Genomic DNA, 576,716 nt, shown 5'->3' with positions numbered 1-576,716 from the left:
TTCTCCGAGTGTGCACTACACGTCACACTCGGGGGCTTAGCTGCGATTCAGCATCGCCTAAGTATTAACCTTCTCCGAGTGTGCACTTCATGTCACACTCGGGGGCTTAGCAGCGATCCAGCATTGACTGTTTGCCTTTGGCTTCACCAAGAAGCGCCAAACAAAAACTCGAATCAACATTGCAACAGAAGGGCAAAAATCGGATTCCAAAATCCTCGCAAAGATAGCTAACTCGGTGCGGATCAAGTTTACCCGCACCGATTTAAAAGTGTGACGGCCAACAGAAGTGGCCAAAGTACCTTACAGATAAACACTCGACATACCGAGGATAAAGTTTCTTATGCGTCAGCTGGGCCGGCACGAGGACTGGAAGGCTCCACGAAAGTGTCCAAGTCGATTCCGTCGGCGATGCGGGTAGCACTCCCAAGGAACGTCTCCATGAAGTCTTCGAATCGAAGCTTCTTCGTGTTGGCGACCTTCAGCGTCTTCAGTTTTTCCTCACGCACCTCCTTGTAATGGACTCGGACCAGGGACAGAGCAACATCTGCACCGCAACAAGCTGCAGATTTCTTCCACGACTGCACTCTGTTGGGAATCTCCGCCAGTCGGGTCATCAGGTTCTCCATCTCCTGCCGCGACTCATCTTCTGGCCAAAGCTCCTTGTCGATTCGGCCGACGACTTCTCTCAGTCGACCGATGAAAGGACCAACTTTGCCCACGCGGATGTGCGCACGGAGCAGATCCCGATTGGCGTCGTCGCCGAGTGGAACGTTCTCAAGAATCGAACGCTCCACGTCAGCCGCTTCAGCTTCGGCGTCAAAGCAAAAATCTGCGACAATAGAACAAACAGACAATAAGCGCCGAGTGCTACGCGCATAGCACAACCACTCGGAAAAATAAGGACTTACCAGCCAGACGCGTCATCATCTGCCGAGCCCAGTCGCTCACATATTTCTCTTGTGCTCTGCATCGTTTGTTCAACACGTCCATCTGACTCATCAGCGCAGTCCCCTGCTTCCCCATCCTTTCCACTTCCTCAGTCAACACCTTGTTCACTTCAGGCGCCTGCTCCAATGACTTCTCCCGTTCCGCCAGAGCTTCCTTCATGCCGACCATTGCAAGCATGGCCGCATCAAGTTCACCAGCGAACTGATTCCTCTCCGCCTTGAGAGCCTCATAGGCCGTCCCCATTCCACAAGTTTTCTGCCAACAAGAAACAAGGGACAATCAGAAAGTTCAACACTTAACAGTCTAATTTCTTCAGACCCCTGCAGACGCAAGCAGTCGACAGCGGTCTCGGGGACTACACCCAGTGGGTTCACTAAGAGTGACCCCACTGGCATGCACCTCAAGCAGGCCTGCCCTATTGAAATGCATGTTTTCACCTACGCCTCCGAGGCCAATACTACCCGACCTGAGTACAACTTACTCTCGGGGACTCTTACCGTAAGTGCACTCTGACTGCAACAATTACTCGCACTCGGTAATCCTATTTACAGACACAACCAAACTCAAGGCAAAGTGTATAAAGACAACTGTCAGTGCAAGCACTCGACAGAAGTCTCGGGGACTACACCCACTGGGTTCACTCAGAGCGAACCCATTGCAAACAACAGTTGATATTCAATAACACCGAGTGGGTTACAGGGGAAAAGTAAATACTTACTAGACCACTTACTCGGATATCATCGCGCAGCTCCAAGCTCCGCTGGTACAAGGCCGCAATGGAGTCATAGGCCCTCTTGGCTTCTCCAGTCATCAGCTCCGCCTGCACCATAGCTCCCTTGGCCGCTCCCACCTGCTCCTCCGGAAGACGCTGGATGCTGAATTCAGCATGCGACGAACCTGGAATCGTCGGAGGTTCCTGAGGCATCCCAAGGCCTGCCCCAGTCGGCTCCTCCTCCACCAGCACTGGTTCAGTCGGCGGCGGTGCCTCTGTCGCAACACGTCGGCGGCGAGAGCGGTAGCGGGAGAAGCAGCTTCAAGAACAGGCTCCACAGCTGGGTCGGCTCTCCCCTGGTCGCCCTCATCCACGCAGATCGCCCCTGACAGGCCGAATGACACGAGGTCTCAGAAAAAGAAAGAAGCAATGGTATAAAACACTCGACGTTCCTACAACGCACCTGGCTGAGACGAGATGACGTTGTCCGTGTCCATGGGGTCGTCTTCCTGACGCGCCGGGGAGGTGGCAGAAGTAGCGACCCTGTCGAGTGAGATCCAGTCGGCCAGTAAACAGAAGTTCACTCGGATATCAGAAAAAACTGAAAGCTGAGTACACTTACGTGGAGGTGACGGGGACAGCGACCCTCATTCGCGGCAGAGCCTTCCGAGGTTTAGGCCCACTCGGCTTGGGCGCCTTAGAAGATTTGCCTGCAGACTCAGCGGCGGCATCCCTGGTCCTCTTAGCGCTTCGAACACTCGGGGCCACTGGAGCAGTAGGCGGAGCACTCGAAGACGCGGGAGGAGCTGAGGGGACAGCGGGCTCGTGTCGGCGCTTGGTCCGATGCTCTAGTTGTGGAGGTGGCGAGTCCTGCTCCTCGTCTTCTTCCTCCTCCTCGCTGGACTCTTCCTCCGACTCCCCACTGTCGGAGACATATTCAGCGCTCTCCATGCTGCCCTCCTGGCTGCCCTCCTCCTCCTCGGCCGAATTCCCGTTCGAGACGGGAGCAAACCAGTTGGTCCACTCCTGCATAAAATTCAGTCGGCGACATCAAACATCACACATAGATTCAAGCAAACGACAAGATTAAGACAGTTAGGAGCACTCGACAAGAGTCTCTCACCTGATTTGGCGGGGGATTATCCGCGTAGAAGGGCTTCACTCGCCGTGATCCTTTGGGATTCTCACAGGGACCCGTGATCTGGAGCACCCACGAGGTCACCCTCTCCTCAGTCACACCCACAACATTAGTCCGAGTGGAATCCTCGGGCCCCGTGTAATGCCACATGGCATGGTCGCGAGCCTGCAGAGGCTGGATCCGCCGACCAAGGAAGATTTCCAGCAGGTCTATACCGGTGACCCCCCTCCCGACGACGTCCACGAGCGCCTCAATCAGGGGCTGGACGTCGTTCTTCTCCGCCTTCGAGAGCGCTAGCTACTTAGGCGGGGCGGGCCGGTCTAGACTAAAAGGAGGCAGACCAGTCGACGCATTCGTACAGGCGATATCCTGGCAGTAGAACCATGTCGACTGCCAGTTCCTAACCGACTCACTTAACTGGAGAGCAGGATAGCTACTCCGACTCTTCTTCTGGAATCCTAAACCCCCACAGAGATGGAGGAGGTGCGTCTTATCATCCGACTGGCTAAGTTGTTTGATGGTTTGGGATCGGGCGGAGAAGATGTGTTTGAACAAACCCTAATGGGGAGGGCAGCCGATAAAACACTCACATAAGACTACGAAGGCAGAAAGGTGCGCGATGGCATTCGGAGGGAAATGGTGAAGTTGGGCACCGAAGTGATTCAAGATGCCCTTGAAGAAAGGATGCGGGGGCAAAGAAAAACCTCGGTGGACATGGCTGAGGAGCAGGACGCGCTCCCCCTCCCGGGGCGCTGGCTCGACCTCGTCCTCCGCCAGCAGTCTCCAGGAATTGTGCACGAGCACTCCGTGCTCCACCAGCTGTAGCAGATCTCCCTCCGTCACCGTGGAGGAGAGGAAGTCTCCTTGGATCCACCCCACCGGCAGCGGCCGTTGCCGCCGCTGAGCAGGCGCCGCCGCCTTGCCCTTCTTCTTCCTCGCCTCCATCTTGCTGGTCTGACCCTTGGTCATGGGGGCGACGACGAACTCTCAGGAGGAAGGAGAAGGAGGGAGTGTTGGAGCGCTGGAGGTGGCGAGGAAGACGGAGCAGGCGAGATCGAAAGATTCGGCGAGCGTAACGAAGAAGCCTCGCCGCCCAGATTTAAATAGGGTTCCGACTGGGTCACTGGCGGGTGGCCCCGAAACCTTATCCGCCCGACCGGCCACGGCGATATCAGTGGAGGACTTGAAGGCGCGAGAATTGAGGCGTCAGGCGCTACTCGAGTGCACTGACGTCGTCCCCGCTGAGCGCGCGGAACCCGAAATTTGAGATCCCGGAAAATCCGCCGCTGTCAGTTGACCGGTCGCGTCAAAAGATGCCGCGGAAACACTCGGCTCCCGATAGTCGGTTTCGCAAGCACTTCCACTCGGATCGTTGGTTAGAAAAGGTAAAATGGATAGAGGCAAGCAACGCCCGAGCCGAATCTAATCCAGTCGGATCCGAACTTCAAGCACCGCTTCATCGTTTCAACCCCAATCGATTCGGGGACTAATGATGGGGTCATAGTCCTAGGGTAGGGTCATAGGGCTGCCATGCAGGTCCTACCCAAGGACTACCCCACACAAAGGACAAGACCCTAAGTCTACCCCGACTGAATTAAGGAATCCCCATTATCCAGTCGGCAACAGGTCCTATATCATCCAGTCGGATACTAGCATTCGGAGAATACCAAGCTAACCGACTGGATACACTCGGTACATCGTAACCTCCCTGGAGGGAAATGGTCGTACGTTTCCGGGTGCATTTATTAGCATTTAGAGCATACGTTATCTGTAACATATGCATTCAATCCCCACTACTCCGCCCTTATACCGGAACCGTTGTGGAGGGCAGCGCACTCTATATAAGCCGCCCTCCCCCACTGGTAGAAGGGTTAGCAAATCATTGTATTCCATATTTCACTCGACAACAAGCTCCGAGTGCACTGAGACGTAGGGCTGTTACCTCCACCGCAGAGGGGCCTGAACTCATACAACCTCGCCGTTGCTAGGACTCTGCCCATCTCATTCGTACCCTACACATCTACTGTCAGGCTTATACCCACGACAATACTAGTGTATTTTAAGAAATTAGTGGGGATTATCCCGGTCAAATCCCTAAATCCCCACATATCTCATAACACCAGTTAGGTCTAGTGTATTTGACATGTTTCATCCCCACATTTCTCCACAAATCTTCAAATTCTAGTACACTTTTCTCAATACCCAATACACTACCCCAGATAGTAGATTGGAGATAAATGGGGATTTGAAGGGATTGGGTGAAGGTTGGGGTCATCCAATCCCTGTGGGGATTATCCTCATCAATCTCCTCAAAAACCCTAGTACCGAACAAGGCCTGAGGGGAAACTTGATGGTACTCATTTATCTCTTGCAGGAGATTGACTAGTGATCCGATTGGGGATGTGCCTTCGAAACCCGAGTAGCGATGATAACACGTGGACTCACTAGTGGGTGTTGTTGGATGTTCAGTTCGATGGCGACAAATCTCTTTGGTAATTTTACCTTGTGGTATAAATTGAAGAACCATTGGGGTAATTTTTAGATCCCCTTTATCTCCCTCAAGTTACTTCTTTGAGCTCGCCTCGCATTCTTTGCTCGACCCATGCGTCATCAGCAAAAATGGGAAAGAACAAGATAACTGGACTAGAGAAGAAGAAAGCGGGGAAGGGCTAGACGACGAGCTCCGCACCTCCACCTGGTTGGAACTAGGGTCGGTTGCCATCCAAGGTCACCGAGAAAAAAAGTGCTTGACCTTGTCGTCAATGGCCTTGTTCCCGGGAATGTGTGGAGATTGCTTGAGGACGGCGAGGTCGATCCTACTCCACGCCCCTGATAACCCACAAGTATAGGGGATCGTTTGTATTCATTTTTGATAAATAACAGTGTCGAACCCAGCTAGGATCTAAAGGTAGAATAAATATTCCCTCAAGGTCTATCGACCACCGATACAACTCTACGCACATTTAACATTTGCTCACTAGTAGAAAACATGTCTTTCGTTTGACCCTTTAGTCCCGGTTTGGTTTTGAACCAGGACTAATGTGACCATCAGTCCTGGTTCGAGCGGCTAGGAGCGGTCGGGGACACGGGCACGATTAGTCCTAGTTCAATTTGGACCTATAGTCTCGGTTTGTGATAGAAACAAGGACTAAAGTGTTGGTGGCAGTCTGGTGTCAGGCTGGGCCCCCACGAGCCCCTTTAGATACAAACCGGGGACTATAGGTAGACCTTTAGCCCCGGTTTGTGATACAAACCGGGACTAAAGAGTTTCCTATATAAACCCCTTCATCCAGCCCGAGCACATTGCTTTGTTTTCTCCATTCCCCTCTTTGTTCTCCCCCTTGGCTCGAGCTCAACCTCCATTTTTTGCCAAGATTTGTCAAGGTTTGAGGCACCCCATCTCTCCAAGTGTTCACAAAGGTTAGCAACTTTGTCCTTTTCATCTCTCAGTGCTAGATCGGCTCGTGCAATGCTCTATAAGTATAGTGATTTGTGGATTTTAGTTTGGGAGTAATTATGTGGTAGTTTATTTGATTTATATGCAATCTGAGCTCAAATTAACTTGCTAGTTTGCATATGTGTAGGTGTGGTTTACTTAGTGCCATCCCCGTCCTAAGCACCATCGATTGCCGGCACCGTCCTGTCGCCGCGCACCACCTTGGTGAGCCCCTTGTTCTTATCATTTTTACAAAAAAAGATCTTATTTGTATGATTTAGATAGTTACTTGTATAATTTTCTTGTATGATTGTTTGTTATACATAGTGAAATGGTTTTGATATCCGTGTTCGTCGGCTCTCATCGATTTATGATTCGGATGTGGTATATTCTCTTTTTTAACTATTTGTTGCATTTCGTGTTTATGAAAATTATGCCCATGAAGTTGTCAGATATTTTTATCTAGGAGGTAGTTGAACCGGAAATTCCAACGAACCCTATTGTTGAGAAGTTAAATTTAGTTGAAAAAGAAAACGAGGATTTAAAAGGAAATATGAAAAGAGTTGAAGAAGAGAAGATGATATTGGAGTTGTACGTTGCCGATGTCGTCGATGATCACAAGATCAAGATGGATGCAATGCGCTTGAAGATTAGAAGGATTAGAAAATATGCCCTTAATAAAGAGGCTTGGTATCACTATGATGTTGGATCAATTGTTACCTTAGTTGTGATCTTGGTCACATTTGTTGTTGCATTTAAATGCTTTAGCTAGAAACTCTTCTATGTTGTTTTATGAGAATAAGTGTGTATGAACCTTATGTGTGAACTTGTATTAATTTGGTCTTTTCGGTCTTGTGTAATGAAGATGAACCAACAATGGATGTACGATGACCGACGCTCTCCCTAGTTCATTAATGGCTTGTAGAGTTTTCTGTGTATGGCTGAGGCAAACAAGCGGGATGGTTTTATGTGTTGTCCATGTGCTGTTTGTAAGAATGATAGAACTTACTCTAAGTCAAGAGTCATTCATGTCCACCTTTTTATGTCCGGTTTCATGCCCAGCTATAACTGTTGGACCAAGCACGAAAAAAGAGGGGTTCTAATGGAAGAGAATGAAGAAGATGATGATGACGGCTATTCTTCGTTCCCTGAATACGATGGTACTACAATGGGGGAAGAAGCTAAAGTAGAGGCACCAGATGAGCCCACTGATGATCTTGGCCAGGCCACTGGTGATGCAAAGAGAAACTACGCAAGTGAAAAGGAGAAGTTGAAGTTGCAGCGTATGTTAGAGGATCACAAGAAATTGTTGTACCCAAATTGCGGAGATGACAAGAAGAAGCTGGGTACAACACTGGAATTGCTGCAATGGAAGGCAGAGAATGGTGTATGTGACAAGGATTTTGAAAATTTGCTGAAATTGTTAAAGAAGATGCTTCCAAAGGACAATGAATTGCCCGACAGTACGTACGAAGCAATAAAGACTATCTGCCCGCTAGGATTAGAGGTGCAGAAGATACATGCATGCCCTAATGACTGCATCCTGTACCGCGGTGAGGAGTACGAGAATTTGAATGCATGCCCAGTATGCGGCGCCGAGCGCTATAAGATCCACCGGGATGACCCTGGTGAGGATGTTGAAGTCCAGCGCCCCAAGAAGAGGATTCCTGCCAAGGTGATGTGGTATGCTCCTATAATACCACGATTGAAACGTTTGTTACAAAACAAAGATCATGCCAAGTTGATGCAATGGCACAAAGACGAGCGTAAGAAAGACGGGAAGTTCAGAGTACCCATAGATGGGTCGCAGTGGAGGAAAATCGAGAGAGAGCAGACGGACTTTGCAGATGACCCAAGGAACTGTTGGTTTGGTTTAAGTGCAGATGGCATTAATCCTTTTGGGGAGTGATGACCCACAAGTGTAGGGGATCTATCTAGTCCTTTCGATAAGTAAGAGTGTCGAACCCAACGAGGAGCAGAAGGCTCTGACAAGTGGTTTTCAGCAAGGTATTCTCTGCAAGCACTGAAATTATCGGTAACATCTTGTTGTGTGATAAGATGATTCGTAGCAAGTAGCAAGTAACAATAGTAACAACGGTGCAGCAAAGTGGCCCAATCCCTTTTATATCAAGGGACAAGCCTGGACAAACTCTTATAGGAGGTAAAGCGCTCCCGAGGACACATGGGAATTTCTGTCAAGCTAGTTTTCATCATGTTCATATGATTCACGTTCGCTACTTTGATCGTTTGATATGTGGGTGGACCGGTGCTTGGGTGATGCCCTTACTTGGACAAACATCCCACTTATGATTAAAGAATCCGCAACTACAAAAGAAGAATTAAGACAAAGTCTAACCATAGGATTAAACTAGTGGATCCAAATCAGCGCCTTACGAAGCAACGCATAAACTAGGGTTTAAGCTTCTGTCACTCTAGCAAGCCATCATCTACTTACTACTTCCCAATGCCTTCCTCTAGACCCAAATAATGGTGAAGTGTTACGTAGTCGACGTTCACATAACACCACTGGAGGAAAAACAACATACAACGCATTAAAATATCGAACGAATACCAAATTCACATGACTACTTATAGCATGACTTATCTCATGTCCTCAGGAACAAAAGTAACTACTCACAAAGCATGATTATGTTCATGACCAGAGAGGTATTGAATAGCATCAAGGATCTGAACATATAATCTTCCACCGAGTAATCCCACTAGCATCAACTACAAAGAGTAATTAACACTACTAGCAACCTTACAAGTACCAATCGGAGTCGCGAGACGGAGATTGGTTACAAGAGATGAACTAGGGTTTGGAGATGAGATGGTGATGATGATGATGTTGATGGTGATGAGTCCCCTCCGATGAGAGGAGTGTTGGTGATGACGATGGCGACGATTTCCCCCTCCGGGAGGGAAGTTTCCCCGGCAGGACGACCCTGCCGGAGCTCTAGATTGGTTCTGCTCAAGTTCCGCCTCGTGGCCTCCCGAAAGCCTCCTCTTGATTTTTTCTGGAACGAAACCTTCCTTATAGCAAAAGAGAGGAGCCAGAGGGCCAACAGGGAGCCCACAAGCCCCCTAGGCGCGACCAGGGGGTAGGCCGCGCCTAGCAGGCTTGTGGCCTCCTGGTGGCTCCCCTCTGGTACTTCTTACGCCCGGTATTTTTTATAAATTCCAAAATAATTCCTCGTTGATTTTCACCGGTTATGGAGTTGCGCGGAACAGGTATCTCAAAATTGCTCCCTTTTCAGGCCAGAATTCCAGCTGTCGGCATTCTCCCTCTTCATGTAAACCTTGCAAAATAAGAGAGAAAAGGCATAAGTATTGTACCGTGAAGTGTAATAACAGCCCATAAAGCGATAAATATCAACATAAAAGCATGATGCAAAATGGACGTATCAGGGAGCAGAGCAACAATCATAGCACCTGGCCCGTGACTCTATGTATCTATAACCTGCCTCCTTGGTTGTGCATGAAGCGGAAGTTTATTATGATGCTAGTGCTCATCTAAGGCCCCAAGCAACCCGAAAAGGACATTGATGTGCACCTGAGGCCATTAGTTGAAGAACTTTGACAGCTCTGGGATATCAAAGGTGTACGTGTGTGGGATGAGCACAAACATCAGGAATTTGACCTACGAGTGATGTTGTTTGTAACCATCAATGATTGCCCTGCTCTTAGTAACCTTTTAGGACAGACAAACAAGGGATACCACGCATGCACGCACTGCTTAGATGATACCGAAAGTATATAGTTGGATAAATGTAAGAAGAATGTGTACCTAGGACATCGTCGATTTCTTCCGATCAAGCATCTCTTAAGAAAAGAAGGCAAGCATTTCAAAGGTGAGGCAGATCAGCGGAGGAAGCCTGGCCACCGTATTGGCGATCATATACTTCATATGATCAAGGACTTAAAAGTAATTTTTGGAAAGGGCCTGACGAACAATCGGTTCCAAATGACGTGGACGGACACGCACCCATGTGGAAGAAGAAATCTATATTTTGGGACCTACCTTATTGGAAAGTCCTAGAGGTACGCTCTCTAATAGACGTGATGCACGTGCCGAAGAATCTTTGCGTGAACCTACTAGGCTTCTTGGGCGTGTATGGGAAGACAAAAGGTACACCAGAGGCACGGGAGGACCAGTAATGTATGCACGAAAAAGATGGCATGCATCCAAAATAGTATGAAGGTCCTGCAAGCTACACTCTTACCAAAGAAGAGAAGGAAATCTTCTTTGAATGCCTGCTCAGGATGAAGGTCCCGTCTGGCTACTCGTCGAATATAAATGTAATAATAAACATGGTAGAGAAAAAAATTCTTGAACCTAAAGTCTCATGACTTCCACATGATTATGACGCAATTGCTTCCGGTTGCATTCAGGGGGCTTCAACCGAAAAATGTTCGATCATCCATTGTGAAGTTATGTGTATTCCTCAATGCAATCTCCCAGAAGGAAAACGATCCAAAAATCCTACCAAGGTTACCGAATGACTTGGTGCAATGTCTTGTCAGTTTTGAGTTGGTGTTCCCACCATCCTTCTTCAATATCATGACGCACGTCCTAGTTCACCTAGTCGAAGAGATTGCCATTCTGGGCCTTGTATTTCTACACAATATGTTCCCCTTCGAGAGGTTCATGGGAGTCTTAAACAAATATGTTCACAATCATGCTAGGCCAGAAGGAAGCATCTCCAAGGGCCATGAAATAGAGGAGGTCATTGAGTTTTGTGTTGACTTTATTCCTGATATTAAGTCGATTGGTCTTCCTAAATCGCGGCATGAGGGAAGACTGGATGGAAAAGGCACGCTAGGAAAGGATACAGTAATATGTACGGACGTGCATTCTTGGGCGGAAGCACACTACACAGTTCTACAAAATTCCACTTTGGTGGCTCCGTATATCGAGCAACATATGGATATTGTACGCTCCAAGAACCTGGAGCAGTCTAATCCCTGGATCAAATGTACACACATGTCGTCATTCGGCGGTTGGTTGCAAACACGTCTCATGCATGACCCTGAAGTTGGAGATGACATGTACTTGCTGGCCAAGTCACCATCTTCGGGTATATCGACTTTCAAAGGGTACGATATAAATGGGAATACATTTTACACGATCGCCCAAGATAAAAATAGCACCAACTAAAATAGTGGTGTCCTCTTTGATGCACCAAACACCAACAATAGGCCAAATGACACATATTATGGTTACATAGTGGATATATGGGAACTTGACTATGGAAACAATTTGAAGGTTCCTTTGTTTCGGTGCAAATGGGTCGGTTTGAAAGGAAGCGGGGTAAAGGATGAACCGCGGTATGGAATGACAACAGGGAATCTCAACAATCTTGGGTACACAGATGAACCATTCGTCCTAGCCAATGATGTGGTGCAGGTTTTCTTTGTGAAGGACATGTCTACCAAGTCGAGAAAAAGAAAAGGTAAGGAGGCGAATACATCATACGATGAGCCAAAGCGCCACATAGTTCTTTCAGGGAAAAGAAACATCGTGGGAGTGAAGGACAAGACAGACATGTCACAAGATTATGAAAAGTTTCACGAAATTCCTCGCTTCAGAGTGAAGACTGACCCAAGCATCCTGTTAAATGATGAAGATTGTCCTAGTTATGTCGCAAAGGGACACACGCGAAGAAAAAGTTTTATACCCCAACATCCCAATCTCGGATGTGACCAGCTTTCAGTGTCATCACTTTCTTCTTAGCGAGTTTCCGGGTATATATGTGTGTGTTTTGGCATTTGAAACGCGGAGAAACATTATGTAGCTAAGGGGCCTATCTTTTTCGAAGTATTAGGGTTCCGGACGAATACTCATCTCTTACAAAGGCATTTCATTTTATAAATCTTATTTCAACTCTAGACTTTTTATGCCCTCAATATGCATCATTCAAAGCCACCTCATAAATTTTCAACCCTTTCTCACCCCATTTGCTATTTTCCATGCATTAAATGATTTATTTGAGCTAAGTGACCCTTAAATTGAAAAGCGCTACAAATGAACTCTGAAAATGCTGAAACTTGGCATGGTATCATCATTTCACCCACATGGCATGTGCCAAAAAGTTGGGAGGGTTACGAAAAAACATGATGCACTTCGTGTGCAAACTGGACTATCTCTTTCGAAGTATCACGGTTCCACACGAATACTCATCTCTTACAAAGGAATTTTATTTTTTTAATCTTATTTCAACTCGAGACTTTTTGTGCGCTCAATATGCATCATTCAAAGCCACCTCATAAATTTTCAACCCTTTCTCACCTCATTTGATATTTTCCATGCATTAAATGATTCATTTGAGCTAAATGACCCTTAAATTGAAAAGCCCTACAAATGAACTATGAAAAGGCTGAAACTTGGCATGGTATCATCATTTCATCCTCATGGCATGTGCTAAAAAGTTGGGAGGGTTACGGCAAAAACATGATGCACTTCGTGTACAAACTAGATTATCTCTTCCGAAGTATGAGGGTTCCACATGACATTTCATTTTCTTAATAACCTAAAAATTACAAAATTTAATATAATGATAAAACAAACTAATATTAAAGTATATTTTGTTAAGAACTTTTAGTATGCAAAAAAATAACATGTAAAAATAGCAAAAGTGAAAATAGATGCGCTTATAGAGAAAATTCAACCTAAATTCAAAGTGCTAGTTGTACATCAAGTAGCACAACTAGCACTTTGGATTTAGGTCAAATTTTCTATATAATAGCACACTTAGAGTTGGCATCCGCAGAGGGGCTTATAAACCACTACCAACGCGCTCCGTTTTGCGAGGTGGGACTAAACTTCCTCGGAGGTGCCAGGAACAGGCCTGTAGTCCTAGTTGGTGGCTCCAACCGGGACTAAAGGCCCCCCTTTAGTCCCGGTTGGAGCCACCAACCGGGACTAAAGCTCTTTGCTTCCCGCCCTCTGGGCTGCTGAAAACGAGCTTTAGTCCCGGTTGGTGGCTCCAACTCGGACTAAAGGGTGGCCTTTAGTCCCGGTTGGAGACACCAACCGGGACTAAAGGTGGGGCTATATAAGAGGGACTTCGGAAATTTTGATCTTCCTCTCTCCATTCGATCCCCCGACGCCAATGCACCATGCCCCCGACACCGCGAGGCTGCCGGAGTTGCCTCCACCCCCGAAGCCGTCCTCGTCGTCGCTGCCGCCCCCAAAGTCGTCCTCATCATCGCCGCCATCGACGCCGGCCGCCTGCGCGTCCTCCCTGTGCCCGGTGATGAGAAGTTGTTCTGCCCCGGCCCTCCTCTGCTCCCACGATGAGCTCGACCACTCCTCTCTCTCCTCCCTAGCTCCGCCCGCCTCCCGTCGGCCTGCCCGAGCGCGATGGAGCCATGCCCGCCGGCTTGCTCGAGCGCAGCGACGCCACGGATTGCCAACCGAATCTGCATGTTCACTTTATGTTCACTTGCTTAGTCATGGAGTGCCATAGATTAAAATTAGTGATAATCTCATTTCCTCGATAGATTATTGATAATCTCACTTGTATTCACGTTCCATTCAACGCACATGTAGGTAATTCTATGTATTTGGTGATTAAGAAAACAAGCATGAATCTTATGCTGGGGAACGTCGCATGGGAAACAAAAAAATTCCTACGCACACGCAATACCTATCATGGTGATGTTCATCTACGAGAGGAGATTTCCGATCTACGTACCCTTGTAGATCGCACAGCAGGAAGCGTTAAGAAACGCGGTTGATGTAGTGGAACAACCCCACGTCCCTCAATCTGCAACGCGAATCGTCCCACGAACTGTCCCGCGATCCGTCCCACGAACCGTCCCGCGATCCGTTGCACGAACCGTCTTGCGATCCGTCTCACGATCCGTTCCGATCTAGTGCCGAACGGACGAGACCTCCGCGTTCCGCACACGTACAACTCGATGATGATCTCGGCCTTCTTGATCCAGCAAGAGAGACAGAGAGGTAGATGAGTTCTCCGGCAGCGTGACGGCGCTCCATAGGTTGGTGGTGATCTATTTCAGCAGGGCTCCGCCCGAGCTCCGCAGAAATACGATCTAGAGGAAAAACCGTGGAGGCATGTGGTCGGGCTGCCGTGGCTAAGTTGTGTCAAATCAGCCCTAATACCTCAGTATATATAGGAGGGAGGGGAGGGACCTTTCCTTGAAGCTCAAGGAGCCCCAAGGGGGTCGGCCGAAGTGGGGGGAGGAGGATTCCTCCTCCAATCCTAGTCCAACTAGGATTGGAAGGTGGAGTCCTTCTCTATTTTCCCACTCCCCCCTTTTTTCTTTTTTCTTTGATTTTTCTTTCTCTCCTGCGCAGGGGCCTTCTTGGGCTTGCCCACCAGCCCACTAAGGGCTGGTGCGGCACCCCTAAGGCCTATGGGCTTCCCCGGGGTAGGCTGCCCCCGGTGAACATCTGGAACCCATTCGTCACTCCCGGTACATTCCCGGTAATGCCAAAAACTTTCCGGTAATCAAATGAGGTCATCCTATGTATCAATCTTTGTCTCCGGACCATTCCGGAAACCCTCGTGACGTCCGTGATCTCATTCAGGACTCCGAACAACATTCAGTAACCAACCATATAACTCAAATACGCATAAAACAACGTCGAACCTTAAGTGTGCAGACCCTGCGGGTTCAAGAACTATGTAGACATGACCCGAGGGACTCCTCGGTCAATATCCAATAGCGGGACCTGGATGCCCATATTGGATCCTACATATTCTACGAAGATCTTATCGTTTGAACCTCAATGCCAAGGATTCATATAATCCCGTATGTCATTCCCTTTGTCGTTCGGTATGTTACTTGCCCGAGATTCGATCGTCAGTATCCGCATACGTATTTCAATCTCGTTTACCGAAAAGTCTCTTTACTCGTTCCGTAATACAAGATCCCGTCACTTACACTAAGTCACATTGCTTGCAAGGCTTGTGTGTGCTGTCGTATTACCGAGTGGGCCCCGAGATACCTCTCCGTCACACGGAGTGACAAATCCCAGACTTGATCCATACTAACTCAACGGACACCTTCGGAGATACCTGTGGAGCATCTTTATAGTCACCCAGTTATGTTGTGACGTTTGATACACACAAGGTATTCCTTCGGTGCCAGTGAGTTATATATGATCTCATGGTCATAGGAATAAATACTTGACACGCAGAAAAGAGTTGCAACAAAATGACACGATCAACATGCTACGTTCATTAGTTTGGGTCTAGTCCATCACATGATTCTCCTAATGATGTGATCCCGTTATCAAGTGACAACACTTGCCTATGATCAGGAAACCTTGACCATCTTTGATCAACGAGCTAGTCAACTAGAGGCTTACTAGGGACAGTGTTTTTTCTATGTATCCACACAAGTATTGTGTTTCCAATCAATACAATTATAGCATGGATAATAAACGATTATCATGAACAAAGAAATATATTAATAACTTATTATTGCCTCTAGGGCATATTTCCAATAGTCTCCCACTTGCACTAGAGTCAATAATCTAGTTCACATCACCATGTGATTTCAACGAATCCAACACCCATATAGTTCTAGGGTCTGATCACATCTTGCTCGCGAGAGAGGTTTTAGTCAATGGTTCTGAAACTTTCAGATCCGTGTGTTCTTTACAAATCTTTATGTCATCATATAGATGCCGCTACTACGTGCTATTCGGAAATACTCCAAATATCTACTCTACTATACGAATCCGTTTCACTACTCATAGTTATTCGGATTAGTGTCAAAGCTTGCATCGACGTAACCCTTTACGACGAACTCTTTGACCACCTCCATAATCGAGAAAAAAAATCCTTAGTACATTAGTTACTAAGGATAACTTTGACCGCTGCTAGTGATTCAATCATTGATCACTCTCTGTACCTCTCAACAGACTTGAGGCAAGGCACACATGAGGTGCGGTACTCAGCATGGCATACTTTAGAGTCTATGGCTAAGTCATAGAAGACGACCTTCGTATATTCTCTTTATTCTGCCGTGGTCGGGTTTTGAGTCTTACTTAACTTCACACCTTACAACACAGCCAAGAACTCCTTCTTTGCTGATCTATTTTGAACTCCTTCAAAAACTGGTCAAAGCATGCATCTTGTTGAAACTTCTATTAAGCGTTTCGATCTATCTCCATAGATCTTGATGCTCAACGGTCATGTAGCTCAATCTAGGTATTCCTTTGAAAAACTCCTTTCAAACAACCTTTTATGCTTCACAGAAATTCTACATTACTTCCGATCAACAATATGTCAACCACATATACTTATCAGAAATTCTATAGCGCTCCCACTCACTTCTTTGGAAATACAAGTTTCTCACAAACCTTGTATAAACCCAAAAACTTTGATCAACTCATCAAAGCATATATTCCAACTCCGAGATGCTTGCACCAGTCCATAGAAGGATCGCTGGAGCTTGCATACTTGTTAGTATCCTTAGGATCGACAAAACATTCTGATTGTATCACATACAATCTTTCCTCAAGGAAACCGTCGAGGAAACAATGTTTTGTGTTCCTATGTGCAATATTTCACAAATAATGCAGCAACTACTAACATAATTCTAACAGACTTTTAGCATCGCTACGAGTGAGAGAGTCCCATCATAGTCAACTGTTTTGATCTTGTCGGAAACATCTTTGCGACAAGTCGAGCTTTTCTTAATAGTGACTTATCACCATCATAGTCTATCTTCTTCTTAAAGATCCATCTTTACTCAATAGTCCTACGACCATCAAGTAGTTCTTCCAAAGTCTACACTTTGTTTTCGTACATGGATCCTCTCTCGGATTTCATGGCATCCAGCCATTTGTCGGAATCCAGGCCCACCATCGCTTCTTCATAGCTCGTAGGTTCATTGTTGTTCAACAACATGACCTCCAAGACAGGGTTACTGTACCACTCTCCAGCAGTACGCGACCTTGTCGACCTACGAGGTTTGTAGTAACTTGATCCGAAGCTCAATGATCACCATCATCTGTTTCCACTTCAATTGGTGTAGGCGCCACAGGAACAACTTCCTGCGCCCTGCTACACACTATTTGAAGTGATGGTTCAATAACCTCATCAAGTTCTACCACCCTCCCACTTAATTCTTTCGAGAGAAACCTTTCCTCAAGAAAGGACCCGTTTCTAGAAACAAACACTTTGCTCCCAGATCTGAGATAGGAGATGTATACAACTGTTTTGGATATCCTATGAAGATGCATTTATCCGCTTTGGGTTCGAGCTTTTCAGACTGAAACCTTTTCACATAAGCATCGTAGCCCCAAACTTTCAAGAAACGACAACTTAGATTTATCTAAACCTCAGTCTATACTATCTCAACGGAATTACGCGGTGCCCTATTTAAAGTGAATGCGGTTGTCTCTAATGCATAACCCATAAACGATAGTGGTAGTTCGATAAGAGATATCATAGTATGCACCATATGAAATAGGGCGTGGCTATGACGTTCAGACACATCATCACACTATGGTGTTCCAGGTGGCATGAATTGCGAAACAATTTTCACTTTGTCTTAACTGCGTACCAAAAACTCGTAACTCAGATATTCAGCTCTATGATCATATTGTAGATAGTTTATCTTCTCGTCACGACGATCTTCACTCTAAAATTGCTTTGAACTTTTCAATATTTCAGACTTGTGATTTATCAAGTAAATACTCTTGTATCTACTCAAATCGTCAGTGAAGTAAGAACATAACGATATCCACTGCGTGCCTTAGCACTCATTGGACCGCACACATCAAAAATGCATTACTCCCAACAAGTTACTCTCTTGTTTCATGTGGCATGTGTTTGCATGTCTCAAGTGATTCAAAATCAAGTGAGTCCTAAACGATCCATCTCTATGGAGTTTCTTCATGCATTTTATACCAACAGGTATGGTTTGCATGTCCCAATCATTTCAAAAATGAGTGAGTACAAAGATCCATCAGCATGGAGCTTCTTCATGCATTTTATAGCAACATGACTCAAGTGGCAGTGCCACAACTAAGTGGTACTATCATTATTACTTTGTATCTTTTGGCACCAATATTATGAACATGTGTAACACTATGATCGAGATTCAATAAACCATTGAAGGTGATTATTCAAGCAAATAGAGTAACCATTATTCTCTTTAAATGAATAATGTATTGCAATAAACACGATCCAATCATGTTCATGCTTAACGCAAGCACCAAATAACAATTATTTAGGTTCAACACCAATCCCGATGGTAGAGGGAGCGTGCGACGTTTGATCATATCAACCTTGGAAACACTTCCAACACGTATCGTCACCTCGCCTTTAGCTAGTCTCCATTTATTCCGTATCTTTCATTTCGCGTTACTAATCACTTAGCAACCAAACTGGTATCAAATACCCTCGCGCTACTAGGAGTACTAGTAAAGTACACATCAACATCATGTATATCAAAATATATTTCTTTCGACTTTGACAGCCTTCTTATCTACCAAGCATCTAGGGTAGCTCCGCCTCAGTGACCGTTCCCCTCATAACATAAGCACTTAGTCTCGGGTTTGGGTTTAATTTGGGTCTGTTCATTAGTGCAGCAACTGTTTTGCTGTTTCACAAAGTATCCCTTCTAGCCCTTGCCTTTCATGAAACTTAGTGGTTTTACTAACCATCAACCATTGATGCTCCTTCTTGATTTCTACTTTCGCAGTGTCAAACATCGCGAATCGCTCAAGGATCATTGTATCTATCCTTGATATGTTATAGTTCATCATGAAACTCTCACAGCTTGGTGGCAGTGACTTTGGAGAACCATCACTATCTCATCTAGAAGATTAACTCCCACTTGATTCAAGCGATTGTCGTACTCAGACAATCTGAGCACACGCTCAACGATTGAGCTTTTCTCCTTCAGTTCATGGACAAAGAATCTTGTCGGAGGTCTCATACCTCTTAACAAGGGCACACACATGAAATCATAATTTCATCTCTTTAGAACATCTCTTATGTTCCGTGATGTTTCAAAACGTCTTCGGCGCCTTACTTCTAAGCCATTAAGTATTTTGCACTGAACTATCGCGTAGTCATCACAAACATGTATGTCGGATGTTCACAACATCCACAGACAACGCTCGAGGTGTAGCACACCGAGTGGTGCATTAAGGACATAAGCCTTCTGCGCATCAGCGAGGACAATCCTCAGTTTTACACACTCAGTCCGCAAAGTTTGCTACTATCAACTTTCAACTAAATTTTTCTAGGAACATATAAAAACAGTAGAGCTATAGCGCAAGCTACATCGTAATTCGCAAAGACCATTAGACTATGTTCATGACAATTAGTTCAATTAATCATATTACTTAAGAACTCCCACTCAAAAAGTACATCTCTCTAGTCATTTGAGTGGTACATGATCCAAATCCACTATCTCAAGTCCGATCATCACGTGAGTCGAGAATAGTTTCAGTCGTAAGCATCTCTATGCTAATCATATCAACTATATGATTCATGCTCGACCTTTCGGTCTCTTGTGTTCCGAGGCCATGTCTGCACATGCTAGGCTCGTCAAGTTTAACCCGAGTGTTCTGCGTGTGCAACTGTTTCACACCCATTGTATGTGAACATTGAGTCTATCACACCCGATCATCACGTGGTGTCTCGAAACGATGAACTGTCGCAATGGTGCACAGTCGGGGAGAACACAATTTGAGCTTGAAATTTTAGTGAGAGATCACCTTATAATGCTACCGTCGTTCTAGGCAATATAAGGTGCATAAAGGATTAACATCACATGCAATTCATAAGTGACATGATATGGTCATCATCAAGTGCTCCTTGATCTCCATCACCAAAGCACCGGTATGATCTTCTTGTCACCGGCGCCACACCATGATCCTCATCATCATGATCTCCATCATCGTGCCACCATCGAGGTTGTCGTGTATGCTATGCTATTACTACTAAAGCTACGTCCTAGCAATATAGTAAACGCATCTGCAAACACAAACGTTAGTTTAAAGACAACCCTATGGCTCCTGCTGGTTGCCGTACCATCGACGTGCAAGTCGATATTAACTATTACAACATGATCATCTCATACATCCAATATATCACATCACGTCGTTGGCCATATCACATCACAAGCATACCCTGCAAAAACAAGTTAGACGTCCTCTAATTGTTGTTGCATGTTTTACGTGGTTGCCATGGGTATCTAGTAGGATCGAATCTTACTTACGCAAACACCACAACGGAGATGTATGAATTTCTATTTAACCTCTCTCCAAGGACCTCCTCGGTCAAATCCGATTCAACTAAAGTTGGAGAAACCGACACTCGCCAGTCATCTTTGAGCAACGGGGTTGCTCGTAGCGACGAAACCAGTCTCTCGTAAGCGTACGAGTAATGTCGGTCCGAGCCGCTTCGATCCAACAATACCGCAGAATCAAGAAAAGACTAAGGAGGGCAGCAAATCGCACATCACCGCCCACAAAAACTTTTGTGTTCTACTCGAGATAACATCCACGCATGAACCTAGCTCATGATGCCACTGCTGGGGAACATCGCATGGGAAACAAAAAATTTCCTACGCGCACGCAATACCTATCATGGTGATGTTCATCTACGAGAGGAGATTTCCGATCTACGTACCCTTGTAGATCACACAGCAGGAAGCATTAAGAAACGCGGTTGATGTAGTGGAACGTCCTCACGTCCCTCGATCCACCCCGCGAACCGTCCCACGAACCGTGCCGCGATCCGTCCCACGAATCGTCCCGCTATCCGTTGCACGAACCGTCTTGCGATCCGTCCCACGATCCATTCCGATCTAGTGCTGAACGGACGGACCTCCGCGTTCAGCACACGTACAGCTCGACGATGATCTTGGCCTTCTTGATCCAGCAAGAGAGACGGAGAGGTAGATGAGTTCTCCGGCAGCATGACGGCGCTTTGGAGGTTGGTGGTGATCTATTTCAGCAGGGCTCCGCCCGAGCTCCGCTGAAATACGATCTAGAGGAAAAACCGTGGAGGTATGTGGTCAGGCTGCCGTGGTAAGTTGTGTCTAATCAGCCCTAATACCTCAGTATATATAGGAGGGAGGGGAGGGACCTTGCCTTGAGGCTCAAGGAGCCCCAAGGGGGTCGGCCGAAGTGGGGGGAGGAGGATTCCTCCTCCAATCCTAGTCCAACTAGGATTGGAAGGTGGAGTCCTTCTCTATTTTCCCACTTTCCCTTTTTTTTCTTTTCTCTTTGATTTTTCTTTCTCTCCTGCGTAGGGGCCTTCTTGGGCTTGCCCACCAGCCCACTAAGGGCTGGTGCGGCACCCCTAAGGCCTATGGGCTTCCCCGGGGTGGGCTGCCCCTCCGGTGAACATCCGGAACCCATTCGTCACTCCCGGTACATTCCCGGTAATGCCGAAAACTTTACGGTAATCAAATGAGGTCATCCTATATATCAATCTTCGTATCCGGACCATTCCGGAAACCCTCGTGACGTCCGTGATCTCATCCTGGACTCCGAACAACATTCGGTAACCAACCATATAACTCAAATACGCATAAAACAACGTCGAACCTTAAGTGTGCACACCCTGCGGGTTCGAGAACTATGTAGACATGACCTGAGGGACTCCTCGGTCAATATCAAATAAAGGGACCTGGATGCCCATATTGGATCCTACATATTCTACGAAGATCTTATCGTTTGAACCTCAGTGCCAAGGATTCATATAATCCCGTATGTCATTCCCTTTGTTCTTCGGTATGTTACTTGCCCAAGATTCGATCGTCGGTATCTGGATACCTATTTCAATCTTGTTTATCGGCAAGTCTATTTACTCGTTCCGCAATACAGGATCCCGTGACTTACACTAAGTCACATTGCTTGCAAGGCTTGTGTGTGATGTTGTATTACCGAGTGGGCCCCGAGATACCTCTCCGTCACACGGAGTGACAAATCCCAGTCTTGATCCATACTAACTCAACGGACACCTTCGGAGATACCTGTAGAGCATCTTTATAGTCACCCAGTTACGTTGTGACGTTTGATACACACAAGGTATTCCTCCGGTTCCAGTGATATATATGATCTCATGGTCATAGGAATAAATACTTGACACGCAGAAAAACAATTGCAAAAAAAATGACACGATCAGCATGCTACGTTCATTAGTTTGGGTCTAGTCCATCACATGATTCTCCTAATGAAGTGATCCCATTATCAAGTGACAACACTTGCCTATGGTCAGGAAACCTTGACCATCTTTGATCAACGAGCTAGTCAACTAGAGGTTTACTAGGGACAGTGTTTTGTCTATGTATCCACACAAGTATTGTGTTTCCAATCAATACAATTATAGCATGGATAATAAACGATTATCATGAACAAAGAAATATAATAATAACTAATTTATTATTACCTCTAGGGCATATTTCCAACATCTTAAACATATTAGTAATCATCCTTAAATTCCAGGAAAAAATGATCCTAAGTAATATACGCTTTATTTCATTTCTATGTGAGATCTTCATGTTTGCTTTAGTCATGGATTGCCGACGGAACCTGCATTGACATATGCTACCTCAGATTATCCTTTGAGTAGGAATTTGTCTAAAAAGACTCCAGCTATCTTCCTGTTCAATTTCTGCACTTAAATACTTGTAAAAGTTTATTAAATAGTAGGAATTTAAATAGTTGTAGAATTGGTTCTCGATGTCGACGATGCCTGGCCCGCATCCTCATCGTCGTCTCGGTGGCGACCACCTACTTGAGAGGCGCAAGAATGTCCGGGACTGGGCTACGTTGGGCTGGCACTGGGAGGAGCTACCTTCCGGGGTGCGCAGCTTGGTGAGGAACCGGGCTCCGATCGTCGACTCAGAGCTTCTTTGGTGGCGGTCACGTGGGCCACTTTTGGTGCCTAGGCGGTCGACCCTCGAGGATGAGGTACGTCGTCGTGTCAGGGAGGAGGACGAGCACGTGTATCGCTACATGGAGGCGTTGGACGCCAGGTTCTACAATACCTGGCAGGTTCTTCAGGGATCTCACCTGAGCTATGATCCGGTGATGGTTCGTGCTCTTTGGGTGTCCATCGCCGGCGACTCAGTACAACGACAACTCTTTGTTGGTTGATCAGTTAGATATTATTCGAGAGATGTATTAGTGATGTATTCCAGATTATATATTCGATAATATTAAGTGGATTATTCGATGATGCATTAATTAAGTGGATTATTCGATGTATTAGTGATATTATATATACATGATGATCTTGCTAGCTAAAGTGAATATTAAAATGTTTTATCTTTTTCTCGGTTAGTTGAGCTATGGACGGTAGAGACACAGACCATGATCAATAGCATGTCTTGTACGACATGATACACTCTAGAAACGAAGAGAATGAAGAAGAAGACGATTGCTCACAATACCTTAACCCATCCGGTGAGGGAATTGAGGAAGAACAACCAAGAGACGAAGGGGAACGAGATGATGATGCTGAAGAATTTTTTCTCAAATTATCAAAGTCCGGCGAGGTATATATTTGGCCTTTGGTGATATTTAGATGTGTATTAATTGATATGTATATATATATATATATATATATATATATATATATATATATATATATATAAACGAATCTCCTCTTTTAGCCCTCCGGATCGAGCAAATCTTCTATGAGCAGGGCAGTATGGGGCCCGGCTAAAAAGTTGCCCGAGGGCACAAGGTACAACATTGACGCGATAACATTAGGTGGAGAACCAACTGATCCCAGAAAGAATGCATCCAAATTTGTAGGTCAATGCATAGAATGGCATAGGCCAAAGCAAGACCGAGAACTTAGTTTTGTGGACGAAAGAGCAAAAAATCTGCTTTGGGATACGCTCATGACACATTTCACCCTACCAGAGCATTTCTGAGGTAAACAACGTGAGAAAGTCAAGAAGTTTGCTCTTAAGAAGATGGTCACTCAATTCCGCAACTAGAAGAATAGGTTATGGGCCGACTTCGGCAAACAAGGCAAGACTCGAGAATTCACTGGACAATACAAGAAGATAAAAGATCATTGGGACTTATTCGTGCAGTTCAGGCAATCAGAAATAGCTAAGGAGTGGGCGAGTATAAACAAGGAAAATGCTAAAAAAAAGAGAATCACCATTCTATGGGGCCAGGTGGCTACAAGAGTGGCATTCCTAAGTGGGATGAATTCGAGCACAAGATGATTGATGCAGGGGTCACTCCGCAAACATCCACTTGGCCTGAAAGGTGCAGGAATTGGTTTTATGGGCATCGGGGAAAGTTGGACCCAAAGACATGGTTTCTTGTGGAGTAGGCAAGTCTTAAAAATGCCTCTCAAGCTATACTTGCTGCAATAGAAGATGCTCGAACAGGGGTGTTCCAGCCCGAGAGAGAGAACGACAAGCTTACACGCGCCCTCAAGAATCCTGAACACCCGGGACGAACACGAGGCAAAGGCGTTATTCCGTGGATTGAAGGGTTTAAGGATTGGAATGACTCTTACAAAAGCCATTCGAGAAAGAAGAATCAGAAGACAACCAAGAAGAAGCAGGATGTTGAACGGCTTGCGGATTTGGAATGCAAATTCTTGCGACAGCAGGAGCAGATCGACACACTTAGCCAGCAAAGGACGCCTCAGCTGCTAGAGCAACCAGCAGATCCAGCATCGGATAGTACCGTCCCATCGATGCCAAAAAGCAGCATGGGTTCCACGGGGGTCCTTGCTGATGATGCACTCCTGGCTCGCTACCCCGTGGATGAAATCAGAGAGACGCAAAGTTTTGAGCTACACATGAAACTCAAGAACATATCCATGAAGGCAACGGTCGGCTATGCTTTAACAAATCTCCCTGATGCAACCTTCCATTCCACTTGATTCCACCTGGCTATGCTTGTGTTGGGGTGGATGAAGTGATGCCGGTATATGAGTCACTAGAGCTCGACATTCTTGGAGGTGAAGGGCAGCAGACACTACAAGAAGTATTACGTGGTCTCTGCTTATGGAGAAAGGACTGCATCGTCTTTCCAAGGCCACCGCCTCCTCCTCCAAGTCCACCGTGTCAGCCGAATCCACCCCGCCATCCCGACACGGAGCACAACACTAGTTCGCCACCGCGTCGGCCAAATCCATACCACCGCGGCATGGAGCCCGACGCTTGTCCGCCACCACGTCAGCCAACTCTATCCCACCCCGGCATGAAGCCCAGCGCGAGTCCGCCACCGCGTCAGCCGACTTCACCCCGCCAACCCGCCACCGCGCAGCCATTTCATTTTCTGATGAAGAACTAGAGTACAAAGCGGAATAAGCCAAGGAAAAACGAACCCCTCCTCCCCCACCGAAGTTGGCTTACGAGAAGACCGCAAAGGAAATAGACGAGACAGTGGATGCTGAGTTGTGGGCCCATTTTGCTAAGATAAAGCCCCCGCCAAAGGAGATAATACATCTTGAAACCGTCAAGCGCATTCTGGCCAATCTTTCGGACCCGCCGCCTGCGAAGAGAACTAAATCAGACTATGATTGCTCTATTATCAAGTCACACCAAAAAGGGCAAATGAGGGGGAAGCTCCTTACTAAAAGAAGCAGAAAAACCATTCCCCAGTTGGGAGAACAGTTAGTGCAATCGATCCCGCCGCTCAAGGTGGGTACCGATGAGCAAGTCGATCCCGATGTTGCTAAAGAGATGGCTAGAGAGTCCGGTGTCACTGTTGCACAACTCCTAGGAAACGAAGACATTCCCATGGTGGAAGGGGATAACCAACTAGTATGGACATTTCAACCCAAGAAACCTCTCGTCAGGCCTGAGCTTGTCAAGGAACTATCAACGCAAATGTACAGACTCCATACCTAATACATGAAGGAAGCAGAACTCGAGCGTACGTCCCTCATGGTGAAAGTCAAGGAAGACATTTCTTCACTGGAAAAGATTTGTGGATTGGCAATCCAGAATTACGGCAGTTATACAATCAAGACGCACTCGACAAATCTATCATCAGTTGCTATTGTGTGTAAGTGATTTCTTTCTATAATTCAAGTCCCTAGCGCATCGGCTCGTTCATTTGCCTCTATTTATCCTCACTATATTCTTTTGTGTGTGGTGTTATGCAGAATGAAGATGTTTGAAATGAAAAAAGATGGAGAGTATGGCATTGGCTCCATTGACCCAAGTTGCATTCATGACAAGGCGGTACTAGAATTCCCAAAAGATACAGAGGATCATTTGTTCTGGTTTTTGGAGATACTAAATGAAAAAAAATATTATTTCCTTACAACTTCAGATGAGTGTTACTGTCTTGTACTATAAATTATATTTTGCTTACCCGATCGATGATGTTAAGTTTATGTATAGTGCTTGGTGAGTTGCATGTCGCACGATTCCACTGGATCCTGCTAGTCATTACGGTTGACGCGGAACCATTCACGTACTGGACTCACTAAGAAAATACGAGGACGAGTACATGTCCCTGAAGTTCATGCTCGACCAGTAATTTAAATCATTATCGCACTATGTCGGCCTCTTTAGTTCATTTTCTGATATCAGCTAATCAATGACTCCTTTTATTCTTTTTCTTTGCCGCGCAGGGTTTGGAGTCGGTTCATCAAGAATGTTCGCGGTGAATGGAAACCAAATCTGCGATGGACAATGTTGAGGGTAATTAAGTAGTACTAGCTACGTCCGCGCATCTCTTTAGTTTTAGTTTCAGTACCATTATAAAGCTTGATTATTATCTGACTGAATTCTATTCTCATAAAGCATTGCATGCGGCAGCAACTCCGGAATAATCTATGTGCATACTATGTTTGCGAGAACATTCGCTTTATAATCGAACGACGAATCAAAAATCCAGGAACTCTTGAGGTACATAAACATTATTCACATTTTTTATATCATGATCTTATATATATACGCACGTATAAAATATTCATATTGGTCTCCTTCTTTAAAATATATTGGAGAAGCGGGAGGAACTCCTCCGAACGGAACTCATACGAGTACTTCAAGAGGAAATTTCAGGATTTTTGCTGTAGCAGGCCATAGATCCCAAAGGAAAATACCACTTCATCAATTAATGCATGCATGTAATTGATCCAGAATTTGTAGGAGAAATTGTATATACCAAATTGTATATATATATATATGTGTGTGTGTTATATAATATGTGCATGCATATATATGGTCCCTCTCGAAATTCTATGATATATGATTGGTCCTACGAGATATCCTATGATATATGCATAGCGTGTACGGTATGTTCTAAATGAAAAATAATTAAGTGGAAAACAGAAAACGAAAAGCAAAAATAAACAATAAACCCCAAAACCCCAAAACCCAAAATCACCAAAACCTGTAGTCCCAGTTGGCGTTACCAATCAGGACTAAAGATCCCGGCCATGCCACGCACACCGCTAGCCATGTGGAATGGTATTAGTCCCGGTTCCTAGCAAACCGGGACTAAGGGGGGGGGTCTTTAGTCCAAACTTGATAGTCCCGGTTGGTAAACCGAGACTATAGGCCCTTACCAACCGGGACTATAGCCCCATTTTCTACTAGTGGCTTTACCTAAAACAAGAATAAAACTAGAAGTACTTTGTGAGAATGAACTAGAAATAAATTGCAAGATAATAAATATAGTAGTGTAGAAGCAAGCTTTTTGTAACACAAGAGAAGCATTTGTCCCTAGGCAATTGACTACATTACTAGACCGATAGCAAGTTTTTATGTGGGAGAGGCCACTGCTAGCATGTCATCCCTTACTTCGAATTCTATGGACTTATGATTGGAACTATTAGCAAGCATACACAACTACTAACATTCTGTGGGGACCCCGACTTACCAGTCGAGATCGCCAAATGAACGTGCTCAATGATCCCGGAGATCAATGCTTATCGAACACACATAAACTGAATAACAAGAGTCTTACATCCGTACATACCATTTGATACAATAAATGACCATTGTGGTCAAGTCTTACATATATAGGGCCTTGAAGGCTAGCACACCAAACTTGACCAATAGCGGAGATATTGGTCGAAAGCGTGAACCATGCCATCAGCCTTAACCTACAGACATTTTGACTGGAAAGCATCCTAGCTCGCAAGAACGTCACCAAGTTACTCTTCATCATTTCCTGTTCTCTCATACCTGGTCAATGAAATAACCAGGGACAAGCCAATGAGTACTCTGAATGTACTCGCAAACAGCCCATGATGTGGAACAAGGTAATAAAGAACATGAACTAGCATAAGAATGCAGCCTTTGCGGAAAGCAGGTTTTTCTTTAATAGCAGTAACATGGTCAAGTGTAGGTATAATCATGCATCATAAGGTAGATGGTAATCATAAGAACAGGTTAGAGATATCAACATATCTACTGAGGGCTGAACACCTCAGGTTCACCCTATATGCCAAGTCACTTGACTTGATAGTATCATCTTTCTCAACCACACACAAGCACACACTTGGTTTATGTGAAAACGACTGGACGTAGTTTAAACAGGATTACCCAACTGTCCTTGACTATGGACACGGCTATTCGAATAGTTTTACACTCTGCAGAGGTTGTACGCTGTACCCACGAGATCCAGGAAACTTCTGTGTCATTCACGACTCGCGATATATAACATACCCGAGGTAAGTACCCGATCATTGCCTTTTGCCTGATGACACTAGACAAATAGTCCACTCGATTGGTACCCACCCACATGATGTACGTCTTACGAGCACCAACTCTATACCGTATCATCCATGCAGGGACCAACGGTGTGCCCGGAACACGTAAAAACATCATAGTCGACCTACCTGGTACGACTCTGTCACGAGAGTGACCATATCACTCCCGCCACTAGTAATGCGGTCTCTTTGTTAGCACTGACTAAAGTAATTAACAAAGCCCCATCCCATAAAGGGGTATGATGGTCGCACATGTAAGGTTGGGACGGTCGACACATCATAAATCTAATCCCATTTCTGAAACCACTCACACAAAACCTTTTCGGTACACCACTTCTTTCTCAAGTGGTCATCCAGCTCAGCACCATCACCCTCGGGCATTAGTGGCACCCGACGGGGTTTTCAAAAAACCTTTGATTTCATCTTTGTGTTACCATCATCATGCATATGCTCATACTATGCGTATGCGTAGGACTACTACTACTTGTCAACTTTTATCCGCGTGACCCTCATAGATGGTAGGGTCATGCTCAATATAAGTGCTCCAGAGGAGCAATCGGAAACACCCTACCGAGGGGTTACCGACTAATTCATGATCATATGAATCGGAGTAAAGTATTCAACATGGCATGCGTAAAAATGTTTTCTCAGACATGGTCAAAGGGCTACTTGCCTTTGTTTACATAAGTCCTCGGGGTCTTCGAAGTCTTCCGGTCCAACTCTGAGTACCCCGTCTACTCCGTCAACTATCGTCGGAAACAACCACAATAAGCCACACAACAAGTAGACACAAAAGTGCTATATAAATAGGAGCTTTATTTTTCACGGACCTCTCTGGTCATAAGAAAAATACCTGAAGCTTGCTCTAGGAGATTTGGACCATCATGGATTTTTGAATGGACGAAAGGAGAAATAGGTGATCCTTTAAGAAGCCTATAGAAAACATTCTTCTCAAAATGAGTGGCGGCACTAATTAACAAAGCATGATGTTAAAAACATTTAGGAAGTTGTTTCACTGGATTTCGAGTGGATATGAATATTCTAGGGATTTTCTAACATTGGATAAATAGCAAAAGAAGCTATTTATAAACATGCGAGATAAAAATGTTGACTAATGCTTCAAAAATAGTGCATGATATTAGAAGACTCTGGAAATTGGAATCACTCCATTTGGACTTGATTTGAATCCTCTAGGATTTTTGTAAGGTGGTGTTTAAAATATAAAATGGGCATTTGAATATTAACGTCGTAGAAAAGTCTTTTGGAAAAATGTGTAATGCACATATCTGGATAGATCTTGAATTTAGGAACCTATAGGAATTTGAATCATCAATTTTTGACTAAAAATGAATTATATATGGGTTTTTGAAGTTTCTGAAGAATGAAAAGAGGTTTTACCAGGGGGCTTATAGTGTGCACAGGGCACAAGATAAGTACCCGGGCCGGCCCAGCTGCCCGCGCGCGCCGGCCGAGGGCCATGTCGAAAACGCCCTCGTGGAAGGCGCTACCGCAGCATGGGAGGCGGCCGGTGCAAAGCCCGCCTCCACTTAAACAGGCGAGGGCCCAGCTTCAGCTTGTTGACAAGAGGGCCCCGCCTGCAGGTATTCTCCTTCCTCCAGCTTGGACCAGTCATGGGGTAGGGAGGCTGAGGAGGCAGGGCCGGTGCTTGCCCCTAGTGGCACAGACCGTCCCCTATGACGCTCCGGCCACCGGCGCGTGCAGGACGACGGGGCGCACCTGCGTGGGTGGTCTGAGCCCGCCGGGGTGCATCGGGAGGCGTGGTTCCTTGGTTGCGGCGGGGCTAGTGACGGCGGTCATGAGGGAAGGTGCTCCGGTCGCTGGAAGGATAGAAGAAGGGCACGTGCGGGCTCACGGCGATGAGGGGAATGCCCCAATGTTGCTGAAGGGAGGGGAGGGGCTCGGGAAAGCTGGAGTTCGGGCGAGGCCGAGATGGGCATTACCGGCCATATGAGAAGAAGGAGAGCACAGGAGGAGGAATGGGGAGGATTAGAAGACTGCTATGGAGGAGGGGGTTTGATCTAGAGGTTTAGCGTGCTCGGGGAGAGCCAAAAGAGGAGGGGGCGACGAGGAGGACCTCGGATGCGCTCAGACATTCTGGACACGGCAGCCACGCACGTCCCTGGCGCCCTTGGCTACTAATGACGGGAAAATGGCGAGGCGTGAGAACACGCATCCACGTCATTGATACAAAGTGAATAATATAGTGCATACAATGCATAAAATTAAAATGAAGATCAAACATTGCACGTAATTATTTCCAGAACTCTTATATTTATAAAAAAATATGTTAATTACATCTCCGAAGAGAAACTCCTGATTAAGAATTCCAACATATATCTATTACATAGCATTGCAACATATGGGTACTACAAAATGTAGAAATAAAAGAAAACTACAAAATGTAGAAACAAAATCCTCCTCGCGGTCGTCGATGTCGGCGTACTCGGGAAGCCTTGAAGTTCGTCCACGCTAATGTATGTGTTGCATAGAACTCATAATTTGACTATGCTCGTTCATATATCACATGCATGCCTAGCTCTCTAACCATTGCGGATTTTAATATGAAGATATATTTATTGGTTAACTAGCCTAGCTTGTGAGAATGTGTGCAATATATGGGATAACTCTTTTTATGAGTTAATTTTATGATGCATTTGATTCCCGTATGATTGCATGGAATTTAGGGAATATGTGTTCACTTTATGATAAAGGATATATTTTGTCAAACCACATATGAGGAGGCTATATGGAATTGATGATGCACTAAGTTATGTTTAGTGCAAGTAACATAGGCTATGATCCTAGTTATCATTTAATTTTGTGGGCATATGCACCTATATGAGGGGAGTGCATGGTTTAATTTTGATCTATATGAGGTTATCTTATAACATGTAAGTTGATTTTATACATGCATTTGTATATAGAGCTCATGGTTTGATTTCAATTTATATGGGATTATCTTTTTGACATGTAAGTTGATTGCCTACATGCACCTTACCCATACTAGTTCTTAACTATATCATATAGAACTAGTGAAATATTTATGTGATCTTAGATTTCAGATTTATGAGAATATTTTGTAAAGTTTGGTTTCACTTGTATTAGTACTATCATCATGTAGCAACATTGTGCCCATGTGTAGCCTAACCAAGAGGAGTTTGGTAATTTCTTCTTGCTTGTATTATCACCAGCAAAGCATAGAGTATATACTTGTGGTATAGCCAAACTCGAAGCATATGTCAATTTATAAGTGTGTCACATTTTCATTGCATATATGCATGCACTATACGGTATAATATGATTCTAACACCTATGTTGATACACTAGTTTTATATGAGGGACTAGTAACATGGGCATTTTGATTAAGTTTCACTTCACTCATATTATTACTATCACCGTGTAGCGATACGCCCACATGTAGCATGACCGAGTGAAGCATGATGATTTTTCTTTGTTTGTATTATCACTATCAAGGCATAGAATATATGCTCGTAGTGAAACCAAACTAGGAGTATGTGCCAATTTATATTTGCATGGGCATGATGAAAATTATCAATTTAGTTTAGCTATATGAGACTAAACAATGCATAGGGTAATTATCATGTATGAGTATTTTGATTGTCATGTTTATTTTAATATTAACAACATGATGCACTATGCTATTTCTAGTGCCAAATTAGTATAGGAAAGTCGTTTGTCAAGCAATTCATTTAGATGATACATGCATGCATCCATATAAGGGAATACATAATGTGATTTATTTGCTAATTGCAACACCGATTCATGCATTTAGGGGATTAGCATATACTAGCATGTGGGACAAATATGTCCTAGTTTTTATTGGGTAGGACTTCGTGAGACCAAACGGATATGAAGTTTTACTTCTATTCTTGTTTTGTATCAATATGGGATCGGAATTGCCATATGACCAAACCAAGAAGGATTTTATTATGTGTACCTAATTTGTATCATATTAGGACCAAGGATCACTATGAGACCAATTTAGGAATTTTGTTTATTTCCCTGGTTTGTACCAGCATGGGGATCGGAATCATCATGAGATCAAATCAAGATCAAGTTTAAATTTATTCAGACCATGGCATGTACGCGATATGGAATTCATATATATCCTAATTTCTACCAGTTGGGATTTTACGAGACCTAACAATATAAGGTTTGATCTTATTTCTAACCTTAATTCGTATCTACATGGGACCGGAGTCACCATGCTGATCAAATAAGGAGCGATTTAGTTTGAGGGATCAACATATGTATGATCAAAAATAAAGAAAAAACAAGAGCAGGTTAATTGTTTCCTTTTCTGTCCTTAATTGTATCTACATGGGACCGGAGTCACCATGCTGATCAAGTAGGAAGCATGTTAATTTATTCCTATTTTTATCCTTAATTTGTATCTACATGGGACTGGAGTCACCATGATGACCAAATAAGAAGAATTTCATATTACACATATGTGTTTAATTAGCATCAATATAAGATTGAAGAGCAGTATATGCTCACACAGGCATTTCATGTATTATCTTGATTTGTATCAGCATGGATCAAGATGACCATGAGACCGAATCAAGGACAGTATTATCTTGATTCGTATCACCATGGATCAAGATGACTATGAGACCGAATCAAGGACAGTATAATTGGATAGCACCAGACATATATGAGACCATCGTCCATCAAAAGGTGAGGGAGAACGTAGCCATGCATGAACTCTTACCTTGCCTTGGATGTCTCCACGTACGTATGATGTGCGACGCAAATGAACATCAGCTTGTGTAGAGCAGCTCGTGGACGCTGCAGATGATGAGCAGCCGGCGACGTCAACGACAAGTGGCCGCCGGCGGCGGCGACGACGAGACGAACAGCCGGCGACGACGACGAGCGGCCGGTGACGTGTGCGTCCCACGATGAGCGGCGCGGCCGGCGGCGACAACGACGAGCGGCCGGCGACGGACGAATGGCCGACGGTTTATATCGAACGATGTGCAGCGATGGACTGTGTATATCTTTACTATTAAAGGAGATCTGCCGTCGTAATGGTTCAACAGAGCGATGGTTCGACCTCTCCTATCGCTACCTCCTGGCCGGTGGCGCTCGGCCGGAGGGACGGCGGACGTCCAGGGCCAGAAACTGTGGCGAGCTTCTGCTCCTCTACGGAAACATCACGGTCGAGGAGTTCGCGGCCAAGGGCCTCGATGTGAAGGACCTCGTCAGCCGAGCGCACACTTGGGAATGCACACTTCTCATCCTTTGCCGACTCCCTCTCGAATGGCACATCCGCATCACCGACCCAATCCTGAACGGAAGGTATGCCGACAGGCTGAGAATGCGCTGCCACGGCCCCGGTGACAGCAGCGCGACAGCGGAGATAGACACCAGTAGCTGCGGAACGTTCGACACGAGCTACTATCGGCAGGTGTCCAGGAAGCACGGGCTGCTCAGGTCGGACGTCGGGCTCATGGATCATCCCTTCAGATTGTAGCAAATAATGGTCATGGAGCTCTTAGAGCAAAGTATATACTATGATTGCTATGCATCGAAATCATTTAGCTATGGTTAAGGTTTTAGAAATAAAAACATTTTCTCGACAATGAACCTGGTCGTACATAATGCAATTTCATTATGTAGGGGAATTATTTTTCCTCCTAGAGGGAGTTATGGTCTTTGGGCTTAACATAGTTACTTATTATGTAATTCTACATATTGAAATGGGAGCTTGTAGATGCTTGAGGTGAGCACACACATTTACCAGCATCCTTATCTTCATCGTTGGACCAATTCTAATACATGCCAATAGTGGAGAAATATGTGATCATGAGAAATTCTGATACATTACCGTGTGACCATCTATCTAGCTAGCAATTGTCTAACTATGATACAGTAACCTCAAGATGTGTTCTCGCTTTTTGCCTCGATCATATTTTGTGCCTTCTTCCAATAGGAGCCATCTATAGATAAGACTGTCATTTAAAGGTGATACGTGAAGTCAAAGCTGATGTTTTATTTTGCGACCATTAGTCTGAATTTTTTATCACATATCTCGTCAACCTAATAGATCATGCATTAAGGGATGCCTCTTCAACAATCTGTTATGTAGCAGGCTATCCTTCTTCTCACAGAATAGTTTTACTGGAATCAAAATATTTCATTTGTGATTTGTGATCTTTTTCCTAATCGGACCAAATTATCTCAACAAGTTGTACAATCTTCCTTTCCCTGCCTTGATTGTCCAGAAAAACATTTGTATGTTCCTAATTGGTATATTATGCTAGCGGTAGTTCATCCTTCCAATTTTAGAAAAAAATCCTCTCAATTTACAAGTTTATGTGATAAAAAAATGTTAACTTTATTTACACGTGCGTCTGGAGATAGACTGTAGCGTTGAGAGTGTGAGCCTACAAGGATAGTGGAGCGCAACTTGTTATAGCTAAAACGTGAAGCCTAGGAGGTGGTGTTGCTGCTCATCATCGCCAAATGTCAATGGTATGCCGATGTATTTCGTCATTATCGTGTAACCCTCACCTCATTTCTTATATATCTTCATTATATATAGGTGTTGCTAATCTTTGTCAAGTAATATCCACGAAGCCAAGAAATTTTTGAAGTTTGAGAAGCGAATCAAATAAGCTGAACCGGTAAAAGACAAGGAGGAAGTAGGATGTGCACAATGGGAATATCTAAGAAGTGATGATGGTGGAGATTTGGAGTGGAGATGGATGCAGGTGAGAGGTATGAAAACGAGATAAAGATGTGTGTGGTGGGAAATAACACACTTTGATTTGAACTCGTGTGTGTGCATTGTGAAATAAAATACCATTCAATTATAGATTTCGTTTTTTTATCTGTTTTGTTTTGTTGAATTGAATGACGGCTAACACAAATAGAACAACAATAATATACGTACATTTTGAATTATCTTTGACATTGTTTCGGTGTTGGGTTGTAGCCCATAAGAAGCACTGATCTAAAATACCCAAGTCCATGCTATCATTCTACCGAGTTATGGTTTCATGTCATATTTTATGTCACGTGGCAACGCACGGGTATTTAATAAAAGTAGTAGATGGATGGATGAACGGAATGACGGAATCACCAACCAAACCACATCAGCCAAGGTGCGTGCTATTTATAGGGAAAGGAGAGAGCTGAGCGAGGCTCTCAGGAATCTTTTTTTTGAAAGATCCAGCCTGAGGCTGGCATATATTGATTTGAAGCAGGAAGCAGCGCGGAGTGAAAAAACGTGACAAAGGTGGGGGTGGGGGGGGTGGGGTGGGGTGGGGTGGTGATCATAGTGATCAAGGAGAAAAAGGAAAACAAAGGAAAAAAACAAACACCCCCAACACAATGAGGGTGGTTACAGGGGTAGATATCTCATGGAGGATCCCAGAACGGGGGCTCCAAAACTGTGGCTCCGGCTTGCCTCCAAAGTTCTACGATGCTGTTGATAGCATGTTTCAAACTTTGGAAATCTGCAGACTTGTCCCTGAAGGTGCATGGGTTTCTCTCCTTCCATATCTCCGAGAGGATCAAAATGATGATTGTCTTGACTGCTTTTTTGTACTTCGGCAAGGCTGAGTTGATCATCAAATTTAGAGATTCTGCTGAGTTGTCACTATCCACCCATGCTCCCGGGTGCAGCGATGCACATCCGTTATGCGATGCTGCGTGTGTCCAAATTTGTATGGACAACGGGCATTGCCAGAATAGGTGCTTAGCTGATTCTAGATTTCGGTGGCGCAATTGGCAGAAATAGCCATTGGGCCAGCCTCTGCGTTGAAGACGATCGTTACACCAGAGTCTGTTCTTCAGCAGCAACCAGATGAAGATCTTGAGCCGTGCAGGCGCCCAAGTTATCCATATTAGCTTCTTGTAGTCACATCTCAAGTGACCTTGGAACTGGGCCTTGTATGCCGATCTGGCTGAGTATACTCCTGAAGGTTCCAGATTCCACGAGATTGTGTCCTGAATTCCTTCTTGTAATTGGATGTCCCTGTCTTGGACCCATCTGTGCAGCCTGATTGCCTCCTCCCAGAGTTGCTCCGTGTTCCCATGGGTGAGGTCCGATAGCCAAGTGCTGTTTGTCAGTGCATCTCAGATCGATCTGTTTTTTCGCCTGGAGTGTCTAAAAATATTTGGAAAGGACGTCTTTAGGCTTCCCGATCCCGTCCAGGAGCAGTGTCAGAATGTTGTCGTTCCTCCATTTTCTAGGGTTATCGTTGTGGACGCATGAAAAAGGAATCGAACGCGTGCACACGATTGATAGTAGGAATCGTGGGAGATCTTGGCAGGGTGAGCTGCTTTTCGCTTTGTCTATTATATTTTCCTAATCACCAGCTAATCCCACGGTACTTTACCTAGCCCACTCCACACGTACGTATGAACCGGTGTAAGCTAAATTTCATTCTCATTCCAATTAATTAATATGTTGGCCTTGGCATTGATCCATTACGTGATTGGGCTGATGGCTGGCTCTACGTGCACATGTGCGTGTGTGTAAGTGAACCCAAAGCGCACGTACATGGCCACTTTGTTTAAATAGGCTAAGCCTAATTAGTTGAAATGGATCACGTTATAGTAAAATAATTTGTGTAAGTGAACCCCAAGCAAGCACGTGCAACGCACCTCTCAAAAAAATGGGTTCATATGGGATCATAGTATAATAATTTCTGATTTTTTTCATACGGATACAAAATGTTATTATGTCACTCAAATTGTATTTTCAAAATTATGACATATTTATGATCCAACACACGTATCATAATCAATAGTAAAACATATTTCAGTTTTTTTATCGAGCCATTTATCGGTGTCTTATATAAAACAATATGAGAACGTGCGTAACATACGATCCACAAACATGTCTCCGCACAAAATTCACGATCACATAATAATTGTATTATAATTGTTATAAAAATATATTTTAAAAACCAGGACTAAGCACGTATTGATGTCCATCTTTTGAAGCAATGAAAGTCCATCTATATATGCGATCTATGATGCTCACATGGGAAACAAAAAATTTCCTACGCGCACGAAGACCTATCATGGTGATGTTCATCTACGAGAGGGATTTCAGATCTACGTACCCTTGTAGATCGCACAGCAGGAAGAGTTAATAAACGCGGTTGATGTAGTGGAATGTCCTCACGTCCCTCGATCCGCCCCGCGAACCGTCCCACGAACCGTCCCGCGATCCGTCCCGCGATCCTTCCCACGATCCGCTCTAATCTAGTGCCGAACGGACGGCACCTCCGCGTTCAGCACACGTACAACTCGACGATGATCTCGACCTTCTTGATCCAGCAAGAGAGACGGAGAGGTAGATGAGTTCTCCGGCAGCGTGACGGCGCTCCGGTGGTTGGTGGTGATCTTATCTCAGCAGGGCTCCGCCCAAGCTCCACAGAAACATGTTCTAGAGGAAAAACCGTGGAGGTATGTGGTCGGGTTGCTGTGGCAAAGTTGTCTCAAATCAGCCCTAATACCTCAGTATATATAGGAGGCAGGGGAGGGACCTTGCCTTGAGACTCAATGAGCCCCAAGGGGTCGGCCGAAGTGGGGGGAGGAGGATTCCTCCTCCAATCCTAGTCCAACTAGGATTGGAAGGTGGAGTCCTTCTCTATTTTCCCACTTCCCACCTTTTTTCTTTTCTCTTTGATTTTCTTTATCTCCTGCGCAGGGGCCTTCTTGGGCTTGCCCACCAGCCCACTATGGTCTGGTGTGGCACCCCTAAGGCCTATGGGCTTCCCCGGGTGGGCTGGCCCCCCCGGTGAACATCCGGAACCCATTCGTCACTCCCGGTACATTCCCGGTAATGCCGAAAACTTTCCGGTAATCAAATGAGGTCATCCTATATATCAATCTTCATCTCCGAACCATTCCGGAAACCCTCGTTACGTCCATGATCTCATCCGGGACTCCGAAAAACATTCGGTAACCAACTATATAACTCAAATACGCATAAAACAACGCCGAACCTTAAGTGTGCAGACCCTGCAGGTTCGAGAACTATGTAGACATGACCCAAGGGACTCCTCGGTCAATATCCAATAGCGGGACATGGATGCCCATATTGGATCCTACATATTGTACGAAGAGCTTATAATTTGAACCTCAATGCCAAGGATTCATATAATCCCGTATGTCATTCCCTTTGTCCTTCGGTATGTTACTTGCCCAAGATTCGATCGTCAGTATCCGCATACCTACTTCAATCTTGTTTACCGGCAAGTCTCTTTACTCGTTTCGTAATACAAGATCCCGTGACTTACACTAAGTCACATTTCTTGCAAGGCTTGTGTGTGATGTTGTATTACCGAGTGGGCCCCGAGATACCTCTCTGTCACACGGAGTGACAAATCCCAGTCTCGATCTATACTAACTCAACGGACACCTTCGGAGATACCTGTAGAGCATCTTTATAGTCACCCAATTACGTTGTCACGTTTGATACACACAAAGCATTCCTCCGGTGCCAGTGAATTATATGATCTCATGGTCATAGGAATAAATACTTGACACGCAGAAAACAGTAGCAACAAAATGAAACGATCAACATGCTACGTCTATTAGTTTTGTCTAGTCCATCACATGATTCACCCAATGATGTGATCCAGTTATCAAGCAACAACAGTACATAGTCAAAAGACCCTGACTATCCTTGATCCATTGGCTAGCCAACTAGAGGCTTGCTAGGGACAGTGTTCTGTCTATGTATCCACACATGTATCTATGTCTTCATTCAATACAATTATGGCATGGATAATAAACGATTATCTTGATACAGGAATGATAATAATAACTTATTTATCATTGCCTCTAGGGCATAATTCCAACAGTCTCCCACTTGCACTAGAGTCAATAATCTAGCCCTCACATCACCATGCGAATTACATTGTAATAAATCTAACACCCATACAGTTCTGGTGTTGATCATGCTTTGCCCGTGGAAGAGGTTTAGTCAGCGGGTCTGCCACATTCAGATCCGTGTGCACTTTGCATATATTCACGTCCTCCTCCTCCACGTAGTCACGGATGAGGTTGAAGCATCGTTTGATGTGTCTGGTCTTCTTGTGAAACCGTGGTTCCTTTGCTAAGGCAATGGCACCCGTGTTGTCACAAAACAGGGTTATTGGATTCAGTGCGCTCGGCACCACTCCAAGATCCGTCATGAACTGCTTCATCCAGACACCCTCCTTAGCTACCTCCGAGGCAGCCATGTACTCCTCTTCCCATGTAAAATCAGCTACGACGCTTTGTTTGGAACTGCACCAGCTTACCGCACCCCCATTAAGAATAAATATGTATCCGGTCTGCGACTTAGAGTTGTCCGGATCTGTATCAAAGCTTGCATCGACGTAGCCCTTTACGGCAAGCTCTTTGTCACCTCCATATACAAGAAACATCTCCTTAGTCCTTTTCAGGTACTTCAGGATATTCTTGACCGCCGTCCAGTGATCCACTCCTGGATTACTCTGGAACCTGCCTGCCATACTTATGGCCAGGCTAACGTCCGGTCTAGTGCACAACATTGCATACATGATAGAACCTATGGCTGAAGCATAGGGGACGAAACTCATTGTCTTTCTATCTTTCTCAGTTGCTGGGCACTGAGTCTTACTCAATTTTATACCTTGTAACACTAGCAAGAACCCTTTCTTGGACTGATCCATTTTGAACTTCTTCAAAACTTTATCAAGGTATGTACTTCATGAAAGTCCTATCAGGCGTTTCGATCTATCCCTATAGATCTTAATGCCTAAAATGTAAGCAGCTTCTCCTAGATCCTTCATAGAGAAACTTTTATTCAAGTAACCTTTTATGCTCTCCAAAAGCTCAACGTTGTTTCCAATCAGGAATATGTCATCCACATATAATATTAGAAACGCCACAGAGCTCCCACTCACTTTCTTGTAAATACAAGATTCTCCAACCATTTGTATAAACCCAAATGCTTTGATCACCTCATCAAAGCGTTTATTCCAACTCCGAGATGCTTGCACCAGTCCATGAATGGATCACTGGAGCTTGCACACTTTGTTAGCATTTTTAGGATCGACAAAACCTTCAGGTTGCATCATATACAACTCTTGCTTAAGGAAACCGTTAAGGAACGCCGTTTTGACATCCATCTGCTAGATTTCATAATCGAAAAATGCAGCTATTGCTAACATGATTCGGACGGACTTAAGCATCGCTACGGGTGAGAATGTCTCATCGTAGTCAATTCCTTGAACTTGTGAAAAACCCTTTGCCACAAGTCGAGCTTTATAAACGGTCACATTACCGTCAGCGTCCGTCTTCTTCTTAAAGATCCATTTGTTCTGAATAGCCTTGCGGCCTTGAGGTAGTACTTCCAAAGTCCACACTTTGTTTTCATACATAGATCATATCTCGGACTTCATGGCCTCCAGCCATTTGTTGGAATCTGGGCCCACCATTGCTTCTTCATAATTCGCAGGCTCATTGTTGTCTAACAACATAGTTGATAAGACGGGATTACCGTACCACTCCGGAGCAGTACGCGATCTCGTCGACCTGCAAGGTCCGATAGAAACTTGATCCGGAGTTTCATGATCATCATCATTAACTTCCTCCTCAACCGGCGTCGCAATGACAGGGGTTTCCTGTCACGCCCAGATGCGACCCTATCCTCAATTTGGCACGAAGGCCTCGTCAGGGATAGAAGCGCATCTCGTCGTGTCGCAAGAATGGATATCGTTACAAGTACATGTACTGCAAAGAAGAGATATATAACAGAGTTGGCTTACACTCGCCACATGCTACATCAGAGTCACATCAGTACATTACATCATCATCAAGAGTAAGAGCAGGGTCCGACTACGGACGAAAACAAACGAGAAAAATAAGAACGACGTCCATCCTTGCTATCCCAGGCTGCTGGCCTGGAACCCATCCTAGATCGACGAAGAAGAAGAAGAAGAAGCAACTTCAAATGAACAATCAACGCGCTCGCCAAAAACAGTCACATAGCATATTCTACGCCCCACAACTATGGCTACACAACTCCGATATGCCCAAGCAAAGCATGGCACGCAAGAGGGAAAGAAGCACTACTACGAACAGCTAACAACAACTAGCATGGCAGCAAGGAACACTAGGGAAAGAAGTCACAAAATGGCTTCCCACATACTATTTCAGACTTAGTGAAAATTACACCTCATGAAAGTGCAGTTTTCAGCCTGAAGCAATATTGACAGCAGCAAAACCTATAGCTACAGGACCCCAAATGGCATGAAAATTAACAGCATGCTAGAGAAACACAAGGGGTACAACTAACTCCATTGGACCAACCTCAAAAGAGCTACAGATCACAAGATGCAAGCAAGACAAGACAGCAACAAAATATAACAGATTCCAGACTTAGAAATATTTCAGCTCTTCAAAATCAGCACTATTTCTAGCAACTTGAGGGCTATCAAACCACACCTAAACATGCATTTCTATTGCAACCAAGAATACCAGGGGCTAAACAAAACATATAAGAAGAACTCTCTAGTTGACAACTAATTCAAATGAGGCACGGAATAAATCCTACGAATTAAACAAAAGAGCATCGCGGCAAAATATCGCGCGAACTAACTTCCTCAAAAGCTAAAACTAATTGCACAGAAAAATCAATGGGATTTTTCTACCCCGGAAACATATAAAATATGTGGGGTTTGCAACACAAAATAAAGCCACAGAATAATGCGGGAGAATAACCTATATACGGGAAAATAAACTAGAGGCAAATCCCTACATGCAAAAATACAAATGACCGCTCTAAAATACATGCAAATATGATCCCTAAAACATGGACATTTAATCTACGGTATACGAACAGTCCGGACTTGCACGAAAATTAAATACGGGACGTCTCCTATTGAAACAGCACGCAAAACTAGGCGTTTAGCATGTTAAACTAGCTCAAATAATTATGCAAGTTTTATAAACGGGTTCTACTCGAGAAATTACACGTTTTACATATATAAAACTCTCCGATCCGACTAACGGAATAAAAGATACGGCTAGGGTTTCGGGGGCGCGGATCCCGAGGGAGAGAGAGAGAGGGTTTGTGTGAAAATGCACACGGGGACTATTTATAGGCAAACGGGGGGGGGGGGGGGCTCGGTTAACCGGAATCGCGTTTCGGATCCAACCGCGGTGTCGGATTCGGACGATTCCGAACGCGGGTAAGGGTACGTGGCCGTGTAGAGGGGATATCCGGAGACGAGAGGGAGAACGGGCGGCGCGGCACGAATTTTAAAACACCGACAAACGTCCGACGAATAACCGAAGACGGTGCCGCTACGGGCGACCGTTCGGGTACCAGACGGTCTCCAGTCGCGACGAAATTTGACAGGCGGCCTCGCTATAACTAATCACGACCGCACGTCAAATCTCAACCCGATCAGAGAAAGTTTTAAACGCACTTTAAAACCAGGGTTTCGACGGTGCCGCGGACGCGTGCGTGTGCGGTCGGACTCAGAACGGACAACGACGAGGATCGGCAACTACTAGCGGATGCAAGTTTGAAAAACGGGCAGCAACGGAGACGCCGATGCAATGCAGATGATGCGCATTATGCGATGATGATGCGGCAACTGAAAATACCCACACGACAAAAACGGAAAGAAAAGGGGAAGCTTCTGGAACGTCGGCATCGGGCTGTCACATTTCCCCTTGCCCTTCGCCACCATCCAGAGGGATGAGAGGTTCGACAACCTCATCATGTTCTATCTTCCTCCCACTCAATTCTCTCGAGAGAAACTCCTTCTCGAGAAAAGCTTCCTTCTTAGCAACAAACACTTTGCCCTCGGATTTGAGATAGAAGGTATACCCAACTGTCTCTTTTGGGTAACCTATGAAGACGCACTTTTCCGCTTTGAGTTCCAGCTTTTCAGGCTGAAGCTTTTTGACATAAGCATCACATCCCCAAACTTTAAGAAACGACAACTTTGGTCTTTTGCCATACCACAGTTCGTATGGTGTCGTCTCAACGGATTTTGATGGTGCCCTATTTAAAGTGAATGCAGTTGTTTCTAATGCATAACCCCAAAACGATAACGCCAAATCGGTAAGAGACATCATAGATCGCAACATCTCTAATAAAGTACGATTACGACGTTCGGACACACCATTACACTGTGGTGTTCCTGGCGGTGTCAACTATGAAACAATTCCACATTGTCTTAAGTGAGCACCAAACTTGAAACTCAGATATTCACCCCCACGATCAGACCGTAGAAACTTGATCTTCTTGTTACGACGATTTTCAACTTCACTCTGAAATTTCTTGAACTTTTCCAATGTTTCATACTTGTGCTTCATCAAGTAGACATAACCATATCTACTCAAATCGTCTGTGAAGGTGAGAAAATAACGATGTTCGTCGCATGCCTCCACACTCATCGGACCACACACATTGGTATGTATGATTTCCAACAAGTCACTTGCACACTCCATTGTTCCGGAGAACGGAGTTTTAGTCATCTTGCCCATGAGGCATGGTTCGCAGGTGTCAAGTGAATCAAAGTCAAGTGACTGCAAAAGTCCATCTGTATGGAGTTTCTTCATGCGCTTTACACCAATATGACCTAAACGGCAGTGCCATAAAAACATGGCGCTATCATTGTTAACTCTAGCTCTTTTGGTCTCAATGTTATGTATATGTGTATTATCTCTATCAAGATTCAATATGAAAAATCCTCTCACATTGGGTGCATGACCATAAAAGATATTACTCATAGAAATAGAACAACCATTATTCTCTGACTTAAACGAGTAACCGTCTTGCAATAAACAAGATCCAGATATAATGTTCATGCTTAACGCAGGCACTAAATAACATTTATTTAAGTTCATAACTAATCCTGATGGTAACTGAAGTGAAACTGTGCCGACGGCGATTGCATCAACCTTGGAACCATTTCCCACGCGCATCGTCACTTCATCCTTCACCAGCCTTCGCTTATTCTGCAGTTCCTGTTTCGAGTTGCAAATATGGGCAACAGAACCGGTATCGAATACCGAGGCACTACTACGAGAGCTGGTTAAGTACACATCAATAACATGTATATCGAATATACCTGATTTTTCTTTGGCCGCCTTTTATCAGCCAGATACTTGGGACAGTTGCGCTTCCAGTGACCCATACCCTTGGAATAATAGCACTCCGTTTCAGGCTTAGGTCCAGCTTTGGGTTTCTTCATCAGATTGGCAACAGGCTTGCTGCTCCTCTTTGAATTACATTTCTTTCCTTTGCCATTTCTCTTGAAACTAGTGGTCTTATTCACCATCAACACTTGATGATCTTTACGGAGTTCTGACTCTGCGACTTTCAGCATCGCGAATAACTCGCCGGGTGACTTGTTCATCCCTTGCATGTTATAGTTCAACACAAAAGCCCTTATAGCTTGGCGGCAGTGATTGAAGAATTTTTTCAGTGGTAGCCTCTTGCGGGAGTTCAATCCCCAGCTCAGCTAGACGGTTTGAGTACCCAGACATTTTGAGCACATGTTCACTGACTCGCGAATTCTCCTCCATCTTGCAAGCATAGAATTTATAGGAGGTCTCATACCTCTCGATTCGGGCGTTCTTCTGAAAGATAAACTTCAACTCCTGGAACATCTCATATGCTCCATGACGCCTAAAGCGACGTTGAAGTCCCGGCTCTAAGCCATACAAGACTCCACATTGAACTACTGAGTAGTCCTCCTTACGTGTTAACCAAGCGTTCTTAACATCTTGGTCAGCCGTAGCGGGTGGTTCATCTCCTAGCGCAGCATTAAGGACATAATCCTTCTTCCCAGCTTGCAGGAGCAACTTAAGATTACGAGCCCAGTCTACAAAGTTGCTTCCATCATCTTTCAACTTAGCTTTCTCTAGGAACGTATTAAAATTCAGGGTGACTGTCGCGTGAGCCATTTATCTATAACACAAATATATTCAAAGTTGACTTAGACTATGTTCAAGATAGTTAGAGTTTAACTAATCAAATTACTTGCTAAACTCCCACTCAAAAAGTACATCTCTCTAGTCATTTGAGTGGTTCATGATCCAATTCCACTAGCTCAAGTCCGATCATCACGTGAGTTGAGGATAGTTTCAGTGGTAAGCATCCCTATGCTAATCATATCAACTATATGATTCATGATCGACCTTTCGGTGTCATGTGTTCCGAGGCCATGTCTGCACATGCTAGCCTCGTCAAGCTTAACCCGAGTGTTCCGCGTGTGCAACTGTTTTGCACCCGTTGTATGTGAACGTTGAGTCTATCACACCCGATCATCACGTGGTGTCTCGAAACGATGAACTGTAGCAACGGTGCACACTCGGGGAGAACACAATTTCGTCGTGAAATTTTAGTGAGAGATCACCTCATAATGCTACCGGCATTCTAAGAAAAATAAGGTGCATAAAAGGATTAACATCACATGCAATTCATAAGTGACATGATATGGCCATCATCACGTGCTTCTTGATCTCCATCACCAAAGCACCGGCACGATCTTCTGTCACCGGCGCCACACCATGATCTCCATCAACGTGTCGCCATCGGGGTTGTCGTGCTACTCATGCTATTACTACTAAAGCTACATCCTAGCAATATAGTAAACACATCTGCAAACACAAACGTTAGTTTAAAGACAACCCTATGGCTCCTGCTGGTTGCCGTACCATCGACGTGCAAGTCGATATTAACTATTACAACATGATCATCTCATACATCCAATATATCACATCACGTCGTTGGCCATATCACATCACAAGCATACCCTGCAAAAACAAGTTAGACGTCCCCTAATTGTTGTTGCATGTTTTACGTGGTTTCCAAGGGTATCTAGTAGGATCGCATCTAACTTACGCAAACACCACAACGGAGATGTATGAATTGCTATTTAACCTCTCTCCAAGGACCTCCTCGGTCAAATCCGATTCAACTAAAGTTCGAGAAACCGACACTCGCCAGTCATGTTTGAGCAACGGGGTTGCTCGTAGCGATGAAACCAGTCTCTCGTAAGCGTACGAGTAATGTCAGTCCGAGCCGCTTCGATCCAACAATACCGCGGAATCAAGAAAAGACTAAGGAGGGCAGCAAATCGCACATCACCGCCCACAAAAACTTTTGTGTTCTACTCGAGATAACATCTAAGCATGAACCTAGCTCATGATGCCACTGCTGGGGAACGTCGCATGGGAAACAAAAATTTTCCTACACGCACGAAGACCTATCATGGTGATGTTCATCTACGAGAGGATATTTCCGATCTACGTACCCTTGTAGATCACACAGAAGGAAGCGTTAAGAAACACGGTTGATGTAGTGGAACGTCCTCACGTCCCTCGATTCGCCCCGCGAACCGTCCCACAAACCGTCCCGCGATCCGTCCCGCTATCCGTTGCACGAACCGTCTTGCGATCCGTCTCATGATCCGTTCCGATCTTGTGCCGAACGGACGGCACCTCCGCGTTCAGCACACGTACAGCTCGACGATGATCTCAGCCTTCTTGATCCAGCAAGAGAGACAGAGAGGTAGATGAGTTCTCCGGCAATGTGACGGCGCTCCGGAGGTTGGTGGTGATCTATTTCAGTAGGGCTCCGCCCGAGCTCCGCAGAAATACGATCTAGAGGAAAAACCGTGGAGGTATGTGTCGGGCTGCCGTGGCTAAGTTGTGTCTAATCAGCCCTAATACCTCAGTATATATAGGAGGGAGGGGAGGGACCTTGCCTTGAAGCTCAAGGAGCCCCAAGGGGGTCGGCCGAAGTGTGGGGAGGAGGATTCCTCCTCCAATCCTAGTCCAACTAGGATTAGAAGGTGGAGTCTTTCTCTATTTTCCCACTTCCCGTTTTTTTATTCTCTTTGATTTTTCTTTCTCTCATGCGCACGGCCTTCTTGGGCTTGCCCACCAGCCCACTAAGGGCTGGTGCGGAACCCCTAAGGCCTATGGGCTTCCCCGGGGTGGGCTGCCCCCCCGGTGAACATCCGGAACCCATTCGTCACTCCCGGTACATTCCCGGTAATGCCGAAAACTTTCCGGTAATCCAATGAGGTCATCCTATATATCAATCTTCGTCTTCGAACCATTCTGGAAACCCTCGTGACGTCCATGATATCATCCAGGACTCCGAACAACATTCGGTAACCAACCATATAACTCAAATACGCATAAAACAACGCCGAACCTTAAGTGTGCAGACCCTGCGGGTTCGAGAACTATGTAGACATGACCCGAGGGGCTCCTTGGTCAATATCCAATAGCGGAACCTTGATGCCCATATTGGATCCTACATATTCTACGAATATCTTATCGTTTGAACTTCAGTGCCAAGGATTCATATAATCTCGTATGTCATTCCCTTTGTCCTTCGGTATGTTACTTGCCCGAGATTCGATCGTCAGTATACGCATACCTATTTCAATCTCATTTACCGGCAAGTCTCTTTACTCGTTCCGTAATACAAGATCCCGTGACTTACACTAAGTCACATTGCTTGCAAGGCTTGTGTGATGTTGTATTACCGAGTGGGCCCCGAGATACCTATCCGTCACACGAGTGAGAAATCCCAGTCTTGATCCATACTAACTCAACGGACACCTTCGGAGATACCTGTAGAGCATCTTTATAGTCACCCAGTTACGTTGTGATGTTTGATACACACAAAGCATTCCTCCGGTGCCAGTGAGTTATATGATCTCATGGTCATAGGAATAAATACTTGACACGCAGAAAACAGTAGCAACAAAATGACACGATCAACATGCTACGTCTATTAGTTTGGGTCTAGTCCATCACATGATTCACCCAATGATGTGATCCAGTTATCAAGCAACAACACCTCGTACATAGTCAAAAGACCCTGACTATCCTTGATCAACTGGCTAGCCAACTAGAGGCTTGCTAGGGACAATGTTTTGTCTATGTATCCACACATGTATCTAAGTCTTCATTCAATACAATTATGGCATGGATAATAAACGATTATCTTGATATAGGAATTATAATAATAACTTATTTATCATTGCCTCTACGGCATAATTCCAACATCCTTCAATGTATGGGATATTGTTTTGAGATTCATTTTCTTCATACTTTAAAATATGCACCAAAAATCGCTTCCTCAGTTCAAAACAATCCTACATATGCGTTAGACAACATTGTTATAACAAGTTTGTATGTGCAATGTGTATACAAATAAGCATGGTGTAAATACTCACCTCGGGTATAGGAAAATATAGCTTTCCATCGCACAATGAGTGCATGTAGTTAAAAACCAAATACCCCGACAAGGCACTGCATGTATGAAATAAACACATAATATGTGTTGAATGAATGAATTATTTAATATTTAATGCATTAAAAAGATTCATACCAGTGTGAGTTTGTTGGAACAACCGGAACTATACATTCCCATTTAGAGATATCGTCCTTGAATGCAGGGTTTGCAACTTGGAGTGCGAGGTTTAGGTTACTGACCACGGTTTTAAGTATATTCTTCCCCATAGTAGGTATTGGTATCGGATCAAAAATTGAGATAACTTTTTTATCTTGATCCAAGACAAACAATAGAAACAGCCCAAAAATATCCCAAGGCAATAAAATCTACAATGATGCATGCATCTATAAATACATGAAATATTAATTAAAACCAAATAAACCACTGTTTTTAACAGAAAAATTAAAATCTTACCATATCACACTGTGAGATATGGTACTCATTGCTGTCAGGCCAGCTATGAAACAATCGTTTAAACGTAGCACTGTCCATATTTTCATGATGACTTGGGTCTCGTGCATAGTGGAACATGGACTAAAATAAAAATAAGAAAACAATAGTGCTATGAGAAAAAAAATATGTAAAACGCAATTATAGTAACTTACACAAAAGTTTAGATCCATGTAGTGAGATGGAATGTCTCTGAGAAGCTGGACTTTGTGGCGCGCTAGTATCCGCACAGCCATGTTAAAGCAATCAATATCTATATATTCATTGTTGTTTAATATGTTTTTCATTTTCTCAACTTTAAGCTGATATACTAAGGCTCAGAGTTTTTCACCCATTCGCTTCTATAAAATCAAAATTTTGTCAATTATAATGACATCAGAGTAATTTATTAGAATACAAAATGAACTAAAAGAACATGGCTTACTCTAGTAAAGCGTCATCATCAACCATACTGATGAACAAGCACATTTCGTCTATTAAGTCATCGTTTGTTGGGTTGACACACGGTGAAAGGATCTATGATTGTGAGATGAGCTCAACATCTAATGATGTATTCGATGTTTTGAGATTCTGAGGGGGTCCATCCAGAATCATACAATCTGTGGGATCTCTATTGGTTTCGTCATCTTCCATGTCTCGATTTCTTATATTATTATCATTCAATTCTGAGTCCACTAAAATGACAGCTAGTTTTGTTCTAAAATCTGCCATATGATCCTATTAAAGTAGAAATAAGAGTTAAATAATGATAAAACATAGAATAAGTATTACATAAAAATTACCTGTGTAGGAGTGTCAGACAAATCATTTCTAGTGAAGTACTCCATAAAATTTATCATCCACACACCACAAGATGACCTATATATGATTATAGAAATTAAATATATCCAATACATTATTATCAATTTTATAAATGTTTTCTATAAAAATGATTTTATAGAAATTAAATTAAATTATAGATATTTGATAGCCGCGGTGATAACAAAAACCTCACCCATGCAAGTGAATCGGACATGCCTACACAAAATAACCGAGTTGCTAAAAAATATTTTTTATAGGAGATAAACTCTATAACAGCCGCACCCACTCACAGCATCACCCACTCCCTAACTTGGTTATAGAAAAAAAACTCACAATCTCACCCACTCCCCCCTCTCCCCACCCGATCCCTATCCATTAAGTCCACGGCGACCGAACGCCATTGCTCTCTGGTGGCCTCCCCTCCCCTTCATCTCCATCGCCGGCAGCAACCCTCCCCTTCGTCATCAGCGCCCGCGAGCGCCCCGCCCTGTTCTCTACTCCACCCCGCCCTTCTTCGTATACGCTGACGTTGGGGCCCTCCCTCCTCCTTGCGACGCGGGGCGGTCGAGCTCGGCATGGTCGCCGGCGACACCGAGCCTTCCCCGAGCTCTTCCCCGCCGGCATGGTCGCTGGCGACGTGGATCGGACGCGGGGGTTCGTGAGCTGGCCCAGTTCAACCGAAGCAAGCTAGCCCACTCGACGACATTCTCCCCTTCGGCAAGCTCCGCGCGAAACCCTAGCCAGCCCCACCGGCCGCCGCCGCCGCCGCTCCCCTACCGTCCGCGCTCCTCTCTCGAGGCCACCCCGGACACCAAGATCATGGCGTAGAGGGCCGCGGGCGCGTTTCTTCGGCGGTCCCTGGGGCTCGCGCCGCCCACAGCCCCGAGGGCCCTGAGCACCAGCGTCGCATCCGCGGAGGGAGAGGCGGCGGTGGCGGCGAAGGAGAAGACGAGCAAGAAGAAGAACCTGTTCGATGTGGTGCAGTTCCTGCCGTACTGGGGCGTCGGCTACAAGGTCGCCAAGACCACCTGGCGTGACGTCTCCTACCAGATCACGAAGATCAACCTCTACAAGGTCGCCATCCTTCTCGCTCGAAATTAGTCTCTTGTGTCCATCTCCCTAACTTTTGTTGTGGCTTTGTGATCCATGTAGGATGGCCGCCATCGGAAGGCGTGGGGGATTCGGCACAAGGCACTGGGCCAACCACTCCAACTTCAGGTACGGGGCCAACTTCGCCATCACCGGCGCCACCGCGCTCGACACGCCCTACTTCGGGGCCCGGCCAGGGGCCTCGGCGCCGTCGTCTAGAACTCCGGCGCCCTCATGACCCAAATCTAGTGGTTCCGTGACCTCAAGCCCTTCTTCTGCAACTCCACCAAGGGTAAACAAAAAAAACGTCAAAAGGAATCCCACCTTTGCATCCAGCTAGATATGTGGTGGATTGCGATGAACTGATTGGGGATTTTGCAATGTTTCTGCAAAGGAGTTCTACGCCAACTCGTTGTTTGTCATCGGCGAGTTCGGTGGCAACGACTACAACGCGCCCCTTTTTGCAGGGAAGGGCCTCACGGAGGCCTACAAGTTCATGCCCGATGTCATCCAGGGCATCTCCGACGGCGTCGAGGTAGCGGTTGCTTCTTCTTTGAGTCGTACATTTGCTCGCTGTCACATCGAATGTAATTCCAACTACAATATGGTGCAGGAATTGATCGCCGAGGGGGCAGTGGATCTCATTGTTCCAGGGGTGATGCCCACCAGGTGCTTCCCCGTCTACCTGAACATGCTCGACATGCCAGCCCACGAGTATGGCGCACGGAGCGGGTGCATCCGTCAGTACAACACCTTCTCATGGGTGCACAACGCACACCTCAAGAAAGCGCTCGAGAAACTCTAGCCCAAGTACCCCAATGTGCGGATCATCTACGGCGACTACTACACACCGGTTGTCCAGTTCATGCTCCAGCCTGAGAAGTTTGGTTAGTTCTCAAGACACCTCAACTTTTTAGTGATTTGCAAATTGGTTCCGTTGTATGCATATGTTCATACCCTTGGTTAAAATAGATACTGAAATTGGCTTTCCTTAGCTGAGAATTCTGCTGTTTAGTTCTTACAGATACAGATGTAGTGCTAATTACTGTAGATGGATCTTAATTAGTGTGCATGTGTCTATTGTTCTCTGGTGTGATGTGAAGTCAACTGCCAGGCAGTCAGCGATTTCCTTCCATTCGCCTTGAAAGGCACACTATACTATATGATAATTAGATGGTTCAGATCTGGGTAGAGAGCAAGAGATGCCTTCGCCTGGATTGGAGCACATAGCATATATGATACGAAAAACGGCGAACGCAACTTGCGGCCACAATTATCAATTAAAGCACCTTCACCCATGTTGAGAGTATATCTGAAAGAAGTCAGAAAGATGGAGAATACTCTATCTTTTTTTGTGAGCACCAAACAAGAGGAATTGCATTATTCGGTTCTAAACAGTTCAATAATTTATTTAGACTTAACAGTGTTCAATTCAGTTAAGTTCATGATATTCTATAGTTCAGAAATCAGGATTGGTCAATTTGATTTTAAGTTAGGCAAACTGTACTAATGCTATTTTTCAGTGAAATCTAGTTTCCTGTGTAAGTCCTGATTCCCAAGGATGAGAAATTAGCACTATTGGTTCTGAACAATTTGCAAGTGATTTAGACTTGACAGTGTTTTGCTTAGTTTGGTTTAGTTCTGCCTTTTTGTAGCTCAGAAAATTCTTCAGCTGCATTGCACCCCCCCTCTATGCTTATATATGAACATAAATATGCTACTGTTCAGAATTCAAACTCGGTTCAGTTCAGACTTTGCAGGTCATCAGAATTAGGAATCTTGTGCTAATATTTCGTGTATCTGAAGCACCGTTTTCCTTATCTAATTCTTACATTGCTAATTTACTTACTTCTCTTGCATTTTCATTTTATATGCGTGGATGCCAGGGCTTGGTAATTTTTCTTTGTTAATTTACTTACTTCTCTTGCATTTTTCTCAGGCCCAATGCAAGAATGTAGCAATTAGGAGAAGGAGGTGCCTAAAGGGGATGGGAGCAACAAGTTTGGTTCGAAAGAGGTATACCCATCTGTCTGCAGACTGCTCTTAATACATTCTTCCCTTGGCCATGCCGTAATTTTTACATCTTTCCACTTGTAAAATTTTAGTTCCATTTGAAGTGATGCATATTGGAATACATTTTCCAGTCCTTCGAGCTGTTGCATGAATAAATGACAACGCATTAGCATCACAACCGAAGAATAACATAAATCATCTTATCAAAAGATGGTGTAGTGGAAGTAATAACTAACCATAGCGATGAGGTCTTTGCGGTTCATTCCTCAGCCTAGCGAGTCGAGCACCTGGATACGTCGCACCCCGGTATTTATAACTGCTAGGTACCAATGAAAGTCTTTAATGTTTACTGGAACATATATCTGAAAATAGAGTTTTTGTTAGTTTAGGTCCCATCTGTACAAACATTCATCCATGATTGAATTCATAGTAATATGTAAGGAACTGAGACTCACCATATCATGTTCCAAATAAGTTGTAGCTCTGTCTAACACCCATCTTAGTGCGTCATCCCGTATAAACTTAAATTCCTTTATCATCTTAGAGATGCATGCATTCTCTAAGAACACACTTCTACCTGTCCTCATCTTTAGATGCTCTTTAGCACTTATGCAATGTATGTATGCATCTATGATCTGAAATATGAAGTGCACACCTTGGTTATAGGACATAATAGAAAATCATGTTCAAATAGCATCGCCAAGAAATTCTCCGGCGATTAAAAGACGTTCCAACTGTCTTCTTTGGAGATTTGAGTCATCAATACTCACTAAATTTCTTTTATCATTTGGTTCAGACATGATATTTTCAATCACGGACCAATCATCGTCGGTGCACGCGTAATCTATCATGATGCAAGTAATAACATTTATTAATAACGAAGAAAACAATTGTAGCAAAACCAGGCATATAAATATTAGTCCGTGCCTTGTGGAGCCACCATGTAGTCTTGTGCCTTCTTAGGTTTGTTATGCAGTCGGATAGACTTCCCTGTCTGCGCGGGCATTGCCAGCTTGTCCCCTATAATTTCTGCCCCTTCCCTGCCGGACGTTTGTTCTAATTCTTCATCCCCACCTGCCTCTGTCACTTCAGAGACCTCGCAATTAGTGGATTGCGTGCTCGTCATTTTCTCCACTTCATCGTTGTCAGATATTCCATTTGATTTTGCCACCTTGTCCCCTATAGTTTCTACCCCTTTGGTGACGAATGTTTGTGCTAATTCCTCGTTCTGAGCTGGCTGCATCTCTTCACTTGTACCAGCAAATTTTAATTCCTGAGAGCAACATTACAAAGAATAATTCGTATGCATGACCTAAAATAATTAGAAATAAAACAATTTGGGACATAGTTGGGAAAGAAAAGATGCGTCTGTCACCTGGGAATCAGTGGATTGCGTGCTCTTTTTTTCTCCACTTCATCTGTGTCGGCTATTCCATTAGATTCTGCCAGCGTGTCCCCTATAGTTTTTGCCCCTTTGGTGTCATCATCTTGATCTAATTCATCATCTTGAGCTGGCTGCAGTTGTTCACTTGTTTCCTGGAAGGCTAATTCCTCGTTCCGAGCTGGTTGCATCTCTTCACTTGTTTCGTTAGAGTTTAATTCCTGAGAGCAACATTATAAAGAATAATTTGTATGCAGGATATAATATAATTAGAATTAAAACAATTTAGGACTTAGTTGGAAAAGAAATGATGCGTCTGTCACCTCGGAATCAGTGGGTTGCGTGCTATTTTTTTCTCCACTTCATCTTTGTCGGCTATTCCATTAGATTATGCCAGCCCGCCCCCTATAGTTTTTGTCCCTTTGGTGTCATCATCTTGAGCTAATTCATCATCTTGAGCTGGCTGCACTTGTTCACTTGTTTCCTGGAAGGCTAATTCCTCGTTCCGAGCTGGCTGCATCTCTTCACTTGTTTCGTTAAAGTTTAATTCCTGAGAGCAACATTACAAAGAATAATTTGTATGGAGGATATAATATAATTATAATTAAAACAATTTGGGACTTAGTTGGAAAATAAAAGATGCGTCTGTCACCTCGGAATCGGTGGGTTGCGTGCTCTCCTTTTTCTCCACTTCATCTTTGTCGGCTATTCCATTAGATTCTGCGTCCTTGGCTCCCTTGTCGATCCTTTCCTGAAAACCCAAGCTTATCTTCTTATGTTCGTCCTTGCCTTGTAGATGTGGAATCATGAATAGTATGTAACTACAGAGAGACATCATTACCACGATGATAGCAGATTGATCCGCAGAGGCCACCGAGGATTGTGCCTAAGACATGTAGGACGATGGTTCACCACAAACAGATGTATACAACAAGCTGGAGGCCGGTGCGGTGGAGGGGTGTGAGGATGTGGTGGAGAGATCGGGAGAGAGGATGAAGGAGAGGTGGAAGAAAACCCTAGGGTGCAAAAACCGTTGCTTATTAGGCTCCTGATCGAGAGATCGTTAGTTATAGGCAGTTTCCCTCCCAGAAATCATGGGAAGAACTTTCATAGCGTGAGGATGGAAGGGAATCGTGATCTTTATGTCAGGCCCCACGCTTTTTATTTTTATTTATCTCAGACCCCATCCACGATATGAAAGGAAATTATGTTTTTATACCCCACGCACCAAAAATTAATGGAGTTATTTTCGTAATACATTTTATACAGAAATACTGGGTTTATTTTCGTAATATATTTTATACAGAAATATTAGATTCGACTCATCATAATGTTTCTTTCAATATTTTATGTTGTTTATTTGGAACTGCAACATGCACATGATTATCACATGTTCTTCTTTCTTTGTTATCATTTTTTTAGTTATTACACTTATGCAAAGGAGTACACTTTGTTGTCTCACCAGGAGAGACCTATATATGTTGTAAGTTCTTATGATGTTGAATTTTCTTTTATGGATATTTCTGTATAAAATGATAGCAGCTTTGGGCCTGTTCCCACATGCTAATGTTCGCCGACTCTGTGACATACTGTCTTTGAGAACAATTTGATGAACCACCATGTATATAGTGAATATGTTCAGGTCCTGATCATAAGCCGTGTTCCATTACATAGCCCATTATGAGGGTCGAGGTTCCGTAGCAAGATGACCGGGCAGTTGATTTTTACCTTCAAGACATGCGGGGGCAACCCATTTGGTGTGATCGAGTTCAGGAAGTCAATCGTGTAATTGTTCTGGAAATCATCCTCGATAGAGTCAAAGCTATGGTACACCTTTTCTTCCCCTGGAAACCTGGAGATCATCTTGTCATTCAGGTCATCCACATGCCCGCTTTTTTTTTGAGAGAATTGCACGTGTGCTCATGTACTCTCTCGACGTAGCATTGGTGTGCAGGGATGGGAAGACATCTTCAATAAGCTTGTTAACTTGTTTTTCATCCTCGGTATAAATTATCACAATGTCTTCAGGGAGACAAACATAGTCGTCACCAATTGTTTTTTCCGTTCCATTGCCTATCCTTAGGAGGTATTCAGAGAACCAAGGGTCTGTCTATGCCCGCATATTGTGCGTGAGGCGTATCTTGCAGATCTTCTCCCACAGATAGGATCTCAACAATGTAGCATCAATGATCTGTGCTCTTGTCCCTCGGGTCACAACGGGGAGGACCTGCCTAAAATCCCCACCAAAGATGACAACCTTTCCACCAAACGGTAAAGCACATTCCATTATATCCTGTAGTGACCTATCGAGTGTCTCAACTGCTTGGCACTTTGTCATAGCAACTTCATCCCAAATTAGCAAGGAGGCCTCTTTAAGAAACTCTGCCGTACCACTCTGCTTTGTGAAACTACACATGCTGTTGTGAGTGAGCTTGATTGGAATTTTGAATCTAGAGTGTGCAGTCCGGCCTCCAGGCATTATCGACGCTGCGATACCTGATGTAGCAGTTGCAATCGCTATTAGACCCATCGAACGGACCTTTGCAAGCAATGCCTTGTATAGGTACGTCTTCCCAGTGCCTCCTGGACCATCAACAAAGAATATCTGGCTTTTTTGGTTCGTCACATGATCCATTATGTCATTGAAACCAGCCAGTTGCTTAGTGTTTAAATGGCTGAATAGGTCTAGATGTTCTTGGTCCACTTTGACTTGTCTCTCCTTTGTTACCTCTTTATACTCAACGTCAGAATCACCATATATGTCAACCAAATCCGGAAGTCCATAGCTTTTAATATTCTTTCCCATGGATTGCAACAGATCCCTGATATCCCTAGGGACCATCTGCTCAAGTGCTACCTCATTCGACTGAGTACGGCGATAATCTTCACACATCGATGCTAGATGTTTGTCCCACAACTGACGGATTTGTGTTGCCTCATAGAATACCAGTATAGTCGCAAACAAACGTCTAAGAGCACAAGGCATTTAAAATGTTGCTGCCTCCGTCATGCAATCATCAAGTGTCCTGTCGTGCTCAATGAGGCCTAAGTGCTCACACGCCTCTATGAAGGAACCACATAGCTTGCCATTTACTATTTTCAAATCATCAAATGAAGTGGTACCTCTGAGATGACTTAGGAGCACACGCAAGTAGTACCTCTCTCCTTCAGCAGGGTGTGCATGCATCAGCCTTCCAATCTGTGGTTTGTTATTTCTTTCTCGTCTGCCACTTCTTACCACTGGCTATCCACCTATAATGTTCTGGGAATTCTCTATACAACAATTTCGGTGCATGCGGATACTTCTGGTTCATCTCAAAGTACTCGGTAAGCATGGATTTGGAAGAAGATGGCCGAGCAACAACATCTTCTAGATTTTCATGTGCCTTAAATGCGACTGTATGCATGTTTGGCAAATGAAGCTGGAGCTGCAATACAGATGGACTGACACCAAATATTTTGAAGCCGAAAATCCTGTAAATAGCTTCGGGAGAAGATATATATCGTGCATCCCTATATTGCCGAATTTCATTGATGATTCGCCCATCATTGATAATATCCTGCTCAAACGCAAAAGATGCCTTATCATGCCCTTTGTAGATGTACTTGAACAAGTACTTGACTGCCTTGATGCTCGAGCATGCTTCGACATTAATGTGACAATTGTATGTCATCAGCAGAAAGGGGTTGTAAGGGACCACCCATCTGTTGTCCAATTCTGCTCCTCTGATCCTAACTCGCACCCCATCATCCCTCCTTCTATAGATGGGATATGAGTCTGTCCCTTGTAATGTAGCATCACAGAAATCTTGCGGGTAATGAAACCGACATTGTCCATTTATCATACAAGGGCAACTTTTCTTGAGTGCACCACATGGTCCGTGCAACATGTGTTTGACTACCATATCATGGAGAACATGATATTTATTTTTGTCGGGTATCTCTGCAGATATCACCCCATCATAATCATCCGGGGTCCTTATCTTGCTTTTTTGCTTTCATGATCAGAAGTATATGCTCATGAGGGAGACCTATTTTCTGAAACTCAGTGACATGTACATAAGCCGCGACTTCTCCAAAATGCTTACCCTTAGTCAGTAAGTCCATCATACTTCGTTGTTTAGCTCTGTATACTCTTGCGACAAGGTCTGGACGGTCTTGTGGTAGCTGTCCATGCAACAATTCCTGAGTTATCTCCTCCCAGTAGGGATTGCATGTCATCGTGATAAAATAATCCGGCTTACCCCATCGCTGAACTATTGCCATCGCATCTAGGAACCTGCGCTGCATGTCACGATCACCACCAGGAAATGTACGTGGAAACACGATTCGCTTTCCAATCCGGTCACCGCGTGACTCGCCAGCGATGACGGTGTCAACAAGACCCTGTAATAAATCAATATTTGACGCCAATTAGTATACATGGTTCAAGCAAAGAGTGTGGCATCTATAACGTAATTTTTAGGTATAAACACAAGCACGTTACCTGGTATAGGTCAGCGCGTATAACCTTTTGATTCTCTGGCTTTGAGTACCAATCAAGCCTCATTGTCTCAATCTTGATGTACATGTCAACAGCCACTGTTGGAAAAGGCACCCCCCAAACAAGATGATGTTAAGAAGGTTCTTCCGGACCTGCAGCTTGAAGAAATAATACTCCCTCGCGCTAACAAATTTCCTTGATTTTGTGGCATTCATCTCATTGTCACCAAAATCCTCATCCGGGTTATCCTCGTTGTCATCTAAAAATTGTTTAACATCATTAAATTTGGTATAATAGAATCATAAGAATATAAAAACAACAATCTGGTTAGATACCTGGAGGTAAATCAGTGGCCTGGTCATCCTGGTGTGCGTTATGACCAACTTGTTCTGTTATAGTGTCATTATCGTATGAAAGATGGATTACTGAGTATAATTGACTTTTATTAAAATGTGTAAACCAATAATGAACATTATACCTGAAGGAAAAACACAGGCTTGGTTCTCCTGAGCGTGTAGAATAATCCACTGCATCCTGGTTTGTGTCAGCGGCCGCCCCAATATACGGCATCGAACGATTCCAACCAATCTCCCCACGTGGGAAGAATAGTGGATATGACAATGGGTCGTAGCACCCATAGTATGCTCTAATATATAGGGGACGGTCTCCTTTAGCATATACGATAACACTTATATCAAAAGTTTTTTGTGGGTCGCTCCCTTTAACCCAGATTGCTGCTACCTGAGAGGTAGTTGGTGCATTGTACCTTCTTTCATCAAGGTTGATATCTGTATTTAATGAGATTCTGTAGTCATCTAGATTCGGAACAGTACCAAGGCTTTTTAAAACTTGAGCATAAGGGTTGTTCTCTAGTATTTTCAGAATCTTTCGTATGAGATCTAACCTAAGATTCGGAGACCTCTTAACCCTGTGAAACAAGTTTTCATCTGTATCATAAATATATAGCTGCAAATGTCGAGGGCCATTATCAGAAGACAATAGATCGTCAAGAGCGTGGTACAACCCCCCACATGCACGAAATGTATATACACCGGTTCCTGCTGCGGTGCTGACTCGACGATCAAGTGTGACTCCAAGACTTGTGAAAGAGAAATGGGAGTTGAAATACCGTATATTTTCTCTGAAATATTTAGCATCCTCATCATCTTGCCTTGTAAACAACCTTTTCAACTCTTCAGGAACATCTGGAGTAAATACATCCACTTTCCCCTTTCTGCAACAAAACGCAGGCCCCTCGTATTGAATCCGCAAAGCTCCACAGTGGCGGCAATCACTAACTTTCCTAAGCACATGGTGCTTTTTGGGCAGGTTCATGTAAACCCTGTCATAAATATCACTACTGGGAGTCGCATGACCATCCTGTTGATCCACTCGGTAGGATTCAAAAGCAACTTCTGGATAAGATTTGACACTTGCATTAATCAAACTGCATGTAGAAACCATCCTGATAACTCATGATAGCAACAATATACCTCATTCCACGAAGATCCTAGCTTCTTCATCATGGTTAACGTCTGCAGTTTCTATCTGGTTCCTATCTCCATCGCATTCTAGTACCGCTGAATGAATACTTCATTAGGGGTCAGAAAACATGTTAAGTTCATGTTCAACAATAATGAGGAGATGGGACACAAAAGGACATAATGCACACCATCAATGTTGACGGTGTGGACATCGGGCTCCAGTATTCCGTATGCATGTTCTTCATGGTCGTTGCCTGAAAACATTTTGTGTCCCAATGAGTAAGTACCTTTGGTTGGAACCCTTTGTCATGTACCGGTTTTAGAAAAAACGCATACCACCTTGATTATGAGCGGTTTGCACTGCAGCTGGTGTAGGTTGCATTACTGGACTATTATCATCAAAATGCGCTATACCTGAAACTACAACAGAGGGGCAAAATAAAGAAGGAAGTCAAACCTGATAATTTAGCACCATTAATAAGTCATAGAAGTAACCTCTTTTTTTAAAAGAATCTTCTTGGATATGTAGGTTGAGTTGGGGGTTCTCTACCACTTCCATTTGTGTGACTCTCACTTGTCCAGACTTCAGTTGCATCTGGTATGCATCATTTCTGTGCAACCAATCGGATTCGTTGCCACCATAAATATTCTTGTTTTCGTCTAGAAGCTCTCTGGAATTTGGTTCTGCACCACCTGCACATGTTATGTTAGCCAGTTGTGTGACTGTTGATTGTCCGGTAGCCATGACTTGTGTTACAAGGTTACTGCCATCAAGGACGACTGCATTATGCTTTTTCTGGTCGCAGGCCTGGCGCTGTCACTTTAATATTTCCTCTCTATTCTGTGCACACCGCTCACGTTCAATCCGGTTCTTAATATCACTACGGTCTGAATAGACAAAGAACAGATTGTTATATAGCAATACATATGGGCCTTATACCATTTAGTTGATGGTCATTACCTTGTGATACAATCAGCTATGCGTTTGCCCCACTGATCTCGCCAGCGGCAATCTTCTTTTGTTTATAGGCCTCACGCCATCTCTTATTAATCTCATCCCTATTTTGTGCATACAGCTCTCTATCCCTCTGCCTTTTTACTTCTTTAGGGTCTGTAATAAATGAGACAATTTAGCAGTTGAGCAACTAAACAGAAATAGACTGATTAGGTACTGATCATCACCCAAGGATTGGGAGTTGCTTATATCCTGGAATGGGGTGCGCGTCCCGTTTGGAGTGGTTGGTGCCATACGAACTCCGCCAATTCTTTTAATGTCAAGAATGCCATCATACCATTGTACAGGAAGGTATAATATTTTCATATTAGTACAAAATAGAGAAAGTAGAGTTTTATGTTCAACTTCATCCTACTTTTTACCATCAGAGCATTCTTGTGGTGCCTCTTGAACGAATCGAAAACCAATCGAATTCGTTTTGCATTAATTATTTGGAATTATGGTATGATAATTTGCAGAAAAACAACCACACCAATCACAGTAATCACTGGATCACACTGCAGACAGAAGGTTGCACCTGTGTTGGCGTACAACTTGTCGTCCTGTTGCGAGTGGTTGGTGCCATCCAAAGTCCCTCAACCCTGTTAATGGCAAAATGTCATCATACAATTATACAGGAAGGTATAGTATTATGGAAAGAGTAATAAGCACAGTTTTATAGATTTTTGCTTATGGAATTATACAGGAAGGTATAGTATTATAGAAACAGTAATAACCAGCATTCGATGATTTACTGGTGCAAGTCAATGTAGAGCAGTACAGTTTTAAACAATATCCATGATTGTGAATCATGAATTATTTTTGGAAGGAGTTCCATATATCTGCAATGTTATTATTTCTATATATATTTTGAAGGTCAGTTCAAATGAATAAAAAACATGCAGGTAAGCATATTTATGTATCTTTTGTCTACAATTTTGGACATGGATCAACATCTAATAGCATGATCTTCCTGATTGACAGAAGGCTGCACCTGTGTTGGCTGCACCTGTGTTGGCGTCATGAAGGTGATGACTGGGGACATATTGTCTTGATTTCCACAGATTGTCGTCGCGGTTGTGGACGGGTGCCTTGACGGCTACAACTCTGTTGTCGGGTGCCTGCGGCTGCAGATCTATTGGTGATTCGCTCGTCATGGCGGCCGTTGGCGGGTGCCGCGGCGGCTGCAACTATGTGGGCAGCGATGGCGAACATGAAGGTGATTCGCTCGTCATGGCGGCCGTTGGCGGGTGCCGCGGCGGCTTGGGCAGCGATGGCGAACATGAAGGTGATGACTTGGGATAGATTGACTTGATTTCCACTAATTTAGCATTTTGTTTCCTTAAAGATTAAAGATAAATACGCTGGACACTCGATGTGCTGTTATCTGGTGTGGGCGTACGTGTGTGGGAGCGTTATCTGGTGTGGGCGTACGTGTGTGGGAGCGGCAGAGTTTTGGTCCGCTTGTAAATAATGCTAAGCGCACATTTGACCTGGGATGGAGAAATCTTGACGGTTAGATTTAATTAAGAGATCTGATCGTGAGGTCCTAATTGCTAGGTGGAAAACTGTGTACGTTTGGCTGAAGGGACGTAGCGATGAATGGTTTGGACTGTTTGTTAGTTTTTTTTTTGATTGACAACCCATTTTTACTCAACTCATAATGTCTTGGGGAATACATAAGTTGTCAGGAGGACGTTGGAGCCAAAGATGACGCCCTAAACCTAGGGTAGTAGCCATCCTTGCTATTTTATGCGCCTCACTATTACTATCATATTCTTGCTATTTTATGCGCCTCACTATTACTATCACGACGTTCAAAAACAAAAGTGCAACTATTGAAACTAGATTTACTCTTTTGAATATCATGGAGGATCATGCAATACTCGCCCCTTTGATCTTGGATTTGAAGATCGTTTATGACTCTCAGACAGTCCGATGCAATACGAATTTTTGGGATCATCAAATCTTCCGCCAAAGCTATTGCCTCTCTGCATGCATGGGCCTCTACCGTTGCAGGACCAATCACCCCCATCAGGACTGTCGCCGAAGCCCCCATGAAATGTCCCTGTGCATCACGGCATATTACTCCAACCGCCCCAATATTAGAAGACTTGGCGACAGCTCCATCCACATTCAACTTTGCCTCACCAGCGGATGGGGGGATCCACCTGGGAGCAGGCAAAACATCGGTCCTCCTTGTCGTGCTCTTCTGCACCGGTGGTAAACCACGTAGCTCATTCAGGTACCTATCGATGAACAAGTGGGTTGAGAGTGGGCTTTGAAATTCCTTCTCATGTATGGCCATTCATCGAGCCCACCAAATCGCCCAAAGTGTGGTCAAAATAGCAATGAACCTCTCAGAGGGTAGTGTGTTGCACATCCCATGTAACCAAAGCTTCGGGTCTTGCGTTTCATCCCCGTAGTCTGGAAGCAAAGAATCATCGTCATCGGCACGCAAAGACCAGACACTTTGCGCCATATTGCAGTCCAGCAGAGCATGGCGCCAGCTATCCTCCGCCACTTGACATATTGGGCATGATGTATCTACTGTCATCTGCCGTCTTCCCCTCTCCTGCCCTGTTGGTAGTGAGGCACGAGCGAGACGCCAAGCCAACAGACGTAGTTTTGCCGGAACCTTAGTCCCCCACAGTTTCTTCCAGTTGGCCTCTTGTCGGTAAGTGTCTGAAGCTTCTGATCTCCATTGACCCAACGTTCCCGCCGCAATTTCGTTGCCAGTACCATCCTGTAGCATGATCTCACCGTAAACAAGCCCGACTTTTCATAATGCCATGCATTGAAATCTATTTGTGCAGTGTAGCTAAGAGGGATCTTGCGCACAATATCGGCGTCCATTGGGAGCATGTGAACAGACAGGGCATGATCATCCCAACATCGGTCCACATGTGCTATTAATTCCGAGACCTTCTCCGGAGGATTCGCCGAGATCGCAGCGTAGGGGCGTAGGCAGAAATCTCGGGGCAGCCAATTTTCATTCCATATGTGAGTATCCTCGCCATTACCGATCCGTTTTACTAACCCTGTCCTGAGAATATCTCTACCCTCACAGAGAGCCCGCCATACCTGCGATGGTCGTGATCCCAGTTTGGAGGACATAATGTCTGTTGAGGGAAAGTAGACCACCTTCAGAATCCTTGCACTCATCGTGTTGGGCTCAGTCATCACCCTCCAAACCTGCTTGGCAAGCAAAGCCAGGTTAAAAAGCTCCATATCGCGGAATCCCAAACCCCCTTTGTACTTTGGCATGCACATAGTTTCCCACGACACCCACGCCGTTTTCCTCTCCCCTGCCTTGCACCCCCCCAAATTTCCGAATCATGGCCGTGATATGCTGGCAACCCCCGTGGTAACTTGAAGATCGCCATAGAATAGGTTGGTATTGCCTGCCTGCCAAGCACTTCTCCATCCACCCTTGGATATTCTTCCATACACGGTCCTCTAGATATGAGAATACTCCATTCTTTGCTTGCCCCACCTCTGATGGTAAACCCAAATATCTCTCACATAGTGTCTCCCTGTGGATTTGAAGAATACCTTTGAACGCTTCCCTTTGCACTTCCAGACATCCCTTCCCAAAGTAAATAGATGATTTCTCATTGTTTATTCGCTGGCCCGATGCGTGGCAGTATGTTGTCAGTATATCCTTCAATTTGTGGGCGTTCTCTGAGGTAATCTTACTAAAAAGCAAACAGTCATCCGCAAACAGTAGATGGTTTACCTTTGGCGCGAGAGTAGCAATTTGAATGCCTTCAAAAACCCCTTCCGTACTGGCATGATGTAGCATACAGGAGAGCCCCTCTGCCGCAATCAAAAACAGGTATGGGGAGATTGGATCCCCTTGCCTAATGCCCCTTGATGGTTTAAACCCCTCGGTCTGTATTCCATTAAAAAGTACCGAGAGAGACACCGAGGTTACCCCTCTCATAATCGGGCCCACAAAAGCTTCACAAAAACCCAACTTCTTCATAATGGCCTCTAGATAGACCCATTCAACTCGGTCGTAGGCTTTCATCATGTCCAGCTTTACTGCACAATGCCCATTCTTTTTTGCTTCTATTATTCTTCATAAAATGAAGGCATTCATAAGCTGTAATAACATTATTAGTGATCAAGCGGCCTGGCACAAACGCCGATTGTTCTTCAGAGATGATTTCCGGGAGAATCTGCTTCAGATGGTTAGCAAGTACTTTGGATGCAATTTTAAACATCACATTGCACAAGCTGATCGACCGAAACTGAGATAGTAAAGTGGGGTTTAATACCTTAGGGATGATAACAACGAACGTCCTGTTAAGCTCCTCGAGGGAGTCTTCTCCTTTCAACACTCGAATAACAATGTTGGTCACTTCAGCACCACATAAATGCCAATATTTTTGAAAGAAATGCGCCGGGAAGCCATCCGGTCCTGGAGCCTTTGTAGGATACATTTGAAACAACGCCTTTTTTAGCTCCTCCTCCGTTACATCCCGCGCTAGCATTTCATTCATGGGTGTGGAAACCTTAGAAGGTACATGGGATAGCACTTCCTCCATTTCAATAACCCCCTCAGAAGCATATAACTTCTCATAGAACTGGACTGTCATGTGTTGCAATTCCCCTGGATCATCACATGTGGATCCATCAGGGTGCATCAAGCTCACCACTGTATTCTTCTTTCTCATGCTCGAAGCTTTCTTATGAAAAAACTTCGTATTCTTATCCCCTTCCATAAGCCACTGGATTCGTGCACGCTGGCCCCACATGATCTCTTCTCGGAATCTCAGCTCAATGATTCTATCCTCTGTTTTAACTTCCTCCCGGGATGCTGCAACTCGATGGGGGTCCTCCCGCAGCACACTTAGCCTAGCCCGCAACTTCCTGAGCTCTGCTCGGACCGCACCAAAGGTGTTGGAGCCCCACCCCGTCAGAGTTACTGCCAAGCGCTGCAACTTCTCCCCTATCTCCTTTGCTGATGTAGCAGTGGTTGCTGTCCATGCTTCCTGGACTGTTGTTTGGAAGCCCTCATGCCTCTCCCACATCATTTCGTATCGAAAGGGCCTCCCCTTCCCTATTCTCTGATTGTGTGCTTCCATGCTATTTAGAAGGAGGATAGGAGAATGATCCGATTTGACCGCATGGAGATGACGTAACGAGGCCATTGGGAACATGGCGCTCCACTCCACCGAAGCCAAGGCTCTGTCCAGACGAACTCTGCATGTAGCCCCATTCTGTACTTTACGTTCGAAGGTCCAGTCCAGCCCGATATACCCTAGGTCCCCCAACTGGCACACATCCACCGCCTCACGAAAAGCCCGAATCTGCCCCATATAGCGATCGTTTGGGCCTAGCTTCTCTTCCCTCCTGAGGACCTCGTTAAAATCTCCTATGCATAACCACGGAAGATCACTATCCGCCTTCAGGAAACGCATCATCTCCCACGTTTTATACCGCAAGCTCCTATTTGCCTCCCCATACCAACATGTTAATCGCCATGGATCTCTACCTTCCTCATTAACCTCCATGTCAATGTGATATTTGGAGAAATTTCGCAGCTGTAGTATGAGGGGTTTCCTCCAAAACATGCATAATCCTCCACTTCTGCCCGAGCTTCCCACTCCATATGCACTTTCATATCCCAAAGTTCTTGCCAATCCCTCCATGCGATTCTTTGATATTTGTGTCTCCACAACACAAAGAACAGCCGGCGCACTCTCCCGCGCAAGGTCGCGGAGTTCATGAACTGTCGTGGGGTCGCCCAGCCCGCGGCAGTTCCAGCATAAGATCGACATTAGGCCCGACGGTCCTCCTCGAGGGAGGCCGCTGTAAGTGCCAAGGTCTGAACTTCTTTTCCTGATGCCACCGTCGTGCTATACTTGACAGGCGATGATGTCTTCTTTGCTTTTTTGAGCTCTCGGGGAGAGATATACGCTGGTGGCGGGGGTGGAATAGGTTTATCTGTGTTAGCCTCATTCATCACCCTCCCTCCTTCAGTCTGATCCTTCTCACTTCCCAAACTATGCGTGCTGCTAGATGCTGTTCGCACCCTTGTGCTTTCATGCTGACAGATCGACAGAGCTAAGTTCAGACTACGCCGGGTTACTGAATCATTATCCTATGCTTCTCCCTCGGGTCTGGGTGCTTTCAAAGGACTAGTAACATCATCTTCCTCTCCCTCTCCATCATCCAGTCCCGCCTCCTGGGACGATCTCTTGCGAGCTGGAGATGTATGGCCCGTGTTACCACCACGCCCCCTGCCACCTGTTCTTGCTCTACCTCCAGAATGACCGCCTCTTCCTACATGGTCCTCATCTCTTTTACCCGAGGCCACCTCCTTCCTCTGTGCCAGCATCCAGATCCCCCATTGTTTCTGCTTCGCCTCCCACACACCATCACCACACTCCTCATGGTTGTGTCCCATCAGTCCACAAACCTGACAGAAATATGGTGTTTTCTCATACTTGATAGGGAACATGCGCCGGCCCTCCCCTGATACTACCAGAGCCGTAACCCTAGTAAGAGGTTTGCCAACCAGTATGCGCGCGTGAACTCGCACGTAATCTCCTGCGTAGAATAGTCTGGGAGAGAGTTGGATTTCCTTGACCCTGCCAATACGCCGGGCAAGCTGATCCACAATGTCCGTACTCCTATACATATCAGGGATCCCATGAATCTGTGCCCAGACATGGATACCATCGAGCACCACTTCCGCAGGGTTCGTCTTCCCGTCATAGTCCTCCACTATAAGCCCCATGCCCCGGAACAGCCACGGTCCTCCATGGACCACCTTCTTCCAATCCCCCAAGCAGAACATCTGGAACACAAAGAGATTGTCTCCCGCTTCTCTGTACTTCGGGGGTTTAGCCAATCCCCACACCGTTTTTAGGGTTTCAAACATAGCTGCCGATGAGAAAGGCCGAGAGGTGTGCAACTTCCCAATCGCAAGCCACCATGCATCCGCCTCAAGTTTCTTGACCTCCTCTTCGCCCACCACCACATCATCTAGTTCCTCGTCCTTCAGATCAAGGTGCTGCAACATGTCCTCCAGATTCTTCCCAGTCCACCCCGAGGAGGAGGATGATCCATTGTCTCCGGCCATTGCACCCCGTTGAAAGCGCCCAAATTGCCTCGCCCGGACTAGCCCAGCGATCGATAATCCTCACGTCGGCGATCGGATCACCGTCGGAGGTCCTAAAACCCTAAACGAGAGGGTAAAAACATATAGTGCTATGACTGTTTGTTAGTAGTATTAGTAGTAAGATAGGCTAAGCCTAATTAGTTGAAACGGATCACGTTATTTCCTGTGGGTGACTAAATGCATGCGAATACATTATTTCCATCAAAATCTATACCTAATAATAAAGAGGCTATTGCTTTCGTCGGAAAACCCACCGCGGCATTTTTATAAAAAAATCCTATATTTTTTGTTATTCAACCGGCGCTGCATCATTTATCTGCAACGTAAAAGGAAAAATTGATTCGCTGCAAAAATTATACCCGTACGCATCGCCTCCTCCCGTCGACCCTGGGCCACCCTGGCCTGTGTCCAGGCCGCCGCCACACCACTCGCCGCCGTGGCCGACCTCAACCGCCACCGCTCCCGATCTCAACGCACCCGCCTCCGCGGCCGTACCTCTCCCCGCTCACTGCCCCCGTTGCGGCGCTCGAGCGCATCGCGTCGACCTTGGTCCATCCTGGCCTGTGCCCAGGCCGCTGCCACACCACTCGCCGCCGCGGCCGACCTCAACCACCACTGTTGTCGATCGCAATCCACCCGCCTCCGCGGCCGTACCTCTGCCCGCTTGCTTCCCCCGTTTCGGCACTCGAGCACAGCTTCTGGATCAAATCAACGCGACAGCTACAGTGACTGGGGATGATGCGTCTGCTCGATGCAGAATGGCGCGGCGCGCGGATAAGGCGCGGCGGAGTGAAGTACTTGCTGGTGGAGGCGGGCCTCCATGGCTCACGCGGGGAACTCCGAGGTTATGGCGCGGCAACGGCGACTCCTTATGGCCAGATAGAGGCGCCTAACCCTTGCTCCCCTCATCGTATCCCCTCCTCCGGCAGGAACTCGTCATCTGGTGAGATCCCCTCCCCATGCCTCCAACCGTGTGCCAAGCACCGGCAAGAAATTTTGTTTTGTGGGGATTTGTTTGCCGATGAATGAATGTATTGAATGTAAGATTGTATTGTTGTAGAGACAGAGAATGGAACACCACTTCAGTTTGTGATCTGATCCCACATTCTCTACCCCATGGGTGAAATAAGATAACAGTCCATTGATCAATTCACGTAGCCTCTTTATTTTGCTATGCTTGTCCCGCTCAATTTCTCATCATGGTGGAATTAATAATGGACGGGTTGATTTCTCAACAAAATAGGATAGGACTGACTACATTAGTTAGTTAGCTTATTATTTTAATAAATCAAAATGATTATAAAAAGATTAAAAGCGTGTGATATTTTTTTCTCCCGTTGCAACGCACGGGCCCTTTTGCTAGTTTTATGCCAATATTTCATTAATAGCCTGACGTATTTTTTTAATATGTCGTCATATGGGGAAGTTTTCTTTTATATGCATCCCGTGACATTTTATTAACATTGTCAAAATAACGTCTGCATTTAATTTGTAACCTAGTATTTTAGCAATATCAAAAATGCTTATGACCATTTGAATTTATGTCGACATTAGAATTATACCGTTAACGACAATGTATGTGTGTGCAAGCTATTTGTCCTTTATAATTTCCTTAGGATAAGGACTTGATGAGTGTTTATTTGTTTCGTTATATTTTACAATTGTCCATTTAATGCGTGTATTATCGACATTCAAAATATATCACATGCCTATTTTTGTCAATCTGCAATTTGAACGGTTGATTACATATTCCTTTTAATTTCATATTTTCATTATAAACGGATTTTGGCCATTTTGTATTTATATTTTATGTGGTTATGTGTTTTATTTTATCTTGATCAAAATCCATGTCAACAGATGCCCCTCGAGGTCTGGAAGCGAATATTTTCTATGATTCGGTTTCGGAACTCGAAAATATACATAGACATATTCCATCTCATATGTGTGTCCCATATATTCATATTAGTGCGTGCGGCATACTTATTTTTCTCAAAACGTCCAACCTGATATTATCGAGCCATGCTTGTGTTTTCTTTCTGAAAGTTTGTTAGTCCCTTCATTGGATAAGGACTCAACCTTGAAAGTCGGTTATAAGTTATTGACTCTTTGCTATATAGTTACGGTCTAACAGAGGCACATATCCTTCTCTCTGTCGTTTCACAGGGGTATTTTATTTGCCTATTCGCGAACTCCACATATCAAGCTTCAACAGATTTGGCGTTAAAGCATCTTATTTATTTACACTATCATTGTGTATGGCATGAAGTCTTATTTATTTTATTCCATTTTACATTTTACATATGTATGTACAAACTTTGTTTTTTTACCACAGTTTAAGCTCATGAGAAATTGAAGCCATCATATTTTTTGTGTCAGAGTTTAAACTCGTAAGCCATTGGAGTATGTATTCTTTCTCCATCGCAATTTATACTCGTAAGTAATTGGAGTAATATTTCTCTATATGACACAGTTTATACTGATTAGGTTTTGGAGCATGTTTGATTTTTTTTAAATCACATAGTTTAGACTCGTAAGATTCTGGAGTATATATTTGTGTATGTGCGCCAATTTATACTCATAAGGGTGGTGAGATTTATTTAAATCACAGTTTAGACTCCTAAGTTCACTAGAGTAAATATTATTTTGTGCCCCAGTTTATCCTCATGAGATTATGGAGTATTTTTGTATTTTGGGTGCCCCAGTTTATACTTGTAAGGGTGTGTAGTATATTTTCTTTGAGTGCCTCAGTTTAGACTCGTGAAGGTATGAAGTACATTTGCTTTTCTTTTCGCATCACAGTTTAGACTCGTAAGTTATTGGAGTATATTTTCTTTGAGTGCCTCAGCTTAGACTCGTGAGGGTATGTAACACATTTGCTTTTCTTTTCGCATCACAATTTAGACTTGTAAGTTGTTGAAGTATATTTTTTTGGGGTACCCTAGTTTATACTCGTGAGGGTGTGGAGTAATAATTTTTTTCGCATCATGGTTTAAACTCGTAAGTCGTTGGGGTAATTGTTTTACATCACACTTTATACTCGTAACCATTGGAGTATTTTCTTTTTTGCATCACAGTTTATACTCGTATGACATTGGAGTATATTTTCTTTGGTTTTTTGGTCCTCAGTTTAGACTCGTGAGGGCATGAAGTATATTTTCTTTGGCTTTTCGCATCACAGTTTAGACTCGTAAGTTAGTGGAGTATATTTTCTTTGAGTGCCGCAGTTTAGACTCGTGAGGGTACGGAGTATATTTTCTTTTGAGTGCCCCAGTTTAGCCTCGTGAGGGTATGGAGTACATTTATTTTTCTTTTCGCATCACAGTTTAGATTCGTAAGTTATTGGAGTAACATTTTATGTGGTCTAGTTTATACTCATGAAGGTATGGAGTAATATTTTTTTTGCATTACAGTTTACACTCGTAAGTCGTTGGAGTAATTTTTTTTATATGTCACAATTTAGACTCGTAAGTTTATTGGAGTGTTATAGGTTTTATGTCATAGTTTATACTCATAAGTTTATTAGAGTATTTTTTTTCTTTATATATGCCACAATTTATACTCGTGAGTTATTAGAGTAAATATTCTTTGTGCCTCGGTTTATCCTCATAAGGCTGTGAATTATATTTTGTATTTTGGGTGCCTCAGTTTAGAATCGTGAGGGTACGGAGTAATATTTTGTTTTAGCATCACAGTTTATACTTGTAAGTTGTTGGAGTAATTTTTTATGTCGCAGTTTAGACTCGTAAGTTTATTAGAGTGATTTTTTTACGCGTAGTAACGCTTAAGGAATTTCCCATTTACTGGCGCCGACGAGTATTCGCCATCTGGTGATATAATTCTATATGCGCCCCTAGAATTAATCTCTTTTACAACGAAGGGACCTTCCTATTTGGGCTTAAATTTTCCTTTCATCCGGCGCGTGATATTCATAGGACGGATCACCGCAAGCACTTGGTCTCCTTGCTTGAACGACCTTCGTTTGACTCGTTTGTCGAACGCTCGCGACATCCTAGCTTGGTATGCCTCAAGAGTTTGCCAAGCTTGAAGTTGTCTTCCTTCTAGTCTTTCCAATTCGTGAAGACGTAATTGTACTGATTTTTCTTTAGACAAATTTTCATGTGTAGCGACTCTCAATAACGTAATCTGTACTTCCTCCATTCCCTTATACAAGGTCATAAACTAAAATTACAGGTAGCAAGGCAGAATTTAATGACTACTTTACAGACCGACTTTTCTTTTCGTTTAGGAAGATCATTAATACATTCACATGCATGCAAGAAAAAATAAGAGAGAAGTAGCTCAGTGTAATTATGACTGCATGCATGCAAGTATTAAATAAGTTACTAGTACGAAGAAACATCATTAATTTTTGCCTCCTTTAGTGTTAGTGGCCTTATATAGATGCACAATGTATTTTTCATAGTGGCCTTGTATAAGGCAATGTAGGGAGTACCTTCAAAGGTAGCACCGCTTCACCTTCAAATACTAGGGAATAAGGTGTCATTCCTATCGGCGCACGTGTTGTGGTTCTATAAGCCCACAAGACTTTGAGAAGTTTCTCATGCCATTCACGCTTATTTTTTGACACAACCTTCTTTAGTAGCTTGCATAGAGTTTTGTTGAAAGCTTCTGCTTGTCCATTGGCAGCTGGATTATATGCCGTGGAATAATGATGGTCTATCTTAAACTATGAGCATAATTTCTTTATTTGTTTGTTTTTAGAAGGAGTTCCGTTATCAGACATAATTTGAGAAGGAACGCCAAAGCGATATATGAGTTGTGTTCTTATAAAATATTCCACATTCTTCGCTTTGTCTTCTTTTAGTGGTGTAAGTTTAGCCCACTTGGAGAAATAGTCTATCGCTGCTAAAATGAATTTATGACCTTTGGACGATGGCGGATGAATCGACCCAACTATATCCATTCCCCACATTTCAAAAGGCCAAGGCATATTTGTCGCATGGAGTGGTTCGTGCGGCTGATGTATAAAGTCAGCATGCACTTGGAATTCATAACATCTCATTGCAAATTTTGTGGCGTCTTCAAACATTGTGGGCCAATAGTAACCTAGACGCCTTAATTGATAGTGCAATTTAGGGCCTGATTGGTGTGAGCCACATATTCCGGCATGCACCTCGTTTACGGCTCGATAATTTCATTTCCTGAACGCCTATAAACTACGTCGCTGATGCATGTGTAATGGATTGATCTTTTGCGGATTCTAGATCTTTCGCTAGCATCGAGGGGTAGGTATCCCAGAAGTAGATATTCCTGAAATGGAGCTCGCCAATCCCCTATCTCAATTTCACAAATGTCGGATGTCATTGCAGAAGATATTATCAATTCTTCTTCTTTCATAAATATTGGCAATACTCTTCGCTCCTCCACATGTACGTTCTGTAGGGTAACGTAGCATAAATTCAAAATTTTCCTACGCATATTCAGATCTTCCTATGAAGAGACCAGCAACGAGAGAGGGGTAAGAGCATCTTCATACCTTTGAAGATCGCTAAGCGGAAGCGTTGCTAGAACGCGGTTGATGGAGTCGTACTTGCAGCGATTCCGATCTAGTGCCGAACAACAGCACCTCCGCGTTCAACACACGTGCAGCCCGGTGACGTCTCCCGCACCTTGATCCAGCAAGGAGGAGGGAGAGGTTGGGGAAGAACTCCAGCAACACGACGGCGTGGTGTCGATGGAGAGACGAGGTCTCCCGGCAGGGCTTCGCCAAGCACCGGCAGAGAGGAGGAGGAAGAAGAGCAGGGCTGCGTCGAGAGAGAGGGAAAAACCGTGTGTCTCAATGGCCAAAAGTGCCCGATATATATAGGGGGAGGGGAGAGGGGGTGCCACCCCTAGGGTTCCCACCCTAGGGGGTGCGGCAGCCCCCCCCCCCCCAGATGGGAGGTGCGGCGGCCAGAGGGGGGAGGAGGGGGTGGCGCACCATCTGGTGGGCCTTAGGCCCAGCTCGCCTAGGGTTTGCCCCCCTTTTCTCTCCCTTGCGCAATGGGCTGAGTGGGGAGGCGCACGAGCCCACCTAGGGGCTGGTTCCCACCCCCACTTGGCCCACCTTATCTCCCGGGGTCGTTACCCCCCTTCGGTGGTCCCCCGGGGCCACCTCCGGTGGTCCCGGTGGTCCCGGTACGTTACCGGTGATGCCCGAAACACTTACGGTATCCGAAACCATCCGTCCTATATATCAATCTTTACCTCCGGACCATTCCGGAGCTCCTCGTGACATCCGAGATCTCATCCGGGACTCCGAACAACTTTCGGTAACCTCGTATAACAATTCCCTATAACCCTAGCGTCATCGAACCTTAAGTGTGTAGACCCTACGGGTTCGGGAGACAGGCAGACATGACCGAGACACCTCTCTGGCCAATAACCATCAGCGGGGTCTGGATACCCATGGTGGCTCCCACTTGCTCCACGATGATCTCATCGGATGAACCACGATGTCAAGGATTCAATCAATCCCGTACACGATTCCCTTTGTCTGTCGGTATAGAACTTGCCCGAGATTCGATCGTCGGTATACCTATACCTTGTTCAATCTCGTTACCGGTAAGTCTCTTTACTCGTTCCGTAGCACGTCATCGTGTGACTAACTCCTTAGTCACATTGAGCTCATGATGATGTTCTACCGAGTGGGCCCAGAGATACCTCTCCGTCACACGGAGTGACAAATCCCGATCTCGATTCGTACCAACCCAACAAACACTTTCGGAGGTACCCGTAGTGCAACTTTATAGTCACCCAGTTTCGTTGTGACGTTTGATACATCCAAAGCACTCCTACGGTATCCGGGAGTTGCACAATCTCACGGTCGAAGGAAAAGATACTTGACATTAGAAAAGCATTAGCATACGAACAATACGATCTAGTGCTAGGCTTAGGAGTGGGTCTTGTCCATCACATCATTCTCCCAATGATGTGATCCCGTTATCAATGACATCTAATGCCCATGATCAGGAAACCATGATCATCTATTGACTAACGAGCTAGCCAACTAGAGGCTTGCTAGGGACACATTGTGATCTATTTATTCACACATGTATTACTGTTTCCTGTTAATACAATTATAGCATGAACAATAGACGATTATCATGAACAAGGAAATATGATAATAACCATTTTATTATTGCCTCTAGGGCATATTTCCAACAGTCTCCCACTTGCACTAGAGTCAATAATCTAGTTACATTGTGATGTATCGAACACCCATAGCATTATGGTGTTGATCATGTTTTGCTCGTGGAAGAGGTTTAGTCAACGGGTCTGCAATATTCAGATCCGTGTGTACTTTACAAATATCTATCACTCCACTCTGGACATGGTCCTGGATGGAGTTGTAGCGGTGCTTGATGTGCTTCGTCTTCCGGTGAAACCTGGGCTCCTTGGCTATGGCAATGGCTCCAGCGTTATCACAGAAGAGTGTCATAGGACCCGACGCGCTTGGAACCACTCCAAGGTCGGTGATGAGCTCCTTCATCCAAATTCCTTCATGAGCCGCTTCTGAAGCAGCTATGTACTCCGCTTCACATGTAGATGCTGCCATGACTTCTTGCTTGCTGCTGCACCAGCGCACTACCCCACCATTCAACACATATACGTATCCGGTCTGTGACTTAGAGTCATCCGGATCTGTGTCAAAGCTAGCATCGACGTAACCCTTTACGACGAGCTCTTCGTCACCTCCATAAACGAGAAGCATTTCCTTAGTCCTTTTCAGGTACTTAAGGATATTCTTGACCGCTGTCCAGTGTTCCGTACCGGGATCACTTTGGTACCTCCCTACCAAACTTATGGCAAGGTTTATATCAGGTCTGGTACACAGCATGGCATACATTAGAGAGCCCACGGCTGAAGCGTAGGGGACAAAACTCATCTTCTCTCTATCTGCTGCCGTGGTCGGCGACTGAGTCTTACTCAATCTCATACCTTGCAAAACTGGCAAGAACCCTTTCTTTGAGTTTTCCATATTGAACTTCTTCAATATCTTGTCAAGGTATGTACTTTGCGAAAGACCTATGAGGCGTCTCGATCTATCTCTATAGATCTTGATGCCAAATATGTATGCAGCTTCTCCAAGGTCCTTCATTGAAAAACTCTTGTTCAAATAGGCCTTTATGCTCTCCAACATCTCTATATTATTCCCCATCAATAATATGTCATCCACATACAGTATGAGGAAAGCTACAGAGCTCCCACTCACTTTCTTGTACAGACAGGCTTCTCCGTAAACCTGTATGAACCCAAACGCTTTAATCACCTCATTAAAGCGAATGTTCCAACTCCGAGATGCTTGCACCAGCCCATAGATGGAGCGCTGGAGGTTGCACACTTTGTTAGGACCCTTAGGGTCGACAAAACCTTCTGGTTGCATCATATACAACTCTTCCTTAAGGTTCCCGTTAAGGAACGCTGTTTTGACGTCCATTTGCCAAATTTCGTAATCATAAAAGGCGGCAATTGCTAACATGATTCGGACTGATTTCAGCTTCGCTACGGGAGAGAAAGCCTCTTCGTAATCAACTCCTTGAATTTGTCGAAAACCCTTTGCGACAAGTCGAGCTTTGTAAACGGTTACATTACCGTTTGCTTCAGTCTTCTTCTTGAAGATCCATTTATTTTCTATGGCTCGTCGGTCATCGGGAAAGTCCACCAAAGTCCATACTTTGTTCTCATACATGGATCCTATCTCGGATTTCATGGCCTCAAGCCATTTGTTGGAATCCGGGCCCGCCATCGCTTCTTCATAGTTCGAAGGTTCACCGTTGTCTAACAACATGATTTCCATCATAGGGTTGCCGTACCACTCTGGTGCGGAGCGTGCCCTTGTAGACCTTCGCGGTTCAGTGGTAACTTGATCCGAAGCTTCATGATCATCATCATTAACTTCCTCTTCAGTCGGTGTAGGCGCCACACGAACAACTTCCCGCGCTGCGCTACTATCCTGTTCGAGAGGGGGTGCAATTACCTCATCAAGTTCTACCTTCCTCCCACTTACTTCTTTCGAGAGAAACTCTTTCTCTAGAAAGGATCCGTTCTTGGCAACAAAGGTTTTACCTTCGGATCTAAGATAGAAGGTATACCCTATAGTTTCCTTAGGGTATCCTATGAATACGCATTTCTCCGCTTTGGGTTCGAGCTTTTCTGGTTGAAGTTTCTTCACATAAGCATCGCAGCCCCAAACTTTAAGAAACGACAACTTAGGTTTCTTGCTAAACCATAGTTCGTACGGTGTCGTCTCAACGGATTTAGACGGTGCCCTATTTAAAGTGAATGCTGCAGTTTCTAATGCGTATCCCCAAAATGACAGCGGTAAGTCGGTGAGAGACATCATAGATCGTACCATATCTAATAAAGTGCGATTACGACGTCCAGACACTCCATTGCGCTGCGGTGTGCCAGGCGGCGTCAGTTGTGAAACGATTCCACACTTCCTTAGGTGTGTGCCAAACTCGTGACTCAAATATTCTCCTCCACGATCAGATCGTAGACATTTAATTTTTCTGTCACGTTGATTCTCAACCTCACTTTGAAATTCCTTGAACTTTTCAAACGTCTCAGATTTGTGCTTCATCAAGTAGATATACCCATACCTACTCAAATCATCGGTGAGAGTGAGAACATAACGATAACCACCGCGAGCTTCAACGTTCATTGGACCACACACATCAGTATGTATTATTTCCAATAAGTCGGATGCTCTCTCCATTATTCCTGAGAATGAAGTCTTAGTCATCTTGCCCATGAGGCACGGTTCGCATGTGTCAAATGATTCAAAGTCAAGAGACTCTAATAGTCCATCAGTATGGAGCTTCTTCATGCGCTTAACGCCGATATGACCAAAGCGGCAGTGCCACAAGTATGTGGGACTATCATTATCAACGTTGCATCTTTTGGTACTCACACTATGAATATTTGTAACATCACGATCGAGATTCATCAAGAATAAACCATTCACCAGCGGAGCATGACCATAAAACATATCACTCATATAAATAGAACAACCATTATTCTCTGACTTAAATGAGTAGCCGTCTCGTATTAAGCAAGACCCTGATACAATGTTCATGCTTAAAGCTGGTACTAAATAACAATTATTAAGGTTTAAAACTAATCCCGACGGTAGATGTAGAGGTAGCGTGCCGACGGCGATCACATCGACCTTTGAACCATTCCCGACGCGCATCGTCACCTCGTCCTTGGCCAGTCTCCGCTTATTCCGCAGTGCCTGCTTTGAGTTGCAAATGTGAGCAACAGCACTGGTATCAAATACCCAGGAGCTACTACGAGCGCTGGTAAGGTACACATCAATAACATGTATATCACATATACCTTTAACGTTGCCGGCCTTCTTGTCCGCTAAGTATTTGGGGCAGTTCCGCTTCCAGTGACCCTTTCCCTTGCAATAGAAGCACTCAGTCTCAGGCTTGGGTCCGTTCTTTTTCTTCTTCCCGACATCTGGCTTACCGGGCACGGCAACAGCTTTGCCGTCTTTCTTGAAGTTCTTCTTACCCTTGCCTTTCTTGAAACTAGTGGTCTTGTTGACTATCAGCACTTGATGCTCCTTCTTGATTTCTACTTCTGCAGACTTGAGCATCGAGTACAACTCGGGAATGGTCTTCTCCATCCCTTGCATGTTGTATTTAAGCACAAAGCCTTTGTAGCTTGGTGGGAGAGACTGGAGGATTTTGTCAATTATAGCATCATCCGGAAGTTCGACTCCAAGTGAAGTCAGACGACCGTGTAACCAAGACATTTTGAGTATGTGCTCACTGACAGAACTGTTCTCCTCCATCTTACAGCTGAAGAACTTGTCGGAGACTTCATATCTCTCGACACGGGCATGAGCTTGAAAAACTAGCTTCAGCTCCTGGAACATCTCATATGCCCCGTGTTGCTCAAAACGCCTTTGGAGCCCCGTTTCTAAACTGTATAATATGCCACACCTAACCAGAGAGTAGTCATCACTCCGCGTTTGCCAGACGTTCAGAATGTCCTGGGCTTCTGCGGGAGCGGGAGGGTCACCTAGCGGCGCATCAAGGACATAAGCCTTTTTAGCTGCTTCAAGGATGAGCTTCAAGTTGCGAACCCAGTCCGCATAGTTTCTACCATCATCTTTCAGCTTGTTTTTCTCTAGGAATGCGTTGAAATTGAGGTTGACGTTGGACATCTACAATATTTATAAAGACAACTTTTAGACTAAGTTCATGACAATTAAGTTCATTTAATCAAATTAAGTATGAACTCCCACTTAAATCGACATCCCTCTAGTCATCTAAGTGAGACATGATCCATGTTGACTAACCCGTGTCCGATCATCACGTGAGACGGACTAGTCACCATGGTGAGCAACTTCAAGCTGATCGTATTCAACCATACAACTCATGTTCGACCTTTCAGTCTCTTGTATTCGAGGTCATGTCTGTACATGCTAAGCTCGTCGAGTCAACCTAGGTGTTTCGTGTGTGTAAATCTGGCTTACACCCGTTGTATGCGAACGTTAGAATCTATCACACCCGATCATCACGTGGTGCTTCGAGACAACGAACCTTTGCAACGGTGCACACTTAGGGGAATACGTTCTCGAAATTTTAAGAGGGATCATCTTATTATGCTACCGTCGTTCTAAGCAATAAGATGTAAAACATGATAAACATCACAATGCAATCATATAGTGACATGATATGGCCATTATCATCTTTGCTCTTTCGATCTCCATCTTCAGGCATCGCATGATCATCATCGTCACCAGCGTGACACCATGATCTCCATCATCATGATCTCCATCATCGTGTCTCCGTGAAGTCGTCACACCAACTACTACTATCACTACTACTATAGCTAACCGTTAGCAATGAAGTAAAAGTAGTAAGCACATGGCGTCGCATCTCATACAATAAATTAAGACAACTCCTATGGCTCCTGCCGGTTGTCATACTCATCGACATGCAAGTCGTGAAACCTATTACAATAACATGATCATCTCATACATCATACATGCATCATCACAACTTTGGCCATATCACATCACATGTCAAACCCTGCAAAAACAAGTTAGACGTCCTCTAATTGTTGTTGCAACTTTTACGTGGCTGATTTGGGTTTCTAGCAAGAACGCCTTCTTACCTATGTGACAGCCACAACGATGATATGCCAAAGCTATTCACCCTTCATAAGGACCCTTTTCATCAAATCCAATCCGACTAGAGTAGGAGAGACAGACACCCGCTAGCCACCTTTATGCACGGTGTGCATGTCTGTCGGTGGAACCAGTCTCACGTAAGCGTACGGGTAAAGTCGGTCCGGGCCGCTTCATCCCACAATACCGCCGGAAAAGAATAAGACTAGTAGCGTCAAGCAAATTGACAAATCATCGCCCACAACTTTTGTGTTCTACTCGTGCATAGAATCTACGCATAGAAAACTTGGCTCGGATGCCACTGTAGGGTAATGTAGCATAAATTCAAAATTTTCCTACGCATATTCAGATCTTCCTATGGAGAGACCAGCAACGAGAGAGGGGTAAGAGCATCTTCATACCTTTGAAGATCGCTAGGCGGAAGCGTTGCTAGAACGCGGTTGATGGAGTCGTACTCGCAGCGGTTCCGATCTAGTGCCGAACAACGGCACCTCCGCGTTCAACACACGTGCAGCCCGGTGACGTCTCCCGCACCTTGATCCAGCAAGGAGGAGGGAGAGGTTGGGGAAGAACTCCAGCAACACGACGGCATGGCGTCGATGGAGAGACGAGGTCTCCCGGCAGGGCTTCGCCAAGCACCGGCGGAGAGGAGGAGGAAGAAGAGCAGGGCTGCGCCGAGAGAGAGGGAAAAACCGTGTGTCTCAATGGCCAAAAGTGCCCGATATATATAGGGGGAGGGGAGAGGGGGTGCCACCCCTAGGGTTCCCACCCTAGGGGGTGCGGCAGCCCCCCCAGATGGGAGGTGCGGTGGCCAGAGGGGGAGGAGGGGGTGGCGCACCATCTGGTGGGCCTTAGGCCCACCTGGCCTAGGGTTTGCCCCCCTTTTCTCTCCCTTGCGCAATGGGCTGAGTGGGGAGGCGCACCAGCCCACCTAGGGGCTGGTTCCCACCCCCACTTGGCCCACCTTATCTCCCGGGGTTGTTGCCCCCCTTCGGTGGTCCCCCGGGGCCACCTCCGGTGGTCCCGGTGGTCCCGGTACGTTACCGGTGATGCCTGAAACACTTCCGGTATCCGAAACCATCCGTCCTATATATCAATCTTTACGTCGGGACCATTCCGGAGCTCCTCTGATGTCCGGGATCTCATATGGGACTCCGAACAACTTTCGGTAACCTCGTATAACAATTCCCTATAACCCTAGCGTCATCGAACCTTAAGTGTGTAGACCCTACGGGTTCGGGAGACAGGCAGACATGACCGAGACACCTCTCTAGCCAATAACCATTAGCGGGGTCTGGATACCCATGGTGGCTCCCACTTGCTCCACGATGATCTCATCGGATGAACCACGATGTCAAGGATTCAATCAATCCCGTACACGATTCCCTTTGTCTGTCGGTATAGAACTTGCCCGAGATTCGATCGTCGGTATACCTATACCTTGTTCAATCTCGTTACCGGTAAGTCTCTTTACTCGTTCCATAGCACGTCATCGTGTGACTAACTCCTTAGTCACATTGAGCTCATGATGATGTTCTACCAAGTGGGCCCAGAGATACCTCTCCGTCACACGGAGTGACAAATCCCGATCTCGATTCGTACCAACCCAACAAACACTTTCGGAGGTACCCGTAGTGCACCTTTATAGTCACCCAATTATGCTGTGACGTTTGATACACCGAAAGCACTCCTACGGTATCCGGGAGTTGCACAATCTCACGGTCGAAGGAAAAGATACTTGACATTAGAAAAGCATTAGCATACGAACAATACGATCTAGTGCTAGGCTTAGGATTGGGTCTTGTCCATCACATCATTCTCCCAATGATGTGATCCCGTTATCAATGCCATCTAATGCCCATGATCAGGAAACCATGATCATCTATTGACTAACGAGCTAGCCAACTAGAGGCTTGCTAGGGACACATTGTGATCTATTTATTCACACATGTATTACTGTTTCCTGTTAATACAATTATAGCATGAACAATAGGCGATTATCATGAACAAGGAAATATGGTAATAACCATTTTATTATTGCCTCTAGGGCATATTTCCAACACGTTCGTCATTTCATGCAAGTTTAGTGACATAATAGCAGCTAAACCAGCTAAGGCGTCAGCCTTTTTGTTTTGATTTCTAACTATGTGTTGAATATTTAGATATGCGAACATAGCTATGAGCTCTTTTGCGCTTTGGAAATATGGCAGCAATTCGTGTTTCTTTACCATATAGGCCCCCTTCAATTGATTGATCACTAGTTGTGAGTCCCCGTAAACGAAGAGAATATCGAGTCCCATGCTTAAGGCTATCTCAAGCACGATGATGAGAGCTTCATATTCCGCTGAATTATTTGATATTGCTAACGTCACGGTAAATGAATATGGGATCACCCCTTTGTTAGGCGTAACGAAAACAACTCCATTGCCTGCCCAGGTTGCCGGCAAGCGCCATCAAAGTACATTATCCATGCTGATTTGGTAACCGTCGTTGCGAAGACGTCCTCATCTGGCAAGTCATCGTCTATGGGAAAATCATCTCGGATTGGATGCGCTGCTAGAAAGTTAGCCAAAGCTTGGCCTTTTATGGCCCTTTGTGGTATGTACATGATGTCAAAGTGTGACAAAAACATTGCCCATTTAGGTAATCTCCGTGATAGTATCATTTTACTTAGTATATATCTGAGTGTGTGTGCTCTCGAGACTAAATGTAATGTCGCAATTTTTTGTGTGGCGAACACCAATGCGAGGCATATCTTGTCCATGTCTGGATAGTTGCACTCAACCCCTACAAAGGTGCGACTAAGATATTACATGGACGTTTCCTTTACCGCGCCATTATTTTGTGCTAGGAGTGCCCCTAGTGAAGTCGGCATAACAGCCGAACTAGTGGACCTTCTTTAACCGGTGCGCCATGACAGGAATATTTATCAAATATTTCGTAATTTCTAAGAATGCATTTTGGCATGCTTGATCCCATTCAAAAGGGACTCCTTTTTTCATGAGTCGCGAGAAAGTTTTGCACCTCCCTGACAAATTTGAAATGAACCTACTAATATATGCTAGGTGGCCTTGGAAACTCTTTAATTCGTGTAAGTTTTTGGATGGTGGCATATTAATAAGCGCTTTTATTTTACTTGGATCGATCTGAATATCATTCTTTGTAACCAGAAAACCGAGATATTTTCCGAAGGAAACTCTGAAGACACATTTCATGGGGTTCATTTTTAGATTGTGTTGTCTGAGACCCTCGAAAACCATTTCAAGGTGTTTCAAGTGGTCTCGTTCATGTTTTGATTTCACAACTATGTCGTCTATATAACATTCGACAATCACATATAACAAACCGTCTAAGATGATCATCATTGCTTGTTGATATGTTGCCCCGACATTTTTAATCCGAAAGGCATTACCTTATAACAATATATGCCTTTAGGTGTGCGGAATGCTGTTAACTCTTCATCTTCAGGCGCCATTTTAATTTGATTATAGCCAGAATAACCATCCATAAAAGAAAATATTTCATGCCCCATAGTAGCATCGACTAGTATTTCCGATATAGGTATTGGGAAATCATCTTTGGGACATGCTTTATTCATATCTCTGACATCTACACATATGCGTGTTTGAACATTTTTATTTTTAACGGGTGCAATGCTAGAGACCCATATGGGATATGTCACTTCTCTAATGAACCCTGCAGCTATGAGTTTGTCGACCCCGGCTTCTATTTGTGGAAGTATTTTAGGTCGGTATTTTCTTTGGGCTTGTTTCACCGGTGCGGCATCATCTCGCACAGCAAGGCGATGCACAACTACGTTTGGGTCCAACCCGGGCATTTCTTCATAAGTCCAAGCAAACACATCTCTATTGGCACGTAGGAACTCATGATATTTTTTTATTTTCTGCAGAAAGATGTTTACTAATAATAATTGGACGAGGATCATCAGCCGTACTAATATTTATTTCTTCTAGATCTTCCATAGTGCATTGGTTGCAATCCTCCATTTGCGGAGATGCTTCTGTCATGTTAGTATACCTAGCTGATGCCATACAAACTTCATATCCTAACCCATGCTTCTTTTCTTTTAAAACATGGTCTTCATGCAAAGCTTCTAGTTGTTCTTGGGATAACACCTTTTCAAATGGCGCCAGCTGCCCACGGTCATCACATAGGGACCGGCCAGCTGCGATGTTATAACCCATGTGCTGCATCATGTACAAGACTATCTTGTGTCATGTGATTTATCTATGACACAAAATATTGGGTCACTCTTCTTCCTTTGACTGCTTGGTATCTACTGGTACGTCTATTCCCTTGATGATTATTCTGCAATCCTTTTTTTCAATAATTTCCTCACGTATTTTCAATGATTTTGGTTTCTGCACCTTATCAACAGGTTCAAAGTAGAACTTTGCATCGGCATATAAAGATTCAGCTATAGTGAATGGCTTCTTATAGGCAAATATTCTCACTATATCACCTGAATGATCTATGTATTTGATACACTAATGTAAAGTGGATGGGACAACTTGATTCTTGTGTAACCATGGGCGTCCAAGCAATGCATTATATGTTGTACCATCGCATCTTGTCCATGTATAACCACATTAGAGCTCTTCAAATCTCCCTTGGAATATCCAATCTTTTTGAGTGTCGCAATGGTAGAAGATTTATAGCTGACCCGCCATCTATCAATATGCGATTTAACAGCAATACATCAATTTTGCCAAACATGAGAAGAGGTATGTTATGTTGGAAATATGCCCTAGAGGCAATGATAAAATAGTTATTATTATATTTCCTGTTTCAAGATAATCGTATATTATCCATGCTATAATTTTATTGAATGAAAGCATAGATACATGTGTGGATATATAGACAAAACAATGTCCCTAGTAAGCCTCTAGTTGACTAGCCAGTTGATCAAGGATGGTTAAGGTTTTCTGACCATATGCAAGTGTTGTCACTTGATGACTGGATCACATTATTAGGAGAATGATGTGACGGACAAGACCCAAACTATGAATGTAGCATGTGATTGTGTCATTTTGTTGCTATTGTTTTCTGCGTGTCAAGTATTCATTCCTATGACCATGAGATCATGTAACTCACTGACACCGGAGGAATACCTTGTGTGTATCAAACGTCACAACGTTACTGGGTGACTATAAATGTGCTCAATAGGTATCTACGAAGGTGTTCGTTGAGTTAGCATGGATCAAGACTGGGATTTGTCAATCCGTGTGACGGAGAGGTATCTCGGGGCCCACTTGGTAATACAACATCACGTATAAGCCTTGCAAGCAATGTGACTCAAGTGTTAGTCACGGGATCTTGTATTACGAAACGAGTAAAGAGACTTGCCGATAATGAGATTGAAATAGGTATAGAGATACCGATGATCAAATCTCGGGCAACTAATATACCGAAGGACAAAGGGAATGTTATACGGGATTATATGAATCCTTGGCACAGAGGTTCAACCGATAAGTTCTTCGTAGAATATGTTGGATCCAATATGGACATCCAGGTCCCGCTATTGGATATTGACCGGGGAGTGTCTCAGGTCATGTCTACATAGTTCTCGAACCCGCAGGTTTTGCACACTTAAGGTTCGGTGACATTTCGGTATAGTTGAGTTATAGGTGTTGGTGACCAAAAGTTGTTCGGAGTCCCGGATGAGATCACGGACGTCAGGAGGGTTTCCGGAATGATCCGACAACAAAGATTGATATATAGGATGGTTTCATTTGGTCTCCTGAAAGATTTTGGGTATTACCGGCAGTGTACCAGGAGTGACGAATGGGTTTCGGGTTTTCACCGGGAGGGGCCCACCCACCCCGGAGTGAGCCAAATAGTCCTAGGGTTGCGCAGCATCCCTTAGTGGGCTGGTGAGGCCAGCCCAAGTGGGCTATGGCGCTATAAGAAGAAAACCAAAAGAAAACACAAAAAAGTGGGAGGTGGGAAGGGAGAGGAGGATTCCTCCTTTCCCAAACCGAATTGGAGTTGTAGTCCTCCTCTCCACTTCGGCCGGCGCCCTAGGGGCTCCGTTGAGCCCCAAGGCTAGCCCCTCCCCTCCTCCTATATATACTAGAGGTCTTAGGGGTTTTCAGACACAACTCTGCCACGTTTAACTCAGACGTATACCTCGTAGTTCTTCCTCTAGATCAGATTTCTGTGGAGCTCGGGCGGATCCCTGCAGGAATAGATCATCACCATCACCGGCGTGCCGTCACGTTGCCGGATAACTCATCTACTTCCCGTTTCTCTTGCTGGATCAAGAAGGCGGAGATCGTCATCGGGCTGTACATGTGCTGAACCCAGAGTTACCGTCAGTTCAGTGCTAGATCGGGACGGATCGTGGGACGACGATGATTTGAATCACGAAGCTGTACCACTACATCAACCGCATTTCTTAACGCTTCCCGCTTAGCGATCTACAAGGGTGTGTGGATCCGATCTCCCTCTCGTAGATGAACATCACCATGATAGGTCTTCGTGTGCGTAGGCATTTTTTTGTTTCCCATGCAACGTTCCATAACAGTGGCATCATGAGCTTGGTTCATGCATAGATGTAATCTCGAGTAGAACACGAAAGTTTTTGTGGGCGTTGATGGTCGATTTGCAACCCTTCTTAGTATTTTCTCGATTCAGCGGTATTGTTGGATTGAAGCGGCCCGAACCAACATTACTCGTACGCTTACGAGAGACTGGTTTCGTCGACCAACATGCAACTCGTTGCATAAATATGACTAGCGGGTGTCGGTCTCTTCAACTTTAGTTGAATTGGATTTAACCGAGGCGGTCCTTGGAGAGAGGTTAAATAGCAATTTGTACATCTACGTTGTGGTTTTTTGCGTAAGTAAGATGCGATCATACTAGAAACCCATAGCAGCCAGGTAAAACATGCAAAAAAATAATTAGAGGACATCTAAGTTGATTTTGCAGGTATGCTTGTGATGTGATATGGCCAAAGACATGATGTGATATATTGGATATATGAGATGATCATGTTGTAATAGTTAATATTGACTTGCATGTCAATGCTACGACAACCGACAGGAGCCATAGGGTTGTCTTTAAACTAACGTTTTGTGTTTGGAGATGCGTTTACTATATTGCTAGGTTGTAGCTTTAGTAGTAATAGCATAGATAGCACGATAACCTCGATGGCGGCACGATGATGGAGATCATGGTGTGGCGTAGGTGACAATGAAGATCATGCTGGTGCTTTGGTGATGGAGATCAAGAAGAAGATCATGGCCATATCATGTCACTTATGAATTGCATTTGATGTTAATCCTTTTTATGCACCTTATCTTGCTTAGAACGACGATAGCATTATAAGGTGATCCCTCACTAAAATTTCAAGATAAAATTCTGTTCTCCCCGACTTTCCACGAGTGTGATAGATTCTACGTTCACATACAAAGGGTGCAAAACAGTTGCACACACGAAACACTCGGGTTAAACTTGACGACCCTAGCATGTGCAGACATGGCCTCGGAACACAAGAGACCTAAAGGTCGAGCATGAATCGTATAGTTGATATGATTAGCATAGAGATGTTTACCACTGAAACTATACTCAACTCACGTGATGATCGGATTTGAGTTAGTGAATTTGGATCATGCCACACTCAAGTAACTAGAGGGATGTCTATTTGAGTGGGAGTTTATTAGTAATTTGATTAGTTAAACTCTAATTATCTTGAACATAGTCTAAGTTCACTTTGCAATATTTTATCTTGTAGAGCAATGGCTCAGGCAGTAGCAACCCAAAATTTCAATACGTTCCTAGAGAAAGCTAAGCTGAAAGATGATGGTAGCAACTTTGTAGACTGGGCTCATAATCTTAGGCTCATCCTACAAGATGGGAAAAAGAATTATGTCCTTGATGCTGCGCTAGGAGATGAAGAACCCGCTACGTCTGACCAAGATGTTTTGAACGATTGGCAATCATGTAAGGAGGGCTACTCAGTAGTTCAATGTGCAGTCTTGTATGGCTTGGAACCGAGACTTCAGCGATGCTTTGAACGTCATGGATCATATGAGATGTTCCAGGAGTTGAAGTTTATCTTTCAGAAGAACGCCCGGATTGAGAGGTATGAGACCTCCGATAAATTCTATGCTTGCAAGATGGAGGAGAATTCGTCTCTCAGTGAACATGTGCTCAAAATGTCTGGGTACTCAAGCCATCTAGCTGAACTGGGGATTGAACTCCCCCAAGAGGCTATCACTGACATAATTCTTCAATCACTGCCACCTAGCTACAAGAGCTTTGTGTTGAACTATAACATGCAAGGGATGAACAAGTCACCGGCGAGTTATTCGCGATGCTGAAAGTCGCAGAGTCAGAACTCCGGAAAGAGCATCAAGTGTTGATGGTCAATAAGACCACTGGTTTCAAGAGAAATGGTAAAGGCAAGAAGGGTAACTCCAAGAAGAGCGGCAAGACTGTTGCCAATCCAACGAAGAAACCCAAGGCTGGACCTAAGCAGGAAACAGAGTGCTATTATTGCAAGGGGATGGGTCACTGGAAGCGCAACTGCCCCAAGTATTTGGTTGATAAGAAGGCGGCCAACGCCAAACCAGGTATATGTGATATACATGTTATTGATGTGTACTTAACCAACTATCATAGTAGTGCGTGGGTATTTGATACCGGTTCTGTTGCTCATATTTGCAACTCGAAGCAGGGATTACGGAATAAATGAAGGCTGGCGAAGGATGAAGTGACGATGCGCGTGGGAAATGGTTCCAAGGTTGATGCAATCGCCGTCGGCACAGTCTCACTTCCATTACCATCAGGATTAGTTATGAACTCAAATAATTGTTATTTAGTGCCTGCGTTAAGCATGAACATTATATTTGGATCTTGTTTATTGCGAGACGGTTACTCATTTAAGTCAGAGAATAATGGTTGTTATATTTTTATGAGTAATATCTTTTATGGTCATGCACCCAATGTGAGAGGTTTATTCATATTGAATCTTGATTGTGATGACACACATATACATAACATTGAGACCAAAAGTTGTAGAGTTAACAATGATAGAGCCTCGTTTTTGTGGCGCTGCCGCTTAGGTCATATTGGAGTAAAGGGCATGAAGAAACTCCATACCGATGGGTTTTGGAGTCACTTGATTTTGAATCACTTGACACGTGCGAACCATGCCTCATGGGCAAGATGACTAAGACTCCTTTCTCCGGAACAATGGAGCATGCAAGTGACTTGTTGGAGATCATACATACTGATGTGTGCGGTCCAATGAGTGTGAAGGCGCGCGGCGGATATCGTTATTTTCTCACCTTCACTAATGATTTGAGTAGGTATGGATATATCTACTTGATGAAGCACAAGTCTGAAACGTTTGAGAAGTTCAAGCAATTTCTGAGTGATGTTGAAAATCATCGTGACAAGAAGATCAAGTTCCTACGATCTGATCGAGGGGCGAATATCTGAGTTTCGAGTTTGGTGCTCACTTAAGACAATGTGGAATCGTTTCACAGTTGACACCGCCTGGAACACCACAGCGTAATGGTGTGTCTGAACGTCGTAATTGTACTTTGTTAGATATGGTGCGATCTATGATGTCTCTTACCGATTTGCCGTTATCGTTTTGGGGTTATGCATTAGAGACAGTTGTATTCACTTTAAATAGGGCACCATCAAAATCCATTGAGACGACACCATATGAGCTATGGCATGACAAGAGGCCAAAGTTGTCGTTTCTTAAAGTTTGGGGATGCGATGCTTATGTCAAAAAGCTTCAACCCGAAAAGCTGGAACCCAAAGCGGAATAGTGCGTATTCATAGGTTACCCAAAGGAGACACTTGGGTACACCTTCTATCTCATATCCGAGGGCAAAGTGTTTGTTGCTAAGAACGGAGCTTTTCTTGCAAAGGAGTTTCTCTTGAAAGAATTGAGTGGGAGGAAGATAGAACTTGATGAGGTTGTGGAACCTCTGCTCCCTCTAGATGGTGGCGCAGGGCAGGGGAGACCTCTGTCGAGGCAACACCGGTTGAGGAGGAAGCTAATGATGATGATCATGAAGCTTCGGATCAAGTTACTATCGGACCTCGCCGGTCGACAAGATCATGTACTGCTCCTGAGTGGTATGGTAATCCTGTCTTATCTATCATGTTGTTAGACAACAATGAACCTGCGAATTATGAAGAAACAATGGTGGGCCCGGATTCCAACAAATGGCTGGAGGCCATGAAGTCCGAGATAGGTTCTATGTAGGGAAACAAAGTGTGGACTTTGGAAGTATTACCTGAAGGTCGCAAGGCTATTCAGAACAAATGGATCTTTAAGAAGAAGACGAACGCAGACGGTAATGTGACCATTTATAAAGCTTGACTTGTGGCAAAGGGTTTTTCACAAGTTCAAGGAGTTGACTACGATGAGACAGTCTCACCGGTAGCGATGCTTAAGTCCGTCCGAATCATGTTAGCAATAGTTGCATTTTTCGATTATGAAATCTGGCAGATGGATGTCAAAACGGCGTTCCTTAATGGTTTTCTTAAGGAAGAGTTGTATATGATGCAACCCGAAGGTTTGTCGATCCAAAGAATGCTAACATAGTATGCAAGATCCAGCGATCCATTTATCGACTGGTGCAAGCATCTTGGAGTTGGAATAAGCGCTTTGATGAGGTGATCAAAGCATTTGGGTTTATACAAGTTGTTTCAGAATCTTGTATTTACAAGAAAGTGAGTGGGCGCTCTGTAGCGTTTCTAATATGATATGTGGATGACATATTGCTGATTGGAAACAATGTGGAGTTTTTAGAGAGCGTAAAGGATTACTTAAAGAAATGTTTTTCAATGAAAGACCTAGGAGAAGCTGCTTACATATTAGGCATTAAGATCTATAGGGATAGATCGAGGCGCCTAATAGGACTTTCACAAAGCACATACCTTGATAAAGTTTTGAAGAAGTTCAAAATGGAGCAGTCCAAGAAGGGGTTCTTGCGAGTATTACAAGCTATGAAGTTGAGTAAGACTCAGGGTCCAGTAACTGCGGAAGATAGAGAAAAGATGAGTACCGTCCCCTATGCTTCAGCCATAGGGTCTATCATGTATGCAATGCTGCGCACAAGACCGGACGTCAGCCTGGCCATAAGTATGGCAGGCAGGTTTCAAAGTAATCCAGGAGTGGATCACTGGATGGCGGTCAAGAATATTCTGAAGTACCTAAAAAGGACTAAGGAAATGTTTCTCATTTATGGAGGTGACGAAGAGCTCGCCGTAAAGGGTTACGTCGATGCAAGCTTTGACACTGATCCAGATGACTCTAAGTCTCAAACCGGATACATATTTATTCTTAATGGGGGTGCGGTAAGCTGGTGCAGTTCCAAGAAAAGCGTCATAGCAGATTCTGCATGTGAAGCGGAGTATATGGTTGCCTCGGAGCCAGCTAAGGAGGGTGTCTGGATGAAGCAGTTCATGAAGGATCTTGGAGTTGTGCCAAGCGCACTAAATCCAATAACTCTGTTCTGTGACAACACTGGTGCCTTTGCTTTAGCAAAGGAACCAAGATTTCACAAGACGACCAGACACATCAAACGACGCTTCAACCTCATCCACGACTACGTCGAAGGAGAGGACGTAAATATTTGCAAAGTGCACAAGGATCTGAATGTTGCAGATCCGCTGACTAAACCTCTGCCACGAGCGAAGCATGATCAACACCAGAACTGTATGGGTGTTAGATTCATTCCAATGTAAATCGCATAGTGATGTGAGACTAGATTTTTGACTCTAGTGCAAGTGGGAGACTGTTGGAAATATGCCCTGGAGGCAATGATAAAATAGTTATTATTATATTTCCTGTTTCAAGATAATCGTTTATTATCCATGCTATAATTGTATCGAATGAAAGCATAGATACATGTGTGGATATATAGACAAAACAATGTCCCTAGTAAGCCTCTAGTTGACTAGCCAGTTGATCAAGGATGGTTAAGGTTTTCTGACCATATGCAAGTGTTGTCACTTGATGACTGGATCACATCATTAGAAGAATGATGTGATGGACAAGACCCAAACTATGAACGTAGCATGTGATCGTGTCATTTTGTTGCTATTGTTTTCTACGTGTCAAGTATTCATTCCTATGACCATGACATCATGTAACTCACTGACACTGGAGGAATACCTTGTGTGTATCAAACATCAGAACGTTACTGGGTGACTATAAATGTGCTCTACAGGTATCTCTGAAGGTGTTCGTTCAGTTAGCATGGATCAAGACTGGGATTTGTCACTCCGTGTGACGGAGAGGTACCTCGGGGCCCACTCGGTAATACAACATCACATATAAGCCTTGCAAGAAATGTGACTCAAGTATTAGTCACGGGATCTTGTATTACGAAACGAGTAAAGACACTTGCCGGTAAAGAGATTGAAATAGGTATAGAGATACCGACGATCAAATCTCAGGCAAGTAACATACCAAAGGACAAAGGGAATGTTATACGGGATTATATGAATCCTTGGCACAAAGGTTCAACCGATAAGATCTTTGTAGAATATGTAGGATCCAATATGGACATCTAGGTCCCGCTATTGGATATTGACCGGGGAGTTTCTCTGGTCATGTCTACATAGTTCTCGAACCCGCAGGGTCTGCACACTTAAGGTTCGGTGATGTTTCAGTATAGTTGAGTTATAGGTGTTCGTGATCGAAGGTTGTTCAGAGTCCCGGATGAGATCACGGATGTCACGAGGGTTTCCGGAATGATCCGGAAACAAAGATTGATATATATGATGGTTTCATTTGGTCTCCGAAAAGATTTCGGGCATTACCGACAGTGTACCGGGAGTGACGAATGGGTTCCGGGTTTTCACCGGGAGGGGCCCACCCACCCGAGAGTGAGCCCAATAGTCCTAGGGTGGCGCATCATCCCTTAGTGGGCTGGTGAGGCCAGCCCAAGTGGGCTATGGCACTAGAAGAAGAAAACCAAAAAAGAAAAGAAAAAAAAGAGGGAGGTGGGAAGGGGAGGAGGACTCCTCCTTACCCAAATCGAAGTGGAGTTGGAGTCCTCCTCTCCACTTCGGCCAGCGCCCTAGGGGATCCCTTGATCCCCAAGGCTAGCCCCTCCCCTCCTCCTATATATACTAGAGGTTTTAGGGTTTTTGAGACACAACTTTGCCACGTGCAGCTCAAACCTATACCTCGTAGTTCTTCCTCTAGATCAGATTTCTGCGGAGCTCGGGCGGAGCCCTGTAGGAATTGATCATCACCATCACCAGCGCGCCGTCATGCTGTCGGATAACTCATCTACTTACCCGTCTCTCTTGCTGGATCAAGAAGGCAAAGATCGTCATCGAGTTGTACGTGTGCTGAACGCGGATGTGCCATCCGTTCTATGCTAGATCGGGACAGATTGTGGGACGACAGTGATTTGAATCATGAAGCTGTACCACTACATCAACCGCGTTTCTTAATGCTTCCCGCTTAGCGATCTACAAGGGTATGTGGATCTGATCTCCCTCTCGTAGATGAACATCACCATGATAGGTCTTCGTGTGCGTAGGAAATTTTTGTTTCCCATGCAGCGTTCGCCAACATGTTATGTTTCTTGGGACCTAACAACTTATCTTCATCTGTGAACGTCATATTTAGGACTTCATATTCGTCTACCTCGGTTTGAGATACTTCTACTCCATAATCTTCAGGAAACGTGAGTGCCGTGACAAGAGCTTTACGCATATGAGGCGAAAGACACAAAGCATCATACACAGAAAGCATAGCTGGTATTTTCTTATAATGTGCGATTACATCGCACTTGACTGGTACCCTATAGGCAGGGTCCATTGAATCATTTGGAATTGAATCTTTGTTTTTCGGTTCCTGTCTAGGTGGGGGATGAGGGTGTGCTAATTGGCGACCTGATCTAAGATGAACTTGATCAACTTCTAAGGGTTCTTCTTCAAGGAAGCATAGAGACTCGTCATCATCCTCGAGCACACTAGTAGTGAGAACATTGAATTCTTCACTTCGTACTCTCATGCGCTTCATGGTGTGCTGATATATCTTTGGTGCGAAGCGTAGAGGAGGGGCTTCTTCCATCACTGGGGGTAGTGCACGGCGTTTTGACCGCCGTTGCCCCCAACCTTGCGATACACAATTCCTGAAGGGAATGTAAGCCTCTCTTTTATGCTGGTCTTGTGATTTGGCAAGGCCTTGAATTGTCGTAGGGAAAATCCATATTTGGGACTTAGTAGTGCATCATCATAAGTTGCTCTCATATTTGAAGATACACAACTTACCGAATCATCTTGAAGGGTGGGAACATTTGCTGAAGCCTTTTTCTTTCCCTTTGACATGCTTTTGAGTAGATTGGCATCAATAGTCCCCTCGCCGATCATTTTCTAGATCATGTTCTTGACGAAAAATGAATCTTTGAGTGTATGGCGTGCATGTGATATATGCCAAATTTTGTTGGTTTTGACTTCACATGGTATCAATACTAACTAAGCGGTGCGGTAATATGACATCTACATGTAGCCTGGCCCAAGTGAAGTCTGTTTATGATATTTTTGTTTGTTTAAAGCCTACATAGGCTACATAAACTATGCTTGATTATATGCTTTGCATGAATTTTGTGTGCATATATGTATGTGGCATAAACACATTTTATTGAGTTCCTCCTTACTTGTATTACTACTAACACCACGTAGCACTAAGACAATGCCCGTGTTTAGCATAACCAAGTGAAGGTGTATTTTAATTTTTCGTGAGTCATACAACATTTATCATTTTTTATATATTTGTAACTTACATGGTATTAAAACTAAATCCATTTAGAGTCATTTGATTGGCGCCCATGTGTAGTATAACCCAAGTAAAGCGAGTTTGTGACACACATTTGTGATGATGCTAATAGTTTTGGCTTGTATAGCATTGGAGCATTTTATAAATATCTTTTATATGACTTTGGCCAAAATTTATGGCTTTAACATTTTATTTGGATTCATCTTACTTGTATTACTACTAACACCGCGCGACACTAATATCATGTCCGTATGTAGCGTAACCAAGTAAAATCAGTTTTTATATGATGTGCAATTTGATGATGCTAACAGTTTAGGATCTTATAGCATTGGAGCATTTTATAAATGTCTTCTATATGACGTTAGCTAGAATTTTTGGCTTAACATTTATTTGAATTTATCTTACTTGCATTGCTATTAACTTCGCGTAACGCTCATACCGTATCCGCGTGTAGCATAACCAAGTAAGATTGGTTTCTGACATGCGATTTTGGTGATGCTAATAGTTTAAGCTCTTATTCCATTGGAGCATTTTACCACATGTTTTGTATGACTTTGGCCAAATGTGTAGCCCGAATGTTTTTAGGTTTATCTCACCTGTATTACTACTAACATTGCGTAAGACTCATACCGTGTCCGGGTGTAGCGTAACCAAGTAAGATTGGTTTATAACATACGATTTCGGTGATACTAATAGTTTAGGCTCTTATAGCATTGGAGAAATTTGTATGTGTTTATATCATAGTTTTTACTCATAAGTTTATTGGAGTTTAGTTTTTTTTGCGCAATTTTATTTGAATCGCACATAATGTAGCAACATTGATATTGCAGGCATTAGTGCAAAATATATGTCATATCTATTCAGATTTTAAAAATGCACCTAGTGACATAGGCATAACCATAATATATAGATACAATGAATGTGTACATATTTTCCGTTGATAAAAGACTCAACAACCTTTTCTTGCATACTTCACTTGGGTACAAACATTTCAAAGGGCTCTAAGATAACCAGTTACATATTTCACTCAAGAACAAGAATTTCAACAGGTTCTAAGATAACCGTTTATGTTAGAATGTCGCCTATAAACCTCGAAGCTCGCATAGGCATCCAAGCATGCATACTTGATCTGGTCATGGTCCAGGTTGAACTTCTCCCATTGACCGAGAGTAATGCTTTTGTCCTTGTTAAGACTTATTTTTGCGACCTTGTTTGCTAGCTTCTCCAATGAAACCAAGTCACCTTCTTTTTGATTAGGAACCTTGATACCCAGTCCATGCACATCAACGGGTTTTCTAATACGCAAGTTATAGAACTTGAGTTTTTTTATGCCATTGCCATCGGCGGCGCCCACAAATTCGATTGTGTCATTTTCAAGGAAGCTGTGGAGAAGTGGAGGAATAAAACTCCGACCATGAGCTTGGTATAGCTAGTAAATTAGGCAATTCTTTCCCACACAAAGTTGTAAGACAGCCGCACGTTGCGGCTCTTGATTTGAGAGTACAACTTGTTGCTCAACTGGAAACTTCTTACGCTCTTTGCTATTGACATATCTAGTCTATTCACAGTCAAGGCCGACAACATGCCACTTGGCATGATTAAGATACTTTTTCCAGATGAACCGTATGAAGGCAACAACTGTTGAAGGGTTGCTAGTCACCATAGTATGGATTCTTATACGACCCTTGCTGATATAAAAAGGCGGTCTGGATGATTGTTGTCCACACTCTTGGGAAACTGGACACGAACTTTGCCGACCCTAATATTGCGAAGCTTGACAAGGTGAACATTTCTTTGCCGATGTTGACGACATACTGACTCAAACGAAGCTTTAGAGGAATCACATGCAATGGGTGGTGACGACACGGGGTATGCAAATTCTGATTTTGGGTTCACATGATGTGTTTTATACCCATGGGAATTGGAGTATACTTCCTTGCATTCAAAAGAAAACTCGAGAACCGTCTCCGAGTATTCATCACTGGATTTATCCGCCAGCGTAAGAATAGGCTCTGAAACATCAACTAGAACTTTATTATGAATCTTTGATGTCCTCCTATCCAGGAACGACGAGGAGGGCAATATAACCATGGCATTGCCCCCATTCATAGGCTGCTCATAGTGGACTTGGTCCATTATGTTCCCTTTTCCCTTTTTCTCTACTCGCATACTTCCCTCAAACTTGAGTGCATAGATTTCTAGCATGGGTCATGTTCAGTTGGTGATGCAGTCATAGTATCGAGATGCTGATTTGTTAAAGTCGCACATGGACCAGCTGGAACATCAATCCAAATGTCTCCTATGCAGAGTTTCACTGAATGCGGCACCTGACCCTCCATGCCTTCGAATAAAGAAAACTATATATTAGTTTCCTTTGAGTATATTTTGCGTACACGATGTTTATACCTTTCATGCACATTAGAAATTGACATGTTGCAATCCTATGTTGGAATTTAAAGATGAGGGGAGAAATATGTCCCACTGGGCATGCCAGAATCTGATGAAGGGAAAATGGCGAGGCGTGAGAACACGCGTCCACGTAATTGACACAGAGTGAATAAATAGTGCATACAATGCGTAAAAATAAAATGAAGATCAAACATTGCAGGTACTTATTTCCAGAACTCTTATATTTATACAAAAAATCTGCTAATTACATCTCCGAAGAGAAAACTCCTGATTAAGAATTCCAACATATATCTATTACATAGCATTGCAACATATGGGTACTACAAAATGTAGAAATAAAAGAAAACTACAAAATGTAGAAACAAAATCCTCCTCGGGAAGCCTTGATGTTCGCCCACGCTAATGTATGTGTTGCATAGCACTCATAATTTGACTATGCTCGTTCATATAGCACGTGCATGCCTAGCTCTTTAACCATCGCGGGTTTTAATATGAAGATATATTTAATGGTTAACTAGCCTGGCTTGTGAGCATGTGTGCAATATATGGGATAACTCTTTTTATGAGTTAATTTTATCATGCATTTGATTCCCGTATGAATGCATGGAATTTAGGGAATATGTGTTCACTTTATGATAAAGGATATATTTTTTCAAACCACATATGAGGAGGCTATATGGAATAGATGATGCACTAAGTTATGTTTAGTGCAAATAACATAGGCTATGATCCTACTTATCATTTAATTTTGTGGGCATATGCACCTATATGAGGGGAGTGCATGGTTTAATTTTGATCTATATGAGGTTATCTTATAACATGTAAGTTGATTTTATACATGCATTTGTATATAGAGCTCATGGTTTGATTTCAATTTATATGGAATTATCTTTTTGACATGTAAGTTGATTGCCTACATGCACCTTACCCATACTAGTTCTTAACTATATCATATAGAACTAGTGAATTATTTATGTGATCTTAGATTTCAGATTTATGAGAATATTTTGTAAAGTTTGGTTTCACTTGTAGCAACATTGTGCCCATGTGTAGCCTAACCAAGAGGAGTTTGGTAATTTCCTCTTGCTTGTATTATCACCAGCAAAGCATAGAGTATATACTAGTGGTGTAACCAAACTCGAAGCATATGTCAACTTATAAGTGTGTCACATTTTCATTGCATATATGCATGCACTTTAACGATATAATATGATTCTATCACCCATGTTGATACACTAGTTTTATATGAGGGACTAGTGACATGGCATTTTGATTAAGTTTCACTTCACTCGTATTATTACTATCACCGTGTAGCGATACACCCACGTGTAGCATGACCGAGTGAAGCATGATGATTTCTCTTTGTTTGTATTATCACTATCAAAGCATAGAATATATGCTCGTAGTGAAACCAAACTGGGAGTATGTGCCAATTTATATTTGCATGGGCATGATGAAAATTATCAATTTAGTTTAGCTATATGAGACTAAACAATGCATAGGGTAATTATCATGTATGAGTATTTTGATTGTCATGTTTATTTTAATATTAACAACATGATGCACTATGCTATTTCTAGTGCCAAATTAGTACAGGAAAATCGTTTGTCAAGCAATTCATTTAGATGATACATGCATGCATCCATATAAGAGAATACATAATGTGATTTATTTGCTAATTGCAACACCGATTCATGCATTTAGGGGATTAGCATATACTAGCATGTGGGGCAAATATGTCCTAGTTTCTATTAGGTAGGACTTCGTGAGACCAAATGGATATGGAGTTTTACTTCGATTCTTGATTTGTATCAATATGGGATCGGAACCGCCATATGACCAAACAAAAAAGGATTTTATTATGTGTACCTAAGTTGTATTACCATAGGACTAAGGATCACTATGAGACCAATTTAAGAATTTGGTTTATTTCCCTGGTTTGTATCAGCATGGGGATCGGAATCACCATGAGATCAAAGAAAGATCAAGTTTAAATTTATTCAGACCATGGCATATACGCGATATGGAACTCATATATATCCTAATTTCTATCAGTTGGGATTTTACGAGACCTAACAATATAAAGTTTGATCTCTATTTCTATCCTTAATTCGTATCTACATGGGACCAGAGTCACCACGCTGATCAAATAAGGAGCGATTTAGTTTGAAGGATCAACATATGTATGATCAAAAATAAAGGAAAACAAGAGCAAGTTAATTTGTTTCCATTTCTGTCCTTAAGTGTATCTACATGGGACCAAAGTCACCGTGCTGATCAAGTAGGAAGCATGTTAATTTATTCCTATTTCTATCCCTAATTGTATCTACATGGGACCGGAGTCAACATGCTGACCAAATAAGAAGAATGTCATATTGCACATATGTGTTTAATTAGCATCAATATAAGATTGAAGAGCAGTATATGCTCAGATAGGCATCTCATGTATTATCTTGATTTGTATCAGCATGGATCAAGATGACCATAAGACCGAATCAAGGACAGTATTATCTTATTCGTATCAGCATGGATCAAGATGACTACGGGACCGAGTCAAGGACAGTATAATCGGATAGCACCGGACATATATGAGACCATCGTCCATCAAAAGGTGAGGGAGAACGTAGCCATGAACTCTCACCTTGCCTTGGATGTCTCCACGTACGTGTGATGTGCAACGCACATGAACATCAGCTTGTGTAGAGCAGCTCGTGGACGCTGCAGATGATGAGCAGCCGGCGACGTCGACGACGAGTGGCCGGCGGCGGCGAAGACGACGTCGACGACGAGTGGCCGGCAGCGGCGACGACGACGATACGAACGGCCGGTGACGTGTGCGTCCCACGATGAGCGGTGCGACCGGCGGCGACAACGACGAGCGGCCGGCGATGGACGAATGGCCCACGGTTTAAATCGAATGATGTGCAGCGATGGACTGTGTATATGAAAGTAGTGGATGGATGGATGAATGGAATGACGGAATCGCCGACTGAACCCAGAGCAGCCAAGGTGCCTGCTATTTATAGGGGAAGGAGAGAACAGAGCGAGGCTCTCCCTGGACGCGTGCACATATCAATCGTAGGAATCGTGGGAAATCGTGGCAGCGTGAGCTGCTTTTCGCTTTATTTATTATATTTCCCTAATCACCAGCTAATCCGACGCTAGTTTACCTAGCCCACTCCACACGTACGTACAAACCGGTGTAAGCTAAATTCCATTCTCATTCTAATTAATTATAATATGTGGGCCTTGGCACGGCTGGCTCTACATGCACATGTGCGTGTATGTAAGTGAACCCAAAGCACACGTACATGGCCACTTTGTTTAAATAGGCTAAGCCTAATTAGTTGAAACAGATCACCTTATTTCCTGTGCGTGACTAAATGCATGCGAATATATTCTTTCCATCAAAATTTTATGCCAATATTTCATTAATAGCCTGACACATTTTTTTAATTTGCCGTCATACGGGGCATTTTTCTTTTATATGCATCGCGTGACATTTTATTAACATTGGCGAAATAACGCCTGCATTTAATTTGTGACCTAGTATTTTAGCAATATCGATAATGCTTATGACCATTATAATTTATGTCGACATTAGAATTCTACCGTTAACGACAGTGTATGTGTGTGCAAGCTATTTGTCCTCTATAATTTTCTTAAGATAAGGACTTGATGAGTGTTTATTTGTTTCGCTATATTTTACAATTGCCAGTTTAATGCGTGCATTATCGACATTCAAAAATATATCACATGGCTATTTTTGTCAATCCGCAATTTGAACGGTTGATTAGATATTCATTTTAATATCTTATTTTAATTATAAACGGATTTTGGCTGTTTTGTATTTATATTTTATGTGGTTTATGTGTTTTATTTTATCTTGGCCAAAAGCCATGTCAACAGCTACACGCTAGCGTTGGGGAGCAACGTCGACGGTCAAGGGAGGCTCTGTGGCGCTCTAGGACACGCTGCCCTCGCTGGACCCGAGCTGCGGCAAGAGGCCATGGTGCAGAGCACCGTTTCTGCATGCTAATGGTGTGGTCACCACGGCGACTCCTGCCTACAGTGGCCTTACGACCCGTCAAAGGTGTCTTTAACTCAGGGCATGCATGCAGGAAGCTCATGGTGGAGTTTGGTCTCGAATGGAGCTTATTTGAATTGGTTTTGACTGCAGTTTAGTTTGCAGCAGCAATCTTAGGGCTAGCAATGAGGGTGCTTACTGGAGGGCTTGTGAAACAAAACCTTGTCTAGCAGCCTTATTCATGGAAAGACTACAAGACTGCCAACTTTCAGCTCAGGGGGATGAGTTTAGCTAGTAGTTGTAGTTCAAGGCTACAATTATGCCAGAAATCAAGTTTCAGATGTGCTGCTCATTTTTCCTACATGAGCATGCCATATCTTAGTTTGAAATGATGCATTAGCATGCTCGGGGATCTCTGCAAAGAGGTGGGGGCTTTAGCTTAAGCAGGAGTATAACAAGAGGGGTAAACAGTGCTGCCAAGGTAAAAATGAGGGGTAGATACATGGAGTCAGCCCCCAATAATTGACCAGTGGCCATGACAAGGTCACTGGAGGAAAAAGGGAACTACGAAAGGCTGTGGTAAAAATTTAAGATCAAGGAGTTTAGTGGAAGGGGCCAAAGTAGCAACTTTGCTAAATGCACACAAGGTGTTTGATGGATGTTAGGGCTACCAGATGGATTCCAATTGATATGAAACTTAAAAGACTCACATAATAGACGAAAAGAAGCTTGGAAACTAAATTTGGGATTTTGTGGAGAAAATTTCCAATGTAGACATGAAAAGCCCATGTAATGTGCAGAAATGGCTTTCTGCATATAAAACCATGCAAATCAATTCCCACAAATCCACAACTTAGATTAGTGGCATTATTTGAGTATTAAAGCATGCCCAAAAAGTTTGGGATCAATTGGAGAAACTTTATAATGTAAAGTTTCCCAAAGTTAGAAATCAACAGAGAAGGTTTTGAGGGGTTTGGGACAAGTTCTTCGATTCTCCTTGATGCACCACCTTGTGTGGATAGATTATTGGAGCATCATAACATGTCGACCAAATTGGAGCACAATTGGAGACACTTGGCAATGTAGAATTGCTCAAATTTGGATATGGACAGATAGAGTTATAGAATAATTAAGTGAATCAAGTAACCTTTGATTGAGATGAAACTTGGCAAGATCATCACATATATCATATGTGACCTGCTAGAATTTTACAGGAATTTATTGAGAATATTTATTATAGAAATATTCCAAAAGCTTGAAATGGGCACGAAGGGTTTTGAAGGGTTTTATCTAATATTTTGAACATGGCCATGTATTAAAAATCCTATATATGGAATATATATGGCCGCTGAGCTTCCCTGAATTTTTTCAGATATATTGAAAGCAATAAAAATAACTTTCCTTCAAAAGGGACCATTTCTGGCCTCAAAGAAAGGTATTTAAATAAAATAGTAAAATAACTTATAAAATAATAATATTGTTGTTTTGGGAAGCCATTTTGATCATGGGTTTGAAATAAAATATTTGGTGCAAATTAATTTCCCTAATTTGAGGACTTGTTGTATAAATCCCAACTGAGGGGTTTTTGAAAGCTTAAATTAAATAAAAGCTTTTTGGTAAAAATAATATTTGGTGAAAAATAGTTTCTTGTCCTATACACATGACATGATCATTAGGCAAGGGTTTGGGTCAAGGAAATGAGTGTGGAGAGCAGCAGGAAGATTGGGATTCAAACACAAGCAAACAAGCAAACAAGCAACAATCACATCAAGCATCATAATGAGTCATAAAAAAGTTAATTGGTCCTAATTTTTGAGATAAGTTAATTTAGTCAGGAGAGTCAAACACAGAGTGTGATAGACCTTACCCCCATAAGAAAATCTCGTCCTCAAGATTTCAAGGCTAGGCGTTGGAGAGATACTGAATTTTTAAGTTGGAGGAAGTCTTCACGTCCCCATGTTGCTGTTGTGGGTCTTGAGGTGGTTGATCATACAACTTCGAATGCTTCGCTCGTCCCTGCCTGACCGTGTGCGGGGTTTTGGCAATAAGTTAGGCTGACTGAGGGTCAAGGACTTGGTGCACTAAGTTCTCGCAATTGTCTGACTTGCATGTGTATCCCAAGGTCGGAATACGTGGCAAGGTAACATGTGTGGGTTGGGTCTCGTCCATGAGTCTAAGCTCAGAGACCTAGTGTTTAGAACAGGTTCTACCATCTCGGAAGGTTCGTGAGGGGTCCTGGGTGAGCTGGCTACCCAAGAGTATAGACCAATCATCCACTCCCAAGGTGTGTGACTCGGCAAGCGGGTGAATCACCTTTAGAAGGTTTTCACCATGATCCAATTAGGACTCTCGTCCTTTATTTCGACCAAGAAGAAGCTCTCTGATTTCTCTCACTGTCCATGGTTTCATCGGCTTGAATCATAATCCCATCGTCTTGAGATAACACCTTATTCCCGAGAGGCATAGCGATCGGTGTTCCTGAGGCTCGTCCAAACAGGACTAAAGTGTTCCTCCTCTTATTGGGTGGATAAGTATGTCATCCATGAGGACAATAACATACTTCCCCAAGCATCACATAAGCACAGTGCTCATGAGACAAGTGAGGAGAGCGAGAACTTGCCATGGGCAGTCACTGGTCGAGGGGTTTGTGGTCCAACATGACCTAGTTCTTCATGCCCATGTTCGTCATATACATGATGGGTGGTGGTCGGGGCGGAGTACTAGCCATATCCCAATGACTTAGCGCCGTTTTCTATGGTCATAATCCGACCATCTTATGGCTCGGTGAAGCTTTGGGGCTTCAAGGAACTTAGGGTGTGAGTGAACGTCTATCATCTTATCCCTAAGCACATTCCTTAGATGCCAATAGTCTAACCTCTATCTCCGGACAATATCACCCTATGTCATCGAAAGTACCAACTCACACAAGTTAACTCCACAATATTGATGCTAGTAAACTCCGGGGTCTGAGGAAAATGACCTTAACCTAATTCTCATAGGTATACTATAACTGAGTTAACATGCATCCTTATCTAAAAATCCTCAGGAGAGCATACAAGCTTCTAAGCTTGAATTAAGACACCACAAATCCAAGTGTGAATCCCCCCTCCGTGTTAGAATCCCCCCTCCGGCAGGGCACGAGGACGTGCCCCAGATGGGATCTTGCGGAGACAGAAGCTTGCGACGGGGGAAAAGCGATTGCGATGATCTCTTGATTTTTTCTGGAATTTATGGGATTATATAGGCGAAAGATCTAGGTTAGGGGACCTCCAGGGGGCCCACAAGCGTGGATGGTGCGGCCCCCCTGGGCGCGAGGTGGGGGCTTGTGGGGCCCCTGGAGCTCCTCTGGCTTGGCTCCCAAGTTCTCCGATCTTCTTCCGTTCCAAAAAAAATCTTTTCAGGGATTTTCTTCCGTTTGGACTCCGTTTCAAAATCTCCTCTGAAAGGGGTCAAAAACATGGAAAAAACAGGAACTGGCACTTGGCACTGAGTTAATAAGTTAGTCTCAGAAAATAAATAAAAAGCTTGCAAAACATCCAAAGTTTGACAAGATAATATTATGAAACCATCAAAAATTATAGATACGTTGGAGACGTATCAAGCATCCCCAAGCTTAACTCCTGCTCGTCTTCGAGTAGGGAAGTGATAAAGAATGAATTTTTGATGCGGAATGCTACCTAGCATAGTTGTCCTTTGCAACTTATTTCACGTGGCATGAATGTTTAGATCCGTAAGATTCAAAACAATAGTTGGCTATTGACATGAAAACAGTAACACTTCAAGCAAACTAGCAAAGTAATCATGAACTTTCAAAATAACAAGGCCAAAGAAAGTTATCCCTACAAAATCATATAATCTGGCTATGCTCCATCATCCTCACACAACTAATGTAAATCATGCACAACCCCGGAATTGGCCAAGTAATTGTTTTCGCACTCTTACTTTCTAAAACTTTTTATAACTATCACGCAATACATGAGCGCGCGCCATGGATATAGCACTATAGGTGGAATAGAGTGTGGTGATGGTTGTGAGACAAAAAGGAGGAGATGGTCACACTGACCCGGTGTATCAATAGGCTATGAAGATGCCCATTAATAGATATCAATGTGAATGAGTAGGGATTGCCATACAAGAGATGCACTAGAGCTATAAGTATGTGAAAGCTCAAGAGGAAAACTAGTGGGTGTGCATCCAACTTGCTTGCTCACGAAGACCTAGGGCAATTGAGGAAGCCCATCATTGATATATACAAGACAAGTTATAAAACGAAGATTCCCACTAGCATATGGTAGTGACAAAGCAAGAAGCTCTCAATCAAGAAGAACATGGTGCTAACATGAAGCACAAATGTGGAAAAAGATAGTAGCATTGTCCCTTCTCTCTTTTTCTCTCATTTCTCCTTTTTTGTTTGGGCTCTTAGGCCTCCTTTTTTCTTTTCTTTTCTCTTTTTTTTGTGTTTGGGCTCTTTGGCCTCTTTTTTTTTATTCCTCACATGGGACAATGCTCTAATAATGATGATCATCACACTTTTATTTACTCACAGCTCAAAGATCACAATGATGATGACTCCATAAGAAATGCCTCCAGCAGTGTACCGGGATGTGCAACGATCTAGCATGGCGTATGCCGTTGAAACATCTCGCTAGCTATCTTACGATCATGCAATAGCAATATGAGAGTGGCGACACAAGTCATGAGACGGAACCGTGGGAGTTGCATGGCAATATATCTCGGAATGGCTATGAAAATGCCATAGTAGGTAGATATGGTGGCTGTTTTGAGGAAGGAATTTGGTGGGTTTGTGCACCGGCGAGAATTGCGCGGCACTAGAGAGGCTAGCAATGGTGGAAGGTGAAAGTGCATCTATACCATGGGCTCACATTAGTCATGAGGAACTCACATAATTATTGCGAAAGTTTTTATTAGTAATCGAAACAAAGTGCTAAACGCATACTCCGAGGGGAAGGGTTGGTAGGTATAAACCATCGCGCGATCCCGACCTCAACACAAAGGATGACAATCAATAGATCAATTATGCTCCGACTTCCTAACATAGCGGTTCACCATACGTGCATGCTACGGGAATCACTAACTTCAACACAAGTATCTCTAGATTCACAACACCCTACTAACATAACTCTCAACATTACCGAATCCACGTCTCAAAACTAATTGAGAGGAATCGAAACTTCTCTTTCTACCCAATGCACATGAAGATGGAGGTTTTTGCATCCTCTTTGGGTACCTATCACATTTGGGACTACTTTCATAGCATAAGCCAACTACCAAATCACGCACCGCCGTGCTCTAAATATATAAGTGAAGCACAAGAGCAAAAGTATCTAGCTCAAAAGATATAAGTGAAGCACTAGAGCAAAAGTATCTAGCTCAAAAGATATAAGTGAAGCACTATGAGCATTCTAGCAAAATCACGATGAGTGCATGTCTCTCTCTCTCAAAAAGGTGTGCAGCAAGGATGATTGTGACACAACAAAAATAAAAGACTCCTAAGATACAACACGCTCCAAGCAAAACACATATCATCTGGTGAATAAAAATATAGCTCCAAGTAATGTTACCGATGGATTGAAGACGAAAGAGGGGATGCCTTCCCGGGGCATCTCCAAGGTTAGGCTTTTTGGTGTCCTTGAATTTGGATTGGGATGCCTTGGGCATCCCCAAGCTTGAGCTCTTTCCACTCCTTATCTCTTTGTCCATGAGAACATCACCCAAAACTTCAAAACTTCACAACACAAAACTTAAACAGAAACTTGTGATAACATTAGTACAAGAAAACAAACTACCACTTGTTTTGGTACTGTAGCAAACTTGAATTCCATCTATATTGATGATGGGATACTGTATTCTCACTTTTCCATGGCTAGTACCCCCGGTACTAACCATAGTTTCATCAAAACAAGCAACCAACTCAACAAAAACAGAATATGTCAAAAACAGACCAGTCTCTAGCAATATGTATACTTCGTATACTTCTGGTACCTTAACAAATCTGAAACATTATGACGGCCTGGGGAGAAAGCATATCAATCAGCAGCAAAAAGAATCAACTCAAAAGCTCTTTCTGAATAAAAATGAAAAATCATCTCGTGAGCGAAAAGTTTCTTTCTTTTTCCAGCAGGATCAAACAACCATTACGAAGACTAGCCATAAAGGTTTTGCTTGGAAAAAGAAACACAAAAAACACAATCACAACAGAATTATGAAAGTGTGGACGAAACAAAACAGAAAGGAAAAGATAAATTCATTGGGTTGCCTCCCAACAAGCGCTATTGTTTAACGCCCTTAGCTAGGCATTGATAATTCAATGATGCTCACACAAAAGACAAGAATTGAAGCACAACGAGAGCATCATAAAGCATGTGAAAATCACATCTTAGTCTAACATACTTCCTATGCGTAGGCATTTTATAGGAAAACAGATTGTCAAGACAACCAATAGTTACCATATGCAAGGAAGAAGAAAGAGACAATAGCAATCTCAACATAACGAGAGGTGATTTAGTGATATGAAAGTTTCTACCACCATATTTTCCTCTCTCATAATAATTACATGTGGGATCATATTCGAATTCAACAATGTAACTATCACATAGGATATTCTTTTCATGATCGTCATGCATGCAAAGTTGACGCTCTTCAAAAATAGTGGGATTATCATCAATTAAAGTCATGACTTCTTCAAACCCACTTTCAGTAATATTGCAAATATCATATTCATCATGAGGCTTAAACAAATTTTCAAGATAATAAGAATCATCACCCCACTCATGATCATTGCAACAAGTAGTGGACATAGCAAAACTAGCATCCCCATGCTCAGGGTTTTGCATATTTTTAGCATGATTGTCACTAATAGAATTTATAGTGAAACCATTGCAATCATGTTTTTCATCCAAGTAGCCCTCATGAATCACTTCATAAATTTCTTCCTCACAATTTTCAGATTCACGCATCTCAAGCAAAACTCCATAAAGATAGTCAAGTGCACTCAACTCACTAGCAATTGGATCAACATAATTGGATCTCTTAAAGAGATTAGCAAGTGGATGAGGATCCATATCACTAGATTTTTAGCAATAAAAGATGCAAGCATATTGAAGGCACATGGCACACAAGCGAACAGAAAGCAAGCGAGAGAAAAGGGCGAACGAAAAAGGAAAACGAAAAAGGCAAAGGGAAAAGGCAAATTGGTGAAGTGGGGGAGAGGAAAACGAGAGGTGCTGGGAATACAAGTAAATGCAAGAGATGAGTTTGCGACACCTACTTGGATGAGTCCTTGACTTGATCTTCCTCCCCGGCAACGGCGCCAGAAATTCTTCTGTTGCGGCAACAAAAGTCCTTCTGTGGCCCTTAGGAATTGTTCTTGTTACTTCTCTGGTTTGCGTCGGTTTTTCCCATGAAAAGGAAAGGGTGATGCAGCACAGGAGCAGTAAGTATTTCCCTCAGTTTGAGAACCAAGGTATCGATCCAGAAGGAGGGCCTCGTCAAGTCCAAAGTACCTGCGCAAACACAAACAAGCTTGCACCCAACGCTTCAAAGGGGTTATCAATCCCTTCAAGATTGTTTGCAAAGTGAGATATGAAGGTGGAAAGTGCAACGAAGTAAAAAGTGTAAGGCTGAAAATATGGTGTGGAGTAGACCCTGGGGGCCATAGTGTTCACTAGAGGCTTCTCTCATAATAGCTAATATCATGGTGGGTGAACAAATTACTGTCGAGCAATTGATAGAACCGCGCAAAGTCATGACGATATCTAAGGCAATGATCATGCATATAGGCATCACGTCCGAGACAAGTTGACCGATACTTTCTGCATCTACTACTATTACTCCACACATCGACCGCTATCTAGCATGCATCTAGTGTATTGAGTTTATGACGAACAGAGTAACACTTTAAGCAAGATGACATGATGTAGAGGGATAATCTCAAGCCAATGATGAAAACCCCATCTTTTTACCCTTGATGGCAACAACACGATGTGTGCCTTGCTACCCCTACTGTCACTGGGTGAGGTCACCGCACAGTATGAACCCAAAACCAAGCACTTCTCCCATTGCAAGAATCATAGATCTAGTTGGCCAGTCAAAACCCACAACTCGAAGAGAATTACAAGGATATGAAATCATGCATAAGAGAGATCAGAAGAAACTCAAATAAGATTCATAGATAATCTAATCATTAATCCACAATTCATCAGATCTCGACAAACACACCACAAGATAAGATTACATCGGATAGATCTCCATGAAGATCATGGAGAACTTTGTACTGAAGATCCAAGAGAGAGAAGAAGCCATCTAGCTACTAGCTATGGACCCGTAGGTCTATGGTGAACTACTCACGCATCATCGGAGAGGTCATGGTGTTGATGAAGAAGCCCTCCGTGTTCGAGTCCTCCCTCCATCAGGGCACCAGGACGTGCCCCAGATGGGATCTTGCGGAGACAGAAGCTTGCGGCGGCGGAAAAGCGATTGCGATGATCTCTTGATTTTTTCTGGAATTTATGGGATTATATAGGCGAAATATCTAGGTCAGGGGACCTCCAGGGGGCCCACAAGCCTGGATGGCGCGCCCCATGGCCGTGCGGTGGGGGCTTGTGGGGCCCCTGGAGCTCCTCTGGCTTGGCTCCCAAGTTCTCCGATCTTCTTCCGTTCCAAAAAAAATATTTTGGGGATTTTCTTCCGTTTGGACTCCGTTTCAAAATCTCCTCTGAAAGGGGTCAAAAACATGAAAAAAAGGAACTGACACTTGGCACTGAGTTAATAAGTTAGTCCCAGAAAATAAATAAAAAGCATGCAAAACATCCAAAGTTTGACAAGATAGTAGCATGAAACCATCAAAAATTATAGATACGTTGGAGACGTATCAATGGGTTGAGATCATAAAATATTTTTTAATTGAGAACTCAATCTACTAAAATTTCACACTTGGTCTCCTTTGGAATCTTATTTTGACTCATCCCCAGACCACTAGTCAGGCACAAGTCAAAATGATCCTTTCCCTTTCGACTTTGAGCACTCGTACAATGGATGAGAGTAAGCAAGATATGTTGGCACTTAGGATGGAAAATAGAATAATGATGGGGAAGGAATACACAAAAGGTGTGAAAGGCTCACATAAATGAAGACAACAATAGGCGAGATAAAGCCAAATGATAGATATGATGTGAGGAGTAGGGATTGCCATGTAACGGATGCACATATGATCTAAGGTAAGCTCTCCAATGGAACTAGTGGGGGTGCATCCAGCTTGTTTGCTCATCAAGACCTAGATCTCATTTGAGGAGGCTCATCATTGGAATATGCAAACCAAGCTCTATAGTGTAAGGGTCCCCACATAGTTATGCATGAATGGTAATCTCTATGTAGTACAAGTATAGCAATGGAGTACAAGTGTGGATCTTTCAAAAGGAATAGTAGTGTTGCCCCCTTCTCTTTTTTTTTTCTTTTTTTTCTTTTTCTCTTTTTTTGTGGCCTCTTTGGCTCTTTCTTTTGATCTCTCATTTGTCTTCTTTGGGGTCTTTTGTTTTGTCCTCTTTGGGATATTTTCCTCACTTAAGGGCAACACTCTATGTTTTTCATGAATAAAAAGAATATCATCACACTTTATAAGAAGTACTCAACAAAAAGACAAGTGAAAACTATCATGATGTATGCAAATGTATGCCTCTGCCAGTGTAGCAGGATATGCATTGATACTAACGCGTCATGTAGCAATAATTTGGTCAAGGACCAACTATCATGCGGCTCCTCGATCAAGCAAAATCATGTATGGCATGAAGATCAAGTCATGAGATGGTGGATGTTGCATGGCAATGTATCTCGGAAAGGCTATGGAAATGCCTTAATAGGTAGGTATGGTGGCTGTTTTGAGGAAAGATATAATGAGGCTTATGTATGACAGAGCGTATCATGTCATGGGTTTGGATGCACCGACGGAGTTTGCACCAACTCCCAATGTGAGAAAGGGCAATGCACGGTACCAAAGAGGCTAGCAAAATATGGATGGTGGAAGTGCCAACAATCGAATACTCACATTAATCCGAAGAACTTATACACTTATTATCGGTAACTCTCTATCTAGTTAGGAAATTCACAAAGAGACAAGTACCCCGAGGAGGAGTGTTTGGGGGTTTGGTTATCCTTGCGCATCCTCGACTCATGGTAACGCGAGGGTAATATATATATTCCAACCCCTCTAGAGGTTAGCGATCAATTTAGTATCTAGAGTTCTCAACTAATTTTTAGTTTTTAAAAAAAAACACAAATTTCCCAAAATACGACACCTATCACTAATAGGCTCAAGCTCTTGGCACCAATAGTCCAAACATTACTCAAGTCAATACCTCAAAACTATTGCAAGGTACCACTATACTTAAGTAGCAACCTCAATTACCTACTCATGCAAGACACACAACTCAGTGCAACGAGCCAACTCTATAAACAAGATAAGCATGATAACTCAAGAGAGTTCCAAAAGCAACCTAAATAAATGCCCTTAAAAAGATAAGCATGAAAATTAAGAGCTAAGCATGACAATAGCTACTAAAAGATAAAGAAGACACAAAAAAGATAAGCATGAAAACCTATGTTGTGTTCTAGAGTGGAATGGAGCGTGTCTCTCTCCCAAACATGGTAGGCTAGGTTCCGACTTGTTATGAACAACAGGAAAAACTAAAACAAACTAAAAATAAAATAGCGGGACGCTCCAAGCACAACACATAACATATGAAGTGATAAAAATATAGCATGGAGATGGACGAACTGATGATTGTTGATAGAGAAGGGGATGGACGGGGGCATCCCCAAGCTTAGACGCTTGAATCTCCTTGAATATTTCTTGGGGTGCATGGGGGCATCCCCAAGATTGAGTGCTTGACAGTCCTGTAACTTCTTTCATCATCTCCCATCGCATACTTGAAAACTCCCTTCATACGAAACTCATCATAAGTTGATTAGAGTGGTTAGTACCCTTAAGAAAATAATTCATTACCTAATGGAAATAAATATTTTCATGAAAATTTACTGCTTCTCATGATTGCCAAAAGATTTTTGCAAATAAAAAGTAAGCTTAGGATTTGCAAAACAATGGAAACGCAAAAAATGGAAGAATCTGTGAAAAACAGAACAACCGGTAGTAAATAATTTATTCGGAGCACTTATGCAACTCAAATAAAAAACCACAGAACATATGCTAGAAAGGAAATTATATAGCGCATGCTTTAAATAAAATTCAGATCAAAAATATGATATGGTGATGTTTGGCGAATTTTTTCGTCAAGCAGACAAAATCTGTTTTCTGACAGCATGCCACAACTTTTGAACTTTCTTGCAATCGGAGGCTATAACTGGCACAAAGCTTAAAAATCAAGATAAAATGATGTTGCTACACTAGTAAAAAGCATCAAGACCACTAAAACATAAAGTAAAAACAAATTGGGTTGCCTCCTGATAACCCACAAGTATAGGGGATCGCAACAGTTTCCGAGGGTAGAGTATTCAACCCAAATTTATTGATTCGACTCAAGGGGAAGCGAAAGAATATTCTCAAGTATTAGCAGCTGAGTCGTCAATTCAACCACACTTGAAAGATTAGTGTCTGCAAGAAAAGTATCAGTAGCAAGGTGGTATGATAGCAACCGTGCCAGAAAAAGGTCTGTTGATGGCAGACTATTCCTGACTGGTTGTATCAATGGCGCCAGAAAAGTGTTGCAGCAGGTAACAACAAAGTGGCAAGTAACAGCAGTAGTGGCAGTAGTAGCAAGGAACAGTAGTAGTGACAGCAGCAGCAAGTAACAACAGTAGCGACATCAGTAGTAGCAAAGTAACGGCAGTAGCGACAACAGTAGCGGCAAAGTAACGTAGCAAGGACCAGTAGTAAAAGACTCATAGGCAGTGGATCGGTGATGGATGAGTATGCTGGATGTGATTCATCATGTAACAGCTATAACACGGGGAGATAAGTAACTAGCTCCCGTTCGTCAATCTAATGTAGGCATGTATTTCGTATGTAGTCATACATTCTTAGGGAAAATAACTTGCATGACATCTATTGTCCATCCCTCCCGTGGCAGCGGGGTCCTAATGGAAACTACGGGATATTAAGGTTCTCCTTTTAATAAAGAACCAGACCAGCGCATTAACACTTGGTGAATACATGAACTCCTCATACTATGGTCATCTCCGGGAGTGGTTCAGGCTATTGTCACTCCGGGGTTGCCGGGTCATAACACATAGTAGGTGACTACAACTTGCAAGATAGGATCTAAAACACACATATATTGGCGATAACATAATAGGTTCAGATCTGAAATCATGGCACTCGGGCCCTAGTGACAAGCATTAAGCATGGCAAAGTAGTAGAAACATCAATCTCAGAACATAGTGGATACTAGGGATCAATCCCCGTCAAAACTAACTCGATTACATGCTAGATCTCATCCAACTCATCACCGTCGAGCAAGCCTATGATGAGATTACTCACGAACGGTGAAGAGCATAATGGAATTGGCGATGGAGGAAGGTTGATGATGACGATGGTGACGATTTCCCCTCTCCGGAGCCCAGAACAGACTCCAGATCTGCCCTCCGAATGAAGAACACGAGGTGGCAGCGCCTCCGTATCGTAAAACGCGATGAATCCTTCTCTTTGATTTTTTCTGGGCGAAACGGAATATATAGAGCTGAGTTTGGAGCCGGCGGAGCTCTGTGGGCTCCACAAGCCTGGTTGGTGCGGCCTGGGGTGTGGTCGCGGCCAGTGGGCTTGTGGGCCACTGGCTCACCCCCTCCGGTGGATCTTAGCGCAGGTATTTTTCATTAATTCCAGAAAAATTCTCCGTAAATTTTCAGGTCATTCCTAGAACTTTTATTTCTGCACAAAAACAACACCATGGCAATTCTGCTGAAAACAACGTTAGTCCGGGTTAGTTCCATTCAAATCATGCAAATTAGAGTCCAAAACAAGGGCAAAAGAGTTCGGAAAAGTAGATACGATGGAGACGTATCAACTCCCCCAAGCTTAAAGCCTTGCTTGTCCTCAAGCAATTCAGTTGACAAACTGAAAGAGACAAAATAAAAACTTTGACGAACTCTGTTTGATCTTGTTGTTGCAACTATGTCTAACTCATAACCAGAATTTCAGCAAGATCACAAGCTAACCACATAAGCAAATTACATCTAGGTCTCATGGTAAACTCATATGAATGGCATAATCAACTAGCGAGCAAGTAATAATATGCCTCAAATGTCAACACTTCAATCAAAACAACATGAAGCAGTACGACTAGATGGTATCTCGCTAGCTCTTTCTAAGACCGCAAAACATAAATGCAGAGCACCTTCAAAGACCAAGGGCTGACTAAGCATTGTAATTCAAGGCAAAGAAGATCCAGTCACAGTCATACTCAACACAGTTAAAAGCAAAGCATAAAAATGATAGAGGTGCTCTCTAATTGGTGCTTTTATAAGAGGAGGATGACTCAACAGGAACATAAATAGACAGGCCCTTCACAGAGGGAAGCATTGATTTGGAGAGGTGCCAGAGCTCAAGCTTTGAAAACAGAGATAATAATTTTGGGTGGCATGCTTTCATTGTCAACGCAATGACTAAGAGTTCTCAACATCTTCCACGCTACACATGCTATAGGTGGTTCCCAAACAGAAAAGTAAAGTTTTGACTCCCCCATCACCAATCAATCACACTCCACGGCTAGCCAAATCCTCGGGTACCGTCCATACCAACATCAATCCTGGGGGAGTTTTGTTTGCAATTATCTTTTCGATTTGAGCATGGAACTGGGAATTCCAATTACCAGCCCCTTTCTCTAGAATGATTGTGAATAAACACATATCGAGGATAACACGCCTAGCATGGAAGATACTGATATCCCCCTGTCACCACATGAGCGGTTCGGGCATGCAAAACAGATTATTTCTTGAAGGTTTAGAGAGTGGCACATGCAAATTTACTTGGAACGGCAGGTAGATACCGCAAATAGGTAGGTATGGTGGACTCATATGGAACAACTTTGGGTTTATGGGAGTGAATGCACAAGCAGTATTCCCTCTTAGTACAAGCGAAGGCTAGCAAAAGACTGGGAAGCGACCAACTAGAGAGCGACAACAGTCATCAAAATGCATTGACAATAACTAACATTGAGTGCAAGCATGAGTAGGACATAAATCAGCATGAACATGAACATCATAGAGGTTATGTTGATTTTGTTTCAACTACATGCGTGAACATGCGTCAAGTCAAGCCACTTGAAACATTCAAAGGAGGATACCATCCTATCATACTGCTGGAATTATGCCCTAGAGTCAATGATAAATATAGTTATTATTATAATTCCTGTATCAAGATAATCGTTTATTATCCATGCTATAATTGTATTGAATGAAGACTCATTTACATGTGTGGATACATAGACAAAACACTGTCCCTAGCAAGCCTCTAGTTGGCTAGCCAGTTGATCAAAGATAGTCAGTGTCTTCTGATTATGAACAAGGTGTTGTTGCTTGATAACTGGATCACGTCATTAGGAGAATCACGTGATGGACTAGACCCAAACTAATAGACGTAGCATGTTGATCGTGTCATTTTGTTTCTACTGTTTTCTGTGTGTCAAGTATTTGTTCCTATGACCATGAGATCATATAACTCACTAACACCGGAGGAATACTTTGTGTGTATCAAACGTCGCAACGTAACTGGGTGACTATAAAGATGCTCTACAGGTATCTCCGAAGGTGTTCGTTGAGTTAGTATGGATCAAGACTGGGATTTGTCACTCCGTGTGACGGAGAGGTATCTCGGGGCCCACTCGGTAATACAACATCACACACAAGCCTTGCAAGCAATGTGACTTAGTGTAAGTTGCGGGATCTTGTATTACGTAACGAGTAAAGAGACTTGCCGGTAAACGAGATTGAAATAGGTATGCGGATACTGACGATCGAATCTCGGGCAAGTAACATACCGAAGGGCAAAGGGAATGACATACGGGATTATATGAATCCTTGGCACTGAGGTTCAAACGATAAGATCTTCGTAGAATATGTAGGATCCAATATGGGCATCCAGGTCCCGCTATTGGATATTGACCGAGGAGTCTCTCGGGTCATGTCTACATAGTTCTCGAACCCGCAGGGTCTGCACACTTAAGGTTCGACGTTGTTTTATGCGTATTTGAGTTATATGGTTGGTTACGGAATGTTGTTCAGAGTCCCGGATGAGATCACGGACGTTACGAGGGTTTCCGGAATGGTCCGGAAACGAAGATTGATATATAGGATGACCTCATTTGATTACCGGAAGGTTTTCGGAGTTACCGGGAATGTACCGGGAATGACGAATGGGTTCCGGGAGTTCACCGGGGGGGGGGGGGGGGGGCAACCCACCCCGGGGAAGCCCATAGGCCTTGGGGGTGGCACACCAACCCTTAGTGGGCTGGTGGGACAGCCCAAGAAGGCCCTATGCGCCATAGGAAGAAAATCAAAGAGAAAAGAAAAAAAAGGAGGAGGTGGGAAAGGAAAGAAGGACTCCACCCACCAAACCAAGTAGGACTCGGTTTGGGGGGGGGGAGACCTTCCCCCCTTGGCTCGGCCGACCCCCTTGGGGCTCCTTGAGCCCCAAGGCAAGGCCCCCCCTCTCCCACCTATATATACGGAGGTTTTAGGGCTGATTTGAGATGACTTTTTCACGATAGCGCGACCACATACCTCCACGGTTTTTCCTCTAGATCGCGTTTCTGCGGAGCTCGGGCAGAGCCCTGCTGAGACAAGATCATCACCAACCTCCGGAGCGCCGTCATGCTGCCGGAGAACTCTTCTACCTCTCCGTCTCTCTTGCTGGATCAAGAAGGCCGAGATCATCGTCGAGCTGTACGTGTGCTGAACGCGGAGGTGCCGTCCGTTCGGCACTAGATCGTGGGACTGATCGCGGGACGGTTCGCGGGGCGGATCGAGGGACGTGAGGACGTTCCACTACATCAACCGCGTTCACTAACGCTTCTGCTGTACGGTCTACAAGGGTACGTAGATCACACATCCCCTCTCAGAGACGGACATCACCATGATAGGTCTTCGTGCGCGTAGGAAATTTTTTGTTTCCCATGCGACGTTCCCCAACACATACTACATCATAGTCATCTCAACATTCATGTGGGCATCCAAGACAAACCATTATAAGCTACTAGCTAAGTAAGCATGGCATAAGCAACTATGATCTCTAAGTTGTCATTGCAAACATCTTTCCCTCACAACAAAGCTGAATCAGGCATGATGAGCTGGTCATAATTACAAGAAAAAATAGATCGAGTTCATACCAGCTTTTCCAGGCTCAGTCGCTTCATCATATATCGTCATTATTGCCTTTCACTTGCACGACCGAATGATGTGAACAATAATACGCGTGCTCGTGCATTGGACTAAGCTGGAATCTGCAGGCAAACACAAAGGAGAAGACAAAGTAATATGGCTCTTTGAAAGCTAAACAAGTATGCATGCGAGAGCCACTAAACATTGTAACCAATATCTTCTACCTTGACCCAAATAAAAAGAAAACTATTTACACGGGAAAACTCCCAACAAGAAAGAGAAGAAAAAGAAAATCTTTTTGGGTTTTCTCAAACTAGACAGACACACGAAAAAAAGAGAAAAAGAAAATAAACTAGCATGGATGATACAGTGGCAAAGTGTGAACACCGGCTAACAAAGTGAAATCATAAGCAAGAATGTAATGTCGGTGAGAACACGTACTCCCCAAGCTTTGGCTTTTGGCCTAAGTTGGTCTACTCCCAAGGATGGTCCTGGCGAAACCTAAAATCATAATGGGGGTTATATGGGAGCGCTGCAGCCACTGCTGTGTGAGCTCCTCCGGCTCCCACAAGTGCCTATAGGCCATATTACACATCAAAACTACTTGGGACCAACTAAAATTAGCATGCAAAGCTCAAGAACATGGTCACCAAGGCAGCAAAAATACGCGAAGTATAAGGCACTAGAGCAAAAACTAATTGTACCAATGAAGGAGTCATTTACCAAGGAGTAATTTCCCCAAAACAGTTCGGAGAATGGCGATTTGAGCAAAGAGATCGAAAATCCCAGCAAGAGGAGCAAGAACACGGGTTTGAGTTGCGAAACGATTTTTTCTGGAGGTAGGAGAACCAGATGAGAGCAAGAATGAGTGGAGGGGGTGCCTGTGGGCCCCACAAGCCTGGGTGGCGCGGCCAGGGGGGTGCCCGCGCCGTCAAGGCTTGTGGCCCACTTGTGTAGCCCCCAGACAAGCTCTTTGTCTCAGAATTTTTCAAAAATTCCAGAAAAAATCATACTTGATTTTCACGGCGTGCAGAGAACTTTTATTTTCGGGGTACTTTTCTACGGGACGATAAGATAGAAAACAGGGAAAACTAATCTAAATCTATCATTTTTCTTCTAAGCAACCGAAGGTGAGAGCTTGGAACAGAGGTTTGTGACTCCTCGATTCATCCATCTCACGGTCATCGGAAGAAATCCCTCAGTGAGGTTGATCAAGTCTCTTTGACAAACTTTTTCGAATCGCAAAAGAGAACGCAGAATTTTCGAATAGTCACTAGGTCACCTCAATGTGGATGTGAATCTCCCCAACAAGCAAATCATACTTCATCTTGACACAAAGTATAGGGCATTCAAAGCTCCCAATAAGAATCGATGATGTTTTTTCGATAGCATTGATGCAATGTACTCGATATTGTTTCTTCGAAAAGTGCATCTTATGCTCATTACCATTGACATGGAAAGTGACATTGCCTTTGTTGCAATCTATAACAGCCCCTGCGGTGTTTAAAAAGGGTCTTCCGAGGATGACTACCATGGCATCGTCCTTGGGAATATCCAAGATAACAAAGTCTGTTAAGATAGTGACATTAGCAACCACAACAGGCACATCCTCGCAAATGCCGATAGGGAAAGTAGTTGATTTGTCGGCCATTTGCAGAGAGATTTTAGTGGGTGTCTACTTATCCAGTTCAAGTCTACGATAAAGAGAGAGAGGCATAACACTAACACCGGCTCCAAGGTCGCATAACGCAGTTCTAACGTAGTTGCCTTTAATGGAGCAAGGTATAGTGGGCACACCGGGATCACCTAGTTTCTTAGGAGTTCCACCCTTGAAGGTATAGTTAGCAAGCATGCTGGAAATCTCAACCTCAGGTATCCTCCTCTTATTAGTCACAATATCTTTCATGTCCTTAGCATACGGAGAAATTTTGAGCATATCTATCAAACGCATTTGCAGAAAGACAGGTCTGATCATTTCAATGAAGCGCTCAAAATCCTCATCATCCTTTTTCTTGGATGGTTTGGGAGGAAAGGGCATAGGTTTCTGAACCCATGGTTCCCTTTCTTTACCATGCTTCCTAGCAGCGAAGTCATTCTTATCATATCTTCTATTCTTAGGCTGTGGGTTATCAAGATCAACTCATTCAATCTCCACATCCTTATAATTGCTAGGTTGAGCATCATTATGAACATCACTATTGATATTATCATTAGGCTCATGTTCATCATCAGATTGTGTTTCAGCATCAGAGACAGAGACATCGTTTGGACCCTCAAGTGTTGCAGCAACAGGGTTGCTAGCGTGCAAGTTCCTATCATCTTTCTTCTTCTTTCTAGGATGACTAGGTGCATCAGTGCTAACTCCTTGAGAATCTTGTTCAATTCTCTTCGGATGACCCTCGGGATACAAAGGTTCCTGGGTCATTCTACCTCCTCTAGTGACGGCTCTGACAGAATTGTCATTCAACTCATTGAGCAAGTCATTTTGAGCTTTAAGTACTTGTTCTACTTGAGGAGTAACCATAGAGGCATGTTTACTCAGAAGTTTAAGATCATTGACATTTCTTTCCACACAAGCACTTAAATGACTAAGCATACGAGCATTCTGTTCCAATTGTCTGCTAACATAATCATTGAAACTCTGTTGTTTGGCAACAAAGTTATCAAATTCATCCGGGCATAAGCTAGCAGGTTTATCAAAAGGAATATCACTCTCATCAAACTTACGCACAGAGTTTACTTCTACTACCTATATCGGGTTATCAAGACCATGGATCTCCTCGATAGGTGGTAGATTTTTGACATCTTCAGATTTAATGGCTTTCTCTCGCATAGATTTCTTGGCTTCTTGCATATTTTCGGGACTTGGGAATAGAGTACCCCTTTTCTTCTGAGTTGGCTTAGGAGGTGGTTCGGGAATAGACCAAGCATTCTCATTGCACAAGATGTTATTCAGTACAATCTCAGCTTGTTCTATAGTTCGTTCCCTGAAAACACAACCGGCGCAACTATCTAAGTGGTCTTTGGAAGCATCGCTAAGTCCATTATAGAAGATATGAAGTATTTCATTCTTCTCAAGAGGGTGATCAGGCAAAGCATTCAGTAGCTGGATGAGCCTCCCCCAAGCTTGTGGGAGACTCTCTTCTTCAGCTTGAGCAAAGTTGTATATTTCCTGCAAGGCAGCTTGCTTCTTATGGGCAGGGAAATATTTTTCATAGAAGTAGTAGACCACATCCTAGGGGCTACGCACACAACCAGGAGCAAGAGAAGTGAACCAAGTCTTAGAATCATCATTTAGCGAGAAAGGAAACAGCTTGAGGATATAGTAGTGGCGGATCTTTTCCTCACTAGTGAATAGGGTGGCTATATCATGCAGTTTGGTAAGATGGGCTACAACTGTTTCAGACTCATAACTGTGAAAAGGATCAGATTCGACTAGAGTGATTAACTCAGGGTCGATAGAGAATTCATAATCCTTACCGGTCACAAAGATAGGCGAAGTAGCAAACTTGAGGTCTTTATTTCATCCTAGCGTTCAGAGATTTTTCTTTCCACTTGAGGAGTAATTTCTCAACATCATAGATATCCTTACACGCAAGAAAGACCTCAGCTATCTCTCCCTCTATAACATAATGTTCAGGCATAACAGGCAATTCAGATATTGGAGAGCTAGTTCTAGCAGGCAAAATAACAGGTTCTACTTCAATAGCATCGGCAGTTTCAGAAGTATCATCACGTCTAGTAGCAACTTTAGCAATTTGTGCATCAAGGAATGCACCTAGTGGCAAAGCAGTATCAGGCATAGCATCATCAGGCAAAGCATCAAGCATAGCATCATCAGGCATAGTATCAAGCATAACATCATCAGGCATAGTATCAAGCATAGCATCATCAGGCATAGTATCAAGCATAGCATCATCATAAGCATCATGGGCAGCAGAAGTAGCATCATCAAGCACAAGCGACATATCAAGATTTCTAGCAGGAGGCGATGTCGCAAACTTACTCATAACTGAAGGTGAATCAAGTGCAGAGCTACATGGCAGTTCCTTACCTGCCCTCGTAGTTGAGGGTAAGACTTCAGTTCTTGGATCTCCCAGATTCCTCATAGTGACTAGCAGACGTCAATCCCAAGTGACTCAAAGAATATAGGTGTGCTTCTCTGGCAACGCCGCCAGAAAATAGCACGTTGATGGGAGAATATGCTTCACTTGGCTTCCCCGGCAACGGCGCCAGAAAATAGTCTTGATAACCCACAAGTATAGGGGATCACAACAGTTTTCGAGGGTAGAGTATTCAACCCAAATTTATCGATTCGACTCAAGGGGAAGCGAAAGAATATTATCAAGTATTAGCAGCTGAGTTGTCAATTCAACCACACCTGAAAGATTAGTGTCTGCAAGCAAAGTATTAGTAGCAAAGTGGTATGATAGCAACGATGCTTGAAGAAGGTCTGTTGACGGCAGACTATTCCTGACTTGTTGTATCAATGGCGCCAGAAAAGTGTTAAAGCAGGTAACAACAAAGTAGCAAGTACCAGCAGTAGTGACAACTGTAGCAAGGAACAACAGTAGTGACAACAGCAGCGAGTAACAGCAGTAGCGACAACAATAGCAGCAAAGTAATGGCAGTAGCGACAGGAGTAGCGGCAAAGTAACGTAGCAAGGACCAGTAGTAAAAGACTCGTAGGCAGTGGATCAGTGATGGATGAGTATGCCGGATGTGATTCATCATGTAACAGGTATAACACGGGGAGATAAGTAACTAGCTCCTGTTCGTCAATCTAATGTAGGCATGTATTCCGTATGTAGTCATACATGCTTAGGGAAAAGAATTTGCATGACATCTATTGTCCATCCCTCCCATGGCAGCGGGGTCCTAATGGAAACTACGGGATATTAAGGTTCTCCTTTTAATAAAGAACCGGACCAACACATTAACACTTGGTGAATACATGAACTCCTCATAATATGGTCATCTCCGGGAGTGGTTCCGGCTATTGTCACTCTGGGGTTGCCGGGTCATAACACATAGTAGGTGACTACAACTTGAAAGATAGGATCTAAAACACACATATATTGGCGACAACATAATAGGTTCAGATCTGAAATCATGGCACTCGGGCCCTAGTGACAAGCATTCAGCATGGCAAAGTAGTAGCAACATCAATCTCAGAACATAGTGGATACTAGGGATCAATCCCCGTCAAAACTAACTTGATTACATGATAGATCACATCCAACTCATCACCGTCCAGGAAGCCTACGATGAGATTACTCACGAACGGTGAAGAACATCATGGAATTGGCGATGGAGGAAGGTTGATGATGACGATGGCGATGATTTCCCCTCTCTGGAGCCTAGAACGGACTCCAGATCTGCCCTCCAGATGAAGAACACGAGGTGGCGGCGCCTCCGTATCGTAAAACGCGATGAATCCTTCTCTCTAATTTTTTTCTGGGCGAAACGGAATATATAAAGCTGAGTTTGGAGGCGGTGGAGCTGTGTGGGCTCCACAAGCCTGGTTGGTGCGGCCTGGGGGGTGGCCGCGGCCTGGGGGGTGGCCGCGGCCAGTGGGCTTGTGGCCCACTGACTCACCTCCTCTGGTGGATCTTTGCGCACGTATTTTTCATTAATTCCAGAAAAATTCTCCGTAAATTTTCAGGTCATTCCGGGAACTTTTATTTCTGCACAAAAACAACACCAAGGCAATTCTGCTGAAAACAACGTGAGTCCGGGTTAGTTCCATTCAAATCATGCAAATTAGAGTCCAAAACAAGGGCAAAAGAGTTCGGAAAAGTAGATACGACGGAGACGTATCACCACCCAACAAGCGCTTTCTTTTATGCCTTTGAGCTAGGCATAATGCAAGAAGGAGGATCAAGATTCTCCAAGGTCATCGGAATTATAAAGGCCTTCAAACGGATCCTCAACAAGTTCATCCGTATTTTTCCTAGGGAATGGGTACGTACCTTTTGCTATCCCACATAGGCGTATGTGTCCTTTACCTATATCAATGAAGCTTCTCATGGCTCAGAGGAAGTCCCTTCCAAGCACTATATTCCCTTTGTTGGGCTCCACGATGAAGAAATCAACCGTTGCATTCCTTTTTGAGAATGTAACCTGGACATCTTTTACCTTTCCCTGGATTTCATAAATATCACCATTAGCATGTTCATGATAAGATGAATTTTTTTCCATGTCTAACCAGAGAGAATCATAAAAAACTTTTGGCATAGTAGAAACCATGGATCCAATATCACAATAAGCAAGGAAGTCTTGGTTAGAGATGCCAATTCTAACAAAAGGTTCCCAGTCATCATCTATTTTCAAAATACGTTCCTTATCAACCATGTGTTTCTCTCTTTCTCTTAAGTCTAGAGCATCTATTTTCCTTTCAATAATATCAAGTCTATCTATAATACTGTCATAACCATGATTATAAACAAGATTATTAGATAGACCATGTATAATGTCAAGAGCTCTTGCCTCATCACACTCTAAGAAATCTCCTTTAGCTATAATATCAAGAGAGTGTTTGCACCATATAGTGAGACCATGATAGAAATTCCTAAGCACAATTTTGATAGGTATCCAAGGCATAATTCTTTTGTGTGCTTCAGAAATTCTATCCCATGCTTCCTTCATATTTTCTCCATTCCTTTGATGGAAATCTAAGACTTCAGATTCCTTCCAAGCATCAAAACTTAACATGCTTGACAACTCAAATCAAAGTAACTAATTTTTTTGTGGTTTTTGGTATAAGACTGTAAAGAAAAAACTAAAAAGAAAACTAACAAGACTAAAAAGAAAAGATAAAATATAGCGTGGAACTCCCCTATCTTGAAGAGTGGAGTCCCCGGCAATAGCGCCAGAAAACTTTGCTTGATGTAGAGATGATGTATATACTTCTCGCTCCTCGTTGGTTACCCCAAGTGGAAGGTTGAAATGTAGTCAGCAACAAGTTTTCCCTTACACGGAGAATGTAAGGTTTATCGAACCAGTAGGACTCATAGGACCAGCAAGTAGGTGTCTTCCACCCTAGCGCTAGCAGAAGACGTGGACCTTCACACACAACAAATAACTTTGCTCCCAACGAGTACAGAGAGGTAATCAATATCTCCGGCCTTGTAGTTTGCAAAGGACCAAAACACAAGCGGGAAAGTAATAGTGATTGCAATGGAAAAGTAAATGAAAGCGGTAAATAGTGGAGGTGTAAACAAAGATGGTGATATGGACCGGAGTCACATCATGTTCACTAGTGATGTCTCTCTCCCAAAAGACGGTAAATAGCTATGCTTGGGTAAACAAATCACAGTTGGGCAATTGACTGAATTATGATCGCACCGCAATGCTAATTATGCTACTTGATAGTTAGAGGTTCAATAGTAATGGGCAGTACGCCAAGACAAGTAGACCGTTTATTCATCAGCGTCTACTTACTAATCATCCACCTTGAGATATCTATCCAGAACATATCTCCGGTATTAAGTTGCGAGCCCCACCCAAAGTGTAAACTCAAAGAAATGGACACCTGCATTAACGAAGTATGCGTAAGGTAAGCAATCCTTGCAATCGTGGTCACAAGCACCGTTGTTTTCTCCCTTGTGGCAACAGCACATCCCCTAGTCTCATGTTTGTGTCACTCAAGCTAGACATCGAGGGGCATGAACCCACAATCATGCATAACGCTCCCTCTTGGAGTTGCAATCTTATACTCGGCCAAAGCAATAAATAGCAACGGAGAACGTGAAGGAATCACTAAGGAGCATAATATAAAAGGATAATAAATATATAACTCATAAAAATCTGAACATAATCTCATAATCCATCAGATCCCAACAAACTGAGCATACCAATAGCAAGAGAATTACATAGATGCCTTCATCATGTAGGGCAGCTCACAAGGACTAACCATTGAAGCACACGATTGGAGAGAAGACATCACATAGTTGATGGTCATGGACCCATGGTCCAAGGAGAACTACTCATGGCATGTCCGAGAAGCGTCCATGGCGGTGGATAAGCTCCCGGAGGTCAATCCTCCCTCCGGGAGGGTGCCAGGAAGATGTCTCCTGACGCTCCCGATCTCGGAAGCGCTACGGCGGCGGAACGATGGAGAAATTCGCGATTCTGGAAGTTGTGGAAGGGTTCCCTCTCGGGACCCTAAAAATAGGCCAAAGGAGGGCACCAGAGGACGTGGGGCCCACTCAAGCGGCCTCCTGGCACGACCTAGGGCCAGGCCGCTCCAGCAGGTCGCCTGGGCAGCCCCTGGCCCCCCTCTGGCCCATCTTCAGTTTTCCGGAAGCTTCTGCTTCACTGATTTTTTGTATATTTTTCCTGGAATTTTCAGGCTTCGGAAAATTGGGTAAAAGCCCCTGCAAAATAGACATCAGCACACAAAAACTGGCACTGGGTGCGCTGTGTTAGTAGGTTAGTCCAAATATGTGTAAAATGATATAAAAGTGTAGCAAAACATATAACAATGCCACCCAAAAGATCATGGAACAAGCAGAAATTATAGATACGTTTGGGACGTATCACTCTTCACCATTTCCTGTTCTCTCATACCTGGTCAATGAAATAACCAGTGGCAAGCCAATGAGTACTTTTAATTTACTCGCAAATAGTCCATGATGTGGAACAAGGTAATAAAGAACATGAACTAGCATAAGAATGCAGCCTTTGCGGAAAGTAGGTTTTTCTTTAATTGAAGTAACATGGTCAAGTGTAGGTATAATCATGCATCATAGGGTAGATGGTAATCATAAGAACAGGTTACAGATATCAACATATCCGCTGAGGGCTGATCACCTCAGGTTCGCCCTATATTCCTAGTCAACGGACTTGATAATATCATCTTTCTCAACCACACATACACGCACAGACTTTGTTTATGCGGAAACGGCTGGACGTAGTTTAAGCAGGATTGCCCAACTATACTTGACCGTGGACTCGACTATTCAAATAGTTTTACGCTCTGCAGAGGTTGTATGTTGTACCCACGAGATCCGGGAAACTTCCTGTCAACCACGACTCGCGGTATATAACATACCCGAGGTAAGTACCCGATCATTGCTTTTCCCCTGACAACACTAGACAAAGAGTCCACTCGATTGGTACCCAACCCACATGATGTACATCTTACGAGCACAAACTCTAGACGTATCATCCATGCGGGGACCAACGGTGTGCCTGGAACACGTAAAAACAGCATAATCGAGCTACCAGGTATGATCCCATCACGAGAGTGACCATATCACTCCCGCCACTACTAATGCGGGCTCTTTGTTAGCACCGACCAAAGTAATCAACAAATCCCCATCCTATAAAGGGGTATCATGTTCGCACATGTAAGGTTGGGACGGTTGGCACATCATAAATCTAATCCCAATTCGAAACCACTCACACAAAACCTTTCCAGTACACGACTTCTTTCTCAAGTGGTCATCCAGCTCAACACCAACACCCTCGGGCATTAGTGGCACCGACGGGGTTTTCGAAAAACCTTTGATTTCATCTTTGTGTTACCATCATCATGCATATGCTCATCCTATGCATAGCACTACTACTACTTGTTAACTTTTATAAGCGTGACCCTCATAAATGGTAGGGTCATGCTCAATGCAAGTGCTCTAGAGGAGCTATCGGAAACACTCTACCGAGGGGTTACTGACCAAGTAATTTCAAAAAAATTCCTACGTCAGACAAGGATCTATCTATGGAGAAACCAACAACGAGAAAAGGGGTAGAGCATCTTCATACCTTTGAAGATCACTAAGCGGAAGCGCTGCTAGAACACGATTGATGGAGTCGTAGTCTCAGCGATTCAGATCGTGGTGGATTCCGATCTATGCACCGAACAATGGTGCCTCCGCGTTCAACACACGTGCAGCCGGGTGACGTCTCCAATGCCTTGATCCAGCAAGAAGGGAGGAGAGGTTGAGGGAGAGTGATAACCCACAAGTGTAGGGGATCACAACAGTTTTCGAGGGTAGAGTATTCAACCCAAATTAATTGATTCGACACAAAGGGAAGCAAAAGAATATTCTCAAGTATTAGCAGCTGAGTTTGTCAGATTCAACCACACCTGAAAGATTAGGGTCTGCAAGCAAAGTATCACTAGCAAGGTAGTCTGATAGCAACGGTGCCAGAAACAGATCTCTTAACGACAGACTATTCCTAACTGTTGTATCGATGGCGCCAGTAAGTAGCACGTGGACGGGGAACTATTCTTCACCGGCAACGGAGTCAAAAAAGTCTTGCAACAAGTAGCAGCAAAGTAACAGCAGTAGTGACAGCAGTAGCAAGGAACAGAAGTAGCAACAGCAGCGGAGTAGCAGCAGTAGAAACAGTAGCAGCGACAAAGTAACGTAGCAGGGACCAGTAGTAAAAGACTCGTAGGCAGTGGATCGGTGATGGATGAGTATGCCGGATGTGATTCATCATGTAACAACTATAACATGGAGAGATAAGTAACTAGCTCCCGTTCGTCGATCTAATGTAGGCATGTATTCCGTATGTAGTCATACGTACTTAGGGAGAAGAACTTGCATAACATCTATTGTCCATCCCTCCCGTGGATGCGGGGTCCTAATGGAAACTACGGGATATTAAGGTTCTCCTTTTAATAAAGAACCGGACCAACGCATTAACACTTGGTTAATACATGAACTCCTCATACTATGGTCATCTGTGGGAGTGGTTCCGGCTATTGTCACTCCGGGGTTCCCGGGTCATAACACATAGTAGGTGACTACAACTTGCAAGATAGGATCTAAAACACACATATATTGTCGACAACATAATAGGTTCAGATCTGAAATCATGGCACTCGGGCCCTAGTGACAAGCATTAAGCATGGCAAAGTAGTAGCAACATCAATCTAGAACATAGTGGATACTGGGGATCAATCCCCGTTAAAACTAACTCGATTACATGATAGATCTCATCCAACTCATCACCGTCCAACAAGCCTACGATGAGATTACTCACGAACGAGGAAGAGCATCATGGAATTGTTGATGGAGGAAGGTTGATGATGACGATGACGATGATTTCCCCTCTCCGGAGCCCGAAACGGACTCTAGATCTGCCCTCCAGATGAAGAACGGGAGGTGGCGGCGCCTCCGTAACGTAAAACACGATGAAACCTTCTTTCTGATTTTTTCCCGGCGAGACGGAAGATATAGAGCTGAGTTTGGGGGCGGTGGTGCCACGTGGGCCCCACAAACCCTCACGACGCGGCCTAGGGGGGTGGCCGCGGCCCAGGGGCTTGTGGCCCCACTGGCACGCCCCCTCCGGTGGATCTTTCCGCAGGTACTTTTCTTTTATTCCAGAAAAATTCTCCGTAAATTTTCAGGACATTCCAAGAACTTTTATTTCTGCACAAAAACAACACCATGGCAATTCTGCTGAAAACAACGTTAGTCCGGGTTAGTTACATTCAAATAATGCAAATTAGAGTCCAGAACAAGGGCAAAAGAGTTCGGAAAAGTAGATACAACGGAGACGTATCAGAGAGCTCCGGCAACACGACGGCGTGGTGACTGTGGAGCTGCGTGGTACTCCAACAAGGCTTCGCCAAGCACTACGGAGGACGAGGAGGAGGAGGAGTAGGGCTGCGCCGAGAGAGCGAGAAATTGTGTTGTTTACAGTCCCAAAACCCCCTCTATATATAGGAGGGAGGGCGGAGGGTTCGCACCCTTTAGGGTTTCCCACCGTAAGGGTGTGGCATCCCTAGATGGCTTTGGGCGGCGGCCAAGGTGGTGGAGGCGCCCTAGGGTGGGCCTTGAGGCCCAAGGTGGCCTCCCCACGCCTAGGGTTTTGCCTCCTCCACCCCTTGCTGCGCCTTGGGCTAATTGTGGAGGTGCACCAGCCCACTTAGGGGCTGGGTCCCACCCACTTTTGGCCCATGTAGCAGCTTGGGGCTGGTGGCCCTTGCCGGTGGACCCCCGGAACACTTCCGATGGTCCCGGTACATTACCAATGTCGCCCAAAACACTTCAAGTGACCAAATCCTCACTTCCTATATATGAATCTTTACCTCCGGACCATTCCAGAACTCCTCATTACGTCCGGGATTTCATCCGGGACTCCGAACAACCTTGAGTAACCATGTACACAATTCCCCTATAACCCTAGCGTCATTGAAGCTGAAGTGTGTAGACCCTACGGGTTCGGTAAGCATGCATACATGACCGAGACACCTTTCCGTTCAATAACCAACAACAAGGTATGGATATCCATGTTGGTTCCCACATGTTTCACGATGATATCATCGGATGAACCACGATGTCGGGGATTCGATCAATCCCGTATGCAATTCCCTTTGTCTACCGGTATGATACATGCCCGAGATTCGATCATCGGTATCCCTATACCTTGTTCAATCTCATTGCCGACAAGTATCTTTACTCATTCCATAACACATCATCCTGTGGCTAACTCCTTAGTCACATTGTGCTCAGTACAATGATGGATTACCGAGTGGGCCCAAAGTTACCTCTCCGTCACACGGAGTGACAAATCCCAGTCTCTATTCGTACAACCCAACAGACACTTTCGGAGATACCTGTAGTGCACCTTTATAATCACCCAGTTACGTTGTGACGTTTGATACACCCAAAGCACTCCTACAGTATCCGGGAGGAAATGATACTTGACATTAGAAAATCTTTAGCACACGAACAACACGATCTAGTGCTATGCTTAGGATTGGATCTTGTCCATCACATCATTCCACAAGGATGTGATCTCGTTATGAATGACATCCAATGCCCATGATCAGGAAACCATGATCTATTAATCAACGAGCTAGCCAACTAGAGGCTCACTAGGGACACATTGTGATCTATATATTCACACATGTATTACGGTTTCCGGTTAATACAATTATAGCATGAATAATAGACAATTATCATGAACTAGGAAATATAATAATAACCACTTTATTATTGCCTCTAGGGCATATTTCCAACAGTCTCCCACTTTCACTAGAGTCACTAATCTAGTTACATTGTGATGAATCGAACACCCATAGAGTTTTGGTGTTGATCATGTTTCGCTTGTGGAAGAGGTTTAGTCAACAGGTCTGCGATATTCAGATCCGTATGTACTTTTCAAATATCTATATCTCCATCTTGGATGTATCCACGTATGGACTTGAAGCGGCGCTTGATGTGCTTGGTCTTCTTGTGAAACCTGGGCTCCTCTGCAATGGCAATAGCTCTAGTGTTGTCACAAAACAGAGTCATCGGGCTCGACACACTTGGAATCACTCCTAGGTCGGTGATGAACTCCTTCAACCAGACTCCTTCCTGTGCTGCTTCCGAAGAAGCTATGTACTCTACTTCACATGTAGATGCCGCCACGACACTTTGCTTGCAACTGCACCAGCTAACTGCCCCATTATTCAAAATATACATGTATCCGGTTTGTGACTTAGAGTCATCTGGATCTGTGTCGAAGCTAGCATCAACGTAACCCTTTATGACGAGCTCTTCGGCACCTCAATAAACGACAAATATATCTTTAGTACTTTTCAGGTACTTAAGGATGTTCTTGACCGCTGTCCAGTGATCCACTCCTGGATCACTTTGGTACCTGATACGTCTCCAACATATCTATAATTTTTTATGGTTTCATGTTATTATCTTGTCAAACTTTGGATTTTTTGTATGCCTTTTCTATCTTTTTTGGGACTAACTTATTAACTCAGTGCCATGTGCCAGTTCCTGTTTTTTCCGTGTTTTTGACCCTTTTCAGAGCAGGATTTTAAACGGAATCCAAATGGAATAAAACTTTCGAAAAGATTTTTTCCGGAACATAAGATACGCAGAAAGCTTGGGAACCAAGACAGGGAGTCCCGGGGGAGGCCACAAGCCCTCATGGCGCGGACAGGGGGCGTGCGCCTCCCAGGCTTGTGGGCTCCCTGGGCCTCCCCTGCCCTAGATACTTCGCCTATAAATTCCCTAAAATCCCAAAAAAAATTGAGGAGATCAACGAAAAAACTTTTCCGCCACCGCAAGCTTCTGTCTCCGCAAGATCCCATCTGGGGCACGTTCTGGTGCCCTCCCGGAGGGGAGATTTGGATATGGAGGGCTTCTTCATCAACACCATGACCTCTCCGATGATGCGTGAGTAGTTCAACATAGACCTTCGGGTCCATAGCTAGTAGCTAGATGGCTTCTTCTCTCTCTTGGATCTTCAATACAAAGTTCGCCATGATCTTCATGGTGATCTATCCGATGTAATCTTCTTTTGCGGTGTGTTTGTCAAGATCTGATGAATTGTGGATTTATGATCAGATTATCTATAAATCTTATTTGAGTTTCTTCTGATCTCTCTTATGCATGATTTCATATCCTTGTAATTCTCTTCGATTTGTGGGTTTTGTTTGGCCAACTTGATCTATGATTCTTGCAATGGGAGAATTTCTTGGTTTTGGGTTCATACCGTGCAGTGACCTCACCGAGTGACAGAAGGGGTAGCAAGGCACGCATCGTGTTGTTTCCATCAAGTGTAAAAAGATGGGGTTTTCATCATTGGTTTGAGTTTATCCCTCTACATCATGAAATCTTTCTTAAGGCGTTACTCTGTTCGTCATGGACTCAATACACTAGATGCATGCTGGATAGCGGTCGATGTGTGGCGTAATAGTAGTAGATGCATAAAGTATCGGTCCACTTGTCTCGGACGTGATGCCTATATGTATGATCATTGCCTTAGATATCGTCATGACTTTGTGCAGTTCTATCAATTGCTCGACAGTAATTTGTTCACCCACCGTGATATTTGATATTTTGAGAGAAGCCTCTAGTGAACACTATGGCCCCCGGGTCTACTTCACACCATATTTTCAGCCTTACACTTTTACTTTGTTGCACTTTCCGCCTTCAGATCTCACTTTGCAATCAATCTTGAAGGGATTGGCAACCCCTTTATAGCGTTGGGTGCAAGCTCTTTTGTGTTTATGCAGGTACTTCTGGACTTGATGAGATTCTCCTACTGGATTGATACCTTGGTTCTCAAACTGAGGGAAATACTTACTGCTCCTGTGCTGCATCACCCTTTCCTCTTCAAGGGAAAACCAACGCAAGCCAAGTCTCCGTCAACGTGTCAATTACTAGCGCTGTTTTTTGAGAAGTAGCAGAAGGATTTCTGGGGCCGTTACCGGGGAGGCTCAAGTCAAGAACTCATCCAAGTAAGTGTCGCAAACTCATCTCTTGCATTTACTTTTTTGCTTCTCGTTTTCCTCTCTCCCACTTCTGGAAAAAAAAATGACAAACATCTTTTCCTTTTTCGTTTGCCTTTCCTTTGCTTGTGTGCTATGCGCCTTCAATATGCTTGCGTCTTCGCTTGCTGAAAATCTAGTGATATGGATCCTCACCCACTTGCTAATCTCTTTAAGAGATCCACTTATGTGGAACCAATTGCTAGTGAGTGCACTTGACTTTCTCTATGGAGTTTTGCTTGAGATGCGTGAATCTGAAAATCGTGATGAAGACATTTATGAAGTGATCCACGAGGGCTCCTTGAATGAAAAGCATGATTGCAATGATTTCATTATAAACTCTATTAATGACAATCATGCTAAGAATATGCAAAACCCTAAGCTTGGGGATGCTAGTTTTGCTATGCCGACTACTTGTTGCAATGATATTTGCAATAATATTAAAAGTGGGTTTGGAGAAGTCATGACTCTAGTCGATGATAATCCCACTATTTTTGAAGAGCGTCAACTTTGCATGCATGTGGATCATGAAAAGAATATCCTTTGTGATAGCTATTTTTGTTGAATTGGATTATGATCCCACATGTAATTGCTATGAGATAGGAAAATATTGTGGTAGAAACTTTCATGTTACCAAATTACCTCTCGTTATGTGGAGATTGCTATTGTCTCTTTCTTCTTCCTTGCATATGGCAACTATTGGTTGTCTTGACAATCTGTTTTCCTATAAAATGCCTATTCATAGGAGGTATGTTAGACTTAGATGTGATTTTCACATGTTTTATGATGCTCTCGTTGTGCTTCAATTCTTGTCTTTTTTGTGAGCATCATTGATTTATCAATGCCTAGCTAAGGGCGTTAAACAATAGCGCTTGTTGGGAGGCAACCCAATGAATTTATCTTTTTTTCTTTATCTTGTGTTGCGTCCACACCATCATAATTCTGTTATAATTGTGTCTTTTGTGTTTCTTTTTGTGTTTGAGCCAAGCAAAACCTTTATGACTAGTTTTGGTGATGGTTGTTTGATCCTGCTGGAAAAAGACAGAAACTTTTCGCTCACGAGATTATTTTTCATTTTTATTCAGAAAGAGATTTTGAGTTGATTCTTTTTGCTGCTGGTTTATATTCCTTTTTCCCAGGAAGTCGTAATGTTTCAGAATTTTTGAGGTACCATAAGTATACGAAGTATACAGATTGCTACAGACTGGTCTGTTTTTGACAAATTCTGTTTTTGTTGAGTTGGTTGCTTGTTATGATGAAACTATGTATAGTATCGGGGGGGTACTAGCCATGGAAAAGTGACAATACAGTAATCTAACACCAATATAAATATAAACCAAGGTTTCTACAGTACCTAAAGAGGTGGTAGTTTGTTTTCTCGTGCTAATGATATCACGAGTTTCTGTTTAAGTTTTGTGTTGTGAAGTTTTCAAGTTTTGGGTGATGTTCTCATGGACAAAGGGATAAAGAGTGGAAAGAGCTCATGTTTGGGGATTCCCAAGGCATACCAAGCCAAATTCAAGGACATAAAAAATCCTAGGCTTGGGGATGCCCCGGGAAGGCATCCCCTCTTTCGCCTCCAATCCACCGGTAACATTACTTGGAGCTATATTTTTATTCACCACATGATATGTGTCTTGCTTGGAGCGTCTTGTATCGTAGGAGTCTTTTCTTTTTGTTGTGTCAAAATCATCCTTGATGCACACCTTTTGAGAGAGACATGCACTCACTGTGAATTTGCTAGAATGCTCATTGTGCTTCACTTATATCTTTTGAGCTAGATAATTTTGCTTTGTGTGCTTCACTTAGATCTTTTAGAGCACAGCGGTGCGTAACTTGGTAGTTGGCTTGTGCTATGAAACTAGTCCCAAAGGTGATAGGTACCCAAAGAGGATGCAAAAACCTCCATCTTCATGTGCATTGAGTAGAAAGAGAATTTTGATTCCTCTCAATTAGTTTTGAGACGTGGATTTGGTAATATTAAGAGTTATGTTAGTAGGGTGTTGTGAATCTAGAAATACTTGTGTTGAAGTTAGTGATTCCCGTAACATGCACGTATGGTGAACCGCTATGTTAGGAAGTCGGGGCATAATTGATCTATTGATTGTCATCCTTTGTGTTGCGGTCGGGATCGCGCGATGGTTAACACCTACCAACCCTTCCCCTAGGAGTATGCGTTTAGCACTTTGTTTCGATTACTAATAAAAACTTTCGCAATAAGTATGTGAGTTCTTCATGACTAATGTGAGTCCAAGGTATAGATGCAATTTCACCTTCCACCATTGCTAGCGTCTCTAGTGCCGCGCAATTTTCGCATCTGGACAAACCCACCATATGCCTTCCTCAAAACACCCACCATACCTACCTACTATGGCATTTTCATAGCCATTCCGAGATATATTGCCATGCAACTCCCGCCGTTCCATCTCATGACTTGTGCCATCACTCTCATATTGCCATTGCATGATCGTAAGATAGCTAGCGAGATGTTTTCAACATCATACGCCAAGCTAGATCGTTGCACATCCCGGTACACTGCCGGAGGCATCTCCTATAGAGTCATCATCATTCTAAGCTTTGAGCTGTGAGTAAATAAAAGTGTGATGATCATCATTATTAGAGCATTATCCCATGTGAGGGAAAAAAGGGAGGCCAAAGTTGCCCACATAAAAAAAGAGGCCGAAGAGCCCAAATAAAAAAAAGAGAAAAAGAGAGAAGGGACAATGCTAATATCTTTTTCCACACTTGTGCTTCATAATAGCGCCATGTTCTTCATGATTGAGAGCCTCCCGTTTCGTCACCACCATATGCTAGTGGGAATCTTTATTATATAACTTGGCTTGTATATTCCAATGATGGGCTTCCTCAAATTGCCCTAGGTCTTCGTGAGCAAGCAAGTTGGATGCACACCCACTAGTTCTCCTTTTGAGCTTTCACATACTTATAGCTCTCGTGCATCCTTTGTATGGCAATCCCTACTCATTCAAATTGAAATCTATTAATGGGCATCTCCATAACCCTTTGATACGCCGAGTCAATGTGACCATCTCCTCCTTTTTTGTCTCACAACCACCACCACACTCTATTCCACCTATATTGCTATATCCATGGCTCACGCTCATGTATTGCGTGATAGTTGAAAAAGGTTTGAGAAAGTAACAGTGTGAAAACAATTACTTGTCCAATACGGGGGTTGTGCATGATTTATATTAGTTGTGTGAGGATGATGGAGCATAGCTAGACTATATGATTTTTCAGGGATAACTTTCTTTGTCCTTGTTATTTTGAAAGTTCATGATTACCTTTCTAGTTTGCTTGAAGTATTATTGTTTTCATGTGAATAGCAAACTATTGTTTTGAATCTTACGGATCTGAACATTCATGTCACATGAAAGAAGTTACAAAGGACAACTATGCTAGGTAGCATTCCACATCAAAAATTCAGTCTTTATCACTTCCCTACTCGAGGACGAGCATGAGTTAAGCTTGGGCATGCTTGATACGTCTCCAACGTATCTATAATTTTTGATGGTTTCATACTATTATCTTGTCAAACATTGGATGTTTTGTATGCCTTTTATATCTTTTTAAGGACTAACTTATTAACTCAGTGCCAAGTGCCAGTTCCTGTTTTTTCCGTGTTTTGACCCTTTTCAGAGGAGGATTTTAAACGGAGTCCAAACGGAATAAAACTTCCGAAAAGATTTTCTCCGGAACAGAAGATACACAGAAAGCTTGGGAACCAAGGCAGGGAGTCCCGGGGGAGGCCACTAGCCCTCATGGCGCGGCCAGGGGGGTGCGCCTCCTAGGCTTGTGGGTTCCCTGGGCCTCCCCTGCCCTAGCTCCTTCGCCTATAAATTCCCTAAAATCCCAAAAAAATTCAGGAGATCAACGAAAATACTTTTCCGCCGCCGCAAGCTTTTGTCTCCGCAAGATCCCATCTGGGGCATGTTCGGGTGCCCTGCCGGAGGGGAGATTCGGATACGGAGGGCTTCTTCATCAACACCATGACCTCTCCGATGATGCGTGAGTAGTTCACCATAGACCTTTGGGTCCATAGCTAGTAGCTAGATGGCTTCTTCTCTGTCTTGGATCTTCAATACAAAGTTCTCCATGATCTTCATGGAGATCTATCTGATGTAATCTTCTTTTGCGGTCTATTTGTCGAGATCCAATGAATTGTGGATTTATGATCAGATTATCTATGAATCTTATTTGAGTTTCTTCTGGTCTCTCTTATGCATGATTTCATATCCTTGTTATTCTCTTCGAGTTGTGGGTTTTGTTTGGCCAACTTGATCTATATTTCTTGCAATGGGAGAAGTGCCTGGTTTTGGGTTCATATCGTGCAGTGACCTCACCCAGTAATAGAAGGGGTAGCGAGGCACACATCATGTTGTTGCCATCAAGGGTAAAAATATGGGGTTTTCATCATTGGTTTGAGTTTATCCCTCTACATCATGTCATCTTGCTTAAGGCGTTACTCTGTCGTAATGAACTCCATATACTAGATGCACGCTGGATAGCGGTCGATGTGTGGAGTAATAGTAGTAGATGCAGAAAGTGTGGATTTATGATCATTGCCTTAGATATCGTCATGACTTTGCGCGGTTCTATCAATTGCTCGACAGTAATATTTGCTATTTTGAGAGAATCCTCTAGTGAAAACTATGGTCCCCGGGTCTACTTCACACCATATTTTCAGCCTTACACTTTTACTTTGTTGTACTTTCCGCCTTCAGATCTCACTTTGTAATCAATCTTGAAGGGATTGACAACCCCTGTATAGCGTTGGGTGCAAGCTCTTTTGTGTTTGCGCACGTACTCTGGACTTGACGAGATTCTCCTACTAGATTGATACCTTGGTTCTCAAACTGAGGGAAATACTTACTGCTCATGTGCTGCATCACCCTTTCCTCTTCAAGGGAAAATCCAACGCAAGCCAAGTCTCCGTCAACGTGCCAATTTCGGGCGCTGTTGTTTGAGAAGTAGCAGTACCTCCATGTCAAACTTATGGCAAGGTTCACATCAGGTCTGGTACACAACATGTCATACATAATAGAGCCTATGGTTGAAGCATAGGGGACAATACTCATCTTCTCTCTATCTTCTGCCGTGGTCGAGCATTGAGTTGTACTCAACCTCACACCTTGTTATATAGGCAAGAGCCCCTTCTTAGCCTTATCCATATTGAACTTCTTCAATATCTTGTCAAGGTATGTGATTTGTGAAAGACCCATGAGGCGTCCCGATCTATCTCTATAGATCTTGATGCCTAATATGTAAGCAGCTTCTCTAAGGTCCTTCATTGAAAAACTCTTATTCAAATAGGCCTTGATGCTTTCCAATAGTTCTATATCATTTCCCATCAACAATATGTCATCCACAAATAATATGAGAAATGCTACATAGCTCCCACTCACTTTCCTGTAAATACAAGCTTCTCCATAAGTCAGTACAAACCCAAACGCTTTGATCACCTCATCAAAGCGAATGTTCCAACTCCGAGATGCTTGCAACAACCCATAGATGGAGCGTTGGAGCTTGCATACCTTGTTAGCATTGCTAGGATCGACAAAACCTTTTGGCTGTATGATATACAATTCTTCCTTAAGAAAGTCATTCAGGAATGGCGTTTTGACGTCCATTTGCCAGATTTCATAATCATAAGATGCGGCAATTTCTAACATGATTCAGGCCGACTTCAGCATCGCTACGGGTGAGAAGGTCTCATCGTTGTCAATCCCTTGAACTTGTCGATAACCCTTAGCGACAAGTCGAACCTTATAGATGGTCACATTACCATCCACATCAGTCTTCTTCTTAAAGATCCATTTATTTTCTATGGCTTGCCGATACATGGGAAAGTCCACCAAATTCCATACTTTGTTCTCATACATGGATCCTATCTCGGATTTCATGGCCTCAAGCCATTTGTTGGAATCTGGGCCCGCCATCGCTTATTCATAGTTCGAAGGTTCACTTTTTTCCAACAACATGATTTCCATGACAGGGTTGCCGTACCACTCTGGTGCGGAACGTACCCTTGTAGACCTTCGAGGTTCAATAGAAACTTGATCCAAAGGGTCATGATCATCATCATTAACTTCTTCTCTTGCCGGTACAGGCGCCCGAGAAACATTTTCTTGCGCTGCGCTGCGCTCTAGTTCGAGAGGAGGTACAACTACCTCATCAAGTTCTATTTCCCTCCCACTTACTTCTTTCGAGAGAAACTCTTTCTCTAGAAAGGAACGTAGTAATTTCAAAAAAAAATCCTATGTCACACAAGAATCTATCTATGGAGAAACCAGCAACGAGCAAAGGGGTAGAGCATCTTCATACCTTTGAAGATCGCTAAGCGGAAGCATTGCTAGAACGTGGTTGATGGAGTCGTACTCGCACCAACTCAGATCGCGTTGGATTCCGATCTATACACCGAACAACGGTGCCTCCTCGTTCAACACAGGTGCAGCCCGGTGATGTCTCCAACACCTTGATCCAGCAAGGAGGGAGGAGAGGTTGAGGGAGAGCTCTGACAACACGACGGCGTGGTCACACTGGATCTTCGTGGTGTTGGGGAACGTAGTAATTTATAAAACAATTCCTACGTCATGCAAGGATCTATCTATGGAGAAACCAGCAACGAGCAAAGGGGTAGAGCATCTTCATACCTTCAAAGATCGCTAAGCAGAAGCGTTGCTAGATTGCGGTTGATGGAGTCGTACTCGCAGTGATTCAGATCACGGTGGGTTCCAATCTATGCACCGAACGTCGGTGCCTCTGCGTTTAACACACGTGCAGCCCGGTGACATCTCCAACGCCTTGATCTAGCAAGGAGGGATGAGAGGTTGAGGGAGAGCTCCGGCAACGCGATGGTGTGGTGATGGTGGAGCTACGTGGTACTCCAACAGGGCTTCACCAAGCACTACGGTGGACGATGAGGAGGAGGAGTAGGGCTGCGCCGAGAGAGAGAGAATTGTTTTCTCAAATCAGCCCAAAACCCACACTATATATAGGAGGAGAGGGAGGAGGGTGCCCACCCTTTAGGCTTTCCCACCCTAAGAGTGCGGCAGCCCTAGATGGCTTTGGGCGGCGGCCAAGGTGGTGGAGGCGCCCTAGGGTGGGCCTTGAGGCCCAAGGTGGCCTCCCCACGCCTAGGGATTTGCCTCCTCCACCCCTTGATGCGCCTTGGGATGATTGTGGAGGCACACCAGCCCACTTAGGGGCTGGTTCCCACCCACTTTTGGCCCATGTAGCAACTTGGGGCTGGTGGCCCTTGCCGGTGGACCCCCGGAACCCTTCCGGTGGTCCCGATACATTACCGGTGTCGCCCGAAATACTTATGGTGACCAAATGCTCACTTCCTATATATGAATCTTTAGCTCCAGACCATTCCAGAACTCGTCGTTACATCTGGGAACTCATCTAGGACTCTGAACAACCTTCGGTAACAACATACACTATTCCCCTATAACCCTAGCGTCATGGAACCTTAAGTGTGTAGACCCTACGGGTTCGGGAAGCATGCAGACATGACCGAGACTCTTTTCCGTCCAATAACCAACAACGGGGTCTGTATATTCATGTTGGTTCCAACATGTTTCATGGTGATCCCATCAGATGAACCACGATGTCGGGGATTAGATCAATCCCGTATGCAATTCCCTTTGTCTACCGGTATGATACTTGCCGGAGAGTCGATCGTTGGTATCCCTATACCTTGTTCAAGCTCATTGCCGGCAAGTCTCTTTACTCGTTCCGTAACACATCATCCCGTGGCTAACTCCTTAGTCACATTGAGCTTAGTACGATGATGGATTACCGAGTGGGCCCAGAGATAGCTCTCCGTCACACGGAGTGACAAATCCCAGTCTCGATTCGTACAACCCAACAGACACTATCGGAAATACGTGTAGTGCACCTTTATAACCAACCAGTTACGTTGTGAAGTTTGATATACTCAAAGAACTCCTACAGTATCTGGGAGTTGCGCAATCTCAAGGTCAAAGGAAATGATACTTCACATTAGAAAAGCTTTAGCAGACGAACTGCACGATCTAGTGCTATGCTTAGGATTGGGTATTATCCATCACATCATTCCCCAATGATGTGATCCCCTTATCAATGACATATAATGTCCATGATCAGGAAACCATGATCATCTATTGATCAACGAGCTAGCCAACTAGAGGCTAAATAGGGACACATTGTGATCTATATATTCACACATGTATTACGGTTTTCGGTTAATACAATTATAGCATGAATAATAGACAATTATCATGAACCAGGAAATATAATAATAACCACTTTATTATTGCCTCTAGGGCATATTTCCAACACATGGTACTCCGACAGGGCTTCGCCAAGCACTACGGAGGACGACGAGGAGGAGGAGTAGGGCTGCGTCGAGAGAGAGAGAAATTATGTTGTTTGCAGCCCCAAAACCCTCTCTCTATATACGAGGGACAGAGGAGGGTTCTCTACCCCTATTGTTTCCACCCTAGGAGGTGCGGAAACCCTAGATGGGTGGAGGGGTGGCGCCCTAGGATGAGCTTGGAGCCCAAGGCTGTCCCTCCATGCCTAGGGTTTGGCCCCCTCCACCCCTTGTGCGCCTTGTGCCATAGGTGGGAGGCGCACCAGCCCACCTAGGGGATGGTTCCCATCCACCTTTTGGCCCATGTAGCACTTTGGGGCCGGTGGCCCTTCCTGGTGGACCCCCGGAACCCTTCCGATGGTCCTGGTACATTACCCGTGATTCCCGAAACACTTTCGGCAATCATATCTCCACTTCCTATATATCAATCTTTACCTCCAAACCATTCTGTAACTCCTCGTGACGTCCGAGATCTCATCCGGGACTCTGAACAACCTTCGGTAACCACATATACTATTCCCGTATAACCCTAGCGTCATCAAACCTTAAGTGTGTAGACCCTACGGGTTCAGGAACCATGCAAACATGACTAAGACAGCTCTCCGGTCAATAACCAACATCGGGGTCTGGATATCCATGTTGGTTTCCACATGTTCCACGACGATCTCATCGGATGAACCACGATGTCGGGGATTCAATCAATCTCGTATACAATTCCCTTTGTCTACCGATATGATACTTGCCCGAGATTCGGTCGTCGGTATCGCTATACCATGTTCCATCTCGTTACTGGCAAGTATCTTTACTCGTTCCGTAACATATCATCCCGTGGCTAACTCCTTAGTCACATTGAGCTCAGTATGATGATGTATTACCGAGTGGGCCCAGAGGTACCTCTCCATTACACGGAGTGACAAATCCCAGTGTCGATTCGTACAACCCACCAAACACTTTCAGAGATACCTGCAATGCACCTTTATAATCACCTAGTTACATTGTGGCGTTTGATACACCCAAAGCACTCCTACGGTATCCGGGAGTTGCACAATCTCATGGTCTAAGGAGAATATAATTAACATTAGAAAAGCTTTAGCAGACGAACAATACGATCTAGGGCTATGCTTAGGATTAGGTCTTGTCCATCACATCATTCCCCAGTGATGTGATCCCGTTATCAGTGACATCCAATGTCCATGATGAGGAAACCATGATCATCTATTGATCAACGAGCTAGCCAACTAGAGGCTCACTAGGGACACATTGCGATCTATATATTCACACATGTATTACGGTTTCCGGTAAATACAATTATAGCATGAATAATAGAAAATTATCATGAACTAGGAAATATAATAATAACTACTTTATAATTGCCTCTAGGGCATATTTCCAACAATAAGCACCCGGGTCAGCCCAGTTGCCCGCGCGCGCCGCGGAGGCCTACGTCGAAAACGCCCTCGCGCAAGGTGCTACCGCAGCAGGGAGGCAACAAGGGCGAAGCCCGCCTCTACTTAAACGGGTGGGGGCCCAGCTTCGGCTTGCTGACCAGAGGGCCCCGACTGCAGGTCTTCTCCTTCCTCCAGCTTGGACCAGTCACGGGGCAGGGAGGCTGAGGAGGCAGCCCTGGTGCTTGCCCCTGGCGGCACATGCCGTCCCCTATGGCGCTCCAGCCACCGACGCGTACACGACAACGGGGCGCACCCACGTTGGTGGTCTGCGCCTGCCTGGGTGCATCGTGAGGCACGGTGCCTTGGACGCGGCTGGGCCAGTGATGGCGGTCATGAGGGAAGGTGCTCCGGCCGCTAGAAGGATAGAAGAAGGGCAGGTGGCGGCTCGCAGCGATGAGGGGAATGCCCTATTGTTGCTGAACGAAGGGGAGGGCTCGGGAAAGCTGGAGTTCGGGCGAGGTCGAGATGGACATTACCGGCCATATGAGAAGGAGGAGAGCACGGGAGGAGGAATGGGGAGGATTAGGAGACTGCTAGGGAGGAGGGGGTATGATCTGGAGGTTTAGGGCGCTCGGGGAGAGCCAAAAGAATAGGGGGAGACGAGGAGGACCTCCAATGCACTAGCACATTCTGGACACGGTGGCCACACGCGTACCTGGCGCCCTTGGCTACACCCTAGCATTGGGGGAGTGACGTTGATGGTCAAGGGAGGCTCAGTGGCGCTCTGGGACACGCTGTCCTCGCTGGACCCGAGCTGCAGCAAGAGACCAAGGTGTAGATGAAAGTGCGTTATATCGACTAGAGGGGGGTGGATAGGAGATTTTTAGAATTTCATCACTGAGGAAATTCCTTTTGAGGAAATTCCTCACTGATGACTAACTTGCAGCAGAAACAACAAAGGATCAGGAGTGCAAAGTATCACTACCGCAGTTTTCAAGGTGAAGAATATGAAAAACAGTTTGCACAGTATGCAGGCACGGAAAAAACAGATAAGGATTAACTCGCGTGAAGAATTTGGGGTTGAGGAATTCCAGAGAAAGTCTTCAGCAAATTCTTCAAACAGTGACAGTGAAAATCATCAACATACAATATGAGGAATTTAAAAAGTTGAAGAAATAGAACCCGTTTCACAGTGAAGACAGTGGTTGATGACACAGTTCCAACTGCTGTGACAGTTGTACATCTAGTTTGGAGCCGTTTGGTATTGAAACCAAAAGACACACAGTCCCGGGACACACAGTCCCTACCGTATTCTCCTTGGGCTAAGAACACACAGTCCTCGCCCAACACTCGTGTTAAGTCTTCGGGGCAGACTTCCAAACCCTCACAAACTTGGTCACCTGGCGAACCACAATTGACTGCTGGATTGCTCTAGACCATGACGCCTAACCGTCTGGAGGATGCACAGTCCTCAAAGGTAAAAGGCTTCAGTCCCACACAGGAACAACTTCTTCAGTGATGCTCAATCACTTGGTTTTCGGTTTGTGGTTTGGTGTTTGGGGTATTTCCTCACTGATGAATTACTCTCGAAGACTCTGAGGACTTTGGGGTGCTCTTATGACAAGTGTTAGTTTCCAACGGAGCAGCCAACCAGCTAATGGTTGTGGGGGCGGCTATTTATAGCCTGGGAGCATCCCGACATGATTTAACATTAATGCCCTTAAATAATATGACCGTTGGTGTGGATAAGATCAATGATGTGGCGCGACTTGCGGTAACGGTCGGGACCCTCAACTGTGAGAGTCCTCATGTCTCTCATATTCCTCACTTGAGGCTTTTGGTAGGATTAGGCTTGGGTTGAGCATCATGAGGAAATTCATTCCGACGTGTTACTTTGACCCCCTTTAACAGTATGGTGTTCCGATGACTCAAAAGTGAAGAAAATAATACAGACATAAATAAATCTTCATGCTTAAAAATCTTCAGATAGTTTTTCTTCAGGACACACCGAATTCCTCATTTTCAATTTCTTCATGAGGAATATCAATTTCATCGCAATTCCTTCGCGATTCAATTCTTCAGCTTCAGACCAATTTCTTCAGACGAAGATATACATTTTTAGGGGTCGATATTCATCGAATATTTCAAACTCCTCAGCGACTTATAGATCCTGCGTACACTCATGAACACATTAGATACTTAACCTATAAGTCTTTAAACCACCAAAATCACTAAGGGACACTAGATGCACTTACAATCTCCCCCTTATTGGTGGTTGATGACAATTAGGTTAAGTCTTCATCAGGGATAAAAATATGAAGTGTAAATACTCATTTGAGGAATTTGAAAACAAGATTCAGAGAGACCCCCCTAAAGATGTGAATATCTTGAGGACTTTGCTTTTCATAGGAAATGCACATTGATGATTTATATCATGGAGATCTCCCCTTGAGTCTTGTGAAACATGCATACATACGACATATAGTTTGAAGAAATTGAGAATGCATGATGAAAAATGGTATCTAACGAATTCTAGCATGCGTGCATTAATATTTTGAGGAATAAGCATGCGAAGAAAAACGTTCAAAAGCGTTAGAGTACCATCGGGCTTAAGTTACAACTCATTACATAAAACACTTCAGGAGAGCCAAGAGTTTGTAACTTAAATAAAGTTCATAAGCCCCCAAAATATATCCTGCGTGAAGACTAACTCTCAGATTTCTCCCCCTTTGTCATCAAGTGACGAAAAGGGACAAAACTGAGGACTAACGCCCCGTGAAGACTTTCACTTCTTGGCAGTTGAGGAAGACACATGTGGATTCTTGGGAGCATACTTCCTCCTTGGACCAGTGGCAGTGTCTTGTTGGTCTTCATCTGATTCAGCAGTGCAGAATGAAGAAAACGAACTGTCCTCAAGGTCTGGAGCTGGAATTGGCCGGAATTTCTTCTTTGGTGGCCATGACCAGTCGAAGTCCTGCGTAAACTCCAATTCTTCAAGTTCTGCTGGAGTCTTCAAATGAGCCAGTGTGGCCGAGGTGCGATCAAAAACCTCATGAAGATAATGATGATTAAGCTTCACGGGATTCTGAGTCTCATTGAGGGTTTTCACAATGGCACCGAACTGGCGTTTAACCCACTTGTGATTTCGATCAACCTTTTGGTGAAGACTGAGGAGGAGCTCTCTGGTATTCATCACCCATGGAGAAATAGGACTAGGTGGATGGGTTTCAGTGTCATCCCATGAGGAATATGCTTCTGGCTCTCGGAACTGGCCATCAAGGGGCCGACTGCCTTCATCAATCACAGACTTGCCTTTTCCTTCAACAGGCTCGAAAGTCTTCTTGTTGACCCTTAGTGAAGGCATATATCCTTGGTGATTATTCAAATCAGCGTGATAATTGATGCCTGACCTTCGTCTAATGAATCTCATGATCCATGGAGCGTAAATCTTCAGGTCAAAAGGGGACATAGCATTTTCCGCCAGAGTCCTCAAGAAGAAATCATGAATGTTGATGGGAATGCCATGGATGATGTTGAATAGGATATTCTTCATTTTGCCTACGACGTCTTCTTCATCATCATGACCCTTGATTGGCGCAAGAACACTGCAGAGGATTCTGTAAACAGTCCTGGGTTCATACTTCAGCTCATGGACCAGGAAGGTTGTTCTTGGTGGTTTCCCTTTGGCCAAAGGCTTCATGAGGACTTCCATCAGCTTATTCGGCAGCTCCCGTTCATCATACATATTCGCGGCCTGCTCTGAAGAAATTGACACAGGAAGTTCTCACAGCAGCTCATTTGCAGGGGCCTTGAATTGTTTGTGCTGCATCATCCAATCCAACACCCAAGTGTTGATATCTGTTGGATCTCTAGAGTGTGCAGAGCTGCATAGAATTGAAGGACAATGTCGTTGTTCCAATCGCAGATATCAGAGAAAATAGGGACCAGTCCTGCTTCATGAAGAACGTTGAGGACTGGGGCAAAGCACGGAATTTCTTCAAGCTCAACATGAGGAATATGCCTGTGCTGAAAAATCTTGTTTCTTCCAGAGAGCACAGATGCATAGTAGTTGGGCTGAGTCCTAGTCCAAAACTTCAGGTTCCTGATGCGAGTCTTGTCATAAGGATTTTCTCTGATGAAATACATGCGTTCCTCAAAGAAGGATTCCTTTCGAAACTTTGGCCGCTTGGAGAATGGCTGACGCTGCATCGGCTGAAGGTTTTTGCTTCTTCCCTTGAGGGGAGACAATGATTGTAGTTTCTGGATTGATGACGACTTGAGAATTCTTTGGATTTGGTGCAGGAGCATTTTCTTCAGCATGTTCCTCAGGATGAGGAATTTCATCTGCTTGTGCTTTAGGCTGAGGATCTTGCTCTGGTTGAGGAATGTCATCAACTTGAGCCTCTGGTTGAGGATTTTGCTTAGGAGGAGGAATCTCTTCATCCTGAGCCTCAGGTTGAGGGTTTTGCTCAGGATTTGGATTTTCTTCAGGCTGATGATTTTCTCCTTGGTTTTCCTCAGCTTGAGGGGTTTGCTTGGTGGAGGAGCCAAATTCATCAGCTGGTGCAGCTGATCCTTGAGCAGTTTCTTCACGAGGAATAATGGTGTGAGGACTGTCATCAATCTGAATTTCCTCATCAGTGTGTTCCTGAGATACAACATTCTTCATTTCCTCATCAGTCATGTGCTCCTTGTCTTCGCTTTCGAAGGGAGTCATCTCATACGATGGAGCAATGTTGAGAGGCACCGGATCCAGAGGTGCATTTTCATCAAGAGATTTGAGGCGCTTGGCCTTAGTTGATTCTTCTGTTGAGGAAGCTTTTCTCTTCTTAGCTTCCTTTTCAACAGCCCAGTTTTCTTCACGTCCGATGCAGACGGAGTCATTTTCTTCACCTTTGAAGATTTTGGTGAAGAAATTTTCTCTTCAGGAGTCGGAGTCATATCAGTCCTGGCAGTTTCCTCACCTGAAGCAGTTTCTTCAGCTGGAGCAGAGTCATCAGCTGGCTTAGAAGCATCAGATGGAGCAGTTTCATCAGCTGTAGCAGCTTCATTAGCTGGACATTCCTTGGTGATCTCCTCAATAGCCGGTTCATCAGCACGGCTTTCTTGAGGGATTTCCTCAGCAGGGGCAGTTTGTGGTTCCTCAATCTCAGGCTGCAGTGTTGTTGCTGGAGGGGCAGCCTTCTTGTTGTAATCATCAACCGCATCGGTAGAAAATTTGATGAAATTGTTCTTGAGACTTTGACAATCAGAGAGCTTGGTGTACTTGTCAGTCAAAGTCTTCAATTCTGCCTGAGTGGACACAAGTGCATCAGGCGTCAAGCTAAGGAGATTCTGTGTGAGGAAAATTCTCCTTTTTGAACTTCGCAGCCTTAGGTTGTTTGGCTTGCGTCTCCTTCCACTTGGCCTCGTTGATGAAAGTGGCCACCATGTGGATGATGCCTGGGGAAGCTTCAAATCATCAATAGGTCTGTTGGGGGTCCTCATACCATATATTGGTGTAATCAAAGAGGACTTTTGGGTCCATGGCCAGAGGAAAGGCGCTGCCTGAAGCTTGTGCTACCCTCTCCTGCTTGTTTCCGATGATGGCTTGCATAGTCTCATCATCATATTCATCACTGCCTTCTGATGCAGAAGGGACTTTGATGATTTTGCCAGGGCTTGGTCCGGTTTCTCTCCCTGCAGTTACCTTAATCTTCATTCGAGTTGGTGAAGACTTTGTCTAAGAGCTTGTTGCAGAAGGAACAGAGGAGCTGGAGACAGTAGGCAGTTGCTTCACAATCTGCTTGTGTTCAGGCTTTGAAGCCTTTGGTGGTGCTGAGGGTTTTGGTGCGGATGCTGGTGCAGCTTTCTGAAGCATTTTCTCCTGAGGCTTTGAAGCCTTTGGTTTCGGCGGCATAAACTTCAATTGAGGAATGGCCGTGCCAGAAGTTTCAGCTGCAGAGGAGGTAGCGGCAGTCGCAGCAGCAGCTGATTCTTCATTAAATTTCCGCACGACAACTTCTGCCTGCTTCTGAAGCTTTGACAAATGTTTTGTCTTATCCTCAGGATAGTCATCAATTGTCTTGAGGCTTGAGGGGTGTGCATCCTGATAATCCTCAAGAGGAGGCCATTTGCCAGGAGGCTTAAGAGCGAATTTCTTTGCGTACTTGGGAGTGACGAATCTATATTCTTTCCACTCCTTAGCCCACCGGCGTTCTATCTTCTGAAGCCTTATCTTCCTCTTGGGCATTGTCTCTTGTTCATTAGGTGTGCAGTATTCCAGGTATATGTCCTCAGGAATATCGATGGCTGTGTTCTGTTCAAGCTTCTTGCCACCCTTTTGCTTCCTTTCATCTTCCATTTTCTTTAGCTGAGGTTTTTGCTGAGGAAATTGAACTCTTGAGGATTCTGATGAAACTTGCAGATTTTCTTGAAAAACGCTGCAAATGAGTTAAGTTGATGAGAACCTAGAGATTTATCAGCAGACATTTTTTTACCTGTGAACAGAGTATAGTTGCGAAGAATTTGGAGAGGTCATATGCGTTCTCAGATTTGATGAAATTGAAAATTTTAAAGTTGAGGAATTTGACCAGTGGGTGGAGGAATTTGTCTAAGCACTCTCATCTTGGGTTCCAGAGTTGTACAGATTCAAAAATTTGCACAATTGAGGAATCTCGTGAAGACTTTTAGATGCTTAGCGAAATTCATCAACAATTGAGGAATAAGCAGTGTTTGAGGAATAGAGACTGATAGACACTTGAGGAAAAAACAGGTTTCACAAATCTATGGTAAAATAGTAGATCGAAAGGGCTGTCAAAATAGGGTTTTATTTACCCTATAGAGCGCGCACGAAGAACAGAGAAGGAAGTAGCAGTAGATGCTCTTCGGTGCAAGTCCACTACGCCCTAACTCGGCAACAAAGAACATCTACGGCGGCGGCGGACGAAGATGATCCGGTTCCGGCGTGATTTCGGCGACGGAGAGGTCGAGGCAGTCAAACTTTTCCTCGCTGGCGGCGAAACTTCCAGCGGTGGCGGTAGGGCTTTGCTGTAGCGGAGAGGAGGTCGAGAGAGAGAACGAAGAGTTTTGATCGGAGGGGGTAAGGACATATTTATAGCCCAGGTGAAAACTGTGTGGCCGATTCTTTTGGACCAAACTACCCCTGTCCTTTCGTCTCCGCATGAAACGTGTAGCAACCGTTTAAAGCGGTGGAGATTGTGCTTATCTGATCGTGGGAAGTGGGGTTCAGTTACTGTGTAACAATATAAAAATCATTTTAGAAGATTTGAGGATTTTGTTACAAAATCATCAACTAACAAGGACGCGGTGAGGACTTTGAACAAGGTTTGAAGTAGAACGCATATGAAGAATTGAATAGACTGGGTGAGAGTAGCATAGAGGGAAAGTAGGGTCCGATCACATTCACTTAGATGAAATATCAAATTGACGAAATAGCTATAAGTGAATGCTGTTGAGGACTTTAAAATCACACTCTATATATATATATATAGGCAAATGAAAATCATCAAGTGTTTTTGAAGATTTTGATTAACTTGAGGATTTTGTGACAAAGCGTCATGATGATGAATTTCAGCTTTGAAGAAAGACAAGTTTGAAGAATACCACTTTGAAGAAAATCAACTTTGAAGAAATTCAACTTGAGGAATTCAAGTTGGGTGGTGGCATGACCCACCATATAAGAACGTTGATTTCAGACGCCGTGTACAATTGTCGTAGGGCCCTGAGAATCAATTTCTTCGTTGATTTCTTCACACTAAGAGTGATATTCTTCATTGGTTGAAGAAAATCGATTCTTCGTGTGTTGCACATCTAAGTCATCAATTTTGCATAAGTGTTAGGATGTGTGCATGTTTTTACAAAACATTTGAAGATTCTAAGATATTTAGCTCACACCGCAACTTGCAAAACCTTTTCTCATCCAAGGGCTTCGTGAAGATATCTGCCAGTTGATCATCAGCCTTCACCTGATCGATGAGGATATTTCCCTTGAGGACATGGTCCCGAAGAAAATGATGACGAATCTGGATGTGCTTAGTCTTCGAGTGTTGTACTGGGTTGTATGCAATCTTGATTGCACTCTCATTGTCGTAGTAGAGAGGCACATTCTTCATGTTGATGCCGTAGTCCTTGAGGGTTTGCTTCATCCATAGCAATTGAGCACAGCATGAACCATCAGCAATGTACTCAGATTCAGCAGTGGAGAGTGAAACGCAGTTATGCTTCTTTGAGGACCAGCAGACTAGTGATCTTCCGAGGAAATGACATGTGTCAGAGGTTCACTTGCGATCCACACGGTCACCAGCATAGTGAGAATTAGAATATCCCACAAGATGAAGATTTGAGCCCTTGGGGTACCATAATCCTAGTGTTGGTGTGTGAGCTAAGTATCGAAGAATATGCTTCACAGCCTTATGGTGTGATTCCTTCGGTTTTGCTTGAAAACGTGCACACATGCAAACACTAAGCATTTTATCTAGCCTAGATGCACACAAATACAGTAAAGAGCCAATCCTAGAGCGATATACCTATTGATCGAATTCTTTACCATTTTCGTCAGTGCAGAGGTGGCCGTTGGTAGACATTGGGGTCTTGGCACCTTTGCATTCATGCATGCCGAATTTCCTCAGAACATCCTTGAGGTATTTCTCCTGTGATATGACAATTCCATTGCGTTGTTGACGAATTGGAAGACCTAAGAAGAATTTCAGCTCCCCCATCATAGACATCTGATATTCTTCACTCATCATGTAAGCAAATTCATCACTGTAACGTTTGTCAGTACAACCAAATATGATGTCATCGACATATATCTGGCACACAAATAGTTCATTATCATAGGATTTAGTGAAAATAGTTGGATTGAGTGAACCAAGTTTGAAGTCTTTCTTCATGAGGAATTCCTTCAATGTATTATACCACGCCCGAGGGGCTTGCTTGAGACCATAGAGCGCCTTTTGAGTCTGAAGAATTTGTGTGGATACTTTGGATCCTCAAAACCTGGGGGCTGAGCAACATATATTTCTTCCTCAAGCTTACCATTGAGGAATGAACTTTTCACATCCATTTGATATAAGATAATGTTATGATGATTAGCATAAGCAAGTAGTATTCAAATAGCTTCAAGTCTAGCAACAGGTGCAAAAGTTTCATCGAAATAAATTCCTTCAACCTGTGTGTAGCCTTGGGCTACAAGTCGTGCCTTATTCCTCACCACTTGACCATCCTCATCTTGCTTGTTTCGGAAAATCCACTTGGTGCCGATGATATTGTGCTTGCGAGGATCTGGTCGTTTGACAAGATCCCATACGTCATTCAGCTTGAATTGTACAAGTTCGTCTTGCATGGCTTGGATCCACTCCGGTTCCATGAAAGCCTCAGCAACTTTTGAAGGTTCTGTGATAGACACAAAGTAGAAATGCCCACAAAAGTTAACTAAGTGTGAAGCTTTTGAGCGAGTGAGAGGACCTGGCGAGTTGATGTCATCGAGGATTCTGTCAAGTTCTACTTCATTTGCAATCCTCGGATGAGCTGGTTGAGGATTTCGTCTGGGCTGAGGAATTGGTTCTGGAGCAATTTCCCCAGGAGCATCTTCTTGATTTTCATCAGTGCTGGGAACGATCTCTTCATCCATTTCCTCGGTGGGAACAATGTCTTCAGTAGCTTTGAACTTTATTGCTTCCTCAGGAGACAACTTATCTGGATCAGGAGGCAATTGCTCTCTTTGGGAGCCATTAGTTTCATCGAACCACACATCTACAGTCTCAACAACCTTGTTGTGATAGTTGTTGAAGACTCTGTAGGTGTGCGAGTCCTTTCCATAACCGAGCATAAAACCCTCATGTGCCTTAGGTGCAAACTTGGAGCTATGGTGAGGATCTCTAATCCAGCATTTTGCACCGAAGACTTTGAAATAACTTACATTGGGTTTCTTGTTTGTGAGGAGTTCATATGAGGTTTTCTTGAGGAATTTGTGAATATATACCTTGTTGATGATATGGCATGCAGTGTTAATTGCTTCAGGCAAAAAGTGACGAGGAGTCTGGTATTCTTCAAGCATGGTTCTTGCCATCTCAACCAGAGTCCCGTTCTTCCTTTCGACGACACCATTCTGTTGAGGAGTATAAGGAGCAGACAATTCATGAGTAATACCAAGTTCATCAAGATAATTATCAAGACCAGTGTTTTTGAACTCTGTTCCATTATCAATCCTGATGTGTTTGATCTTGACGCCGAAGTTCGTCGAGGCCTTTGAGGAAAATCGTTTGAAGACTTCCTGCACTTCAGTTTTATATAAAATGATATGCACCCATGTGTATCTGGAATAATCATCAACTATGACAAAGCCATATAAAGATGATGCATTTGTTAGAGTGGCATAATGAGTAGGTCCAAATAGATCCATGTGAAGCAATTCAAATGGACGAGTGGTGGTCATGATAGTCTTCGAGGGGTTCTTGGATCTGGTCATTTTCCCAGACTCACAAGCACCGCAGAGGTGGTCCTTGAGGAATTTGACTGATTCGATGCCGAGAACATGCTTCTTCTTCGCGAGTGTGTGAAGATTCCTCATGCCTGCATGACCAAGTCTTCGATGCCGCAGCCACCCTTTTGAGGTTTTTGCTAGTAGGCAAGTGGCTGGTTGAGGACCTGTAGAGAAATCAACAATGTACAAATCCCCTCTTCTAACACCTTCGAAGACTTTAGATCTGTGAGATTCCATGATGACAACACATCTATGTCTTACAAAGATAACAATTATATCAAGATCACAAAGCATTAAGACTGACATGATGTTAAATCCAAGGGATTCAACAAGCATCACTTTGTCCATGTGCCTATCCTTGGAAATAGCCACTTTGCCAAGTCCCAATACCATTCTTTTACCTTTGTCAGCATTTGTAATTTTCTTCAAGGATGACGGAGTTAGTGGCATATTCATCAGCAAGCTTTTGTCACCAGTCATGTGGTGAGTGCAGCCACTATCAAGAACCCACTCAGTACTCTTGGGTTTGTCATCCTGCAGATGAATTAGTACAACTTACCATCTCATATGATTCAGACTTGAAGAATATGATATTAATTTCATCAGATAGGAATTTCATCATAAACATAATTATAAGGACGTGTGAAATATTTCTATTTCATCAATATTAGCTTGCGTCCCATCAAGCATTTTCCTCAGGTCTCCAGCAAATTCTTCAGATAATGATTTTCATCTAGAGACCTGACGTGCAAAAGTGATTAGTTCAATTTCTTCACCACCCACATCTGAAGGGGTGGTAAAGCATTCATCATCCTGCGAGCACCATATGAGAAAGGGGGCATTGAAGCTAATGTACTTCTCTTAACAGTAGGGGAGTTAAAGTACTCAAATGAATATGCAGAGAACTTATTTGAGGATTTATGAACATAATGATTTGAAGAATGATGCTCATATTCATATTCCTTGTAATTTCCCTCCATGTTAGAAGCATTAGCACGGGTACGAGCATAGTTTGGACCAGTTGAGGATTTTGATCCTCTTGAAGACTTTGGTCGCCCTGAGGAATTTGATCTAGGGTTCAAATTCTTCATAGGTGGTGTCATGAGGACATTCACCTGAATATTTTCAAGGCTACTTTTGGGAACCCAGATTTTCCTCAGGGGAGGTCCATTCTTGCAGTTAGTCCAACATATCGAGCAAATACTTCACCAAATTGATTTTTGAACAGTTTATAGTTGGAGTCAATTGACTCATCTGAGAAATAGGATAATTCACATGAAAATCCTGTTAGATTGGATGGATCAAAAGGAGGCCCAGTAGTAGCAACCCATAAGGTTTTGGGATACTGCTCAGGTTTCCAATATGATCCAGCAGCATTCAATTTCCGCTCAAAGGAAATTCCTTCTTTCCTCGGGTTCCTGTTCAAGATCTGCTTTTTTAGCACATCACAAAGGGTTTGGTGTCCTTTGAGACTTTTGTATATGCCTGTCACATACAATTCCTTCAGCCTGCATTTTCATCAGTGACATTTGTGGTTTCCTCAAGGGAGGAATTTGACACTACAGGAGCAGTTGAAGAATTTGTAGCAATAGAAGCATTTGATGATTGTGGTGAAGAATTGGCAGTTTCACGTTCAATGCATTTAAGACATGGAGGAATGAATTCAGCTTGAGCTGCACTGATCTATTTAGCTAGTAATGAATCACTTTCCATACGAAGATCATCATGAGAAATCCTCAGCTTCTCAAGATCAAGCTTCCTTCGAAGAAATTCATAGGAAAGTTTCTCATGATCAGCGAGGAGTGTATCATGACGATCTTGAAGATTATCAAATCTGGACTGAAGACTTTTCATATCTTTAGTGAGGATTTGGGTAAGATTCATTTCATCATTCAACAGATCATCGCTCCTATCTAGCAGTTTCTGAAGCTTTTCCAGTGCAGTTTGTTGTTTAGTGGCAATGATAGCAAGTTTACTGTAACTGGGTTTTTTATAATCATCAGGTTCACAGTCACTTGAATCAGAGGAGGAAGCATCATTCGGTACCTTTGAACCTTTTGCCATGAAGCAAAAGGTTGGAGCCAAGTCATCGGCATAGTCATCAGTGTGGATGGTGCTATCATTTTCTTCAAGGTTGAAGATTGACTTGCTCACGAATGTGGTTGCAAGTGCAAGGCTAGCCTGTCCAGATTCTGAGTCTTCATCAGAACCCTCCTCTTCATCACATTCCTCGGATTCTGCCTCCGAATCCATTTCCTTGCCAATAAGTGCCCGAGCCTTTCTGAAACTAGTCTTCTTGTGTGATGAGGACTTTGAGGATGAGGATTTTTAAGATTTCTTCTTTTTCTTCGAGTCATCAAAACTTTCATCCTTGTATTTCTTCTTCTTTGATTCCTTTCCCCAACGAGGACAATCACCAATGTAGTGACCTGATTTCTTGCATTTGTAGCAGGTTCTTTTCTTGTAGTCCTTAGATGAAGATTCTGATTTCCTCATATCTCTTCTTGAAGATTTACCAAATTGACCACGTCGTGTAAACTTCTGGAATTTCCTCACGAGCATTGCAAGCTCCTGTCCAAATTCTTCAAGATCACTAATCCTACTATCCAAGTCTTATTCTTCAGATGAGGAAATTGCTTTGGCCTTTAGTGCACGTGGTCTAGAATAACTTGGTCCATATAGATCTCTCTTTTCTTCTTGTTGGAATTCATGAGTATTGAGTCTTTCGAGTATATCAGCTGGATCAAGCATCTTGTAGTCTGGTCTCTCTTGAATCATCAGAACTAAAGTATCAAATGAAGAATCCAAAGTACTTAGCAGATTCTTCACAACTTCGTGATCAGTAATGTCTCAAGCTCCCAGTGCTTGCAGTTCATTTGATATGTCAGTGAGGCGATCAAAGGTATCTTGGCAGCTTTCATTGTCAAGCCTCTTGAAGCCATTGAAGAGATTGCGAAGAACATCAACACGAGAATCACGCTGGGTTGATACTCCTTCATTAATTTTGGACAACCTTTCCCAGATAAGTTTTGTTGAGTCCAAAGCACTCACTCTGCCATACCGACCTTTACTCAGATGGCCACATATGATATTCTTCGCTTGAGAGTCAAGTTGCTTGAATTTCTTCACATCAGCGGCAGAGACAGTAGCCGTGACGATAGGGACGCCATGTTCCACAATATACCACAGATCGTTGTCAATAGCTTGTAGATGCATCTACATCTTGGTCTTCCAGAAGGGAAAGTCCTTTCTTTCGAAAGTAGGACATCATGTAGTAACTTTGATCATGCCTGCAGTCGACATAACTAAAACTCCAGGTGGTTAAACCAAAATCACACAAAACAAGGGAGTACGTTGCTCTAATACCAATTGAAAGTGCATTATATCGACTACAGGGGGGTAAATAGGAGATTTTTAGAATTTCATCACTAAGAAAATTCCATTTGAGGAAATTCCTCACTGATGACTAACTTGCAGTGGAAATAACAAAGGATCAGGAGAGCAAAGTATCACTACCGCAGTTTTCAAGGTGAAGAATATGAAAAACAGTTTGCACAGTATGCACGCACGGAGAAAACAGATGAGGATTAACTCGTGTGAAGAATTTGGGGTTGAGCAATTTCAGAGAAAGTCTTCAACAAATTCTTCAAAAAGTGACAGTGAAAATCATCAACATACAATATGAGGAATTTAAAGAGTTGACGAAATAGAATCCGTTTCACAGTGAAGATAGTGGTTGATGACCCAGTTCGAACTGATGTGACAGTTGTACATCTGGTTTGGAGCGGCTTGGTATTGAAACCAAAAGACACATAGTCTCGGGAAACACAGTCCCTACCGTATTCTCCTTGGGCTAAGAACACACAGTCCTCGCTCAACACTCGTGGTAAGTCTTTAGGGCAGACTTCCAAACCCTCCCAAACTTGGTCACCTGGCGATCCACAATTGACTGCTGGATTTCTCTAGACCATGACGCCTAACCGTCTGGATGATGCACATTCCTCAAAGGTAAAAGGCTTCAGTCCCACACAGGAACAACTTCTTCAGTGATGCTCAATCACTTGGTTTTCGGTTTGTGGTTCGGTGTTTGGGCTATTTCCTCACTGATGAATTACTCTCGAAGACTCTGAGGAATTTGGGTTGCTCTTATGACAAGTGTCAGTTTCCAACGGAGCAGCCAACCAGCTAATGGTTGTGGGGGGGCGGCTATTTATTGCCCGGGAGCATCCCGACATGATTTGACATTAATGCCCTTAAATAGTATGACCGTTGGTGTGGATAAGATCAATGATGTGGCGCGACTTGCGCTAACGGTCGGGACCCTCAACTGTGAGAGTCCTCATGTCTCTCATATTCCTCACTTGAGGCTTTTGGTAGGATTACGCTTGGGTTGAGCATCATGAGGAAGTTCATTCCGACGTGTTACTTTGACCCCTTTAACAATACGGTGTTCCTATGACTCAAAAGTGAAGAAAATAAAACAGACAGAAACAAATCTTCATGCTTCAAAATCTTCAGATTGTTTTTCTTCAGGAAACACCGAATTCCTCATTTTCAATTTCTTCATGAGGAATATCAATTTCGTTGCAATTCCTTCGTGATTCAATTCTTCAGCTTCAGACCAGTTTCTTCAGCCGAAGATATACATTTTTAGGCGTCGATATTCATCGAATATTTCAAACTCCTCAGCGACTTATAGATCCTGTGTACACTGATGAACACATCACATACTTAACCTATAAGTCTACAAACCACCAAAATCACTAAGGGGCACTAGATGCACTTACGGTAGAGCACAGTTTCTGCATGCCAGTGGTGTGGTCACCATGACCACTCATCCCTACAGTGGCCTTATGACCAGTCAAAGGTGTCTTTAACCCAGGGCCTGCATGCAGGAAGCTGTGGGTGGAGTTTGGCCTCGAATGGAGCTGATTTGAATTGGTTTTGTCTGCAGTTTAGTTTGCAGCAACGGTCTTAGGGCTAACAATGAGGGTGCTTACTAGAGGGCTTCTAAAACAAAACCTTTTCTAGCAGCCTTATTCATGGAAGGACTACAAGACTGCCAACTTTCACCTCGGGGGGGTGAGTTTAGCTAGTAGTCGTAGTTCAGGGCTACAATTATGCCAGAAATCAAGTTTCAGATGTGCTGGTCATTTTTCCTACATGAGCATTCCATATATTGGTTTGAAATGATGCATTAGCATGCTAGGGGATCTCTCGAAAGATGTGGGGGCTTTAGCTTAAGTAGAAGTATAGCAAGAGGGGTAAAACAGTGTTGCCAAGGTAAAAATGAGGGGTAGATACATGGAGTCACCCCCCAATAATTGACCAGTGGCCATGGTAAGATCACTGGAGGAAAAAGGGAACTAGGGAAGGTCGTGGTAAAAATTTAAGATCGAGGAGGTTAGTGGAAGGGGACAAAGTAGAAACTTTGGTAAATGCACACAAGGTGTTTAATGGATTTTAGGGCTACCAGATGGATTCCAATTGATATGAAACTTAACAGACTCACATAATAGATGAAAATAAGCTTGGACACCAAATTTGGGATTTGGTGGAGAAAGTTTCCAATGTAGACTTGAAAAACCCATGAAATGGGCAGAAATGGCTTTCTGCATATAAAAACATGCAAATCAATTCCCACAAATCCACAACTTGGATTAATGGCATTATTTGAGCACTAAAGCATGCCGAAAAAGTTTAAGTTCAATTGAAGAAACTTTATAATGTAAAGTTTCTGAAAGTTAGAAATCAACAGAGAAGGTTTTGAGGGGTTTGGGACAAGTTCTTCTATTCTCCTTGATACACCACTTGGTGTGGAGGCATTATTGGAGTATGAGAACGTGTCCACGAAATTTTAGCACAATTGGAGACACTTGGCAATGTAGAGTTGCTCAAATTTGGATCTGGACGGATAGGGTTTTAGAATACTTAAGTGAATCAAATCATCTTGGATTGAGATGAAACTTTGCAAGATCATCACATATATCATATGTTACCTGCTAGAAGTTTACACGAATTTACTAAGAATATTTCTTACAGAAATATTCGAAAAGCTTGAAATAGGCAGGAAGGGTTTTGCCTAATATTTTGAACATGACAATGTTTTGAAACTCCTATATATGGAATATATATGGCCACTGAGTTTCCCTGATTTTTCTCAAATATTTTGAAAGCAATACAAATAACTTTCCTTCATAAGGGACCATTTCTGGCCTCAGAGAAAGGTATTTAAATAAAACAGAAAAATAACTTTTAAAATAGTAATATTGTGGTTTTGGAAATCCATTTTGATAATGGGTTTTAAATAAAATATTAGGTGCGAAATAAGTTCCCTAATTTCAGGACTTGTAGTAAAAATCCTAACTCACAGGTGTTTGAAAGCATAAATAAAAAACATTTGGTAAAAATAATATTTGCTAAAAAATAGTTTCTTATCCTATACATATGGCATGATCATTAGGCATGGGTTTGGGTCAAGGAAGTGATTTTGGAGAGCAGCATGAACATTGGGATTCAAACACAGGCAAACAAGCAGCAATCACATCAAGCATCACGATTAGTCATAAAAAAATTTATTGGTCCTAATTTTTGAGATAAGTTAATTAAGTCACGAGTCAAACACATGTGCGACACATTCATTGAGGCAAAACCCAACCATAGCATTAAGATATATATTGGTCCCCCATCAATCCCGTATGCATCAATTCCTATGTTAGGAAAAAGTACTATGTCACTCTTGCCCTCCAAAGCATAGTCCTATCAACATACAACTAACCCGATGGTGTGATCCATACGCGCGCTCATATGATGGGCACCAAAGGATGGCAACATATCCACAAGCAAATTAAACCAGACATAGCAATTTCACCAATTAGCTAATAGAACAAAATGGATCTACTCAAACATCATAGGATAGCCACATATCATTGGGAAATAGTATGTAGTGTTGAGTACCATGTTTAAGTAGAGAGTTACAACAGGTAAAATAGGTGTTACACCGCTGCATAAAGGGGGAGATAGTTGTGTTGGAAATATGCCCTAGAGGCAATAATAAATTAGTTATTATTATATTTCTTTGTCCATGATAATAGTTTATTATCCATGCTATAATTGTATTGATTGGAAGCACAATACTTGTGTGGATACATAGACAAAACAGTGTCCCTAGTAAGCCTCTAGTTGACTAGCTCGTTGATCAAAGATGGTCACATCATTAGGAGAATCATGTGATGGACTAGACCCAAACTAATAGACGTAGCATATTGATCGTGTCATTTTGTTGCTACTGTTTTCCACGTGTCAAGTATTTGTTCCTATAACCATGAGATCATATAACTCACTGACACCGGAGGAATGCTTTGTGTGTATCAAACATCGCAACGTAACTGGGTGACTATAAAGATGCTCTACAGGTATTTCCGAAGGTGTTCGTTGAGTTAGTACGGATCGAGACTGGGATTTGTCACTCCGTGTGACGGAGAGGTATCTCGGGGCCCACTCAGTAATACAACATCACACACAAGCCTTGCAAGCAATGTGACTTAGTGTAAGTTGCGGGATCTTGTATTACGGAACGAGTAAAGAGACTTGCCGGTAAACGAGATTGAAATAGGTATGCGGACACCGACGATCGAATCTCGGGCAAGTAACATACCGAAGGACAAAGGGAATGACATACGGGATTATATGAATCCTTGGCAGTGAGGTTCAAATGATATGATCTTCGTAGAATATGTGGGATCCAATATGGGCATCCAGGTCCCGCTATTGGATATTGACCGAGGAGTCACTCGGGTCATGTCTACATAGTTCTCGAACCCGCAGGGTCTGCACACTTAAGGTTCGACGTTGTTTTATGCATATTTGAGTTATATGGTTGGTTACCGAATGTTGTTCGGAGTCCCGGATGAGATCACGGACGTCACGGGGGTTTCCGGAATGGTCCGGAAACGACGATTGATATATAGGATGACCTCATTAGATTACCGGAAGGTTTTCGGAGTTACCGGGAATGTACAGGGAATGACGAATGGGTTCCAGGTGTTCACTGGGGGGGGGCAACCCACCCCGGGGAAGCCCATAGGCCTTGGGGGTGGCGCACCAGCCCTCGGTGGGCTGGTGGGACAGCCCAAGAAGGCCCTATGCACCATAGGAATAAAATCAAAGAGAAAAAGAAAAAAAGGAGGAGGTGGGAAAAAGGGGAAGGACTCCACCTTCCAAACCTAGTTGGATTCGGTTTGGAAGGGGAGGACTCCCCCCCTTGGCTCGGCCGACCCCCTTGGGGCTCCTTGAGCCCCAAGGCAATCCCCCCCCCCCTCTCCCACCTATATATACGGAGGTTTTAGGGCTGATTTGAGACAACTTTGCCACGGCAGCCTGACCACATATCTCCACGGTTTTACCTCTAGATCGCGTTTCTGCGGAGCTCGGGCGGAACCCTGCTGAGATTAGATCACCACCAACCTCCGGAACGCTGTCACGCTGCCGGAGAACTCATCTACCTCTCCGTCTCTCTTGCTGGATTAAGAAGGCCGAGATCATCATCGAGCTGTACGTGTGCTGAACGCGGAGGTGCCGTCCGTTCGGCACTAGATCGTGGGACAGATCGCGGGACGGTTCGCGGGGCGGATCGAGGGACGTGAGGACGTTCCACTACATTAACCGCGTTCACTAACGCTTCTGCTGTGCGATCTACAAGGGTACGTAGATCGGAAATCCCCCCTCGTAGATGGACATCACCATGATAGGTCTTCGTGCGCGTAGGAAATTTTTTGTTTCCCATGCGACGTTCCCCAACAGTAGCATCATGAGCTAGGTTCATGCGTAGATGTCTTCTCGAGTAGAACACAAAAGTTTTTGTGGGCGGTGATGTGCATTTTTCTGCCCTCCTTAGTCTTTTCTTGATTCCGCGGTATTGTTGGATCGAAGCGGCTCGGACCGACATTACTCGTACGCTTACGAGAGACTGGTTTCATCGCTACGAGTAACTCCGTTGCTCAAGGATGACCGGCGAGTGTCAGTTTCTCCAACTTTAGTTGAATCGGATTTGACTGAGGAGGTCCTTGGATGAGGTTAAATAGCAATTCATATATCTCCGTTGTGGTGTTTGCGTAAGTAAGATGCGATACTACTAGATACCCATGGTCACCACGTAAAACATGCAACAACAATTTGAGGACGTCTAACTTGTTTTTGCAGGGTATGCTTGTGATGTGATATGGCCAACGATGTGATGTGATATATTGGATGTATGAGATGATCATGTTGTAATAGTTAATATCGACTTGCACGTCGATGGTACGGCAACCGGCAGGAGCCATAGGGTTGTCTTTAAACCAATGTTTGTGCTTGCAGATGCGTTTACTATATTGCTAGGACGTAGCTTTGGTAGTAATAGCATGAGTAGCACGACAACCCCGATGGCGACAAGTTTATGGAGCTCATGATGATGGAGATCATGGTGTGACGCCGGTGACAAGAAGATCGTGCCGGTGCTTTGGTGATGGAGATCAAGAAGCACGTGATGATGGCCATATCATGTCACTTATGAATTGCATGTGATGTTAATCCTTTTTGCACCTTATCTTGCTTAGAACGACGGTAGCATTATGAGGTGATCTCTCACTAAAATTTCAAGACGAAATTGTGTTCTCCCCGACTGTGCACCGTTGCGACAGTTCTTCGTTTCGAGACACCACGTGATGATCGGGTGTGATAGACTCAACGTTCACATACAACGGGTGCAAAACAGTTGCACACGCGGAACACTCGGGTTAAGCTTGACGAGCCTAGCATGTGCAGACATGGCCTTGGAACACATGAGACCGAAATGTCGAGCATGAATTGTATAGTTGATATGATTAGCATAGAGATGCTTACCACTGAAACTATTCTCGACTCACGTGATGATCGGACTTGAGATAGTGGATTTGGATCATGTACCACTCAAATGACTAGAGAGATGTACTTTTTGAGTGGGAGTTCTTAAGTAATATGATTAATTGAACTAATTGTCATGAACATAGTCTAATGGTCTTTGCGAATTACGATGTAGCTTGCGCTATAGCTCTACTGTTTTATATGTTCCTAGAGAAAATTTAGTTGAAAGTTGATAGTAGAAACCTTTGCAGACTGAGTCTGTAAAACCGAGGATTGTCCTCGTTGCTGCGCAGAAGGCTTATGTCATTAATGCACCACTCGGTGTGCTACACCTCGAGCATCGTCGGTAGATGTTGTGAACATCCTACATACACGTTTCTGATGACTACACGATAGTTCAGTGCAAAATACTTAATGGCTTAGAAGCAAGACGTAGAAGACGTTTTGAAACGTCACGGAACATAAGTGATGTTCTAAAGAGATGAAATTGTGATTTCATGCTTGTGCCCTTGTTAAGAGGTACGAGACCTCCAACAAGATTCTTTATCCACAAAGTAAAGGAGAAAAGCTCAATCGTTGAGCGTGTGCTCAGATTGTCTGAGTACGACAATCGCTTGAATCAAGTGGGAGTTAATCTTCCAGATGAGATAGTGATAGTTCTCCAAAGTCACTGCCACCAAGCTGTGAGAGCTTCGTGATGAACTATAACATATCAAGGATAGATACAATGATCCTTGAGCGATTCACGATGTTTGACACTGCGAAAGTAGAAATCAAGAAGGAGCATCAATAGTTGATGGTTAGTAAAACCACTAAAGTTTCAAGAAAGGCAAGGGCTAGAAGGGATACTTCGTGAAACGGCAAAACAGTTGCTGCACTAATGAAGAGACCCAAGATTAAACCCAAACCCGAGACTAAGTGCTTCTGTAATGAGGGGAAAAGTCACTGAAGCGGAGCAACTCTAGATACTTGGTAGATAAGAAGGTTGGCAAAAGTCGAAAGAAGTATATTTGATATACTTGATGTTGATGTGTACTTTACTAGTACTCCTAGTAGCATGAGGGTATTGGATACCGGTTCGGTTGCTAAGTAATTAGTAACACGAAATGATAGCTACCGCATAAACGGAGACTAGCTAAAGGCGAGGTGACGATACGTGTTGGAAGTGTTTCCAACATTGATATGATCAAAACGTCGCACGCTCCCTCTACCATGGGGATTGGTGTTAAACCGAAATAATTGTTATTTGGTGCTTGCGTTAAGCATGAACATGATTGGATCGTGTTTATTGCAATACGAATATTCATTTAAATAGAATAATGGTTACTCTATTTTCTTGAATAATCACCTTCAATGGTTTATTGAATCTCGATCGTAGTGTTACACATGTTCATGATATTGGTGCCAAAAGATACGAGGTAATGATGATAGTTCCACTTACTTGTGGCACTGCCGCTTGAGTCATGTTGGTATAAATTGCATGAAGAGGCTCCATGCTGATGGATCTTTATACTCACTTGATTTCGAATCACAAGTGACATGCAAATCATACCACATGAGCAAGGCCTTGTTTTCATTGTGATGAAATAAGATAGTAACTTGTTGGAAGTGATACATTTTGATGTATGCAATCCAATGGGTGCTGAGGCACGCAGTGGATATCATTATGTTCTTACTTCAATGACGATTTGAGTGGATACAAGAGTATTTGCTTGATGAATCACAAAGTCTGAAATATTGAAAAGTTCAATTCTGTTTCGGAGTGAAGTTCGTCGTAACAAGAGGATAAACTGTCTATGATATGATCATGGAAATGAATATCTGAGTTACGAGTTTTGGTACGTAGTTAAGACAATGTGGAAATTGTTTTGCAGTTCATGCCACCTGGAACATCATAGTGTGATGATGTGTCTGAATGTCATAGCCACACACAATTTGGTATGGTGCATGCTATGATGTCTCTTATCGAATTACCACTATCGTTTATGGGTTAAGCATTAGAGACAACCGCATTCACTTTAAATAGGGCACCGCGTATTTCCGTTGAGATGACACAGTATAGACTGAGGTTTAGAGAAATTTAAACTGTCGTTTCTTGAAAGTTTGGGGCTTCAACACTTATGTGAAAAAGTTTCAGTCTGATAAGCTCGAACCCAAAGCGGATAAATGCACTTTCATAGGATATCCAAAACAGTTGGGTACATCTCCTATCTCAGATCCGAAAGCAAAATGTTTGTTTCTAGAAACGGATTCTTTCTCGAGGAAAGGTTTCTCTCGAAAGAATTGAGTGGGAGGGTGGTAGAACTTGATGAGGTTATTGAACCATCACTTCAACCAGTGTGTAGCAGGGCGGAGGAAGTTGTTCCTGTGGCGCCTACACCAATTGAAGTGAAAGCTAATGATGGTGATCATCGAGCATCGGATCAAGTTACTACAAACCTCGTAGGTTGACAAGGTCGCGTACTACTGCAGAGTGGTACGGTAACCCTGTCTTGGAGGTCATGTTGTTGAGAAACAGTGAACCTACGAGTTATGGAGAAAGCAATGGTGGGCCCGGATTTCGACAAATGGCTGGAGGCCATGAAATCCGAGAGAGGATCCATGTAGACTTTGGAAGAACTACTTGATGGTCATAAGACTATAGAGTAAAGATGGATCTTTAAAAGGAAGACAGACGATGATGGTGATAAGTCACTATTAAGAAAAGCTCGACTTGTCGCAAAGATGTTTCCGACAAGATCAAAGAGTTGACTATGATGAGACTTTCTCACTCGTAGCGATGCTGGAAGTCTGTTAGAATTATGTTAGTAGTTGCTGCATTATTTATGAAATATTGTACATACGATGTCAAATTATTGTTTCCTCGACGGTTTCTTTGAGAAAACATTGTATGTGATACAACGAGGAGGTTTTGTCGATCCTAAAGATACTAGCAAGTATGCAAGCTCCAGCGATCCTTCAATGGACTGATGCAAGCATCTCGGAGTTGGAATATACACTTTGATGAGATGATCAAAGATTTTGGGTTTGTACAAGGTTTATGAGAAACTTGTATTTCGAAAGAAGTGAGTGGGAGAACTATGGAATTTCTCATAAGTATATGTGGTTGTCATATTGTGGATTAGAAGTAATGTAGAATTTCTGTGAAGCATACAAGGTTGTTTGAAAGGAGTTTTCAAAGGAGTACCTGGATTGCGCTACTTGAACGTTGAGCATCAAAGATCTATGGAGATAGATCGAAAGCGCTTAATGGAAGTTTCAACAAGATGCATGCCTTGACAAGTTTTTGAAGGAGTTCAAAATAGATCAGCAAAGAAGGAGTTCTTGGTTACGTTGTGAGGTGTGAATTTGAGTAAGACTCAAAACCCGACCACGGCGGAATAAAGAGAATAGACGAAGGTCGTCTTCTATGCCTTAGCCGTAGACTCTAAAGTATGCCATGCTGAGTACCACACCTGATGTATGCTTTGCAGCAAGTCTGTTAAGAGGTACACATAGTGATCCAGGATTGAATCACTGATCAGCGGTCAAAGTTATCCTTAGTAACTAAATAGACTAAGGAATTTTTCTCGATTATGGAGGTGGTTAAAGAGTTCGTCGTAATGGGTTACGTCGATGCAAGGTTTGACACTAATCCGAATAACTATGAGTAGTGAAACGGATTCGTATAGTAGAGTAGATATTTGGAGCATTTCCGAATAGCACGTAGTAGCAGCATCTATAAGATGACATAAATATTTGTAAAGAATGCACGGATCTGAAAGTTTCAGAACCGTTGACTAAAACCTCTCTCACGAGCAAGACGTGATCAGACCCCAGAACTATATGGGTGTTGGATTCGTTGAAATCACATGGTGATGTGAACTAGATTATTGACTCTAGTGCAAGTGGGAGACTGTTGGAAATATGCCCTAGAGGCAATAATAAATTAGTTATTATTATATTTCTTTGTTCATGATAATAGTTTATTATCCATGCTATAATTGTATTGATTCGAAACACAATACTTGTGTGGATACATAGACAAAACAGTGTCCCTAGTAAGCCTCTAGTTGACTAGCTCGTTGATCAAAGATGGTCAAGGTTTCCTGACCATAGGCAAGTTTTGTTACTTGATAACGGGATCACATCATTAGGAGAATCATGTGATGGACTAGACCCAAACTAATAGACGTAGCATATTGATCGTGTCATTTTGTTGCTACTGTTTTCTGCGTGTCAAGTATTTGTTCCTATGACCATGAGATCATATAACTCACTGACACCGGAGGAATACTTTGTGTGTATCAAACGTCGCAACATAACTGGGTGACTATAAAGATGCTCTACAGGTATCTCCGAAGGTGTTCGTTGAGTTAGTATGGATCGAGACTGGGATTTGTCACTCCGTGTGACGGAGAGGTATCCCGGGGCCCACTCGGTAATACAACATCACACACAAGCCTTGCAAGCAATGTGACTTAGTGTAAGTTGCGGGATCTTGTATTACGGAACGAGTAAAGAGACTTGCCGGTAAACGAGATTGAAATAGGTATGCGCATACTGACGATCGAATCTCGGGCAAGTAACATACCGAAGGACAAAGGGAATGACATACGGGATTATATGAATCCTTGGCACTGAGGCTCAAACGATAAGATCTTCGTAGAATATGTGGGGTCCAATACGGGCATCCAGGTCCCGCTATTGGATATTGACCGAGGAGTCACTCGGGTCATGTCTACATAGTTCTCGAACCCGCAGGGTCTGCATACTTAAGGTTCGACGTTGTTTTATGCGTATTTGAGTTATATGGTTGGTTACCGAATGTTGTTCGGAGTCTCGGATGAGATCACGGACGTCACGAGGGTTTCTAGAATGGTCCGGAAACAAAGATTGATATATAGGATGACCTCATTTGATTACCGGAAGGTTTTCGGAGTTACCGGGAATGTACTGGGAATGACGAATGGGTTTCGGGTGTTCACCGGGAGGGGCAACCCACCCCGGGGAAGCCCATAGGCCTTGGGGGTGGCGCACTAGCCCTTGGTGGGCTGGTGGGACAGCCCAAGAAGGCCCTATGAGCCATAGGAAGAAAATCAAAGAGAAAGAGAAAAAAAGGAGGAGGTGGGAAAAAGGGGAAGGACTCCACCTTCCAAACCTAGTTGGATTCAGTTTGGAAGGGGAGGACTCCCCCCCCTTTGGCTCGGCCGACCCCCTTGGGGATACTTGAGCCCCAAGGCAAGGCACCCCCTCTCCCACCTATATATACGGAGGTTTTAGGGCTGATTTGAGACAACTTTGCCACGACAGCCCGACCACATATCTCCACGGTTTTACCTCTAGATCGCGTTTCTGCGGAGCTCGGGCGGAGCCCTGCTGAGATTAGATCACCACCAACCTCCGGAGTGCCGTCACGCTTCCGGAGAACTCATCTACCTCTCCGTCTCTCTTGCTGGATCAAGAAGGCCGAGATCATCGTCGAGTTGTGCGTGTGCTGAACGCGGAGGTGCCGTCCGTTCGGCACTAGATCGTGGGACGGATCGCGGGACGGTTCGCGGGGCGGATCGAGGGACGTGAGGACGTTCCACTACATCAACCGCGTTCACTAACGCTTCTGCTGTGCGATCTACAAGGGTGCGTAGATCGGAAATCCCCCCTCGTAGATGGACATCACCATGATAGGTCTTCGTGCGCGTAGGAAATTTTTTGTTTCCCATGCGACGTTCCCCAACAAGTTGGTGTTGATGGTGGCAAAACTGTTGATGTAGATCGCCGTCACGCTCCTTGCCCCCGCGGCACTCCGGCGCCACCGGGAGAAAGGGGGGAGAGCCTCCATCTTCTTCTTCCTCCTTGGCCTCCCCTAGATGGGAGGAGAGTTCCCCCTCTGGTCCATGGCCTCCAAGGCGGCGAAGAGGGAGGAGCCCCTCCGAGACTGGATCTCCCTCTCTGTTCTCTTCTCTTTCGCGTTCGTGGTTTCTGGCCCTTCACCATTTCTTAAATTCCCGGAGATCCGTAACTCCGATTAGGGAGGTGTGTCAGGGCATATTTCTACTAAGTGGTTTTAGTAACTGATGACAATTGTTGTGCGGACTAATCTTGTGTTTTGAGCATTTCTGACTATTCTCTTCTAGGCACAAGATGACTCGACACCCCTCGTAGGTTCTTGAAGACGGACTCTCTTCTACGTTTCTCTTCTTAGTCTTGAGTCGTAGGAAAGTCTTCTTATAAAGAAGGGGTCCACGTCGAAAAGGTTTCGGTGGAATCTTCACGTACACTCTTTATGCACCCTCCTATGTTTTGGGTACAATGGAGCTACAATGTGTGTTTTCATTGTCTATGCGAAAAGGGTAAGCGGTAGTACCGCTGGCACAGCGGTAGTACCGCTCTCAGAGCGGTAGTAAATTTTTACTACCGCTCTAGGAGCGGTACTACCGCCCCAGGTGCGGTAGTAAATTTTTACTACCGCTCCATGGGCGATACTACCGCCCTCAGTGCGGTAGTATTATTTTACTACCGCTCTGACGGGCTTTTTCGCATACTTTTCCCCATGGAGGTGTTGGCACGGTAGTATCCCGGTACTACCGTGGTTGGTGAGAAGCTGAGCGGTAGTACCACTCTCACGAGCGGTAGTACCGCTTGTATTTTTATGTGGTAGGTGGGTAACGGGTGGATCTGCCCCCCTACTATATAAAGGTATCTTCTTCTTCCTAGAGCTCACCTTTAACCTCTCTAAGCTCCATTGTTGCTCCACAAGCTCATTTTCGCCTGATCTCTCTACCTAGCCAATCAAACTTGTTGATTTTCTAGTGATTGCTTGAGAAGGCCTTGATCTACACTTCCACCAAAGGATATTTGATTCCCCCCCACTAATCCCTTGTGAATCTTGTTACTCTTGGGTGTTTGAGCACCCTAGACGGTTGAGGTCACCTCGGAGCCACATTCCATTGTGGTGAAGCTCCGTGGTCTTGTTGGGAGCCTCCAAGCATTGTGTGGAGATTGCCCCAACCTTGTTTGTAAAGGTTCGGTCGCCGCCTTCAAGGGCACCTATAGTGGAATCACGACACCTTGCATTGTGCGAGGGCGTGAGGAGAATACGGTGGCCCTAGTGGCTTATTGGGGAGCATTGTGCCTCCACACCGCTCCAACAGAGATGTACTTCCTGTCAAAGGGAAGGAACTTCGATAACACATTCTCGTCTTCATCGGTTCCACTTGTGATTATCTCTTACCTTTACTTCGTATTTGTTGTTGTTGGAGAGTATCTCTTACTTTCTTCTTTACTCTTTGTAAGTAGCATCATATAGGTTGCTCACCTAGTGTCATTTTAGAGAACCTTTATGTTGCTAATCCTAATTTGTTAAGAAAAGCTAAAAATTGGTAGTTGCCTATTCACCCCCCTCTAGTCAACCATATCGATCCTTTCAATTGGTATCAGAGCCACGTTTCTTTATTAAGGGTTTCACCACTCGAAGAGTATGGAAGATGATGAGGGAGTTCCCCATGGGCAACCCAAGGCCATGGCCTTGACTTCGGTCACAAGGGATGACTTGAATACGGCTATGGCCGCCCTCAAGACGTCCTTGATGAACGAAGTCAAAACCATGCTGAAAGTGTTAATTGAGGGAATTAAAGGTTCACCCGAACCGGCATTGGTGGTTAAACCCGCCAACACAGATTCAGAGGCTAATTCCTCTAAGGAAGCGACTAAAGGTATGCGACCTTCTTCCCCTCTCGAAAATGATGGGACTGGAACCTATGCCTCAGTTCCACCTCCCATGGTCTATGGAGGACCTGTTCCCACACCGCGTCTTAACCCTGTTGGTCCTCCTCCTAAGTTTGTTAAGGGTGATTTTTCTAACTGGGTGTTTTCTATTAAGTCTCATTTGAATCACAGCTCAACAAATTTATGGAGAATCATCGAGCAAGGCTACTATCCTCATGACCCAAGGAACCTCACTCCAAGAGAAGAAGCGGACAATCAATATAATCACTCCACATTGTTTATTCTACAGTCCGCAGTACCTCCTGAAGATCTTCCTCACTTGCGCCCCTTCACTCTAGCTAAGGACTGTTGGGAGCACATTATGGTGATGTACAAGGGAAGCTCAAGCATTCAACGGTCCAACTATGAAGTGGTATTTGATAAGGCCGATGAGTTTGTGATGAAGGAAGATGAGGACCCTCGTGATCTCTATCGAAGGGTGACTGCTATTGTTGTTGCTCTCAAGGATCATGGGAGCAAGGATGTGGATGACACATGGATCAAGCACAAGTTTCTCAAGGCCATCATGCCTTTCAACAAAGCCATCTCATCAGTCATTCGCCAACGACTAGATTTCCACTCCTTGTCTTCCAGTGAGGTGTTGGATGAATTCATTGCATTGTCAATCATGAACGAGACCGCTGACAATGCACTTGCTCGCGTTCGGTCAAAGACAGCTTCACCGAACCTTGCTTTAAAGGCAAAGGCTGCTTCTGAAGAAGAAGAAGAGGATGAGGAAGAGGAGAGCTGCCCTGAAGACACTAAGTATGCTTATCACGAGCACATGGCTCTTGCGTCAAGGCAATTCTCGGGCAACAAGAGGAACTCAAGACCCAACTTCACCAAGAACAACTCAAGTGGGTTCAAATCCAAGAAACGAGTGAGGACATGCTATAACTGCGGTAATGTGAGTCACTTCGTGGCAGAATGTCCCTATGAGAAGAGGGAAGACAAGGGGGGCAAGCTCATTTGCAAAGACAAAACCAAGTCATTCCCAAACAAGAACAACTTTGTCAAGAAACTCCACCTAAAGGGTATGGTGGCACTTGAAGAGTACCCCTCCGATGATGATGACGATGACGATATGGTGGCAACTGCGACTGTCGCCATTGCCACCCCTTCTCCCAAGAATGTGTCTCTCTTCAACGCCCCCAACGATAAACACATTGCTAAGTGCCTCATGGCCAAAGGTATCAATCACGTAACACCCATCATTAAGACCTACATCAATACTGCTCCTTCATTGTTGAATTGTGTTGATGATAGTGATGTTGTGGAACTTAATGAGCATGATCTTGACAAGTTTCTGTGTACAATCAAAGGAGAAACCAAGAAGCACTTTGTTGCTCTTTTGGAACAACTGGGTGAGGCTAATGACATCATCGAGTCTCATGAGGAGACCATCTCCGAGCTGCAAGGACATAGTCGTGACTATGCCGATGAGATTGTTGAACTATCTATTGCACTAGAAAAGGAGCGCACTCTTCGTTTGGCTCTTGAGGAGTCATACAACGATGACTGCGCTAAATTTCAAAAGGAACAAGATCATGCTACTGTTCTTACCGGTATGCTTAAGTCTGAAAAGGATGCTCTTGGGGTTGGCCATGACAGACTCAAAGTGGAGTTTGACACACTTGACAAGGCTCACAAGGTCTTGAAAGGTGCTCATTTCTCCCTGAAAGAGTCTCATGATCAACTCCAAGCAAAGCTTACCAAGGAGATCTCTACTTGTCCTCCTTTCATTTTAATTGATAATGCTTGTACAGCTAACCCTTGTTGTGAGCATGTACATCTTGTGGAGGAAAATGCCAAGTTGAAGGATAAACTTGAGAAGGGCCTTGTGTCATGCATCCAAGGCGAGAAGAACCTGAACGACCTCTTGAGCAATCAAAAGGGTGTGGTACGAAAGGAGGGACTTGTACTTACATCCAAGTCAAAAAGAAAAAGGAAGAACAAGAACAAACAATCCCCTACCCTCATGGACATCTTTGTCAAAGAGGGCGAAGGGACTCAGGAGGTGAACAAGAACAAGGTGGAAAATGGTAGCGTCAAGAAGGGAAAAACCATTCCTACCAACACAGTCGGCAAACTCAATCCTTCCTATGTTTTATGTTGTGGTGGTGATGGCCATGTTTATGTCAGATTTGTTGGTTCTTACTATGAGTTCATTGAATGGGCTATTTGGGTTCCTAAGACCCTTTTCTCTAACATTAAAGGGCCCATTCAAAAATGGGTACCTAAAACCAAGCCTTGATCTATTGCAGGAGTTTGCTTCCGGTGGGGTGTCATGGTTGCTCGATAGTGGCGCAACAAATCATATGACCGGAAGCAAGGACTTAGTGGTGGATGTGCATCCTTCCCCATCTATGCCCACCCATGTCCAATTCGCCGATGCATCATCGTCAAAGGTATTGGGATTTGGTAAGGTGGTCATCTCTCAAGAGTTGTCCATTGAGAAGGTCATGCTTGTTGTGTACCTTGCTTACAATTTACTTTCGGTTCGTCAACTTGCAATTATGGGCTTTTCCACATTCTTTAATCTTGATACTGTGGTCCTTTTGTGGAGCAAGACTCTTAAAGTAGCCTATGTTGGATATGTCGAAAATGGTCTCTATGTGGTTAACTTTTGAAAGTGACCCACTAAGACTGCGACTTGTCCAATGGCTAAAGTTGATGTGGGTTGGCTTTGGCATCGCCGACTAGCTCATGTCAATATGAGATCTTTGCAAAGTCTCCTAAAAGGGGACCATATTCGTGGACTAACGAATGTGAATTTTTCTAGAGATCGTGCTTGTAGTGTCTACATTGAAGGAAAGATTCATGAAACTCCTCATCGTCCAACGAATCTCATTTACACTAAGAGGACGTTGGAGCTTCTTCATATGGATCTCTTCGGTCCTCCATCATTTGATAGTCTTGGGGGCAGAAAGTACTGCTTGGTGATTGTTGATGACTACTCAAGATACACCTGGGTATATTTCTTCAAGAGGAAGAGTGAGACTCAACAAACTGTCATCAACTTTGCTAAGGAAGCTCAACGTCAACATGAAGCAAAGATTTTGATGATTAGAAGTGACAACAGCACCGAGTTCAAGAACTACACCTTGGATGAGTTTCTAGGTGATGAGGGAATAAAACATCAATATTCAGCACCATATACCCCTCAACAAAATGGTGTGGCGGAAAGGAAGAACCAGACGTTGATGGACGCTGCAAGAACAATGATGGCGGGATTCAAATCTCCATATAACTTTTGGGCCGAAGCCATCAACACAGCATGTCATGCGTCCAATCGGCTCTATATCCGCAAAGTCTTGAACAAGACCCCATATGAGATTCTCACCGGAAACAAACCCAATCTCAAGTACTTCCGGGTATTGGGGTGTAAGTGTTTCATTCTCAAGAAAGGTGCACGTTTAATTAAATTTGATTCTAGAGCACAAGAGGGCATCTTTGTTGGTTATGCTACAAACTCTCATGCTTACCTTGTCCTGAACAAGTCCACCGGGCTCATTGAGGAGACGTGTAACGTGGAGTTTGATGAAAATAATGGCTCCCAAATGGAACAAAGTGGTCTATGTGATGTAGGTGATGAAATTCCTCCCCAACCCATAAGAAGAATGGGGATTGGTCAAATACTCCCCATTGAGGAACCCCTTCTGGCCGAAGGAGAAGGAGAATGCTATACTCAAGTGGAGCCATCATCCTCAAAAGCCCCACACGCTTCCGATGAACAAAGAGAAGACCCTCAACCAGTTGAACAAGCTCAAGGACAAGATCAATTGCTCAAAGATGGTGATGTGTCCCTTGATGTACAAGTGCTTACACAAGGTTCCGAATCTGCTCAAGATCAAGATCAAGTGCAACTACAAGATCCAGACCAAATAGAAGCACAAGATCAAGATCAAGAGCAACCACAAGAACAAGGACAAACAAGTGAACCTGCTCAAGTCGAAAATCAAGTTGATCAGGATGTTGTCTCTCAATTCCCTTCTGCGGCGCCTAAGAGGGCTACTGGTGCCAAGGGAGGATCAAAACGCAAGGGCAAGCAAAGTAATCAAGTCCATGCTCCCTAGTTATCCAATGCAGAACTCTTGGAGCGTCGCGCAGCCAAGATTGCGAACAAGCTGAGAGTCAAGTCACATCTTCTGAAGAATGTGCTTGGCAGTTTGAAAAGGGGAGTATCCACTTGTCAACAAATTTGGAATTATTGTGAGCATCACACATTTGTTTCATATTGTGAACCTCAACAGTTATAGGAAGCGCTCGATGATGAGGATTGGCTTATGGCCATGCATGAAGAACTCAACAACTTCGAGTGTAATCAAGTCTGGAATTTACTGCCAAGACCAAAGGAGGAACATAATGTCATCGGGACCAAATGGATTTTCAAAAACAAGCAAGATGCCAATGGGATTGTGATTTGAAACAAGGCAAGATTGGTGGCTCAACTCCCAAGTCGAGGGTATCGACTACGGTGAAACCTTTGCCCCTGTTGCTCGTCTAGAATCTATCCGCATGCTGCTTGCATTTGCTTCTCATCATAATTTCAGATTACAACAAATGGATGTGAAAAGTGCTTTCCTTAATGGTCCTTTAAATGAGTTGGTCTATGTCAAACAACCCCCGGGGTTCGAACATCCCAAGCTCCCCAATCATGTGTACAAACTTAATAAGGCACTCTATGGCCTTAAACAAGCCCCACGTGTGTGGTATGAGTACCTTACTGAGTTGTTACAATATCGTGGATTTGAAATTGGGAAGATAGATCCCACTCTTTTTACTAAGAGGGTCAAAGGGGATTTTTTTCATATGCCAACTATATGTTGATTATATCATTTTTGGTTCTCCTAACGTATCTTTCAATGAAGAATTTGATGCACTAATGACCGAGAAATTTGAGATGTCTATGATGGGTGAGTTGAAGTTCTTCCTCGGGTTCGAGATTAAACAAGGCTTAGAAGGGACCTTCATCAAACAAGCCAAGTACACTCAAGACATGCTCAAGAGGTTCGAGCTAGAGGATGTCAAGCCGGTCAAGTTTCCCATGCCAACAAGATGCAAGCTTGACAGTGATCCCAATGGTAAAGCAGTGGATCAAAAGGTATATCGCTCCATGATTGGATCCCTTCTTTACCTTTGTGCACCTAGACCGGATATCATGTTGAGTGTGGGGATTTGTGCACGGTTTCAATCCGCACCAAAAGAAAGCCATTTTATGGCTGTTAAGCGAATCTTTCAATATTTGGCTCATACCCCAAACTTTGGTCTATGGTATCCCAAAGGAGCAAACTTCAACCTAGTGGGCTATTCTGACTCAGATTGGGCAGGAGACTGTGTGGAGAGGAAGTCAACTTGTGGAGGATGCCAATTCCTTGGTCGTTCACTGGTAAGTTGGTCTTCAAAGAAGCAGAATTGTGTCTCACTATCTTCCACCAAAGTTGAGTATGTGGCAGCTGCAAGTTGTTGTGCACAGTTGCTATGGATGAGGCAAACTTTAAAGGACTACGGTGTCACTCGTGACAAAGTGCCTCTTCTATGTGACAATCAAAGTGCTATCAAGATTCCCTCAATCCGGTACAACATAGCAAGACCAAGCATATTGATATTCACCATCACTTCATTCGTGAACATATCAAGCAAGGTGATATTGAGATTCACTTCATCAACACTGAAGAGCAACTTGCAGATATTTTCACTAAGCCCCTAGATGAAGCAAGGTTCCGGGAGTTAAGGCATGAGCTAAATATCATTGATTCAAGTAATGTGGATTGAAACTAGGCACTTTGCACCTCACTCTGCATTACATCTTGTTCTAGGTGTAGGCATGGACATAGGGGGAGTGTTGTTCTCTCAATGAACTTTCCCTCCCCCCATTATGCATAAATCGATCAAGTCTTTCACTTTGGGCATTATTAAATGGCACTTGTGCTTCAAAGATGAGCTATGGTCATGAACCCAAGGATAATTCTTCGCGGTGTCATACCATTTGTCTCAAACATAGGTGGCTTCGGCCACCGCCCTCTCCATTGGAGATTAGGTGTTGCTTCTCTCCTTTCTGTGGTCTTTTTTTTGTTCCGGTGTTTTGATTCTCTTGCTTTTATCAAGATCCTTCTACCACCTAAGGAGTAGAGAGCTAAAATTTTGGCTGATTTTTGACTTAGTGCATGATACTACCGCCCCCAGCACGGTAGTAAAATTTTACTACCGCTGGGGGAGCGGTACTACCGCTTACCGAGCGGTACTACCGCCCCCAGCACGGTAGTAATTTTTTACTACCGCTGAGGGAGCGGTACTACCGCTTGGGAAGCGGTACTACCGCGATGACAGCGGTAGTACCGCACAGCCTCGACCTAGGGGCTATTTAAAGGGCAGGGGATGCCTTTTTATTTCCCCTCAGCCCTGAGTTCATCTCTCTTTGCCTATCTCCTCTCTCCAAGAACTGCCCAAAGGGATTGCCGGATCTCCATATCCGGTCGTCGTCCTTCGATTCCGACCGGTGGGATTTTCCCCACGTGCCATGGACCCCGGTAATGTCTCTCATCCGCGTTCTTTTGCTTTCTTGTTGATTCAATGTAGGGTTAGGGGCATATCTCTGTTCCGGTCACTCAAGGCACCGCTTCCTCACGTAATTGGGATTTAGTGGTAGTCTTGGTTAGTGTGGTCGTTTGCCAAATGGGGTTTGTGTGTCTAGGAGTGCCAAGGGTTCCAGATCTGAGGTTTTAGGTGTTAGTTCGAAGTTTTCTTATTCAAAAACATGTTAGATCTGGGATTATGCTTCCCGTGCGGTACTACCGCCCCTCGTGGCGTGGTACTACCGCTTGTGGAGCGGTACTACCGCTTGTGGAGCGGTACTACCGCTTCTAGAGCGGTAGCAAAATTTTACTACCACTCCAGCAGTAGTACTACCGCCCTCTGAGCGGTACTACCGCTCCCAAAGCGGTAGTAAAATTTTACTACCGCTCCATCTGCGGTACTACCGTTCCCCTCTTTGCACACACTTCACTCCATTGTTCTTTGGGTTTTCCGGTCCTTCTTGATCTTTGCCTTGACTTGTTTTCCTTGTCTTTCGTGTCTTGTGTGCCTTTTGCGTGTCCCAGGTGGTGGTTCCTGGCGTTCGAACCTGCCTCGCAGTGCCAGCTCCAAGCGTACCTCCTCCGAACCATCTGAAGGGTCCAATGCACCCAAGCGCAGTTTCAAGAAGCCTGCTCAGAAGAAGAACACAATCAACTGGAACTCCATGCCGCTGGTTGAGTTTCAACACCGTCGCAAGCTCAATCCCTATGACAGCAATGGGGAGACATTCCCTGGAGGTGAAATGTTTTGGAATCGCGACCAGTTCCTGATTTATGAAGATGTTCTCAAGTCGAAGAACAATCTCTATGTACCGGCGCAATGGGTTGATATTGCTCACCTGAATAAAGACCTGTCTTACTTTGGGGAGGCCCTCTCTCTGGTGGACCAGCTTCAGATTGAGGACCTCACACTTTTCAACAGGATTTTGACTACGAGATAGTGGCTTACTTCTTTGCCATAGTTCACTTTCACCACGATGATTCTCGTACCATGACCTGGCTGACCAATGGAGAGCATCTGACTGCTACATGGAAGGATTTCATGGATCTCCTTCAAGTTAGGGATGAGGGCCTACAAAATGTTGTTGGCTTGCGCCCCCATGCCAAGCCTCAGGTTGCTGCCAAGGAGAAGCTGCTCCCTTACTACATTGTGAAGCACACCCTAGCTGGCGAGGTCTCTTATGTCATGAATCACTTTTTGGATGTGATGCACCGCATATTTCGCAACTCTCTGTTTCCCAGAGTTGGCAATAAGGACCAGGTTCACTCTTACCTGGTAGATATGCTACTCTTGTGTCAGAAGGGGAAGACTCGTCCTTGTGGACCCCTTGATGTCTCTCATGTCATGTGGAATGAGCTATACTCCGTAGTTATCAACCGTAAGGTCCCAATCTACGGTCCTTACCTGTTTTTCTTCATCAAGACCACTTGGGCCCAGACTTTTCCCAGTGTTGAGTTTCTTGCTCCTAATTGGATTCGCCATGAGCCCATCAAACTGCGCCAGAAGGACAAATGAGCCAACACCTCCTCTCGTCCTGCTGCCACGAGAGATTCTGATGAGGATGTGCCTGTTGCTGAGGATGAGGCCCCTCCAGAGGCTCACCGACAGGGTGAGGGTTCTCATATGCCTGCCTCTGCGGAACCATCATGGGCCAAATGGCTCACCGACAGGATGAAGACCTTGTTCTGCATGCAAGCCAAGGGCCAGTACCAGACCCATGTTGCTCAGAAACAGAGTCACCAGCATGACAAATTGATGATGAGGAAGCTTGATCTGCCCTTCTCCAGCGGTTCTGAGCGCGAGATCACCCCGGAGGCTGAATGGATGGTGAAGAACCAGGTTCGGTGGGCTCCATCTGAGGAGGACACCGACGATGACTCAGATGAGGAGTATGTTGATGAGGAGGACACCGACTGATGACCTCGTTCTCTCCAGTTCGCACTACCACCTGGGTCGTAGGGGTCCTCTCTACCTTTTTGGTGTTCCGATGCCAAAGGGGGAGAGAGTGTAGGATTTGCTCGTTTTCTAGGTTTCCTGGTTATTTGGTTTGTTAAAACTTTGTTCCTTCTGTTATCTTCTTTTGCTTTATGGTTGAGACTATGGGTCGTCAGACCCTATCATGGTGTGAGACATATGCTTTATCTTCCTTATCCTTTGTCTCAGTATTATTTATCTTGTTATTAGCTTGTGAGACATATTATCTTGTGCCAGTATCCCCTTGCTCACATGCTATGCTATGCGTCCATATTCTTGCATCTACTCTTTCATATGTAGCAAGGATGGCTTAGTCTATATAATCTAGGGGGAGTGTTCTCTGTGTGGTTGGTTGTTGGTATGCAAATACCCAGAGGAAACTAGTCTCTAGTTGTGTAAACTTTGGAGTTTGCATATGCCTATCTATATCGTTCTGTGCAAATCCAGCATTGTCATCAATCCACCAAAAAGGGGGAGATTTTTAGGGCATATTTCTCCAAAGTGGTTTTAGTGATTCATGACAATTAATGTGTGGACTAATCTTGTGTTTTGAGCATTTCAGACTATTCTCTTCTAGGCACAAGATGACTCGACGCCCCTCGGAGGTTCTCGAAGACGGACTCTCTTCTACATTTCTCTTCTTAGTCTTGGTCGTATGAAAGTCTTCTTATAAACAAGGTGTCCGCGTCAGAAAGGTTTGGGTGGAATCTTCACGTACACTCTTTATGCACCCTCCTATGTTTTTGCTACAATGGAGCTACAATGTGTGTTTTCATTGTCTATGCGAAAAGGGTAAGCAGTAGTACCGCTGGCACAGCGGTAGTACCGCTCTCAGAGCGGTAGTAAATTTTTACTACCGCTCTAGGAGCGGTACTACCGCTCCAAGGGTGGTACTACCGCCCTCAGTGCGGTAGTATTATTTTACTACCGCTCTGACGGGCTTTTTCGCATAGTTTTCCCCACGGAGGTGTTGGCACGGTAGTATCCCGCTACTACCCTGGTTGGTGAGAAGCTGAGCGGTCGTACCGCTCTAGGGAGCGGTAGTACCGCTCCAGGAGCGGTAGTACCGCTTGTATTTTTATGTGGTAGGTGGGTAACAGGTGGATCTGCCCCCCTACTATATAAAGGTATATTCTTCTTCCTAGAGCTCACCTTTAACCTCTCTAAGCTCCATTGTTGCTCCACAAGCTCATTTTCTCCCGATCTCTCTCCCTAGGCAATCAAACTTGTTGATTTTCTAGGGATTGCTTGAGAAGGCCTTGATCTACACTTCCACCAAAGGATATTTGATTCCCCCCACTAATCCCTTGCGGATCTTGTTACTCTTGGGTGTTTGAGCACCCTAGACGGTTGAGGTCACCTCGGAGCCACATTTCATTGTGGTGAAGCTCCGTGGTCTTGTTGGGAGCCTCCAAGCATTGTGTGGAGATTGCCCCAACCTTGTTTGTAAAGGTTCAGTCGCCTCCTTGAAGGGCACCTATAGTGGAATCACGGCACCTTGCATTGTGCGAGGGCGTGAGGAGAATACGGTAGGCCTAGTGGCTTATTGGGGAGCATTGTGCCTCCACACTGCTCCAACGGAGACGTACTTCCTGTCAAAGGGAAGGAACTTCGGTAACACATCCTCGTCTTCATCGGTTCCACTTGTGGTTATCTCTTACCTTTACTTTGTATTTGTTGTTGTTGGAGAGTATCTCTTACTTGCTTCTTTACTCTTTGTAAGTAGTATCATATAGGTTGCTCATCTAGTGTTATTTTAGAGAACCTTTATGTTGCTAATCCTAACTTGTTAAGAAAAGCTAAAAATTGGTATTTGCCTATTCACCCCCCTCTAGTCAACCATATCGATCCTTTCAAGGTGGCCACTAACCACAACCATGCGCTAGGGGTATGGGACGTGCCCTGGTATCTAATGGAGACCGTGGGCCTCCGTTGACGTTGATTCCAACTCCCAAAAATTACATATGTTCCAAAATAATTCTCCATAATTTTTTATCGTGTTTCGACTTCATTTGATATGGATATTCTGCTAAATAGAAACATGCAACAAACAGGAACTCGCACTCGGCACTAGATAAGTAAGTTAGTCTCAATATTAATATAAAATGTTGCCAAGAGTATACGAAAGTTGTAGAACATTTGCATGAAACAATAAAAAAATTATAGATACGACAGAAAAGTATCACCATCCCCAAGCTTAATTCCTGCTCGTCCTCGAGTAGGTAAATGATAAAAAGATAATTTTTGATGTGGAATGATACCTAACATATTCTTGCACAAATGTCTAATCATGGCATGACTATTAAGATACAAGTGATTCTAGGCATTAGTCTATCGTTTGACAAAAAGACATCCATACTCAGGTTTACTAGCAAACAATCATATCCTTTCAAAATAACAATGCTTGAATAATGTTATCCCTACAAAATCATATAGCTTGTCATGTTTGGTCTTCCTAGCATAAGGTATAAATCATGAGCACCCAAGTGCCAAATCAAGTAATTGGATTGTACTTTTTAATGCGCTTCAGCTTTTTATTACTCACTCAATATGTGAGCGTGAACCATGGATATAGCATAAAGGTAAAATTGAATATGGTGGTAGGTTTCAAAGAGGTAAAAGTGAAGAAGAAAGTCGCGCATCAAATTGGTTTGTCAACAAGCTATGGAGATTCCCATCAATAGATATCAATGCGAGGAGTAGGGATTTCCATGCAACGGATGCACTAGAGCTATAAGTGTATGAAAGCTCAATATGAAAACTAAGTGGGTGTGCATCAAACTCTATAATGAAAAGTTTCCACTAGTATATGAAAGTGACAAGTGTGGAATTAGCATGCCCCTTCTTTCTTTTCTCTCATTTGTTTCTTTTTTTTCTTTATCTTTTTTTGTTCGGAGTCTCATCCCTACTTGTTCGGGAATCATAGTGTCCATCATCCTTACCTCACTCGGACAATGGTATAATAACGAATAATGATGATCATCACACTTCTATTTACTTAAACCTCAATATTATAACTCGACACCAAGAGCAAAGTATGACTCTATTGAATGCATGTAGCAGTGTACGAGGATGTGCAATGATTTAGTGTAGCACGAATATCAAAAAATGGACAAGCCAGGGAAATATCATGCTAACTATCTTACGATCATGCAAAGCAATATGACAATGAATGCTCAAGTCATCAAAACGGAAGAGGTGGAAGTTTCATGGCAATATATCTCGGAATAGCTATGGAAATACCATAATAGGTAGGTATGGTGGCTGTTTTGAGGAAGATATAATAAGGGTTATGTGTGATAGAGCGTGTCATATCATGGGGTTTGGATGTAACTCATCGCTTATTGCGTTGGTTTCCCTCCAAGGTTAAATGGTGATGTAGCACATCGACGACAAGTATTTCCCTCTCTTATGAAACAAATGTATCAATCCAGTAGGAAGATCCACAAGACTATGTAAGCGGTACCTGCACACAAATGACAAATCCTCGTAACACAACGCATATAGGGGTTATCAATCCCTCGTGGGTAAAATAAAACGATAAAAGGATAGATTGATAGATGCAAATAAAGTGACGGTAAATATAACACAACAATGTATTTTTTGGGTTTGTGATAATATAGATCTGAAAATAAAAGAGAAAATAAAATGGAAACACGATTAGCAAAATAGATCTTGCAAATAGATGATGTAAAATAGACCTGGGGGCCATAGGTTTCACTAGTGGCTTCTCTCGAGAAAATAGAAAACGGTGGGTAGACAAATTACTATTGGGAAATTGATAGAAGAGTGAATAATTATGACGATATCCTAGAAAATGATCATGTATATAGGCATCACGTCCAAGACAAGTAGACCGACTTCTGCCTGCATCTACTACGTACTATTACTCCAGACATCGACCTCTATCCAACATGCATCTAGTGTATTAAGTTCATGGAGAAACAGAGTAAGGCTTTAAGAACGATGACATGATGTAGACAAGATCTATTCATGTAGGCATATACCCCATTGTTTTATGCTTAATAGAAATGATACATGCATGTCATGTCTGTTTTTGTCATTGAGATTGAGTACCACAAGATAGAACCCATCATAAGCACATCTTCCTATTGCAAGATAAAAAGATCAAGTTGGCCAAACAAAATCCAAATACCGGAGAAGAAATACGAGGCTATAATAATCAAGCATGGATATAATTTCATATATCCGATCATAAACTCATAGTTCATTGGATCCCAACATACACACCGCAAAAGATAGAGTTACATCAAATAGATCTCTAAGAGACCATTTTATTAAGAAGAAAAACAAGAGAGAAAGCCATCTAGCTACTGCCTATGGACGCGTAGGTCTCATATGAACTACTCACGCATCATCGGAGGAGCACCAATGAGGATGATGAATCCCTCCATGATCGCGTTCCCTTTCGAGACGGGTGCTACCTCTTGAGCTTGCATTGGTTTTTCCCTTGAAGAGGAAAGGGTGATGCAACACAGCAGCGATAAGTATTTCCCTCAGTTTGAGAACCAAGGTATCAATCCAGTAGGAGTATCGAGATGAGGCACCAATGTACCTGCGCAAAACTTACAACATGCGATAAAGACTGATGGCGACTCCCACCTCCCACCCCCACCTCGGCGACCCCATGGCGATCTGGAGTTCTAGCCGGCGTTTGCTCCTTCCTCTCTGTTCATCTGCTCAGGTGAACCCTCCCGACTCCCCCTCACGTGGTCGTGCATGGCCTGCATGGGTGGTTCCATGTTGGATCTGGACTTTTCTCCTGGTTTGGCCTTTGCCGATGAGGTTTATCGTCATTCTGGCGTTCCAGTGCATGCTATGAAGCACTGCCGCCCATTCATCATGGTGGTTTCTTTTGGTCGTCATATTTTTCATCTCTCTGAGGGTTCTGTCGCCGTAGCGTTGGAATCTGCGATTGGGGGCTCTGCCATTGAGTTTTGTGTCTCTCAGATTACGGACTCGGCCTTCTCTTTCAAAGTGTCCTGCATGCAAGTTGGCTTTCGTATTCTGGATGTTCGTTCATATAAGTGTTCAAATTTTAAGTGCTTCTTCCATCTATGGGGTAATGGTGGTCCTAATTGGCGCTGGGAATTTTCTATATGGAAGAAACAATGCGATGCTGAATGGATTATTGTGAGTCCATCCAAGAGGAGAGCCGCACTAGGTCTGATGGCAATGCATTCCAGACCTCTCAACTCCTCTCTCAAATCTGGATCATCTGTTCGTAAGAAGCTATCATTCGCATCCCTCCAGCAATATGAGGTTTGCAAGGGTTATAGATGTCTGGTTTCTCATGAGGAACTTCTCACACTTGAACAGGCCGGTTATGCAGTGCCTTCTCATTAACATGTCATCATCTCTGCGCCACCGCCGGCTGAACTCCGGTGGACAGCGGCAACGCCGCATATTACGTTCGGTACTGTTTCTCGATAGGAGTCATCTCCGGGATCTACCGGGCCTGATTTTCAAATTACGAAGTGTAACGGAAATTCTCCCTTGCCTGACGGAGCTCCAGCTCGTCCCGCCGAGATTCATGGGGTTTCGAATGCTGAGAAACAAACTTCGGTGGAGAGTTTGGATACTGGGCTGACTTCTACGCTGATTAATGAACCTTCCGAGGTTATTTCTTCACTTGGGCCCGAGTCCAGTCCTAAGATGGATATTCCCTCCTCACAAGAAGCCCACCTGGCCTTTGATGAGCTTATTTATGGCATGGTTAAAGAGATTTTCTCTTGCTCTATTTGCAACTCTCGGGGACATCTAGTTGCCAACTACACGGCTTCGCCTTGATGCGCTGACAGAGACGTGGGCCGCACACGATCTAGATGCACTTCCTTTATGCGTGATAATTGTCTTACTTGGAAATGCAAGAGACCCACCACCTCCCCTGTCGCTGATATCTCGGGAACTGCCGATACTCTTGGAGAAACCGCACCGCATGCAGAACAGTTCCTCCCTGTCTCGTCGCCGTCACATCCTCGAACTCCCTTTGAGACACCACCTCCAACGCCGCCGCCTCCTCCCACGATGGAAAAATTTGAGCTTCATCCGGAGTGTTTCCTCCCGCCGGGCCACAACATCATCGACGGCGGTCACAACCGGCTACCTCGGACCTACACCACGCCTGCCATTCCAATCACCAGGCGTCATGAGTAGTTCGTCATCGTAGAGGTGCTCCCTGCACCTCCGGCAGATATCCTGGTCCAGGTACGGCAGGAGGTGATCACTCTTCTTCATGATAGGGGTCTTCATGTTCGATCAGCACAACCATGGATCGAGGGCGTGGGGCTGTTCGAACTCCGAGATGCGGCCAAAAGCTTTGCTGCTGTCCAGATGGTTCCGCGGGCATTGGCGCACAATACTGTGGTTCGCTTCATGTGCCACAATGAAGGAGTTGGCTTCAGAGGCCAAGAGGGTTTTCGGCAGGGGTGTCTGATGCTCCTGGGGGTCCCTCTGGATTTCCGCAACACCAACGACCTCCGGGCTGCAGTCAATACTTTCGGTGAGTTCCATCATTGGGTCACCGATGATCCCTACTTGGTTCACTCCATCGTTTTTGCATCATTTCCAGATGATCGTCTAGTACCTCGCAGTGTCAAGTTTTCAGAGTATGCTGCTTGGGGTGGTGCGAAAGTGTCTTGGTCTGCACCTGTTTACATCCTCGGGTTAGTGCTTGCTGAGCTGATGCCCCATGATGAAGATCCAATGCCCCTCAATGGCAACCTCCATCCGCTTCCCGGCCAGCTTGTCAACGACAACTTCTTGTTTGCACTGCCCCCGTACCCTGCTCTGGGATGGAACGCAGTGCCACCCCCTGAACCTGAGCCAGTAGTACCTGATGCTGCTGATGGAGGGGGCTGGGGCCAATCAGCTGCTGCTGCTGATGGAGGAGGATGGGCACCAGAGGCAGCCCCAGAAGCTCAACCTGCTGCTCCTGCGCAAGACCAGGAGTCCATGGTTATTGATCAACCCAGTCCTTCTTCTTCAGGCTCGGTTCATGAACTGGTGGACTTGGACCCCCAGCCTCAGGGTGACATCGATGAGGTCGTTGCTGACCCTGCCCCCCTGTTCCCAATATGGCTGCAATGGTGGTCGCTGGCCCTGCTGGCCCTGATGCTGAGGTGGTGGCTCATGTCCAAGCTGACGCTGCTGAGCCGGAGGAAGATGGGCCGGTGGAGGACGAGGCGCCTGACAACAATCCCGTGGCGATCGTCCCATACAAGCCCCCACAGGTTCAGTCTGAGAACCTCTTTGTTGGGGCAGTCAGGGTCTTCTACAGGCCTCCTCTACCGCCAGTGCTTTCCTGGTCCCGATCATTTGAAGCACTAATGGGGGCAGCTAGTACCATGCACGTCCCTCACGAGCAACAGATGCCAATGTCGATGCCCATTCTGATTCCCAAGCGGTCTTGGACGGTGGCCTTTGATAGCTCTGACCCAGAGCTGGCGCCAGCGGCGCCAGAATGCAGCCCGGTTTCCTCGTTAGAGGTAATCCCTGTCAGCGCCTCTTCATCTGCTGCGGAAACCTTTTCCTTCCAATCACCTGCTGCGACGAAGAGAGGGGCCCGTAAGAAGGCCACGCCTGTTGTTGACTCCTCTGTTCGCCGATGCACACGAGGCTCCATCAAGAGGGATGGTTTCAAGCCTGTGTTGCAGGAGCTGCCAGCGCACGTCCCAAAGAAGCGGAAGCCCAAGGCCAAGCCCATGCCATCTCTGGCACATGAGTCTGCTGCTCAGGACGAAGAGATTCCTCCTGCCACTCCTATCCCGGTGATTCAGGCTGTCGGTCAGCAGCTTGGCATCGCTCCTAAGAAGCTGACCGTGGATTGTCTTATGGAAGATCCAGCTGACTCCAATCCATCATGTGCCGATGTTTAGTCAACTTATGTTAAATATTTGCTGTACCGGCTCCATGTTTTGTCAAACTACTGTTTGCTCTGTTTTATGGCTTCCTGAACCTCGGTTGCAAGGGCTATTATATATCCCTGCTTTTGCTTTATATACATCTTTCTATGGATAGTCGTTCTACGAGAAGTTGGCGTGTTCTTTGTTGGAATGTTCGTGGCCTAAATTTTGATCATAGGCAACGCGCGGTTCGTAATAAGATTGATTAGAGCTTGGCTGTTGTAGTGTGCTTGCAAGAAACTAAAATGCAGTCCATTGATTTTCGGACAATCAGGTGTTTCTGTCCTAAACGTTTCGAGCAATTTGCTTACTCCCCTTCTCGGGGAGCATCAGGGGGTCTTATAACACTCTGGAAGTCATCCATTCTTACTGGTGCTTTAGTGGAGTGCACACCTTTTGGATTGATCATCTCATTCACATCAAATCATACTCGAGAATCCTAGACTTTGGTGAATGTCTATGGTCCTTGTCAGGGTGAAGCTAGAGATCTTTTTGTTAGCTGACTGTATAATCTTCATATACCTGCTGATGCTAACTGGCTGCTACTTGGGGACTTTAATTTCATTCGATCACCTGATAACAGAAACCTCCCTGGGCTGATGTAAACGATATGTTCATCTTCAATGAGATCATTGGTCATCTTGGTTTACTGGAACTACCCATTAAGGGCAGATCATTCACTTGGTCCAATATGCAAGATTCCCCCCTTCTTGAGCAACTTGACTGGTTCTTCACATCTGCCAATTGGATCTCTTCATACCCTCTTACACAAGTGCTCCCCCTTGCAAAAACAGCTTCTGATCATGTTCCATGTGTGGTTACTGTCAACACCTCCATCCCCAAGTGCAACCTCTTCCGATTTGAGAACTACTGGGTTGAAATGGAGGGCTTCATGGACTGTGTCCAAAAGTCCTGGGTTATTCCTTCTAAGAAGGCTCATATTACTGCCATCATTATGGATAAGTTGAAACATATCAGGCAGGCTCTAAAGAGATGGCAGACAAATTTATCCCAACTGAAAATTTTCATCTCTCGATGCAACCTAGCTGTGTTATGTTTGGATGAACTTGAGGAATTAAGGCCTCTATTCAGACCTGAAGCCAACTTCAGGAGCATTGTAAAGTTGCACCTGGGGCACCTCCTGCACCTTCAGTTCATGTACTGGAAAAAGAGAGCCACTATCAGATTTATCAAAGTAGGTGAGGAAAATACCAAAATCTTCCATGGTATGGAAACTGAGAGATATAGGAGGAACTCCATTGCTTCTCTTAAGTTAAATGATGGATCCATTATATCTGATCATGACCAAATTGCTGGGTGTTTCTGGGCATCCTTCAAGGACAGAATGGGAACTTCCCTTGGAATTAACATGGCCTTTGATCTACAGTCTCTGATCCAGAAGGTGGATGGTCTTGATGTCCTCACACAGCCTTTTTCTAAGTCTGAAATGGACAAGACTGTTCAGGAAATGCCAATTGACAAAGCTCCTGGACCTGATGGCTTTAATGGCCTCTTCTTTAAGAAATGCTGGTCTATTATTTGTCCTGAGTTTTATCAACTTGCTGTTGAATTCCATGCTGGTACAGCTAAGCTGGAGAACATGAATTCTTCTTATATTACTCTTATTCCCAAAAAGAGATCACCTGAACAAGTGGGAGACTACAGACCTATCTCCCTCACTGGGATGGGCCTCAAGTTTTTGTCTAAGATGGTAGCCAACAGATTGCAGTTGCAGATCATGAAGTGTATTCACAAGAATCAGTATGGCTTTATCAGGTCTAGAACCATACAAGATTGTGTTGGCTGGACTCTTGAATACCTGCATCAATACTATCAATCCAAAAAGCCTATAGTTAATCTCAAGCTGGACTTTGAAAAGTCTTTTGATTCTGTGGAGCATGAGTTTATCTTTCAGATTCTCAAACCCAAAGGATTCAATGATAAATGGATACTTTGGGTGCGGCAGCTCCTCACTTCTGGCTCTTCCTCTGTCTTGGTCAATGGAGTACCTGGAAGGAAATTCATGTGCAATAAAGGGGTCAGGCAGGGAGATCCCATGTCCCCACTGCTTTTTTGCAATTGCTGCAGACTTTTTGCAGACCATGGTTAACAAGCTGCTGGTGGATGGGCTGATTCAGCAGCCCATCCCTTGCCATGATAAGGATTTCCCTATAGTCCAATATGTTGATGATACCCTTATCATCCTCCCAGCCGAAGAAACTCAACTGCTTCAGTTTAAGCAAATGCTCTTGCTCTTCTCCCAATCCACTGGGCTCCAAGTGAATTATCATAAGTCTGCCCTTCTGCCTGTCAACATTTCTCAAGAGCATCTTCAAGCCCTTGCTGACTCCATTGGCTATAACGTAGGATCATTACCCTTCACATACCTTGGGCTTTCAGTTGGGACAACTAAACCAAGAATTATTGATCTCATGCCCCTGGTTGACAACATGGAGAGAAGGCTAAGTGCTAGTTCATCCTTCCTAGCCCAGGGGGGAAGGTTGCAGTATTTAAACTCAGCAATGTTCTCTGTTCCAATCTTCTTTCTATGCAGTTTGGATATCCCACCAGGCATACTGAAACAACTTGAAAGAATTCAAAGACAATGCCTCTGGAGGAAAAATGGTCAAGATCATGCACCCTCCCTTGCTGCCTGGAATTTGGTGTGCAGACCCAAACATAAAGGGGGTTTAGGCATTATGAATCTAGCAATCCAGAATGAAGCCCTGCTGAAACAACTTGAAAGAATTCAAAGACAATGCCTCTGGAGGAAAAATGGTCAAGATCATGCACCCTCCCTTGCTGCCTGGAATTTGGTGTGCAGACCCAAACATAAAGGGGGTTTAGGCATTATGAATCTAGCAATCCAGAATGAAGCCCTGCTACTCAAGAATGTAGACAAATTTCTGAATAAGGCTGATATCCCATGGGTTCACTTAATTTGGAACACTTACTACCATAACACAGTCCCTCAGGGAACTCCTCTTTGTGGCTCATTTTGGTGGAAAGATATCTGCAAAAGCCTTGACAAGTTCAGATCAGTTACATATGTTCAGCCTAACAAGGGGGCACCTTCCTGTTTTGGTCTGACTCCTGGTTGGTTGAAAACTCTACTAGGCCTTTGGCTGCTAGATTCCAAAGGCTCTTCTCCTTTTTAACTGACCCTTTCTGCACAGCTGGGGAGGTTTTTAAAGCCTTTCATGATGAAAGTATGCTCAATATGTTCCATCTACCACTCTCTGCTTAGGCTTACCAGGAGCTACTTTCTGTCAACTCTCTGCTTCAAGACCTGGTGCTGAATCCCCAGGCTTCTGATATATGGGTATGGGGTAAGGATGCTAAGGCCTACACGGCCAAGAGATACTATACTCATATCCACATCACTATTACTCCAAACCCTTTACTGAACTGGATCTGGAAGAGCTGTTGTACAATGAAGATCAAGATGTTTGCCTGGATGCTAATCATGAATAGGCTCAACACCCAGGACATGCTTGAACAGCGACACTGGAATGTTTCAGACTCCAACCTCTGTGTTTTATGCCATGCCAGAGATAAAGAGGACAGAGATCACCTCTTCTTCAACTGTCTTTTCAGCACCAGGGTATGGACTTACCTGCAGATCACATGGCAGGGTCAATCCATGTGGAGCTCTGCTTTGGCGGCCAAGAGAGACTTCCAGTACCCCTTTTTTGCTGAGGTAGTGTTCACTGCCTGTTGGAACATCTGGACTGTCAGAAATGCCAAGGTTTTCAACCATGAGCAGCCGAGATTCAGAAAATGGAGATCCAACTTTATTCATGACATTTCCTTGTTAGCTCATAGGATTAAAGCTAGTTTCAGGGATGATCCCCTTAAATGGATTTCCTTTCTGCCTCCTTGAGGTTTGTATTCATAGCCCCCCAACCACCTTGTATATCCTAACCTCTACTTGTACATATAACTCTTGGATATGGGAATAAAAGAAAAAAAGGCTATGGGGTGGTTTCCCTACAGTAGCCGGTCAAAACAAAAACTTGCACCCAACGCTATAAAGGGGTTGTCAATCCTTCACGATTATTCACAAGGTGAGATCTGAAGGTGAAATGTGCAACAAAGTAATTGTGTAGATATGAAAATATGATGTGAAGTAGACCCGAAGGCCATAGTGTTCACTAGAGGCTTCTCTCATGATAGCAAGTATTAAGGTGGGTGAACGAATTACTGTCGAGCAATTGACAGAATCGCAAAGTCATGATGATATCTAAGGCAATGATCATACATATAGGCATCACGTCCGAGACAAGTAGACCGACACTTCCTGCATCTACTACTATTACTCTACACATCGACCGCTATCCAACATGCATCTAGTGTATTGAGTTCATAACAAGCAGAGTAACGCCTTAAGCAAGATGACATGATGTAGAGGGATAGATTCATGCAATATAATATAAACCCCATCTTTTTTACCCTTGATGGCAACAACACGATGTGTGCCTTGCTACACCTTCTGTCACTAGGTGAGGACACCGCACGGTATGAGCCCAAAACCAAGCACTTCTCCCATTGCAAGAATTATAGATCAAGTTGGCCAAACGAAACACACAACTCGAAGAGAATTACAAGGATACGAAATCATGGATATAAGAGATCAGAGGAGACTCAAATAATATTCATAGATAATCTGATCATAAATCCACAATTCATCAGATCTCGACAAACACACCACAAAAGAAGGTTACATCGGATAGATCTCCAAGAAGATCATGGAGAACTTTGTATTGAAGATCCAAGAGAGAGAAGAAGCCATCTAGCTACTAGCTATGGACCCGAAGGTCTGTGGTGAACTACTCACGCATCATCGGATAGGCAATGGTGTTGATGAAGAAGCACTCCGTGTCCGAATCCCCCCTCCGACAGGGCACGAGAATGGTCCCCAGATGGGATCTTGCAAAGACAGAAGCTTGCGGCGACAGAAAAGTATTTTCATGGCTCTCTTTGGTGGTTTTGGATTTTTAGAGAATTTATAGGCGAAAGAGGTAGGGCAAAGGAGACATGTGGGGCCCACAAGCCTCCCAGGCGCAGCCCCCCAGGCACGGCTAGGGGGCTTGTGACCTCCCCTGAGGTCTCCTGCCTTGGTTCTCAAGTCCCGTGCGTATCTTCTGTTATGGAAAAAATCATCCCATAGGTTTTATTCCGTTTGGACTCCGTTTAATATTCTTCTCTGGAAAAGGTCAAAAACACGAAAAAAATCAGAAACTGGCACTTGGCACTGAATTAATAGGTTAGTCCCAAAAAAGATATAAAATAGAATATTAATGCATACAAAACATCCAAAGATGACAAGATAATAGCATGGAACCATAAAAAATTATAGATACGTTGGAGACGTATCAAGCATCCCCAAGCTTAACTCCTGCTCGTCCTCGAGTAGGGAAGTGATAAAGACTGAATTTCTGATGTGGAATGCTACCTAACATGTTTGTCCTTTGTAACTTCTTTCTTGTGGTATGGATGTTCAGATCCATAAGATTCAAAACAATAGTTTACTATTGACATGGAAACAATAATACTTCAAGCATACTAGCAAAGTAATTATGAACTTTTGAAATAACAAGGACAAAGAAAGTTATCCCTACAAAATCATATAGTCTGGCTATGCTCCATCATCCCCACACCATGAATTTAAATCATGCACAACCACGATATTGGCCAAGTAATTGTTTTCGCACTCTTACTTTCTCAAACCTTTTCAACTGTCATGCAATACATGAGCGTGAGCCATGGATATAGAACTATAGGCGGAATAGAGTGTGGTGGAGGTTCTGAGGCAAAAAGGAGGAGATGGTCACATCGACTCGGCGTACCAATGGGCTATGGAGATGCCCATCAATAGATATCAATGTGAATGAGTAGGGATTGCCATGCAACAGATGCACTAGAGCTTTAATTGTGTGAAAGCTCAAAAGGAAAACTAGTTGGTGTGCACCCAACTTCCTTGCTCACGAAGACCTAGGGCAATTTTCAGGAAGCCCATCATTGGAATATACAAGCCAAGTTATATAATGAAAATTCCCACTAGTATATGAAGGTGTCAAAACAAGAGACTCTCTATCATGAAAAGCATGGTGCTATTTTGAAGCACAAGTGTGGAAAAAGATAGTAGCATTGTCCCTTCTCTCCTTTTCTCTCATTTTTTTGTTTGGGCTCTTTGGCCTCTTTTTTTCATTTTTTTGGTGGGCATCTTTGGCCTCTTTTTTTTCCTCACATGGGACAATGCTCTAATAATGATGATCATCACACTTTTATTTACTTACAACTCAATACTTAGAACGATGATGACTCTATAGGAAATGCCTGTGGCAGTGTACCGGGATGTGCAACGATCTAGCTTAGCGTATGACATTGAAACATCTCGCTAACTATCTTACGATTGTGCAATGGCAATATGAAAGTGACGGCACATGTCATGAGACGGAACGGTGGGAGTTGCATGGCAATATATCTCAGAATGGCTATGAAAATGCCATAATAGGTAGGTATGGTGGCTGTTTTGAGGAAGGTATATGGTGGGTTTGTGCACCGGCGAAAGTTGCGCGGTACTAGAGAGGCTAGCAATGGTGGAAGGTGAAAGTGCATCTATACCATGGACTCACATTAGTCATGAAGAACTCATATACTTATTGAGAAAGTTGTATTAGTAATCGAAACAAAGTGCTAAACACATACTCCTAGGGGAAGGGTTGGTAGGTGTTAACCATCGCGCGATCCCGACCGCCACACAAAGGATGACAATCAATAAATCAATTGTGCTCCGACTTCCTAACATAGCGGTTCACCATACGTGCATGCTACGTGAATCACTAACTTCCACACAAGTATAAGTGAAGATCGAGAGTTTTTATTTCTTTAAAATATGACACCGCCGTGATCTAAAAAGATTTAAGTGAAGCACAAGAGTAGAATTATCTAGCTCAAAAGATATAAGTGAAGCTCATGCGAGCTAAATTGCCTAACTCAAAAGATATAAGTGAAGCTCATTGAGTATTCTAGCAAATTCACGATGAGTGAATGTCCCTCTCAAAAGGGTGTGCAGCAAGGATGATTGTGACAAAACAAAAAGAAAATACTCCTATAATACACGATGCTCCAAGCAAAACACATATCATGTGGTGAATAAAAATATAGCTCCAAGTAACGTTACTGATGGATTGAAGACGAAACACCACTTGGGTCAAAAGATTCCAGAGATAAGCTCTCGCGAACCTCTCCACAACAAGCGGACTAGCATCCTTTGGGCATCTATGAAAATGTCTCTGTATCCAAGAGAACAACACACCGGATGGCCTAGGATCCTTCCTAGTTTCATCAGTCCATGGCTCGGGTTCAACACCAGCCAATGCTGCAACCCGTTGTCGCCACCCGGCGGCCCTAACCTTCCCTGTAAGAGCCCTTCCCTCGATAGGAAGCCCGGTGATCATAGCAATATCCTCCAAGGTTATGCGCATCTCACCAAGAGGAAGGTGAAAAGAGTGCGTCTCCGGCCTCCATCGATCCGTAAGTGTTGTTAGGGTCGTGGCGTTCAACCATGGTGGTGTGCCTTTAAAGTTGAGCACAAATTGAAGAAGATCCATTCTTCTAAAATAAGGCTCGTAATGAGGGTCATATACAAGAGTTTCATTCGGGTTGTGCCCCCTCAAACGAAGTAGTGGAGGAACCTAAACAAACAAATGCATAATTTGTTAATTGACTCAACTTGTCAAAATATAAAAATCATGGAGTATATAAAATAATCATCAACACAATCATAATTACCTCTCCTCTTTCAACTAGCATCGGACGATGCTTCTGCTCGTAGTACTCATCAAGACCCGGATATTTATCGGGCCGAAACATCCTACATAATATGAACAAAATTATTACCAGCCTCTTCGAATAATATGAACTAAACCTAGGCATAAACCTAATGCGAATAATATGAACAAAACCTAGGTTATACATATAGCCACCAAAAACTACACCTAGACACACCATAAACTATACCTATTAACAATCACAAAATAAATTTTACTTCAAAACATACGTACACCTAGTGCAAAAAAAATCTACACAAATACAAAATCATTGCAAAAACTAATTGGAGGGATTGGAGGAGCTTACCGGCCTCTTCGATTTACCCCAAAGAACCAAAAAAACGGTTGGGGGAGGAGGGAGATCGAAGGGGGGATCTGGAGGAGGAGGGAGAGCTTTTCCGTGGAGGAAGAAGGAAAGAACTAGAGGTGGACGAAGGGGGCGCGGGGCAGTTACTTATGAGGCCTGCAACGCCAGCCTCTTTGGCGTTTGTGCTAAGGCCTGCAATGTCTAGTAGACTGGCGTTGCACATGAGGCCTGCAACGTCCAGTAGACTGGCATTTGACATAAGCCCTGCAACGCCACGGCCTATTGCGTTTCCAAAAGGGTCAAAACGTGAAATTCTTTCCAAACGAGTTCGTTACGTGATTAACTTGCACCCCTAGGATCAAAACAGTGAAAAAATCCAAAGAGGGGATGCCTTCCCAGGGCATCCCCAAGCTTAGGATTATAGGTGTCCTTATATTTGGCTTGGGATGCCTTGGACATCCCCAAGCTTAAGCTCTTTCCACTCTTTATCCCATTGTCCATGAGAACATCACCCAAAACTTGTGACCTTCACAACACAAAACTTAAACAAAAACTCATGATATCATTAGCATAAGAAAACAAACCACCACCTCTTTAGGTACTCTAGAAAACTTGATTTCTATTTAGATTGATGTTATATTACTGTATTCTCACTTCTCCATGGCTAGTACCCCCCGATACTATCCATAGTTTCATCAAAATAAGCAATCAACACAACAAAAAACAGAATCTGTCAAAAACAGACCAGTCTGTAGCAATCTGTATACTTCATATACCTCTGGTATCCCAAAAATTCTGAAAACTTATTACAATTAGGGAAATTCGCATATCAACCAGCAGCAAAAAGAATCAACTCAAAAGCTCTTTCTGGATAGGAATTAAAAATAATTTCGTGACCGCAAAGTTTCTGTCCTACTCAGCAAGATCAAACAACTATCACCAAAACTAATCATAAAGGTTTTACTTGGCACAAACACAAAAAGAAACATAAAAACACAATCATAACAGAATTATGATGGTGTGGACACAACAAAAAAGAAAGCAAAAAGCAAAGATAAATTCATTGGGTTGCCTCCCAACAAGCGCTATTGTTTAACGCCCTTAGCTAGGCATAAGGCGATAGAATCAAGTATCATCGTCTTTTGTGCTCAAACCATAAGTAGCCCTCATCATGGATTCATAAGGCAATCTGATTTTCTTTCTAGGAAAGTGTTCCATGCCCTTCTTTAATGGAAATTGAAATCTAATATTCCCTACCTTCATATCGATGAAAGCACCAATAGTCCTAAGGAAAGGTCTACCAAGAATGATGGGACATGTCGGATTGCAATCAATATCAAGCACAATGAAATCTACGGGCATATAGTTCATATTTGCAATAATAAGAACATCATTGATCCTTCCCATAGGTTTCTTAATAGTAGAATTCGCAAGATGCAAATTAAGAGAGCACTCATCAATCTCATTGAAGGCTAGACCATCACATAAAGACTTTGGAATAGCGGAAACACTAACACCCAAATCACACAAAGCATTTCATTCATAGTTTTTAATATTGATTTTGATAGTAGGTTCCCACTCACCATGAAGTTTTCTAGGAATAGATATTTCCAACTCAAGTTTCTCTTCAAGAGATTTCATCATAGCATCAACGATATGATCGGTAAAGGCCTTATTTTGGCTATAAGCATGTGAAGAGTTTAGCATGGATTGCATCAAGGAAATACATTCAATCAAAGAGCAACTATCATAATTGAATTCCTTGAAATCCAAAGTAGTAATTTCATCACTACTCAAAGTTTTGATATCCTCTACTCCATTTTCAGTGCTTTTAGCATCAAGATAAATAGACTCTGAATCATTGGGGCATTTCTCAACCAAAGTGGATTCATATCCAGCCCCATCATCATTAGGATTGACATTAGAAAACAAGGATTCAAAAGGAGTCACACCAAGCACTTTAAGATCTTCGTGATTCTCATCACGAGAACACGCCTTTTAAAGCCATTCATGTCTAGCACGAATTTCGGTGGTTCTTTCTTTACTCTCATTCATGGAAACACGCATAGATTTCAAGGTTTCATACATATTAATCTTGGGAGGAGCACATCTCAATTTGAAACCATCAATATCAAGAGACATTCTATCGACGGTCCTAGCGAAGTCATCAATTTTGAGCAGTTTTTCTTCTATGGACGCATTGAAAATCTTTTGTGAGTTGATAAACTATTTAATATCACTCTCAAGATCAGAGGGTAATTTATTGTAATTTCCATGAGCATTGTTGTAGGAATTTCCAAAGTTATAAAGGGAATACTAGGAAAAGGCCTAGTATTAAAATTACCTCTATAAGCATTGTTGTTGCCAAAATTATTCCTACCAACAAAATTAACATCCAAGCTTCCATTGCTATTCTAAATCAAGGAAGACAAAGGCATATCATTTGGATCTAGAGGAGCACGTTTACTAGCAAACAATTTCATTAACTCATCCATCTTAGCACTCAAAGAGTTAATTTCTGCTATAGCATGCACTTTTTTACTAGTAGGTGACCTTTCAGTGTGCCATTGAGAATAGTTTGTCATGATATTATCCAGGAGTTTTGTGGCTTCTCCTAGTGTGATTTCCATGAAAGTTCCACCAGAGGCGGAATCCAAGATATTTCTAGAAGAAAAATTCAAACCAGCATAGAAGGTTTGTATAATCATCCAAAGCACACAAGCGAACAGAAAGCAAGCGAAAGAAAGGGCGAACGAAAAAGGCAAATATTTTCGTAAATTTTGTTTTTTCAGAAGTGGGGGAGAGGAAAACGAGAGGCAAAAGGCAAATAATGTAAATGCGAGAGATGAGTTTGCGATAGTTACTTGGATATGCTTCACTTTGAATACTCCCCGGCAACGGCGCCAGAAATTCTTCTTGCTACCTCTTCAGCTTGCGTTGGTTTTTCCCTTGAAGAGGAAAGGGTGATGCAACACACTAGCGATAAGTATTTCCCTCAGTTTGAGAACCAAGGTATCAATCTAGTAGGAGTATCAAGATGAGGCACCAATGTACCTGCGCAAAAACAAACAAACTTCCACCAAACGCTATAAAGGGGTTGTCAATCCCTTCACGATTATTTGCAAGGTGAGATCTGAAGGTGAAAAGTATAACAAAGTAATTGTGTAGATCTGAAAATATGATGTGAAGTAGACCCGAGGGCCATAGTGTTCACTAGAGGCTTCTCTCATGATAGCAAGTATTACGATGGGTGAACGAATTACTGTCGAGCAATTGATAGAATCGCGCAAAGTCATGATGATATCTAAGGCAATGATCATACATATAGACATCACGTCCGAGACAAATTGACCGATACTTTCTGTATCTACTACTATTACTCCACACATCGATCGCTATCCAGCATGCATCTAGTGTATTGAGTTCATAACAAACAGAGTAACGCCTTAAGCAAGATGACATGATGTAGAGGGCTAGATTCATGCAATATGATATAAACCCCATCTTTTTACCCTTGATGGCAACAACACGATGCGTGCCTCACTACCCCTTCTGTCACTAGTTGAGGACACCGCACGGTATGAACCCAAAACCATGCACTTCTCCCATTGCAAGAATAATAGATCAAGTTGGCCAAACGAAACCCACAACTCGAAGAGAATTACAAGGATACGAAATCATGCATATAAGAGATCAGAGGAGACTCAAATAATATTCATAGATAATATGATCGTTGATACGTCTCCAACGTATCTATAATTTTTTATGCTTCCATGCTATTATCTTGTCAAACTTTGGATGTTTTGTATGCATTTTATATATTTTTTGGGGACTAACTTATTAACTCAGTGCCAAGTGCCGGTTCCTGTTTTTTCCGTGTTTTTGAACTTTTTCAAAGGAGAATATCAAACGGAGTCCAAACAGAATAAAACCTCCGAAAAGATTTTTTTCGGAACAGAAGATACGCAGGGAAGTTGAGAACCAATGCAAAGGCTCCCGTGGGAGGCCACAAGCCCCCCCGTGGCTCCTTTGCCCTACCTCTTCCGCCTATAAATTCCCTAAAAATCTGAAACCACGGGAGAGAGCCACGAAAATACTTTTCCGCCGCCGTAAGCTTCTCTCTCCACAAGATCCCATCTGGGGCACGTTCTGGTGCCCTGTCGGAGGGGGATTCGGACACGGATGGCTTCTTCATCAACACCATTGCCTCTCAGATGATGCGTGAGTAGTTCACCACAGACATTCGGGTCCATAGCTAGTAGCTATATGGCTTCTTCTCTCTCTTGGATCTTCAATACAAAGTTCTCCATGATCTTCATGGAGATCTATCCGATGTAATCCTCTTTTGCGGTGTGTTTGTCGAGATCCGACGAATTGTGGATTTATGATCAGATTATCTATGAATCTTATTTGAGTTTCCTCTGATCTCTTATATGCATGATTTCATATCCTTGTAATTATCTTCGAGTTGTGGGTTTCGTTTGGCCAACTTGATCTATAATTCTTGCAATGGGAGAAGTGCTTGGTTTTGGGTTCATACCATGCAGTGCCCTCACCCAGTGACAGAAGGCGTAGCGAGGCATGCATCGTGTTGTTGCCATCAAGGGTAAACAGATGGGGTTTATATCTATTGCATGAATTTATCCCTCTACATCATGTCATCTTGCTTAAGGCATTACTCTGTTTGTTATGAACTCAATACACTAGATGCATGCTGGATAGCGGTCGATGTGTGGAGTAATAGTAGTAGATGCAGAAAGTATCGGTCTACTTGTCTCGGACGTGATGCCTATAGGTATGATCATTGCCTTAGATATCGTCATGACTTTGCGTGGTTCTATCAATTGCTCGACAGTAATTCGTTCACCCACCATAATATTTGCTATCATGAGAGAAGCCTCTAGTGAACATTCTGGCCCCCAAGTCTACTTCACATCATATTTTCAGCTCTACACTTTTACTTTGTTGCACTTTCCGCCTTCAGATCTCACCTTGCAATCAATCGGGAAGGGATTGACAACCCCTTTGTAGAGTTGGGTGCAAGTCTGCTTGTTTTTGCGCAGGTACTTTGGACCTTGATACTCCTACTGGATTGATAACTTAGTTCTCAAACTAAGGGAAATACTTACTGCTACTGTGCTGCATCACCCTTTCCTCTTCAAGGGAAAAACCAACGCAAGCTCAAGAGGTTGCAAGAAGAATTTCTGGCGCCGTTGCCGGGGAGCATCAAGTCAAGAATTGTCTCCCTTGAACGTGTCAATTTCTGGCACCGGGGACTATTCTAAGTGAAGCTTATCCAAGTAACTGTCACAAACTCATCTCTTGCATTTACTTTTTTGCATCTCGTTTTCCTCTCGCCCACTTCTGAAAAACAAAAAATTACAAAAATATTTGCCTTTTACGTTCGCCCTTTTTTTCGCTTGCTTTTTGTTCGCTTGTGTGCTTGTCTGCTTGCTAAAGTCACCATGACTGAAAACACCAAACTTTGTGACTTCTCGAATACTAATAATAATGATTTTATTAGTACTCCGATTGCTCCCGCTACTAGGGCGGAATCATATGAAATCAATGCTGCTTTGCTGAATCTTGTTATGAAAGAGCAATTTTCTGGCCTTCCTAGTGAAGATGCCGCATCCCAACTTAATACCTTCATTGAGTTATGCGATATGCAAAAGAAGTAAGATGTGGATAATTATGTGATTAAATTGAAGCTATTTCCGTTCTCATTGCGAGATCGAGCAAAAACTTGGTTTTCATCTTTGCCCAAAAATAGTATTGATTCTTGGAACAAGTGCAAAGATGCTTATATATCCAAGTATTTTCCACCGGCTAAGATTATCTCTCTCCGTAATGATATCATGAATTTTAAGCAACTAGATCATGAACATGTTGCACAATCTTGGGAGAGAATGAAATTGATGATTAGAAATTGTCCCGCTCATGGCTTGAGTCTTTGGATGATTATACAAATATTCTATGCTGGTTTGAATTTTGCTGCTAGAAATATCTTGGATTCCGCTTCCGGTGGAACTTTCAAGGAAATAACATTAGAAGAAGCCACAAAATTCCTAGAAAATATCATGACAAACTATTCTCAATGGCACACTGAAAGGTCACCTACTAGTGTAAAAGTGCATGCTGTAGAAGAAATTAACTCTTTGAGTGCTAAGATGGATGAGTTAATGAAATTGTTTGCTAGTAAAGGTGCTCCTTTAGATCCAAATGATATGCCCTTGTCTTCCTTGATTGAGAGTAGCAATGAAATCTTGGATGTTAATTTTGTTGGTAGGAATAATTTTGGACACAACAAAACTTTTAGAGGTAACTATATTCCTAGGCCTTTTCCTAGTAATCCCTCTAATAACTTTGGCAATTCCTACAACAATGCTCATGGAAATTACAATAAATTACCCTCTGATTTAGAGAGTAATATTAAAGAGTTCATCAACTCGCAAAAGATTTTCAATGCGTCCATAGAAGAAAAACTGCTCAAAATTGATGACTTGGCTAGGACCGTTGATAGAATGTCTATTGATATTGATGCTTTGAAATTGAGATGTGCTCCTCCCAAGATCAATATGGATGAAACATTGAAATCTATGCGTGTTCCCATGAATGAGAGTAAAGAAAGAACCGCCCAAATTCGTGCTAGACATGAATGGCTTAAAAAGGCGTGTTCTCGTGATGAGAATCACGAAGATCTTACAGTGCTTGGTGTGACTCCCATTGAATCCTTGTTTTGTAATGTCAAACCTAATGATTTGGAGTCTATCTATCTTGATGCTAAAAGCATTGAAAGTGGAGTAGAGGATATCAAAACTTTGAGTAGTAATGAAATTACTACTTTGGATTTCAAGGAATTCAATTATGATAGTTGCTCTTTGATTGAATGTATTTCCTTGATGCAATACATGCTAAACTCTCCACACGCTTATAGCCAAAACAAGGCCTTTACCGATCATATCGTCGGTGCTATGATAAAATCTCTAGAAGAGAAACTTGAGTTGGAAGTTTCTATTCCTAGAAAACTTCATGATGAGTGGGAACCTACTATCAAAATCAAGATCGAAAACTATGAATGCAATGGTTTGTGTGATTTGGGTGCTAGTGTTTTCGCTATTCCAAAGTCTTTATGTGATGTTCTAGGCTTCAATGAGATTGATGAGTGCTCTCTTAATTTGCATCTTGCGGATTCTACTGTTAAGAAACCATTGGGAAGGATCAATGATGTTCTTATTATTGCAAATAGGAAGTATGTACCCATAGATTTCATCGTGCTTGATATTGATTGCATTCCGACATGTCCCATCATTCTTGGTAGACCTTTCCTAAGGACTATTGGTGATGTCATCGATATGAAGGAAGGGAATATTATATTTCAATTTCCATTAAAGAAAGGCATGGAACATTTTCCTAGAAATAAAATAAGATTGCCTTATGAATCCATGATGAGGGCTACTTATGGTTTGAGCACCAAAGACGACGATACGTGATTCTATCGCCTTATGCCTAGCTAAGGGTGTTAAACAATAGCACTTGTTGGGAGGCAACCCAATGAATTTATCTTTGCTTTTTCACTTTCTGTTTTGTTGTGTCCACACCATCATAATTCGGTTATGGTTGTGTTTTCTGTGTTTCTTTTTGTGATTGAGCCAGGTAAAACCTTTATGACTAGTTTTGGTGATGGTTGTTTGATCTTGCTGGAAAAGACAGAAACTTTGCGCTCACGAAATTATTTTTAATTCCTATCCATAAAGAGCTTATGAGTTGATTCATTTTGCTGGTGGTTGATATGCCAATTGCCCAAATTGTCATAATGTTTCAGAATTTTTGAGATACCAGAATTATACGAAGTATACAAATTGCTACAAACTGGTCTGTTTTTGAGAGATTATATTTTTGTTGTGTTGATTGCTTATTTTGATGAAACTATGGATAGTATCGGGGGGTACTAGACATGGAAAAGTGAGAATACAGTAATATAACACCAATATAAATATAAATCAAGTTTGCTACAACACCTAAAGAGGTGGTGGTTTGTTTTCTTATGCTAATGAAATCACGAGTTTCTGTTTAAGTTTCGTGTTGTGAAGTTTTCAAGTTTTGGGTGATGTTCTCATGGACAATGGGATAAAGAGTGGAAAGAGCTCAACCTTGGAGATGCCCAAGGCATCCCAAGCCAAATTCAAGGACACCAAAAAGCTTAAGCTTGGGGATGCCCCGGGAAGGCATCCCCTCTTTCATCTCAATCCATCGGTAACGTTACTTGGAGCTATATTTTTATTCACCACATATGTGTTTTGCTTGGAGCATCGTGTATTATAGGAGTATTTTCTTTTTGTTGTGTCACAATCATCCTTGCTGCACACCTTTTTGAGAGAGACATGCATTCATCGTGAATTTGCTAGAATACTCATGGAGCTTCACTTATATCTTTTGAGTTAGGCAACTTAGCTCGTGTGTGCTTCACTTATATATTTTGAGCTAGATAACTTTGCTCTAGTGCTTCACTTAGATCTTTTTAGAGCACGGCGGTGTTATATTTTGGAGAAATAAGAACTCTCGATCTTCACTTATATCTTTTTGAGAGTGCTCTCTTTGAGTAACTTGGTAATTGGCTTGTGCTATGAAAGTAGTCCTAAAGATGATAGGCATCCAAAGAGGATATAGTAAAAACTTCCATATTCATATGCATTTATTAGTAAAGAGATGTTTGATTCCTCTCAGTTAGTTTTGAGACATGGATTTGGTAATATTAGAGTCATGTTAGTAGGGTGTTGTGAATCTAGAAATACTTGTGAATTCCCATAGCATGCACGTATGGTGAACCGCTACGTTAGGAAGTCGGAGCATAATTGATTTATTGATTGTCATCCTTTGTGTGGCGGTCGGGATCGCGCGATGGTCAACACCTACCAACCCTTCCCCTGGGAGTATGCGTTTAACACTTTGTTTCGATTACTAATAAAACTTTCGCCTTCCACCATTGCTATGTTCTCTAGTGCCACGCAACTTTCGCCGGTACACAAAACCACCATATACCTTCCTCAAAACAGCCACCATACCTACCTATCATGGCATTTTCAAAGCCATTCCGAGATATATTGCCATGCAACTGCCACCGTTCCGTCTCATGACATGTGCGATCACTTTCATATTGCCATTGCATGATCGTAAGATAGCTAGCGAGATGTTTCAACGTCATACGCCAAGCTAGATCGTTGCACATCCCGGTACACTGCCGGAGGCATTTCCTATAGAGTCATCATTGTTCTAAGTGTTGAGTTGTGAGTAAATAAAAGTGTGATGATCATCATTATTAGAGCATTGTCCCATGTGAAGAAAAATGAAAATAGGCCAAAGATGCCCACCAAAAAAATGAAAAAAGAGGCCAAAGAGCCCAAACAAAAAAAATGAGAGAAAAAGAGAGAAGGGACAATGCTACTATCTTTTTCCACACTTGTGCTTCATAATAGCACCATGTTCTTCATGATTGAGAGTCTCTTGTTTTGTCTCCTCCTTATACTGGTGGGAATCTTCATTATATAACTTGGCTTGTATATTCCAATGATGGGCTTCCTCAAAATTGCCCTAGGTCTTCGTGAGCAAGCAAGTTGGGTGCACACCCACTAGTTCTCCTTTTGAGCTTTCACACACTTATAGCTCTAAGTGCACCCGTTGCATGGTAATCCCTACTCATTCACATTGATATCTATTGATGGGCATCTCCATAGCCCGTTGATACGCCGAGTTGATGTGACCATCTCCTCCTTTTTGCCTCACAACCTCCACCACACTCTATTCCACCTATAGTGCTATATCCACGGCTCACGCTCATGTATTGCGTGAGAGTTGAAAAGGTTTGAGAAAGTAAGAGTGCGAAAACAATTACTTGGCCAATATCGGGGTTGTGCATGATTTAAATTCGTTGTGTGGGGATGATGGAGCATAGCGAGACTATATGATTTTGTAGGGATAACTTTCTTTGGCCTTGTTATTTCGAAAGTTCATGATTACCTTGCTAGTTTGCTTGAAGTATTATTGTTTTCATGTCAATAGCAAACTATTGTTTTGAATCTTACGGATCTGAACATTCATGTCACATGAAAGAAGTTACAAAGGACAAATATGCTAGGTAGCATTCCACATCAAAAATTCAGTCTTTATCACTTCCCTACTCGAGGACGAGTAGGAGTTAAGCTTGGGGATGCTTGATACGTCTCCAACGTATCTATAATTTTTTATGGTTCCATGCTATTATCTTGTCAAACATTCAATGTTTGTATGCATTTTATATATTTTTTGGGACTAACTTATTAACTCTGTGCCAAGTGGTAGTTCCTGTTTTTCCGTGTTTTTGACCTTTTTCAAAGGAGAATATCAAACGGAGTCCAAACGGAATAAAAACTCCAAAAAGATATTTTCCAGAACAGAAGATAGGCACGGAACTTGAGAACCAAGGCAAAGGCTCCCGGGGGAGGCCACAAGCCCCCTAGCCGCGACCTGGGGGGTGCCTAGCAGGCTTGTGGGCCCCCCGTGGCTCCTTTGCCTACCTCTTCCGCCTATAAGTTCCCTAAAAATCTGAAACCACGGGAGAGAGACACGAAAATACTTTTCCACTGCCGCAAGCTTCTGTCTCCGCAAGATCCCATCTGGGGCACGTTCTGGTGCCCTGCCGGAGGGGGATTCGAACACGGAGGGCTTCTTCATCAACACCATTGCCTCTCCGATGATGCGTGAGTAGTTCACCACAGACCTTTGGGTCCATAGCTAGTAGCTAGATGGCATCTTCTCTCTCTTGGATCTTCAATACAAAGTTCCGCATGATCTTCATGGAGATCTATCCGATGCAATCCTCTTTTGCGGTGTGTTTGTCGAGATCGGACGAATTGTGGATTTATGATCACATTATCTATGAATCTTATTTGACTTTCCTCTGATCTCTTATATGCATGATTTCATATCCTTGTAATTCTCTCCGAGTTGTGGGTTTCGTTTGGCCAACTTGATCTATAATTGTTGCAATGGGAGAAGTGCTTGGTTTGGGGTTCATACCGTGCAGTGTCCTCACCCAGGGACACAAGGGGTAGCGAGACACGCAGCATGTTGTTGCCATCAAGGGTAAAAAGATGGGGTTTATATCTATTGCATGAATATATCCCTCTACATCATGTCATTTTGCTTAAGGCGTTACTCTGTTTGTTATGAACTCAATACACTAGATGCATGCTGGATAGTGGTCGATGTGTGGAGTAATAGTAGTATATGTAGAAAGTATCGGTCTACTTTTCTCAGACGTGATGCCTATATGTATGATCATTGCCTTAGATATCGTCATGACTTTGCGCGGTTCTATCAATTGCTCGACAGTAATTCGTTCAGCGACCGTAATATTTGCTATCATGAGAGAAGCCTCTAGTGAACACTATGGCCCCCGGGTCCACTTCACGTCATATTTTCAGCTCCACACTTTTACTTTGTTGCACTTTCCACCTTCAGATCTCACCTTGCAATCAATCGTGAAGGGATTGACAACCCCTTTGTAGCGTTGGTGCAAGTTTCCTTGTTTTTCCGCAGGTACTTTGGAGACTTGCCTTGATACTCCTACTGGATTGATAACTTGGTTCTCAAACTGAGGGAAATACTTACTACTACTGTGCTGCATCACCCTTTCCTCTTCAAGGGAAAAAACAACGCAAGCTCAAGAGGTAGCAATCATAAATCCACAATTCATCGGATCTTGACAAACACACCGCAAAAGAAGGTTACATCGGATAGATCTCCATGAAGATCATGGAGAACTTTGTATTGAAGATCCAAGAGAGAGAAGAAGCCATCTAGCTACTAGGTATGGACCCGAAGGTCTGTGGTGAACTACTGACGCATCATCGGAGAGATAATGGTGTTGATGAAGAAGACCTCTGTGTCCGAATCCCCCCTCCGGCAGGGCACTAGAACGCTCCCCAGATGGGATCTTGCGGAGACAGAAGCTTGCGACGGCGGCAAAGTATTTTCGTGGCTCTCTCTGGTGGTTCGGGATTTTTAGAGAATTTATAGGTGAAAGGGGTAGGGCAAAGGAGCCACGTGGGGCCCACAAGCCTGCCAGGTGCGCCCCCAGGCAGTGGCTAAGGGGCTTGTGACCTCCCCTGAGGTCTCCTGCCTTGTTTCTCAAGTCCCGTGCGTATCTTCTGTTATGGAAAAAATCACCCCGCAGGTTTTATTCCGTTTGGACTCCGTTTAATATTCTTCTCTGAAAAAGGTCAAAAACACGGAAAAAACTGAAACTGGCACTGAGTTAATAGGTTAGTCCAAAAAAATATATAAAATAGCATATTCATCCATACAAAACATCCAAAGATGACAAGATAATAGCATGGAACCATAATTTTTTTAGATACGTTGGAGACGTATAAACGGGCTCTAGAGTAACTTGGGGCAGTTGAAACGATTTTTTCGTCTTCTCTTATAGGGTTTCTGGTATATTGTGGCATTTATAGATCTCAACGGCGGTGGAGTAGGTGCTCGAGGCCAACACTACCCACCAGGGTGCACGAGGACCCCAAGGCGTGCCCTGCTGCCTAGTGGTCCGCCTGGGCCTCCCATGGTGAGCATCCTTGGTCCTCAAGTTTCATTCTGGTCTAAAAAAACTCCAAACAGTTTTGTGGCATTTGGACTTCATCTGATATTGACTTTCTGCGAAGGAAAAAACAAGCAAAAAACAACAACTGGCACTAGGCACTATGTGAATAGGTTAGTCACAAAAAATGATATAAAGTTGCTATAAAGTGATTATAAAACATCGAAGAATGATAATATAACAACATGGAACAATCAAAAATTATAGATACGTTGAAGACGTATCAACACCCCCAATCTTAATTCCTACTTGTCCTCGAGTAGGTAATGATAAAAACATAAATTTTGATGTGCAATGTTGCCTAACATGTCCATCATATTCTTTTCTTTTTAGCATGGACATATGGACTTGTAGATGATTCAAAGCAATAGTCTATAATTTGACTTAAAAACTTCAATACTCAAGAATATCTACAAGCAATCAAGTCTTTCAAAATATCAGCGCTAAAGAACGCTATTAGTAGCCCATCATGCTCCATCATTGATCCATTCATGCAACACACACAAATATTAGATACATCCAATGCTCAAGTATGATCATAGTGTTCCTTAGTTGGTGCTTTATAAGAGAAGATGGAGACTCAAATTCAAAATAAAAAATTGCACAAAGTAAACGAATAGGCCCTTCGTACAGGGAAGTAGAGATTTGTATAGGTGCAATATCTCAAAGCAAAAAAAAAAGTTAGAGATAAAATATTTTGGGTTGTATGCTTTTCCTATCAACGAAAATGACCAAGAGTTCCCAATAACTTCCATACTAAACACACCATAGGCGATTCCAAACTTAAAATAAAGGTTATTCCCTTTTCCACCATTCTTTCACATTCCACGGCTAGCCGCATCAACGGGTACCGTCCATACCAACACTTTCCAAGGAATTTATTATTTAACAACATGAAATAAATTTTCTTTGCATTTCGGGACTGGGCATCCCTATTGCCGCCAAACTCTCGTGCAATGAAAATTGAATAAACACTCATCTTGAGAATAACCTATTTAACATGGAAGATACCGGCCTCCCCTCGCCGCTTCATGAGCGGAACGGGCATATAAAACAAAAAATTATTTTGAACTTTAGAGTTGGCACTTGAAAATTTACTTAGAACAATGTTGAAATACTGCATATAGGTAGGTATGGTGGACTCATTTGGCACAAGTTTGGGTTTAGGATTTGGATGTACAAGCGGTATTCCCGCTTAGTACAAGTGAAGGCTAACAAATAGATTGAGAATAGCTCAACCAAGGAACGAAAACCATCATAAGCGAACATTAAACATAACTAACACCGAATTATGCAACATAAGTAGGATGTAATTTCATAGCATAATTATTGACTTCATGTGCATGCATAGGGAATCACAAACCTTAACACTAATTAATATTCTTACTAAAGCATAATTACTCATCAACATAACTCACATATCATTATCTTCATATCGCAAAACTATTGTAAAGAATCAAGTCTAACATCCAATGATCTTCATGAAAGTTTTTGTTATATCTCCCTCGATATATATCACTTTGGGACTAATTTCATTTAAAGCAAATTGCCATTGCAAATAACAAGCTCTCAAAAAAATATAAGTGAAGAACGATAGCATGAGTTTCTTTAAAAATTTTAACTCTCAAAATAATATAAGTGAAGCAAGAGAAGATTTCTTCAAAATTTCTACTAACTCTCAATATAATCTAAGTGAAGCATGAGATCAAATTTCTTCAAATTATGATGATATCCAAGACAATGATCATGTATATAGGCATCATTTCCAAGACAAGTAGACCGACTCCGTCCTGCATCTTCTACTATTACTCCATGCATCGACCGCTATCCAACTTGCATCTAGTGTATTAAGTTCATGGAGAAACATAGTAATGCTTTAAGAACATTGACATGATGTAGACAAGATCTATTCATGCAGGAATAGACCCCATTGTTTTATCCTTAATAGCAATGATACATGCGTGTCATGTCTCTTTCTCTCACTGAGATTGAGTACCGCAAGATTAAACCCATCACAAAGAACATCTTCCCATTGCAATATAAAAAGATCAAGTTGGCCAAACAAAACTCAAATACCGGAGAAGAAATATGAGGCTATAATAATCAAGCATGGATATAATTTCATAGATCTGATCATAAACTCACAATTCATCGGATCCTAACAAACACACCGCAAAAGATAGAGTTACATCAAATAGATCTCCAAGAGACCATTGTATTGAGAAGCAAAACGAGAGAGTAATCCATATAGCTACTGCCTACGGACCTATAGGTCTGATATGAACTACTCACGCATCATCAGACGAGGACGAGTGAGGATGATGAACCACTCCGTGGCCGCGTTCCCTTCCGGAACGGGCTCTTGATTGGATCTCATGGCTTCTAGAACTTGCGGCGTCTAAAATGATTTTTTCATCTTCTCTTCTAGATTTTCTGGAATATTGGGGTATTTATGGAGCTCAGAGCCGGTGGAGGAGGTGCCCGTGGCCCACACTACCCACCAGGGCGTGCCCTGGTGCCTAGTGGGCCTCCTGGGCCTCCCATGGCGAGTATCCTTGGTCCTCAAGTTTCCTTATGGTCTAAAAAAGTCTCCAAAAAGTTTCATGGCATTTGGACTTCATATGATATTAATTTTCTATAAAGGAAAAAGAAAGCAAAAAACAACAACTCGCACTAGGCACTATGTCAATAGGTTAGTCCCAAAAAATGATATAATGGTAATATAAAATGATTATAAAACATTCAAGAATGATAATATAACAGCATGGAGCAATAAAAAAATTATAGATACATTGGATACGTATCAGGATGCACCTGCAAAGTTTGCACCAACTCTCGAGGTGAGAAAGGGCAATGCACGGTACCGCAGAGGCTAGCAAATTGCGGAAAGGTAAGAGTGCGTACAATACATGGATTCACATTAGTCATAAAGAACTCACATACTTATTGCAAGATTTTATTAGCTCTTTCAAAGCAAAGAACAACCTGCATGCCCCAAGGGAGAAGGTTGGAGGGAGTTAACCATCGCGCGACTCTGATTATAATAGCACAAAGGATTTCAATCAAGGATAAATTATGCTCCAACTTCATCGCATAACCAGAGACTATACATGCATGCTTCGGGAATGACAAACCTTAACATCAATATTCTTACTAATCCAACATATTACTATCTTAATATCGCAAAACTATTGCAGGGAATCAAACATATCATACTCCCTGATCTACAAGTTTTATGTAGGATTTTATGACTAAACATGTAAATGACAAATTCCTTTGACTCTCTAAATAGGTATAAGTGAAGCATGAGAGTTTAATTCTTTCTACAAAATACCACGCTCTAATAAATATAAGTGAAGCATAAAATCATTCTACAAATAACAGTTTTCTATATGTAGAGAAACAGGCAATCCAAACTTCAAATGATATAAGTTAAGCACATGAAGCATTCTATAAAGCCATACTCAAAAGATATAAGTGAAGTGCAATGAGCATTCTATAAATAAACCATGAATGTCGTCATTTTCTCATAGGGGGTACCCTGACGGTAGATGACATGGGATGGCTAATCGAGGTGAGAGCAAGGCTGTCGTGGAGGATCCGAGTCGAGATAAGGTATTAGCACGCGGTGGTTTACCCAGGTTCGGGGCTCTCCGGAGAGATAATACCCCTACTCCTGCATGTTTGTATATGATGTATATTTGCAGTACAAGGTTGCTCCTTGAGCTATATTGGAGAGGACAACCATGGGCTTGTGCCTCATACATGAGTGTGTGTGTGTGTGGGATTGGAGAGAGTGAGTCCATGAGAGGATGAAAGGGCAGCCCAAAGCGATATTTCCATATGTGGTGGACATGAGCCCCTTGTATGGGTGTGTGGCTCGGTATGTAAGCTGTAGTGGGTAGCTTACATACCAAGTTGCTTGGCATGTAAGCTACCATGGGTGGCTTACGTGCCAAGCTATATGTAGCTTGGGAGCTAGGCTATGCTTGTCCCCTGGGGCATTTTATAAATCAGCGCCCAGAAGACAAGTTACACTATAGATGAAGTTGCGTGGCGCTGGAAGGGACATCGTAGTTGACTCCGGGCAGCCGGCTGGTCGGAGCAGCCGGCCCGGGCGGGCAGTCACCCCGCTCGACTTGCCATCTTTGGGGTACCTAGGGGTCATCCCCTCGAAAGTAGCCTCCGGGCGACTCAAAGAGCCGGACGGAGGATTTTTGCTGTCTTTGTTGTTGCAGAAGTTGTCAATAATGGTCGATTGCAAGACGGGTGCAGCGCGGCTTGTTTGTAGCGGGGGCGCGCTAGCGTACCCACTGGGTGTAGCCTCCGGGCGACTTGAAGAGTCGGGCGGACGGTCTTTGCTGTTACTGGAACAAACGGTAGCATCGGGGATGTCGGGCGCGGACGCAATGCCCGCCGACTGATGCGCGTGAGGCACTGCCGGGCGGATGTGGAGTCCATCGGCTGCTGCCCGCGAGGCGCTGCCGGAAGCGGGCATGGAGTCCGCTGGCTGGTGCGCGCATGGCGCTGTCGGGCATGGACGCAGAGTCCATCGGCTGGCTGTTTCCAGCGGGGGCGCGCAAGCGCACCCGCTGGGTGTAGCCTATGAGCCTCTGGGCGACTCATAGAGTCGGGCGAAGGCTTCTTCTTGTTGTTGTTGTCGGCATATGTTGACGATGTTGGCCGGCTACGAGCCGCAACCGGCAAGGCTCTAGCTGGGCAGGAGTAGCCTGCGACCGTCAAGGCCCCAGTCGGCGAGGCTCCAACCCGCAGGGCTCCAGCGAGACGGGAGCAGCGAGTAGCCGGAAGCCGGCCGGGCTCCAGCTAGCCAGGTGATGGGAGGTTCCCGCAAAGATGATCGTGCAAAAGACAAGTTAGTGAACGCAAAGATGTCAAATATTTGGTTTTGAAAGTGCAAGTTTATGCAAAGGGTGCCGACTCGGTTTCGACCGAGCCCCCTTAAGTCTTTTTCATGTTCTCTCCGCTCTTGCTAACCGGATAGCCGGGATCCGGTCTGTAGCTAAGGCGAAGAGTGGGCCGCGGAATGGAGCATACAGTACTCGGACTCTGGGAGCGTACTCAACCGAGCAGATACTAACAAATGAAACGACCGTGTCGCCCAAGGCGTTTTCTCCCTTGAAGTTTTTCGCGTGTGGTGACCTCCAGCTTTTGCTCTCGCTAGCCGGACAGCCGCGGTGCGGTCTGTAGCTGAGACGAAGAGTGAGCCTTTGGTACCGTACACGCTACTAAGCTGTCCTGTGGGAAGGAACGTATCGGGCAAAGCGGCCAACGCCGGGCCGAGACTAGCTAGCACCGGGGTGAACAATAAAGCAACTGAAACAAATGCAGGGATGGCCCCCGAAGGTCGCTCGGGGTATCCGTCTTTTGTGCATGGTGTAAAAATATGTAGATGAACAGCTCACATTGTTTTTTTGGGTCGGCGAGACGGTTGTTGTCGATGATTACCGGTGTGACTTGCAGCTATCGTGGCCTTTTGCCAGCGGAGCGCGCCAGCGCATCCGCTGGGTGTAGCCGTCGAGCCTCTGACGGTCGGCGGGTATGCCAGCATGCCGGGAGTCGAAGCAGATGGGCGACCGGAGTCGGTCTAATATTGAAGTAGACGGACGACCCGAGTGAGTCCGGCTTCAAAATAGACGAGTAGGCGAGCCGCCGGGCGACCGGAGTAGGCCCACGTCGAAGTAGACGGGACGATCCGGGCATTTTTTTTGGGCCGGCTCCCACTTTTCCTTTGAGTGGGCAGCCGGTGCCCCTTTCTTTTCCCAGCACCCGACCATATTTTTTCTTTGCGGTAGCCGGCTGGGGCACGTGGGGCACATGCAGTGCGAGTGCGCTAAGCCGGCCGGGGGAGGCGAGCCAGAGCCGGCCTTGGCCAGTAAGAGCGCGGGCGTCCGAGGCGGTGGGCCGGTCGCGGGGAGGACGCGTAATCGGCGAGGAGCGTAGGGGAGCAGGCGTGTCCAGCCGCGTGTGGTTGCCGGCTGGAGCAACGCGTGAGGAGCAGCGGTTTGGGCGCGAGGGCGCGCGAGAACCGGAGCCGAGCAGGGCCGGCAGCCACGAGGCGTGCGGACGCGCGTCGAGGTGGCGCAGGTGCGCGAAGGCAAAGCTGACGCGACATGCAGGCGCGAACGTGCGGCAAGGCGGCACCGACGGCCCATGGGGACGTGGTGTGTGGGGATGGAGCCGGCGAGGGGCGGAGGAGCCGGCGTGGCGTGCCGCACAGGGGCGGAGCAGCCGACACACCACGCAGCATAGGCGCGGAGCAGGCAAGAGGCACACGGCGAGCCAGAGCTTGCTGAAGCGCAACGTTGAGGGGAGTGTGCCCAGGGCAGGATGAATGTGAGGAGAGCCCGTGCGTGGGGCGGAGGAGCCAGCGCGGGGTTGTGCTGCGCGAGCGCGGAGCAGTGGGCGCAAAGCAGCTACGACAGGAGGTTGGGGCGACGCGACTGGAGCGACACAATGACGCGGATGCGATCCGCGTGGTTAGTGGGGAGGCGAGCGAGCGTGGAGGCTGGGGCGGCGAGGTGGAGGACTGATGGGAGACGGCGAGCCAGCGCACGCGGGAGGAGCGGCCGCCACAGGGCGACTTGTCGACCGATCGTGAGAGCTGGTGCGGAGTGGGGCGGTGCGGTGCAGAAGCCGGCAGAGTTGGAGCCGGCCGAGGACGGTGCAGCCGGCGTGCGTAGCCGGCCCAGCACGGGTGTAGGAATGGGGCCGGAGCTGGCCGCGGAGCAGCGAAGTGACGCGGTTGCCGGGAGCTGGCGCAGGCAGAGTTGGTCCGAGCGCGTTGGGATGTGACCGTGCTGGAGCTACGTGGAGCTTGAGCATGGACGGGCACGAGGCCGGCAGTGCTCGCCCCCGGAGCTGGCAAGGAGCTCGCGCCGCGCGCCGGCAACTTCGAGGCTCGAGCAGGGGACGGGGGCAACGGGGGAGTGGGAGGTCAGGGTTGTCCAGGCAGCAACATGCAGGGCACGGATGCACGCGGCCTAGGTAAGCCAGCCATGACGCAGCCGGCCCGCGCAGGATGCGTCCGTGCATGTGAACAGACCATGGCAGCAGCAGCCAAGCACCAAGTCCAAGCCGCCGACCAGCGCAGCCGGCCAGTGCTATAGCAACCGGCCATGCAGGCTCAGGCGGGCAAGGAGCGATGCATGCGCTAGTAGTAAATACTGACAGTGACTGGGGTTGTCTGGGTAGTGTATGAGTTTCGTTTGTCTTGTGCGTGGGAAGCTTGCAAATGCATGCTTTTGGCCCATGCTGATGTCAATACATGCATACATCGAGGATCCAACCAAGCAGTTGGACATGTATGCGCGCGTCGGGAGCATGTTGATGTCGAGCACCCGAACACTACCGAGGAGATGGTGGCGATGTTGCAGAGTGTCATGCGCACGTGTGGAGAGGAGGCACGATGAGGCCGAGCCCGGGGCACTGCACGACAAGCGCGAACGAAGCAAAGAGACGCGGCGAGTCGGCACGACAGTACGGGCGATGTCGAGGCGGGCAGCGAGGATGCGACCAGTACAAGCGCGAGCGCCCGGGAGGGTGCTCATGTCGAACGGAGGTGCCCCACCGGGGAAGGCGGCGGCAACTTCACGGTGATGATGACGAAGAGAGTCCCACCCGGACTGAGATTCCAGCAGCAGCTGGCTCCACGGTGGGCGCCAACTGTCGTCGTTTTCTCATAGGGGTACCTTGACGGCAGATGCCATGAGATGGCTAATCGAGGTGAGAGCAAGGCTGCCGTGGAGGATCTGGGTCGGGATAGGGTAGTAGCACGCGGTGGTTTACCCAGGTTCGGGGCTCTGAGGAGAGATAATACCCCTACTCCTGCATGTCTGTATATGATGTATATTTGTAGTACAAGGTTGCTCTTGGAGCTGTATTGGAGAGGACAACCATGGGCTTGTGCCTCATACGTGAGTGTGTGTGGGATGGGAGAGAGTGAGTCCATGAGAGGATGAAAGGGTAGCCCAAAGGGGTCTTTCCATATGTGGTGGGCATGAGCCCCTTGTATGGGTGTGTGGCTTGGTATGTAAGCTACAGTGGGTAGCTTACATACCAAGCTGCTTGGCATGTAAGCCATGGTAGCTTACATGCCAAGCTATATGTAGCTTGGGATCTAGGCTATGCTTGTCCCCTGAGGCACTTTATAAATCATCACCCATGAGACAAGTTACACTGTAGATGAAGTTGCGTGACACCCGAAGGGACGTCGTAGTTGACTCCGGGCAGCTGGCTGGCTGGCACAACCGGCTGGTCGGAGCAGCCGGTCGTGGGCAGGAACGGGAGCAGCCGGCCCGGGCGGGCAAGCACCCCATTCGACTCGCCGTCTTTGGGGGTACCTGGGGGTCATTCCCCCGACAATGAACTATCTCATACCACCATGGTGCATAAAATAAAAGTGAAAAAAAGACGCTCCAAGATTTACGCATATCACGTGAATGAAACAAAGACGAAAACATACCGATACTTGTTGAAGAAAGATGGGATGCCTTCCGAAGCATCTCCAAGCTTAGATGCTTGAGTCTCCTTGGATATTTACTTCAGATGAATTGGGAATCCCCAAGGTTGACCTCTTGCGTATCCTCCTTCTCCTCATATCGAGAAGGCTTCGATCTTCGAAAACTTCATAGAGACAAAACTTAACAAAAAACTTGTGAGACCTGTTAGTATAATAATGCAAATTACTACCTTAATTACTGTTGCAAACCCATTAATATTTTGTATTGCATTATATCTACTGTAATATAACTTCTCATGTCTTATACCACCGATACCATCGATAGTTTCTTCAAAACGAGCAAAACAATGCATTAAAAACAGAATCTATCAAAAACAGGACATTGTGTAGTAATCTGAACATTGACCATACTTCAGTAATTTTAAAATTCCGAAAATTTAGTACGAAATAATTTTTTCATAGAATTACTGTGTAAAAATTTCACAAACTTTCGACGTCCCAGTAAAAAATGAAAATTAACGCATGATACGTCTCCAACGTATCTATAGTTTTTGATAGTTCCATGCTATTGTCTTGTCAAACTTTGGATGTTTTGTATGCCTCTTATATCTTTTTTTGGACTAACTTATTAACTCAGTGCCAAGTGCCAGTTCGTATTTTTTCCGTGTTTTTGACCCTGTTCAGAGGAGGATTTTAAACGGTGTCCAAACGGAATAAAACTTCTGAAAAGATTTTTTCCGGAACAGAAGATACGTGCCACACTTGAGAACCAAGGCAGGGGCCAGCAGGGGACCCCACAAGCCCCCTAGGTGCGGCCAGGGGGGCCGTGCCTAGCAGGCTTGTGGGGCCCCTGTGGCACGTCTGCCCTACCTCTTCCGCCTATAAATTCAGAAAAAATGCAAAACTGCGCGAGAGATCCATGAAAATACTTTTCCGTCGCCGCAAGCTTCTGTCTCCGCAAGATCCCATCTGGGGCATGTTCTGGTGCCCTGCCGGAGGGGGGATTCGGATACGGAGGGCTTCTTCATCAACACCATGACCTCTCCGATGATGCTTGAGTAGTTCACCATAGACCTTCGGGTCCATAGCTAGTAGCTAGATGGCTTCTTCTTTGTCTTGGATCTTCAATACAAAGTTCTCCATGATCTTCATGGAGATCTATCCGATGTAATCTTCTTTTGCGGTGTGTTTATCGAGATCTGACGAATTGTGAATTTATGATCAGATTATCTATGAATCTTATTTGAGTTTCTTCTGATCTCTTATATGCATGATTTCATATCCTTCTAATTCTCTTCGAGTTGTGGGTTTTGTTTGGCAAACTTTATCTATGATTCTTGCAATGACAGAAGTGCTTGGTTTTGGGTTCATACCGTGCGGTGACCTCACCTAGTGACAGAAGGGGTAGCGAGGCACGCATCGTGTTGTTGCCATCAAGGGTAAAAAGATCGGGTTTTCATCATTGGTTTGAGTTTATCCCTCTACATCATGTCATCTTGCTTAAAGCGTTACTCTGCTTGTCATGAACTCAATACACTAGATGCATGCTGGATAGCGGTCGATGTGTGGAGTAATAGTAGTAGATGCAGAAAGTATCGGTCTACTTGTCTCGGACGTGATGCCTATATGTATGATCATTGCCTTAGATATCTTCATGACTTTGCGCGGTTCTATCAATTGCTCGACAGTAATTTGTTCACCCACCATAATATTTGCTATTTTGAGAGAAGCCTCTAGTGAACACTATGGCCCCCGGGTCTACTTCACACAATATTTTCAGCCTTACTCTTTTACTTCGTTGCACTTTCCGCCTTCAGATCTCACTTTGCAATCAATCTTGAAGGGATTGACAACCCCTTTATAGCGTTGGGTGCAAGCTCTTTTGTGTTTGCGTAGGTACTCTAGACTTGACGCGATTTTCCTACTGGATTGATACCTTGGTTCTCAAAGTGAGGAAAATACTTACTGCTCGTGTGCTGCATCACCCTTTCCTCTTCAAGGGAAAAACCAACGCAAGCTCAAGAGGCAGTAGAAGGATTTCTGGCGCCGTTGCCGGGGAGGATCAAGTCAAGAACTCATCCAAGTAAGTGTCGCAAACTCATCTCTTGCATTTTTGTTGCCTCTCGTTTTCCTCTCCCCCACTTCTGAAAAGAAAAAATTTACAAAAATATTTTCCTTTTTCGTTCGCCCTTTTCTTTCGCTTGCTTTCTGTTTGCTTGTGCGCTATGTGCCTTCAATATGCTTGCATCTTTGCTTGCTGAAAATCTAGTGATATGGATCCTCACCTACTTGCTAATCTCTTTAAGAGATCCACTTATGTGGAACCAACTACTAGTGAGTTGAGTGCACTTGACTTTCTCTATGGAGTTTTACTTGAGATGCGTGAATCTGAAAATCATGATGAATAAATTTTTGAAATGATTCACGAGGGCTCCTTGAATGAAAAGCATGATTGCAATGATTCCATTATAAATTCTATTAATGAAAATCATGCCAAAAATATGCAAAACCCTAAGCTTGGGGATGCTAGGTTTGCTATGTCCACTACTTGTTGCAATGATCGTCGTTGGGGTGACAATTTTTCTTATGATCTTGAAAATTTGTTTAAGCCTCATGATGAATTTGATATTTGCAATAATATTGAAAGTGGGTTTGGAGAAGTCATGACTTTAGTTTATGATAATCCCACTATTTTTGAAGAGCGTCAACTTTGCATGCATGTGGATCATGAAAAGAATATCCTTTGTGATAGCTATATTGTTGAATTTGATTATGATCACACATGTAATTGCAATGAGAGAGTAAAATATTGTTGTTGAAACTTTCATGTTACCAAATTACCTCTCGTTATGTTGAGATTGCTATTGTCTCTTTCTTCTTCCTTGCATTTGGTAACTATTGGTTGTCTTGCCAATTTGTTCTCCTATAAAATGCCTATGCATAGGAAGTATGTTAGACTTAGATGTGATTTTCACATGCTTTATGATGCTCTCGTTGTGCTTCAATTCTTGTCTTTTATGTGAGCATCATTGAAATCCTTATGCCTAGCTAAGGGCGTTAAATGATAGCACTTGTTGGGAGGCAACCCAATGAATTTATCTTTTCTTTTTTGCTTTCTGTTTTGTTGTGTCCTCACCATATTAATTCTGTTATGATTGTGTTTTTTGTGTTTCTTTTTTTGTTCGTGCCAAGTAAAACCTTTCTGACTAGTTTTGGTGATGGTTGTTTGATCTTGCTGGAAAAAGACAGAAACTTTTCGCTCACGAAATTATTTTCCATTTTTATTAAGAAAGATCTTTTGAGTTGATTCTTTTTGTTGCTGGTTGATATGCCTTTTTCCCAGGCATTCATAAGTTTTCAAAAAATTTGAGGTACCAGAAGTATACGAAGTATACAGATTGCTACAGACTGGTCTGTTTTTGACAGATTCTGTTTTTCTTGAGTTGGTTGCTCGTTTTGATGAAACTATGGATAGTATCGGGGGGTACTAGCCATGGAAAAGTGAGAAAACAGTAATCTAACACCAATATAAATAGAAATCAAGATTGCTACAGTACCTAAAGAGGTGGTAGTTTGTTTTCTTGTGCTAATGATATCACGAGTTTCTGTTTAAGTTTTGTGTTGTGAAGTTTTCAAGTTTTGGGTGATGTTCTCATGGACAAAGGGATAAAGAGTGGAAAGAGCTCAAGCTTGGGGATTCCCAAGGAATCCCAAGCCAAATTTAAGGACGGCAAAAAGCCTAAGCTTGGGGATGCCCCGGGAAGGCATCCCCTCTTTCGTCTTCAATCCATTGGTAACATTACTTGGAGCTATATTTTTATTCACCACAAGATTTGTGTTTTGCTTGGAGCGTCTTGTATCGTAGGAGTCTTTTCTTTTTGTTGTGTCACAATCATCCTTGCTGCACACTTTTTGAGAGAGACATGCACTCATCGTGAATTTGCTAGAATGCTCATCGTGCTTCACTTATATCTTTTGAGCTAGATAATTTTGCTCTATGTGCTTCACTTAGATCTTTTAGAGCACGGCGGTGCGTGACTTGGTAGTTGGTTTGTGCTATGAAAGTAGTCGCAAAGGTGATAGGTACCCAAAGAGGATAAAAAACTTCCATCTTCTTGTGCATTGAGTAGAAAGAGAAGTTTGATTCCTCTCAATTAGTTTTGAGACGTGGATTTGGTAATATTAATAGTTATGTTAGTAGGGTGTTGTGAATCTAGAAATACTTGTGTTGAAGTTAGTGATTCCCGTAACATGCACGTATGGTGAACCACTATGTTAGGAAGTCGGAGCATAATTGATCTATTGATTGTCATGCTTTGTGTTGCGGTCGGGATCGTGCGATGGTTTACACCTACCAACCCTTCCCCTAGGAGTATGCCTTTAGCACTTTGTTTCGATTACTATTAAAAACTTCCGCAACAAGTATGTGAGTTCTTCATGACTAATGTGAGTCCATGGTATAGATGCACTTTCACCTTCCACCATTGCTAGCCTCTCTAGTACCGTGCAATTTTTGCCGGTGCACAAACCCACCATATGCCTTCCTCAAAACAGCCACAATACCTACCTACTATGGCATTTTCATAGCCATTCCGAGATATATTGCCATCAACTCCCATCGTTCCGTCTCATGACTTGTGCCGTCACTCTCATATTTCCATTGCATGATCGTAAGATATCTAGCGAGATGTTTCAATGTCATACGCCAAGCTAGATCGTTGCACATCCCGGTACACTGCCGGAGGCATTTCCTATAGAGTCATCGTCGTTCTAAGCTTTGAGCTATGAGTAAATAAAAGTGTGATGATCGTCATTATTAGAGCATTGTCCCATGTGAGTAAATAAAATAAAGAGGCCAAAGTTGCCCACATAAAAAAACAAAAAAAGAGGCCAAAGACCCCAAATAAAAAAAAGAGAAAAAGAGAGAAGGGACAATGCTACTATCTTTTTCCACACTTGTGCTTCATAATAGCACCATGTTCTTCATGATTGAGAGCCTCTTGTTTTGTCACCACCATATGCTAGTGGGAATTTTTATTATATAACTTGGCTTGTATATTCCAATGATGGGCTTCCTCAAAATTGCCATAGGTCTTCGTGAGCAAGCAAGTTGGATGCACACCCACTAGTTCTCCTTTTGAGCTTTCACATACCTATAGGTCTAGTGCATCCTTTGTATGGCAATCCCTACTCATTCACATTGATATCTATTAATGGGCATCTACATAACCCTTTGATACGCCAAGTCAATGTCACCATCTCCTCCTTTTTTGTCTCACAACCACCACCACACTCTATTCCACCTATAGTGCTATATCCATGCCTCACGCTCATGTATTGCGTGATAGTTGAAAAAGTTTTGAGAAAGTAAGAGTGAAAAAACAATTACTTGGCCAATACCAGGGTTGTGCATGATTTAAATTAGTTGTGTGGGTATGATGGAGCATAGCCAGACTATATGATTTTGTAGGGATAACTTTCTTTGGCCTTGTTATTTCAAAAGTTCATGGTTACCTTGCTAGTTTGCTTGAAGTATTATTGTTTTCATGTCAATAGCAAACTATTGTTTTGAATCTTACGGATCTGAACATTCATGTCACATGAAAGAAGTTACAAAGTACAACTATGCTATGCAGCATTCCACATCAAAAATTCAGTCTTTATCACTTCCCTACTCGAGGACGAGCAGGAGTTAAGCTTGGGGATGCTTGATACGTCTCCAACGTATCTATAATTTTTGATAGTTCCATGCTATTATCCTGTCAAACTTTGGATGTTTTGTATGCCTTTTATATCTTTTTTGGGACTAACTTATTAACTCAGTGCCAAGTGCCAGTTCCTATTTTTTTCGTGTTTTTGACCCTTTTCAGAGGATGATTTTAAATGGTGTCCAAACGGAATAAAACTTTCGAAAAGATTTTTTCCGGAACAGAAGATACACGCCAGACTTGAGAACCAAGGCAGGGGCCAGCAGGGGACCCCACAAGCCCCCTAGGCGCGGCCAGGGGGCCCTTGCCTAGCAGGCTTGTGGGCCCCGTGTGGCACATCTGCCCTACCTCTTCCGCCTATAAATTCAGAAAAATTCCAAAACTGCACGAGAGATCCACGAAAATACTTTTCCACCGCCACAAGCTTCTGTCTCTGCAAGATCCCATCTAGGGCACGTTCTGGTTACCTGCCGAAGGGGGGATTCGGATACGGAGGGCTTCTTCATCAACACCATGACCTCTCCGATGATGCGTGAGTAGTTCACCATAGACCTCCGGGTCCATAGCTAGTAGCTAGATGGCTTATTTTCTCTCTTGGATCTTCAATACAAAGTTCTCCATGATCTTCATGGAGATCTATCCGATGTAATCTTGTTTTGCGGTGTGCTTGTCGAGATCCAATGAATTGTGGATTTATCATCGGATTATCTATGAATCTTATTTGAGTTTCTTCTGATCTCTTATATGCATGAGTTCATATACTCGTAATTCTCTTCGAGTTGTGGGTTTTGTTTGGCCAACTTGCTCTATCATTCTTGCAATGGGAGAAGTTATTGTTTTTGGGTTCATACCGTGTGGTGACCTCACCCAGTGACAGAAGGGGTAGCGAGGCACGCATCATGTTGTTGCCATCAAGGGTAAAAAGATGCGGTTTTCGTCCTTGGTTTGAGTTTATCCCTCTACATCATGTCATCTTGCTTAAAGCGTTACTCTGTTTGTGATGAACTCAATACACTAGATGCATGCTGGATAGCGGTCGATGTGTGGAGTAATAGTAGTTGATGCATAAAGTATCGGTCTACTTGTCTCGGACGTGATGCCTATATGTATGATCATTGCCTTATATATCGTCATGACTTTGTGTGGTTCTATCAATTGATCGACAGTAATTTGTTCATCCACCGTAATATTTGCTATTTTGAGAGAAGCCTCTAGTGAACACTATGCCCCCCGCGTCTACTTCACACCACATTTTCAGCCTTACTCTTTTAATTCGTTGCACTTTCCGCATTCAGATCTCACTTTGCAATCAATCTTGAAGGGATTGACAACCCCTTTATAGAGTTGGGTGCAAGCTCTTTTGTGTTTGCGCAGGTACTCTGGACTTGACGCGATTCTCCTACTGGATTGATACCTTGGTTCTCAAACTGAGGGAAATACTTACTTCTCTTGTGCTGCATCATCCTTTCCTCTTCAAGGGAAAAACCAACGCAAGCTCAAGAGGCAGCAACGCACTACGGCCAAAGTTTCTGTTTTTGCACCGCACATACCAACAAGCAATCTAATCATCCTAAAGGAAAATCTTGGCACGCTATTTTTATAATAAAATGTATTTGTACAAGGTGATAATTATTTTGTTGAAAATTTTCTGTAATCAAGATTCACAGAGTTTCCATGGGCATGAACAAAGTTCAAGGACGTCCCCGACTTCAACGGTGTTTGTCTTTCTCACTTTCACTTTCCTTTTTGAAAAGTTTTAGGTTCCCCTCTATATTTTTTTGGTTTTTAAACTTTATAAAAGCACAAAATATAAATAAATGACTCTTTCAAACTTCTGGTTTGTCTCCTTGGCAGTGCTTTCTTTAAAGCCATTAAGCTAGGCATAAAGTTCTCAAGTAATGGATCCACCCGGATCCCAAGGTATATCAAAGCCAATTTTAATTAACAATGATATGTAATTTAATAGTTAGCACAAATCAACATATATCATGCAATGACGAAGTCTAACTCTCTTCCTATGCACCAGCATGTCATAAAAGAACAATTCATGCACATTAAGTAAAGGCTAATACATAGCATAAGGAGTTTCTTGCAATTTTATCGTGTTGGAAACATAAAGAGGTGGATATGTAGTTCCTCTCTCATAATAATTGCAAGTAGGAGAAGAAATCACATGCATATTATATCCATCAAAATCATCATGTGTATTGGTAAAACCCAACCCATCAATACAATCCTTAATAAGAGCAAACTTCTCCGACATAGTGTAGTTGGGAGAATTCAAAAAGATAATATGACTATTTTTTGTGGGTGCAATAGCAACAACTTCATTATTAACATAAGAAACTATAGTAAGTTCATATTCACAAGCATAATTCATATTGTCATTTTGGCCACAAGCATAGCAAGCATCAATTTCATCAAAAAAGGGATATTTCAAAAGAATCAACGGGATCATAGCAGTTATCATAGCATTCATCCTTCGGTAAGCATGAAGGGAAATTAAACAATATATGACTTGAAGAGTTACTCTCATTAGAAGATGGGCACGGGTAGCTAATATGCTCTTCCTCCTTTTGTTCTTCACTCTCCTCATCATCTTTTTCATCCAATGAGCTCACATTTTCATCAATTTTTTCTTTCATAGACGCCTGCAAAAAATTAATCTCTTCTTGGACATATCAAGAGTCCTCAATATATAGTTTAACATAGGCATTAGAAGCACAGTTTTCATAGCAATATTTAATTATGGAAAAAAATCATATTTGTAAAGAGTAGCATCATACTTTTCAATCAAAGAATCAATTTCATAAGCACCCTTAAAAGCAACAAATTCTTCAATTTGTTCAACATCATAATAACTATAAACACCTTTAGCATAAGAATATAAGATTCCATTACCACTAAACTCGCATTAGTGGGGAAGGTGTTTCTTAGGGTCTTCAGAACGACAAGTAAAATCATATATTTAACATAAATTCCAAGCATAGCAGTGCAAAGTATTAATATGATGCCATAAAAGTTTCCCCTTTTGAGATAAGCGGTCTCACACATAATAAGCATGCTCATCTAATGATTTCCTTCAACTAAACTAGTTGGGGTTTCAGCACGAGCACATAGGATCGGAGACGATCCAAGTAAAAAGCTTCAGCAACATGATCGATTTTGGGTGGTTCTTCAAGCATTGGTTCGGTAGGTACAACAAATTTTTTTGTATTTTGTGTTTACTACCCATAACTAAAGATAGAAAACAAGAACAAAACAAAACTACTAAGTGATAAAGCAAACAAGTGCACACGACAATATTCAGCCCACACTATTGCTCTCGGCAATGGTGCGAGAAAAAGGTCTTGATAACTCACAAGTATAGGGGATCGTTTGTAGCCCTTTTCTATAAATATGAGTGTAGAACCCAACAAGTACGTAAACGTTGAACAAATATTCCCTCAGTTCATTCGACCACCGATACAACTCTACGCACACTTATTGTTTGCTTTACCTAAAACAAGAATAAAGCAAGAAGTACTTCGTGAGAATGAAACTAGAAATAAATTACAAGATAACAAAAATAGTAGTGTAGTAGAAACCTTTTTGTAACACAAGAGAAGGATTTGTCCCTAGGCAATTGGCTACATTACTAGATCGATTACAAGTTTTTATGCGGGAGAGGCCACTACTAGCATGTGATCCGTTACTTGGAATTCTATGCACCTATGATGGGACCTATTACCAAGCATCCGCAACTACTATTGTTCCTTCAGGCAAGACCCAACCATAGCATTAAGATATATATTGGTCCCCTTTCAATCCCGTATGCATCAATTTCTATGTTAGGAAGAAGTATTCTATCACTCTTGCCCTCCAATGCATAGTCCTATCATCATACAACTAACCCTATGGTGTAATTGATGACCCACAAGTGTAGGGGATCTATCGTAGCCTTTTCGATAAGTAAGAGCGTCGTACCCAACGAGGAGCAGAAGGTATTGACAAGTGATCTTGAGCAAGGAATAACTGCAAGTACTGAAAGGTAACTTTTTATGGGTTTTCTAGTAAGCAACAAGGAAATAAATGCAAGTAAGTAAATGGTGCCGAGGTGCATCAAGTGGCCCAATCCTTTTAAACACAAAGGATAAGCCGAGAGACTAAACTTATAAAGACTAAGGCGTTCCTGAGGACACACGGGAGAGATAGTCAACTGCTTTCGCCATATTCCGTCTAGTACTATGTTTTGTATTGATAAGTGTTATGTGGGTGGATCTTAACTAGTGCACCGTCTAGGCTAAGACAAGTACACTCTTATGATTAATCCCTCTTGCAAGCATTCGCAAATACAAGAGGAAAATTAAAGCAAAACCTAACCATAGCAATAAGCTTTAGGATCCAATACCCCCTCATGCAAAAGCATGCAAACCGGGGTTCAGGTTTCTGTCACTCTGGCAACCCACTAGGTCCTTAAAAAGGAAAAGTGTTACGTAGTCGACGTTTACATAACACCACTAGAAGAATAACACCATAACTTAAATATCAATCAACACATATTACTTCAATATCATATGACTACTAGCATCTAGACTTTTCCCATGCCCTTAAGAACTAACGGAACTACTCACAAGACATAAACGAGAACATGATCACAGGTGATGAAAATATGATTAACAATCTGGTCATAATAATAATTCTCCAACAAAACTCAATAGCATTCACCACGAAAGAGTAATCAACACTGGTAGAGTAGAGGGGATGAATAGTGCAAGGTACAACTCCGATTGCAATGGTGAAGTAGATGGGATGAAGGTGGAGATGGTGCTGCTATTGGTGATGATGGTGATGATGATCTCGATGATGCCCGTGATGATGGTGATGATGATGAGGATGATCTCCCCTTCCAAAAGGAGTTCTCCCAGGCGGAATCTTCCCGCCGGAAAGGTCTTTTCTTCTTTGTAGGTTTCCAACGCGGAGCGGTGGCGGAATCGCGAAAACTCTTCTGTCCCCATCACTTTTAGGTCAAGAGAAACATATAGGCCAAAGGAGAGCACCAAAGGCGTGGCCCACCACCGAGGTGGCCTCCTGGCACGGCCTAAGGGGGTGGGGGCACCAGCAGGTCGCCTCGGTGACCTGTGGGCCCCCTCCGGCCCTTCTTTGGTCTGCTTCGGGATCTGTTCGGAAACTTCTTCCCTACGATTTCCAGCGCAGTTGGAGATGTTCTAATATGGTAGCTCTTCGTGCTATTTTCTCCACTGAATTCTGCATCTCTGTTTCGGCACAGGAAAGTTGTAAACTATGTAAAATATGCCAAAACACTATAAGTACGTCATCATAATGTGAGATATATCAATGAATAGAAAAAAAATTATGATACAAAATAGTGATGCATTTTGGACGTATCAACTCCCCCAAGCTTAGACCTCGCTTGTCCCCAAGCGAATACTGAGCTCGGTAAACCTGTCCACAAGTTTAGAGAGTGAAGTGTCGATAAATAAGAATATAGACAAGAAGCATCATAATTTCTTGACTAAACTCAACCATCCTCAACAGCAATATCAACTCATAAGGCCCTTATGAAACTGTAATATCAATTACAATCAAAAGTAGAGCTAAGAAATCCCATCAAACCATGGCAAACATGTCCTTGGTCAAAGAACAACTAATAACTTTTAACTTTTGCTATTCCTCTTATATTTTGATGAGATCAATTGAAGCTTTTTGAAAGAACATGTTATTAGTCAAGAAGTGAAAATGCTAACACAAAGGAAGATGTTTGCTTTAGCTAGGCTTAACAAACAACTCACTTATCTTAATGATAATGGCAACAAAGGTGTGATATGGCAATTCTCAATGAAACAATATAAATGCATGCATCTTTGTCAACATAAAGTGTCTGCTCTTTTCAGGATAGAAAGAAGTAGGTTTAACATAAAAGTAAAAGATTGTTCCTTCGCAGAGGGAAGTAGGCAAAACTCATGTGCTAGAGCTTTTTAGAGATTTTAAATCAACAAGATTGTAAAACAAGCTTTTGAGTGTAAAACAAGCTTTTGAGAGGTGCATGATTTGTCAATGAATGCTAGTAGATAGCCCAATACTTCTCATGCTGGACAAGTTTTGAGGAACGGCTCCCAAAGTGGGGACGATCACATCCCCTTAGTCTCCTTTGTTTATCACTACCAAAGGAGGTTTTGTTTGTTGTTATTATCTTTTACGAGTTGGGCGCGCTCATTCCAGTCCCTTCTGGTATTAGGGGTTTGCAGATTAAACATGCAAACCCAGGATAAAACGTATCCTGTATGAGAAGATCATGAATTACCTACTACTTCCTCATGAGCTAAAGCAGAGGCACAAAACAGGGAGAAATATTTGAAGGTTTAAATATAGCACATGAGTAATACACTTTAGGAGTGGCGGTGAAATACCACGTATAGGGAAGGTATGGTGGACTCTTGGGAAGGTTGAGGTTTCAAGGTATGGATGAAGAAGCAGTATTCCCGCTTAGTGCAAGGGTTGGCTAGCAAAGGCTTTTGAGAGCAGACAAATAATGTTGACTTGGATGCAAAACAATATCAAGTTTAACATAAAGAATTGGTATAAAACATCAAGTTGTCTTCCTTGTCACCATAACAATTCAAGCATAAGAACATAAAGGTTTTGGCTAAGTCGCTACTAGAAAAACTCATGCTTGTTGTTATGACCAATTCTATGCTTGCCAAGATTAAATAAAGTTTTCAAAGCCATACCTGATATGTAAGATCAATACTCCCATAGGAATCAACACATAAGATCGATTTCATGATGAGAATACCAAGTGCAGCAACGAAACCAATAGACTTCTCATTAATATTCCATCAAAGACACTGCACGCTCACGGATACAAGACTCTCCACAAAGGAGTGATAGACCTCACTGAAAACACCTAATTCATAAGATAATTTCCCTAGACATGATAGGACACTATACTTGACCATGAAAGGGAAAGGATAAAAATAAAGATACCAGGCAATCCCCCAAGTTTGGAACAAGCTAAGGGAATGCCATTACCAGTGAATATTTCACTTTTCATCCTACTTGTTGTTCTTCAAGTCTGCTATTATGCGCCGAAGGGTTTTGTTTCCAGCTTCCAATATGGCCACCTGTACCTTAAGCACACGGAAGTCTTCACAGAATTGGTTAGTGATTCTGTCAGCTTCGGATATAGTAGATGACACAGGTGGAGCTCCCGGTGGAGGGACAGTTTCTGAAAGGTTCAGAGAAAGATCATGTTGAGGGTTAATAAACCCCACGAGGATGGGGTTGTTGGAGATGGATCATCGTGATGAAGGATCTCCTTCTTGCTGGGTGGCGACCATCTTGACTTCCTCTCTCACGGAGCACTCCATCTCCGCTTGTCTTGCAGCTATCTCTTCATTGGTAGCCCATCCGGTGACCTTCCCTTGGTTGATATCTTGCTGGATACGGTGGAGATGACGACCTATCTAGTCTTCCCCGCTTGAGTCTGAAGAAGACATCTCGAACAATAGCTTCTTACCTTGCAGAAAAAGATCGAAAGAGAAAACGCACGGAATCACAAGATACAAAGCCGGGACAATCTGGGAAAATATATAGGAAAACGTTCTGCACCAAAAGGAAGGTAACAAGCCAACGTAGAGTCGGAGACGGACTCCGGGTGGTCCAGGCGGCCTCCTGGCGCGGCCAGGGGCTAGACCGCGCTAGCAGGTCACCTGGGTGACTAGGAGCTCCTCTCCGGCTCTGCTTCAGCTCAGAATTTTTCTAATTTTGCAAAAACACATAATACATAACTTTTATTGATGTTCGCGAAGTTTCCTTACCGTATATTATACCTTTTCTTATTCTGCTTCTGCCGGTGTCTCATACAGTGTTGCAATATGTTCTTCATGAGTGGCTACCTATATCACATCCACCTCTACATTGATGGGGTCTCCAACCATGTAATGCTTGAGTCTTTGCCCATTCACAACATGTGGTTTTGTGCCTTCAAAATTAATTATCTTGATTGCACCGGAGCGGTAGACTTCTTTGATATGGTACGATCCTTCCCACTTGGAAAGTAATTTACGTGGAGAAAACCTGAAACGAGATCTACACATCAAAACATTGACACCAACATTAAATTCACGTTTCAAAATTCTCTTGTCATGCCACTTCTTTACCTTTTCTTTGAATATGTTTGCGCTCTCGTAAGCTTCACTTCTCCACTCATCTAGAGAAGTCAAGTTCATGAGACACTTTTCACCAGCAAGCTTTGGATCAACATTAAGCTCTCTAACAGCCCAGAAAGCTTTGTGCTCTAAATCTAGAGGTAGATGGCATGCCTTGCCATAAACCATCTTATAGGGAGACATCCCCATGGGATTTTTGTAAGCAGTTCTATACGCCCACAAGGCATCTCCTAACTTATTGGACCAGTCCTTTCTAGAACTGTTCACTCTCTTTTGCAAGATCAACTTGATCTCTCTATTTGTGAGCTCAACTTGCCCACTTGTTTGAGGGTGGTAAGGTGAAGCAATTCTATGATTAACATCATATTTGGCTAAAGCTTTTCTAAAAGCACCGTGTGTAAAATGTGATCCTCCATCGGTCTTGAGGTACCTAGGTACACCAAACCTAGGGAAGATTACGTCCTTGAGCATTTTCAAAGATGTCTTGTGATCAACACTTTCGGTGGGGATTGCTTCAACCCACTTGGTCACATAATCTACAGCTACTAAGATGTCAGTGTATTTGTGTGAAGGAGGGAAATGACCCATAAAATCAAAACCCCAGCAATCAAAAGGCTCAATGACTAGCGAATAATTCATAGGCATCTCATTCCTCCTACTAATATTACCAACTCTCTGGCACTTATTACAGGATAAAACGTAATTTCTAGCATCTTTAAAGAGAGTAGGCCCATAAAAACCTGATTGGAGAACCTTGTGTGCGGTCCTCTTACCGGCATGATGTCCTCCATAAGGAGTGCTATAACATTATCTCAAGATATCGTTCTGCTCATGCTCCAGTATGCATCTCCTCACAATTCCATCCGCACCTTCTCTAAAAAGATGTGGGCCATCCCAAAAGTAATACCTCAAATCGTGCAAGAACTTCTTCCGCTGCTGGAATGTTAAACCTGGAGGCAAAAACTTTTCCACAATAAAGTTAGCATAATCTACATACCATGGATCTAAATTAGATTTCACCTATAAAACAGCTAACTGTTCGTCAGGAAAACTATTTTTGACTGGAATGGTATCGTGTGCTATGTCCTACATCCTGGAAAGTGTTGGGGAACATCGCATGGGAAACAAAAAATTTCCTACGCGCACGAAGACCTATCATGGTGATGTCCATCTACGAGAGGGGATTTCCGATCTACGTACCCTTGTAGATCGCACAACAGAAGCGTTAGTGAACGCGGTTGATGTAGTGGAACGTCCTCACGTCCCTCGATCCGCCCCGCGAACCGTCCCATGAACTGTCCCGCGATCCGTCCCACGATCTAGTGCCGAACGGACGGCACCTCCGCGTTCAGCACACGTACAGCTCGACGATGATCTCGGCCTTCTTGATCCAGCAAGAGAGACGGAGAGGTAGACGAGTTCTCCAGCAGCGTGACGGCGCTCCGAGGGTTGGTGGTGATCTAATCTCAGCAGGGCTCCGCCCGAGCTCCGCAGAAACGCGATCTAGAGGTAAAACCGTGGAGGTATGTGGTCGGGCTGCCTTGAAAAAGTTGTCTCAAATCAGCCCTAATACCTCAGTATATATAGGAGGGAGGGGGAGGGAAGAGGCAGCCTCAAACTCTCAAGGTTTGGCCGAAATTGGAGGTGGAGGAGTCCTACTCCAATCCTACTTGGAGTAGGATTCCACCTTCCCACTTGGAAACTCTTTCCACCTTGTGTTTTTTTCCTTCTCAAACCTTATGGGCCTCAGTGGGAACTTATTACAGCCCACTAGGGGCTGGTTTATCTCTTCCCATAGCCCATGAGACCCCTTGGGGCGTGACACCCCTCCCGATGGTCCCCGGCACCCCTCCCGGCACTCCCGGTACACTACCGATGATCCCGAAACTTTTCCGGTGACCAAAACAGGACTTCCTATATATCAATCTTTACCTCCGGACCATTCCGGAGCTCCTCGTGATGTCCTGGATCTCATCCGGGACTCCGAACAACATTCGGTAACCAACCATATAACTCAAATACGCATAAAACAACGTCGAACCTTAAGTGTGCAGACCCTGCGGGTTCGAGAACTATGTAGACATGACCCGAGTGACTCCTCGGCCAATATCCAATAGCGGGACCTGGATGCCCATATTGGATCCTACATATTCTACGAAGATCTTATCGTTTGAACCTCAGTGCCAAGGATACATATAATCCCGTATGTCATTCCCTTTGTCCTTCGGTATGTTACTTGCCCGAGATTCGATCGTCAGTATCCGCATACCTATTTCAATCTCGTTTATCGGCAAGTCTCTTTACTCATTCCTTAATACAAGATCCCGCAACTTACACCAAGTCACATTGCTTGCAAGGCTTGTGTGTGATATTGTATTACCGAGTGGGCCCCGAGATACCTCTCCGTCACACGGAGTGACAAATCCCAGTCTCGATCCATACTAACTCAACGAACACCTTTGGAGATACGTGTAGATCATCTTTATAGTCACCCAGTTACGTTGCGAAGTTTGATACATACAAAGCATTCCTCCGGTGTCAGTGAGTTATATGATCTCATGGTCATAGGAACAAATACTTGACACGCAGAAAACAGTAGCAACAAAATGACACGATCAACATGCTACGTCTATTAGTTTGGGTCTAGTCCATCACATGATTCTCCTAATGATATGATCCCGTTATCAAGTGACAATACTTGCCTATTGTCAGGAAACCTTGACCATCTTTGATCAACGAGCTAGTCAACTAGAGGCTTACTAGCGACAGTGTTTTGTCTATGTATCCACACATGCACTGTGTTTCCAATCAATACAATTATAGCATGGATAATAAACGATTATCATGAACAAAGAAATATAATAATAACTAATTTATTATTGCCTCTAGGGCATATTTCCAACAGTCTCCCACTTGCACTAGAGTCAATAATCTAGTTCACATCACCATGTGATTCCAACGAATCCAACACCCATATAGTTATGGGGTTTGATCACGTCTTGCTCGTGAGAGAGGTTTTAGTCAACGGTTCTGAAACATTCAGATCCGTGTGTTCTTTACAAATCTTTATGTCATCTTATAGATGCTGCTACTATGTGATATTTGGAAATACTCCAAATATCTACTCTACTATACGAATCTGTTTCACTACTCATAGTTATTCGGATTAGTGTCAAAGCTTGCATCGACGTAACCCTTTACGACGAACTCTTTAACCACCTCCATAATCGAGAAAAATTCCTTAGTCCATCAGTTACTAAGGATAAATTTTGACCGCTGCTAGTGATTCAATCATGGATCACTCTCTGTACCTCTCAACAGACTTTGAGTCAAGGCACACATCAGGTGCGGTACCCAGCATGTCATACTTCAGATTCTACGGCCAAGGCATAGAAGACGACCTTCGTCTATTCTCATTATTCTGCCGGGGTCGGGTTTTGAGTCTTACTCTAATTCACACCTCACAACGCAACCAAGAACTCCTTCTTTGCTGATCTATTTTGAACTCCTTCAAAAACTTGTCAAGACATGCATCTTGTTGAAACTTCTATTAAGCGCTTTCGATCTATCTCCATAGATCTTTGATGCTCAACGTTCAAGTAGCGCAATCCAGGTACTCCTTTGAAAACTCCTTTCAAACAACCTTGTATGCTTTACAGAAATTCTACATTACTTCTGATCCACAATATGTCAACCACATATACTTATCAGAAATTCTATAGTGCTCCCACTCACTTCTTTGGAAATACAAGTTTCTCATAAACCTTGTACAAACCAAAAATCTTTGATCATCTCATCAAAGTGTATATTCCAACTCCGAGATGCTTGCACCAGTCCATTGAAGGATCGCTGGAGCTTGCATACTTGCTAGTATCTTTAGGATCGACAAAACCTCCTCGTTGTATCACATACAATGTTTGCTCAAGGAAACTGTCGAGGAAACAATGTTTTGACATCCTATGTGCAATATTTCATAAATAATGCAGCAACTACTAACATAATTCTAACAGACTTTCAACATCGCTACGAGTGAGAAAGTCTCATCATAGTCAACTGTTTGATCTTGCCGGAAACATCTTTGCGACAAGTCGAGCTTTTCTTAATAGTGACTTATCACCATCATCGTCTGTCTTCCTTTTAAAGATCCATCTTTACTCTAGTCCTATGACCATCAAGTAGTTCTTCCAAAGTCTACACTTTGTTTTCATACATGGATCCTCTCTCGGATTTCATGGCCTCCAGCCATTTGTCGGAATCCGGGCCCACCATTGCTTTCTCCATAACTCGTAGGTTTATTGTTGCTCAACAACATGACCTCCAAGACAGGGTTCCCATACCACTCTGCAGTAGTACGCGACCTTGTCAACCTACGAGATTTGTAGTAACTTGATTCGATGCTCGATGATCACCATCATCAGCTTTCACTTCAATTGGTGTAGGCGCCACAGGAACGACTTCATGCGCCCTGCTACACACTGGTTGAAGTGATGGTTCATTAACCTTATCAAGTTCTACCACCCTCCCATTCAATTCATTCGAGAGAAACCTTTCCTCGAGAAAGGATCCGTTTCTAGAAACAAACACTTTGCTTTTGGATCTGAGATAGGAGATGTACCCAACTGTTTTGGATATCCTATGAAGATGCATTTATCCGCTTTGGGTTCGAGCTTATCAGACTGAAACTTTTTCACATAAGTGTCGAAGCCCCAAACTTCCAAGAAACGACAGTTTAGATTTCTCTAAACCTCAGTCTATACTGTGTCATCTCAACGGAAATACGCGGTGCCCTATTTAAAGTGAATGCGGTTGTCTCTAATGCATAACCCATAAACGATAGTGGTAATTAGATAAGAGACATCATAGCATGCACCATACCAAATAGTGTGTGGCTATGACGTTCAGACACATCATCACACTATGCTGTTCCAGGTGGCATGAACTGCGAAACAATTTCCACATTGTCTTAACTACGTACCAAAATTCGTAACTCAGATATTCATTTCTATGATTATATCGTAGACAGTTTATCCTCTTGTTACGACGAACTTCACTCCGAAACAGAATTGAACTTTTCAATATTTCAGACTTGTGATTCATTAAGTAAATACTCTTGTATCTACTCAAATCGTCATTTAAGTAAGAACATAATGATATCCACTGCGTGCCTCAGCACCCATTGGACTGCATACATCAAAATGTATCACTTCCAACAAGTTACTATCTTGTTTCATATCAATGAAAACAAGGCCTTGCTCATGTGGTATGATTTGCATGTCACTAGTGATTCAAAATCAAGTGAGTATAAAGACCCATCAGCATGGAGCCTCTTCATGCAATTTATAGCAACATGACTCAAGCGGCAGTGCCACAAGTAAGTGGCACTATCATCATTACCTCGTATCTTTTGGCACCAATATCATGAACATGTGTAACACTACGATCGAGATTCAATAAACCATTGAAGGTGATTATTCAAGCAAATAGAGTAACCATTATTCTTTTAAATGAATAATCGTATTGCAATAAACACGATCCAATCATGTTCATGCTTAACGCAAGCACCAAATAACAATTATTTCGGTTTAACACCAATCCCGATGGTAGAGGGAGCGTGCGACGTTTTGATCATATCAACCTTGGAAACACTTCCAACACGTATCGTCACCTCGCCTTTAGCCAGTCTCCATTTATGATGTAGCTATCATTTTGTGTTACTAATCACTTAGCAACCGAACCGGTATCCAATACCCTCGTGCTACTAGGAGTACTAGTAAAGTACACATCAACATCATGTATATCAAATATACTTCTTTCGACTTATGCCAGCCTTCTTATCTACCAAGTATCTAGAGTTGCTCCGCCTCAGTGACTGTTCCCCTCATTACAGAAGCACTTAGTCTCGGGTTTGGGTTTAATCTTGGGTCTCTTCATTAGTGCAACAATTGTTTTGCCGTTTCACGAAGTATCCCTTCTAGTCCTTGCCTTTCTTGAAACTTGGTGGTTTTACTAACCATCAACTATTGATGATCCTTCTTGATTTCTACTTTCGCAGTGTCAAACATCACGAATCGCTCAAGGATCATTGTATCTATCCTTGATATGTTATAGTTCATCACGAAGCTCTCACAACTTGGTGGCAGTGACTTTGGAGAACCATCACTATCTCATTTGGAAGATTAACACCCACTTGATTCAAGCGATTGTCGTACTCAGACAATCTGAGCACACGCTCAACGATTGAGCTTTTCTCCTTTACTTTGTGGACAAAGAATCTTGTCAGAGGTCTCGTACCTCTTAACAAGGGCACAAGCATGAAATCACAATTTCATCTCTTTAGAACATCACATATGTTCCGTGACGTTTCAAAACGTCTTCGGCGCCTTGCTTCTAAGCCATTAAGTATTTTGCACTGAACTATCGTGTAGTCATCAGAAACGTGTGTGTCGGATGTTCACAGCATCCACAGACGACGCTTGAGGTGCAGCACACCGAGTGGTGCATTAAGGACATAAGCCTTCTGCGCAGCAACGAGGACAATCCTGTGCAAAGTTTGCTACTATCAACTTTCAACTAAATTTTCTCTAGGAACATATAAAAAATAGTAGAGTTATAGCGCAAGCTACATCGTAATTCGCAAAGACCATTAGACTATTTTCATGACAATTAGTTCAATTAATCATATTACTTAAGAACTCCCACTCAAAAAGTACATCTCTCTAGTCATTTGAGTGGTACATGATCCAAATCCACTATGTCAAGTCCGATCATCACGTGAGTGGAGAATAGTTTCACTGGTAAGCATCTCTATGCTAATCATATCAACTATACGATTCATGCTCGACCTTTCGGTCTCATGTGTTCTGAGGCCATGTCTGCACATGCTAGGCTCGTCAAGCTTAACCCGAGTGTTCCGCGTGTGCAACTGTTTTGCACCCGTTGTATGTGAACGTTGAGTCTATCACACCCGATCATCACATGGTGTCTCGAAACGAAGAACTGTCGCAACGGTGCACAGTCGGGGAGAACACAATTTCGTCTTGAAATTTTAGTGAGAGATCACCTCATAATGCTACAGTCGTTCTAAGCAAGATAAGGTGCATAAAGGATTAACATCACATGCAATTTATAAGTGACATGATATGGCCATCATCATGTGCTTCTTGATCTCCATGACCAAAGCACCGGCACGATCTTCTTGTCACCGGAGTCACACCATGATCTCCATCAACGTGTCGCCATCGGGGTTGTCGTGCTACTCATGCTATTACTACTAAAGCTACATCCTAGCAAAATAGTAAACGCATCTGCAAGCACAAACGTTAGTTTAAAGACAACCCTATGGCTCCTGCCGGTTGCCGTACCATCAACGTGCAAGTCGATATTATCTATTACAACATGATCATCTCATACATCCAATATATCACATCACATCGTTGGCCATATCACATCACAAGCATACCCTGCAAAAACAAGTTAGACGTCCTCTAATTGTTGTTGCATGTTTTACGTGGTGACCATGGGTATCTAGTAGGATCGCATCTTACTTACGCAAACACCACAACGGAGATATATGAATTGCTATTGAACCTTATCCAAGGACCTCCTCGGTCAAATCCGATTCAACTAAAGTTGGAGAAACCGACACTCGCCGGTCATCTTTGAGCAACGGAGTTACTCGTAGCGATGAAACCAGTCTCTCGTAAGCGTACGAGTAATGTCGGTCCGAGCCGCTTCGGTCCAACAATACCGCGGAATCAAGAAAAGACTAAGGAGGGCAGCAAAACGCACATCACCGCCCACAAAAACTTTTGTGTTCTACTCGAGAAGACATCTATGCATGAACCTAGCTCATGATGCCACTGTTGGGGAACGTCGCATGGGAAACAAAAAATTTCCTACGCGCACGAAGACCTATCATGGTGATGTCCATCTAAGAGAGGGTATTTCCGATCTACGTACCCTTGTAGATCGCACAGCAGAAGTGTTAGTGAACGCGGTTGATGTAGTGGAACATCCTCACGTCCCTCGATCCGCCCCGCGAACCGTCCCACGAATCGTCCCGTGATCCGTCCAACGATCTAGTGCCGAACAGACGGCACCTCCGCGTTCAGCACACGTACAGCTCGACGATAATCTCGGCCTTCCTGATCCAGCAAGAGAGACGGAGAGGTAGACGAGTTCTCCGGCAGCGTGACGGCGCTCCGAGGGTTGGTGGTGATCTAATCTCAGCAGGGCTCCGCCCGAGCTCCGCAGAAACGCGATCTAGAGGTAAAACCGTGGAGGTATGTGGTCGGGCTGCCTTGAAAAAGTTGTCTCAAATCAGCCCTAATACCTCAGTATATATAGGAGGGAGGGGGAGGGAAGAGGCAGCCTCAAACCCTCAAGGTTTGGCCGAAATTGGAGGTGGAGGAGTCCTACTCCAATCCTACTTGGAGTAGGATTCCACCTTCCCACTTGGAAACTCTTTCCATCTTGTGTTTTTTTCCTTCTCAAACTTTATGGGCCTTAGTGGGAACTTATTCCAGCCCACTAGGGGCTGGTTTATCTCTTCCCATAGCCCATGAGACCCCTTGGGGCATGACACCCCTCCCGATGGTCCCCGGCACCCCTCCCGGCACTCCCGGTACACTACCGATGAGCCCGAAACTTTTCCGATGACCAAAACAGGACTTCCTATATATCAATCTTTACATCCGGACCATTCCGGAGCTCCTCGTGACATCCTGGATGTCATCCGGGACTCCGGACAACATTCGGTAACCAACCATATAACTCAAATACGCATAAAACAACGTCGAACCTTAAGTGTGCAGACCCTGCGGGTTCGAGAACTATGTAGACATGACCCGAGTGACTCCTCGGACAATATCCAATAGCGGGACCTAGATGCCCATATTGGATCCTACATATTCTACGAAGATCTTATCGTTTGAACCTCAGTGCCAAGGATTCATATAATCCCGTATGTCATTCCCTTTGTCCTTCGGTATGTTACTTGCCCGAGATTCGATCATCAGTATCCGCATACCTATTTCAATCTCGTTTACCGGCAAGTCTCTTTACTCGTTCCGTAATACAAGATCCCGCAACTTACACTAAGTCACATTGCTTGCAAGGCTTGTGTGTGATCTTGTATTACGAGTGGGCCCCGAGATACCTCTCCGTCACACGGAGTGACAAATCCTAGTCTTGATCCATACTAACTCAACGAACACCTTCGGAGATACCTGTAGAGCATATTTATATTCACCCAGTTACATTGCGATGTTTGATACACACAAAGCATTCGTCCGGTGTCAGTGAGTTATATGATCTCATGGTCATAGGAACAAATACTTGACACGCATAAAACAGTAGCAACAAAATGACACGATCAACATGCTACGTCTGTTAGTTTGGGTCTAGTCCATCACATGATTCTCCTAATGATGTGATCCCGTTATCAAGTGAAAATACTTGCCTATGGTCAGGAAACCTTGACCATCTTTGATCAACGAGCTAGTCAACTAGAGGCTTACTAGGGACAGTGTTTTGTCTATGTATCCACACATGCACTGTGTTTCCAATCAATACAATTATAGCATGGATAATAAATGATTATCATGAACAAAGAAATATAATAATAACTAATTTATTATTGCCTGTAGGGCATATTTCCAACAGAAAGGTTGTCACCTCCTTTCCTATCAACAATCTGCAAATCAAATTCTTGAAGAAGAAGGACCCATTGAATAAGCCTTGGTTTGGCATCCTTATTTTCCATAAGATACTTAATAGCAACATGATCAGTATGAATGATGACTTTAGAATCAACAATGTAAGGCCTAAACTTATCACAAGCAAACACTACTACTAAAAATTCTTTCTCAGTAGTAGCGTAATTCTTTTGAGCACTATCAAGGGTTTTGCTAGCATAATGGATAACATTCTATTTCTTATCATCCTTTGTCCTAACACAGCTCCAACGGCAAAATCACTAGCATCACACATGATTTCAAAAGGCAAATTCCAATGAGGTGGTTGGACTATAGGGGCGGTTATCAAGGCTTTCTTAAGAACTTCGAAGGCTTACTTACAATCTTCATAAAACACAAAAGGAATATCCTTCTGGAGAAGATTAGCGAGGGGTTTCGAAGTTTTAGAAAAATCTTGAATAAATCTCCTATAAAAACCAGCATGAGCGAGGAAACTACGAATACCTCTCATGTCTTTTGGATAAGGCATTCTCTCTATTGCCTCAACCTTTGCCCTGTCCACCTCTATTCCTTTTTCAGAAATCTTGTGGGCAAGAATAATTCCTTCATTGACCATGAAGTGGCACTTCTCCTAGTTGAGTACCAAGTTCGTCTTCTCACATCTCTGCAAAACTTTATTAAGGTTGTGGACACAATGGTCAAAAGAGGTTCCATAGACGGAGAAATCGTCCATGAAGACCTCCACAATCTCCTCACAAAAACCATGAAAGATAGCGGACATACACCTTGAAAAGTTGCAGGAGCATTGCATAAACCAAAAGGCATACATCTATAAGCATAAGTACCAAAGGGACAAGTAAAAGTGGTCTTCTCTTGATCAGCAGTGTTAACATGAATTTGAGAGATGCCAGAGTACCCATCAAGATAGCAAAAGTGAGTGTTTTTGGATAACCTTTCAAGTATTTGGTCGATGAATGGCAGCGGGTAGTGGTCCTTCCTGGTTGCCTTGTTCAACTTCCTGTAATCAATACACATTCTATATCCAATAATAATTCTTTTAGGTATTAGTTCATTCTTATCATTAGGAACCACAGTCGTACCTCCTTTCTTAGGAACACAATGTACTGGTCTTACCCACTTACTATCAGCTATAGGGTAGATAATACCTGCGGCTAGAAGCTTGAGGATTTTTGTCATCACAACATCCTTCATCTTCAGTTTCAACTGTAATTGATGATCAACAACCGGATTAGCATCAAGCTCAAGATTGATAGTATGCTGACAAATAGATGGACTAATCCCCTTAAGATCATCAAGGTTATAACCAATAGCGCCTCGGTGTTTACGAAGGACTTACAATAATCGCTCTTCTTCATATCCTGAAAGGTTAGAATTGATAATAATAGGATATACTTTCTTTTCATCTAAATAAGCATACTTAAGCATTCTGGGAAGAGGTTTAAGATCAAACACTGGGTCTTCTTTTGGTTTCGATAAAATTCCCAAAGGCTCAATCAAAAGGTTGTGCTTCACGATAGCAGGTTGTCTCAAGAATATGTCATCTAGCTCATTCATTTCCTGCATATGCATATCATTCTCATGGTTTTCCATAAATTGCTGCAAAGGATCGTTAGGAGGAATAGCAATAGAAGCTATATCTTCAATAATTTTATCATAACTAGGTAGATCAGTACCACGAGTGTGCTTTGAGAATTTAGAAAAGTTAAATTCATAAGGCTCACCATTAAATTCAACAAATACTTTTCCTTTCTTGCAATATATAATAGCTCCACAAGTTTTGATAAAAGGCCTACCAAAGATAATAGGGGAAAAACTATCTTGTACTGAACCAAGTACTAGATAGTCAGTAGGATATTTTACCTTTCCACATAGAACTTCAACATCTCGAACAATTCCAATAGGAGAGATTGTTTCTTTGTTTGCAAGATGAATAGTAACATCGACTTCCTCAATTTCACATGGTAGAATCTCATTCATGATCTCTTGATAAAGTGAAAAAGGAATAGCACTGGATCCCAAATCACATAGCCACTACTGGAATTGAGAATTTTGCCGTCTGCCTTGCCTTTGCCGTCTGCTGGCGCATGGCAAAGGTACTCTTTGCCGTCAGTTGGCACAGTGCTGACGACAAAGAGGTGGCTGATGGCAAAGGTTTTATTTGCCGTCGGCCACCTCTTTGCCGTCTGCTGGCGGACGGTAAAGGAGCCCTATGCGGACGGCAAAGGGTGGGCAGACAGCAAAGCCCCCCCCAACGGCCGAAACCCCACCCCCACCCACCCCGCCCATTTGCCGTCCGCCACCCTCCCTTTTCAGACGGCAAAGGGGCATGGCCCTAACGGCTCCGGCGCCTCTAACGGCTCCCACCCCGCACCCAATCCCTGCCCGCCTACCCCCCCTCTCTCTCGCTCGCGCGCCGTCGTCTGCCCACCCCGCCGCCGCCGTAGCTCCCCTCCCCAGCCACCCCGCGCCGCCGCCCTCCCAGCCGCCGCCCCCTCCCACCTTCCTCCCGACCGCTGTCCCCCTCCCACCTCCCTCCTGGCCACCGCCCCCTCCCACGTCCCTCCCAGCCGCCGCCGCCCCCTCCCACCTCCCTCCCGACCCCCCTCCCACCTCCCCCCCGGCCGCCGCCGCCCCCTCCCACCTACTTCCCGGCCGGCGCCCCCCTCCCACCTCCCTCCCGGCCGCCGCCCCAGCCTCAACTCCCCTGTGCCGGCGACCCCGACGCCCTCCCCTCCGGTTAGTTGCTATTTTTTCCTATTTTTTCTTCTTCTTTTTTGCTAGAAAGTCCGAATAATAAAAAGAAAAAGTAGAGAAGGTAGAAAAAGTAGAAGAAGAATATGTAGTTTAGTGCTAGGTTTAGTTTTTTTTTTCTGTTTTTATGTTAAATTATATAGTTAGTCTATTAGGTAGAAAAAGTAGATAGGAAAGAAAAAAATAGGTAGAAAAAAAACATAGAAGAAAATAAGAGAATAAATTATTATTTTTTTGGGAAAACGCAAAGGCTTGCGTTTCTTTTCATTGAAAAGGGAGAGAATATGTACAATATATGCCTTCGAGAAGGAGGCTACAGGGGCTCAAAAAGAAATAAAAGAAAAGGAAAAGGAAAGAAAGGCCTGCACAAGACTAGTGCACATCCCAGGTAGGCGGCACAATCGTCCCAACGCCGGTGGCCCCAGCCCGAATCCAAAGGGAGGCTTCCTCTCTTATCTTTGCCGAAAGCACGGCAGTGGAGGGCCATTCGCCGTCGAACACACATGAGTTGCGGTGCTTCCAAAGCATCCATGCTGTGAGGAGGGTTGCCATGGAGAGGCCCTTGCACATAGCTTTAGGCGTGTCCAGCTTGGTTTGCATCCACCAGTCGTTTCGGGAGGCCTCTTGGTCTGGCGGCCGGCATGTCAAACGCAGCCAGGAGAGCATGTCATGCCACACCTGCCGCGAGAAGGGGCAGGTGACTAGCAAGTGGCGCATCGTTTCATGCTCTTGGTCGCAAAGGACACAGCGTGGATGGTGTTGAAGGCCGCGGCGGCGCAGACGGTCCGCTGTCCAGCACCTGTCTAGATTGGCAAGCCATTGGAAGAACTTGACGCGAGGTGGCGCCCAGCTTTTCCAGGTCAGCTTCCATGCATCGCAGCTAGTGGAGCCCTGGAAGGTGACGAGGTACGCACTGCGCGTAGAGTAGCAGCCATTTGAAGTCCACCTCTAGATTAGCTCGTCCGGTCCCTCGGTGAGAACAAAGCCTTCGGTTTCGCGCCACAACAGCAAGTATTGGCATATTTCATGGATGCCTAGGTGGCCGTGGATGTCTCTAGCCCAGGTATTCATGGATGATAAACTAGAAGAAAGAAGAAGAAGAAGAAGAAGAAGAAGAAAGAGGAGAGGAGGAGAAAGATAAAAGAAAGAAGAAGAAGAAGAAGAAGAGGAGGAGGAGGAGGAGGAGAAAAAGACGAATAATAATAATAATAAGATGATCAAGAAGAAGAAGAAGAAAAATAGGAGAGAGGAGAAGAAGAAAGAAGAGGACCCTGACCCCCGACCCGCGGCCCCCGACCACCGGCGCCCGACGCCACCAACCCCCGACCCTCGACCCCCTACCTCCGACGCCACTGACACCCGACTCCCGACCCTCGACACCCGACACCACTGACCCCCGACACCCGACTCTCGACCCCCGAAGCCCGATGCCACCAACCCTCGACGCCCGACGCCACCAACCCTCGACGCTTGACGCCACCAACCCCGACCCTCGACCCCCGACCCCCGACGCCACTGACACCCGACTCCCGACCCCCGGCCCCCGACGCCTGACACCACTGACCCCCGACCCCCAACTCCCGACGGCCGACATCACTAACACCCGACCCTCGACCTCCAACCCCCGACTCCCGACCCCCGACCCCCGACCCCCGACGCCACTGACCCTCGACCCCCGACCCCCTACCCCCGACCCCCGACGCCACTAACCCCCAACCCCGGGCCCCCGACACCTCTTTGGCCTCTTGTTGATCGAAAAGACCCCAAACCCCGACGCTAGTGACCCTCGACCCCCGATGACACTAACCCCCGACCATCGACGCATTTAACCCGACTCCCGACCACCGACACCCGACATCACCGACCCTCGACGGCACTGACTCCCGACGCCACTAAGCCCCGACCCCCGACACCTCTTATGCCTTCTGTTGAACGAGAAGGTGCTTTTTGGCCTTCTAGAAGCCCACGGGGTCATAATTTTGTAAATTATGAGTTAGGTCACATATTTTCCAATTATGTTAACTATAAAAACATCGTATTTGTGTTGACCGTCTGAATTTCAATGTGCAGTTGTTCGACGACCTCCATGTGCGTTGGACGAGCTCCGCCCTTGCGTTTGTTGGTGAGCACAAATGACTTCTCCTCCTACACCCTTAATTTTCTCTGTCCCAGTCTTCGTGCCGATGAAACTTGCTAGCTATAGGTTTCTTCAATCATGAGTATGCGTGATCAGTATGCGTCTCCCGTTCGAAAGGGCGACATCTATAAATATGCATTTCTTTGCATATTTATAACCGCCATCCTTTCGAATTGTCCAACATTATCCATGGACAGCCCGAGTATGTGTAGATTGGGTTTGTTTTCCCCTATGCTGTGCTCCGGATCTGATGCGGAATTTCATCAGTGCCTCCCCTGTTGTTCTCCGGGTACACATCCTCTCTGCTTATTGCCGAGACGTTTATCAGGAGAACAGCGGGGAGGTGCTGCCGAAATTCTGCGTCGCATCTGGAGCAGAGCATGGGAAAACGAACCCAGTCTACACATACTTGGGTGGGATTAGGACCTATCTTTACCTATTAGCGTGTAGGTTGCATGGACGTAATAAAACTGACAAACTTGATTAGCGTATGAATATAGATGATGAATTATATATTTATTTCTTGTGCCCCCATAGGTAGCTAGGCAACATGAGTGATCGTGCTTGGATGTACACTGGCCACCCTAGTCAGAAAGACATGACCCATGAATGGTTAACAAAAACCAGGGGGTTTGTGAGAGCCGCATTTGCAAATGGCCAGCATAAAACATGGTGCCCCTGTCCCAACTGCGACAACTGGGTTCAATGTGTATGGTATGACGGCAGCACAATACGGTTGTTGGCCTGTATTTGTCATTCCACTAAATTTGCCACCCGGAGAGATTATGAAAAGAAAGAACATTTTCCTGACGTTGATAATTCCAGGGCCCAACTATCCGGGGAAAAATATGACTGTGTACATGCAGCCACTTAAGGATGAGTTGCAAGAAGCCTAGGATAATGGGATCAAGATCTACGACGCAGCTACCAAAACAAATTTCAAAATGCATGTGTGGTACATGTACTCGATGCATGATTATCCGGCGTTTGCGCTATTCGCTGACTGGTGTGTGCATGGAAGGTTCCCGTGCACCACATGCAAGGCAACTCTTCAGTTCCGTTGGCTGCAGGATGGTCGCAAGTATTATTGCTTCGACATGCATAGACAATTCCTGGATCCTGACCATAAGTCTAGAAAAGACAAGAAGAATTTGATCAAAGGTAGAGTTGTCAAAAACACTGCACCAGCTGCATTGACAGGCCAACAGACCCTTGATCAGTTAAACACTCTCGAGCCTGATCCTTTGCGTCCAGGATACTTCAAAGGGTATAATACGGAACACGCCTGGACTCAGAAGTCATGCTTATGGGATCTCCTTTGCCCACACAACATTGACGTGATGCACACTGAAAAGAATATTGCGGAGGCCATTTTTGGTACATTGTTCGGCATAGAGGGGAAGTCAAAAGATAATCCTAAGGCTAGAATCGACCTGGAGGCTCTATGTGATAGACCGTTGCAAAACTTGTGACAATGGAAAGGAAAGCAAAGCATAGCGAAGCCAAAGGCATGGTTCAATCTTGAAAGGCCAGCTATGAGGGAAATGCTATTGTGGGTGAAAATGCGGTTGATGTTCCCCGATGGGTATGCTGCGAATCTAAAGAGGGGAGCGAGTCTTGAGAAATTGAAAATATTTGGGCTCAAGAGTCATGATTGGCACATATGGATTGAGCGGGTAATGCCGGTGATGTTGCGTGGCTTTATCCCTGAGGATGAATGGCTAGTACTGGTAGAGCTGAGCTATTTCTTCCGTTCTCTTTGTGCGAAAGAACTATCGCCTAGCGTGCTAGATGAAATGGAAGAGGTTGCGCCGGAGTTGATCTGCAAATTAGAAAAGATCTTTCGACCGGGCTTCTTTAATCCAATTCAACATTTGATTTTGCATCTCCCGACCGAGGCAAGAATGGGGGGGCCCGTTCAAAATCGATGGTGCTACTCAACTGAGAGGATGCAGAAGACGCTTCGATCTAAGTGTAAAAATAAACGTAGAATTGAAGCATCGATGGCCGAGGCTTTCATTACTGAGGAGGCGGCAAACTTCGTGACAGCACACTACGAAGCCAAAAATCATCATTTGCATAACCCGAAGCCTCGGTACAATGATGGCGATCGAGAAAAACTTCGATCCAACCTCAGCCTATTCAAAGGTAAGCTCGCACCATCCGGTGCTTCGAAAGGGAAATCGTTGGATGTCGAAGAATGGCGGACCATTTCATTGTATATCTTCACCAACCTAACAGAAGTGCGGCCGTACATCGAGTAAGTTCTCGGTAATTTATTGTTCCGCAACTTCTATTTTCTTTGAACTACTCTTATTCCCGGATATTTGATATAGTCGATACGTCGCCGAATTCTCGGATGGAGCGGTTATCGAAAAGGATTCCGTCGAAGAGTATGAGCTTCTCCCAAAGCATGGGGGCGACTATCCCGGTTTCATCTCTTGGTTCAAACAAAGGGTAATTAATTACCATTAAGGGCCCATTTGATTTATTGGTCTAATTTTTGGCTAATGCATCAATTCTTTCGTATTAAACTTGTAGGCTGATGCAGAGTCTATGGATGCCGAGTTGAGACAAGTCCCTAATGGTTTTGACTATAAGGTCCGTTCATTTGACAAATACAACATCAACGGGTATCACTTTCGTTCCTTTGGCAAAGAGCTATCTATGCCCGACCTAAAGACTACAAATTGTTCTTTCTCTACTATCGGCGAAGGAGACACCGAGTATTATGGAAGAGTTGAAGCAATTTATGAACTTCTATTCTATGGTGAAAACCCACCGACCGTCGTAGTCTTCAAATGTTATTGGTTTGAGCCGAGGGAGACTAGAAGGACTCATGAACATATAGGACTAGTCGAAATCAACCGAAACACCCACTTAGATGTTCCCGATGTCTATATTACGGCTCAACAGGCGACACAAGTTTTCTATCTACCATGGGCCTGCCAAACTGATCCAAATCTCAAAGGTTGGGATGTCGTTTATGAAGTGCCCCCACATTTTAGACCACCTACCCTCAATGAAGAGGATTACGAACCTCACATTAACCCAGACACATATGAAGGAGAATTCTTCCAAGAAACACGTATGTCCAAGAAACATTTCAAGAACCGCTCTACTTCACCCCAGAACATTGAAGTAGACAGCGACAGTGAATCCGTCTTAACCCCTGAGCCCGAACAGGAAGAGCTGGAAGAAGAAGAGGTTACTGCTGCGGATGACCTGTCACTTCTTGACCGATTACATAATGGTGGCCTTCCACATGTTCTTCGTGATAGTGACGATGATGATGCATTTATTGATGATAGTGATGATCTGTTGGGGAACGTCGCATGGGAAACAAAAATTTTCCTACGCGCACGAAGACCTATCGTGGTGATGTCCATCTACGAGAGGGGATGTGTGATCTACGTACCCTTGTAGACCGTACAGCAGAAGCGTTAGTGAACGCGGTTGATGTAGTGGAACGACCTCACGTCCCTTGATCCGCTCCGCGAACAGTCCCGCGATCAGTCCCACGATCTAGTGCCAAACGGACGGCACATCCGCGTTCAGCAGACATACAGCTCGACGATGATCTCGGCCTTATTGATCCAGCAAGAGAGACGGAGAGGTAGAAGAGTTCTCCGGCAGCGTGACGGTGCTCCGGAGGTTGGTGATGATCTTGTCTCAGCAGGGCTCTGCCCGAGCTCCGCAGAAACGCGATCTAGAGGAAAAACCGTGGAGGTATGTGGTCGGGCTGCCGTGAAAAAGTCGTCTCAAATCAGCCCTAAAACCTCCGTATATATAGGTGGGAGAGGGGAAGCCTTGCGTTGGGGCTCAAGGAGCCCCAAGGGGGTCGGCCGAGCCAAGGGGGGAAGGTCTCCCCCCCCAAACCGAGTCCTACTTGGTTTGGTGGGTGGAGTCCTTCTTTCCTTTCCCACCTCTCCTTTTTTTTCTTTTCTCTTTGATTTTCTTCCTATGGTGCATAGGGCCTTCTTGGGCTGTCCCACCAGCCCACTAAGGGCTGGTGTGCCACCCCCAAGGCCTATGGGCTTCCCCGGGGTGGGTTGCCCCCCCGGTGAACTCCCGGAACCCATTCGTCATACCCGGTACATTCCCGGTAACTCCGATAACCTTCCGGTAATCAAATGAGGTCATCCTATATATCAATCTTCGTTTCCGGACCATTCCGGAAACCCTCGTGATGTCCGTGATCTCATCCGGGACTCCGAACAACATTCGGTAACCAACCATATAACTCAAATACGCATAAAACAACGTCGAACCTTAAGTGTGCAGACCCTGCGGGTTTGAGAACTATGTAGACATGACCAGAGAGACTCCTTGGTCAATATCCAATAGCGGGACCTGGATGCCCATATTGGATCCTACATATTCTACGAAGATCTTATCGTTTGAACCTCAGTGCCAAGGATTCATATAATCTCGTATGTCATTCCCTTTGTCCTTCGGTATGTTACTTTCCCGAGATTCGATCGTCAGTATCCGCATACCTATTTCAATCTCGTTTACCGGCAAGTCTCTTTACTCGTTACGTAATACAAGATCCCGCAACTTACACTAAGTCACATTGCTTGCAAGGCTTGTGTGTGATGTTGTATTACCGAGTGGGCCCCGAGATACCTCTCCATCACACGGAGTGACAAATCCCAGTCTTGATCCATACTAACTCAACGAACACCTTCGGAGATACCTGTAGAGCATCTTTATAGTCACCCAGCTACGTTGCGAAGTTTCATACACACAAAGTATTCCTCCGGTGTTAGTGAGTTATATGATCTCATGGTCATAGGAACAAATACTTGACACGCAGAAAACAGTAGCAACAAAATGACACGATCAACATGCTACGTCTATTAGTTTGGGTCTAGTCCATCACGTGATTCTCCTAATGACGTGATCCAGTTATCAAGCAACAACACCTTGTTCATAATCAGAAGACACTGACTATCTTTGATCAACTGGCTAGCCAACTAGAGGCTTGCTAGGGACAGTGTTTTGTCTATGTATCCACACATGTGAATGAGTCTTCATTCAATACAATTATAGCATAGATAATAAACGATTATCTTGATACAGGAATTATAATAATAACTATATTTATCATTGCCTCTAGGGCATAATTCCAACATGATCATGATGCATTTATTGACCCCGAAGCATATATAGACGAGGACGATTGTTATTAGTTCATGTCAGGTATTCAACTATTATACTATATATAAATTTTGAGTTCATGTTAGGTATTCAATTTTTATTAGTCATGTTGGTATTTTGACGATGATACACTTAAGTTATATACATTTTATTACTCCTGTTGGTATTTATGTTGTACTAATTTCATTTACTCTTTGTCATGACAGGTGTTGAAAGATGGTGGGAAAGGGTCAAAAGCACTCCGCGGCTGCTTCTTCGTCGGCGGGTGATGGGATGGGTACTTCCATTCCTGCCTCGCCTCTTCGGAGAGTGTTGCTCTCTACTTTGCAAGGAGCGCCCCCCGTGAGAGGAGGTAGACCCCTCGCGAAGCCGAGAGGCACTAAAGGTACACATTGTATTCATGTTGGTATTTATGTTGTACTCATGTTGTATGCATCCTAGTATTTATATACATTTTATTACTCATGTTGGTATTTATGTTGTACTAAAGGTACACGTGGCCGTGGGAGAGGTTGGGCTACACAGTCTCCGCCACCATCCCAAGCTGATTCACCTGAGCACAGGACTTCTAGGGTGGATTCGTCTGAGGTGGAGGCTACACGGTCTCCGGTTCACGAGCCTCGGGTCGACGAGCCTTCGACCCACAAGACTCGTGTCCCAGAGGCTTCCTTCCAGGCGACTCCAGAGCAAAGCAGGAATGAGGGTACGTCCCAAGAGATCCAGTGGGATACCGTCTACCAGCGTGGTAGTTCGGGGCTCCCGCTCGTGCCAGCGACCCCCGAGCAGAGGTGGTCGATTAGGCCAAATGGGGACAAGTAAGTTAATTTACTCTTATTTAACCTTTTGCCTTCGCGTTTTCTCAAATATCTAATGTTTTGGCTTTAATTTGTCATACTGTAGGGGTTGGATTGTTGCCAAGGGTGTCCGCAAGCCCAACAGCGTCCTTGGTGTTCTTTTCCGTCAAAACTTCCCAGGGTTTGTTACGTTGCCCGGTCGGGAGCGAGAGGTAGGTATGACCTAGGAGCACTACTTGGGTGCCCCGGCCCCGCCGGAGGTGGAGATCGACGGTGTTTTGTGTGACACGAGGGCGTACATGGTGATCCGAAAGTTCTGGGTAATTTCTCTTTCACACAATTACAAATCAACCATAGCTATTTATTGTACTAATCGGTGTTGTCTCGTTTGCAGACCTACTACAGGTGGGAGGAGGGATACGAGGAGGACGCGGCAAAGGTTATCGAAACCGAATGTCGCCACCTACTTCAAAACTTTCGGCACGAGGCTCGGGTGCAGGCTGTTCGAGACTACTATGCCACGCGGCGTATTAGGCTTGACAAGGCGAAGTGCCGTGATGCTAAGATGGAGAAGGAGCATTACATGAAGGTAATTACATATTATTAAGGCTTTGTAGTTAGTTTCCTTGATTTGGTTCTTACGCGCTCAAATTTCTCTTTATTAACTTAGGTGCCCCCGAGATGGTGTTTGGATAAGATGGATTGTTGGGAGGCCTTGGTGGATCAGTGGTGCTCCGAAACGTGGGAGGCCAGCCACAACAACGCCAAGGAGAGGCATGGCAAAATGGTTGGCGTGCCACACCATCAAGGGAGCGTCAACTTAATCCAATTTGGCGAGAACTGGGTATGTGGTTTGCTTCATGCCTGATGCAATTCATTCTTAATGCTATCTTGAGCCCTTTACCAATACAATTTTCCTCTCTCTCTCTTTTAGGCACGTCACAATAAGACGGAGGCGCCACAGATGTACGACCTGTATGCGATGGCCCATACTGCCTCGTACAAGAAGGTCAAGGCATTCTCTGAGTCTGACCTCGAGCATCCAGAAAACTTCACCGACATCTCCTCCCACGACAAGCTCATGAAGTACAGAGATCATGGGAAGGCGAGGAAAGGGGAGGACTTTAACCCGAGCAAGGGGCCTATTGATCTAGAGCTGGTGATGATAGCTGGCAACAGGAGGCCCCATGGCTCGATCGCCATTGGAGACGGCCTTATACGTTGTCCTAGCACTCTCCGGCAGATAAAGGCACGCCAAACGAGCTCTTGTCCGGAGATAACACGTCCTCCACGGCCAGTCGAGCTCGCCATCGAGGTTAGTTTAATGGACTCAACTATCTTTCCGCATTATGTTGTGCGTTGGAACCAATATGATTACATTGCTAACAATGAGTTGTGTTGTAGGCTGCTATTCAGAAAGAGAGAGAGGCAATGCAGGCGGCTATGGTGGAGAAGGATAAGGAAATTAGGGAGCTGGAGGAGAGGACGACTGCATTGGTGGAGGCGGAGAGGGCACGAAATGATGCATCTACCAGGGCCATATACGAGCTCTTCGTGGTAAGTTTCTTCTTCATGTTATTTCAAATCTTGCATTTGAATGTCCGTTTCATTAATAAATCAAAAGTTTGACTTGTCGAAACCAAATGTACAGTCTATGTGCGAGAAGAACGGCAAGTCCCTCCGCCGATGCTAGTCATTAACGTGGCGGGGACGGTGTGTTTTATTTCAGTGGAGTGATATTAAGAGTGTCCTCATGCTAACTACACATTGCAAACGATGTTTGGTGCAGAATATCTCCCGAAACACATCGCACGACCCTTCTCCAGGGCAACCTTCTCCACGTGAAACAAGCTAGAGCCACCGTGCTTTACCCTAACTTAGGTATGTTATTTCTAGTGTTTTAATAAAAGATAGCTAGATGACATAATTAGCTTAGTTAGCGCCAAAATGACCTATTTAATAAAAAATGACCTATACTTAGCTAATTATCCTCGAAATGACATAATTAGCTCCAAAAAGGCATTCTTAGCCAATTTAGCCCGAAGAAGGGGACAAGACAAGAAGAAAGAGGAAAAATGGAAGGAAGGAAGAAGAAGAAGAAGAGGAGAAGAAGAAGAAGGAGAGGGAGGAGGATAAGAAGAAGGAGAAGAAGCAGGAGAAGAAGGAGAAGGAGCTCCTCCTTCTCCTTCTTCTTCCTCCTTCTTCCTCCTTCTCCTTCTCCTTATTCTTTTCTTATTCTTCTCCTCTTCCTTCTCCTTCTCCTCCTCCTCCTCCTCCTTCTTTTACTTATTCTACTATTTCTCTTCTGCTACGTAGCTTAGACTCATCCAAGAAAGGCTAAATTGGCTAATTATCCATCTAAATGACATAATTAGCTTAGTTAGCTCCAAAATGACCTATTTAATAAAAAATGACCTATACTTAGCTAATTATCCTCGAAATGACATAATTAGCTCCAAAAAGGCATTCTTAGCCAATTTAGCCCGAAGGAGGGGACAAGAGGAGAAGAAAGAGGAAAAATGAAAGGAAGGAAGAAGAAGAAGAGGACAAGAAGAAGAAGGAGAGGGAGGAGGATAAGACGAAGGAGAAGAAGGAGGAGAAGAAGGAGAAGGAGCTCCTCCTTCTCCTTCTTCTTCCTCCTTCTTCCTCCTTCTCCTTCTCCTTATTTTCTTCTTCATCTCCTTTTCCTTCTCCTTCTCCTCCTCGTCGTCCTCCTCCTCCTTCTTTTACTTCTTCTTCTCTTTCTCTTCTTCTACGTAGCTTAGACTCATCCAAGAAAGGCTAAATTGGCTAATTATCCATCTAAATGACATAATTAGCTTAGTTAGCTCCAAAATGACCTATTTAATAAAAAATGACCTATACTTAGCTAATTATCCTCGAAATGACATAATTAGCTCCAAAAAGGCATTCTTAGCCTATTTAGCCCGAAGAAGGGGCAAGACGAGAAGAAAGAGGAAAAATGAAAGGAAGGAAGAAGAAGAAGAGGAGAAGAAGGAGAAGGAGAGGGAGGAGGATAAGAAGAAGGAGAAGAAGGAGGAGAAGAAGGAGAAGGAGCTCCTCCTTCTTCCTCCTTCTCCTTCTCCTTCTTATTTTCTTCTTCATCTCCTCTTCCTTCTTCTCCTCCTCCTCCTCCTCCTCCTCCTTCTTTTACTTCTTCTTCTCTTTCTCTTCTTCTACGTAGCTTAGACTCATCCAAGAAAGGCTAAATTGGCTAATTATCCATCTAAATGACATAATTAGCTTAGTTAGCTCCAAAATGACCTATTTAATAAAAAATGACCTATACTTAGCTAATTATACTCTAAATGACATAATTAGCTCCAAAAAGGCATTCTTAGCCTATTTAGCCCGAAGAAGGGGACAAGACGAGAAGAAAGAGGAAAAATGAAAGGAAGGAAGGAAGAAGAAGAGGAGAAGAAGAAGGAGAGGGAGGAGGATAAGAAGAAGGAGAAGAAGGAGGAGAAGAAGGAGAAGGAGCTCCTCCTTCTCCTTCTTCTTCCTCCTTCTCCTTCTCCTTCTTATTTTCTTCTTCTTCTCCTCTTCCTCTTCCTTCTCCTTCTCCTCCTCATCCTCCTCCTCCTCCTTCTTTTACTTCTTCTTCTCTTTCTCTTCTTCTATGTAGCTTAGACTAATATGAGAAAGGCTAAATTGGCTAATTATCCATCTAAATGACATAATTAGCTTAGTTAGCTCCAAAATGACCTATTTAATAAAAAATGACCTATACTTAGCTAATTATCCTCGAAATGACATAATTAGCTCCAAAAAGGCATTCTTAGCCAATTTAGCCCGAAGAAGGGGACAAGACGAGGAAGAAAGAGGAAAAATGAAAGGAAGGAAGAAGAAGAAGAGGAGAAGAAGAAGGAGAGGGAGGAGGATAAGAAGAAGGAGAAGAAGGAGGAGAAGAAGGAGAAGGAGCTCCTCCTTCTCCTTCTTCTTCCTCCTTCTTCCTCCTTCTCCTTCTCCTTCTTCTTCCTCCTTCTTCCTCCTTCTCCTTCTCCTTCTTCTTTTGTTCTTCGTCTCCTCTTCCTTCTCCTTCTCCTCCTCCTCCTTCTTTTACTTCTTCTTCTCTTTCTCTTCTTCTACGTAGCTTAGACTCATCCAAGAAAGGCTAAATTGGCTAATTATCCTATGAAATGACATAATTAGCTTAGTTAGCTCCTAAATGGTCTATTTAATAAAAAAATGACCTATACTTAGCTAAGTTCTCTCCTAAATGACATAATAAGGCTTACGTAGCTGCAACATGACCTATGCCCCCTAACTTAGGTATTAAATGGCCTATAATTAGCCTAGCTAGATCAAAAATGGTTAATAAGCATAGTTTGCTCTGGAATGACCTATTTTACCCAAGTTAGCTCCGAAACGACCTATATTTAGCTAGGGTTCCACCTAAATGACATAATTAGCTTAGTTAGCTCCTAAATGGTCTATACTTAGCTAATTTCTCTCCGAAATAACCTATATATACACTACTTCATCTAGTATTATTCTTCTAACTTTCTTATTTGTCATTTTGCAGATTACCTTCACTTCACGGGAAGCTTGGAAAATATTGATGGAATGCTTGAAGATGATTTCTTGTACCATGGGTTGTATTGAAACTATTGTAGTATATGAATATATGAAACTTTGTATGCACGTGGATGAAACTCGTGTAATATATGGTTTCGTACGAATGCAACTTGAAAGCTGGATATAAGAGGTTATTTTAATATGGTTATGAGTATGGAAATAAATTTATTTATGTCAAATATATATATATATATATCCTGATTATTGTTAAAAATGCTGGATATAACAAAAAATAAATAAAAAGGGGCTGGTTCCCCTCTTTGTCGTCTGCCCCCACATGGCAAAGGGGGGAATCTGCCCCCTCTCTCTCCCCTCTTTGCTGTCTGCCCCCACATGGCAAAAGGGGGGAAGGCAGACGGCAAAGGGGGGAATCTGCCCCCTCTCTCTTCCCTCTTTGCAGTCTGCCCCCACATGGCAAAGGGGGGGAATCTGCCCCCACTTTCTCCCCTCACTACTGAAATTCAGAAATTTGCCGTCGGCCAAGGCGGACGGCAAAGGGGGCAACCACGGACGGCAAAGGCTTTGCCGTCTGCCCCCTCATGGCAAAGTAGACGGTAAAAAAATCCGGTGAAGAGGCTCTTTGCCGTCTGCTTTCACAAAGCGGACGGCAAAGAATCTTTGCCATGAGGGGGCAGATGGCAAAATAAATGGGACGACATATATTGCAACGTCCCCGTTAAGTGTTAACGGCAGGCCTCCTCTCTTTGCCGTCTGCCTTCCCCCCTTTGCCATGTGGGGGCTGACGGCAAAGAGGGGAGACAGAGGGGGCAGATTCCCCCTTTGCCGTCTGCCTTCCCCCCTTTGCCATGTGGGGGCAGAAGGCAAAGAGGGGAGACAGAGGGGGCAGATTCCCCCTTTGCCATGTGCCTCCCCCCTTTGCCATGTGGGGGCAGACGGCAAAGAGGGGAGAGAGAGGGGGCAGATTCCCCCTTTGCCATGTGCCTTCCCCCCGTTGCCATGTGGGGGCTGACGGCAAAGAGGGGAGAGAGAGGGGGCAGATTCCCCCTTTTCCATGTGCCTTCCCCCCTTTGCCAAGTGTTGGCAGACGACAAAGAGGGGAGAGAGAGGGGGCAGATTCCCCCTTTGCCATGTGCCTCCCCCCCTTTGCCATGTGTTGGCAGACGGCAAAGAGGGGAACCAGCCCCTTATTTATTTATTTTTTGTTATATCCAGCATTTTTAACAATAATCAGGATATATATATATTTGACATAAATAAATTTCTTTCCGTACTCATAACCATATTAAAATAACTCTGATCCATAGTGCATACATATTATGGAAGTTACATCCGTACCAAACCATATATTACACCAGTTTCATCCACATGCATACAAAGTTTCATATATTCATATACTACAATAGTTTCAATACAACCCATGGTACAAGAAATCATCTTCAAGCATTCCATCAACCAAGCTTCCCGTGAAGTGAAGGTAATCTGCAAAATGACAAATAAGAAAGTTAGAAAAATAATACTAGATGAAGTAGTGTATATATAGGTTATTTCGGAGAGAAATTAGCTAAGTATAGACCATTTAGGAGCTAACTAAGCTAATTATGTCATTTAGGTGGAACCCTAGCTAACTATAGGATAAGAGAAAGAGAAGAAGAAGTAAAAGAAGGAGGAGGAGGAGGAGAAGGAGAAGGAAGAGGAGAAGAAGAAGAAAAAGGAGGAGGAGGAGGAGGAGGAGAAGGAGAAGGAAGAGGAGAAGAAGAAGAAGGAGAAGAAGGAGAACAAAAAGGAGAAGAAGAAGGAGAAGGAGCGGGAGCTCCTTCTCCTTCTTCTTCTCCTTCTTCTCCTTCTTCTTCTCCTTCTTCTCCTTCTTCTTCTCCTTCTTCTCCTTCTTCTTCTTATCCTTTTGTCCCCTTCTTCTCATTTTTCCTCTTTATTCTCCTTTTTCCTCTTCCTTCCTTTCATTTTCCTATTTTTCTCTTCTTGTCCCCTTCTTCGGGCTAAATTGGCTAAGAATGCCCTTTTGGAGCTAATTATGTCATTTCGAGGATAATTAGCTAAGTATAGGTCATTTTTTATTAAATAGGCCATTTTGGAGCTAACTAAGCTAATTATGTCATTTCGTAGGATAATTAGCCAATTTAGCCTTTCTTGGATAAGTCTAAGCTACGTAGAAGAAGAGATAGAGAAGAAGAAGTAAAATAAGGAGGAGGAGGAGGAGGAGGAGGAAGAGAAGAAGAAGGAAGAGGAGAAGAAGAAGAAAAGAAGAAGGAGAAGGAGAAGAAGAAGGAGAAGAAGGAGAAGAAGGAGAAGAAGGAGGAGAAGGAGAAGGAGCTTTCCTCCTTCTTCCTCTTTCTCCTTCTCCTTCTTCTTCTCCTCCTCCCTCTCCTCCTTCTTCTTCTCCTCATTTTTCCTCTTCCTTCCTTTCATTTTCCTCTTTTTCTCTTCTTGTCCCCTTCTTCGGGCTAAATTGGCTAAGAATGCCTTTTTGGAGCTAATTATGTCATTTCGAGGATAATTAGCTAAGTATAGGTCATTTTTTATTAAATAGGCCATTTTGGAGCTAACTAAGCTAATTATGTCATTTCGTAGGATAATTAGCCAATTTAGCCTTTCTTGGATGAGTCTAAGCTACGTAGAAGAAGAGATAGAGAAGAAGAAGTAAAATAAGGAGGAGGAGGAGGAGAAGAAGAAGGAAGAGGAGAAGAAGAAGAAAAGAAGAAGGAGAAGGAGAATAAGAAGGAGAAGGAGAAGGAGGAAGAAGGAGGAAGAAGAAGGAGAAGGAGGAGCTCCTTCTCCTTCTCCTCCTTCTTCTCCTTCTTCTCCTTCTTCTTCTCCTCCTCCCTCTCCTCCTTCTTCTTCTCCTCATTTTTCCTCTTCCTTCCTTTCAGTTTCCTCTTTTTCTCTTCTTGTCCCCTTCTTCGGGCTAAATTGGCTAAGAATGCCTTTTTGGAGCTAATTATGTCATTTCGAGTATAATTAGCTAAGTATAGGTCATTTTTTATTAAATAGGCCATTTTGGAGCTAACTAAGCTAATTATGTGATTTCGTAGGATAATTAGCCAGTTTAGCCTTTCTTGGATGAGTCTAAGCTACGTAGAAGAAGAGATAGAGAAGAAGAAGTAAAATAAGGAGGAGGAGGAGGAGGAGAAGAAGAAGGAAGAGGAGAAGAAGAAGAAAAGAAGAAGGAGAAGGAGAAGAAGAAGGAGAAGGAGAAGGAGGAAGAAGGAGGAAGAAGAAGGAGAAGGAGGAGCTCATTCTCCTTCTCCTCCTTCTTCTCCTTCTTCTTCTCCTCCTCCCTCTCCTCCTTCTTCTTCTCCTCCTTTTTCCTCTTCCTTCCTTTCATTTTCCTCTTTTTCTCTTCTTGTCCCCTTCTTCGGGCTAAATTGGCTAAGAATGCCTTTTTGAAGCTAATTATGTCATTTCGAGGATAATTAGGTAAGTATAGGTCATTTTTTATTAAATAGGCCATTTTGGAGCTAACTAAGCTAATTATGTCATTTCGTAGGATAATTAGCCAATTTAGCCTTTCTTGGATGAGTCTAAGCTACGTAGAAGAAGAGATAGAGAAGAAGAAGTAAAATAAGGAGGAGGAGGAGGAGGAGAAGAAGAAGGAAGAGGAGAAGAAGAAGAAAAGAAGAAGGAGAAGGAGAAGAAGAAGGAGAAGGAGAAGGAGGAAGAAGGAGGAAGAAGAAGGAGAAGGAGGAGCTCCTTCTCCTTCTCCTCCTTCTTCTCCTTCTTCTCCGTCTTCTTCGCCTCCTCCCTCTCCTCCTTCTTCTTCTCCTCCTTTTTCCTCTTCCTTCCTTTCATTTTCCTCTTTTTCTCTTCTTGTCCCCTTCTTCGGGCTAAATTGGCTAAGAATGCCTTTTTGAAGCTAATTATGTCATTTCGAGGATAATTAGGTAAGTATAGGTCATTTTTTATTAAATAGGCTATTTTGGAGCTAACTAAGCTAATTATGTCATTTCGTAGGATAATTAGCCAATTTAGCCTTTCTTGGATGAGTCTAAGCTACGTAGAAGAAGAGATAGAGAAGAAGAAGTAAAATAAGGAGGAGGAGGAGGAGGAGAAGAAGAAGGAAGAGGAGAAGAAGAAGAAAAGAAGAAGGAGAAGGAGAAGAAGAAGGAGAAGGAGAAGGAGGAAGAAGGAGGAAGAAGAAGGAGAAGGAGGAGCTCCTTCTCCTTCTCCTCCTTCTTCTCCTTCTTCGCCTTCTTCTTCTCCTCCTCCCTCTCCTCCTTCTTCTTCTCCTCCTTTTTCCTCTTCCTTCCTTTCATTTTCCTCTTTTTCTATTCTCGTCCCCTTCTTCGGGCTAAATTGGCTAAGAATGCGTTTTTGAAGCTAATTATGTCATTTCGAGGATAATTAGGTAAGTATAGGTCATTTTTTATTAAATAGGCCATTTTGGAGCTAACTAAGCTAATTATGTCATTTCGTAGGATAATTAGCCAATTTAGCCTTTCTTGGATGAGTCTAAGCTACGTAGAAGAAGAGATAGAGAAGAAGAAGTAAAATAAGGAGGATGAGGAGGAGGAGAAGAAGAAGGAAGAGGAGAAGAAGAAGAAAAGAAGAAGGAGAAGGAGAAGAAGAAGGAGAAGGAGAAGGAGGAAGAAGGAGGAAGAAGAAGGAGAAGGAGGAGCTCCTTCTACTTCTCCTCCTTCTTCTCCTTCTTCTCCTTCTCCTTCTCCTCCTCCCTCTCCTCCTTCTTCTTCTCCTCCTTTTTCCTCTTCCTTCCTTTCATTTTCTTCCTTTTCTCTTCTTGTCCCCTTCTTCGGGCTAAATTGGCTAAGAATGCGTTTTTGAAGCTAATTATGTCATTTCGAGGATAATTAGGTAAGTATAGGTCATTTTTTATTAAATAGACCATTTTGGAGCTAACTAAGCTAATTATGTCATTTCGTAGGATAATTAGCCAATTTAGCCTTTCTTGGATGAGTCTAAGCTACGTAGAAGAAGAGATAGAGAAGAAGAAGTAAAATAAGGAGGAGGAGGAGGAGGAGGAGGAGAAGAAGAAGGAAGAGGAGAAGAAGAAGAAAAGAAGAAGGAGAAGGAGAAGAAGAAGGAGAAGGAGAAGGAGGAAGAAGGAGGAAGAAGAAGGAGAAGGAGGAGCTCCTTCTCCTTCTCCTCCTTCTTCTCGTTCTTCTCCTTCTTCTTCTCCTCCTCCCTCTCCTCCTTCTTCTTCTCCTCATTTTTCCTCTTCCTTCCTTTCATTTTCCTCCTTTTCTCTTCTTGTCCCCTTCTTCCGGCTAAATTGGCTAAGAATGCCTTTTTGGAGCTAATTATGTCATTTCGAGGATAATTAGCTAAGTATAGGTCATTTTTTATAAAATAGGCCATTTTGGAGCTAACTAAGCTAATTATGTCATTTCGTAGGATAATTAGCCAATTTAGCCTTTCTTGGATGAGTCTAAGCTACGTAGAAGAAGAGATAGAGAAGAAGAAGTAAAATAAGGAGGAGGAGGAGGAGGAGGAGAAGAAGAAGGAAGAGGAGAAGAAGAAGAAAAGAAGAAGGAGAAGGAGAAGAATAAGGAGAAGGAGAAGGAGGAAGAAGGAGGAAGAAGAAGGAGAAGGAGGAGCTCCTTCTCCTTCTCCTCCTTCTTCTCGTTCTTCTCCTTCTTCTTCTCCTCCTCCCTCTCCTCCTTCTTCTTCTCCTCATTTTTCCTCTTCCTTCCTTTCATTTTCCTCCTTTTCTCTTCTTGTCCCCTTCTTCCGGCTAAATTGGCTAAGAATGCCTTTTTGGAGCTAATTATGTCATTTCGAGGATAATTAGCTAAGTATAGGTCATTTTTTATTAAATAGGCCATTTTGGAGCTAACTAAGCTAATTATGTCATTTCGTAGGATAATTAGCCAATTTAGCCTTTCTTGGATGAGTCTAAGCTACTAGAAGAAGAGATAGAGAAGAAGAAGTAAAATAAGGAGGAGGAGGAGGAGGAGAAGAAGAAGGAAGAGGAGAAGAAGAAGAAAAGAAGAAGGAGAAGGAGAAGAAGAAGGAGAAGGAGAAGGAGGAAGAAGGAGGAAGAAGAAGGAGAAGGAGGAGCTCCTTCTCCTTCTCCTTCTTCTTCTCCCTCTTCTGCTTCTTCTCCTTCTTCTTCTCCTCCTCCCTCTCCTCCTTCTTCTTCTCCTCATTTTTCCTCTTCCTTCCTTTCATTTTTCCTCTTTTTCTCTTCTTGTCCCCTTCTTCGGGATAAATTGGCTAAGAATGCCTTTTTGGAGCTAATTATGTCATTCGAGGATAATTAGCTAAGTATAGGTCATTTTTTATTAAATAGGCCATTTTGGAGCTAACTAAGCTAATTATGTCATTTCGTGGGATAATTAGCTAATTTAGCCTTTCTTGGATGAGTCTAAGCTACGTAGAAGAAGAGATAGAGAAGAAGAAGTAAAATAAGGAGGAGGAGGAGGAGGGGGAGAAGAATAAGGAAGAGGAGAAGAAGAAGAAAAGAAGAAGGAGAAGGAGAAGAATAAGGAGAAGGAGAAGGAGGAAGAAGGAGGAAGAAGAAGGAGAAGGAGGAGCTCCTTCTCCTCCTTCTTGTCCTTCTTCTCCTTCTTCTTCTCCTCCTCCCTCTCCTCCTTCTTCTTCTCCTCATTTTTCCTCTTCCTTCCTTTCATTTTCCTCTTTTTCTCTTCTTGTCCCCTTCTTCGGGCTAAATTGGCTAAGAATGCCTTTTTGGAGCTAATTATGTCATTTCGAGGTTAATTAGCTAAGTATAGGTCATTTTTTATTAAATAGGCCATTTTGGAGCTAACTAAGCTAATTATGTCATTTCGTAGGATAATTAGCCAATTTAGCCTTTCTTGGATGAGTCTAAGCTACGTAGAAGAAGAGATAGAGAAGAAGAAGTAAAATAAGGAGGAGGAGGAGGAGGAGGAGAAGAAGAAGGAAGAGGAGAAGAAGAAGAAAAGAAGAAGGAGAAGGAGAAGAAGAAGGAGAAGGAGAAGGAGGAAGAAGGAGGAAGAAGAAGGAGAAGGAGGAGCTCCTTCTCCTTCTCCTCCTTCTTCTCCTTCTTCTCCTTCTTCTTCTCCTCCTCCCTCTCCTCCTTCTTCTTCTCCTCATTTTTCCTCTTCCTTCCTTTCATTTTTCCTCTTTTTCTCTTCTTGTCCCCTTCTTCGGGCTAAATTGGCTAAGAATGCCTTTTTGGAGCTAATTATGCCATTTCGAGGATAATTAGCTAAGTATAGGTCATTTTTATTAAATATGCCATTTTGGAGCTAACTAAGCTTATTATGTCATTTCGTAGGATAATTAGCCAATTTAGCCTTTCTTGGATGAGTCTAAGCTACGTAGAAGAAGAGATAGAGAAGAAGAAGTAAAATAAGGAGGAGGAGGAGGAGGAGAAGAAGAAGGAAGAGGAGAAGAAGAAGAAAAGAAGAAGGAGAAGGAGAAGAAGAAGGAGAAGGAGAAGGAGGAAGAAGGAGGAAGAAGAAGGAGAAGGAGGAGCTCCTTCTCCTTCTCCTCCTTCTTCTCCTTCTTCTCCTTCTTCTTCTCCTCCTCCCTCTCCTCCTTCTTCTTCTCCTCATTTTTCCTCTTCCTTCCTTTCATTTTTCCTCCTTTTCTCTTCTTGTCCCCTTCTTCGGGCTAAATTGGCTAAGAATGCCTTTTCGGAGCTAATTATGTCATTTCGAGGATAATTAGCTAAGTATAGGTCATTTTTTATTAAATAGGCCATTTTGGAGCTAACTAAGCTAATTATGTCATTTCGTGGGATAATTAGCTAATTTAGCCTTTCTTGGATGAGTCTAAGCTACGTAGAAGAAGAGATAGAGAAGAAGAAGTAAAATAAGGAGGAGGAGGAGGAGGGGGAGAAGAAGAAGGAAGAGGAGAAGAAGAAGAAAAGAAGAAGGAGAAGGAGAAGGAGAAGGAGAAGGAGAAGGAGGAAGAAGGAGGAAGAAGAAGGAGAAGGAGCCTTCTTCTCCTTCTTCTCCTTCTTCTTCTCCTCCTCCCTCTCCTCCTTCTTCTTCTCCTTATTTTTCCTCTTCCTTCCTTTCATTTTCCTCTTTTTCTCTTCTTGTCCCCTTCTTCGGGCTAAATTGGCTAAGAATGCCTTTTTGGAGCTAATTATGTCATTTCGAGGATAATTAGCTAAGTATAGGTCATTTTTTATTAAATAGGCCATTTTGGAGCTAACTAAGCTAATTATGTCATTAGATGGAAGTCTAGCTATTTTGGAGCTAACTAAGCTAATTATGTCATTAGATGGAAGTCTAGCTATTTTTTATTAAAACACTAGAAATAACATACCTAAGTTAGGGTGAAGCACGGTGGCTCTGGCTTGTTTCACCTGGAGAAGGCTGCCCTGGAGAAGGCTCGACTGTAGAAGGGTCGTGCGATGCGTTTCGGGACATATTCTGCACCAAACATCGTTTGCAATGTGTAGTTAGCATGAGGACACTCTTAAGATCACTCCACTGAAATGAAACTCACCGTCCCCGCCACGTTAATGACTGGCATCGGCGGAGGGACTTGGCCGTTCTTATCGCACATAGACTGTACATTTGGTTTCGACAGGTCAAACTTTTTATTTATTAATGAAACGGACATTCAAATGCAAGATTTGAAATAACATGAAGAAGAAACTTACCACGAAGAGCTCGTATATGGCCCTGGTAGACGCTTCATTCCGTGCCCTCTCCGCCTCCACTAATGCAGTCGTCCTCTCCTCCAGCTCCCTAATTTCCTTATCCTTCTCCGCCATAGCCGCCTGCATTGCCGCTCTCTCTTTCTGAATAGCAGCCTGCAACACAACTCATTGTTAGCAATGTAATCATATTGGTTCCAACGCACAACATAATGCGGAAAGATAGTTGAGTCCATTAAACTAACCTCGATGGCGAGCTCGACTAGCCGTGGACGACGTGTTATCTCCGGACAAGAGTTCGTTTGGCGTGCCTTTATCTGCCGGAGAGTGCTAGGACAATGTATAAGGCCGTCTCCAATGGTGATCGAGCCATGGGGCCTCCCGTTGCCAGCTATCATCACCAGCTCTGGATCAATAGGCCCCTCGCTCGGGTTAAAGTCCTCCCCTTTCCTCGCCTTCCCGTGATCTCTGTACTTCACGAGCTTGTCGTGGGAGGAGATGTTGGTGAAGTTTTTTGGATGCTCGAGGTCAGACTCAGAGAATGCCTTGACCTTCTTGTACGAGGCAGTATGGGCCATCGCATACAGGTCGTACATCTGTGGCGCCTCCGTCTTATTGTGACGCGCCTAAAAGAGAGAGAGCAGAAAATTGTATTGGTAAAGGGCTCAAGATAGCATTAAGAATGAATTGCATGAGGCATGAAGCAAACCACATACCCAGCTCTCGCCAAATTGGATTAAGTTGACGCTCCCTTGATGGTGTGGCACGCCAACCATTTTGCCACGCCTCTCCTTGGCGTTGTTGTGGCTGGTCTCCCACGTTTCGGAGCACCACTGATCCACCAAGGCCTCCCAACAATCCATCTTATCCACACACCATCTCGGGGGCACCTAAGTTAATAAAGAGAAATTTGAGTGCATAAGAACCAAATCAAGGAAACTAACTACAAAGCCTTAATAATATGTAATTACCTTCATGTAATGCTCCTTCTCCATCTTAGCATCACGACACTTTGCCTTATCAATCCTAATACGCCGCGTGGCATAGTAGTCTCGAATAGCCTGCACCCGAGCCTCGTGCCGAAAGTTTTGAAGTAGGCGGCGACATTCGGTTTCGATAACCTTTGCCGCGTCGTCCTCGTATCCCTCCTCACACCTGTAGAAGGTCTGCAAACGAGACAACACCGATTAGTACAATAAATAGCTATTGTTAATTTATAATTGTGTGAAAGAGAAATTACCCAGAACTTTCGGATCACCATGTCTGCCCTCGTGTCACACAAAACACCGTTGATCTCCACCTCCGGCGGGGCCGGGGCACCCAAGTAGTGCTCCCAGGTCATCCCTACCTCTCGCTCCCGACCGGGCAACGTAACAAACCCTGGGAAGTTTTGACGGCAAAGAACACCAAGGACGCTGTTGGGCTTGCAGACACGCTTGGCAACAATCCAACCCCTACAGTATGACAAATTGAAGCCAAAACATTAGATATTTGAGAAAACGTGACGGAAAAAGGTTAAATAAGAGTAAATTAACTTACTTGTCCCCATTTGGCCTAATCGACCACCTCTGCTCGGGGGTCGCTGGCACGAGCGGGAGCCCCAAACTACCACGCTGGTAGACGGTATCCCCCTCACCCAGCTCCTCGTCGCTACCAGCATGGCCAGTTGGCTCAGGCCAAGTATCCCACTGGGTCTCTTGGGACGTACCCTCATCCCTGCTGTGCTCCGCAGTCGTCTGGAAGGAAGCCTCTGGGACACGAGTCTCGTGGGTCGAAGGCTCGTCGACCTGAGGCTCGTCGACCCGAGGCTCGTGAACCGGAGACCATGTAGCCTCCACCTCAGACGAATCCACCCTAGAAGTCCTCCTGTGCTCAGGTGAATCAGCTTGGGGTGGTGGCGGAGACCGTGTAGCCCTACCTCTCCCGTGGCCACGTGTACCTTTAGTACAACATAAATACCAACATGAGTAATAAAATGTATACAAATACCAATATGCATACAACATGAGTACAGCATAAATACCAACATGAATACAACGTGTACCTTTAGTGCCTCTCGGCTTCGCGGGTGGTCGACCTCCTCTCATGGGGGGTGCTCCCTGCATAGTAGAGAGCAACACTCTCCGAAGAGGCGAGGCAGGAATGGAAGTACCCATCCCATCACCCGCCGACGAAGAAGCAGCCGCGGCGTGCTTTTGACCCTTTCCCACCATCTTTCAACACCTGTCATGACAAAGAGTAAATGAAATTAGTACAACATAAATACCAACATGACTAATAAAAATTGAATACCTAACATGAACTCAAAATTTATATATAGTATAATAGTTGAATACCTGACATGAACTAATAACAATCGTCCTCGTCTATATATGCTTCGGGGTCAATAAATGCATCATGATCATCACTATCATCAATAAATGCATCATCATCATCACTATCTAGAAGAACATGTGGAAGGCCACCATTATGTAATCGGTCAAGAAGTGACAGGTCATCCGCAGCAGTAACCTCTTCTTCTTCCAGCTCTTCCTGTTTGGGCTCAGGGGTTAAGACGGATTCACTGTCGCTGTCTACTTCAATGTTCTGGGGTGAAGTAGAGCGGTTCTTGAAACGTTTCTTGGACATACGTGTTTCTTGGAAGAATTCTCCTTCATATGTGTCTGGGTTAATGTGAGGTTCGTAATCCTCTTCATTGAGGGTAGGTGGTCTAAAAGTATGGTGGCACTTCATAAACGACATCCCAACCTTTGAGATTTGGATCAGTTTGGCAGGCCCACGGTAGATAGAAAACTTGTGTCGCCTGTTGAGCCGTAATATAGACATCGGGAACATCTAAGTGGGTGTTTTGGTTGATTTCAACTAGTCCTATATGTTCATGAGTCCTTCTAGTCTCCCTCGGCTCAAACCAATAACGTTTGAAGACTACGACGGTCGGTGGGTTTTCACCATAGAATAGAAGTTCATAAATTGCTTCAACCCTTCCATAATACTCGGTGTCTCCTTCGCCGATAGCAGAGATAGAACAATTTGTAGTCTTTAGGTCGGGCATAGATAGCTCTTTGCCAAAGGTACGAAAGTGATACCCGTTGATGTTGTATTTGTCAAATGAACGGACCTTATAGTCAAAACCATTAGCGACTTGTCTCAACTCGGCGTCCATAGACTCTGCATCAGCCTACAAGTTTAATACGAAAGAATGGATGCATTAGCCGCAAATTAGACCAATAAATCAAATGGGCCCTTAATGGTAATTAATTACCCTTTGTTTGAACCAAGAGATGAAACCAGGATGGTCGCCTCCATGCTTTGCGAGAAGCTCATACTCTTCGACGGAATCCTTTTCGATGACCGCTCCATCCGAGAATTCGGCGACGTATCGACTATATCAAATATCCGGGAATAAGAGTAGTTCAAAGCAATTAGAAGTTGCGGAACAATAAATTACCGAGAACTTACTCGATGTACGGCCGCACTTCTGTTAGGTTGGTGAAGATATACAATGAAATGGTTCGCCATTCTTCGACATCCAACGATTTCCCTTTCGAAGCACCGGATGGTGCGAGCTTACCTTTGAAGAGGTTGACGTTGGATCGAACTTTTTCTCGATCGCCATCATTGTACCGAGGCTTCGGGTTATGCAAATGATGATTTTTGGCTTCGTAGTGTGCTGTCACGAAGTTTGCCGCCTCCTCAGTAATGAATGCCTCGGCCATCGATGCTTCAATTCTACGGTTATTTTTACACTTAGCTCGAAGCGTCTTCTGCATCCTCTCAGTTGAGTAGCACCATCGATTTTGAACGGGCGCCCCCATTCTTGCCTCGGTCGGGAGATGCAAAATCAAATGTTGCATTGGATTAAAGAAGCCCAGTGGAAAGATCTTTTCTAATTTGCAGACCAACTCCGGTGCCAACTCTTCCATTTCATCTAGCACGCCAGGCGATAGTTCTTTCACACAAAGAGAACGGAAGAAATAGCTCAGCTCTGCCAGTACTAGCCATTCATCCTCAGGGATAAAGCCACGCAACATCACCGGCATTACCCGCTCAATCCATATGTGCCAATCATGACTCTTGAGCCCAAATATTTTCAATTTCTCAAGACTCGCTCCCCTCTTTAGATTCGCAGCATACCCATCGGGGAACATCAACCGCATTTTCACCCACAATAGCATTTCCCTCATAGCTGGCCTTTCAAGATTGAACCATGCCTTTGGCTTCGCTATGCTTTGCTTTCCTTTCCGTTGTCGCAAGTTTTGCAACGGTCTATCACATAGAGCCTCCAGGTCGATTCTAGCCTTAGGATTATCTTTTGACTTCCCCTCTATGCCGAACAATGTACCAAAAATGGCCTCCGCAATATTCTTTTCAGTGTGCATCACGTCAATGTTGTGTGGGCAAAGGAGGTCTTTGAAGTAAGGGAGATCCCATAAGCATGACTTGTGAGTCCAGGCGTGTTTGGTATTATACCCTTTGAAGTATCCTGGACGCAAAGGATCAGGCTCAAGAGCGTTTAACTGATCAAGGGTCTGTTGGCCTGTCAACGCAGCTGGTGCAGTGTTTTTGACAACTCTACCTTTGATGAAATTCTTCTTGTCTTTTCTGAACTTATGGTCAGGATCCAGGAATTGTCTATGCATGTCGAAGCAAGAATACTTGCGACCAGCCTGCAGCCAACGGAACTGAAGAGCTGCCTTGCATGTGGTGCACGGGAACCTTCCATGCACACACCAGCCAGCGAATAGCGCAAACGCCGGATAATCATGCGTCGAGTACATGTACCACACATGCATTTTGAAATTTGTTTTGGTAGCCGCGTCGTAGGTCTTGATCCCATTATCCCAGGCTTCTTGCAACTCATCCTTAAGCGGCTGCATGTACACATTCATATTCTTCCCCCGATAGTTGGGCCCTGGAATTATCAACGTCAGGAAAATGTTCTTTCTTTTCATAATCTCTCCGGGTGGCAAATTTAGTGGAATGAAAAATACAGGCCAACAACTGTATTGTGCTGCCGTCATACCATACACATTGAACCCATCTGTGCTGATGGCAACTCTAGGTTGCCTTGGATCTTCCGATTTATCCTTATGTAATGCATCGAAGTGCCTCCACGCAAAACCATCTGAAGTGTGTACCAGCATCTTGTTCCCATCCGCATCTAGTTCGGTTCTTTTGCCCAATTTGTGCCATGTCATCTGTCCGGCCGTCTCTTCGACCATGAAAAGACGTTGAAGTCTTGGTACGATTGGCAGATATCGAAGAACACTAATGGGGATTTTGGTCTGATTCTTCTCACCCATGCCGTTGTCTACCACAATATACCTGGAAGAATTGCAAATGGGGCAATAGTTCAAGGCCGCATACTCAAGCCTAAATAAGGCACATCCATTCTCACAGGCATGTATCCTCTCATAGGGCATCTTAAGTACATGGAGGATTTTCTCTGACTGGTACAGGTTTGCAGGCAGTACATGGCCTTTGGGTAGAAAGCGTCCAAATATCGTCATCATCGCGTCGTAGCATTCTCTGCCTAGGTTGAATTGAGCCTTCAGAGCCATTACTTGCGCGATGGCATCCAGCTGACAAAGCTCAGTCTGCTCGTGGAGAGGACGTTTTGAAGACTCCAGCATTTCATAGAAGGCCTTTGCAGATTCCTCCATCTCATCGTCCGAATCACGAGCATCATCAAAGTCTTGCACCATGTCTTCAATCCTGGTACCATGCTCGTCGGTGCGACGACGAATCACCTCAGCTCTGGCACGTTGGTCAGACTCACCATGAAAAGTCCACACCGTATAATTAGGCATAAAACCCCACTTCTGCAGGTGTTTACCCATTTCAAACTCTGTCTGCTTTTTCCAGTTGTCGCAGTTGGGACAGGGGCACCATGTTTTATGCTGGCCATTTGCAAATGCGGCTCTCACAAACCCCCTGGTTTTTGTTAACCATTCATGGGTCATGTCTTTCTGACTAGGGTGACCAGTGTACATCCAAGCACGATCACTCATGTTGCCTAGCTACCTATGGGGGCACAAGAAATAATTCATCATCTATATTCATACGCTAATCAAGTTTGTCAGTTTTATTACGTCCATGCAACCTACACGCTAATAGGTAAAGATAGGTCCTAATCCCACCCGAGTATGTGTAGACTGGGTTCGTTTTCCCATGCTCTGCTCCAGATGCGACGCAGAATTTCCACAGCACCTCCCCGTTGTTCTCCTGATACACGTCTCGGCAATAAGCAGAGAGGATGTTTACCCGGAGAACAACAGGGGAGGCACTGACGAAATTCCGCATCGGATCCAGAGCACAGCATACGGGAAAACATACCCAATCTACACATACTCGGGCTGTCCATGGATAATGTTGGACAATTCGAAAGGATGGCGGTTATAAATATGCAAAGAAATGCATATTTATAGATGTCGCACTTTCGAATGGGAGACGCATACTGGTCACGCATACTCTTGATTGAAGAAACCTATAGCTAGAAAGTTTCATCGGCACGAAGACCGGGACAGAGCAAATTAAGGGGGTAGGAGGAGAAGTCATTTGTGCTCACCAACAACGCAAGGGCGGAGCTCGTCCAACGCACGTGGAGGTCGTCGAACAACTGCACATTGAAATTCACCCGATCAACACAAATATGATGTTTTTATAATTAACATAACTATATGACCTAACTCATAACTATGTGGGTCAGTGTCATCGGGGGTCGAAGGTCACTGGCGTCGGGGATTGGGGTCTTTTCGGTCAACAAGAGGCCGAAGAGGTGTCGGGGCTCGGGTGTTGGGGGTCAGTGGCGTCGGGGGTCGGGTGTTGGGGGTCAGTGGCGTCGGGGGTCGGGGTAGGGGGTCAAGGGTCGAGGGTCAGTGGCGTCGGGCGTCGGGGGTCGGGGGTCGGTGGCGTCGGGGGTCGGGGTAGGGGGTCGGGGGTCGAGGGTGAGTGGCGTCGGGGGTCAGGGGTCAGTGGCGTCGGGGGTCGGGGGGTCGCGTACTACGGCATCTCCTCCAACTTCATCAGCTACCTGACCGGCCCGCTCGGGGAGAGCACGGCCGCCGCCTCCGCCGTCAACGCCTGGTCCGGCGCCGCGTCCATGTTTCAAGATTTCATTGTTTTGTCCGGTGGAAGCACACACACCACAACATAGTGCTTCCCACGTCGCTGTGCTCATGAATCAGCTGGACCGGGTCAATCTTTTTTTTTGGGAGGGTACTGGGTCGATCTTCGAAGATAGAATAATGTGCTCAACCCTAAACCTTTTTCTTTTCTACTGACACCACTTTTTTCTTGAAACACATCATCAGTACTCCCGAGTCAAAAAAATATATTGTTTTTTAGCCATTCCGATGAAGAGGTACTATGAGAAAAAATACTTTTTGTACATAATAAGTGTCACATGTGTGACACAGAACACATCGGCGTTTTCAAACTACAAATACCATTAAATAGAAACAAAACCAAAAAAACACATCATGCTTGACAACTAATGTTATCATCCTCGTGTCATTAATTTTACCATAAACAATTAGCATATATAGTATAACCTAACAAACTAATTACCACAAACTAATTACCATGAACCTAAAAATGACAAAAGAGAAAAAAACAAAAAAACAGAAATAAATTTACCTAGGGAGGAAGGGCGGTGCAGGGAGGAGAGGCGGCGCAGGGAGGAGGCGCAGGGAGGAGGGGTGCCGCAGGGAGGAGGGGCGGCGCAGGAGGGGCGGTGTAGGAGGGGCGATGCAGGGTGGGGGAGGCGCCGGGAGGGGCAGGCGCCAGGGGAGTGGGCGGCGCAGGGAGGAGGGGCGGCGCAGGGAGGAGCGGCGGCGCGGGCAGGGAGGAGGGGCGACGCGGGGCAGCGGCACAGGGCAGGCGGCGCGGGACGTCGGCAGGCGGCGGCGCGGGGCAGGGAGGAGGGGCGACGCGGGGCAGCGGCGCAGGGCAGGCGGCGGCGCGGGGCAGGGAGGAGGGGCGACGCGGGGCAGCGGCGCAGGGCAGGCGGCGGCGCGGGGCAGGGAGGAGGGGCAACGCGGGGCAGCGGCACAGGGCAGGCGGCGGCGCGGGACGTCGGCAGGCGGCGGCGCGGTGTGGGATTCGAGCAACGGGTGGGCTACGTGGGAAGGGTTGGAGGGGGGCGGGCGTGCGTGTGTACGTGGCAAGGCTGCCGCGCCTTTGCCGTCTGCCGCGCTCCTAGGCGGACGACAAAGGCCCCCAAGGCCGACGGCAAAGGTCCCGGGGGGGGAGGCACCGGGTGGGGGGTTGGGTTGGTGGGCCGCCGTCCCCTTTGCCGTCCGCCGCGCTCCCAGGCGTACGACAAAGGCCCCCAAGTGGACGGCAAAGGGGAGGGGTGGGTGGTGTGGCGTTTCGGCCATTGGGGGGGGGGCTTTGCCGTCCGCCCTCCCTTTGCCGTCCGCATAGGGCTTCTTTGCCGTCGGCCAGCGGACGGCAAAGAGGTGGCCGACGGCAAAATAAACTTTTTCCATCTGCCACCTCTTTGTCATCAGCACTGTGACAGCTGACGGCAAAGAGTACCTTTGCCATGTGTCAGCTGACGGCAAAGGCCAAGCTGACGACAAATTTCTGAATTCCAGTAGTGCCTCTTTGCCGTCAGCCCCCACATGGCAAAGGGGGGAAGGCTGACGGCAAAGGGAGGAGGCCTGCCGTTAACACTTAATGGGGACGTTGCAATATGTGCCGTCCCATTTATTTTGCCGTCTGCCCCCTCATGGCAAAGATTCTTTGCTGTCCGGTTTGGGAAAGCTGATGGCAAAGAACCTCTTCACCGGATTTTTTTTACCGTCTACTTTGCCGTCAGATGACCGACGGCAAAGCCTTTGCCGTCCGTGGTTGCACCCTTTGCCGTCCGCCTTGGTAGACGGCAAATTTCTGAATTTCAGTAGTGAGCCCATAATAATTATGATCCCCTATTTTAACATATACAACTGGAGTACGTGAAATTGGGCCTTTATTCTTGGCTGTAACAAGGTTAGTGGAAACAACACAAAAATTTATATTGGAATCCTAGTATTACTAGTAACAAGATCCTTGACTAATGCAACTTGAGGATCGACTTTAATTAGGTCCTCATGCTCATCAGTCGTTCTTTCACTTTTATTCAGTATGCCCGTGACAAAAGAATGCTCCCCCATCATTGCGGGATAAGGGGGCTTTTCATATTCAACTGCATGCAAGATAGGGTCAACAACATTAATATCAACAGGTAATTCCTTAAAAGGTTTATGGTGATGGTCCTCCTTCTCAGAAGAGTCAATATGAGAGGTAAAGTCTTTGCAAAAATCAATTAGAAGCTGGGAATCAAGACCAATCTTAGCTGAAGTAATCGATTTTCACATAGCTCTCAATGCAATCACGCTCATAATTTATAATGGGTTCAATACCTTTATCAATCTCTCACTCCTCAGTGTTCTTATGGATCCTTTCAATAAGATCCAACTTAGCTTCAGTGCTTTTGTTGGAGAGTGCCTCACTATAGGAAACATCAAGAATCTCTTTATCTTGACGAGAAAGCCTTGCATAAAAATTTGTGAGAATAATTTCTTTGGAGAGCTCATGATTGGGACATTTGAGCATTAAGGACTTCAATCTCCACCAAGCTTGAGCGATGCTTTCTCTGTTACGAGACCAAAAGTTATAAATATAATTCCTATCTTGATGTATTTCATGAAGAGGATAATACTTTGCATAAAAGAGAGGCATACGATCTTGCCAATTTTGGAAATGAGAGTCATCAAGAAGCCTATACCAATCCAAAGCCTTATCTTTTAATGATAGAGATAAAAGCTTTCTCATAACAAAATGCATCGATATACCTGCAAGCTTAAATAAGGAGCATAGTTGTGAAAGATATAGCAAGTGTTCACCTGGATGTCTATCTCCTGCATATCAATTAGCCAAAACACTATCAATAATACCAGTTGGTATTTTAAAAGGCTCAATTTCAGTATGTGGGGGAGGCTTCTCCACCACAATAGCGTTGGGACAGTTCCCCACAAGCAACAAACCAAGAGCAGAGTGGTCCATAGGGACAAAAGGTAGGAACAGTAAAACAAAAACAACACATACAACATAAAGGTTTCCTTACCAATTTCACTTACCAGTAGCGCTCCACTCCCCGGCAACGACGCTAGAAAATGGTCTTGATGACCCACAAGTGTAGGGGATCTTTCATAGCCTTTTCAATAAGTAAGAGTGTCGAACCCAACAAGGAGCAGAACGCATTGACAAGTGATCTTGAGCAAGCAATAACTGCAAGTACTGAAAGGTAACTTTTTATGGGTTTTCTAGTAAGCAACAAGGAAATAAATGCAAGTAAGTAAATGGTGCCGAGGTGCAGCAAGTGGCCCAATCCTTTCAAACACAAAGGATAATCCGAGGGACTAAACTTATAAAGACTAAGGCGTTCCCGAGGACACACGGGAGAGATAGTCAAGTGCTTTTGCCATATTCCGTCTAGTACTATGTTTTGTTATGATAAGTGTTATGTGGGTGGATCTTGACTAGTGCACCATCTAGGCTAAGACAAGTACACTCTTATGATTAATCCCTCTTGCAAGCATCCGCAAATACAAGAGAGAAATTAAGGCAAAGCCTAACCATAGCAATAATCTTTAGGATCCAATACTCCCTCATGAAAAGTATGCAAACTGGGTCATGTTTCTGTCACTCCGGCAACCAACCATAAGCATTATTTATACATGATGCATTCCCCTAGGTCCTTAAAAAGGCGAAGTGTGATGTAGTCGACGTTCACATAACACCACTAGAAGAATAACACCAGAACTTATATATCAATCAACACATACTACTTCAACATCATATGACTACTAGCATCTAGACTTTTCCCATGTCCCCAAGAATTAACGGAACTACTCACAAGACATAAACGAGATCATGATCAAAGGTGATGAAAATATGATTAACAATCTAGTCATAACAATAATTCCCAAACAAAACTCAATAGCATTCACCACAGAAGAGTAATCAACACCGGTAGAGTAGAGGGGATGAATAGTGCAAGGTACACTGTTCAAGAATTCGCTCGATTAATCAGGTCACTTGCCAGTTAATCGCTACTCGTTGGGTGGATGAATCAAATAGCATCTACTCACCGTGTTAACTTGTCAAACCGATTAATAGGTCTATCAGACCAATTAATCACTTGTTAGGCCGATTAATCCCTTGTCAGACCGATTAATCGCTACTGGCCCACTAACTCGTGGGTAAACAAAGCCAAATTTTTTGGCCCGTAAACCCTCCCACCCCCTCTCACTCCTCAATAGCTAGGGTTCAGACCTCCTCCTACCCCCTCACGCTCCTTTCAACCCCCCTCGACCTAGCTAGTGTGTGTCGAGATCCATGTTGATGCTAAGCATGCACTAAATCTTCAAGATCCAACACCTTCATTGCTTGATTTGCATGCATGGACCTCGTCCCTTCCCATTGGCTACTCCCCATCCTCTCTCGAGGGTTGCACCCCATCGCCTAACCCATGGACTTCGCCCTAGCCCCTCCCGACGGCTACTCCCCAACCCCTTACTCCATGCCATTACCAGCGAGAAAGGTACTACCATCTTCCCCTCTCACATTGGGGAATCCAACATTCATAGATTATTACACTGCAACTTACAAATTTGTAGATTAGTGGATGGAACTATTGCTATGGGTTGTTATTTTAGCATAGTTTTTGTTTATATCTTGGTAAATACGTGGACAAGTTTAAATGTTTAATTGGTACTTTTGAATTTTAAGATTTTGCATGTTCGCATGCATAAGGATTATCTATTCTACCTCTTGCCTATGTTTTTTATATGCATACCGTATAATGTTTTTGTATATTACATAGCTGGGACCATGAAAGTATGATATAATACATAAAAAGGTAGACATATGTTGGCAGGTTCATATTCGATCTACCGATCAATGGTCAACCGATTAATCCATTTAATAGGCCGATTCACCGATTAATTGCTACTCCAAAGCCAACCGAGGAGTTACCAGTTACCGATTTCCTCAACAATGGCAAGGTACAACTCCGATTGCAATGGTTTAGTAGATGGGATGAAGGTGGAGATGGTGCTGGTGTTTGTGATGATGGTGATGATGATCTTGATGATGCCTGTGATGATGGTGATGATGATGATGATGATCTCCCCTTCCGGGAGGATTTCTCCCCAGCGGAATTTGCCTGCCGGAAAGGTATTTTCTTCTCTGTAGGTTTCCACCACAGAGCGGTGGAGGAATCGCGAAAACTCTTCTGTCCCCGTCACTTTTATGTCAAGAGGAACATATAGGCCAAAGGAGAGCACCGGAGGCGGGGCCCACCACCTAGGTGGCCTCCTCGCGTGGCCTAGCGGGGCGCTAATAGGTCGCCTGGGTGACATGTGGCCCCCCTCCGACCCTTCTTTGGCCTGTCTTCGGGATCTGTTTGGAAACTTCTTCCCTCCGATTTTAAGCGTTGTTGGAGATGTTCTCATATGGTAACTCTTCGTTCTATTTTCTCCGCTGAATTATGCGTCTGTGTTTCGGCACTGGAAAGTTGTAAACTGTGTAAAATAGGCCAAAACACTATAAGTACGTCATCATAATGTGAAATATATCAGTGAATAGAGACAAATTATGATACAAAACAGTGATGCATTTTGGACATATCAGTGATCCACACGCACGCTCATATGATGGGCACCAAAGGACAGGAAAAATATCCCCAAGCAAATTGAACTAATCATAGCAATTTCACTAATTAGCCCATAGGACAAAACCGATAAACTCAAACATCATAGGATAGCCAGATATCTTTGGGAAATAGTACGTAGTGTTGAGCACCATGTTGAAGTAGAGAGTTACAGTGGAGAAAAGAGGTGTTACACCGCTGCATAGAGGGGGAGAGAGTTGGTTTTGACGGTGGCAAGATTATTGATGTAGATCGCCATCACGCTCCTTGCCCTAGCGGCATCCTCGCACCACCAGGAGAGAGGGGAAAGAGCCCCCTCCTTATTCTTCTTCCTTGGTACCCCCCTAGATGGGAGGAGAGTTCCCCTATGGTCCATGGCCTCCTGGCAGCGGAGGGGCACGAGCCCCTCCGATATTGGATCTCCCTCTCTGTTCTCTTCTGTTTTGCGTTCTTCGTTTCTAGCCCTTCATTATTTCTTAAATTCCCTGAGATCCATAACTCCGACCTGGGGGGGGGGGGGGGAGGGGGTGGGCACTAACCACCACCGCGCGCCAAGGGATATGGGTCACACCCTGGTATCTAGTGGAGGTTGTGGTCCTCTGTTGACATTGATTCCAACTCGCAAAATCACATATATTCCAAAATAATTCTCCATAAATTTTAATCGCGTTTGGACTTTGTTTGATATGGGTATTCTACTAAACAAAAAACATGCAACAAACATGAACTAACACTCGCACTAGATAAGTAATTTAGTCCTAACATTAATATAAAGTGTTGCCATAGGTATATGAAAGTTGTAGAACATTGGCATGAAAAAATCAAAAATTATAGATACGACGGAGAGGTATCAACCCCTACTACACGCTCGGACCAACGGGTTCTCCTCGTCACCCACATGTGCCAAGGTTTTTATATGTCTCCGCATCCATTGTTTCGTGGGTTTTTGAATTACTTCGGGAAGCAACTTCAACACCTTCCTCCGAACGCCATAGTTCATCTGCCCGCGTTTGTCTCTTTGTGTGAAAATTTCATTGGGTGTCCGGCCCATTGGTATTTATTTGAGCATATTTTCTCTTGCCACTCCCAAACCACCAAAAAGTCCTCCTCCGATGAAGAGAAAACAAAAATCATTCAAATATGTGATGTCCATAGAATTTAGCTAAAGGGTTCGAGGACTTTCCCAACCATTAAATTTCTCGATACCGTCAAGATGTGGGAGAACTCCTGGTTTTTTGCAAGGATATTCCCACCAACTATTCCTCAATAGATCTCCTTGTTTATACCGGTGAAAGAGTTGAGGATCCGAAAGCTCTTAGGGTCTCCAAGGTCGAGAAAATTGATGTTTATATCTTGGTAAAGGTACTGGTCAGGATTAAAAGGGCCGGTGTGGATCGGGTTGATTCGTTGGAAGCCTTCATCAGTCGCTACGTCCAGCCGCTCTAGGAGATGGCGATGCCACTATGGTCAGATGAAGGTACAAATGATTCTATTCGAGTGCATCCCTAAGCCTTAACATGAAGTGAAATTGAAGACCAGGTGAAGATCATCACAACAATTCATGGTGATGACTGTGGAGGAAGGAGGTTAACTTCTTATGACCGAGCACACCGGTCTGCCGAGGTAATCTTGCACCTGACCATTTTGCAATCTTGAGAGGAAGCTTGTTTATTTTTACTTTAATGTTTGATTGTCTCCTCGAGAAGAGTCTGCAAGCCATGATTTCGCTAGTGCCGAGTGTTGACTGCAACCCACACAATGTGACATCTCACAATAATCCGAGTGACAATGAATTAATTGATGCTGAAGAATGATATGAGGCATATGATAACAATGATGTCGGTGATGAGGAGGAGGGGGAGGAATCTTACCCTTCTAAATATGTTGTTAAATAAGTCCGCTTCAAGAAATATCAAAACCTGAGTGACCAAACTCCACCTGCTCAAAGTTTTAAATGGGGATGAGCTGAATATAGAGGGCCAACAGGAAAGGCTCCCAAGCAAGTGAAGCCATTGGCCAAAAAAGATGTCTGCAAGCCCAAAAGGTTGTGAATCTTCTCGTGATCAAGATGTTTGTGTCAATTGCTTCTATGTGAGTAACAAAGTAGTTTTTCTTCAAATTATGTACCGATGTTGCTTCTTTGACCAGGTGGATTTGTTGATGCGGTGCCGCAACTTCGATGAATAGCCGGAATTTCGAGCCACCTACCGAGAAAAGGCAGGAGCATGCTAAAGTTGACGTTGCTAATTCCAAAGGTAACACTCATTTTTCCTGAGGATTTTGTTAAGCTGGCTTGGTTGGCTGTTGTGTCCATTGGCGCGTGTTATTAGGACCATGATAAGTGATTCAATTGGATGATGACAACCGGGTCATGATGGAACAAAAAGGCGTTGATCCTTCAGTCTCCAAGGATGACCAAGTGGTGGCCGATGTCACCGATGACAATGTGCCAAAAATTCTATGAAGCCACTCATATCATGATCTTCACGTGACGACTGGTACTAGGCCCGCGAGACCCAGTGCCTTGGTCATTTCCACGCCTGCTTCGACCCCTAGATCCTCCATATTATTTACCATGTTTAGGATTCCGGAAGACTACGTGGGAGAGAGCAAGGAGGCAATGATTCAAGTGGAGCTGATGAACCGACGCCTAAAGGAGGCATACGGCTCCATCGAAGCACTCAAGGCCAACATTCGAGTAAGTACCATTGTAAGTTCCACTTTTATTCATTCATATTTCTCTTCCAATGGGTTCACGCGGAGTCGACCCACTATGTGTGAGTGCATATTTTTCTTCTAGAGGGGGCACACTAGTGCACCTAGTGGGTATAGTCTTTGAGACTACAATCGACTGTTCGAGTTGGAGTCTTTGATTTTTTTTCTCTTTCACATTTTTAAGTCTGCAAATTCACTTGGAATTAGAATGAAATGCCTGAGTGGATATTTTTATGTTACAGTGGGGGCACACTGAGTGTAGTCCACGAGATTGCAATCGACTGTTTGTAGTCAATTGGAGTCTTGGAGTTTCAAACTTTTTCATGTTCTTAGAAATTTCTTTGAGCACACAACTTTACTTGGATTCAGACAAACTAACTCGGCTAGATATTTTTATTGATCTAAAACGGATGGGTACATGCTGAGTGGACCGCCTAGGCGTAGTCCCCGAGACTCCAATTGATTGCACGCAGTTGGTTGGAGTCTTTTTGGAACTTAACTTTGGAAACTTTTATACTTGGAGTATTGTTCTTCACTCAGTCGACCAAGTGCTTGATGTAGTCTCTGGGACCTCAATTGTTATAGTATTACTTGAGTAATTGGTATTGGTCAAGTTTGTTCCTCCTTAAGAGGATACTCGAGGACCTGGTACTGATCTGGCTTGTTCTTTATTAAAAGGATACTTGAGGATCTGGTACTAATCCAACGTGTTCCTTCTTAAGAGGATACTTGAGGATCTGGTACTCATCCAACTTGTTCCTTATCTAAGAGGGCACATGAGGATATGGTATAGATCTAGCTTGTTCCTTTACTTTGTTCTGTCGCTGACTAATCATTTTGTATATTTCTCTAAGCAGAAATCTTGTGAATTCGGACTCATCACGTGGCCATAGAGAACTTGAGATGGAGAAGAACAAGAATCCGAGGCTCCAGCAGGAGAACAAGACCATGGGAGGTAAGTTTTGCAGCCCGAGTATTGATAGTAGATATATATTTTCGTGATCTAAAATAATAAAAAACAAGAATGTAGCAAGTGATAAAAGTGAGCGCAAACGGTATTAGAATGCTTGAAACAAGGCCAAGAGTTCACACTTCCACTAGTGGAACCCCTCAACATCAGTAACATAATGAAATCATAGTGCAATACCTAAAACTGCGATAAAATATCACTCCAAAGTTCCTATCAATAGCAACGAATAGAAGATAATTCTTTTGTAGGTACCAAACCACCTCAAAATTATCTTTCCACTCAATCTATTGAACCACCCCAATGTGCTACGAATAGTTCTAAATATCGTACTATGATAACACCATATGATATACATCAATCAAATCTAATGTGACCTAGATACCCCAATTTCACCGCGAGTATCCGTGAATTAATTATTCTATATGCATCAAACCATTTCAGATTCATAATATTCAATCCAACACAAAGAAATTCAAAGAGCAATAGTCAGTTCATCAGAACAAAAATAAAGAGGGAAGAACATCATATGATCCAATTATATTAACGAAGCATATGGTACATAAAGATCATGTCCTATGAAGATCAGAGAGAGGGAGGCAGATACAGAGAGAGGGAGAGAGGGAGGGAGAGCGATAGATAGATATAGAGAGGGAGAGAGAGGGAGAGCACAAGAGAGAGGGGGAGAGAGAGTGAGTGGGAGAGAGAGAAAGAGGGAGAGGGAGAGGGAGAGAGGGAGGGAGAGGGAGATAGAAAGAGAGAGATAGAGAGATAGAGATCGAGGTCGAGTGAGAGAGAGCACATAGCTACTAGTACATACCCTCAACCTTGAGGGTGAACTAGTCCCTCCTCGTCATGGAGGCTGCATGGATGATAAAGATGGGATCGGTGATGGTTTCCCCCTTGGACAGTGTGCCGGAGAAGGCCTCCACATGAGATCACTTCAGAACAGAGGCTTGTGGCCGTGGAGTAAAACTTCTAGATTTATTTCCAGGGATTTCTCAATTTATAGGAATTTTCAACGTTGAAATAATACCAAAGAGAGTTATGAGGGACCCACAAGCTCAGGTAACAAGCCTGCCCCCACAGGTGTGCCACGTGACCTTGTGGCGTTCTCGTGCACTACTAGGAAATACCTTATAGGTAGATGCCTAGCATTAGCAATGGGAAAGTACCCCGCACTATTGTTAAGTAGCAGTAGCGCGAGTCGAAACCAAGCGCTATAGGTAAATGTTAGTAGCAGCACTTTACAGAGAACACATGCTGATGCTAAGTGGGCCCGATGGTACCCCCTGCTCGGGCCATTGTAGTAGTGCAGTTCACGAGCCCCTCATTAGAAATAATCAAGCAGTTGTAACGCATGTCCTATGCCAAGCACTACCACTACCCTTACACCGGGCCAACTAGTGGCTCGACACTTAGAAGCAGCGCGACTTGAGGGCACACGCTATAGCTACTAAGCATAACAGTAACGTGGGTCCGTGCCGTGCACTTCAGCTAAGCCAGCCTTTTCCCCCATTCATCACTCTCCCTCCTCACTCTCTCTCCCTATTTCTCCATCACATCGATCCTCCTCCCATGTCTTGTCTCCACCGTTGCCGCATTGCAGCCGTTCCCTCCCTCATCCCCGACCTAGGTAAGCCTCCCCCTCCTCCCTCTTCCCTTCTCCAGCCATCACCCCTCCTCCCTCCCCCTACCCTCTATTGCGGAACGTTGCATGGGAAACAAAAAAACTACTCACACGCAAGATCTATTTATGGAGATGCATAGCTACGAGAGGGGGAGTGTGTCTACATACCCTTGTAGATTGCTAAGTGAAAGCATATATAACGCGGTTGATGTAGTCGTACTCTTGACGATCCAATCGCGATCCGATCTGATCTAGCGCTGAATGGACGACACCTCCTTCTTCAACACACGTGTGGCTCGATGATGTCTCTGACTCCTCGATCCAGCGAGGGAGAACGGAGAAGTAGATGGGATCTCCGACAACACGACGACCTGGTGGAGGTGATGGTGGAGCTTGTCTAGTAGGGCTTCACCAAGCATTACTAGAACGAGGAACAGAGGAGCTACGGAGTAATGAGAGAGAGGGGTGCCAAGGGCTTGTGTTTACTCTTGGAGCGCCCCTCCCCTCTATATATAGGTGGAGGAGCGTGGTGGAAAGCCCGTCCAAACCCTAAGGGCGCAACTGAAGGGGAGGAGGTGGAACCAAGCTTTTAAATAGCGGATAGCAGGTTGATAGCGGATTCGGGTCGGCATAGAGGATTTGTGGATTGCGGCCGATATTGCGGACGCTATGTCCGCATAGATGATTAGTAAAAATACTCAAAGTTCTACATAATTGTGTAAATTTTATATTGTTGACAACAAATATGACATCTCAATTAAATATTCATCATTTATATATAGATATATATACTATAATTGGTCCCACTGAACAATATTCAATCAAGCAACTCATGCATCAATGCAAACAACACATTGTCTCACAAAGTACCAGCAGATTAAATAGGTAACACAAAAATAATCAAACACTAGCTACCAATATATTAGTTTCATAGTGTTCAATATTAAATAAGTAAGTATAAATCTACAAACACAAGTGAGCTATATCACGAATTTAAACATCTATAGTTCATGATCCATCAGACCATAACCATGAATCCATAATATAATAAAAAGAACAACAACAAAATGCATGACACATTGACACAATTACTCTATCATACCATGACTATCAGAATATAAGTTATTTGACTCAATTACAGGCGTCGATTGGTGACTCCTTTATGTAGAAATTACAAGTAAACTGAATGTATGAAGGTAGTAGAAAAGAAAGTAATGTAAACTGAATATAACACTGCCTATGCAAAAGAAATTGGCAACTTGATTTTATATGGTATTGCAGATTGGGCGTCATACAAGAAGAAGAATATACTTGCATGCAAGGTCAAGTGGTTGTTATCGAAGTTGAGGAAATGTGCATACTTGATACCATTGTTGTGTATACTCGTTTAATCACTAGAATTATTAACACAATGGTCTCATGTGCCAAGCTCCCGCTAATGATCTCCACTGTAACTATCACTATGTACATGCCATCAGGTATCTGTATTGATGGTGGACCTTTGTCATTATAAACAGAGTGCTGGTTGGCAACGTGAGGTGCTCGAGCTGCTCGGGTCAACACCACAGGAAGACGGGGCGGCACCAGCGATGCATAACAGGTGGAGGGGAGGCACATGACGACCGGCGGCGACGTTTGAGGACAACGGGACGAATCTTGGCGGCGGTTGTCCATCGTGGCGTCGGTGGTAGGAGCTCACGGCAGTAGCACGGACGACGGATCCTGTAGAGAGGGAAGAGTATGATAGAGATTGTGGTAAGGAAGAGATGAATAGGAGGAAGGAAGGATGAGATAGGGAGAAGGAGGCGATGGTCGTTGGTGGTTGCCACCGGCGATGCAGGTTGCCGGATGTGCTGCTTGCCACTGCTGTTGGTTGGCGCCGCCCCCAAGAGAAGAGGACGAAGAGTTGGTCGACTTAGGTCCAGGATTGGGTGTGCGTGTGTCTTAAATTTATATGCCAGAACATTTTTCTCGGTAGTCCACTATGACCGCAACTCAGCTCTAAAAAAAAGGCCTCTATTGCGGCCTCATCCATGATATTACGCCCGCATCATGCCAATCGCGCTATTTCCTAACGCAGCATACAACTAGTAGCGTTAGGGCTGCGATACCGCTATTGCGGGCGTAATAGTGGTCATAGCGGCCGCTATTTAAAACCTTGGGTGGAACTTAAGTATTCCTCCTTCCCTTCCATATAAAGGTGGACTTTCCACCTTTCCCTTCCGCATGGGACTTGAGGGAGTTGTGCGCTGATACGTCTCCAACATATCTACTTTTCCAAAAACTTTTACTCTTGTTTTGGACTTTAATTTTCATGATTCGACTGAAACTAACCCGGACTGACGTTGTTTTCAGCAGAACTACAATGGTTTTATTTTTGTGAAAAAATAAAAGTTCTCAGAATTGGCCGAAACTTTTTGTGATTTTTTTGGGGTTTTATAATGAATTATGAAGCAAAGATCCAAGAGAGTGGGGTCTGCCTATGGACAACGAGGCAACATGGTGCAACCACCCCTAGGCCGCTCCCTGTTGTGTCGTGGGGCCTTGGAGGCTCCACTGACCCTATTTCTTGTCCTATAAATTCACTTATTCAGAGAAAAAATTTAGATAGAAGTTTTCATCGCTATCTACGAGATGGAGTCGCCGCCACCTCCTGTTCTTCCTTCGGAGAGCTGATGTGAGTCTGCTTTGGGCTCCGAAGAGGGGGATTTGTCGCCGCCGTCATCACCAACCCTTCTCCATCAACTATTCCACGATGCTCGCCACCGAGAGTGAGTAATTCTATTGTAGGCTCGCTGGTCGGTGATAGGGTTTAGATGAGATTGATCATGTAATCGAGTTAAGTTGATAGGGCTTGATCCCTAGTATCCATTATGTTGAGATTGATGCTGCTATGACTTTGCTACGCTTAATGCTTGTCACTAGGGACCGAGTGCATGATTTAACACCTAAAGTTATTAGGTTCTCTCTGAATATAAAAATGTTTAGATCCTATCTTTCAAGTGGTATGCACCTATTATGTGTCTTGATCCGCATACCCCAAGGTGACAATAACTAGGATTCTTTTCGGTGATTGTCATAGTTTGAGGAGTTCATGTATTCACCATGTGTTAATGCTTTGTCTCGTCTCTCTATTAAAAGGAGGCCTTAATATCCCTTATTTTCCAATAGGACCCCGCTTCAACTCGAGGGTAGGACAAAAGATATCATGCAAGTTCTTATCGCAAGCACGTATGACTATATACAGAATACATGCCTGCATTTTATTGATGAATTGGAGCTAGTTCCGTGTCACCCTAGTGTGTAACTGTTACATGATTGATGTCATCCATATCTGTCCATCACGACACCATGGCCTATGATGACCCACAAGTGTAGGGGATCTATCATGGTCCTTTCGATAAGTAAGAGTGTCGAACCCAACGAGGAGCAGAAGGAACTGACAAGTGGTTTTAATCAAGGTATTCTTTGCAAGCACTGAAATTATTGGTAACAGATAGTTGTGTGATAAGATAATTTGTAGCGAGTAGCAAGTAACAATAGTAAAAAAGGTGCAGCAAGATGGCCCAATCCCTTTTGTATCAAGGGACAAGCCTGGATGAACTCTTATATGAGGTAAAGAGCTCCCGAGGACACATAGGAATTTCTGTCAAGCTAGTTTTCATCATGTTCATATGATTCGCGTTCGCTACTTTGATAGTTTGATATGTGGGGGGACCGGTACTTCGGTGCTTACCTTACTTGGACAAACATCGCACTTATGATTAACCCCTCTCGCAAGCATCCGCAACTATGAAAGAAGAATTAAGACTAAGTCTAACCATAGCATTAAACTAGTGGATCCAAATCAGCCCCTTACGAACCAACGCATAAACTAGGGTTTAAGCTTCTGTCACTCTAGAAACCCATCATCTACTTATTACTTCCCAATGCCTTCCTCTAGGCCCAAATAATGGTGAAGTTTTATGTAGTCGACGTTCACATAACACCACTAGAGGAAAGACAACATACAACGCATTAAAATATCAAACGAATACCAATTCACATGACTACTTATAGCAAGACTTATCCCATGTCCTCAGGAACAAAAGTGACTACTCACAAAGCATATTTATGTTCATGACCAGAGAGGTATTGAATAGCATTAAGGATCTGAACATATGATCTTCCAACGAGTAATCCAACTAGCATCAACTACAAAGAGTAATTAACACTACTAGCAACCTTACAAGTACCAATCGGAGTCGAGAGACGGAGATTGGTTACAAGAGATGAACTAGGGTTTGGAGATGAGATGGTGCTAATGAAGATGTTGATGGAGATGAGTCCCCTCTGATGAGAGGAGTGTTGGTGATGACGAAGGTGACGATTTCCCCCTCCGGGAGGGAAGTTTCCCCGGCAGGACGACCCTGCGAGAGCTCTAGATTGGTTCTGCTCAAGTTACGCCTCGTGGCGGCGACGTCTCTTCCCGAAAGCCTCCTCTTGATTTTTTCTGGGACGAAACCCTCCTTATAGCAAAAGATGGGAGCCGGAGGGGCAACAAGGGGCCCACAAGCCACCCTGGTGTGTCCAGGGGGGTAGGCCACGCCTGTCAGGCTTGTGGCCTCCTAGTGGCTCCCCTTTGGTACTTCTTCCGCCCAATATTTTTTATAAAATCGAAAATAATTCCTCGTTGATTTTCACGGCTTTTGGACTTGCGCAGAATAGGTATCTCAAACTTGCTCCTTTTTTAGACCAGAATTCCAGCTGCCGGCATTCTCCCTCTTCATGTAAACCTTATAACATAAGAGAGAAAAGGCATAAGTATTGTACCGTAAAGTGTAATAACAGCCCATAAAGCGATAAATATCAACATAAAAGCATGATGCAAAATGGACGTATCAGCCTACGCTTTACATATACTGAATCTTGCTAAGTTACTATCGTTGCTCTCACTGTCACTACTGTTACTATTGTTGCTGTCACTGTCACTATTGTCACAAAGTTGTCGCTATCACTGTTACTATTACTGCTACTATTATTTGATGTGCTACTAAACATTTGCTGCATAGAGATATACCTGGTGCGATTGAATTGACAAGTCAACTGTCAAGGCCGATAAATATTCTTTGGCTCCCCTTGTGTCGAATCAACAAATTAGGGTGAAATACTGCCCTTGAAGACTGCCGCGAACCCCTATACTTATGGGTTATCAAGGCCTTTTATTGGTGCCGTTGCCAGGGAGAATAGCTATATTTATTGTGTTAACTTGTAGATATCCAATTTCTACTATAAATAATCTAAAAGATACTCGAACTAAGATTGTCCCCTCTTGTACGAGAGGAGGTAAGGAAGTGCCATCTAGCTCTACTTTTTATCCACCTATTCTTTTGAATCACCTTATTACACCATCGCATGTTGCTCGTTCTGATATATCGCTTGAACTTGACAATGCTACTTACGAAATTAATGATGATCTTACTGCTATATTTGATGAAATCAAAACTGTTCCACTGAATGAATTACTTGATGCCCATATTGCTAGATCTAAAGAATTTGAAAATACTGAAACTAATGAAGATTTTGAATCACCTACTACACCTCGCTCTTCCAATAAATATGAATTACCTTATGTACCTAAAGGTTATGTTATGGATGGGTAAGTAGCTAGGAACTTTCTTGCTTGTGAAAATAGAGATGACATGAAGAAACTACTATGGGAACTAATAGAATGATGGAGAAAATGAAACGTGATCCTAAATTTTCTACTTCTCCTGTATTTGTTAGTGATAAAGATAATGAATTATACATAGACCCTGAGTTGATTTCTATAGTAGAATCTGATCCTTTCCATGGTTATGGAACTGAAACTGTTGTTGGACATCTCACTAAATTGAATGATATTGTTGCTTTGTTTACCAACGAGGAAAAGATAGGTTACTATTACATCCTTAAGCCTTTTTCTTTCTCGCTAAAAGGCGAGGCTAAAGGATGGTTCCTTTCTCTTGCTCCTTGATACGTCTGCAACGTATCTATAATTTTTGATGGTTTCATGCTATTATCTTGTCAAACTTTGGATGTTTTGTATGGCTTTTATATCTTTTTTGGGACTAACTTATTAACTCAGTGCCAAGTGCGAGTTCCTATTTTTTCCGTGCTTTTGACCCTTTTCAGAGGAGGATTTTAAATGGAGTCCAAACGGAATAAATGTTTCGAAAAGATTTTTTCCGGAACAGAAGATACGCAGATAGCTTGGGAACCAAGGCAGGGAGTCCCGGGGGAGGCCACAAGCCCTCATGGCGCGGGCAGGGGGGCCGCGCCTCCTAGGCTTTTGGGATCCCTGGGCCTCCCCTGCCCTAACTCCTTCGCCTATAAATTCCCTAAAATCCCAAAAAAAATCAGGAGATCCACGAAAATACTTTTCCGCCGCCGCAAGCTTCTGTCTCTGCGACATCCCATCTGGGGCACGTTTTGGTGCCCAGCCGGAGGGGGGATTCGGATACTGATGGCTTCTTCATCAACACCATGTCCTCTCCAATGATGCGTGAGTAGTTCACCATAGACCGTCGGGTCTATAGCTAGTAGCTAGATGGCTTCTTCTCTCTCTTGGATCTTCAATAAAAAGTTCTCCATGATCTTCATGCAGATCTATCCGATGTAATCTTCTTTTGCGGTGTGTTTGTCGTGATCCGATGAATTGTGGATTTATGATCAGATTATCTATGAATCTTATTTGAGTTTCTTATGATCTCTTATATGCATGATTTCATATCCTTGTAATTCTCTTAGAGTTGTGGGTTTTGTTTGGCCAACTTGATCTATGATTCTTGCAATGGGAGAAGTGCTTGGTTTTGGGTTCATACCGTGTGGTGACCTCACCCAGTGACAGAAGGGGTAGCGAGGCACGCATCGTGTTGTTGCCATCAAGGGTAAAAAGATGGGGTTTTCATCATTGGTTTGAGTTTATCCCTCTACATCATGTCATCTTGCTTAAGGCGTTACTCTGTTCATCATGAACTCAATACACTAGATGCATGCTGGATAGCGGTCGATGTGTGGAGTAATAGTAGTAGATGCAGAAAGTATCGGTCTACTTGTCTCGAACGTGATGCCTATATGTATGATCATTGCCTTAGATATCGTCATGACTTTGCGTAGTTCTATCAATTGCTCGACAATAATTTGTTCACCCACCGTAATATTTGCTATTTTGAGAGAAGCCTCTAGTGAACACAATGGCCCCCGGGCATACTTCACATCATATTTTCAGCCTTACTCTTTTACTTCGTTGCACTTTCCGCCTTCAGATCTCACTTTGCAGTCAATCTTGAAAGGATTGACAACCCATTTATAGCGTTGGGTGCAAGCTCTTTTGTGTTTGCGCAGGTACCCTGGACTTGACGTGATTCTCCTACTGGATTGATACCTTGGTTCCCAAACTAAGGGAAATACGTACTACTCGTGGGCTGCATCACCCTTTCCTCTTCAAGGGAAAAACCAACGCAAGCCATGTCTCCGTCAAGATACCAATTTCTCGCGCTGTTGTTTGAGAAGTAGCGGAAGGATTTATGTTGCCGTAGTAGAAGAATTTCTGGCACCGTTGCCGGGGAGGATCAAGTCAAAAACTCAGCCAAGTAATTGTCGCAAACTCATCTCTTGCATTTACTTTTTTGCCTCTCGTTTTCCTCTCCCCCACTTCTGAAAAACAAAAATTTACAAAAATATTTTCCTTTTTCGTTTGCCTTTTTCATTCGCCCTTTTATCTCGCTTGCTTTCTGTTCGCTTGTGTGCTTGCTTGCTTGCTGAAGTCACCACGACTGAAAACACCAAACTTTGTGACTTCTCTAATACTAATAATAATGATTTTATTAGTACTCCGATTGCTCCCGCCACTAGTGCGGAATCATACGAAATCAATGATGCTTTGCTGAATCTTGTTATGAAAGAGCAATTCTCCGGCCTTCCCAGTGAAGATGCCACATTCCATCTTAATACCTTCATTGAGCTTTGCGATATGCAAAAGAAGTAAGATGTTGATAATGATGTAATTAAATTGAAGCTTTTTCCTTTCTTGTTGCGAGATCGAGCAAAAACTTGGTTTTCGTCTTTGCCCAAAAATAGTATTGATCTTGGAATAAGTGCAAAGATGCTTACATATCCAAATATTTTCCGTCGGCTAAGGTTATCTCTCTCCATAATGATATCATGAATTTTAAGCAACTTGATCATGAACATGTTGCACAATCTTGCGAGAGAAAGAAATTGATGATTAGAAATTGTCACGCTCATGGCTTGAGTCTTTGGATGATTATACAAATCTTTTACGCTGGCTTGAATTTCGCTTCTAGAAATATCTTGGACTCCGCCTCATGTGGAACATTCATGGAAATCACGTTAGGAGAAGATACAAAACTCCTAGACAATATCATGACGAACTACTCTCAGTGGCACATTGAAAGGTCACCTACTAGTAAGAAGGTACACGTTGGTAGGAATAATTTTGGCAACAACGATGCTCTTAGAGGAAACTATGTTCCTAGGCCTTTTCCTAGTAACTCCTCTAATAACTTTGGCAACTCCTACAACAATACTCATGGAAATTACAATAGATTACCCTCTGATCTAGAGAGTAATATCAAAGAGTTTATCAACTCGCAAATTTTTCAGTGCGTCCATAAAGGAAAAACTACTCAAAATTGACGATTTGGCTAGGAGCGTTGATAGAATGTCTAGTGATATTGATGCTTTGGAAGTTAGATGTGCTCCTCCAAAGATCAATATGGATGAAACTTTGAAAGCTATGCGTGTTTCCATTAGTGAGAGCAAAGAAAGAACCGCCCAAATTCGTGCTAGACATGAATGGCTTAAAAAGGCGTGTTCTCATGATAAGAATCACGAAGATCTTAAAGTGCTTGGTGTGACTCCCATTGAATCTTTGTTTTCTTGTGTTAAACCTAATGATGATGGGGCTGGATATGAATCCAGTTTGGTTAAAAAACGCCCCAATGATTCGGAGTCCATCTATCTTGATGCTAAAAGCATTGAAGGTGGAGTAGAAGATATTAAAACCTTGATTAGTAATGAAACTACTACTTTGGATTTCAAGGAATTCAATTATGATAGTTGCTCCTTGATTGAATGCATTTCCTTGATGCAATCCATTCTAAACTCTCCACATGCTTATAGCCAAAACAAGGCCTTTACCGATCATATCATCGAAGCTATGATAAAATCTCTTGAAGAGAAACTTGAATTGGAAGTTTCTATCCCTAGAAAGCTTCATGATGAGTGGGAACCTACTATCAAAATCAAAATAAAAAACTATGAATGCAATGCTTTGTGTGATTTGGGTGCTAGTGTTTCCGCGATTCCAAAGTCTTTATGTGATTTCTGGGTTTCAATGAGATTGAGGAGTGTTCTCTTAATTTGCATCTTGCGGATTCTACTGTCAAGAAAACCATGTGAAGGATCAATGATGTTCTTATTATTGCAAATAGGAACTATGTACCCGTGGATTTCATTGTACTTGACATTGATTGCAATCCTACATGCCCTATCATTTTTCGTAGACCTTTCCTAGGGACTATCGGTGCTATCATCGATATGAAGGAAGGGAATATTAGATTTCAATTTCCTTTAAACAAGGGCATGGAGCATTTTTCTAGAAAGAAAATAAGATTGCCTTATGAATGCATGATGAGGGCTACTTATGGTTTGAGCACTAAGGACGACGATACGTCATTCTATCGCCTTATGCCTAGCTAAGGGCGTTAAACAATAGCGCTTGTTGGGAGGCAACCCAATGAATTTATCTTTTTCTTTCTGTTTTATTGCGTCCACACCATCATAATTCTGTTATGATAGTGTCTTTTGTGTTTCTTTTTGTGTTTGAGCCAAGCAAAACCTTTATGACTAGTCTTGGTGATGGTTGTTTGATCCTGCTGGAAAAAAGACAGAAACTTTTTGCTCACGTGGTTATTTTTAATTTTTATTCAGAAAGAGATTATGAGTTTATTCTTTTTGCTGCTGGTTGATATGGCTTTTTCCCAGGCAGTCGTAATGTTTCAGAATTTTTGAGGTACCATAAGTATACGAAGTATACAGATTGCTATAGGCTGGTGTCTTTTTGACAGATTCTATTTTTTTTGAGTTGGTTGCTTGTTTTGATGAAACTATGCATAGTATCGGGGGTACTAGCCATGGAAAAGTGATAATATAGTAATCTAACTCCAATATAAATATAAATCAAGATTTCTACAGTACCTAAACAGGTGGTAGTTTGTTTTCTTGTGCTAATGATATCACGAGTTTCAGTTTAAGTTTTGTGTTGTGAAGTTTTCAAGTTTTGGGTGATGTTCTCATGGACAAAGAGATAAAGAATGGAAAGAGCTCAAGCTTGGGGATGCCCAAGGCATCCCAAGCCAAATTCAAGGACACCAAAAAGCCTAAGCTTGGGGATGCCCCTGGAAGGCATCCCCTCTTTCGTCTTCAATCCATCGGTAACATTACTTGGAGCTATATTTTTATTCACCACATGATATGTGTTTTGCTTGGAGCGTCTTGTACCGTAGGAGTCTTTTCTGTTTGTTTTGTCACGATCATCCTTGATGCACACCTTTTGAGATAGACACGCACTCATCGTGATTTTGCAAGAATGCTCATCGTGCTTCACTTATATCTTCTGAGCCTAGATAATTTTGCTCTATGTGCTTCACTTAGATCTTTTAGAGCACGGCGGTGCGTAACTTTTTAGTTGGCTTGTGCTATGAGAGTAGTCCCAAAGGTGATAGGTACCCAAAGAGGATACAAAAACTTCCATCTTCATGGTCATTGAGTAGAAAGAGAAGTTTGATTCCTCTCAATTAGTTTTGAGACGTGGATTTGGTAATATTAAGAGTTATGTTAGTAGGGTGTTGTGAATCAAGAAATACTTGTGTTGAAGTTAGTGATTCCCGTAACATGCACGTATGGTGAACCGCTATGTTAGGAAGTTGGAGCATAATTGATCTATTGATTGTCATCCTTTGTGTTGCGGTCGGGATCGCGCGATGGTTTACACCTACCAACCCTTCCCCTAGGAGTATGCGTTTAGCACATTGTTTCGATTACTAATAAAAACTTTCACAATAAGTATGTGAGTTCTTAACAACTAATGTGAGTCCATGGTATAGATGCACTTGCACCTTCCACCATTTCTAGCCTCTCTAGTGCCGCGCAATTTTTGCCGGTGCACAAACCCACCACATGTCTTCCGCAAAACAACCACCATACCTACCTACTATGGCATTTTCATAGCCATTCCGAGATATATTGCCATGCAACTCCCATCGTTCCATCTCATGATTTGCGCCATAACTCTCATGTTGCCATTGCATAATCGTAAGATAGCTAGCAAGATGTTTCAACGTCATACGCCAAGCTAGATCGTTGCACATCCCGGTACACTACCGGAGGCATTTCCTATAGAGTCATCATCGTTCTGAGCTTTGAGCTATGACTAAATAAAAGTGTGATGATCATCATTATTAGAGCATTGTCCCATGTGAGGAAAAAAGAGAGGCCAAAGTTGCCCACAATAAATGAAGAGATATGGAAAGAGGCCAAAGAGCCCAAACAAAAAAAGAGAGAAAAAGAGAGAAGGGACAATGCTACTATCTTTTTCAACAATTGTGCTTCATAATAGCACCATGTTCTTCATGATTGAGAGCCTCTCGTTTCGTCACCACCATATACTAGTGGGAATTTTCATTATATAACTTGGCTTGTATATTCCAATGACGGGCTTCCTCAAATTGCCCTAGGTCTTCGTGAGCAAGGAAGTTGGATGCACACCCACTAGTTCTCGTCTTGAGCTTTCACATACTTATAGCTCTAGTGCATACTTTGTATGGCAATCCCTACTCATTCACATTGATATCTATTAATGGGCATCTACATAACCCTTTGATACGCCGAGTCAATGTGACCATCTCCTCCTTATTTGTCTCACAACCACCACCACACTCTATTACAACTATAGTGCTATATCCATGGCTCATGCTCATGTATTGCGTGAAAGTTGAAAAAGGTTTGTGAAAGTAAGAGTCTGAAAATAATTACTTGGCCAATACCGGGGTTGTGCATGATTTAAATTAGTTGTGTGGGGATGATGGAGCATAGCCAGACTATATGATTTTGTAGGGATAACTTTCTTTGGCCTTGTTATTTCGAAAGTTCATGATTACCTTGCTAGTTTGCTTGAAGTATTATTGTTTCCATGTCAATAGCAAACTATTGTTTTGAATCTAACGGATCTGAACATTCATGTCACATGAAAGAAGTTACAAAGGACAACTATGTTAGACAGAATTCCACATCAAAAATTCAGTCTTTATCACTTCCCTACTGACGGACGAGCAGGAGTTAAGCTTGGGGATGCTTGATATGTCTCCAACATATCTATAATTTTTGATGCTATTATCTTGTCAAACTTTGGATGTTTTGTATGCCTTTTATATCTTTTTTGGGACTAACTTATTAACTCAGTGCCAAGTGCCAGTTCCTGTTTTTTCCGTGTTTTTGACCCTTTTCAGAGGAGGATTTTAAACGGAGTCCAAATGGAATAAAACTTCCGAAAAGATTTTTTCCGGAACAGAAGATACGCAGAAAGCATGGTAACCAAGGCAGGGAGTCATGGGGGAGGCCACAAGCCCTCATGGCGCGGTCAGGGGGGCCGCGCCTCCTAGGCTTGTGGGCTCCCTGGGCCTCCACTGCCCTAGCTCCTTCGCCTATAAATTCCCTAAAATCCCAAAACAAAATCAGGAGCTCCACGAAAATACTTTTCCGCCGCCGCAAGCTTCTGTCTCTGCAAGATCCCATCTGGGGCACATTCTGGTGCCCTGCCGGAGGGGACATTCGGATACGGAGGGCTTCTTCATCAACACCATGGCCTCTCCGGTGATGCGTGAGTAGTTCACCATTGACCTTCGGGTCCATAGCTAGTAGCTAGATGGCTTCTTCTTCTCTCTCTTGGATCTTCAATACAAAGTTCTCCATGATCTTCATGGAGATCTATCCGATGTAATCTTCTTTTGCGGTGTGTTTGTCGAGATCTGATGAATTGTGGATTTATGATTATATTATCTATGAATCTTATTTGAGTTTCTTCTGATCTCTTATATGCTTGATTTCATATCCTTGCAATTCTCTTCGAGTTGTGGGTTTTTTGGCCAACTTGATCTATGATTCTTGCAATGGGAGAAGTGCTTGGTTTTGGGTTCATACCGTGCGGTGACCTCACCCAGTAACAGAAGTGGTAGCGAGGCACACATCATGTTGTTGCCATCAAGGGTAAAAAGATGGGGTTTTCATCATTGGTTTGAGTTTATCCCTCTACATCATGTCATCTTGCTTAAGGCATTACTCTGTTCGTCATGAATTGAATACACTAGATGCATGTTGGATAGAGGTCGATCTGTGGAGTAATAGTAGTAGATGCAGAAAGTATCGGTCTACTTGTCTCGGACGTGATGCCTATATGTATGATCATTGCCTTAGATATCGTCATGACTTTGCGTGGTTCTATCAATTGATCGATAGTAATTTGTTCACCCATCGTAATATTTGCTATTTTGAGAGAAGCCTCTAGTGAACACTATGGCCCCCGGGTCTACTTCACATCATATTTTAGCCTTACTCTTTTACTTCGTTGCACTTTCCGCCTTCAGATCCAACTTTGCAATCAATCTTGAAGGGATTGACAACCCCTTTATAGAGTTGGGTGCAAGCTCTTTTGTGTTTGCGCAGGTACTCTCGACTTGACGCGATTCTCCTACTGGATTGATACCTTGGTTCTCAAACTGAGGGAAATACTTACTACTCCTGTGCTGCATCACCCTTTCCTCTTCAAGGGAAACACTAACGCAAGCCAAGTCTCCATCAACATACCAATTTCTGGCGCTCTTCTTTGAGAAGTAGCGGAAGGATTTCTGTTCCCGTAGCACTCCTGGTTGTGCGCATAGTCCCGAGGATATGCTTTATCACATCTCTAAAAAAATTCCTGCTCATAAGAAACAAGCTGCCTTACATGAGATATTTAACTTTGTGCAAATCTAAGAAGAGAATCTCCCTCAAGCTTGGGGGAGGCTTCTCGAGTTACTTAGTGATTTTCTTGATCATCCTCTTAAGAAAAAAATGAAATACTTGATATATTTTAGAATGGGCTAACCGATGCTTCTAGGGATTTCTTAGATAGTTGTGCTCGTTATGTTTACAGGGAAAGAGCTGTTGGACAAGCTGAAGAACTATTAAATAACATATTACAAAATGTCGATGATTGGACACTTCCCGAGCCACCACCGGAGCCTATTCAAAAGGAGTGAGGTATTCTATTCCTCAGTCCAAAATATGCAAGAAGCCAAGAGATCTATTAAATTAAAGGGTATTAAAACTGATGATATCAAGAAATTATCACCTATCGAATAAATACATGGACTTGACACCCTGATAAAGGTAGTAGAGGTATATTCTCTCCGTACCTTTAATGAGAGTGATATGCCTTACACTAAGACTCCTAGTCAATGCATGGATGAATTTGATAATTTTATTGTTAAGCAAGAATACTTTAATAATTATGTCAAAGGTCAATTAAGATGTAACGCTATGACGATGGACCATTTGAATGACTTGATGTTTAGAATTGCTAATGATGTTAAGGGTCTAGGTAAATATGCTTTTATCGTTCACACCAACTAGACCAAGTTGCTAAGTCGCAAAATTATTTGCTTGCTAAGATAAATAATAATAAGAATGACAATGTTGGTAGAGTAATGACTAGTTGAGGACGCATGACCGAGGAACCTCTTTATCATGAAGGTCATCCTAAAAGAATAGTACATGATTCTCACATAATGAATGATGATACACCTACCCCTTCTAAGAAGAAAAAGAAAAAGAAAAATGATAGGACTTTGCATGCTCCTAGTGAACCTGTTATAGAAAAACCTGCTCAGAATCATAATGATGTTTGTATTTTTCATGGTCAGACACAGTATGGTAGTGAACATTCACCTAGTGATAATGAAAACAATAATGATAATGATGATGTTCTCATAGATGCTCAACTAGATACTAGTAAAGAAAATGATAATGATGTGGAAATAGACCCTACTGAAGATCTTGCTAACCCACCTCCTAAAAATAAACGTTATGAAAAGAAAGACTTTGTTGCCAGAAAGTATGAGAAAGAAAGAGATCCATGGGTTCAAAAACCCATGTCAATCGGAAACGGTTATTAATAAGACTTGATCAACCTTATTAATGGATCCTTTTTGAAAGACATGTGATCAATGAATCTAGTAGGCACAACTCTGTGTATTATTAGTTTGGTCCCTCTTATTTTTAGTTGAATAAAGTAAAATGCCATGATTATCCTCTTTTCTCAGTTTTACGTGTAATACAAAAATGACCCAAAAATGAAAAGTCTCAGAATGCGACAAAAATTTAACATGATTTTTTCAGAATTTATGGTGCTAGAAACACACCAGGATGGGTCACCTGTGGGCCATGAGGCAATAGGGTGCAGCCACCCCCCTATGGCGCACCCTGTTCTATGGTGGGGTCCTGATACTCGTGATGTGCGTTGGTTTTTCCGTGTACAGGAACGGGTAATCACATCACAAAGTGGGTAATTATTTCCCTCAGTTATGAAATCAAGGTTTCTTGAACCAATAGGAATATCAACTACAACCGTCTTCATCAGTGCACACAAAAGAACAAATAGCGTACACCCAACGCGGGCAAGAGGGTGGTCAATTCCCTTGTTCTCGTTATTTGCAAGAAAATGAGGTGTGTATATAATTGTTGATGAAAGTAAAATGCAAAATAAAATAAAATCAAGTAAATGGCAGCAAGGTATTGGAAGTTTTGTAAATATGTTGTGAATAGCCCCGGGGACCATAGTTTTCCCTAATGGCATCTCTCGTGAATATAACACGCTATGGGTAAGCAAATTATTGTTGGGCAATTGATGAAAGAGCGGATAGATATGCGATTTTCACAACAATGATCATGTACATATAGGCATCACGTCCATAAACAAATCGGCCGACTCCTGCATGCACCTAATGTTGGAAATATACCCTGAGGCAATAATAAATTAGTTATTATTATATTTCCTTGTTCATGATATCGTTTGTTATCCATGCTATAATTGTATTGATTGGAAACTCAAATACAGGTGTGGATCCATAAATAGCATCGTGTCCCCAGTGAGCCTCTACTAGACTAGCTCGTTGATCAAAGATGGTTAAGGTTTCCTAACCGTAGACATGAGTTGTCATTTGATAACAGGATCAAATCATTAAAAGAATGATGTGATGGACAAGACCCAACCGTAAGCATATCATTTGATCATATTAGTTTATTGCTACTGCTTTTACCATGTCAATGTATCTGTTCCTATAACCATCAGATCATGCAACTCCCTGACACCGGAGGAATGCCTTGTGTGAACCAAACGTCACAACGTAACTAGGTGACTATAAAGGTGCTCTACAGGTATCTCCGAGGGTGTATATTGGGTTGGCATGGATCAAGACTCGGATTTGTCACTCCGTATGACGGAGAGGTATCTCTGGGCCCACTCGGTAATACAACATCACAAGAAGCTTGCAAGCAATGTGACTAAGGAGTTAGTCACGTGCTCTTGTATTATGGAACGAGTAAAGAGACTTGCCGGTAACGAGATTGAACTAGGTATAGAGATACCGACAATTGAATCTCGGGCAAGTAACATACTGCTGGACAAAGGGAATTGCATACGAGATTGAGTGAATCCTTGACATCGTGGTTCGACCGATAAAGATCTCCATGGAATATGTAGGAACCAATATGGGCATCGAGGTCCCTCCATTGGTTATTGACCGGAAAGGTGTCTCGGTCACGTCTACATGATTCTCGAACCCGTAGGGTCCGCACGCTTAACGTTTGATGACGCTAGAGTATTACTGGATATGTACATAGGTGACCAAATGTTGTTCGGAGTCCTGGATTTGATCTTGGACATCACGAGGTGCTCCATAATGGTTCGGAGCTAAAGATTTATATATGGGAAATCATATTCAGGGTTGTGGAAAATGTTCGGGATTTTTGGTATTGTACCGGGAAGGTTCTAGAAGGTTCTAGAGTGGGTCCCACCTGCATGGGGACCCACTTGGACATGAGTAGCGGGGAAAGTCCCCACACCCCTGGTCTAGGCGCATCAATATGTTCTACCAGCCCCTTGACCAACGACCCTGGGCGCTTGGAGGGCAAGCTACCAGCCCCTCCCATGCCTATCTAAATGTGGTGAGGCGCAAGGGGGCAATAGAGTCTGCCACGGACGCGGCCCTTCCCACGTCTCTCGTGTTTCTTCCTCATATGTTGTTTCGGAGGTGCTTGGCGAAGCCCTGCCGGCAGTGCAACACCACCATCTCCACCATGCCTTCGTGTTGGTTGACATCCCATCTACTTATCCTTCCTATCTTGCTGGATCAAGAAGGAGGATATGTCATCAAGCCGCAGGTGTGGTGAATGTGGAGGTGCCGTCTATTCGGCGCTAGATCGGATCGGATCACAATCGGATTTGAAGAGTATGACTACATCAAATGTGTTATATACGCTTCCGCTTAGCGATATAGAAGGGTATTTAGATGCACTCCCCATCTAGTAGCTGTTCACCTCCATAGATAGATCTTGATGAGCGTAGGAATTTTTTTGTTTCCCATGCGTTGTTCCCCAATAGTAGGATCATGAGCAAGGTCTATGCGTAGATAACATGCACGAGTAAAACACAAAAGAGTTTGCGAGCGTTGATGTTAAGATTGATTATTTCCTTAGTCTTATTTTGTTTTGGTGGTATTGTGGGATGAAGCGTCTCGGACCAAGCTTAGTCGTCCACGTACAAGAGACCGGTTTCATCGACTCACATGCAACTTGTTGCAAAAAGATGGCTGACGGGTGTCTGTGTCTCCCACTTTAGTTGAATCGGATTTGATAGAGGCGCTCCTTGTATAAGGTTAAATAGCAACTTGAATGTCACCGTTGTGGCTTTGCGTAGGTAAGAACAATTCTTCCTAGTCACCCATACCAGCAACGTAAAACATGCAACAACAAAGTAGAGGACGTCTAACTTGTTTTTGTAGGGTATGTTGTGATATGATATGGCCAAGGACATAATGAGATATATGTGGTGTATTAGATGATCATGTTATGTATAGATTATCACGACTTGCATGTTGATGAGTACGACATCCGGCAGGAGCCATAGTGTTGTCTTCAATTATTTGTGCCTTTTTTTCTTTACTTGATCGCTCTGAGTTAGCAATAGTGGTAGAAGCATAGTTGGCGCGCCAACCCAATGGCGACACGATGATGGAGATCATGGTGTCATACCGGTGACGATGGAGATCATGCCGGTGCTTTGGAGATGGAGACGAAAAGCACGAGATAATGATGGCCATATCATGTCACTTTATGATTTACATGTGATGTTAATCGTTTTATGCATCTTATTTTTCTTAGGACGACGGTAGCATTATAAGATGAATCCTCACTAAAATTTTGAAGTAAAATTGTGTTCTCCCCAAGTGTGCACCGTTGCTAAGGTTCGTTGTTTCGAGGCACCACATGATGATCGGGTGCGATAGACTCTACATTTGCATACAACGGGTGTAAGCCAGTTTTACACATGCCGAACATTTGGGTTAAACTTGACGAGCCTGGCATGTACAGACATGGCCTTAAAACATAGGAGACCGAAAGGTGGAACATGAGTCATATAGTAGATATGATCAACATGGAGATGTTCGCCATTGAAACCACCTCATCTCACGTGATGATCGGACTTGGGTTAGTGGATTTGGATCATGTTACACTCGAACAACCTGAGGTATGTTGATTTGAGTGGGTGTTGTTAAGTAGTATGATTAATTGAACTCATTATCGCGAACATAGTCTAAGTTGTCTTTGCAAAGTATATTGTAGAACAATAGCTCGCGTTGTAGCTCTAATGTATTTTTGATACGTTCTTTGAGAAAACTAAGTTGAAAGATGAGGGTAGCAATTATGTGGACTGGTTCCGTAAACTGAGGATTGTCCTCATTCCTGCACAGAAGGCTTATGTCCTTGATGCATCACTCGGTGTGCCAACCCCTCAAGCGTCATATGTGGATGTTGTGAACATCTGATAGACACACTTTTTACGACTACTTGATAGTTTAGTATGTCATGCTTTACAACTTAGAATTCAGGCTCCAAAGATGTTTTGAACATAACGGAGCATATGAGATGTTCCAAGAGCTAAAATTGGGATTTCAGGCTCGTGCCCGTGTTGATACGTATGTGACCTCCTACATTCTTTGCCTGCAAGATGAAGAAGAATAGCTCAATCGGTGAGCATGTGCTCAGATTGTCTGGGTGCTACAATCGCTTGAATCAAGTGGGAGTTGATATTCCAGATGATATTGTGATCGACATAGTTCTCCAAGTCACTGCCACCAAACTACATGAGCTTCATGATGAACTATAACATGCTAGGGATGGAGATGATGATCCGTGAGCTATTCTCGATGTTTTACACCGTGTAGGTTGAACTCAAGAAGGAGCATCAAGTGTTGATGGTTAGTAAAACCGCTAGTTTCAATAAGGGCAAGGGCAAGAAGGGAAACTTTGAGAATGGCAAGACAATTGTCGCTCCAATGAAGAAACCCAAGGTTGAACCCAAACCCAAAACTGAGTGCTTCTATTATGAGGGGAACGGTCACTAAGAGCGGAACTACCCCAGATTCTTGGCAGATAAGAAGGCTGGCAATGTCAACAAAAGTATATTTGATATACATGTTATTGACGTGTGTCTTACTAGAGCTCGTTGTAGCTCGTGGGTATTTTATACAGTTCAGTTGCTAATATTAGTAACTTGAAACATGAGTTGCAAAATGAAACAGAGACTAGTTAAGGGTGAGGTGTAGATGTGTGTTGGAAGTGTTTCCAAGGTTGATGTGATCACCATCACACGCTCCATCTACCTTCAAGATTAGTGATAAACCTAAATAAATGTTATTTGGTGTCTGCGTTGAGTATGAACATTATATTGATTTTGTTTATTGTGACACGGTTATTGATGTAAGTTAGAGAATAATGGGTTATTTTGTTCAAATGAATAATATCTTATATGATCATGCACCCAAGATGAATGGTTTATTGAATCTCGATCGTAGTGATACAAATGTTCATAGTATTGATGCCAAAATATACAAAGTTACTAATGATAGTACCACTTACTTGTGGCACTGCCGCTTAGGTCATATTGGTGTAAAACGCATGAAGAAACTCCATGCTGATGGATCTTTGGACTCACTTCATTTTGAATAGCTTGAGAAATGCGTACCATGCCTATTGTTGTAAACACATGAAGAAACTCCATGGTGGTGGATCGTTTGGACTCATTTGAATTTGAATTGCTTGAAACATGCAAACCATGCCACATGGGCAAGATGACTGAAGGCCTTGTTTTCTAGTAAGATGGAACGGGCAAGTGACTTATTGGAAATAATACATTTTGATGTATGTAGTCCGATGAGTGCCGAAGCACGTAGTGGACATTGTTATGTTCTTACTTCGCATATGATTTGAGTAGATATGGGTATACTTGATAAAGCACAAAGTCTGAAATGTTGAAAAATTTAAGCAATTTCAGAGTGAAGTCAAAGATCATCGTGACAAGAAGATAAAATGTCTATAATGTGATCGTGGAGGTGAATATCTGAGTTTCATGTTTGGTATACATTTAAGACATTATGCAAATTGTTTCACAACTCATGCCACCTAGAACACCATAGTGTGATGGTGTGTCCGTGCATCTTAGCCGTGCCCTATTGGATATGGTGCGTACTATGATGTCTCTTGCCGATTTGCCACTATCTTAGGGGTTATGCATTGGATACAACCTCATTCACTTTAAATAGGGCCCCATATAATTTTGTTGAAATGACATCGTATGAACTATGGTTGGGCAAGATACCTAAGCTGTCGTTTCTTAAAGTTTGGGGCTACGATACCTATGTCAAAAGGCTTGAGTATGATAAACTCGAACCCAAAGCGGATAAATGCATCTTCATAGGATACCCAAAGAAAACAGTTGGGTATACCTCCTATCTCAGATCCGAAGGCAAAATGTTTCTGGCTAAGAATGGGTCATTTCTCGAGAAAGAGTTTCTCTCGAAAGAATTGAGTGGGAGGATGGTGGAACTTGATGATGTTATTGAAACACCACCTCAAGCGGAGAGTAGTAGGGTGCTGGAAGATGTTCCTTTGGCTCCTAGACCACTTGAAGAGGAAGCTAATGATGGTGATGTCAAAACATTGTTTCCTTAACGGTTTCCTTGAGGAAATATTATATGTGATACAACGAGAAGGTTTTGTCTAACCTAACGATGCTAAAAGGCATGCGAGCTCCAGTGATCCATTTATGGACTGGTGCAAGCATCTCGCGGTTGGAATAAGTGCTTTGATGAGTGATAAAAGCTTTTGGTTTATACAGAGTTTATAAAGAGACTTGTATTTACAAGAAAATGAGTGGGAGCACTATAGAATTTCTGATAAGTATATGTGGTTGACATATTGTTGATCAGAAATGATGTAGAATTTATGGAAAGCATAAAGTGCTGTTTGAAAGGAGTTTTTCAAAGGAAAACTTGGATAATGATACTTAAAATATTAGGCTTCAAGATCTATAGAGATAGATCATGACACTTGATAAAACTTTCAATAAAGACATACCTTGACAAGATTTTGAAGGAGTTCAGAATGAATCGGTCAAAGAAGGAGTTCCTGATAGTATTGTAAGGTGTGAGTTTGAGTAAGACTCAAAGCTTGACCATGGGAGAACAAAGAGAAATGTGACACCCTGGTTTTTGCCCTTTTTATTTTCTTTGTTTTTTATTGAATAATGATTTTGAAACTGAATTTCTGAATCATCTCATGAGGATTTTCACTTGGGCATTCTTTTTATTTTCACTCAAGTGACTCCTAGTTCCCTAAAACCATCTTGAGATATCATCTCTTCCCTGATATTACTGATGGGGTCATAGTCCTAGGGTAGGGTCATAGGCCTGCCATGCAGGTCCTACCCAAGGACTACCCCTCACAAAGGACAGGGCCCTTAGTTAGTCCTGACTGAATTAAGGAGTCCCCATCATCCAGTCGGTAACAGGTCCTCAATCATCCAGTCGGAGACTAGCATTCGGAGGATACCAAGCTAACCGACTGGATACACTCGGTAGATCGTAACCTCTGTGGAGGGAAACGGCCGTACGTTTCCGGGTGCATTTATTAGTATTTAGAGCATACGCTACCTGTAACGTACGCATTCAATCCCCACTACTCCACCCCTGTACCGGAACCGTTGTGGAGGGCAGCGCACTCTATATAAGCCACCCTCCCCCACTCGTAGAGGGGTTAGAAAATCATTGTATTCCATATTCCACTCGACAACAAGCTCCGAGAGCACTGAGACGTAGGGCTGTTGCGTCCACCGTACAGGGGCCTGAACTCATACAACCTTGTCGTAGCTAGGACTCCGCCCATATCATCTGTACCCTACACATCTACTGTCAGGCTTATACCCATGACAGTTGGCGCATCCCGTGGGGCAGGTGTCTAAGCGACTTCCGGCGGGTTTGCGACTACTTCTTTTCGTCATGTCGTCCGGTGGAGATTCGAGCATGGGTCACCAGATCTTCTTCAGTGCTCTCTCCTTCATCGTCGACGACTCGACGTGGCTTCGGGATGCGCCCCTCGACATCGAGGAGCTTCCCCGTCGCGGGGCTACGCACTTCCGTGCCGGCGCCCGCGGCATTCTTCTTCTCCAGCGGTCGGCTCCCGTGTCGACCTACACCGCCGTCACGCGCCGCGTCAAGCGGTCCCGCCGTCCGCGGCTCCAGCGTTGGGTGCAACACGCCCAGGAGCGCCAGAACGCATCTTCGCAAGTGGCGGTTCTTGAGTCCATTGTGGTTACCCCGTCGGCCCAGCACTCGGACTCGGTTTCGACTGAGTTTCCTTCCGAGTATGCGGGTCACGGGCCCGCAGCAGATGTACACATGGCTAACTCCCATGAAGATCCCCGTCAGGCTGGCCGGAACGAGCACGAGATCGGCGAAGCGTCCGACGCATGTCGTCCACCTCGCCGTTCTGCTAGTCGGCACACTCGGCGGAGCAACGTGGAGCTGTTCCGCACACCCCTCCTCAACTTGGCTGCAGCGGCCAAGATAGCCGATTCCCTCCAGCCGACTGATTCAGAGGCTGGTAGAGGGATCGAGCAGTTCCGAGCCCTGTTGCACACGGCGCAGCAGCAGAATTCGGCAGTCTCCCAGTCGCACAACTGGATTTATAACAGTTCCGTCCACGTGAATACACATCGGTCGGTTCACAGCCCTGGTTCCCATCAGCGCCACAGGGGAGGCAGTCGTTCCATGATTCATGAAGATCGCCGCCGCTCACGCACCCCTCTGCGGGGTGGGCCATATGGGTCCCGACATCATGATGATCAGCTTTCAGTCGGCGACACTTACGACCCAAGACCCGACGCAAGAGGACATATCGCCCAGCGAAGAGTCGACAGAGGTCGAGCCCACCGCGATGGTCGCGATACCGACCGTCCGAGTGGAAGCAGGGCCACCGTGTCTGGGCCCGAGTGTTTCAGTCGAGCCATCCGTTCGGCTAACATCCCTCCCAACTTCCGATTGGCGACGGGAATTAGCAAGTTCACAGGAGAGTCCAAGCCAGAAACGTGGCTAGATGACTACCGAGTGGCGGTCCAGATCGAAGGAGGGGACGACCATGTCGCCATGAAGCACCTCCCTCTGGTGCTCGACGGCTCGGCGCGAGCGTGGCTAAACCAGTTGGCCCCCTCAAGCATCTACAGTTGGGCAGATCTGGCCCGAGTGTTCATCAGGACCTTCGAAGGGACGTGCAAGCGCCCTGCTGGCCTTGGGGAGCTCCAGCACTGCGTCCAGAAGCAGAATGAGACCCTGCGTGACTTCATCCAGCGCTGGACAACTCTCTATCACACGGTGGAGAACGTCACCGAGCATCAAGCAGTCTGCGCTTTTAAGGCAGGCGTGCGGTACAGGGATCTATACCTGAAGTTCGGCCGAACAGGCGACATTTCCATGAGCAAGATGATGGAGATAGCAACACGCTACGCAAATGGCGAAGAAGAGGACCGCATCCGGAGCGGCAAGCACAAAACAGTCGCTGATGGCGATGGGGGCAACACTCGGAAGCAGAAGCAGAAAGTTCCGGCCGCTCCACAAGCGGAGGCTGCAGCCTTAACCAATGCCAAGTTCAAGGGTAAAGGGAAGGCTCAGTTCACCCCCAAGAAGAAGCAGTTCAATAACCCCATCCTGGACCAGCCATGTCCGGTTCATACGAAGATGGACGAAGAAGGCAACCCCATATATGCGAAGCATACCACTCGACAGTGTCGCCTCCTGATCCAGGGGTTCAGCGAAGGGCAACCGAGTGAGAAGGACCATGAACAGGATGAGGAGGATAAGGAGGATCCGTTCCCCCAAGTCCATGCAACCCTAATGATCTTTGCTGACGACGACAGCAAGAGCCGACTGAAGTTGGTTAACAGAGAGGTGAACATGGCCACCCCTTCCAACCTCAAGTTCCTCAAATGGTCTCAAACTGCGATCACCTTCGACCAGTCGGATCATCCGGCACATGTACCCACCCCGGGGAGACAGGCCCTGGTCATCGACCCGGTGGTAGAAGGAGTCCGACTGCGCAAAGTCCTCATGGATGGCGGCAGCGGCTTGAACATCATGTACGCCGACACCCTCAAGGGGATGGGCATCCCGATGTCCAAACTCAGCGAGAGCAGCATGCAGTTCCACAGAGTCATCCCTGGACGAAAGGCCAAGTCACTCGGCCAGATCGCGTTGGACGTCGTTTTCGGCTCCGACAAGAATTTCCGCAAGGAAAAGCTGACGTTCGAAGTGGTTGACTGCCAGAGAGCTTATCACGCAATTCTGGGTCACCCAGCGTATGCGCACTTCAAGGCCCGTCCATGTTACGTGTACCTGAAGTTGAAGATGCCGGGCCCGAAAGGTGTGATCACCATCACAGGCAATCGGCAGCGGGCTGAAGAGTGTCTGCAGCAGGGATCAAGGATCGCCGACCAGAAGATGGCCATCCTCGAGCTGGACGAGTACAAGAAAACAGTCGACCCCGCCGACCTGATGCGCTCAAAAAAGCCAGATTCAGAGTCTGCATTTCAGTCGGCGGGAGAGACGAAGAAGGTCAGCATCCACCCGACGGACGCCACTACTGCCCCAATGAACATCTCCACCACCCTCGATCCTAAATAGGAAGCCGAGCTCACCCAATTCCTCCGTGAGAACTGGGACATCTTCGCATGGAAACCCTCTGACATGCCAGGTGTACCCAGGGAGTTGGCTGAGCACCGACTACACGTGGATTCCATGGCTCGGCCTGTCCGAGAGCGCCTGCCCCGGTCTGCCGCGCACAAGAGGAAGGCAATCGGGGAAGAGGTGGCCAAGTTGCTGGCAGCCAACTTCATTCGCGAGGTTCACCACTCCGAGTGGCTCGCCAATGTTGTCATGGTGCCCAAGAAGGACAAGTCGCTCCGAATGTGCATCGACTTCACGCATCTCAATAAGGTCTGCCCGAAAGACCATTTTCCGCTCCCCCGCATAGATCAAATTGTAGATTCGACTGCGGGCTGCGAGCGTCTGTCATTTCTTGATGCCTACTCGGGCTATCATCAGATCCGTCTGTATGGCCCCGATGAATTAAAAACAGCCTTCATCACCCCATTCGGGTGCTTCTGCTACATCACTATGCCATTCGGTCTGAAGAATGCAGGACCTACCTTTATGCACATGATCCAAAAATGTCTCCTCGATCAGTTCGGTCGGAATGTGGAGGCATATATGGATGATATCGTAGTCAAGTCACGCAAAGGTTCCGACCTGCTGACTGACTTGGCAGAAACATTCGCCAACCTTCGTAGGTACGATATCAAGCTCAACCCCGCCAAATGTTCATTCGGCGTTCCCAGCGGAAAGTTACTCGGTTTCTTTGTTTCCGAACGAGGGATCGATGTCAACCCCGAAAAGATCGGGACCATCGTCCGAATGGAGAGGCCGGTCAGAAGACACGATGGTCAACGGCTCACAGGTTGCCTAGCGGCTTTGAGCAGGTTCATCAGTCGACTCGGCGAAAAAGCACTTCCTCTGTACCGACTCATGAAGAAATCAGATACTTACGAGTGGACAGATGAAGCCCAAGTCGCATTCGACGACCTCAAAGTCCTACTTTCCACCCAGCCGGTTCTTACTGCTCCGCTCAGTAAAGAGCCCCTTCTTCTGTATATCGCGGCTACAAATCAAGTCATCAGTACTGTTCTTACAGTCGAACGAGAAGAAGAAGGCAAAGCATACAAAGTTCAGCGGCCAGTGTCCTACGTCTCTGAAGTCCAGACTCCTTCCAAGCAGAGGTATCCCCACTATCAAAAACTTATCTACGGGATTTACATGACTGCGAAGAAGGTGGCTCACTATTTCCAAGACCACTCGGTGTCTGTCGTTTCTGATGCTCCAATGTCGGAAATTCTCCACAATCGAGATGCATCAGGCCGAGTGGCGAAGTGAGCGATGGAGATGCTGTACTGTGACATCAAGTTCGAGGCCAAGAAAGCTATTAAGTCTCAAGCCCTGGCTGACTTCATAGCAGAATGGGTAGAACAACAGCAACCGACCCACATCTGCTCGGCCCATTGGACAATGTTCTTCGATGGGTCCAAGATGTTGAATGGCTCCGGCACTGGCGTTGTGATCATATCACCAAAGGGCGACAAGCTCAAGTACACGCTACAGATACACTTCGATTCCTCCAACAACGAGGTGGAGTACGAAGCTCTCCTCTACGGGTTGCGTATGGCCATCTCACTCGGCGTCCGTCGCCTGATGGTCTACGGGATTCAGATCTGGTGGTCAATCAAGTGATGAAAGAGTGGGAAGTCAGAAACCCCACCATGACTACATACTGCAATGCATTGAGGAAGCTTGAGAAGAAGTTTGAAGGTCTAGAACTTCACCATGTTCCAAGACTGAAGAACCAAGCGGCTGACGAGTTAGCGAAACTCGGATCCACTCGGAGACCAGTCCCGAGTGACGTCTGCCTCGAGCACCTCCACCTCCCCTCAGTCAAAGAAGATCCTTTCACAGAGGAACCAGTACAACCCAAGAGCACAACAGATTCGACTGAAGTCGATGTACCTGCTGTGGTTGATCTGGCTGTCATTCCCGATTGGACTGTGCCGATCATGGCATATATCTTGAGGCAAGAACTTCCAGAAGACGAAGTACAAGCCAGGCAGATAGTCCGCAGGTCGAAGTCATTCACTGTCATTGATGGCCAATTGTACAAGGAAAGTATCTCAGGCGTTCTTCAACGATGCATCTCCCCAGAGGAGGGGCAGCTGATTCTGAAGGATATTCACTCGGGGACCTGCGGTCATCACGCTTCTTCGAGAGCAATCGTCGCCAAGGCATTCAGGGCTGGCTTCTTTTGGCTGCAGGCTAACAAGATGGCTAAGGATATGGTTGATCGATGTGAGGGCTGCCAGTTCTACTCCAACAAGTCCCACAAGCCAACGTCTGCGTTAAAGACGATCCCTCTGGTGTGGCCGTTTGCAGTGTGGGGATTAGATACAGTCGGCCCATTCAAGACAGGCCAAGGTGGATACACACATCTGTTGGTGGCAGTCGACAAGTTCACGAAATGGATCGAAGCGAAGCCCATCAAGAAGCTCGACGCTTCGACAACCGTCAAGTTTGTCAGGGACATCATCTTCAGATTCGGTGTACCTCACAACATAATTACGGACAACGGGACAAACTTTGACTCGGAAAGATTCAAAGGTTTCTGTACAAGCCAAGGCATCCGAGTGGATTTTGCTTCCGTAGCACATCCTCAGTCCAATGGACAAGCACAGCGGGCAAACGGGCTTATTTTGCAAGGATTGAAGCCCCGACTCCTGCGAGAGATAGGACATGCCGCTCGCGCTTGGGTTACCGAGCTACCTTCAGTGCTTTCGGGACTTCGCACAACCCCGAACAGATCTACAGGGCGATCACCGTTCTTCCTTGTTCATGGAGCAGAAACGGTCCTTCCGAGTGACTTGCTTCACAATACGCCACGAGTCAAACTCTTCTCTGAAGCCGAAGCAGAACAAGCAAGGCAAGACGGAGTGGATCTTCTGGTAGAGGAGCGCGAGATGGCATTAACTCGCTCGACCATTTATCCACAAAATCTGCGGCGTTTTCATGCACGCCACGTCAGAAGTCGGACGTTCCAAGCAGGCGACCTGGTGCTCCGAGTGGATCAACAAAGCCCTCACAAGTTGGCTCCGGCCTGGGAAGGACCCTTCATACTCTCCAAGGTGCTGAACAACGGGGCATACCGACTCTACAACATCGAGAGGGAGATCTCCTGAAGCGCTTCTACACGTGACCGTCGACTGAAGCGATGTAAAGAACAAGTATTGGCGAAATAATATAAAGCAGATTGAGGTTTTTACAGGTTCAAAGTTCTTCCGCGGTCGCAGACTCCGGTAAACTTAGCTGCGATCCAGGATCGCCTAAGTATTACCTTTCTCCGAGTGTGCACTTAACGTCACACTCGGGGGCTTAGCTGCGAGCCAGCATCGCCTAAGTATTAACTTTCTCCGAGTGTGCACTTAACATCACACTCGGGGGCTTAGCTGCGATCCAGCATCGCCTAAGTATTAACTTTCTTCGAGTGTGCACTTAACGTCACACTCGGGGGCTTAGCTGCGATCCAGCATCGCCTAAGTATTAACTTTCGCCGAGTGTTAACTTAACGTCACACTCGGGGGCTTAGCTGCGATCCAGCATCGCCTAAGTATTAACTTTCTTCGAGTGTGCACATAACGTCACACTCGGGGGCTTAGCTGTGATCCAGCATCGCATAAGTATTAACTTTCTCCGAGTGTGCACTTAACGTCACACTCGGGGGCTTAGCTGCGATCCAGCATCGCCTAAGTATTAACTTTCTTCGAGTGTGCACTTAACATCACACTCGGGGGCTTAGCTGCGATCCAGCATCGCCTAAGTATTAACTTTCTCCGAGTGTGCACTTAACGTCACACTCGGGGGGCTTAGCTGCGATCCAGCATCGCCTAAGTATTAACTTTCTCCGAGTGTGCACTTAACGTCACACTCGGGGGCTTAGCTGCGATCCAGCATCGCCTAAGTATTAACTTTCTTCGAGTGTGCACTTAACGTCACACTCGGGGGCTTAGCTGCGATCCAGCATTGCCTAAGTATTAACTTTATCCGAGTGCGCACTTAACGTCACACTCAGGGGCTAAGTTGCGATCCAGCATCGCCAAAGTATTAACTTTATCCGAGTGTGCACTTAACGTCACACTCGGGGGCTTAGCTGCGATCCAGCATCGCCTAAGTATTAACTTTCTCCGAGTGCGCACTTAACGTCACACTCGGGGGCTTAGCTGCGATCCAGCATCGCCTAAGTATTAACTTTCTCCGAGTGTGCAATTAACGTCACACTCGGGGGCTTAGCTGCGATCCAGCATCGCCTAAGTATTAACTTTCTCCGAGTGTGCACTTAACGTCACACTCGGGGGCTTCGCTGCGATCCAACATCGCCTAAGTATTAACTTTATCCGAGTGTGCAATTAACGTCACACTCGGGGGCTTAGCTGCGATCCAGCATCGCCTAAGTATTAACTTTATCCGAGTGTGCAATTAACGTCACACTCGGGGGCTTAGCTGCGATCCAGCATCGCCTAAGTATTAACTTTCTCCGAGTGTGCACTTAACTTCACACTCGGGGGCTTAGCGGCGATCCAGCATCGCCTAAGTATTAACTTTCTCCGAGTGCGCACTTAACGTCACACTCGGGGGCTTAGCCGCGATCCAGCATCGCCTAAGTATTAACTTTCTCCGAGTGTGCACTTAACGTCACACTCGGGGGCTTAGCCGCGATCCAGCATCGCCTAAGTATTACCTTTCTTCGAGTGTGCACTTAACGTCACACTCGGGGGGCTTAGCTGCGATCCAGCATCGCCTAAGTATTAACTTTCTTCGAGTGCGCACTTAACATCACACTCGGGGCTTAGCTGCGATCCAGCATCGCCTAGGTATTAACTTTCTCCGAGTGTGCACTTAACGTCACACTCGGGGGCTTAGCTGCGATCCAGCATCGCCTACTTATTAACTTTCTCCGAGTGTGCACTTAACGTCACACTCGGGGGCTTAGCTGCTATCCAGCATCGCCTAAGTATTAACTTTCTCCGAGTGGGCACTTAACATCACACTCGGGGGTTTGCTGCGATCCAGCATCACCTAAGTATTAACTTTCTCCGAGTGGGCACTTAACGTCACACTCGGGGGCTTAGCTGCGATCCAGCATCGCCTAAGTATTAACTTTCTCCGAGTGTGCACTTAACGTCACACTCGGGGGCTTAGCTGCGATCCAGCATCGCCTAAGTATTAACTTTCTCCGAGTGTGCACTTAACGTCACACTCGGGGGGCTTAGCTGCGATCCAGCATCGCCTAAGTATTAACTTTCTCCGAGTGTGCACTTAACGTCACACTCGGGGGCTTAGCTGCGATCCAGCATCGCCTAAGTATTAACTTTCTTCGAGTGTGCACTTAATGTCACACTCGGGGGCTTAGCTGCGATCTAGCATTGCCTAAGTATTAACTTTATCCGAGTGCGCACTTAACGTCACACTCAGGGGCTTAGTTGCGATCCAGCATCGCCAAAGTATTAACTTTATCCGAGTGTGCACTTAAGTCACACTCGGGGGCTTAGCTGCGATCCAGCATCGCCTAAGTATTAACTTTCTCCGAGTGCGCACTTAACGTCACACTCGGGGGCTTAGGTGCGATCCAGCATCGCCTAAGTATTAACTTTCTCCGAGTGCGCAATTAACGTCACACTCGGGGGCTTCGCTGCGATCCAACATCGCCTAAGTATTAACTTTATCCGAGTGTGCAATTAACGTCACACTCGGGGGCTTAGCTGCGATCCAGCATCGCCTAAGTATTAACTTTCTCCGAGTGTGCACTTAACTTCACACTCGGGGGCTTAGCGGCGATCCAGCATCGCCTAAGTATTAACTTTCTCCGAGTGCGCACTTAACGTCACACTCGGGGGCTTAGCCGCGATCCAGCATCGCCTAAGTATTAACTTTCTCCGAGTGTGCACTTAACGTCACACTCGGGGGCTTAGCCGCGATCCAAGCCACGTCAGAAGTCGGACGTTCCAAGCAGGCGACCTGGTGCTCCGAGTGGATCAACAAAGCCCTCACAAGTTGGCTCCGGCCTGGGAAGGACCCTTCATACTCTCCAAGGTGCTGAACAACGGGGCATACCGACTCTACAACATCGAGAGGGAGATCTCCTGAAGCGCTTCTACACGTGACCGTCGACTGAAGCGATGTAAAGAACAAGTATTGGCGAAATAATATAAAGCAGATTGAGGTTTTTACAGGTTCAAAGTTCTTCCGTGGTCGCAGACTCCGGTAAACTTAGCTGCGATCCAGGATCGCCTAAGTATTACCTTTCTCCGAGTGTGCACTTAACGTCACACTCGGGGGCTTAGCTGCGAGCCAGCATCGCCTAAGTATTAACTTTCTCCGAGTGCGCACTTAACATCACACTCGGGGGCTTAGCTGCGATCCAGCATCGCCTAAGCATTAACTTTCTCTGAGTGTGCACTTAACGTCACACTCGGGGCTTAGCTGCGATCCAACATCGCCTAAGTATTAACTTTCTCCGAGTGTGCACTTAACGTCACACTCGGGGGCTTAGCTGCGATCCAGCATCGCCTAAGTATTAACTTTCTTCGAGTGTGCACTTAACATCACACTCGGGGGCTTAGCTACGATCCAGCATCGCCTAAGTATTAACTTTCTCTGAGTGTGCACTTAACGTGACACTCGGGGGCTTAGCTGCGATCCAGTATCGCCTAAGTGATAACTTTCTTCGAGTGTGCACTACACGTCACACTCGGGGGCTTAGCTGCGATCCACAATCGCCCACGTACTAACCTTCTCCGAGTGTGCACTACACGTCATACTCGGTGGCTTAGCTGCGATCCAGCATCGCCTAAGTATTAACCTTCTCCGAGTGTGCACTTCACGTCACACTCGGGGGCTTAGCCGCGATCCAGCATCGACTGTTTGCCTTTGGCTTCACCAAGAAACGCCAAACAAAAATCGAATCAACATTGCAACAGAAGAGCAAAAAAAACGGATTCCAAAATTCTCGCAAAGATAGCTAACTCGGTACGGACCAAGCTTACCCGCACCGATTTAGAAGTGTGACAGCCAACAGAAGTGGCCAAAGTACCTTACAGATAAAACACTCGGCATACCGAGGATAAAGTTTTCTTACGCGTCAGCAGGATCAGCGCCAGGACTAGAGGGGTCAACGAAGGAGTCCAAGTCGATTCCATCGGCGATGCGGGTAGCACTCTCAAGGAACGTCTCCATGAAGTCTTCGAATCGAAGCTTCTTCGTGTTGGCGACCTTCAGTATATTCAGCTTTTCCTCACGCACCTCCTTGCAATGGACTCGGACCAAGGACAGAGCAACATCTGCACCGCAACGAGCTGCAAATTTCTTCCACGACTGCACTCTGTTGGGAATCTCCTCCAGTCGGGTCATCAGGTTCTCCATCTCCTGCCGCGACTCATCTTCTGGCCAAAGATCCTTGTCGATTCGGCCGATGACTTCTCTCAGTCGACCGATGAAAGGACCAACTTTGCCCACATGGATGTGCACACGGAGCAGATCCCGATTGGCGTCGTCGCCGAGTGGAACGTTCTCAAGAATTGAACGCTCCACGTCAGCTGCTTCAGCTTCGGCATCAAAGCAAAAACTTCGACAATAGGACAAACAGACAATAAGCGCCGAGTGTTACGCGCATAGCACAACCACTCGGAAAAAGCAGGACTTACCAGCCAGACGCGTCATCATCTGCCGAGCCCAGTCGCTGACATATTTCTCTTGCGCCCTGCATCGTTTGTTCAGCACATCCATCTGACTCATCAGCGCAGTCCTCTGTTTCCCCATCTTTTCCACTTCCTCAGTCAACACCTTGTTCACTTCACGCGCCTGCTCCAATGACTTCTCCCGTTCAGCCAGAGCATCCTTCATGCCGGCCATTGCAAGCATGGCCGCATCAAGTTCACCAGCGAACTGATTCCTCTCCGCCTTGAGAGTCTCATAGGCTGATCCCATTTCACAGGTTTTCTGCCACCAAACACCAAGAGACAATCAGAAAGTTCAACAGTTAAAAGAGTAACTTCTTCAGACCCCTGCCGACGCAAGCAGTCGACAGCGGTCTCGGGGACTACACCCAGTGGGTTCACTGAGAGTGACCCCACTGGCATGGAGCTCAAGCAGGCCTGCCCTATTGAGATGCATGTTATCGCCTACGCCTACGAGGCAAATGTTACCCGACCTGAGTACAACTTACTCTCGGAGACTCTTACAGTAAGTGCACTCCGAGTGCCACAATTGCTAGCAGTCGGTCATATTATTTACAGACACGACCAAAGCAAAGACAATATGTATAAAGACAACTGTCGGTGCAAGCACTCGACAGAAGTCTCGGGGACTACACCCACTGGGTTCACTAAGAGTGAACCCATTGCAAACAACAACTACTATTCAAGAACACCCAGTGGGTTACAGGAGAAAAGTAAATACTTACTAGACCACTTACTCGGATATCATCGCGCAGCTCCAAGCTCCGCTGGTACAAGGCCGCAACGGAGTCGTAGGCCCTCTTGGCTTCTCCAGCCATCAACTCCGCCTGCACCATAGCCCCCTTGGCCGCTCCCACCCGCTCCTCCGGAAGACGCTGGATGATGAATTCAGCATTCGACGAACCTGGAATCGTCGGAGGTTCCTGAGGCATCCCAAGGTCTGCCCCAGTCGGCTCCTCAACCCACCAGCACTGGTTTAGTCTGTGGCAGCGCCTCAGTCAGCAGCACGTCGGCGGTGAGAGCGGCAGCAGGAGGAGCAGCCTCGAGAACAGGATCCACAGCTGGGTCGGCTCTCCCCTCGTCGCCCTCACCCAGACAAATCGCCCCTGACAGACCGAATGACACGAGGTCTCAGAAAAAGAAAGAAGCACCTGACTGGGACACGATAGTATAAAACATTCGACGTCCCTACAACACACCTGGCTGGGATGAGATGACGTTGTCCGTGTCCATGGGGTCGTCTTCCTGACGCGCCGGAGAGGTGGCAGAAGTAGCGACCTTGTCGAGTGAGACCTATCCGGCCAGTAAACAGAAGTTCACTCGGATATCAGAAAGAATTGAAAACTGTGTACACTTACGTAGAGGTGACGGGGACAGCAACCCTCATTCACGGCAGAGCCTTCCGTGGCTTAGGCCCACTCGGCTTGGCCACCTTAGAAGACTGACCCGCAGGCTCAGCGGTGACATCCCTGGTCCTCTTAGTGCTTCGAACACTCGGGACCGCCGGAGCAGCAGGCGGAGCACTCGAAGACGCGGGAGGAGCCGAGGCGACGGCAGGCTCGTGTCGGCGCTTGGTCCGATGCTCTGGGTTAGGAGGTGGCGAGTCTTGCTCTTCGTCTTCTTCCTCCTCCTTGATGGTCTCCTCCTCCGATTCCCCGCTGTCGGAGACGTATTCGGCGCTCTTCACGCTGCCCTCTTGGCTGCCGTCCTCCTCCTCCTCCATCGGATTCTCGTTCGAGACGGGGGAGAACCAGTTGGTCCACTCCTGCATAAATTTCAGTCAGCAATATCAGACATCACACAGAGATATAGACAAACGACAAGAATTGGGACAGTTCAGTGCACTCGGCAATGTCACTCACCTGATTCGGTGGAGGATGATCCATGTTGTAAGGCCTCACTCGCCGAGATCCTTTGGGATTCTCGCAGGGGCCCGTGATTTGGAGCACCCACGCGGTCACCCTCTCCTCAGTCACGGCCACCACGTTGGTCCGAGTGGAGTCCTCAGGGCCTGTGTAATGCCACATGGCATGGTCGCGAGCCTGCAGAGGCTGGATCCGTCGACCAAGAAAGACCTCCAGCAAGTCTATGCCGGTGACCCCCTCCTAAGGACGTCCACGAGTGCCTCAACCAAGGGCTGGACGTCGTTCTTCTCCGCCCTCGTGAGCGCGAGTTGCTTAGGTGGGGAAGTCCGATCCAGACTGAAGGAAGGCAGCCCTGTCGAAGCATTCGGACAGGCGATATCCTGGCAGTAGAACCACATCGACTGCCAGTTCCTGACCGACTCACATAACTGGAGAGCAGGATAGCTGCTCCGTCTCTTTTTCTGGAAACCTAGACCCCCGCACAGCTGGAGAAGATGTGTTTTATCATCCGACTGGCTAAGTCGTTTGATGGTCTGGGATCTAGCAGAAAATATGTGCTTGAACAGCCCCCAATGGGGGGGACAGCCAATGAAACACTCGCACAAGACTATAAAGGCAGAAAGGTGGGCGATGGCATTCGGAGGGAAAAGGTGAAGTCGGGCACCGAAGTGATTCATGATACCCTTGAAGAAAGGATGCGGAGGTAAAGAAAAACCTCGATGGACGTGGCTGAGAAGCAAGACGCGCTCCCCCTCCCGGGGCGCCGGCTCGTCCTCATTCTCCGCCGGCAGCCTCCATGACTTATGCACGATCATTCCGTGCTCCACCAGGTGCAACAGATCCCCCTCCGTCACCGTGGAGGGGAGGAAATCACCTTGAATCCACCCCGCCGGCTGCGGCCGCTGCCGCCGCTGAGCAGGCGCCGCCGCCTTGCCCTTCTTCTTCGTCGCCTCCATCTTGCTGGTCTGACCCTTGGTCATGGAGGCGACGACGAACCCTCGGGAGGAAGGAGAAGGAAGGAGTGTAGGAGCGCTGGAGGTGGCGAGGAAGACGGAGCAGGCGAGAGCGAAAGATTCAGCGAGCGTAACGAAGAAGCCTCGCCGCCCAGATTTAAATAGGGTTCCGACTGGGTCACTGGCGGGTGGCCCCAAAACCTTATCCGCCCGTCCGGCCGCGGCGATATCAGTGGAGGAGTTGAAGGCGCAATAATCGAGGCGTCAGGCGCTACTCGAGTGCGCTGGCGTCATCCCCGCTGAGCGCGCGGAACCCGAAATTTGAGATCCCGGAAAATCCGCCGCTGTCAGTTGACCTGTCGCGTCAAAAGATGCCGCGAAAGCACTCGGCTTCTGACAGTCTGTTTCGCGGGCGCTTCCACTCGGATCGTTGGTCAGAAAAGATAAAATGGATCGAGGCAAGCAACGCCCAAGCCAAATCTAATCCAGTCGGATCCAAACTTCAAGCATCGCTTCGTCGTTCCAACCCCAATCCATTCGGAGACTAATGATGGGGTCATAGTTCTAGGGTAGGGTCATAGGCCTGCCATGCAGGTCCTACCCAAGGACTACCCCTCACAAAGGACAGGGCCCTTAGTCGGTCCTGACTGAATTAAGGAGTCCCCATCATCTAGTCGGTAACAGGTCGTCAATCATCCAGTCGGAGACTAGCATTCGGAGGATACCAAGCTAACCGACTGGATACACTTGGTACATCGTAACATCTGTGGAGGGAAACGGCCGTACGTTTCCGGGTGCATTTATTAGTATTTAGAGCATACGTTACCTGTAACGTACGCATTCAATCCCCACTACTCCCCCCTTGTACTGGAACTGTTGTGGAGGGCAGCGCACTCTATATAAGCCGCCCTCCCCCACTCGTAGAGGGGTTAGAAAATCATTGTATTCCATATTCCACTCGACAACAAGCTCCGAGAGCACTGAGACGTAGGGCTGTTACCTCCACCGCATAGGGGCCTGAACTCATACAACCTTGCCGTAGCTAGGACTCTGCCCATCTCATTCGTACCCTACACATCTATTGTCAGGCTTATACCCACGACAATTACCATTTAAATAATTTTCTTTTAAATATAATATTCATTTTCTCCCTGAAAATGAGTATTTCTCTCTTATGCTCCAAAGCAACCCTCATTTTTCTTCCCCAGAAAAATCTGAATAAATTCCTTGGTATTATTTAGGTCACGCCTCACTTTTTTATGCAACAATTTCCCATGGTCATGTGAAGATTTTGGCTCAATAAAATATTTCCTTCTCTAGAAAAAATGGTCAGTTCGTGAAGGAAGTGCACTTATGCGTCCTCCATTTGAGTTGAAATGTTTCAAGCATGGCTACCTTCCAATCCAAACCTTAGCCTCCAAGTTTCAGCTCTTATATATTTCTAGATTTTGTTCAATAAGCTGCTACAGTTTTTGTCCAGAAACTTGCGAGCGCTCTCTTTTCTAGTCCAAGCAGTCCGGTGATGAATCAAGACCACGAATGGGACTGCCCTTGAAGGGACTTGAGCCCAGACATGGTCTGATAGCCTTGGCGTGCGGATAGCCCCAATGCACCCAGTGACCGCGTGGGTCCACGGTGTTCGACCGACGCTTAGCGCACTCTGTGTATTGGTCGGCGCCCTGTTTCGCCCGTGACCGTGCCCAGTGATTCACTGGCATGTCTGCGACTTCCTGCTGCTTCATCCCGATCCTTCCCATCCCTCTTTCTCATTTGTCGACACTGGTGGCAGGCTGAGCACACACGGACATGGTCGCATAGGGAGAACAGTGACCGTGTGATCAATTCATCGCGTCCGCGTGTCATGTGCTTGGCTCGGTGTTTCCACTGTGTTTGGAGCATCTCCTTGAGTTTTCCCATCCGTCTGAGCCCCGCTCGTCGCATCTCGCCGCTCTAGAAAGCTCAACCGACGGTCGAGAGCTCTGCCCTATCCTCCCCTATAAATAGGACCCCCGAGCAATTCTAGCCACCCCACTCAACTCCTCTGGCCTAAAAACCCCTATAGAAGCACTACGGCAATGACGGGTGGGCCTGTAGCCGCCGAATCATAACTGGGATTGGCCGCAGATCCCCTCCCGTCGGCGGCTCTCTTCGGTGCCCTCCGCTCTTCTCCAACCTCTTAGGCGTGTTCCCGACCTTGCCTAAAGCGTGACGGTGCTGCTAGACCCCCTCAACCTCACCGGAATCACTAGCTCTGACGAGCTCCGCCGCCTTCCATCTCTAGAGAAGATCATTGCAACGCTATCCGACTGTCTCTGCTCGATTTCCTGGTACATACATGCTCACTGTGATGAGCTATGTCCATTCCACTACTCGTCGACGGCAATCGTGCCCCCCTCACCGGAGAATCATCACTTGCCGAGCTGCCGTCATTATCCCCCACCTCTCTCTTATAAACTTGACCGGAGGGCCCATCTTTCATTCTCTCCCCTCTCTCCCGAAGCGGTATAAGTGGAGGCGCATTCTGAAATTATGCCTTTGACGTGGCCCTCTGTGGAATTTTCTGTTTTGTGTCTAATTCATACATTTTAACTGAAACTTTGACCAGCTCTCATTCCTAAACCATAAGTCCAAATGAGATGATTCTTTTTGCAACAGTTTTATATTAAGCTCCTCTGTCGTCATGAAAAAATTGAGATTTTTCCTTGTTGTACATATTTTCTGGTTCATTAAAATGCTTTATGTGACATTTTCTTATTTGTATTTTAGTTATTTTCACAATGTTCAACTTGCCTTCAAGAGGACCAGGAGTTTTGTGACCCTCCTCTAAACTAAGGCAAAGCCATCATAGACATTTTCCAGGATGATTTGCAATGACTATGATTTTTTTTCTTGAACTTAAATTCATATAAGGCATATAATTATTAGAAATTTGCCTCACTCATGCTAACGAAAATTTCATGATAGTCGTGTTAGTATGATATAAGGAAGGTGGTTACTTGGTTAAGGTTATGCAGTAGAGTAGTTTCATCATAATGCTACTTATGTTAGTAGTGTCATTCGGTCAAATTGGTGCATATGCATTTCATGGCATTTCATAATGCTACTATGGCTTGAATACATTTTTATTTCAGAACAAAAAGGTTAATAATCAACTTCAACATGTTGTTAATCGAGTCATGGTGCCACCGAATCAAGCTTCCAAGTGCAACCGTATTTGCCTTTATGGCAAGGCCCTTGTTGTTGGAAATATGCCCTAGAGGCAATAATAAATTGGTTATTATTATATTTCCTTGTTCATGATAATTGTTTATTATCCATGTTAGAATTGTATTGAATGGAAACTCAGATACATGTGTGGATACATAGACAACACACTGTCCCTAGTAAGCGTCTACTCGACTAGCTCGTTGACCAAAGATGGTCAAGGTTTCCTGGCCATAGACAAGTGTTGTCACTTCATAACGGGATCACATCATTAGGAGAATGATGTGATGGACAAGACCCAAACTATGAACATAGCATATGATCGGGTGAGTTTATTGCTACTGTTTTCTGCATGTCAATATATCTGTTCCTATGACCATGAGATCATGCAACTCCCGGACATCGGGGGAATACCTTGTGTGTATCAAACGTCGCAAATGTAACTGGGTGACTATAAAGGTGTTATACAGGTATCTCCGAAAGTGTTTGTTGGGTTGGCGCGAATCGAGACTCGGATTTGTCACTCCGTATGACAGAGTAGCATTTCTGGGCCCACTCGGTAATACAACATCACAATAATACTTGCAAGCAATGTGATTAAGGAGTTGGTCACGAGATCTTCTATTACGGGACAAGTAAAGAGACTTTCTGGTAAGGAGATTGAACTAGGTATGGAGATACCGACGATCGAATCTCGGGCAAGTAACATACCGAAGGACAAAGGGAACAACATATGGGATTAAGTGAATCCTTGACATAGAGGTTCAACTGATAAAGATCTTCATTGAATATGTAGGAGCCAATATGAGCATCCAGGTCCCGCTATTGGTTATTGACCGGAGAATGTCTTAGGTCATGTCTACATATTTCTCGAACCCGCAGGGTTTGCACACTTAAGGTTTGGTGACGTTTCAGTATTACTGAGTTATGTGTGTTGGTAACCGAAAGTTCTTCAGAGTCCCGGATGAGATCCCATACTTCACGAGGAGCTCCGGAGGTAAAGATTGATATATAGGAAGTCCTGTTTTGGTCACCGGAATAGTTTCGGGTACTTCGGTAGTGTATCAGAAGTGTCGGGAGGGTACCAGGGACCATCGGGAGGGGTGTCACGCCTCGAGGGGCTTATGGGCAGTGGGAGGAGACAAACCAGACTCTAGTGGGCTGGCCTAAGCCCCCACCAAGGCCCATGAGGTTTGAGAAGGAACAAACCCAAAGGTGGAAGAGGAGGAAAGGGTTTCCAAGTAGAGAGGAGGATTCATACTCCTAATAGGATTGGAGTAGGACTCCTCCACCTCCAATTTCGGCAAAACCTTGATGGTTTGAGGCAGCCTCCTCCCCTCCCTCCCTCCTACATATACTAGAGGAATTAGAGGAAACCCTAACCCTAATTGCCACATCCTCCCTATGCTCCATCTAGATCATTTTCTCCTCTAGTCTAGTTCGGCGGTGCTTAGGAGAAGCCCTGCCGAAATAGTTCCACCACCATCACCACCACGTCGTCGTGCTGGAGAACTCATCTACCTCTCCGCGCTAGTTGCTGGATCAAGAAGGCGGTGATTGTCATAGATCTATACGTGTGATGAACGCGGAGGTGCCGTCCGTTGGGCACTAGATCGGGATGGTTCGTGATGGGATCGCAGGACGGATCGTGATGAGATCATGGGACGGGCTGCGAGTGGGATCGCGAAGATGTTCCACCACATCAGCCGTGTTATATATGATTCCGCTTAGCGGTCTACAAGGGTATGTAGATACACTCTCCCCTCTCGTAGATGGTCATCACCATGGATAGAACTTATGTGCGCGTAGGAATATTTTTGTTTCCCATGCGATGTTCCCCAACAATGGCATCATGAGCTAGGTCTATGCATAGATGACATCTCGAGTAGAACACAAAGAAGTTTGTGGGCGTTGATGTTCAGATTGCTGCTCTCCTTAGTTTTTTTTGATTCGCCGGTATTGTTGAATTGAAGCGGCCCGGACCACTTTACTCCTACGCTTACGAGAGACCGGTTTCATCGACTAACATGCAACTTGTTGCATAAAGATGACTGGCGGGTGTCTGTTTCTTCAACTTTAGTTGAGTCAGATTTGACCGAGTCGGTCGTTGGAGAAGGTTAAATAGCAACTTGCATATCACTTGCATAAGTAAGATGCGATCATACTAGATACCCATAGCATCCACGTAAAACATGCAACAACAAATTAGAGGACGTCTAACTTGTTTTTGCGGGGTATGCCTGTTATGTGATATGGGCAAAGACATGATATGATATATTGGATGTATGACATGATCATGTTGTAATAGTTAAATATCGACTTGCACGTCGATGCTACGGCAACCGGTAGGACCCATAGGGTTGTGTTTAATTATTTTTGCGCTTGGAGATGCTTAGCTTTATCGCTAGTAGTAGCTTTAGTAGTAACAACATAGTTAGCGCGATAACCTTGATGGAAGCACAATGATGGAGATCATGGTGTGGCGCCGGTGAAGATGGAGATCATGCTAGTGCTTTGATGATGGAGATCAAGAAGCACAAATTCATGGACATATCATGTCACATATGACTGCATGTGATGTTAATCCTTTTATGCACCTTGTTTTACTTAGGATGACGGTAGCATTATAAGGTGATCCCTCACTAAAATTTCAAGATAAAATTGTGTTCCCCCAGACTGTGCACCGTTCCTATAGTTCGTCATTTCGAGACACCACGTGATGATCGGGATTGATAGACTCAACGTTCACATACAACGGGTGCAAAACAGTTGCACACGCAGAACACTCGGGTTAAACTTGACGAGCCTAGCATGTACAGACATGGCCTCAAAACACAAGAGACCGAAAGGTCAAGCATGAATCATATATTTGATATGATCAACACGGAGATGTTCACCATTGAAACTAAACACAAATCATGTGATGATCGGACTTGAGTTAGTGAATTTGGATCACGCGACACTCGAATGACTAGAGGGATGTCAATTTGAGTGGGAGTTCTTAAGTAATATGATTATATGAACTCATTATCATGAACATAGTCAAAGGTCTTTGCAAATTATGTTGTAGCTTGCGTTGTAGATCTACTGTTTTTGATACGTTCCTAGAGAAAACTTAGTTGAAAGATGATAGTAGCAATTATGCGGGTTGGGTCTGTAAATTGAGGATTGTCCTGATTGCTGCACAGAAGGCTTATGTCCTTAATGCACCGCTCGGTATGCTGAACCCCGAGCGTCATTTGTGAATGTTGCGAACATCTGACATACACGTTTTTGATGGCTACGTGATAGTTCAATGTGTAATGCTTAACGTCTTAGAATTGAGGCACCAAAGACGTTTTGAATGTCACGGGACATATGAGATGTTCCAAGAGATCAAATTGGAGTTTCAAGCTCGTGCCCATGTTGAGAGGTATGAGACCTCCGACAAGATTCTTTGCCTGCAAAGTAAGGGAGAAAAGCTCAATCATTGAGCATGTGCTCAGATTGTCTGGGTGCAAGAATCGCTTGAATCGAGTGGGAGTTGATCTTCCAGATAAGATAGTGATTGACATAGTTCTCCAAAGTCACTCCCACCAAGATACTGGAGCTTAGTGATGAACTATAGCATATCAGGGATGCACAAGATAATCCCTGAATTATTCGCGATGTTTGACACTGCGAAAGTAGAAATCAAGTAGGAGCATCAATTGTTGATGGTTAGTGAAACCACTAGTTTCGAGAAGGACAAGGGCAAGAAGGGATACATCATGAATGGCAAACCAGTTGCCACTCTAGTGAAGAAACGCAAGGTTTAACCCAAACCCAAGACTAAGTGCTTCTAATATGAGGGGAACGGTCACTGAAGCAGCAATACCCTTGATACTTGGTAGATGAGAAGGTTGGCAAAGTCGACAAAAGTATATTGGATATACATGATATTGATGTGTACCTTACTAGTACTCCTAGTAGCACCAGGGTATTAGATACCGGTTCAATTTCTAAGTGTTAGTAACTCGAAATTATAGCTACGGAATTAACGGATACTAGCAAGGGTGAGGTGATGATATGTGTTGGAAGTAATTCCAAGGTTGATATGATCAAACAGCGCACGCTCCCTCTACCATAGGGATTAGTGTTGAACCTAAATAATTGTTCTTTGGTGTTTGCGTTGAGCATATACATAATTAGATTTTGTTTATTGAAATATGGTTATTCATTTAAATAGAATAATGTTTATTATATTTACTTGAATAATACCTCCAATGGTCATGCACCTAAAATGAATGGTTTATTGAATCTCAATCATAGTGACACACATGTTCATAATATTAATGCCAAAAGATACAAAGTAGTAATGTTAGTACCACTTACTTGTGGCACTGCCGCTTGAGTAATATTGGTATAAAAACCGCATGAGGAAGTTCCATTCTTATGGATCTTTGGACTCACTCGTTTTCAAATCGTTTGAGACATCCGAACCATGCCTATTGGTATAAACGCATGAAGAAACTCCACGCAGATGGATTGTTTAGACTCACTTGATTTTGAATCAGTTCAGACATACAAACGAGGCCAAGTGGGCAAGATGACTGAAGGCCTCGTTTTCAGTGAGATGGAACGAGAAAGTGAATTATTGGTAAAAATACATTTTGATGTATGCAGTCCAATGAGTGTTGAGGCACGCAGTGGATATCTTATGTTCTTACTTCACTGATGATTTGAGTAGATACATAGTATTTGCTTGATGAATCACAAGTCTGAAATATTGAAAAAGTTCAAGCAATTTCAGAGTGAAGATCACCGTGACAAGAGGATAATATGTCTACTATGGGATCGTGGAGGTAAATATATATATGAGTTGTGAGTTTGGTAAACATTTAAAACAATGTGAAAATTGTTTCACAACACATGCCACCTCGAACACCATAGTGTGATGGTGTATCCGAACTTAATAGTCGCACCCTATTGGATATGGTGCATACTATGATGTCTATTATCGAATTACCACTATCATGTTTGGATTAGGCATTAAAGACAACCACATTTACTTTAAATAGGGCACCATGTAATTCCATTGAGATGACACTGTATGAACTATGGTTTGGAAAAATCTAAGCTGTCGTTTCTTAAAGTTTGGGGCTGCGATGCTTATGTGAAAAAGTTTCAGCCTCATAAGCTCGAACCCAAAGCAGATAAATACATATTCATAGGACACCCAAAACAGTTGGGTATACCTCCTATCTTAGATCCAAAAGCAAAGTGTTTGTTTCAGGAAACGGTTCCTTTCTCGAGAAATAGTTTCTCTCTATAGAATTGAGTGGAAGGATTATCGAACTTGATGAGGTTATTGAACCAACACTTCAACCAGAGAGTGGAATGGCGCAGGAAGTTGTTCCTATGGCCTCTACACCAGTTGAAGTGGAAGGCAATGATGGTGATCATGATGCTCAGATCAAGTCACTAACAAACATCGTAGGTCGACAAGGATACACACTGCTCCAGAGTGGTACAGTAATCCTGTCTTTGAGGTCATCTTGCTGGACAACAATGAACCTACGAGCTATGGAGAAGCGATGGTGGGCCCGGATTCCGACAAATGGCAGGATGCCATGAAATTCGAGAGAGGGTCCTTGTATGAAAACATTGTGTGGACTTTGGAAGAACTACTTGATGGTCATAAGACTATTGAATATAGATGGATCTTTAAAATGAAAACAGATGATGATGGTGATTGTCACCATTTAAGAAAGCTTGACTTGTTGCAAAGAGGTTTCCGGCATGTTCAAGGAGTTGACTGTGATGAGACTTTCTCACTCGTAGCGATGCTAAATGTCTGTTGGAATTATGTTAGCAATTGGTGCATTTTTCAATTATGAAATCTTGCAGATGGATGTCAAAACATTGTTTCCTTGACAGTTTCTTTGAGGAAAGGTTGTATGTGATATAACCAGAAGGTTTTGTCGATTCTAAGGATGCTAAGAAGTATGCAAGCTCCAGCGATCCTTCTATGAACTAGAGCAAGCATCTCAGAGTTGGAATATACGCTTTGATGAGATGATCAAAGCTTTTGGGTTTATACAAAGTTTATGAGAAACTTGTATTTCGAAGTAAGTGAGTGGGAGCACTATAGAATTTCTGATAAATATATGTAGACATATTATTGAATGGAAATAATGTAGGAATTCTTAAAGCATAAAGGGTTGTTTGAAATGAGATTTTTAAAGAAAAAACCTGAATTAAGCCTACTTGAAACGTTGAGCATCAAGATCTATGGAGATAGATCAAAACGCTTGATAAAAACTTTCAATGAAATGCATGCCTTGACATGTTTTTGAAGGAGTTCAAAAAAGATTGGCAAAGAAGGAGTTCTTGGCTATGTTGTAAGGTGTGAATATTGAGTAAGACTCAAAGCCCGACCACGACAGAAGAAAGGGAAAGGACGAAGGTTGTCCCCTATGCATTAGTCGTAGGCTCTAAAGTATGCCCTGTTGTGTACTGCATGTGATGTGTGCCTTGCCATGAGTCAGTCAAGGGGTACAATAGTGATCTAGAGATGGATCACTTGACAAGGTTCAAAGTTATACATAGTAACTAGTGTACTAAGGAATTTTTCTCGATTATGGAGGTGATAAAAGAGTTCTTCGTAAAGGGTTACGTTGATGCAAGCTTTGACACTAATCCGGATTACTGTGAGTAGTAAACCGGATTCATGTAGTAGAGCAGTCATTTGGAATTGTTCCAAATGGCGCGTGGTAGCAGCACCTATAGGATGACATAGAGATTTGTGAAGCACACTCGGATCTCAAAAGTTCACACCGTTGACTAAAACCTCTCTCACAAGCAAGACATGATCAAACCCTAGAACTGTATGGGTGTTAGATTCATTACAATAACATAGTGACGTGAACTAGATTATTGACTCTAGTGCAAGTGGGAGACTGTTGGAAATATGCCCTAGAGGCAATAATAAGTTGGTTATTATTATGTTTCCTTGTTCATGATAATCGTTTATTGTCCATGCTAGAATTGTATTGAATGGAAACTCAGATACATGTGTGGATGCATGGACAACACAATGTCCCTAGTAAGCCTCTAGTTGACTAGCTCGTTGATCAAATATGGTCAAGGTTTCCTAGCCATAGACAAGTGTTGTCACTTGATAATGGGATCACATCATGTGGAGAATGATGTGATGGACATGACCCAAACTATGAACGTAGCATATGATCGGGTGAGTTTATTGCTACTAATTTCTGCATGTCAACATATTTGTTCCTATGACCATGAGACCATGCAACTCCCGGACATCATAAGAATACCTTGTGTGTATCAAACATCGGAACGTAACTGGGTGACTATAAAGGTGCTCTACAGGTATCTCCGAAGGTGTCTGTTGGGTTGCGTGAATAGAGACTAGGATTTGTCACTTCGTACAACGGAGAGGTATCTTGGGACCCACTCGGTAATACAACATCACAATAAGCCTTGCAAGCAATGTGACTAAGGAGTTGGTCACGAGATTTTGTATTACGGAACGAGTAAAGAGACTTGCTGGTAATGATATTTAACTAGTTATGGAGATACCGATGATCGAATCTCGGGCAAGTAACATACCGAAGGACAAAGGGAACAACATATGGGATTAACTGAATCCTTGACATAGAGGTTCAACCAATAAAGATCTTCATAGAATATGTAGGAGCCAATATGGGCATCCAGGTCCCGCTATTGGTTATTTACCGGAGAAGTGTTAGGTCATGTTTACAAAGTTCTCGAACCCGCAGGGTCTGCACTCTTAAGGTTCGGTGATGTTTCGGTATTATTGAGTTATGTGTGTTGTTAAATGAAAGTTGTTCGGATTCCCGTATGAGATCCTCGACTTCACCAGGAGCTCCAGAATGGTCCGAAGGTAAAGATTGATATATGGGAAGTCGTGTTTTGGTCACCGGAAAAGTTTTGGGTACTTCGGTAGTGTACCGGGAGTGCCGGGAGGGTATCGAGGACTGTCGGGAGGGGTGTCACGCCTCGAGGGGCCTCATGGGCTCTGGGAGGAGACAAACCTGTCCCTAGTGGGCTGGCCTAAGCCCCCACTAAGTCCCATGAGGTTTGAGAAAGAAAAAACCCAAAGGTGGAAGAGGAGGAAAGGGTTTCCAATTGGAGAGGAGCAATCCTACTCCTAGTAGGATTGGAGTAGGACTCCTCCACCTCGAATTTTGGCCAAACCTTGAGGGTTTGAGGCTTCCTCCTCCCCTCCCTCCCTCCTATATATACTAGAGGAATTAGAGGCAGCCCTAACCCTAATTGCCACGTGCTCCCTCTACTTCATCTAGATCGTCTTCAACTCTAGTCTAGTTCGACGGTGCTTAGGCGAAGCCCTGCCGGAATAGTTCCACCACCACCACTACCATGTCGTCGTGCTGGAGAACTCATCTACCTCTCTGCCCCTCTTGCTAGATCAAGAAGGCGGTGATCGTCATCGAGTTGTACGTGTGCTGAACGCGGAGGTGCCGTCTGTTCGGCGCTAGATCGGGATGGATCGTGATGGGATCGCATGACGGATCATGATGAGATCACGGGACGGGCTGCGATTTGGATCGCAAAGATGTTCCACTACATCAATCGTGTTATATACGCTTCCGCTTAGCGATCTACAAGGGTATGTAGATACACTCTCCCCTCTCTTAGATGGTCATCACCATGGATAGATCTTATGTGCGCATAGGAAATTTTTTGTTTCCCATGCAATGTTCCCCAACACTTATTTGGTCTACTGACATGCCTCTCACCGGTGCCTCCAACGAGGGAAGGTTATATGCTTGCGCTACCCTGGCCCGATAGGCAGGTATAACCTTGTGTGCCCATAGTTATTTTGGTACCATTGTCCCCGTTTGGGACTATTTTGTTTTGCCACGACGGTGGTCGGGTGATATCCAGAGTGGCATCCAAGGCCACCCATGACTTAGCCCAAAGGGGAGTTGGTCGGAGTGGCTGGTAGAGTTTTATGTAGTAGATTGGTTTTGTCAGAACGCCGTTGGTCCACCCGAATGGGAACACGAGTCTATTGGTTATGTGGTGTGCGTACAGTGTACTAACCTATGCAAAGTGTGTGTATGATCTATCGATTGTCTCGTCCTCGGTCATGAACACAGTTCGTAATAGGTCACACCATGGATCAACAGAGATAATTAAGTTGCACACTAATGATATAATCGTGGAACATGTTATATGATTTGTCGAGATCAACGAGATGGTTTCTTTTGTGATCCGGAGGTGATCACTCTGGTAAGATGATGGGAATGGTTACGCGGTAACCATAGTGGTAAGAGAGACCCTAAGTGGATATCACTTGCACTTCATGAGTAGTTTGTCATATATTGCATATAACCTACTTAAACATCATATCATTATTTGTCATTATTATATTGTTTGTTGTGAACTTGTGAGTACATTCAAAGTACTCACGTGATGTGTCATGCCAATTTGAGGAGAAGCCTTACCAGGAGTTTGAGTTGCATCATCGCAGTCTAGGCCATGTCCGAGCAGTTTCCTTGTGAGATGGAGTTCCCCTACGTCGTCTTTCTGCTACCAAGTAGTTGTCTCGTGATCATCGAGCCCCATGTTTGTCTACTAAATAATGTACATATTGTTTAGCCGCAACGAGTGTGCCATTGGCCCTCGCCTCTTTATGTAATCCTGAACCTATGTATCCGCTAGAGAATCAATAAAGTGGCTGTATTTGTGTACCAAGTTGTTGTGTGTTTCCAGAAGACATGATCCATGGGCTGGCAATGCAAGGTAAACCGGTCGCTCTATGTCGGGGTGCCACAACGCTTAATTTCAGAGCCACGCTGACTATAGGACGCCTTAGACCCCCGACGTGTTAGATAAATAGTAGTTAGTAGTCCTGAGTGTTGCAAGTGTGTTTATGCATTTGGTTGTTGCATTGCATGCATATATAATGTTTTATCACTAATAGACTAATGGTTGTGAGTGTAGATGGACCTAGTGTCGTACCCGTACAAGTCTGAGCCAGCACCCCTCACCTCTACGCAACTTATTATGAACATGTGGTAGTGACTCTACCCCGACAGCGACGACCCGGTGTACGAGGTGTACCGGGAGTGGCTGGCAGACTCGCTGAATGAGTACCACAAGGAGGTCACTATGCACAACAATTCTCTAACTGGCACCTACACCCATTGTTCTAGGAGTGGTTTTGCGTCAACTCTAGATCAGGCAATTTAGTTCGCTGCATTTGAAGCTCTCGTGGACCTGTGCTACAATGAAGTTCGGATGCAGACATACCGAGGTTTCTATTTCTATTCATCCCTGTTCGAAGAAGGCCGTATCAGACTCCCTTCCATTGATCCGATGTGTGACCGCTCCTCTAGACACCTTTCCCGTTACATAACGAGGAGTTATCTTTTGATTTTCAACCTAGCCCAGGAGCTGACTCGTACTCGTGCAACTCTGGCCGCCGCTAGATCTGCTCTCGCCCCTCCCTCACTCGGTTTTGCCTCGTTGGCCACCCTAGTTACCACCCCTCCACCCACTCAGGTTACCCCTGAAGTAACTCGGACACATCAACAGTGACTGCTCACGAGTCTCCTACCGAGTGGGATTTGCTTCTTACTACGTCTGCCGCCCCTATTCTTTAGCCTCACTCAGCACCTGCCCCTGAGGGAGAGCCCTCGAGGCATCGGCGTCGCGTTTCCATTGATCAGGAGGTTTTTGTTTGCATGATCAACTCAAAGACCGAGTCTGACACTGAGAAGACTACAACAGGATCTGTAGAGAATCAGTGCAGTCCGTTTCTTTAGGAGTAGTCGAGGTTGTCATAATGTTTGAGTTGTATGAGTGTAACCGTACTTGCCATGATGATTTCCTTTCATGTATGAGTCTATGTATAATTATGTTGGAACTTTTATTCGGTTTGGTTTTCATAATTTTCTCAAACTTTTGTTGCTTGATTTTCTCCCCTATTTATGGATGTTTCTCATCTCGAGACCTCATATTGGGAAACAAAAATAGGATGAAAACATACGGTAGCAGCAGTCATGGTGGTGACGATATTCCTGTTCGTCGCTCCACCAGGCAAGCAGGACATTCCCCCGAACAATATCTACCACCACCTCCTATGGGGACCGGATTTTTGGGGAATTTAATTTCCCTTTCAAATGGCCCTTAAGTATACCAGCCCCAGGAATACTGTTAGCTGGCACACCTTTCCTTGATACAAAAGTCCAAGCAAAATACAAATTGAGGTACAAGGCCAAGGTGGTCTAATGAGTACATCAAAAGTGTTTCTAGTGGTTGATGGCGGAAGCATTACAGGGATCTGCAACTCCTCTAGGACTCCATTTTCCACAGGAACAGCTGACCGGGTTAATTCCTATCTCGCAGGACGGGTTGATACAAAAGTGTTTTTAGTCAAGCATGTCCTCTCTAAGCTTGCAATCTGGCCAAGACAATAGCCAGGTACAAGCCGGTGAGTACTTTGAATGTACTCGCACACATCAAGAACACAAACATATAATTTGTAGTGTTAATCATTCACACATAAAGATACCATAATACCGCGTCAACGTAAAGCACTACTCAAGCATTAGCAATGAAGTTATAATCATACTGAAATTCGTTAAGCAATCAATAAGGATATTAATACTAGATGAAGTATAAGCATGCTGCACTCGGGCATCTCAGCGACACCACATAAAGGGCTTATATGAAATAATAAAGAATATCCAGGAGGTAGAATCGTCCCAGGGATATTCAACAACAAAAGTCATAATGGTTAGTCCACAGAATGTAATGTTTATAATTGTCCACCATATTTCCCGGTTAGTCACATACTCCTCTAACTACCTCCGAAGATCGACACTTAGACCGACACTTGAATAGTCAACCAACGTCCTTGACCACGGACACGGGTACTTGAATAGTTTTGACTCTGCAGAGGGTGTACTCTTTACCCATAGATCACGGTTTTCAATAGCCACCATGACTAATCCCATGTACGGCATTTCAGAAGTGGACACTCAGAATTAGCACACACCCACTTTACCTCTGCGAAACCCGGATTCACACGGACTACGCTGCCATGGGAAAACCATAAGACGGGGAGGATCCGACCTCGACTAGCATGGGATTAAAAATATTTATATAGCACGCTCACGGGGAGTGCTCTCCCTTCCGGTCCCGGACCGGAAACACCCATGCCCCCTGACCGTATAACTGGATTTATACCACGGCCGTGGATACCTTCATCCCGGCCCCTCTACTGGTGTGTGACTGATAATAGGTCTGCAACGGACTATGCCGAATCCATTAATCACGAAGCTATGGTAGCACGCAAATAGGTAGACATACTGACAAGACTCGATCTATGGTCGACTTAGGAGGTTTAAGTATTACCTCCATGATTAGCATAAACCATGTGCCAACAAAGTCACTACCCACCTAACCTGCCTCGTTGACCACTCTCGTCCACAAGATGTCAATCCCACGGTCGTGTCTCCACAAGACACCGACTCTCACCAAATTTCGTCCGGTAGGCATGTAGGGTAGGAAACTGTGACCACTGTCCATGCATCACAATCATAGAAATCCTTACTCTCAATATCATGAAACCATATGCATGACTTGCCACATGAAATAACACCACAAATATAACATAACCCTATGATACTTTCACCAAGCAAACTCATACAACCAAGTTAAAAGTAGGTTCAGGATGCTTGCCTTCCAAGTGTAGAGAGGTGGGGTTCACCACCAAACTTTTGCAAGTTATAACTCATCTCTTCCAAGCCTATTTAAAAATATATGCTAATTAACACACAATTTAAAAACAACACATAAAACTGTTTTAGAAAATTTTCAAATAAATACTAAAATAAACTGGTAGTATTTGAAAGAGGTGAGAAAAAGAATCAACTCATTTGGAGTTTTCTATAAAAACTTATAGCGAGTCATTGTTTTGGTCAAAATTTGTTTTAAAAAATCAAAAAGAAAAGAAAATGCTTCGGGAGAAAATACGCCAGCGCAAGGGAGAAGACGTAACCGACCGAAGGCGTCTCCACTAGCGCGGACTCTGGCTGGGGCAGAGACGCTGACGCGCGTGACCCATGCACAGGTTTGCCTCACGACTCCTTCTTCCTCCTGTGGCCGAAGGAAGAAGGGACTCCGGCGAGGCTCACCGGCGACAGGAGCCTCCATTTAAGGAATGGAGTGTACCGGCGTGCTCAGGGGACCGAGGCGTGTCCATTTCACTGCCTTGGGGCTGCAGTGGCTGTCGGAATCGAGCAGCCCTTCCTCCACGACGGAGGAAGCTTCGGCTCCGACGGGGTACTCGCTAGGAGGGGTCCTAGGTGCACGGCGAGGGGTGGGGCAGCTCCGCTAGGTCCAGGAGGTTCGAGCGGTAGGCTCGGGCAGGGGGAAGGCTCACTAGGAGGACCAAATTGACCCAACGGGCTGCGGTAGCTGAAAATCACCGGAGTTGGGAACGAAGGGGGTCTCGGCCTTAAATTGGAGCTAGAGGGGCTGGTTACGGCTATCAGGGTGAACTTGCGGTCCTCTAAGGCTGCCGAGGGGTGCTATTTATAGCCTCGGATTGTCGATGCCGCGACGGGGGTGGATGAGATCGCCGGGGATAGTCATTGGCGAAAGCACATGCCTGGCTTGATGCAGCTACAGGGCGGGGAAGCAGCAGCTCGTCGCAAGGAGGTGGTCCACGGGGCAGGTGGCGCTCGAGGAGTGTTTGGGCCGCGCTACAACGCTCCACTGCTAATGGAGCTTGACGACGGCCGGCGTGACTGCGGTGATGCAAGGACAGCAGGGGCAGTGCTACCTCTTGAGCTTGCGTTGGTTTTTCCCTTGAAGAGCAAAAGGTGATGCAGCACAGTAGCAGTAAGTATTTCCCTCAGTTTGAGAACCAAGGTTTCAATCCAGTAGGAGTATCAAGATGAGGCACCAATGTACCTACGCAAAAACAAACAAACTTGCACCCAACGCAATAAAGGGGTTGTCAATCCCTTCACGATTATTTGCAAGGTGAGATCTCAAGGTGGAACGTGCAACAAAGTAAAAGTGTAGATCCAAAAATATGATGTGAAGTAGACCCGGGGGCCATAGTGTTCCCTAGAGGCTTCTCTCATGATAGCAAGTATTACGGTGGGTGAACAAATTACTGTCGAGCAATTGATAGAATTGCGGAAAGTCATGATGATTTCTAAGGCAATGATCATACATATTGGCATCACGTCCGAGACAAGCAGACCGATACTGTCTCCATCTACTACTATTACTCCACACATCAACCGCTATCCAGCATGCATCTAGTGTATTGAGTTCATAACCAATGATATAGAGGGATAAATTCATGCAATAGATATAAACCCCATCTTATTACCCTTGATGGCAACAACACGATGCGTGCCTTGCTACCCCTTCTGTCACTAGGTGAGGACACCGCACGGTATGAACCCAAAACCAAGCACTTCTCCCATTGCAAGAATTATAGATCAAGTTGGCCAAACGAAACCCACAACTCGAAGAGAATTACAAGGATACGAAATCATGCATATAAGAGATCAGAGGAGACTCAAATAATATTCATAGATAATCTGATCATAAATCCACAATTCATCGGACCTCGACAAACACACCGCAAAAAAGGTTACATCGGATAGATCTCCATGAAGATCTTGGAGAACTTTGTATTGAAGATCCAAGAGAGAGAAGAAGCCATCTAGCTACTAGATATGGACCCGAAGGTCTGTGGTGAACTACTCACGCATCATGGGAGAGGCAATGGTGTTGATGAAGAAGCCCTCCATGTCTGAATCCCCCCTCCGGCAGGGCACCAGAACGGTCCCCAGATGCAATCTTGCGGAGACAGAAGCTTGCGGCGGCGGAAAAGTATTTTCGTGGCTCTCTCTGGTGTTTTTGGATTTTTAGAGAATTTATAGGCGGAAGAAGTAGGGCAAAGGAGCCACGGGGAGCCCACAAGCCTGCTAGACGCCCCCCAGGTCGCGGCTAGGGGGCTTGTGTCCTCCCCCGAGGTCCTTTGCCTTGGTTCTGAAGTCCCTTGCGTATCTTCTGTTATGGAAAAAATCATTCCGCAAGTTTTGTTCCGTTTGGACTCTGTTTAATATTCTTCTCTGAAAAAGGTCAAAAACACGGAAAAAACAGAAATTGGCACTTGGCACTTAGTTAATAGGTTAGTACCAAAAAAGATATAAAATAGCATAATCATGCATACAAAACATCCAAAGTTGACAAGATAATAGCATGGAACCATAAAAAATTATAGATACGTTGGAGATGTATCAGGCAGCAGGAGCAACAGGGGTGCACGTGGAGCTCGTGCGAGTGTGCCCACGTGCTGAGGCTACTTCGGGCAACATGGGGGCGGGAGGGCTGCGATGCGGCGGCTCGGTCTGCTGGCTGCAAAACGCGCGCTCCAGAGCATGCACTGGCATGCATTCTAGATGCTCGACGAATTTCCATGGCTAGCTAGGGGCTTGGGCTAGTGATGAAATGCTCCAGATTTACTAATGGCCTTACAATGTGTTTGCTAGACATGCTAGTTTAGTCTCGGGCTCAACTTCACCATACAAACAAAATATCATCCATTTCTGGTCACGGACACCAGGTGTTTGACAGAATGTCAATGGCATCTAGGGGCACTTGCTAGCCATGGAAATTTCCAGGCATAAGCCTCACTGGATGGGCACAAAGATGGCAAGGTTTGATTCAGCAACTCAACAACTTTGTAATGCAGTTATAGCAAAAACTCATTTCTGGACAAAAACAAGAAGATGATGTAATAGGGGTCAAAACAACTCCAATGGGGTTCAAAATTGATACCTAAAGGTTTTATTGGATGGACTACAAGCACAAAATATTTCAAGAGTATTGGGGAAGGCAAAAGTGGGGTTGTAGTTCAAAAGGCCAATCTGGTCTAGAACACAAAACAAGAAGTGGTGCTCAAATATTTCAAAACGTAAATATATATTATTGCAGAAAACTCATTCTTATATACCTCTTGACCTCTACAAATTTTCACAGAATTATTAGGGACTTTGATGAAGAGGTTGTAGTGCAATGCACCTATTTGGACCAGAACAGAAAAGATGGCAATGAGCAATATTTTACCAAAAAACTCAGCTGAGTTTTTGCATAAAACTCATTTGTGTGAACCCCTTGGCGACTACAAATTTTGGTAGAATTTTTGGAGACTTATTTTAATGGGTTGTAGTGCAAATCTACAATTGGACAAGAAAGTAAGATTAATTAATTTGCTTAATTCTACCAAAACACTTGGCTATATTATTATATAAAGTTGATCCAGAAACATAGTAGGTAATTTTCAAGCTTATTGTTGAATTTTGAGAAGTGGTTAACATGTAGCTGCAGTTCAAAACTGGACCCTTAAGAAAATTAAAACCATTTTTGAATAATTGAGTTGGAATATTATATTTAATGAAAAAGTATTCTTTGAAATAATCAGTAGAGAGGAAATATTTGACTCAACCCTCAAGTGACATTCTCAAAAAGCTTTTGCTGATAGAAGAGTTATTCACAAAACCAAGAATAAGAGAGGTTTTGAAACCAACACAAAACCCATAAATAAAAATATAACAATATTCAGGCCAAATTTATTAAAGAAAAATCTTGGCAAAAACTTGGGGTGTTACAAACTCTACCCCCCTTAAGAAAAATCTCGTCCTCGAGATTTGTTAGAAACAAACCACAAGTGCTATTTAAACACAGCAAGGGAATCACAGTAAAAACAGTAATCGGTGCAGCTACATTGCGGTACTGGTGATACATGCAAAAGCTACGGTTTGGCAACGAGGTGTTGCCACAAATGGCTACGACAAAAATCTTTCGAAAAAGGAAAATTCTCAAATTCCGAATTTGCTCGTCGTACCCGAGTACATAGTGTTCTCTCTCACTGACATCTGGGTCCAGGGCCCACGGTCAGTCTCTCTTCTTTTTCCTCCGTCTCTCCTCTTTCATCTCTCTCCCGCGCTTTACGCTGCTTCCTCCACGCGTGGCGTCTAGCTCGTAGGCGTCTAGGGCCGTACCGTGCTTGTGCGCGGCGTACTAGCTGCTGGTGCAGCGAGCACTTGCGCCGCGGGCCAGTGCTTTGTCAACACTGCTTGCGGATTCGTTTCCGAACACCAGTGATCGAGCGACGAGCCGCGCTGGTGGACTGCGTCCATCGCGTACCAACCTCGAGCAATAAAACGGCCGCGTCGTTCTCTCCTCTACCTCACTCTCGGTCTCACTCTTCTTGTCTCCTCTCCTTTCTTCTTGTAGGAGCTCGAAGCGAGGCTTCAATGGCGGAGGAGTACCCGGGGTGGCTGATCATCCTCCTGGTCGGAGGGGTGGCGACGCTGATCAAGTTCTCGACGCTGTTGTGCGCGATGATCCAAGATGATCCTCGCGACACTACTTCTCGAGTGGCGGCTCTCCACAAGGGCGATGAGCACGAAGACTAGGCGCGAACAAAAAAATGCGGGGGTGGCTGCCAATAAGTTGGTAGCACTCTCGTGAAAGTAATACTCAGAGTGCATTCCTCTCGGAGGAACTGTGGTGTTAGCAAGGTAGCTAGCTAGGGTCTTGTGTGTGTGGTTCTGCTCTTAGTGCTTTGGCAAAATGTGTGTGGTTGTGAGCTATCTGGCATGCGAATAAAAATCTCTGTTGAGTGATCTATTTACTGCACTAGAAAAATCAATCATGCAAAGGTCACTGCAAGGAAAAAGTTGAAGGCAAAAAAATTGTTGTGATCACACAAATTAAAACACATGCATGCAGTAATAAAAATACAAGGCACAATCATCACATTACACAAACATGACTTATACTGGTAGATACAGCAAGGTATTTACAGTGCACGCAAAAAATTTTAATGGTCATGGGGAATATTCTTGGCAGGGGAATATCCACTTCGTCTTCAAGGGCAAGAGGTTGGAGGACCCGCAAAATGCGTCCTGCTGGGCCTATCCTCAGGGGTTCGCCAATGGCGATTTGAGGATTATGGATGGAGAGGTTCAGGAGAAACTCTATCATGTGCTATGTCAAACGCTCTTGAGCAATGACATATTGCACGAGCCTGACGAACACGGGGTCTCTCTCTGAACGGGTCCCTGGAAAAGATGCTGCTCCTCCGAGTTCTGCACTGCTCGGAAAATAACAGTACCCCCTCTCACTGGCATATGGTACTGCATATCGAACACGAGTAACTGCTTCGTAGGCAGCAACCTCTATGGACATTTCCAGGGTAGGCATGGATTTCCCGCTGAAGCAGATTTCCATGGGGTCTTGGTTAGGGTCTACTAGGAAGATGTGCACAACTGTCCAATTTTTGGAGGTAGAGGGAGTGATCCTCGATTTGAACAGCTTGTACCGGGGTGGAAAGGAAGAACCCATGGTACTGCGGGTAAAATCCCACAATACTTTAACAAAACTGCCCGGAGTTGCATCCGGGGTTCTGAGGTAACTCCCTTGGGGTAGCATGGCAGAAGGCTGTGAAGGCAGTGCACAAGGTCAGGGTTGCTGGGAAGATCACTGGGTGATCCTTATATAGGCGGGGTTGGGACACAAGCCATAGGTTGGGTTGGTCTCGGTGGTTGGCTTCATTCTAGCGGGGTTTGGTCAAGACCACAGTTAAAAGTTCACGAAATGTGAGACCTTACCGTGATAGACTGTCGTGGTTACGTCCAACTATAGCTATGAGGTCTAAAAGCATACACAGGTGATTACCTGTAGTGCTTAAAATAATGGAACAAAATCAGTTCCCATACTAGCTCATACATTACATGCAAGCGAACTCCACAACGGGGTCAAGGCTTAATCTACTTCATTTACATTTAGGTGAGCAAGTCTAGCGGACGTCGAGATTGCTGGAACTACAGCATCACGGTTGCTCGGGAAAGGAGGTGGAGCTACAAGGTTGGGGTAGCGGGGGTGTCCATTGCGGTATGCTGTGGCTACCGTTCCGTTGGAGGAAATCCCCAAAATGTGGCGAAGCTCCTCGGGGGAGATAGGCTCGTGACTTGGGTCGGCAGCTGGGACAGACCACTGGAGCTCAATCAGTCTCCCAAACAACACTTCTAGGTTGCTGGCTTCTTGCTCCGCTTCCCTCCTCCTCAGACGAGCCAGCTCTGCACGAACTGCAATTAGGTCGAGGGTGACCTGGTCGTACAGTGCCTCTTGTGCCCTCACAAAGCGCACAAGGTGCAACAAGGCGGGGATGGTCTCCTGGTCTCCACTGGCGGCCTGGATCGGCCTACCATAACCTTCACGGCTAGGGTAGTAGTAGAACGAGCGACAGTTAACTCCTGGCGACACGTGCCAGAGTTGAACTATTGCCTCTCGAGCTGCCAGCTGGATGGCTTCCCTCTCATAGGAATTTGACCTTCCGGTGAACCGATGGGGACGCTCTTGGGTGATACTCCTGCCGTAGATGTGTATTGTGGCCCAAAAGTGACGAATGTCACCACTTGTGCGCTCTTGGTACACAACATACTCCGGAGCCTCTTCCATGGCAAAGGCACGACGGGTTAGGCTGGCCAGAATGGCTACGAAACCTCCGTGGTCTGGAGCAGTGGTTTCATTGTGGACAATGGGGCCTGGCATCTTGGGGTGGTTGTGGTTGTGTTGTGCTGTGCGGGACAATCGCTCCCTTTATAGAAAGGAGAACAAAGTCTTCTCTCACAAGATTGCGAGAAGGACAAAAGGGTCGTGGTCATTGGCGTGTGATCATAGGGCTAGTCTAATAGGTTGGGCACCGCCTTGCCTAAACGTGTTGGCAAACACTATTCGGCTACTGGTTAGGGCAGACTTGACTGGTGGCTATGGCACTGGTTTGATGGATGGTCTTCTAGTGCTTATTGACCCGGGTAAGATAGGATTAGCCAACGGTCAGCCTGGCTCTGATACCAAGGTTGTGGGGACCGGATTTTCGGGGAATTAAATTTCCCTTTCAAATGGCCCTTAAGTATACCAGCCCCAGGAATACTGTTTGCTGGCACACCTTTCCTTGATATAAAAGTCCAAGAAAATAGGAATTGAGGTACAAAGCCAAGGTGGCCTAATGAGTACATCAAAAGTGTTTCTAGTGGTTGATGGCGGAAGAGTTACAGGGATCTCCAACTCCTCTGGGACTCCATTTTCCATAGGAACAGCTGATCGGGTTAATTCCTATCTCGCACGACGGCTGTCCTTGAACCTATGCTCCAAGATTTTCATCAAGCATCCCCTCTCCAAGCTTGCAATCTGGCCAAGACAATAGCTAGGGACAAGACGGTGAGTACTTTGAATGTACTCGCAAACATCAAGAAACAAACATATAATTTGCAGTGATAATCATTCACACATAAAGATACCATAATATGCCCTAACATCTGTTGGCACATGGTTTATGCTAATGATGCAGGTAATACTTAAACCTCCTAAGTCGACCATAGATCGAGTCTTGTCAGTATGTCTCCCTATTTGCATGCTACCGTAGCTTCGTGGATAATGGATCCAGTATAGTCGGTTGCAGACCGGTTATCAGTCACACACCAGTAGAGGGGCCGGGATGAAGGTATCCACGGCCGTGGTATAAATCCAGTCATACGGTCAAGGGGCATGGGTGTTTCTGGTCCGAGACCGGAAGGGAGGGCACTCCCCGTGAGCGCACTATATAAATATTTTTGATCCCATGCTAGTCGAGGTTGGAGCCTCCCAGTCTTATGGTTTTACCTTAGTAGCGTAGTCCGGGTGAATTCGGGCTTCACAGAGGTAAAGTGGGTGTGTGCTGATTCTGAGTGTCCAATTCTAAAATGCCCTACACGGGATTAGTCATGATGGCTATTGAAAACCATGATCTATGGGTAAAGAGTACACCCTCTGCAAAGTCAAAACTATTCGAGTAGTCGTGTCCGCGGCCAAGGACGTTGGTTGACTTGTCAAGTGTCGATCTAAGTTTCGGTCTTCGGAGGTAGTTATAGGAGCATGTGACTAAAGAGAACACCGTGCTTAATCGTGTGTGTTGAGATTTCAGATAACACATGTCAACGGCACAAGACAACTCACCCCCCTCCGTGGAACAGAAGCACGGTGTTCTCTATGATTCTCTTGCTTTAAGTCATAAGAACGCCGTACTATTAAGAGGGGACCCGTAGTGGAAAGGTTTGGGTGGAATCAATTTTGCACGGACACACTTTACCTCCTTTTCCTTTCCCTGCAACTTTGGAGTGGTTCCCGCCTTTGGTTTATCTCCTCTAAGCAAAAAGGTCTCTCAGCGGTAGTACCGTTGTCCCTGTCGATAGTACCGCTGGGCCTAGCGGTAGTACCGCTCGAGCTGGCGGTAGTACCGCTAGCCCTAGCGGTAGTACCGCTAGTGCTCGTGGTAGTACCACTGTGCTGGCGGTAGTACCGCCCCTGGTCGGCGGTAGTACCACTCCAGGAACTTAGTACCGCCTTCCTAGCGACTGTACTTCGTCGGACTTTTTGCGAAGACTTTCTTGGCGGTGGTTGGCCCGGTAGTGCATCTGCACCACCATGGGCCCAGCGGTAGTACCGCTGCTGCCAGCGGTAGTACCGTTGGAGTACCAGCGGTAGTACCGTTGCAGCCAGCGGTAGTACCACTGGAGTGCCAACGGTAGTACCGCTGGAGTGCCAGCGGTAGTACCGCTGCAGCCAGCGGTAGTACCGCTAGGCTCGGGCTGCGAGTGGGAAAACGGTTGGATTTCCCCCCTCCCCACTACGTAAGGGGTTCTTCTTGCTCTAGAACCCTACATTTGACCCTCCCAAGCTCCATAGTTTCTCCCTAAGCTCAAAAGTGCCCGATCTCTCTCCCTAGCCAATCAAACTTGTTGATTTTCCAGGGATTGGTTGAGAAGGCCTAGATCTACACTTCCACCAAGAGAAAAGTTGATTCCCCCACCAATCCCTTGCGGATCTTGTTACTCTTGGCTGTTTGAGCACCCTAGACGGTTGATGTCACCTCGAAGCCACATTCCATTGTGGTGAAGCTTCGTGGTCTTGTTGGGAGACTCCAAGCTTTGTGTGGAGTTTGCCCCAACCTTGTTTGTAAAGGTTCGGTCGCCGCCTTCAAGGGCACCTATAGTGGAATCACGGTACCTCGCATCATGTGAGGGCGTGTGGAGAATATGGTGGCCCTAGTGGCTTATTGGGGAGCATTGTGCCTCCACACCGCTCCAACGGAGACGTACTTCCTGTCAAATGGAAGGAACTTCGGTAACACATCCTCGTCTTCATTGGTTCCACTTGTGGTTATCTCTAACCTTTACATTGTGTATGCTTATGTTGTTGTGTATCTCTTACTTGTCTTAGTTATCTTTGTTGTTGGCATCATATAGATTCACCTCTTGTTGTTATTTTAGTGAACCCTTATGTTGCTTACCCTAACTTGCTAAGATTATTTAAAAAGTGGTTGTTCCCTATTCACCCCCGCCCCTCTAGTTAACCATATCGATCCTTTCAATTGGTATCAGATCCACGTCTCTTTATTAAGGGTTTCACCACCCGAAGAGTATGGAAGATGATGAGGGAGTTCCCCGGGCGCAAACCGAGGCCATGGACTTGACTTCGATCACAAAGGACGACTTGAATACGGCTATGGCCGCACTCAAGACGTCCTTGATGAACAAGGTCAAGACCATGCTTAAAGAGTTAATTGAGGGAATTAAAAGTTCTCCCGAACCGGCGTTGGTGGTTAAACCCACCAACACGGATTCGGAGGCCAATTCCTTTAGGGAAACGGCTAAAGGTATGCAACCTTCCCCTCCTCTCCAAAATGATGGTAATGGGACTTATGCATCTGTTCCACCACCCTTAGTCTATGGAGGACCGGTTCCCACACCACGTCTTAATCATGTTGGTCCTCCTCCTAAGCATGTAAAAGGTGATTTTGCTAACTAGGTATTTTCTATTAAGTCTCATTTGAATCACAGCTCAACAAATTTGTGGAGAATCATCGAGCAAGGCTATTATCCCCATGACCCAAGCAACCTCACTCCAAGAGAAGAAGCGGACAATCAATATAATCACTCTGCATTGTTTATTCTCCAGCCCGCAGTGCCACCTGAAGATCTTCCTCACTTGCGTCCCTTCACTTTGGCCAAGGACTGTTGGGAGCACATTATGGTGTTGTACAAGGGAAGCTCAAGCATTCAACGGTCCAACTATGAAGTGGTACTTGATAAGGCCGATGAGTTCGTGATGAAGGAAGACGAGGACCCTCGTGATCTCTATCGAAGGGTGACTGCTATTGCTGTGGCACTCAAGGACCATGGGAGAAAGGATGTGGATGATACATGGGTCAAGCGCAAGTTTCTCAAGGCCATCATGCCTTTCAATAAAGCCATGTCATCTGTCATTCACCAACGACCAGATTTCCACTCCTTGTCTTCCAGTGAGGTGTTGGATGAATTCATTGCAATGTCAATCATGAACGAGACAGCTGACAATGCACTTGCTCGAGTTCTCTCAAAGACAGCTTCACCCAACCTTGCGTTAAAGGCAAAAGCGGCTTTTGAAGAAGAAGAAGAGGATGAGGAAGAGGAGAGCTGCCCTGAAGACACGAAGTATGTTTATCATGAGCATGTGGCTCTTGCGTCAAGGCAATTCTGGGGCAACAAGAGGAACTCAAGACCCACCTTCACCAAGAATAACTCAAGTGGGTTCAAACCCAAGCAACGAGTGAGGACATGCTATAACTGTGGTAATGTGAGTCACTTCATCGCCGAATGTCCCTATGAGAAAAGGGAAGACAACGGGGGCAAGCTCATTCGCAAAGACAAAACCAAGTCATTCCCAATCAAGAACAACTTTGTGAAGAAACCCCACCCAAAGGGTATGGTGGCCCTTGAAGAGTACCCCTCCGATGATGATGACGATGATGATATGGTGGCAACTACAACTGTTGCTATTGCCACCCCCGCTCCCAAGAAGGTGTCTCTGTTCAACGCCCCCAACGAGAACCACATCGCCAAGTGCCTCATGGCGAAAGTTATCGATCAGGTAACCCCCATCATTAAGACCAACATCGCTACTGCTCCTTCATTGTTGAATTGTGTTGATGATAGAGATGTTGGGGAACTTAATGAGCATGATCTTGACAAATTTCTGTGCACTATCAAGGGAGAATCCAAGAAGCACTTTGTTGCTCTCTTGGAACAACTGGGTGAGGCTAATGACCTCATCGAGTCTCATGAGGAGACCATCTCCGAGCTTCAGGGACATAGTCGTGACTATGCCGGTGAGATTGCTAAACTATCTATTGCACTAGAAAAGGAGCGTACTCTTCGTTTGGCTCTTGAGGAGTCATACAACGATGACTGCGCTAAAATGCAAAAGAAACTAGATCATGATACTGTTCTTACTCGTATGCTTAAGTCTGAAAAGTATGCTCTTGGGGTTGGCCATGACAGACTCAAAGTGGAGTTTGACACATTTGACAAGGCTCACAAGGTCTTGAAAGGTGTTCATTTCTCTCTGAAAGAGTCTCATGATCAACTCCAAGCAAAGCTTACGCAGGAAATCTCTACTTGTCCTCCCTTTGTGTTAATTGATAATGCTTGTACAACTAACCCTTGTTGTGAGCATGTACATCTTGTGGAGGAAAATGCCAAGTTAAAGGAGAGACTTGAGAAGGGCCTTGTGTCATGCATACAAGGCGAGAAGAGCCTGAAGGACCTCTTGAGCAATCAAAAGGGTGTCGTAGGAAAGGAGGGACTTGGACTTACCTCCTAGTCAAAAGGAAAAAGGAGGAACAGGAACAAACGATCCTCTACCCTCATGGACATCTTTGTCAAAGAGGGCGAAGGGACTCAGGATGTGAATAGGAACAAGGTGGACGATGGTAACGTCAAGAAGGGCAAAACCATTCCTAGTAACACAACCGGCAAACTCAATCCTTCCTATGTTTTATGTCATGCTGGTGATGGGCATGTTTATGCCAGATTTGTTGGTTCTTACTATGAGTCCATTGAATGGGCTATTTGGGTTCCTAAGACCCTTGTCTCTAACATTAAAGGACCCATTCAAAAATGGGTACCTAAAACCAAGCCTTGATATATTGCAGGAGTTTGCTTCCGGTGGGGTGTCATGGTTGCTCGATAGTGGAGCAACAAATCATATGACCGGAAGCAAGGACTTAGTGGTGGATGTGCATCCTTCTCCATCTATGCCCACCCATGTCCAATTCACCGATGCATCCTCGTCAAAGGTATTGGGATTTGGTAAGGTGGTCATCTCTCAAGAGTTATCTATTGAGAAGGTCATGCTTGTCAAGTCTCTTGCCTACAATTTACTTTCGGTGCGTCAACTTGCAATTATGGGTTTTTCCACTTTCTTTAATCTTGATACTGTGGTCCTCTTGTGGATCAAGACTCTTAAAGTACCCTATGTTGGATATGTCGAAAATGGTCTTCATGTGGTGAACTTTTCAAAGCGACCCACTAAGACTGCGACTTGTCTAATGGCTAAAGATGATGTGGGCTGGCTTTGGCATTGCCGACTAGCTCATGTCAATATGAGATCTTTGCAAAGTATTTTCAAAGGGGACCATATTCGTGGACTAACAAATGTGAGTTTTGCTAGAGATCGTGCTTGTAGTGCCTGCATAGAAGGAAAGATTCATGAAACTGCTCATCGTCCAACGACTCTCATTTACACTAAGAGGCCATTGGAGCTCCTCCATATGGATCTTTTCGGTCCTCCATCATTTAATAGTCTTGGAGGCAGAAAGTACTGCTTGGTGATTGTTGATGACTACTCAAGATACACCTGGGTATATTTCTTCAAGAGGAAGAGTGAGACTCAACAAACTGTCATCAACTTTGCTAATGAAGCTCAACGTCAACATGATGCAAAGATTTTGATGATTAGAAGTGACAACGGCACCGAGTTCAAGAACTACACCTTCGATTAGTTTCTAGGTGATGAGGGAATAAAACATCAATATTCAGCACCATATACCCCTCAACAAAATGGCGTGGCGGAAAGGAAGAACCGGACTTAGATGGATGCTGCAAGAACAATGGTGGCGGAATTCAAATCTCCATATAACTTTTGGGCTGAGGCCATCAACAGAGCATGTCATGCGTCCAATCGGCTCTATATCTGCAAAGGCTTGAACAAGACTCCATATGAGATTCTCACCGGAAACAAAGCCAATCTCAAGTACTTCCGGGTATTCGGTTGTAAGTGTTTCATTCTCAAGAAAGGTGCACGTTTAGCTAAATTTGATTCTAGAGCACAAGAGGGCATCTTTGTTGGTTATGCTACAAACTCTCATGCTTACCGTGTCCTCAACAAGTCCACTGGACTCATTGAGGAGACGTGTAACGTGGAGTTTGATGAAAATAATGGCTCCCAAGTGGAGCAAAGTGGTCTTTGTGATGTAGGTGATGAAATTCCTCCCCAAGCCATAAGAAGAATGGGGATTGGTCAAATACTCCCCATGGAGGAACCCCTTGTGGCCGAAGGAGAAGGACAATGCTCTACTCAAGTGGAGCCATCACCCTCACAAGCCCCACACGCTTCCGATGAACAAAGAGAAGACCCTCAACAAGTTGAACAAGCTCAAGGTCAAGATCAATTGCCCAACGATGGTGATGTGTCCCATGATGCACAAGCACTTACTCAAGGTTCTGAACCTGCTCAAGATCAAGATCAAGTGCAACTACAATATCCAGACCAAATAGAAGCACAAGATCAAGATCAAGAGCAACCACAAGTACAAGGACAAACAAGTGAACCTGCTCACGTCGAAAATCAAGTTGATGAGGATACTGTCTCGAAATTCCCTTCTGCAGCACCAAAAGCCGGTGCCAAGGGAGGTTCAAGACGCAAGGGCAAGCAAAGTAAACAAGTCGATGCTCCCCAGTTATCCAATGAAGAACTCTTGGAACGTCGAGCAGCCAAGATTGCGAACAAGCTAAGAGTCAAGTCACATCTTATGAAGAATGTACTTGGCAGTTTAAAAAGGGGAGTATCCACCCGTCAACAGATTTGGAATTATTGTGAGCATCACGCGTTTGTTTTGTATTGTGAACCTCAACAGGTACAGGAAGCGCTCGATGATGAGGATTGGCTTATGGCCATGCATGAAGAACTGAACAACTTCGAGCATAATCAAGTCTGGGATTTAGTGCCAAGACCAAAGGAGGAACATAATGTCATCGGGACCAAATGGATTTTCAAAAACAAGCAAGATGCCAATGGGATTGTGATTTGAAACAAGGCAAGATTGGTGGCTCAAGGCTACTCCCAAGTCGAGGGTATCGACTACGGTGAAACCTTTGCCCCTGTTGCTCGTCTAGAATCTATTCGCATGCTGCTTGCATTTGCTTCTCATCATAATTTCAAACTACAGCAAATGGATGTGAAAATTTCTTTTCTTAATGGTCCTTTAAACGAGTTGGTCTATGTCAAACAACCCCCGGGATTTGAACATCCCAAGCTCCCCAATCATGTGTACAAACTTAATAAAGCACTCTATGGCCTTAAACAAGCCCCACGTGCGTGGTATGAGTATCTTACTGAGTTGTTACAAGATCGTGGGTTTGAAATTGGGAAGATAGATCCCACTCTTTTTACTAAGAGGGTTAAAGGTGATTTGTTCATATGCCAACTATATGTTGATGATATCATTTTTGGTTCTCCTAACATTTCTTTCAATGAAGAATTTGCTGCACTAATGACCGAGAAATTTGAGATGTCAATGATGGGAGAGTTGAAGTTCTTCCTCGGATTCGAGATTAAACAAGGCTTAGAAGGGACCTTCATCAACAAGCCAAGTACACTCAAGACATGCTCAAAAGGTTCGAGCTCGAAGATGTCAAGCCGGTCAAGTTCCCCATGCCAACAAGATGCAAGCTTGACAGTGATCCCAATGGTAAAGCAGTGGATCAAAAGGTATATCGCTCCATGATTGGATCCCTCCTTTAAATTTGTGCATCTAGACCATATATTATGTTGAGTGTAGGTATCTGTGCACGGTTTCAATCCGCACCAAAAGAAAGTCATTATATGGTTGTTAAGCGGATCTTTCGATATTTCGCTCATACCCCAAACTTTGGTCTATGGTATCCCAAAGGAGCAAACTTCAACCTAGTGGGCTATTCTGACTCAGATTGGGAAGGAGATTGTGTGGAGAGGAAGTCAACTTCAAGAGGATGCCAATTCCTTGGTCGCTCACTGGTAAGTTGGTCTTCAAAGAAGCAGAATTGTGTCTCACTATCATCTACCGAAGCTGAGTATGTGGCAGCTGCAAGTTGTTGTGCACAGTTGCTATGGATGAGGCAAACTTTAAAGGATTACGGTGTCACTTGTGACAAAGTGCCTCTTCTATGTGACAATCAAAGTGCTATCAAGATTTCCCTCAACCCGGTGCAACATAGCAAGACCAAGATAATTTATATTCGCCATCACTTCATTCGTAAACATATCAAGCTTGATGATATTGAGGTTCACTTCATCCACACTGAAGAGCAACTTGCAGATATTTTCACTAAGCCCCTAGATGAAGCAAGGTTTTGAGAGTTAAGGCATGAGCTAAATATCATTGATTCAAGTAATGTGGATTGAAACTAGGCACTTTGCACCTCACTATGCATTTGATCTTGTTCTAGATGTAGGCATGGACATAGGGGGGTGTTGTTCTCTCAATGAACTTTCCCTCCCCCCATTATGCATAAATTGATCAAGTCTTTCACTTTAGCCATTACTAAATGGCACTCGTGCTTCAAAGACGAGCGTTGGTCATGAACCCAAGGATAATTCTTCACGATGTCATACCTTTGCCTCAAACATAGGTGGCCTCGGCCACCGCCCCCACCTTTCTCTCATATGGAAGAAAGGATACCTTGCTGGTGCTATCTTTTTATTACACTGACTAGTCGTTGCCCATGTCTTTTTCATGGAATCCTATGTCTCGTTGTGCCATTTTGAGCGGTACTACCGCTAGGGGTACCGGTACTACCGCCAGGACCCCAGCGGTACTACCGCCAGGGGTAGCGGTACTACCGCCAGGACCCCAGCGGTACTACCGCCACGGGCAGCGGCACTACCGCCAGGACCCCAGTCTACCATGACTTGACTAGGGCTTTTAGGTTTGTCTCAAGGGGGAGCGGTACTACCGCCAGGACCCCAGCGGTACTACCGTTAGGTCAGCGGTACTACCGCTAGGACCTCGGCGGTACTACCGCTGACCCTAACCCCTTGGGCTATATAAAGGAGGCGGAGCCCGTTTTTTACGCCCTCTTTCTTCTTCCTCGTGGCTCTTCCTTCCTCTACCCCGAACTCCCCCCATTTGGATCTCTATCTGCGGAGCCCCTTCTCTCCCTTGAGTTGGAGGGTTTGCTCCACTCCTCCTTCCTCCATCAAGTGCATGGACACCGGTAAAGCTCCTCCATTTATTCTTTTGCTTGGTGTTTGCTTGTTCTAGGGTTAGGAGCTTGGTGATTTGGATCCATGGCTATGGTTTGTGCTTTGTTCTTGGATGGAACGAAGGAGATATTCTTAGGGAGTTTAGATCCTATGATTCATTGCTTTTATCTTGACATGCCCTAGGTTCTTCATGTTTTAGATCAAGTACTTTTTCTCTTATTTTGGATTAGATCTAAAACTTGAATCCTGTTGACTAGGCATGTCTCTATCTAGATATTCTTGAGGTCCTCATGTGATTAGGGCTATGGTGGTTCTTGTAGTGATTCTATGCAGTAGCCATGGCCCTCGTAAATCCAATCTAGCCGTTCTTATGGGTCTTTTTCTATTCAGATCTGAAAGTCAACCCCCTAGCGGTACTACCGCCAGCCTGGCGGTACTACCGCTAGGACCCCAGCGGTACTACCGCCAGGGGTAGCGGTACTACCGCCAGGAGGATATTTTTTCGCTTTGTTTGGCAATGTGAGTTTATTCTTATGCTTCTTTTTGCTCATTGCCTTGACTCCTCCTGTCGCTATTTTTCGGTGTGTGTCTTGTGTGTCACAGGTGGTGCTCGCCGCTCGAATCCCCCACGGGACACCCAACCGAAGCAGTATCGCACCCTAGATGCTCCAGAGGGATCCTCCACTTCCGGTCTGAATCCCAAAAAGAAGTCTTTCAAGAAGACATCTCACAAGACCAAGGGGATCAACGTTCGCAATATGCCCCGTAAGGAGTTTCTGCGGTTCCGCACCTGCAATCACTATCTAGAAGAGAAGGCTCAGATCAAGAATGTCGAGCATGTTTGGTCATGGGATCACTGCATGATCTATCGCGACATCATCAAGCACTTCAAGAAGATGTTTGTTCAAGTACAGTGGATTGACTTTGCTCACCTTCATCGGAACCCAGATTACTTTGGTGAGGCTCTCTCCTTGATTGACAAGCTTGGCATTAAGGAGATCATCACCTTCAGGCGGGACTTTGATCCAGATGTTGTGGCCCAATTCTATGTCACTATTCACTTTGCACCTGATGACGTGCGCACCATGACTTGGATGACCGGTACTCAGAAGATGACAGGTTCCTGGTCAGAATTCATGAAGCTTCTCAAGGTCAACTTTCAGGGCGATGAAACTCCTCTTGGGTTGCGTCCTCATGCTCTGTCTTCATCTATTGCCACCCCCAAGGACAGGCCGCAACAACTTTATGTGAAGAAAGGTGTGCTGCCCAAGCATCTGGATATCATGCATCGGATCTTCCGCAACACTCTCTTTCCTCGCATTGGCAACTTTGACGAGGTGCATGGTCATCTAGCTGAGATGCTTCTGCTCTGTGAGGAGGCTAAGACTAAGGAATCTGCCCCTCTTGATATTGCCCACGTGATGTTCAATGAGCTCTGGAACTGCATCATGAACCGCAAGGTTGCCATCTACGGGCCCTACTTGTTTGCCTATATTCGCCAGATCAGGTGGCACGAGGTCCATCTGATAGAATAATTCCCTATTCAAGATGATTACTTTGTGCATGATCCTATCAAGCTCCGTATCAATGACAAATGGGCCAACCCATCCACTTCGTCTCAGCACATGGACACTGACACAAAGACTGCTGCTGAAGGAGGCCCCGCTTCTCAGTCCCGCTCTTCTGCTATGCCATCTTGGGCAGTCAAACTGAAGGATAAAATGAAGACTCTCTTCTGTATGCAGGCCAAGGGACAGTATCAGTCTCATGTGGCCCAGAAGGAGAACCGTCAGAGGCACAAGCGTGTCTTGAGGACCCTGTTGGGGAACGTCGCATGGGAAACAAAAATTTTCCTACGCGCACGAAGACCTATCATGGTGATGTCCATCTACGAGAGGGGATAAGTGATCTATGTACCCTTGTAGATCGTACAGCAGAAGCGTTAGTGAACGTGGTTGATGTAGTGGAACGTCCTCACGTCCCTCGATCCGCCCCGCGAACAATCCCGCGATCAATCCCACGATCTAGTACCGAACGGACGGCACCTCCGCGTTCAGCACACGTACAGCTCGACGATGATCTCGGCCTTCTTGATCCAGCAAGAGAGACGGAGAGGTAGAAGAGTTCTCCGGCAGCGTGACGGCGCTCCGGAGGTTGGTGATGACCTTGTCTCAGCAGGGCTCCGCCCGAGCTCCGCAGAAACGCGATCTAGAGGAAAAACCGTGGAGGTATGTGGTCGGGCTGCCGTGGAAAAGTCGTCTCAAATCAGCCCTAAAACCTCCGTATATATAGGTGGGAGGGAGGGGACCTTGCCTTGGGGCTCAAGGAGCCCCAAGGGGGTCGGCCGAGTCCAAGGGGGAAGGCTCCCCCCCCCAAACCGAGTTGGACTTGGTTTGGTGGGTGGGAGTCCTTCCTTCCCTTCCCACCTCCTCTTTTTTTTCTTTTCTCTTTGATTTTCTTTCCTAGGCGCATACGGCCCTTTTGGGCTGTCCCACCAGCCCACTAAGGGCTGGTGTGCCACCCTCAAGGCCTATGGGCTTCCCCGGGGTGGGTTGCCCCCCCTGGTGAACTCCCGGAACCCATTTGTCATTCCCGGTACATTCCCGGTAACTCCGACAACCTTCCGGTAATCAAATGAGGTCATCCTATATATCAATCTTCGTTTCCGAACCATTCCGGAAACCCTCGTGACGTCCGTGATCTCATCCGGGACTCCGAAAAACATTCGGTAACCAACCATATAACTCAAATATGCATAAAACAACGTCGAACCTTAAGTGTGCAGACCGTGCGGGTTCGAGAACTATGTAGACATGACCCGAGAGAATCTTCGGTGAATATCCAATAGCGGGACCTGGATGCCCATATTGGATCCTACATATTCTACGAAGATCTTATCATTTGAACCTCAGTGCCAAGGATTCATATATAATCCCGTATGTCATTCCCTTTGTCCTTCGGTATGTTACTTGCCCGAGATTCGATCGTCAGTATCCGCATACCTATTTCAATCTCGTTTACCGGCAAGTCTCTTTACTCGTTCCGTAATACAAGATCCCGCAACTTACACTAAGTCACATTGCTTGCAAGGCTTTGTGTGTGATGTTGTATTACCGAGTGGCCCCCGAGATACCTCTCCGTCACACGGAGTGACAAATCCCAGTCTTGATCCATACTAACTCAACTAACACCTTCGGAGATACCTGTAGAGCATCTTTATAGTCACCCAGTTACGTTGCGACGTTTGATACACACAAAGAATTCCTCCGGTGTCAGTGAGTTATATGATCTCATGGTCATAGGAATAAATACTTGACACGCAGAAAACAGTAGCAACAAAATGACACGATCAACATGCTACGTCTATTAGTTTGGGTCTAGTCCATCACGTGATTCTCCTAATGACATGATCCAGTTATGAAGCAACAACACTTTGTTCATAATCAGAAGACACTGACTATCTTTGATCAACTGGCTAGCCAACTAGAGGCTTGCTAGGGACGGTGTTTTGTCTATGTATCCACACATGTAAATGAGTCTTCATTTAATACAATTATAGCATGGATAATAAACGATTATCTTGATACAGGAATTATAATAATAACTATATTTATTATTGCCTCTAGGGCATAATTCCAACAGTCTCCCACTTGCACTAGAGTCAATAATCTAGCCCTCACATCATCATGTGAATTACATTGTAATAAATCTAACACCCATACAGTTCTCGTGTTGATCATGCTTTGGCCGTGGAAGAGGTTTAGTCAGCGGGTCTGCTACATTCAGATCCATGTGCACTTTGCATATATTTACGTCCTCTCCCTCGACGTAGTCGCGGATGAGTTTGAAGCGTCGTTTGATGTGTCTGGTCTTCTTGTGAAACCGTGGTTCCTTTGCTAAGGCAATGGCACCCGTGTTGTCACAGAACAAGGTTATTGGATTCAGTGCGCTTGGCACCACTCCAAGATCCGTCATGAACTGCTTCATCCATACACCCTCCTTAGCCGCCTCCGAGGCAGCCATGTACTCCGCTTCACATGTAGAATCTGCTACGACGCTTTGCATGGAACTGCACCAGCTTACCGCACCCCCATTAAGAATAAATACGTATCCGGTTTGCGACTTAGAGTCGTCCGGATCTGTGTCAAAGCTTGCATCGACGTAACCTTTTACGGCGAGCTCTTCGTCACCTCCATATACGAGAAACATCTCCTTAGTCCTTTTCAGGTACTTTAGGATATTCTTGACCGCTGTCCAGTGATCCACTCCTGGATTACTCTGGAACCTACCTTCCATACTTATGGACAGGCTAACATCCGGTCTAGAGCACAACATTGCATACATGATAGAACCTATGGCTGAAGCATAGGGAACGGAGCGCATATGCTCTCTATCTTCATCAGTTGCTGGGCACTGAGTCTTACTCAATCTCGTACCTTGTAAAACTGGCAAGAACCCTTTCTTGGATTGTTCCATTTTGAACCTCTTCAAAACTTTATCAAGGTATGTGCTTTGTGAAAGTCCTATCAGGCGTTTTGATCTATCCCTATAGATCTTAATGCCTAGAATGTAAGCAGCTTCTCCTAGGTCCTTCATAGTGCAACTCTTATTCAAGTAATCCTTTATGCTCTCTAAAAACTCCACGTTGTTTCCAATCAGCAATATGTCATCCACATACAATATTAGGAACGCCACAGAGCTCCCACTCACTTTCTTGCAAATACAAGATTCTCCAACCACTTGTATAAACCCAAATGCTTTGATCACCTCATCAAAGCGTTTGTTCCAACTCCGAGATGCTTGCACCAGTCCATAAATGGATCGCTGGAGCTTGCACACCATGTTAGCATTCTTAGGATCGACAAAACCTTCGGGTTGTATCATATACAACTCTTACTTAAGGAAACCGTTAAGGAACGCCGTTTTGACATCCATCTGCCAGATTTCATAATCGAAAAATGCAGCTATTGCTAACATGATTCTGACGGACTTAAGCATCGCTACGGGTGAGAATGTCTCATCGTAGTCAACTCCTTGAACTTGTGAAAAACTCTTTGCCACAAGTCGAGCTTTATAAACGGTCACATTGCCGTCAGCGTCCGTCTTCCTCTTAAAGATCCATTTGTTCTGAATAGCCTTGCGGCCCTCAGGTAGTATCTCCAAAGTCCACACTTTGTTCTCATACATGGATCCTATCTCGGATTTCATGGCTTCTAGCCATTTGCTGGAATCTGGGCCCACCATTGCTTCTTCATAATTTGCAGGTTCATTGTTGTCTAACAACATGATTGATAAGACGGGATTACCGTACCACTCTGGAGCAGCACGTGGTCTCGTCGACCTGCGTGGTTCGACAAAAACTTGAACTGGAGTTTCATGATCATCATCATTAACTTCCTCCTCAACCGGTGTCGCAACGACAGAGGTTTCCCCTTGCCCTGCGCCACCATCCAGAGGGATGAGAGGTTCGACAACCTTGTCAAGTTCTATCTTCCTCCCACTCAATTCTCTCGATGGAAACTCCTTCTCGAGAAAAGCTCCATTTTTAGCAACAAACACTTTGCCCTCGGATTTGAGATAGAAGGTGTACCCAACTGTCTCTTTTGGGTAACCTATGAAGACGCACTTTTTCGCTTTGGGTTCCAGCTTTTCAGGCTGAAGCTTTTTGACATAAGCATCACATCCCCAAACTTTAAGAAACGACAACTTTGGCCTTTTGCCATACCACAGTTCGTATGGTGTCGTCTCAACGGATTTTGATGGTGCCCTATTTAAAGTGAATGCAGCTGTTTCTAATGCATAGCCCAAAACGATAACGACAAATCAATAAGAGACATCATAGATCGCACCATCTCTAATAGAGTACGATTACGACGTTCGGACACACCATTACGCTGTGGTGTTCCAGGCGGTGTTAACTGTGAAACAATTCCACATTGTCTTAAGTGAGTACCAAACTCGAAACTCAGATATTCACCCCCATGATCAGACCGCAGGAACTTGATCTTCTTGTTACGATGATTTTCCACTGCACTCTGAAATTGCTTGAACTTTTCAAATGTTTCAGACGTGTGCTTCATCAAGTAGACATAACCATATCTACTCAAATCGTCAGTGAAGGTGAGAAAATAACGATATCTGCCGCGTGCCTCCACGCTCATCGGACCACACACATCGGTATGTATGATTTCCAACAAGTCACTTGCGCGCTCCATTGTTCCGGAGAACAGAGTCTTAATCATCTTGCCCTTGAGGCATGGTTCGCACGTGTCAAGTGAATCAAAGTCAAGTGACTCCAAAAGTCCATCAGCATGGAGTTTCTTCATGCGCTTTACACCAATATGACCCAAGCGGCAGTGCCACAAAAATATGGCGCTATCATTGTTAACTCTAACTCTTTTGGTCTCAATGTTATGTATATGCGTATCGCTATCAAGATTCAATATGAACAATCCTCTCACATTTGGTGCATGACCATAAAAGATGTTACTCATAGAAATAGAACAACCATTATTCTCTGACTTAAAAGAGTAACCGTCTCGCAATAAACAAGATCCAGATATAATGTTCATGCTCAACGCAGGCACTAAATAACAATGATTTAAGTTCATCACTAATCCTGATGGTAACTAAAGTGAAACTGTGCCGACGGCGATTGCATCAACCTTGGAACCATTTCCTACACGCATCGTCACTTCATCTTTCGCCAGCCTTCGTCTATTCCGCAGTTCCTGTTTCGAGTTGCAAATATGAGCAACAGAACCGGTATCGAATACCCAGGCACTACTACGAGAGCCGGTTAAGTACACATCAATAACATGTATATCAAATATACCTGATTTTTCTTTGGCCACCTTCTTATCTGCCAGATACTTGGGGCAATTGCGCTTCCAGTGACCCATACCCTTGCAATAGTAACACTCCGTTTCAAGCTTAGGTCCAGCTTTGGGTTTCTTCGTCGGATTGGCAACAAGCTTGCCACTCTTCTTTGAATTACCCTTCTTGCCTTTGCCGTTTCTCTTGAAACTAGTGGTCTTATTCACCATCAACACTTGATGCTCTTTACGGAGTTCAGACTCTGCGACTTTCAGCATCGCAAACAACTCGCCGAGAGACTTGTTCATCCCTTGCATGTTGTAGTTCAACACAAAGCCTTTATAGCTTGGCGGCAGTGATTGAAGGATTCTGTCAGTGATAGCCTCTTGCGGGAGTTCAATCCCCAGCTCAGCTAGACGGTTTGAGTACCCAGACATTTTGAGCACATGTTCACTGACAGACGAGTTTTCCTCCATCTTGCAAGCATAGAATTTATCGGAGGTCTCATACCTCTCGATCCGGGTGTTCTTCTGAAAGATAAACTTCAACTCCTGGAACATCTCAAATGCTCCATGACGCTCAAAGCGACGTTGAAGTCCCGGTTCTAAGCCATACAAAACTGCACATTGAACTATTGAGTAGTCCTCCTTACGTGCTAACCAAGCGTTCTTAACATCCTGATCAGCCGTAGCGGGTGGTTCATCTCCTAGCGCAGCATTAAGGACATAATCCTTTTTCCCAGCTTGTAAGATTAGCTTAAGATTACGAGCCCAGTCTACAAAGTTGCTTCCATCATCTTTCAACTTAGCTTTCTCTAGGAACGTATTAAAATTCAGGATGACTATAGCGTGAGCCATGATCTACAACACAAATATATTCAAAGTGGACTTAGACTATGTTCAAGATAATTAGAGTTTAACTTAATCAAATTATTCGCTAAACTCCCACTCAAAAAGTACATCTCTCTAGTCATTTGAGTGGTTCATGATCCACTTACACTAGCTCAAGTCCGATCATCACGTGAGTTGAGTATAGTTTCAGTGGTAAGCATCCCTATGCTAATCATATCATCTATATGATTCATGATCGACCTTTCGGTCTCATGTGTTCCGAGGCCATGTCTGCACATGCTAGGCTCGTCAAGCTTAACCCGAGTGTTCCGCGTGCGCAACTGTTTTGCACCCGTTGTATGTGAACGTTGAGTCTATCACACCCGATCATCACGTGGTGTCTCGAAACGACGAACTGTAGCAACGGTGCACAGTCGGGGAGAACACAATTTCGTCTTGAAATTTTAGTGAGAGATCACCTCATAATGCTACCGTCGTTCTAAGCAAAATAAGGTGCATAAAAGGATTAACATCACATGCAATTCATAAGTGACATGATATGACCATCATCACGTGCTTCTTGATCTCCATCACCAAAGCACCGGCACGATCTTCTTGTCACCGGCGCCACACCATGATCTCCATCAACGTGTTGCCATCGGGGTTGTCGTGCTACTCATGCTATTACTACTAAAGCTACATCCTAGCAAAATAGTAAACGCATCTGCAAGCACAAACGTTAGTATAAAGACAACCCTATGGCTCCTGCCGGTTGCCGTACCATCGACGTGCAAGTCGATATTTTCTATTACAACATGATCATCTCATACATCCAATATATCACATCACATCGTTGGCCATATCACATCACAAGCATACCCTGCAAAAACAAGTTAGACGTCCTCTAATTTTGTTGTTGCATGTTTTACGTGGTGACCATAGGTATCTAGTAGGATCGCATCTTACTTACGCAAACACCACAACGGAGATATATGAGTTGCTATTTAACCTCATCCAAGGACCTCCTCGGTCAAATCCGATTCAACTAAAGTTGGAGAAACCGACACTTGCCAGTCATCTTTGAGCAACGGGGTTACTCGTAGCGATGAAACCAGTTTCTTGTAAGCGTACGAGTAATGTCGGTCCAAGCCGCTTCAATCCAACAATACCGCGGAATCAAGAAAAGACTAAGGAGGGCAGCAAAACGCACATCACCGCCCACAAAAACTTTTGTGTTCTACTCGGGAAGACATCTACGCATGAACCTAGCTCATGATGCCACTGTTGGGGAACGTCGCATGGGAAACAAAAAATTTCCTACGCGCACGAAGACCTATCATGGTGATGTCCATCTATGAGAGGGGATGAGTGATCTACGTACCCTTGTAGATCGTACAGCAGAAGCGTTAGTGTACATTCCCGGTAACTCCGAAAACCTTCCGGTAATCAAATGAGGTCATCCTATATATCAATCTTTGTTTCCGGACCATTCCGGAAATCCTCGTGACGTCCGTGATCTCATCCGGGACTCCGAACCACATTCGGTAACCAACCATATAACTCAAATACGCATAAAACAACGTCGAACCTTAAGTGTGCAGACCCTGCGGGTTCGAGAACTATGTAGACATGACCCGAGAGAATCCTCGGTGAATATCCAATAGCGGGACCTGGATGCCCATATTGGATCCTACATATTCTACGAAGATCTTATCGTTTGAACCTCAGTGCCAAGGATTCATATATAATCCCGTATGTCATTCCCTTTGTCCTTCGGTATGTTACTTGCCCGAGATTCGATCGTCAGTATCCGCATACCTATTTCAATCTCGTTTACCGGCAAGTCTCTTTACTCGTTCCGTAATACAAGATCCCGCAACTTACACTAAGTCACATTGCTTGCAAGGCTTTGTGTGTGATGTTGTATTATCGAGTGGGCCCCGAGATACCTCTCCGTCACACGGAGTGACAAATCCCAGTCTTGATCCATACCAACTCAACTAACACCTTCGGAGATACCTGTAGAGCATCTTTATAGTCACCCAGTTACGTTGCGACATTTGATACAGACAAAGCATTCCTCCGGTGTCAGTGAGTTATATGATCTCATGGTCATAGGAATAAATACTTGACACGCAGAAAACAGTAGCAACAAAATGACACGATCAACATGCTACGTCTATTAGTTTGGGTCTAGTCCATCACGTGATTCTCCTAATGACGTGATCCAGTTATCAAGCAACAACACTTTGTTCATAATCAGAAGGCACTGACTATCTTTGATCAACTGGCTAGCCAACTAGAGGCTTGCTAGGGACGGTGTTTTGTCTATGTATCCACACATGTAAATGAGTCTTCATTCAATACAATTATAGCATGGATAATAAACGATTATCTTGATACAGGAATTGTAATAATAACTATATTTATTATTGCCTCTAGGGCATAATTCCAACAGACCCTTGATGTTGATATCTCCAACGGCTCAGAGGACGACATCACTCCAGAGTCTGATTGGATGCGGGCTCAAGGTTATCAGTGGTCTGATGGAGAGGAGGAGGCCTTTGAGGAGGACAATGAGGAGGAGCAGGACGATCCGGATGCCACGGACGAGTCTGGGGCTGATGAGGATGCGGAGTGACCACCTGTGTCGTTAGGTGTGCCCTTTTTGGTGTCTTGTGCCAAAGGGGGAGAGAGTCTAGGAGCTGGATTTGAGATTTGCTTTAGCTTTGCTTATCTTTATCGTGTTTGCTTTGAACTTGGTTTGATCTTATCTGCTATCTTTGCTTTGTGTGATGTGAGACTTGGACTAGTGTGAAACTTATTTCTATAATATTTGTGAGTCATATGCTCTTTAATTTTCTCTATCACTATCTTTATGTTCACATGCTATTTACTATGCGAATCCGGTATTGTCATCAATCCACCAAAAAGGGGGAGATTGTTAGGGCATATTTATGCCTAAGTAATTTTGGTGATTGATGACAGTACCGCAAAGGACTAATCGTGTGTGTTGAGATTTCAGATAACACATGTCAACGGCACAAGACGACTCGCCCACTCCGTGGAACAGAAGCACGGTGTTCCTTTACGATTCTCTTGCTTTGAGTCATAGGAACGCCGTACTATTAAGAGGGGACCCGTAGTGGAAAGGTTTGGGTGGAATCAATTTTGCACGCACACACTTTACCTCCTTTTCCTTTCCCAGCAACTTTGGAGTGGTTCCCGCCTTTGGTTTATCTCCTCTAAGAAAAAAGGTCTCTCAGCGGTAGTACCACTATCCCTAGCGATAGTACCGTTGGGCCTAGCGGTAGTACCGCTGGAGCTGGCGGTAGTACTGCTAGCCCTAGCGGTAGTACCGCTAGTGCTGGCGGTAGTACCGCTGTGATGGCGGTAGTACCGCTCCAGGAACTTAGTACCGCCTTCTAGCGGCTGTACTTCGTCGGACTTTTTGCGAAGACTTTCTTGGCAGTGGTTGGCCCGGTAGAGAATCTGCACCACCATGGGCCCAGCGGTAGTATCGCTGCTGCCAGCGGTAGTACCGTTGGAGTGCCATCGGTAGTACCGCTGCAGCCAACGGTAGTACCGCTGGAGTGAGATCGGGCTGTGAGTGGGAAAACGGTTGGATCCCCCCCCCACTATATAAGGGGTTCTTCTTGCTCTAGAACCCTACCTTTGACCCTCCCAATCTCCATTGTTGCTCCCTAAGCTCAAAAGTGTTCGATCTCTCTCCCTAGCCAATCAAACTTGTTGATTCTCTAGGGATTGCTTGAGAAGGCCTAGATCTACACTTCCACCAAGATAAAAGTTGATTCCCCCATCAATCCCTTGCGGATCATGTTACTCTTGGGTGTTTGAGCACCCTAGACGGTTGAGGTCACTTCGGAGCCACATTCCATTGTGGTGACGCTTCGTGGTCTTGTTGGGAGCCTCCAAGCTTTGTGTGGAGTTTGCCCCAACCTTGTTTGTAAAGGTTCGGTCGCCGCCTTCAAGGGCACCTATAGTGGAATCACGATACCTCGCATCGTGTGAGGGCGTGAGGAGAATACGGTGGCCCTAGTAGCTTATTGGGGAGCATTGTGCCTCCACACCGCTCCAACGGAGAAGTACTTCCTATCAAAGGGAAGGAACTTCGGTAACACATCCTCGTCCTCATTGGTTCCACTTGTCGTTATCTCTAACCTTTACATTGTGTATGCTTATGTTGTTGTGTATCTCTTACTTGTCTTAGTTATCTTTGTTGTTAGTATCATATAGGTTCACCTCTTGTTTTTATTTTAGTGAACCCTTATGTTGCTTACCCTAACTTGCTAAGATTAATTAAAAAGTGGTCGTTGCCTATTCATCCCCCCTCTAGTCAACCATACGGATCATTTCAACAGAGTCAGTACCCACCTAACCTGCCTCGTTAACCACTCTCATCCACGAGATGTCAATCCCACGGTCGTGTCTCCACAAGACACCGACTCTCACCAAATTTCGTCCGGTAGGCATGTAGGGTAGGAAAGAGTGACCACTGTCCATGCATCACAATATTAGAAATCCTTACTCTCAATATCATGAAATATATTCATGACTTGCGACATGAAATAACACCACAAATATAACATAACCCTATGATACTTTCGACAAGGAAACTCATACAACCAAGTTAAAAGTAGGTTTAGGATGCTTGCCTTCCAAGTGTAGAGAGGTGGGGTTCACCACCAAACTTTTGCAAGTTATAACTCCTCTCTTCCAAGCCTATTTATAAATATATGCTAATTAACACACAATTTAAAAACAACACATAAAATTGTCTTATAAAATTTTCAAATAAATACTAAAATAAACTGGGCAAAATTTGAAAGAGGTGAGAAAAAGAATCAACTCATTTGGAGTTTTCTACAAAAAGTTATAGCCAGTGAAAGTTTTGGTCAAAATATGTTTTAAAAAATCAAAAAGGAAAGAAAACGCTTCAGGAGAAAATACGCCAGCGCAAGGGAGAAGACGTACCCGACCGAAGGTGTCTCCACTAGCGCAGGCTCTGGCTGGGGCAAAGACACTGACGCGCGAGACCCACGCGCAGGTTTGACTCGGGGCTCCTTCTTCCTCCTTTGGCCGAAGGAAGAAGGAACTCCGACAAGGTTCACCGGCGACAGGAGCCTCCATTCGAGGAACGGAGGGTATTGGCGTGCTCAGGGGACCGAGGAGTGTCCATTCCACTTCCTTGGGGCTGCGGCGGCTGCCGGAATCGAGCAGCCCTTCCTCCACGGCGGACGAAGCTTCGGCTCCGACGGGGTACTAGCTAGGAGGGGTCCTAGGTGCACGGCGAGGGGTGGGGAAGCTCTGCTAGGTCCAGGAGGTTCGAGCAGTAGGCTCGGGCGGGGGGAAGGCTCATTGGCAGGACCGAATTGACCCGAGGGGCTGCGGTGGAAAAAAGTCACAGAAATTGGGAACGAAGGGGGTCTCGGCCTTAAATTGGAGCTAGAGGGGCTGGCTACGGCTATCAGGGTGAACTTGCGGTCCTCTAAGGCTGCCGGGGTGTCCTATTTATAGCCTCGGACTATCGGTGCCGTGACGGGGGTGGATGAGATCGCCGGGGACAACCACTGGTGATAGAACAGGCACGGCTTGATGTAGCTACAGGGCGGGGAAGTAACGGCTCGTCGCAAGGAGGTGGTCCACGGGGCAGGTGGCGCTCGAGGAGGGTTCGGGCGGCGCTGCGACGCTCCGCTGCTACTGCAGCTTGACGATGGCCGACGCGGCTGCAGTGATGCAGCGACGAGAGGGGCAGGAGGAGCAACAGGGGCACACGAGGACCTCGTGCGAGTGTGCCCACGTGCTGAGGTTGCTTCGGGCAACATGGGGGCGACAGGGCTGCGACACGGCGGCTCGGTCTGTTGGCTGCAAAACGCGTGCTCCAGAGCACGGACTCGCATGCCTGCCAGATGCTCGATGAATTGCCAGGGGCGTGGGCTGGTGGTGAAATGCTCCAGATTGACTAATGGCCTTACCGTGGGTCTGCTAGATATGCTAGTTTAGTCTGGGCAAATTTATTAAATAAAAATCTTGGCAAAAATTTGGGGTGTTACATCTCCTCCACCGCATCCACCCACTACAGAACAGATTATGCGCATGTCCGAGGAATGAAGAAACCAAGATTTGCTTTAACTATTGAAAAGTATGCATGCTATGGTTGGGTAGAACCATGCTCATAATGGTAATTAGTCCAAGCTATAAGATTTCCAAAGAACCGCCTCCTAGTTTCAGTCAAGTTTTTGATCCAATAGAAGCAAATAATTGGCTGAGAACCATTGGGAAGAAACTAGAAATCTCTCGTACCAAAGAAGCCGACAAGGTTCCATTTGCTACTGACTATCTTGAAGGACCCGCTGCTATATGGTGGGATAATATGAAAGTGATGTGGCCCGCAGACCATGAGATCACGTGGGATAAATTCAAGGATAAGTTCCGTAAGTACCACATTGTTGTCGGCATTATGAAAGTCAAACAATGTTAGTTAGATGCCCTTATCCAAGGGAACCTGTGAGTGAGTATTTAAACAAGTTCAACCACGTGGCCCGTTATTCCCTCCATGATGCAGCCACCAAAGAAAGGAAGATAGACTGATTCCTTGGATGACTCAACAAGACCCTCCGATGCATGCTAAGTATGCTAACTTTCGAGATTCCCAGACTTTGGTAAACAAGGCTCTCGTCGCTGAGAGGAAGCACAAGCTCGTTCATGATAACAAGTCATATTATGAAGACCGTAAACACAAATTTGAACCTAAGAAAAATGGACCAATGGTTCACAAGGCTCGCACCTGGCAGCAACCACAGTTTGAATTCAAGCCAACATGAGAGCAGAATGCCAACAAGACAGAGAATCACGTCAAGAACTATGTGACACACCCCGTGAAGGAGGATTGTTAGTGTAACAACCCATGTTTCACTTGCGGTTAGACTGAACACTACGCAAGGAAGTGCCCCAAAAATAGGAAGCCTAATACAACACTCAAGCCACAAGTCAACAACATGGGATCCTCGCAGAGGCTCATCCAAGGGCAAGTGCACCATTTCTCCGCTGAGCAAGACCAAGAAAACCCCGAAGTAGTCATCGGTATGTTTCCCATTAATAGCATATATGCAACAATTTTATTTGACTCTCGGGCTTTCCAATCTTTTATTTCGCGGAGTTTTATTGCCCAAAATCAGTTTTCTTGCTCGCTTGTTGAAAAATTCATGGTGGTACAATCCCCAGGATCCATGCTGAAATCCAATGTGGTATGCCGTGGCTTGGAGATGAACATCTAGGGATTTATTTTTCCTGCCACTTTGGTGTTCATTGAGTCTGCAAAGATGGATGTTATACTGCGAATGGATTGGCTAACACGACATCAAGTCTGTATAAATTGCGAAACCCGATAGGTCACGTTAAGAACCCAACAGGACAAGCAGCGCGGTTTGTGGCTCGAAGGACCATGCCAAAAGGATATATGGTCTTTACCGTAATAACCTCCAGCATGGAGTTAATCCTAGTAGTTAGTGAATTTCTAGATGTACTCCGTGAAGAATTGCCAGAAATGCCAACAGATCGGGAACTCGAGTTTGCTATTGACTTCGTCCCCAGGACATCACCTATATGCAAGAAATAATACACAATGCCTTCATCCGAGCTAGTGGAGTTGAAGAAACAACTTGATGCGATGCCGAAGAAGGGATATATCCACCCTCGCTCCTCACCATGGGGATCACAAGACTTATTCATGGACAATAAGGATTGTAGCCTTCGTATGTGTGTGGACTACTATCAGCTTAATGATGGTACCATCAAGAAAAAATATCCAGTTCCCCAAATGGATGATTTGTTTGATCAGCTCAATGGAGCTCAGATATTCTCAAAGATCGACTTGAGAACCGGATACCATCAACTTAAGATCAAGAAGGAGGATATTCCCAAGACTGCATTCACCACTCGTTATGGTCTATATGAATATACTATCATGTCCTTTTGGCCTCACAAATGCCCCATCATTCTTTATACATATGATGAACAAGGTGTTCATCAACTTCTTCGAGAAGTTTGTGGTGTTTTTCATCGACAACATTCTCATCTATTCCAAGGGAGAAGAATAGCATAAACAACATCTTCGGACAGTGTTGACAAGGCTCCATGATCACGAACTCGATGCAAAATTAGGCAAATGTGAGTTTTGGCTCAAGCAAGTAGGATTTTTGGGGCATATCCTGTCAGGTGACGGAATAGCAGTGACCCCAAGTGAAGTCAAGGATGTGCTATAATGGCGTGCGCCCAAAACTGTGACCGAGATCCAAACTATTCTAGGGCTTGCTGGTTATTACCATTTATTAATTGATGGTTTCTCCAAGATTCTGAAACCAATGACCGAGCTGCTCAAGAAAGATAAAAAAATTATGGTCCAAGGAGTGCGAAAAGAGCTTTAATGAAATGAAGACCCGCTTAATTTCAGCACTCGTATTGACGTTTCCTGATATTTATCAAAGTTTCGACGTATATTGTGACGCATCCCGAAGAGGTATGGGGTGCGTGCTCATGCAAGACGACGAGGTTGTGGCTTATGAATCCACGCAACTACAATCTCATTAAGGAAACTACCCTACGCATGACTTTGAGTTAGCGGTAGTTGTGCATGCCTTAAAAATCTGGAGGCATTACCTCATCGGCAAGCAATGCCAAATCTTCACTGAACCAAAAGTCTCAAGTACATATGCGCGCAGCCAGATCTGAATCTCCGTCAAATAAGATGGCTTGAATTGGTCAAAGATTACAAACTTGGTATCAATTGCCATTTGGGTAAAGCTAATGTGGTTGTCGATGTCCTCAGAAGCCAACCAACCACATTAAACGCATTAATAGAAGCTTTGCCTCTCAAGCTACAAGAGGAGATGGGCCAACTCAACCTGACTATTGTTGATGTCGACTGCATCGCTGTGCTAGAAGTCACCCCACTCCAGAAGAAGAGGTCCGCAATGCCCAAGCAGAGAACCCAGTATTATAGTAGTATGTCGCTCGAGTGCAAGCCCGCAAGACTCCAGATTTCCTGTTAGATTATCAAGGTAATCTGAGATTTTGATTCTTTTTATTAAGCTCCTCTCAGAGCACGCAAAAATTGAGATTTTTCCTTGTTGTACATATTTTCTGGTGCATTAATATGCTTTATGTGACATTTTATTTTTGTATTTTGGTTATTTTCATAAGGTTCAACTTGCCTTGAAGAGGACTAGGAGTTTTGTGATCATCCTCTAAACTAAGGTATGGCATCACAAATATTTTCAAGGATGACTTGCAATGACTATGATTTTTGCTTGAACTTAAATTCATATAAGACATATAATCTATTATAATTTTCCTCACTCATGCTAACTAAAATTTCATGATATTCATGTTAGTATGATACAAGTAAGGTGGTTACTTGGTTAAGGTTATGCAGTAGAGTAGTTTCATCATAATGCTACTTATGTTAGTAGTGTCATTCGGTCAAGTTGGTGCATATGCATTTCATGGAATTTTGATGACATACTATGGCTCGAATAAATTTTTATTTCAGAATAAAAATGTTAATAATACAACTTGAACATGTTGCTCATAGAGTCATGGTGCCACCGAATCGAGCTTCCCAGTGAAACCACATTTGCCTTTATGGGAAGACCCTTATTCGGTCTGCTGACATGCCTCTCGCCGGTGCCTCCAATGAGGGAAGGTTATGTGTTTGCGCTACCATGGTCTGGTAGGTAGGTATAACCTTGTGTGACCATAGTTGTTTTGGTACCATTATCCTCGTTTGGGACTGTTTTGTTTTGCCACGACGGTGGCCGGGTGATGTCTAGAGTGGCATCTGGGGACACCCATGACTTAGCCCAAAGTTGAGTTGGTCGGAGTGGCTGGGAAAGTGTCGGGCAGTGGATTGGTTTTGTCAGAACGTCGTTTGTCCACTCAAATGGGAACACGAGGCCATGGGTTCTGTGGTGTGGGTACAATGTACTAACCTCTGCAGAGTGTGTATATGATCTATCGATAGCCACATCCTCGGTCATGGACACACTTCGTATGAGGTCACACCATGGATCAACAAAAAAATTAACTTGCACACTAATGATATAATTATGGCTCATGTTATATGATTTGTCGAGATAAAGGAGATGGTTTCTTTTGTGACCTGGAGGTGACCTCTGTGGTAAGATGATCGATATGGTTACACAGTAACCATATTGGTAACAGAGACCCTAAGTGGATATCACTTGCACTTCATGGGTAGTTTGTCATATCTTACATATAACGTGCGTAAACATCATGCCAGTGTTTTTCATTATTTTATTGTTTCTTGTGAGCTTTCTTGTACATTCAAAGTAGTTTCAGGAGAAGCCTTACCTCGAGTCTGGGTTGCATCATCACAGTCTAGGCCGATTCCCAGCAGTGTCCCTGTGAGATGGTGTTCCGCTACGTCATCTTTCCATGGCCAAGTAGTTGTGTCATGATCATCGAGGCCCCAGTTTCGTCTACTAAATAATGTACATATTGTTTAGCTGCACTGAGTGTGCCACCGGGCCTTGCCTCTTTATGTAATCCTGAACGTATGTATCCGCTAGAGAATCAATAAAGCGGTTGTATTTCTATACCAAGTTTTGGTGTGTTGTGAGAAGACATGATCTATGGGCTGGAAATGCAAGTTAAACCGGTCGCTCTGAGCTGGGGTGCCACAAGAAAGGACGAAGGTCGTGCCCTATGCCTTAACCGTAGGCTCTATAGTATGCCATGTTGTGTACCACACCGGATGTGTGCCTTGCCATGAGTCTCTTAAGGGGTACAAGAGTGATCCAGGAGTAGATCACTAGATAGCGGTCAAACTTATCCTTAGTAACTAGAGGACTAAGGAAATGTTTCTCGATTGGGGAGGTGATAAAAGAGTTCGTCGTAAAGGGATAGGTCGATGCAAGATTTGACACCAATTCGAAAGACTCTGATTAGCAAACCGAATTTGTATAGTGGAGCAGTCATTTGGAATATTTCCAAGTGTTGCGTGATAGCAGGATCTACAGTATGACATAGAAATTTGTAAAGTACACACAAATTTGAATGTTGCACACCCACTGACTGAAACCTCTCTCACAAGAAAAACATGATCAAACCCCAGAACTTATAGGGTGTTAATCACATGGTGATATGAACAAGATTATTGACTCTAGTTCAAGTGGGAGACTGTTGGAAATATGACCTTGAGGCAATAATAAATTAGTTATTACAATATTTCCTTGTTCATGATAATCTTTTATTATCCTTGTTATAATTGTATTTATTGGAAACTCAAATACATGTGTGGATACATAGACAACATCGTGTCCCTAGTGAGACTCTACTAGACTAGCTCGTTGAACAAACATGGTTAAGGTTTCCAACCATAGACATGAGATAACATTTGATAACGGATTCACATCATTAGGAGAATGATGTGATGGACAAGACCCAACTGTAAGCATAGCATCTGATCGTATTAGTTTATTGCTACTGCTTTATCCATGTCAATGTATATGTTCCTACAACCATGACATCATGCAACTCCCTGACACCGAAGGAATGCCTTGTGTGTATCAAACATCACAACGTAACTGGTTGACTATAAAGGTGCTCTATAGGTATATCCGAGGGTGTCTGTTGGGTTGGCATGGATCGAGACTGGGATTTATTACTCCGTATGATGGAGAGGTATCTCTGGGCCCACTCGGTAATACAACATCATAAGAATCTTGCAAGCATTGTGACTAAGGAGTTAGTCATGGGATCTTGTATTGTGGAACGAGTAAAGGGACTTGCCGGTAATGTGATTGAACTAGGTATGAAAATACGGACGATCGAATCTCGGGCAAGTAACATACTTCTAGACAAAGGGAACTGCATACGGGATTGACTAAAACCTTGCCATCGTGGTTCGACCAATAAACATCTTCGTGGAATATATAGGAACCAATATAGGCATCCAGGTCCCACTATTGATTATTCACCGGAGAGGTGTCTTGGTCACGTGTTCATGATTCTCGAACCCGTAGGGTCCGGGCGCTTAACGTTCGATGACACTAGATTAGTACTAGAATATGTACATTGGTGACCAAATGTTGTTTGGAGTCCCGGATGAAATCCCGAACATCACGAGGAGCTCCAGAATGGTTCGGTTGTAAAGATTTATACATGGGAAGCCATATTCAGGGTTTCATTGGGATTTTTTGGTATTGTACCGGGAAGGTTGTAGAAGGTTCCGCAGTGGGTCCCACCTGCATGGGGACCCACATGGACGTGGGTAGTGGGGAAAGTCCCCACACCCCTGTTCTAGGCGCATCAATACCCCCCTTAAAAGAAATGGGATCATATACCCAAAGGATAAGATAGAGATCCCTAAAAAAGGGGGTAGTGATCAGTGGGGAAGGAAAGGAGGGATTTCCTTCCTCCCCCTTGACCAACGAACCTAGGGGCTTGGAGGGCAAGCCACCAGCCCCTCCCATGCCTATATAAATGCGGGGAGTCGCTGTCGGGACCCCGAACCTAAGCCATAGGAATCCAGCCTGTAACACATCGCATCCCTTTGCGGTCTCACGCACGGTTAACTCCACGGCTGCAGCCTTACCTTTGCCGGGACCGTTTGCATATTTTGACTCACGTATGCAATAGTGTTGCTAGAATTCCAATGTCAAAGAACCCGGATCGACATGTCTAGTCATAAACCAAAGTGGCAGTAGCGCACAAGGACAGGCATACATGACCCAACAAAGCAGGTATCGGTCACCAGCAAGTGTAGACGAGTCGTAGCAAGCTACAAGGACTCCATTACATCGCGTGACATTTCCCGAAAGGGGACAGACACAGCAGCTAAGAAGGACACACGCCGGTCAACCAATGTGTCCGGAGCAGTAGCGAACTACCATGGCTCGTTGGATCACAAAGGGGCATTTCCTTGTGAGGAGTGCTACTAAAGTTCACGACTAGGTAATCGAACCCCATACATATCAAGTACGACACACGTACGCATGGCATACCGATATGTATAGATACATCGATGGCATCACAACATAACCATAAACATACAAGTTTTATTTAAGAGGCTCGGAAGAGCCACGCACATAATATTACACATTAAGGGTCTCACGACCCATAATAGCAGTCATTCAGTTACAAGCCAGCGGAAGAGTTTAAAACTGTCTGAGTACAGACAGGGCAACTAGAAGGCACATGGCCTGACTATACTACACACCCAACGTAGGGCCAGATCGTAGCTGGGACACCAGCTACTCGTCATCGTCGATGTCTATGAAGAACCCTCCATTAGGGTCATTAGCAACCTCTGCAACATTTATTAAGCAAACATGAGTACGAAGGTACTCAACAAGACTTAGGATATCTAACTACTCATGCAAGGTATCAAAAGGGTATTGTGGGGTTTCATGCGGAAAGCCAGCATCTGACTCGTGGCTAAACAACTTGCATTTTTAAATAATTTTGACAACTTGATTTCTCGCATACGAGTCCACTAACACCACAACAATACACTATCGTGGAATCATTCCGTCTCCATACGGAATTGCCGTCCACGACACTCACGCTTATCTTGACAATTTTATGAGTAGCCATTGAAGTTATCTATGAACTGTTGGGTAACGTAGCATAAATTCAAAAAATTTCCTACGCATGTTCAGATCTTCCTATGGAGAGACCAGCAACGAGAGAGGGGTAAGAGCATCTTCGTACCTTTGAAGATCGCTAAGCGGAAGCGTTTGCTAGAACGCGGTTGATGGAGTCGTACTCGCGGCGATTCCGATCTAGTGCCGAACAACGGCACCTCCGCGTTCAACACACGTGCAGCCCGGTGACGTCTCCCGCACCTTGATCCAGCAAGGAGGAGGGAGAGGTTGGGGAAGAAGACCAGCAACACGACGGCGTGGTGTTGGTGGAGAGACGAGGTCTCCCGGCAAGGCTTTGCCAAGCGCCGGCAGCGAGGAGGAGGGAGAGAAGCAGGGCTGCGAGAGAGAGATTAAACCGTGTCTCAAACAGCCCCGGACCTCATCTATATATAGGGGGAGAGGGAGGGGGCGCAGCCCTTAGGGTTCCCACCCCTAAGGGGTGCGGCAGCCCTCAGATGGGGAAGGGGTGGCGGCCAGGGCAAGGGGGAGGGGTGGCGCACCCCTCTGGTGGGCCTAAGGCCCACCTGAGTTAGGGTTCCCCCCCTCTTTTCCTTTCCCCTGCGCCATGGGCTGAGTGGGGAGGCGCACCAGCCCAACTAGGGGCTGGTTCCCACCCCCACTTAGCCCATCTTACCTCTTGGGGTCGCAGCCCCCCTTCGGTGGTCCCCCGGGACCACCTCCGGTGGTCCCGGTGGTCCCGGTACGTTACCGGTGATGCCCGAAACACTTCCGGTCTCCGAAACCATCCGTCCTATATATCAATCTTTACCTCCGGACCATTCCGGAGCTCCTCGTGACGTCCTGGATCTCATCCGGGACTCCGAACAACTTTCGGTAATCTCGTATAACAATGCCCTATAACCCTAGCGTCATCGAACCTTAAGTGTGTAGACCCTACGGGTTCGGGAGACAGGCAGACATGACCGAGACACCTCTCTGGCCAATAACCATCAGCGGGGTCTGGATACCCATGGTGGCTCCCACTAGCTCCACGATGATCTCATCGGATGAACCACGATGTCAAGGATTCAATCAATCCCGTATACGATTCCCTTTGTCTGTCGGTATAGAACTTGCCCGAGATTCGATCGTCGGTATACCTATACCTTGTTCAATCTCGTTACTGGTAAGTCTCTTTACTCGTTCCGTAGCACGTCATCGTGTGACTAACTCCTTAGTCACATTGAGCTCATGATGATGTTCTACCGAGTGGGCCCAGAGATACCTCTCCGTCACATGGAGTGACAAATCCCGATCTCGATTCGTGCCAACCCAACAGACACTTTCGGAGGTACCCGTAGTGCACCTTTATAGTCACCCAGTTACGTTGTGACGTTTGATACACCCAAAGCACTCCTACGGTATCCGGGATTTGCACGATCTCACGGTCGAAGGAAAAGATACTTGACATTAGAAAAGCATTAGCATACGAACAATACGATCTAGTGCTAGGCTTAGGATTTGGTCTTGTCCACCACATCATTCTCCCAATGATGTGATCCCGTTATCAATGACATCCAATGTCCATGATCAGGAAACCATGATCATCTATTGACTAATGAGCTAGCCAACTAGAGGCTTGCTAGGGACACATTGTGATCTATTCATTCACACATGTATTACTGTTTCCTGTTAATACAATTATAGCATGAACGATAGACGATTATCATGAGCAAGGAAATATGATAACAACCATTTTATTATTGCCTCTAGGGCATATTTCCAACATGAACAACATATGTCTCCAAGTAGTCCATATCCGCGGACGCGGCTATTCGAATAGATCATAACCCTGCAGGGGTGTACTTCGTCACACACGCTCTCGCCACTTATCGCCATGTGCACGTCATGCACCTCGGCAACCTTCAAGCGGAAGCCCAGCGAGGGAGTCAACCACGACCGTTAACCACACTAGTACCTAGTCCAGGTTTATCGCCTATCTGAGAGTAACCCGTACGGAAGTCCGGCCGAGGTTTCCTCCACGGCCTCAAACGATGTGCGCAGGGTTCCCAAGCCCACCATCTGGGTGCCACTTGGTACACCATGCCACTGCCTACCGCATCACGTTCCACCTCTCAGGTCAGCACCATGCACGGCCTCCAGCATTACTATAAACACCACAAACTACTTGCAACTCCTGGACAGAGTACTAAGCGATTAATAGGCCGAGCGGGGTCATATTTCAGGGCCCAGCATGTGGTAGTATCTAGTCTTGGATTACATACACGGAACTCAGTTCCTAAGGACGGTTCCAATGAAACAACCCGCCATGTACTCCTACACAGCCTTTCACCGGTACCTTTACCAAATCAGGTTCAACACACAACCTTTGCTTACCGAACACATTTTCACAATTATGTTCATCTCCCAGATGATAGACCATACACAACTCTAAGCATAGCATGCATAGCAGGATAAGGCACAACATAGCTCAAATAACTACCAGGTATGCTAGGTTGCAAGGTTCGGCTATTTACTGTGACAAGGTTAGGTCATGCAAAGGAAGTGGGTTCAACTAACGTGGCAAAAGCATTTGAAGCATTTGATCCTAATGCAATAAATAAGTGCAGGAGCAAGAACATGGGATTTATCGGGATGATCAAAATGGTTGCTTGCCTTGTTGCTCAGAGGAGGGACAATATCCGTCAGACGGATATTCGGTGGAATCCGGGGGAGCGAAGCCTACCGAAATGAATGGCAACAATCAATAACAATCATATGCAAACAAGATGATGCATGAGCATGGCATGAGAATGCAAGGTGATAAACTATTATAACCAACATGTATTAGGTTTGAAGTTGATTTGAATCACATTCAAATATCAATTCAAACGAGGTATTCTCGGATACAGATTTAATTGATTCGACCTGATGCTCAGATCAATTTGAAGTTAGCATGCATGAGATGTCATGTTAAGGTACTAGTTTGTTATTAGAACAATGTTTGATCATGTCAAACAAAAAGAAATTTAAATACTTTTCATATTCCATTTATAAAGTAATTATAAGAATTGACTTATTCATTAATCTACATGTTTGGGTTCTATAACTTTTTCAAACATGATTGAAAATAGCATATTCAGATTCCTTGAATTTTTCTAATACTTTTTCATATATAAATTATTTTCATTGGAGTTACAGATTAATTTCTATGAATTTTTGAAGTTTTAAACATTTCTGGAATTATTTTTATACTGGAAAATACTTTTACTGCATCAGCATGACATCAGCAGGTCCAACTAGCCGTTGAAAGTCAAACCTGACCAGTGGGATCCACTGGTTAGTGTCTCTGGTCAGTTTTAGATTAAGTTTAAACTTAATTAGCTGAATAATCTTACTAGTCCCACATGTCAGTGACTTATTAACTTATCTGATTTATTTTTATTATTTCTAAACTGTCCAGAGGCTGGCCCCACACGTCAGTGGCTCAGGACAGCTGAGATCCACCGGCGGCTAGGTCGTCCTCGCCGGCGGGGAGCCTCCGGCGACCACCAGAATGTCGGGGGGGCTCGGAAATGGCGCACAGAGGGCCAAACTCGGCGCGGAGAGCACCAGAGGAACGACCACTCGATGGCGCGCACGATGGGACAAGCCCCAGGGGCTGGGGTGGCCGGAATCAACGCCGGCGACGAGCTTGGCGGCAACCAAGTTCGGCCATCGTCGAAGCCATGGAATACGGGGTCAAAACGCGCGGGGCTGGGCACCTAACGCATCTACATGATGTCCTGAGGCTGTTGGTGGCCTCAGACGGACCAACCCATCACCGGAGGGCTACCGGCGACGAGCTGCAGCGGCGGTCCTCGTCGGGCTCCGATGGAACTAAGCCTAGAGGAGGGGATCGACGAGGAGAGCTTAGGGGAAATGACCACATGCTCACGGGGAGTGCAGTGGTGGCGCTAGTTTGCTTGGGGACGGCCTGGAGAGGGAGAATGTCGGCGGCGATGTTCGGTGACCTGAGGAAGAAGATGACAGCTGCTCGGCGTTTCACTGCATCTCAGCGTCGGGCTCGGGGCTAGGAAGCTTCAGGGAGGTGCGGCGGACCTACTGCGTGGCTTAGGAGGGAGAAGGGTCGGCTAGATCGAGGGCGAGCTCGAGCTCTGCTCGGGCTCCAATGGCGGCAGAAGGAGGGAGGAGAGATCCGAGAGGAGGGGGGAACTGGCGCTGGGAATGGATAGCCACGGGCTCGGGGAGCTTATCCCCGGGCTTGCCAGCGCGAGACGGCGGCCAGGCAGGCGCATAGGTGTGTGGCTGCGCCGGAGTACGCGGCGGCCACCTCCTGCTGCCCACTGGCGGGGGAGGAAGACGACAGGAATTGCTGGGCCGGGCCAGGTTAGGCGACAGGTAAGGTTTTTTCATTTTCTTTCTGTTTTTGTTTCTGTTTTGCTATTTCACTGATTTTCTATTTATTTCAACTCGGAAATAAATTGTAAAAACTATGTTAAGCACCCTAGAATATTTGTTGGAATATTTCCAACCATTCCTAAAGTTTTCAACATTTTTGAAAGTTTAAAGTTTCTGATTTCAAATTTAAAACTTGAAACCAGTAGCTTTTTGCATTTATTTAAAATGGTTAAAATGTCAAGAAAATGGTTTTCTTCATTGCTCATTTACTTTCATGAATTATCAGAAAGTTTGAACTTTTCTTGAGGCCATTTTGGGTTCATTGATTTTAACTAGTTTGAATTTTCCCTCATTTTGAGAAGTGGCTAGGGTTTTAGCATTTTCCTTCATCATTTGCTTTGTTCTTGTTGAGAAATACCTAGATGCAATGCAAAGAAAAACATGAGCATAAACTAACTTGCTTAAGGGTTCAGGGATGTGACAGTCACAAGGGGGCAGTATACTCACCCACGGCCGCGCCCTCCTCCCATCTCCCCCGTTTCTTCATCGTACGTCATTTCGGAGGCGCTTGGCGAAGCCCTACTAGCACTGCGACACCACCATCTCCACCATGCCATCGTGTTCGTTGAGATCCCATCTACTTCTCCTTCCTCTCTTGGTGGATCAAGAAGGAGGAGAAGTCATCGAGCCGCACGTGTGCTGAATGCAGAGGTGCCATCCATTTGGCGCTAGGTCGGATTGGATCATGATTGGATCATGAAGAGTACGACTACAACAACCGCGTTATATACGCTTCCGCTTAGCGATCTACAAGCTTATGTAGATGCACTCTCCCTCTCATAGCTGTTGATCTCCATACATAGGTCTTGGTGAGTGTAGGAAAATTTTGTTTCCCATGCATCGTTCCCCAACACCTATTACTATTACATCACTTCAAGATGGCTGTTGTGCTTTCCTCTTTATGTATTAAGTTCATGACAAACGAAGTAATGCTTGGTGAACGATGACATGATGTAGACAAAATAACTTAAACTAATATGAAAAACCCATTCGGTTTACCCTTAGTAGCAGCAACACAAAGACACATCTTGTCCCCTTCTGTCACTTGGATATAGAAATTCGCTAGGTTGAATATACTACAACACACCTCTCTCACCGAAGAAATATCAGTCTAGTTTGCCAAACTATTTCAATAGATCGGAGAGAATTATGACGCTATCATAATCATGCACATAAGAATCATATTAAATTTCGGAGAACACTCAAATATTTATCATGAATAATCTGAACATAAACCCACAATTCATCGGATCCCAACAAATGCACCGCACAAAAGGATTACATCATATGGATTAAAGCAAAGATGTGATGATCATTGTATTGAGGATTCATGTCCCACAAGCGTATGGGATCGCAGCAGTTTTCGAGGGTAGAGTATTCAACCCAAATTTATTGATTCCCAAGACAGGAAGCGGAAGAATATTCTCAACTATTAGTAGCTGAATGTGTCAGATTCAACCACACCTGAAAGATTAGTGTCTGCAAGCAAAGTATCAGTAGCAAGGTAGTATGATAGCAACGGTGCCAGAAACGATCTGTTGACACGGCAGACTATTCCTAACTGTTGTATCAATGGCGCCATCACGTGGATGGGGGATTATTCTTGAGAAGAATGCTTCCCCGACTATGGCTCCAACAAAGTCTTGCAACAAGTAACAGCGGAGTAGCAAGGAACAACAGTAGCAACAGCAGCAAAGTAACAAGTAACAGAAGTAGTGACAACAGCAGCAAAGTGGCCCAATCCCTTTGGTAGCAAGGGACAAGCCTAGACAAAGTAACGTAGCGAGAACCAGTAGTAAAAGACTCGTAGGCAGTGGATCGGTGATGGATGAGTGTGGCGGATGTGATTCATCATGTAACAGCTATAACACGGAGAGATATGTAACTAGCTCCCGTTCGTCAATCTAATGTAGGCATGTATTCCGTATGTAGTCATACGTGCTTAGGGAAAAGAACTTGCATGACATCTATTTTCCATCCCTCCCGTGGCAGCGGGGTCCTAATGGAAACTACGGGATATTAAGGTTCTCCTTTTAATAAAGAACCGGACCAACGCATTAACACGTGGTGAATACATGAACTCCTCATACTATGGTCATCTCCGGGAGTGGTTCCGGCTATTGTCACTCCGGGGTTGCTGGGTCATAACACATAGTAGGTGACTACAACTTGCAAGATAGGATCTAAAACACACATATATTGGCGACAACATAATAGGTTCAGATCTGAAATAATGGCACTCGGGCCCTAGTGACAAGCATTAAGCATAGCCAAGTAGTAGCAACATCAATTCTGAACATAGTGGATACTAGGATCAATCCCCGTCAAGAACTAAGTCGATTAAATGATAGATCTCATCCAACTCATCACCGTCCAGCAAGCCTACGATGAGATTACTCACGAACGATGAAGAACATCATGGAATTGTCGATGGAGAAAGGTCGATGATGACAATGGCGACGATTTCCACTCTTCGGAGCCCGAAACGGACTCCAAATCTGCCCTCGAGATGAAGAACAGGAGGTGGCGGCGCCTCGTATCGTACAATGCGATGAACCTTCTCTCTGATTTTTTCCAGGCAAAACGGAAGATATAGAGCTGAGATTGGGGGCGGTGGTTCCATGTGGGCCCCATAAGCCTGCACGGCGCAGCCATAGGGGGTGGCCACGGCCTGTGGGCTTGTGGCCCACTGGCACGCCCCCTCCGGTGGATCTTTGCGCAGGTATTTTTCTTTTATTCCAGAAAAATTCTCCGTAAATTTGCAGGACATTCCGAGAACTTTTATTTCTGCACAAAAACAACACCATGGCAATTATGCTGAAAACAGCGTCAGTCCGGGTTAGTTCCATTCAAACCATGCAAATTAGAGTACAAAACAAGGGCAAAAGAGTTCAGAAAAGTAGATACGACGAAGACGTATCAAGGATCAAGAGAGAGAGAGATTGCCATCTAGGTACTGTCCATGGACCTGTAGTTTTGTTGTGAACTACTCACACATCATTGTGAGGCAGCAAGGTTCATAAAGAGGCCCTCCGTGATCGAACCCTCTCCAACAAACTGCCGGAACAGAACTCTAAATGGCCGCCCGTCGTGTTTCTAGGGTAAAAGAGAATTTAAAGGCCAGATTACGGAGTTGGAGAGGCCACGAGGGGCACAAGCCATCAAGGCACCCCCGAGGGCGCACCTAGTTGGCTTGTGGGGCCCTCGTGCTGCTTACTGCCTCCTTCCTATTCTCCTCGGTCTTGTTTTGGTCTAGAAAAAATCACCAAAAAATTTCACGTCAGTTGGACTTCGTTTTGTATTGGAACCTGAAAAGTGAAAAGCTCGCAGAAAATAACAACTGGCACTGGACATTGAGTCAATAGTTTAGTGCTAAAAATAATATAAATTGGTAAATAAATACCTAAAAAGTATCCGAGAATGATAATATATCATCATGGAACAATCAAAAATTATAGATACGTTGGAGACGTATCAGGCCCACAGGCCCCCTTGCATTATCTCTTCACCTCATGTCATCCCTTACCTCCAGCAAAAAAAGCACTAGCTCTCTATCTCTTGTGTTCTTCCTCCTAAAACTAAGATTTCGATCTCTTTGCTCGAAACTCCATTTCTAAAACTGTTTTGAGGAATTGGTCCTTGAAATTTGTTCATAATAAGATGAATTTCTTTAGGAGGATCTCTTCAAGAAGGCTTTATTCAGGAGAATCATCAAGCGAGGGATCGATGTAGCTAGCTTATGTCAAACCCTTAACAAGCTTGATAGTCATGGCTAACACTAAGTAGTGTCGTTGGCCATGCGTTGTGTTCATGAGCTGTGCATGCATTAAGGAGGAGTTTGATTAGTACAACTACAACACCGGCCTCATTGACTTCTTGGCAGATAATTGTATCCAACGATATGACCTTTCTCGTTCATTTACGCATGGATTCCAGTATCATCCTCATACTTATAGAGGTTGTTTAAACTCTTTGATAAGTCATATAGTTTTATCTCTAGAATAATTTTGTGACGCATGCAAACTCCCATTTTGGGGCTCACTTGAAAAACCTTCATAAGCTGATTATAATATGTTCCTTAAGAGTCTTTGTGTAGGAAGAGATAGAGGGGTCACGCAGGCTAGAATAAAAAGTATTCAATTTCCCTCTATTCACAACTTTGCACTGTTCAACGGGAAATGTGTAGTAGGTAAAAAAATTGCAGTGCATTGTGCACTCCTTATCTAAGTCTTATTCACACTTCATTGACTGATGAAAGACATTATAACCTCGGGGAAATTGTTGCCCGAAGGATGCACTCTAACTCAAGAAGTGGTGATTTGTACGGAGGAATTTATGCCTTCCATGTAGCTATAAAATTAGGAGTCTAGCATCAGCCTAATGACCCCATGTTGTGTGCCAGATATTTATATTTTGAAGCCACGCATCATCATGACTTACTTGTATCTAGTGCCACGAGCTACGAGTACAACCATTTTTGACAAATATAGACTTATATCTGTTACGTTCCCTGCAGGTGCTCTCTTTGTTTTTCAGAATAAACAGAGATACTATGTTCTGGGGAACAAGGCTCAAGAATATAACGCTGCAGTGGAGGCTGCTCGCTTGGATGGGGAGGCAACACGAAATGCCTCCACAAGCTACCACGATGACTATTATCCATATCAACAATGGTGACCACCAAGGAAGGCAAAAGCCTAAGCTTGGGGAAATATGTATTTCTCACCGCCATTACATCCATGTTCACACACTTCATATAAACTGTCGGTGTTCATCCTTTTTCATTGTATATCCATGTTAGTTTTATTTTTCTGCTTTCTTCTTATGTGTTTGAAAAAAACTATAGAAAACCAAAGAATATTTCACGCTTCTTGTTGTGTTTTCTTTACCGTTTAATTAGTAGTAGTATTAAAAGAAAATCCAAAAATATTCCTTTACTTGTTGGCAGCTTTCCCATGTAAATAGTTTTTCTAGTTTGTGGTTTTGTTTTGCTTGTTTGCTTTCTTCAAGAAAAATCAAAAACTCCAAAAATATTTCAGTGTGTTTCTCTGAATTTTTTTCTTTGAGTCGTCAAAAGGAGAAGACCACGATGAAAATGTTGACTGGCTCTCATATGCATTAATGATGATCTAACCAAGAGCCAATGTTCCCATGTCTTCTCCTTTGCACAAATACGTTGCAGATTCTAGCTTCATCCACAACACTCCTACACTACTATTATTATTATCACATCATTTGGTCGCGCAAGTGGAAGGCAATAATAATGATATTTGATGAAGTGATTGTGGCAAAGGAAGTTGGTATGAACTCTTCTTGTTTTCCATTTTTGTAAATACGTTTAACTTCAGTATGTCATGAGTGAACATGTTTATGATGACAATGGGAGATTATAGTTTCTCATGACATTCTTAAATAGCTAGGAGTTGATAATGATTTATCTTATGTGTGAACATGCGTTAAAATATTTATGATGCGATATGGTAGTATGGTATTTCCTGTTGAATAATTCGAGCGCCTTGACTTGGCCCATGTGCAAACATGTAGTTGATTCAAAACCAATGCAGCCTCATGATGTTAAAATTCACACAGATTATACCTACTCATCCTAATATACAATATTAATTATTCGCAATGCATGTTTATGACCGTTTTTGGTCTCTAGTTGGTCGCTTCCTAATCTATTGCTAGCCTTCACGTGTACTAAGCGGGAATGCTGCTTGTGCATCCAAATTCCTAAACCCAAGTTATGCCAAATAAGTCCACCTCTAAACTATATGCGGTATTACCCAGCCATTCCAAGTAAATATGCATGTGCCACCTCTAATATTCAAACAAACATCTGATTTGTGCACTCGTACCGCTCATGTAGCAATGGGGCAGTCGGTATCTTCCATGCTAAGTGAGGTATTTTCAAGACGGTCGTTTATTCACCGTCATTGCACGAGAGAGGCTGGTAAAAAGAATGCCCGGTCCTACAAAAATCAAAATTAATAAAGCAAAACTCCTTGGGACAGTTGATATGTTGGCAGGCACTCATGAATTCGGCTAGCCATGGTTTGTGTATGGATGGTGGATAGGAGTAAATTTACAATTCTATTTGGGAACCACCAATAATGAGTTTAGCATGGAATATATTGAAATCCTTTCTTGTAACGTTTACAAGAAAAGTGCACCACACAAAATAAAGTTTCAACTCTGTTTTCAAACTTGAGCTCTGGCACCTCTCAAATCAATGCTTCCCTCTATGAAGGGTCTTTTTATTTACTTTTATGTTTTTCTTGAGTCATCATGTTCTTACTAAAAGCACCAGACCAGAGAGCACTATTGTCGTTTTTATTCATTGAGTCTAGTTAATGCTGAATGTGAGTGTGACTAGATCGCTTCTACCCTGAATTATAATGTTTCGTCGTTGCTTGAATCTCAGAGGAGCTCTGCATTTATGTTTTGCAGTCTCAAAAAGGGCTAGTGAAATACCATGGCATCATATTATATAATGATTCTTTTTTAGAAATTGTTGGCATGTGAGATATCATATAATTGCTTACTCATACGTCTCCAACGTATCTACTTTTACAAACACTTTTTCTCTTCTTTTGGACTCTAATTTCCATGATTTGAATGAAACTAACCTGGACTGATGCTATTTTCAGTAGAACTACTTTGGTGTTATTTTTGTGCAGAGATAAAAGTTCTCGGAATTGGACGAATTTTAAGATGGATATTTTCCGGGAATTATAATGAATTTCGGAGCGAAGACGTGCTGGAGGAGGTGTGTGAGGGGGGCACAAGCCAACATGGTGCGGCCCAGGCCCTGGTCGTGCCATGATGGCTTGTGGGGCCCCCGTGGCTCCTCCGACCCTATTTCCAGTCCTATAAATTCCTATTCATGGAGAAAAAAAGTAGGAGAGAAGATGTCATTGTATTTCATGAGACGGGGCCGCCGCCTCCTCCTGTTCTTCCTCCGGAGGAATGATCTGGAGACCATTTTGGGCTCCGAAGAGGGCTATTCGTCCCCGTCGTCATCACCAACCCTTCTCCATCAGCACCACCATGATGCTCACCACCGGGAGTGAGTAATTCCTCTATAGGCTTGCTGGACGGTGGTGAGATTAGATGAGATTGATCATGTAATTGAGTTAAGTTTGATAGGTCTTGATCCCTAGTGTGCACTATGTTCGGAGATTGATGTCGCTATGACTTTGCTATGCTTAATGCTTGTCACTAGGGCCCGAGTGCCATGATTTCAGATCTGAACCTATTATACTTTCATGAATATAAGAGTGTTTTGTATCCTATCTTGCAAGTCCTAGTCACCTATTACGTTTCATGATCCGCATCCCCCAAGGTGACAGAAATTGGGACTCTTTCCGGTGATTGCCGTAGTTTGAGGAGTTCATGTATTCACCATGTGTTAATGCTTTGTTGTGTTTCTCTATTAAAAGTTGGCCTTGATATCCCTTAGTTTCCAATAGGACCCTGCTGCCACGGGAGGGTAGGACAAAATATGTCACGCAAGTTCTTATCGCAAGCACATATGACTATATACGGAGTACATGCCTATATTATATTGATGAACTGGATCTAGTTCTGTGTCACCCTAGTGTGTAACTGTTACATGTTCAATGTCATCTAAATCATTATCCATCACCGATCCACGTGCCTACCCTTTTCATATACTGAATCTTGCTAAGTTACTACTGCTCCTGCTACTGTCACACTTGCTACTGTTACTTTTGCTACTAAAACTGCTACTGTCACTACTACTATTTGCCATGCTACTAAATCCTTGCTGCCAAGTGATATCCTAGGGGCGGTTGAATTGACAACTCAACTGCCAAGGCCAATAAATACTCTTTGGCTCCCCTTGTGTCAAACCAATAAATTAGGGTAAAATACTACTCGTGAAGACTGTCGCGATCCCCTACACTTCTGGGTTATCAAGACCTTTTTCTAGTGCCGTTGTTGGGGAGCATATCAATATTTATTGTGTTAACTTGAGGATATCTAGTTATCACTATGAAGAATCTAAAAGATACTTGAACTAAGATCGTCCCCTCTCGCACGAGAGGAGGTAAGGAACTGCCATCTAGCTCTGCTTTTGATTCACCTACTGTTTTGAATCAGCTTGTTACACCACCACCTGTTGATCGTCCTGATATGTCACATGAACTTGATGATGCTACATATGAAATTAAAGATGCTACTACTGCTGCATTTGATGAAACTGAAACTATGCTACTAAGTGAATTACTTGATGCTCATATTGCTAAAGTTGGAGAACTTGAAAATGCTGAAACTGATGAAGATTCTGAATCACCAACTACACTTAGAACTCCTATTGATTATGAATTGCCTTACATACCTGAAGGTTATGTAGTGGATGAGGAAATATCTAGGGAACTTCTTGCTTGTGAGGATAGAGATGACTTGAGGAAACTACTGTCCAAACTGAAAGAAAAATCTATGATGGACAAAATGAAACGTTATCCTAAATTTTCTACTTCTCCTATATTTGTTACTGATAAGGATTATGAACTCTCTGTAGACCATGAGTTATTACATATAGTTGAATCTGACCCCTTCCATGATTATGAAACTGAAACTGTTATTGGACACCTCATCAAATTGAATGATATTGCTCCTTTGTTTACTAATGAGGAAAAGATACACTACTACTACATCCTTAAACTCTTTCCTTTCCCGCTAAAAGGCGAGGCTAAAGATTTGTTTCTTTCTCTTGCTCCTAGATGTGTGCATAGCCCCCAGGATATGCTTCATTACTTCTCTGAAAAATAGTTTCCTTCTCATAAGAAACAAGCTGCCTTACAGGAAATATTTAACTTTGTGCAAACTAAAGAAGAGAATCTCCCTAAAACTTGGGGAAGGCTTCTCCAGTTACTTAGAGCTTTGCCTGATCATCATCTTAGGAAAAACGAAATACTTGATATATGTTATAATGGACTAACCGATGCTTCTAGGGACTTCCTAGATAGTTGTGTTGGTTGTGTTTTCATGGAAAAAACTGTTGAGCAATCTGAAGAATTACGGAATAACATATTGCAAAATGTTGATAATTGGACACTTCTTGAACCACCGTCGGAACCCATTCCAAAGTAGAGAGGTATTCTATTCCTCAACCCTGAACATATGCAAGAAGATAAGAAATCCATGAAGGAGAAAGGTATTAAAACTGAAGATTTCAAGAAATTATCACCTAGAAGAAATACATGGACTTGACACCCCGACACAGGTAGTAAAGGTAAACTCTCTCCGTACCTTTAATAAAAGTGATATACCTTATACTAAGACTTCTAGTCAATTTATGGATGAATTTGATAATTATATTGTTAAGCAAGAGCATTTCAATAATTATGTCAAAGATCATTTAAGATGTTATGCTATGATGATAGATCGCTTGAGTGACTCGATGTTTAGAATTGCTAATGATGTTAAAGGTCTAGGTAAACATGCTTCTATGGTTCACACACAACTAGACCAGGTTGCTAAGTCAGAAAATGATTTGCTTGCTGAAATAAATAATAATATGAATGATCATGCTATTAGAGTAATGACTAGGGGAGGTCGAATGACTTAGGAACCTCTCTTTCCTGAAGGTCGTCCTAAGAGAATTGAACAAGACTCTGAAAGAATTAATAACAATGCACCTAGTCCACCTACTAATAAAAAGAAGAATAAACATGATAGGACTTTACATGCTTCCTATGAACGTGTCATTGAAAAACCTGCTGAAAAACAAAATGTTGATTCTATTTCTCACGCTGAGACACAGTCTAGTAGTGATCATGAACCTAGTGATAATGAAAATGATGATAATAATAAGGAGGATAGTCACATAGATGCTCAAGCAGACAATAAAGAGCAAGCTAATGATGTGGAAATAGAACCTGCTGAAGATCTTGATAACCCACATCCTAAAAATAAGCGTTATGAAAAGAAAGACTTTGTTGCTAGGAAACATGGCAAGGAAACAGAACCATGGGTTCAGAAACCCATGTCATTCCCTCGTAAGCCTTCCAAGAGTAAGGACGAGGAGGATTTTGAGCACTTTGCTCATATGATTAGGCCCGTCACTTTGCGCGCTCGCTTGATTGATATTTTGAAAATTCTTCCTTATGCTAAGTATATGAAGGATATTATTACCAACAAAAGAAAAATACGTGACACTGAAATTGCTACTATGTTTTCTAATTATTCTTTTGATGGAGGAGTGCCTAAGAAATTGGGAGATCCCGATATACCCACAATACCTTGCTCCATTAAACGAAACTACGCTAAAACTGCCTTATGTTATTTCGGAGCTGATGTAAGTGTTATTCCTTTCTCCCTATATAAAAGACTTGAATTGAATAAGCTTACACCTATTGAGATATCTTTGCAAATGGCTGATAAATCCACTGCTTTACCTATTGGAATTTGGAGGACATTCATGTTGTAGTTGCAAATGTTACTATCCTAACATACTTTGTTATTCTTGATATGCCCAAGGATGACAACATGTCAATTATCCTTGGTAGACCCTTTTTAAACACTTCAGGGGCTGTTATTGATTGCAACAAAAGCAAAGTCACATTTCGTGCCAATGGCAAACAACATACAATGCATTTCTCGAGGAAGCAAATTCTAGTTAATAATGTTAATGTCATTGAGCCTAGTGCTATGGTTATCATTGGAAGCTTTGCATTACCTCTTCCTATTGTCAAGAAAAATTATTATAATCTTATTGTTGGGGAGATGCAAATCCCCATTGAGGTAACTTAGTGTGATACGTCAATTCTTTGTTTTCATGTCAATCGGAAACAGTTATTAATAAGACTTGATCAACCTTATTAACAAATCTATTTTGAAGGACATGAGGATGATGAATTTACTAAGCACCTTTCTATGTATCATTATTTTACTTTCTGTTTTTCTTAGTAGAATAAAATAAAATACCATGATTATCATGTTTTCTGATTTTATCATGCATTCAAAAATAGCCCAAAAATAAAAACACTCAGAATGCCACATAATTTTAACATGACTTTTTATGGAATATTTAAGAATTTTTGGCATAAAAATTATAGCAAGGAGGTGCACCTGTGGCCCACAAGCCAACAGGGCGCAGCCTAGGCCCTGGCTGCACCCTGATGGCTTGAGGGGACCATAGACCCCCTACCTTATCTCTTTAGCCCACTTCGTCTCTTACCTCCAGCAAAAATTCCCTATCTCTCTCTTTCCCATGTTCTTCCTCCAGAAACTGAAATTTTCGATCTCTTTGCTCAAAACTCCGTTTGTGAAACTATTTTGAGGAATTGTTCCTTGGTATGTAAATCCTCCACTCCTCTAATTAGTTTTTGTTTTAGTGGTTTATATTTTTCATATTTTGCTGCACTTGGTGCTATAGGAAATGAGCTAGCATGTTGAATTCTTTGAATTCCAAGTAGTATGAATGCTTGATACGCACTCTAGGCATCCCTAAGAGTAGTTGCTATCAATCTTAAAAAGTTTCATTGACATAAATTTTTATCAGAAATTTGTCCTTGGAACGATGACTTTCTTTAGGAGGAATCCTTCGCGAAGGCACTCTTCGGGAGAATCATCGAGCAAGGGCTCGGCACGACAAGCATATGTCAAACCTAAGTCAAGTTTAATAGTCATGGATGATGCCAGATCGTGCTTTCGGCCATGCGAAGAATTCATGAGAGGTGCAGGCATGAAGGAGGAGTTTGATCAATACATTTATAATACTTACCTCGCCGACTTCCTCGTACATAAGTGTGCCCAGCATTACAATCTTACCCATACATTCACGCAAGGATTTCAATATCACCCTCATAATTTTAGAGTGTTGTTCAACCTCTATGATAAAACCTATAGTTTATCTCTAGAAGAATTCACCAAGGCTTGCAAACTTCCACTATGGGGCTCATTAGATAAGCCGCAGAAAACTATTGACAATATGTTTCTTAGTAGCTTGTGTGTTGGAGAGGATAGAGGAGTAACACAAGCTAGAATAAAAAGTATTCAATTTCCCTCCATCTGCTATTTTTCTTTATTCAATGGGAAGTGGGTAGTGGGTAAATAGGTGAGAGACATTATAATCTCGGTGCATAGCAACTCAGATGTTGGTGACTTGTATGGAGGGATTTATGCCTCCCGAGTAGCAGAAAAATTAACAGTTTCACATCAACCAAATGACCCCGTGTTGCCTGATAAATATTTAGATTTTGATGCAATGCGTAGACATGAGTTTCTTACAAGTAATTCCAGTGATTATAATTATAACTTAATATTTGATAGATATAGATTTGTCCCTGTCACTTTGCCTGCACCTGCTCTCTTTGATTTTTAGAGCAAACAGAGATATTTTATCCTAGAAAACGAGGTGCAAGAATATAAGGATGTGCTGGAGGCCCATCGCTTGCGGAAGAAGCAGCGCGATACGGTACCACAAGCTACCATTCCCACTATTATCCAAACCACCAGTGGTGATTACCAAGCTAGGCAAAAGACTAAGCTTGGGGGAGTATGTATTTCTCAACGACATTACATTCATGTTCGCACATTTCACATCAATTGTCAGTGTTCATCCTCTTTCATTGTATAGCCATGTTAGTTTTATTTTTCTACTTTCTTCTTGCGTGTTTGAAAAACTTTGAAAAATCCAAAAATATTTCTCACTTCTTTTCAGTTTTTCTTTCCCATTTGATTAACTACAGTATTAATACAAAAACCAAAAAGATTTCTTTTGCATGTTGGGAGCTTTCCCGTGTAAATAGTTTTTCACGTTTTTGTTTTTGCTTTGTTTCTTTATTCCCTTCTGGAAAAACCAAAAACTCAAAAAATATTTCAGTGTGTTTCTCTGAACTTGTTTTTCTTTCCTTGAGTCGTTGAAGGAAGAACACCAATGAAAATGTTGAGTGGCGCTTGCTACCTCTTAAGCTAGCGTTGGTTTTTCCCTTGAAGAGGAAAGGGTGATGCACCACAGTAGCAGTAAGTATTTCCCTCAGTTTGAGAACCAAGGTATCAATCATGTAGGAGTATCAAGGCAAGTCACCAATGTACCTGCGCAAAAACAAACAAACTTGCACCAACGCTATAAAGGGGTTGTCAATCGCTTCACGATTAATTGCAAGGTGAGATCTGAAGGTGGAAAGTGCTACAAAGAAAAAGTGTAGAGCTGAAAATATGATGTGAAGTAGAACCAGGGGCCATAGTGTTCACTAGAGTCTCCTCTCATGATAGCAAGAATTACGGTGGGTGAACGAATTACTGTTGAGCAATTTATAGAACCGCGCAAAGTCATGATGATATCTAAGGCAATGATCATACATATAGGCATCACGTTCGAGACAAGTAGACCGATATTGTCTGCATCTACTACTATTACTCCACACATCGACCGCTATCCAGCATGCATCTAGTGTATTGAGTTCATAACAAACAGAGTAACGCCTTAAGCAAGATGACATGACGTAGAGGGATAAATTCATGCAATAGATATAAACCCCATCTTTTTACCCTTGATGGCAACAACACGATGCGTGCCTCGCTACCCCTTCTGTCACTGGGTGAGGACACCGCACGGTATGAACCCAAAACCAAGCACTTCTCCTATTGCAAGAATCATAGATCAAGTTGGGAAAACAAAACCCACATCTCGAAGAGAATTACAAGGATACGAAATCATGCATATAAGAGATCAGAGGAAACTCAAATAATATTCATAGATAATCTGATCATAAATCCACAATTCATCGGATCTCGACAAACACACTGCAAAAGAAGATTACAACGGATAGATCTCCATGAAGATCATGGAGAACTTTGTATAGAAGATCCGAGAGAGAGAAGAAGCCATCTAGCTACTAGCTATGGACCCGAAGGTCTATGGTGAACTACTCATGCATCATCGGAGAGGCAATGGTATTGGTGAAGAAGCCTTCCGTGTACAAATCCCCCCTCCGGCAGGGCTAGGGATGGCAATTTTATCCATGGATCTGGATACCCATGGATAGCCGACCCAGTTGGGCTAGGGTATAGAGCACATTTCTGCCCATGGATCCGTGGATATGGATACCCATGAACAACCGAGTTGGACATAGTTTTAATTTTTGCTCCATGGATATCTAGTGGACACCCATATGTCAAATGGACTCCTATTGTAGTGATATTAAACAAAGAAAATGTTTAACCCCAAGTCACTCGCAGTGAGAGAAGGTCAAAGTGTGATCCATGTTCCCTAATCCCCCACAACTCCACTAACATAATTATTAAACCTAATATTAGTTAACGAATGAGGATGAGTTAATTTGATCTTTGGGAAGGCTTCATGTTTAATTTTCTATGCCCATGGAGGTCCATGGATATCTGGATATCCAATGGGTTTGGGCATGGGCATAATTTGTGGCTATGGATACTTTGGTGGATGGACAGAGGGTAGGAATATGGGTCATGGGTTGGATTTGGACCAGCTCCACCCGCTCCAAACCCGACCCATTGCCATCCCTAGGCAGGGCACCAGAACGATCTCCAGATGGGATCTTGCGGAGACAGAAGCTTGCGGGGACAGAAAAGTATTTTCGTGGCTCCCTCTGGTGGTTTCAGATTTTTGGGGAATTTATAGGCGGAAGAAGTAGGGCAAAGGAGCCACGGGGGGGCCACAAGCCTAGTAGGCGCCCCCCCAGGCCACGGCTAGGGAGCTTGTGGCCTCCCCCGGGGTCCTTTGCCTTGGTTCTCAAGTTCCCTGCGTATCTTCTGTTACGGAAAAAATCATTCCAAAGATTTTGTTCCGTTTGGACTCCATTTAATATTCTTCTGTGAAAAGGGTCAAAAACACGGAAAAAACAGGAACTGGCAATTGGCACTGAGTTAATAGGTTAGTCCCAAAAAAGATATAAAATGCATACAAAACATCCAAAGTTAACAAGATAATAGCATGGAACCATCAAAAATTATAGATATGTTGGAGACGTATCAAGCATCCCCAAGCTTAACTCCTGCTCGTCCTCGAGTAGGGAAGTGATAAAGACTAAATTTCTGATGTGGAATGTTACCTAACATATTTGTCCTTTGTCACTTCTTTCTTGTGACATGAAAGTTCAGATCCGTAAGATTCAAAACAATACTTTACTATTGACATGAGAACAATAATACTTCAAGCAAACTAGCAAGGTGATCAAGAACTTTTGAAATAACAAGGCCAAAGAAAGTTATCCCCACAAAATCATATAGTATGGATATGCTCCATCATCCCCACACAACGAATTTAAATCATGCACAACCCCGGTATTAGCCAAGTAATTGTTTTCGCACTCTTACTTTCTCAAACTTTTTCAACTCTCAGGCAATACATGAGCGTGAGCCATGGATATAGCACTATAGGTGGAATAGAGTGTGGTGAAGGTTGTGAGGCAAAAAAGGAGGAGATGGTCACATCAACTCGGCGTATCAAAGGGCTATGGAGATGCCCATCAATAGATATCAATGTGAATGAGTAGGGATTGCCATGCAATGGATGCACTAGAGCGATAAGTGTATGAAAGCTCAAAAAGAAAACTAGTGGGTGTGCACCCAACTTGCTTGCTCACGAAGACCTAGGGCAATTTTGAGGAAGCCCGCATTGGAATATACAAGCCAAGTAATATAATGAAAATTCCCACTAGTATATGGAAGTTTCAAAACGAGAGACTCTCTATCATGAAGAACATGGTGCGATTCTGAATCACAAGTGTGGAAAAAGATAGTAGCATTGTCCCTTCTCTCTTTTCTCTCTTTTATTTGTTTGGGCTCTTTGGCCTCTTTTCATTCTTTTTTGGTGGGCATCTTTGGCCTCTCTTTTTTATTTTATCACATGGGAGAATGCTCTAATAATGATGATCATCACACTTTTATTTACTCACAGCTCAATGCTTAGAGCAATGCTGACTCTAAAGGAAATGCCTTCGGCAGTGTACCGGGATGTGCAAAGATCTAGCTTAGCGTATGACGTTGAAACATCTCGCTAGCTATCTTACGATCATGCAATGGCAATATGAAAGTGACGGCACAACTCGTGAGACGGAACGGTGGGAGTTGCATGCCAATATATCTCGGAATGGCTATGAAAATGCCATAATAGGTAGGTATGGTGGCTGTTTTGACGAAGGTATATGGTGGGTTTGTGCAGCGGCGAAAGTTGCGCGGTACTAGAGAGGATATCAATGGTGGAAGGTGAAAGTGCATCTATACCATGGACTCACATTAGTCATGAAGAACTCATATACTTATTAAGAAAGTTTTATTAGTAATCGAAACAAAGTGCTAAACGCATACTCCTAGAGGAAGGGTTGGTAGGTGTTAACCATCGCGCGATCCCGACCGCAACACAAAGGATGACAATCAATAAATCAATTATTCTCCGACTTCCTAACATAGTGGTTCACCATACGTGCATCCTACGGGAATCACTAACTTCAACATAAGTATTTCTAGATTCACAACACCCTACTAAAATAACTCTAATATTATCAAATCCATATCTCAAAACTTAATTGTTAGAAATCAAACTTCTCTTACTAATCAATGCACATGAATATGGAAGTTTTTATTATATCCTCTTTGGATGCCTATCATCTTTAGGACTACTTTCATAGCACAAGCCAATTACCAAGTTACTCGAAGAGAGCACTCTCAAAAAGATATAAGTGAAGATCGAGAGTTCTTATTTCTCCACAATACGACACCGCCGTGCTCTAAAAAGATCTGAGTGAAGAACTAGAGCAAAGTTATCTAGCTCAAAAGATATAAGTGAAGCACATGCGAGCTAAATTGCCTAACTCAAAAAGATATAAGTGAAGCTCAATGAGTATTCTAGCAAATTCACGATCAGTGCATGTCTCTCTCAAAAAGGTGTGCAGCAAGGATGATTGTGACACAACAAAAAGAAAAGACTCCTATAATACACGACGCTCCAAGAAAAACACATATCATGTGGTGAATAAAAATATAGCTCCAAGTAACGTTACCGATGGATTGAAGACGACAGAGGGGATGCCTCCCCGGGGCATCCCCAAGTTTGGGCTTTTTGGTGTCCTTGAATTTGGCTTGGGATGCCTTGGGAATCCCCAAGCCTAAGCTCTTTCCACTCTTTATCCCATTGTCCATGAGAACATCACCCAAAACTTGGAAACTTCACAACACAAAACATAAACAGAAACTCATGATATCATTAGCATAAGAAAACAAACCATGACCTCTTAAGGTACTGTAGCAAACTTGATTTCTATTTATATTGGTGTTATAATACTTTATTCTCACTTTTCCATGGCTAGTACCCCCCGACACTATCCATAGTTTCATCAAAATAAGCAATCAACACAACAAAAATAGAATCTGTCAAAAACACACCAGTCTGTAGCAATCTGTATACTTCGTATACTTCTGGTATCTCAAAAATTCTGAAAACTTATTAAAATTAGGGAAATTGGCATATCAACCAGCATAAAAAAGAATCAACTAAAAATCTTTATATGGATAGGAATTAAAAATAATTTTGTGAGCATAAAGTTTCTGTCTTTTTCAGCAAGATCAAACAACCATCACCAAAACTAGTCATAAAGGTTTTACTTGGCACAAACACAAAAATAAACACAAAAAAACACAATAATAAGAGAATTATGATGGTGTGGACACAAAAAAACAAAAATCAAAAAGCAAAGATAAATTCATTGGGTTGCCTCCCAACAAGCGCTATTGTTTAACGCCCTTAGCTAGGCATAAGGCGGTAGAATCAAGTATCGTCATCTTTGGTGCTCAAACCATAAGTAGCCATCATCATGGATTCATAAGTAGGAAAGTGGTTCATGCCCTTCTTTAATGGAAATTTAAATCTAATATTCCCTTCCTTCATATCGAAGATAGCACCAATAGTCCTAAGGAAAGGTGTACCAAGAATGATGGGACATGTCGGATTGCAATCAATATCAAGCACAATGAAATCCACGGGTACATAGTTCCTATTTGCAATAATAAGAACATCATTGATCCTTCCCATAGGTTTCTTAACAGTAGAATCCGCAAGATGCAAATTAAGAGAGCACTCATCAATCTCGTTGAAGCCTAGAACATCACATAAAGACTTTGGAATAGCGGAAACACCAGTACCCAAATCACACAAAGATTGCATTCATAGTTTTTAATCTGGATTTTGATAGTAGGTTCCCACTCATCATGAAGTTTTCTAGGAATAGAAATTTCCAACTCAAGTTTCTCTTCAAGAGATTTCATCATAGCATCAATGATATGATCGGTAAAAGCCTTGTTTTGGCTATAAGCATGTGGAGAGTTTAGCATGGATAGCATCAAGGAAATACATTCAATCAAAGAGCAACTATCATAATTGAATTCCTTGAAATCCAAAGTAGTAATTTCATTACTACTCAAAGTTTTGATATCCTCTACTCCACTTTCAGTGCTTTTAGCATCAAGATAGATAGACTCCGAATCATTGGGGCGTTTCTCAACCAAAGTGGATTCATATCCAGCCCCATCATCATTAGGTTTGACATTGGAAAAAAGGATTCAATGGGAGTCACACCAAGCACTTTAAGATCTTCGTGATTCTCATCACGAGAACACGCCTTTTTAAGCCATTCATGTCTAGCACAAATTTAGGCGGTTCTTTCTTTACTCTCATTCATGGAAACACGCATAGCGTTCAAAGTTTCATCCATATTAATCTTGGGAGGAGCACATCTCAATTTCAAAGCATCAATATCAAGAGATATTCTATCAATGGTCCTAGACAAGTCATCAATTTTGAGCAGATTTTCTTCTATGGACGCATTGAAAATCTTTTTCGAGTTGATAAACTCTTTAATATTACTCTCAAGATCAGAGGGTAATTTATTGTAATTTCTATGAGCATTGTTGTTGGAATTGCCGAAGTTATTAGAGGGATTACTAGGGAAAGGCCTAGGAATAAAGTTACCTCTAAAAGCATTGTTGTTGCCAAAATTATTCCTACCAACAAAATTAACATCCAAGCTCTCATTGCTATTCTCAATCAAGTAAGACAAAGGCATATCATTTGGATCTAGAGGAGCACCTTTACTAGGAAACAATTCCATTAACTCATCCATCTTAGCACTCAAAGAGTTAATTTCTTCTAAATACATCTTAAGCAAATAGTTTGAAAAGAAAAGAAAGTTGACGGTGGGCTGATAACCCACAAGTGTAGGGGATCGCAACAGTTTTTGAGGGTAGAGTATTCAACCCAAATTTATTGATTCGACACAAAGGGAAGCGAAAGAATATTCTCAAGTATTAGCAGCTCAGTTTGTTAGATTCAACCACACCTGAAAGATTAGTGTGTGCAAGCAAAGTATGAGTAGCAAAGTAGTATGATAGCAACGGTGCCAGAAACAGATCTGTTGACGGTAGACTATTCCTAACTGTTGTATCAATGGCGCTGGTAAATAGCACGTGGACGGGGAACTATTCTTCCCTGGCAATGGTGTCGAAAAAGTCTTGCAACAAGTAGCAGCAAAGTAACAGCAGTAGTGATAGCAGTAGCAAGGAACAACAGTAGTGACAACTGTAGCAGCAGCAGAGTAACAACAGTAGCGAAAGCAGTAGCAGCAAAGTAATGTAGCAAGGACCAGTAGTAAGAGACTCGTCGGCAGTGGATCGGTGACGGATGAGTATAACGGATGTGATTCATCATGTAACAGCTATAACACGGAGAGATAAGTAACTAGCTCCCGTTCGTCAATCTAATGTAGGTGTGTATTCCGTATGTAGTCATTCGTGCTTAGGGAAAAGAACTTGTGTGACATCTATTGTCCATCCCTCCCGTGGCAGCGCGGTCCTAATGGAAACTACGGGATATTAAGGTTCTCCTTAAAGAACCGGACCAACGCATTAACACTTGGTGAATACATGAACTCCTCATATTATGGTCATCTCCGGGAGTGGTTCCGGCTATTGTCACTCCGGGGTTGCCGGTTCATAACACATAGTAGGTGACTACAACTTGCAAGATAGGATCTAAAACACACATATATTGGCGACAACATAATAGGTTCAGATCTGAAATCATGGCACTCGGGCCCTAGTGACAAGCATTAAGCATGGCAAAGTACTAGCAACATCAATCTCGGAACATAGTGGATACTAGGGATCAATCCCCGTCAAAACTAACTCGATTACATGATAGATCTCATCCAACTCATCACCGTCCAGCAAGCCTACGATGAGATTACTCATGAACGGTGAAGAGCATCATGGAATTGTCGATGGAGGAAGGTTGATGATGACGATGGCGACGATCTCCCCTCTCCGGAGCCCAGAACGAACTCCAGATCTGCCCTCCAGATGAAGAACAGGAGGTGGCGGCGCCTCCCTATCGTGAAATGCGATGAATCCTTCTCTCTGTTTTTTTTTCGGGCAAGACGGAATAAATAGAGCTGAGTTTGGGGCGGTGGTGGCATGTGGGCCCCACAAGCCCTCATGGCGCGGCCTAGGGGGTGGCCACGGCCTGTATTTTTGCGCAGGTATTTTTCTTTTATTCTAGAAAAATTCTCCGTGAATTTTCAGGACATTCCGAGAACTTTTATTTCTGCACAAAAACAACACCATGGCAATTCTGCTGAAAACAATGTTAGTCCGGGTTAGTTCCATTCAAATCATGCAAATTAGAGTCCAAAACAAGGGCAAAAGAGTTCAGAAAAGTAGATACGACGGAGACGTATCATGGGCCACAGCTGCTAGGTTCAACAATCTCACTGGCGGCAGGGACTCACGATGGTCGCCGGCATTGATTGACGGCAAGCCAGGGGATAGGGATGGCACAGGCGGGCTCAAGAGGCGATTCCGCATCAAGGGGTGGTGGACCTGCTCGTCGACAAGCACCACAAGCTTCGGGCTAGGATGGATCTCACTGCCATGACCTGCAAACGTCAAATTGACGGGTGGGTCAGATGAGGTGAACCACTAGAAAGCTAATAACAAAATTTGAGCAGAGGGTGCTCACTACTAAGGGAAATTTTGCCCGGACCTGAAGCGGATCGGGGCGGCCGGGGGAGGGGAAGAAGACCTCCCCATGGTCCTCTACACGACTAGGCTTGGCTCTGGGGTCTCTATGGTGTGGCTTGGGGCTGCAACGCTGCTCGGGGCTCTATTTATAGCCGGGGCGGTGCGGTTGCCGAGATGAGACAACTCCGACACGGGTCAAGGCAATGCAATTGGATTAGCAGGACATTATGGTGATGGGGGAAGCTTTGACAAGGTGTGGGGGATCCATTCCCTCACTAATTGGTCGACGACATTGGGTTGGGGACTCCGTTCTATAGAACGTCCTCACGGGCGCCATGGCGGCAATCGGCGTGCTCTTGGGCAGCCAGTACACAGCGATGGTCATGCAGAGCATGGCATCAAGCTTCAGACTACAAAGGGCCACGCGGAGCACACAAGGGCATTGGACGGCGCCGGCCACCTGGTCTTGCTCTTTGGTGACTGCAACGAGCACAACAGTGTTGCTGGAAAGGCTGGCACCAACGAGCCAGGTCACCACCGACACTCGGGTGCGGCCAACCAACCATGCACGCATAGGATAGGCTCGGGGAACAGGGAGCAAATGTCAAAGATTGACACTCGCGAGATTGTGCCCAAATTGTGCTCGCGGAACTGCACGAGTGCACGCGAGGTGTTCGACATAATGCAAATGGCATGAGGAAAATGAGGTTTGATATGAAACTTGGTGGCGAGGCTCCTCATTGCTCCTAGGGGCTTCCTAAATTTATTCATAAACTTTGGGACTCAAAAAGATGGGTTTTCATCAAAAAGATCAAATCTGGTCCAAATTTCAGTCAAACAAAGTTTCAATTATTTGAACTGCAAAACAGAATGTTTTTGGAGAAATAGATTGAGGGTGCCTAGGGCTATCAAGAATAGCTTATTTCGGGTGAGAACCTAAAGGGAACTATGAGATCCTTTGAAAATTTGCATGTGTCAAAAATGATTACAGAAAATCCTACAAGTTATTTTAAAATACATAAAAATAAGAAACATATCCAAATCTTCGTGACACTGTCTTAGATGATGTATTGGGGAGATAGGAGGGTCATTGGAATGAAAACTTTGAAAATAGTAGAGGGAAGAGATGACTGAGAATTTTAGAGAGGCAATTTAAGCATAAACCATATTTTTGGTTTCTTAGAAGATAAGAATTAAAAATTCCACAATAAAATTTCCTGTTATGGAATAACGAGATACAACTTTTGGAAAACAAAAAATCTTCTCAACAAATTTCATCACAAGTTTTTTTCTCATGAATCAAGTTTCCCGAAAGTGCTGAAAAGAGTTTTCATAAAAATTCAAAAAGTCTCTTGAAAATAATAATAAAATAAAAATCCAAACTAAAAATTTGTGGGTGTTACACCCGCTGAAGAGCGGTACGGCCTGGAACGACAGTGACAAACCAAAAGCTACCCACGTCCTCTTTTGTTGCGAGAATTCTAAGACGAGGCTTTGGATCCCGCACCACCCAGATTCGCACAGGATGAACAAACATACCACCTTCCTCGAGGATGGGACCGAAGAAGGGAACTGGCTCTACTCGGAGACCCATTTGACCTGCGATAGAAATTAAAGTGTTGAAGATCTATTTACGGATCTAGAAGCTACACTCCCGTTGGACACGACACGTACCAAGCTCGGCCCAATAAGAATAATGGAGTTGGTAACAATAGCGCAATAGGATCTCATCTGATCTGCAACATGATATAGATTGGATAAGGGGCGCCACCCACCCAATGTGCTTCATAGATGAGGTAATACTACATCAATTCCCCGAAGGGCTTAAACCCGTAAATATCGAACAGTACGACGGGACAACAGACACAGTCGTATGGATTGAGGAATTCCTTCTCCACATTCAGATGGCTCACCGACATGATCTCCACGCCATCAAATACCTACCATTAAAGCTCAAAGGGCCAGCAAGGCATTGGTTGAACAGCCACCCCAAAAACACCATTGGTAGTTGGGAGGAGCTCGAAGATGCCTTTCGAGAAAACTTTCATGGCACTTATGTCTGACCACCTGGGTCCAATGACCTGAGCCACATCATTCAACAACCTGATGAGTCGGCAATTCTGGAATAGATTGCTCACCAAGAAAAAACAGATTGTCGACTGTTCGAACGCTGAATCATTAGCTTCCTTCCGCAACAACACACGAGACGAATGGCTATCCTAGATGCTCGGATAGGAGAGGCCGATGACAATGGATGCCCTCACTTCGCTCATGACCCACCATTGCGCAGGTGAGGAAACTCCACTAGCCTATTGGAACAACTCTCCCTCGAACCTTGGCACCTCCATAGTGTGGGATGGCAATGGAAAGTCACAACGCAACAAGAACAAGCGTCGAAGTAGCAGTGGTGAATCTGATGACACGATAGTTAATGCCGAATTCTGCAACTCCACACCCGGACCTACAAAGAAGCCTTATAAAGGAAATATGGACGACCTGGCCACACTGGACAAAATACTCGAGAGGCCTTGTCATATACATGACACTCAAAAAAACCTGCTACTCACACCAACTGTAACTGTTGGGTGATCAAAGTTGTGAGCAAGAGCATGGCCGAAGACCAGGCCAAGAGACCCCACGGCGAGGACGATGAGGAACCCTGTCGCGTGAACAACGGAGGCCAGAAGTAGTTTACCCCTAAAGTAAAAAATCATCAACATTATCTATGTCACTCACTTGCCTAAAAAGGACAGGAAGCAGGCACTTCGATACGTATACACTATAGATCTAGTGGCGCCGAAGTACAAGCCATGGTCGGCTTACCCGATAACTTATGACCACACTGAACACCTCAGCTAGTATTTGACACTGGGGTTCAGCGGCCTTGGTACTCGACCCTATCATCAATGGGTACCACCTCACGCAAATCCTCATGGATGGGGGTAGCGGCCTGATACGTCTCCATCGTATCTACTTTTGCTAACGCTTTTGCTCTCGTTTTCGACTCTAATTTGCATGATTTAAATGAAACTAACCCGGACTGGCGTTGTTTTCAGCACAACTACCATGGTGTTGTTTTTGTGCAGAAATGAAAGTTCTCGGAATGGAACGAAACTTTTTGGAGATTTTTTATGGAATAAATGAAAATTACTGAAACCAAGACCCACGAGAGGGGAGGCCACATGCGCCTACTAGACATCAAGGGATGCTAGACCCCCCCTGGCGCGGCCTGGTGTCTAGTGGGGCCCACGTGACTCTACTGACCCTAATTATAGCGCTATAAAATCCTATTTTCGGAGAAAAATGAGAGAGGAAGTTTCATCATGTTTCACGATATGGAGCTCCCGCCAGCTCCCTTTCTTCATCGGGAGGCCTAATCTGGAGTCCGTTTGGGGCTCCGAAGAGGGGAATCTTCTGTCCTTGTCATCACCATCCCTCCTCCATCACCAATTCCATGATGCTCTCCACCAGGAGTGAGTAATCCCGTCGTAGGCTTGCTTGTCAGGCAAGAGATGGATGAGATTCATCATGTAATCGAGTTAGTTTTATTAGGGTTTGATCCCTAGTATCCATTATGTTCCGAGATAGATGTTACTATGACTTTGCTATGCTTAATGCTTGTCACTAGGGTCCGAGTGCCATGATTTCAGATCTGAACCGGTTATGTTTACACCATTATATCTATGTTCCTGGTCCGTTCTTGCAAGTTATATGCACCTACTACGTGTTAGGATCCGCATACCCCAATGTGACAATAATTGGGATTATTTCGGTGATTACCATAGTCTCAGGAGTTCATGTATTCACTATGTGTTAATGCTTTGTTCTAGTTCTCTATTAAAAGGAGGCCTTAATATCCCTTAGTTTCCTTATGAACCCCGCTGCCATGGGAGGGTAGGAAAAAACATGTCATGCAAGTTCTTTTCCATATGCATGTTTGACTATTTACGGAATACATGCCTATATTATATCGATGAATGGGGGCTAGTTCTATGTCGCCCTATGTTGTGACTGTTATATGATAAATATTATCCAGCAATATCACCGATCCAGTACCTACGAGTTATCCACAGATTGTGATTGCTAAGTTACTACTGTTGCTACTGTTGTTAGAGCTGCTATAAAACCGCTATCACTGTTACCGTTACTGTTGCTACTGTTACCACTGCTACCAAAACTATCATATTATTGTGCTATTGATCACTGTGTTGCAGATACTAAATCTCCAAGTGTGGTTGAATTGACAACTCAGCTTGTAATACCTGCAAAATTCTTTGGCTCCCCATCTATCGAATCTATAACTTTGCATTGAATACTCTACCCTTGAAAACTATTGCCATCCCATATACTTGTGGGTTTTCAAGAACATTTTCTAGCGCCATTGCGAGGGAGCATAGCTATATTTGCCGAGTCACTTGGGATAACTATTTATTGATCACTATGTAGTATTTGAAAGATCAAATAACCAATATCGGTCTCTCTTAGACGAGGGGAGGTAAGGAACTGCCATTTAGCTGTGCACTTGATTCACCCTCTGTTTTGCATAGACTTGCAACACCTCTACCACATGTTATTAATCCTGATATGTCGCAAGTTATTGATGATTCTACCTATGCTACGAATGATTCTTATGATGATGATAGTACCTTGCCTGATGATACTGTGCCACTAGGTGAATTTCTTGATGAACAACTTGCTAGAGCTAAAGAAATTGAGCATGCTGAAACTGATGATACTATTAAGAGTGATGAAGTCTTTGCTACTGAAAAAATTGAAATACCTTTTAGCCACGACTATCCTAGAACTTACATGCTTGAAATACCTAAAGGTTATGTTATGGATGAAGAAATTGCTAGAGACTTTCTTGATTGTAAGGATAGAGAAGATATTAAGAAACTGCTATGCAAGTTGAAAGAAAAATCCTTGAATGCTAGAATGGAATATGATCCTAAATTTGCCACTTCACCTATCTTTGTTACCGATAAGAATTATGAATTCTCTGTCGACCCAGAGATAATTACTTTGGCTGAATGTGATCCTTTTCATGTCTATGAAAATGAAACTGTTGTGTCACATCTCACTAAGCTAAATGATGTAGCCACCCTATTTACTAATGATGTGAAAATTCATCACTACTATATTCTCACACTATTTTCATTATCATTAAAGGGTGATGCTAAGATTTGGTATAATACTCTTGCTCCTGGTTGTGAGCGTAGTCCCCACGATATGATTTTTTACTTCTCTAGAAAAAAATCATGCTCATAAGAAACAAGCTGCCTTACAGGAAATATTTACGTTTGTGCAAATTGAAGAAGAGAGTCTCCCACAAGCTTGGGGGAGGCTTCTCCAATTACTTATGATTTACATGATCATCCTCTTAAGGAAAATGATATACTTGATACATTTTATAATGGACTAACCAATGCGTCTTGGACCACCTAGATAGTTGTGTTGGTTGTGTTTACATGGAACGAACAGCCGAACAATCCGAGGAATTATTGACTAATATATTGAAGAATTATGATGAATGGATACTTCCTAAACCACCACCTAAACCTACTAAAAAGAATAGGGGTATCCTATTCCTAAGTCCTGAAACTATGCAATAGGCAAAGAAATGTATGAAGGAAAAGGGCATTAAAGATGAAGATGTTAAGAATCTACCACCTATCGAAGAAATCCATGGTCTCAAAACAACACCAAAGGTGGTGGAGGTAAATTTTCTTCTCAAGTTTGATGATGGTGATATCCCTTACAATAAACATCCTGTTCAATGCTTATATGAGTTCTATAATAATATTATAAAGCAAGACCATTTCAACTCCTATATCATGAAACAATTGAAACAAAACTCTAATATGACTGCTCGCTTAAGTGAATTTTTATTTAGAATCACCAATGATGTAAGAGGTGTAGGAAAACATGCTTCTATGGTCCAAATCCAACTAGAACATGTTGCTAAATCTCAAAGTGAGCTACTTCATGAAATGACTAATAACACGAATGATCATGTTGTTAGAGTAATGACTAGAGGAGGAAGAATGACTCAAGATCCACTATATCTAGAAGGTCATCCTAAAAGAACTTAACAAGATTCACAAAGAAGTAATATTGATGCACCTAGTCCTTCTAGGAAGAAGAAGAAAAATAAAAATGATAGGACCTTGCATACTTCTAGTGAATCTGAAGAAGAAAAACTTTGTGCTAATGCTAATGATATCTCTATATCGCATGCTGAAACTCAATCTAGTAGTGAGGATTCACCTTGTGATAATGAAAATGATAATGATGATGCTCAACCTAATAATGATAAAGAACCAGATAATGATGTTGAGATAGAACCTGCTCTTGATCTTGATAACCCACAACCTACGAATAAACGTTATGATAAAAGATATTTTGTTGCTAGAAAGCATGGCAAAGAAAGAGAGCCATGGGTTTAAAAACCCATGACTTATCCACCTAAATCAACTATGAAAAAAGAGGATTTGCTAAAATGCTTAGGCCATTATTTTTGCTGAAATGCTTAGGCCAGTATTTTTGCGTACTCGTTTAATTGATCTTTTGAAGATGTCCCCTTATGCAAAGTACATGAAAGACATCGTCAGTAATAAAATAAAAATACTGGAAGATGAAATCTCTACCATGCTTGCTAATTATACGTTTAAGGATGGAGTACCTAAAAATCTAAGAGATCTAGGAATACCAACTATACCATGTTCCATAAAAAACAACTAAAAGTGATTTATGTGATCTAGGAGCTAGAGTTAGTGTTATGCCTTTCTCTTTATATGAAAGTTTTGACTTGAGTAAACTCACACCTACTGAAATCTCATTGCAAATGGCTAACAAATCAACACCCATACCTATCGGTATTTGTGAGGATGTACCCATTGTTGTTGCAAATGTTACTATCTTGACAGACTTTGTTATACTTGATATGCCCGAGCATGACGACATGTCAATTATCCTTGGTAAACTTTTCTTGAATACTGCACGGGTTGTTACTGATTGCAACAAAAGCAAGGTCACCTTTCATGTCACTGGGAAAGAACATACGGTGCATTTTCCGAGGAAACAATTTCAAGTGAATGGTGTTAATGTTATTGAAAAATCTTCGACTGCCACCAATGAAAGTTTTCAACTACCTCTAACTACTGCCAAAAATAAAATATGAGATACTAATTGTTCGGGATATGCACATCCCCATTAAGGTAACTTAGTGTTTTATGAAAATTCTTTGGGATCATGCTAATTGGAAGTGGTTGTTACTAACACTTGGTCAACCTTGTTAGTGGAGCTACCACCTACCACTTCACCTAGAAAGGTCAGAAGGCCATGACAATCTTTGGCGCCAACCCCAGTTGTTGAAACTGCTGTCAGACGTTGCAAAAGGGGATATGTCATGCTTGATGGTTTCAAGCCCATTTTCCATGAATTAACGATTCAGCCCAAGAAGAAGAAGCCCAAGTCGAATAAATTTGTATCCCATGAAGGAATGGGACATTCTGCTAGAAACAGCTCCACCAGCAACACCATTGGGAGGATCCACGAGATTTTTGCAGAGCTAGGAATTGATTAGCACCTGCTCACTATGGAGGCGCTTACAGCACACCCACTAGTTCCTACAAGCAACGGTTCTAATGATTAGTCTCCTTAGTTCTCCCTGGGTTTGGCAAGCCTCTAAATTTCCCTTTTTATGTAATAGCTATAGTATTTGCATGGGGTTCTTGTCCCATATAATATCTCTAAAAGTTATGCTACTTGTGGGTGTGCTAGTGACATTGAATGCCAGCAAAGTTTATGATCTTTTGATGCTAGGTTTTCATGAATAGTTCAACTAGAAATTGGAATATCCTATGCTGGAATGTCAGGGGTATCTATTCTGGTCCCACGCAAAGGGCAGTGAAGCAGAAAATGGAAGAAAGTAAATGTGGTGTTGCATGCTTCCAGAAATCTAAGTGCTCTACTATTGATAGTAGGCAAATCAGAAATTTTTGCCTATGGAAGTTTGATTGTTTTGCTTTATCTCCTTCTATAAGAGCCTCTAGGGGATTATTTTGGTCTGGAATTCTTCTGTTTTTTATTAGAACCTTGTTGGAGGTTATTCAGTTTGCTATGGTGGTTCAATTCACTTCTAGACAAAACAATGAACAATGGACTCTTATTTTTGTCTATGGACCATGCCAAGGTGAAGCTAGGGACCAATTTGTGAGCTCGCTTTATACCCACCAGATACCTCTAGGAGAACATTGGCTTTTGGTTGATGATTTCAATTTTATTAGGTCCATAGATAATAAAATTTTGCGTGGAGGTGATTTAAATGATATGTTCATTTTCAATGAAATAATTGGTCATCTAGAACTTTTCGAAGTGATCTTGAAGGGAAAATCATATACTTGGTCAAATATGCAAGACAACCCACTCTTAGAGCAACTATATTGGTTCTTCACTTCCTCTGATTCGATATCTGCATACCCTATGACCAAAGTTCTGCCATTAGCTAAGACTGCATCAGATCATGTACCGTGCATGAATACAATTAAAACTTAAATTTCAAAGTCAAATGTCTTTAGGTTTGAGAATTATTGGCTGGAGTTGGACGGTTTTATGCAGCGTGTGGAAAAATCATGGAAGAAGCAGTTAGCAAAGGTGCATATCACTGCAAGAATTGCTGACAAGCTCAAGAGAATGAGAAAGGACCTCAAAAATTGGCACATCATTGTCTCCAAGCTTAAAGGTTTGGTTGCCAAATGTAACCAGGTAATCCTTCTTTTGGATAATTTGGAGGAGCTTAGGCCTTTGTTTAGGCCTAGGTTTAATTTTAGAAAGATTTTCAAAGTCCATGTGGAAAAGTTGCTACATTTGCAATTCTTATAATGCAAAAATAGATGTACCATCAGATATATCAAACTAGGGGGGTTAGAATACCAAATTCTTTCAAGCAATGGCCACTGAAAGACATAGAAGAAACACCATAGTTGGTGTGAAACTGTTAGATGGATCTGTCCTCACTGAGCATTCCCAAATGGATGGGGTCATCTCGAGTTTTTTTTTAAACAGAATGGTAGTATCGAGGGGCATTGTAATGGGGTTTGATCTGGCATCTTTGTTATCCCCCATTGAAGGTCTTGAGGAGTTAACTAAACCTCTTCAGAAGGAGGAAATGGATGACATTGTCAAATGTATGCCCATTGACAAGGCTCCTGGTCTAGATGGTTTCAATAGTATTTTCTTCAAGAAGTGTTGGCGCATTATATGTGATGATTTTTATGAGCTAGCTCAATCATTTTATGATGGTACTACTGCTCTGGAAAACATGAATCGTTCATACATTACCTTAGTGCCCAAAAAGTTGGTCCCTGAGGGGGTTGGGGATTATAGACTAATCTCCCTCAGTGGCATGGGTTTGAAGTTTCTCTCAAAATTGTTGGCAAATAGATTGCAAAAACTAATTATGGCATGCATCCATAAGAACCGATATGAATTCGTCAAGAGCAAAACGATTCAAGACTGCATTGGATGTGCTTTTGAATATTTGCATCAATGTCATCAATCCAAGAGGCCAATTGTCATTCTGAAATTATATTTCGAGAAAGCCTTTGATACAACAGGATAGAGCTTGAGTAACACCGTGTTATGTTACTACAGGCCCAAAAACGTGTTACTACGCCATGTAGTAACACATTTTGGAATATGTTCCATTAGACCGTGTTACTAACAGGTGTCCACTGTCACACATAATAGTTGATACCACATTTTAAATATTGTGTTACTGTTATGTTGTAGTAACATCCATGTTATGTGCTACTCAACAGTATGGTAACATATTATCGTAGGCACAGTAACACCTATAGTAACATACCTACCTAGACCTAGAATATTGATGGTAACATATTTTTGTAACTATAGTAACACTTTTTTTAGCTTCGAAACTAAACTAGTAACATAATATCCAAATATTGTAACACCATAAGTTATAGTTGTCAATGCCCTAGTAACACAGTTTGTAACTCTAGTAACTCCATCAGTAACAATAGTATATTAGCATCGCAACATAATTAATATATTTATTTTTTATTAACCACAAAATTGGGTACATATTTTATTGAATAAAAATTTATTCAATAAAATTACCACACTTGCTCAAATAATTAATTGTTTTATTATGATTCTTGTCATTATTAAAATGACCAAGAAACTGAAGCACAACACATACACAAATTGAAATTTTCAAAATATTTATTACAAATATACAAAAGTTTATGATTGTACCGATCATAGCGTAATTACATTGCATTAAAATTAATGTAAGTATCTTCACATCATTCAGTAGTATTCCTAACATTTTAAATGGTTAAGAAACACTCATTTGGAAAATATTACATTTTTACATCCATCGACATAAACTATACTTGTTGCTTCTATCTTCAATGGACTAAATGCTTCTTGAATTCATCATGAGCATGAGGATAGGTTTCAACGGAGGAGTTCTGCCATTACTTCATCTTTATGTTCTGAAAAGAACAAAGGAAAGAAACAACCACCTTCACCGTTGCAACTGAAATATTCTATAAGTAAATCAAGAAATGGAAAAACATAACTTTTACCATTGGAAATAGTAGCTCATATACTCCTGCATGAACAGTAAAATCGGTAAATATAGTAAAAAAATCGAAAAAATCTGAAATTTGTGCCCATGAAACGTTGATGTTTTTTCTATATGTGTGAAAAATTTCATGGTGAAATCACATTTGTGGAGGTGTGGAAAAAAACAAAATCAATGCTTCAAAAATAGTGTTTCTGGAAGCATTTTGGAGAATCAATTTGTTTTTTTTGTCTACGCCTCAAGGAATGTGATTCCGTTATGAATTTTTGCATGCATGTAGGAAAAACATCAACATTTCTTGTCACAAAATTTTAGATTTTTTTAGTTGTTTTACTATTTTTTCGTATTTTACTGTTCATCCGAGAGCATATGAGCTCGAGCTCACAATAGCACTTTCGGAGAACTGCAGATAAAAGACATACCCATGCTGCTGGGGTCGTGAGTCATACAGTATGGTCGTATTATAACCTTGATGCCCTCCTCCTTATTATTTGTCCTACAACAAGTACTAAGGTAATAACATGCAGTCTAAAATTAATTCAAGTATCTAGAAGTATGTGCATATAAGTGAAATTGACGATCAGAGGAGTATCACAAGTAGAGTTCAGCAGTAACAGCTACAGGTTTGACGTGCAATATACCTTGTATAGGAAATGCTTATAACCATCATAAGTACTCAATCATCAATCTTGTGCACCGTGCTGTGAAAAACTCATCTACAAATATATAATGATAAAATACAAACTACATACTAAAAAGAAACTGCATAAGCTTTTCTACTCTTCTTCGTAAGGGATTTCTTCATAGACACCCTAGGACCATGGACCGTTGGTGAACATAGATATCTTTTGGCCCCTCTTGATAGGTGATGCAAGTACAAAAAACTGATAGAAAACTGATTACACATACTTGTAGTCACTTACTTAAAAATATGCTTACTTACATTAAAATTTCCAACCCTGTAAATATATCAAAAGTGGTTGAATCAACTAAGAGTTTTGGATCACTGAGACCACAAAAGTCAAATCTGGCACAGACGCCATATATAGCCATATAGACATAGTACAAATTAAGATAGATAGTCACAAGACACCTTTGGTGTAAGACAATTCAAATAAATTTAGGATGATGTCTGATGCAGTAAGAAGAGGAAGCGCATATCTAAAGTCATCATCCAGAACAATTATTAGAATGATAGGCAAAACGCAGTCCTAAAAAGTGAGTGCACTAGTGGAGAAACATAGGACTAAAGGATGGGTCAAAAGTAAAATATAGCAATATATTTATGAGCAAGTCAGACAGTGTGATGGTTATACTAATTAACTATAGACTAAGAATGTATTTAGGTCTGTCATATATTAACTAATTTTTAATCAAGCCTCCTAGCAAATAACAATTTCTCACTGAAAAAGACCCCAATGGAGTTGACCACTTAAGCAAATAGCTTCATCAAAGGTTTTGAGAGCTCTACAGACAGGTTATCCCTTGATTACAAATACATTCTAGATATAAACTTAAAAATAAAGGCTTCAGAAAGGTGGATTCGTTTAACGAGGGCCTGCCTCCCTTCAGATAAGACCCCGACGGAGTTCCATTGGAGGACTCAAAACCCAAGAAAATGCATTCTAGGTCGATTTTATTTAGAACAATGGCATTGAATTTCTCCGTCATCTTGATTGGATCGGTAAAGTGTACACTAATTTATCACAATTATTAATGCTTCAAAAAATTCTATCACAACTTAATAACAAAATCAATAGATTAACAAACACAGGTTCACAAAAGAGGACGAAGATAAGAACGACCAAGGGTACTGTAGCACACATATCTGATTAGCTGGATGACCTACACGTTGATTTTGCGGCACCATATATGCTGCTGGATGCTAGCCTCCTCCTGAAAAATAAACTCATGTGAAGGTCTTATTAAACTGTGTGAAAATAAATTAAGGTGGCAAATGCAAACCTAGGGAATGAGATCAACGAACCAAATCAAATTCCGAAAAATCGGACCTGAAAATCAAACCTCACAATGGGAACAAGGTCCGGCAAAGGATCAAAGATATGTCTAGATTTTGGCTAATGGTGAGGGTAGGCATGTAGGGGGCATAAATCCATCATCAGGGAAACAGGATCAAAGACATGGCAGGTGGCGGGATCCCACCAGCGTAGAGGCAATGCCGGGAGCTGCTGGTTGGCGGGAGGCGGGGAGCAGTGCAAGATCTAGCGATGGGGCACAGCATCCTATAGCAACGACTAGCGGTAGGAGAATCAAGAGGCAACGAGAGGTGGAGGGCGGCGCGGTGGTCGGAGTACGCCGGTGCTGGCTTGGTGGTGGGGCCTGGTGTAGTGGTGGGGCGATGCAGTCGTCGGAGTACGCCGATGGCGTCTTGGTGGTGGGGCGACGCGATCGGGGGGGGCGGCACGATGGATAGAGTGCGCCGGTGGCGGCTTTGTGCGGGGGCGTAGTGGTCGGGGGCGGCGGCGCGGTGGTCGGAGTATGCGGGTGGCGGCTTGGTGGTAGGGGTCGGCGCAGCGGTGGGGCGACGCGATCAGGGGCGGCGGCGCGATGGTGGGTAGATGAGTATTTCTTTTTCTTGTTTGTGTAGATGAGATAATCACAGGGAATTATTTACCGCTATTTAATCAGAAGGATCTACTTTTTGTATTGCAGGGTAAAGTAAATATTATCGGGAATCATTAAAAAAATCACTCTAGTTGTTTTTCTTCCGAAATAGTAGTACGTGGCCTCCACCTTCGAGCTCCTCCTCTCCTCCTACTCGCCCCCTTCCCTCCGACCCCCACCGCCTTCCCCCTCTCCCGCGCCTCCTCCTCCTTCGTCGACCCTCCGTCCTATGCCGATGTTGTCGCCTCCTCCCCGCACTTCGCCTCCGCCTCCCCTAGATCTGCACGCGTCGCCACGTTCGAGTACTCCTACATCACCGTCTCTGACCCGGAGACCGAGACCGAGGCCGTCGCCACCTCCCTCATCCCCAGACCCGGCTCCACCTACAGGGCTGGTGGGGCCGCAGTGGTGAGGAAGACGAGTGCCCATTCACTGATGGGTGGGACCAGGGCGGACACGAGCGGACGTGAGGAGACGACGGGAGCGCCCGCTTTTGTCCGCCACGGACCCATTTGTGACCCATATTTGGGTTCAGTTTGGGTCGGGAACGGACACCTGACGGGCTTGTTGTCTGTTTGGGTCGCCTAGTTGGGCAAAGTTTTTTGTCCGTGCCGAGTCAAACGGACAGCGACGGACAAAATGGGTCGTCCCATTGGAGTCGCTCTTAGTGCTTCATTGATGCTTTTAGTTGGAATACTATAATCTTCAAGAGTACATGTATTGACGTCAATTGCTTAATTCTATATGGTCAATTTAAGGTGTGCATGTATGGTCGTTGAGTCAGCTAAAATTAGCGCCTTATTTCGTTAATATGGTATTTACCAAAACCATCTCGAAATAGTTTGATATTTATCAAAACCAAACCATGGATCAACACATGATTATGTGTTACTTTCTCTACAATCTGTAACACACTCCCACTAACATATATTAATATGTTACTGTAGTGACATATGTGTAACACATTGCGTGCAACACATAATTACGCGTTACTTAGAAGATATTGTCGTAACACATTTTTGAGCTTATATTGTATGTGTTACAGTCTGTCTTTGCAACACAAATCATGTGTTACTGGATTTTTGATTGTAACACATTTTACTATGTATTACATGATTGTGTTACCAAAGCTCTGTTCTCTTGTAGTGGATTCTTTGGAACATGAGGCAATTATGCAAATCTCGAAGTTCAAGGGTTTTAGTGAGAAGTGGATTTCTTGGATGGCTCGGCTTTTATCTACTGGTACCTCTTCAGTGTTGCTTAATGGGGTACCTGGTAGGAAGTTTTTGTGCAAGAAGGGGGTCCGGCAAGGATATCCTATTTCCCCCTGTTATTTCTGATTGCTGCTGATCTCATACAATCAGTGGTTAATGATATGCATACCAGAGGAGTATTAAAGCTGCCAATTCCATGCCATGACCAGGACTATCCGATTGTTCAATATGTTGATGATACTCTCATCATTTTGCCACCTAATAAGGTGCAATTACATGCTCTCAAGGACATGCTCAAGATTTTTTCACATTCTATTGGGCTTGATGTTAACTATCATAAGTCCTCTATCATTCCGATTAATGTGGATGATGAAGCCATAATGAATCTAGCTGAATCTTTTGCTTGTCAGATGGGCAAAATGCCTTTCACTTACCTAGGGCTTCCACTTGGGACTACTAGGCAAAACATGGTGGACTTCATGCCTCTAGTTGACTGCATGGAAAGGAGAATGACTGTCGGTTCTTCCTTCCTTAATCAAGGGGAAAGGTTGTAGTTCCTAAACTTAGTTTTGTCCTCAATGACAATGTTCTTTCTAAGTAGCCTAGCTATACTCCCTGGTATACTTAAGAAATTGGAGAGAATTGAGAGACAGTATCTTTGGAGGAAACATAAGGATGAACCTGCTCCATCACTGCCTGCCTGGGATTTTGTTTGTAGACCCAAAGCTAAGGGAGGACTTGGAATCATCAATCTTGGAATCCAGAATGTGGCTTTACTATGGAAGCATGCAAATCACTTCATGAACAAAAAAGATGCTCCTTGGGTATCACTAATTTGGAAAACTTGCTATAATGAGAGATCCCCACAAGCAACTAGGGATTGTGGTTCTTTCTACTCGAAGGATATTTGCAAAATTATGGCTCAATTTAGGTCCTCAACCTAGGTTAATGTTAATACTGGGGATATTGTCCTTTTGTGGTCTAATCATTGGAAAATTGATGATGATGTTACCACTTTGTAATCAAGGTTCACAAGGCTTTTTTCTAATGTAAAAGATCCATGGATGACTGCCAAGGAAGTCTTCAGTGTGCAACATTTGGTGGATATTTTCCACCTGCCTTTATCTCAGCAAGCTTATCAGGACTTTTTGGACTTGAAAAAACTGATAGGATACCATGAAAAGGATGGATATCTCAGGGATTCTTGGTGGTGGCAGGATTCCTCCAAACAATTTAAGCCCAAGTTATTTTATATGAGCATGCACTCCAATCTTACTTTCAATCCTTTGCTCTCCTGGATTTGGAGATCCTATTGCACCATGAAAATCAAGGTCTTTGCATGGATGCTGATTATGGACAGGTTGAATACCAAAGATATGGTTGAAAGGAGACATTGGCACATGGAAGATGGTTTACAGTGTGTGCTATGCCCATTGAGTGAAAGAGAAAGAGGAGACCATCTTTTTTCCAGTGCAATTTCACCATGAGAGTCTAGAATTACTTGCAGATTGATTGATCTCAAGGAAATGCTATGGAAGAAGTCATCATCAATGCAAGGAGAGATTTTGCAAAGCCTTCCTGCTCTGAAGTGGTCGCTTGTTGGAATATTTGGCTTATTCAGAATGCAAAAGTCTTTAGGCATGTAAGGCCCAGGTTTAATAGATGGAGAGTAGCATTTGTGCATGATATCTCTCTAATGCAGCACATAATCAAGTCAACCTTCAAAAATGACCTCTTGAGATGGATCTCATACCTACCTCCTTGAGTTCTGATCTGTACACAAATGTAAATTTTATTTTTTTTCTCTCTTTCTCTTGTTACCCCTTGTAACACATGTAATTACCTTTTCCTTGCAATAAAATCTAAGATTGTTGTGGGGTTTTTCCCTATAGTTCCCTATAAAAAATCATTTTCAAGAGGCATGAGGTCGATGAATTCACTAGGCACAACTCTCTGTATCCATTTTACTTTTCGTGTTACTTTCATTTTATTACAATAAATGTCATATTTATCCACCTTTCTGATTTTTCCGTGCAATAAAAAGTGCCCAAAAATAAAAGTTGTCCAAATCACCTGAAATTTTCACATGGTTTTTTCTGAATATTTGAGAATATCTTGCACTAAAAACACTGCAAGGGGGTGTCCCAAGTGTCTAGTGTGCCCCTCGGGGTCCCCTCACTTATTCCTTCGGATCACTTCATCACCTACTTCTAGAAAATAAATCATGTACCTATCTCTCTCTCTCGTCTTCTTGCTCTCACACACGTGGATTTCGATCTCTTTGCTCAAAACTCCATTTCTGAAACTGTTTTGGGCGATTGCTCCTTGGTATGTAACTCCCCCACTCCTCTAATTAGTTTTTTACTTTAGTTGTATATTTCAGAAGTAATTAGCTACTCTAGGTGCTACTGTAGATGATCTTGCATGTTGAATAATTTAATTTCTACGTAGTTTGAATGCTTGTTTTAGGCTCTATGCATCCCTATGAGTAGTTCCTATCATTCTTGTGAAGTTTTGTTAACTTTAGTTTCTGACCAAAAAAAATCAGAAATTTGTTCTTGGAAAAATGTACCGCTTCAAGAGGAGTTCATCCAAGAAGAATGCCAAGGGGGTTCTTGGTGAATCATGTGCTGCTGGAGTCACCACCCTGCGATTGATGGAGGTCCGATCGTGCGAATGGCCGCACACTCCTTTGAGGAACAAGCCGGATTCCACCAAGAGTGTGCACAATTCATGGCAAATGCTGGTTTGAACAACTTCAGCGCACATGTGTGTGACCAATACCATACCCTCACAAATTCCTTTGTTCAAAATTTCTATTTTCTAAATAGGCATGATCCACCCTTAGTGCGGTTTAAACTATATGCTGAAACCCGCCAAATACCGCTTACTGAAATTTGTGAGATATGTTTAATTCCCTCACACATGGAGTTAAGAGAACCCAAATCGGTTGAGTATGAGGATTTCCTTCTCACCTTAACACTCGGTGAGACGAGAGGCATGTCGAAAGCCACAGCCCCGAGCTTGCAGCTTCCTTCAGTGCACTACTTTGCTTTATTTGTCACGAAGTGTTTAACTGCTAGGGGGGAGGGTAAGATCCTTAGCGCTCTTGGCCTTGCCATTTTGCGCCGAGCACTCCGTAATGATCACACCTTTAATTTGGGAGCTACTATTGCTCGATGTTTACACAAGAACAGATCTAAGGGTAACATCCATGGTGGTATTTATGCCACTCGCTTAGCGAAACGCTTTAATATCCTTTTTCTTCATGACGACTATCTTTTACCACAAGCTTATCTAGATCGCTAGTATATGGTTGATCACCAATTTATTAACAGTAATGATTCCTTGGATAACCTCACATATAACTTAGTTTTTAGTGAGGTTACCCAAGATATTATCTCGTTTCCTGCACCTCCTTCGTTTGATTCTCTTTCCAGGAACGGATATAGGATCATGCGCGAGGACATTATTGCCTAACGGAATGCCCATGCAACAGCTGTGCGAGAGCCCCAGCAGTGGGACTCTCTGGTGCCGCCGCCAAACATTACGAAATGAGGCTGGACGGCTACTACGGGTGGTGATTACCAAGATTGTCCCAAAGGTTAAACTTGGGGGAGTACGTGTTTCCACCGACCTTACATTCATGCTTAGACATTCTAGTTGTCGGTGTTCACATGCTTGCACTATATTAGCCATGTTAGATTCATTTTCTTGCCTTCTTCTTGTGTGTTCGAAAAACTTGCAGAAAATCCAAAAAGATTTCTCTTTCTTATTTTACTCGTTGGGAGCTTTCCCTTGTAAATATTTTTTCTTATTTTAGTTTGTCCTTCTTTAATTTGCTTTCTTCTTGAAAAACTAAAAACTCCAAAAATATTTTTGTGTGTTTCTATGAATTTCTTTTTCCTTTAATGGGTTTGACCCAAGGGGATGACCATGATGAAAAAGTTGAGTGGCTCTCATATCCATTGTTTTTTATCTAAAAAAGAGCCCTTATTACTTTGGCTTCTCCTTTTGAATAAAATGTTACAGATTCCAGCTTATTCCACGACACTCTTGCACTATTATTATTTTCATATCGTTCGGTCATGCAAGTGAAAGGCAATAATGACGATATTTGATGAAGTGAATGTGGCAGAGAAAAGAGGGTATGAACTCAACTTGTTTTTGTTTTTTAAAATATGTTTAGAATAGTATCCATGATTCAGCATATTATGACCAACCATGTTTGCAATAACAATTAGAGATTATAGTTGTTCATGCCATGCTTAAGTAGCTAGGAGTGGATAATGATTTATCTTGGATGTCAACATGCATTAAAATGGTTGTGATGAAGTATGATGATATGGTATCCTCCTCTCAATGTTTGAGTGGCTTGATTTGGCACGTGTTAACGCATGTAGTTGAATCAAAACCAACATAGCCTCCACGATATTTATGTTCATGGTGTTTATATCATACTCTTGCTAGTGTGCAATGATGATTATGCATAAAGCATGTTCATGACCGTCTCCGCTCTCTAGCTGGTCACTTCCCAACCTATTTGCTAGCCTTCGCATGTACTAAGCGGGAATACTGCTTGTGCATCAAAATCCTTGAAACAAAGTTATTCAACATGAGTCCACTATACCTACCTATATGCGGTATTACCGTGCCATTTCAAATAATTTTGCATGTGCCACCTCTAATATTTCAAATGAACTTATGTTTTGTGTGTGTGGCCTGCTCATGGAGCAATAGAGGGTGGTTACTATCTTCCATGCTAAGCGGGTTATTCTAATGATGTGTGTTTATTCACTCATCCTTGCACGAGAGGGGCTGGTAAAAAAAAGGACTCCCAATCCCGAACCATAAATCACAAATAATTAAAGAAAACTCCCCCTGGACTGTTGTAGGTATGGATGGCACCCATGGATTCGGCTAGCCTAGGAGTGTGTTTGTTGGTGGAGGGGGTGTAAACCTTTACGTTTACCGCTTGGGAACCACCACTAATTCGTTTAGCATGGAAGATATCGATAACTGTTGGTCGTAACGCTGACAGGAAGGGTGCACCTCCCAAAATGATTTATCTCTTATTTTTGCTATGAGCTCTGGAACCTCTACAAATCGATGCTTCCCTACGCGAAGGGACTTTCTATTTACTTTCATGTTGTTTTATTTTTACTTTGATTCATCACCTTCTCAAATAAGCACCAGACCTGAGAGCATTGTTCTCATCCTCATGGTTTGTGTCTAGTTAGTCATTGTTTGCAACATGACTGGATCTCTTTTACCATGAATTACAATGTCTAGTCGCTGCTTGAACTTTGGAGGTGCCGTGCATTTATGTTTTGCAGTCCCGGAAAGGGCTAGCGAGATACCATTATTGTCATATTATATCATGATTGTTTTGACAAAGTGTTGATGTTTGAGTTACCTTATTATTGCTCACTAGTTGATTGTGCCATTGATATGAGCTAATATAGTTTCTAATGGTTATTGTTGATATGATTAGTTATGATTTAAGCTGAAAACCTGGGCACTCTCTAAGCATGTATATGTAAACAAGAACAAAAGAGTTCGTAAAAGTTTTTTCTTCATCATTTTCAGTTTGTCAACTGAATTGGGTTAAGCTTGGGGGGACTTGATACGTCTCCATTGTATATACTTTTCCTAATGCTTTTGCTCTTGTTTTGGACTCTAATTTGCATGATTTTGAATGAAACTAACCCGGACTGACGTTGTTTTCAGCAGAACTACCATGGGGTTCTTTTTTTACAGAAATAAAAGTTCTCACAATGGAACGGAACTTTTTGGAGCTTTTTTCTGGAATAAATAAAAATTACTCGAACCAAGACCCACCAGAGGGGAGGACATAGGCGCCCACTAGACATCAAGGCGCGCCAGGCCCCCTGGGGCGTCATGGTGTCTAGTGGCTCCCACGTGGCTCCGCTGACCTAATTCCAGCACTATAAAATCCTATTTTCAGAGAAAAAATGAGAGGGGAATTTTTATCATGTTTCATGATACAGAGCTTCTGCCACCTCATGTTCTTCATCGGGAGGCCTAATCCGGAGTGTGTTTGGGGCTCCGGAGAGGGGAATCTTCGGTCTTCGTCATCACCAACCCTCCTGCATCGCCAATTCCATTATGCTCTCCACCGGGAGAGAGTAATCCGTTCGTAGGCTTGCTGGTCGGTGAAGAGCTGGATGAGATTCATCATGTAATCGAGTTAGTTTTCTTAGGGCATGATCCCTAGTATCCACTATGTTCGAAGATTGATGTCACTATGACTTTGTTATGCTTAATGCTTCTCACTAGGGCCCGAGTGCCATGATTTCAGATCTGACCCGCTTATGTTTTCACCATTATATCTATGTTCCTGGTCCGATCGTGCATGTTATATGCACCTACTACGTGTTAGGATCTGCACACCCCAAAGTGACAATAATTGGGATTCTTTTCGGTGGTTACCGTAGTACGAGGAGTTCATGTATTCACTATGTGTTAATGCTTTGTTCCAGTTCTCTATTAAAACAAGGCCTTAATATCCCTTAGTTTCCTTATGGACCCCGCTGCCACGGGAGGGTAGGACAAAAGATGTCATGCAAGTTCTCTTCCATAAGAACGTATGACTATTTGCGGAATACATTCCTACATTATATTGATGAACGAGATCTAGTTCTGTGTTGCCCTATGTTGTGCCTGCTATATTATGAATATTATCCAACAATACACCGGTCGAGTGAACGAGGTTTCCACGTATTGTGCTTGCTAAGTTACTATTGTTTCTATTGCCGTTACAACTTCTACAAAACTGCTATCACTGTTACCGTTGGTGCTGCTACTGTTACCACTGCTATCAAAACTATCATATTACTGTGCTATTGATCACTCTGGTGTAGATACTAAATCTCCAAGTGTGATTGAATTGAAAACTTGGCTGCTAATACCTACAAATATTCTTTGGCTCCCCTTGAGTTGAATCCATAAATTTAGATTGAATAATCTACCCTTGAAAACTATCGCGATCCCATATACTTGTGGGTTATCATGGCCCCAATCTTTATGAGGACATAGTGAGAAAAATGGGCATTGATCCATCAATAATCAAACCCAACAAAACCACCTTCAAAGGAGTAGCTCCTGGCGTTGAGGCTCGCTGCTCAGGCACCATAACGCTAGAGGTAGTGTTCAGTTCAACCGACAACTTTAGAAGTGAAGACTTCATCTCGACATTGTCCCCTTTCGTAGCAGATACCATGCACTCCTCGATCGTATATCGTTCGCTCGCTTTAATGACGTTACCCATTATGCATGCCTCATGTTGAAGATGCATGGACCTAAGGGTGTCATTATAGTCAATGGTAACACCGAGAGATCCCTTTGAACTGAGGAACACACTACGGCCTTGGCAGCCGAAGTACAGGCCGGAGACTCGACTCTAATATCACAGCCAATTGTCAACGATAGCCAACGAGCACGCGCCCCATCGCAGTCCCTTATCACTTCCCATACTCAAAAAAACTAGGGATACACTCCTCACAGTAGCACCTTGTCTCCAGCAAAATAAATGCCTCGAAGGCACAATTTTGCACTTAAGATAGCATGGGCAGCTGTGTGGATTGACCATATACAGACCTTGAGTTCAGCTAAACCGAACTATGGTCAGTATCGTCTTTGGGCACATGCAGGTACCATAAAGGACATATTTTGCATCAAGAAACCCATACATCGGCGGCTTCTCAAGACCACCTTTGTCTAAAGAACCATTCATCGAAGTTCTCCCCTTTTAAGAAATATTTCCCAAAGAGTGAAAGTGCAGACGTGCAGCAGGGCGTTATAAGGAACATCAAGCCAGCTATATCAAACCATGTGTAAACCTCAACTCTTAAAACCTTTTTTATACAATCGCCTACCGAGTTAGAATTGTATGGATACAACTTTATCATAAATAAGGAACAATCTATGTGGTTCATGAGATTTGCAATGCCTTTTGCCTCTTCCTTTTTCTGAATTGTTTTTCGAACATCAACACAAGCCTGTTTCTATGCACATGTTGTATACTGGCTAAATTGACAGGGGGCTTGGCCGTCATGACTGCCCTTCGAACCGTTACAATGCTATTTAACATTCATGTGTACGAATTCTTGGATTTGTGTTATATACATTGGTTCCGAATTATGTCTTGGGTCAATAGCTGGGTTGCCCCGCTCATGTCCTTACCTCTTTATGTTCCGCTTGTTCGGCTAACGCGGTAAAAGGGAGAACCGCTGCGATAGTACTTCTAGCTAGCCTAGTCAAGTACCTAAGTGGAGAAAGCTAGAAACTGACTGCCATAATAAGCGAGAACTAGTCTGTGATCCGAAGACAAGTGTTAAACTAACAGAACCGCTGGGGGTTCATCATGTTACACGAAAAGTTTGAAATTATTCAAACCAAGTGATTATTGGTTTTTACACCACTACATAGCTAAACATCACGCTCTACAAGGGGGCTCTAAGTAGCACCCGCAGTCAAGCTCATATGGTTAAATGAAAGCGTGAAAGACGAAGAGTCCAATTTCCTGGTTTTCTACTACATTACGCCTTCTGGACACTTTCAATATTAAAACAACCACACTTGAAGTGTAATTAAAAAGACATGGTATGACAACAAAAGTAATACGACATTGTATCATACAATCACTTTTTCATGATAATATTTTCAATTAAAGATTAAGTATTTGAATCATTGCATTCTACAGCCCGAGCACCTTCCAAGTTAGTGCATAAATACAACTCTGGGTGTCTGTGCTCCTTTCTGGGCGGAAGAGGTGCGGTGGCCATCTTGTAGGGCTCTACCTTTGGCCAATCCATCATCGTCCTTGCAAAAGCCATCCGACCTCCCTTAATGCACACAGAGCGCTTCATCACATCAATCTGAGGTGCATCGGCAATGAACTTTTGCACCAGGACAAAATAGATGCTGGGCAGCGGCTCTGTCGGACAAAGCCTGATGCAAATATCTTTCATGGCCTGCTCTGTCATCCTGTGCAACTCCATCCGTTGTTTCAACTGATCGGAGACAAGCAGGGGTTGCTCGGGGACTTGAAATTGCGCCCAAAATATCTTTGCTGGACCTCGCCCTCCTTGTATGCATAGTGCTTCACATCATCATCCGCACTCTTCGAGAGATCCGCAATTGCGCCTCGAGAATGCCACACTCGAGTTAACAATGAAAATATATTTTTGTTGAATATACATTGTAGTAAATATCTCTTACCATCTGCAATTTGTTTGATCAGATGGATCTCTTTCCAATGATCGTGTGCCTCCTTCCGCACTTCTTCGAGTGCGGCGGTTACCGAGTTCACCTCGGCAGAGGTTTCTTTATTCTTCTGCAAAAGGGCCTCATAATTCGTGAAGGCTTCCTTGAGCTCTTGCTGGACCTCACTAGCCCTAGCCTCGGACCTCTGACTGGTAGACTTGGCCTGTTCGGCGATCGCTCTTTGTTCGTCAGCCTCTAGCTTTGTCTGGTCCAGTTCGGCTTTGAGTCGTTTGACGGTAGTATCAGCAACTATGAAGGTCACACATATAAACTACACTTAGTGGTAAAATTATTAAACACATCACTTTTATGGAAAATACTAAGCGTTGAGCGCTTACCTTGTGTGTCCTCAAACCGCCTGTTGATGTGGTCCACCTCTTCTTTGGAAACTTTTACTTTTCGGCCTATTTCCGCCAGCTCCACGGAGTTGGGGCTACAAACAAGGTTGAAGCGTGTAGATAAGCATTTTTTAGACTCTAACAGTTCTCAGATTTTTTTTCAAAATCCTTTGTTAGGATGATTTTTTATCATCCTATGAGTGTCTTGGGGGCTACATACAACTTTTTTTTGGAACTATTTCGACCCCCACATGAGTTTTTCCTAACTCACATAGGGCTCGGGGGCTACGAAGTATAAGATTGCTTATAGATAATAGAAAAAGTAGAAGTACTTTGTAAAGGAAAAAGAGTGTGCGGATTACCTTGATTCCTACCAACAGCATGTCAAAGGCCTATTTCAGACAACAGTCAACGGACTGAATGCTTTTTAAAAACGCAATCAGTTGAGTGTGACATTCTTCAAGAATGGAAGAGTCATTGAGGCCCCCTCCCTCTTAGCCGGCCACCAAGTTCGTAGTTGCTACATTGAGGACGACCCCAGGTGTGGCATAACAGTCTCCCTTTGTGGAGAAATTCCAATTGACGGCACCGAAGATGGAGGGGCCTCCGAATTTGCCTTCCGAGGGGACCTAGAAAGTCTGGACCCTCCTTCCTTTCTTGCTAGGAGGGACTCATCCTCCTGGTCCTTTGCGGCTGAGGAATCGACCTCGTCCATGATATCATCACCCCGGCCTTGGTTTCCAGCACGAGCGGAACTTCTCGAGACACCACCTCCCCGATCTTCTTGGTGGCAGGGGGAGGGCTGTGCGGCGAGCCAGTCCCGCTTTCAGCCAAATTGGTTGGCGAAGACCCCTGGTACGAAGTATCCCACGGATATCACCGTGGCAAGAGTCCATTTACCAAGTGACACATGCTACATCTACTTCATACATACAAAGGTGAATCTTCTCCTTTACACGTGTCAGCTTGTGCCCTTCGACGATGGTATACTACTTGACACTCCTCTCGTGTGCATGCATAGGTATTGCCAGAGCTTCATGAATGACAAGGAGGAGTGCCAGCACCTACGTATGACTACACCATCCGTGAGGGAAGCGTGGAAGAGGAGACGGAAGAAGAAGAGTTGAAGCTAAACGCTCCGACGGTCGGACAACCGAGCCCCGTCGGACGTCCGAGCCGTTCGAGCGTCCGGACGTCCGAGCTCGTCCGGCCGACCGACGCCTGGAGCCGTCCAAGTCCTCCTGCCACATTGCCTCAACATCCGACGCCGCCTAGAAATCCGATGCCACCTCGATCGAGCCGGATTGGCGGACGTCTGAGATGCTCGAGACGTCCGACGCTCCTGAGCCGTCGAACGACCGACATCCTCGAGACGCCCGTAACCACTATGTGCAGCCATGGCTTTGGGCCTTGTATCTCTCTCCCACTTACCCCTTCATGGCTAGCATTATATATACGCCACTCCCACCTCCTTTCTAGGGTTAGCAACGATTTAGCATCTAGTTGAGCATTGCTCCTTCCTCTACCTCCTTCCATGGAGATTCGTCCATGTGAGAAGACCACGTAGTGCATGTCAAGGCCCCTTGCGAGGGAAGATCCCCTGGTGGATTCAAGGCCCTATCTCCCCATGGAATTTGGGATGAACTCTAACATGTATCTTACTTTCCCTTTGTTGTTCTTTTACCCTTGTGGATCTTGTGTCTGATGAGTCTAGTGGATGTGTATTGGTCTTGTTCTTGATTTTTTTCTCTTGTGATTTCTCTCCATTCATCCACGTGTGCTTCGTGTTCTTGAGGAACCCCTACAATTCGTGAAAGATTGACACTCATGGGTCTTCCCCGTATCATATTGGTAGCAAGAACCAGGTTGCTCACGAATTTGGAGTCCTCTCCTTCGTTTTCTAGCCTTAATTTGTGTGTTTGTGTCCAATTTCAAAAATTCCCCACAAAAATAGCCATACCAAATTTGTTGTTATTTGTTGTTCTTGTGAGTTTTTGTTGAATTTGATCTGTGGATCTAGTGTTTGGCAAGTGGATCTAACCCCCCTTGACACCCCTAGCCTAATTTCACCTTTTTCCCCATCAATTTCGAGCGCAAAATCTTCATTTTCCGCCAAAACTTGCGTCCCAAATCGGGATACCGAGCTGACCCTGACCCACCGGTCGTCTGACACATTTCGGACGTCCAGACCCGTCCAAACAGTCGGACGTCCGACCCTTCTTGGGCGCCCGGAACACCAAAACAGACCCGATTTCTCGGATTTCCTGGGGGCATGGACGTCCAAGCCTCGGATGTCCGACATCCTCCGGACGTCCGTAACTTGGAGTTTCTGATTTCGACTGAATTTTGTTTTGTCCATAACTAATTCATCTGGACTCTAATTTCTATGGACTTTAGCTCGTTTTGTAGCTATTGATATCCTCCATCCCACAAAATTATTTCCACAATCATTTGACACCATGCTATTTTTCAAAGTTTGGCAAGTTTGCCTAGGCCCTCCAGCATATCATCTGCATTACCACCAAAGACTACCGCAACCTAACCCATTTGGTTACCTTTGCATTTGTGGTTGCTTGAGTTATGATTTGAGTCTCCTAAGGTGTTTTGGCTAGTTAGGTACGGTTACTTCCTCATCCACCACCGGTGACTTGTATCAGTTCATTATCTACATCAACCATCGACGATAGTCATCCACGACAACAATCCATCCTTTGAGACCATCTTCAATCGGAAGCAACTCTGGTTTACCTGCTACTTCGTGAATGGTTAAGTGTGACGAAGGTATACATTCTGTCATACACTTTTCCAGCCTTTCCATTACATCTTGATAGCCACACCATCTTTCCGACTACCTTCATACCTATTGAGACTAGCTATCCGAATATTGTCAGGCTTGGTGAAAACTTGTGCACCATAGTGATACGAATTCATATTGTTGCATCATTGGAAATATCATATAGTGCCATTGCTTGCTAGTGTGCATATCATGTGATACTTGTCTCATATAGTTGGTTGCGGGTAAATAAGAATAGTGGAAAGGAAGAGAAGAGCAAAAAAAACTTCTAAGCAAGAAAGAAAGATCAAAAGCTTATAAGCAAAGAATTGAGCAAGAAAAGAGATACTTGTGCATGAGGATACATGAATAGGAAACATATGCTTGCATGAATAGGATTGGTGCCAAGTGGTGAATTGTGCCCAAACGTGAATAAGCTAGTGTCTCTCTTTGTGTTTCTGCAACATGAGCTTTGCTCATCCCTATAGTTGTATAAGCCACATTATCCCACAGCGTGTGTTTCTGTATTTCCTTCCTCTATATTTGTGATCACTTGCTTTGCATTTTGAGTCCTTTGGATTTATTTCAAAATTTAAAATATCTTGGACTTCAGTTTGCATGAATTTGTGCCACTTGTCATAACCAAGCCACTCGATAAGCATTACTTTGTAGGTGTGAGTAAACAACTCCGGTACCAATTCCACTATTCTCTCATATCACATTGAGTGAAATGGGATACATCCTCAACTTTGGGAAACGATATTTTGGAATTGGTTATCTCATTTCTCACTCACATTTGCTCGAGTCTTGTGATGGCTAGGCAAAGCACATCTACTTGAGTCTACAACCACAACACCAGTTCGATGCCATGAAGAAAACCATCAATGCCAACATGGATGCTCATTTGGAGGAGTTCAATGTCCTCATCCACAACCGCACGAGATCTTCATCATCTTCGAGAAGATGCTCAAGTGCACCTACTTTCAAGCTCCCATGTCAGACAAGATCAAACCGACATCGACACCATCAACGACATGAAGAACTAATGACGTCAACATCAAGGCACCTGATGATGCACAAGCGTGAAGTTCACGAGCTCGACACCAACCACCACTCGATGACTTTACTACCTACCTTGGCATCTTTGCCAAGTGACTTCAAGGCATCTTCGCCTTTGGATATGCGGCATCTTAGCTGACAAAGCACCTCAAGATAAGCTTCCCAAGCTCAAGTCTGCGACTTCCAGGAGCTACTACGACTTCGACATCGACTTCGAGATTCCATTCTATGGAACTCATGACCCCAAAGAGTCCCTCAAGTGGGAGCACAATATGGACACCAACCTCAAGCTACTTCAAGTCCCTTCCAAAGATCAAGTGAAGTGTGCTACAAGAAACTTCCGCGACTTAGTGTCGACATGGTGGCTTCACACACATTCAAAGAGATTCGAGATGAGTTGGTCCGAAATGAAGAAAGCTACGCGACAAGAGTTTGCGCCTTCTACATACATAGAACATCTTCAACGCCAATTGGAGAACATCATACAAGGATCCAAGCCCCTTGGCGAGTACTTCATGGAGATGAAGAAAGCCTTACGACGAGCTGGAGTTGTCGACCCCATTTAGATGAAGTTACACTTCATGCTGGGATTGAACAACGACATCGCTAAGAATATCTTCACCAACACCTACAAGTCTCTCGATGACCTCTAGTTTGGTGATCTCAAGGCGAAAAAGAACTCAAGGCCAAGGCTTCTCGACACCAAGCACACTTCATGATGACCAAGCTCCAGGACCACGAGCATGAGGATGGTATCACCAAGATTTCCAAGCCCGGCGTGGTCCAAGATGATGCTCAGCATGAGGATGGTACCACCAAGATTTCGAAGCCTCGTGTGGTCCAAGACGATGCTCCCATGTGACAGCCCGAGACCGATGTTCCAGAAGATTCCCCTTCTATTCTGTTTTCGTCGTGTGTCTATTTTCTTTTGTCGCATCATCATCGCATCATGCGCATCATCAGCATTGCATCGGCATCTCCGTTGCCGCCAGTTTTCAAAACTTGCATCCGTTGTTAGATGCCGGTTCTCGTCATTGTCCGTTCAGAGCCCAACCACACACGCACGCGCCCGCGGCATCGTCAAGTCTTGTTTTCAAAAGTGTGCGTAAAACTTTCTCTGATCGGGGTGAAACTTGGTATGCGGTCGTGATTAGTTATAGCTAGGCCGCCTGTCGAATTTTGTCACGATCGTAGTTCGTCTGGTACCCGAACGGTCAACCGTAGCGGCACCGTATTCGGCCTACCGTCGGACGTCTGTCGGTGTTTTAAAATTCGTTGCCTCGTCGCCCGTTCTCCCTCTTGTCTCCGAATAACCACTCTACACAGCCTCGTAACCGTTCCCGCGTTCGGATTCGTCCGAATTCGACCGCACGGTTGGATCCGGAACAAAATTCCGGCTAACCTAGCCCCCTTTTCTCTATAAATAGACCCCCTTCCTATTTATTTAGACAGCCAACCCCCCTGCCTCAGGATCCGTGCACCTACCCCCTAACCCTAGCCCCCCACTCTCTCTCTCTCCTCCCACCACCCACCAGCCGCCGCGGGCCCGCCGAGCCCTGATCGATCCCGGGCAGGCCCATCCGGCCGCCGCCGCCCGTTCTGCCTCCTCCCCCGAGCTCCCCGCGACTCGCGCCTGCAGTCGCCGGCCAGCCCGCAGCTCCCCGCCGGACCAGGACCGCCGGAGCTCGTCGGAGTCCGCCGCCGGGCTTTCCCCAAGGCCCCGCCTCCGCGCCGCCGGCGACCGCCGCTGCCATCTTGCTCTGCCGGTGTCACGCCTACCATCTCCGCCGCTCCGAGCCTGAATGAGGCGCCCCATGGCCGTCCTCTGCCCGGACGCGCCAACTCCACGCCGGCGCCGGCGTCTGCCCGGGATGCCCGTGCCACCTCGGCCACCGGCGCCTGCAGAGCCAGCCATCGCCTCCCCTGCAGCGCTCGAGCATGAGCAGCGTCGGGAGGATGACGAGGAGCCCCGCTCCTGGGCCACGACACCTGCTCGCCCGATTGCTGTGGGCCTCGGCGTGCCTCGTCCTCCCACTACCCTGCCAGCCCAAGTTGGCCTCTCCAGCACCTCTCCAGCCCAAGAGGCCTCCTCTCCCCGGGCCCGAAGGTGAGAGTGCCTTGTCCCCCCTTTGTTGCGCCCCATCGTAGTTTTACTATTATGCGCTCGTTGCGAGTAGGCCCAACTGTTGTAGAATTCGGCCCAATAGGTTTTTTATTTTAGAGTTTTCGAATTAGTTATTCCAGGATTTATATAGATATTAAAACGACCGTAACTTTTATTCCGTAAGTCGGATTGAGGCATGTAGCATATGGATTTTGTGTAGTTTTGCGTGTAGATTATGTTGGTGCAACTTTCATATTTGTTTGATTTAGTTTAGCATGCCTAATGCCTAGTTTCGCGTGCTGTTCCATTAGGTTTCGTCTCGTTTTATTTTCTCGTGCGTGTCCGGTTTGCCCGTATGTCGTAGGTTAAATGTCCATGTTTTAAGAACCACTTTTCCATGTATTTTAGAGTAGTCATTCGTATTTTTGCACGTAGGGTTTAGTCGCTAGTTTATTTCCCGTGTTTACGATTTTATCTCGCATTTACGTGTGGTAATATTTTTGTGTTGCAACCCCACTTGTTTTATATATTTTTGGGGTAGAAAAATCCATGGGATTTTTCTGTGCAATTAGTTTTAGCTTTTCAGTAAGTTAGATCGCGCGATATTTTGCCATGTTGCCCTCTTGTCTATTTCGTAGGATTTATTTTGTGCTTCGTTTGATTAAGTTGTCAACTAGAGAGTTGCCCTTTGATGTTTACTCTAGCCCCTGGTATTTTTGGTTGCAATAGAAATGCATGCTTAGGTGTGGTTTTCTTGCTCTCAAGTTGCTAGAAATAGTGCTGATTTGGAGGAGCTCAAATATTTCTAAGTTCGGAATCTGTTATATTTTGTTGCTGTCTTGTCTTGCTTCTATCTTGTGATCTATAGCTCTTTTGAGGTTGGCCCAATGGAGTTAGTTGTAGACTTTATGTTTCTCTAGCTTGCTGAAAATTTTCATACATTTGGAGTCCTGTAGCTTATGGTTTTGCTGCTGTCAATATGGCTTCAGACCGAAAACTGCACTTTCATGAAGTGTTATTTTCTCTAAATCTGAAATTGTGGGTGAGAAGCCATTTTGTGACTTCTATCCCTAGTGATCCATGATGCCATGCTAGTTGTTGTTAGTTGTTTGTTTTAGTGCTTCTTGACCTCTATCGTGCCATGCCTTGGTTGATCATATTGGGATTTTGTAGCTCGTAGTTGTGGGGCGTAGAAAATGATATGTGGCTGATTTTGGCAGATTGTAGTGATTTCTTGTTTTGCTCGTAGCTTTTGATCCATAGCTTCGTTTTAATCGTGCCCTATATGAAACTTGCTTAGAATCTTGTGTAGTTTCATTTTCTCTTTCTGGTTGTATGTTTTGAAGTGCTCGTGACCGTCGTTGCACACATATTGCATTCATGCCATCATATCTTGCGGTGCTTGTAACTTTTGAACCGTAGCTCCGTTGGAGATGTTCTCTATGTGTAAATTGCTTGTCACAACACGTAGAATCACGTGAACCTATTTGTTTTGCTGTTTAACAACTTATTAAATGTGTTAGTTAAGATCTAGACATAATTGTAAATTAACATGTGAGGTCGTCTTGGAGATGCTATATGTCGTTTCCGACCTCGTTTAAAATGCCTAGGTAGGTAGTTTAATTACGCTTCACCTCTTGCCATGTTTAATCACATTTAATATTGTCGAGTACCTAATCGGGATAGAACTAAATAAATGAACGTGGAGTTTCGTCAATGTGCAACTCGTTGCATATTGAACTTCACTTAATGTGTAGTGTTTGATTGTGTGATTTGCCATGCCGTGTCTTGCATGTGTTCAGCTACTCATGCATCATTTGTGGTGTGCATCATGTGGTGAATTTCGTCTGTTGATTCTTGTTTCCGGTTTCCTCTGTCTCGATAGAGTTCCGCAAGCGTGTCGGATGTGAGGACCCGTTCGACGACACCGATTCGTCCGCTTCACGGAGGCATTCTTCTTCCAAGCGGGATCTCAGGCAAGATGACCATTTCCCCAGATACCATTACTATCATTGCCATGCTAGATATTTCGATGCTATCGTTATGTCTCATTGCCTACCACATGTTAAATATCAGCCTCTCAACAATGTCATGAAAACCTTCAACCTTTTCAACCTAGCAAACCACTGATTGGCTATGTAACTGCTTGCTTAACCTTGTGTTAGCATTGCTAGTTGCAGGTGCAGCTGCTCCCATGTGATAACATGGGTTCCTTGTTATATCACCCTATTAAATTCTATTTAATTTAATGCACCTATATACTTGGTAAAAGGTGGAAGGCTCGGCCTTTCTAGCCTGGTGTTTTGTTCCACCTTTGCCTCCTTAGTTTTCGGCTACCCGTGTTATGTTCCATAATTGAGCGCTCCTAACACGATCGGGGTTGTTATGGGGACCCCCTTGATAATTCGTCTTAGATTAAAGCTGGTGTGGCAAGGCCCAACTTTGGTACTACATTTGCCTAATAACCTAATAAAATTGCATAGGGACTTTCCAAACCCCGAGGATAATTTTAATCAACCCCCGGGCCAGTGCTCCTCATCAGTGTTGGTCCAAAACAGAGAAGCTTATTAACGCTACCCGGGGCAACTCGGCGTTTGGCGTGGTAACCATCGCTCATCCGTCGTGTCCTGAGAACGAGATACGCGGCTCCTATCGGGATCATCGACATGTCGGGCGGCCTTGCTGGATTAGTTTTACGTTCGACGAAATATCTTGTGCATCGGGATTCCGGTGATGCTTTGGGTAATCTCAGAGTTGAGGTTTTCCACTAGGGAATCCGATGAGATCGCGAGCTTCGTGATTGAGGAATCCTATGCGGCTTGTGGTAATTTGTGATGGACTAGTTGGAGCACCCCTGCAGGGTTAAATCTTCTCGGAAAGCCGTTCCCGCGGTTATGTGGCAACGTGGAAACTTTGTTTAACACTGGTTCTAGATAACTTGAAGTTAACTTAATTAAAATATGCCAACTGTGTGCGTAACCGTGACTGTCTCTTTCGTGAGTTCCTTCTCCGATCGAGGACATGGTGGGGTTATGTCTGACGTAGGTAGGTGTTCAGGATCATTCATTTGATCACCAGTAGTTCACCTCCGCTATGCGTAGATCATCCCTCTCTTTATTCTTGTACTCATAAGTTTAGCCACCAAATATATGCTTAGCCGCTGCTGCAACCTCACCACTTAACCATACCGCACCCATTAAGCTTTGCTAGTCTTGATACCTTTGGAAATGAGATTGCTGAGTCCCCTATGGCTCACACATTACTACAACACCAGTTGCAGGTACACGTAAAGGTTACTTGATGCGAGCGCGTTGATTGATCATTTGGAGTTGCTTCTTCTTCTTCTTCTTCTTCGATCTAGGATGGGTTCCAGGCCGACAGCCTGGGATAGCAATGATGGATGTCGTTCTTCTTTTGTTGTTTGTTTTCGTCCGTAGTCGGACCCTGCTCTTACTCTTGATGAATATGTAATGTACTGATGTGACTCTGATGTCGCTTGTGGCGAGTATAAGCCAATTCTATATTTATATCTCTTCTTTTCAGTACATGTACGTGTAACGATATCCATTCTTGCGACACGACGAGATGCGCTTCTATCCCTGACAAGGCCTTAGTGCCAAATTGAGGATAGGGTCGCATCTTGGGCGTGACATCCCAAGACTGGCTTCACTACCATCGCTCTTTGTGGCATTGACTATTAATACGTCTCCAACGTATCTATAATTTTTGATGGTTTTATGCTATTATCTTGTCAAACTTTGGATGTTATGCATGCCTTTTATATATTTTTTGGAACTAACTTAATAACTAAATGCCAAGTGCCAGTTCCTGTTTTCTCCATGTTTTGACCCCTTTCAGAGGAGATTTTGAAACAGAGTCCAAACGGAAGAAAATCCCAGAAAAGATTTTTTCCGTAATGGAAGAAGATCCGGAAGCTTGAGAGCCAAGGCATCGGGACCCCAGGGGCCCCACAAGCCCCCACCCCACGGCCAGGGGGGAGGCCACGGCCCACAGGCTTGTGGGACTCCTGGACGCCCTCTGCCCTAGGGGTTGCGCCTATTTAATCCCTAAAAATCCCAAAAAAATCAGGAGATCATCGAAAGTACTTTTCCGCCGCCGCAAGCTTCTGTCTCCGCAAGATCCCATCTGGGGCACGTTCTGGTGCCCTGCCGGAGGGGGGATTCGGACACGGAGGGCTTCTTCATCAACACCTTGACCTCTCTGATGATGCGTGAGTAGTTCACCATAGACCTACGGGTCCATAGCTAGTAACTAGATGGCTTCTTCTCTCTCTTGGATCTTCAATACAAAGTTCTCCATGATCTTCATGGAGATCTATCCGATATAATCTTCTTTTGCGGTGTGATTGTCGAGATCCGATGAATTGTCGATTTATGATCATATTATCTATGAATCTTATTTGAGTTTCTTCTGATCTCTCTCATGCATGATTTCATATGCTTGTAATTCTCTTCGAGTTGTGGGTTTTGTTTGGCCAACTAGATCTATGATTCTTGCAATGGGATAAGTGCTTGGTTTTGGGTTCTTACCGTGCGGGGACCTCACCAAGTGACGGAAGGGGTAGCGAGGCACACATAATGTTGTTGCCATCAAGGCTAAAAAGATGGGGTTTTCATCATTGGTTTGAGATTATCCCTCTACATCATGTCATCTTGCTTAAGGAGTTACTCTATTCGTCATGAACTCAATACACTAGATGCATGCTGGATAGCGGTCGATGTGTGGAGTAATAGTAGTAGATGCAGAAAGTATCGGTCTACTTGTCTCGGACGTGATGCCTATATGTATGATCATTGCCTTAGATATCGGCATGACTTTGCGCGGGTCTATCAATTGCTCGACAGTAATTTGTTCACCCACCGTGATATTTGCTATTTTGAGAGAAGCCTCTAGTGAACACTATGGCCCCCGGGTCTACTCCACACCATATTTTCAGCCTTACACTTTTTACTTCGTTGCACTTTCCGCCTTCATATCTCACTTTGCAAACAATCTTGAAGGGATTGACAACCCCTTTGAAGCGTTGGGTGCAAGCTTGTTTGTGTTTGCGCAGGTACTCTGGACTTGACAAGACCCTCCTTCTGGATCGATACCTTGGTTCTCAAACTGAGGGAAATACTTACTGCTCCTGTGCTGCATCACCCTTTCCTCTTCAAGGGAAAAACCGACGCAAAACAAGAGAAGTGGCAAGAAGAATTCCTGGCGTTGCTAGGGAAGGACTTTTGTTGCTGTAGCATAAGGATTTCTGACGCCGTTGCCGGGGCGGATCAAGTCAAGAACTCATCCAAGTAGGTGTCGCAAACTCATCTCTTGCATTTACTTTGTTTGCCACTTGCCTCTCGTTTTGCTCTCCCCCACTTCACCAATTTTCCTTTTTCGTTTGCCTTTTTCGTTCACCTTTCTCTCGCTTGCTTTCTGTTCGTCCGCGTGGGATAGTCTACCTGTCCTCATGGCTAGATCCACCACTTCGGACGATACTCCTGAGAGTGAAGTCCCCAATTTCAAACAAATTGACGAAGAAAACTTAAAGGACACTTGGTATAGGATGTGCAATGCTCAGAGTAGATCTACTCATAAGCAATCCACTACCGTCCTGCTTCGCAGTTTTTATGTGGGTGTTTCTCCTTGGAATAGGTATATTCTTGACACCATCGTAGGTGGAAATTTCTTGGGTAGCCATACCGTTCATTCTTACGGAGTTGTGATAAATTTGGTAGGCTCACCCCCACTCATGGTTAATGGAACTACCTTAACTATGGAACATGTGATGCGTAGGATGGACGTCATTGAAAATAAAGTTGCTACGATCGGACTCATTGAGAATTTGGATAAAAATATCCACAATCAAATCACTCAGTACGGATCCAAGGTGGGAATGGTTTTGAAAAATTTAAAGGAGAAGGAACCCACAGTTAACGAAAAGCTAGGTCATGATTCCGCTAGGATTGGCAAACTAGAGGATGTTATAACCAACTTGGGTTCCGCTTTTGCCAATGTGCAGAATACTCCACATTTTGCCCACAGTAAGGTCACCAAGTATGTTTTTGTTCCCAAAAATAGTGGTGAATCATCTAGCAAGAAAGATGAAAGCCTTAAGATGATAAGTGATCACGCCACTTATGGTTTGAGCACCAAAGACGACGATACGTGATTCTATCGCTTTTATGCCTAGCTAAGGGCGTTAAACAATAGCGCTTGTTGGGAGGCAACCCAATGAATTTATCTTTTTCTTTCTGTTTTTTTGCGTCCCCACCATCACAATTCTGTTCTGATTGTGTTTTTTGTGTTTCTTTTTGTGTTTGAGCCAAGCAAAACCTTTATGACTAGTCTTCGTAATTGTTGTTTGATCTTGCTGGAAATAGACAGAAACTTTTTGCTCACGAGATGATTTTTCATTTTTATTCATAAAGAGATTTTGAGTTGATTATTTGTGCTGCTGGTTTATATACCTTTTGCCCAGGCCATCGTAATTTTTCAGATTTTTTGAGGTAACAGAAGTACACGAAGTATACAAATTGCTACAGACTGGTCTGTTTTGACAGATTCTGTTTTTGTTGAGTTGGTTGCTTGTTTTTATGAAACTATGGTTAGTATCGGGGGGTCATATCCATGGAAAAGTGAGAATAGAGTAGCCCAACACCAATATAGATGGAATTCAAGTTTGCTACAGTACCAAAAGAAGTGGTAGTTTGTTTTCTTGTGCTAATGTTATCACGAGTTTCTCTTTAAGTTTTGTGTTGTGAAGTTTTCAAGTGTTGGGTGATGTTCTCATGGACGATGAGATAAGGAGTGGAAATATCTCAAGCTTGGGGATTCCGAAGGCATCCCAAGCGAAATTGAAGGACACCAAAAAGCCTAAGCTTGGGGATGCCCCGGGAAGGCATCCCCTCTTTCGTCTTCAATCCATCGGTAACATTACTTGGAGCTATATTTTTATTCACCACATGATATGTGATTTCCTTGGAGCGTCTTGTATTGTAGGAGTCTTTTCTTTTTGTTGTGTCACAATCATCCTTGCTGCACACCTTTTTGAGAGAGAGAGACATGCACTCATCGTGATTTTGCTAGAATGCGCATAGTGCTTCACTTATATCTTTTGAGCTAGATACTTTTGCTCTAGTGCTTCACTTATATCTTTTAGAGCACGGCGGTGCGTGACATGGTAGTTGGCTTATGCTATGAAAGTAGTCCCAAATGTGATAGGTACCCAAAGAGGATGCAAAAACCTCCATCTTCATGTGCATTGAGTAGAAAGAGAAGTTTTGATTCCTCTCAATTAGTTTTGAGACGTGGATTTGGTAATATTAAGAGCTATGTTAGTAGGGTGTTGTGAATCTAGAAATACTTGTGTTGAAGTTAGTGATTCCCGTAGCATGCACGTATGGTGAACCGATATGTTAGGAAGTCGGAGCATAATTGATCTATTGATTGTCATCCTTTGTGTTGAGGTCGGGATCGCGCGATGGTTAACACATACCCACCCTTCCCCTCGGAGTATGCGTTTAGCACTTTGTTTCGATTACTAGTAAAAGCTTTCGCAACAAGTATGTGAGCTCTTCATGACTAATGTGAGTCCATGGTATAGATGCACTTTCACTTTCCACCATTGCTAGCCTCTTTAGTGTCGTGCAATTCTCGCCGGTGCACAAACCCACCGTATGCCTTCCTCAAAACAGCCACCATACCTACCTACTATGGCATTTTCATAGCCACTCCGAGATATATTGCCATGCAACTCCCACCGTTCCGTCTCATGACTTGTGTCGTCACTCTCATATTGCCATTGCATGATCGTAAGATAGCTAGCGAGATGTTTTCGACGTCATACGCCATGCTAGATCGTTGCACATCCCGGTACAGTGCCGGAGGCATTTTCTGTAGAGTCATCATCATTTTGAGCTGTGAGTAAATAAAAGTGTGATGATCATCATTACTAGAGCATTGTCCCATGTGAGGAAATAAAAAAAAGAGCCCAAAAATAAAAAAATAAAAAAGAGAAAAAAAAGCCTAAGAGCCCAAATGAAAAAAAAGAGAAAAAGAGAGAAGGGACAATGCTACTATCTTTTTCCACACTTGTGCTTCATAATAGCACCATGTTCTTCATGATTGAGAGCTTCTTGCTTTGTCACTACCATATGCTAGTGGGAATCTTCATTATATAACTTGGCTTGTATATTCCAATGATGGGCTTCCTCAAAATTGCCCTAGGTCTTCTTGAGCAAGCAAGTTGGATGCACACCCACTAGTTCTCCTTTTGAGCTTTCACATACTTATAGCTCTAGTGCATCTCTTGTATGGCAATCCCTACTCATTCACATTGATATCTATTAATGGGCATCTCCATAGCCCTTTGATACGCCGAGTCAATGTGACTATCTCCTCCCTTTTTGTCTCACAACCACCACCACACTCTATTCCACCTATAGTGCTATATCCAAGGCTCACGCTCATGTATCCCATGATAGTTATAAAAAGTTTGAGAAAGTAAGAGTGCGAAAACAATTACTTGGCCAATACCGGGGTTGTGCATGATTTACATTAGTTGTGTGAGGATGATGGAGCATAGCCAGACTATATGATTTTGTAGGGATAACTTTCATTGGCCTTGTTATTTTGAAACTTCATGATTACCTTGCTAGTTTGCTTGGAGTTTTATTATTTTCATGTCAATAGCAAACTATTGTTTCGAATCTTACTCATCTGAACATTCATGTCACGTGAAAGAAGTTGCACAGGACAACTATGCTAGGTAGCATTCCACATCAAAAATTCATTCTTTATCACTTCCCTACTCGAGGACGAGCAGGACTTAAGCTTAGGGATGCTTGATACGTCTCCAACGTATCTATAATTTTTGATGGTTTCATGCTATTATCTTGTCAAACTTTGGATGTTATGCATGCCTTTTATATATTTTTTGGGACTAACTTATTAACTCAGTGCCAAGTGCCAGTTCTTGTTTTTTCCATGTTTTTAACCCCTTTCACAGGAGATTTTGAAACAGAGTCCAAAGAGAAGAAAATCCCCGAAAAGATTTTTTTCGTAACGGAAGAAGATCGGGAAGCTTGAGAGCCAAGGCAGGGGCCCAGGGGCCCCACAAGCCCCCACCCCATGACCAGGGGGAGGCCGCGGCCCACGGGATTTTGGGCCCCCTGGACGCCCTCTGCCCTAGGGGTTGCGCCTATATAATCCCTAAAAATCCCAAAAATATCAGGAGATCATCGAAAGTACTTTTTCGCCGCCGCAAGCTTCTGTCTCCGCAAGATCCCATCTAGGGCACGTTCTGGTGCCCTACAGGAGGGGGGATTCTGACACGGAGGGCTTCTTCATCAACAACATGACCTCTCCAATGATGCGTCAGTAGTTCACCATAGACCTACGGGTCCATAGCTAGTAACTAGATGGCTTCTTCTCTCTCTTGGATCTTCAATACAAAGTTCTCCATGATCTTGATGGAGATCTATCCGATGTAATCTTCTTTTGCGGTGTGTTTGTCGAGATCCGATGAATTGTGGATTTATGATAAGATTATCTATGAATCTAATTTGATTTTCATCTGATCTCTCTCATGCATGATTTCATATCCTTGTAATTCTCTTCGAGTTGTGGGTTTTGTTTGGCCAACTAGATCTATGATTCTTGCAATGGGAGAAGTGCTTGGTTTTGGGTTCATACCGTGCGGTGACCTCACCCAGTGACAGAAGGGGTAACGAGGCATGCATCGTGTTGTTGCCATCAAGGGAAAAAGGTGGGGTTTTCATCATTGGTTTGAGATTATCCCTCTACATCATGTCATCTTGCTTAAGGCGTTACTCTGTTCGTCATGAACTCAATACACTAGATGCATGCTGGATAGTGGTCGATCTGTGGAGTAATAGTAGTAGATGTAGAAAGTATAAGTCTACTTGTCTCGGACGTGATGCCTATATGTATGATCATTGCCTTAGATATCGTCATGACTTTGCGCGGTTCTATCAATTGCCCGACAGTAATTTGTTCACCCACCGTGATATTTGCTATTTTGAGAGAAGCCTCTAGTGACCACTATGGCCCCCGGGTCTACTCCACACCATATTTTCAGCCTTACACTTTTTACTTCGTTGCACTTTCCGCCTTCAGATCTCACTTTGCAAACAATCTTGAAGGGATTGACAACCCCTTTGAAGCGTTGGGTGCAAGCTTGTTTGTGTTTGCGCAGGTACTCTGGACTTGACGAGACCCTCCTTCTGGATTGATACCTTGGTTCTCAAACTGAGGGAAATACTTACTGCTCCTATGCTGCATCACCCTTTCCTCTTCAAGGGAAAACCGACGCAAAACAGGAGAAGTGGCAAGAAGAATTCCTGGTGTTGCTAGGGAAGGACTTTTGTTGCCATAGCAACTATGCCGAGTCTACCACGACTCATTTTGAAGACACCCTGGTGACAAACACGAGTGTGGGGTCAATCATGGAACATGCTTTGGAGGCGAGTGACAAGGTGGCGAGCAAGGATGATGCTTTCTTCTTTGGAGGCGAGAGTGATGATGTGACATCTCCGACCTTCATCCACGATGACGGTGACGACATGGTTTAGCATGGGATTTTCCCTTCCACCATGGTGATGTTTGGAGATGAGTTGAAAGACTTTTGCCACCATATTGAGAGTGAGAGTGACTTCACCACTAGCCCCATATATGATGAGTTTCCCCAATTCCCATGTGAAGAGAACCACTACCCCCACCACTTGAGTGAGACAAGTGAGTCTAACATATGTGACTTTGAGCGAAACTACCTAGAGGGAGTGAGTCAGCCACCACCACATAGAGCAAGTAAGGTAGTTGATCCGTCATGTGAGGCCATTTTGATTTCTAACAACTTAACCTATACCTCTATTGTGTCTTCTTCTTTGGTGCTACATCCCATACACGATGACACGCTGATCCTTGACTACTTTGTCCCTCCTTTGGATAAGACGATGGACATGGTGGAATATGATGCACCCACACATGGTTCCATCATGATGAATATGACCTTGATTTGGTCTTTGCAACCTCACCTACACCACTCGAGTGGAAATAACAAGGTAAATTAGGTGAAGGTGATGCTCTTGTTCAACTAGTGGACTACCTCGAGATTGTTTTTTTGCATGATGATGATCCCCCTATTGCCATCTTTCAGGACTATGCGACTTTCACATGTGATGAATTATCCATGTATGAAGAGTTCGATGATTCTCATGTGGAGTCTATTAGTTGTGATGCCATGTTGCCTAGGATATCTTATGAGAATTCTATTGATCACATCATGTTTGACAATCCGTTTGACTTGTCATATGCTATGCATGAGATCACCCATATTGCATCTTTGCAATCTCATCATAGTAATTATAAATCTGCCATTAAAATACACCCAATTTGCACCTATGGCATAGATGACAAGCCCATGGTTATTGGCATTTGTTTTTCTTGAGATGATATTGCCATTCTCCCTTTGCATCATTTGTGCAATTTTTCACGTATGACATGCCATGATTACCATGCTTTGGATCTGCATTCTTTTGCATGTTGTCCAAGTTCTCCGAATTATTCTTCCGGTATTGCACATGAGGAGACCCCCGTAGTACCGTCATACATGTTAGGAGATTTTTATCCATCCCATCAGTTGCATGATCCCCATAATTGTGTGAATCATATGATTTCCATTGATATGCATCATATGCTTGTGGACGCGGAAGTGAGTCGGGGCGTGCCTGGGGTGTTTCTGGGCATGGTCTATGCCTAGGGGAGGGAAGAAAGAGAGTGGGGAGGCGCACGCGTGCGAGGCCACTGGTTGGCCGAACTGGGCGGAGTCGGGCATGGGTGCGGCAGGACCATTGCAAGGAGAGAGAGAGGAAGAGAGATGAGGGGGATAGAGGTGTTGCGTGTCTCGGACGTCGAGGGGGTCGACTGGCGCGCAGGAGGGGCTCGAGGCAGTCGTGCCCTTGAAGTCGACACTCGGGCGCACATTGGCATGCTCTAGAGCATGACTTTGGCTAGCATGATTGAGCCTATGACACACTCTGGCGCACCCACTTGCGTCGTAAAGCTGTAGAAGGGAGAAAACAAAGAAGAGGTGGCTTTGGATGCTCTCGAGGAGCCATGAGTGCGAGAGAGTAGAGAGAGAAGAGCGGTTTTCTACTGTCCAGAAGGAGAAATCGTGGTTTTACCCCACCAATAATGGAGCCGTCGCCATAGGAATCTTACTCGTGTTAGAAGGTGACACTAAGGGCCTTTGGTAAAAGTTTAAAGTGAAGGGGATGAGGAAAAGGGGTGAAAACAACAACTTTACCAAACTACCACAAGGTGTTTGATGATTGTTTGGGCAAGTTACCTTTACCCAGTTTCTGTTGAAGTTAACAAGATTGAATTGTGGTAAAAAAACAAGATGTTTCACCAAGTTTCGGCTCATTTGAGCAAAGCTGGCAATGTAAACATGAAAAACCCCAAAAATAGACAAAATGAGAGTCATGTGGACTTGGGTGACCAAATTAACTCCCACAAATGCACAACTTCGAGTAGCAGCCTTATTTGGGATCTAGATCACCTCTGTAAAATTTGGGATTAATTTGATAAACTTGGAAATGTAAATTTGCTCAAATTTGGTTCTGGACACGAAGGGTTTTGGTGTTCTTAAGTGAATCAAATCAACTTGGATTGAGATGAAATTTTGCAAGGTCACCACATATATCATGTGTGCCCTGCTAGAGTTTTCGTGGAATTTTATTGAGAATATTTCCTATGGAAATATTTCAAAAAATTGAAATAGGAATAAAGGGTTTTGAGGGGTTTTGTCCAATATTTTGAACATGACTATGTGTCGAAACTCATATGTATGGAAAATTAATGTCTAGTGAGTTTCCCTAAATTTTCTCAAATATTTTTAAAGCAAGAAAAAAATTACCCACAAAAGATCATTTTCATCCTCAAAAAGGTGTTTAAATAAAATAGGGAAATAACTTTTAAAATAATTATTTTATGGTTTTGCGAAGGCTTTTTGATAATGGAATCCAAATAAAATCTTTGGGGTAGAACATCCCTCCTAAATGAAGGAATTGTAGTACAAATCCCAACTCAGGGGTTTTTGAAACCTCAAAATAAGTAAATGCCCTTTTTGTTGAAATAATATTTCATAAAATAGTTTCTGGTCCTATATGGATGGCATGGCAATTGGGCAAGGGTTTGGGGTCAAGGAGAGGAGTTTTAGAGAGAAGAATAATTCTGGTGATCTAAACCACAATCAATCACACAACGATGTAGCAATCAAATCAACCATCAAAAGGACTCAAAAAGTTTTAATTGGTCCCAAATTTTGTAAGAACATAACATGGCAAAGTGGTACAAACACACGGTGTGACAGACCTACCCTCCTTACAAGAATCACGTCCCCGAGATTCCTAGGCTAAGCGTTAAAGAGATAAGGGAACTCGGATCTAAGGTAGTCTTCACGCTCCCATGTTAGTTCTGCTTTGGTGTGGTTGCTCCACTTCACCTTTTAGTACTTGATGGTGTTGGCATTCTGGGAATCAGTGTACCCATACCTGCCTCCCTACGGCCCAAGGCTACCCCACTTCATCAAGCAACCGATGGACCCGACACCACTCAAGGCAAGGCCCTCGTGAGGGGCCAAGCCTCATGAGGAGGAACGGCATCAAGACCCACAGGGGGCCTCCTCAGGACCCCTCCAGAGCGGCGGATATTCCGAGGCAAGGCCCGGCCTCAGGAGTCAAGGCTGACGCAGAGGAAGGACAGGCGGACAGCAGACGGCAGGACAGAGCAGTTTCCCCTTTGGTGCAAAGGGGGCAAGGACGAACGCAGGTTCCCGAGGCATCTTCTAAAGGTTTCCACTCTGGTGCAAAAAGACTGTGGCCGCCTGCTGATACGTCTCCATCGTATCTACTTTTCCAAACTCTTTTGCCCTTTTTTGGAATCTAATTTGCATGATTTGAATGGAACTAACCCGGACTAACGATGTTTGCAGCAGAACTGCCATGGTGTTGTTTTTGCGCAGAAATAAAAGTTCTCACAATGACCTGGAAATTTAAGAGAATTTTTTGTGGAATATATAAAAATTACTGGCGCAAGAATCAACCGAAGAAGTGGAGCGTGGATCCCACAAGCCCACCAGGTCCGCCCCCCCTGGCCGCACCTAGCAGGCTTGTGGGGCCCACGTTGCTCCACCACCTCCAATTCCAGCTCTATTTAGTCCCTTCCGTCCGGAAAAATATCAAGGAGAAGAGTTCATCGCGTTTTACGATAAGGAGGCGCCGACATGTCCTGTTCTTCCTCTGGAAGGCGGATCTGGAGTCTGTTCTGGGCTCCGGAGAGGGGAGATCGTCGCCATCGTCATCACCAACCTTCCTTCATTGACAATTCCATGATGCTCTTCACCGTTCATGAGTAATCTCATCGTAGGCTTGTTGGACGATGATGCATTGGATGAGATCTATCATGTAATCAAGTTAGTTTTGATGGGGATTGATCCCTAGTATCCACTATGTTCTGAGATTGATGTTGCTACTACTTTGTCATGCTTAATGCTTGTCACTAGGGCCCGAGTGCCATGATTTCAGATCTGGACCTATTATGTTGTCGCCAATATATGTATGTTCTTGATCCTATATTGCAAGTTGTAGTCACCTACCATGTGTTATGACCCGGCAACCCCGGAGTGACAATAGCCGGAACCACTCCGGGAGATGACCATAGTGTGAGGAGTTCATGTATTCACTAAGTGCTAATGCTTTGTTCCGGTTCTCTATTAAAAGGAGAACCTTAATATCCCATAGTCTCCATTAGGACCCCGCTGCCATGGGAGGGATGGACAATAGATGTCATGCAAGTTCTTTTCCCTAAGCACGTATGACTATATACGGAATACATGCCTACATTACATTGACGAACTGGAGCTAGTTACTTATCTCTCCGTGTTATAACTGTTGCATGATGAATAACATCCGGCATAATCATCCATCACTGATCCAATGCCTACGAGTTTTTCCTACTGGTTCTTGCTAAGTTACTTTGTTGCTACTGTTGTCACTGCTGTCATTGTTGTCGCTGCTGCTATTGTTACTCTGTCACTACTACTGTCACTATTGCTAGTGGTTACTGTTGCTACTGTTGCTATCACACTACTCTGCTACTGATACTTTTCTGCAGATACTAAGTCTTTCAGGTGTGGTTGAATTGACAACTCAAATGCTAATACTTGACAATATTCTTTGGCTTCCCCTTGTGTCGAATCAACAAATTTGGGTTGAATACTCTACCCTCGAAAACTGTTGCGATCCCCTATACTTGTGGGTTATCACCCGCCGGCAGGATGGACGTCATCCCTGAACCCGCCCATGCAGCACTCGCAGCCAATTTGCAGGCGAAGACTACTTCTCGGCAAGGGAAGCATGTTCCCCTGTCCCCCTTCGAAACTGACCGTTGTGGGATCCCTTCCCACCGAAACGATAAGGGAAGAGGACCAGGGCCGCCACTATAAATAGAGAGGGTAGGTTACTTCGTAGAGGACGACTTATTCATTCACCCACGAGCACAACGCCAAGCCTCCGAAGGCCCTCAAGAACTCTATACTAGTTCATCAACCAACCTCCGCGAGAGGCAATCCACCAAAGCAGGAGTAGGGTTTTACGCTTCTCAGAGGCCTGAACCTGGGTAAACTGTTGTGTCCTGTGCCCTCTTCACCGTCGAGTCAGTTCTTCACCATCCCCCTCGAGTAGCAAGCTAGGTGAGGTTAGGTCGCAACATATGTTCGTACACGCCCCTGAGTTCGAATCTTTATGGTTTTGCGCAGCCCGAAATACGACATTTGGCACGCCAAATAGGGGGCGTGTCAAGGTCTTCTCCGAGCTTCATCTCCCCTATGGCCCGCTACCCCAATGGTCCGCACCCAGCAAGCGTCTTCAAGCCTCGTCAAGATGGGTTCCAACCATCATAACACAGCGGCCGGAAGCACGCATACCGGCGTCGTGGTACCGGGCGGCTCGTACCAGATCGTCAACATCGTCTCCACCGTAGCAACCACCCACGCCACCGAGGCGCATGACGGCTGGGTGATGACGAGTTGATGGATATACTTCTCGCCCCCACGTTGGTTACCCCAAGTGGAAGGTGGAAATGTAGTCAGCAGCAGATTTCCCTTACATGGAGACTATAAGGTTTATCGAACCAGGAGGACTCCTAGGATCAACAAGTAGGTGTCTCCTATCCTTGTCAGTAGAAGACGTGGACCTGCACACACAACAAATAACTTTGCTCCCAAGGAGTACAGAGAGGTTGTCAATCTCTCCGGCTTGTAGTTTGCAAAGGATCAAAACACAAGTGGGAAAGTAATAGTGATTGCAACAGAAAGGTAAATGAAAGCGGTAAATGATGGAGGTGTAAACAATGATGGTGATATGGACCGGAGTCACATGATGTTCACTGGTGATGTCTCTCTCCCAAAAGACGGTAAACAACTATGCTTGGGTAAACAAATCACAGTTGGGAAATTGACTGCATTATGATCGCACCGCAATGCTAATTATGCTACTTGATAGTTAGAGGTTCAATAGTAATGGGCAGTACGCCAAGACAAGTAGACTGTTTATTCATCAGCATCTACTTACTAATCATCCACCTTGACATATCTATCCAGAACATCTCTCTGGTATTAAGTTGCGAGCCCCACCCAAAGTGTAAACTCAAAGCAACGGACAACTGCATTAACGAACTATGCGTAAGGTAAACAATCCTTGCAGCCGTGGTCACAAGCACCGTTGTTTTCTCCCTGGTGGCAACAAGCACATCCCCTAGTCTCATGTTTCTGTCACTCAAGCTAGACATCGAGGGGCATGAACCAACAATCATGCATAATGCTCCCTCTTGGAGTTACAACCTACTACTTGGCCAAAGCAATAAATAGCAATGGAGAACATGCATGAATCACTAAGGAACATAATATAAAAGGATAATCAAATATATAACTCATAACAATCTAAACATAATCTCATAATCTATCGGATCCCAACAAATCGAGCATACGAATAGAAAGAGAATTACATAGATTCCTTGATCATGTAGGGCAGCTCACAAGGACTAACCATTGAAGCACAAGATTAGAGAGAAGACATCACATAGATACTGTTCATGGACTCATGGTCCAAGCATGACTACTCACGGCACGTCCGGGAAGCGTCCATGGCGGTGGAGAAGCTCCCGGAGGTCAATCCTCCCTCCAGCAGGGTCCCGGGAAGAGGTCTCCTGACGCTCCCGATCTCGGAAGCGTTGTGGCAGTGGAACGATGGAGAGATTCGTGATTCAAGAAAGTCTGCGAGGGTTTCCTCTCAGGACTCTAAATATAGGCCAAATGAAGGCACCGGAGGAGGTGGGACCCACCCAGGAGACCTCCTGGCGCCGCCTGGGTGGCCCCTCGCCCCCCTTTGGCCCACCTTTGGTGATCCGGAAGCTTCTATTTTGCTGATTTTTTATATATTTTTCTGGATTTTTTTGGGCTTTGGAAAATTGGGTAAAAGCCGCTGCAAAATACACATCAGTAGACAGAAACTGGAAGTGGGTGCACTGAGTTAGTAGGTTAGTCCAAATATGTGTAAAATGATATAGAAGTGTAGCAAAACATATACCAATGTCACCCAAAAGATCATGGAACAAGCAGAAATTATAGAAACATATAACAATGTCACCCAAAAGATCATGGAACAAGCTTGAGCGTCAAAAGGGAGCTCCTGAGCATTGAGCCTCAGGGGCCTTACCGATTATGAGGCCACCGGCCACCGTTGATATTGTCCACGGACATTCGGTCGTTATCAGGGGTACCAGGGCTTGACCCGGTGGCTACGTCCGTTCATTCGGTCGCATGCAACGACGGTTGGGAAATGTGCGGGACTAGATCTTGGCGACGCAACGCCGCTCGAACGTCAAAGGGGTCTCCTGAGCATTGTTCCTCGGGAGCCTTACTAGTTACAAAGCCACTTGGCCACTGAATCAGGGCCTTGCCCCGTGAGGCGCCTCACGGTGGCATGGAAATGTGCACGATTGGATCCTGCCGACGTAGAGCAACAGAAAAGCCCTCAACCGGTCTCACGAGAACGAGTGCGCGGGACCTGCATCAACCCACATCACCTCTACATCGTCCTTCTATCCTTCTGGAACCTACTTCATCCCGTTACATTCTCACGTAATAACGAGCCGAGGCTGTATACGCCCAGGGCCCCTCGAGGACGCGGAAGGGGTCCACCCCATGCCTAGTGGCAGCCCTATGCTCCACACTGGGGAGAAGACGGCGATAATCAACACAGTCCCCCAATGACTTCCGGAATCAGGCGCCTATGCCTCGGGGGTAGAGACACTCGCGAGGCCAAAGCGTCCTCGTGACCTCCCAGATACACCCCCACCGTGACACTCTCACCTAATAACGAGTTGCAGCTGTATACGACTAGGCCCCCACGAGGACACGGAAGGGGTCCACCCCACACCTAGTGGAATCCCATGCTCCGTGCTGGGGAGGAAATGGGGGCAACCAACTCAGTCCACCAATGACTATGCCCCCGGCTGGCAAAGGAACCAACACAGTCCACCAATGACTATGCCAGCCTAGGTGCCGGACGCGGTGTTTGCTTGCTTCTTCTTGGGTCTTGAATTATCTGATGCTGAGCTTAAGCTCGTCAATTTCAAAAGTTGGTTTTTAACTCTCAGTACCCGATGTTTGAAAAACAAAAAGGGGGGAAAGCTTTCTCTTGCGCTTTTTCGTTTCACCGGCTTTAAAGCCTCCTTTTCTGCATGACATTTTCTGAGGAGTTGAATGCTCCGCATCGCCCCTAGGCATCAAGGAGCATGAAAGAAAGGACTTGTCGCCCTAGGGGCAAACATTTTCAGTGGTCGACCCCCGCTCGGGGTCCGGATCGAAACATGATACCACCACAAAGAGTCTCAGGAGGCCTCAGGGCCCCGTGGGGCGATGACCAAACGGACGGAATGTGGAATCGCTCGAGCGCCAAAGGGGGGCTCCTGGGCACCGCCTCAGGAGCCTTACTGGTCGTAATGCCACTCACCAATCATGGTGCCGTCCCGGAGCTCCGGTCGGTGTTGGGAGTGGCGAGGCCCCACCCCGTGAAGTGTCGAACCTAACGGCAGAGGGGAAATGTGCGGGACCGGGGCCTATCGACATAGAGCAGCTTGAGTGTCAAGGGGGGCTCCTGAGCAGCACTCCTCAGGGGCCTTACTGGTCGCAAAGCCACTCGACCACCCGGGTGTCGATCACATCGGCACCTGGGGCGTCGGGGCTTTGTCCCGTGAGGAGCAACCTTGGTAACGGGTTGCGCCTTACAGCGGCAGAGAAATGTGCGGAACCTGAACTTGCAGATATAGAGTGTCGAAAGGGTCTTCACCCCGTCCCGCCTCCAAAACAGGGGCTACTCAGGAGGAGCTACGAACTAAACCGGCACAAACCCACAAGCTAAGTACCTCGTAGGCCCAGATCAGGATCATCTAGTTACGCATAAAATTCACAACGAATTGGAAACGCGCGTACTAACGAAAGGATGCAGGGCCTAAGGATTCAGCAGCGGCGAGGAACGAGACCATCGACCAAGCGTGCAGCGGCTTGCTGCTGGCTACGCCTATAGGGATTTCCTTGGCAAATATGCAAAGGATTCCCCCACGGCCTTGGAGCCTTGCATTGGTGTTCCCTTGAAGAGGAAAGGGTGATGTAGCACAGCGGCGGTAAGTATTTCCCTCAGTTTGAGAACCAAGGTATCAATCCAGTAGGAGGATCGCGTCAAGTCACAAGTACCTGCACAAACACAATGAGCTTGCACCCAACGCTATGAAGGGGTTGTCAATCCCTTATAGATTGTTTGCAAAGTGAGAACTGAAAGCAAAAAAGTAAACAAAGCAAAGTAAAAGTAAAAGCTGAGATGATAATTGTGAGTAGACCCGGGGGCCATAGTGTTCACTAGTGGCTTCTCTCATGAAAGCAAGTAGACGGTGGGTGAACGAATTACTGTCGAGCAATTGATAGAACCGCGCAAAGTCATGATGTTATCTATGGCAATGATCATACATATAGGCATCATGTCCAAAACAAGTAGACCGATACTTTCTGCATCTACTACTATTACTCCACATGTCGACCGCTATCCAGCATGCATCTAGTGTATTGAGTTCATAAGAATAGAGTAACGCCTTAAGCAAGATGACATGATGTAGATGGACAATCTCAAATCTATGATGAAAGCCCATCTTGTTACCCTTGATGGCAACAACACGATGCGTGTCTTGCTGCCCCTTTTGTCACTGGGAAAGGTCACCGCATGGTATGAACCAAAAACCAAGTACTTCTCCCATTGCAAGAATCATAGATCTAGTTGGCCAAACAAAACCCAAGACTCGGAGAGACTTACAAGGATATCAAATCATGCAAATAAGAAATCAGCAAAGACTCAAATATAATTCATAGATAATCTGATCACAAATCCACAATTCATTGGATCTCGACAAACACACCGCCAAAGAGGATTACATCGGATAGATCTCCATAAAGATCGTGGAGAACTTTGTATTGAAGATCCAAGAGAGAGAAGAAGCCATCTAGCTACTAACTACGGACCCGTAGGTTTGAAGTAGACTACTCACGAGTCATTGGAGAGGCAATGATGTTGATTTAGAAGCCCTCCAGCTCCAAAGTCCCCTCCGGAGGGCACCGGGAAGGGTCTCCTGATGAGATCTCGCGGAAACGGAAGCTTGCGGCTGCGGAAAAGTGGTTTCGTGGACGCCCTGATTTTTTCTGGGATTTTAGGGAATATATAGGCCAAAGAGCTAGGGCAGGGGAGCTCCAAGGAGGCCACAAGCCTGGTAGCCGCGCCCCCCCTGGCCGCGGCTACAGGGGTTGTGGGCTCCCTGTGGGCCTCGTGCCTTGGCCCTCAAGTCCCCCGATCTTCTTTTGTTCTGGAAAAATTCATTTCGAGGATTTTATTCCGTTTGGACTCCGTTCCAAAATCAGATCTGAAAAGAGTCAAAAACATAGAAAAAACAGGAACTGGCACTTGGCACTGAATTAATAAGTTACTCCCAAAAAAGATATAAAAGGTATATAAAACATCCAAAGTTGACAAGATAACAGCATGAAACCATCAAAAAATACAGATACGTTTGAGACGTATCACGGCTCGGGTGGTACCTCGGGAGGACGGGGCCTTCTGAGGGGCCTGGCAGTCGTACCCCCGAGAAACGGCTCGGGTGGAGACGGGCCTTATGCAAAGAAGCCGAGCTGCAACGATTACCAACAAGCAAGCAATCGACCCGTGAGCGGAAGGAAAAACGAAGAACGACGAAGGTAATGAACAAAAGTCTAACGCCCGACACGGCAGAGTTCTTGGTCTGGCATTACACGAGAAGGAAACGGAAGCTAGGGGCGCCTTGGGGAGGGGCCACCGACGTCGCCCTAGGCGCCTGCAGGCTCGGCGTCGGAACCCTCCTCCCCGCTGGAGGCGGCCCCTGGACATACCGCTCCATGAGAGCGGCCACGTGTGGGCGCACCTCGACCCGCAGAGGACGCCGGGACTCAACGGGCACCGGCTCGACGACGCGCCAGAGATCGACCTCCGGGGCGAGGAGGCGCAGGTTGGAAAGGACAAGCGTCAAGGCAAGGCCCAGAAGCTTGCGCGCGTCAGACGCGTTGTCCTCCTTCACACGGGAGACGCCGGCCTCGAGCGTCTCCACCACCTTCTGGAAGAAGGCGAGGTAGCCCCCGTTGCACGTCACGCTTGGCAGCGTCGGGGCCTCCCCCACAAACCGGCGCGCCGCGTCAGCCGCACGGCCGGTGACGCCCGCGAACTGCTTGGCGCGCTGGGACGCCATCATCCGGGCATACGACGCCTCGTCCTTGGCGGCCAGGATGGCGTCGGTCGCCTCATGGACCTGCCTCTGCAGCGACGCCAGCTCGGCCTTGGCCTCCGCCTCGCCCTCGCAGGCGACCTCGAGGGCAACCTCAGCACGCGCGAGCTGAGCCTGCAGCCCCTCGACCTCTTCTTGAAGCTCGTCGTGCTTGAGCTTCTTGGCCGAGGGCGCCCTGGCGAAAAAGAAAGGTCAACCAACAAGCAACAGACGAGGCGACAAGGAAAGGAAATGCATGTGAGGGATTTACTCTTTGCTGAGGGCCCAACGGTGGCGGACGCGCGGCGACCCTAAACCCACCCCCCCCCCCCCCGCTGCCCCGGGGGCGGACGAAGGCGTGGAAGGTGTCGCGCGCTTCCGCCGGATAATATCGCCTCTGGGAGATGCCATGGAACACGAGGAACGAAGGGGAGAAGAGGGTTTTTTCCGTGGTGAAGCAGAGGAAGCAGAGAGGAAGCTCAAGATTGCGGTGTCTCCCCCTTGCCAGGGGCAGGGAAGATTCATAGGAGAACCACGGCCACCAAGCGTCGCGGGATCACAAGCGTAACACGCCCCTCGGGTGCCGCGACGTGGGCTGCCACCCACGTCGCCTCACATATCAACCGAGCAGTCACGTCCGTGAGGGCTGCTGGACGAGGGCCGGCGACGCTGATGCCATTCAATGTAACAATGATGGCTTGTGCAGTTCTCAGAGATCGTGTCATCGTGGCCTAGTGCGTCCCGGATGCCTAGGGAAGCGAGGGTGTCGCCGCGCAACAACTAGACACGTGTGCCGCCTGCCCCGCAGGCAATTAGGGCCCATGATGCCTCGGGACACCCCCGAGGCTTTGCCTAGAAGCCAACCCGAGCGTGCCGTGGGCCCAGGGGCTACTATCGGTGTTCTGGGAATGGGGGTACCCAAACCTGCCTGCCTACGGCCCAAGGCTGGCCCACTTCATAAATCAACCAACGGGCCCGGCACCACTCAAGGCAAGGCCCTCGTGAGGGGCCAAGTCTCACGACGAGGAACGGCATCAAGAACCACGCGGAGCCTCCTCAGGACCCCTCCAAAGCGGCTGATATTCCGAGGCAAGGCCCGGCCTCAGGAGTCAAGGCTGACCTAGAGGAAGGACGGGCGGGCAACAGCCGACAAGATGGAGCAGTTTCCCCTTTAGTGCAAAGGGGGAAAGGACGAAACCAGGTTCCCGAGGCATCTTCTAAAGGTTTCCACTCTGGTGCAACAAGACTGTGGCCACCTGCCGGCAGGACGGACGTCATCCTTGAACCCGCTCCTGCAGCGCTAGCAGCCACTTTGCAGGCGAAGACTACTTTTGGGCAGGGGAAGCATGTTCCCATGTCCCCCTTGGAAACTGGCCGTTGTGGGATCCCTTCCCACCGAAACGATAAGGGAAGAGGACCAGGGCCGCCACTATAAATAGAGAGGGTAGGTTACTTCGTAGAGGACGACTCATTCATTCACCCACGAGCACAACGCCAAGCCCTCGGAGGCCCTCAAGAACACTGTACTAGTTCATCCACCAACCTCCGCGTGAGGCAATCCACCAAAGCAGGAGTAGGGTTTTAAGCTTCTCAGCGGCGCGAACCTCGGTAAACTTCTGTGTGATACGTCTCCAACGTATCTATAATTTTTGATGGTTTCATGCTATTATCTTCTCAAATTTTGGATGTTTTGCATGCCTTTTATATATTTTTTGGGACTAACTTAATAACTCAGTGCCAAGAGCCAGTTCCTGTTTTTTCCATGTTTTCGACCCCTTTCAGAGGAGAATTTTGAACGAAGTCCAAACGGAATGAAACTACCAAAAAGATTTTTTCCGGAAGAGAAAAAGATCGGAGAGCCGGAGAATCAGTGCAAGGGGCCACCAGGGACCCCACAAGCCCTGACGACGCGGCCAGGGGGGCCCGCGGCCACCAGGCTTGTGGGCTCCCTGAGGCTCCTTGCCCTAGGTTTTGCGCCTATATATTCCCTAAAAATCCATAAAAAAATTAGGAGATCATTGAAAGTACTTTTTCAGCCGCCGCAAACTTCTGTATCCGCAAGATCCCATCTAGGGCACGTTCTGGTGCCCTGTCGGAGGGGGATTCGGATACGGAGGGCTTCTTCATCAACACCATGACCTCTCCGATGATGCGTGAGTAGTTCACCATAGACCTACGGGTCCATAGCTAGTAACTAGAAGGCTTCTTCTCTCTCTTGGATCTTCAATACAAAGTTCTCCATAATCTTCATGGATATCTATCCGATGCAATCTTCTTTAGCGGTGTGTCTGTCGAGATCCGATGAATTGTGGATTTATGATCAGATTATCTATGAATCTTATTTGAGTTTCTTCTGATCTCTCTTATGCATGATTTCATATCCTTGTAATTCTCTTCGAGTTGTGGGTTTTGTTTGGCCAACTAGATCTTTGATTATTGCAATGGGAGAAGTGCTTGGTTTTGGGTTCATACCGTGCGGTGACCTCACCCAGTGACAGAAGGGGTAGCGAGGCACACATCATGTTGTTGCCATCAAGGGTAAAAAGATGGGGTTTTCATCATTGGTTTGAGTTTATCCCTCTACATCATGTCATCTTGCTTAAAGCGTTACTCTGATCCTCATGAACTCAATACACTAGATGCATGCTGGATAGCGGTCGATGTGTGGAGTAATAGTAGTAGATGTAGAAAGTATCGGTCTACTTGTCTCGGAAGTGATGCCTATATGTATGATCATTGCCTTAGATATCGTCATGACTTTCTGCGGTTCTATCAATTGCTCGACAGTAATTTGTTCACCCACCGTGATATTTGCTATTTTCAGAGAAGCCTCTAGTGAACACTATGGCCCCCTGGTCTACTCCACACCCTATTTTCAGCCTTACACTTTTTACTTCGTTGCACTTTCCGCCTTCAGCTGTCACCTTGCAAACAATCTTGAAGGGATTGACAACCCCTTTATAGCGTTGGGTGCAAACTCGTTTGTGTTTGCGCATGTACTCTGGACGTGACGAGACTCTCCTACTGGATCGATACCTAGGTTCTCAAACTGAGGGAAATACTTACTGCTCCTGTGCTGCATCACCCTTTCCTGTTCAAGGGAAAAACCAACGCAACCAAGTCTCCGTCGACGTGTCAATTTCTGGTGCTGTTGTTCGATAAGTAGCAAGAAGATATTCTGGCGCCGTTCCCGGGGAGGAAGATCAAGTCAATAACTCATCCAAGTAGGTGTCGCAAACTCATCTCTTGCATTTACTTTGTTTGCTAGTTGCCTCTCGTTTTCCTCTCCCCCCACTTCACAATTTGCCTTTTTTGTTTGCCTTTTCATTCGCCCTTTTCTCTCGCTTGTTTTCTGTTCGTCTGTTTGGGATAGTCTACCTGTCCTCATGGCTAGATCCACCACTTCGAACGATACTCCCAAGAGCGGAGTTCCCAATTTCAAACAAATTGAGGAAGAAAACTTAAAGGACGCTTGGTATAGGATTTGCAATGCTCAGAGTAGATCTACTCATAAGCAATCCACTACCGTCCTGCTTCGCAGTTTTTATGTGGGTGTTTCTCCTTGGAATAGGTATATTCTTGACACCATCGTAGGTGGAAATTTATTGGGTAGCCATGTCGTTGATTCTTACACAGTTGTAATAAATTTGGTAGGCTCACCCCCACTCATGGTTAATGGAACTACCTTAACTCTGGAACATATGATGCGTAGGCTGGACGTCTTTGAAAATAAAATTGCTACGATAGAACTCATTGAGAATTTGGATAAAAAGATCCACAATCAAATCACTCAGTACGGATCCAAGGTGGGAATGGTTTTGAAAAATTTAAAGGAGAAGTAACCCACAGTTAACGAAAAGCTAGGTCATGATTCCGCTAGGATTGGCAAACTAGAGGATGTTATAACCAACTTGGGTTCCACTTTTGCCGCTGTGCAGAATACTCCAAACTTTGCCCACAATAAGGTCACCAAGTCTGTATTTGTTCCCAAAAATAGTGGTGAATCATCTAGCAAGAAAGATGAAAACCTTAAGATGATAAGTGATTACGCTACTTATGGTTTGAGCACCAAATATGACGATACGTGATTCTATCGCTTTTATGCCTAGCTAAGGGCGTTAAACAATAGCGCTTGTTGGGAGGTGATACGTCTCCAACGTATATATAATTTTTGATGGTTTCATGCTATTATCTTGTCAAACTTTGGATGTTTTGAATGCCTTTTATATATTTTTTGGAACTAACTTATTAACTCAGTGCCAAGTGCCAGTTCCTGTTTTTTCCATGTTTTTGACCCCTTTCAGAGGAGATTTTGAAACGGAGTCCAAACGGAAGAAAATCCCCGAAAATATTTTTTCCGTAAAGAGGAGCGCCACGGGGTGGCCATAATCCTGCACGACGCGGCCACCCCCCCCCCCCGCGGGCCGCGCCATGGGGGCTTGCGGGCACCCTGCTGGCCCACTTGCCCCCCTCTTTTTCTATATGGAGGGTTTCGTCCAGAAAAAATCAGAAGGGATCTTTTTCGTGGTTTCGCCGCAGCCACGAGGCGGAACTTGAGCAGAACCAATCTAGAGCTCCGGCATGACGATCCTGTCGGGGAAACTTCCCTCCCGGAGGGGGAAATCGTCACCATCGTCAACACCAACACTCCTCTCATCGGAGGGGACTCGTCACCATCAACATCTTCATCAGCACCATCTCATCTCCAAACCCTAGTTCATCTCTTGTAACCAATCTCCGTCTCGCGACTCCGATTGGTACTTGTAAGGTTGCTAGTAGTGTTTATTACTCTTTGTAGTTGATGCTAGTTGGATTATTTGGTGGAAGAGTTTATGTTCAGATCCTTGATGCTACTCATTACACCTCTGATCATGATTATGATTATGCTTTATGAGTAGTTACTTTTGTTCCTGAGGACATGGGATAAGTCATGCTAATGATAGTCATGTGAATTTGGTATTCGTTCGATATTTTGATATGTTGTATGTTGTTTTTCCTATAGTGGTGTTATGTGAACGTCGACTACATAACACTTCACCATTATTTGGGCCTAGAGGAAGGCATTGGGAAGTAGTAAGTAGATGATGGATTGCTAGAGTGACAGAAGCTTAAACCCTAGTTTATGCGTTACTTCGTAAGGGGCTGATTTGGATCCACTAGTTTAATGCTATGGTTAGACTTTGTCTTAATTCTTCTTTCGTAGTTGCGGATGCTTGCGAGAGGGGTTAATCATAAGTGGGATGCTTGTACAAATAAGGGCAGTACCCAAGCGCCGGTCCACCCACATATCAAACTATCAAAGTAACGAACGCGAATCATATGAACATGATGAAACTAGCATGACAGAAATTCCCGTGTGTCCTCGGGAGCGTTTTTCCTCCTATAAGACTTTGTCCAGGCTTGTCCCTTGCTACAAAAGGGATTGGGCTACTTTGCTGCACCGTTTCTACTTTTGTTACTTGTTTCTTTCTACGAATCATCTCATGACACAATCACTTGTTACCGATAATTTCAGTCCTTGCAGATACTTCCTTGCTGAAACCCACTTGTCAGATCCTTCTGCTCCTCGTTGGGTTCGACACTCTTACTTATCTAAAGGACTACGATTGGTCCCCTATACTTGTGGGTCATCAAGACTCTTTTCTGGCGCCATTGCCGGGGAGTAAAGTGCCTTTGGTAAGTGGAACTTGGTAAGGAAACATTCATATAGTGTGCTGAAATTTCTTGTCACTTGTCACTATGGATACTAATCCTTTGAGGGGCTTGTTCGGGGTATCTTCACCTCGAACGGAAGCACAAAGAGTTTCTCCTCAAGTTGCTGCACCTACTGAAAATATTTGCTTTGAATTTCCTTTGGGTATGCTTGAGAAACTGCTGGCTAATGCTTTTACACGAGATGGAACATCACATCCAGACTTGCATTTGATCTATCAAGATGAGGTTTGTGGTTTATTTAAGCTTGCAGGTGTGCCCGAGGATGAGGTCAAGAAGAAGGTATTTCCTTTATCTTTGAAAGATAAGGCGTTGACATGGTATAGGCTATGTGATGATAGTAGATCATGGGACTACAATCGGTTCAAATTGGAACATCATCAAAAGTTTTATCCTATGCATTTAGTACATTGTGATCGGAATTATATTTATAATTTTTGGCCTCGTGACAGAGAAAGCATCGCTCATGCTTGGGGGAGGCTTAAATCAATGCTATATTCATGCCACAATCATGAGCTCTCGAGAGAAATTATCATTCAGAACCTCTATGCTCGGCATTCTCATGATGATCGCACCATGCTTGACACTTCTTGTACCGGTTCTTTTATGAAGAGAGATATTGACTTCAAGCGGAATTTATTGGAGAGAATTAGACGCAACTCTGAAGATTGGGAGCTTGAAGAAGGTAAGGAGTCAGGTATGAATTGCACTTTTGATTGCGTTAAATCCTTTGTTGAGACAAATACCTTTTGTGACTTTAGCGCTAAGTATGGACTTGACTCTGAGATAGTAGCTTCATTGTGTGAATCTTTTGCTGCTCATATTGATCTCCCCAAAGAGAAGTGGTTTAAATTTCATCCTCCTTTAGAAGTCAATGTAGTTAAACCCACTCCAGTTGAAGAGAAAGTCATTGCCTATAATGATCTTGTGGTTACCAGTGCTTACATTGAGAAACCACCTTTCCCTGTTAGGATAAAGGATCATTCTAAAGCTTCAACTGTGATACGTAGAGGCTATATTAGAACACCTACACCCCCTGAGCAAATTAGAGTTGAACCTAGCATTGCTATTATCAAAGATATTCTGTCTGAAGAAGTTGAGGGACACAATATTCACTTTTGTGAAGATGCTGCTAGAATTGATAAACCTCACGTTAGAGACAAACATAGGCATGTTGTTGGCATGCCTGTGGTTTCTGTTAAGATAGGAGATCATTGTGATCATGGTTTATGTGACTTGGGTGCTAGTGTTTGTGCAATACCTCAATCCTTATACGATGAAGTCAAAGATGAGATTGCACCTGTTGAGATAGAACCTATAGATGTCACTATTCAGCTTGCCAATAAAGATACTATCGGCCATGTGGGAATTGTTAGGGATGTTGAAGTCTTGTGTGGTAAAACGAAGTATCCTGCTGATTTCCTCGTTCTTGCTACCGCTCAAGATAGCTTTTGTCCCATCATATTTGGTAGACCTTTTCTCAACACTGTCAATGCTCATATTGATTGTGAGAAGCAAACTGTCACTGTTGGCTTTGAAGGAGTGTCACATGAGTTCAATTTCTCTAAGTTTGGTAGACAACCTCATGAAAAGGAGTTGCCTAGTAGGGATGAAACTATTGCCTTAGCCTCTATTGTCGTGCCTCCTACTGATTCCTTAGAGCAATACTTGCTTGAGCATGAAAATGATATGCATATGGATGAAAGGGATGAGATAGATAGAGTTGTCTTAGAACAATATCCTATCCTTAAGAATAATCTGCCTGTTGAACTACTTGGGGATCCACCTCCACCAAAGGGTGATCCTATGTTCGAGCTTAAACAGTTGCCTGATACTCTTAAGTATGCCTACCTTGATGAAAAGGAGATATATCATGTTATTATTAGTGCTAGCCTCTCAGAGCATGAAGAGAAGAAGTTACTGAAAACTCTGAGGAAGCACCGTGCTGCTATTGGATATACTGAAAACTGATCCTGAATTCAAACCAGTTGCTGATCATCAAAGGAGATTGAATCCTAAGATGAAATAAGTAGTGAGAAAAGAAATACTAAAGCTCCTAGAAGCAGGTATTATCTATCATGTTGCTCATAGAGATTGGGTGAGTCTGATGCATTGCGTTCCTAAGAAAGGAGGCATTACCGTTGTCCCTAATGATAAGGATGAGTTGATCCCACAGAGGATTATTACTGGCTATAGTATGGTGATTGATTTTAGGAAGTTGAATAAGGCCAATAGGAAAGATCATTACCCTTTGCCTTTTATCGACCAAATGCTAGAAAGACTATCCAAACACACACACTTCTGCTTTCTAGACGGTTATTCTGGTTTCTCCCAAATACCAGTTGCACAATCTGATCAGGAGAAAACCACTTTCACCTGCCATTTCGGTACCTTTGCTTATAGACGTATGCCTTTTGGCTTGTGTAATGCACCTGCCACCTTTCAAAGATGTATGATGGCTATATTCTCTGACTTTTGCGAAACGATTGTCGAGGTTTTCATGGATGACTTCTCCGTTTACGGGTCTTCCTTTGATGATTGCCTCAGCAACCTTGATCGAGTCTTACAGAGATGTAAAGACACCAATCTTGTCTTGAATTGGGAGAGGTGCCACTTTATGGTTAATTAAGGCATCGTCTTAGGACATAAAATTTCCAAAAGAGGTATTGAAGTCGATAAGGCTAAGGTTGATGCAATTGAGAAAATGCCATACCCCACAAATATCAGAGGGATAAGAAGTTTCCTTGGTCATGGTGGTTTCTATAGAAGGTTCATCAAAGACTTCTCTAAGATTTCTAGGCCTCTTACCAATCTCTTGCAAAAGGATATTCCTTTTGTTTTTGACGATGATTGTGAGGAAGCCTTCGAAATACTTAAGAGGGCTTCGATAACTGCACCTATTGTTCAACCACCTGATTGGAACTTGCCTTTTGAGATCATGTGTGACACTAGTGATTATGTTGTTGGTGCTATTCTAGGGCAAAGAGTTGATAAGAAGTTGAATGTTATTCACTACGCTAGTAAAACTCTAGACAGTGCCCAGAGAAACTATGCTACTACAAAGAAGGAATTTTTAGCAGTCGTGTTTGCGTGTGAAAAGTTCAGGTCTTACATTGTTGATTCCAAAGTCATTATTCACACTGATCACGCTGATATTAAGTACCTCATGGAGAAGAAGGACGCTAAACCTAGACTTATCAGATGGGTTCTCTTGCTACAAGAATTTGATCTGCACGTTGTTGACAGAAAGGGTGCTGATAACCCAGTAGCAGATAACTTGTCTAGGTTGGAGAACGTTCTTGATGACCCACAACCTATTGATGATAGCTTTCCCGATGAGCAATTGAATGTCATCAATGCTTCACATAGTGCACCGTGGTATGCTGATTATGCAAACTATATCGTTGCCAAATACATACCACCTAGTTTCACGTACCAGCAAAAGAAGAAATTCTTCTTTGACTTGAGACACTACTTTTGGGATGATCCTCACCTTTATAAGGAAGGAGTAGATGGTGTTATTAGGCGTTGTGTACCTAAACATGAACAAGGACAGATCCTACAGAAGTGTCACTCCGAGGCCTACGGAGGACATCATGCGGGAGATAGAACTGCACACAAGGTATTGCAATCAGGTTTCTATTGGCCCACTCTCTTCAAGGATGCCCGTAAGTTTGTCCTGTCTTGTGACGAATGTCAAAGAATAGGTAATATTAGCAAACGTCAGGAAATGCCTGTGAACTATTCACTTGTCATTGAACCATTTGACGTCTGGGGCTTTGATTATATGGGACCTTTTCCAAAATCCAATGGGTATACTCACATCCTAGTTGTTGTTGATTATGTCACCAAGTGGGTAGAAGCTATCCCCGCTAGTAGTGCTGATCACAACACTTCTATCAAGATGCTGAAAGAAGTTATCTTCCCTAGATTTGGAGTCCCTAGATATCTAATGACCGATGGTGGTTCACACTTCATTCATGGTGCTTTCCGTAAAACGCTTGCTAAGTACGATGTCAACCATAGAATTGCGTCTCCCTATCACCCTCAGTCCAGTAGTCAAGTAGAGCTAAGTAATAGAGAGATTAAACTGATTCTGCAAAAGACTGTCAACAGGTCTAGAAAGAATTGGCCTAAGAAGCTCGATGATGCACTGTGGGCTTATAGAACTGCCTATAAGAATCCCATGGGCATGTCTCCGTACAAAATGGTGTATGGGAAAGCACGTCATTTACCTCTTGAGCTAGAGCATAAAGCTTATTGGGCAATCAAAGAGCTCAACTTTGACTTGCCGGTGAGAAGAGGTTATTTGACATTAGCTCTCTTGATGAGTGGAGAACTCAAGCATATGAGAATGCCAAGCTCTTCAAAGAGAAGGTTAAGAGGTGGCGCGATAAGAGGATACAAAAGCTTGAGTTCAATGTAGGTGATTATGTCTTGCTATATAACTCTCGTTTAAGATTCTTTGCAGGCAAGCTCCTCTCTAAGTGGGAAGGTCACTATGTTGTTGAGGAAGTATATCGTTCCGGTGCTATCAAGATCAACAACACGGAAGGTAATTGTCCGAGAGTTGTAAATGGGCAGAGAATCAAGCATTATATCTCAGGTACTCCCATAAATGTTGAAAGCAATATCATCAATACCATAACTCCGGAAGAATACCTAAGGGACATTTATCAGCCTCATTCAGACTCCGAAAACGAAGAGGTATGAGATTCTGTAAGAAAACAGAGTCCAAAACTTTTCCAATAGGAAATTTTCTCCGTTTTGGAATTTTTGAAAAAATACAAAAATTGGAAGTAGTCCGGAAAGTGCGCGAGGAGGCGACAAGCCTGCACGGCGCGGGGCCACCCCCTGGCCGCGCCGTGAGGGCTTGTGGCCACCTCGTGCGCCTCCCGGACTCCGTTTTCATACAGGGGACTCCTTCTGGTCTGGAAAAATCATTATATATACTTTCGTTTGGTCTGACCCCGCATCACGCAGATTTCCTCTGTTTTTCGTTTCGAGCCTGTTTTCTGCCACAGATCTAGGTCAAGATGTCTTCTCAGGATTCAAAGGGGGAGAGCTATGTTGCTGATTACCTTGCTAACCCCAAGGTCTATGGGGACTTGGAACCATATGGCTGGACCACCGATGAGGAAGAAGACTATGATCCCAAGGGGAAGGAACAAACGAGTTCCGATGAAGAGGAGGCTCCTCTACCTCAACCTGGACGCACTCATGTGGAGTTCAAGAAGTCAAGCCTCCCTGACCAAAGGAAGAAGCCTAAGACCTTGTTTATCCCTTCTCATTTCTTGCAGGAGAGTAAACAGGAACTTTTCCATAGAGTGTTGAAGCTTGAGGAGGAAAATGATGATCTGAGGGAGCAGAACTTTATGCTCAAGTGAAAATTAGACAAGCTCAAGACCGCTTCAACAACTCCTCCACCACCACCACCAAAGGAAGACAACTGAGCATTGGTATGGGCAATCCCCTTGGCTTTTGCCAAGCTTGGGGGAGTTGCCCCGGTATCGTATCACCATCACATCTTTTGCCTTTTCCTTTGTTTTAGTTTTCTTTTTCAGTTTTGTCTTTCTCTAGTAGTTTAAAAGTCTTAGTGTTTTAGTCTTGAGTTTTGCTTTGTGTCACCCCTGATGTATTCTTGCTCGTGAGCCATCTAATAAAGAGTGTATTAGTTGAAGGGCTTTGCCTCTTGCCATGATCAAAAGAGTGAGAATAGAACAAAAGCATGAAAGGTCATGTAGTGATCTTATGGGAAGTGATGGCTTCACATATAAAAAGAATGAGGATTGAAACTTGCTGAGGGTAGGAAAACGTAGACCTTGGTCATTGTTGCAATTAATAGGAAGTGATAAAGAAGGAGAGGTTCACATATAAATATATCATCTCTGACACCATCTATGATTGTGAACACTCACCAACCTATTGCATGCCTAGAAGTAGATGTTGGACAAGGAAGACAACGTAATGGATTGTGTTTTCTTGGCTCTGAACAATGTTATATGATTAGAGATCCCTTAGCATGTGACGATTGCTTCCACCTCACATTAGCCAAACCTCCTGCACTAAGTAGAGATACTACTTGTGCATCCATAAACCTTCAACCCAGTTTTGCCATGTGAGTCCACCATACCTACCCATGGATTAAATAAGATCCCTCAAGTAAGTTGTCATCGGTGCAAGCAATAAAAATTGCTCTCTAATATGTATGATCTATTAGTGTGTGGAAAATAAGCTTTATACGAACCTGTGATGAAGAAGACATAAAAGCGACACACTGCATAATAAAGTTCTTTATCACAGGGGGCAATATAAAGTGACGTTCCTTCGCACTAAGAGGACACGCATCCAAACCTCAAAAGCGAATGACAACCTCTGCTTCCCTCTGCGAAGGGCCTATCTTGTACCTTTACTTTTTGCCCCTGAAAGAGTCATGGTGATCTTCACCAATTCCTTATTTCTCCTTTATCCTGGCTACCGTCATATGCTTGGGAAAGATCTATATTCATATGTCAACTTGGAGGTAGGCATTCATGAATTATTATTGTTGACATTACCCTTGAGGTAAGCAGTTGGGAGGCAAAACTATAAGCCCCTATCTTTCTCTGTGTTCAGCTGAAACTTTGATCTCATGAGTACCACGTGAGTTGTAGCAATAGTAGAGAATGAAAGAATGATTGAGTATGTGGATTTGCTTTACAAGCTCTTATTTGACTCTTTCTAATGTTGTGATAAATTGCAATTGCTTCAATGACTAAAGGCTATCGGTTGTTACTTCTCGGTAAGGTTCTTGATCCATGCTTTACTTTGTGAAGGAATTATCACTTTGGCATGAGAGATTATATGTTGGTATTGCGGTTCTGATCTTGATCATGATGCATGCATGTTTGTATCTTGTTTTGTCGACCCTTTCTCCCTAAACATGTGGACATATTTATTGAGCTCGGCTTTCGCTTGAGGACAAGCTAGGTCTAAGCTTGGGGGAGTTGATACGTCCATTTTGCATAATTTTTTCATGTTAATATTTATCGCTTCTTTGGCTGTTATTTCACTTCACGGTACTATTCTTATGCCTTTTCTCTCTTATTTTGCAAGGTTTACACGAAGAGGGAGAATACCGGCAATTGGAATTCAGGCCTGAAAGTGGAGCAAAGTTGAGATACCTATTCTGCGCAACTTCAAACGCCGTGAAAATCAACGGAGATTGTTTTCCCAATTTATAAAAAATACTGGCCGAAGAAGTGCCAGAGGAGCGCCAGGGGGTGGGCACAAGCCTGCACGGTGCGGCCACCCCCCAGGCCGCGCCATGGGGGCTTGTGGGCACCCTGCTGGCCCACTTGCCCCCCTCTTTTGCTATATGGAGGGTTTCGTCTAGAGAAAAATTAGAAGGGACCTTTTTCGTGGTTTCGCCGCTGCCACGAGGCGGAACTTGAGCAGAACCAATCTAGAGCTCCGGCAGGACGATCCTGCCGGGGAAACTTCCCTCCCGGAGGGGGAAATCGTCCCCATCATCATCACCAACACTCCTCACATCAGAGGGGACTCGTCACCATCAACATCTTCATCAGCACCATCTCATCTCCAAACCCTAGTTCATCTCTTGTAACCAATCTCCGTCTCGCGACTCCGATTGGTACTTGTAAGGTTGCTAGTAGTGTTGATTACTCTTTGTAGTTGATGCTAGTTGGATTATTTGGTGGAAGAGTTTATGTTCAGATCCTTGATGCTACTCATTACACCTCTGATCATGATTATGATTATGCTTTGTGAGTAGTTACTTTTGTTCCTGAGGACATGGGATAAGTCATGCTAATAATAGTCATGTGAATTTGGTATTCGTTCGGTATTTTGATATCTAGTATGTTGTTTTTCCTCTAGTGGTATTATGTGAACGTCGACTACATAACACTTCACCATTATTTGGGCCTAGAGGAAGGCATTGGGAAGTAGTAAGTAAATGATGGATTGCTAGAGTGACAGAAGCTTAAACCCTAGTTTATGTGTTACTTCGTAAGGGGCTGATTTGGATCCACTAGTTTAATGCTATGGTTAGACTTTGTCTTAATTCTTCTTTCGTAGTTGCGGATGCTTGCGAGAGGGGTTAATCATAAGTGGGATGCTTGTCCAAGTAAGGGCGTTACCCAAGCGCCGGTCCACCCACATACCAAACTATCAAAGTAACGAACGTGAATCATATGAACATGATGAAACTAGCATGACAGAAATTCCCGTGTGTCCTCGGGAGCGTTTTTTCCTCCTATAAGACTTTGTCCAGGCTTGTCCCTTGCTACAAAAGGGATTGGGCCACTTTGCTGCACCGTTGCTACTTTTGTTACTTGTTGCTTGCGACGAATCATCTCACCACACAATCACTTGTTACCGATAATTTCAGTGCTTGCAGATACTTCCTTGCTGAAAACCACTTGTCAGATCCTTCTGCTCCTCGTTGGGTTCGACACTCTTACTTATCGAAAGGGTAGGATTGATCCCCTATACTTGTGGGTCATCAGCCCCCCTGAGCGCCCCCTGACCTAGGGGTTGCACCTATAAATTCCCTAAAAATCCCAAAAAAATTAGGAGATTGTCGAAAGTACTTTTCCGCCGCCACAAGCTTCTGTCTCCGCAAGATCCCATCTGGGTCATGTCCTGGTGCCCTGCCGGAGGGGAGATTCAGACACGGAGGGCTTCTTCATCAATACCATGACCTCTCCGATGATGTGTGAGTAGTTCACCGTAGACCTACGGGTCCATAGCTAGTAACTAGATGGCTTCTTCTCTCTCTTGGATCTTCAATACAAAGTTCTCCATGATCTTCATGGAGATCTATCCGATGTGATCTTCTTTGGCGGTGTGTTTGTCGAGATCCGATGAATTGTGGATTTATGATTAGATTATCTATGAATCTTATTTGAGTTTCTTCTGATCTTTGTTATGCATGATTTCATATCCTTGTAATTTTCTTCGAGTTGTGGGTTTTGTCTGGCCAACTAGATCTATGATTCTTGCAATGGGAGAAGTTCTTGGTTTTGGGTTCATACCGTGCGGTGACCTCACCCAGTGACAGAAGGGGTAGCGAGGCACGCATCGTGTTGTGGCCATCAAGGGTAAAAAGATGGGGGTTTCATCATTGGTTTGAGATTATCCCTCTACATCATGTCATCTTCCTTAAGGCGTTACTCTGTTCATCATGAACTCAATACACTAGATGCATGCTGGATAGCGGTCGATGTGTGGAGTAATAGTAGTAGATGCAGAAAGTATCGGTCTACTTGTCTCGGACGTGATGCCTATATGTATGATCATTGCCTTAGATATTGTCATGACTTTGCGCGGTTCTATCAATTGCTCGACGGTAATTTGTTCACCCACCGTGATATTTGCTATTATGAGAGAAGCCTCTAGTGAACACTATGGCCCCCAGGGTCTACTCCACACCATATTTTCAGCCTTAGACTTTTTACTTCATTGCACTTTCCGTCGTCAGATCTCACTTTGCAAACAATCTTGAAGGGATTGACAACCCCTTTGAAGCGTTGGGTGCAAGCTTGTTTGTGTTTGCGCGGGTACTTTGGACTTGACGAGGCCCTCCTTCTCGATCGATACCTTTGTTCTCAAACTGAGGGAAATACTTATTGCTCCTTTGCTGCATCACCCTTTCCTCTTCAAGGGAAAAACCGACGCAAACCAGAGAAGTAACAAGAAGAATTCCTAAGCGCCAGGGAAGGACTTTTGTTGCCGCGGCAGAAGAATTTCTGGCGCCGTTGCCGGGGAGGAAGATCAAGTCAAGAACTCATCCAAGTAAGTGTCGCAAACTCATCTCTTGCATTTACTTTGTTTGCCAGTTGCCTCTCGTTTTTCTCTCCCCCACTTCACCTATTTGCCTTTTTCATTTCCCTTTTCTCTCGCGTGCTTTTTGTTCGCTTGTGTGCCATGTGCCTTCAATATGCTTGCATCTTCACTTGCTGAAAATCTAGTGATATGGATCCTCATCCACTTGCTAATCTCTTTAAGAGATCCAATTATGTTGATCCAATTGCTAGTGAGTTGAGTGCACTTGACTATATTTATGGAGTTTTGCTTGAGATGCGTGAATCTGAAAATTGTGAGGAAGAAATTTATGAAGTGATTCACCAGGGCTCCTTGGAGGAAAAGCATGATTGCAATGGTTTCACTATAAATTCTGTTAGTGACAATCATGCTAAGAATATGCAAAACCCTAAGCTTGGGGATGCTAGTTTTGCTATGTCCGCTACTTGTTGCAATGATCATGAGTGGGGCGATGATTTTTCTTATGATCTTGAAAATTTCTTTAAGCCTCCTGATGAATATGATATTTGCAATATTATTGAAAGTGGGTTTCGAGAAGTTATGACTTTAGTTGATGATAATCCCACTATTTTTGAAGAGCGTCAACTTTGCATGCATGTGGATCATGAAAAGAATATCCTATGTGATAGTTACATTGTTGAATTCGAATATGATCCCACATGTAATTATTATGAGAGAGGAAAATATGGTGGTAGAAACTTTCATATCACTAAAACACCTCTCGTTATGTTGAGATTGCTATTTCTCTTTCTTCTTTCTTGCATATGGTAACTATTGCTTGTCTTGACAATCCGTTTTCCTATAAAATTCCTATGCATAGGAAGTATGTTAGACTTATATGGGATTTTCACATGCTTTATGATGCTCTCGTTGTGCTTCAATTCATGTCTTTTGTGTGAGCATCATTGAATTATCAATGCCTAGCTAAGGGCGTTAAACAATAGCGCTTGTTGGGAGGCAACCCAATTAATTTATCTTTTTCTTTCTGTTTTTTTGCATCCACACCATCATAATTCTGTTGTGATTGTGTTTTTTGTGTTTCTTTTTGTGTTTGAGCCAAGCAAAACCTTTATGACTAGTCTTGGTAATGGTTGTTTGATCCTGCTGGAAAAAGACAGAAACTTTTCGCTCACGAGATGATTTTTCATTTTTATTCAGAAAGAGCTTTTGAGTTGATTCTTTTTGCTCCTGGTTTATATGCGTTTTTACCAGGCCATCGTAATTTTTAAGATTTTTTGAGGTACCAGAAATATACGAAGTATACAGGTTGCTACAGACTGGTCTGTTTTTGACAGATTCTGTTTTTGTTGAGTTGGTTGCTTGTTTTGATGAAACTATGGTTAGTATCGGGGGGTACTAGCCATGGAAAAGTGAGAATACAATAGACCAACATCAATATAGTTATAATTAAAGTTTGCTACAGTACCAAAAGAAGTGGTAGTTTGATTTCTTGTACTAATGTAATCACAAGTTTCTGTTTAAGTTTTGTGTTGTGAAGTTTTCAAGTTTTGGGTGATGTTCTCATGGAGAAAGAGATAAGGAGTGGAAAGAGCTCCATCTTGGGGATGCCCAAGGCATCCCAAGACAAATTCATGGACACCAAAAAGCCTAAGCTTGGGGATGCCCCGGGAAGACATCCGCTCTTTCGTCTTCAGTCCATCGGTAACATTACTTGGAGCTATATTTTTATTCACCACATGATATGTGTTTTTGCTTGGAGCGTCTTGTATCGTAGGAGTCTTTTCCTTTTGTTGTGGCACAATCATCCTTGCTGCAAACCTTTTTGAGAGAGAGAGACATGCACTCATCATGATTTTTTCTAGAATGCTCATAGTGCTTCACTTATATCTTTTGAGCTAGATACTTTTGCTCTATGTGCTTCACTTATATCTTTTAGAGCACGGCGGTGTGTGGTTTGGTAGTTGGCTTATGCTATGAAAGTAGTACCAAAAGTGATAGATACCCAAAGAGGACGCAAAAACCTCCACCTTCATGTGCATTTAGTAGAAAGAGAAGTTTTGATTCCTGTCAAATAGTTTTGAGATATGGATTTGGTAATATTAAGAGTTATGTTAGGAGGGTGTTGTGAATCTAGAAATACTTGTGCTGAAGTTAGTGATTCCCGTAGCATGCACGTATGGTGAAACGCTGTGTTAGGAAGTCGGAGCATAATTGATCTATTGATTGCCATCCTTTGTGTTGAGGTCGGGATCGCGCGATGGTTTACACCTACCAACCCTTCCCCTCGGAGTATGCGTTTAGCACTTTGTTTCGATTACTAATAAAAACTTTCACAATAAGTATGTGAGTTCTTCATGACTAATGTGAGCCCATGGTATAGATGCACTTTCACCTTCCACCATTGCTAGCCTCTCTAGTGCCGCGTAATTCTCGCCGGTGCACAAACCCACCAATTCCTTCCTCAAAACAGCCACCATATCTACCTACTATGGACTTTTCATAGCCATTCCGAGATATATTGCCATGCAACTTCCACCGTTCTGTCTCATGACTTGTGTCGTCACTCTCATATTGCCATTGCATGATCGTAAGATAGCTAGCGAGATGTTTCAACGTCATACGCCATGCTAGATCGATGCACATCCCGATACACTTCCGGAGGCATTTCCTTTGGAGTCATCATCATTGTGATCTTTGAGCTATGAGTAAATAAAAGTGTGATGATCATCATTATTAGAGCATTGTCCCATGTGAGTAAATTAAAAAAAGAGGCCAAAGAGCCCAAAAAAAGAAGAGAAAATAAAAGAAAAGAAAAAAAAGAGGCCTAAGAGCCCAAATCAAAAAAAGAAAGAAAAAGAGAGAAGGGACAATGCTACTATCTTTTTCCACACTTGTGCTTCATGATAGCACCATGTTCTTCATGATTGAGATCTTCTTGCTTTGTCACTACCATATGCTAGTGGGAATCTTCATTATCTAACTTGGCTTGTATATTGCAATGATGGGCTTCCTCAAAATTGCCCTAGGTCTTTGTGAGCAAGCAAGTTTGATGCACACCCACTAGTTTTCCTTTTGAGCTTTCACATACTTATAGCTCCAGTGCATCCTTTGTATGGCGATCCCTACTCATTCACATTGATATCTATTAATGGGCATCTCCATAGCCTATTGATACGCCGAGTCAGTGTGACCATTTCCTCCTTTTTGTCTCACAACCACCACCACACTCTATTCCACCTATAGTGTTATATCCATGGCTCACGCTCATGTATTGCGTGATAGTTATAAAAAGTTTGAGAAAGTAAGAGTGTGAAAACAATTACTTGGCCAATACCGGGGTTGTGCATGATTTACATTAGTTGTGTGAGGATGATGGAGCATAGCCAGACTATATGATTTTGTAGGGATAACTTCCTTTGGCCTTGTTATTTTGAAAGTTCATGATTACTTTGCTAGTTTGCTTGAAGTATTACTGTTTTCACGTCAATAGCAAACTATTGTTTTGAATCTTACGGATCTGAACATTCATGCCACGTGAAAGAAGTTGCAAAGGACAACTATTCTAGGTAGCATTGCACATCAAAAATTCATTCTTTATCACTTCCCTACTCGAGGACGAGCAGGAGTTAAACTTGGGGATGCTTGATAAGTCTCCAACGTATCTATAATTTTTGATGGTTTCATGCTATTATCTTGTCAAACTTTGGATGTTTTGAATGCCTTTTATATATTTTTTGGAACTAACTTATTAACTCAGTGCCAAGTGCTAGTTCCTGTTTTTTCCATGTTTTTGACCCCTTTCAGAGGAGATTTTGAAACGGAGTCCAAATGAAAGAAAATCCCCAAAAAGATTTTTTTCGGGAACGGAAGAAGATCAGGGAGCTTGGGAGCCAAGGCAAGGGAGCCCCAGGGGCCCCACAAGCCCCCACCCCATGGCCAGGGGGAGGCTGCGACATCTAGGCTTGTGGGCCCCCTGAGCGTCCCCTGACCTAGGGGATGCGCCTATAAATTCCCTAAAAATCCCAAAAAAATAGGAAATCATCGAAAGTACTTTTCCACCGCCGCAAGCTTCTGTCTCCGCAAGATCCCATCTGGGGCACGTCCTGGTGCCCTGCCGGAGGGGAGATTCGAACACGGAGGGCTTCTTCATCAACACCATGACCTCTCCGATGATGTGTGAGTAGTTCACCATAGACCTACAGGTCCATAGCTAGTAACTAGATGGATTCTTCTCTCTCTTGGATCTTTAATACAAAGTTCTCCATGATTTTCATGGAGATCTATCCGATGTAATCTTCTTTTGCGGTGTGTTTGTCGAGATCCGATGAATTGTGGATCTTTGATCATATTATCTATGAATCTTATTTGAGTTTCTTCTGATCTCTCTTGTGCGTGATTTCATATCCTTGTAATTCTCTTCGAGTTGTGGGTTTGTCTGGCCAACTAGATCTATGATCCTTGCAATGGGAGAAGTGCTTGGTTTTGGGTTCATACCGTGCGGTGACCTTATCCAGTAACAGAAGGGGTAGCGAGGCACGCATCATGTTGTTGCCATCAAGGGTAAAAAGATGGGTTTTCATCATTGGTTTGAGTTTATCCCTCTACATCATGTCATCTTGCTTAAAGCGTTACTTTGTTCGTCAGGAACTCAATACACTAGATGCATGCTGGATAGCGGTCGATGTGTGGAGTAATAGTAGTAGATGCAGAAAGTATCGGTCTACTTGTCTCGGACGTGATGCCTATATGTATGATCATTGCCATAGATATCGTCATGACTTTCCGCGGTTCTATCAATTGCTCGACAATAATTTGTTCACCCACCGTGATATTTGCTATTTTGAGAGAAGCCTCTAGTGAACACTATGGCCCCCAGGTCTACTCCACACCATATTTTCAGCCTTACACTTTTTACTTCGTTGCACTTTCCGCCTTCAGATCACACTTTGCAAACAATCTTGAAGGGATTGACAACCCCTTTATAGAGTTGGGTGCAAGCTTGTTTGTGTTTGCGCAGGTACTCTGGACTTGACGAGACTCTGCTACTGGATCGATACCTTGGTTCTCAAACTGAGGGAAATACTTACTGCTCATGTGCTGCATCACCCTTTCCTCTTCAAGGAAAAAACTGTTGGAAATATGCCCTAGAGGCAATAATAAATTAGTTATTATTATATTTCTTTGTTCATGATAATCGTTTATTATCCATGCTATAATTGTATTGATTGGAAACACAGTGCATGTGTGGATACATAGACAAAACACTGTCCCTAGTAAGCCTCTAGTCGACTAGCTCGTTGATCAAAGATGGTCAAGGTTTCCTGGCCATAGGCAAGTGTTGTCACTTGATAACGGGATCACATCATTAGGAGAATCATGTGATGGACTAGACCCAAACTAATAGACGTAGCATGTTGATCGTGTCATTTTGTTGCTATTGTTTTCTGCGTGTCAAGTATTTGTTCCTATGACCATGAGATCATATAACTCACTGACACCGGAGGAATGCTTTATGTGTATCAAACGTCGCAACGTAACTGGGTGACTATAAAGATGCTCTACGGGTATCTCCGAAGGTGTTCGTTGAGTTAGTATGGATCGAGACTGGGATTTGTCACTTCGTGTGACGGAGAGGTATCTCGGGGCCCACTCGGTAATACAACATCGCACACAAGCCTTGCAAGCAATGTGACTTAGTGTAAGTTGCGGGATCTTGTATTACGAAACGAGTAAAGAGACTTGCCGATAAACGAGATTGAAATAGGTATGCGGATACTGACGATCGAATCTCAGGCAAGTAACATACCGAAGGACAAAGGGAATGACATACGGGATTATATGAATCCTTGGCACTGAGGTTCAAACGATAAGATCTTCGTAGAATATGTAGGATCCAATATGGGCATCCAGGTCCCGCTATTGGATATTGACCGAGGAGTCTCTCGGGTCATGTCTACATAGTTCTCGAACCCGCAAGGTCTGCACACTTAAGGTTCGACGTTGTTTTATGCGTATTTGAGTTATATGGTTGGCTACCGAATGTTGTTCGGAGTCCCGGATGAGATCACGGACGTCACGAGGGTTCCCGGAATGGTCCGGAAACGAAGATTGATATATAGGATGACCTCATTTGGTTACCGGAAGGTTTTCGTGCATTACTGGAAAAGTTCCGGGCTCATCGGTAGTGTACTGGGAGTGCCGGGAGGGGTGCCGGGGACCATCAGGAGGTGTTTCACGCTGCAAGGGGTCTCATGGGCTATGGGAAGAGATAAACCAGCCCCTAGTGGGCTGGAATAAGTTCCCACTAAGGCCCATAAGGTTTGAGAAGGAAAAAACACAAGGTGGAAAGAGTTTCCAAGTGGGAAGGTGGAATCCTACTCCAAGTAGGATTGGAGTAGGACTCCTCCACCTCCAATTTCGGTCAAACCTTTAGGTTTTGAGGCTGCCTCCTCCCCTCCCTCCCTACTATATATAGTGGGGTTCTAGGGCTGATTTCCGACAACTTTTGCCACGGCAGCCCGACCACAGACCTCCATGGCTTTTCCTCTAGATCGCGTTTCTGCGGAGCTCGAGCGGAGCCCTGCTGAGATTAGATCACCACCAACCTCCGGAGTGCCGTCACGCTGCCAGAGAACTCATCTACCTCTCCGTCTCTCTTGCTGGATCAAGAAGGCCGAGATCATCGTCGAGTTGTACGTGTGCTGAACGCGGAGGTGCTGTCCGTTCGGCACTAGATCGTGGGACGGATCGCGGGACGGTTCGTGGGACGGTTCGCGGGGCGGATCGAGGGACGTGAGGACGTTCCACTACATCAACCGCGTTCACTAACGCTTCTGCTTTGCGATCTACAAGGGTACATAGATCGGAAATCCCCTCTCGTAGATGGACATCACCATGATAGGTCTTCGTGCGCGTAGGAAAATTTTTGTTTCCCATGCGACGTTCCCCAACAGTGGCATCATGAGCTAGGTTCATGCGTAGTTGTAATCTCGAGTAGAAGACAAAAATTTTTGTGGGCGGTGATGTGCGTTTTTCTGCCCTCCTTTGTCTTTTCTTGATTCTGCGGTATTGTTGGATCGAAGCGGCTCGGACCGACATTACTCGTACGCTTACGAGAGACTGGTTTCATCGCTACGAGTAACTCCGTTGCTCAAAGATGACCGGCGAGTGTCGGTTTCTCCAACTTTAGTTGAATCAGATTTGACCGAGGAGGTCCTTGGATGAGGTTAAATAGCAATTCATACATCTCCGTTGTGGTGTTTGAGTAAGTATGATGCGATCCTACTAGATACCCATGGTCACCACGTAAAACATGCAACAACAATTAGAGGACGTCTAACTTGTTTTTGCAGGGTATGCTTGTGATGTGATATGGCCAACGATGTGATGTGATATATTGGATGTATGAGATGATCATGTTGTAATAGTTAATATCGACTTGCACGTCGATGGTACGGCAACCGGCAGGAGCCATAGGGTTGTCTTTAAACTAACATTTGTGCTTGCAGATGCGTTTACTATATTGCTAGGACGTAGCTTTAGTAGTAATAGCATGAGTAGCACGACAACCCCGATGGCGACACGTTGATGGAGATCATGATGACGGAGATCATGGTGTGACGCCGGTGACAAGAAGATCGTGTCGGTGCTTTGGTGATGGAGATCAAGAAGCACATGATGATGGCCATATCATGTCACTTATGAATTGCATGTGATGTTAATCCTTTATGCACCTTATCTTGCTTAGAACGACGGTAGCATTATGAGGTGATCTCTCACTAAAATTTCAAGATGAAATTGTGTTCTCCCCGACTGTGCACCGTTGCGACAGTTCTTCGTTTCGAGACACCACGTGATGATCGGGTGTGATAGACTCAACGTTCACATACAACGGGTGCAAACAGTTCCACACGCGGAACACTCGGGTTAAGCTTGACGAGCCTAGCATGTGCAGACATGGACTCGGAACACATGAGACCGAAAGGTCGAGCATGAATTGTATAGTTGATATGATTAGCATACAGATGCTTACCACTGAAACTATTCTCGACTCACGTGATGATCGGACTTGAGATAGTGGATTTGGATCATGTACCACTCAAATGACTAGAGAGATGTACTTTTTGAGTGGGAGTTCTTAAGTAATATGATTAATTGAACTAATTGTCATGAACAAAGTCTAATGGTCTTTGCGAATTACGATGTTGCTTGCGCTATAGCTCTACTATTTTTATATGTTCCTAGAGAAAATTTAGTTGAAAGTTGATAGTAGCAAACTTTGCAGAGGATTGTCCTCGTTGCTGCGCAGAAGGCTTATGTCCTTAATGCACCACTCGGTGTGCTGCACCTCGAGCGTCATCTGTGGATGCTGTGAACATCCGACATACACGTTTCTGATGACTACACTATAGTTCAATACAAAATACTTAATGGCTTAGAAGCAAGGCGCCGAAGACGTTTTGAAACGTCACGGAACATAAGAGATGTTCTAAAGAGATGAAATTGTGATTTCATGCTTGTGCCCTTGTTAAGAGGTACGAGACCTCTGACAAGATTCTTTGTCCACAAAGTAAGGGAGAAAAGCTCAATCGTTGAGCGTGTGCTCAGATTATCTGAGTACGACAATCGCTTGAATCAAGTGGGAGTTAATCTTCCAGATGAGATAGTGATGGTTCTCCAAAGTCACTGCCACCAAGCTGTGAGAGCTTCGTGACGAACTATAACATATCAACGATAGATACAATGATCCTTGAGCAATTCGCGATGTTTGACACTGCGAAAGTAGAAATCAAGAAGGAGCATCAATAGGTTATGGTTAGTAAAACCACTAAGTTTCAAGAAAGGCAAGGGCTAGAAGGGATACTTCGTGAAACGGCAAAACAATTGCTGCACTAATGAAGAGACCCAAGATTAAACCCAAACCCGAGACTAAGTGCTTCTGTAATGAGGGGAACAGTCGCTGAGGCGGAGCAACTCTAGATACTTGGTAGATAAGAAGGCTGGCAAAAGTCGAAAGAAGTATATTTGATATACATGATGTTGATGTGTACTTTACTAGTACTCCTAGTAGCACGAGGGTATTGGATACCGGTTCGGTTGCTAAGTGATTAGTAACACGAAATGAAAGCTACGGCATAAACGGAGACTAGCTAAAGGTGAGGTGACGATACGTGTTGGAAGTGTTTCCAAGGTTGATATGATCAAACATCGCACGCTCCCTCTACCATCGGGATTGGTGTTAAACTGAAATAATTGTTATTTGGTGCTTGCGTTAAGAATGGACATGATTGGATCGTGTTTATTGCAATATGATTATTCATTTAAAGAGAATAATGGTTACTCTATTTGCTTGAATAATCACCTTCAATGGTTTATTGAATCTCGATCGTAGTGTTACACATGTTCATGATATTGGTGCCAAAAGATACGAGGTAATGATGATAGTACCACTTACTTGTGGCACTGCCGCTTGAGTCATGTTGGTATAAATTGCATGAAGAGGTTCCATGCTGATGGATCTTTATACTCACTTGATTTTGAATCACTACTGACATGCAAATCATACCACATGAGCAAGGCCTTGTTTTCATTGAGATGAAACAAGATAGTAACTTGTTGGAAGTGATACATTTTGATGTATGCAGTCCAATGGGTGTTGAGGCACGCAGTGGATATCATTACGTTCTTACTTCAATGACGATTTGAGTAGATACAAGAGTATTTACTTAATGAATCACAAGTCTGAAATATTGAAAAGTTCAATTCTGTTTCGGAGCGAAGTTGGTCGTAACAAGAGGATAAACTGTCTACGATATGATCATAGAAATGAATATCTGAGTTACGAGTTTTGGTACGCAGTTAAGACAATGTGGAAACTGTTTCGCAGTTCATGCCACCTGGAACATCATAGTGTGATGATGTGTCTGAACGTCATAGCCACACACTATTTGGTATGGTGAATGCTATGATGTCTCTTATCGAATTACCACTATCGTTTATGGGTTATGCATTAGAGACAACCGCATTCACTTTAAATAGGGCACCGCGTATTTCCGTTGAGATGACATAGTATAGACTGAGGTTTAGAGAAATCTAAACTATCGTTTCTTGAAAGTTTGGGGCTTCGACACTTATGTGAAAAAGTTTCAGTCTGATAAGCTTGAACCCAAAGCGGATAAATGCATCTTCATAGGATATCCAAAACAGTTGGGTACATCTCCTATCTCAGATCCGAAAGCAAAGTGTTTGTTTCTAGAAACGGATCCTTTCTTGAGGAAAGGTTTCTCTCGAAAGAATTGAGTGGGAGGGTGATAGAATTTGATGAGGTTATTGAACCATCACTTCGACTAGTGTGTAGCAGGGCACGGGAAGTTGTTCATGTGGCGCCTACACCAATTGAAGTGGAAGCTGATGATGGTGATCATCGAGCATCGGATCAAGTTACTACAAACCTCGTAGGTTGACAAGGTCGTGTACTACTGCAGAGTGGTACGGTAACCCTGTCTTGGAGGTCATGTTGTTGAGAAACAGTGAACCTACGAGTTATGGAGAAAGCAATGGTGGGCCCGGATTCCGACAAATGGCTGGAGGCCATGAAATCCGAGAGAGGATCCATGTATGAAAACAAAGTGTATACTTTGGAAGAACTACTTGATGGTCATAGGACTATTGAGTAAAGATGGATCTTTAAAAGGAAGACAGACGATGATGGTGATAAGTCACTATTAAGAAAATCTCGACTTGTCGCAAAGATGTTTCCGACAAGATCAAACAGTTGACTATGATGAGACTTTCTCACTCGTAGCGATGCTAAAAGTCTGTTAGAATTATGTTAGTAGTTGCTTCATTATTTATGAAATATTGCACATAGGATGTCAAAACATTGTTTCCTCGACGGTTTCCTTGAGCAAACATTGTATGTGATACAACCAGGAGGTTTTGTCGATCCAAAAGATACTAGCAAGTATGCAAGCTCCAGCGATCCTTCAATGGACTGGTGCAAGCATCTCGGAGTTGGAATATACACTTTGATGAGATGATCAAAGATTTTGGGTTTGTACAAGGTTTATGAGAAACTTGTATTTCCAAAGAAGTGAGTGGGAGCACTATAGAATTTCTGATAAGTATATGTGGTTGACATATTGTGGATCAGAAGTAATGTATAATTTCTGTAAAGCATACAAGGTGGTTGGAAAGGAGCTTTTCAAAGGAATACCTGGATTGAGCTACTTGAACGTTGAGCATCAAGATCTATGGAGATAGATCAAAACGCTTAATAGAAGTTTCAACAAGATGCATGCCTTGACAAGTTTTTGAAGGAATTCGAAATAGATCAGCAAAGAAGGAGTTCTTGACTGTGTTGTAAGGTGTGAATTTTGGTAAGACTAAAAATCCGACCACGGCAGAATAAAGAGAATAGACGAAGGTCGTCTTCTATGCCTTAGCCGTAGACTCTAAAGTATGCCATGCTGAGTGCCGCACCTGATGTGTGCCTTGCAGAAAGTTTGTTAAGAGGTACATAGAGTGATCCAGGATTGAATCACTGATCAGCGGTCAAAGTTATCCTTAGTAACTAAATAGACTAAGGAATTTTTCTCGATTATGGAGGTGGTTAAAGAGTTCGTCGTAAAGGGTTACGTCGATGCAAGCTTTGACACTAATCCGAATAACTATGAGTAGTGAAACGGATTTGCATAGTAGAGTAGATATTTGGAGTATTTCCGAATAGCACATAGTAGCAACATCTATAAGATGACATAAAGATTTGTAAAGAACACACGGATCTGAAAGTTTCAGAACCGTTGACTAAAACCTCTCTCACGAGCAAAACGTGATCAGACCCCATAACTATATGGGTGTTGGATTCGTTGGAATCACATGGTGATGTGAACTAGATTATTGACTCTAGTGCAAGTGGGGGACTGTTGGAAATATGCCCTAGAGGCAATAATAAATTAGTTATTATTATATTTCTTTGTTCATGATAATCGTTTATTATCCATGCTATAATTGTATTGATTGGAAACACAGTGCATGTGTGGATACATAGACAAAACACTGCCCCTAGTAAGCCTCTAGTTGACTAGCTCGCTGATCAAAGATGGTCAAGGTTTCCTGGCCATAGGCAAGTGTTGTCACTTGATAACGGGATCACATCATTAGGAGAATCATGTTATGGACTAGACCCAAACTAATAGACGTAGCATGTTGATCGTGTCATTTTGTTGCTACTGTTTTCTGCGTGTCAAGTATTTGTTCCTATGACCATGAGATCATATAACTCACTGACACCGGAGGAATGCTTTGTGTGTATCAAATGTCGCAACGTAACTGGGTGACTACAAATATGCTCTACAGGTATCTCCGAAGGTGTTCGTTGAGTTAGTATGGATCGAGACTGGGATTTGTCACTCCGTGTGACGGAGAGGTATCTCGGGGCCCACTCGGTAATACAACATCACACACAAGCCTTGCAAGCAATGTGACTTAGTGTAAGTTGCGGGATCTTGTATTATGGAACGAGTAAAGAGACTTTCCGGTAAACGAGATTGAAATAGGTATGCGGATACTGACGATCGAATCTCAGGCAAGTAACATACCGAAGGACAAAGGGAATGACATACGGGATTATATGAATCCTTGGCACTGAGGTTCAAACGATAATATCTTCGTAGAATATGTAGGATCCAATATGGGAATCCAGGTCCCGGTATTGGATATTGACCGAGGAGTCTCTCGGGTCATGTCTACATAGTTCTCGAACCCGCAGGGTCTGCACACTTAAGGTTCGACGTTGTTTTATGCATATTTGAGTTATATGGTTGGTTACCGAATGTTGTTCGAAGTCCCGGATGAGATCAAGGACGTCACGAGGGTTTCCGAAATGGTCCGGAAACGAAGATTGATATATAGGATGACCTCATTTGGTTACCGGAAGGTTTTCGTGCATTATCGGAAAAGTTTCGGGCTCATCGGTAATGTACTAGGAGTGCCGGGAGGGGTGCCGAGGACCATCAGGAGGGGTGTCACGCCCCAAGGGGTCTCATGGGATATGGGAAGAGATAAACCAGCCCCTAGTGGGCTGGAATAAGTTCCCACTAAGGCCCATAAGGTTTGAGAAGGAAAAAACACAAGGTGGAAAGAGTTTCCAAGTGGGAAGGTGGAATCCTACTCCAAGTAGGATTGGAGTAGGACTCCTCCACCTCCAATTTCGGCCAAACCTTTAGGTTTTGAGGCTGCCTCCTCCCCTCCCTCCCTCCTATATATAGCGGGGTTTTAGGGCTGATTTGAGACAACTTTTGCCACGGCAACCCGACCACATACCTCCATGGCTTTTCCTCTAGATCGCGTTTCTGCGGAGCTCGGGCGGAGCCCTGCTGATATTAGATCACCACCAACCTCCGGAGCGTCGTCACGCTGTCGGAGAACTCATCTACCTCTCCGTCTCTCTTTCTGGATCAAGAAGGCCGAGATCATCGTCGAGTTGTACATGTGCTGAACGCGGAGGTGCCGTCCGTTCGGCACTAGATCGTGGGACGGATCGCGGGACGGTTCGTGGGACGGTTCGCGGGGCGGATCGAGGGACGTGAGGACGTTCCACTACATCAACCGCGTTCACTAACACTTCTGCTGTGCGATCTACAAGGGTACGTAGATTGGAAATCCCCTCTCGTAGATGGACATCACCATGATAGGTCTTCGTGCGCGTAGGAAAATTTTTGTTTCCCATGCGACGTTCCCCAACAAAAACCAACGCAAGCAAGTCTCCGTCAACGTGTCAATTTCTGGCGCTGTTTTTTGAGAAGTAGCACTCTGTTATGTGCCCTTTTCACCATCGAGTGAGTTCTTCTCCATCCCCATCGAGTAGCAAGCTAGTTCAGGTTTGGCCGCGAGAGATGTTCGTACACGCCCCTGAGTTCGAATCTTTAGGGTTTTGTGGTGCCCGAAATCCGACATATGGTGCGGCTTCGGGTGAAACTCTCGGCTTCTTCCAAGATGCAGATTGGTCTCTCATGACAAGTGAGGTCTGGCTGAAGGTCGATAGCTTGATGACCGATGTCCTTGTAGAGGTCCGAACAGTTGGGAACTTGGAGGCACTTTTGGAGTTGTGACACGTGCAAAATATTGTGCACATCCGAAAGCTCGGATGGTAGCTCTAGCTGGTAAGCAACTTCTCCTCGTGTGTCGGAGATCTTGATGGGGCAGATGTATCTTGGTGCAAGCTTTCCCTTGACGTGGAAGAACTTCGTTCCCTTGAGAGGCATAACTCGAAGATAGACGTAGTAACTAACACGGAAACTCATGTCTCGATGGTGTCAGTCAGCGTAGCTCTTCTTTCTTGACTTGGCGGTCTCCACACGTTCCTTAACGAGTTGAACTTGCTCTTCGGCTTCACAGAGAATGTATGGTCCAAAGAACAGTACTTCTCCGGTTCCTGACCAGTTGAGGGGAGTGTGACACTTGTGTCCATACAACACCTCAAATGGTGCCATCTGCAAACTGGACTGGTAGTTGTTGTTGTTGGAGAACTCGGCAAAGGACAAACAATCCTCCCACTTGGCTCCATATGCCAAAATGCACGCACGGAGCATGTCCTCGAGTATTTGATTTACTCATTCCGTCTGCCCACCTGTCAGAAGGTGAAAAGCAGTGCTCAAGGAGAGCTTGGTTCCCAAGGCTTCTTGGAACCTGTTCCAGAACCTTGAGGTAAACTGGGTCGCTAGGTCTGATACGGTCTCCTTAGGAACTCTATGGAGACTCACAATCCGATTGATGTGGAGATTGCCCAATAGGTTGCTGGTGTAGGTCGTCTTGACGGGGATGAAGTGGCCTACCTTGGTCACGTGATTGACAATGACCCAAATGGAATCATGTCCCTGTTCGGAAAAGTTGCATGGGAAACAAAAAAAATCCTACGCACACAAAGACCTATCATGGTGATGATCATCTACGAGAGAGAGATCGGATCCACATACCCTTGTAGATTGCTAAGCGAGAAGCATTAAGAAACGTGGTTGATGTACTGGAACGTCTTCGCGATCCAAATCGCAGCCGTCCCACCATCCGTCCCGATCTAGCGTCGAACGGACAGCACCTCCACTCAGCACACGTACAACTCGATGACGATCTCTGCCTTCTTGATCTAGAAGAGAGATGAAGAGGTAGCTGAATTTTCTCGTAGCACGACAGCGTGGCGGTGATGATGGTGGAGCTACTCCGGCAGGGCTTCGTCGTGCCGTAGCGATCTAGCTGCAAGGTGTCACGAAGTAGTGAAGGGAGAGAGGGCTACACAAAGGCTTGAGTTGCAAAAACCCTAAAACCGTCCACTATATATAGGAGGAACCAAGGGGTTGTTGGCTTGCCTCCTACTCCAAGGAGGAGCTTCAACCAAGGCAAGGAGGGAGGAGTCCTCCTCCAATTCGGTTTGGTGGAGGACTCCTTCCTGTCTTGTCCACCTCCTTTTTTTCCTTCTTTATTATTGCTTTGGCCGAAATAGCCTTATTGGGCTGGCCTCAAGAGCCCACTAAGGGCTGGTGCACCACCCATGGGCCTATTTGGTTCTCTCCCGGGTGGGTAGCCCTCCCAGTAAAACCCCGGAACCCATTCGTCAGTCCCGGTACTTTAGCGGTTGTGCCCGAAATCTTTCCGGAAGCCAAATGCAAGAATCCTATATATCAATCTTCATTTCCGGACCATTCCGGAAACACTCGTGACGTACGGGATCTCAACCAGGACTACGAACAACATTCGGTTACCAACATCAATAATTCAACTATACCGAAAACGTCACCGAACCTTTAGTGTACACACCCTACGGGTTCGAGAACTATGTAGACATGACCGAGACACTCTCCGGTCAATATCCAATAGCGGGACCTGGACGTCCATATTGGATCCTACATATTCTACAAATATCTTATCGGTTGAACCTCTATGTCCAGGATTCAGACAATCCCGTATATCATTCTCTTTGTCCTTCAGTATGTTACTTGCTCGAGATTTGATCGTAGGTAATGCCATACCTATTTCAATCTCGTTACCCGCAAATCTGCTTACTTGTTCCATAATACAAGATCCCGTGGCTAACTCTTTAGTCACATTGCTTGCAAGGCTTGCTTGTGATGTTGTATTACTGGGTGGGCCCTGAGATACCTCTCCGTCACACGGAGTGACAAATCCCACTCTTGGTCCATGATAACTCAGCGGACACCTTCGGAGATGCCTACAGAGTACCTTTATAGTCACCCAGTAATGTTGCAACGTTTGATACACACAAGGCATTCCTCCAGTGTCAGTGAGTTACATGATCTCATGGTCATAGGAATGTATACTTGACATGCAGAAAACAATAGCAACAAAATGACACGACCATATGCTACATTTATAGTTTGGGTCTTGTCCATCACATCATTCTCCTAATGACGTGATCCCGTCATCAAGTGACAACACTTGTCTATGGCTAGGAAACCTTAACCATCCTTGACCAACAGGCTAGTCAACTAGAGGCTCACTAGGGACATTGTTTTGTCTATATATCCACACATGCATTTATGCTTCCATTCAATGCAATTATAGCATGGATAATAAACGATTATATTGAAACAGGAAATATAATAATAACTATTTTATTATGGCCTCTAGGGCATATTTCCAACAGTCTCCCACTTGCACTAGAGTCAATAATCTACCTTCACATCTCTATGTGATTTACAACGTAATGAATATAACACCCATACAGTTCTAGTGTTGATCATGCTTTGCTCGTGGAAGAGGTTTAGTCAGCGGATCTGCAACATTCAGATCCGTGTGCACTTTGCAAATATTTATGTCATCCTCCTTGATGTAATCGCGGATGGCATTGAAGCGTCGCTTTATGTGTCTGGTCCTCTTGTGAAACCTTGGTTCCTTGGCTAGAGTAATGGCACTATTGTTGTCACAGAAAAGATTGATTGGGTCGAGTGCACTTGGCACTACTCCAAGATCTGACATGAACCGCTTCATCCAGACACCCTCCTTAGCCGCCTCTGAGGCAGCTATGTACTCTGCTTCGCATGTAGAATCAGCTATGATGCTTTGTTTGGAACTGCACCAGCTTACTGCACCCCCATTAAGAATAAATACGTATCCGGATTGAGACTTAGAGTCATCCGGATCAGTGTCCAAGCTTGCATCGATGTAACCATTTACGACGAGCTCTTCGTCACCTCCATAAACAAGAAACATTTCCTTAGTCCTTTTCAGGCACTTCAGAATATTCTTGACCGCCGCCCAATGTTCCACTCCTGGATCACTTTGAAACATGCCTACCATACTTATGGCCAGGCTAACATCTGGTCTTGTGCATAGCATTGCATACATGATAGACCCTATGGCTGAAGCATAGGGGACGACACTCATCTTTTCTCTATCTTCTGCAGTTACTGGACATTGAGTCTTACTCAACTTTATACCTTGTAACACAGGCAAGAACCCCTTCTTGGAATGTTCCATTTTGAACTTCTTCAAAACTTTATCAAGGTATGTGCTTTGTGAAAGAGCTATTAGGCGCCTTGACCTTTCTCTATAGATCTTTATGCCCAATATGTAAGCAGCTTCTCCTAGGTCCTTCATTGAAAAACTTTTATTCAAGTAATCCTTTAGGCTTTCCAAAAACTCTACATTGTTTCCAATCAGTAATATGTCCTCCACATCTAATATTAGAAACGCTATAGAGCTCCACTCACTTTCTTGAAAATACAAGCTTCTCCAAAAACTTGTATAAACCCAAATGCCTTGATAACCTCATCAAAGCGTTGATTCCAACTCCGAGATGCTTGCACTAGTCCATAAATGGATCGTCGGAGCTTGCACACTTTGTCAGCATTCTATGGATCGACAAAACCTTCGGGTAGCATCACATAGAACTCTTCATTAAGAAACCCGTTAAGGAACACCATTTTGACATCCATCTACCATATTTCATAATCGAAAAATGCAGCTATTGCTAACATGATTTGGACGGACTTAAGCATCGCTATGGGTGAGAATATCTCATTGTAGTCAACTCCTTGAACATGTGAAAAACCCTTTTCCACAAGTCGAGCTTTATAAATGGTCACATTACCACCCGCGTCCGTCTTCTTCTTAAAGATCCATTTGTTCTGAATAGCCTTGCGACCTTCAGGAAATACTTCCAAAGTCCATACTTTGTTTTCATACATAGATCCTATCTCGGATTTCATGGCTTCTAACCATGTGTTAGAATTTGGGTCCACCATTGCTTCTCCATAATTCGCAGGCTCATTGTTGTCCAACCACATGATTCACAATACATGATTCTCGTACCACTCAGGAGCAGTACGTGCTCTTGTCGACCTGCGAGGTCCAGCAGTAATTTGATCTAAACCTTCATGATCACCATCATTAGCTTCCTCTTCAACTGGTGTTGCCTCGACAGAAATTTCTTTCTGCCCTGCGCCACCATCTTGCCGAAGCAAAGGTTCCGCAACCTCGTCAAGTTCTATCTTCCTCCCACTCAATTCTTTTGAGAGAAACTCTTTCTCAAGAAAAGCTCCGTTCTTAGCGACAAACACTTTGCCCTCGGATCTGAGATAGAAGGTATACAAAACTGTCTCTTTTGGATAACCTATGAAGACACACTTTTCCTCTTTGGGTTCCATCTTTTCAGGCTGAAGCTTTTTGACATAAGCATCACATCCCCAAACTTTTAGAAACGACAATTTTGGCTTCTTGCCATACCACAGCTCATATGGCGTCATCTCAACAGATTTTGATGGTTCCCTATTTAAAGTGAATGCAACTGTCTCCAATGCATAGCCCCAAAATGATGATGGAAATCGGTAAGAGACATCATAGAACGCACCATATCTAATAAAGTACGATTATGAAATTCGAACACACCATCACATTGTGGGGTTCCAGGCGGTGTCGACTGTGAAACAATTCCACATTGTCTTAAGTGAGCACCAAACTCGTAACTCAGATGTTCACCTCCTCGATCAGATCGTAGGAACTTGATCTTCTTGCTACGATGATTTTCATCTTCACGCTGAAATTGTTTGAACTTTTCAAATGTTTCAGACTTGTGCTTCATCAATTAGATATAGCCATACCGACTCAAATCGTCAGTGAAGTTGAGAAAATAACGATATCTGCCGCGCGCCTCTATGCTCATTGGTTCACACACATCAGTATGTATGATCTCCAACAAGTCACTTGCATGCTCCATTGTTCTAGAGAACGGAGTTTTAGCCATTTTGCACATGAGACATCGTTTGCATGTGTCAAGTGATTCAAAATCGAGTGACTCCAAAAGTCCATCAGCATGGAGTTTCTTCATGCACTTAACACCAACATGACCTAAGCAGCAGTGCCACAAGAAAGTGTCTATATCATTGTTAACTCTACATCCTTTGGTCTCAATGTTATGGATATGTGTGTCATCACAATCGAGATTCAATATGAACGAACCCCTCACATTGGGTGCATGACCATACAAGATATTACTCATATAAATAGAACAAACATTATTCTCTGACTTAAATGAGTAACCGTCTCGCAATAAACAAGATCCAGATATAATGTTCATGCTCAACGCAGACACTAAATAACAATTATTTAAGTTCATCTCTAATCCTGATGGTAACTGAAGTGAGACCGTGCCGACGGCGATAGCATCAACCTTGGAACCATTTCCCACGCACATCGTCACTTCATCCTTCGACAGCCTTTGTTTATTCCGCAGTTTCGAGTTGAAAATGTGAGCAACAGAATCCGTATCAAATACACAGGCACTACTACGAGAGCTGGTGAGGTACACATCAATAACATGTATATCATATATACCTTGTTTGGCGTTGGCCGCCTTCTTATCGGCCAAATACTTGGGGCAGTTGTGCTTCCACTGACCAGTCTCCTTGCAATAATAGCACTCAGTTTCCGGCTTAGGTCCAGCCTTGGGTTTCTTCATCGGAGGGGCAACAACTTTTCCACTCTTCTTGGAGTTACCCTTCTTTCCTTTGCTGTTTTTTTTAAAACTAGTGGTCTTATTGACCATCAATACTTGATCTTCTTTCTAGATTTCTGACTCAGCGACTTTCAGCATCGCAAATAACTCGTCAGGTGACTTATTCATCCCTTGCATGTTATAGTTCAACACGAAGCTCTTATAGCTAGGTGGCAGTGACTGAAGAATTCTATCAGTGATAGCTTCTTGTGGGACTTCAATCCTTATCTCAGCTAGACGGTTAGAGTACCCAGACATTCTGAGCACGTGTTCACTCACAAATGAATTCTCCTCCATTTTGCAAGCATAGAACTTATCGGAGGTCTCATACCTCTCGATCCGGGCATTATTCTCAAATATAAACTTCAACTCGTGGAACATCTCATATGCTCCATGACGTTCAAAACGTCCTTGAAGTCCCAGTTCTAAGCCAGACAAAACTGCACATTGAACTAGTGAGTAGTCATCCTTACGCGCTTGCCAAGCGTTCAAAACATCTTGGGTTGCCGTAGCGGGTGGTGCATCGCCTAGCGTAGCATCAAGCACATATTGCTTTTGGCCAGCTTGGAGGATAAGCCTCAGATTTCGAGCCCAGTCAACAAAGTTGCTTCCACCATCTTTCAGCTTAGCTTTCTCTAGGAACGTATTAAAATTCAGGGTTGCTACTACGCAATCCATTGATCTACAAAATAAAATTTTGCAAAGATTACTTAGACTATGTTTAAGACAAATAAGTTTTTTTAATCATATTACTAATAAACTCCCACTCAAATAGACATCCCTCGAGTCATTCGAGTGTCGCATGATCCAAATTCACTAACTCAAGTCCGATCATCACATGAGTTGAGTATAGTTTCAGTGGTGAACATTTCCATGTTGATCATCTCAACTATATGATTCATGCTCGACCTTTCGATCTCTTGTGTTCCGAGGCCATGTCTGTACATGCTATGCTCTTCAAGTTTAACCCAAGTGTTCCGGGTGTGCAACTGTTTTGCACCCGTTGTATGTCAAAGTTGAGTCTACCACACCCGATCATCACGTGGTGTCTCAAAACGACGAACTGTTGCAACGGTCCGCAGTCAGGGAGAACACAATTTTAGCTTGAAATTTTAGTGAGGGATCACCTTATAATGCTACCATCGTTCTAACAAAATAAGGTGCATAAAAGGATTAACATCACATGCAAATCATAAGTGACATGATATGGCCATGAACTTGTGCTTCTTGATCTCCATCACCAAAGCATCGGCATGATCTCCATCGTCACCGACGCGGCACCATGATCTCCATCATCCTGCCACCATCGAGGTTGTCGCACTATCTATGCTATTACTACTAAAGCTACCACCTAGCGATATAGTAAAAGCATCTACAAGCACAAACATTAGTTTAAAGACAACCCTATGGCTCATGCCGGTTTGTGACAGCCCGATGCCGATGTTCCAGAAGATTCCCCTTTATTTCCGTTCTCGTCATGTGTTTATCTTTATTTTCCGCAACATCATCGCATCATTCGCATCATCTGCATTGCATTGGCATCTCCGTTGCCGCCAGTTTTCAAACTTGCATCCGTTGTTAGTTGCCGGTTCTTGTAGTTGTCCGTTCTAAGCCCGACCACACACGCACGCGCCCGCAGCATCGTCAAAATCCTGTTTTTAAAAGTGTGTGTAAAACTTTCTCTGATTGGGTTGAGATTTGACGTGCGGTCTTATTTTAATATAGGTAGGCCGCCTATGAGATTTCGTCGCAATCGGAGTTCCTCCCACCTCCAGCCGCCGGGCCCGCGAAGCCCGCATTGGGCCTGAGCTCCCTGTAGCTCTCCTCCTCCCAAGCCATACGTGCCATCTGCCTCAACGACCGCCGGTGACCCCGCAGCCTGCCGGAGCACGGCCATCGCAGCATCAGGCGCTCGCCCCGCTTCAAACCCTGCCGGCCATGGCCGCCGGAGCGCACCCTCCCGGATCCGGCGCCCCTCGCAAGCTCCTGCCCGAGGTCCCTGTCGCCGGTCGCCCCGGAGTCTCCCGTGCGAGATCCGCGAAGCGCCGCCGCCCTCCGGCCTCCCGTCGTCGTTGGTGGACCGCCACGACTACCCCGTAGCCGGACCTCAGGTGCCGACGTCCCACGGTGGCGTCGGGATCGAAAAGTGGCTGGGACGAGCGACGCCAGATCCGCCCGCTCGTCCCCGTTGACCTCGCTTGGGCCGCCCCCTCCCGCAGCGCGCCAGGCCCAAGGCCCAGCCGGCGCCTCCCAGCGACCAGCGTGTCTCGGACACTTCGGCCCAGCATCTCCGCCTCCTCTCCTGGGCCTTAGCCCGCAAGGTGAGAGCCCCCCGAGGCACTATTCCTAACGATATCTAAGCTGCGCATGCCTAGTTTCGGCCCAGCAATTGTTAGATTTAGGCCCATCTAGGGTTAGGATTTTCCGGAGATTTATTTATTTCCAGAAAAATGCCATACTTTAAAATGCCCGTAGTTTAATAATCGTGCTTCGGATCGCGATGATTTAGATATGTATCTCGTGTAGGATTTCGCGTAGACTATGAATTTACAACTTGCATAGTAGTTTGACGTGCCTAATACCTAGTTTCGCATGTTGTCCCAATAGGGAAGTGCCCCGCAATTATTTCCGCGCGTGTCCGGATTGCTCGAACTCCGTAGATAAAATGCCCTTGTTTTAGGAACCCTTTTGCCATGTATTTTAGAGTGGTTGTTGGTATTTTTGCATGTAGGATTCCGTAGCTAGTTTATTATACCGTGTCTCGGACTTATTCCCGCATATACGTGTGGAGTAGTTTTTATTTTGCAACCCCTCATGTTATATATGTTTTCAGGGTAGAAACATCCATAGGATTTAACTGTGTATTTAGTTTTAGCTTTTGAGCAAGTTAGTTCGCGCGATATTTTGCTATGTTGCCCTCTTATCTATTTTGTGGGATTTATTCTGTGCTTGATATGATTAAGTTGTCAACTAGAGAGTTGCTCTTGGATGTTTAGTCTAGCCTCTGGTAAGGTTGGTTGCAATAGAAATCCATGTTTAGGTGCGGTTTGTTTGATCTTTACTTGCTAGGAAATAGTGTTGTTTTGGAGATGCTGAAATATTTTTAAGTCTGATATCTGTTATATTTTGTTGCTGTCTTTGCATGAGTTTATCTAGTGATCTGTAGCTCTTTTGAGGTTGATGCAATGGAGTTAGTTGTAGACTTTAGGATTCTCTAGCATGCTGTCAATTTTCATGCCATTTGGAGTTCTGTAGCTTATGGTTTTGCTGCTGTCAATATGCTTTCAGATCGAAAAGTGCAGTTTCATAAACTGTTATTTTCACTAAGTCTGAAACTGTGTGTGAGATGATATTTTGTGTCTTCTTTTCCTAGTGATCCATGCTTCCATGCTAGATGTTATTAGTTGTATGTGGTAGTGCATCTTGCCCTCTATCGTCTCATGCCTTGGTTGAGTATATTGGATTTGTGTAGCTCGTAGTTGTGGGGTGTAGAAAATGCTATGTGGCTGATTTTGGCAGATGTAGTGATTTCTTGTTTAGCTCGTAGATGTTGAACCGTTGCTCCGATTTGATTGTGCCCTATATGAAACTTGCTTAGAATATCATGCAGTTTCATGTTATCTTGTTGGTTGTACGTTTTGATATACTTGTGACTGTCGTTGAACACATATTGCATTCATGTCATCATATCTTGCGATGTCCGTATCTTTTGTTCCGTAGCTCCGTTGGAGATGTTCTCTATGTGTAAATTGGACGCGTAGAATCACGTGAACCTATTTTTTGCTGTTTAACAAACACTTAAAAGTGTTAGTTCAGATCTGGACAGAATTGTAAATTAACATGTGAGGTCGTTTCGGAGATGCTATATGTAACTTCCAACCTCATTTTAAAATGCCTAGATAGGTAGTTTAATTACGCTTCACCTCTTGCCATGTGTAACCACATTTAATATTGTCGTGTACCTAATCGGGATAGAACTAAATAACTCGTATGTGGAGTTTCGTCAATATGCAACTCGTTGCATATTGAACTTCACTTAATGTGTTGTATTTGGTTGTTGTGAATTGACATGCCGTGACTTGCATGTATTCAGCTGTTCATGCATCATATGTGTTGTGCATCATGTGGTTAATATCGTGTGTTGATGCTTGTTTCCGGTTTCCTCCGTCTCGATAGAGTTCCGCAAGCGTGTCGGGTGTGAGGACCCGTTCGACTACATCGGTTCGTCTGCTTCACGGAGTCATTCTTCTTCCAAGCGGGATCTCAGGCAAGATGACCATTTCCCCAGATACCATTACTATCATTGCCATGCTAGTTTTATCGCTTCTATCGATTATGTCTCGTTGCCTACCACCTGTTAAATATCAGCGTCTCAACAATGGCATGAAACCTTCAACCTGTTCACAACCTAGCAAACCACTGATTGGCTATGTTACTGCTTGCTTAACCATGTGTTAGCGTTGCTAGTTGCAGGTGCAGTTGCTTCCATGTGTAAACGTGGGTTCCTTGTTATATCACCCTATTAATTGCTATTTAATTTAATGCACCTATATACTTGGTAAAAGGTGGAAGGCTCGGCCTTTCTAGCCTGGTGTTTTGTTCCACCTTTGCCCCCCTTAGTTTCGGCTACCGGTGTTATGTTCCATAACTGAGCGCTCCTAACACGATCGGGGTAGTTATGGGGACCCCCTTGATAATTCGTTTTAGATTAAAGCTGGTCTGGCAAGGCCCAACATTGGTACTACATTTGCCCAACATAATAATTTTGTTAATACTGAAAGCATAGGGCGTCATGAACCCGAGGAGTAATTTTACATAATACAGGGAGGGCCAGTGCTGATGGTGCTGGTCCAAAAGAGAGCACTGTGCGGGGCCAACCCAGGGCAACTTGGGGGATTTCTATCAGGCTACCGTACGCCTCGCTCATCCGTCGTGTCCTGAGAACGAGATACCCAGCTCCTATCGGGATCGTCGACATGTCGGGTGGCCTTGCTGGATTAGTTTTACCTTTGACGAGATATCTTGTGCATCGGGATTCCGGTGATGCTTTAGGTAATCTCAGAGTTGAGGTTTTCCACTAAGGAGTCCGACGAGATCGCGAGCTTCGTGATCGAGGATTTCTATGCGGCTTGTGGTAATTTGTGATGGATTAGTTGGAGCACCCCTGCAGGGTTAAATCTTTCGAAAAGCCGTGCCCGCGGTTATGTGGCAACGTGGAAACTTTGTTTAACACTGGTTCTAGATAACTTGAACATAGCTTAATTAAAATTTGCCAACCGTGTGCGTAACCGTGACTATCTCTTTCGTGAGTTCCTTCTCCGATCGAGGACACGGTGGGGTTATGTCTGACGTAGGTAGGTGTTCAGGATCATTCATTTGATCATCACTAGTTCACGTTTGTTATGCGTAGATCATCCCGCTCTTATTCTTGTACTCGTATGTTGGCCACCAAATAAAATGCTTAGTCGCTTGCTGCAGCCTCACCACTTAACCATGCCTCACCCATTAAGCTTTGCTAGTCTTGATACCTTTGCAAATGAGATTGCTGAGTCCCCTGTGGCTCACGGATTACAACAACACCACTTGCAGGTACAGGTAAAGGTTACTTGACGAGAGCGTGTTGATTGTTCATTTGGAGTTGCTTCTTCTTCCTCTTCTTCATCGATCTAGGATGGGTTCTAGGCCGGCAGCCTGGGATAGCAAGGATGGATATCGTTCTTCGTTTCTCATTTGTTTTCGTCCGTAGTCGGACCCTTCTCTTCTTCGTGATGTTATGTTTTGTATTGTCGTGACTCTGATGTAGCTTGTGGCGAATGTAAGCCAATTCTATATATATCTCATCTTTTCATTACATGTACTTGTAACGCTATCCATTCTTGCGAAACGACGAGATGCGCTGCTATCCCTGACGAGGCCCTCGTGCCAAATTGAGGATAGGATCGCATCCTGGGCGTTACAAGTTGGTATCAGAGCAGTACCGACCTAGGAGCCCCCTTGATTGATCGAACTTGGCTGAGTCAAGAGTCTAGTGAAAAAAAATACTTTGAGCCTAGTTATATATCGGAGAGTAGGATTCTTTTTTCTCCTCTTCTATGCTCTGGTGAGGAATCTTGATGTAATAATTTAATTCTACTCCTCTTCTCACTCAAAAAAAATTAGGATCACGCGGATATTTTTGGAATCTATATGATGCCGATGTGACGGAGTTCTGTCTTGGCGCCTCCTGTCTGACTTGATTTCTTCCGGGGAGTTGACTCCAGGGGATTCTCGAGCACATCGCTATCATTCAGATTTCTTAGTATCTCAGGACGAAGGATGTTCATAATTGCTTCAATACTAGTAGTGGCGAGATAACCCCGATGTCCCTAGTACTGGTGCAGATTGTTCGGGAGTACTGCCATACTTTGTATCGTTGTGATCACGAGGGTCTGTAGTAGATGAAGGTCCGAGATTCTGGTTATGTGTTGACGGATGTGATACACTAGACGAGTTAGTATAGGAGTTGTGTGACATATTACTCCTTGTATCCGTGTACCAGATTTGATGACCAGAAATTTCGGGAATTCTTAGGTGGGAATTCAAGTAGTTGCTTATAGGACAATCTTCCACAGATGCATGATGTTAGGTTGGGGTTCGACATCTAGTGGATTCGTTTGTTCACGGTCGACTTACAGCGGTTCTCGTTGTGTCTTAAAGAGTCCTTGTAGCTTGCTACGACTCGGGGACGCATCGTATGTCGTGTGCATTGCCTTGTACATGATGGCTACTGTAAGGTTCAAGCCCGTGCGATCCTGTCCACGAAAATATCGGACGAAATCTCTCTCATGAGTTTGTTCTGGCTTGTTTTATAAGCCTCACCCTTTGTTTTGTTAGAATATGGTAATTCGAGTTGCTCCGATGTCAAATGGTGATTTCATATCTTTCCAAGAGCGGTTCTCATATTTCTATGGGAATGCTAATTAATTCTTCTGCTCAAATCAATTGTCTTATCAATTCTGTCAACCGGAGTTGTCATATCAATTCTTTTTCAACTGGTGTGCTTCTCTTCAGTGAATTCAATCCTCTCCAATATTTGCAGGATCAATCTCTCTTTTCTTTCCGGAGTTCATCTCATCTGTCCCAAGTTCTCTTTGTTTTTCCCACCCTCCCGCCCTTTCTTCGGTGATTGGATTTCATCCAAGTGCATTCATTTCATTGTTGCTTCCGCTATCTTTTCTTCCGTGTCCTATCTGGTGATTCATTGTGAAGATTCTCAGGAGCTTCGTGTTCATCTTTATTCAATCTTGTCATCTTTTCCGGTAAATTCAATTTAATTACCCGTGTTCATCATGTCCTTTTCGTCCTTGCAATTCTTTCCCATGTTGAAAATTCTTATGAGCCTATCTTGTTATTCATTCCTCTTTTTCTATCCGGGGTGTTGAAGATATCTCGGAAGTTTCGTGTTTTCAATTCTTTTAATTATTTCGAGGTGCTAACCTCATCTAGTTCTCTTCATACCGGTGCAATATCTCTCTTCTAAGCAATCTTTTCTAACGGTGGTTTCTTTGAGTGGGCCCGTAACCCACAGGTTCTTTCCCAGGATCTGATCTGACTCTTGTAATCTTTCCGGAGTTCTCTTATTCTTTTTCAATGTGATGTAAGAATGATTTCCATCAATCATATTACTTCTTCAAGATCTATTCGAATTAATTCTCATATTTGGCTCAACCTTTCATTCTTCATTATTCCGGAGTGTCTCAGTTATTCTTGGTGGTGTTCTCCTCCTCTTTTTCAGCTTGGAAGACAGAAGGGGTGTTTCTCTCAAATCTTGGTTCATTCTCTCGAAGATTGTCATATCAGCCTTGTGTCATCTTCTTAATTGTTGTCAATCATGAGTATCCCTTTCTTGCTATCTGGTGCATTTCTGAGTTGTTTCATTCTCGATCCTCCGAAGGCCATCATTTCAGAAGACTTCTTCGTTCTCAGCTTTCAGCTTTCGTTCTCAAATTCTTCTCAATTGTTGTCTCTTCGTTCGTCTCTAAATTATTCTGGCGCCTTGTTCTAGTTTTTTCTCAGGTGGCTCATGATCTCTTCATTCTTGTGTATCTCCATTAACTCTTGGTATGCCCATTCAATTGGGAATTCTCACCGGTGCTTCCTTCAATTATGCTTCAAGTGGTGCATATCTATATAACTCTTCAAGTTTCTTTCAAGAAGAATAAGTGGTATGCTAAATCCGTTGCTTGTCATCAATTTATCTTGATGAAGGATAAGCATAACATAATTCTTATTCTTGTTCGTAGTGATCTTGATTCTTCTTCTGGAGGGCTCATGATATCAATTCTTTGTCTCAAGTGTTCTTCAAGATTCTTTTGATAGTAGTTGTCATTCTTTTCTTCTTTCTCTTCTTCCGTATGATCTAGTTTTATTCTCTTGTTTCGGAGGCATTGTGATGTTGCTCTTTTGGGTCAATCATGTTAGTCTATCAAGATCATGGCGTTCCCTTGTTCTATTTAGTTGTTTGTTATGAATCTTGTCTAATTCTCCCATCTTACCGAATTTTTGTCCCCTTTTCCTACCGAAGTGCTGCCGAAATTTTCCGTGCATTCTTGCTTGTTTCTCATATCATTCCTCATCACTTTGCAACCTTCAAGGATCGTTGGTTTCACTCGTTTGTCAAAGAAGCGACTAAGTTTTACCTCTTGCTTTCTCATCCTCTCCCCCTTTTCATTCTTGGATCTCGGGTCGAGATCCTCTTGTAGTGTAGGAGAGTTGTGACAGCCCGATGCCGACGTTCCAGAAGATTCCCCTTTATTTACGTTCTCGTCGTGTGTTTATTTTTATTTGTCGCATCATCATCGCATCATTCGCATCATCTGCATTGCATCGGCATCTTTGTTGCCGCCAGTTTTCAAACTTGCATCCGTTATTAGTTGCCGGTTCTCATCGTTGTCCGTTCTGAGCCCGACCACACACGCACGCGCCCGCGGCATCGTCAAAATCCTGTTTTTAAAAGTGTGTGTAAAACTTTCTCTGATTGGGTTGAGATTTGATGTGCGGTCTTATTTTAATATAGGTAGGCCGCCTATGAGATTTCGTCGCAATCGGAGTTCGTCTGGTACCCGAACAGTCGACTGTAGCGGCACCGTATTCGGTCTACCGTTGGACGTTTATCGGTGTTCTAAAAATCGCGTCGCCGGTGCCGTTTCCCTCTCTTCTCCGGCTAACCCACTCTACACGGCCACATAACTGTCCCCGCGTTCGAGTTTGTCCGATTCCGACCGCGCAGTTGGATCCGGGACGAAATTCCGCTAAACCTAGCCCCCCTTTGTCTATAAATAGACACCTCCCCTTCCATTTTAGCCTCACCCTAACCCTGCATTGGGATCCGCGCAACCCTAGCCGCCTCCCACCTGCTCTCTCCTCCCACCTCTAGCCGCCGGGCCCGCGGAGCCCGCGTTGGGACTGCCCGAGCCCATCTGGGCCCGAGCTCCCTGCAGCTCTCCTCCTCCCGAGCCATCTGCGCCACCTGCCTCAACGACCGCCGGCGACCCCGGAGCCTGCCGGAGCACTGCCACCGCAGCATCACGCGCTCGCCCCGCTTCAGACCCTGCCGGCCATGGCCGCCGGAGGGCATCCTCCCGGATCTGACGCCCCTCGCGAGCTCCTGCCCGAGGTCCCCGTCATTGGTTGCCCCGGAGCCTCCCGTGCCAGATCCGCGAAGCGCCGCCGCCCTCCGGCCTCCCATCGTCGTTGGTGGACCGCCACGACTGCCCCGTAGCCGGACCTGAGATGCCGATATGCCATGGTGGCATCGGGATCGAGCAGTGGCTGGGACGAACGACGCCAGATCCGCCCGGTCGTCCCCGTTGACCTTGCTTGGGTCGCGCCCTCCCGCAGCGCGCCAGGCCCAAGGCCCAGCTGGCGCCTCCGAGCGACCAGTGCGCCTCGGCCACTCCGCCCCGAGGCCCCCTTCCGCCCAGCACCTCTGCCTCCTCTCCTGGGCCTTGGCCCACAAGGTGACAGCCCCCCCCCCCGAGCCACTATTCCTCGCCCCACGCGAACGATATCTAAGCTGCGCATGCCTAGTTTCGGCCGAGCAATAGTTAGATTTCGGCCCATCTTGGTTTAGGATTTTCCGGAGATTTATTTATTTCCAGAAAAATGCCATATTTTAAAACGCCCGTAGTTTAATAATCGTGCTTCGGATCGCGATGATTTACATATGTATCTCGTGTAGAATTTCGCGTAGATTATGAATTTACAACTTGCATAAATGTTTGAAGTAGTTTGACGTGCCTAATGCCTAGTTTTGCAGGCTGTCCCAATAGGGAAGTGCCCCGCAATTATTCTGGATTGCTCGAACTCCGTAGATAAAATGCCCGTGCTTTAGGAACCCTTTTGCCATGTATTTTAGAGTGGTTGTTGGTATTTTTGCATGTAGGATTCCGTAGCTAGTTTATTATACCGTGTCTCGGACTTATTCCCGCATATACGTGTGGAGTTGTTTTTATTTTGCAACCCCTCATGTTATATATGTTTTCGGGGTAGAAAAATCCATAGGATTTAACTGTGTATTTAGTTTTAGCTTTTGAGCAAGTTAGTTCGCGCGATATTTTGCTATGTTGCCCTCTTGTCTATTTTGTGGGATTTATTCCGTGCTTGATATGATTAAGTTGTCAACTAGAGAGTTGCTCTTGGATGTTTAGTCTAGCCCCTGGTAATGTTGGTTGCAATAGAAATCCATGTTTAGATGTGGTTTGTTTGATCTTTACTACTAGGAAATAGTGTTGTTTTGGAGATGCTGAAATATTTCTAAGTCTGAGATCTGTTATATTTTGTTGTTGTCTTTGCATGAGTTTATGTGGTGATCTGCAGCTCTTTTGAGGTTGGTACAATGGAGTTAGTTGTAGAATTTAGGATTCTCTAGCATGCTATCGATTTTCATGTCATTTGGAGTTCTGTAGCTCATGGTTTTGCTGCTGTCAATATGCCTTCAGATCAAAAACTGCAGTTTCATAAACTGTTATTTTCACTAAGTCTGAAACTGTGTGTGAGATGCTATTTTGTGTCTTCTTTTCCTAGTGATCCATGCCTCCATGCTAGATGTTATTAGTTGTATGTGGTAGTGCATCTTGCCCTCTATCGTCTCATGCCTTGGTTGAGTATATTGGATTTGTGTAGCTCGTAGTTGTGGGGTGTAGAAAATGCTATGTGGCTGATTTTGGCAGATGTAGTGATTTCTTGTTTAGCTCATAGATGTTGAACCGTTGCTCCGATTTGATCGTGCCCTATATGAAACTTGCTTAGAATATCGTATAGTTTCATATTATCTTGCTGGTCGTATGTTTTTAAATACTTGTGACTGTCATTGCACACATATTGCATTCATGCCATCATATCTTGTGGTGTCCGTATATTTTGTTCCGTAGCTCCGTTGGAGATGTTCTCTATGTGTAAATTTCTTGGAACGACGCGTAGAATCACGTGAACCTATTTGTTTTTCTGTTTAACAAACATTTAAAAGTGTTAGTTCAGATCTGGACAGAATTGTAAATTAACATGTGAGGTCGTTTCGGAGATGCTATATGTCATTTCCAACCTCATTTAAAAATGCCTAGATAGGTAGTTTAATTACGCTTCACCTCTTGCCATGTGTAACCACATTTAATATTGTCATGTACCTAATCGGGATAGAACTAAATAACTCGTATGTGGAGTTTCGTCAATATGCAACTCGTTGCATATTGAACTTCACTTAATGTGTAGTATTTGGTTTTTGTGAATTGACTTGTCGTGACTTGCATGTATTCAGCTGTTCATGCATCATATGTGTTGTGCATCTTGTGGTGAATATCGTGTGTTGATGCTTGTTTCCGGTTTCCTCCGTCTCGATAGAGTTCCGCAAGCGTGTCGGATGTGAGGACCCGTTTGACTACATCGGTTCGTCTGCTTCACGGAGTCATTCTTCTTCCAAGCGGGATCTCAGGCAAGATGACCATTTTCCCAGATACCATTACTACCATTGCCATGCTAGTTTTATCGCTTCTATCGATTATGTCTCGTTGCCTACCACCTGTTAAATATCAGCCTCTCAACAATACCATGAAACCTTCAACCTGTTCACAACCTAGCAAACCACTGATTGGCTATGTTACTGCTTGCTTAATCATGTGTTAACGTTGCTAGTTGCAGGTGCACTTGCTTCCATGTGTAAACATGGGTTCCTTGTTATATCACCCTATTAATTGCTATTTAATTTAATGCACCTATATACTTGGTAAAAGGTGGAAGGCTCGACCTTTCTAGCCTGGTGTTTTGTTCCACCTTTGCCCCCCTTAGTTTCAGCTACCGGTGTTATGTTCCATAATTGAGCGCTCCTAACACGATCGGGGTTGTTATGGGGACCCCCTTGATAATTCGTTTTAGATTAAAGCTGGTCTGGCAAGGCCCAACATTGGTACTACATTGGCCCAACATAATAATTTTGTCAATACTGAAAGCATAGGGCATCATGAACCCAAGGAGTAATTTTACATAATACAGGGAGGGCCAGTGCTGATGGTGCTGGTCCAAAACAGAGCACTCTGCGGGGCTAACCCAAGGCAACTTGGGAGATTTCTATCTGGCCACCATACGCGTTGCTCGTCCGTTGTGTCCTGAGAACGAGATACGCGGCTCCTATCGGGATCGTCGACACGTCGGGTGGCCTTGCTGGATTACTTTTACCTTTGACGAGATATCTTGTGCATCGGGATTCCGGTGATGCTTTAGGTAATCTCAGAGTTGAGGTTTTCCACTAAGGAGTCCGACGAGATCGCGAGCTTCATGATCGAGGATTTCTATGCGGCTTGTGGTAATTTGTGATGGATTAGCTGGAGCACCCCTGCAGGGTTAAATCTTTCGAAAAGCCATGTCCGCGGTTATGTGGCAACATGGAAACTTTGTTTAACACTAGTTCTAGATAACTTGAAGATAACTTAATTAAAACTTGCCAACCGTGTGCGTAATCGTGACTGTCTCTTTCGTGAGTTCCTTCTCCGATCGAGGACACGGTGGGGTTATGTATGATGTAGGTAGGTGTTCAGGATCATTCATTTGATCATCAGTAGTTCACTTCCGTTATGCGTAGATCATCCCTCTCTTATTCTTGTACTCGTATGTTAGCCACCAAATAAAATTCTTAGTCGCTTGTTGCAGCCTCCCCACTTAACCATGTCTCACCCATTAAGCTTTGCTAGTCTTGATACCTTTGGAAATGAGATTGTTGAGTCCCCTGTGGCTCACAGATTACTACAACACCAGTTGCAGGTACAGGTAAAGGTTACTTGACGCGAGCACGTTGATTGTTCATTTGGAGTTGCTTCTTCTTCCTCTTCTTCATCGATCTAGGATGGGTTCCAGGCCGGCAGCCTAGGATAGCAAGGATGGACGTCGTTCTTCTTTTCTCATTTGTTTTCATCCGTAGTTGGACCCTGCTCTTCTTCGTGATGTTATGTTTTGTACTGTCGTGACTCTGATGTAGCTTGTGGCGAGTGTAAGCCAATTCTATATATATCTCATCTTTTCAGTACATGTACTTGTAACGATATCCATTCTTGCGAAACGACAAGATGCGCTGCTATCCGTGACGAGGCCCTCGTGCCAAATTGAGGATAGGATCGCATCTTGGGTGTTACACGGTTGCCGTAGCATCGACGTGCAAGTCGATATTTAACTATTACAACATGATCATCTCATACATCCAATATATCATATCATGTCTTTGTCCATATCACATCACATGCATACCCTGCAAAAACAAGTTAGACGTCCTCTAATTTGTTGTTGCATATCTTACGTGGCTACTATGGGTATCTAGGAAGATGGCATCTTACTTACGCAAAGACACAATGGTGATATGTAAATTTTTATTTAACCTTCTCCAAGGACCGCCTCGGTCAAATCCGATTCAACTAAAGTTGAAGAAACAGACACCCGCCAGTCATCTTTATGCAACAAGTTGCATGTCTGTCGATGAAACCGGTCTCTCGTAAGCGTACGAGTAAAGTTGGTCCGGGCCGCTTCAATCCAACAATAACGCCGAATCAAGAAAAGGCTGAGGAGGGCAGCAACTTGAACATCAACGCACACAAATCTTTTGTGTTCTACTCGAGATACCATCTACGCATGAACCTAGCTCATGATGCCACTGTTGGGGAACGTTGCATGGGAAACAAAAAAATTCCTACGCACACAAAGACCTATCATGGTGATGATCATCTATGAGAGGGAAATCGGATCCACATACCCTTGTAGATCGCTAAGAGGGAAGCAAAGAAACGCGGTTGATGTAGCGGAACGTCTTCGCGATCCAAATCGCCGCCGTCCCATGATCCGTCCCGATCTAACACCTAATGGACGGCACCTCTGCGTTCAGCACACGTACAACTCGATGACGATCTCCGCCTTCTTGATCCAACAAGAGAGAAGAAGAGGTAGCTGAATTCTCCGGCAGCACGACGGCGTGGCGGTGATGATGGTGGAGCTACTCCGGCACGGTTTCGCCGTGCCGTACCGATCTAGCTACCAGGTGTCACGAAGTAGTGGAGGGAGAGAGTGCTGCACAAAGGCATAAGTTGCCAAACCCCTAAAACCCTCCACTATATATAGGAGTAAGCAAGGGGTGGTTGGCTTGCCTCCTACTTCAAGGAGGAGCTTCGGCCGAGGCAAGGAGGGAGGAGTCCTCCTCGAATTCGGTTTGGTGGAGGACTCCTTCCTATCTTGTCACTTCCTTCTTTTTTTCCTTCTTTATTATTGCTTTGGCTGAAAAAGCCTTATTGGGCTGGCCTCACCAGCCCACTAAGGGCTGGTACGCCACCCATGGGCCTATTTCGTTCTCTCCCGGGTGGGTGGCCCCTCCCGGTAAAACCCCGTAACCCATTTGTCACTCCTAGTAATTTACCAGTAATGCGCGAAATCTTTCCGGAAGCCAAATGCAACAATCCTATATATCAATCTTGGTTTCCGGACCATTCCGGAGATACTCGGGACGTCCGGGATCTCATCCGGGACTCCAAACAACATTCGGTTACCAACATCAATAATTCAACTATACCGAAAACGTCACCGGACCTTAAGTCTGCAGACCCTGCGGGTTCGAGAACTATGTAGACATGACCGAGACACTCTCTGGTCAATATACAATAGCGGGACCTCGACGTCCATATTGGATCCTACATATTCTACAAAGATCTTATCGGTTGAACCTCTACGTCAAGGATTCACACACTCCCGTATATCATTCCCTTTGTCATTCGGTATGTTACTTTATTGAGATTTGATCATCGGTATCACCATACCTATTTCAATCTCGTTACGAGCAAGTCTCTTTACTCGTTCTGTTATACAAGATCCCATGTCTAACTCTTTAGTCACATTGCTTGCAAGGCTTGTTTGTGATGTTGTATTACCGAGTGGGCCTTGAGATACCTCTCTGTCACACGGAGTGACAAATCCCACTCTTGGTCCATGCTAACTCAACGGACACCTTCGGAGATGCCTACAGAGTACCGTTATAGTCAACCAGTAACGTTGCGACGTTTGATACACAGAAGGCATTCCTCGGGTGTCAGTGAGTTACATGATCTCATGGTCATAGGAATGTATACTTGACATGCAAAAAACAATAGCAACAAAATGACACGATCATATGCTACGTTTATATTTTGGGTCTTGTCCATCACATCATTCTCCTAATGACATGATCCCGTCATCAAGTGACAACACTTGTATATGGCTAGTAAACCTTAACCATCCTTGACCAACAGGCTAGTCAACTAGAGGCTCACTAGGGACATTGTTTTGTCTATATATCCACACATCATTTATGCTTCCATTCAATACAATTATAGCATGGATAATAAACGATTATCTTGAAACAGGAAATATAATAATAACTATTTTAGTATTGCCTCTATGGCATATTTCCAACAGTCCCTTGCTTGATCTGGGGAGGCCGGTGATGAGGTCCATCCCGACCTTGTCCCACTTCCATTCTGGCACTTTGAGAGGTTGTAACAGTCTAGCGGGTCACTAATTCTCAACTTTGACCTTCTGGCATACGTCACACTTAGCGACATAAGAATCTATCTATCTCTTCATGCCATGCCACTAGAATCTTGCCTTGAGGTCTTGGTACATCTTGGTTCCTCCAGGGTGGATGGAATATGGAGTGTCATAGGCTTCTTGTAAGATCAGGTTCTTGAGCTCAACCTTGTTGGGTACGCAAATGCGAGTCCCAAACCATACAACTCATTGTTCATCCATTGAGAATCCTCGGGTCTTACCTTTCTTGATCTTCTTCTTGATGCCTTTGATGCTCTCGTGACCCTTATGAGCTTCCTAGATATCGTCCATCAACGCAGGCTTCACTTCGAGGTTGACCAGAAATCCCAGTGCTACTAGCTCCTATCCAAAAATTTCAAGCTCCTCATACAAGGCGGGTAGCCTTTCCTTGACCATACATTCAAGGAACAAGCCTTTCTGCTCAAGGCATCAACTACCACATTGGCCTTCCCGAGGTGGTATTGAACACTGAGGTCATAATCTTTGATCAACTCCAACCATCTTCGCTGCCTCATGTTCAATTCCTTTTGAGTGAAAATATACTTCAAACTCTTGCGGTGTGTTTATATCCCGCATCGCTTACCCAGAAGATAATGTCGCCATGTCTTCAAGGCATGAACTATTGTTGCTAGCTCCATATCATGAGTGGCGTAGTTCTCTTCATGATGGCATAGATGTCTGGACAGATAGGCTATGACTCTTCCTTCTTGCATCAGAACACCACCAAGCCCGGTCCTTGATGCATTACAATATATCACAAATTCCTTGTGAATTTCGGGGGTGGCCAAAACGAGGGCCGTTGTCAATCTCTTCTTGAGCTCGTGGAATCTCTCTTCACACTTCCGCATCCATTCGAACTTCTTGTCCTTCTTCAAGAGTTGCATCATTGGTCGGGTGATGCTTGAGAATCCTTCAACGAACTTGCGGTAGTACCTCGCGAGTCCGAGGAAGCTTCTGAGTTCCTTCACATTGGCCAGAGGTTTCCACTTCGTCACGGCTTCAATCTTGGCAGGGTCAACCACCAATCCTCCTTATGTCATCACATGACCCAAGAATCCAACTTCATGCAGCTAGAATTTGCACTTGCTGAACTTGGCATAAAGTTGGTGCTCTCGAAGCTTGTACAGGACCATCCTCAAGTGTTGCTCATGTTCTTCTTTAGACTTGGAGAAGACGAGTGTGTCGTCGATGAAGACAATGACAAACTTGTCCAAATACTCCATGAAGACCCTGTTCATGAGGTACATGAAGTAGGATGGGGCATTGGCTAACACAAATGACATGACCGTGCACTCGTACATGCCATACCTAGTTAAAAATGTCGTCTTTGGAATATCTTCGGGTCTAAACTTCAATTGGTAGTACCCAGACCTGAGATCCATCTTAGAGAACACCTTGGCACCATTCAACTAACCGAACAGGTCTTCAATCTTGGGGAGCACATACTTGTTATTTATCGTGACTTCATTGAGAAAACGGTAATAAATACAAAGTGTGATAGTTCCGTCCCTCTTGGACACAAATAGAACAGGAGATCCCCAAGGAGAGGCACTAGGGCTAATAAATCCTTTCGTGAGCTGCTCAGCCAGTTGCCTCTTAACCTCAGCCAATTCTTCGTACCCCAATCTATAGGGATTTTTATAGATAGGTCTTGCTCCGCGCATTAGCTCAATAATGAACTCGATGTCACGGTCAGGAGGCATTCTGGGCAGCTCATCAGGAAAGACATCCATGTATTCACATACCACTCGCACTTGGTCCAACTCAATTCCCGAGAGGCAATTAACCTGGGGGGCTTAAGCGGAGGCAGGGTTGGGAACATAATTGAATTCAACTCCCTAACTATTGGTCATGGTAACAGTCATCTTGGCACAGTCCAACAAGCCTTAGTTCTTGGTCAACCAATCCATGCCAAGGATCACATCCAAGCCTTGGGACTTTAGGATGATAAGATCTGCTAGGAAGTCTACTCCGATGATATTAATCCCAACTCCTTTACATCCTATCTTAGACCTTAATACTGCACCCGGGGTTTGTACCATCACCAGACTACCCAAAGGTGTGGGATCCATACCACTGTTTAGTGCAAACTTCTGAGTAACAAAAGAAAGCAAATCACCACAATCAAACAGAACTGTTCTTGGGGTTGAGTTGACAAGGAACGTACCCAGTATAACATCTAGGTCTTCTTGGGATTCCTCGGTGTTGACGTGGTTCACACTGGCTTTGCCATAGTTGGGCTGGTTGCGGGGAGCGGGGTTCTTGTGTGGCACTCCCCGACCTTGTCCTTGATTTGGCGCATTGGGGCACGGTGCATCGCGCTTCTTGTTGGGGCACAACCACGAGATGTGACCAGGCTGACCACATCCAAATTAGGTGACTTGATCGGAGTTGTTTTTGTTGGCGCCACTGTTATTGGGATTGTTGTATGTCGGTCTGGGGTTGGCATACTGCTGAAGCTGGTAGCTCGAACGAGGCGCAGGGGGCTTGACTTGCTGAGGATGGTAAGTCAGCTTCGTTGGGCCTGGCTGCCAAGGGCGAGGCTTCTGGTTGCTGGAACTGCCCTTGTTGATCATCTTGCGCTTCCAAGTGTCCTCCATGTCACTACGCTTGTCTTCAGGCATAAGAGCCTTGTTCACCAGCTCGAAGAAATTGCGACAGTCCCGGAAAACGAGTTGATACTGCACGGATTTTTGAAGCCCTTCCATGAAGCGTTCTATCTTGGTTGCTTTAGTACTGACGTCTTTAGGTGCATACCTTCACAGAAGGTTCAACTTCTGCAAGTACTCCTTTACAGAGCTACTTCCTTGCTTCAGCGCTCGAAACTACCATTTCTTAACAGCCATAATCCCGGAAGGGACGTGAGCAGTGTGGAACCCTTGCTTGAAAACAGCCTAGGTGATCACACGGTCGCCTTGCATGACCTTGAATCCATCCCACCAAGCTCTGGCGGTACCTCCGAGGCAGTGAGAGGCATAAGGAACCCCCTCACGATCCTCATTGAGTTGACAACGTAAGGAGGTCCTCAATGGTGCGGATCAGTCATCAACATCCAGAGGCTCAACAGCCTTTGTGAAGGTTGGTGGCGAATTCCTCATGAACTCTGACAGATTGGAGCGGCCATTGAAGTTCCTGCCTTGCCACTCATTGTTCACAAGAGTCTGGGCCATCTGCTGCATAGCGACAGAGTTGGCTTGGCAGTCCTCCTGGAGAACATCGAGGAACTGAGCTATGGTCAAGTTCTACAATGGAGGTGGTGGCGGGAGAATGTCGCCTTGTGGCTGCTCCTCGTGAAATCCATGCTAACTAAGGCTTCCTACAGTCATGACGGCTCTGATACCAGCTCTGTGGGGACCCCGACTTATAAATCGTGATCATCGTATGCACATGTACAATGATCCGAGGGATCAATGCTTACTGAACACACAGAAGCTAACTAACAAGAGTATTACATCCATACATACCTTCTGATACAAATAGAGAGCATTTAGGTCAAGTCTTACATAGATAGGGCCTCGAAGGTCGACACGCCAAACATAACTAGCAGCGGAAATCTTGATCGAAAGCGTGAACCTGACTCATCTGCCTTAAACCTACATACATTCTGACTGGAAAGCATCCTAGTTCACGTGTACGTCTTCAATGAACTCTTCTCTATATTCCTGCTCTTCCATGCCTGGCCAATTAAATAACCAGTGGCAAGCCAATGAGTTTGAATGTACTCGCAAGCAACCCATGATGTGGAACAAGGCAATAACTATGTGTGACATAGCACTAAGCAGGTAAGTTTGCGGAAATATAATTTTGAGTGCAATGACATGATCAATCTTGTAAAAGCATGCATCAATATGTCGCAGATATCCATATGAACAAGTTATAGTGATAATCATAAGCAGGGTGTGAACGTCCCACGTTCGTTTCTCATACCAAGTCATCTAACTTAGCTGAAATATCATCTTTCTCACACCATCACCGCTTTCACACACACTCCCACACACACTTGGTTTATGCTAAAACATGTTGACGTAGCCCAAGAGAGGCCATCCAACTGTCCTTGACCGTGGAAATAGCTAATTGAATAGTTTTATACTGTGCGGAGGTTGCGCACTATACCCACAGGACTCGGGGAGCTTCTGTGTCATCCACGACTCGCGGTATATTACATACCAAAGGTAAGCACCCGAACGATGCCTTTCCCCTGGCGACACTAAATGAAGAGTCCACTCGATTGGTAACCAACCCTCATGATGTACATCATACGAGCCTCGCTCTAGATCGTACCATCCATGAAGCGACCAATTGTGTGTCGGTTCCTCTGAAAACAGCTCATGGTCGCCCTACCTGGCACGGCCCAATCTTGAAAGTGATCACGCCACTAGTAATACGGGCTCTTTGCTAGCATCGACCAAAGTAATCAACAAAGCCCCATCCCATAAGGGGTGTCATGGTCGCACATGTAAGGTTGGAGTAACGGTCGCAACTTACACCATACTGTTTTCGTAACCACACACACACACACACACAAAACCTTTCTCGGCGCACCACCTCTTTCCCAAGTGGTCACCCATCTCATCACCATCTCCCCCGGTCATTAGTTGCACCCGACAGGGTTTTCGAAAAGCCTTTGAAATCATTTCTTTCATCATCACTATTCATAGTCCCATCCCATTTGTGTAGCAACTAATAGCAACCTAACTACTTCCCACCCGCACAACCCTCATAGATGGTAGCGTCATGCTCAAGTGCAAGTATCAACGAGCAGTTTCTCGGAGACAACCCACCAAGGTGGTCACCGACTCATCATGAATCAAATGCAACAGAATATCATGCTATATGGCATGCAAAATAAATTGTTTCTTAGACATGGTCAAAGGGTTGCTTGCCTTGCTCAACAAAGTCTCTGGGGTCTTCAAAGTCTTCTGGTCTCAATCCTTCGTCAGCAACGGAATCTATCATAGCAATATTAAAGGGGGAAAATAAGAACACCACAAAAATAGGGAAAATAATTTGCTCAGAAAAATGTCACCCTATTTTTGTAAAATACTAACGTGAGTGTAGTTATTGTAAAAATTACTGGGTTTTATTTTTGAAGTGTAAAAAGTTGAGAAAAACATTTTAGCACAAGCTTAAAATGTTTTAAACTAGGTTTTCAAATAAAACAGAATGTAAATGTTTTTGTAAAATTTTACACAGGCGGCATTATTAAATACTACACAATATCACGATATTTGTGGTTGAAGAATAATTGGATTTGGATGATTATTCTGTCACATCCCTGAACCCTTAAGCAAGTTAGTTTGTGCTCATGTTTTTCTTTGCATTGCATCTAGGAATTTCTCAACAAGAACAAAGCAAATGATGAAGGAAAATGCTAAAACCCTAGCCACTTCTCAAAATGAGGGAAAATTCAAACTAGTTAAAATAAATGAACCAAAAATGGCCTCAAGAAAAGTTCAAACTTTCTGATAATTCATGAAAGTAAATGAGCAATGAAGAAAACCATTTTCTTGACATTTTAAGCATTTTAAATAAATGCAAAAACCTACTGGTTTCAAGTTTTAAATTTGAAATCAGAAACTTTAAACTTTCAAAAATGTTGAAAACTTTAGGAATGGTTGGAAATATTCCAACAAATATTCTAGGGTGCTTAACATAGTTTTTACAATTTATTTGGGAGTTGAAATAAATAGAAAATCAGTGAAATAGCAAAACAGAAACAAAAACAGAAAGAAAATGAAAAATCCTTACCTGTCGCCTAACCTGGCCCGGCCCAGCAATTCCTGTCGTCTTCTTCCTCGGGTCACCGAAGATCGCCGCCGACGTTCTCCCTCTCCAGGCCGTCCCCGAGCAAACTAGCGCCACCACTGCACTCCCCGTGAGCATGCGGTCATTTCCCCTAAGCTCTCCCCGTCGATCCCCTCCTCTAGGCTTAGTTCCATCGGAGCCCGACGAGGACAGCCGCTGCAGCTCGTCGCCGGTAGCCCTCCGATGACGGGTTGGTCCGTCTGAGGCCACCAACAGCCTCAGGACATCATGTAGATGCGTTAGGTGCCCAGCCCCGCGCGTTTTGACCCCGTATTCCATGGCTTCGACGATGGCCGAACTTGGTCGCCGCCAAGCTCGTCGCCGGCGTTGATTCCGGCCACCCCAGCCCCTGGGGCTTGTCCCATCGTGCGCGCCATCGAGTGGACGTTCCTCTGGTGCTCTCCGCGTCGAGTTTGGCCCTCTGTGCGCCATTTCCGAGCCCCCCCCCCCCCCCCGACGTTCTGGTGGTCGCCGGAGGCTCCCCGCCGGCGAGGACGACCTCGCCGCCGGTGGATCTCAGCTGGCCTGAGCCACTGACGTGTGGGGCCAGCCTCTGGATAGTTTAGAAATAATAAAAATAAATCAGATAAGTTAATAAGTCACTGACATGTGGGACCAGTAAGATTATTCAGCTAATTAAGTTTAAACTTAATCTAAAACTGACCAGAGACACTGACCAGTGGGTCCCACTGGTCAGGTTTGACTTTCAACGGCCAGTTGGACCTGCTGATGTCATGCTGATGCAGTAAAAGTATTTTCCAGTATAAAAATAATTCCAGAAATGTTTAAAACTTCAAAAATTCATAGAAATTAATCTGTAACTCCAATGAAAATAATTTATATATGAAAAAGTATCAGAAAAATTCAAGGAATCTGAATATGCTATTTTCAATCATGTTTGAAAAAGTTACATAACCCAAACATGTAGATTAATGAATAAGTCAATTCTTATAATTACTTTATAAATGGAATATGAAAAGTATTTAAATTTCTTTTTGTTTGACATGATCAAACATTGTTCTAATAACAAACTAGTACCTTAACCTGACATCTCATGCATGCTAACTTCAAATTGATCTAAGCATCAGGTCGAATCAATTAAATCGGTATCCGAGAATACCTCGTTTGAATTGATATTTGAATGTGATTCAAATCAACTTCAAACCTAATACATGTTGGTTATGATAGTTTATCACCTTGCATTCTCATGCCATGCTCATGCATCATCTTGTTTGCATATGATTGTTATTGATTGTTGCCATTCATTTCGGTAGGCTCCGCTCCCCCGGATTCCACCGAATATCCGTCTAACGAATATTGTCCCTCCTCTGAGCAACAAGGCAAGCAACCATTTTGATCATCCCGATAAATCCCATGTTCTTGCTCCTGCACTTATTTATTGCATTAGGATCAAATGCTTCAAATACTTTTGCCACGTTAGTTGAACCCACTTCCTTTGCATGACCTAACCTTGTCACAGTAAATAGCCGAACCTTGCAACCTAGCATACCTGGTAGTTGTTTGAGCTATGTTGTGCCTTATCCTGCTATGCATGCTATGCTTAGAGTTGTGTATGGTCTGTCATCTGGGAGATGAACAAAATTGTGAGAATGTGTTCGGTAAGCAAAGGTTGTGTGTTGAACCTGATTTGGTAAAGGTACCGGTGAAAGGCTGTGTAGGAGTACATGGCGGGTTGTTTCATTGGAACCGTCCTTAGGAACTGAGTTCCGTGTATGTAATCCAAGACTAGATACTACCACATGTTGGGCCCTGAAATATGACCCCGCTCGGCCTATTAATCGCTTAGTACTCTGTCCAGGAGTTGCAAGTAGTTTCTGGTGTTTATAGTAATGCTGGAGGCCGTGCATGGTACTGACCTGAGAGGTGGGCCATGATGTGGTAGGCAGTGGCACGGTGTACCAAGTGGCACCCGGATGGTGGGCTTGGGAACCCTGCGCACATCGTTTGAGGCCGTGGCGGAAACCTCGGCCGGACTTCCGTACGGGTTACTCTCAGATAGGCGATAAACCTGGACTAGGTACTAGTGTGGTTAACGGTCGTGGCCGACTCCCTCGCTGGGCTTCCGCTTGAAGGTTGTCGAGGTGCATGACATGCACATGGCGATAAGTGTCGAGAGCATGTGTGACGACGTGCACCCCTGCAGGGTTATGATCTATTCGGATAGCCGCGTCCGCGGATATGGACTACTTGGAGACATATGTTGTTCATAGATAACTTCAATGGCTACTCATAAAATTGTCAAGATAAGCGTGAGTGTCGTGGACGGCAATTCCGTATGGAGACGGAATGATTCCACGATAGTGTATTGTTGTGGTGTTAGTGGACTCGTGTGCGAGAAATCAAGTTGTCAAAATTATTTAAAAATGAAAGTTGTTTAGCCACGAGTCAGATGCTGGCTTTCCGCATGAAACCCCACAATACCCTTTTGATACCTTGCATGAGTAGTTAGATATCCTAAAGTCTTGCTGAGTACCTCCGTACTCATGTTTTCTTAATAAATGTTGCAGAGGTTGCTAATGACCCTAATGGAGGGTTCTTCGTAGACATCGACGACGACGAGTAGCTGGTGTCCCAGCTATGATCTGGCCCTACGTTGAGTCTGTAGTATAGTCAGGCCATGTGCCTTCTAGTTGCCCTGTCTGTACTCAGACAGTTTTAAACTCTTCCGCTGGCTTGTAACTGAATGACTGCTATTATGGGTCGTGAGACCCTTAGTGTGTAATATTATGTGTGTGGCTCTTCCGAGCCTCTTAAATAAAACTTGTATGTTTATGGTTATGTTGTGATGCCATCGATGTATCTATACATATCGGTATGCCATGCGTACGTGTGTCGTACTTGATATGTATGGGGTTCGATTACCTAGTCGTGAACTTTAGTAGCACTCCTCACAAGGAAATGCCCCTTTGTGATCCAACGAGCCATGGTAGTTCGCTACTGCTCCGGACACATTGGTTGACCGGCATGTGTCCTTCTTAGCTGTTGTGTCTGTCCCCTTTGGGGAAATGTCACGCGATGTAATGGAGTCCTTGTAGCTTGCTACGACTCGTCTACACTCGCTGGTGACCGACACCTGCTTTGTTGGGTCATGTATGCCTGTCCTTGTGCGGTACTGCCACTTTGGTTTATGACTAGACATGTCGATCCGGGTTCTTTGACATTGGAATGCTAGCGACACTATTGCATACGTGAGTCAAAAGACGCAAACGGTCCCGGCTAAGGTAAGGCTGCAGCCGTGGAGTTAACCGTGCGTGAGACCGCAAAGGGATGCGATGTGTTACACGCTGGATTCCTATGGCTTAGGATCGGGGTCTCGACAGCGTTGGTATCAGAGCCTGACTGACTGTAGGATTACTAAGCCAAACTAGTCGAAGTTGAGTCTAGAATTGCTTTAGTTATATATAAGGGAATTGTTTGTGGAAGGGAACGTAAGACTCTTGTTCTCTTCTCAAGTTATTCTATTCTGGTCATCCTCGTCTTTTCTGCGGGAATTAAAGACTAGGTTACTCATCTTCTTCTAGGCTCGTGTTTCTGCGGGAATTAATCGAGCATTTACAGCCGTTATGCTGCCCAATTTTGCATTCAGAGCTCTAATGCTTTTGCATTACTCTCTTTTTACAGATGCCTGGCCGTCCTTCTCGTCAGGTGGTACGTCTGACCAGGTGCGTTGATGTACCGGGTCATACGGCCATGCTGGTCAGGGTGATGTCGGTGTGCGATTACCGCTGGTACCCCGAGTACACAGTGGAGGAACAGTACCGAGACTTCAAGGAGAGCCAGTACATCTACACTGTTAGGGTATTTCCAGACTACCCTGGAGCTGAGAAGCCAATCCATTGGTCCTATGGGTTGGGAGTCACTGTCGACATGGCAGTACAAGATGCTACCTATTCAATGTTGAGCATTATGAGAGCGAGACATGCACTGCTACAGAATTCAGAGTTCTGCTATGTTCCGGCCTCTCAGCCTGGTGAAGAGGGATACCTCAGTGGAGTCTATTTTGATTCTTCTATGGAGGATCCACTACTGCAGTCCACTGTTGAGATGCTAGAGAACAGAGACAGGGATGCTCGTGCTCTCCACATGGAGCTTTATGCTACCCGTGCCCGTCTGTGGACGGCTTTGACGCAGCTGGCACCGGTAGTCCAGACAGGGTACAGAGAGATGGAGATGCTGAACCCTGTTAGGACCCATCTTCTGGCTCACGTTGACTGGCCAGCTATAGGAGGAGTCACACCTCTTCGGGGACCCCTCTTACCACCAGTCAGGGGACCAAGGCCACATCCGTGTCCTTATGGATCCCGGGGATCTCAGGCTAGAGTGTTTCCTGATCCTCGGGTTGAGCTTCCAGGTCATGGAGGTAATCTCTATGAGATGTTCTATGCGGATGCCTGAGCTGTGAGCGGAAGGATAGTATGGTAGTAGCCGTACGTTCACAGTCCTGCGTGACTTGTGAAGTATGCATGTAATGTGAAATGAATTCCGAAGGCCTAGATAAACAATGTATAGGAAGCTTGTAAGCCTCTGATGAGTAGTTTCATAATTTCAGTAGTTTGCTCTTCGGTTAAGGTTGTACTAAACTATGTAAGGGTGTGTATGAACCATGGTGTATATATAGCAGTTGCTTGTTACCATGTTGTTCGGATATTCATTTCCGCATTCCGTGTGTTCAGTACATCCTTAATCCATAGCTAGTATTGATATGATATTGGTCTAAGCTGTGAGTTTGTTTGTCAGGATGGTGTTCACCAGGTTGAACCGTGCCCCTGGTCATGAGCAAGGCGAGGGTAGTCAAGCGTCACAGGAAGACCTGCCTCACCCGCCTTCTCTGGCGGAAGTGATGCTTGAGGCAGAGAGAAACAAAAGGGAGACCAATCGACTGTTAGAGCGTATTGAGCAGAATACGACTCGACAGCCTAGGAATGCTGCAGTGTCCCTTAACGACTTTGTGAAACTGAATCCTCCAAAGTTTCATCATTCCGTCGATCCCCTCGACGTTGATGACTGGCTGTGCAGTATCTCACGCAAGATTCGCTCTGCGAATGTGTCTGAGGCCGACAAGGTAACCTTTGCGGCGTATTTCCTGGAAGGACCCGCCAATCTGTGGTGGGAGAACTTTGAAGCTATGCGTCCTGCTGAACCAGTAGCCACATGGGCAAACTTCAGTGCAGCCTTTCGTCTGCAACATATTCCAGAGGGCCTGATGGATAGAAAGAGAGAGGAGTTATGTGCCTTCACTCAGGGCAAGTTGACTGTGGATGCCTATAGCCGCGAGTTCGGTAATCTCGCCCGCTATGCAACAGAGGAGGTGTCTACTGACGCCAAGAAGCAAGCAAGGTTCCGTAAGGGTCTGAGCCCTGAGCTCCATCGTGATCTGCGCCTCCATGAGTGTGCAAGCTTTCAAGCCCTGGTCAACAAAGCGATCAGTGTCGAGACTGGTCATACTGACTTCGAAGCCACAAGGAAGCACTCCCGTGACTTTGGCTCGTCTTCTGGTTCCGTGTTTCCAAAACACAGGTTGTGGGTTCCGAAAAGTTCTCTGCCGCCAAGATACACTCCGAGGCCATCCTACGTGGCGCCTCAGACGAATCAGGCCAACCCTCCAGCAAAAGCTTATGGTGGTTCAGCTAGCAATTCTGCACCACGTGCCAATCAAGTGATATGCTACAAGTGTGGAGAACCCGGGCACTATTCCCGTGAGTGTCCTCAGAATGTGGGTGCCAAGCAACCCGGAAAGTCCGTCGGGCAAGCCAAGTCGGGCAAAGCTTACTATGTGAAGCCAACTCCTGCATGTGGCCATGTGAACTATGTGTCAGCAGAAGAAGTTGCAGAGGATCCCGACGTCATGCTGGGTACGCTTCTTGTTAATCATCACCCAGCATTTGTTCTCTTTGACACTGGGTCTTCTCATTCCTTCATTTCAGAAAGTTATGCACAGTTGCATAACATGTCTTTTTGTGATATGCCAATCCCATTGGTTGTCCAAACTCCTGGTAGTAAATGGCAAACCTCTAGGATAACCTATGACAATGAAATTCTAGTAGACAGGCTAGTTTTTCTAGCCTCATTGATAGCATTGAAATCTTCGGATATTAATATCATCTTGGGCATGGACTGGATGTCAGCTCACTATGCCAAGATTGATACCCATTCTAGAAATGTCCAGCTTACCCATTCCTCGAGGGAGATAGTAAATGTCTCTACTCGAGTTGCCAAATGCCAACTCTATTCCTTAAATTCTAACCCTCTTCCGGAACTTGAGGACATTCCGGTTGTCCGTGACTTCCCGGATGTTTTTCCACAGGAACTGCCAGGAATTCCACCTAACAGAGATGTGGAGTTCGTGATAGATCTTGTTCCGGGAACTGTCCCAATAGCCAGAAGATGTTATAAGGTGGCACCCTTGGAGCTAGCCGAACTTAAGAAGCAACTAGATGAGGCCTTGAATAAAGGTTTCATTCGTCCTAGCTCTTCTCCCTGGGCTTGCCCCGTCCTCTTCGTCAAGAAGAAAGACGGAACGGATCGGATGGTTGTAGATTATCGACCAGTTAATCTCGTCACCATAAAGAACAAGTATCCGCTCCCCAGGATCAACGATCTGTACGATCAGCTCGCTGGATCCTCAGTCTTTTCAAAAATGGATTTGAGGTTGGGATACCATCAAATCAAGATTAAGAACGGGGACATTCCAAAAACGGCTTTTGTTACTCGTTATGGCCAATACGAGTACACTGTCATGTCCTTCGATTTAACCAATGCCCCAGCCACCTTCTCTCGTCTGATGAATTCAATCTTCATGGAGTATTTGGATAAATTCGTCGTGGTATACCTCGATGATATTCTCATCTACTCGAAGAACGAGCAAGAACATGTCGAGCATCTAAGGCTGGTATTGATGAAACTTCGAGAGCATCGCCTTTATGCCAAGTTTTCAAAATGTGAATTCTGGTTACCAGAAGTGACCTATGTGGGTCACGTAATCTCTGGTAAGGGTATTGTTGTCAATCCCGAGAGAGTCCAAGCTGTCCTTGATTGGACTCAACCTGAATCAGTTAAGCAAGTTAGGAGTTTTCTTGGTCTAGCGAGCTATTGTCGCCGCTTTGTCGAAAATTTCTCCAAGGTTGCAAAGCCTCTAACTGAACTCCTCAAGAAAGATAAAAAGTTCGAGTGGACACCACAGTGTGAGCATAGTTTTCAGGACCTGAAAAGACGCCTGACTTCCGCACCTGTGTTGCTACCACCAAATTTTTCTAAGGACTTTGTTATCTATTGCGACGCCTCGCGACAAGGATTAGGTTGCATTCTCATGGAAGATCGTCATGTGATCGCATACGCATCTCGACAGTTGCGTCCACATGAGGATAATTATCCCACACATGACCTTGAGCTTGCAGCCGTGGTCCATGCACTAAAAACCTGGCGACATTACCTTCTGGGTAATCGTTGCGAAATATTCACTGATCACCAAAGTCTGAAATATATCTTCACCCAGCCGGATTTGAATCTCAGGCAAAGACGGTGGGTTGAGTTGATCTCGGATTACGACTTAGGGATAACTTACACCCCGGGGAAGGCCAATGTTATGGCCGATGCACTAAGTCGTAAATCTTATTGTAACAATTTGATGCTACAACAAGGTCAACCACATCTCCATGAGGACTTTCGGAAGTTGAATCTCCATATTGTTCCTCAAGGATTCCTTTCTACCCTGGTGGCGAAGCCTACTCTTAAGGATCAAATTATAGCTGGCCAAAAGCGTGACAAGGGTATATCACGGATCAAGGAGAATATTTTTAGCGGAAATGCTAAAGAATTTTCCATGAACGATCAAGGTGTTGTGTTCTTCCAGAATCGTCTAGTGGTTCCTAAGAACCCACATCTAAGGCAGTTAATCCTTAAGGAGGCTCATGATTCTCCTCTCACCATTCATCCCGGTAGTACTAAGATGTATCAGGATCTACGCCAGAGGTTCTGGTGGACTAGGATGAAGAGAGAAATTGCTGAGTTCGTTGCTAACTGCGATGTTTGTCGTCGAGTTAAGGCAGAACATCAAAGGCCTGCTGGCACTCTTCAACCTCTAGCTATTCCTGAATGGAAATGGGATAAAGTTAGCATGGATTTCATTACCGGATTTCCCAAGACCAAGAAAGGAAATAATGCTATCTTTGTGGTCATTGACCGTCTTTCCAAAGTGGCTCGTTTTCTTCCTGTTCGTGAGAGTATAACAGCTAGCCAGCTAGCAGAGTTATATATCTCCCGAATAGTGTCTCTTCATGGTGCTCACCTGGAGATTAACTCGGACCGTGGGAGTATCTTTACTTCTCGCTTCTGGGAAAGTTTTCAGAATGCCATGGGGACTCACTTATCTTTTAGCACTGCTTTCCATCCCCAATCAAGTGGTCAAGTAGAAAGAGTGAATCAAATCCTAGAAGATATGCTTCGAGCTTGTGTTATATCGTTCGGTATGAATTGGGAGAAGTGCCTTCCATTCGCCGAATTCGCTTATAACAATAGTTACCAATCAAGCTTGGGCAAAGCTCCTTTTGAAGTTCTCTATGGACGAAGATGTCGAAAACCTCTTAATTGGTCAGAAACCGGAGAGAGGCAACTCTTTGGCCCAGATATGATCCAGGATGCAGAAGGGCAGGTTCGCATTATTCGTGAAAAGTTGGAAACAGCCCAGTCTCGTCAAAAGAGCCACTATGATCGTCATCATAAGGCTGTGACCTTTGAAGTTGACGAGAAGGCTTACCTTCGGGTTACACCTTTGAAGGGTACCCATCGATTCGGTATCAAGGGCAAGTTGGCTCCTCGTTACATTGGTCCTTTTCGCATTCTTGCCAAATGAGGAGAAGTTGCCTACCAGTTGGAACTTCCTCCGCATCTTTCCAAGGTTCATGATGTCTTCCACGTCCCGCAACTCAGACGTTGCTTTTCGGATTCTATCCGTGAAGTGGACCACGAAACGCTTGATCTCCAAGATAACCTTTCATACCGAGAATACCCCGTGCGTATTCTTGATCAAGCTGAGCCTACCACTCGACGTCGAAACCTCAAGTTTCTAAAAGTTCAATGGTCAAATCATTCTGAAAAGGAGGCAACTTGGGAAAGAGAGGATCGTCTCCGACTTGAGTATCCTGCGTTATTCCCGACGACTTGTAAGTCTCGGGACGAGATTCTTTTGAGTGGGGGTGAGTTGTCACATCCTGGACCCTTAAGCAAGTTAGTTTGTGCTCATGTTTTTCTTTGCATTGCATCTAGGAATTTCTCAACAAGAACAAAGCAAATGATGAAGGAAAATGCTAAAACCCTAGCCACTTCTCAAAATGAGGGAAAATTCAAACTAGTTAAAATCAATGAACCCAAAATGGCCTAAAGAAAAGTTCAAACTTTCTGATAATTCATGAAAGTAAATGAGCAATGAAGAAAACCATTTTCTTGACATTTTAAGCATTTTAAATAAATGCAAAAGGCTACTGGTTTCAAGTTTTAAATTTGAAAACAGAAACTTTAAACTTTCAAAAATGTTGAAAACTTTAGGAATGGTTGGAAATATTCCAACAAATATTCTAGGGTGCTTAACATAGTTTTTACAATTTATTTGGGAGTTGAAATAAATAGAAAATCAGTGAAATAGCAAAACAGAAACAAAAACAGAAAGAAAATGAAAAATCCTTACCTGTCGCCTAACCTGGCCCGGCCCAGCAATTCCTGTCGTCTTCTTCCTCGGGTCACCGAAGCTCGCCGCCGACGTTCTCCCTCTCCAGGCCGTCCCCGAGCAAACTAGCGCCACCACTGCACTCCCCGTGAGCATGCGGTCATTTCCCCTAAGCTCTCCCCGTCGATCCCCTCCTCTAGGCTTAGTTCCATCGGAGCCCGACGAGGACCGCCGCTGCAGCTCGTCGCCGGTAGCCCTCCGGTGACGGGTTGGTCCGTCTGAGGCCACCAACAGCCTCAGGACATCATGTAGATGCGTTAGGTGCCCAGCCCCGCGCGTTTTGACCCCGTATTCCATGGCTTCGACGATGGCCGAACTTGGTCGCCGCCAAGCTCGTCGCCGGCGTCGATTCCGGCCACCCCAGCCCCTGGGGCTTGTCCCATCGTGCGCGCCATCGAGTGGCCGTTCCTCTGGTGCTCTCCGCGTCGAGTTTGGCCCTCTGTGCGCCATTTCCGAGCCCCCCCCCCCCCCCCGATGTTCTGGGGGTCGCCGGTGGATCTCAGCTGGCCTGAGCCACTGACGTGTGGGGCCAGCCTCTGGATAGTTTAGAAATAATAAAAATAAATCACATAAGTTAATAAGTCACTCACATGTGGGACCAGTAAGATTATTCAGCAAATTAAGTTTAAACTTATTCTAAAACTGACCAGAGACACTCACCAGTGGGTCCCACTGGTCAGGTTTGACTTTCAACGGCCAGTTGGACCTGCTGATGTCATGCTGATGCAGTAAAAGTATTTTCCAGTATAAAAATAATTCCAGAAATGTTTAAAACTTCAAAAATTCATAGAAATTAATCTGTAACTCCAATGAAAATAATTTATATATGAAAAAGTATCAGAAAAATTCAAGGAATCTGAATATGCTATTTTCAATCATGTTTGAAAAAGTTACAGAACCCAAACATGTAGATTAATGAATAAGTCAATTCTTATAATTACTTTATAAATGGAATATGAAAAGTATTTAAATTTCTTTTTGTTTGACATGATGAAACATTGTTCTAATAACAAACCAGTACCTTAACATGACATCTCATGCATGCTAACTTCAAATTGATCTAAGCATCAGGTCGAATCAATTAAATCGGTATCCGAGAATACCTCGTTTGAATTGATATTTGAATGTGATTCAAATCAACTTCAAACCTAATACATGTTGGTTATGATAGTTTATCACCTTGCATTCTCATGCCATGCTCATGCATCATCTTGTTTGCATATGATTGTTATTGATTGTTGCCATTCATTTCGGTAGGCTCCGCTCCCCCGGATTCCACCGAATATCCGTCTAACGGATATTGTCCCTCCTCTGAGCAACAAGGCAAGCAACCATTTTGATCATCCCGATAAATCCCATGTTCTTGCTCCTGCACTTATTTATTGCATTAGGATCAAATGCTTCAAATGCTTTTGCCACGTTAGTTGAACCCACTTCCTTTGCATGACCTAACCTTGTCACAGTAAATAGCCGAACCTTGCAACCTAGCATACCTGGTAGTTGTTTGAGCTATGTTGTGCCTTATCCTGCTATGCATGCTATGCTTAGAGTTGTGTATGGTCTGTCATCTGGGAGATGAACAGAATTGTGAGAATGTGTTCGGTAAGCAAAGGTTGTGTGTTGAACCTGATTTGGTAAAGGTACCGGTGAAAGGCTGTGTAGGAGTACATGGCGGGTTGTTTCATTGGAACCGTCCTTAGGAACTGAGTTCCGTGTATGTAATCCAAGACTAGATACTACCACATGCTGGGCCCTGAAATATGACCCCGCTCGGCCTATTAATCGCTTAGTACTCTGTCCAGGAGTTGCAAGTAGTTTCTGGTGTTTATAGTAATGCTGGAGGCCGTGCATGGTGCTGACCTGAGAGGTGGGCCATGATGCGGTAGGCAGTGGCACGGTGTACCAAGTGGCACCCGGATGGTGGGCTTGGGAACCCTGCGCACATCGTTTGAGGCCGTGGCGGAAACCTCGGCCGGACTTCCGTACGGGTTACTCTCAGATAGGCGATAAACCTGGACTAGGTACTAGTGTGGTTAACGGTCGTGGCCGACTCCCTCACTGGGCTTCCGCTTGAAGGTTGCCGAGGTGCATGACGTGCACATGGCGATAAGTGGCGAGAGCGTGTGTGACGAAGTACACCCCTGCAGGGTTATGATCTATTCGAATAGCCGCGTCCGCGGATATGGACTACTTGGAGACATATGTTGTTCATAGATAACTTCAATGGCTACTCATAAAATTGTCAAGATAAGTGTGAGTGTCGTGGACGGCAATTCCGTATGGAGACGGAATGATTCCACGATAGTGTATTGTTGTGGTGTTAGTGGACTCGTGTGCGAGAAATCAAGTTGTCAAAATTATTTAAAAATGAAAGTTGTTTAGCCACGAGTCAGATGCTGGCTTTCCGCATGAAACCCCACAATACCCTTTTGATACCTTGCATGAGTAGTTAGATATCCTAAAGTCTTGCTGAGTACCTTCGTACTCATGTTTTCTTAATAAATGTTGCATAGGTTGCTAATGACCCTAATGGAGGGTTCTTCGTAGACATCGACGACGACGAGTAGCTGGTGTCCCAGCTACGATCTGGCCCTACGTTGGGTTTGTAGTATAGTCAGGCCATGTGCCTTCTAGTTGCCCTGTCTGTACTCAGACAGTTTTAAACTCTTCCGCTGGCTTGTAACTGAATGACTGCTATTATGGGTCGTGAGACCCTTAATGTGTAATATTATGTGTGTGGCTCTTCCGAGCCTCTTAAATAAAACTTGTATGTTTATGGTTATGTTGTGATGCCATCGATGTATCTATACATATCGGTATGCCATGCGTACGTGTGTCGTACTTGATATGTATGGGGTTCGATTACCTAGTCGTGAACTTTAGTAGCACTCCTCACAAGGAAATGCCCCTTTGTGATCCAACGAGCCATGGTAGTTCGCTACTGCTCCGGACACATTGGTTGACCGGCATGTGTCCTTCTTAGCTGTTGTGTCTGTCCCCTTTGGGGAAATGTCACGCGATGTAATGGAGTCCTTGTAGCTTGCTACGACTCGTCTACACTCGCTGGTGACCGACACCTGCTTTGTTGGGTCATGTATGCCTGTCCTTGTGCGGTACTGCCACTTTGGTTTATGACTAGACATGTCGATCCGGGTTCTTTGACTTTGGAATGCTAGCGACACTATTGCATACGTGAGTCAAAAGACGCAAACGGTCCCGGCTAAGGTAAGGCTGCAGCCGTGGAGTCAACCGTGCGTGAGACCGCAAAGGGATGCGATGTGTTACACGCTGGATTCCTATGGCTTAGGATCGGGGTCCCGACATATTCAAATCTATGGTATTTTTGCAAAATGCCAGAAAACAGAAAAGAAAAAGTGGCACTATGACAATGGGCAAGAAACGGTTGGTCGAGCCTGCCCAACTTGCGAAGCCAGCCCACGTGATGAGAGGCGTGCGCGCCATCAGGTTTGAACCTGATGCGTGGGGCCCAACGGCCAGCGACAGAGGAGAGGCGGGAGAGAGGCAGAGGCCGATGGTGGGATCCCCCTGTCGGGGACGTCGTCAACCTCTGGCATAGAGTGGCGGCGCACACCGGCAACAAAGGGAAGAACGACGAGGGCAACCGATTGAAGGAACGGGACCAGGAGGCAATCGCCGTTCGGGGGTGGTCGCGGGGGTTGCCGGAGTGCACGGAATCGCCGACGATGAGGTCCCTAGACAGAGGAGCTTCGGGAGGTGGTCGGATTCGACGCTCCTGGCTGCAAAATTCTCGGGGAAAAGAGTTAAACACATCAGCAATGTGCGGTGGTTCTAAAGGGAGAGAGAGAATGGACGAAATGGCTCCCTACCATGAGATCGACGGTGGCCCGAAGCGGCGGTGTCGAGCTCAATCCCGAGCACAGAGAGAGGGAAATGGAGAGAGTGTGGAGCGGGGGTTCTATTGGGGTTGGGTGAGGGTGAAAGGGAAGGAGAGGGAGGCATATGTTTGTTTTATAGGGGGGGCGATGCACCGAATGCTGGTGCGTCGCCGGGCTCATGGTCAACGCCAGAGGCCGCGGGAGTGAGCCCAGGGCGTGTTTGGGCTGTTTCTGGGCGTGGTCTATGCCAAGGGGGGGGAATAAAGAGAGCGGAGGCATGCGCGTGCGAGGCCGCTGGTTGGCCGAACACGACGGCGTCGGGTATGGGCGAGGTAGGGCCATTGCAAGGAGAGATAGTAAGAGAGATGAGGGGGACAGAGGTGTTTCGTGTCCCGGACATTGAGGGGCATCGAATGGCATGCGGGAGGGGATCGAGGCGGCCGTTCCCATGAAGTCAACACTCGGGCGCACGTCGGCATGCTCCAGAGCACGACTTTGGCTAACATGATTGAGCCTTTGACGCACTCCGGCGTGCCCACTTGCGTCCTAAAGCTAAAGAAAGGAGAAAACAAAGGGTAGGTGGCTTTGGATGCTCTAGAGCAGCCATGAGTGCGAGCAAGAAGAGAGAGAAGAGTGTTTTTCTACTATGAGAAGGAGAAATGGAGGTTTTACCCGAAAATAATGGAGCTGTGGCCATGGGAATATTACTGGGTTAGAAGGTGATAGTGAGGGCTTGTGGTAAAAGTTTGAAGTTTAGGGGATGACGAAAAGGGGTGAAAACAACAACATTACCAAACTACCACAAGGTGTTTGATGATTGTTTGGGAAAGTTCACTTTAACCAACTATTGTGAAAGTTAACAAGACTGAATTGTGGTAAAAACCAAGAGGTTCACCAAGTTTCAGCTCATTTGAGAAAAGTTGGCAGTGTAAACATAAAATTCCCCCAAAATAGACAGAATAAGATTCCTGTGGACTTGGGTTACCAAATCAACTCCCAGAAATGCAGAACTTGGTGTAGCATCTTTATTTGGGGTCTAGATCATCTGTGTAAAATTTGGGATTAATTGGACAAACTTATCAATCTAAAGTTGGTCAAATTTGGTTGTGTACACGGAGGGTTTTGGGGTTCTTAGGTGAACCAAATCAACTTGGATTGATATGAAATTTTGCAGGTTCACCGCATATATCATGTGTGACCCGCTAGAATTTTCCTGAAATTTATTCATAATATTTGCTATGGAAATATTTCAAAAGCTTGAAATAGGCACAAAGGGTTTTGCGGGATTTTGTCCAATATCTTGAACATGACCATGTGTTGAAACTCATATGTATGAAAAATATATGTCCACTGAGTTCCCCTAAATTTTCTCAAATATTTTTGAAACAAGAAAATATTTTTTACGCACAAAAGATCATTTCCTGCTTTAGAAAAAGGTGTTTAAATACAAGAAAAGGTGTTTAAATACAATAGGCAAATAACTTTTAGAATAATTATGTTGTGGTTTTGAGAACCCTTTTTGATAATGGAATCCAAATATAATCTTTGGGGTAGAACATTCCCTCCTAAATTAAGGACTTGTAGTATAGATCCCAACTCACAGGTTTTTGAAACCTCAAAATAAATAAATGCCCTTTCGTTGAAATAATATTTTATAAAATAGTTTCTAGTCCTATACACATGGCATGGTCATTGGGCAAGGGTTTGGGGTCAAGTAGAGGAGTTTTAGAGATAATATCCCTTGAAAATAAGGACATGATCTCTATGATGGACCGTGTCAGTACAAACGGTCTCCAACCGCTCTCTCATAAAGGGTTATAGGCCTTGACCGGTCATGACCTTTCGGATAGAGGAGGAAAAGAAACTATTCATGGTCGGATTAGAAACTTATATATATATATATATATATATATATATATATATATATATATATATATATATATATATATATATATATATATATATATATATATATATGGTCGAGCTATTCGTCGTCCTGCATGATGAATAGTTATCCTTCACCCCCTTCTATTTTAATATAAATGCATCGTATTTTTACGTCCCACAAATTTTATCTTACTTCAATCATAAAAAGAAAACATAAGAAAATACATAATCACCGTAAAATTATTTTATGTTACTTATATTTATGAACATAAAATTATAGTATAAAATGTACATAAAAACAAATTTTCAGGTATTGTGACCCATACTTTTGTTTTTTTATGTCAAATTTTACTTTGTAAATCAATATGAATGTAACTATTTGCATATCGTATGTAATTTCTGTCTGAAACAATCGTAAAATTACCTCGAGTGAGGAATAACTTATTCTACATCCTGGATGATGAATAGTGTTACTATATATATATATATATATATATATATATATATATATATATATATATATATATATATATATATATGGCATGGATTTGCTATCAACACTAGGTGGGGTGCTTGCTATCTGAACCTTCGTTTGCTTCGAGATTCGCGTTTTTCTTGTAGATAAGATTCTTTCTCTCACATGCACACACACATGTGCGTATCCCAACATATATCCTGCGGCACAGATTATTTACGCTCCAACATAACTTTATATCTTTGCTTTTCTATATATATTTATATATATAAGCAGTGATAGTTACCACCTAGTGTTTGGCCTCCACGTGTCCCTCAAGCCGTAGCACTATTCCGGTTAGTTAGTTTTCAAGCCTAATTTAATCATTTATTTATATATATATAAGCAGTGATAGTTACGACCTAGTGTTTGGCCTCCACGTGTCCCTCAAGCCGTAGCACTATTCCGGTTAGTGGGTACCAAAAAACCCGTTAGTTTTCAAGTCTAATTTAATCATTTAGTTGAAATGTTTTAGCATCCAACAAATTAGCAACAACGTGCTAATTTCAAGGCCGCATGTAGCGGACCTCACCGAATGGATAAGTGCTAGCTAGCTATCCACTAGGAGACGTGAATTTTAAAACAACCTAGCTGGTCACGTACTGCCCAAACAATCTACATAGACATGATGTGAAAAATGCTTATTATATATGTGCTCCTTTTGTTTGCGAGGTGAAAGATAATCTATACTACTAATAAACAAGCCAACATATTCTTTCCTAAATGCATCCGAAAACACGTACACAAAACATTTTAGATAAAGTATCACCACATGATCCGGCCCACCTAATTAGATCTAACCGTTAACATAATAGGTAATCCTCACCTGTGTACGTTTACCAATTTACGGGAGCGGACGATAACTCTGCATCAGCTTTTCGTCCTCTCCTCGCCCACCCGGCGCGCGCGGCCCGCACCCTTCTCCAGCCCCTGCCACCCCACGCCGCCGACGCCCCCCACCGCCCCGGCCCTTGCCGCGCCTCCTCCTCCCGCTGCTCGCCCCGCCTCCTCCTCCCACCGCTCGCCGCAACCACTCCCCCCCGCTTGCCGCGGCGGCCCCTCCCGCCGCTCGCCGCGGCGGCCTCTCCCGCCGCTCGCCGCGGTGCCTCCTCCTTCTCCTCCCCCGCTCGTCGCGGCCCCTCCTGCCGCTCGCCGCCGCAACCCCTCCCCCGCCACCGCGCCTCCTCCCGCCGCTCAACGGACCTCCTCCTGCCGCTCAACGGACCTCCTCCCGCCGCTCAACGGACCTCCTACTCCATCCTAAACGAAGGGACAGCGGCGACGGCGGTTCCAGACCGGACGGCGTCGCGGTCAGGTATGTCCTGCTCCCTCTCCCGTATCCCTTTCTCTTTCCCTCCCTTCCTTTCTCTTCTTTCTTCCCCGCTGTCTAATTTGTTCTCACTAGGATGATCCATTTTGCACGCACTGAAGCAACGGTTAGCTTATTTCTACTGTTAACATCATTGATGGAAAATTTGGATGAAAGTTGATGTGACAACAGATGACAACAGATGTTTTAAGTATTACAGAATTGTGAACATCATTTAGCATAGTTAAATATGTTGACTTGGTCATACATGATCTTGTACAGCTTCTCTTTTCTGTCAGAGGTATCCCAATATTTTTTTTGCCATGCTACTTTTCTTGTGGATGCAGTGTTCGATTCCAATAGCCAAGACTGCGTCAGTTGTCTGGGATTGATTGTGAGTTGTTGATCGCTGGGGATTTGATTGGATGGTGAAGTACTAGAGGGCAAGAAATTGGTTTGTTGTTCGTGCAAAAATTGATTTGTTCTTCCTAATTTTTTCTGTTTTTTGTTACCCATGGCACTTAGGTCGTCTACAACGCCGGCACCCTCAACGGCGTTCGCTGGGACTTGTTGGTCTCCGTGTGCCTCAGTGTCGTCCAGCCATGATGTTATCTTATGAGTGCTCGACGGCACCCTGGACAACATGCATGGCGAGGCACGATGACTTAGGTCTCCACTTCCTGATTCCTTCAGGTATTTCTGGCAGCACTAATGTTGAGTTTTATTTATTTCAGTTGGTTTCTAACTAGAGATTCACATAAATAACTTTGTTCTGGTTTCATAAAAGAAATCTGGCGCACACAGCTAGAAGATTATTGATTGTATGCTGCCAGCCATTTTATTAAGTTCGTCTTTCTTGACACCATTTTCAATTGTAGGTTATTGACTATATATAGTTTAGGCAAGAGAATAAGCAGGAGTGTGTTTAGGTGAGGCCCAAATACAACATCTCACTTCTTGTTTTGGAAATCATCTATACTTAACTCCAAGAGGTCACTAGCTGAAGGAATGGTACATTGTGATGTTTTTGTCGTGTCACTAAGCTTGATAACATCTCACGAGTAATGTACTGATTTATTATGTAAGTTGTGTTTGGCAATGGAATAGAAATTTTGCTGCTGAGGTATCAAGGTAAGGACAAAAATACTGCCTGTTTTTTGTTTGCCTGGTTGTGGTCATGGTCGATTTTAAGCCCTATATGATTTTTTGTGGTTGTGAAATGTATTCACCTGCATCTAGAAATAAAATTTTACTCTTGTTTCATCCTTTCAGTGTGTGTAGTGTGTGCTAAAGTTCCTGATACCTGAATTTTTTTATCACATCATGCAACAATATAAAAACTAGAAAAGTTCAGATAGTATCCATCATTTTTTGGTAAAGCCATTACACATTTCTGTTGGGGAACGTCGCATGGGAAACAAAAAATTTCCTACGCGCACGAAGACCTATCATGGTGATGTCCATCTACGAGAGGGGATGAGTGATCTACGTACCCTTGTAGATCGTACAGCAGAAGCGTTAGAGAACGCGGTTGATGTAGTGGAACGTCCTCACGTCCCTCGATCCGCCCCGCGAACAATCCCGCGATCAGTCCCACGATCTAGTACCGAACGGACGGCACCTCCGCGTTCAGCACACGTACAACTCGACGATGATCTCGGCCTTCTTGATCCAGCAAGAGAGACGGAGAGGTAGAAGAGTTCTCCGGCAGCGTGACGGCGCTCCGGAGGTTGGTGATGATGTTGTCTCAGCAGGGCTCCGCCCGAGCTCCGCAGAAACGCGATCTAGAGGAAAAACTATGGAGGTATGTGGTCGGGCAGCCATGAGAAAGTCGTCTCAAATCAGCCCTAATTGCTCCATATATATAGGAGGAGGGAGGGGGGCCTTGCCTTGGGGTCCAAGGACCCCCAAGGAGTCGGCCGAGCCAAGGGGGGGAGGACTCCCCCCCCCCCAAACCGAGTTGGACTTGGTTTGGTGGGAGGAGTCCCCCTCCCTTCCCACTTCCTCCCTCTTTTTTTTTCTTTTCCTTTGATTTCTTATTCTTGGCGCATAGGCCCCCTTGGGGCTGTCCCACCAGCCCACTAAGGGCTGGTGTGTCTCCCCAAAGCCTATGGGCTTCCCCGGGGTGGGTTGCCCCCCCGGTGAACTCCCGGAACCCATTCGTCATTCCCGGTACATTCCCGGTAACTTCGAAAACCTTCCGGTAATCAAATGAGGTCATCCTATATATCAATCTTCGTTTCCGGACCATTCCGGAAACCCTCGTGACGTCCGTGATCTCATCCGGGACTCCGAACAACATTCGGTAACCAACCATATAACTCAAATACGCATAAAACAACGTCGAACCTTAAGTGTGCAGACCCTGCGGGTTCGAGAACTATGTAGACATGACCCGAGAGACTCCTCGGTCAATATCCAATAGCGGGACCTGGATGCCCATATTGGATCCTACATATTCTACGAAGATCTTATCGTTTGAACCTCAGTGCCAAGGATTCGTATAATCCCGTATGTCATTCCCTTTGTCCTTCGGTATGTTACTTGCCCGAGATTCGATCGTCAGTATCCGCATACCTATTTCAATCTCGTTTACCGGCAAGTCTCTTTACTCGTTCCGTAATACAAGATCCCGCAACTTACACTAAGTTACATTGCTTGCAAGGCTTGTGTGTGATGTTGTATTACCGAGTGGGCCCCGAGATACCTCTCCGTCATACGGAGTGACAAATCCCAGTCTTGATCCATACTAACTCAACTAACACCTTCGGAGATACCTGTAGAGCATCTTTATAGTCACCCAGTTACGTTGCGACGTTTGATACACACAAAGCATTCCTCCGGTGTCAGTGAGTTATATGATCTCATGGTCATAGGAATAAATACTTGACACGCAGAAAACAGTAGCAATAAAATGACACGATCAACATGCTACGTCTATTAGTTTGGGTCTAGTCCATCACGTGATTCTCCCAATGACGTGATCCAGTTATCAAGCAACAACACCTTGTTCATAATCAGAAGACACTGACTATCATCGATCAACTGGCTAGCCAACTAGAGGCATGCTAGGGACGGTGTTTTGTCTATGTATCCACACATGTAAATGAGTCTTCATTCAATACAATTATAGCATGGATAATAAACTATTATCTTGATACAGGAATTATAATAATAACTATACATTTATTATTGCCTCTAGGGCATAATTCCAACAGTCTCCCACTTGCACTAGAATCAATAATCTAGCCTTCACATCACCATGTGAATTACATTGTAATAAATCTAACACCCATACAGTTCTGGTGTCGATCATGTTTTGGCCGTGGAAGAGGTTTAGTCAGCGGGTCTGCTACATTCAGATCCGTGTGCACCTTGCATATATTTACGTCCTCCTCCTCGACGTAGTCGCGGATGAGGTTGAAGCGTCGTTTGATGTGTCTGGTCTTCTTGTGAAACCTTGGTTCCTTTGCCAGGGCAATGGCACCAGTGTTGTCACAGAACAAGGTTATTGGATCCAGTGCACTTGGCACCACTCCAAGATCCGTCATGAACTGCTTCATCCAGACACCCTCCTTAGCCGCCTCCGAGGCAGCCATGTACTCTGCTTCACATGTAGAATCTGCTACGACGCTTTGCTTGGAACTGCACCAGCTTACTGCACCCCCATTAAGAATAAATACGTATCCGGTTTGCGATTTAGAGTCGTCCGGATCTGTGTCAAAGCTTGCATCGACGCAACCTTTTACGGCGAGCTCTTCGTCACCTCCATACACGAGAAACATCTCCTTAGTCCTTTTCAGGTACTTCAGGATATTCTTGATCGCTATCCAGTGATCCACTCCTGGATTACTCTAGAACCTACCTGCCATACTTATGGCCAGGCTAACATCCGGTCTAGTGCACAGCATCGCATACATAATAGAACCTATGGCTGAAGCATAGGGGACGGAGCGCATATGCTCTCTATCTTCATCAGTTGCTGGGCACTGAGTCTTACTCAATCTCGTACCTTGTAAAATTGGCAAGAACCCTTTCTTGGACTGTTCCATCTTGAACCTCTTCAAAACTTTATCAAGGTATGTGCTTTGTGAAAGTCCTATCAGGCGTTTTGATCTATCCCTATAGATCTTAATGCCTAGAATGTAAGCAGCTTCTCCTAGGTCCTTCATAGAGAAACTTTTATTCAAGTAACCTTTTATGCTCTCCAAAAACTCTACGTTGTTTCCAATCAGTAATATGTCATCCACATATAATATTAGAAACGCCACAGAGCTCCCACTCACTTTCTTGTAAATACAAGATTCTCCAACCACTTGTATAAACCCAAATGCTTTGATCACCTCATCAAAGCGTTTGTTCCAACTCCGAGATGCTTGCACCAGTCCATAAATGGATCGCTGGAGCTTGCACACCTTGTCAGCATTTTTAGGATCGACAAAACCTTCGGGTTGCATCATATACAACTCTTCCTTAAGGAAACCGTTAAGGAACGCCGTTTTGACATCCATCTGCCAGATTTCATAATCGAAAAATGCAGCTATTGCTAACATGATTCTGACGGACTTAAGCATCGCTACGGGTGAGAAGGTCTCATCGTAGTCAACTCCTGGAACTTGTGAAAAACCCTTTGCCACAAGTCGAGCTTTATAAAGGGTCACATTACCGTCAGCGTCCGTCTTCCTCTTAAAGATCCATTTGTTCTGAATAGCCTTGCGGCCCTCAGGTAGTATCTCCAAAGTCCACACTTTGTTCTCATACATGGATCCTATCTCGGATTTCATGGCTTCTAGCCATTTGTTGGAATCTGGGCCCACCATTGCTTCTTCATAATTTGCAGGTTCATTGTTGTCTAACAACATGATTGATAAGACGGGATTACCGTACCACTCTGGAGCAGCGCGTGATCTCGTCGACCTGCGTGGTTCAACAGAAACTTGAACTGGAGTTTCATGATCATCATCATTAACTTCCTCCTCAACCGGCATCGCAACGACAGAGGTTTCCCCTTGCCCTGCGCCACCATCCAGAGGGATGAGAGGTTCGACAACCTCGTCAAGTTCTATCTTCCTCCCACTCAATTCTCTCGAGAGAAACTCCCTCTCGAGAAAAGTTCCGTTCTTAGCAACAAACACTTTGCCCTCGGATTTGAGATAGAAGCTGTACCCAACTGTCTCTTTTGGGTAACCTATGAAGACGCATTTTTCCGCTTTGGGTTCCAGCTTTTCAGGCTGAAGCTTTTTGACATAAGCATCACATCCCCAAACTTTAAGAAACGACAACTTTGGCCTTTTGCCATACCACAGTTCGTATGGTGTCGTCTCAACGGATTTTGATGGTGCCCTATTTAAAGTGAATGCAACTGTTTCTAATGCATAACCCCAAAATGATAACGGCAAATCAGTAAGAGACATCATAGATCGCACCATCTCTAACAAAGTACGATTATGACGTTCGGACACACCATTACGCTGTGGTGTTCCAGGCGGTGTTAACTGCGAAACAATTCCACATTGTCTTAAGTGAGCACCAAACTCGAAACTCAGATATTCACCCCCACGATCAGACCGTAGGAATTTGATCTTCTTGTTACGATGATTTTCCACTTCACTCTGAAATTGCTTGAACTTTTCAAATGTTTCAGACTTGTGCTTCATCAAGTAGACATAACCATATCTACTTAAATCGTCAGTGAAGGTGAGGAAATAACGATATCCGCCGCGTGCCTCCACGCTCATTGGACCACACACATCGGTATGTATGATTTCCAACAAGTCACTTGCACGCTCCATTGTTCCGGAGAACGGAGTCTTAGTCATCTTGCCCATGAGGCATGGTTCGCACGTGTCAAGTGAATCAAAGTCAAGTGACTCCAAAAGTCCATCAGCATGGAGTTTCTTCATGCGCTTTACACCAATATGACCCAAGCGGCAGTGCCACAAAAATATGGCGCTATCATTGTTTACTCTAACTCTTTTGGTCTCAATGTTATGTATATGCGTATCGCTATCAAGATTCAATATGAACAATCCTCTCACATTCGGTGCATGACCATAAAAGATGTTACTCATAGAAATAGAACAACCATTATTCTCAGACTTAAAAGAGTAACCGTCTCGCAATAAACAAGATCCAGATATAATGTTCATGCTCAACGCAGGCACTAAATAACAATGATTTAAGTTCATCACTAATCCCGATGGTAGCTGAAGTGACACTGTGCCGACGGCGATTGCATCAACCTTGGAACCATTTCCTACGCGCATCGTCACTTCATCTTTCGCCAGCCTTCGTCTATTCCGCAGTTCCTGTTTCGAGTTGCAAATGTGAGCAACAGAACCGGTATCGAATACCCAGGCACTACTACGAGAGCCGGTTAAGTACACATCAATAACATGTATATCAAATATACCTGATTTTTCTTTGCCCGCCTTCTTATCTGCCAGATACTTGGGGCAATTGCGCTTCCAGTGGCCCATACCCTTGCAATAGAAGCACTCTGTTTCAGGCTTAGGTCCAGCCTTGGGTTTCTTCGGCGGATTGGCAACAGGCTTGCCGCTCTTCTTCGAATTGCCCTTCTTGCCTTTGCCGTTTCTCTTGAAACCAGTGGTCTTGCTCACCATCAACACTTGATGCTCTTTACGGAGTTCAGACTCTGCGACTTTCAGCATCGCAAACAACTCACCGGGAGACTTGTTCATCCCTTGCATGTTGTAGTTCAACACAAAGCCTTTATAGCTTGGCGGCAGTGATTGAAGGATTCTGTCAGTGATAGCTTCTTGCGGGAGTTCAATCCCCAGCTCAGCTAGACGGTTTGAGTACCCAGACATTTTGAGTACATGATCACTGACAGACGAGTTTTCCTCCATCTTGCAAGCATAGAATTTATCGGAGGTCTCATACCTCTCGATCTGGGCGTTCTTCTGAAAGATAAACTTCAACTCCTGGAACATCTCAAATGCTCCATGACGCTCAAAGCGACGTTGAAGTCCCGGTTCTAAGCCATACAAGACTGCACATTGAACTATTGAGTAGTCCTCCTTACGTGCTAACCAAGCGTTCTTAACATCCTGATCAGCCGTAGCGGGTGGTTCATATCCTAGCGCAGCATTAAGGACATAATCCTTCTTCCCAGCTTGTAAGATTAGCTTAAGATTACGAGCCCAGTCTACAAAGTTGCTTCCATCATCTTTCAACTTAGCTTTCTCTAGGAACGTATTAAAATTCAGGATGACACTCACGTGAGCCATGATCTACAACACAAATATATTCAAAGTGGACTTAGACTATGTTCAAGATAATTAGAGTTCAACTTAATCAAATTATATGCTAAACTCCCACTCAAAAAGTACATCTCTCTAGTCATTTGAGTGGTTCATGATCCACTTACACTATCCCAAGTCCGATCATCACGTGAGTTGAATATAGTTTCAGTGGTAAGCATCCCTATGCTAATCATATCAACTATATGATTCATGATCGACCTTTCGGTCTCATGTGTTCCGAGGCCATGTCTGCACATGCTAGGCTCGTCAAGCTTAACCCGAGTGTTCCGCATGCGCAACTGTTTTGCACCCGTTGTATGTGAACGTTGAGTCTATCACACCCGATCATCACGTGGTGTCTCGAAACGACGAACTGTAGCAACGGTGCACAGTCAGGGAGAACACAATTTCGTCTTGAAATTTTAGTGAGAGATCACCTCATAATGCTACCGTCGTTATAAGCAAAATAAGGTGCATAAAAGGATTAACATCACATGCAATTCATAAGTGACATGATATGGCCATCATCACGTGCTTCTTGATCTCCATCACCAAAGCACCGGCACGATCTTCTTGTCACCGGCGCCACACCATGATCATCTATCAACGTGTTGCCAACTGGGTTGTCGTGCTACTCATTCTATCACTACTAAAGCTACATCCTAGCAAAATAGTAAACGCATCTGCAAGCACATATGTTAGTATAAAGACAACCCTATGGCTCCTGACGGTTGCCGTACCATCGACGTGCAAGTCGATATTTCTATTACAACATGATCATCTCATACATCCGATATATCACATCACATCGTTGGCCATATCACATCACAATCATACCCTGCAAAAACAAGTTAGACGTCCTCTAATTTTGTTGTTGCATGTTTTACATGGTGACCAAGGGTATCTAGTAGGATCGCATCTTACTTACGCAAACACCACAACGGAGATCTATGAGTTGCTATTTAACCTCATCCAAGGACCTCCTCGGTCAAATCCGATTCAACTAAAGTTGGAGAAACCGTCACTTGCCAGTCATCTTTGAGCAAAGGGGGTTACTCGTAACGATGAAACCAGTCTCTCGTAAGCGTACGAGTAATGTCGGTCCAAGCCGCTTCAATCCAACAATACCGCGGAATCAAGAAAAGACTAAGGAGGGCAGCAAAACGCACATCACCGCCCACAAAAACTTTTGTGTTCTACTCGAGAAGACATCTACGCATGAACCTAGCTCATGATGCCACTGTTGGGGAACGTCGCATGGGAAACAAAAAATTTCCTATGCGCACGAAGACCTATCATGGTGATGTCCATCTATGAGAGAGGATGAGTGATCTATGTACCCTTGTAGATCGTACAGCAGAAGCGTTAGAGAACGCGGTTGATGTAGTGAAACGTCCTCACGTCCCTCGATCCGCCCCGCGAACAATCCCGCGATCAGTCCCACGATCTAGTACCGAACGGACGGCACCTCCGCGTTCAGCACACGTACAGCTCGACGATGATCTCGGCCTTCTTGATCCAGCAAGAGAGATGGAGAGGTAGAAGAGTTCTCCGGTAGCGTGACGGCGCTCCGGAGGTTGGTGATGATGTTGTCTCGGCAGGGCTCCGCCCGAGCTCCGCAGAAACGCGATCTAGAGGAAAAACTATGGAGGTATGTGCTCGGGCAGCCGTGAGAAAGTCGTCTCAAATCAGCCCTAATTGCTCCATATATATAGGAGGAGGGAGGGGGGCCTTGCCTTGGGGTCCAAGGACCCCCAAGGAGTTGGCCGAGCCAAGGGGGGGAGGACTCCCCCCCCCCAAACCGAGTTGGACTTGGTTTGGTGGGAGGAGTCCCCCTCCCTTCCCACTTCCTCCCTCTTTTTTTTTCCTTTGATTTCTTATTCTTGGCGCATAGGCCCCCTTGGGGCTGTCCCACCAGCCCACTAAGGGCTGGTGTGTCTCCCCAAAGCCTATGGGCTTCCCCGGGGTGGGTTGCCCCCCCGGTGAACTCCCGGAACCCATTCGTCATTCCCGGTACATTCCCGGTAACTTCGAAAACCTTCTGGTAATCAAATGAGGTCATCCTATATATCAATCTTCGTTTCCGGACCATTCCGGAAACCCTCGTGACGTCCGTGATCTCATCCGGGACTCCGAACAACATTCGGTAACCAACCATATAACTCAAATACGCATAAAACAACGTCGAACCTTAAGTGTGCAGACCCTGCGGGTTCGAGAACTATGTAGACATGACCCGAGGGACTCCTCGGTCAATATCCAATAGCGGGACCTGGATGCCCATATTGGATCCTACATATTCTACGAAGATCTTATCGTTTGAACCTCAGTGCCAAGGATTCGTATAATCCCGTATGTCATTCCCTTTGTCCTTCGGTATGTTACTTGCCCGAGATTCGATCGTCAGTATCCGCATACCTATTTCAATCTCGTTTACCGACAAGTCTCTTTACTCGTTCCGTAATACAAGATCCCGCAACTTACACTAAGTTACATTGCTTGCAAGGCTTGTGTGTGATGTTGTATTACCGAGTGGGCCCCGAGATACCTCTCCGTCATACGGAGTGACAAATCCCAGTCTTGATCCATACTAACTCAACTAACACCTTCGGAGATACCTGTAGAGCATCTTTATAGTCACCCAGTTACGTTGCGACGTTTGATACACACAAAGCATTCCTCCGGTGTCAGTGAGTTATATGATCTCATGGTCATAGGAATAAATACTTGACACGCAGAAAACAGTAGCAATAAAATGACACGATCAACATGCTACGTCTATTAGTTTGGGTCTAGTCCATCACGTGATTCTCCCAATGACGTGATCCAGTTATCAAGCAACAACACCTTGTTCATAATCAGAAGACACTGACTATCATCGATCAACTGGCTAGCCAACTAGAGGCATGCTAGGGACGGTGTTTTGTCTATGTATCCACACATGTAAATGAGTCTTCATTCAATACAATTATAGCATGGATAATAAACTATTATCTTGATACAGGAATTATAATAATAACTATACATTTATTATTGCCTCTAGGGCATAATTCCAACAATTTCCTCCCAGGAATAGCCTTTGAGATATTCCTGGAAGGAGAAAACAATGGAAGGAGAAAACAAAGAGAAGTGGTTCAACTATTTTCTCCTTCTCTTTGTTCTCCATCACTATGTTCTTATCTATGAAGCCTTCGACGAATTCGCCTTCGACACCCTATATCTTTACAACGAAGGAAACTAGGCCCATGAATTTCTTTTAACAACAAGCGGCTAGCTGCAGCTCCGTTTTCTCCCCGATTCGTTCTCTCTCACCGGATGTCTCTCTAAACTGATTCCTCTTTCTCTGATTTTTCGTCGAACTGCAGCGCGAAGGAGAAAACCAGGACACTGACGGCAAGCCGATGACCAGGGTGGACACCAGCTCAACCTTCGGTGATTTCTTTCTCTGGTATGAACCCTGTCCGCTCGATCTGCTTAGAGGATTTACTCACGCTTGTGTGTATGCTTCTGTATGTATGTTCAGTTAGCTGAAGTTCAGAGAAGAACATAGTTCAGTTTTGTGTATGTCATCTTCAAGCATTTTTTTCTTCTGTCTCAATTCTACATTGTAGATTGGCAACAAGAAAAGGAAGTTAATTTGTGTAGCTGTGATGCAGAGCATGACATGGCAGAACAATTTAGTTACTAAGAGAAAATAAAGCTGTTGGCTTGGTGCCAAATGTCAGTGGAGTAATTCTCCTTCCTCTCTGTCCACCGGCCCATCTTCTTTCTCCTCACCCCTTCTCCCTGTCTTCCATTGCTCCCCCCTCCCATACACACACCAATGGGAGGTTCAAAGCCACTCTGCAACAATCAGTCCGGCAGCAGGGTTGTCGGCCGGTGTGTTGCCATGCTCCGTTCTGGTTCATCTCACACGAGTAGTCCAGCCACGCTGAAGTTCCATGGCACCGAGGGCTCTGGGTCTGGGGTGTCCAGCCTCCATGCAGCACCCCTAATTCCCAGAAGACTTGTATGGTGGTGCCTTGCAGCATTCCATTGGATACACGGTGAGCGAGGCGATGCTGGGATAGTAGACTGCAACCAGGTGGCATTGTTTATCACTTTCAAGTCGCTCCCCAGCTCCGGTCCCTCTTCATTACCTATCTGTCTTGTCCTCTCCTGTTTGCCAAAAAAGAAAAAAGCCTGCTCAGAGGGTGGGAGGGAGGGACCATGTCAGCTTGCTCGGATCACAAACGGTGGCAACTATAAGGATCATGGCTGTAGATTTTCCAGTTTGAGTGAAGAACGTGAGAAGAACTTACAAGTCAAGGGAGCACCACCAATGCAAATTGCTCAAACTATTTTTTATTTTGGACAACTCATTATCTATATTTTTTGTAGATGATATGTGTCGTCTTAATTTCTAACCACACTTATTGTGGTTGTTATTTAGGTTCATCCCAGTGCCCTGAAGCAAGGTGGAGTTCCGTTGGTAGCATGCTGCATTGCTGCAGCAGAACGAGCCAACATAAGAGAAACAAAACCTAGCACGCTTAAAGAGTAAATGTGGACACCCAGTGATCTTGATAAAAATAGTTCATAAATGTTTATCTAACTTGGGTTCTCACGTATACCTTCTTCTAACCATCCTTGTTTTTCGAAACAGATAGCCATCCTTGTTTTGTATGTTCTTTAAAGTTGATCATTTTGTGATCGTCACTCAGGTACCTATCACCGTCCATTATGATCACGGATAGTGGAACCAAGTAAGAAGGTAACGAACTTCTACACCATTGTGTTTCTATATTATTTTCCCAAGTTTTACACCATCCATAAATCGAAGGCTTATAGCCGGTTTAAATAATGAGAATGGTCAAATACCTAATAAACCAGGCGGTGATCTATCTAGCATTACTTCCCAACATGACAAACTGATTAATAGATTGACTTCATTTCTTTTACCCTGAAGCGACAAGGTTTGTCCCTACTTTAAATTTTTATTGCGTCAAAATAACAACAGAATTATTAATTGTAGGGAAGGAGAAAAAAATAAAAAAGCTAAAGGAAAAGTAAAGAAGACAAACAAGGGAATGACAATAAAAATATAATCTACATAAGGTGATTGACTTATGTTGGGTTATTCATGAGGTTTCATATACATGTTGTTAATAGTGTAGATGTAAGGTTTGTGGGTTATGCTGCTTCTAGGTCATGCAATCTGATGAATGAGAAAATTCATTCTGATGGTTACACGTGCGTTGCACGTGCATTATTACTAGTTTATTAAACAAGTGACGATCAAGTCTGCCTTACAAAGATGAGGCAGTCCTGACCGAAGCCACACGACAGTGCGCTTCTTTATTCTACCAAAATTTGCTAAAAAAATGGCTAACTGAGTTTTGTTCCCGTCTAACATGCTTGACTAAAAAGTCTCTACCTTCCTGCAAGAGGTATGATATGATCTCTTGCATTATCATTGTATTAGCTGATCCGTCGTCATTAATATCTGTAATCAGTTTGACAACATCCAAACGATCCGTCTAGATGACAATTGGCATGGTAGTCCACTCGGTTGCAAGGGAAATCCCTTTCATACATGCAGCAATTTCAGACTCAAGTGCAGACGCACAATGTCTAAGCTCACGACAAGATGAATAGATGATTACACCGATTTCATCCCTGAGTACCATACCTACTCCGCCCATACCATCTTGAGCTGAAAATGACCCATCAATGTTTAGCGTTGCCCAGCCTGTCGGGGGCGCCTCCCACCGGGCTGGCTGAGCCTCACGGTGCACCATATGTGGTACATGACATAATTTGAGCGGAGGACTAGCGACCATCTTTCCTTTGACATGATCAGCATGTAGGTCATTCTGCACGGTCAGCAAGGAAGATATGTAGCTCGAAAATAAGCGTGTTGAAGCCTCAACTGCTGGCGGCCGCTTGTCATACACAATTTCATTGCGTACGTACCAACAATGCCAAATCGTCATTAGTGTACATATGCGCTGCTCTTCAGATAGATCTGGTAGAATATGGAGGAGCCACTCCGGCCCCGTGTGTTGCATCTGCCCTTATATATGTGCTCCTTAAATCCAAAGAGATCATTGTTCTATATGTACTCCAAAACGTTTAAAGTATATACACTATATTTTCCTAGTGTTTCATTGTCCATACCTTATACTCAAAAAATAAATCCTAGAATATATACTTGATATTTACATGTAGTATGATTCGGTGGAGTATGGAGTATGAAGTATCAAGATGCATGTACTTCATATTAAATGACTGAGCAAAAAAGTATGGAGTATGCCCAAGAGCCAAGAATATAGTATGGGGTAATCCTAAAAAATAGTATGAAGTATGAAGTACTTCCTCCGTCCCAAAATTCTTGTCCTAGATTTATTTAGAAATGGGTGTATCTAAATATTAAAATATGACTAGATTCATTCATATATAGACAAATATAAGACAAGAATTTTGGGACGGAGGGAGTACATGGTAGCCGTTGATTGCATAATCTAATAGTCTTAAATAACGTTAACGAAACGTTAATGGTTTCGTTAACGAAACACTAATCCTCGCTGCCTCGGTCACTAATAATCCCACCCACAAACCCCTAATCCCGTAACTCCCTCCCCACGCACGCCGCACGCCTGCTCGACCCCCTGCCTCCTAGTGCTCCTTCCTCCGTCGCCCACGTTGTCTTGCCGCCCTCCCGACGCTCCCGAGAGCCGTTAGAGCAAGTACAATAAGGTACAGTCAGCAGGCTGTAAGGATTAGAATACTATATTTTTGCTGAGTTGGATGAGAGAGAAGAGGAGAGAGAAGAGAAGCGGGCTCTTCGTGAAGAGCTAGCTCTAACATGTGCTCTTAGATGCTTTGTGAGAATGAAAGATGGACCATATATGATAAAAGTACTATTCTTTTATAGCTAACTATTGTACAAGCTAACTATAAGATGGGCTATAACATGACTTATAGCGAGCAGTTGGCTATACTATTAGGGCATGACCAACGCTCCAGCTTGGACTGCTGCCCCGTTGATCCACGTTGGACGAGCTGCTGACGTGGAGGAGAAAGGGAAAAAGACTGATGCTTGCAGACCGAGACGGGATCTTGCAGAAGAGGGTGCTTCCTCACCGTAATAAAGTGTCAGAAAGGTAAAAAAAGGAAAAAAGGAAGGGCGAAAGAGAACTGGAGGACAGCGGTAGAACTGGAAAAGACACAAGCTGGAAAAGACGTGGGGCACCCGAGATGCTGCTGCTTCGGTTGAATAGAAATTATCCAACGATGGCCCGACAGTTTTTTTTCATGCGTGGAGGCTGAAACCACACCATTCTAGCGCCTCCATAGTTCATGCCCTTAGGGTGTGTTTGGTTTGAGGACCGAAAGTCATGGAATGTCATGGTTCCGTCCCGAAGTCATGGGTTGGTTCCATCCTTGTGTTTAGTTGATGATAAAAAAGTCATGGGTTGGTTCCATCCCGGTGTTTAGTTGGAGAGATGAAATGAGAAGAATCTGATACCACTCACCTCTTCGATATAAATGGTGAGATTACATATCTGAACAAATAGAGTTATTTGCATTTAACAAGACTATAATTTAAATTTTCAGCAACATTTTCTTTCTATTTTCAATACATGCAAATAAAAATATATGATCCTGAGTACATATCAAATATTTACGAAAAATAATCACGAAAATGAAAAAATAACCACGAAAAAAATTAATCACGAAAACGAGAAAAAATAACCACAAAAAAATAACCACAAAAACTTTTGTTCGGGTGCGGGGGTGAACGTGGTGAGAATTGCTTGGTTATTTCTTTTTTTCTTTGCTTTCTCGGACGAATAACGAGTCGATTCCTCTAAATCGATGGAATCACTTGGTGAAGCATCTGGAGGGAATATTCTCTGCATGCGGATGACCCAATTCCGATTTCTAACCCAACTAAACACGAGAACGGTTGCTAGGGATGAAACCAACCCGTCCGATTCCACCTCATCGTGAAACCAAACACACCCTTAACCATGCTCTTACACGTGAGAGTCGGGCGACGACCCTGGGGCGATTGGGTCATAGAGCTAGCCGCCAGAGCCCCACGCCACTTCACCGCCCCTTCAGCGTCGTTGCCCGACTGGAGCGCAACTGCCGGGATCCCAACCGACGTGCAAGGGGGCCAAGGTAATGCAGCTGGACGACACGTCCTTCCCGGTCAAGCCGCCGGCGGCGGCGACCGACATGCTGCGTGACCACCCGGGCTTCCAGCTGTTGGAGGCGGAGGAGTCAGGCTACTGGGCGCGCGGGCGCGGCCTCTGGCGCCCGACGGGCCGCTGCGCCGGGGCCGACTCTACTTCCTCTGCCTCCAGCGCCGCCCCGCCGCGGGGCCACCGCGCCGGGCATGGTCGGGCAACCTCCGCATCGGTGCGCGGTAGTGGCTCGAGTCGCTCATGCTCGCCCGCCGCTCCACCTCCGACCTCTCCTCCTTCCAGGGCATCGACTCCGCGTCCGTCCCCGCCTCCCCGCTCCCCGACGGGGCGGGCGGCGGCACACCTGTGCGGTTCAGGATGCCGCTCCCCAAGGCGCAGGGGGAGAAGCTGATGGGGGAGAGCCGGGACGCGGCCGAGGCGGCAGCCAAGATCATGGAGCTGTGCACGGCCGTGGGCGACGGCGGCTGCAGCGCCAAGGTACCGCCCGAGAAGCCGCCCTTCATCCTGCGCATCCCGCGGTTCGCGACCACGCCCGAGTGGGGCTCCGGCTTCATGCTCCCCAAGCCGGATGGGCGGAGATCGTCGAGGAGGGGATTCTGTGGTGCACCGCGATGCCGACGGCTTCTCTTCGCCGCCGAGCTCTACTCCCCTCCCTCCGCATCAGGATCAGGGTGCCCGCGGATCTTACCTTGTCACTGTCGGTTCCCATCTCTCCCACCGCGTCCTGCATTGGTAGCTCTGTTGGATTGGCACGTCGGTGGAATTCGGTCTTGGAGGTAAGCAAAAATATGGAGGTAGATTTAATCTCTCTTATATATACACACCTTGATGGATAGCTAGATGAGTAGTAATCGGCATACTGGATTAAGTTGTTTATTCTGTGAGATGAAGATAAAACATTTCTTGGGGTTATTTGGATACAGAGTTTTTGCCAATTCTGTTTCCTATAAATTCGTTTAAAGGTCTAGCCACCTGAAATTAGTTAGCTAACAAAAGTACAGTTTTTATTGGGGCAGAAATAAGGGAAACACAACGGGGAATTATACAGATTTATGCAAGGGTAATCTGACATAAAAGTGAGCAATGTCGAATGGTCAGAATCGTATTGATATACCAATTTAAAAAATACGAAAGCAAAGCTCGGTCTGCATCTTTTGGCAAATGAGCGGAGCATAACGCGGTATGGTGGTATTGGCCAAAGCTTCCATTTCGAGGTCCTTGCCATTTTGCAGGTTAGCGATGCTTGTATTCACGGGTCTAACATGACTCATTCTCCGGTCACTATAATGCTCTTACTGAATAGCTTAAGGGTTGATGTTTCTAATCATGTACTTGGCACTTTGGAATCACCGTCTACAATGAATTTGGAGGCCTGAAATTGATGTTTAAGAACGTGTTAGAATTTAAGGAAACATACATGCTAAATCTTATCACAGAGCTACAGAAAAAAAGTAGATGAACAGATTATGTCCCTTTTTCATATCAAAGTATATATTGTCTTGAATGACTCATCCTTCAATAGTAGAGATATGAGGATCTCACTGATGGCAAACTCAGCTCGAATTTGGGTTCTTCATAAATTATTAGATACATAGTTCCTTATCCATGTATTTCTAACAAGAGATTCTATGGAACTGAAGTTTAAGTCATTTTCTATCTGCTATATGATATTAGATGCCTCAGGTTTTTACCATATTAAAAAGCGTATGCATTAGAAAGAAATATGACACCTTCGTATGTTTGGCACTCGAAAGCATCGTAGCCAGTTGGGTGGGCACATCGTAGCCAGTTGGGTGGGCACGTCGTCGTCGTCGTCAGAAGATGCAGCACTGTAGTTGGCGGTGTTTGATATTTCGCGTATGAACAAACCAGATGATTGACGCTGCATACTGGTCGGGCATGGTCTCTTTTTCCTCTTATCTTCAACAACTGATAAGATTAATGTAGGCTGAATTATGAAGGCTTAGCAAACACACTATGTCCACTTATTTCATTTACATATACATACCTCTTTTTCCTTTACCATATAAATGACCTCTCTCCTGTGACATATTTGAATCACATGCGCCCAGGATATTCACTCATGTGTGAACTTTTTTCATTATTGTAAGGGAAAATATAAGCAACTCAATTCATCATATATTATCATCATCTTGGTCCATGGAACCTATTGTTGAATTCCAGATCACTCTCATTACTTGCAGCATTGTTCAGCATCACACTTAATCCTCTAAGTGTATATAAATAATCAACGCAAATATATGAATTTTTTAATGGTAACGTGTGTGTCCTCTTATGGTCCAAAATAGTAAATGTTCATCTATTACTGAATTTGTATTTCATCATAAAGCAAGAGACCTTTGTCTGTGGGTTCTATTTAGTGAAAGAAACCTTTGTCTGTGGTTTTTGTTTACTGACAGAGTATTGCTATGCTTAAAATTCTTTGTCTGTTGGTTGTTAGTGGCACTCTCAATTATTTGTCCGTGGTGTTTAAAGTTACTTTCAGAATGTTGTATTACTTTCTGAGTGTATATGGAGTGGCACTCTGAATTCTTTGTCTGTGTTGTAAGTATGAGAGAGAGCCCGGCGTACCTGGGAAGAGGCACGCATGAGGAGATGGTTGCCGGATGAGATACAGTTTGGAGTCCTCCGGCGATGGCAGATTTCAGAGTCACTAACAAAAAACAAGAATGAGAGAGGGAGAGAGAGAGAGAGAGAGAGAGAGAGCCAGGTGGAGCAGGCGAGGGAGGCAGCACCAGGCGGGGCAAGGTGGTGCTCTGGTAAGCTGTAGCTGTATGGAAGGTTTGGCGATTGGAAAGAACTGCCAATGTCCATACCACGCGTGCGTGCGTTAGTGGGTTTGTTTTAAACCGTTTTGTTTTTCCGTGTTGTGTATAGAATGTATATACCATACAAGGTAGGGAGGTAGAGGGGCTTTTTATTGAACAGGTTGTTTTTCTTACTGAAACGATTGGTTTTTGGAGGGTTGAATAAAAATCGATGCTGGATCGATGATGCACCACCGGCACCGGAGTACTGCATCGATTCTGGCTCCGTTGGATTGTCCTTCGAATTTGATAACGATTCTTTTCTTGATGCAGCTTGTTTAGGCATCAACATCTCTACTGCTATCTGGAATTGGTGGAAAGGCAGCTTGAAAAACTAAAGCACTAATGGACCAACAAGTGGAAGTCCAATTCTGAAAGAAGTAGTTTGTTCTATATACTAGATTGGACAATACTTTTCTGCTGGAAGTCCGTTGTTGAGTCTTAAATCAAGAAGAAGGTATCTGACTGGTCTTCCATCTCATTTTCTTCTCAAGGAACCAGGAGGTTTTGTGAAGTCCCTGCAGCGGGCAAGCGATCAGCTAAGTCATTTGAGGTTACACACCAGGCTTGGATTAACATGCCAACTTTCTTGTGATTTGCCTACAGTCAGATGAATTTACCATCAGTTTACATAGTGCACATAATATATAGACAAGTCAGGTTGACAAAGAAATTTAATCTAGCATAAGCATTGTCATTGTTATTACATACAAGGTACTTGAAATAAAGCCCATGAGATATGGTTTGAAGAGAAGAGTGAAGCTCTCTTTCTATAAATTTGGAGAAATCCATGGAATCTTTATTTTAGTTATGTCTCTAGGTATGCCAAAAATTCATGGAGTAGCTCACATATGTCATTATCGGTGTAAATTTAACTATCCATTCAAGTGCATCGATCTCTAATCTCTATAGGCTTACTGGATTATAACTTATTTGATATTCTGATAATTGATTCGTTGATATGTGGAGAGCTGGCCGGAAGCTTGAGCTCTATCTTGTAATTATGTGGCATCATGTTTAAGGATGGCTTCAAGAGGTGCTAAATAGATATTTCAGATTTTAATTCCTAACTTTAGATGCTAGAATAAACACTAAACACTAAACGATATTTCAGATCTTCCTCATTTTTTATTTCTAACAAGACGTCTATTGCACATGCACGCTTACTTGTCTTTAATAGAACAACAAACTGATTTTAGATGCTAGAATAAACACTAAACGCTACTTCCTCATGGCTATTATGTGTGGAAAGATGATCCTGAGGGAGGAGACCTGACTATCGATGTGAAGCCAGGGTGGAAGAAGGGCGCAAAGAGCACCACTAGAAGGAAGGATCTAATTTTTCCAGTGCAGTTATGTATTTCAAAAAGTTATGAGATGTAATTTTTATATTAACACTATAGTCTATGAAGTTATATTTCCAGATATTTCACTTTTCGCATAAGCTCAGGCACCATTTTATTTTAAAATATTTACTAAGGTCATTTTTTTGAATAAACTGCATGATGTTTCATGTGTGTGAATTGCACTTTAGCTAAAAAATGAGATAACAAGATGGAGAGGATATGAATGGTTGATGCTTGTGCGGTATGTCGGGGAGCAGCGGCACATCGGCGGACACCAACACATGGGTAGCGCACTGCGGACAACAATAAATAATGCACAACGGCAGCGGCTGCACGGCAAGACGGACAAGAAACAATGCTTAGCAGGTGCGCACAGAGGCACATCTGTGGACAACAACACATAATGCACAACGGCAGCGGCTGCACGGCCAAGACGGACAAGAAACAATGCTTAGCAGGTGTAGGTGGGGGGTAAGAGTAAGTATCACTTGTCATGTTTAACTCATGGCCAACCAAGAGTAAGTATCACTTGAAACTCACTACAGGTAAAATACTGCTGTGACCATTATATACATATATGTTCTACTTGGTTGCTTAGTTAGTATTAATTTCTTATCACTTCCTTTTTCTTGCAGTCAAGTTTTGAATGAAACTGGGCTTTGATGAGAAGTTCATCCGTATATGGGAATTCTACCTTGTATACTCTGCCTCTGGTTTGAAGTCATGAGCAGTTAAAGATTATCGTACGGATGTATGTATGTGTGTTCTTTGTATAGGTTTAACTTCATTATTCCAAGACAAATGGAAGTCCCTGATACGTCTTTATCGTATCTACTTTTCTAAACTCTTTTGCCCTTATTTTGGACTCTAATCTGTATGATTTGAATGAAACTAATCCGGACTAACGCTGTTTTCAGCAGAATTGTCATGGTGTTGTTTTGTGTAGAAATGAAAATTCTCGGAACGTCCTGAAAATTTACGGAGATTTTTTCTGGAAAATATCAAAAAATACCTGCGCAAAGATCCACCGGAGGGGATGGGCCAGTGGGCCACAAGCCCTGTTGTCGCGGCCTTCCCCTGGCCGCGGCAACCAAGCTTGTGGGGCCCATGTGGGTCTGCCGCCCCCAACTCCAGCTCTACAAATTCACTTTCGTCCTGAAAAAAATCAGAAGAGAAGATTTCGTCGCGTTTGCGGTACGGAGGCGCCGCGACATCATGTTCTTCATCTGGAGGGCAGATCTGGAGTCCGTTTAGGGCTTCGAAGAGGGGAAATCGTCGCCATCGTCATCATCAACCTTCTTCCCTCTTCAATTCCATAAAGCTCTTCATCGTTCGTGAGTAATCTATTCGTAGGCTCGCTGGGCGGTGATGAGTAGGATGAGATCTATCATGTAATCGAGTTAGTTTTGATGGGGATTGATCCCTAGTATCCACTATGTTCTGAGATTGATGTTGCTACTACTTTGCCATGCTTTAATGCTTGTCACTAGGGTCCGAGTGTGTAGCGACCCGACTCAAAACGAGTCAAGTCTCTGTGTTTCTGTGCCATCCCTGTATCAGTATGCTGGCACACACAGTACATCAATGTATATATCAAAGTGTAATCACATGTAAATAGCGTAAAACTGATATATACCTTAATTATTTCAGCGGAAGCAGTCAAGGGAGTGGAGTCCCAATAAACACCAACGGCAAGTTGAGTGTAGACCGTAACCCTGAATCGTACTCTTACTCGTCGAAGAAAAATATCTGCAACATAAGACGTTGCAGCCGTGTAGGTCAGCATATTGAATATGCCGGCAAGTCACATAAGAGAGGGGTGAAAAGTAATCATCTATACTATATGCATATATGGCAGGTGGGGCTATAAGTTTTTAGCGAAAAGCAAGTTTTCTCCTACATCAAGAGAGGGCTAAAAGCAAAATGTTACTACGCTGTTGGTTGTTAATGAGATGGTTCCGCCAACCAGTTCTCATACCCAAGTTATCAATATTACCCTCATCAAGTATTTATAATGGTGTTGAGAATTTCAGATAACTTCAGTTCATTTGGCTCAAGTTGTCCATGACCGTGGACACGGCTAATCGATTAGGTTTGAGTACTCTGCAGAGTTTTGCACACGTTCCCCACAAGATTTGATCGCCTCCGTGTATGTCCTCGCACTTCAGGGTGTTTGAAGACCGGATGATCAAAACATGGTCTTTCAACGGGTCCCTCTGAATCCATGTCGGTGCCCATCCAATCCTACCGTTCTTCTACATCAGCTAGCACCGCCTGTCCAGAGTCGCCGCGTTGTCCAACCAAGCCAGAGCCCATAATGACTTGTGGCTGTGCAGGTAAGCCTTGGGTCTTGAAAATATCCGTCCGTCTCTTTGAGCCTGGGTGAAGCTTTCCGCAGGATGTCATGGCCGTCTCCAGCATACCGGGTCATCCACTGGGTTCTCCAGGGAGCCGATCAACCGTCCTTCACCCAGAGTTGCATTGCGTCCGAGGTCTTGAAAATCTTGTCGTAACCGGTCTTGATTATTTAATCAACCTTGCAACACTCATTTTATGCACTCAACCGAAGTCCCGTCTACTCAAGCGTAGCAATATGAAATTTGTCGTCCCGGGGCCAAGTATCGGGGTTGTTGTGTGCCTACCACATGATACTACAATCTATACTAAAATTTCCAAGTACCTAAGCAACATGCAATTGGGCATAGGATGGTAGAACTACGATGCATAAAACATAGGTGACAGTATGATCAAAGTGACTTGCCTGGTGATGTTGCCGAAGAAGAATTTTCGTTCTCGGGAAATACGTGATAGAACTATTCGTCACTCTCCGATGAAATCTATAAAATCAAACATAATATTCACATAAGCACTCACACTAGCAATCAATTAACAAACAGCAATAAAAGTTGATGCAATCAAAAATCAATAAGAGAGAGCGGATAAAAATCCAAAGGAAACTTCAAAGAAGCTAGGAAGCCTTCTACTACATCAAACACTATATACTTTTTGTTCTGACTGAAAATAAAACACTAAAATAGAAAAGATAACAGAAAAAAATATATAAAATAACTAAGATAACAGAAGTAAAATTTACAAAACAATATTATTTTATAAGTATTTTCAAAATAGGAAATCAAACTAGCAATGCAATCAATTCACAAGTTAGTATAGAACTAGAATTGATTCCATGCAAACAAATAAGAAAAAATAAAATAAAATTTTGTTGTTGTTGAAAATTTACTGGTAAATATCAGAAAACAAAATATAACTTCTCACAATTACAAAAAAAACAAATTAAGAACAAATAATACAAAAGAAATAGCAAGAAAAAAAAGGCTAAAACAGAATCTGTTTTGCTTAAGACCCTAAGTAAAATTATTTAAAAAAAATTGAAACTTAAACTACTGAAAGATATGATCAATAGGAAGCAGCAGCAAAAAGAATCAAATTAAAAGCTATTTTTAAACTCCCGGAATAAGCAAAACAAGCTTTAATTTAATTCTGATCTAACTCAATTTTTATAAATGCAAACATAGACAAATTATATATCTACAGAAACTAAATAAAATTTGTGATCCAACGCAAAACGAATCACCTAATTCGGAGTTATAGACTAATAGATATGAATTTTCTAAGATTGCAATTTTCTGAAAAAACTGCAACACGGGATTTCGTGAATCTCACCATGGGTGACAGAGAGGAAGAACTCCGGCGAGGTGGGCAGGTCGCCGGTGGGGAGGGGGAACGGCGGAGGGGGTCCCGGAGGCGAGGAAGGGGGCGTCAGGGGCTCGTGGGCGTTCTTCTGTTCGTCTCCTTGCAGGAACAACAATGGTGGGGGCGTCGTGGCTACGGGCAGGGAGAGGGCGAGCTGATGGGGAAAATGAAACGAGGAGAGGAGGGGCGTTCTTATAAGGATGGTGGGAGGCTCGAGAAGGAAGTGTAGCCCGCGAATCGGTGGAGGGAAGTTTCCTGGGAAGCTTCTGCCATGGCCACAAAAAGAAGCTCGTGAGGAGGAAGAAGAAGGTGGGATTGGGCCAGATTGGTTTCCTAACGTGACCCAAGTACATTCCTAAAATAAGAGATCTCTTTCCCTTTTTATTAAAACAGGAATTAATACGATTAAAAGGAAATATAATATCCTTGGAATATAGGGGTATAATATATTAAAATTTTCAGAAAAATAAATTCAAAAAGATGGACATTTTTCCACGGCCAAAATACTTCAAAAAAATGTTTTTTCGGAAAATCCCCTAAATGCTTTATTTATTTTTGCAAATAATTACTCAAATAAATCTTGGGTGTCATGTCTCAGATATTTTCAAAGAATATCCCCAGGTTTGGAGGGTCATGTTTCTCCTCTCTTTTTCTCTTGTTTGACAAAGTATTGTTCCCGGCATTCCGTGAGTGAAGAAGAAAACAAAATGATTTTCCTACCCTCAGGGGGAAAGTAAAGGCCCTTCCCCCTTTGGAAGGCTGGATGCAAATGAAAAATCGAAAGGAAATTCAAGTGCCACCTAGGTTCAAATTCTTTGTAGTTGAAGAAGTCATGCTATCTCCTCTAGCTGGTTTTGAAAAGATGAATTTGAACTCACAGAAAACGGGGAACTCATTTTATTCCCTCTCATTCAAAAGTTTTTTGAAAAGTTTCAAATTTCACTCAAGTTTCAATCACTCAAACAAACAAACAATCAATCTAATAATTATTTTAACATTCTAAAATTTGGGATGTTACAGAGTGCCATGATTTTAGATCTGAAATTATTATGATGTCACCAATATATGTGTGTTTTAGATCCAATCTTGCAAGTTGTAGTTACCTACTATGTGTTATGACCCGGCAACCCCGGAGTGACAATAATCGGAACCACCCCTGGTGATGACCATAGTTTGAGGAGTTCATGTGTTCACCAAGTGCTAATGCGTTGTTCCGGTTCTTTATTAAAAGGAGAACCTTAATATCCCGTAGTATCCTTTTGGACCCCGCTGCCACGGGAGGGATGGACAATAGATGTCATGCAAGTTCTTTTCCCTAAGCACGTATGACTACACATGGAATGCATGCCTACATCACATTGACAAACGGGAGCTAGCCACATATCTCTCCGTGTTATAACTGTTGCATGATGAATGTCATCCAAACAAATCACCGACCCATTGCCTACAAGTTTGTCCCACTGCTGCTGTTACTTGTTTTGCTCTGCTCCTGTTACTTGTTTTGCTCTGCTGCTGTTACTACTGTTGCTTGCTACTGCTGCTACTTGCTACTGTTGCTACTTGCTACTGCTGTCACTACTGCTGTTTCTTGTCACAACTGTTAGAGCATCTCTAGTAGAGCCCTCAAACCCTCAAACCCTTAAAAATAACCGTTTTTTTACAGTTTTCGTCGAAAAAACGGCGTAGACTAGAAACCTTAAACCCTTAAACCCGTAAAAAAATTTAGAGGTCGAACCCTCAAACCCCTTCCCAGCCTGTAGAAGTGAGGGTTGGGAGGAAAAACTCCCCCCAACCCGCACTCCTTTTCCCACATCTCGCGGGAGGAAGTTGGTTCCCCGCGCGGGAGGAATCCGCAGCGGCCGCCGCCAGCCCGCCGCCCTCCGCGCCCCGGCCGCCGCCCTGCCGCCCCTCCGCGCCCCGGCCGCCGCCCCTCCGCGCCCTGCCGCTACGCATCTCGGCCGCCGCCCCTCCGCGCCGCGGCCGCGTCCCTGCCCCGCTCGGACGCCGCCCGCCCGTGCCCCGCCTCGGCCGGCCGTCCCCGCCCCGCCCCGGTGAGATTTGTTTTTCCAGTTTTCAATTTTTGCTTCATTGACACTAATTGTAGCCACTTGGTATGTAGATGGACTTGTTGTCCGATTCGTCGGATTGGTCGTCATCCGACGATTTGGACATTGACGAGTTGTTGCAAGACGACGACGTCGAGATGATGAGCCTACTCGTCGACGTGCAAGCGTTTGAAGACCGCGTGAAGCTTATGGATCAGAGGAGAGGGTCGAAGATGGGGCGACTCACCATCTACCGGAACCGCGCTCTCGGACACGAGCATTTGATGCAAGACTACTTCGCGCAGGTACCTACATACCCTCCTCGTCTCTTTCACAGAAGGTACCAGATGCGTCGTAGTTTGTTTGTGAAGATTGTCACCGATTGTGAGGCCGCCTCCTATTATTTTAAACGTCGTAGATCCGCCGCTGGTATCATGGGGTTTAGTTCATATCAAAAGATATTGGCGGCAATGCGGGTACTCGCTTATGGCATACCCGTGATTATACCGACGAGTATCTTCGCATTGGGGAAGATACAACCACGGAGTCCGTCTGTAGGTTTGCCAAGTTGGTCATCCGGTTGTATGGTGAGCAGTATCTTCGGGCACCAAACGAGGAAGATACAAAGAGATTAATGGAAATGAATGAAAAAAGGGGATGGCCGGGGATGCTTGGTAGTCTTGATTGCATGCATTGTAGGTGGAAAAATTGCCCAAAGGCATGGTGGTGAATGTATTGCGGTAAAAGCCGTGATGCTACCATTGTGCTTGAGGCCGTAGCATCGGAGGACACATGGATTTGGCATGCATTCTTTGGGTTGCCGGGAACACTCAATGATATCAATGTCCTCAATAGATCTCCTTTGTTCAAAAGATTAATTTCTGGGGATGCTCCAGCTTGCAACTACAAAATCATGAACAATGAGTACTCAATGGGATACTATCTCACCGATGGCATCTGTCCCGAATGGGCAACTCTTGTGAAGTCCATCAAGGAGAAAAATGGGGTGCCCTAAACAAGAAAACAGGCTCATTTCACCAAGGCACAAGAGGCAGCCCGCAAAGATATTGAGAGAGCTTTCGGTGTTTTGCAAGCAAGGTTTGCCATAGTTCGGGGTCCAGCTCGGTTTTGGGACAAAAAAACCTTGATGAACATCATGAAATGTTGTGTGATTCTACACAACATGATCCTAGAGGATGAGAGAGGGTTAAACCTCCCTTGTTTCTATGACAATGTTGGTACCCGTGTGCAACGGGAAAGAAACCCTTCTCGCATACACGCTTTTCTTCAAGCACATCGTGAGATTGAGGATGGAACCACTCATGGTCGGCTCCGGGATGATCTAGTAGAGCACCACTGGCATTTGGATGGGCGCGCATTGTCCCATGATGTATCTTTCTTTTACTTTTCTATGTCCTATTTGATTCGAACAATTGTTGTAATTTGCTCAAACATTGTTGTAATGATTTGAATGATTATTGTTTTATTCGGTGGTGTAATAATAACTAGAGTGATTATTGTTTTATGTCAAATGTGATTAAATTTGTCATATGTCATATGATGAAATGTGTGATATATGAAATGACAGTTTTAAGGGTTGGGGTTGGGGCAAAGACTAGAACCCTCAAACCCAACCCTTATAACGGAATATTCTGTTATAAGGGTTTGGTTTGAGGTTTCTAGTCTTTGCCCCTGTTTTTCAACCCTTAAAAGTGTCAAAAATGGCCAGTTCTCAACCCTTAAAACTGGTTTTAGATTTAAGGGTTTGAGGGTTCTACTAGAGATGCTCTTACTCGTTACGCTGCTGCTACCTGCTACAATACTTTTTCGCTCGACGTTGACGGGAAAGAATATTTCCCATCCACGGGCAACTTCTGGCGCCATTGATACGACAGTTAGGAATAGTCTGCCGTCAACATATCGTTTCTGACACCGTTGTTATCATACTATTTTGCTGCTACTACTTTGCTTGTAGATACTAATCTTTCAGGTGCGGTTGAATCCGACACATTCAGCTGCTAATACTTGAGAGTATCCTTTCACTTCCCGTCTGGCGAACCAACAAATTTGGGTCGAATACTCTACCCTCGAAAACTGCTGCGAACCCACGCGCTTGTGGGCCATTGCAAGACAATTGCTAATTGTTGAGCAACTGGGAGCAGTTCTGGATCTGTTGTCGCGAAGGCATCAAGTCAGGAACACGTCAACAACATTCTTCTAGTGTCGTTGCTGGGGACTGCTAGTAGCAGCATTTTTCTGGCGCCGTTGCCGGGGAGGGATTGCTATATTCTCTGAATCACTTGGGATTTATATCTGCTGATCACTATGAAGAATCTGAAAGATCCAAAAACTAAAATCTTGCCCTCAACTACGAGGGGAGGTAAGGAACTGCCATCTAGCTCTGCACTTGATTCACCTTCAGTTATGAGTAAGTTTGCGACATCACCTCCTGCTAGAAATCTTGATTTGTCGCATGTGCTTGATGATGCTATGCCTGATACTGCTAGAGATGCTATGCCTGATACTGCTAGAGATGATATGCCTGATACTGCTAGAGATGCTATGCCTGATACTTCTTTGCCTGATGATGCTAGAGATGCTATTTTGTCTGATGATGCTATGCTTGATACTGCTAGAGATACTACTTTGCCTGATGTGCCACTAGGGGTGTTCCTTGATGCTCATATTGCTAGAGTTACTGCCAATGCTCGTGATGCTTCTGAAACTGCCGATACTATTGAGATAGAACCTGCTTTTGCTCCTGCTAGATCTAGCTCTCCTAGATATGAATTGCCTGATATACCCGAGGGTTACGTTATGGAGGGAGAGATAGCTGAGGATTTTCTTGCGTGTAAGGATTCCTATGACGCTGAGAAATTACTTCTCAAGTGGAAGGAAAAATCTCTGAAAGCTAGGATGAAATATGACCCGAAGTTTGCCACTTCACCTATCTTTATCACCGATAAGGATTTTGAATTCTTTGTCGATCCTGAGATAATCTCTCTAGTCGAATCTGATCCCTTCCACGGTTATGAGTCTGAGACGGTCGTAGCCCATCTTACCAAACTACACGATATAGCCACCCTTTTCACTAGTGAGGAGAAGATCCACCACTACTATATCCTTAAGTTGTTTCCTTTCTCTCTAAAGGATGACACTAAAGCCTGGTTCACTTCTCTTGCTCCTGGATGTGTGAGTAGTCCCCAGGATATGGTCTATTACTTCTGTGAGAAATATTTCCTTGCCCATAAGAAGCAAGCTGCCTTGCAGGAAATATACAACTTTTCTCAACTCAAAGAAGAGAGTCTCCCACAAGCTTGGGGGAGGCTCATCCAGCTACAGAATGCTTTGCCTGATCATCCTCTTAAGAAGAACGAGATACTTGATATCTTCTATAACGGACTTACCGATGCTTCTAGAGACCATCTAGATAGTTGTGCCGGTTGTGTTTTTAGGGAATGAACTGTAGAACAAGCTGAGATCCTACCGAATAACATCTTGATCAACGATAATGCTTGGACTATTCCCGAACCACCTCCTAAGCCAACTCCGAAGAAAAGAGGTATTCTATTCCTCAGTCCCAAAGATATGCAAGAAGCCAAGAAATCTATGCAAGAGAAAGGCATTAGATCTGAAGATGTCAAAAATCTACCACCTATCGAAGAGATCCATGGTCTTGATAACCTGATACAGGTAGTAGAAGTAAATTCTCTGTGTAGGTTTGATGAGAGTGATATTCCTTTTGATAAACCTGCTAGCCCATGCTTTGATGAATTTGACAACTTTGTTGCCAAACAACAGAGTTTCAATGATTATGTTAGGAGACATTTGGAACAAAGTACTCGTATGCTTAGTCATTTAAGTGCTTGTGTGGACAGAAATGTCAATGATCTGAAGCTTCTGAGTAAACATGTCTCTATGATTACTACTCAGGTAGAACAAGTACTTAAAGCTCAGAATGACGTGCTCAATGAATTAAATGACAACTCTGTCAGAGTCATTACTAGAGGAGGCAAAATGACTCAGGAACCTTTGTATCCTGAGGGTCATCCTAAGAGAATTGATCAAGATTCTCAAGGAATTAATGCTGATACACCCAGTCATCCTAAGGAGAAGAAGAAGGATGATAGAAACCTGCATGTTAGTTCACCAAATACTGTCACACCTGAAGAACGAAATGATATTTCTACGTCTGATGCAGAAACACAATCTGGTGATGAACATGAACGTGGTGACAATATGGACAGCGATGTTCATAATGATGCTCAACCTAGCAATGATAAGGATGTGGAGATTGAACCTACGGTTAATCCTGATAACCCACAACCTAAGAGATACGATAAGAATGACTTCACCGCTAGGAAGCATGGTAAAGAAAGGGAGCCATGGGTTCAGAGACCTATGCCCTTTCCTCCTAAGCCATCCAAGAAAAAGGATGATGAGGATTTTGAGCGCTATATTGAAATGATAAGACCCGTCTTTCTGCAGATGCGGTTAGTTGATATGCTCAAAATGTCTCCATATGCCAAGTACATGAAAGATAACGTGACCAATAAACGGAAGATACCAGATCTTGAGATCTCCACCATGCTTGCCAATTACACTTTCAAAGGTGGAAGTCCTAAGAAACTTGGTGATCCCGGAGTGCCCACTATACCTTGCTCCATTAAAGGAAACTACGTAAGAACTGCCTTATGTGACCTTGGATCCGGAGTTAGTGTTATGCCTCTCTCTCTTTATCATAGACTTGAACTGGATAAGTTGACACCCACTAAAATCTGTCTGCAAATGGCCGACAAATCAACTGCTTTCACTGTTGGCATTTGCGAGGATGTGCCTGTTGTGGTTGCTAATACCACTATCTTAACAGACTTTGTTATCTGCCATGGCTGTCATCCTCGGAAGACCCTTTTTAAACATTGCAGGGGCTGTTATAGATTGCAACAAAGGCAATTTCACTTTCCATGTCAACGGTAATGAGCATACCGTGCACTTTCCGAAGAAACGATATCAAGTACATTGCATCAATGCTATCGAAAAAACTTCATCAATTCTTATTGGGAGCTTTGAATGCCCTATTCCTCGTGTCAAGATGAAGTATGATTTTCTTGTTGGGGAGATCCATATCCCCATTGAGGTGACTTAGTGGCTATTCGAAAATTCTCCGTTCTCTTTTGCGATTCGAGAAAGTTTTGTCATGACGATTTGATCAACCCCATTGACGGATTTCCTTGGATGACCATGAAATGGATGAATCAAAGAGTCACATACCTCTGTTTTAAGCTTTCACTTTCTGTTGCTTAGAAGAAAAATGATAGGTTTAGTTTAGTTTTCCCGGAGAAAAATACCCCAAAAATAAAAGTTCTCCGATGGTCCTGAAAATCTAGTATGATTTTTTCTGGAATATTTGAAAAATACTAGGACTGAGAGCTGGCCTGGGGGCCACCCCAGTGGGTCACAAGCCCTGTCAACGCGGCCACCCCTGGCCACGGCAAGCAAGCTTGTGGGGCCCACAGGGCCCCCTCCACTCATTCCAGCTCCCATCCTCTTCCTCTACCTCCAGAAAAAATCGTTTCGCAGCTCAAACCCGTGTTCTTGCTCATTTGGCTGTGATTTTCGATCTCCTTGCTCTAAGCACCATTCTCCGAACCGTTTTGGGGAAATTATTCCATGGTAAGTGGCTCCTCCATTGTCCCAATTAGTTTTTGCTCTAATGCTTTATCCTTCGCGTATTCTTACTACCTTGGTGACCCTATTCTTGAGCTTGAAATGTTGATTTTAGCTGGTCCTAAGTAGTTTTAGCGCGTGATATGGTCTCTAGACACTAGTAGGAGTAGTTGCTACAAGGTGTGGTTGGTCTTTATTCACTTTTCTCTTGAACTTCAAAATTTCAGCAAAAAGAAATTATGTTCAGGAGGAAGTTTCATGGTGGTTCCTCAAGTAAGAAGGGTCCCCGTCTTTCTATTCGGGAGCCCGATCCTTATCAACTAAGGGACGCACCGGTACAACCATGTGAATGGCCTTCCGATGAGTTCATGATCGAAGAAGGCTTCAAGGATGAGTTTGATACACTTGTCCGCAATGCGGGGTTAGAAAAATTCCTCTCAGATAAATGTGAACAATATGCTTTGCTCACTGCCTCTTTCGTGCGTAGATTTAAATTTTCAGTTGGTCGTGACTCATCCATACTGTTTGATCTATATGATAAATCCTATGCCATGGATTTGGAGGATTTCAATAGGATTTGCAAAATACCCGATGGGGGTAATCTTAAAGATCCTGCTAAATCTTCGGTTAGAGATTTTTTCTCTAGTATATGTGTTGGAGAAACTAGAGACATCACGCAAGCTACCATAGGAAGTATTCATTTCCCTGCCTTGCACTACTTTGCCCTCTTCATAGGCAGATGCATTAATGGTAAGGTTGAACATTGTCACCTATGCGCATCTGACCTTAGTATCCTTAAGAGCGCAGTTACGGGTGACAAAAGCTTCAACATGGGAGCTATTATAGCAAGGAGGGTGAATAAGAACGCTATTGAGGGAGATTTCTTTAGCGGCATCTATGCCACTCGCATAGCAAATTTTCTTGGAGTACCCATCCGCGCAGGAGATCCCCCGCTCCATACAACTTTCCTTGATCGTGTCGCTATGACACGCTACCAGTTCCTTGAGAGGGATGGTGAATCCCTCCTACACCGATTGATATTTAACCGGCAGCGTGTTTTTCATATTACCCTTCCTGCTCCTGCTTTCTTTGACTTTCAGGTTAAACAGAGATACTACATAACCATAGGAGAGGTAGAGGAGTATGAGAGGGAGGCGACGGCTGCCCGTCTTCGTGAGGCAGCTATTCAGGCAGTGGCTGCAACGCTCCCATATAACCCCGATTATGATTTTGGGTATTGCCAGGACCGTCCTTGGGAGTAGACCAAGCTAGGCCAAAAGCCTAAGCTTGGGGGAGTATGTGTTCTCATCGACCTTACATTCATGCTTATGCTTTCAGTTTGTTCGTCGGTGTTCACACTTTGCCACTGTATTATCCATGCTAGTTTATTTTCGTTTTCTTGTTTTCTTGTTTTCTGTCCTTTTAAGAAAAACAAAAAAGATTTTACTTTCTTCTTTTTGCTTGTTGGGAGCTTTCCCGTATAAATACTTTTCTTTTTCTTTGGGTCAAGGTAGAAGATATTGTATACAATGTTTAGTGGCTCTTGCATGCATACCTGTTTAGCTTTCAAAGAGCCATATTACTTTGTCTTCTCCTTTGTGTTTGTCTGCAGATTCCAGCTTTAGTCCATTGCACGAGCACTCTTATTATTGTTCACATCGTTCGATCGCGCAAGTGAAAGACAATAATGACAATATATGATGAAGTGACTGAGACTGGAAAAGCTGGTATGAACTCTATCTATTGTGTTTTTGTAAATATGACTAGCTTGTCATCCCAGATTCAGCTTTGTTGTGAGAGAACCATGTTCGCAATGACAACTTAGAGATCATAGTTTCTGATGCCATGCTTATTTAGCTAGGAGCTTATAATGGTTTGTCTTGAATGCCAACATAGATTTTGAGATGACTATGATAGAACATCATCGATCCTTCCCATGGGTTTCTTGACAGTAGAATCCGCCAGATGCAAATTAAGAGAACACTCTTCAATCTCATGAAAGCCAAGAATATCACATAAAGACTTTGGAATCGCGGAAACACTAGCACCCAAATCACACAAAGCATTGCACTCATAGTTTTTGATCTTGATTTTGATAGTAGGTTCCCACTCATCATGAAGTTTTCTAGCTATAGAGACTTCTAGTTCAAGCTTCTCTTCAAGAGATTTCATCATAGCATCTACGATATGCTCGCTAAAGGCTTTGCTTTGGCTATAAGCATGTGGAGAGTTTGCAATGGATTACATCAAAGAAATGCATTCAAACAAGGAGCAATTATCATAATTGAATTCCTTGAAATCCAAAGTGGGACTTTCATTACTACCCAAAATTTTGACTTCTTCTACTCCACTCTCCACACCTTTATCATCAAGATAGGTGGACTCCGAATCATTGGGGCGTTTTTAACCAAAGTGGATTCATATCCAGCCCCTCCATAAGTAGGTTTGACACGCGAAAACAAAGATTCAAGAGGAGACACACCAAGCACTTTAAGATCTTCGTGATTTGCATCAGTAGAACGCACCCTTTTAAATCATTCATGTCTAGCGCAAATTTGGGCGGTTCTTTCTTTGCTCTCATTCATGGAGATATGCATAGCTTTCAAAGTTTCATCCAATTTGATCTTGGGAGGAGCGCATCTAACTTTGAAAGCATCAATATCACAAGACATCCTATCAACGCTCTTAGCCAAATCGTCTATTTTGAGTAATTTTTCCTCTATGGACGCATTGAAAATCTTTTGAGAGTTGATGAACTCTTTGATATTACTCTCTAGATCAGAGGGTAATTTGTTGTGATTTCCATAACTGTTGTTGTAGGAATTTCCACAATTATTAGAGGAGTTACTAGGAAAAGGCCTAGGAGCATAGTTTCCTCTAAAAGCATTGTTGTTGCCAAAATTGTTCCTACCAACAAAATTCATGTCCGAACTAGCGTTGCTACTCTCAATCAAAGAAGATAGTGGCATGTAATTAGAATCTACAGTAGCGTTCCTACTAGCAACCAAATTCATCAACTCGTCCATCTTAGCACTAAGCGAGTTAATCTCTTCTATAGCGTGCACCTTTTTGCTAGCACGCGACCTTTCAGTGTGCCACTGAGAGTAGTTGGTCATGATATTGTCTAGGAGTTTTGTAGCGTCTCCTAACGTGATTTCCATGAACGTTCCACCTGAGGCGGAGTCCAAGATATTGCGAGAAGCGAAATTCAAGCCATCGTAAAAGATTTGTATAATCATCCACAAACTCAAGCCATGAGCGGGACAATTTCTAATCATAAGCTTCATCCTCTCCCAAGATTGTGCAACGTGTTCATGATCAAGTTGCTTGAAATTCATGATATCGTTACGTAAGGAGATGATCTTAGCCGGCGGAAAATACTTGGATATGTAAGCATCTTTGCATCCAAGAATCGATACTATTTTTAGGCAAAGAAGAAAACCAAGTTTTTGTGCGATCTCGCAACGAGAAAGGAAAAAGTTTCAACTTAATCACGTCATTATCCACATCTCTTTTCTTTTGCATATCGCAAAGCTCAATGAAGGTATTGAGATGGGATGCGACATCTTCACTAGGAAGACCAGATAATTGCTCTTTCATAACAAGATTCAACAAAGTTGCGTTGATCTCATACGATTTGGCACTAGTGGCGGGAGCAATCGGAGTACTAATAAAATCATTATTATTAGTGCTCGAGAAGTCACAAAGTTTGGTGTTTTCAGACATGATGTATTCAACAAACAAACAAGCACACAAGCAAGCAAGAAACCGGCAAAGGAAAATGGCAAGGGCAAAAGAAAACGGCAAAGGAGAAAGGCGAATGAAAACGGAAAATGTGAAGTGGGGGAGAGGAAAACGAGAGGCAACTCGCAACAAAAGTAAATGCAAGAGAAGAGCTTGTGAGACCTTCTTGGATAGATCTTGATTTCTCCTCCCCGGCAATGGCGCCAGAAATACTTCTCCTACTGCAACAAAAGACCTTCCAACGGCGCGAGAAATAGGACTGTTGCTTGATACTCCTCAGCAACGGCACCAGGAATCCTTCAGCTGCGGCTACGCCTTAAGGGACTTCCTAGGCAAGTATGCAAAGGATTTCCCCCGTGGCCTTGGAGCCTTGCATTGGTGTTCCCTCTAAGCGGAAAGGGTGATGTAGCATAGCGGTGGTAAGTACTTCCCTCAGTTTGAGAACCAAGGTATCAATCCAGTGGAGGAGTATCTCAAGATCCTGCACAAACACAAAAACTTGCTCCCAACGCTATGAAGGGGTTGTCAACCCTTATAGATTGTTTGCCAAGTGAGAACTGAAAGCAACGAAGTAACAAAGCAAAGTAAAAGCGGAGGTGTAAACGATGGATGTGAATAGACCCGGGGGCCGTAGTGTCTACTAGTGGCTTCTTTCATGAAAGCAAGTAGACGGTGGGTGAACAAATTACTGTCGAGCAATTAATAGAACCGCACAAAGTCGTGACGATATCTATGCAATGATTGTTTCTATAGGCATCGCGTCCGAAACAAGTAGACCGATACTTTCTGCATCTACTACTATTACTCCACACGTCGACCGCTATCCAGCATGCATCTAGTGTATTAAGTCCATAAGAACAGAGTAACGCCTTAAGCAAGATAACATGATGTAGAGGGATAATCTCAACCCAATGATAAAACCCCCATCTTTTTACCCTTGATGGCAACTACTTGATGTGTGCCTTGCTGCCCCTACTGTCACTGGGAAAGGTCACCACATGGTAGAACCCAAAACCAAGCACTTCTCCCATTGCAAGAATCATAGGTCTAGTTGGCCAAACAAAACCCAGGACTCAGAGAGACTTACAAGGATATCAAATCATGCATATAAGAAATCAGCAAAGACTCAAATATATATCATAGATAATCTGATCACAAATCCACAATTCATCGGATCTCGACAAACACACCGCCAAAGAAGATTACATCGGATAGATCTCCATGAAGATCATGGAGAACTTTGTATTGAAGATCCAAGAGAGAGAAGAAGCCATCTAGCTACTAACTACGGACCCGTAGGTCTGAAGTGAACTACTCACGAGTCATTGGAGGGGCGATGATGATGATGAAGAAGCCCTCCAACTCCAAAGTCCCCTCCGGCAGGGCGTCGGGTAGGGTCTCTAGATGAGATCTCGCGGAAATGGAAGCTTGCGGCGGCGGAAAAGTATTTTCGAGGATCCCATGATTTTTTGTGGAATATTTGGGAATTTATAGGCCAAAGACCTAGGTCACGGGGCGGCCAGGGAGGCCACAAGCCTGCCCACTGCCGCCTCCCCCTGGTGGCGGAGTGGGGGCTTGTGGGATCCTTGGAGCCCACCTGGCTTGGCCCAAAAGCCCCCTGGTCTTCTTCCGTTCGGGAAAAAAAAATCATTTCAGTGTTTTTCTTCCGTTTGGACTCCGTTCCAAAATCAGATCTGAAAAGAGTCAAAAACACGGAAAAAATAGGAACTGGCACTTGGCACTGAATTAATAAGTTAGTCCCAAAAAAGATATAAAAGGTATATAAAACAACCAAAGAAGACAAGATAACATCGTGAAACCATCAAAAATTATAGATACGTTTGAGACGTATCAATCTCCACCTCAAGCGGGGCCGGGGCACCCAAGTTGTGCTCCTAGGTCATTCCTACCTCTCGCTCCTGACAGGGCAACGTAACAAACCCCGGTAAGTTTTGCCGGCAAAGCACACCAGGGACGCTGTTGGGCTTGCGGACACCCTTGTCAACAATCCAACCCGTGCAGTTTGACAAATTAAAGCCAAAACATTAGATATTTGAGAAAACATGTAGGCAAAAGGTTAAATAAGAGTAAATTAACTTACTTGTCCCCATTTGTTTTAATCGACCACCTCTGCTCAAGGGTCGCCGGCACGAGAGGGAGCCCCGTACTACCACGCTGGTAGACGATGGCCCCCTCACCCAGCTCATCGTCGCTATCAGCATGGCCACTTGGCTCAGGGTGACCCAGATCAGGCCAGGTATCCCACTTGGTCTCTTGGGACGTACCCTCATCCCTGCTTTGCTCCGGAGTCTCCTGGAACGAAGCATTTGGGACACGAGTCTCGTTGGTCGAAGGCTCGTCGACCCGAGGCTCGTGAACCGGAGACCGTGTAGCCTCCACCTCAAGAGAATCCACCCTAGCAGTCCTGTGCTCAAGTGAATCAGCTTGGGGTGGCAGCAAGGAAGGCGTGGTAGCCACCCTACCTCTCTCGCGACCATGTGTACCTTTAGTAGCTCTCGGCTTCGCGGGGGGTCGACCTCCTCTCACGGGGGCACCGAGAGTCGAAGAAGCGACCACTCCATGTAGAGTAGAGAGAAATGCTCTCCAAAAAGGCGAGGCAGGAATGGAAGTACCCATCCAACTACCCGCCGACGAACAAGGAGCCGCAGAGTGCTTTTGACCCTTTCCCACCATCTTTCAACACCTGCCATGAAAAAGAGTAAATGAAATTAGTACAACATAAATACCAACATGTGTAATAAAATGTATATAATTTAAGTGTATCATCATCATAAATACCAACATGACTAATACAAATTGAATACCTAACATGAACTAAAAATTTATATACGTATATATAGTAATAGTTGCATACCTGACATGATCTAATAACAATCGTGCTCGTCTATATATGCTTCGAAGTCAATAACTGCATCATGATCATCACTGTCATCAATAAATACAGCATCATCATCACTATCAGGAAGAACATGTGGAAGGCCACCATCATGTAATCGGTCAAGAAGTGACACGTCATCCGCAACAGTAACCTCTTCTTCTTCTGAATCTTCCTGTTCGGGCTCACGGGTTAAGACGGATTCACTGTCGCTGCCAACTTCAATGTTCTGGGGTGAAGTAGAGCGGTTCTTGAAACATTTCTTGGACATACGTGTTTCTTGGAAGAATTCTCCTTCATATGTGTCTGGGTTAATGTGAGGTTCATAATCCTCTTCATTGAGGGTAGGTGGTCTAAAACGTGGCGGCACTTCATAAACGACATCCCAACCTTTCAGATTTGGATCAGTTTGGCAGGCCCACGGTAGATAGAAATCTTGTGTCACCTATTGAGCCATAATATAGACATCGGGAAAATCTAAGTGGGTGTTTTGGTTGATTTCGACGAGTCCTATATGTTCATGAGTCCTGCTAGTCTGCCTCGGCTCAAACCAATAACATCTGGAGACTACGATGATCGGTGGGTTTTCACCATAGAATAGAAGTTCATAAATTTCTTCAACTCTTCCATAATACTCGGTACCTCCTTCGCCGATAGCAGAGACAGAACAATTTGTAGTCTTTAGGTTGGGCATAGATAGCTCTTTGCCAAAGGTACAAAAGTGATACCCGTTGATGTTGTATTTATCAAATGAACGGACCTTGTAGTCAAAACCATTAGCGACTTGTCTCAACTCGGCGTCCATACAGTTTGCATGAGCCTACAAGTTTAATACGAAAGAATGGATGCATTAGCCTCAAATTAGACCAAGAAATCAAATGGCCCATTAATGGTAATTAATTACCCTTTGTTTGAATCAAGAGATGAAACCGGGATAGTCGCCTCCATGCTTAGCGAGAAGCTCATACTCTTCGATGGAATCATTTTCGATGACCGCTCCATCCGAGAATTCGGTGACGTATAGACTATATCAAATATCTGGGAATAAGAGCAGATCAAAGGAATTAGATGTTGCGGAACAATAATTTATCGAGAACTTACTCGATGTACGACCACACTTCTGTTAGGTTGGTGAAGATATACAATGAAATGGTCCGCCATTCTTCGGCATCCAACGATTTCCCTTTCGAAGCACCAGATGGTGCGAGCTTCCCTTTGAATAGGCTGAGGTTGGATCGACCTTTTTTAGGATCATAATCATTGTACCGAGGCTTTGGGTTATGCAAATGATGATTTTTGGCTTCGTAGTGTGCTGTCACAAAGTTTGCCGCCTCCTCACTAATCAATGCCTCGACCATCGATGCTTCAATTCGACGTTTATTTTTACATTTAGCTTGAAGCGTCCTCTGCATCCTCTTAGTTGACAAGCACCATCGATTTTGAACGCCCCCCCCCCCCGCAATCTTACCTCGGTCGAGAGATGCAAAATCAAATGCTGCATTGGATTAAAGAAGCCCGGTGGAAAGATCTTTCCTAATTTGCAGATCAACTCCGCCGCCAACTATTCCATTCCATCTAGCACGCCAGGTGCTTCCTCTTGAGCTTGCGTTGGTTTTTCCCTTGAAGAGGAAAGGGTGATGCAGCACAGGAGCAGTAAGTATTTCCCTCAGTTTGAGAACCAAGGTATCAATCCAGTAGGAGAATCGCATCAAGTCCAGAGTACCTGCACAAACACAAAAGAGCTTGCACCCAACGCTATAAAGGGGTTGTCAATCCCTTCAAGATTGATTACCAAGTGAGATCTGAAGGCGGAAAGTGAAACGAAGTAAAAGTGTACGACTGAAAATATGGTGAGAAGTAGACCCGGGGGCCATAGTGTTCACTAGAGGCTTCTCTCAAAATAGCAAAGAATACGGTGGGTGAACAAATTACTGTCGAGCAATTGATAGAACCACGCAAAGTCATGACGATATCTAAGGCAATGATGATACATATAGGCATCACGTCCGACACAAGTAGACCGATACTTTCTGCATCTACTACTATTACTCCACACATCGACCGCTATCCAGCATGCATCTAGTGTATTGAGTTCATGACGAATAGACTCATGCCTTAAGCAAGATGACATGATGTAGAGGGATAAACTCAAACCAATGATGAAAACCCCATATTTTTACCCTTGATGGCAACAACACAATGCGTGCCTGGCTACCCCTTCTATCACTGGGTGAGGTCACCGCACGGTATGAACCCAAAACCAAGAACTTCTCCCATTGCAAGAATCATAGATCAAGTTGGCCAACCAAAACCCACAACTCGAAGAGAATTACAAGGATATGAAATCATGCATATAAGAGATTAGAAGAAACTCAAATAAGATTCATAGATAATCTGATCATAAATCCACAATTCATCGGATCTCGACAAACACACCGCAAAGAAGATTACATCGGAGAGATCTCCATGAAGATCATGGAGAACTTTGTATTGAAGATCCAAGAGAGAGAAGAAGCCATCTAGCTACTAGCTATGGACCCGAAGGTCTATGGTGAACTACTCACGCATCATCGGAGAGGTCATGGTGTTGATGAAGAAGCCCTCCGTATCCGAATCCCCCCTCCGGTAGGGCACCAGAATGTGCCCCATATTGCGGAGATAGAAGGTTGCGGCGGCGGAAAAGTATTTTCGTGGATCTCTCGTGCAGTTTTGGAGTTTTTTTGAATTTATAGGCGGAAGACGTAGGGCAGACGAGCCACAGGGGGCCCACAAGCCTGCTAGGTGCGCCCCTGGCCGCGACTAGGGGGCTTGTGGGGTCCCCTGGTGGCCCCTGCATTGGTTCTCAAGTCTCGTGCGTATCTTTTGTTCCGGAAAAAATCTTTTTGGAAGTTTTATTCCGTTTGGACACCGTTTAAAATCCTCCTCTGAAAAGGGTCAAAAACACGGAAAAAACAGGAACTGGCACTTGGCACTGAGTTAATAAGTTAGTCCCAAAAAAATATAAAAGGCATACAAAACATCCAAAGTTTGACAAGATAATAGCATGGAACCATAAAAAATTATAGATACGTTGTAGACGTATCACCAGGCGATAGTTCTTTCGCACAAAAAGAACGGAAGAAATAGTTTAGCTCTGCCAGTACTAGCCATTCATCCTCAGGCATAAAGCAACGCAACATCACCGGCATTACCCGCTCAATCCATATGTGCCAATCATGACTCTTGAGACCAAATATTTTCAATTTCTCAAGACTCACTCCCCTCTTTAGATTCATAGCATACACATCGGGGAACATCAACCGCATTTTCACCCACAATAGTATTTCCCTAATAGCTGGCCTTTCAAGATTGAACCATGCCTTTGGTTTCGCTATGCCGTGCTTTCCTTTCCGTTGTCGCAAGTTTTGTAACGGTCTATCACATAGAGCCTCCTGTTCAATTCTAGCCTGAGGATTATCCTTTGACTTCCCCTCTATGCCGGACAATGTACCAAAAATGGCCTCCGCAATGTTCTTTTCGGTGTGCATCACGTCGATGTTGTGTGGGAAAAGGAGGTCTTTGAAGTAAGGCAGATCCCATAAGCATGACTTGTGAGTCCAGGCGTGTTCCGTATTATACCCTTCGAAATACCCTGGACGCAAAGGATCAGACTCAAGAGAATTTAACTGATCAAGGGTCTGTTGGCCTGTTAACGCAACTGGTGAAGTGTTTTGAAAACTCTACCTTTGCTTAAATTCTTTTTGTCTTTTCTGAACTTATGGTTAGGATCCAGGAACTGTCTATGCATGTCGAAGCAAGAAAACTCGCGACCCGCCTGCAGCCAACGGAACTGAAGAGCTGCCTTGCATGTGGTGCACGGGAACCTTCCATGCACACACCAACCAACGTATACCGCAAACGCCCGATAATCATGCGTCGAGTACATGTGCCACACAAGCATTTCGAAAAAAAATTGGTAGCGGCGTCGTATGTCTTGATCCCATTATCCGAGGCTTCTTGCAACTCATCCTTAAGTGCTTGCATGTACACATTCATATTCTTCCCCGGATAGTTGGTCCCTGGAATTATCAACGTCAGGAAAATGTTCTTTCTTTTCGTAATCTCTCCGGGTGGGAGATTGAGTGGAATGACAAATACAGGCCAACAACTGTATTGTGATGCCGTCATACCATACACATTGAACCCATCCGTGTTGATGGCAACTCGAGGATGCCTTGGATCTTCCGATTTATCCTTATGTAATGCATCGAAGTGCTTCCACGCAAAAGCATCTGAAGTGTGTACCAACATCTTGTTCCCATCCACATCTAGTTCGGTTCTTTTGCCCAATTTGTGCCATGTCATCTGTCTGGACGTCTCTTCGACCATAAAAAGACGTTGAAGTCTTGGTACGATTGACAGATACTGAAGAACATTAATGGAGATTTTGGTCTGAATCTTCTCACACATACCGTTGTCTACCATAATATACCTGGAAGAATTACAAATGGGGCAATAGTTCAAGGGTGCATACTCAAGCCTAAATAAGGCACATCCATTCTCACAGGCATGTATCTTCTCATAGGGCATCTTAAGTACACGGAGGATTTTCTCTGACTCGTACAAGTTTGTAGGCAGTACATGGCCTTTGGGCAGAAAGCGTCAAAATATCGTCATCATCGTGTCGTAGCATTCTCTGCCTACGTTGAATTGAGCTTTCAGAGCCATTACTTGCGCGATGGCATCGAACTGACAAAGCTCAGTGTGCTCGTGGAGAGGACGTTTTGAAGACTCCAACATTTCATAGAAGGCCTTTGCAGATTCCTCCATCTCATCGTCTGAATCCCGAGCATCATCAAAGTCTTGCACCATGTCTTCGATCCCGGTACCATGCTCGTCGGTGCGACGATGAATCACCTCACCTCTCGCACGTTGGTCAGACTCACCATGAAAAGTCCACACCATATAATTAGGCATAAAACCCCACTTCTGCAGGTGTTTACCCATTTCAAACCTTGACTGCTTTTTCCAGTTGTTGCAGTTGGGATGGGGGCACCATGTTTTTTGCTGGCAATTTGCAAATGCGGCTCTCACAAACCCCGTGGTTTTTGTTAACCATTCATTGGTCATGTCTTTCTGACTAGGGTGACCAGTGTACATCCAAGCACGATCACTCATCTTACCTAGCTACCTATGGGCACACAAGAAATAAATATATAATTCATTATCTATATTCATCCGCTAATCACGATTGTCAGTTTTATTACGTCCATGCAACCTACACGCTAATACGTAAAGATATGTCCTAATCCCACCTGAGTATGTGTAGATTGCGTTGGTTTTCCCATGCTCTGCTCCAGATCCGACGCAGAATTTCGGCAGCACCTCCCCGCTGTTCTCGTGATACACGTCTTGGTAATAATCAGAGAGGATGTGTACCCGGATAACAACAGGGAGGCATTGACGAAATTCTGCATCGGATACGGAGCAGAGCATACGGGAAAACGAACCCAATCTACACATACTCGGGCTGTCCATGGATAACGTTCGACAATTTGAAAGGATGGCGATTATAAATATGCAAAGACATGCATATTTATAGATGCCGCCCTTTCAAACGGGAGACACAAACTGGTCACGCATACTCATGATTGAAGAAACCTATAGTTAGCAAGTTCCATCGGCACGAAGACCGGAACAGAGCAAATTAAGGGGGTAGGAGGAGAAGTCATTTGTGCTCACCAACAAACACAGGGGTGGAGCTCGTCCAACGCACGTGGAGGTCATCGAACAACTGCACATTGAAATTCACCCGATCAACACAAATATGATGTTTTTATAACATAATCGGAAAATATGTGACCTACCTCATAATTTACAAAACTATGACCCCGTCGGCCTCTGGAAGGCCAAAAAGCACCTTCTTTTCAACAGGAGGCAGAAGAGGTGTCGGGGGCCGGGGCTTAGTGGCGTCGGGAGTTAGTGACGTCGAGGGTCGGTGGTGTCGATGTCGGTGGCGTCGGGGGTCGGGGGTTACATGCGCCGGTGGTCGGGGGTCAGTGTCGTCGGGGGTCCAGGGTCAGTAGCGTCGGGGTCGGGGGTCTTTTTGGTCAACAAGAGGCCGAAGAGGTGTTGGGGGTCGGGGGTTGGGGGTGAGTGGCGTCGGGGGTCGGGGGTAGGGGGTCGGGGTCGGGGGTCGAGGGTTAGTCGCGTCGGGGGTCGAGGTTCAGTGGCGTCGGGAGTCGGGGGTCAGTGGCGTCGGGCGTTGGGGGTCGGGGGTCGGGAGACGGGGGTGGGGGGTCGGGGGTGGGGGTCAATTGCGTCGGGCGTCGGGGGTCGGGTGTCAGTGGCGTTGGGGGTCAGGGGTCGAGGGTCGGGGGTTGGTGGCGTCGGGCTTCGGGGGTCGGGGGTCGTAGGTCAGTGGCGTCGGGGGTTGGTCAGTGGCTTCGGGGGTCAAGGGTCCGTGGCGTCGGGCATCGGGGGTCGGGGATCGGGGGTCGGGGGTCAGTGGCGTCTGGGGTCGGGGGTCCAGGGTCGATGGCGTCGGGGGTCGAGGGTCAGTGGTGTCCGGCTTTGGGGGTCGGGGGTCGAGGGTCAGTGTCGGGGTTCCTTTTTCCTCTTCTTTCTTCTTCTCCTCTCTCCTCTTCTTCTTCTTCTTCTTCTTCTTCTTCTTCTTATTATTATTATTATTATTATTATTATTATTATTTTCTCCTCCTCCTCCTCTTCTTCTTCTTCTTCTTTATCTTCTTCTTCTTCTTTTTCTTCTTCTTTCTCCTCCTCCTCCTCCTCCTCTTGTTCTTCTTGTTCTTCCCCTTCTTCTTTTCCTTCTTCTTCTTCTAATTATTTTCTTATTTTCCTTTTTCCTTTTTTCCTTCTTATTTTCTTCTTTTTTGTTCTAACCTAACCTAACTAACCTAATTAGCATAATAAACTAACCTAATAAACTAACTAAATTAACCTATAATAAAAAAACTAAACTAATAAACTAATTAACTGAATAAAAAAGAAAAACAAGAAGAACTCAGTGGCAGGGGGTGGCTGGGCAGCATGGGCGGCGGTGGACGACGGCAGGCAGCGTCGACGGCGGTGGACGATGGCAGGGGCGGCATCGGCGGCACTGGACGACGACAGGGGGTGGCGTGGGTGATGGCAGGGGCGGCAGGGGCGCCGTGAGGGCCGGAGCGTCAGGGGTCCGGAGCGTGCTGGGGGGCCGGGGGCGGCCGGGGCAGGGTGGTGGGCCGGAGCGTCTCAGGCGGCGGCGGAGGCTGCGGCGGGTGGGCAGGCGAGATAGAGGGCAGGGCGAGAGAGAGAGATAGAGCGGGCAGGGTGCGCAAGCCGTTAGTGGAGGGGTGGGGGCTGGGCGACGTTAGGGTGGCATCCCCTTTGCCGTCTGCAAAGGCTGGGTGGCAAACGGCAATGGGGTGGGTGGGGTGGGGTGGGCTCCGGTCGTTAGGGTGGCGCCCCCTTTGCCGTCTGCCTCCCCTTTGTCGTCTGCGTGTGGTTCATTTGCCGTATGCTGGAAGACGGCAAAGGAAATGCCGACGACAAACTGAACTTTTGCCATCAGGAGTCTGTTTGTCGTCTGCTTTGTGCCAGCTGACGGCAAAGAAGATCTTTTCCATGTGTCAGCAGAGGACAAAGGGATGGCAGACGGAAAATTTCTGTATTCCAGTAGTTTAGGGTTTAGGGTTTAGGGTTTAGGTTATATGTAAAAGTGGAAACCCCACTTGTGCTTAAACAATGAGTATGACCTATGATAAAGTGCTCTTGCTTCGATCCTAAGTCAATATACTCATATATCAATGACTTCGTCATCACCAAAGTGCTAGGTAGATACTAGAGTGGTTGTGCATGTTTGCCATGTTTCATTTGACATCTTATTGTGTGAGCATGTTGGTATGCATATTTTTACTCATTTGAGGATATCCAATGGTTGTTATTTGGCTTTTCATTTTTTTGCCAAATGGATATACAAGTTTCCCTAAGTACCCATCTCTAGCTATCTATGCTTTCTCGTCTCAAATTCTATTCATGCTTCATCACAAAATTTTAGCAAGCACTTTTCGGAACCTCTATGTGAGGAGCACTCGCAGTTCCATCTCGACACGAGCTGACTTCCAAAACCTCCCATGTGCCACCCGGTGTGAACAACTCCAAAAACTCGGCCCATAGAAGCACTAGGGTTGATCTGGTTTTTGAACCTCGGTACCACCATTTTTTAATAAGACTCGCCCAGTTTCCCTACCCCTGACAGTTAATTAACTCGGTGGCACCGAGATTGTAGAACCGGTGAACCAATAGTAGGAGGGTATATAATCCGGTGGACCCGATATTGAAAATTTCTTCAACTCTTCGGCCTCCTGCACCCCTCTGCTGCCATGCTCGAGTCTTCGGACGTCACCCTTCATCTCCCATGCGCCCTCGCCATAGGGGTCCTTCGCGGTGGACCGCCATCTCACCCTCCGTCATCGCCGTAGCGGAACGAACACCAAGTTAGGGTATGGTTTCGAACCCTGTTGCACTCCCAAATCTAATTCTTGTGCAATAGGTGTGGTTCATCATCTTGCCACAAATTGCAATGCTTCTATCCACAGAAAAATTCCGTTAGATTCATTGAACAAGATTTTTTAGGTTTAGTTCTCCGCTTTGTGTGCCTCGGCATCACAGAGTTTGTTCGAATTGATGTCACCGATTCATAGTCTAGGGTTTTTGGGAACTATCTCGATGAGATCGAGTTTTTCTTTTCTGTGAAATCAAAAAGGGTGACCAAGTCTTTGTATAAGAGATGGTGTGTCTTAGAGACTCCAAAAACTTAAACTTGGTGGATCCAAAACCCACTTAGCAGAAACTTAAGACTAACATTTGGAGTTCAATGTTTTTTGCAAAAGGTCTATGTTTTGTGATGGTCATCTTTTCCTACTTCTCTATATCTATGCACATGGCCAACTTATCAGTATGTCAGGTTCTGAGGACAGTGAGAATGCATACACAGAGCAGAGTGTGGAAGTTGATTCACGCACTAGTCTTGAGAGGATTGAGTCAGACCCGGGCACCCCCAGCTCCCATGACCTGCCCAAGGAAGCAACTAGGGAAAGGAAGAGGCTCAACTCAGAAGAAGAGGATGAAGATTTCATCCCAAATGATGCTTCTTCCAAAAGGAAGACCGTGAGAAAGGACTATGCAAGCCGAGATGAAGTGAGAGCTCCTGAATCTGCTAGAGGAGGAGGAAAATCTCTGGTTGCTCCTACCACCTCCAAGAAAGATAAGAAGCGTGCAAAGAAGAGAGTCAGGAAGAGAGTTTTCCATGTTGTTGGAGGGCCAACCTCTATTTATGAAGATCCAAATGATGAGCTAGAGGAGGAAGAGCCTCGCCTTCCAAGAGGAATAAATTTATGGGAGATGCTATGCCTAGCAAGCCCGCAACCAAAGCCGAGGCATCTGCTCCCTATACTAAAAAGCATGTAGCCTCTAAGCCAAAGAGTACTATAAGAGACATACCTGCACCTGAGAAGAACAAGGGTTTTGCATTAAGGGATCCTACTCCAGAGGAAGAGGAACTTGCAGTGTTCAGGAAGCTGAGACCTCATCTGCCTGAACATAATGATGAACACCTCATTGCAGAGAACATGAAGTAAAAGAAGGATCAAGGGCTCAGGAAGTGGAGAGCAGCTGATCCATATGCTATTAGGAGGAGGACTACAATTGATGCACGCTTCCGTACTAAGGAGCAGCAAGATTTTTATGAGACCGTTCTTTTCGAAAAGAGTCCAACTGTGAGTGACATGAGGTATGTAGACTCGTACTACATCAAGGAGCATGAAGACTACTTCCGTCATGTGGAAGGTAACTTCACGGCCATAGACATTGAAGACTTCGTTGGCAAAAGAATAACGGCATGGAACAATGAGATGATCATGCAATTCTTCTCTACAACCCACTTCTCTCCAGATGGTAGAATTGTATGGATGACAGAATGCACCATGTACCAATCCACTATTGAAGAGTGGGCTACCATCTTAGGATCCCCAGAGGTGCAAGAGAGAGATCTGGATGTTTATACCGAGGCCAAAATCAACCACAACTCCATGGCCAACATGTATAACCCAGTACCTAAGCAATATCTGAAGACTCACAAGCTAGGCTCAGTCTCCTTTCTACAAGTAGGACTACCCACCACCAACAAAATTATGAAGTACAACTTGATGCCCTAATCAGGTGATGACAAGATGATAAGGGGGTATTCCGTCAGCATGTTGCACCATGTAGACACTCACACCAGGATTAGGGTGATGGACCTGATTGTAGAGATAATTAGAAGGACTGCTGCTGACCAGAAGAGGTCTTGTGGATACGCACCCTATATTCAGATATTGATCAAATCCAGGATTGGGAAGAATGTGCATGAGTATATGTGCTTGATCGTCAACACCTATCACTCAAGCCTCAATTTGAGGACATCGTTTTGGTGATGGATCCAAGTCATCCCACTTCAGCAACTGCACAAGATGAGGTAGAGGATCAGGCTCAGGCAGAGGTAGCCAGATCCACTCGTTTTGCAGTGATGAGATCCAAGGGAGATCAAATGGCATATCTTATTAGCACCATCCAAGGGATGGAGAAGAACATCAAAGATATTCTACTTAATCAGAAGACTCTCGAGTGGATCGTGGAAACCAAGTTCCATGACCTAGACATTAAGGCGACTGAGCTGACTACAATAGTCAACCAGTTGAAGCAAGAGGTTCATGAAGTGCCCACTGCCAGCTCTAGCAGTGATGATGATGACGGTCCTTCTCTTCATACTTTGAATCAGTTGAGTACTGAGGCCAGATCTGCACTTGTGACAGTTCTAGTGTCAAGACCTTCTCTATCAGCTCCATCATCTCCTACACCTCTAGTGTCTACTCCACCACCTTAGAGGACATCTTCTGAAGCCTTCTTCGACACTCTTCTGTCGACTCCTTCAACAGCTACCAGAGGAGAGCCAGCCTAGAGTGGCACATAGTTCTAGAACTTTCAACTTTTTGGTAACTTGTTTTCAAAGGGGGAGAAATGTATAGATCAATAGGTCTTCAAGAGAGAGATAATGTTCTTTTTGTTGCTCTCTTTGGTTTCTAAAATATTTGGTTCACCTTTTGGATGTCTTAAACTTTGTCGTGTTCGACATACGCTCTATGTTTGGTGCTATTATTTCCTATCCTTGAGATATCTATGTGATGAGTATTCACTCATTATTTGGTGTTATGTGTATTATAATTCATTCATACCATTTATGCGCACAACCAAGACGTATGTGACACGGAAGGCTGGCCCATGATCCTAATCGATTGTGCACTTGCATTCAAACACAGATTTAAAATAATGCACAAATTTAGGGGGGATTTTGCTTATCGCATACTTCTCAAAGCGACGATGCTATTCATTGATTATATCTTTCGTCGAAGCTTTGATCTATATGTTGTCATCAATTACCAAATAGGGGGAGATTGAAAGCAAAACTTTTCCCTGTGTTGGTTCTCGCAATTAATAACAACATATATGTCATTGGACTAATGATTCTATCTAGTATATTTCAGGAAAAGTTCAATGATGCATTGGACAAGGATCATTGGGATAACACCTAGATGCAATGAACATCTATTGGCAACATGCCTGAAGACTCTATATTTTATATTTTGTGAGAAATCACACTTGAGTCCACATGAAAGCAAATATTATTAAAAGGGGGTGAGGTGACTATGATGATCTAGTTTCTCAACTGCTTCGAGATTAGCCACCAAAAATATTCATGAAATTCTCGCACAAATATTCTCTCTAAAATCCTAAAAGTCCAAAATTCAGTGCTACCAACAATTTCCATTCGGCCCTACCGAGTTTTTCCTCAAATAGGTTCTATGCCAAACCCTAGCATCTCGGTGACACCAAGTGCCATTTTGGTGCAACCGAAATCACTGCCCCCGGCTCGGGTATTCAACTTCTTAAAATCAGAATTTCCGAGTGAAAGTGCGTTATATCGACTAGAGGGGGTGAATAGGCGATTTTTACAATTTCATCACTGAGGAATTTCCTAGTGAGGAAAGTCCTCAGTCATGAACTGTGTGCACCGGAAAAGTAGTAAGTCAAAAGTGCTAAAACATCTACAACAAAGTACTCAGCGTGATTTTAGAGAATCGGTTTGCATAGGTCACAAGTACAGGATAAGCAAGTGAATATTAACTCAGGTGAGGAATTTGAGGTGAGGAATTTAGAGAAAGTCTTCAATCAAATTCTTCAGACAGTATAGATGAAAGTCTTCAACATGCAATTGATGAAATGAGAGTGTTGAGGAAATAGAACCGGTAGCTTGAAGAAGACATTTGTTGATAACCCAGTTCCAACTGTTGTGAAAGTTCTACGTCTGGTTTGGAGCGGCTTAGTATTGAAACCAAAGGACACACAGTCTTGGGACACACATTCCCTACCGTTTTCTCCTTGAGCTAAGGACACACAGTCCTCGGCCCAACACTCGTGGTAAGTCTTCAGGGCACACTTCCAAACCCTCACAAACTCGGTCACCCGGCGATCCACAATTGACTATTGTATGCTCTAGACCATGACGCCTAGCCGTCTCGAGGATGCACATGACTCAAAGGTAACAAGCACCGGTTCCACACAGGAATAACTTCTTTAGTGATGCTCAATCACTTGGGTTTTGGGTTGGGTTTGGGTATTTGGGGTATTTCCTCACTTGATGATTTTCACTCAAAGGTTCTGAGGAATTTGGGTTGCTCTAAATGACTAGTGCCAGTTTCTCACGGAGCACCCAAGCAGCTAGTGGTTATGGGGGCAGCTATTTATAGCCTAGGAGCATCTCGACATGTTTGACATAAATGCCCTTTAATAATATGATTGTTGGGTGGTTAAGATCTGGGACAGGTGGCGCGTGGCACAACAATGCTCGGAACTTTCAACTGTGAAAGTCCTCATGTATGTCATGTTCCTCACTTTGAGGATTTGGTAGTGGTAAGTTTGGGTTGAGAATCACGAGGAAATTCGTTCCATAGTTTTACCTCGACCCCTTTAACAGTACGGTGTTCCTATGACTTAAGTATAAATAAAATGAAACAGAAAGAGTAAATATTCAAGCTTCAAAGTCTTCAGTGTATTTTCTTTAGGACACACCGAATTTCTCATCATCAATATCTTCATGAGGAATGTCAATTTCTTTGCAATTTCTTTGCGATCAAAGTCTTGAAGGAATGACCAAAGTCTTCACCCGAAGACATAAATTTTTAGGGGTCGATATTCATCGAATAACTCAAACTCCTCAGCGACTTATAGAGCATGTATACACTCACAAACATATCAGTCTCTTAACCTATAAGTCTTCAAACCACCAAAATCACTGAGGGGCACTAGATGCACTTACAATCTCCCCCATTTTGGTGGTTGATGACAAATAGGTTAAGTTTTCAACGGTGATAATAATATGAAGTGTAAGTACCGAGTTTGAGGAATTTGAAGGTAAGATACAGTGAAACTCCCCATGAAGATGTGCATGTTTTGAGGAATTTGCTTTGAGCACCAAATGCACATTGATGATATATATCATCGAGATCTCCCCCTGTATCTTGTAATTCATGCATGCATTCGACATATAGTATGAGGAATTTGAAATGCATGATGAAAAATGGTGTCTGGCGAATTTCAGCATGCATGCGTTAATTAACTTGAGAAACAAGCATGCGAGGAAAAATGTTCAAAAGTGTCAGAACACAATCGGGCTTAAGTTACAACTCATTGCATCAAAAACTTCACAAGAACCAAGAGTTTGTAACTTAATAAAGTTTATAAGCCCATAAATTTGACCCGCTTGAAGACTAACTCTCAGGTTCCCCCCCCTTTGTCATCAAGTGACGAAAAAGGACAAAACTGAGGACTAACGCCCATGAAGATCCTCAGTTGTGTGTTGAGGAAAAGGTGTGAGCATTCTTCAAGTCAGACTTCCTTGGTGGGC

At 44.3% G+C, this 576,716-nt stretch overlaps 1 protein-coding gene and 2 pseudogenes across 1 annotated transcript; all 3 read left to right on the top strand.

Moving 5' to 3' along the window:
• Positions 1 to 51,279: 51,279 nt before the first annotated feature.
• Positions 51,280 to 51,657, top strand: LOC123396378 (annotated as a pseudogene).
• Position 51,658: 1 nt separating this feature from the next.
• On the top strand, positions 51,659 to 52,452 carry LOC123396376 (annotated as a pseudogene).
• Positions 52,453 to 540,361: 487,909 nt separating this feature from the next.
• Positions 540,362 to 545,540, top strand: LOC123399024. The gene is made up of 2 exons (XM_045093457.1): positions 540,362 to 541,274; positions 543,600 to 545,540. The coding sequence occupies exons 1-2, from the start codon at positions 540,739 to 540,741 to the stop codon at positions 543,670 to 543,672; spliced, it is 609 nt and encodes a 202-aa protein (XP_044949392.1). The 5' UTR covers positions 540,362 to 540,738; the 3' UTR covers positions 543,673 to 545,540.
• Positions 545,541 to 576,716: the final 31,176 nt, after the last annotated feature.

This window comes from Hordeum vulgare, chromosome 5H, assembly GCF_904849725.1.
Source record: "Hordeum vulgare subsp. vulgare chromosome 5H, MorexV3_pseudomolecules_assembly, whole genome shotgun sequence".
Taxonomy (NCBI): domain Eukaryota; kingdom Viridiplantae; phylum Streptophyta; class Magnoliopsida; order Poales; family Poaceae; genus Hordeum; species Hordeum vulgare.
The sequence above is the reverse complement of the archived record's forward strand: the minus strand, read 5'-3'. Positions and strand labels throughout refer to the sequence as shown.

What these genes read in the sequence shown, in the direction of transcription:
- LOC123399024 (XM_045093457.1), top strand. Translation starts at nt 540,739, where the DNA reads ATGCTCGCCCGCCGCTCCACCTCCGACCTCTCCTCCTTCCAGGGCATC. An exon ending in GGTGGAATTCGGTCTTGGAG is followed by an intron (nt 541,275 to 543,599) that starts GTAAGCAAAAAT and finishes TTCTTGATGCAG; the next exon opens with CTTGTTTAGGCATCAACATC.